This window comes from Schistocerca nitens, chromosome 1, assembly GCF_023898315.1.
Source record: "Schistocerca nitens isolate TAMUIC-IGC-003100 chromosome 1, iqSchNite1.1, whole genome shotgun sequence".
NCBI classification, from domain to species: domain Eukaryota; kingdom Metazoa; phylum Arthropoda; class Insecta; order Orthoptera; family Acrididae; genus Schistocerca; species Schistocerca nitens.
Genome location: NC_064614.1, coordinates 795,824,398 through 796,393,752, shown reverse-complemented (window position 1 = coordinate 796,393,752; position 569,355 = coordinate 795,824,398). Strand labels below are relative to the sequence as shown.

Sequence of the window (569,355 nt, the reverse complement as noted above, 5' to 3'; positions counted from 1 at the left end):
TTTTTTTTGTAAAGATGCAATTATTATTTTTGCTTAGTGTTAGCACTAAGTGTTAGCACTAAGTGTTAGCACTAAGTGTTAGCACTAAGTGTTAGCACTAAGTATTAGCACTAAGTGTTAGCACTAAGTGTTAGCACTAAGTGTTAGCACTAAGTGTTAGCACTAAGTGTTAGCACTAAGTGTTAGCACTAAGTGTTAGCACTAAGTGTTAGCACTAAGTGTTAGCACTAAGTGTTAGCACTAAGTGTTAGCACTAAGTGTTAGCACTAAGTGTTAGCACTAAGTGTTAGCACTAAGTGTTAGCACTAAGTGTTAGCACTAAGTGTTAGCACTAAGTGTTAGCACTAAGTGTTAGCACTAAGTGTTAGCAAAAATGGTTCAAATGGCTCTGAGCACTATGGGACTCAACATCTTAGGTCATAAGTCCCCTAGAACTTAGAACTACTTAAACCGAACTAACCTAAGGACATCACACACAACCATGCCCGAGGCAGGATTCGAACCTGCGACCGTAGCAGTCGCGCGGTTCCGGACTGCGCGCCTAGAACCGCGAGACCACCGCGGCCGGCTAAGTGTTAGCACTAGGTATAATATACAGTTATGGTGACCTACAGTAAGTTCAGGGTATTATTAAATAAATAATGCAATTTTTTTCATGTCATAATGTATGTTGATCTACATTTACTTACTGCATGTTTACAGTGGTCCTGAGCTTTTTAATTTCATGTGCTCAGGCATTTGCAAGCACCATTCTATATAGGTTTCTTTATTGATAGTTTTTGTTTATCTTCTTTATTTTTTGTACTCTGAATGCCTCACTCTACTTCAGTTTTCTTTTTTAAGTAATATTTCCTCTTGCATTTCTTTCTACAACCTTTGAATGTGAAACAGCCTTCAACATCTTCACTTTTCAGCCCTCTATGTTGACTTGTGTTGCATTGTGACAAAAAAATAGGGCTTTTGTTTTCATGGTTTCTCTGACCACTTCAAATTTTTTTTCCGTAGGGCTATGTCTGATTTGATACCCAATTACTGGCCAACTAACCTAGTATGGTACTCTACAGCTAATGACCACTTACCAACAGGACAAAAACTCATATCTTCCCTCCTTCAGAGCACTACAGTCTGTTTTGACCTACAGTATTAGTATTACTCATAATATAGATAAGCTCTTGCTCCACCACTTACTATCACAGTTCATCTGAAATAACAAAAACTGTCAAGGGTTTAGTGTACTGGGAAGTGAATGTAAGAATTCCAAGATGCTTAAAAAACAGATCTGGGGTACAGCCATGGGAAACAGGATGGCTCCTTTCTATGCCAAATGTTTCATGGGTCGCTCGGAGGGGGCTCCTGGGATCTATAGGTCTTCAGCCCCTGGTCTGGTTTAGGTACATTGGTGACATCTTTACTATATGGACTCATGGTGAGGCTGACCTGTCAAAATTCCTGGAATATCTGAATACCTCCTCTCAATTAAATTTCACTTTCTCCTATTCTGAATCCCAAGCTGCTTTCCTGGATGTTGATCTTGTCATCTGTCATTTCATATCCCTACAAAGCTGGCAGATTCGAACAGTGACTCATTTGTATTATAGTTATAGGATACAATGTTTTTTCATTTTTTGAACGAATTGGATTTTTTGTTGTTCGGAACAATGTCAGGGTAATATGTTCCTAAATGCTCACACAGATACCACTGGGTGTGTCTTTTATGATTCCTGCCAAAAGATCAGAAATTATCTGTGTTTGAGTAAACCTTCATCAATATGGATGCTGTGGTATTTCATCTGCGATGTTGTTCTCCATCTCTTTTTTTGATAGTATGGCAGTGTTCAACAATGCTGGCACATTTGTGTAATTATTTGCAAATTATTCTGGTTTGCCTGTATCATATGATTATTTCGATAGCTGACCAATTCTGGTTTGTAGCTACAGATGGACTGTTTGAACTATTCTTTTGTAGTCAGTGCAGTTCTTAAAATAGCCCCAACAGCTATGGAGGGTAAGGGTCCACATTATTGGGAAACAAGTGCATGACAAGAGGTCGTTGTGCACAAAAGTTTTGCGCTCAACAACGCATCGGGGAGATGTCGGCTGTGGGTGTACCATGTAGTCTTGCAGATGCTGAATGTAGGCTGGGATAGATAACGTAGCAGGGAATGGTTGTGGCTCAGAAAAGTCACCTGGCAGGACCAGGGGCTGTCCATATACCCCGTTGGTGTGGGAAGATTCCACGTTGGGGTTGGCAGCCTGCATACTTAACAATACCAGTGGCAAAGCAGCAGACCATTTGCCATCACAGCAGGTAAGAGTGGATTTAAACATGCAGTGGAAATATTCCACCACACCATTTACTGTAGGATGACAGCTAGTGGTAGAGTAGACCAGGGTACTGCAGGTCTAGGCGAGGATTCTGAACAAATGTGACGTAAATTGGTGCCCGTGGTTGGACGTTATGTGGTGGGGAACTGAAACGTGAATCCCATATTTTGATGAATGCAGCGGCGACTATTTTGGCCAAAATGTCAAGGATGGGCATGGCTTCTGGCAGTGTGTGAACCTGTCTATCATAGTAAGGAGAAAGCATCAGCCATCTGAAAGGGGGAAAGTCACCGACAAAGTCAATGTGGACATGGGAGAATCGGTGTTCGACAGGAGGAAACGAGGCCGTTGGTGCGTGAAAGTGATGGCCCACTTTGAAACGTTGGCATGTGATGCAGACACACGTGGCAGTCCCATTAGACACTGGGCCAGAAAAAATGCTCCTGGACAAGGGCAGCAGATGCAGACCCCAGGATGTGCTAACCATGCAAGTGGTTGAAAACCGGTTTGTGGAAGGCCAGGGGAAGGTAGGGGTGGATGCTGTCTTTGAAGCCGAAGGGATGCACGGGGTCAGACAGGAGATCACACCAAACCAGCAGGTCAGTGCCTGTGACTGGGTGGAGGTGGAGGATGAGATCTGAATTTGGATCCTGATGTCAGTGGGCTAGTATGGGGTCGGTGGTTTGGGCTTTTGCAAGGGCCTCGTAATCTAGCATAGGGCTGAGGGTACATGAACAGCTGAGGTAACCAGCAACGAAGTTGTCGACGCCAGCTACATGTCACATATCAGTGGTAAGTTGCGCTATGTGCTCCTGATGGCTGAACTCCTGAGGTGATATTTGATCACTGTCTTTCTGGCAAAAACCTGCTGTGAGTGACCAGTGGTCTGTAAAAATACAGAAATCATGACCCTCAGCAGAGGAGCGGAAACACTTCACTGCCTTGTACATTGCGAGCAGCTCCCAATTGTACACAGCCCATATGCATTGCAGCTAGACAGCTTGGCTGAAAAGAAAGCCAGCAGCTGCCAAGCATCCCCAGTATGCTGCTGCAGGACCATGCCAATCACAGACCGACTCACATCAGTGACAATAGTGAGGGGTGCGAAGGGGTTGGAGTGCCCCCAGGAGGGCCACCTAGGCAAGGTCATGTTTGGTGTGCCCGAAACTGGCTGTAATGCTAGGAGCCCATGGTGCAGGTCTGTCACCTTTCGTTTCGCTGTCTCGCAGTGTGGCAGTGAGCGGTTCCTGCAGAGGCCATCTTTTAGAAAACGGCGAAAAAAAATTTGCCATTCCCAAAAGTCTACATAGTTCCTTGTATGTTGCAGGGTGTGGAAACAAGGCAACTGTGCAGACTTTCTTGGTAGGGGGGGGGGGGCGCAAACAAGATGTGTAAATGATGTGTCCCAGGAATTCAATCTCAGCTATCCTGAACAAGCATTTGTTGAAGATGATTGCTGCTCATTCCAGGCATATAACGCCCCCCCCCCTCCCTGTAGGTGTTCAGTGTTCGGTTGAGTTCTGGGCATAAGTAAGAAGTTGTCCAGATAGGTAAAACATACCAGTGTGCCACAGAAGGCCGGCCGGAGTGGCCGTGCAGTTTTAGGCGCTACAGTCTGGAACCGAGCGACCGCTACGGTCGCAGGTTCAAATCCTGCCTTGGGCATGGATGTGTTTGATGTCCTTAGGTTAGTTAGGTTTAATTAGTTCTAAGTTCTAGGCGATTGATGACCTCAGAAGTTAAGTCGGATTGTGCTCCGAACCATTTTTTTTTTTTTTTTTGTGCCACAGAGGACATCTCCCAGGAAACACTGCCACATTTGCATGGCATTACGGAGGCCGAAAGGCATAAAGGGGCTTTTGAAGAGACCAAAGGGTGTAAAATGGCTGTCTTCTCGATGCCATCTGGTGCAACCGGGATCTGCATAAAAGCTTGTGTGCAGTCTACCATACTGAATATGGCAGAACCCAAAATTGATTTGTTGTAACTGCGCAAAAGGAGGAATGGGATAACGGTCAAAAATTAATCATTTATTCAGGTGCCATCCTTCTTGGGAATTAGAGTGCAGAGGACCATGGGCTTTATGAAGGTCATAGGATTATGGCAGCAATGTAGGCTGCAATTTCTGCCTGCACGAACTTGCTTACAGCCAGTGGGAGAGAATGGATGTGGCAGTGTACTGATGGGCCCAGTGTTGTAATGATATAGTGCACTGTGTTGTCATGATATAGTGCACTGTTGTCAAGATATAGTGCACTGTGTTGTGCCCGGGGGGGAAGGGGGTGGGATGAGGTGGGATGTGGGACAGATGGTGTAGAGTGCAGAGCGATGTGCTGCTCCATTGATCAGGCAATGATGCATGAAGTTTGGGGGGGGGATTGATGTGGGAAAGGAAATCCACACTGAGGATCGGGTCGGTGACGTCAGCCACAGAAAGACCAGAGAAACACCTAACTAAGGCCAAGGTCAATACGATGGGTATGGGGCCATAAGTGGAGATCACGGAACGGTTTGCAGCATTGAGCAGTAAGAGGGAGGATGGGTAAGAGCCTGCATGGGAAAATGGACAATTCCAACCTGGCATCGATGAGGTAGAAATAGGGAGGGTGGAGTAGTGCTGGTCCGATAGGAAACAGTTGCTGTGAAATTGTGGAGCAAGCAGGTGTACCAACCACTGGCAGCTGACCGTGTTTGGCTGCCATGAGCATGGCAGATGGCAGTTTGTTGTGTCACTGGCAAAGCACTTGTGTTACCAGCACACAGGATCAGCATCACATGGCTCCTCCTGCTCGCTAGATGGGTCGAGGAAGGAGTAGAGATTGTTTGACCCGCAGGGACTTGTGTGCTGGCTGTCATGCAAGCCATGTGGGTAGTAACTTTGGGCTGTGTAGGATGGAGGTGGGAAGATATGAGCATGTGAGGGCAGCAGTTAGGTTGGCCATCTCACTACTGAGGCACACCATGATCTGTGCTAAATCAGACTGCTTGTCCTGAGGCACAGGCAGTGGTATCCTCTCCAGCTGTGTGGCTGGGAGACTTGCTGCTGTGATGGTGGGGGGCGTTCGGGATGGCGGAAGGCAGATGAGAAGAAAAGGTGGTGGCTACTGCCAGCGCGAGGTTGGGGGATTTGAACACCTGATCTGCTATCACGGTGGTCACGTTAATTCAGTATGATCCTGCATGGCGAGGGTGGTACAGATGGCTGCCAGGAAGTGAGAACTCCAGTTGTGGAAGAGGAGATTGTCCGGCAAGATATGGGGTTTACAAAGGGCACTCTGAGAGATGTGCTGCATGGAAAAAATTCAAGAATCGGGATCAACAGGCTGGGTACATGTGCAGTGCCCCCATTTCTTACTGGCTGGCTCGCCTTACCACTTAATCTAAAGAAGTAGTAGTCAGGAATGCAATGGAATGGGATGCTTGTCTCTTGTCTTAGAAACATGCACGAGGGCAGAAATTTAACCACACGATTATTTATTTAAGCACAAACTATACACAATCAAAAACTACTTATGTATTGTTTGACCACCTGTTCACTACGGTTTGTGTCCTTGTTGGCACACAATTTACTGTTTCGGCATCTGAAAAGGGTGCCTACAATGACAAGACGGTTGTTTTAAGGTAGGTAGCTCGAGTCATGCCGGCGAGAGGTCGCCACTGATCCGGTTAGGCAAATGAGGCGCGCCTGCTAGCTAATTGCACGTTACAAAGCAAGGCCGACTTATCGAAATAAATCCATGCACTGCTGACAGGACGCCATCGGGTCGCAGCAATCACAAGTCTTCACATGGCACTCGGGTCCTCATTGAAAACACTGCACATTCACTGAAATTGTGTAGGTGCTGTTGCTACTGCTCCACACATGTGCTCACACAAGAATGGTGTTGTTGCCAGCTAGCAGGAAATCCGACGGAAGCGTCCGTTTTTGCACATTGTCGTAGGGGAAAGACATTCCTGTCAACAGTTGCCTTTCACGCATGGGCTCTTTGGAGAAAGAGCAGGTGCAGCTGCATGGATAGCGTCGCTGCTGGGGCAGACTGTGTGCGTCTCGGAATTTGGAGTTTAGTGGCGTCACATTATTACTGTCACATAGGGGGATATTACAATTGTGAGTGCAGAAAATTTTTAGCAAAACTTGGCACGAAAATGATACTTCCGAGCACCAGGCTTTGGGTGCAGAGCAAGCGAATGATTTTTGCCCCAGGTTACAAAAATATTTGGTTAGCCGACAGTGCAGCATCAAATCATATGATGTCACGCAAATATTGATTCAGTTCTTTTAAACCAATTCAATATGATGACTCCTATGTTCAAGTTAAAGACAACTCGATCGTTAAAGCAAAAGACAATGGACCAGTTGAAGTATTATCGTTAGTTGAGGAAGAATGGAAAACACTATGTATTCCTAAGCTAAAGTAAAATTTATTTTAAGTGGAAGCAATCACAAAAAGAGGAACGAAAGTTATCTTTCACGACAAGAGAACGGAAGTTCGCAATTGAGGTCTCATTGCAGCAGGAATATAGATGGGCAATCAGTGTTACCGGTACCAAATTTTGTTTAAATGTCCGGATCTACTACAGACGAACACTATTTCTTTGAATTCCACAATGATTTTGCATGAGATCTAAAGAATATAGCTGACATGAACCTAATTCCTGGTCTAAAAGTAAGTAAAGATGAAGAGCCTCATTGTGAGTCATATCAGTATGACAAGATGAAGAGAAAACCGTTTAATTCAAATTTGGAATCAAGATCGAAAGTACCTGACGAAATTATTCATGTAGATTTGAGTGGGTGGATGTGAAAAAACGTCTCTTGGAGGTGCGCATTTGCACATAGTTTTCAAGAATGATTGCAGTATAGCAGTTCTACAGATATGTATATTTTCTTAAAAGCAAGCGTGATACTTTCCTTACGTTTTGGAAATTTTAGAGACTGGTTGAAAGGCAAACAGGAAACAAAATCAGAGTTTCGAGAAGTCACGATGGAACAGTTCAAAAATAAACAATTTGAAGATTATTTCAGGCAAAATGGAATAATAAATGAGAAAACAAAGCCCTAAACACCACAACGGAATGGCTGAATTGAGTGAGGAAACAGGTCCATTGTTGAACGTGCACGCACTTTGTTATTGAGTACAGACTTGCCCTACGAACTGTGGGCAGAGACAGTAAATTGTGTTGCATATATATTAAACCGACCACCATGTAAATGAACAGTAACGTTATGCCGTGTGAAACATGGTTTGGGAAACCTCCATCTATAAAACACATGAGCACGTTTGGATCAGCAGAATATGTACACTTTCCTGATCAGTTTAGATCAAAATGGGATAGTAAATAGAAGAAATTGATTGTGGTTGGCTATGATGGATATAACAACATTTATGACATTTATAATCCTGAGTCGAAGATAATTATAATCAACTGCAATGCCTCTCTCAATGAAGAGGAAACCCTTGACTTGAACATGGAACAGAAATATGCTGAATTTTACCTACAAGGCCATCCTGCCGAAGATGTTCAAGAGGAATCTGAAGAAGATGATACTAGAGAATAAGTCAAAGAAAATGAAAGGATGAACCTGCTCGTTTTCGGGACCAACAAATAGCCTGTTATGCGATTATCTTTGAGTCTCAGACTTTTGAAGGAGGATTGGCGTCACAAGCAGTGGGAGAGGAAAATGGTCTCTCTGAAGAAGAACAAAACTTGGGATCTGGTACCATTACATAAAGTTTAAGGCAGTTGGATGTAAGTGGTTCTATCGTGTGAAGCAGAATCATGAGGTAAAAAAGGACCACTTTAAAGCAAAAGGTTATTCGCAACGAGTTGGCATCGATTATGAAGAGACATTTTCTCGTGCAGTGAGATGCGACATAATCGGAGTTTTACAAGCCGTAGTAGCTTCACAAGATATGGGAATCAGGAAGTTTGATGTTAAGACTCCATTCCTTAATGCTCTTCCTCCTGAAACAAAGACAGAGATTCATAAGTAGAGTAAGTTTAAGAAAGAACTAAAAATATTTCTGCTATAAAAAGCTTTTTACAGTCTAGATGAATTTTTAAGTAAATAAACCGTAAAATTTTAATAATACCAGTAAGAATATTATTTAACTTGAGCTCTGTATCCGTTTGTGCTCTATATCTGTTTTTTTCCGTAGTGCTTTAATGATTCTAATAAAATATGTATAGTCTTTTTTCTGTATTGCTGCTTAAAGAATTTATTGTACAAATTTTGATATAATTAAGTACTCAAATGTCTGTATATTATCAAATTGTATTTGTAAAAAAACTGACAGGTTCCACGTCCTTGTGAACCCAACACAGTTGGACCTATGGAACACGAAATAAAATCAATCAAAACGATTTGTTTCAGAAGACTGAAATACTGTTTGCAAATTGAAGAAGAGTGTATATGGACTCAATAAATCACCACATTGTTGGAATCAAATGTGTGTGAAATCTTATGGGACTTAACTGCTAAAGCCCTCAGTCCCTAAGCTTACACACTACTTAACCTAAATTATCCTAAGGACACACACACACACACACACACACACACACACACACACACACACACACACACACACACACACACACACACGGGAGGACTCGGACCTTCGCCAGGACCAGCCGTTTGGTTTAGAGCAACTGCATGCAGGCAAATGCATTTTCGATGCATTAACAGATGACTCAGTGGGTGACGGCATGCTTATTTGTAAATCTCCAGAAATATAGGGAAAAATTTTGAGTGCAATGAGGTCAACGTTTGAAATTACTGTGGATAATGGAAAATAGTTCTGTGGAATTGAAATTGAAGGCAACCGTTCTGAAAAAGAAATCTACATAGGTCAGCAAGGTTACATCAATCGTTTACTTCACAATTTAAACATGGGTGATTCGAAACCGAGCTCCACTTCTTTTGATGCTGGAACCATGCTGCAAAGTGAACAATCTCCTGCAAACCAAAGTGAGATAAAGGATGTGGACAGTAAGCCCTATCGACAGGCAGTTTGTACCTTAATGCTTGCAGTAACTGTCTCGCGGCTGGACATCACCTTTGCTGTGAACATGGTGAGTAGGTTTCTATATAATCGAGGTCATGACCACTGACATGCTATTAAAACGATTATGAAGTATCTGCAAGGTCCAAGGTCCTGGCTATAAGGTATAAAGCCGACTCAACTGGACTGGTGCTCAGGACTTTTCTATCTGCCGTTAATGACACACCAGTGTGTCAGTACAGGACACATCACCTCACAGTACATTTTGGATTGCGGCGCACTTGCAAGTGGAATTTTGTGATTGCCGATGTATCTGTGCCAATTATAGGGGCGTATTTTCTTCGTCATAACAGACTTTCACTAGACTTAGCAAATGGAATGATTAGTAGTACTACACTACTGGCCATTAAAATTGCTACACCAAGAAGAAATGCAGATGATAAACGGGTATTCATTGGACAACTATATCATACTAGAACTGACATGTGATTACATTTTCACGCAATTTGGGTGCATATATCCTGAGAAATCAAAAAATCAGAAAAAACCACCTCTGGCCGTAAAAACAGCCTTGATACGCTTGGGCATTAAGTCAAACAGAGCTTGGATGGCGTGTACAGGTACAGCTGCCCATGCAGCTTCAACACCATACCACAGTTCATCAAGAGTAGTGACTGGCGCATTGTGACGAGCCAGTTGCTCGGTCACCATTGACCAGACGTTTTCAATTGGTGAGAGATCTGGAGAATGTGCTGGCCAGGGCAGCAGTCGAACATTTTCTGTATCAAGAAAGGCCCGTACAGGACCTGCAACATGCGGTCGTGCATTATCCTGCTGCAATGCAGGGTTTTGCAGGGATCGAATGAAGGGTAGAGCCAGGGGTTGTAACACATCTGAAATGTAACGTCCACTGTCCACTGTTCAAAGTGCCGTCAATGCGAACAAGAGGTGACCGAGACGTGTAACCAATGGCACCACATATCGTCACGCCAGATGATACATCAGTATGGCGATGACGAATACATGGTTCCAATGTGCGTTTACCGCGATGTCGTCAAACACGGATGCGACCATCATGATGCTGTAAACAGAACGTGGATTCATCCGAAAAAATGACGTTTTGCCATTCGTGCACCCAGATTCGTCGTTGAGTACACCATCGCAGACGCTCCTGTCTGTGATGCAGCGTCAAGGGTAACCACAGCCATGGTCTCCGAGCTGATAGTCCATGCTGCTGCAAACGTCGTCGAACTTTTCGTGCAGATGGTTGTTGTCTTGCAAACGTCCCCATCTGTTGACGCAGGGATCGAGACGTGGCTGCACGATCCGTTACAGCCATGCGGATAAGATGCCTGTCATCTCGACTGCTAGTGATACGAGGCCGTTGGGATCCTGCACGGCGTTCCGTGTTACCCTCCTGAACCCACCGATTCCATATTCTGCTAACAGTCATTGGATCTCGACCAACGCGAGCAGCAATGTCGCGATACGATAAACCGCCATTGCGATAGGCTACAATCCGACCTTTATCAAAGTCGGAAACGTGATGGTACGCATTTCTCCTCCTCACACGAGGCATCACAACAACGTTTCGCCAGGCAACGCCGGTCAACTGCTGTTTGTGTATGAGTAATCGGTTGGAAACTTTCCTCATGTCAGCACGTTGTAGGTGTCGCCACCGGTGCCAACTTTGTGTGAATGCTCTGAAAAGCTAATCATTTGCATATCACAGCATCTTCTTCCTGTCGGTTAAATTTCGCGTCTGTAGCACGTCATCTTCGTGGTGTAGCAATTTTAATGGCCAGTAGTGTATTACTGGGCAACGGCCTTGCCACAGTGGATACACCGGTTCCCGTGAGATCACCGAAGTTAAGCGCTGTCGGGCGTGGCCGGCGCTTGGATGGGTCACCATCCCGCCGCCACGTGCTGTTGCCATTTTTCGGGGTGCACTCAGCCTCGTGATGCCAATTGAGGAGCTACTCGACCGAATAGTAGCGGCTCCGGTCAACGAAAACCGTCATAACGACCGGGAGAGCGGTGTGCTGACCCCATGCCCCTCCTATCCGCATCCTCACCTGAGGATGATACGGCGGTCGGATGGTCCCGATGGGTCGCTTGCGGCCTGTAGACGGAGTTAGTTTTAGTTTAGTAGTGTATTACTGGCCATTCAGTGGAGAGACACGTGGACAATATAGGCGCAATAGCACAGGGAGATGGCCAGGACTCACAGTAGGTTACAGCAGGCGGTACAGCAGAAAGCGTCACTATGTCAAGACAACTCACAGTTACAGGAAGCAATAACGAACCGTTATGAGCAGCTGGACAGCAATCACAAGAGATTAGAAGATTGGCAGCATCAGGAGCAGCAACCTCAGCCTCAGGTGCAGCGGCTTATCGACACACTAGGCTGGCATGACGAAATACACAGGTCAGCGGAGTGCAAGCCGCCACGATTTTGCATAGTTATGCCGGCAAGAAGAAAAACTCGCTCAGTACAAAACATGCACGAAAAGCATTCGTTTGTATTATTCAAGGAACATTCACACACTGCAAGGTGCCACAGCCTTCGCCAAGGCAAGGAGACTTACACCAGGTAGGTGTCGGGCAGTTGAACAAGTTTTAAACGAAATTTTGCACTCAGGCATAGTTCAGTCTTCTGCTAGAGTGGGAATCGTCTATCCATTTAGTACCTAAAAAAAGACAGTTCTTGTAGATTATGCGTAGATTACAGATCACTTAACTAACGTATTATAACGGATAGGTGTCCCATACCCAATTCACAGAATTTTTCACAAATTCTGGCAGGTACAAATATGCTTAGCGTGACAGATTGCAAAAATGGCTATCAACAAATCTCAAAGCCGCGGCCAAACATTCCAAAAACGGCAATTATCACGCCGTTTGGCCTCCTCGAATTCGTGCAAATGCCTTATAAGGGGAAAAAAATGCAGCCCAGTATGTGGCGAGTTCCCGATCTGTTTTTGTTACTTGGATGATATACTGCTTTTCTCAGAATCGGCGGATGAGTTTCAAACGCATTAAAAAAATATTTTTGATACTCTCAAGATACATGGTGTCGTGATCGATGAAGGGAACTGTCAACTTCGGAGAAATGAGGTAACCTTTTCGGCTCATTCTGTAACTACATCCGGTATTGGACCTGCAGCTGATAGGATTGAAACTATCTGCTCCGTGCCTAGACCTACAGCTTTCAAAGAGCTGCGACGATTTCTTGGAGCAGTCATCTTTTACAGGAGACGTTTGCCTCAAACAGTGCATTTGCAGGCTACCTTTGACAGCCATCATGAAGGGGAAAAGATGATCACGGGTAGCATGTGCTGAAGTGGTCAGATGGTATGCAATGGGCTTCAGAGAAGGTCAAATGCAGCTCTGAACAGGAGTTACATTAGCACATCCGGTAGTGGGTGCCCCTTTTGGCTAGGCGCAAACTGAGACGCGTATAGCGCGGCACTGCGCAGCGCAGCGCAGCGCAGCGCGCTTTTTTCTAACTACACAGGTTCAAATTGGATCGCGTAAATTGCGACACGCGCCTGCGCCAGGTAGCGGGGCGCTGTGGTTGTGGCACAGTTTCTCGCGCCACGCGTCGTGGTTAGGGAGGGGTGAGGCGGGGAGCGGGAAAGCACGCCTGCCATATGCTCACTTTGGCATGGCGCATATGGGTAGTGGAAGTATTGCCCATCCGAAAAATACGGCCTTGCGGTATACTGACTTTTATTGTCAATGAGTAGTGTTTCGTTTTTCGCCGTTTAAGCGCTCCATCTCTTGTCGTTAGTACACTATAGTTTTCAGTTACATATATCTGTATACTTTTTTGTTTTGTTTGTTCTTTTGTCAAGAACAATGCACAGTTCAATAACTGGTGAGCCATTAGCCACTATAATTATATCTTTGCATCCACAATGTTTTCAGATCGTAAAAAGGGGGAGATGATTTATCGTAAGGGTAGTGAATAAGGAAGTACGGAATATTATAAAATAATGTTATCTAGAAGCAAGGCAGGATAGTAAAAGAAGGTTATGTACTTGCTGCCTGCTGACGTATCTCTACGATCTGTTAAAAAAAGTTTGAAAGGCGTAATTTCCACAGGTATGACGCCTTTGCGCTCCTGATAAAAAGCGTCCGAGATATGAAGTACACCACTTTCACTATCATTATTTGGATATGGATGTAATAAGAGATATTATACTACGCACATGTTTCGAGTGCAAGCTGTAAACAGTCAAGAAGCCCTCATGAATAACGAAGTTTTAATCGGCTCGCCGTGACAAGAAGCATTTTAGTGGTTGCATACACACTGTCAGCATTAATAAACTAATTATACAACAGGTTACACAAATGAGGTAGTGGTCGGTATTATTTCAAAAGTATGAGTATCCTGAAAGAGTGTGGTGATTTGATATATTTAATTTGTTGAAATGTATTGCTGATAAAGACAGATCTAATTACATGACAACGTCTTTCGAAAGACGTGAACTCTTCCTCTCACAAAGCACACTTGGCTAGCTTCCGCATTCCTGTCGCGCGCATTATTCCCAGGTGCTGATGATACACTGACCATTGTGTTGTGTCACGTATCAATTGTTTACTTTTTTCAATAACAACCATTTTATTCGTGAATCACACGTTCTCAGTTTGGTAAGGCGTAGGTGAGTAACCAGCATCTGGTATGTGCGAGTCATATTGCCCGAAGGGTACACTCGTCATTATTTTAATATTACTCAGACGAAGAAAAGGAATAAAATCCTTTGGTAAGTTTCCATTCCAGTCTCTCAGTGTTAAAAATACGATGGGTTATGTGATTAAACCAAAATTCCAACAGAATTGGCGATTTATTTTTGTGTGAATTGTTAACCTTTTCTCCTTCGAAGAAGCATCAACTATTTATGAGTAACGACCATATTTCTCTTTTTGACAGTTTTAATTGTACTTAAATTACCAATACACAGTATAATTTGCACAAATTCATTTTTGCAGCGGCTACTGTGACATAATTGTGAAACAGAGTGTCTCATTAAACAGTTAACGAAAAACCTCATTGTGTCGGTTTTTGGTAACATAAGAGAAGAAATTTCATGTTTATTTTCATACTATGAAACTCTTGTTTCACTAGCTGTCGATAACTCTTAAGGAATCAGTCACTGGAATGAAAAAAAAATAATAGACAGTACAACTTCAGATATAGGTTCGAAATTTCAACGTGTTGACGAACTGGTAAAGGACTCTCCTCCTTGTGTTTCATCATTTGCCAAAACATCGTTTCGGTGTCTCGAGCGGTTTATATATAGGACAATTGACCTATGTCAGAGGGGGTACGGGAGGACAGGTAAGGGACATCTAGCTACACTGCATCATCAATAATATCACTGGAAATCTGGTAACAGTGCACCATGTTCCAGAACTGAGACTGTCTATCTACTTGCCACTGTGTGTAACACAATCTCCTCTCGTTCGCACAGCCAATATTGGGACAGGGGCCATTACATTTCTGATGTGGTGAGGCCAATGGCAGTGTCCTATTTTCAAGGTCTATGTGACAATACCTTTCAACAAGACCACATGCTGCCTGTGCTGTTCTGACCTCTCTTGATACACAGGCCATTTAACTTGCCTTGGTCAAAATATTAGCCAGATTTTTCACCACTCATCAGTCATAGACTGTCGAGAGACTAGCATGTCACTACCCATCAACCACTTTGAATGATGTGCTGCCAGAGAACGCAATTCTAGCACAACATGTGGAATCTTATGCACCCCATATCAACTACAAATTCAATCCTGTATTCTCTCTGCTATATTGTAAATGAATAACAAGTAAAATTTCGTTACTCGCTATTCTTCTTGGTGTTGCAGTTTGAGTGGCCAGAAGTGTAGTATCACTACAGAAACAAGTTACGACCGGAGTGATTGCAATGCGGTATTCCCGTATGAATTTTGGTGCCAGCCTGTGCAATTTATATTGAAATGACCTAGTATTAACTGTGGCAGTTCCGGCACACAAACCTCCAAGTGCAATACCAGAATATCATATCAAATGGTTGTCTGCAAAAACTTAAACTGATGCACCAAGAGCGCATCCGCTCGGAAGTAACACCATACTAGCGGTAACCACAATGTTTTAACCATCGCAAAAAATATATAACTATGTAATTAATTTTTTATTTGTTTGCAGGTAAATGTCAGATGTCCTGGCACGCAGTTACATCCCCATGCCTGAGTCCATCAGTACTTCGCCAGAGGAGCCAAAACAAAATAGCGCTGCTCATCCTCACTCTATTTAAATTTTTAACAGGATTTCAGACATGTCACTGTAGCAAAACCAAACATTAATTATCTACGGGGTGGTTATAATTAAACTCCAGCTACTGTAGAGAGTCCCCATTAAAAACGAGTTATTAGGACAATGAAACATTGTGGAAACATTTTGTAACGACATGAGGAAGGGAAAGAGTGAATACACCATTGAAGAAAACACATTTTAAATTTCCACATGGAAGAGTAACAGTTGTTAACTGCATAAAATATTTATGTCCCAGGGTACAAACGTTGCTCAACGTAATGATCATCTGCGTCCACAACAACCTGGATACGATTTCACAGCTGTTCGCAGCGCTTTTGAATGGTGGACAATGGAATGTTCAGCTGTCGTGACACAGCTCGTGCACTGCTTGAAGAACGCACATTGCGTCCGGCATTCTCAGCCATGGTAACAGTAACTTCTTCAACAATTTGTGGAGCAATTGGCAGTCGGCTTCTCCCAGGAACATTTCCAAATTCTGCTGTTAATTCGAATTTTTGAGTCATGTTCTTCAACCCTGACCCAGAAAGATGTCTTCTCTGTATTCCATCAACTTGTCGATATTTGTGAAGAGCAGCAGCACTATTTATGTTGTTTTGATAAAACAGCTTAATGTCTGCAACTTAATACAGACTGATGGCCGTGGTTCAGTCTTACGTCGCCGCACTAGTGCCGGCACCTAGCGGCAAGTCGTGACATTTCAAATCATGCATCGCACGGTCTGAACATCACTGCTGTAAAGTTGGGTACTAAACTAAACCCTGTACGAACAGGTCTTGGAAGGCCCACCAGTACAGACCGGCCGCCTGTCATCCTCGACCCACAGGCGTCACTGGAGGCGGATATGGAGGGGCATGTAGTCAGCACACCGTTCTCCCAGTCGTATATCAGTTTAGTAGACCGGAGCCGCTACTTCTCAATCAAGTAGCTCCTCAGTTTGCGTCACAAGTGCTGAGTGCAGCCCGCTTGCCAACAGAGCTCGGCAGACCGGATGGTCACCCATCCAAGTGCTAACCCAGACCGACAGCGCTTTAAGGTCGGTGATCTGACGGGAACCGGTGTTACCATTGCGGCAAGGGCGTTGACCACAAAGTTGGGTACGCATACAGTAAATTGTTTTACTCTAGAATAGTGTTGGAGTCGATGCTCTGGGCCACGGTGTCTGTGGCTGCCAATTCGGTGGCCCAGCGTGGGATGATGAGTACTTAGACATAGGTGGCGCGGTTAGTGCGCCTCCAGATGTCTCCAGTATCGCCACAAAGGGAAAAGGGACACTGATATGTATCACGCACACACACATGCAATAAATATACATATTCATCAATAATTTCAGATACTTTTTAAGCTTTCTATGCAAAAGTATTGTCTTTATATGAGAAAATTGAATACACTGGTTTGAAAAACTTTCCCCTCATGTAACGTGTGTTTTAGAAAAGTATTAAATTGCTGAGCAAAACTGACTGTTGGTTGGTTGCCCTGTGTTGCCCATGTGAACAGTGTCATGCAATAGAACTTTAAACTTCATGAAATGCAAAATTTGAAATAAAAAAATGAATCCAATTAAATGCCAAAAAAAGCTAATTCTAATTGTGTGCTCAATGAAAACTATAAAACTCAGTACCGAAGCACATTATTTTTCGACGTGTAGCATGAAGTACAGTGTTGGACTAAGAATATGCAAAAATAAGTTGCTGCTGTACTCGTGAGAAAATAACTGTTTCAAATTATCAACGCTGTTCACTGAAAATTAATGTACTTGCTAGGACGACACCAGCAATCCTGACTATACAGTGATTGCACAAGAATGCAAGGTGAGATCTGCCCTGAAATAAAAGTGACTTACCTAAATACAAATCAGCAGGTGCAGCAGCTAATCATAAATAATCTACTCTAAGCTGTTTTTTGTCAGAAGCAATCTGTTGCTGCGTGTGGCGTAACATGTAATGTACACACGATAAAAATCAAAATTTTACTGTGACTCATGGATGTAGGTTTTACTTTAAAGAAAATCATTTTTGACAAATCAAACTCTGATTACTGACAAAAGGACTGCACAACATAACAAGACTCTAATAACAATTACAAAATTCTCTCATTACAAGGAAACAACAAACATACCTTTGCAATTGCTCCAAAATCTTCTCTGTTATACATAAACAGCAAGAAAGTATTAAATTAATTGCCATCTCCAAAATAAAGTATTCCAGATAGCTTCTCCCAGATTCACAATAACAGATCCTTTTTGAAAAACTCATGTGCACGCTTCTATGCCACAAATAAGAATATTTCACCACTGCACAACTGAATGACTAGCTGGTCGCCCACAGATAAAACTAAAAACAGAGTCAAGGATCTTATTTATTACCTCTAGAGTGCGCTCATTCGTCTTTGTACCAATACAGTAAAGGTGAATTATTGACAATAGCAGAAAACACGTGAGAACTTAACAACTTACTTTATGGTTCACAAAGTGATTTTAACCATGTCAAACTTACGTCATCTGGGATATTATTAGCCATATATTGATTAATTTTCTCGTTCATTAAAACAATCTCACCACTGGCTATGTTGTCGTCAAGTGTGTGTAAAGATAAAAAAAAACACATTGTAAGCACTCTATGCAAGGATAATTTTTGTTGGTAGTAATATTCATATGCGCTCCTCAATGATTGGTGGCATCCCCCATGAACACAGTCTATAGGATGGTGCCATGGCCTGCTGTATCTCCTCAGCTATGTTGTTATTAACTTCATATAAAGGAAGAGGTGCGGGCAGGACTCGTGCACCGACACTTTCGTACAAATTTAATTATTCAAGAGGGGCACCCACCATAATGAGGCAATGGAATGCTTCCTTTCAAAGTGATTATCACCACACGCGTCACGACATTTACCCCACTGGGAGACGTGACGATGAGAATGCGATCTGCTGCTGATGGATCCACAACACTCTTGCACTTCCTCGTCCGATTGATACCAATGTCCATGCAAGTCTTTCTTCAGGTTGTCAAAGACGTGAAAATCACAGAATGAACGATCTAGGCTGTACGGAAGATGTTACAGTGTTTCCCAGGTAAATCGCTGACATGTAGCCTAGCCATTCCTCCAATTAGCACTGTGCGGGCTGGCGTTATCGAGCAACAGGTTGATTCCGTCCGACAGCATTCCTGGGCATTTTGACGTATGGCGCGTCACAGTTTCTGCAGACTGTCTTCATAGCACTGCACATTGATTGTGGTTCCGTGCTCGAGCTCGAGAAACTCTATGAGCAGAGTGTAATACCTCTTTCTAATAAATTTCTCGTTTGTGTAAAATTATGTGTAAAGATTTGCATTGTCTGTGTAGTGAAAGAAGTTGCAGCCTTCTTATTTACGAGGGTTGGAACCTTAATAGTAGCAACTATTTATTTACAGCTCGTATAAAATAGATACGTGTTTCACACTTTTACTGACCTTCAAAGTAGTCACCAGCATTGTATCATCACTTTTGTCTCTATGCTGTTCATTTTTGGAACACAACCTACGACCAGCTTAGAGACAGAAGTGATGACTCTTTCTGTAGAACGACACTTTCTGCAGGACCTGACCATCGTTTTGCAGGAGAATACTGAAGCATGTATAGTGCAAGCTGTTGCTGATGAGGCTGCTAAGTGCTATACCACCTACTGCACTCCCCTGACTTAAGCCCTCCTAAGTTTAACTCGATTTCTAAACTGAAGGAAACACTTCACGGCATTCGCTTCAGAACTGCTACAAATCCGTCAGGCAATAGACAGCGCCTCTCAAACTGTCAACACAACTGGCACTGCTAAGAGTATCCTACGACTTGCACATCGCTGGCAACGGGTTATACACAATGCTGGTGACTACTTTGAAGGTCAGTAAAACATTGAAACACGTATCTTTTTAGAGTTACTTATTTAGAGTTACTAATGCATTGATTCTTCATTAATCCACCATATCATACGTTCACCTCAATATTTATTATATTACGAGTTCTACTTTCCAGCATTTCTCGCAGGGAATCCACAACGCTTCGATGTGGCACCGATTCGTTACTGGACGACAAGAGCCTGCACCCACTCAGAGAAGTAGCCCGAGTTTTTCAAATCAATCATACTGCACAGAACGATCATCGAATTGCGATATGTAAGTTACATTTTATGAAAGTCCATCGGCCCACATCCTCTGTTGGGCCACTCCCAACACGTCTGGGAGGCTTACAAATTTCATTCTGGTAAAATTTTGAAATATTTCAGTTGACGAACGTGGAATCCAACTGACAAGAGCCTCCCTACAGTCGAAGAGGAAGTTCATCATAACTTTACGTGGTGCCATCTGTTGCGACTGTGCAGGTGCACAATCACCATCAAAGAGTCTTGCGGACAATATAGCAAGTCCATAAACCACCAATTGTGCACTCACAAAGTTTTTGGAATTGTCCTTAGAACCAGCAATGCTTTTAACCAGTCCCTTGCTGAATTATCAACACACATGCAAACACTAACAGTCCCAACTTCTCATCTATTGTGCATATACTATGACCAACAGAAACGTGTGCAGTGAAATGTAACTTAACTTGAAGAACTGGTGTCTATACAATTTTAAATTTACAACATAAGAATACAATTACAAAGGTACAAAATACATCATTAAAGAACATAACAATACAGATAACACTTGTAGTGATAGGGGCTTTACAAAAGAATAGAAATAAACATATACATCAGTGTCACAGGAATTATGACATAAGTAAATACATAAAAGGTCTGAATAACTTTCGAAATATCAGCTTCACACATGAGTATTAAAAAAAACAGAATAAATAATGTCTAAACATCTTTACAAAGTAAATGACATATTATAAATGCAAATTATATTTGAGGATAACAGTATTCCTCATCATATTGAATGTAGCTGAGTATTAGAAAAATTCTACAACATAAGTCTTATCAGATAAACACATAAAGACAGGAAGAACACAAATACACAAGGGTACACAAACACATAGCGAAATAACATAAAAGGAAAGGACAGTATTTGTTTTCAATGTAATGTTTGGTACTGCAGTACAACCCAAAACTTCATTTCGTAGATGTGTCCTCTTATTTCACCTTTTTTTTGTACCCTGTCAATGCATTTCTTCCAGTTCATCACAACTCATTCTCTTATATAGCCTACCCATTCTTAAGCTAAGTTAAATCTACTGAGCTCAGATGCTAAACTAAGGGACGAGGCAATGCAGCAGCACAAAACAATTAACACAAACAGCAATGGCAAAAAATGCAAATTGGCAAAGCAAGCAGCAGTAAATATAAATTAGCAATGCAAATGCAACATTACAACTAATATAAGGCAATATGCAGCAAACAAGAAAAATAAATCAGTAGTAAAACTGGCTTAATAGAGTAATACAAAGTGAAATTCAGTAGCACTATGCCTGGCAAACTGCAGCAACAAATGCAATAACTTATACCTAAACATGATAAAGCTCAAGCAGAAAGAATATTACAGTAAAAATGGCCATGTTTAATACCTATGTCACATCTTAACACTTGAGTGATGCAACACATTAACTTACACTGCTAAAAAGTTACAAAATTGTTGAAAAAATTATATATGCAATTCCTGTGATGGGAAATGTATTTTTGTGCTCCATCGTTTTTTTGGAAGTAGACCATAAAATTATTATTTACTGGATCTGTAGGCATAAAATATCTACATTAGTACATCAATTAAATTTTATTTCAACCAATGCTGTAGTGCAGCTAGAAATTAGATATGAAACAAAATGAGCAGTCTCTCAACTAGAAAGACAGTAGTCATAATCAGGTGTATGAACATAAAATACAGTATTTCTCATCATTTCAGTAAATATCATAAATTAAGAGCTCCACAGTGTAATCATATGTTTTCAAGTTTGTACATGTCGTATTTGCGAAGCTTTCTACAAAGAAATGTCAATAGTGAGGATAATGGCCTCCTTTTTTCTCCACCTGTGCCTCTGAAAGGCACACACTAATGGCTTTTTTCCAGGCGACTGTCGCGCAGCTGGTTGCTTACAGTGCATTATGTCAAGGTGACCTACCTTCCATACTGAAATATTTACAACATCAGTTTCCGTTACAGTGACAGTTTGATACAAATAAAATTTCACAGGTCGAAATACACTCCTGGAAATGGAAAAAAGAACACATTGACACCGGTGTGTCAGACCCACCATACTTGCTCCGGACACTGCGAGAGGGCTGTACAAGCAATGATCACATGCACGGCACAGCGGACACACCAGGAACCGCGGTGTTGGCCGTCGAATGGCGCTAGCTGCGCAGCATTTGTGCACCGCCGCCGTCAGTGTCAGCCAGTTTGCCGTGGCATACGGAGCTCCATCGCAGTCTTTAACACTGGTAGCATGCCGCGACAGCGTGGACGTGAACCGTATGTGCAGTTGACGGACTTTGAGCGAGGGCGTATAGTGGGCATGCGGGAGGCCGGGTGGACGTACCGCCGAATTGCTCAACACGTGGGGCGTGAGGTCTCCACAGTACATCGATGTTGTCGCCAGTGGTCGGCGGAAGGTGCACGTGCCCGTCGACCTGGGACCGGACCGCAGCGACGCACGGATGCACGCCAAGACCGTAGGATCCTACGCAGTGCCGTAGGGGACCGCACCGCCACTTCCCAGCAAATTAGGGACACTGTTGCTCCTGGGGTATCGGCGAGGACCATTCGCAACCGTCTCCATGAAGCTGGGCTACGGTCCCGCACACCGTTACGCCGTCTTCCGCTCACGCCCCAACATCGTGCAGCCCGCCTCCAGTGGTGTCGCGACAGGCGTGAATGGAGGGACGAATGGAGACGTGTCGTCTTCAGCGATGAGAGTCGCTTCTGCCTTGGTGCCAATGATGGTCGTATGCGTGTTTGGCGCCGTGCAGGTGAGCGCCACAATCAGGACTGCATACGACCGAGGCACACAGGGCCAACACCCGGCATCATGGTGTGGGGAGCGATCTCCTACACTGGCCGTACACCACTGGTGATCGTCGAGGGGACAGTGAATAGTGCACGGTACATCCAAACCGTCATCGAACCCATCGTTCTACCATTCCTAGACCGGCAAGGGAACTTGCTGTTCCAACAGGACAATGCACGTCCGCATGTATCCCGTGCCACCCAACGTGCTCTAGAAGGTGTAAGTCAACTACCCTGGCCCGCAAGATCTCCGGATCTGTCCCCCATTGAGCATGTTTGGGACTGGATGAAGCGTCGTCTCACGCGGTCTGCACGTCCAGCACGAACGCTGGTCCAACTGAGGCGCCAGGTGGAAATGGCATGGCAAGCCGTTCCACAGGACTACATCCAGCATCTCTACGATCGTCTCCATGGGAGAATAGCAGCCTGCATTGCTGCGAAAGGTGGATATACTCTGTACTAGTGCCGACATTGTGCATGCTCTGTTGCCTTTGTCTATGTGCCTGTGGTTCTGTCAGTGTGATCATGTGATGTATCTGACCCCAGGAATGTGTCAATAAAGTTTCCCCTTCCTGGGACAATGAATTCACGGTGTTCTTATTTCAATTTCCAGGAGTGTATTTGCGTTACGAATCTGTAGAAACAAAACCCTAAAAAAATAACACTGCCCATAAAATTTTCGTCGGCATTGTGATACATTCACACATTTACACACATTTCATAACTCTTAAAGTACGATTCCCCCCATGAACCATGGACCTTGCCGTTGGTGGGGAGGCTTGCGTGCCTCAGCAATACAGATGGCCGTACCGTAGGTGCAACCACAACGGAGGGGTATCTGTTGAGAGGCCAGACAAACATGTGGTTCCTGAAGAGGGGCAGCAGCCTTTTCAGTAGTTGCAGGGGCAACAGTCTGGATGATTGACTGATCTGGCCTTGTAACATTAACCAAAACGGCCTTGCTGTGCTGGTACTGTGAACGGCTGAAAGCAAGGGGAAACTACAGCCGTAATTTTTCCCGAGAACATGCAGCTTCACTGTATGATTAAATGATGATGGCGTCCTCTTGGGTAAAATATTCCAGAGGTAAAATAGTCCCCCATTCGGATCTCCGGGTGGGGACTACTCAAGAGGACGTCGTTATCAGGAGAAAGAAAACTGGCATTCTACGGATCGGAGCGTGGAATGTCAGATCCCTTAATCGGACAGGTAGGTTAGAAAATTTAAAAAGGGAATGGATAGGTTAAAGTTAGATATAGTGGGAATTAGTGAAGTTCGGTGGCAGGAGGAACAAGACTTTTGGTCACGTGATTACAGGGTTACAAATACAAAATCAAATAGGGGTAATGCAGGAGTAGGTTTAATAATGAATAAAAAAATAGGAGTGTGGGTTAGCTACTACAAACAGCATAGTGAACGCATTATTGTGGCCAAGATAGACACAAAGCCCATGCCTACTACAGTAGTACAAGTTTATATGCCAAGTAGCTCTGCAGATGATGAAGAAATTGATGAAACGTATGATGAGATAAAAGAAATTATTCAGGTAGTGAAGGGAGACGAAAATTTAATAGTCATGGGTGACTGGAATTCGTCAGTAGGAAAAGGGAGAGAAGGAAACATAGTAGGTGAATATGGATTGGGGGGAAGAAATGAAAGAGGAAGTCGCCTTGTAGAATTTTGCACAGAGCATGACTTAGTCATAGCTAACACTTGGTTCAAGAATCATAAAAGAAGGTTGTATACCTGGAAGAATCCTGGAGATACTAAAAGGTATCAGATAGATTATATAATGGTAAGACAGAGATTTAGGAACCAGGTTTTAAATTGTAAGACATTTCCAAGGGCAGATGTGGATTCTGACCTCAATCTATTGGTTATGAACTGCAGATTGAAACTGAAGAAACTGCAAAAAGGTGGGAATTTAAGGAGATGGGACCTGGATAAACTGAAAGAACCAGAGGCTGTAGAGAGTTTCAGGGAGAGCATAAGGGAACAATTGACAGGAATGGGGGAAAGAAATACCGTAGAAGAAGAATGGGTAGCTCTGAGGGATGAAGTAGTGAAGGTAGCAGAGGATTAAGTAGGTAAAAAGACGAGGGCTAATAGAAATCCTTGGGTAACAGAAGAAATATTGAATTTAATTGATGAAAGGAGAAAATATAAAAATGCAGTAAATGAAGCAGGCAAAAAGGAATACAAACGTCTCAAAAATGAGATCGACAGGAAGTGCAAATGGCTAAGCAGGGATGGCTAGAGGACAAATGTAAGGATGTAGAGGCTTGTCTCACTAGGGGTAATATAGATACTGCCTACAGGAAAATTAAAGAGTCCTTTGGAGAGAAGAGAACCACTTGTATGAATATCAAGAGCTCAGATGGCAACCCAGCTCTAAGCAAAGAAGGGAAGGCAGAAAGGTGGAAGGAGTATATAGAGGGTATATACAAGGGCGATGTACTTGAGGACAATATTATGGAAATGGAAGAGGATGTACATGAAGATGAAATGGGAGATAAGATACTGCGTGAAGAGTTTGACAGAGCACTGAAAGACCTGAGTCGAAACAAGGACCCGGGAGTAGACAACATTCCATTAAAACTACTGATGGCCTTGGGAGAGCCAGTCATGACAAATCTCTACCATCTGGTGAGCAAGATGTATGAGACAGGCGAAATACCCTCAGACTTCAAGAAGAATATAATAATTCCAATCCCAAAGAAAGCAGGTGTTGACAGACGTGAAAATTACCGAACCTTCAGTTTAATATGTCACAGCTGCAAAATACTAACACGAATTCTTTACAGACGAATGGAGAAACTGGTAGAAGCGGACCTCGGGGAAGATCAGTTTCGATTCCGTAGAAATGTTGGAACACGTGAGGCAATACTAACCTTACGACTTATCTTAGAAGAAAGATTAAGAAAAGGCAAACCTACGTTTCTAGCATTTGTAGACTTAGAGAAAGCTTTTGACAACGTTAACTGGAAGGTGGCAGGGGTAAAATACAGGGAGCGAAAGGCTATTTACAATTTGTACAGAAACCAGATGGCAGTTATAAGAGTCGAGGGGCATGAAAGGGAAGCAGTGGTTGGGAAAGGAGTGAGACAGGGTTGTAGCCTCTCCCCGTTGTTATTCAATCTGTATATTGAGCAAGCAGTAAAGGAAACAAAAGAAAAATTCGGAGTAGGTATTAAAATTCATGGAGAAGAAGTAAAAACTTTGAGGTTCGCCGATGACATTGTAATTCTGTCAGAGACAGCAAAGGACTTGGAAGAGCAGTTGAACAGAATGGACAGTGTCTTGAAAGGAGGATATAAGATGAACATCAACAAAAGCAAAACGAGGATAATGGAATGTAGTCAAATTAAATCGGGTGATGCTGAGGGGATTAGATTAGGAAATGAGACACTTAAAGTAGTAAAGGAGTTTTGCTATTTAGGGAGCAAAATAACTGATGATGGTCGAAGTAGAGAGGATATAAAATGTAGACTGGCAATGGCAAGGAAATCGTTTCTGAAGAAGAGAAATTTGTTAACATCGAGTATAGATTTAAGTGTCAGGAAGTCGTTTCTGAAAGTATTTGTATGGAGTGTAGCCATGTATGGAAGTGAAACATGGACGATAACCAGTTTGGACAAGAAAAGAATAGAAGCTTTCGAAATGTGGTGCTACAGAAGAATGCTGAAGATAAGGTGGGTAGATCACGTAACTAATGAGGAGGTATTGAATAGGATTGGGGAGAAGAGAAGTTTGTGGCACAACTTGACTAGAAGAAGGGATCGGTTGATAGGACATGTTTTGAGGCATCAAGGGATCACAAATTTAGCATTGGAGGGCAGTGTGGAGGGTAAAAATCGTAGAGGGAGACCAAAAGATCAATACACTAAGCAGATTCAGAAGGATGTAGGTTGCAGTAGGTACTGGGAGATGAAGAAGCTTGCACAGGGTAGAGTAGCATGGAGAGCTGCATCAAACCAGTCTCAGGACTGAAGACCACAACAACAACAAAGTACGATTCTTGGTTTCCAACATCCTTTTTCACAAATCAGAGTCCCTAACTTCTATTCATTATTCATATACATATAAACATGTAATCACATTCCTCATATACGGTAGCATCAGCTTATTGATCATAAACATACTTCAACAGCATAATACACATCGTCATTGTAATAATAACATCATAAAACCCAGCCAAATCTGAAAATCGTCGTAGCTTCCTCCAATAATTTCAAAACATAAAAAAAATTCTCTGCTCATTTCAATAGTGTCATCTACCTCAAACGTACTTTAAAATCATGATCCCATACCAAACACATCATTCAAAGCTCTCATACTACCACAATGGTTCCGAAAAAATATGAACAGTTCACACAGTACAGACAAAATACAATTTCATAAGTGTGAAATTATTCAACTGTGTAACTGTGCAAACATGTGTCACTGACATAGTAAAAAAAATGTTTGTTTCTCTGTTAAACAATCAAATAGCTGTGTAATTCTGTGTTAGAGGAATATGGTACCGATGTGTAAAGTTGTATAAGCAAATACCATATTAGGCAGGGCTCCTTGTGCTTGCCAAACACATGGTACACAAAGTAGGCGTGTACCCCCTGAGGATTAATGTAATTATACCCTCAGGTGTTACAGATTACAGCAATGGAATGAAATGTATCACAGAAAACCCTTGTATCATTGTAATTCAAAAATCTTTAAATATAAATATTTTAAGTACAAAATCAATCACTCAAATACGTGCACTGTAGCGTTAAACTGTGCGTCTTGTTGTAAGATAATCTCTGTCATTACTTAAGGGTAAAAAATGTGCCAAGTGTCGTAATTATCGTCGTCCATAAGCGAAGTTCTGTAGAAGTCACTGTACTTACCTCGAAATAAACAAAAGTGAAATGCTATGCGTATAGATATCGTAGTTATTACCTACATTACCGTGCTCAAGAAAGTACTATACTGTAACGTATTGTTATGCTACGAAAAAGGCTGTCTCATTGTAGCTATACCACAAAAGTTACTACTAAAACATGTTTTCCTTTCCAGAAGAATTCAGAAAAACTGTACAGATATAAAACAGATACACCGCAAAAGCAACAATGTAAATTGTGTCACACATTAGTAGCGTCGTGATATAATCGTGTAGCTGTCAAAGAAACCAAATGCTAAGTCATCTTTAATCTCACAGAAAGTACTTCAAATGAAGAATGTCTTGTCAAGTAAACCAAAATGTTGCATTAAAATCTCCTTAGCAGCATATGTTCTAAGTGTGTAAGCCTTATAGTCATTACGTAATCGTGCAACTAACAAACAAGAATGTACACACAAAATAACACCGTGTCGTCTTTTCTCTATAACAATGCATTTGTAATTACTTGTCTAAATAAGTTGCCTAGGTTCTTGACTGGATAGTTAACTTTAAATCATTGTTGCATGTTAACAGTTTCTATGTCAAAGCGTACTAGTAATGTGAAGTGAAAAATTTTATAGCAAAGACTAAGTTAAAAAGCAGATTATCTCTCAATGAACGGTTTTACAAGTGGAATGTGGTGCAATCTTTTACCCTTTCGAGTGTGCAGAGTTTCAACTTCAAAGCAAATATCATGTTGTATACGTCGGTAAGGAATGCTAAAATTTTTCTCAAGGTTAGCGTCAATGTTATTTTTCTCTGAGCCAGCCGGCACACATGGCTGCCTGCAGTGCGAGTCATTGTCTGTCTCTTTGTTGGCGCGTCGTTATTAGGATTAGGAAACCTAACTTCTACAAATTCACCTTGCCGAGAGGACCCAGCCCTGTTTGAATCCAGCCAGTTCTGATGAAATTCAGGTCTGTAGTTATGATTATATCGTCTGTCGTCATGTCGGTAATTTCTGTAATTAATTTCTTATCGGTCACGTGGTGGAGAACTTCTCCCTGAGTCGTAACTGCGCGGAGGACCGTTGTGTCTGACGTTATTCTGTCTCCCTTGATAATAATTGTTTTGGTTCCCATTTGTCTGTTTCTATGGTTGTCACATTCATTACTATGGAAATGCGATCTTTCTCTGTAATTATTACTACTCTGCCAACGGTTGTCATATGGATGGTGTCTGTTTTGTTCACTATTTGCGTTGTAAGAATAGCCTTGTAGTGTCCAGTTATTATTTCTTTCATCGCGAAATTGTGACGGACGTGACCCGTAATTGTTGTGTTCCTGTTTTCGCGTCCCGCGATTGTCAGTGTCAATTTCCAAGTCTTGTACGAGTCCCCGAAAAGCTTCAATGTCATCTTTGCAACGTCCTGCCAAAATAATATGTCGTAAATGTTCAGGCAATTTGATTAAGCAAATGCGGATGAGTTCTGAGGGACTGTATGGGTTTGACAGGTACTGATTCTTGTGCAACATGTCTTCAAAATATTTCACAAGACTGGAAAATTCAGATTGTTCGAAATGTTTCATCATTATGATTTTATGTTTTACTCGGTCTTGTGTAGCTTGAGACCAATGTGCTGAGAGGAAGGCATGATAAAATTCTCCTTCACTGTGACAATCGTGAATGACCGATCGCATTCTTACAGCTGGTTCATTCTCTAAGTAGCCACACATTAATTCTAACCTGTGCTCCAATAACCAGTTGGGAGGAAAACAATGAGAGAATTGATGAAGCCATGCTTGTGGATGAATGTCGTTGCCAGAATTCTTAAATGTTTTGAATTTACGTATAGTAAAGAACAACTTATAGTCAAAATCATCATGTCGCCGAGTCGCATATCGGTCATTGTTACTTCGTTTCGGCGGTTCAATCTGAAAATTCAGTGCGCCTTGCCAATTTCTTTCATAAATTCCGAAATGCCCTGTGTTATTATTTTGTGGCTTTTCCGTATTTCTAAGTCCCTCTTCCGTATTGGAGCGCCAGTGTCCTCTGAAATGTGTAATTCTTGTATTACTTGTGCCAACTGATCTTGTACTTCCCGGATTTCTCTTTTGTTCTGTGTATTAATTTGATTTTGATTTTTTTTTAAATTTTCTAATTTGTTCATACTCTTCTGTGCCAGTGAAGGCTACGGGTCTTGTGTCATTCAGATCATCATCTACCTTTGTAGATAAGTTAGTGAACTGATCCGAAAGTTCGGCTACTTTCTGCGATAATGAACTGATTTCCTCAGTGTGTTTTTCTGAACCAAGTTTCAGTGTCCATTTGTGTTGAAATCGTATCTACTGTGTCCTTTAGGTTTTCCTGAGTTTTTGCAAGTTGCTTAACCGAATCGGTAGATGCAACTGAGTCAATTTTAGCTTGCAAGGTGTCGTGATTTTCATGAATAATAGTTTGCAGTTCTTTTATGGCTGCTTCGTGATTCTGTAATGCATTTTCATGACGCGAAAAATAGGTTGAAAATGCTCACAAATTTGTGTTTTTACGTCATTACAGACTTTTTGAAATTTCGATTCGATTCTAAGTAACTCAGTAGTTAAACCTTCACGTGTTTGTTCAAGCGTGGTGTCTAACTTTTGAAGCTGTTGCTGTGACTGTTTTTGATTTTGTTCCATTGCGCCCGCATCTCGTGGTCGTTCGGTAGCGTTCTCGCTTCCCACGCCCGGGTTCCCGGGTTCGATTCCCGGCGGGGTCAGGGATTTTCTCTACCTCGTGATGGCTGGGTGTTGTGTGCTGCCCTTAGGTTAGTTAGGTTTAAGTAGTTCTAAGTTCTAGGGGACTTATGACCACAGCAGTTTAGTCCCATAGTGCTCAGAGCCATTTGAACCATTTTGTTCCATTGCGTCTAACTGTTGCTGTGTTTGTCTCTGGTGTTGTTCCATTGTGTCTAACTTTTGAAGATTTTGTTCCCTTGTGTCTAACTGTTGCTGTGTTTGTCTGTGATTTTGTTTCATTTGTTGCATTAATTGCAATAACAATGTATTAGTGTCTAAACAGCCTACTTACAAGTTAACTGTCAATGAGGTGTGTGACAAACTTCACAGGTGCTCGACGGAAGGTTATAGGTTCTGCCACTCTGACAGAAATGTGGGTGTGGTAACGCTTGAACCTGCTGGACTAAGAATACAAAACGTACGCGTGTTCGAGATACCATTCGAAGTTCCAGCGGATCTGGTCACCCTTCTCTTCAACCCCATGGCACAGTCCACGGCCATACGGCCGAAAAATGGAAGATCTTCGATACTTACTCTGTCCCTAACTGGATGCGACAGGTCCGTATTGAATTGCACCGCCATATACCTTCGTATCTCACGATCGCTGGTTGCCGGGCGATAATAATTTACAACGGCCAGCTGAGGACCTGCTCCAGATGTGGACAGGCAGGACACGCACCAACGCAATGCCTGCAATGGCCGGCCGTTGTGACCGAGTGGTTCTAGGCGCTTCAGTCTGGAACCGCGTGACCGCTACGGTAGCAGGTTCGAAACCTGCCTCGGGCATGGATGTGTGTGATGTCCTCAGGTTAGTTAGGTTTAAGTAGTTCCAAGTTCTAGGGGCTGATGACCTCAGCTGTTAAGTCCCTTAGTGCTCAGAGCCATTTGAACCATTTGCCTGGAACGCAGTCTCGTGCAGACGGCCTCAGCTGGTTAGATTCGACTGCCGATAGCAACCTCTGTGCCGATTACGTATGTTGCTGCGGCGAGACGGGAGACGCCAGCTGTCTATGACGACCCTTCTGTATTGGTGCAAGCCTTGGAGGCCCCTGCAACAGTTCCTGAGGAGCCCCCAGCGTCTTCCAGCGCCGATGCCTCTGTTGCCCTCTCGTCGAGCCTAGGCGCACCGCTACAACGACAAGCCGAGGGTGCGGTGGAAGTTGAAGAACAGGATGCCGCGTCCACCCCCTGCCCTGCGCCGGACACAGAGGCGAGACAACGCAAACAGAAATCGCCGAAGTGTCATAAGAAACGGAACATAGCGACCGACGCAGTGCCGGCCGGAGTGGCCGAGCGGTTCTAGGCATTACAGTCTGGAACCGCGCGATCGCTACGGTCGCAGGTTCGAATCCTGCCCCGGGCATGGTTGTGTGTGATGTCTTTGGGTTAGTTAAGTTTAAGTTGTTCTAAGTTCTAGGGGACTGATGACCTCAGAAGTTAAGTCCCATAGTGCTCAGCGCCATTTGAACAATTTTTTGAACTGACACAGTAGAACGGCCCGAGGCAGCAACGGTGGATATCATCCATCGTTGAGGTGCGTCAGTCGATAAACTGATCCGACACGGCCGATACTAACGTACCACACGCTTCGACGTCTTCTCCCGCTACCTGTGGGTCTGCGCACTGTGGGGATGCGGGAAATCACCGAAGCTCCGACCTCGGGGATGCACCCACCACTATGGCTGCCTCTAGAGATCCGCTGGTATCGACGTCCCTGGGAGACTGGAGTCAGGAGATGGAGATGCAGGATGCGTTTCAGGACTCTGACGATACATCGATGCCTTTGGCAGCATCTACGTTGACGGCGTCAAATGCCTAGGCCGGCATGACCCACACCCGTCGCTTCCTAGCTCTATGCTCTGAAGACGCTCCACGCCGCGACTACTGCCCACCTGTAATACCACGGACAACCCCCGCGACTTGCTGGAACAGGCATATCGCCTCGCCACGATTAATGTCAACGGCGTTACTTCTGCTCTCAAAACCCGTATGCTGCAAGATATACTACGAGCTGCGGATCTGGATGTTGTTTTCCTTCAAGAAGTCCGATCAGGACTCTGTATCGATACTGCGGATATGACGCCTACGCTATGCCTTCAGATGTAGGCGGAGGAGGTACGGCTATTCTGCTGAGGGATGCTGATGTATCCTATTTACTGTCGCCCGGGGGTCGCACTCACGGTTGGTACAGTACGTCTAGTGAACTTGTATGCTTCTTCCGGCATCGATAGAAGGAGAGAACGCCGCAGCTTTCCTGCTGAAGACATAGCACTGCTCTTACAGGGAAATGCCGACCACTTGTTAGTAGTAGGAGATTTCAATTGTGTGCTCAGACCATCCGATCAGATGCCGCACGATACCACCTGCCCAGCACTTCAGGCGCTTGTAAAGGCTTTGTCGGAGCCTTGGGTCATACAAAACGGCGACCGAAAGGCATACACCTACTCTACTAGTCATTCCGCGAGCCGTTTGGATCGAGTCTGCGTCACACGCGACCTGCGATCGGCAGTTGCCGACGCTGAGATGTGGCCGGCAGCGTTCACGGACCAGTTAGCGTACGTGTGTACTCTCACCTCACCTCCCCCCCCCCCCCCCCCCCCCCCCCCGCCCGCCAACGTGTCCGACGAAGCAGAGGTCCGTGGCGCCTCAAAGTGACCCTTCTAGAAGAGGTAAATTGCAGACGCGAAGTTGAGTCCACATGGAGCAGATGCCACTGGCGATTACCCGCCTACGGTCCCGTACTTCAGTGGTGGTTACGGTGTGTCAAACCCGCGTTGTGCCGCACATTAGCCAGCTATGGACGAGTTAGAACGCGCTGGTGTACCGCGACCACTGATTTCTACTACTCTGCGCCCCGCGATCTGGCTGTGCAACCGCCGTCGCCGGGACGGCAATCGGCAGAACACCACATGAAGGCACAGTTGCTACGTATCACCGCCGTACGTCTCGCGGGTGTGCGGGTGCGAGCGAGGACCACTGATGATGTTAGTGGAGAACGACATTCCCTCCACCATATCATTTAAGATAGGAGAAGGCGCAAGAGGCAGCTCACTACCGAGGCCGAGACGGAGGATGTACGACGAGCTGAAACGCAAATGGACATGGTTCGAGAGTTCACACATATACACTTCTCTGCGAGCGAGAGTACAACATGGATGTAGGAGTCAGGGAAGTCCTATCTGCAACTTTTGTAATCCTGTCTTCCTCAGTTGCGTGTAATATTACGGTATATTGATAATTTTTACTTATGGACCGTCTGACAGCAACTGAATAAAACACAATTTTAGTGCCATACGCGTTTCGCCTTTATTTTCTGCAAGGCATCACCAGTGGCAGGTTGCGTGGACAATTTCTTACATATTACGCTCCTGTTGCATTTTTGGTGTTGTTGTTCTTCTTATGAACGCAAATTTGCGGTTTTTTCCACATTCCACAGCACTATGCACTGAACGCTTGTTTTAATGCAATTGCAACAAGCGTTCAGTGCATAGTGCTGTGGAATGTGGAAAAAACCGCAAATTGGCGTTCATAAGAAGAACAACAACACCAAAAATGCAACAGGAGCGTAATATGTAAGAAATTGTCCACGCAACCTGCCACTGATGATGCCTTGCAGAAAATAAAGGCGAAACGCGTATGGCACTAAAATGGTGTTTTATTCAGTTGCTGTCAGACGGTCCATAAGTAAAAATTATCAATATACCGTAATAAGTCCTATCTGACCTACCCGTCTCTCGGAACCCACAAGATGATGCTACGCTCTTGTCGGAGGTGACTTTGGAAGAACTACGAGAGGCTATGTTGCGCGGTGCCCCCAACAAAACGCCAGGCCCTGACGGACTCCCTCTTGAATTTTAGAAAAGCCTTTTTGATCTTATGGGCCCAGTGTGGGTCAGGATGTACGGACAACGCCTGAACCCAGATTTTCAGGTATCATCTGATTTCACTGAGGGTCTCTTGATTCCGGTGCCCAGATCTGGAGGAGACTGTCGCCCACTTTATTTTTGCTCATTGACAATGATAAACACCGACTACAAGCTGTTGACACGCATCCTCCATGAAAGGCTCAAATTTATGGTAACGGCGGCCATCCACACTGATCAAACCTGCCTCGGAAGCGACAGTAATGTGTTTACGACTTTAAGCACCTATAGAGACGTGGTAGCGCTCAAGCAAACATGCCGCCTCCACAGTGCTCTTGTTGCGCTGGACTTTGACCTTGGGTCGAACGTGGTTTCCTACATGCAGCTATGAAACACATCGGTGTCCTACGCAAGACGCCAAGTGTTGTGCTTCGTTTGATCCATAAGGCGGTCGCGAGGATTATGGTAAACGGATATCGGTTCGCCCCCGTCCGTGTCAACAGGTCCGTCAGAGAGGGTTGTCCTCTTTCTGCCATGTTATTCACCATTGCCCTCGAACTAGCTCTTCACGGACTACGGAGACGCTTGGAAGGTCTTAGCCTCCGCTCCGTGACCTTTCGATGTAGCGCGTACGCCGATGATGCGATGCTCTTAGCACGGACAAGTGACGATATATGAACGGCGCTTTCCTGGCTCCAACAGTATGGGGCGGTGGCAGGCTGTGTGATCAACCTCCGGAAATCACGCTACATGGAGGTGGGACGAGGCATGCCTGCAGAGCTGGATGTACCCTGACAAAGGTCCCAATGCTCAAATGTTTAGGGATATCGCTCCATCGAGAAATACAACGTACGGTAGCCTTTACGTATCGTAAGGTCTTACGACGATTCCGCATATTGGCTCGCCACAAAAAATTCAAATCATTGGACATTTTGCAACGCGCTCAGTACGTCAATGTGTACATGGCTTCTCAACTTAACCATTACGCCTACGTATTACCAATGGCAGACACGATGGCTTCCATGATACAGGCAGTGTTTGGACACGTGGTGAACGCTGGTGCAGTTTTAAAGATCCATTTCGTTACTCTTACTTTACTCTTCCACGAAGGAGGTGTTGGACTCACTCACGTCAAGCACAGAGCGTTGGCGCTGTACCTTCGCTCAATGCGGAGACTCTGGCTTTCACCAACAGACAGTCTTCATGGCATCCTGATAGCAGAGGTGGCCCCATACACGCTGTGCCCACCAGTACCTGTTGGACATTCATCACCCTCACTATCATGGTTTTCCGTGGAGCACAGCTGGGACTTACACCTGAGACACGGAATCCGACAGCAAAGATATATTATAGTGTTCTCCAACGCCGGAAACTGGCTAACGACATTGTACGACGCAAACCCACGGTCGACTGGACGAGGGTTTGGCGAGCCCACGCGGCCTTCCTGTCAACTTTAGTGCGGTCGACATGGTATGTTGCCATGTAGTCACTAAAGAGAAAATTCCGACCCGACCAAGGCTACGTGCCATTCACCTAACTGACGACCCTATATGCCCCCGTTGCACGACAGTAGTCACGGACGAACACAAACTGAACTATGGTCCCACACGCGAGTGCTGGAAACTAATCCGCCAGATACTGGCTTCCATGCTACGCCGCCCCTATGTTTCGATTGTGCCGCTGGACCTCTTTCATCCCGACGCCGTCTATTTCCCGATGACCCGGATGAATGCGGTCAGTTGGGTACAAGGAATAGCGATGCACTACATGTACCGTGACGGCGAAAAGGAAGTCCTCAAATTGTAGCAAAACATGATCGACGAATTACTGGCTTTAACGAACAGTACGCAATACTGGAACCGTTTTGCTAACTGTTTGGGATTGTCATTCATGGACCCACCGCCCAGCTGGGGTGTGAAACGTGTGAAAAGAAACTGACTTGCAGACGTGATGTTTCCACGATTCTCCTACGGCAACAGAAACAGTCTCTGACTGTGTGCAGCGGCCCCGGACGCTCCGACGATTGATGACTGGTGATGCCCATTGCAATTACGACCACCTCTTACTGGCCGCCCACTTCGATAAAGCGATTCCAGCGGGCAAGATGGCCCTTTTTAGTTCGCATTATCGGAATAATTTTTGGCGTATGGGTAATTTGTTTTTGTTGCTTATTATAAAAAAATTAAAAAGGAAACAGAAAAAAATGTGATGGTGCGCTTCGGTGGTAGGAGGAGAGAGACATCGTGGCCAGGCCTCGGAATTCAACTCCTACCTGCCTTGCCTCCTCCAGCCTGCCGTTGACAGCTATTAAAAAAAAATTAAAATAAAATAAACTTGATAGGCGGCGGGGTTCGATTTCCGGCCGATGTATTTGTTTTTAATTTATTGTTAAAATGGTAAGGCGACCGCTCGCAATAAGCGGGTAATACAGATTCGAGTCCCGGTCTGGCGTAAATTTTCAGCGTCGTCATTCCCTTGTACAGCTGAAGGTAGTCCTTATTCGCAACTGCGAATTCATATCGTGTGTTTCGTAATGGCTGTGGTGTCCAAAGGAACTCTGCATCGTAATAAGAATAACACAGGCTCTGCAATATCGTAGGTATATTTACGATCGCTCTCCTGCACATCAAGCATTAGGAAACCAGAGCTTCATCGTCAAACTATAGAGATGCCGTGTTGCTGTCTTGCTCAGACATACGTATGAGAGAATTGAGATCATCCAGAAAAAAAGAATCTTTTAAGTAGTGTCTACAGAATTTTTTAAAAAGAAAACACAGGATACGTATACTTCCATTCCTGGGGGAAAGCCATACTTTGTTCATCAAAGAGTGGTCACGGTATATCGTCGTCACTCAATAAACGATACGGCTGACCTGTACCTCCGCCATTAGCACTGCCGGACTGACGCTTCATTTTCGCACGAAATTCGACGATAGTAATGGAAATGAAAAGGGGCTGCTCAGGTCGTCTCATTTGCGTCTAGCACCGCCATGCATGCCCCATCTTGCTCATGCTGATATTGTAATAGTCATCTTGCTCGTATCACGTATTTCATTATCTCGACATATTCTACAAAGGAAAAAGTGCGACTGCGTATTGTTTTTTTATGGTACGACAGCAGCCAGCATGCATACGCAAATTTAAGAACTCAGATCACCTCATCAGTGTTCTTCTTCAGTCAGCTTGCGGATAATGCATATTTAATCATTTCTACGCTTCCTGCTAGGAAAGCAGTCGGCTGTGCGTGATCTCATATACTCGGCGTTCCTTTTTCTCCAACTAATGCTCCGGCTGTGCACTTAACACGCGGTATCGGAAAGTCGATCGCGGCACAGCGCTCACATGTGGATTCGCGCAGCACGTTCAATATTTATCGTGGTGAGGCCGCCGCGTGCATTGTCAGCGCGGAGCTTGGAGAAGACAGTTCACTTACCACATGAGGAGCCTGCATGAATTCATATATTGGACGATTAGCCTTTTACTGTATGCAGGGAGGCCAGCATTGGAATATGGCAGCCTGCAAGACCGTGTCCGATTTAACCGTCATATAGACGAAGTTTCGAAATTTATTTTCCTCACTTTTTCAAAAGCAGCATCGGCGATGTATGTTACTTACCTGAAACCTGAAAGTGAGTAGCTGGTGAAAATGCGAAGTGAATAAATAAAAAGCTCTTTTTTTTTTTTTAAAAAAAAGAACGAATTATTTATTGATAATAATCCGAGTCCCAGATCAAGACATTATGCGTGTTTACTTTTCCGGAGATGCGAAAAGTGGCTTAAGCGGAAAGCAAACTTCAGTAAGACACTCGTTGTTTGCATCGATTCGTTCCAACATGTTGCTACCAAACTAAGCACTTCTGGGCCTATCATCTGGCTGCAAAGCATGCAGGAGTTGCGCTTTGTATATATGTAAATGCAACAGTTTGTGTAAAATCTTCACCACCGTGCTGTGAGGTGTACCTGTTTCTCTGGGAACAGGAGGTGTCGATTTCTGTGGACTGCTTTGAAATGCTATACGCACGGCATCAACGGTGTCGTCACTCAATCCAGGTCTACGGGCTCTTTGCCTGTCACCAGCCCTGCGATTCTCTTTAAACTTTCCATACCATCCTTTGATGCTCTTTACATTAACCAGATCTCGACCATAGGCACTGTGGAACTGTCGCTGCATTGTAACAGGCGACCGTCTTTCAAGAAACTACAAAACGTATTGCGATTTCTCCTTGAGATGCCATTGTGACGGCAGCATTCCTAGATTGGGCTGACTGTAACAAGAGATAGAGAAAAGGAGCAGACGCTGTCAGAGCACATGTAGAAGTAAATGAGAACCCCGCTCCGTAGCCTTTCCTTACATGCAGAATGTACAGAATATACGTAGAATGCGTTACTCCAACCTACTTTGGCTGCGCTGAAACGCTAATCGTTTCCATAGACAAACACTCGGTGCCCTTCATGCGGCTTACATATTTCACTCTTGCTGCTCTCAAATGGAAGCGGCGAACCACAAAAAGTTGAGTAAGGAAACACGGAAATTGAAAGCGCCTTTAATATTAAGAAAAAACAACTAACGGAAAGACTGATTTTCCTGAAAGGACGCGGAAAGGAGTGAAAGGAACAGCATTTGTCTCCTTTACACACTCACGCACCCATGGTCTGCAGACTTGTGTTCACAATCGCAGAGCTCAGGGAAATGGTAATAATGACGAGTGCACACTTGGATTTTATGTTATAGCGAATGGTGCTCATGGTGTCTTTCATGCGACACCCAGTGTCGATGGAAAGCATCGCTTTCTTTTCTGTTATAAATACAGTGATTTTTAAAGTGGAATTTTACATGTCCATTCGATAGAGCGATCCCAGATTAGTTTAGTGCGATAATTGTTTTATCGATATATATTAACAGGGACAGTAAAGCTCGAAGAATAACTAGTACTCGAGTAGCGACAGTATTAGTCTGACCCGTGCTGAGGCGCTGCTGGATTGCTGTTTATTCTTCGGGTCAGTACACATCGATAAAAAGAATATTGTGATAGACTAATCTGGCAGCGCTCAATCGGATGGGCACGTAAAATTCCGATTTAAATATAATTTTGTTTGTAATGGAAAACAAACCTACGCTTTCTGTTGATACAAGGTGTCGAATGAAAGACATAACAGAGCAGTAATTGTTTGGGTAGACTGCAGCTACACAACGCAAAAACGAAATAGGAAATACGTGCCGAAACACCAGAGAAAATACGCCTGACACTCTTAGGAAAGACACCGGGTATACTTCTCAAATTTTCGGAATATGCACCTCAAGTACTAAATTTCTCTGAAATGATATATCCTGGACGTTATGCTATAGAGGTGCACTACCAAGTTAGCACTGAACAGGTTACACTGTGGAAAAAAAATTCAGTGCCCTGAAGGGCTGAGTTCACTGGCACCAGGATATTACACGTGCCGTTGTAGTCTTACTGATGTAGTCGTCACGATCAGTCGCGATCACATGGCGCTCAGAAGGACTGATTCTGCAGGCAGTAACTGCGCTGATTTTACAGGTGACCAGTATTTGTAACATTCATCATAGCGTACAACCATGCCTCAGGTACGAGTACATACTCCGACTGAACAGCTTGAAACATTTGAACGGTGGCGTATTGTGGGCCTGCGGGAAGCTGGGTGGATGTACCGGCAAATTGCTGCCTGTGTTGGCCATAACATGTGGGTGGTGTATCGCTGCTTTGAGAAGTGGTCTGTAGAACTTTCCCACGCCTAAAGACCCGGTTCTGGCCCCGCAGGGTAGCAGCACGGTCTGGGCCCCCTGGTCACGGTTCGCGCGGCTCCCTCCGTCGGAGGTTCGAGTCCTCCCTCGGGCATGGGTGTGTGTTGTCCTCAGCGTAAGTTAGTTTAAGCCTAGGGACCGATGACCTCCGCAGTTTGGTCCCATAGGAATTTAACACAAATTTCCAATTCCCCGGTTCTGAACCTTCGCGTAATACAGACGCACGTCAAGTCGAGGCAATGTGCGAGCAGCTGTAGCCTACCGAATATAACCTTGGGACGAAATCCCGGCACATGATGCGCCTGCTGTGCCATCAGGGACCACTGGGAATCGCCTGCTTGCAGTAGGATTGAGAGAGGGCGTGCCTCTGGCCAGGCTACGACACTGCCAATCTTGACTAGTCTGCTGTCGGAAGCTGACTGGAGGGTGGAAGGCGCTCTGTTCTCTCCAGCGACGAGAGTAGGTTCTGTCTGTCTGTGGACGTACACACGTCTGGCGTAACCTGGTGAGAGACCTATTGCAGAGTGCATTAGCCCAAAGCACACAGGCTCCATCCCAGGCTTCATCTTGGAACGGGAGGATGGGTAAAGTAACCGGTGGCTACTGGTTGCTTAGTTGCACAGGCTTTTATCCTCGTGCTACTGCTATTTCTTCGATAGGAGGGTGACGTGCTTTTTCAGCAGGACAATGCACGTGCACATATGGCTGCTGCGACGCTGGTCTTCGCGGTGTACAACAACTGCCCTGGCCAACAAGATTACCAGATCTCTCTTGCAGCGGAACTTACGGCTTCCCCAGAGTCTGCAAGAACCATTGCTATATTGCAACAAATGGCGCAGGATGCTTGGGGCAATCTATGCAGGATGGCTTTCGGCACTTTTATGATCAGCCGCAACAGTAGCTAAAACACCTACTTGGGCATCATCATTTGTTGCAGGTCGTGGTTCACGTTTCACATGTAGCTGAACACTTACTGTTTCCTTAAATAACGTACCTATCCGGCGAACGGTCCGGACACTTGGATGATGTCGTCCAGGATACCGAGCAGCATACACAGCACACGCCCGTTGGGCATTTTGATCACAATAGCCATACATCAACACGATATCGACCTTTTCCGCAATTGGTAAACGGTCCATTTTAACGCGGGTTATGTATCACGAAGCAAATACCGCCTGCACTGGCGGAATGTTACTTGATACCACGTACTTATACGTTTGTGACTATTACAGCGCCATCTATCACAAAGCGAAAAAAGTGGTCCAACTAAAACATTCATATTTCTTTACTTACTACACGAATATGTAATAAAAAATGGGGGTTCCTATTTAAAAAAAAAACAGTTGATATCCGTTTGATCTATGGCAGCGCCATCTAACGGGCCAACCATACCGCCATCTGGTTTACCCCTTCAAGCTAGACGAGTGCCGTTCTTTGTAGTTTTACCGTTTGACGCTTATTTCGTGAGATATTTCGCCCGGTCACTATCAATGGACCACCCTGTATACTTCTTGCGTCTCCACTGCTCTGGGAACAGCTTCTTGGAGGCTAATATGATGGCTGACTAAGCCAGAAATATTACAACGTGTACCTAGAGTGATGGTTGTGGGGACAGGTATCAAACAAGTACCTGAGCGACATGCACCGTCATGCAAAGTGCCGCTCGTTGCTGCTTGAGAGGTGGCTGCGGATGCTGCAGTGCCAGCCCCCAAACCATGGCATACCATCTGGCGTCCGTGGGTGGTTCAGTCGGAGCAACAGCCTCCCATCCCCCAGGCTGGCGTTGGTGCTCTAACATGCAGCAGCAGCAGCATCAACGAGTGCCCTCTCCACAGCGTGAGTTCATCGCCGCCACCTGCTCCTACTCCATCTCCAGATGTTCACCCTCGCCGGCAGCAAATGGTATGTGTGCCTGAGCGCATATCCTTCCCCGCTGAAGGCGCCTCCTCCCCAGCGCCCTCATCCTCAGGGTGGATGCAGTCGTCTCCTAGTTGTAATATTAATGATAGTGAACCCGTGGCTAGTGGTAGTGTTCTATCCCAGCCAGATAATGAGGGACATCAGGTTAGTGGCGTCACGGCTCCTCTAGATACTCAGCGGTAGCTAGGGCCTTTGAAGGGCGTACCTTGTTTACTAGAACTGAGAATCCTGCAGAGGGTGTATCGCGACCCAGTCAGGTTTCTGAAGCATGCCTCCCAGTGCTGGAGGCAGAGCTCCTCAAAGCCCTAGATAATCCGAGACATAACACGTATCATCAAATGTAACACAGTACTCTGCTGCGAGTTGACTCACCCTTCCAAACAGCAGGGTGCTGCTGATGAGAAAAGCATGCACTACATCATGGGTGATAATGGCGTTGTATCTCGGAGGAATCGCTGAGTGGTATCGTGAATCCACCTTGGGTGCTATATTTGCCCGGTTTTCCGAGATGGAAGTAAGAGGGTCAACTGAAGCACTCAGCCAAATACCACACCTCAACCTACATATTCATCTCTATGATCCGTTAAATGCAGGGTCCAGTTACATCAAACTCCCTGAGGATATGAAGAACAAGCAGGCTTGTAGTAACGTTCAAAATGAAAAGGATGACGCTTGCTTAGCATGGTAAATTCTGGCTTGCAGAAGAAACTACAATTTCAGTTACCATCCTGAGCACACAACGACCTACAATGTACCAAAGAATAAAATCCCAAGAGGTTATAATTTTGATGGTGTCGAGTTCCCTGTAAAGATACAGAACGTACAAAAATTTGACGCACAATATCCTGGACTATCGGTTCACGTTTATGGCCTGAAGAAGAAGCAGAAAAGCAAGCCAGGATGAGCAGGATAAACCTAATGTAGTTGGACCACCCCATTTTTCGCAATATGCAGGTGAGCGTGATCTTTATGTAAACATACTGCTCTTCTCTGAAGGTGATAACCATTATTACATATGGATCAAAAATATGTCCTGCCTCCTTTACAGCCAACTGTCGAAAAAAGAACATAAAAAACACATTTGATTCAGGTGTCTAAACACCTGTTCAGAAGAAAAGAATTTAAAAAGGCATATGGAGGACTGTGCATCTAAGGAATCGGTGTGTGTTTTTATGCCTTCAGAAGAAACCAAGTTCATTAAATTCAAGAATGCTCACCACCAGGAACAATGTCCCTTTGCTGTATACGCAGACTTCGAGTGTCTCCTTTCCCCTATCACCCGCTGTGAAGAGAACCCCCTTAGCCTCACATACCACCTTCATGTAAACACACGTACCATTTATGGCGGCGTACCAAATTTAATGAATCATATGTCGTGGATAAACCTGCCGTTTGGCTGCTCACTGAGCTTGAAAAACTCTCAAGGGTGGTTCACAGGCTTTACAGCACCAGTATCCCCAAAACCGAATCGGAGGAGGATGAAAAATTATATAATGATGCGCTTAACTGATATATTTGCGGGCTGTCGTTAGAGAGAAAAGCTGAAACTCCCCCTAGGGACCACTGTCAACTTACAGGGAAGTTCCACAGTACGGCCCTTATTTCATGCAATTTTAAGTATCAGTTACCACAACACAATCCCGTTTTCTTCCATAATTTAAGTGGGCATGACGCTCCTAGTTGAGCAATTGGCTAATTGTGCTGGGGGAAAAATCTGGTCAGTGTGCTGCCTGAGAGTGTTGAGAAATATATTTCACTCCCCAAACGAATGACGACAAAAATTACCCTCCACTTCCTTGACACGCTACATTTTATGCAGGCGCCACTTGGGAAACTTTATGATACTCTACGTCGGGAGCATATACATATCACCCTATCTGCATACCTCGATGAGGAAAAGTTTCAGCTTGCATCTAGGAAAGGACTTTTCCATTATGGGTATCTGAACAGTAAAGTGAAACTCGACGAAACCAGGCTACCCGATGTATCTGCATTTACCAGAACTCTCACAGGCGATGCCGTAACTAGTGCAGATTATGAGCATGCCGTGAATGTTTGAAGGGAATTCGGCATTCCCAATTTGGGTGAATACGCAAGACTATACATGGAGACTTGCTTACGGATGTTTCTGAAAAGTTCCGGAGTGTATGAATGGCCACGTACTCATTGCACCCTGCCTTTTATTACAAGGCACCTAGGTTGTTCTGGAACGCAGTGCTCAAGAAAACGAGGCGCAGCATCGAACTTTTGACTGATGCTGATATGCTTCTTTTCTTTGAGCGTGGGATTCGTGGTGGACTTCGCCAGTGTGTTCATAGAAACTCCAAGGCAAATAAATGACTTATGGGAGCGGGGTTCAACGCATCCCTCGATTCAAGCTATATTCTATATTTGGATGTAAATAACTTATACGGGCACGCCATGATGCAGCCAGTGCTGGTTGGCGAGTTCCAACGTGTGCCCGAAAACGAATTAGAGGGATTAGGTGGGAAAATATTTGGTCTTGCGGCTCCTTCTGATGTAGGGTATGTGGTGGAGGCAGACCTCATACACCCTGTTAGTATGCATTAAATGACAAGCGACTTGCCGTTATGTCCAGAGCAACAAATTGCGCGAGGAAGCACTACCCCTAAAGTACAGTTGGACCCAAGCAGAGGTATGTAATTCACTATCATAATCTTCAGAAGTGTCTCAGCTTAGGGATGGAGGTAGGTAGAATCACCCAGGCTACCTCCTTCAATAAGCCCCCCCCCCCCCCCCCCCCGCTGAAGGAATATATTGAATTAAATATCGAAAAGAGGGTGTGTAGATGTAAGAAATGAACGCGATATTTTGATTAGGATCACATGGGATGGACCTTTAGGCATAAGAAAGTGCATCGCCAGAGCAAATTTTGAGCTGGTAACTATTTTCAATGATAACTTTGTTGCCGTGGAGGTGTCAAAGTTTCAGTACAGTTTATGAAACCAATCCACTTGGGTATGCGTATACTGGACATCTTCAAACTCCACATGTACAGCATCCACTATGAGTTTGCTAAAACTTTATATGGATACAGATAGCTTCATCTGTTGGGTGAAGAACTGCGATCCAGGTGAAGTAATTAGATGTCACTATAATGAATTCGACACATCTGGATACACAGCCTGTAATCCTTACGGTATTGTTCCACGTGTAGGTAAGAAAAGGGGAAAAGGGAGTTGCTATGTTTCCAACTACCTAGTTTCAACTACTAATCAAAGTCACCGACTATGCACTCTCCCCATCCGAAATACACGCACATGGATTATTCTATGCAGAATATATTTCCGGGTTTTTGGTAGGTTAACAAATAATACAAGCAATTATTCTAGTACAAAATCTTTATTAACTTTTGCATATACATTTACATACAGAAAGCAACTCGTTCCTTATTTTTGTTAAGCGTAGTTTTAATAATGTCCAATTTAATTTTAAACTTATAACTTAAATCCCCATCTGAATCACCAGTTTCTTTCTCCAGCCAGTAATCTGACAAATAGATAAGATATGTTCTCGAATTCCAGTATATATCTAATTTTTTTTCCTGTAGAAACCTGTTTTGTGGCTCTAACAGTTAGTTATGTTCCTTCCAGTAGTTCTTGTAGACGAGAGCATTAGGGAATTTTAATACTTCCTCTTATTTACTGCCCAATACTGTTGTTATAGCACCCCACATCTTCCTGGGTGTAGGCTTCCAGTTCTTCTGCTGCACATTCTTGGCCGGCCGGTGTGGCCGAGAGGTTCTAGGCGTTTCAGTCTGGAACCGCGCGACCGCTACGGTCGCAGGTTCGAATCCTGCCTCGGGCATGAATGTGTGTGATGTCCTTAGGTTGATTAGGTTTAAGTAGTTCTAAGTTCTAGCGGACTGATGACCTCACAAGTTAAGTCCCATAGTGCTCGGAGCACATTCTTGTTGAATTTCGGTAGAGAACGTTACGTTCACAACTTTTGCAAACGAATTGCCATTACAGGTGATAATTCGGTTGGTTTTAAGCTCTGCAAACAATTGTTCTGTTGCTAAGTGTACGACATCAAGCCCACCACATTTCGATATAATGTAACCATCCTTTTTAAGCAGGTCCAAGGAGCAATGGAGTTTGATAAACAGATTTTTCGTGTGTCATTTAATATAGTGAACGTGCTCCGATCCGCCGTTTTCGGCCAGTACTCCAACATATGACTACTCTTTACAGTAAATGTTGTTACCTTGTATTCCCCAGTCGTATCCAGGTTTCTCCGTACAGTGGTTTAAAGCCATATGTAAACCTGGCTCGCACAACCGCAATAGCTTCTTCCTTTTCCATTTGTAGTTTATATTCTCCCTTTATGGCAGCTGTCTTTTCCACATACTCCAGTTTTCTTTTCTTTACTTCGACGTCCTCCATACACATTAACTGTACTTAAAGGTGTAATTTTTTTAATGGGGAATGGCTTAAGTCTGTTTGACACATTGATTCTATTTCTTAGGACTTATAGTATAACATTATCTGTATCAACAAGTCCTAATTCTGCAATATCGGAATCGGACGGTATTGTGGAGAACAATGTTCTAGGGTGATAGAAATAAGTTTCTTATGCTTTAACATAACATTTCTGTATAATGCTTATATCGTCGATATTGGAGGCAGAGTTAAGAATCTCCACGTAGTTTGTAAATGGGTAATTAAACTGTGCGCAGACAGAACATAGCTGGTGAGCTTTTCTCGGTCTTGTACATCTGTGCAGTACAAAAATGTTGAACGTTATTAAACACAGCACAACAAATGTTTTGTAGCCTATTTGTTATCTGACGCCACAAGGACGCAGTTGGCACAGATTATACGGGGAAAAGGAAATGAAGTCCCAGGCTTCTTGGCAGAGCGTACGGGGAACGATGCGGGAGACTCGTATCGCCGGCAAGGTCCTAATGGAGGTGGTTCTGCGTTGCCTTTCTCCGACCGTAATGGGGATAAATGATGATGATGATGAAGGCGACACAACAACGCCCAGTCATCTCGAAGCAGGTGAAAATCCCTGCTCCCGCCGGGGATCGAACCCGGGACTCCGGGCTCGGGAAGCGAGAACGCTACAGCGAGACCACGACCTGCGGACCGAGTATACGGGAGCACACTGTAAATACTGTTTGTTGGCGTATAATACACGTTAACATTCTTGCACAGGGTCAAATACACGATTCATTCTGTGGTTGTATATTGTAGCCTTCAGCCTGGTAATGCCATGCTGCTTAGCCAAGGAAGATCTAACAGTTTCTCGTAGTCACGTGTCAGGTCACTTTATAAAATCTATAATGTGGTTTCTAAAATCTCTGTTCACCCCATGACTTGTGATATGACATATAAATTTGTTGTATATCTTTACAGTTGAGCTTAACCACGTTAGACAGTCTATTCTAACTGTCTTATCGTTGTCCACAATCACATTGTTGTTTCCCTGGCGATCGCCTTCCAAGCAGAAGTCGTGGTTTGACATTAAGTAGTCGCACATCTCCATTTTATTAAAAATTCCAGCACAGTCTTGCGTTACGTCCAAACCCAAAAGGTAAGAGTTGTCTACATGTAACTTTTGCAACATTCCACGAAGCTCTTTCCTTAGAAGTTGGAGAAGTTACTACGTAGATATTAGTTAAATGAGCTACACATCTTCTTCTTTAACGTTACAGACCGTCCTCTTTCTAACTCTTCCTGACAGTCCACCTGACCACAGATTTTAACCACCATAATGTTATCACGAAATGGTTCTGTAATAGATGTAAGCACATTTACATTCTTCTCGCTAAGTGATGTGCCATTTTCGTGTAATTTAGTTGCCAATGTCAGTAGCCAGATTATCAGGTTCTGCTGTAATAAGCAGAAACCGAAGCGTTCGTCTGTTGGTCTTGTCTTTCTCCCTCATAGCTGAGGGATTTTTAGCGCTTTGGAGGAATCCATGTTGACACTTTTCAACTACCACGGAAGGCAGATCAGATTCGGCTGTCAACTGAAATTCGAGAACGTACCTTCTCTGTATTTGTCAAATTACTGGCTGGCGAAAGAAACAGATAATTCAGATGTGGATTTAAGTTATACTCGTAATACTCCGAAGGGGAAATGCATTTCAAAAATCACCTTCAATTGTTTACGAAGTGTGACCTCCTCCGTCACCCTTTTCGCACTGAACGGAGCTCTGCATAGACCTAAGGCGTCTCAGCACCCCTAGGAACCAATCTGTGACGTATCCCTCCCTAACACCATGTTGGTGCAATGGAAAACATCGTTCCTTTCGACAATATTGGCAGAGGTATAGGTGTGCCAGGTGTTTCAAGCCCTGCGCAAGATGAGCAGATGGTGAAACTCTCTCTCGAGTCTACACCGCGACTACTCCGAGAACATGAAACTTCCCTATTGCTCACTTTTCATGGATTAATTTAAGGCGTGCAAGATACCACATTCTCCGAACTACACAGGTGCTTTTACCTCAGCAAAACACATCAAGTGGCTCATCGAGCATTCACAACAGCCTCACAACGCCGACGAAAGACCAAAGGCTGCCGCCAGATTTGTAACCAAGGCGGGTGCTTCATCCAATTAAGGCAACATAATCTTACTTGTGCTTGCTTGTAGCACGTGGTCGACGTCCTTCATATACACTCCTGGAAATTGAAATAAGAACACCGTGAATTCATTGTCCCAGGAAGGGGAAACTTTATTGACACATTCCTGGGGTCAGATACATCACATGATCACACTGACAGAACCACAGGCACATAGACACAGGCAACAGAGCATGCACAATGTCGGCACTAGTACAGTGTATATCCACCTTTCGCAGCAATGCAGGCTGCTATTCTCCCATGGAGACGACCGTAGAGATGCTGGATGTAGTCCTGTGGAACGGCTTGCCATGCCATTTCCACCTGGCGCCTCAGTTGGACCAGCGTTCGTGCTGGACGTGCAGACCGCGTGAGATGACTCTTCATCCAGTCCCAAACATGCTCAATGGGGGACAGATCCGGAGATCTTGCTGGCCAGGGTAGTTGACTTACACCTTCTAGAGCACATTGGGTGGCACGGGATACATGCGGACGTGCATTGTCCTGTTGGAACAGCAAGTTCCCTTGCCGGTCTAGGAATGGTAGAACGAAGGGTTCGATGACGGTTTGGATGTACCGTGCACTATTCAGTGTCCCCTCGACGATCACCAGTGGTGTACGGCCAGTGTAGGAGATCGCTCCCCACACCATGATGCCGGGTGTTGGCCCTGTGTGACTCGGTCGTATGCAGTCCTGATTGTGGCGCTCACTTGCACGGCGCCAAACACGCATACGACCATCATTGGCACCAAGGCAGAAGCGACTCTCATCGCTGAAGACGACACGTCTCCATTCGTCCCTCCATTCACGCCTGTCGCGACACCACTGGAGGCGGGCTGCACGATGTTGGGGCGTGAGCGGAAGACGGCGTAACGGTGTGCGGGACCGTAGCCCAGCTTCATGGAGACGGTTGCGAATGGTCCTCGCCGATACCCCAGGAGCAACAGTGTCCCTAATTTGCTGGGAAGTGGCGGTGCGGTCCCCTACGGCACTGCGTAGGATCCTACGGTCTTGGCGTGCATCCGTGCGTCGCTGCAGTCCGGTCCCAGGTCGACGGGCACGTGCACCTTCCGCCGACCACTGGCGACAACATCGATGTACTGTGGAGACCTCACGCCCCACGTGTTGAGCATTTCGGCGGTACGTCCACCCGGCCTCCCGCATGCCCACTATACGCCCTCGCTCAAAGTCCGTCAACTGCACATACGGTTCACGTCCACGCTGTCGCGGCATGCTACCAGTGTTAAAGACTGCGATGGAGCTCCGTATGCCACGGCAAATTGGCTGACACTGACGGCGGCGGTGCACAAATGCTGCGCAGCTAGCGCCATTCGACGGCCAACACCGCGGTTCCTGGTGTGTCCGCTGTGCCGTGCGTGTGATCATTGCTTGTACAGCCCTCTCGCAGTGTCCGGAGCAAGTATGGTGGGTCTGACACACCGGTGTCAATGTGTTCTTTTTTCCATTTCCAGGAGTGTATGAATGTTTCTTCCATCCCGCGTACTCTCCACCGTCGTAAAATTATGTTACAGTTGATATTCGGCTCCAATCCACAAATTTGCCAATAATCCAGTAATCCATATGATCAGTTAATTTAGTTATTTGCTTGTTTCATGGATCAGAGTTGTCGTCTGTCGATATGATGTGGATCGAGCCACTTTTACAATCGTAGTACACTTTCCCAATGAAAGAAAATGACAACATTCTCATCATTAGTAAGACTGACAGTATTATGTTTGCAAAACATACGCTTTTCCTAAGCTAATTACCTTATTTTAAAATTTATGCCTGAAGCTGATCATGATTAGATAAGAGGTGCCTATCATGCTTCTTATACTTCATCAAAGCACAGGACACTGTCAAGTTCGAAGTTTTACTTGTTAAATTTAGCATGCGAAATTTCTCGCAAAGCGCAGTGCAATGGTTTCGCTCGTACGTGACGTATCGCCACCAATTCGTGCACCATAAAGTCATCACTGAGGCACGTAGTATCAGGCGCCCTCACGGTTCGGCATTAGCTGCTGTACTCTTTTCCTTGTATACCAATAATGTGTAGTTAGTTTCTCCTTATTGTAAATAACCCATGTGTGCTGATGACCTCCAGTTGTGTCTACGTGCAGAATCAATAAACTTGAAGACAGGTATCGAAAATATGAATACTCACCAGTGTGCACTATGAAAGTGGGAGCAGCAGCAACGGTAGCAGAAGTACTGCCAGTGTTAGCTTATTTGTTCTTAGTTGGTACTGTTTATTCAGGTTGTCTCTCTATATATCCAACGCATTTCAACTCTGTTAACGTTATTTGTCATTTTAAAAGTATTGTTATTTCTTAGGTAACTAGGAGGCAAAAAAATACGGTATGTGTGAAATCCTTGTCCGATGTAAAAGAGGGTCTGAAAGCCCCAATCTGAAAAGATCAAATAAATAAATTAATTAAAAGTAAACTAAGTATTTTATCTCTAAATTTCCTACATAAGTTACTATCTCTCCCTTTTTTCTACGTACAGTACTCTTTTCACTCTCCCCGTCTCCCCCTCCCCAACTTTGACTTGCACCTCTCTCACTCCACCCTGTCTCTCATCAAATGGTTCAAATGGCTCTGAGCACTATGGGACTCAACTGCTGTGGTCATCAGTCCCCTAGAACTTAGAACTACCTAAACCTAACTAACCTAAGGACATCACACACACCCATGCCCGAGGCAGGATTCGAACCTGCGACCGTAGCAGCAGCGCGGCTCCGGACTGGAGCGCCTAGAACCGCACGGCCACCGCGGCCGGCTGTCTCTCATCCCTCTCACATCTCTCTCTCTCTCTCCCTCTCTCCCCCCCCCCCCCCTCTGTCTCTCTCACCTGTCCTTGGACATCTCTCTCTCTACCGCCTCTGTCTACCTCTCTTTCTCTCAATCGCTACTCCCACCTGCTCCCTCCACTGACTCACTCACTCGCATATTCACAGACAGGGGTTGAGTTTTCCAGCAGATACTATTTAGTTTGTGTTTGAAGTTAATTTTATTATCTATTAGATTCCTTACATCACTGGGTAAATGGTCCAAGGTAAGCACGTATGGCTTTAGACACAGCGCGCTTGATTGTGAAAGAAGGAAGTGTGCCAAACCTTGATCGAACCTGCACGGCGGGTTAAGGGTCGCTGGTCTGATATACTGCCCGGCCTGAGTGCGGTTTTTAAGCAGTTTTACGTGCTCATTTAGCTAAATATTGGGCCGGTCCCCAATCTCCGCCTCGGCAAATACGGAACGCAAGCGGATATATAAAATACGGTACAATGAACAAAATTTACAAGATTTACAGAAAAATGTCGGACACGACTTTCCCTTCTTAGATCAGCCAGCGACTTTGGCGAGAAGATGAGCATCCGGTCACAAAAGCCAAAAATATAAATTTGCCAAATCATAAAACTGCGAACCCATTAGTTTGGTGGATGCTATTGGAAAGTGATCAGGTAGGCGGTCAAAGATTTTAAAGTCTGAATACCCCATTCATTTTTATGGCTGAACGATGAATAACGTCATTATTTATGAATATTTGTGTTGCTTTCGAATAATAATCGATTGTTGATAACATACAAGCGAGGCAGTTGCCACTACGTCCAGCAGTTTAAAGAGCTTTCTTCATGATGTCCTGGAGCGCACACCTCATATTATTTTCATTACATTCTTCTGCGCAACAAAGCCTTTCTTCTTAAATGACGAGCTACTCCAGAGTATGATACCATATGACCGTAGTAGATGAAAATAGGAAAGATAACTATTTTACATTTACATCTCCGCGCAACACATAAGTTTAGATGTACAGAAAGACCCGTAACATGTGATGTCCAGTTCAATTTCTTATCTATGTATAGATATAATAACGTAGAACCAGGGGACCCGCGTGAAATTTTCGCGCTTTTATAGTTTTAAATAATGACACTGTTTGGAATAAGTGTAGTCATTGGGATAAGGGTAGTTGTGGGAATGCCGCCTTTCTCTCTGAGCAAGCGTTTGAGCTGCTGCCACCCTTCTAGAGCGACGCTTCTCACTGACATCTTCAAATGTTCCTTTCCTTGGCATCGTCATTTATTATTTAGGACAGTAGCATTTACAACACACTGTTGTTGACAAAAGTTAATAATTAATGAGCAAATTCAAACACAAAATAAAAGATGTAAATAAATGTAATTTACTGTTCATGACAGTATTTGACTGCCATCAACTGCCTGTAATTTATCACTGTTGGCTGTGGTATTTACATTTATTTGTTACAGAAGTTTAATGAGAAATACGAACATAAAGTACAAACAAGTAAATAAATGCGAAATGTATAGGTTAGAACGTAGTGTTCGCTTTTTACCTGGTATATCACTAAGATCATAACAACCTCTACCGTAACTATTTTTAATTGCACCTCGTACTATATGCAAGCAGTAGGTAAATCACTATTCAAGGAGACAATTACAAATGTGTTTGTCGCTCCGAGAAAAATATTCGTTTAGAAAAGTCAACTTGTACGACGGGCAGAGATAATGGCGTACTGCAGTGGTCACCGTTATTATCTATGACAATGCTGTGTACATATTGGCCTGTGCCTGTGACCGAGCGGTTCTGGGCGCTTCAGCCTGGAACCGCGCGAACGCTATGGCCGCAGGTTCGAATCCTGCCTCGGGCATGGATGTGCGTGATGTCCTTAGGTTAGTTAGGTGTAAGTAGCTCTAAGTTCTAGGGTGCTGATGACCTCAGACGTTAAGTCCCATGGTGCTCAGAGCCATTTGATCCATTTTTTGTGTAAATATTGAAACGTCCCTTTAGAAAAATTATAAATGACAGTGCTGGAAAAACTCTTACATTATTTGATACAGAAACAGCTGAGTAAAACTCAACGTACCCAGACAGTTTTCTCTTTACTTATTGTGATCGTCACTAAACTGACACATAATATTTTTAGCGCAACGCAATCTGACTTTCAATAATCCCTACAAAACAATGGCCCTGACTAACAATAACCTATACCTTTTATGAATCACTTACCTCACAAAAATCTTCGTTACTCGAACTACTGCAATACAGCGAGCGCCAATACAGCCAGCTGAATAAAAGATTCTAACTACTCAAGGCACTAACTACTGATAGTCATAGTTAGCAAATGAAAGATTTTGACAGAGAACAAAAAATGTATTTACCTTAATAATGTTGAAAAGTCATCACACACACACACACACACACACACACACACACACACACACACACACACACACACACACACACATATATATATATATATATATATATATATATATATATATATATACAGGGTTATTACAAATGATTGAAGCGATTTCACAGCTCTACAATAACTTTATTATTTGAGATATTTTCACAATGCTTTGCACACACATACAAAAACTCAAAAAGTTTTTTTAGGCATTCACAAATGTTCGATATGTGCCCCTTTCGTGATTCGGCAGACATCAAGCCGATAATCAAGTTCCTCCCACACTCGGCGCAGCATGTCCCCATCAATGAGTTCGAAAGCATCGTTGATGCGAGCTCGCAGTTCTGGCACGTTTCTTGGTAGAGGAGGTTTAAACACTGAATCTTTCACATAACCCCACAGAAAGAAATCGCATGGGGTTAAGTCGGGAGAGCGTGGAGGCCGTGACATGAATTGCTGATCATGATCTCCACCACGACCAATCCCTCGGTTTTCCAATCTCCTGTTTAAGAAATGCCGAACATCATGATGGAAGTGCGGTGGAGTACCATCCTGTTGAAAGATGAAGTCGGCGCTGTCGGTCTCCAGTTGTGGCATGAGCCAATTTTCCAGCATGTCCAGATACACGTGTCCTGTAACGTTTCTTTCGCAGAAGACAAAGGGGGCCGTAAACTTTAAACCGTGAGATTGCACTAAACATGTTAACTTTTGGTGAATTGCGAATTTTCTGCACGATTGCGTGAGGATTCTCTACCGCACAGATTCGCACATTGTGTCTGTTCACTTCACCATTAAGAAAAAATGTTGCTTCATCACTGAAAACAAGTTTCGCACTGAACGCATCCTCTTACATGAACTGTTGCAACCGCGCCCAAAATTCAAAGCGTTTGACTTTGTCATCGGGTGTCAGGGTTTGTAGCAATTGTAGACGGTAAGGCTTCTGCTTTAGCCTTTTCCGTAAGATTTTCCAAACCGTCGGCTGTGGTACGTTTAGCTCCCTGCTTGCTTTATTCGTCGACTTCCGCGGGCTACGCGTGAAACTTGCCCGCACGCGTTCAACCGTTTCTTCGCTCACTGCAGGCCGACCCGTTGATTTCCCCTTACAGAGGCATCCAGAAGCTTTAAACTGCGCATACCATCGCCGAATGGAGTTAGCAGTTGGTGGATCTTTGATGAACTTCGTCCTGAAGTGTCGTTGCACTGTTATGACTGACTGATGTGAGTGCACTTCAAGCAAGACATACGCTTTCTCGGCTCCTGTCGGCATTTTGTCTCACTGCGCTCTCGAGCGCTCTGGCAGCAGAAACCTGAAGTACGGCTTCAGCCGAACAAAACTTTATGAGTTTTTCTACGTATCTGTAGTGTGTCGTGACCATATGTCAATGAATGGAGCTACAGTGAATTTATGAAATCGCTTCAATCATTTGTAATAGCCCTATATCCATCTTTACAAATTTCCTTTTTCTGGCGGACACACGTCCACATCGTCCGCTTATAGTAACCTCTAAAAACTCTGGCATCTCTCTCTCCACATCCACCATTGCTGGCAGCTCACCTCCAACTGCACAATGCTACGCACTGTTCACATCCAACTGCCCAACACTACACAAGTGAATATTCCAACAATGAGTCCAACCAGCCACAGACTGCACACAGTGCAGTCAGTGGTTTTCATACAGAGCACTACGTGGCGTTGCAAACATAAAACTCTATAAACAGCCTACTTACATAGACCCCACGCTCCCCACAAAAAAATTTTAGAAATTGTTTTGGGCAATGGCCACTACACTTTTTTTTTAAAAAAAAATGTATAGTAACGCTAATAAATATATTAAATGCACACACTTATTCATACACTGTTGGCCAAAAGCAAAAATTGTCCTCACAGTCCATAAAGACAGAGCTGATCATTTATCACAGTGGTAATTGCAGTTTTTTTCACAAAGTCTGAGCAGTAAAAGAAAATGCACATGGAAGTAGTGGATTTCCATGCAGTCTTGAAGAAGTAGTGTAGAGCAAACCCACTGTAGTCCTGGTAGAGATTGTCGTATTGGTGGGCCACCAGAGGTGAAAACCCACTGCAGTCCTTGTAGAGATAATGGTACTGGTGGGCCACCAAATGTGCAGACCCAATGTAGTCCTTGTAGAGATGGCTAGAAGCCATATGTTGCAACTGTGCGGGTGCACAATCACTATCGAAGAGTCTTGCAAATAAAATAGCTAGTCCATAACCCACCACTTGTGCACTCACAAACTTTTTGGAATGTCCTTAGAACCAGCAATGCTGTAAACCAGTCCCTTGCTGAATTATCAACTCAAGTGCGAGTACTAACAGTCCTTTTTTTTTAACTTCTCACATATTGTGCATATACTATCACCGTCAGAAACGTGTGCAGTGAAATGAAACTTAATTTGAGGAACTGGTATCTATACAATTACAGATACACATCATGAGAATACCATCACAAAGGTACAGAAAACATTGTTAAAGAACATAATATTGCAGATAACATTTATAGTAATACAGGCTTTACAAAAGAATAGAAATAAACATATACATCAGTGTTACAGGAATTATAAGTGAATAAATAAATAAATGAGAATAGCATTAGAAACATTAACTTCACATATGAGCATTAAAACAGAACAGAATAAATAATATCTAAACATTTTTACAAAGTAAAGAACATATTATTAATGCAAATTATATTTGAGGATAACAGTATTCCTCATCATTGTGACTGTAGCTTAGTATTAGAAGAGAAAAAAAAATTCTATGAAAAAGCACGCTGACACAGGAAGAACATAGACACACAAGGATACACATATACACATAGCAGAATCACACAAAAGGAAAGGACAGGGTTTGTTTTCAGTATAGCATTTGGTACTGCAGTATTTATAGTATTTGATTTGCAAACAAAACTTTCTTTACTTCTCAGAGTTCTCCCTTAGTTCACCATTATTCCCAAAAGTCCTATCTATGCCTGCTTTCTGTATTTTATTCATATCCTCTTTCAAAATATATTCTTCATTATACACTACCCTATTATTTGGCCAAACTTTTTCACATAACTTCTGAATGCATTCTTTCCCCATTCTTCATACTTAGTTTCTTATGTAGTATTGCCCCTCTTAAGCTAACTTAAATCTACTGAGCTCAGATATATAAACTAAGGAACGAAGCAATGCAGCAGCATAAACATTAACACAAACAAGAAAGAGAAAAAAATGCAAAGTGGCAAAGCAAGCAGCAATAAACATAAATTAGCAAAACAAATGCAACATTACAACTAATATGAGTCAATGTGCAGCAACAAGAAAAATAAATCAGTAGTAAAACTGGCTTAGCAGAGTAATACAAAGTGAAATTCAATAGAATTATGCTTGGCAAACAACAGCAGCAAATGCAATAACTTATACCTAAACACGCAAAGCTCAAGCAAAAAAAATATTACAGTAAAGATAGCCATGTCTAATACCTATGTCACATCTTAACACTAGAGTGATGCATCATGATACCTTACTCTACCAAACAAGTTACCAAGTCGTTGAAAAAATTATGTATGCAATTCCTGTGAAGGGAAATGTCTATTTGTGCTCCCTTTTTTTAAGAAAGTAGATCATAAGATTATTATTTAATGCATCTGTAGACACAAAACATTTCTATTAGTACAGCTATTAAATTTCATTTTAACCAATGCTGCAGTGCACCTAGAAACTAGATATTAAACAAAATGAGCAAATATATACATAAAGCAAGGCATGAAACGTCATTCACTAGCCATATGGCATTTCATAAGGAAGTAAAAAATCTCTCAACATAATCAAGTGTGTAGACATAAAATAGTTCTCATCATTGCATTAGGCATTTCAGTAAATATCAGAAAGTACTAGCTCCAAACCATAATCAAATGTTTTCAAGTATGAGTGTGTCATATTTGGAATGCTTTCTACAAAGAAATGTCAATAGCAGGCAAATGGCCTCTTTTTCCTACACCTGTGCCTCTGTAAGGCCCACACTAATGGCTTTTTTTTCAGGCGACTGTCACGCAGCTGGACACCCACAATACATTACAGCAACGCCACCTACCTTCTTTACTGAATTGTTTACGACAGCAGTGAAAGTATGATGCAAATAAAATTTCACAGGTCGAAAAATTACAGTAGAAATGTAATCTCATGAATAACAGTGTTATGATACTCACATTCACGCATGTACACACATTTCATAGCTCTTAAAGTACGATTCTTGATTTCCAACATCCTTTTCACATATCAGAATCCCTAACCACTACTCATTGTTCCTTATCTTATTAGACATATACATATTTGTCGCAGTGTGCGATTTGCAGGGGGGGATGGGGGGGATTTCCCCCCCTCTGCATCAGACCATCCCCTCCTCTGGTTTTAGGTTATGCATCCCAACCTGGGATGTTTATTTCCCAAGCACTGGAGTAATACTTTACATATAATTTAAATTTGTCGAGCCGAACACTGAAAGTTTTTAATACAGTATTACTATTAATACTATTAATATGTTTGCTTATTAATACTGAAAAAGCGTTATGTAGTAGGTAAGCATTTCAAAACATTTAGAACTAAATGACAAGACGTAGCATGCCACAATGTTGCAAGAAGTTAACCCAGCGTAAACGTGGCTTTAGAGCCAGGTCTGTATTGTATGGTGGATGTGATGTGTTGTGCACGAAACTAAAACCTGCAATCAAATCCAAACGTCGTGGAAAACTGTGAAGAGATGTCATCCTGCAGCAAGATAACGCTCGCCCACATTCTGCCAAACGGACAGCCGATGCAATAAAGGAGTTGAGATTCGAGGAGCTGGAACATCCACCATACAGTCCAGACCTGGCTCCAAGCGATTTTCACATGTTTGGACCCTTAACGGAAGCATCACAGGGAAGAAGATTTGAAAGCGGTGAAGACGTCATTGCTGGTGAATTGGTTACAGATGGAACCGATAAACGTATTTTCTGATGAAATAAAAAAAAACTCGTAAAACGTCAGGAAAACTGCATTGAAGTCGAGGGATGTTACATAGAAAAATAACGCATATTTCAGTTTTCTATCATCAGAGTAAGTACAGCTTTTCACAAATGTACCTTTACTTTTTGAATTCCCCTCGTATACCTATATGTAGATGATTTTGTAAATAAGCTTTACCCATAATGTACTTTTAAAGATATAACAAGGGATGGATTTTCTGATAGTGCATACGTGTGAATAGTGAGTTTCGGCATTAACATCTATTTATAAATAACTGTTTAATCATGGCTAACGCCACAGTCCAAGCTAGTAACATATATAAGTATACTAACCCCCTAGGACATCCCCCCCCCCTCCCCACTGGTAAAAGCACATATCGCACGCTGATTTGTCGACACTTCTTCAATATTTCATCATAACAAATGCATAGCATAATCAAATTCCTCATATAGAATTATCTCATTGATCATAAACATACCTCAACAGCATAATACACATCGTCGTCATAATAATATCATCATAGCACATCAATCAAATCTCAAGATCGTCGTAGCTTCCTTCAATAATCCCAAAACCTTTAAAATACCTCTCTGTTCACTTCAATAGAGACATCTACCTCAAATGTACTTCAGAAATCATGATCCCTTGCCAGATACATCATTCAAAGATTTCATGGTATCACTATGGTTCCAAAACAATATGAACAGTTCACAAAGTACAGACAAAATACAATTTCAAAAGTGAGAATTAATGTAACTGTGTTATTACGTAAAATTGTCACTGACATAATGTTGTCCCTCTTAAATGATCAGATAGCTATGTAATTCTGTCTCAGAGAAACATGGTACTGATGTGTAAAACTGAATAAGCAAATACCATATTAGCTAGGGCTCCTAGAACTTGCCACACGCTTCGTACACAAAGTAAACGTGTACCCCCTGAGGATTAATGTAATTGTACTCTCAGGTGTTACAGATTACAGCAACGGAATGAAATGTCTCAACGAAAACCTTCTTTGTCTCTTTCTTATTAAAAAAAATCTTTCAAAAAATATGTTTCCAGTACAAAAATTAGTCACTCAAATGCGTTTTCTGTAGCGCTAAATTATGCATCTTGCTGTAAGATAATTTCTGTCATCACTTAACTGTAAAAATGTCCCAAGTGTCGTAGTTATCGTCGTCCATAAGCAAAGTTCCGCATGTACTTACATCATAAACAAAAGTGAAATGCTATGCGTATAGATATCGTAGTTATTACGAACATTACCTTGATCAAGAAAGTACTGTACTGTAACGTATTGTTGTGCTACATAAAAGCCTGTCTCATTGTAGTTATACCACAAAAGTTACTACTAAAAACATCTTTTACTTTCCAGAAGAATACAGACAAACTGTTCAGATATAAAACAGATACAGCGTAAAGCAATAATATAAATTGTGTCCGTCGTTAGTAGCGTCGTGATATAATCATGTAGCTGTCAAACAAACCAAATACTAAGTCATCTGTAATCTCTCAGAAAGTACTTTAAATAAAGAATGTCTTTTCAAGTAAACCAAAATGTTGCATTAAAGTCTCATTAGCAGTATATTTAGCTAAGTATGTATGCCTTATAGTCGTTACGTAATCGTGCAACCAACAAGCAAGAATGTACACGATAACACTGTGTCGTCTGTTCACTATAACAATGCAGTCGTAATTATTGTCTAAATAAGTTCCCTAGGTTCTTGCCTGGATAGTTAACTCCAAAACATTGTTGCATGTTAAGTTTTCCTAAGTGTAACAAAACGTATTAGTAATGTGAAGTGGAAATCTTATAGCAACGACTAACTCAGAAAGCAAATTATCTCTCAATAAATGGTTTTACATGCGAAATGTGCTGCAATCCTTTACTCTTCCTAGTACGCAGAGTTTCAACTTCAACGCAATTATCATGTGGTATACGTCGGATTCTGTAAGGTCCATTGTAAACTAGAAAGAATTTGTGACTCAATTGTTTCTTCTTATGTTACAGTGAATGAGCTTTAACGAGAATTTTCTGACCAATATATAGTTTCTTTGCATTTGCTTTACCGTGTAGTTTTCTCCTTTTATCTGCAGCAGAATTTATGTTTTTAATAGCCAAATCAATTATGTCTTTGTGTCGAAGTTTACGTGTATTCGGAAAAGGTACAAGCTCTCTGATTCTGTTTGGTGGTTCCTCATTCTTCAGTACAAGAATAGGTGGTAAAGCAGTGAAGTCCTGAGGCATTTCATTCAGCACGTTTTGAAATAAGTGTAAATATCTGTCCCTATACTGATGCTTTCTGTGACAATGAAGTCTGCAAAGCTTATTGATTTCTTTCGTAATGCGTTCAATGGGTTACAATGTGGTGAGTACAATGAAATAAAAACAGGTTTGATTTTATGATTCTGAAGCATGCGTGACCAAACAGCAGATCTGAATTTGCGGTCCGTTATCTGAAATGACTTTAGCAACGTGTCTAACTTCATGTAAGAAATTTTTAACAAAGGCGTTGGATACAGACCGTAATGGAGTGAAAGAAAGAAATTTTAAAGTAAGTTCAGCAGCGACTAGAACATACGAAAATCCATTCGATGTTCTGACAAGGGGTCCCAAAAGATCAACAGGAGCAAATTCTTTTAATTTAGAAGGAATGATAGGAAACAAAGAAGCAGGATGTGAGATGGTAGATGATTTAGCCTTTTGAAAACGTTTATAAATAAACAAGACTCTTCGAATTCTCTTTTCCATATTATTAAAATAACAAGTCGTTCTAAGACTATGATAACATTTTCGTGGACCAAAATGTGCGTAGCTGAAATGAATGTACCAAATGAGCTTATTAAAAAAATCGTGAGGAATGCAAAGTACCCACTAATTGTCACCAACAGCGCAAAGATTGAAGAGTCTGTTGTTTCTAGCCAGATAATAATGCCGAATCTGTGTGTGTCTTTTCATGCCATTTACTTTTGATGTCTTTTCAAATCGGATCTTTATCTTGTTCATGAGCAATGTCCTTTAAATATGTGGTGATGAAGTTTTCAAAGGCGACTTTCTGAATGTAAAGAATACTGAAATTATTCTCGAGGTTGCCTTCTGTGTTACTTTTCTCAAGCCCAGCCTTTGCAAGTGACAATGCGTCTGCAAAAATATTCTCCTTGCCGGTGATGTAGACTATTGTGAAGTGGAATTCTTGCAGAAAAATGCCCAGCGTTTTAACCTGTCATGATTTAATTTTGAAGACATAAGAAATTGCAATGATCACTGTATACTTTTACGTGTTTACCAGAAAGAAAGAAACGGAATTTGTTAACTGCCCGAACGATAGTTATAGCTTCTAATTCAGTAACGGAATAATTTTTTTCAGATTCTGTTAGCACTTGGCTAGCAAAAGCAATGGTTTTCTGAACAGTAGTGTCATTTTCTATGGATGCTTGAAATAAATGGGCACCAATACCGACTTTAGAAGAATCCGTGCTAAGGCAGAAATCTTGTAAGAGATCTGGATGAGGTAGTATTGGCGCGTTAAGTAGCGATTCTTTCAAAGAATTGAATTCCAACTGTGCTTGTTCGTCTCAGTTCCAAATAGTATTTTTTCCAGTGAGAGAACAAAGTTTTGGTGTAACTAGAATTTGCATATTCAGAAAACGACGGTAAAAATTTACGAGTCCTAGAAAACTATGGACTTGTCTTTTTTGTGGACGGAACTGGAATGGCTCTGATTGATTCTAACTTTTCAGGATCCGGCTGAAAGCCTTCAGAAGAAATAATGTGTCCCAAAAATTTCACCTTTCTCCTACCGAATTCAGACTTTTCCAAGTTGACTTTAATTCAGGTTCTGCAAAAATACGTAACACACTGTTGAGTATGCGATTATGTTGTTCCCATGAGGCTTCTGCTATTAGAATATCGTCCACGTATAAGGTGATACGACGTTTTAAGAACTCAGGTAATATGGAATTTAGCCCACGAATGAATGCTGCCGAAGAAATGTTCAAACCAAAAGGAAATTAATAACAAACACCGAAACAAAGAAAAGCTGTGTATTTTCTACATTCTGAATGAAGTTCGATCTGATAAAAGCTGGATCTGATGTCAATAGAAGACAACACTTTTACAACATTAAAATTTTGAAGAAGTTCTTCCAACGTTTGCGATCTGTCTGTTTCAGGAATGATGATAGTGTTGATTTGTATCGAACCTAAGACAAGCCTGATCGATCCATTTTTCTTCTCAACAACACGTAATGGATTGTTGTATGAGCTTACTGCAGGCTCAATAACGCCCTCGTCCAGCATAGATTGTATTTCTGTTCTAACACGGTCACTATAATGTGACGGAATTACGTATGGTCTAACACAAAATTTAGTATGCTCACTAACACGAAACTGGTATTGAAATCCTTTGATTGTACCTGTTTTGTGAGTAATAATTGTGGAATGTTTTTGTAAAATATCAAAAAGGTCCTGCCTATCAGTGTCATTACAGTTCTCAATTGTTTGAATTTTATTCTGAATGAAGTCATTAGTATCAAATACGTCGTCGATATCATCCCTGTCAGTACTTGCAGAGTGATTGCTAGTGTCAAGTTCCGTCGAAAGTTCCGAACTGTTGTCTAACAGGAGGTAAAGCCGATTAATTTCCTCGTCATGGCTTGAGAGCCAATCTTCAAATTTCAAAGCTATTGACTTACCTTCATTCACTAAACTTATTTCAGCATCGTGAAAGTTCAGGATTGCTTTATATTCATTCAAAAAGTCTACTCCCAGTATAATTTCCGTCGACAATAATGGAACAATAAGAAAGTTCATAAAAAATCCGTGGTTTTGACAAAAGAATTCTAAGTTGGTTTGTTAGCATACATCTACACTTTTTCCAAAAATTGCACCTTGTAATTTAGTCGTACGTAAAGGAAGTGTGGGGTAATTGTTCGATTTGTTGCAATTGCCTAAGTCTGTTTCACTAATTACTGAAATGGGACTGCCAGAGTCACATACTGCTCTAAATTTTACGTCATTTACTGTATTGTGAATTACAGGCTATGCAATGTTATTATGTTTTACGTAGTGTTCCTGGAATAAGATGTCCCTAATGTGTTACAATTTTACGTAATTAATAGCCACGGCAGCTACGTCGTCAGCTTCATAAGTACGTTTTGTGGCTGCCAATGATGTGAGTCATTGTCTGCTGTCTCTTTGCTAAGTAGCCACACATAAATTCTAATATGTGCTCTAATGACCAGTTGGGAGGAAAACAAGAGAGAATTGAAGAAGTCATGGTTGTGGATGATTGGCGTTACCGGAATTCTTAAATGGTTTGAATTTACGTGTAGTAATGAACAGCTTATAGTCAAAGTCATCATGACGGCTAGTCGCATATCGGTTATTGTTACGTCGTGTTGGCGGTTCCATCTCAAAATTCGGTGCACCTTGCCAATTTATTTCATAAATTCCGAAATTCCCTGTGTTATTATTTTGTGGCTTTTCCGTATTTCTAAGTCCCTCTTCCCGTATTGGAGCGCGAGTGTCCTCTGAAATATGTAATTCTTATACTACTTGTGCCAACTGATCTTGTACTTCCCGGATTTCTCTTTTGTGTTGCGTATTAATTTGATTTTGATTTTGTTTGAATTTCCTAATTTGTTCGTACTCTTCTGTGTCAGTAAAGGCCACCGGTCTTGTGTCATTCAGATCATCATCTACCTTCGTAGATAAATTATTTAGCTGATCCGAAATTTCGACTACTTTCTGTGATAATAAACTGATTTCCTCCATGTGTCTTTCTGAACCAAGTTTCAGAGTATCTACTGTGTCCTTTAAGTTTTCCTAAGTTTTTGCAAGTTGCGTAACCGAATCGGTAGATGCAACTGAGTCAATGTTAGCCCGCAAGATGTCGTGATTTTCATGAACAATGATTTGCAGTTCCTTTATGGCTGCTTCGTGGTTCTGTAATGCATTTTCATGCTGCGAAAAAATAGGTTGTAAATGCTCACAAATTTGTGTCTTTACAAACTTTTTGACATTTCGATTCGATTTTAAGTAACTCAGCAGTTAAACCTTCACGTGTTTGTTGAAGTGTTTCTTTAATTGAGAATGAGATTTCTTTAATTTGTTTCTGATTTTGTTCCATTTATTGCTGTGATTGTTTTTGATTTTGTACCATTTGTTTCTGATTTTGTTTCATTTGTTGCATTAACTGCAATAATAATATATTAGTGTCTGGAACCTGTTCCTCTATGCCTTTCAGCAGTGCATTTGCACTGGCAACATTCGCATTTTGGAAAGCTGAAAATGTGTCTTGGCTTAGTTGAGAAAAAGGTGAGGACGCAAAACCTGAATCTACAGTATTTGCAAGATTGTGTCCTGTCTTTTGGGTTCCTGGGGCGAGCTGCTGCCGACCGATCGATCGACAATACTACCCTGTTCACTAGCTGTTTCACTGTCTACACCATTATTTATTGCCTGGTCCATTTCCCTATGCACAATTACCAAATTACTATTCTGAATATTTGTTAATTCATTACACGGTGGCGCTAACACACTACTCTCATCTTCACTGTCATTTCTCAGTTTACTTTGCAGCCTAGTGTTACGTTTTGCACACGCCATAATTTCACAATATTTCACACGATAACACAGCAGATCACAATTTGTAGAGCAAAATAAGAAAACACATTAAAATAACACTGAAAATAATATCCAATTAATTGCAAGCGCGGCTGCAAAATACTTGGTGCAAATCTATATGCATGCCAGAACTGTTTTACAGTACAACAATGAAAAAACTACAACTACAAAGGAAATTCTCTCTACGCGCTAGCAATAAACAATAACAACACTAATTACTCAAACTACAAGGAAAAAAAATCAGAAGATTCCAGTGAGGTATCGTCGGCAAAAGATCGACATTTGAAACGTCCCCTTAGAAATATTATGAATGACTGTGCTGGTAAACTTCTACGTTATTTGATTTTCAAACAGCTGAGCAAAACTGAATGTACTCAGACTGTTCTCTCTTTACTTATTCTGATCATCACAAAACTGATACATAATTTTTTGTTTTGTTTTTTGTTTTTGATCAACGCAATCTGACTTTCAACAATCCCTACAAAAAATGGCCTTGACTAACAATAACCTATACCTTTCATGAATCACTTACCTCACAAAAACCTTCGTTACTCGAACTACTGCAATATAGCGAGCGCCAATACTGCCAGCTAAATAAAAGATTCTAACTACTGAAGGCACTAACTATTGATAGGCATAGTTAGCTAATGAAAGGTTTGATAGAGAACAAACAATGTATTTACCTTAATAGCGTTCAAAAGTCATAACATATATATACAATTTTGTGACATCCAATTAAACAAATTTCCTTTTTTTTCTGATGGACACACGTCCAGATCGTCCGCTTATAATAATCTCTAAAAACTCTGGCATCTCTCTCCCCACATCCTCCACTACTGGTGGCTCACCTCCAACTGCCCAACGCTACGTGCTGTTCACATCCAACACCCCAAGACTAAACAAGCGAATATTTCAACAATGAGTCCAACCAGCCACAGACTGCACACAGCACAGTCAGTGATTTTCATATAGAGCACTACGTGGCGTTACCAACTCTCAACAGCCTACTTACAATATTATTCAGCTAATAAGTACATTTAAACAAATAAAATGGTATTTGTAATAGGAGAACTTGAAAAGGGAGTCTCTTAGTCGTGGTTAATAAGTTAGCAGCTGGAAACATAGGTATGAGGCTGGGCATCTTTGGTGCCCTGCTTGCCTTTGATAGTTAACACTCTCTTTAATGTTAAAATTTTTCTGAAATAGTAAGCTTTAAAAAATCTTTCTAACGGCATCTCATTCGCCTTGTTCGATTGGTATGTGCTGAGAAAAAGGGATGTTGAGTTGAGAAATTATACGTCTGCTACTCTGTTTTATTTATTGATTTACCCTCCTGCGTCATTTCTAAAGTTGTGTCCAGGCCTTGTCTTACGCCGAATTGCGTGTATTGTGTTTTATGTAAGTTCAGTGGCAGTGCATCTTAAGAGAAAAAGTTACAGACTTTTTTTTTAATGTGTAACTTTTAAGTGTTGAAGTTTATGCTTTTAAGCTTGATTATAATATTTGCATCGTCAGCAAAAATATTTATGCTTATTAGATATGTGATGGCAGATCATTAATATGTAGCAATAATAAAAGCAGACCCAATATCGATCCTTGTGGTACACCTGTAGTGCTTATTCCAAGTCAGAAGATGCTATTTCGTTGAGTTCACTCTACGTGTTTCTTAATCCGATTCTCTGCATCCATTTAGTCAGACAGGTTGAAAAACAGTTACTTGCAAGATATATGTGGTCGCTGATCTGTCTGTTTCCTTACAACTCTAATATTGTACTATTAATGCACTCAACACACAGTTCATTATACCTAATATCTGGCTGCACGGTCTGTGTAGGAACACCACCTTGTCTCTACATCCGCATCTATATTCCGCAAACCACCATGAGGTGCACGGCTAAGGGTACATCCCACTGTACTAGTTATTAGGGTTTCTTCCTCATCCATTTACGTATGGAGGGCGGGGAGAATCATTGTTTGAATGCCTCTGCATGTGCAGTAATTATTGTAATCTTATCTTCGCGATCCCTATGTGAGCAATACGTAGGAGGTTGTAGTATATTCCTAGAGTAATCAATTAAAGCAAGGTTCTTGAACTTTGTGATCGGACTTGATCAGGATAGTTTACGTATATCTTCAAGAGTCTGCCAGTTCAGTTCCTACAGCATTTCTGTGACACTCTCCCACCAACAAACCTGTGACCATTCGTGCTGCCCTTCTCTGTATAGATTCAATATCCCCTATTAGTCCTATCTAGTAAGGGTCCCACACATTTGAGCAATATTCTAGAACCGGTCGTACGAGGGATTTGTAAGCAATCTCCTTTGTAAATTGGTTGCACTTCCCCCGTATTCTATCAATAACTCGAAGTCTTCCTCCTGCTTTACCCATGAATTATTCTATGTGATCATTCCATTACATATCCATACAAAGTGTTACACCCAGGTATTTGTACGAGTTGGCCGGTTCCAACAGGGATTCATTGATATTAACTCATAGGATACTACGTTTTTTCGTTACGTGAACTGCAAAATTTTACATTTCTGAACTTTTAAAGCAAGTTGCCAATCTCTGCACCACTTTGAAACCTTATCAATATCTGGCTGAATATTTACGCAGGTGATGTGAAACATAGTGGTGTGTCACGTATCTCAACAGGTTTTGTGCGACCTAGCCACAATTTAGTCCATACAACGACACCATTTTTCTTGTATCTCAAACATCCATTGACAGAGGGACATGAGTGCATAAACAGGTTCATAATTTCATCAGTCACACCAAAGATCTTCACTTCTAGAATTAATATGTTATTTGAGATTCAACATTATTTGTACACCCATTAACTGTTGTGCGACATTTCATTTCAGTCAGTCGGATTGTTGCTTTTGTCTTTTAACGTGATACAAAAGCATGAATATGAGGTATAATAACAATAAAAAAAACAAGTAAATATTTCGTAGCTGTTTGTCTGGTACTATACATCCCCAACATGCTGAGGCCATAACTAAATCAGCATGGTCCGTTTTGTGGTAGAGTAGTATGTAGAGTAACAAGCCGAATGGAAATTGCAAGACTATATTTTTATCGAGTAGGCTTTTCAAGCAGTGCCCCGGCACTGTGGTACTGGTACTCTTCTTCTCTATCTATTACACCAGTTTCCCAGGATCTATACTGAATACGTAATAGAGACTACCACTATAAGAAGCTTTTTTGCTCTGTAGAATTCATGTGATACAAGGTCTCCTAATTCTTCCCTTAAATACATATTTTATTTCCTTTTCGATTCCATGTGAGTTTCTTCACTTTAGTTTTCTATTAGTTCCAAATTGCTGTTACAGGAACAATACTCTTTCAACAATAACATTAACAGATATTACCACTTTCATACTTCTTTTATTTTGGATATCGTCACAAATTAGTATGAAAATAACAATCTACATCTACATATCTGCATATATACTCCGCTAGCCACCAAGCGGTGTGTGGCGGACGCGCAATTCGCGCCAAAGTCATATTCTCCCCCCCCGCCCCTCTGTTCCACTCGCGGATCGCGCGAGGGAAAAACGACTATCTGTACGCCTCAGTACGAATTCTTATTTCCCTTATCTTTCAATGATGATCATTACGTGATCTGAAAGTTGGTGGTAATAATATATGCTCTACATCCTTGGTGAAGATTGGATTTCGGAATTTAGAGAGCAGCCCCTTCTGTTTAGCGCGTCGTCTATCTGCAATTGTGTCCCACTTCAAACTTTTTATGAGATTTGTAACGCTCTCGCGTTGGCTAAATGTACCAGTCACGAATCTTGCCGCTCTTCTTTGGACCTTCTCAATCTCTTGAATCAGACCCAACTGGTAATGGTCCCATACAGACGAACAATACTATAAGACTCGACCGACTAACGTGTTGTAAGCTAATTCCTTTGTTGAAGGACTGCATCGCTTCTCCCAATAAACCGCAATCTAGAGTTCGTCTTACCCGTTACTTGTGTAATCTGATCATTCCATTTGAGATCATTTCGAATAGTCACATCCAGATACTGATCATTTATTTTGAACTCATACATCAATGGGGATTTTCGCCTTGTTATACACAGTAGATTACACTTACTAATATTGAGAGATAACTGTCAGTCATTACACCACGCATTTATTTTCTGCAAATCCTCATTGATTTGTTCACAACTTCCATGTGAGTTTCTTCACTTTAGTTTTCTATTAGTTCCAAATTGCTGTTACAGGAACAATACTCTTTCAACAATAACATTAACAGATATTAGAGAGCAGCCCCTTCTGTTTAGCGCGTCGTCTATCTGCAATTGTGTCCCACTTCAAACTTTTTATGAGATTTTTCCTGTAGACTACAGCATCATCGGCAAACAGTCTAATAAGGCTGCTGCCAATACCATCAACCAGATCGTTTATGTAAATTGTAAAAAGCAGAGGACCTATTACGCTGCCCTGGGGCACACCTGAAGTTACTCTTGTTTCTGTTGAAGTCACCCCGTTCAGGACGACATACTGCTCCCTGTCTGTTAGAAAACTTTCTATCCAACCGCATATGTCACTGGATAGACCGTAAGGGCGCACTTTTTGAAGCAAGCAACAGTGCGGAAGTGAGTCGAACGCCTTTCGAAAGTCGAGAAATATGGCATCAACCTGGGAGCCGGTATCTAGAGCATGTTGTATATCATGCACAAAGACGGCCAGCTGTGTCTCGCTTGACCGCTGTTTCCTAAAACCGTGATGGGTTCTGCAGATGAGCTTCTCAGAGTCTAGAAAGGTCATTATGTCTGAACACAAAATATGTTCCATGATTCTGCAACAAATCGATGTCAGTGAAATTGGCCGGTAATTATGTGCATTCGATTTTCTACCCTTTTTATAGATTGCTATGACCTGGGCCTTCTTCCAGTCCTGTGGAACTTTCCGCCGTTCCAATGATCTCTGATAGATGGCGGATAAGAATGGTGCTATATATATAGCATATATATAGCATATATATAGCATAGTCAACATAAAATCTTATGGGGTACCGTCTGGGTCAGAAGCCTTTCTGGCGTCTGAGGATCTTAACTGTTTTACAAGCCCAGATACACTAAACAATATGTCAGACATCCTTTCGTTTGTTCGATAATGAAAGGGGGAATGGTACTGCAGTCCTCTATCGTAAACGAGTTTTTGAAAGCTCGGTTTAGAATTTCGGCCTTCTGTTTATCATCATCAGTTACATTACCCGTACTGTCAGCAAGAGAAGGTATTGAATTATTTGTAGCGTTCATAGATTTTACGTACGACGAAAATTATTTTTAGAATCTGCAGATAAAATATTGCTATCAAAATCGTTAAAAGAATCGCTCATTGTCCTTCTGACAGCTGCTTTCATTTCGCATAATTTCTGTTTGTCAGCGAGGCAGTGACTACGTTTAAAACGACTGTGCAAAATTCTCTGCTTTCTCATCAACTTCCTAATATGTATGTTATACAATATATAACATACATACTTCATAAGAGTCCACGACACGAGGTGCATTGAATATGACAGAGCATGTTCCTTTGTTCGCCATTTACCGTCTTGAAGAATAGAACCGCAAAGTGGTAATGACTGTAATCACATTCTGTTAATGAATCAAAAATAAAAAACTGTATAGTACATCAGTTACCTTTAACTATTAGCAAAACGTTTTTCTTTTTTCGTCAGAGTATTAGCTTTTCCTAGAATTAGGGTTATCACATTCTGAACCCCAAAATGAGGACACCCTCAACGGCATTGATCAACGCGCTTTAGGGCGCTTTCGGATCATAAGAGGGTAGAATAAGATAATCATCTCTGACATCATATCATACAAGTATAGGGGTGCTACAATGTTTTTTTTTTTTTTGGTTTTAAATAAAAAGGTATGATTGCCGTAACTCTTGTCTGTAGTTTAGCTCAGGTAATTGGTCCTAGACTGGGATGTTTTTTGGTTTTAAATAAAAAAGTACAATAGCTGTAAAAGAGTGAATGTCACGTTCCTCACGAGATCCGGACTAATCCCTTTAGTGCTACCGAATGAAACAGTATTAGTTCAATTTTATGTTGTCTAATTGCTAATTACATACGAAACAAGCAAAATAAAGAATATTACACACATCGTACATACCTACAGTACTTTAGAGCCTATGGCCCGTGTGCATTCTTCACCGGATAGAATTTTGTTTAAAAGTTTCTTTTGTTGATACAAATACTTAAAAAAGTTTTGGCAATTTAAATGTGGAACATTAAATTTTACCATTGCAATACGTTTTACATATTCTACTGTGAATTTATTTCTCTCTTTCGCCCACTGTGCCTATATTAAATAGAATAACCTCTCAACCCAAGCGCTATGGGCTGGCAATGCAAAGAAAAACTGCGCAGTTTTAATTACTGCACTAAACTACTTTCCACTTATTCACGACTCAATTTTCTGGATGGCGTCATGATTTGATTTTGAAACATAGGTCGCACGTCAGAAAACCACACATCCTGTTTCCCACAGTACTCACCTGGGACGAAAGCTTGGGTATTATTCTGAGTTTATTCGTCAATGTGCCTTTCCTCTTCGGCAAGATGAGAAATTATCTTAAACAAAAGCAAAACAAAGAATGATTAAGAGGCGTTGTTCAGTACTAAAAAAAACTTAACTTATAAAATAAAAGAATGTTCTGTACTGTAGGCTATAGTCTGTTCTGAAATACATGATTCTGCTGTTTCAGCTTACCTATGTAAGTAGAATTTTTTTTTTATTAAAATTCTTGACCACGGTTTCGGTACATATAAATATACCTTCATCAGAAGTAAAAATTTTTCCTGAACAGAAAGACACATTCATTAGAAAAGCCATATCAACGGAAGTGAGAAACAGAAGCTTAAGTATCAATGAAATTACTGAAGTAATACAGGCACAAAATCTTTAGTACTTACTAAAATTACATCATGCCATGGAGAATAATAAAATAATTATGCCAAAGGCGTCGTCAGTAATTTAAAACATCATCTCCATTTATACGACATGTGTAATGGGCACAAGATCATAGCGAACAGTTTAACACCGTTGCTTCGCCTATGAACTATTGAGACACGAGTGTGAAAGCACTAAGGCAGACTATTTCGCCGCGAGAGGGCACTTGCATGTGCAAGACTCGCGTATATTAAAATCCATAAATCCATACATAAGCGCATCAAAAAATATTAAAGGTTGTGTTAATTCAAACTCTGTCTTAATAATAAAACGTATCAGGCCAATTAAAGACACTTATGTAAAATAAAAATATAGAACCAAATTTGCCTGTGTCCTAGTGTCAGACGGATAAAGCTTGAGCTTGGAACATCTAACGAGAGAGGGCACAAGTGTAATGCGCGAGAGTCTCACGTAACGTAGGCATGAAATACATACTAGCGAAACAACCAAAATGTTTCTGGCTGTCATCCTTTATTGTGAAGAATTTTAACAGTTGCTGCTGCAGCCATGTTTAAAATCTTGAAACTATGTAAGTAGGCTGTTTAGGTTTTTTTTATTGGTAACACCACGTAGCGCTCTGTATGAAAATCACTAGCTGTGCTGTGTGCAGTCTGTGGCTAGTTTGCATTGTTGTCTGCCATTGTAGCGTTGGGCAGTTGGCTGTTAACAGCGCGTAGCGTTGCGCAGTTGGAGGTGAGCCGCCAGCAGTGGTGGATGTGGGGAGAGAAATGGCGGAGTTTCGATATTTGTAAGATTGGATGTCATGAAGTGCTATGTATATTATGATTTTTCAACACTATTAAGGTAAATACGTTGTTTGTTCTCTATCAAAATCTTTCATTTGATAACTATGTCTATCAGTAGTTAGTGCCTTCAGTAGTTTGAATCTTTTATTTAGCTGACAGTAGTGGCGCTCGCTGTATTGCAGTAGTTCGAGTAACGAAGATTTTTGTGAGGTAAGTGAATTGTGAAACGTATAGGTTAATGTTAGTCAGGGCCATTCCTTTGTAGGGATTATTGAAAGTCGGATTCCGTTGCGCTAAAAATATTGTGTGTCAGTTTAAGGACAGTCATGTATAATTTTTCTAAGGGGACGTTTCATATGCCGACCCTTTGCCGAGGATACCTCACTGGAATCTTCTGATTTTTTCTTGTAGTTTGTGTAATTAGTGTAGCTTTTGTTTATTGCTAGCACGTAATTATAGAGAGAATTTCCTTTGTAGTTGGTAGTTTTTCATTGTCGTACACAGTTGTGACATGCTTGTAGATTTGCACCAAGTATTTTGCAGCTGCGCTTGCAATTAACTAGATATTATTTTCAATGCTATGTTAATGTGTTTTGTTATTTTGCTCTTCAAATTGTGCTTTTCTGTGTTGTCGTGTGAAATATTGTGACAATAATGGCGTGTGAAAAACGTAATACTAGGCTTCAAAGTAAACTGAGAAATGACAGTGAAGACGAAAGCAGTGTGTTAGCGCCGCAGAGTAATGAATTAACTAATGTTCAAAGTAGTAATTTGGTAATTGTGCATAGGGAAATGGAGCGGGCTCCAAATAATGGTGTAGGCAGTGAAACAATTAGTGAACAGGGAAGCATTATCGATCGATCGGTCGGCAACAGCTCGCCTCAGGAATCCGAAATGACAGGACACAATATTGCAAATACTGTAGATTCATGTTTTGGGTCCTCACCGTTTTCTCAAATGAGTCAAGACACATTTTCTGCTTGTCAAAACGTGAATGTTGCCGGTGAAAAGGCACTGCCAAAAAGCATAGAGAAACACATACCAGACACTAATACATTATAATTGCAATTAATGCAACAAATGGAACAAAATCAGAGACAAACACAGCAACAGTTAGACATAATGGAACAAAGTCAGAGAGAAACACAGCAACAGTTAGACACAATGGAACAAAATCAGAGACAAACACAGCAAAAGCTTCAAAAGTTAGACATCACACTTGAACAAACACGTGAAGATTTAACTACTGAGTTACATAACATTGAATCGAAATGTCAAAAAGCCTTTAATGACGTAAAAACACAAATTTGTGAGCATTTTCAACCTATTTTTTCGCGGCATGAAAATGCATTACAGAATCACGAAGCAGCCATCAAAGAACTGCAAATTATTGGTCATGAAAATCATGAGACCCTGCAAGCTAAAATTCACTCAGTTGCATCTACCGATTCGGTTACGCAACTTGCGAAAACTCAGGAAAACTTAAAGGACACAGTAGATACGATTTCAACACAAATGGATCAGATCAGTTCACTAACTTATCTACAAAGGTAGATGATGATCTGAATGGCACAAGACCTGTAGCTTTCACTGGCACTGAAGAGTATGAACAAATTAGAAAATTCAAACAAAATCAAAATCAAATCAATACACAGTACAAAAGAGAAGTCCGGGAAGTACAAGATCAGTTGGCAGAAGTAATACAAGAATTACATATTTCAGAGGACACTCGCGCTCCAAAACAGGAAGAGGGACTTAGAAATACGGAAAAGTCACAAAATAATAACACAAGACACTTAGGAAATTATGAAAGAAATTGGCAAGGCGCATTCAATTTTGAGATGGAACCGCCGAAACGAAGTAACAATGAGCGATGTGCGACTTACCGACACGATGATTTTGACTATAAGCTGTTGATTACTACACGTAAATTCAAAACATTTAAGAATTCTGGCAACGACATTCATCCACGAGCATGGCTTTATCAATTCTCTCATTCTTTTCCTGCCAACTGGTCATTGCAGCACAGATTAGAATTTATGTGTGGCTACTTAGAGAATGAACCAGCTGTAAGAATGCGATCGGTCATTCACGATTGTCACAGTGAAGGAGAATTTTATCATGCCTTCCTCTCAGCATATTGGTCTCAAGCTACACAAGACCGAGTAAAACATAGCATCATAATGATGAAACATTTCCAACAATCTGAAATCTCCAGTCTTGTGAAATATTTTGAAGACATGTTGCACAAGAATCAGTACCTGTCAAACACATACAGCCCCTCAGAACTTATCCGCATTTGCTTAATCAAATTACCTGAACATTTACGACATATTATTTTGGCAGGACGTTGCAAATACGACATTGAAGCTTTTCAAGGACTCTTACAAGAATTAGAAATTGACACTGATAATCGCGGAACGCGAAAACAGGAACACAACAATTACAGGTCACATCCGTCGCAATTCCGCGATGAAAGAAATAATAACTGGACACGACAAGGCTATTCTCACAACACGAATCGTGACCAAAACAGACACCACCCGTATGACAACCGTTGGCAGAGTAGTAATAACTACAGGGAAAGATCACCTCTCCGCGGTAATGACTATCACAGAGACAATCAGAGAAACAGACAATATGGGAACCAAAATAAATATTATCAAAGGAGACAGAATAACTTTAGACGCAACGGACCAGCGCGCAGTTACGATTCAGGGAGTTCTTCACCACGTGACCGACAAGAAAGTAACTATGGAATCTACCGACATGAAGACAGACGATATGATCGTAACGACAAACCTGAATTGCATCAGAACTGGCGGGATTCAAACAGAGCAGGGCCCTCTCGATAAGGTGAATTTGTAGAAGTTATGAAACTGACGACGCAGCTGCCGTAGCTAGTAATTACGTAAAAATGGAAGACATTAGGGACATCTTACTCTAGGAACACAACTTAAAACATAACAACATTGCATATACTGTGATTCACATTACAGTAAATGACGTAAAATTTACGGCAGTACTTGACTCTGGCAGTCCCATTTCAGTAATTAGTGAAACAGCCTTTAGCAAATGAAACAAATCGAACGATTGCCCCACACTTCCGTTACGTCAGATTAAATTACAAGGTGCAATCTTTGGAAAAAGTGTAGATGTACGCCAACAAACCAACTTAGAATTCTGTTGTCAAAGCCACAGCTTCACTATTAACTTTCTTATTGTTCCGTTATTGTCGACGGAAATTATACTGGGAATAGACTTTTTTAATGAATGCAAAGCAATCTTAAACTTTCACGATGCTGAAATAAGTTTAGAGAAAGAAGGTAAGTCAATAGCTTTGAAATTTGAAGATTGGCTCTCAAACCATGACGAGGAAATTAATCGGCTTTACCTTCTGTTAGACAACAGTTCGGAATTTTCTACGGAACTAGACACTACCAATCACTCTGCAAGTACTGACAGGGATGATATCGACGGCATATTTGAAACTAATGAGTTAATTCAGAATAAAATTCAAACAATTGACAATTGTAATGACAGTGATAGGCAGGACCTTTTTGAGATTTTACAAGCACATTCCACAGTTTTTACTCACAAAACAGGAAGAATCAAGGGATTTCAATACCAATGTCGTGTTCGTGAGCATACTAAATTTTGTGTTAGACCATACGTAATTCCAGTACATTATAGGAACCGTGTTAGAACAGAAATACAATCTGTGCTTGACGAGGGTATTATTGAGCCTGCAGTAAGCTCATACAACAATCCATTACATGTTGAGAAGAAAAATGGATCGATCAGGCTTGTCTTAGATTCGAGACAAATCAATACTATCGTTATTCCTGAAACAGACAGGCCGCAAACGTTGGAAGAACTTCTTCAAAATTTTAATGGTGTAAAAGTGTTGTCTTCCATTGATCTCAGATCCAGCTTTTATCAGATCGAACTTCATCCAGGATGTAGAAAATACACAGCTTTCCTTTGTTTCGGCGTTTGTTATCAGTTTCGGAAACTTCCTTTTGGTTTGAACATTTCTTCGGCAGCATTCATTCGTGGGCTAAATTCCATATTACCTGAGTTCTTAAAACGTCATATCACCTTATATGTGGACGATATTCTAATAGCAGAAGCTTCATGGGAACAACATAATCGCATCCTCAACAGTTTGTTACGTATTTTTGCAGAATCTGGAATTACAGTTCAAATGGTTCAAATGGCTCTGAGCACTATGGGACTCAACTGCTGTGGTCATAAGTCCCCTAGAACTTAGAACTACTTAAACCTAGCTAACCTAAGGACAGCACACAACACCCAGCATCACGAGGCAGAGAAAATCCCTGACCCCGCCGGGAATCGAACCCGGGAACCCGGGCGTGGGAAGCGAGAACGCTACCGCACGACCACGAGATGCGGGCAATTACAGTTAACTTGGAAAAGTCTGAATTCGGTAGGTCAAAGGTGAGGTTTTTGGGACATATTATTTCTTCTGAAGGCATTCAGCCGGATCCTGAAAAGTTAGAAGCAATCAGAGCCATTCCAGTTCCATCCACAAAAAAACAAGTCCGCAGTTTTCTAGGTCTCGTAAATTTTTACCGTCGTTTTCTGAATGTGCAAATTCTTGTTACACCAAAACTTTGTTCTCTCACTGGAGAAAATACTATTTGGAACTGGGACGAACAAGCACAGTTGGAATTCAATTCTTTGAAAGAATCGCTACTTAACGCGCCAATACTACCTCATCCAGATGTGTCACAAGATTTCTGCCTTAGCACGGATTCTTCTAAAGTCGGTATTGGTGCCCATTTATTTCAAGCATCCATAGAAAATGACACTACTGTTCAGAAAACCATTGCTTTTGCTAGCCAAGTGCTAACAGAATCTGAAAAAAATTATTCCGTTACTGAATTAGAAGCTATAACTATCGTTCGGGCAGTTAACAAATTCCGTTTCTTTCTTTCTGGTAAACACGTAAAAGTATACAGTGATCATTGCAATTTCTTATGTCTTCAAAATTAAATCATGACAGGTTAAAACGCTGGGCATTTTTCTGCAAGAATTCCACTTCACAATAGTCTACATCACCGGCAAGGAGAATATTTTTGCAGACGCATTGTCACTTGCAAAGGCTGGGCTTGAGAAAAGTAACACAGAAGGCAACCTCGAGAATAATTTCAGTATTCTTTACATTCAGAAAGTCGCCTTTGAAAACTTCATCACCACATATTTAAAGGACATTGCTCATGAACAAGATAAAGATCCGATTTGAAAAGACATCAAAAGTAAATGGCATGAAAAGACACACACAGATTCGGCATTATTATCTGGCTAGAAACAACAGACTCTTCAATCTTTGCGCTGTTGGTGACAATTAGTGGGTACTTTGCATTCCTCACGATTTTTTTAATAAGCTCATTTGGTACATTCATTTCAGCTATGCACATTTTGGGCCACGAAAATGTTATCATATTCTTCGAACGACTTGTTATTTTAACAATATGGAAAAGAGAATTCGAAGAGTCTTGTCTATTTGTAAACTTTGTCAAAAGGCGAAACCATCTACTATCTCCCTTCGTGCTCCGCTGTTTCCTATCATTCCTTCTAAATTAAAAGAATTTGCTGCTGTTGATCTCTTGGGACCGCTTGTCAGAACATCTAATGGATTTTCGTACGTTCTAGTCGCTGTTGAACTTACTTCAAAATTTGCTTCTTTCACACCGTTACGTAAAGCCACTGGACGGTCTGTATCCAACGCCTTTATTAAAAAAATTTTCCGTGAAGTTGGACACGTTAGTAAAGTCATTTCAGATAACGGACCGCAATTCAGACTTGATGTTTGGTCACGCATGCTTCGGAATCATAAAATCAAACCTGTTTTTATTTCATTGTGCTCACCACATTGTAACCCCTCCGAACGGATTATGAAAGAAATCAATAAGCTTTGCAGACTTTATTGTCACGGAAAGCATCAGCATTGGGTCAGATATTTACCCTTATTTCAAAACGTGCTGAATGAAATGCCTCATGACTCCACTGCTTTACCACCTACTCTTGTACTGAAGAATGAAGAACCACCGAACAGAATCAGAGAGCTTGTACCTTTTCTGAATACAAGTAAACTTCGACACAAAGACATAATTGATTTGGCTATTATAAATATAAAATCTGCAGCAGACAAAAGGATAAAACTACACGGTAAAGCAAATGCAAAAAAATTATATATTGGTCAGAAAGTTCTCATTAAAGCTCATTCATTGTCACATAAGAAGAAACACTTGAGTCACAAAATCTTTCTAGTTTACAATGGACCTTACAGAATCCGACGTATACCACATGATAATTGCGTTGAAGTTGAAACTCTGCGTACTAGGAAGAGTAAAGTTTTACACCACATTTCACATGTAAAACCGTTTATTGAAAGATAATCTACTTTTTAACTTTGTCTTTGCCATATAACTTTTCACTTTACATTACTAGTATGCTTTGTCAGACTTAGAAACTGTTAATATGCAACAATGTTTGAAGTTAAATATCGAGTCAAGAACCAAGAGAACTTATTTAAACAGAAATTACGAATGCATTGTTATTGTGAACAGACGACACAGTGTTATTGTGTGTGTACATTCTTGCTTGTTAGTTGCACGATTATGTAACGACTATAAGGCTCACATACTTAGAACATTTACCAGTACTGCTAATGAGATTTTAATGCAACATTTTGGTTTACTTGAAAATACATTCTGGATTTAAAGTACTTTCTGTGAGATACCAGATGACACAGTGGTTAGTTTATGTGACAGCTACACGATTTTATCACGACGCTACTAATGAGTGACAATTTACAATGTTGCTTTTTCAGTGTTTCTGTTTTATATCTGCACAGTTTTTCTGTATTATTCTGGAAAGTAAAACATGTTTTAGTAGTATCTTTTGTGGTATAGCTACAATGAGACAGCCTTTTCCGTAGCACAACAAGACGTTACATTATAATGCTTTCTTGATCACGGTAAGGTATGTAATAACTACGATATCTATACGCAAAGAATTTCGCTTTCGTTTATGATAAGGTAAGTACATTGACTTCTGCAGAACTTAGCTTTCGGAGGACGATAACTACGACACTTCCACAGAGATTATGTTACAACAAGACGCACAGTTTACCGCTACAGCACACGTATTTGAGTGATTAATTTTGTACTTAAAACATTTATTTTTGAAGATATTTGAAATACAATGATACAAAGTTTTTCCGTGATACATTTCATTCCATTGCATTAAATCTGTTACACCTGAGGGTATAATTACATTAATCCTCAGGGGGGTACACACTTACTTTGTGTACCATGTGTGTGGCAAGCACAAGGAGCCCTAGCTAATATGGTATTTGCTTATACGACTTTACACATTGGCACCATATTTCCCCAACACAAAATACACAGCTACCTGATTATTTAACAGAGAAGCAAACATTTTTTTTCTACGTCGGTGACAGATGTTTACGCAATTACACAGGTGGATGTCTTCACACTTATGAAATTGTATTTTGTCTGTACTGTGTGAACCCTTCATGTTTTTCAGAACCATTGTGATACTATGAGGGCTTTGAATGATGTATTTGGTATGAGATCATGATTTTTAAAGTACGTTTGAGGTAGATGAAACTTTTGACATGAGCAGAGAATTTTTTTTAGGTTTTCAAATTATTGAAAGAAGCTGCGACGATTCTGAGATGTGATTGATCTGTTATGATGTTATTATTGCGATGACGATGTGTATTATGCTGTTGAGGTACGTTTATGATCAATAAGCTGAGAATCGTACTTTAAAGAGTTATGAAATGTGTGTACATGGGTGAATGTATCACAATTCCGCCGAAAATTTTTTGGACACTGTTATATTTACAGGATTTTTTTTCTACACATTGGTAACGTAAATTTTCGACCTGTGAAGTTTTCATATGAGACTGTCACTGTAGCAGAAACTGGTGTCGTAAATATTTCAGTAAGAAAGTTAAGTGACCACCTGCACGTAATGCGTCGTGGGCACCCAGCTGTGCGACAGTTGCCTGGAAAAAAGCCATTAGTGTGTGCCTTTCAGAGGCACAGGTGGAGAAAAAAAAGGGAGGCCATTATCCTCGCTATTGACATTCCTTTGTTGAAAGCATCGCAAATACGACACGCTCAAACTTGAAAACATATGATTATACAGTGGAGCTCTTAATTTATGATATTTACTAAAATGCCTAATGAAACGATGAGAAACATTTCACGGCTATTGTCTTGGTGGTTGAGAGAAATGCCATATGGCTTGCTTTATGCATTTATTTACTCAATTTGTTTAATATCTAGTTTCTAGCTGCACTGCTGCATTGGTTAAAATAAAATTTAATAGATGCACTAATATAGTTATTTTATGCCTACAGATCCAGTCTATAAGAAATTTATGATCTACTTCCAAGAAAACGAGGGCGCATAAATAGACATTTCCCTTCACAGGAATTGCATAAATAATATTTTTATGATTTGGTAACTTATCCGCTAGTGTAAGTTCTCGTGATGCATCACTCTAGTATTAAGATGTGACATAGGTATTAAAAATGGCCATTTTTACTGTAATATTTTTTCTGCTTGAGCTATGTCATGTTTAGGTATAAGTTATTGCATTTACTACTGCTGTTTGCCAGGCATAGTCCTACTGAATTTTACATTGTATTAAGCTAGTTTTACTACTGATTTTTTTTTTTTTGTTTGCTGCGCATTGCCTTATATTAGTTGTAATATTGCATTTGCTTTGCTAATTTATGCTGCTTGCTTCGCCAATTTGAATTTTTGTCATTGCCGTTTGTGTTAATTTGTTATGTGCTGCTGCATTGCCTCATCCCTTGGTATATATATCTGAGCTCAGTAGATTTAAGTTCGCTTAAGAGGGGGTAGACTATATAAGAAACTAACTATGATGAATTGGAAGAAATGCATTGAGAAGCTATAAGAAAATGGTTTGGCCAAAAAAAAGTAGTGTACAGTGGAGAAAAACTATTTTGGAAAGAGGATGTGAACAGAATACAGAAAGCAGGCTTAGATAGGACTTTTGGGAATAATGATGAATGAAGGGAGACCTCCATGCAAAATACTGCAGTAAAACAAACCCTGTCCTTTCCTTTTGTGTCATCCCTCTATGTGTTTGTGTACCCTTGTGTATTTGTGTTTTTCCTGTCTTTATGTGTTTAGCTGATGAGAGCTATGTTGTAGAATTTTTCTAATACTATGTTATTTACCTTGTAAAGCTTTTTAGACATTATTTATTCTGTTTTGTTGCTCATATGTGAAGGTGATGTTTCAAAAGTTATTCTGATCTTTATGTATGTACTTTGTCATTATTTTTGTAACACTGATGTACACTCCTGGAAATGGAAAAAAGAACACATTGACACCAGTGTGTCAGACCCACCATACTTGCTCCGGACACTGCGAGAGGGCTGTACAAGCAATGATCACACGCACGGCACAGCGGACACACCAGGAACCGCGGTGTTGGCCGTCGAATGGCGCTAGCTGCCCAGCATTTGTGCACCGCCGCCGTCAGTGTCAGCCTGTTTGCCGTGGCATACGGAGCTCCATCGCAGTCTTTAACACTGGTAGCATGCCGCGACAGTGTGGACGTGAACCGTATGTGCAGTTGACGGACTTTGAGCGAGGGCGTATAGTGGGAATGCGGGAGGCCGGGTGGACGTACTGCCGAATTGCTCAACACGTGGGGCGTGAGGTCTCCACAGTACATCGATGTTGTCGCCAGTGGTCGGCGGAAGGTGCACGTGCCCGTCGACCTGGGACCGGACCGCAGCGTAGCACGGATGCACGCCAAGACCGTAGGATCCTACGCAGTGCCATAGGGGACCGCACCGCCACTTCCCAGCAAATTAGGGACACTGTTGCTCCTGGGGTATCGGCGAGGACCATTCGCAACCGTCTCCATGAAGCTGGGCTACGGTCCCGCACACCATTAGGCCGTCTTCCGCTCACGCCCCAACATCGTGCAGCCCGCCTCCAGTGGTGTCGCGACAGGCGTGAATGGAGGGACGAATGGAGACGTGTCGTCTTCAGCGATGAGAGTCGCTTCTGCCTTGGTGCCAATGATGGTCGTATGCGTGTTTGGCGCCGTGCAGGTGAGCGCCACAATCAGGACTGCATACAACCGAGGCACACAGGGCCAACACCCGGCATCATGGTGTGGGGAGCGATCTCCTACACTGGCCGTACAGCACTGGTGATTGTCGAGGGGACACTGAATAGTGCACGGTACATCCAAACCGTCATCAAACCCATCGTTCTACCATTCCTAGACCGGCAAGGGAACTTGCTGTTCCAACAGGACAATGCACGTCCGCATGTATCCCGTGCCACCCAACGTGCTCTAGAAGGTGTAAGTCAACTACCCTGGCCAGCAAGATCACCGGATCTGTCCCCCATTGAGCATGTTTGGGACTGGATGAAGCGTCGTCTCACGCGGTCTGCACGTCCAGCACGAACGCTGGTCCAACTGAGGCGCCAGGTGGAAATGGCATGGCAAGCCGTTCCACAGGACTACATCCAGCATCTCTACGATCGTCTCCATGGGAGAATAGCAGCCTGCATTGCTGCGAAAGGTGGATATACACTGTACTAGTGCGGACATTGTGCATGCTCTGTTGCCTGTGTCTATGTGCCTGTGGTTCTGTCAGTGTGATCATGTGATGTATCTGACCCCAGGAATGTGTCAATAAAGTTTCCCCTTCCTGGGACAATGCATTCACGGTGTTCTTATTTCAATTTCCAGGAGTGTATATGTTTATTTCTATTCTTTTGTGAAGCCTGTGTTACTACAAATGTTATCTGTATTGTTATGTTCTTTAATGATGTATTTTGTACCTTTGTTATTGTATTTTTATGTTATCAAATTGTAATTGTTACCAGTTCTTCAAATTAAGTATCATTTCACTGCACACGTTTCTGTTGGTCATAATATATGCACAGTATGTGAGAAGTTGGGACTGTTAGCGCTTGCACATGTGTTGATAATTCAGCAAGGGACTGTATAACAGCATTGCTGGTTCTAAAGACATTTCAAAAAAAAATTTTGTGAGTGCACAAGTGGTAGTTTATGGACTTGCTATATTGTCCGCAAGACTCTTCGATGGTGATTGTGCACCTGCACAGTCGCAACAGATGGTTGCTGGCCGTCTCTACAAGGACTACAGTGGGTCTACACCTTTGATGACTCACCAACACCATTATTTCTACAAGGACTGCAGTGGGTCTGCACCTCAGGTGGCCCACCAATACCGTAATCTCTAACAAGACTACAGTGGTCTGCTCTGTGATGACCTACCTACCAATATTCTTCAAAACTCCGATTGACTCTGCTGTGGGTTTGCTCTGTTGTGGCCCATTACCTGTCTGCATTTGGAGAGTCAGCACTGTCTTTCCGTTGGAAGGACACCGCTACTTCTTCAAGACTGCGTGGAACTCCACTACTTCCATGTGCATTTTCTTTTACTGCTGAGACTTTGAGAAAAACTCTGCAATTTTACTGTGATGAACGATCAGGACTGTATTTATGGACTTTGATCAACATTGTATCAATAAGTGTGTGCATTTGATTTCTTTGTTATTGTAATTATGAAAATTTTTTTCAAATCTGTATTGGCCACTGCCCAAAACAATTTGTAAAATTTTTTGTGGGAAGCATGGGGGCTATGTAAGTAGGCTGTTTAGGTTTTTTTATTGGTAACGCCACGTAGCTCTGTATGAAAATCACTGGCTGTGCTGTGTGCAGTCTGTGGCTAGTTTGCATTGTTGTCGGCCATTGTAGCGTTGGGCAGCTGGCTGCTAACAGCGCGTAGCGTTGCGCAGTTGGAGGTGAGCCGCCAGCAGTGGTGGATGTGGGGAGAGAAATGGCGGAGTTTTGATATTTGTAAGACTGGATGTCATGAAGTGCTATGTATATTATGATTTTTCAACACTATTAAGGTAAATACATTGTTTTTTCTCTATCAAAATCTTTCATTTGCTAACTATGTCTATCAGTAGTTAGTGCCTTCAGTAGTTTGAATCTTTTATTTAGCTGACAGTAGTGGCGCTCGCTGTATTGCAGTAGTTCGAGTAACGAAGATTTTTGTGAGGTAAGTGAATTGTGAAACGTATAGGTTAATGTTAGTCAGGGTCATTCCTTTGTAGGGATTATTAAAAGTCGGATTCCGTTGCGCTAAAAATATTGTGTGTCAGTTTAAGGACAGTCATGTATAATTTTTCTAAGGGGACGTTTCACCTAATAAGACGATTTATTGTTTGAATATTACTTAATTTAAAGAAGTTGCAGCTGGATGAATACTCCAGTTCCTTCAAATACGTGTAACGCACAAAAATAATCTGTTAAGTGAAAATCGGAGGTAAGGGGAAATGTCGCTGCCAAGGGACATAGACATCATGGCTATCTCTACGCCGAAAACATGGACGCAACGAATGTAAGCAATATAAATGGATAGCTTCGGTTTTACTACTGTAATAGATCTGTTGTAAACAAACAACAGATGTTGTGATTCAGTAACCGAAGTAAAAAGTGTATAAATTGTAGACGATACGAGATGAAAACAAAAATCGAAGTAGGGCCTATATACGAGGGTTGGAACTGTAATAGTGGCAACTATTTATTTACAGCTCGTACAAAATAGATGCGTGTTTCAAAGCTTTACTGACCTTAAAAGTAATCACCAGCATTGTGTATAATCCGTTGCCGGCGATGTGGTAGTCGTAGGATACCCTTAGCAGTGCCAGTTGTGTTGACAGTTGGAGCGGCGCGATCTATTGCCCGACGAATTTGTAGCAGTTCTAAAGCGAATGCCGTGAAGTGTTTCCTTCAGTTTCGAAATCGAATTGAACTTACGAGGGTTTAAGTCAGGGGAGTGCAGTAGGTGGTATAGCACTTAGGAGCCCCATCAGTCAAAGAAATCAGTAACAGCTTCCACAGTACGTGCTTGAGCACTGTCCTGCAAAATGATGGTTAGGTCCTGGAGAAAGTGTCATCACTTCTGTCTCTACGCTGGTCCTAGGTTGTGTTCCAAAAATGAACAGCATGGAGACAGAAGTGATGACTTTTTGCAGGACCTGACCATCATTTCCCAGGACAATTCCCAAGCACGTACAGTGGTAGCTGTTACTGATTTGTTTGACTGGTGGGGCTGCTAAGTGCTATACCACCTGCTGCACTCCCCTGGCTTAAGCCCGCGTAAGTTCAACTCGATTTCTAAGCCTAAGGAAACACTTCACGGCATTCGCTTCAGAATTGAGACAAATTCGTCTGGCAATAGACCGCGCCGCTCGAACTGTCAACACAACTGGCATTGCTAAGAGTATCCTACGACTTCGACATCGCTGGCAACAGGTTATACACAATGCTGGTGACTACTTTGAAGATCAGTTAAAGTTTGAAAGACGTATCTATTTTGTACGAGCTGTAAATAAATAGTTGCACTGTTAAAGTTCCAACCCTCGTATGATGCCAAAACTAAAAACTGTAGACGTCAGCAGAAATCGTAAAAACGTATGCGGACTCTAAATTAAACGCCGAACACGCGAACATGTTCGCATAAACGTGGATGTGTGGTAACCCCCACTAGAATGTTCTAACACTATCTTTAGGGTACGCCCGAATGTATTTCACAATATATATAAATGACCTAGTAGATAATGTCGGAAGTTCCATGCGGCTTTTCACGGATGATACTGTAGTGTACAGAGAAGCTGCAGCATTAGAAAATTGCAGTCAAATGCTGGAAGATCTGCAGCGGATAGGCACTTGGTGCAGGGCGTGGCAACTGACCCTTAACATAGACAAATGTAATGTATTGCGAATACATACAAAGAAGGATCCTTTATTGTATGATTATATGATAGCGGAATAAAGACTGGTAGCAGTTACTTCTGTAAAATATGTGGGAGTATGCGTACGGAACGATTTGGAGTGGAATGATCATATAAAATTAATTGTTGGTAAGGCGGGTGCCAGGTTGAGATTCATTGGGAGAGTCCTTAGAAAATGTAGTCCATCAACAAAGGAGGTGGCTTACAAAACACTCGTTCGACCTATACTTGAGTATTGCTCATCAGTATGGGTTCCGTGCCAGGTCGGGTTGATGGAGGAAATAGAGAAGATCCAGGGAAGAGCGGCGCGTTTTGTCACAAGGTTATTTGGTAAGCGTGATAGTGTTACGGAGATGTTTAGCAAACTCAAGTGGCAGACTCTGCAAGAGAGGCGCTCTGCATCGCGGTGTAGCTTGCCGTCCAGGTTTCGAGAGGTTGCGTTTCTGGACGAGGTATCGAATATATTGCTTCCCACTACTTATACCTCCCGAGGAGGTCACGAATGTAAAATTACAGAGATTGGAGTGCGCACGGAGGCTTTCCGGCAGTCGTTCTTCCCGCGAACCATACGCGACTGGAACAGGAAAGGCAGGCAATGACAGTGGCACGTAAAGTGGCGTCCGTAGCACACCGTTTGGTGGCTTGCGGAGTATAAACGTAGATGTAGAAAGTACTTCTGAAATTCGCGCTTTCCACGGCTGCTGCCGAAACGTCCCGAGAAGAACCGAGCGCTCGCGATTGCGCACAGCGCAGGAACAGCAGCGCCGCCACCGGCTGCACTCGCGCACAGCGGTCGCCGCAGCCCGCCGGCAGGCGGCAGCAGCCGCGGCGGCCGCCACGGTGGCCGCCCGCTCGCCGCTCGCCAGCTCGTCGGCGCCGTCGTTTTTTTTTTCCTCCGGCAGTACCTCAGTGAGGCTTTCAAGTTTTTTCCCCCGGTTCTCTTTTTGTGGGCGCCGCTCCCTCCCCCCGCGCTGCGCACTTGCCCCCTCTCTGCGCCCTACCGCTGCCTCTGCGGCTGGCGAGTTTTTACCCTTCCTCCCCGCCCCGCGCACTTATATCTCGAGCATGAATCAGACGGCATTCCGCCGGCCGCCGGTGAGTGTGTGATGCGTGTGTGTGCGTGCACATGGACCCGCGCGAGTACATGAGCCCGGGACCCTCGGGTCTGCAGCAGCAGAAGATCCTCGGCCGCAACAACAACGGAACGCGTGAGTACATCGGCGACAATGTTCCGCGCTGTCCGGCCGCTGTTATGGCTCCTGCGCGGCCGCCGGCGTCTGTTGCGGGCGCCGCTGTCCGAAAGCCCGGAAAAATCCGGCGCTAGTTTGCTCGCCAGGACACGCCTCCCCGGCGCACGCATTTCGTGCGTGCGTGCTCCCTGTGACAGCGTCACACGCCCCTGGCCTCGGTCCCATTATTTTCCGGGTCACGCGCGAATTCCGCGCGATGCGTTTGTTTACGTGTCTACAAAAGCAGTCTTATCCGACTAACAGCGTGTTCAAATGACATTTCTGACTCTTTTCCATTACAACATATTTTTCTCTCGATGTCTCATGGTGAATAAAATTTTATGACCTGTTCCGTCAAGTGTAAGCAAAATTTTGTTTATGTGTGTACTGAATTCTTTTCTACTTGTGTCAATACGAAGTATTCTGTTTCCAAACGCATACTGTGACTTACGCACCAAAATTTTTTATGTCATCCGTAGAAAAGTTCTTATCTCTGTCAACGTCTTCAAATTTCATGAAGACGACGTTCTATTGCGGTTTGTCCTCTGGTTGTTGGCCGCCAACAATACATTATTGACGTCATTTGCAGAAAATTTTTAACAACAGCCAAATTATATGTAATCCGACCTAAAAACGCCGTTATTTGTATAACAATGTGTGGTATGTAGTTCTGATTTCAAGCTACGTTCCTATCGTTGCTGGCACGATTTTCTGGATGTGTAGATTACAGGGTTCACCGTGCACAAAAGTCATTGTAGTACATTGTTCTTAATTACTAAAACATAAAATTAGTCCTAAATTTTTGATTCGCTCAAACTATTTCAACTTCCGAAGATTAGAGTTCTTGACATATGCAACTAGATGCAAATACAATTTTGCAGGAATGTAAGAATGTTAATTACTTATGTATTGAATATTGATGCATAAATACCTTTTACCCCATCCAGAAACAAATGGTGTTCCTTACACTTTCCATTATATTTCAAAAATTATTGTATAATCTCGATTTAGACCTTGCGTCTAATGCAAAATCATTAGTTTGAAAAAAAGAGATAATAAATGATTACCCACTTTTAGAGGGAGACACGTACCTAGTCTCTAGATCAGGGTTTCCCAAACTGCTTGTGGAACACTGTTTTCCGTGTGAAGTGAATAAGTCCTTTGCTAACAACTATTAATAACATGGCGTTTTTTTTACGTTTTTCTTTCTTTTTAACATTGTATTAGAATTTCTGTGTTATTAATTATGATTTAAATTTGAAGTAATCACTGAATAAAATAAGTTTTTCTCATTTTTCAAAATTATTGATTTAGTAACCTTAGAAAATAAAACAAGGTGTTCCATCAAAATAGCAGGATTCTCAAAGTGTTTCGTGAGAGGAAAAGTTTGGGAATCCCTGCTCTAGAACGTCAGTTACATCCTAGAACGCAGTTCACAGTAAATAGTTGTAATCTTGTCGAAAGCTCGTGTTTATTTACATGTAAGAAAGTACTCGTAGGCGTAAATTACAGGAATGACACTGAAAACAGTTTATAGAGAATTGTGTTAAATTCCAAATTAACTACTTTTGTGGTTCGTGCATCGTGTTTAGGACTTCGGAACATGTTGGAAAATAAGTTTAACATTTTTTTGCTAGATTACTGGTACTGACTGGAGTTCGTATTGCGTACACCAGACGTGCGAGAAATAGAATAATGGGAATGATCACCGAGATCGACCTATTGATATGTAGACTTACGGAACTAGTCATCATCAGCGATATCTCTTGTTCCAGAAATACTGATGTATCGATATTGTCACTGTATTGTACGGTTACAATCTGTCCATCCATTATGTGTTGTATCATGTTTTGAGAAAGTAGATTAATTTATGAAAGATGCCGGGGAGTGTGTGTGTGTGTGTGGGGGGGGGGGTATGGAAGTAAAAGAGGAAAGAAGCTATTTTCTGCCAGAGTCACCATTCTGAATCTCGTTGTGAAATACTTTATAGCATGTTTAACGACTGTTAGTGCTCCCATGAAGCGTGTTTAGGAAATGAGATTGAAATTAATGCATTAATATCTATTGTGAAATGTCGCTCTGATCTTCCATATCTTCGACGAAGTCATGGCTTCTCCCACTACGATTGACTGAAGGCTGCGCCGCTGCTCAGTCGTTAGTTGAAGCAGAGACGCTTGTCCAAAACACGATTAACGCTATTTGGTAGAATTTACTACCAATTATCCTAGTCTGGAGACCAATCTACACAAGCGTCATTCTGTTATTGCGTTATTGTGAGTAATTGGGAAACTTTTTTTAATACGGCACATACGGTTAGTCAAACATTCTTTAATGGGTTGCAGCGTAAATGTGAAACTGTGAGGACTTTTAATTTAAATTAAATTAATTTAAAAAAACGATTTTGATCAGCGCTGCGACCAGAAATCTGTTTTTTTTTCTCCTCATGTACTCACTTATGTCTAGGAACATACGCGTGTGACAGAAACGAGCATTTAACGCAACTGCTACAGGCGTTGTACTGGTCAGTTACATTAAAAATCCACTTGAGCCACAACAATACACAGGGTGTCCAACGGGAATGGTCAGTATTCAGGGATTTAGTAGGAACGATCATTCGAAGTAAAAACTCTAGTAAACATGGCCTCTGAACTGTGTACCTTAAGAGCCGTGAGCACTTCTTCATCTTCGATACTGTGAAACAAATCTGTTCTACTACAAGCTCTTTGCTTTCCATGTACTGGAAGGTGGTAGTATGGACCAAACCAAGAAAAAAGTATCCCGTAAACATGGGATGTAACGTGTATGCCTTAAGAGCCGTGAGAATTTGTTCATCTTCGCTTCTGTTAAACTCATCTCTTCCACTGAACAAGTGCTCATAGCTCTTAAGGTATGCACTTTAGTCTGAAAAAAGTTGAAAAAAATCAGTCAACCAGTAGCAAGCTTTAGAGAGTCCCTGTTGGCAGACAATTTTTGCTTGTTTTGGTCCGTAGTTACGTCACCGAAAACATGGAAAGTGGAGAGCCTGCAGTTGGAGAGATTTATTTCGCAGCATTGAAGATGAAGAAGTGGTCACATCTCGTAAGGTATGGATTTTAAGCCCATGTTTACCAGACTTTTTTGCTCGGAATGATCGTTCCTGCCACATCCTCGAGTAGTGGTCGTTGCTTTTGCGACACCCTGTGTATGTGTCGGTCTAAGTCAGACATGAACAGTACATGAGAGTCACATTATTAGTGTTATGTTCACATAACACTCCATCGGGTAACTACAGGTTGCGCTGAAGGCGTGGGAAGGAAAAATTAGTGCCCTTCGTGTATTCGAAATTTGCCCAAGAATTCACACCTTTCACATTTTTTTTAAATACCATAGTTGACTAGCTTGGTGTAGAAATTTTGAAAGTTAATTTCTGTTGTTTTTTTCCAAACACAATAAACAAATATCAACTAGAGCGTCCGTTCATTAAAGAAAATCACTTAATCGATTGTAGGATTTGTGCAGCCTTCGAACTTGGTCCGGCATTTGGGTTCGCATCGTGGCCATGCTACTGACTAAAAATAACACCTTCTTAGGGAGTACAGTAACTAACTAAATTTTCACTGCGGGTAAGGCAGCAGCCTACCTGCTTTTGATGTGGGTCGTGTAGTCTGCAACACAGCATCACTTCCTTGCACTCTAGATACGTTGCACGAATAAATGCTTCGTGATCTACCTGTATCCCATTTAAACTATGTAGCAAACAGATTTCTAAAAGAGCTGCAACATATCACACACATTTGTGAACATACCATTCGTTAGGAATAAGCGTTATCGTTTTAAATTGTTCACTGGAAGAATATCTACATCGTCAAATACGAATATTGATGTCAATTTCTTACGATGTCTCCGGTTTGGTTCTAGTGCACAATGAACTAGTCGTGCAACGGAAAATACAGCGAATTCGCTAAATGTCGCGCTACACAGGACAGAGAATTACGAAAGATGGACAGCAATACAGGGTAGGTCTCTTAATAATTTGCTTATAATGTTTACTTGAAGAGAATGTTCAGCGTGTGTAGGTTGAAATTAAGCACTACTCGAATTGTAGTGAACGGTTTGTCTAAAGCATCCACGCCGTAAATATAAATATGAGCCCCCTTTAAGAACAGTGATCGAAGACAAGTCGACATTTTCCTATAGTTGTGACAGCAGTGGAACTCAGATGTCGTAAAGGAATCATTATTTCTCTCTATGAATGATTAGCCTTCTACAATGATATGGAACATTGACATAGCACTCTTTTTAAGTTTATTGGCTTTCGGAATGTGCCCAGACATGCTATTTCAACACTGGAAATGTTATACTACAGATTGGACGGACTCCGACAGAAAACAGATTTAAAATCCACAGTGTTGTGAAACGAGTAAACAAGACAAAAATGTAAGACAGGGTACACAGAGGCAATATTCTACAAAAATCCTACTGGTAACACAATAAGAAATGATAAATCGTTGTTGGTACACGTTTGGGATATAATCAATTAAATCTATACTAATGACTATGTATCTAAATTATCACTAAAGTGTTCTTTTGTGTGCCCTGTAACAGCTGCGGATAGAGAATCGAATATCTGCGTAGGTCCTTGTACCATCTAGATAGAACTGAGAAGAGTATACAAGATCCAGATTTGGGGATTACAGCCATATCGAGACAGCTATATCGAGACGTTGGCACTGTTGACGAACTCACACAGTATTTTATACATTGTTATATCTTTGGACGCTTAGAAGGTTTGGAGGCTATCGGTGTACGATGACCAGGAGCTCGAAGATTACTTGCAGGTACGTTTATGTTTTACGTGGTCCAAGGACATGTAGGAATATATGGTTTGGATCTTCCTCTCCGCAAACGCATAGAAGAGTGGTGCTTAAGTTCGCCAGATAGACGTGTTTGTTGAATTTCCATTGATTAAATGTCAGCCGTGCTACAACTGTCGTGAAGCTTTTTGATGTTTGTGTTTTGTTATACCAAGGTATACAGGATGAATTAGTGTGTAGTGTATGCCTTTGATTTTAGATGTCCTCGACCACTCCTCTTGCCCGTTCGATGACAACGGCCTCTGAGGAAGGGTATCATATCCGTGAGAGGAAATTTGTCAAATTTAATAGCTCCATGTAGAGCTGCTTGCCTTGCTAGGACATTTACTTGTTCATTTCCCGGTATCCCAGAGTAGCCTTTCACCCATACCATCACGATGTTCCCATAGTTCCTCCGCATCCAAAACACAATGCCGGTTAATTGCAGAAACTACGGGGTTGGTTCAACTTGTATTACATCGCACTCCCAATATTACATGCAGTATGGTAATTCAGCTTTCAGAATTTCAGTTTGTTATCGTTATTATCACTTGAAGTTTCTGAACACTTTACTGCTTATTAATTACAGTGACTAAAGTAGTTTTCCTTCGTCCATCTGGCCCCGATGGAAGCAAACAAATGAAAACGAATGTGGAGCGAGCTACAAACTTTATTTTTCACCGTAATCCTCCAATGAACATAAATAAACATTTCACTCAATTTTGTCCTACAGCAGAATTAACGCGAATTTAACAATCAATGTGATGTATTGCATGTGACATTCGGCTGTATTATACTAGCAATGGGAGTTTTTCCATTTTGGGTTTCACTCCTCTTAACGCATTTCCCTTTCTGTGCCATATGTGCACCGCAGACTTACACACTTGATACAAACGAATTTACAAACAACTGAAAATGGCTCCTTTAAAAAAAATCTACACAAATTCTGTTTAATATGTTGTGTGTTGGTCATAACTATGCAGTTTGCATCAACTGCATTCGTCCAGTGGACGTCAGTGATAGAATATCGTGGGTTAATAATTATGTATACCACATCAAGTCTAAATGTCCCGAGCTGCACTGCTAAATACGAAATTATCAGTCAGGTGCGTTTAGAACATTTGAAGCGTCACTTCACTATCTAACTGAGCCAAAGTGAGAGAGACAGACTAACAAAAACAACCCAAAAGTTTCTTGTGTAACGATTATTTTGTTACGAAGATAAAATACATTTTAAGGCTCAGCAGTAATGTATGTGGCTCAGCAGTAATGTATGTGGTTGACAGTAATTACTCATTACGTATATTCAAAACATTTCTAAAATACACTGAAAAGATTGACAGTTTTTGAATTCACTATATGAACTCTAAGAACACGGCGTAGAACGAAGTGTCTTCACCGATCTGCATCAAAGCATTCCCGTCTTCCTTTAGAACACGGAGTATGGGCTGCTATGATCCTGGTAATCGGTATCGCTATTTTGTTTCACGCTACTAGCAATGCCAGTTGTGATCGATTCTGAGATAGCGTTAACACACAGCCAAAGTGTTTCATCGATTTGCAAGCGAAATTACAGTTAATTGAGCAGGCAGCCATTGCAGGATAGGTGATTTATCAAAAATTCTACTCATATGAAATAAATTAATCTCTTTAGAAGTAGCCCAACTAACAGCATTTAATTTTTACAGGACGCTAAAGGTGCAATAGTCTTATATGAGTGTTAAGTTGATTAGATGAATAATATTATATCAGTTACAGCTGCGAAACACAATAGCCCTCGGCTTCAGGTCAAGCACCGGTATATCATTCGCGGACCGAATCTAGATCTTGACTATGTAGTGACGACTGTTGTGTATTTATTTACTACGCATACAATCCTCACAAACGCTCATTTATTGCAAGACCTAACAATATCACTGAAGTAGGAAACTGTATAGGTTCTGTATGTTAATGAAGTTTGTTTAAACAATTTATATTTTTCCCTTCTGCCAACGATTCTAAAACTAATCCGTTTCCTAGGTAATAAATTGAAATTCGGGCCATTAGTTCGTATGGGAATTCCTTTTAGCAACAGAATGGTTTTTCTCTGACTTTTTGAGTTGTTACTCCACTGCTTACGAATATGTTAGCCAATAATAAAATGGTACTATAGATAAGAACCATTGTATTTTCGCATACACAAAAATGCTGCTGTTTTCGCGAACGTGGCCTATTGCCTTTCACGTGACGGTCTTACCTCTTCAACTGCAGTTACACAGGACGCAGAAGTAAGTACGTTATCTGAGGAACATGGGATTCAAGACACACCGTTTCCCTCATTCGTTACCAGTAATAGGTTGGTTGGTTGTTTTGGGGAAGGAGACCAGACAGCGAGGTCATCGGTCTCATCGGATTAGGGAAGGACGGGGAAGGAAGTCGGCCGGGCCCTTTGAAAGGAACCATCCCGGCATTTGCCTGGAGCGATTTAGGGAAATCACGGAAAACCTAAATCAGGATGGCCGGACGCGGGATGGAACCGTCGTCCTCCCGAATGCGAGTCCAGTGTCTAACCACTGCGCCAGCTCGCTCGGTTCTTACCAGTAATAATTAGCACGTAAGGACACGAGAGCAACAATAGCGGAATAATTAAAGCACCGTAGCGATTGCTTAAAGAATTTACGTATATACAGACGCTGTTACAAAATATTCGAGGTCTAGAAAAACAATGCTGATTATGAACAAAGAGCACGATATTTCGGTGACCGCTTTACTACTCAATACGTTCGAGTTCGCTTGTACACAGTTTAGTTGACAATGAGATAGAGCGAAATGTTATAGAAATTAGTAGAAAATAATTCTAACACCTCTCATCAAATGGTTGTATATTTAGCACATCCCTGATTGACGTGCATGAAGAAAGGAGCTCCCTATCCTCGCAGAAAGGCCAAACTTCTTCAATTTAAACATTACCATCGACATCAGTAACCTACAGCATTTATTTAAGATACAAAGGAAAGCAACTTCAAGATACACAGTAATACCAGCTAGTTCCCAGCATCCCATATCACATAAACATGCAGCCTTACACTCCATGTTGCACCTCCTAATATCTGTACCCCAAACCAAACCAGATTTTGAAAATGAGTTCAGAATAATTAAAGAAATAGCAATAATGGTTATAGTCCTACACTGATTGACAATATACTCAGGAAAAAGAAGAGACAGCGGATGATAACAGCCTTCCTTTATCTACCTCAGACAGCACAAAACCACGCTGATAGCGAATGGGCCCCGATACTGTATGCGGGTAGGCCCTCACAGGTTCTTGCCAGGAAACTAAAGTCCAGGAAATATGTCCAGCTTTTTACAATAGGAATGCTGTTGCCAACCTGTTCAGTAGCAAAGATAACATTTTTTTCTTTAGGACAGAGTTGAATTTATAGAATTTCCTGCCATCTGTGTGACAAATTATATGTAGGTCAATCAGGTAGGGCTATAACCATTAGACTGATTGAACATGAAAGGAATTGGAGACTGAGAAAGAAAGATTCCACCTTTTCTAGACACGCTCTGAGTAAATGGCATTCATGCGATACGAAAGGTGATGTTCTCCGTAAAGTAGCTAAAGGGAGAAAACAAACATTACTTGAAATTCTGGCCATTAATAAACACCAATCAAATAATCCAGATTTGGTCCTTAGTGACCAAACACAGTTCCACTACTCACCGTTATGAAAGCAGCAGACAGTGATTACTCCTCTCACTATTAGCTAATAAGCTTGTTATAATTGTTCCACACCCACATTCCATAGACGTCTTTCTTCCCCTCCCTTTATTCGGCCTTTTCATCACCTTCACCAGTTTGTCCATATGACATAGTGGCCTGTGCCATTACTCACTTGTAGAACATATCTACTTTATACACTCACTTAGTTTTAATATTGGAATATACTGTAATGAAAGATTTATTTGTTCAGAATCTCTTTAGGTATTACAACAATCTTACGTTTTGTATCGATATAATCATAAAATGACTATACGTTCATAACGAACTAATAATGTTATTGTGGGACGTTAATACGTTGTATTAAAGTTATTAATATGTCTACGTTCCTCTAACAATCAACGGAATATTCCATAAATAGTATAAAATGTTCTTGTAGTTACTTGGAAACACAGACGAGTGACTAACATTTTATTTATGAAAAATTTATAGCATGAACTGCTTCCAAACTAAGTATGTTTGCATGACACAAAACTGTATCGTTCCAGAAAAGAATTCACTTACTATGGCTTTAATATAAAGAAGCGGAACGTGTCTAATAATTAAATATTAAACTGCGGCAAGAAAAAGGACTTTGATTTATAAAACGTGTTTATGTAACTGCTGCAAAAGACTACTCCATCAAACTTGTCGATAAATGTTGCTTTAGGCAAGTTCAAAACTGAACACATTCAAAGTCAACGAGAGAATCTCATGTAACGCGAGGACTACGCAAAGACTAGACGTGAATTGAGCGCGTGGTTGGGAATTGGCTCAACAGGACGACGCCAAAGCGAAAAATAAGTATTGCTTTAATCCAGAGTAAGTTAAAGGATATCAAACTATTATTCCACAGCTAATATACGATAGTAAATTATAATCCGTTTTTCTTATGTTATTTTTTAAGTAGCCTAAAGCAGGAGCACATTCAATGAGGTGGACTCTTAAGTTAATGTTATTACATGCAGCTCATTCCTCAGAGAAAGATAAAACACACGCGAAATTCGTGTAAAGCAATAAAGAATCACGCTAAAGTGGGAATCAGTTGCAAAAATCTAAAAATTTATCAGTTAGGTAATAATCTTGATGGAGATCGCTCTGTAGATATGAAGAGTCGGCAATACAAATATCAAAACTAAACAGTGACTTCAGCTCCTGAAATCATTACTGAGACACTGTTTACAGTACTGTGGACAGACACAAAAAGCTGTAAGTTTCATCTGTAATCACGAAGTTTTGTCTTTTTTTGCAAGGCAAATCTCCTTTAGGAAAAGTAATCTTAAAGTGAAGTTTATAAATACGTAAAGTACATGTCATACACGGGGAACGAAGGAATTTTGCTTTCTCCTAGGTGCAGAGAAATAGCTGTGTGTATAACGCTTTGTGACGATCACAAAAAATTTTAAAAAAGTTTCGTTCTGGATTTTTCCTGATTGTTACACAATAATCATTCATTATGTTTGAAATAGTGGGATTTCTGCAAAGGCATCGTGGAATATTTGAGTTCTTAAATAATTTTCCTTTGTGATCAGAGTAATTTGTTTTAAACAAATGGTATGATACACGGGTGTAAGAAAGCATTGTATGCTACTGCTGTGAGTAAAGTGAAATAGATAAGGTTCTTCAAACAAGCGGACTACACAATCTCAGGAGTTCTTAGCATGTCTTCCACCGGAGGTTAACTGTTGAAGATCATGGTTCCAGTGAATTCGTTCCTTGTAATACAACCATCATGGAAGAGAGAAAAGACAGTACAGATAATAAGACAGCAATCAAATCATCGGAGCAGATGTAGGAAAGTATTAGGTCTCCGTATACAGTTGCATAATTTGAGGTGAGATCTGTTGATTCTATGTCCTTAAATTTAGGAACAAACTTTTGTTTTCTATTTATGTTCCTATTGTTTGCTTGTTAAACGATCCAGTAAAAGACTACGAAATTGCGCCTATGTTTGTTTTAATGTATTTCTTCAATTAGGATTACATATCGTACATTTTCACTCGCTCCAGCTGTATATGGAATGCCAAAATACGTAAAGTACATGTCATACCCGGGGAACGAAGGAATTTTGCTTTCTCCTAGGTGCAGAGAAATAGCTGTGTGTATAACGCTTTGTGACGAACACAAAAAATTTTTAAAATGTGTAGTGGATATTAACTTACTCCAATATTAGAAGAAACAAATATACAAAAGCCTCTCCTTCGATATGGGCACTTAGATTACAGACGTATTGTAGATATGAATGAACAGGCGGCCCAAGAAACATATAACGACTATATAGTACGAACATAGCACGTTAAAATTTTTCCACGAGTTCAACACAGGTGTAATAGCTTTCAGAGAACATGTAAGAATAAAAGGAAGATATTTTCGTCTGCATCTAACGAATATGAGTGATTAAGTACAGCGACTAATATAAGGTTTTGATCGCCGCCATTCCGAACGAAAATCTTAATCAAATTCACTTTCAGTAGAAGATTTATATAGGCAATATTGAGATTTGAGGAGACAGGCTAAGCTACACGTGATTCTTAAGGAATCTACGATAGTAACTTAACCAAAGGTAACATTTATCGTGAATATCTTTGAGAGTTAGTCATTCTGTCAGCGAAAAAACGTAACAGAACATAGGCCTAAAATCTTGGGCCTGTTAAGAGCTGACACCATAGATGCTATTGTCTAGATGCTATTGCCAAGATGAATAGTAGAAAGAGGGGCATTCATTTTCTCTTTCGATATTAGGTTATCGAATTTTGCAGCTGCGTGGAAAGTCAGAATATGTGGATGACGTTTGACAATCTCTTTTAATTTTTTTGATGGAAGATGTTCAGTAGGTAAGTGTAGTGGATATTAAAAGGTTTACCTTGCAGTTTTAACTACATCGGTACAATTACTGTTTTAGTCGGTTACTATCGAACTTTCGAACTTACTCCAGTAGATATTAATGTTTTAGGAACGTGATTGGACGGGGTGATGTCATGTCGATTCATAGGGAAAGTAATAAATCAGATGCTCAGTATTTCTTTGGGGTTTGAAGAAATACGTTAATATTTCCACGGATCGAGACAATAAATGACGAATGTTTGTAACATTACAGGTAAAATGGTGAAGAGCGAATAAAGAAACTTAAAGATATCCCGAAAGTGGCATAGCCCAAAAAAGCTCATATCGCTCATAGTTAACGAAGGCACATCGGTCAATATCTAGAAAACCAAACAGACATATTAATTTTGGTGTAAATAAATGTTTCGAACGAATATACATGGAGTATCCTTTATGGTAAATTTGCATCATTTCGTTCCGTTTCATGTTTGAGTGTGAGCTGTGCCCACGAATATGGAAAACTGTCAGTAGACAGTATGTTATTACATACAGTTTTCGCGTGCAGGAATCTACATCCCTTGTTCATTTCTTTGGAATATCGTGTGTAATCAACGGGAAGAATGTGACAGTTCATCCTTCCAAAAATCACAATAAATAAGAACGTAAATAATTTTATTACGAATTTGACGGGACATGTCAAAGACCCAATCCGTGACGGAGAGAAGAAGATGTATTTGACCGCTTTATGTGATCGCCTCTTATGTTTGCATCTCTCTCACTCCCACTCTGTCTCTCCTCCTCGCATGGGTACACACAAGACCATGCAAACAAAAGCGTTTGAAAACGTGTGTTAGATCGACGAGATATGAGAGCGGTAATTTAAATTAATCAATAGGAAGGTTAATTTTATGTCTCTTGCTTCAGAGACATAGCAACTAGGCTGGCTGAAAATGAACGCAGCTGGAGGTTGTAGAATTCTGTCTCAGCATTTGCTGAGCATGTACTGAGTGAGGGTCACAACTACCATCCAGTGTCCCATGTACTTCGCTTAGCAGAAGTTGTCTGTGTATTCCATATGGACTGTAGTTCAATTGTTAAGTCTTTATTTTAACTGATACTTGTATTACTGTCCATGTTTAACAACTCTTGTCGTTGTCTCATCAAATATTGTTTATATTTTACTTGGTTCATTTATTTAATGCAAACTGTTACATAGCCACAGTTTTGAATATAATGTTAATGTTAAAACGCAGTACCACCACACTCCCAAAGATTGCATTTACTGTATGTTCCCTCAAACTCCTCCATTTTCCTGCAATTATTTATTTCTGTTTATCTTATTGATATTGCTTAAGTTCCTTACGTATTCTGTAGCTACATTGATAATTGTTTTTTTCTTTCAATTGGTTTGTGTATCACTCTCCATGTTTTATACCTCCTGATGTAGCCGTGTCAAGTTCTAATTTTATATTATTTTATTAGTTTTGTTTATTAATGAAAACTGTTATGTAGGCATGCTGTTCCTATTTTTTGTTAAAGGTTTTTCCTGTCTACTCCATTTTTATTTATTCGCTGTTCAATTTTTTACTTTTTCATTGCATTACCATCACACTGTCAAAGATGTTACTTACGGTATGTTCCTGCTTCAGTCTAGACATGTTACTTCTCTTCCAATGTTGTTTGCAAACAATGTAACTTCTTTGGTGACAATACTCAGTAAATGTCTGAATGACCTTGCATGCCGAAAACCGGTTAACACAATAAAAGTAATATTGTAGAACAAAAGCAAACTCGTGCTTTTTATTTATGAGTAGGAAGGTCTTCAGCAACAAAATATTACAGTAACAAGCTACATAACAACTACAGCCAAAGTAGTGCATGTGACTGACTGTGACAGTCTCGTTGATGTCTTAATCTGGAACAAGTGTAGATCTTTTAACTTCTCGTGTACATCAAACATCACAAAATAACAATGAGAGAGATCAGACCATTGTGACGGGAACTGTGAGTCCCTCTGCAAAATTCGACTAAGTAGGCTAGATTTGCCTGCAACAGTCATGCTGCAGTACATCAGGGTAGCTGTTTCTTGTTGCCCTAGACATAAGTGCACACATGTTACGACGTGTCCATCATTTAGTAAATGAAGTAAATAAAATTTCACCTTTGCCATAGTATATTTTGTTAATAGTGAAATTAGTTTCCGAGGATTGATCCTCGGTCTTCAGGCACTTTAACGTGGCTTTCCCAAAGACAATAATGACTCCGTGTACTAGACGCTCGATGTATGGGTTCTTGATGCTAGACTTGCTGGTGCGATGAGCCAAGTAAATTTGGAGGCCGTTAAATTATTCTTTGTCAGGTGGCGGTAATTGTTCACGTTAAAGTGCCTGAAGAGGGACGGCTGATCCTGCGAAACTGGTTGCATAATTCATAAAAGACACGGTAGCAGAGGTGGGATTTTATTTACTGTATGTAACGTTAAAATGTCGGTCAGTATGACTTCCCGTAGATGGTTTATAAGTATTGAACGAATTTGGTTTATAAGTATTGAACGAATTTGGTGGTAAATGTCTCATCACTTACTAAAGAATGAAAAAAGCAGATGTAGAACTAAAGAAGAAGGCTTGACAAACAGCGTCCCGCGACGAGAGTGATCCTCGAATATTTCCAGTAAACGTCGAAAGACCTGACGTCAAATTCCAAGTTCATGTCAGTATTTATGTAGATAATCGTGACACTATGTAGAAACACAGTATCTGCCTAATCCCAATACAGCAGCAATCCGAATGAAGCCATTCGTTTCTTAATGTGGATACACGAATGAAACAATAATTAACCAGTCACTTTTTTTGGTTCACTGCTCATTTCGATGGTTACACAATTGTCAACAAGTGGGTTTCTTTGTCTCTTACATCTAGAATTGTAAGTGGCACGCAAGTGCATTATTTTCAGCTGCTAGCGATATGTTCAGAAGTTTAGCTGACGTCTTGCGGTAATAGTAAGATATGTAACATCGGCCTAATAGGTGTTATTCTTTTCTTTGAAAATATAGAACATTTATTTCTGCATTGATTACTTTGTGTTTAACATTTCGAATTGTAAAGAGCATGTGTTATTGGTTACCAACGATGTGACGAGAATATTAACTACTGCCTTGCATAAGTGGTAAAATACTGTTTTCCTTTTCATATGTAGTACATATCTATTAACTACATCAAATACTCATTGTATGCCTCCCTAACGTGGCACATGTTTGTCACTGCGCATACTGCACACTAATATTTTGAAAGATATTATATTAAAAATTAATTTTTATTTTTAATGGAAAGCTGCGTTATGTACGTGTTGACAGTGATGAACATACAAAGAATTTTTATAACCCATATTACATACGTGGAACGTTTATGACGGAGTATCATATCGTACACTCCATTTTTGTTTTCACTCTTATAGTCTGTGTCCTACTGCAGCAGTGCTTGGCTCTGTACTACGTTACCAGTACATACAGGGTGATCAGAAACAGTCTAAAAATCTTGTAAGGGTGTATAAGGGTATGTTGTCCTGAGAAATAGCTACCAAAAAAATTCAATACGTTACGCCTTTCCGAGTTAACTACACTTAAGCTAGCCAATCAGACCGTTGCGTGCGCAAAGTTAAGTGGCGCGCCAGAGACAGTCGCCAAACGTGTTTTTCGTTAGGTTTCCTAAAGTCGAACAAGAGAACGATACGAAAATTGGACGTAAGACGGTAGTAAGGATCGAACCAGAGCGAAAGGCTGACCAGTCCCGTGCACTATCATCTATGCTATGAGAACAACTCACACTAATTGTAAAAAGCGGCTCGCCTGAATTCGCGCGCGCAGCCACCTGATTGGCTAACTTGAGTGCTAATTAACTCGAAAACGGCGCGACGTATCAAACAGTCTTCCCACAAACACGTCGCAAACTTTACGAACTGATGTTTTCTGAATGGTCGTACTGCACCACTAAGTGGACTGTGCTTGTCAATATAGACTAACCGTTTCGTGTCTACGTGATCACACTTCGACGCCTGACCTGCCGCCCAGGGGAAAATATGCGTTAATGGCTTGTCGCATGTACTTGCAGATATTAATCAACCCAAAAACATACGACTTGTAATGACTACAATTTTTAGTTTGCAAATGACGTAAATATTGACGTAAAGTTGTGCAGTACACAGTTCTCAGTCACAAATAGAAATATCTGCACGTATACCCGTTACACCCTCTATATATACCACACTTCCTGTGACCTGTCGAAAAGCGATTCAGCTTCAAACAAGCTTGGCTGGGCATATTGGAAACCACAACCTTCTTTATTGTGTTCTGAACCAGGTGAGCATTGTTGGATGTATGTTAATTCCAGCGTTGCCCCCACTTGAACGTCACGGCGAAAGAACTGATAATTTACGAATCAACCAGGGCTGGTTTGTGTTGGTGGGTCATGTAGGGTGTCGTGCAAGGGACAGTTATGAGAAGTGATCTTCCTGGGCAAATCTACCTAAGCTGCTTTCCTCCCTAGACCCTGCGGAGCAATTTCAACTGGGACAGTTAATGTTAAGATCTGTTTTCAGCAGTTCCAATGTTTCATAAAGCCACCTTGTTCTAGAGGGATGATTTGTTAAATGACGTCTTGTATGCGATTTAGAATAAGCCTTTCTAGGAGTTTATAGATCACCCTGAGCAGCGATACAGGACAGTAGCGAGAAGCATCTTTGCCTGGTTTCAAGATTGTGATTATATTAGACTGACTGAAAAGATTTGATAATTTTCCAAATAGGCTAAGATAATTGGCACAATAGTTACGTTTTTACCTATATAGTAATTACATGTCTCTCCTTTATTCAGCAGTCTTGGAAGAGTGGAATTCAGCGCTTCACGTTTTTGTTCATGTGGCAGAGAAACAATACGTTCCTGTTTGAAAAACTTGTTTTTCTCCGCTATAAGCTTGTGTGTTGTGGGTATTTGGGAACAGACTATATATTTTCATTTTTTACAGAAAGTGAAATGTGACGGTGAAGATTTCTAGGAATCATCTTACAACGTAGGGTGTACAGAATTATTCATGGTGTTGCAGTATAATGAATATTGCAGAGTACAATTTATGCAGTATTTCCGCGTTATTGTGCGTATTAAAATAACGCTACATGTTATGAAAAAGAACAATATATAATGAAAGTTTCGGATAATGTTCTTAGTAACTAATACGTTCTTGTGTCTGATGACCTCTTTATGTGTTTCTGGAGACGTGTACGTTATGAGTCGCTTTGGATTTAACCTTTCCTTTTTATGTGTTCATCTACAAAAATGTAAACGCAGTGCCTCGCACACCTCGTGATTCACGAAGGTACCCGCACTGTATGAAGATGTGTAGATTTGGCACGAGAGACGACTACGAAAGGCAACGGAAAAGCACCTCCATTATAGTTTAGAGCGCGAGGGCAGGCGGGATTCCCGAGAATGCTCCTCGAGGCAGGCAGAACCAGTATGGGGCACGCTGTTTACCTCCTCTTTAAGAGTCAAGGTCTTTGCACATGACGTAAATGGCCCCCTGTGACGAGCTGTCCGCATTCTCATCGGACCTTCCCTGAATCGAGCTTCGCATGATCCCTCTCATGTTGCTTGTTCTCAGGTTTCTGTCGACACCATTAATGGCGGGGCGCACTAATTATCTGCTGAAGAGAATTTGTATCAAAGTGCGAGGTTGGATTGAGAAATGTGATTACACTCTGCGGAATATAAGAAAATTTTGTTGCGATGTGTGACTTCGAGACTTGTGTTCAATTTCCAGCCAGCTGCAGCTAGCAATTATATTATTTAATGGCGAATGTTTTGAGTGATTCATGCCACATACTTCGCAGAATTGCATAAATGCGGGTATAATGTAGTGATGCACTTATCTTGAGACATATGCAAACCGAAAAATCCCCCATAAGGCCTCTTCTTGGGAAAAAAAAAGTCGCGAAAAATTTCATGATATCGTGATAGAAGTAGGACACATTAAAACTAGCGATATTGTTGAGATATGGACGCTTTATATGTATAAAAATATAATGTCCTAAATGGGGCGTTGCACATAATAAAGAAACTCATATTGTACGTGTATGTCTATAAAGAGTAACAGCAACTGCTGGTGCGCTAATAACATCACCATTGAACGCCAGTAAATCCTCAAACGCACTGGCATGTGCGCACGTTACTTTCAAACACTGATGAGAAACGCTGTTTCTTGAAATCTTGTAATAACTCACGTTCTGTTGATAAAATTTTGTTATCGGATTTCTCCCATACTCGATTTCACAAGTAAGAAAGAAATCACAAAAATACCGATAGCTTACAAATTTGTTTGCTGATGATATCAGACTCAGAGTGTATAATACACATGTTTGGGAAGAACGAGAGCTAGGGGAGAAATGCAGCTTTGAAAACGGGTCGTGACTCCTGCAGTGGTGTATTATTGGGGCAGAAGATACGCAACTTATTTTTTCTGCATATTGACGTTTCAGCTGGACTTCTCTGGACTGACACTGAGAAAGATACTTGTGACTGAAATGACTTAAGCTGTAGATTAGGCAGAAGGCAATACGTAAATGATTACGACTACAGAACTGTATACGATCTTTTACTCTGAAAATTTATTACGATGAGAAACCTCTATGAACTACAAACGTCCTGACATGATACCATAGGCGGTCGACAGACGTATCTAGGGAAATTCGAATTCCATCTGAGTCTACAAAGCATCAGCAGTGACTGCTGGAGGTTTGAGCCGAGCTAATTGCCGACCAACCTACCTCAGAGATGTGTGGTGGGTGGCATGTAAGACGAACAAGGGAAACAGTGATATTATTCAATATTCGAAGCTAGGGCACCGCCCTGGTACACCGATGAGCCAAAACATTACGACCACATGCTTAACAGTTTGTTTGCCTGTCTTTGGAAGGAAATACATCACTGATTCTGCATATCAGGGATCCGACAGTTTGTTGGTAGGTTTGTAGTAGTATGTGAGACTAGATGTCCAGGCACAGGTCACACAACTCTCGTAAACAACGGGCCGCTGATTTGCGTACGCAGTGATGGTGTCCGATAGCGACCGAGGTGGACTTCATAGGACTTACACCAGGCGAATCTGGTCACCGAGATGACAACGTGAGTTCACTATAATGCTCCTCAAACCACTGTAGCACGGTCCTGGATGCGAGACAGGGACAATTATACTACTGAAAGATGACATCGCCGTCGAGGAAGATGGGATGCAGGTGGTTCGCAGTTGTCAGCGTGTCTTAGGTTACCATCATAGGCCCCATGCAAGCGCAGGAGAATGCCTCCCATATCACAATACTCCTCCCAGCAGCCTGCGTTCGTGGCGTGCTGCACGTTTTCGAGCCACCGTTCACCTAGATGACTACGTTTGTCGAGACGACCATCGACCTAAAGTGTCAAAAATGTCATCCATCCGAAGAGCCGACACGTTCCCGTTGATCGACTGTCGAATCAAGATGGCCGCGGGCCCACTGCAATCGTAACTGACGATGTCGTGTCAACATGTAAGCACATAGGGGTGGCCTGCTGCGGAGCTCCATGTTCAACAATGTACGATGAACGGTGTGCTCCGAAACGCTTGTGCGTGCACCAGCATTGTGCTCTTTCGCCAGAAATGCCAGAGGTCACCATCTATCCTACATTACAGAGCATGCAATCCTGCAAACCCCACGTTCTGTGAAGAATCGTGGGCGTCCAACTATTTAGCGCCTAATGGTGGTTCCTCTTTCCGTAGATGCTCACGACAGCAGCACGTGAACATTCGACCAGCTTCGCCGCTTCCGAGACACTCGCTCAGAGGCTCTGCATAATAATGATCTAGCCCACCCTTTGTCAAAGTCGCTTATCTCAACGGGTTCCCTATTTGCAGCCCATATCTTCACTAGGGTGATCCTCCGCCCGTTTCTGCTTCGCTTACGTGCTTTCGCTATAGCGTTACGTGCCCTCATCGCCACCAGGTGGCATCCAACGTCGTGGTGGGCAGTGGCAATAACGTTTCGGGTGATCAGCGTACACGGTATATGACGTGACCTGACGAAAAAGCGGTACTCCAGCCCAAAAATCTCCCTGATGTGGCGATTTCTATTCAGATTACCCTCGGTGCGTGGGAGTGTGCCTGTCCAAACCATGAAACCTCTCCCGAGGTTGCTGCCATACCCGCCGACGATGATCGTCAGGGGTAGTATAGAACCGCAAGTCGTCGCTGAGCACAGTGTGACGCCAGTCATTAGCAATCCACTCCAAATGGAACCGCTCGTGGTGCGGTATTAACGCCAGCCTACATACGGGACAGTATTTCCCTACTCTGTCTGCTGTTAGTCTCACGGCAGTGGTGTGGGATGACAGAATGTTGCAGGGAGTTCATTACTTGTTCTCGGATGGCAGTTGCAGATGTGAAGAGGTTAAGATGTGCCTGATGCACAATATGACGATCCTCTCTTGCGGTGATCCTACGTGATCGACCAGAACCTTGGAGACGTCTGCCCTCAGGTTCCCATGCAATCTAAAATCGGCCTACCGTCACGTCCGAATGTCCCACAAATCTGGATATTGCACGATTCGAACAACCGGACGAATGGAGACCCACGATGAGTTTCCCATTCAGTGTGTGTGATGTGCTGATAGCGCTATCTCATACAAGTACGCGGCATCTCCGTGTCCTTCACAGTAATAACTCAACATCTGATGCTGTTCGCGCCTTGTATGTACCCTGCCAGACCAGGTAAAACACTAATGCGCTCTGGTTTCCGTTGCAAATCTAATTATTTACATGCTCGCCGATGCTATGAACGTGTACGAAGTTACATTGACTTCCAACTACGCCAGAGGTCGAGTGATTCCTGTGAAGGACACGGAGATGCTGCGTACCTGTGTGAGGCAGCGTTATCAGGACTTCACACAGTTTGGAAATGGACTCGTTGTGGGTCCATTTGGCTGGCTGGTCGAATCATGTAGTAGACAGTTACGTGGGGCATTCGAATATGACAGTGGCCCGATATTAGACTACATGAGAACATGAGGGCAGGCTTCACATTTCTTGCAGGCAATGTAGTTGATAGTCATAGGCTGCAAAGCGCCAGCATTAGAAAAATACTATAGGTACGTTCATTTCACTGTCTTGCAACTGGGCATATTGAGCACTTCATTACGACGAGTAACAGACACCGCATGCAACCCTGAGCTGTCGTAACATTACAGAAAATTTACATCCAGTTTTAAATGTTTTATAACAGCAGGTAGCATGTCACCAATTGGCGCATAAGCCCACCTCAAACTCTTCGATCTCAGGTCACATGCTTCGTCGACCATAAGAAAAGAGCAGTAACACACAAAAAAGAAAGAAAGATATCATATTGTATACCAAAGTGGTGCGAAGCGTCTACAATAATTTCGATAAAATCATCAGACTACAGCAGGGAAAACTTTAATTAAACCCGGCACTGCTCCATGACCAAGAATTTTTTATGTACATTATGTGGGCTGTTCATCCTCCAGTTAGACATATAGGTTATGCCTTATTTTCGATTTACGCAGGTTTTTCAAAAAAGTGACTGAATAAAGGTTACACTGCAACAGCAAAATGAACAAAGTAAAACACCTTCGTTGGTGATACATACAACTGCCTTGTCCTCTGCGGCTCCATGTTGCGTGTGGTTCTCCACGGACGAGTTCCAAGTGACCCAGGACGAAAAGTGCCTCGTGTTTTCCCACTCAGCCGTGGCCGAAAACACGTCGCCAAATATTACTAAACTTGTAGATGCAGTGTCATCACCATATCGCAGAACCTCGTCTTCCATTTCAGGAGTTCACGCTGTTCGGTGAACGTTATCATGCATACTTGCTCGGAAAGTGCCTGTTTCACTTAGCATTCGATGCAGACATTGGAATGTTTAGTACTGTGGAATCCGTCGGTTGGGAAAGCGCTGTCGATACGCTCTCACCGCAGCTTGTCCATTTTATTTCACAGACCCGTATATGATGCATATCAGCCATTTCAGCATATGTAAACCGCTCAATGTTCATTGTTGTTGTCATAAAGCGCTGATATTGTGACTGAATTGGTGTGTTTACAAGGAAGCCACCGTTGTTGTCACAAGGCGTTGATTGATGCGAATGAATCTGTGTGTTCCCATGCAGACGTCAGAGCCAGGCATCCTTACACAGAGCAATTTAACAATTTCGTATGTCTGCATACTACAGTCTGCGAAACCGACACAACAGCTTACGTCATAACCACTGACAAAATGTTTCCTAACATATGTTCGCTATTGAAATATACTTGTTTGTATGTTCCCTACCTCTTATATTAATTTGAACGAATATTTCCGGAACATGCTGTATACTCCTCAAACCACCATTCGGCGTGTGGCGGAGGGTATATTCTGTACCAGTGTTTCTCCCCTTTTCCTGTTCCAGTCGTGTATGGTTCGTGGGAAATACAATTGCTGGTACGCTTCCGTGTCGGCTCGAATTCCATTTTATCTTCATTGTCTATTTTCGAGATATAGGTAGGTCGACACATTGTATTGGTTCACTCTTCTAGGCACGTACGCTCTCGGAACTTTCTAGACCTACATGTATATACATATTGCGTGGCGGAAGGTACCCTGTACCAACTAGTTATTTCCTTTACTGTTCTACCCGCAAATAGAGCGAGCCAGTGGTCCTTACACTGAATGTACGTTGGCGGCAGTAGAATCGTTCTGCAGTCAGCCTAAAATACCGGTTTTCTCATTTTTCTCAATAGTGCTCCTCGAAAAGAACGACGCGTTCCCTGCAGTGATTCTCATTGGTGTTCCCGAAGCATCTCCGTAATACTTGCGTGTTGTTCGAACAAATCTAGCAGTCCGCCTCTGAATTCTTCGAGCCTTCCTGTAATCCGACCTGGTACGGAACCCGAATACTCGAACAGTGCTCAACAGTGAGTCGCACTAGTCTCCTAAATGCGGTCTCCTTTAAAGATGAACCACACGTTATTAAAATTCTCCCAATAAAGTGAAGTCAATCATTCGCCTTTCCTACTACATCCTTACTTGCTCGTTCCATTTCATATTACTTTGAACGCTACGCGTAGATAGGTATTTAATCGACGTGACTACGTCACACTGCTGGTAATGCACTCGAACATTATAGGTTTGTTTTTCCTGCCCACCTCCATTAACTTATCTTTTTCTACATTTAAAGCTTTAAGAGCAGAGCATGCTGTGATGCAGACTCGTGGCGCCTACCACTGGAGTTGGCTGACCATCTCCGTGAAGCTTTAGCGGCTTATCAAATGAACCTGCAACGAAACGTGCTGCTCTTCTTTGGATCTTTTGTGTTTCCTCTGACGGTCTTCACGATTAGGGAAGCAGGGGAAATCAGACTATCTGACAAGAACTTCATTAGAGGTACTGGCTATTCACTTAGTAATCCACGGAAGTGTGCAGTTCATAAAGAACGATAAAGAGGGAGACGTCATAGTTTATCGCCTGATACGAGGGGTGGCGCTGCAAGCGACGCTGGACGGCGAACGTACACGTAATAAATGGACGCATTGGTCGCTACCTAACATGTCAATATGAATAATCAAACCAACCAGATGCCACTGTCTGGGCATAAAAGTGGGAGCTCTACTAGCTGCACGACAGTCAGTCTTAGTCCCTGACGACGATGATGCAGGTGGTCACCGAAAGCTTGGGATTTTATCCGTCAAGCTAACCGAGAACTTTTAATCATTATTACTTATTGCTTGTACACTTGTTCTAAATTCGGACTCATTTAGGCTAATCCTTCTGGGTGTTCAATTTTTTACAATCACAAGTGTAGTTTTAGTGGTTTTTGAAATTATTTGAGCCTCTTCCTCCGCCGTTACGGCCCACGCAGCACTGCACGTTCGCACTCGTCCCGAGCGCGCTTCTTTCCGCCGGCTCGCCGTAGCGTCCGGTTTATTTCGAGTTGGCGCACGCGACGGCACTCCTCCGGCACGCCGTTCTTTTTAAAGCCGGCAAAAACGCGCTCGCATTTCCTCCTTCCTCGGCCCCACATCCTTCACGAGCGCCGCACTTTTTCTTCCGGAATAGGTGCGCTGTTTGTATCCCCCTGGCTGCTCCCTCCCAAGAACCCTCCAATTCTTTTTTATTCCTTTCCTGCCGCCGACTCTTTGGCTGCATCTTTCTTCTTCTCTCATTCCTGTCCCACTCTGATGTCGGTCGTTAGTTGTGTTTTATACGGACACTGTCAGCGCCAGCGAAAATAAAACCTTTTTGGAAAAAAAGTGGAGCCATGTCTGAAAAAGTAACCGCTTCGTGGCTCGAAGCCAGGGTGAGAAAACTGCCATCTCTGTGTCCCGGGATGGAAGTACTGCCAACACTGTCTGCTGGTCAATAACGCTTGCATCAACTGAGGTGGTGCAGCCCTCGCATTTGGATGCACCAGGGTTCGAATTCCCACTTTCTCTGTGGTTTTCTTTCCTTTCGCTGTATTCCTCTAAACGGGCTTACACAAAAAATTCAATGTTTAGTGGAAGATAAGATCTATACTACGACTATATGGTAGTGATGAGTGGCTACGTGACAATCCGATGCTCAAACCTCCTTTTTTTTCTGTCTTTGCCCCGCGTCGGCGCAGGGTCGGCATTTTTATTAACGGATTTAGCATGCTTAAGGTCTGGCCCTTCCTGTCGCCACCCCGTTAATCCGCCCCCTCTCTCCTCTCCAGGGGCGGAATACGTGTATCCCAACTATCTGCGTGTAGTGTTCTGCACGTGAAAGTGAGCGAAAGATTTCCAAATGTTTGCGTTCGTGTAACTCAGGCGGTACTTGGGAACCAGCTCCGTATTCAGCTACTGAGATGTGGCAAACCGCTTAAAAACCACATCCGGGCTGGCCAGCACAGCGACCGACGTCGTTAATCCGCCAGACGGATTCGATTTGTGATCAGCATATCTCTCCGTCCCGGAAGCGGCTTTTTAACACGCATGGCTATCTAGGCGGGTGCGACTATGTACAAATGCCAATTACAAAAAGGAAAATACACCTTCTGTTGGATCCACAACTGACATACAGCGTAACTGATGCACCGCCGATGTTCTCAGTTCAATTGTAGATTCTGAAAAGAAAGTAAATCTAGAATACGAGTAAAGCATGTATGAAGAAATTAATGTTACCACCATAAGCTGCTTTTAGCGAATAATATTTTATTGATGACTAGTTTAGGTACGTAATACCATTTTCAAGTCCATCTAAAAATACATTCTACTAAAAACATTTTGGTAAGTTAGGTTAACACATAAAACGTCAGATCGAAGTTAACAGTTGTCTTTGTCAAGAAAATTTACGTCAAAACCATGTGTACTGCTGTCATATGCTCTCCATATCACATTTGAATACAGCTCTGTCGTAGTTGTACAACGTCCACAATAGGTCTACATTTAGGTTGAGACCTGTTCATATATGTTCTTCCAAAGAGTCTCAGAAGATTTCGCAAATTTTCGAAGCGTGTGAATAAACTGCCTTTGCGCGTTGAATATTCTATATGCGAATTAATTTTGCAGATGCCACCACACATAAAGTCCAGAGGACTGTGGTCGGTTGAACGTCTAGGGCATAAAGTGGTCCTCAGGACCTCACAAATATGCTACCATTTACCGTGTAGTAAGGCCATCAGAAGGTCGAAATCAATTGCGAAATGATTTAGACAAAATATGTGTTGAGTACGAAAAGTGGCAATTGTATCTGAATAAGGATAAGTGTGATGTCATGCACATGAGTATGAAAAGAAAACCGTTGAAGTTTGGTTACACAATAAATCAACCGAACTTAAAGGCTGTCAACTGAACTAAATACCTAGGAACTGCAATTACGAATGACTTAAATTGGAACGATCACATAGCAAATGTTGTGGGGAAGGCAAACCAAAGACTGCCTTTTATTGGAAGAACACTTAGAAGATGGAAGACGCAGCGGGACTACTAAAGACACTGCGTATATACGCTTGTTCCTCTGCTAGAGTATTGCTGTGTGGTATGGGATCCTTATGAGATAGGATTGACAGAAAAAGTGGGATTGACAGAAAAAGTCCAAAGAAGGGCAGCTCGTTTTGTCTTATCGCTAAATAGCGGAGAGAGTGTCACGGACATAATGAGCGAGTTGGTGTGGCAATCATTAAAACAAAGGCGTTTTTCGTTGCGACAGGGTCTTCTTTTGAAATTTCAGTCAGCAACTATCTCCTCTGAATGTGAAAGATGCGTAGGGAGAAATGATCATTGTAATACATATTTTTAATGCAATTGTGCTGTTCCTCGGATCCCCGAGACACGATCAGATGTGCGTGCCCTCCCCACAGACGAATAGACAATGAAGCCTGGGAGGCCGCGTGCATAATCAGCATCGCAGTGCAGGGAGGCTGCGACCACTGGCCCTTACCTGCCATCGTGCGGTGCTGGCTAAAGTTGTTCTCTGCGGCATGTGCTCTGAAACAAAGGCGTCACAGCTGGTGTAGCTTCCCATCGTGGGAAAAGTTACATGAGACTCCGCGATTTGCTTTACGGTGAATAACAGTTTCGGCAGCCATTGTGTTACGGTTACAAAGAGCAACATCATGGGTACAAAACAAGAAATATTACGTAATAATATATTGGATGTACTCTAACAATCCATACGTATTATAAAAATGTATACGTGTTTGTGTTTGTGTGCGTATGTGTGTGTGTGTGTTCCACATCTCCTAAGCCACTGGGTCAACCAAACGTGGTGCACATATAACATACTGTCAGACAACAATCGCTGTGCGTATAAGAATCATCTACCTATCATAGTTCAGGAAATACGACGTCATAAACAAGGAGACGCGTGAAAAACGGCCGTATTATGCATGACGTTTAAATTTATTCCTTTATTTTCACCCAACTCTATTCGCAACACATTTTGCAGACAGTATACACATATGCCGCTGAATGTACCCACCAACTCTGTTCGTAACATATTTCGCTGGCAGTGTCCAAATATGCCGGTGAAGGTACTTACACAGATATATAATTGTACAATACATAGGTCAAGAGATATGACATCATAAACACTGAGATACATGAAAAATGTCGTTCATGCATGAAATTTTAATACATTTTTTCTTCGTTAAGACACTCCTACAGTCGATTTAACATAAATAATGCCTGACATCTGGTAGGGCGTTTGACGGCTTTCAACCACGAAGCACAAAAGCTGTAGGCGAAAACGATTGCCGTCTATAAAGCTATGAAGAGGAGTTGCCGAAGAGATGTTTACAAAACCACGTTGTAGACACGCGAAGCAACTGCGCCCAGCGTACAGAAACTGCCCAGGATCATATTTCTTAATTTAGACACCGTACTTATACATTTGTGCAATATGGGTAGTTCTTTGTACGACTGTTTCATAATTCCAAATGTGTTTTTACGAATACATCGAAACGAAATTTTATCGATACCTCATTACAAAAGCAGTTTCTTTTTTTCTAACAGAACTTTTCGAAATGAATACCCGGTAAATAACAAGTTTGTCAGCTAGTACGACTGTAAGTCCGTAAGTCCATGTTTGATTGACGTAAGCACGTTTAAGTCTTCTTTGGAAATAATACATTTAGAAGCTCTCGCCGATGCGTGGACTGTCTGTTCAGTCTTAAATTGTCTGACGTTGATCTAGAAAATCGAAAGCTGTTTCACAACAAAATGTAAAATAAATATTATCGTGGAACACATAGATTGAGTCATTATGAAAAAAGATTAAGTAGTGTTAACGATTTAGATCAGCTTATAAAATCAACCTTGTCAGACCTACAGAATGCATGCCATGTTATAATAATACTAATGTGTGTTACACATGAGGAGGTCAGCTCGGAGGGTATGCACTGAGCGACGTCATCAATGACAGATAGGTAACGAGGGACCAATTCCACGGAGTGCACGTTCATCAGACCTGTCTTTTGATCTATTATTTGTAGATCCACCGAAACGAGTTACCTTACAGAAATAGGATTAGGTAATAGCTATGGCAAAAATACATTGCAACACAAATTAGCAAAAACTGACGATGATTTACTGAAAAAATCTTATAATACCTAAGGGAGGACGAAAAAATTCGCGGGTACATATAAGTTAATGTATCTTTTAATGTATGAGAGGTAATTGAACCAAATTTTGCACATGTTGTCATTATGTTATTGGCTATGATCTTGATTTTTTTTCAACTTTTTTGTCAAATAATTTAACAGGACGTTGCTGGATACTTTTAGAACGCACACTATCACATGAGGAACATTACTTATCGCTTTCAAAATGTGGTGGGTTATTCTTAATAAGCAGACAAATCCGTGTATCAGTTTTTTAGTATCAGTTTTTTAGTATCAGTTTTAGAACTCTCGCAACAATTTTTAAAATTTTTGTGTGCTATACAAAGGAATTTTTATTTCACAAAATTTACTTAAATTTTGCAGTAATGCACTTTGGAAAACTTTGCAGCACAAGAAGTTGTATTATAGTAAGTACGAAGTCTGTAGCAATTCCACCGTTTCATCTGCAATGGTTCAGTAGAAAATGTTCCTTATACACTGAAAAATGAAAGTTGTGAGAAATAAAGAAAGAATATTTTATTAGTGCTCATGGCAGAAACAAGTAACTGAACGTTGACTATGTCAATACATTTGGTCATTTTCGTCTTCATATAGTTCCTTTCTTCTAGTCTGAGTCTTCAGACATGCCCTTTTGGCAATATCCTTCACTGACGTTTCAGAACTAGCAACATGAACATCAATCTTCTTCAATAGGTTTTCAATGAAGCAATCTGCATCAGGTACTACTCTCATAAGAGTTCTAGTTCTTCCAGTGTTACCAACACAGAAAATCAGACAAGCATCATATGACGAAATTTTAACAATAGAACATGTGCAAAATGTTAACTTTGGACGTCTCTTCTAAATGAGCTTATTAAAGCTTTCCTTCGAGTTTTGTGTTGCACTGTGTGGCATTGCTTTAATAAACAGTAATTTATCACATTGTAAGTGGGCTCACAGCTTTCTATACCCTACAGATGTGTTCTCGGATGGTAGGAAATTAAAAAAATCGCAAATACGGGCAGAGTCGTGTAGAAAAAGCGGCTTGACACTGCACATTGGTTGGAACAAGTTGGCTTTTACATCATTCGTAGCATGAATTAAACTGTGAAAATTGGAGCCAACATTTCTAACATGCTACAGAATTACCTGGTCAAAAAAATTTCAAACTGTTTGACCAATTTTACACAACATCTCTTCTTAACAGGAATATGAAGATTGTGTGGGACAAAATAGATCAAAGTTCACTTGGGGTTAATCTGTCGTAAGCTCCAGCGCAGTCCTGTATCCAGTGAATGATATCTCCAGTTTGACTACTTGGTGGCAACTGCAGCCGAGGCATGCCGTACTAAGTTTAGGTTCTCTCCTGTGATATTTTCTAATTAACTGCTGAGTCGAGCCGGTTGTGTGCTTATGTCAAGTTTTGTGAATGGATGTCCATTTGGGTATTACACTGTTCAAAACAATCAAGGTCTGGGATGTTAATCCCTTCTGATACAGGCGGTACCTGTGATCTTATTGTATGGCTTGAGATCTTCGCTTTCAGTGTAGCCAACAATTAAAATCATTCGCCACCTATTGGCTGTGTTGTGCATTACGATTTCTGGTGAGCTACAGAGATGGCAGTTGTCATGTGTGGACGTTGTATTGAACCAAGCACATGCAATGCGAAATCTTAATACAGTGCAAGTTGCAAAGGCGGTCGGTTTGATAAAAAAAGGATGGATTTTCGGCCGTGTTGCTGCCTCTCCACGTGTCATCCATAGGTTGTGGATACGCTACAGGGAGACAGGTCAGCACACAAGGCGAGTTGGACAAAGTCGCGGGCCCATTACAAGTGAAGATCGATATCTGGCCATCTCTGCGTTTCGGCGTCATGCGGATACAGCCAGAGCACTGCAAGGAAACCTCAGAAGGGCCACTGGAGCCCCTGTGCCCAAATCAAACTGTAAGGAAGAGGTTACGAGAAAGGACCTTACATCCCAGACGTCCTGTTCCGAGTACTAAGCTTGACACGACAACAGCTTGCAGCTCGCCTTCGTTCTGCCGTTCCCATGTGAACTGCCAACTTCGTCACTGGCGAAACGTGTTAATCACAGACGTGTCCAAATATGCTGTAACACAAGGTGATGCGCGTGGTCATGTGCTGAGACCCTTGGTGAGAGGTACCTGCAAAATGTTGCCCTGAAACTCGACAGATTGCTGTGGGTAGGCTTCAGTGTAGACAGCCATACGGATCTTGTCCGTTACCCATGGTCGCCTTACCGCCAGGCAGTACATCGAACAGGTTCCGTTGAACCGAATTCCTTCCAATGCCAGGGTCCATGTAGCGGGCATCAGCTAAGCCTGGAGATTGAAGTAATGGAATGGCCGGCGGAGAGTCCCGAACTAAGCCCCATTTTGTATTTCTGAGACATGCTTGACAGATCGTGATCCACCACTGACCATCCTAGAACTCTCATGGGCTCTCATTCGAGAATGGGAACGGATACCACAGGGAGAACTCCACAGACCTATAAGGAGCATGCCAAGTAGGTTTAAAGCAGTGATACACGCCCACGGAGGGATACACGTTATTGAAGCTCTCAAAGTCTAATGGAAAGCATCCAGGATAACGAGATAAATGATAGTTTCCACTTTTTTTCAACACCTGTCGAACATTACAGTTCTTTTGTGTAAACAATCGAGGATGTATTGATGTTTTGCGTTGTACTTAATTTGTGAGTTATAAAGTTTAAATTTGGAAACATATCCAGTCCTCGATTATTCCGCAGTGGAGTACTGCGAATGCCCAAAGTCACGTTCCCCTAATTCTTTTGAGCGCTGTAGTTTTGTGACGTAAGGCGGGTCCGCAACATTGTCATTGTTGTCTGCGCCTCTTTTGGGCCTTAACCACAGTTAAGTTGTGCCTGAGATGTAGGCAGCTCGGCGCTCTATTATGTAGGCTGTGTCCTGTATATTCTGGGAGACACAGCAGGAAACATTCCAGGCTTTTGCCTTTAGCGATTTAGGGACTTCGACGGCCAACTTAAATGTGGATGGCCAGATAGGGGTTTGATACGTCGCTCTCCCATGTAGGCGTCTAGTGTCTTACCAGTGCGCCATCTCGCTCGGTAGGAAAAAAGGTAGCACCTCGTGATTACCTTCTTAATAAATCGTCTTCATGAAATATTGTTACACTATTATATCAGATAATGACACAAACTTGCCACCCAGCACAGCTCCCACAGTGATCCAGTCGCTCTAGAAACATGTATTCCTTGATGCATCTGCTGTAAATACACAGTGCAGTGACCAAATGCTAGTAGACTTGTTATGTCACAGTATTACCACCTTCGTAGATTCTAGCAATCTTACGATTCCAGATCTTTTTTTTCGGCACAAATATTAGTGAACGTAAAACGTAACAGCAAAGAAAATCGTGAGCATTGTAAAATTACGGCTTATGTATTTCGCTTCATAGATGTATATACCAAAGTGCCCACAGTTATCAACAGAGCCCTGAGGCTTAATTATTGCTGACAAGATAAATGTTGCTTTAGGTTTTGCCGACGTGTTTGATCTATTACATACGCTTCTGTTTCATGTGAGGAAACTTGTGAATGTCCTTCAGCATTTCCTGCAGCTGCTTGGCGTGAGCTGCAGAACCAGTAGAAGCAAGATCCCCGGTGAAAATAAGTATACCGTGCATGTCACCCCAGTATACCATAAAAGGGTGTTGAAACGAACAGCGGCTTTTTCACCTGTCTGTAGTGCATTTTTTTCGCAGTGTCAGCTGTTGAGAGATAGCTGCATTAGACGCACTTCGATGACAAGAGGCCTCACGAAGTTTAAACATATTTAGACATATACTAATAACATATCACTGAGTTAGGAAAACTACCACTGCCGGAAACAGCCGCTGTGGCTGCCGATTGCCTCGAGTCAAACGTTTATCTAAATTGAGACTAAAAATATTAGTTTTAAATGCGAACATTGCCGATTGGGCTAATCACGACTATTGACGGATATCAATTTAAATTATACACAAATAACCGTAACCAGTCACTTTTATTGAACTTCCCGCTGAAGATATAGTCCTCCAAAACTCTATCCTGAATATAAGTACAACGTAATTCTAAATTACCCTTATAAAATCTTAGGACATGTGGAAAGCGCAACATTAATTGTTTCCGTACTGTAATACCAAATACGTAAATATATTATTTTGACAATGCGATTTTCTCAGTGTTCTTGTGAATGGACTATTGCTTCCTCTATGATCTGAAGGTGGCCGGAACCAGTATTTTCCATTTGAAATTTTGTAATGGCTCTGAGCACTATGGGACTCAACTGCTGTGGTCATAAGTCCCCTAGAACTTAGAACTACTTAAACCTAACTAACCTAAGTACAGCACACAACACCCAGCCATCACGAGGCAGAGAAAATCCCTGACCCCGCCGGGAATCGAACCCGGGAACCCGGGCGTGGGAAGCGAGAACGCTACCGCACGACCACGAGATGCGGGCATTTGAAATTTTATGTGTTAGTGCCCCACAATAAATTATTTAAAGAAGAATTTTTGCAGCCACATATGTCTCCATCACGACTGAAATGTACTTCTTCTCAAAGGTCGGCAGCAGTTTTGAAACGTCCCCTTTGAAAAACTATACAAGACTGTGCTTATCCTGACACACAATATTTTTAGCGCAACGCAATCTGACTTTCAAAAATCCCTACAAAATAATGGCCCTGAATAACATTAACCTATACCTTTCACAAATCATTTACCTCACCATAAATCTTCGTTACTCGAACTACTGCAATACAGCGCGCGCCACTACTGCCAGCTAAATAAAAGATTCAAACTACTGAAGGCACTAACTACTGATAGGCATAGTTAGCAAATGAAAGATTTTGATAGAGAACAAACAACGTATTTACCTTAATAGTGTTGAAAAATCATAATATACATAGCAGTTCATGACATCCAGTCTTACAAATTTCAAAACTTCGCCATTTCTCTCCCCACATCCACTACTTCTGGCGGCTCACCTCCAACTGCGCAACGCTATGCGCTGTTAACATCCAACTGCCCAACACTACAATGGCAGACAACAATGCAAAACTAGCCACAGACTGCACACAGCACAGCCAGTGATTTTCATACAGAGCGCTACGTGGCGTTACCAATAAGAAAACCTAGACAGCCTACTTACATAGCCCCCATGCTCCCCACAAAAAATTTTACAAATTGTTTTGGGCAGTGGCCAAAAATGATTTGAAGAAATTTTTCATAATTACAATAGCAAAGATATCAAATGCACACACTTATTGATACAATGTTGATCAAAAGCTAAAATTTTCTCACAGTCCATAAAGACTGTCCTGATCATTCATCACAGTAAAATTGCAGATTTTTTTCAGTCTGAGCAGTAAAAGAAAATGCACACGGAAGTAGTGGATTTCCATGCAGTCTTGGAGAAGTAGTATTGTCCTTCCAACGGAAAGACAGAGCTGACTCTTGACATGCAGACAGGTAATGGGCCACAACAGAGCAGACCCACAGCAGAGTCAGTCGAAGTTTTAAGAATACTGGTAGGTAGGTCATCACAGAGCAGACCCACTATAGTCTTGGTAGAGAGTATGGGATTGGTGGGCCATCAAACGTGGAGACCCACTGTAGTCCTTGTAGAAATAATGGGAGGAAAACAATAAGAGAATTGATGGAGCCACGCTTGTGGATGAATGTCGCTGCCAGAATTCTTAAATGTTTTGAATTTGCGTGTGGTAATGAACAGCTTATAGTCAAAATCATCGTGTCGGCGAGTAGCATATCGGTCATTGTTACGTCGTGTCGGCGGTTCCATCTCAAAATTCGGTGTACCTTGCCAATTTCTTTCATAATTTCCGAAGTGCCCTGTGTTATTATTTTGTGGTTGTTCCGTATTTCTAAGTCCCTCTTCCCGTGTTGGAGCGCGAGTGTGCCAACTGATCTTGTACTTCCCGGATTTCTCTTTTGTGTTGCGTATTAATTTGATTCTGATTTTGTTTGAATTTCTTAATTTGTTCATACTCTTCTGTGTCAATGATGGCTACAGGTCTTGTGTCTTTCAGATCATCATCTACCTTTGTAGATAAGTTAGTGAACTGATCCGAAAGTTCGGCTACTTTCTCCGATAGTGTACTTATTTCCTCAGTGTGTTTTTCTGAACCAAGTTTCAGAGTGTCCATATGTGTTGAAATCGTATCTACTGTGTCCTTTAAGTTTTCCTGAGTTTTTGCAAGTAGCGTAACCGAATCGGTAGACGCAACTGAGTCAATTTTAGCTTGCAAGGTCTCTTGATTTTCATGAACAATAATTTGCAATTCTTTTATGGCATTTTCATGCCGCGAAAAAATAGGTTGAAAATGCTCACAAATTTGTGATTTTACGTCATTACAGGCTTTTTGACATTTCGATTCAATGTTATGTAACTCAGTAGTTAAATCTTCACGTGTTTGTTCAAGTGTGATGTCTAACTTTTGAAGCTTTTGCTGTGTTTGTCTCTGATTTTGTTCCATTGTGTCTAACTTTTGAAGCTTTTGCTGTGTTTGTCTCTGATTTTGTTCCACTGTGTCTAACTTTCGAAGATTTTGTTCCATTGTGTCTAACTTTTGAAGCTTTTGCTGTGTTTGTCCCATTTGTTGTATTAATTGTAATAACAATGCACTGGTGTCTGAAACATGTTCCTCAGTGCTTTTCGGCAGTGAATTTGCACCGGCAACATTCACATTTTGACAAGCAGAAAATGTGTCTTATTTGAGAAAACGGTGAGGACCCAAAACCTGAGTCTACAGTATTTGCAGTATTGTGTTCTGTCATTTCGGATTCCTGAGGCGAGCTATTGCCGACCGATCGATCGATAATGCTTCCCTGTTCACTAATTGTTTCACTGTCTACGCCATTATATGCCGCCCGCTCCATTTCCCTATGCACAATTACCAAATCACTAGTTTGAACTTTAGTTAATTCATTACACGGTGGCTCTAACACACTGCTGTCGTCTTCACTGTCATTTCTCAGTTTACTTTGGAGCCTAGTATTACGTTTTTCACACGCCATTATTGTCAGAATATTTCACACGACAACACAGAAAAGCACAATTTGAAGAGCAAAATAAGAAAACACATTAACATAGCACTGAAAATAATATCTAGTTAATTGCAAGCGCGGCTGCGAAATACTTGGTGCAAATCTACATGCATGCCACAACAACAATGAAAGACTGCAACTACAAAGGAGATTCTCTCTACAATTACACGCTAGCAATAAACAATAGCTACACTAATTACACAAACTACAAGAAAAAATCAGAAGATTCCAGTGAGGTATCCTCGGCTAAGGGTCGACATATGAAATGTCCCCTTAGAACAATTATACATGACTGTCCTTAAACTGACACACAATAGTTTTAGCGCAACGCAATCTGACTTTCAATAATCCCTACAAAAGAATGGCCCTGACTAACATTAACCTATACCTTTCACAAATCACTTACCTCACAAAAATCTTCGTTACTCGAACTACTGCAATATAGCGAGCGCCAGCTAAATAAAAGATTCAAACTACGGAAGGCACTAACTACTGATAGGCATAGTTAGCAAATGAAAGATTTTAATAGAGAACAAACAATGTATTTACCTTAATAGTGTTGAAAAATCATAATATACATAGCAGTTCATGACATCCAGTCTTACAAATTTCAAAACTCCGCCATTTCTCTCCCCACATCCACCACTGCTGGCGGCTCACCTCCAACTGCGCAACGCTACGCGCTGTTAACATCCAGCTGCCCAACACTACAATGGCAGACAACAATGCAAACCAGCCACAGACTGCACACAGCACAGCCAGTGATTTTCATACAGAGCGCTACGTGGCGTTACCAATGAAGAAAACCTAAACAGCCTACTTACAGTTTTACTGTGAATCTGACAGTTATTACATTAAAAAAGCCATTGCGTCCCATGCTGAGGGGCGAACGAAGTGTATTCACATGTCACATCGTAAACGCTTTTACCTTCCATTTTGCTGAAGAGATGGACCCATCAGCTGATATAATGTTGTATGGAACAGCTATTTATTCTCTTTATTTTGAAAGTAATTCGAAATCACTGTAGTTTAAGATGTTCATTTACATATAACGATCGATTTCGAATCTCTGACTGCTTCATCATTGTCTGCTCTCACATACCCATGCCTTCCAACGTCGGGCCACTCTCCCATCTGAATGCTCCACAAGTCTAGATATTGCACGATTTGACCAGTCGGCCAGATGGAGACCCACAATGAGGCCCCTTATGAACTGTGTGAAGTGCTGGTAACATCGTCTCACACTAGTGAGCGGAATCTCTGTGTCCTCTGCAGTGATCACTCGACGTTGACGCTGTTCACGCCCCTTATACAGGGCGAATCATCTAAAACTTGCTCCGCAAATACTGCGGAAACGGAAAATACTATTTATGTGTGGTTTTCACAAAATGAGTTGGTAGTAAGCGGTTCGTATTGTTAGCCAATCAACAGATTGTAATAATTCTTATACAGTGTGTTTTTCGTGCAAACAAACACTTTTCTAAATGGAACAATGCCTATTGGCATTAACAAACTAAAAGTAGCGTGAATAAGAATGTCAGCGGTGTTCGTTGCAGGATTATAGTGTGAGTCGGTTACGAGATATCCTATTTTGAAAATTTCCCACACCGACTCCTGTACAATACCTTTGGTGGCACACACTAAACAACAACACAAAAATGGTTCAAGTGGCTCTGAGCACTATGCGACTTAACTGCTGAGGTCATCAGTCGCCTAGAACTTAGAACTAATTAAACCTAACTAACCTAACGACATCACACACATTCATGCCCGAGGCAGGATTCGAACCTGCGACCGTAGCGGTCGCTCGGTTCCTGACTGTAGCGCCTAGAACCGCACGGCCACTCCGGCCGGCGAACAACACAAGTACATACCCTAGTTATGTGGATTCTGACTAGTAACGAGACAATTGATCATCACCGATTGTGTTCAAGATGATCACCAGCAGCGGAAATACACTCCTTCAGTCTGGTATGGAACGACTGCTGCACATGTGCTAACATTTCAGCGGAGATTTCCGAACAGACTGCAGTAAACGTCGTTGCATATCATTGGGTGTAGTTGGTATGTCCTTATAGAAAGCGTCCTTCACCATTCCCCACAGGAAAAAGCCTACAAGCGTCAAAGTTGGGGAACGGGCCAGCTAAGATACAGGTTCTCCGTGTACAGTCCAACGATCTGGAAACAATTTATGAAGACATGTTGTAATACTTAGTGCACTATCGACGGGACGGCGATCATGTTGGTACCACAGGTTCCCGATAGATTGCAGGAACACCTTCTAGTAACCGTGAAAGAAGGTGTGTTAGAAGGCTGCGATAATTCTGCGTGTTCAGTATTCCGTCTATGAAAAATGGGCCTATGGACGGATGGTTCACTATCCCATACCACACGTTTACACTATGGACGCTGACTTTCCACATGACGAAGCCAACGGGGATGGTCAACAGACCAATAGTGCATGTTTTGGCGGTCTACCTGGCCACGATTGGTAAATGTGGCTTCATTACTAAACATCATACATCTGGTGTACCTGTCTTAATGCCCACGTACAGAAGTTAACACGATTCTCATAATAGTTTCCAAGCAGCCCTTGATGGAGAGAGATGTGATAGGGTTGGAATCTATGTCGATGGAGAATGCGCAGGACACGTGACTGACTCACGCCACTTCCTCGTGTGATTGCGCGGAAGCTAACATGCATATCAACTGGAACAGCAGCAAGAACATTAATTTCCCTCTCATCTGTCGTCACTTGTTTTCTTCTGTCATGTTGCCTACACTCTCACGTAACTGGTTGAAGAGCCTGTTAAATAATTGCCTTGATGTCTATATCTTGCCGCATACACCGTACAAGAACGAACTGTATTCTTCCTCCAGTCATACACCATGAGCACGTCGGCTTTTTCAGCGTTGCTAAATCTCATCGTCCACTCAGGATCTTCTGCTTGGACTGTGACGCACAAACTGACTAACAAGTCGCAATGGACTGAAGGAACACACAAGGACACTGTAAGCAAACGTAACAACGTCGTACCTAGCAACTATGCAGATTGAGTGGCACAAACAAGTGTTGGTCTGGGAACTTTTCAAAATACGATATCTCGTATATCACTCGCAGTAGGATCCTCCAAAATACACCACTGATATTCTGATTTACCCTACTTTTAGTTAGTTAATGTCAAGACGCATTGTTCCACTTAAAAAAGTGCATGTTTGCACAAAAATACAGTTTCTAAGTATTAATGGAATCTGTTAATTGGGTAACAATACGAACCCTCGGGGTTACCAATCCATTTTGTGAAAACTACACATCCATTTCCGCAATATTTGCGGTACAATTTTAGGTGATTCTGCCTGTATACCCCAACAGGCTTGTTAATAACAGTAAACACCAACAACGCTAATAAATTTTTTTGGCCGTTCTACTTCTGCTTGTCACAAAGAAATGCAGATCTAATGATTTACCTACCCATCAATGGTGTGTATGTATCTCTTGGTTTTTTTACTTTTTTGTTCTGTAGTGTTCTTGGTTTTTACGATATATAAGCTGTGAACAGGCACTTAACTCACACACATTGCTCATTCGCGATGTCGCACTGCCTCAAATATTCATTTTTGCCGTTAGTTCCTTATCTCAAAATACCACGTTTAGGCTTCTGTAACGCCTGCACAGTTTTTACCTAAAGTTTCGAATTCCCCTGTACTTGACGGTTCGCTGTTGTACCAGTATCTAGGGTACACCCTCACAGGCTTGCAGAAAATAAAAACAGAAGTATAATCAGCGCTGTGTGTGGAAACATGCCTGTATGTATTTGTGACACAATTGAGTCTCTTACTTCTATTCTCCCGAGACTTTTCTTCCTAGACATTTGAGGAGGCTGGTCAGAAATCTATGGACGGTTGCGTAGAGAAGACACGCCGTGTGTACAATGTACTCCAGTAGTCAAAGGATGGACGATCTTGATCCTAACAGGTAGCAACCACACTCAATTCGGTGGTGAGGGGGAAGAGGCCGTGTTCACTAGTTAAAATCAGATCTGATGTCTGTTATACGATAGTGTTAGGACTTCCAAAAAAAGTCTGACACTCTAAAGATAGCGAATTATGTCACACTGCGTCTGGAATATCTCTTCTTATGGTTATTAGTCTCCTTATGGTTATCGGTCTTCCAATGTTATTCTACTTATATATTGTGTAATTTTTTATTGCTTTTGCTTACTACGGATCGCATGGAATAATGTGTTTTCTTACTTTTCTCCTTTCTTTCTTTTCTGTGTTTTTCATTCCTTACATATGTTATTCCCTTCTTTCTTCTGTCCACATCGCTCCTGTCTTTTTCTTTGTTTTTCTCCAGGAAGCCGTTGTAACTTTTTACTTTTGCTCTGAATTTTCCTCTTTCCCATATTTCTTCCCCTGTTATTTCCATTTCTCTTAGGTCTACTTTAACTTCTTTGGCCCACGTCACTGATGTTTTTGGGTTTCTGTCACAAAAGTTAAAAAGTTTTTTTTGTTATCCTATCATTATCTAGCGATTTCCGGTGTTCATACAGTATAACTCTTCTCTTCCTCCTTGTGTCTGGTATTGGTTCTGTTTGTCTTAAACTTCTTTATTACTTCTTAATTTCCATTTCCCATTCTCATATTTTGGTAAAATAACTTTCCTGATTATGCTGCTTTCATTCTCTTCTGTTTCGCCTCATTATTTAGCTGTATTTTACAAAAGGCATTTTGAATCAGAAAAGCATTCTCGTTTAATGACAGCGTTATAGTACTGGAGTTTTGCATTTGTGGAAATAGAATTCTGTAATTTTTGTTTTTTTCTTTTTACTGCAATTGTAAAGAAAGCAGCGAAATTCTCCATTCTTAATCGCAGTTACTGTCGACGTGAGAGGTAAACGAGCATCGCGTGAGAGGTGTAACTGTGTCTCTGCTCTGAAGAGCTCTTACAGTTCGCTCCCAAGCGCATCCATAATGGGTCCATTCTGGTCGGCATGACTCAGCTTGAGAGAATTCATAACGGGGCTGATGCTGTAGCAGCCTTTTCCTGAATAACGACCAGTTTATTGTTCGCCACCGTTATTAAGCTGTATCCGCAGAAGCGACGATAGCTGTTCCTCCAACCGGATGCAACAGTTCGTTTCGCCGTTGCACAGGATAGAGGACGTAAAACATAAGGTAGTAACCGTCCACAGATGTGCCGACTACGAGAGTGAAGCAAATTGCATTGTGCGCTCATCCTACTCCAAACCTGGATGTGTGCTTTTAGTCATATTTTTTGTCACCGCCCGATTTTTCGTATTTCTGACATATCTATAGCCTTGCCTTTTTAGAAGAAAGCTTTGCTAGAATCCTTTGTAATGGGAGCTTGATAGAGACGAAAATCGGAACAAAGTAAACATATTCAAGCTAAATAGACTGTATCAAGAAAACACTGAAAACACTTACACTCCACAAATAATTGTTAAAAACAAGGCGGCTAATCTTTCTGCAGTGCACGTTGCATTCTATCCGCACGCATCGTAATCAGATCCACCAAAAGTTGCGCTTAACAGACAAGGGCCATGTCTTTGTAAAAAAAGATTTGAATACGTGTGAGCAGCAAATATGTTTCCAGTTTTGCATGTGAACTGTTCCCTTAATTTCAACAATGTGTGGGACACAATTCGTCCTTCTCTTTTCGTATAATTTTTATCTTTATTCATGAAAAGATAATCACAGAACTCCACCTTAAAAGTATTTTAAAGTATACCTTATAGCCATCTACCAGTAACCTCCGCATCCCCGTTTTTTTTTTAAAGAATCAAGCTCCCATTTATAAAACAGTTTCAAAGGTCTGATTACAAATGATTGAATGTGTTAAAATTTTGACGTTAAGCATGTAAAACATATATTGTTGGAGGCTCAAAACCCGATTTATGTTGGTTTTACTAGTTTCAGATGATTCACCCGTAAATTAATGAAAAACTGTAGAAAAGGTTTGAAAATATACCTAGAGTTTCTGGGAAGTCGCTAACTGCTCTCGTTGTCGAACATTGTATGGGTATTGTCTGGGTAATTTGTTCTCCGTTTTAATCAAAAGCTATTTTTTCACACATATAAATGTTTATATCGTCATGTTTATGACGCCTCCTGAACATTCTGTGTATACATGAATACTGTTTCCAAAATATGTGGCGAATAGAATCAGTAGTGAAATAGTAATTAACTAAAACGTCTTGTACGATGCTGAAGTTTGATTGCATGAGCAGCGAAAATGTAGTAAGCGATATTTTTTTCCCTTTCGTCCCTTTGTGGGGTATGTCAGCGAAAAACAGTTTCGTAAAGGTTTGAAAATAAGTGTAAAATTTGTTGCAAGTCACCAATCGCTCTTATTCTCAAAAATTGGATGAATGTAGTCTGGATACTTGCGCGCGGTGAGTTGCACTGCGCCAAGACATGTACATAGTTTTTACCTACAATACTCGTCTTACCTTTAACAAAGTATTATACTTGTTAATGCGTGGTTTATAAGAGCATTTTTAATTTCTAAATTCGATCAGTAATTTTAAGAAATGTTGTTGTTGTGGTCTTCAGTCCTGAGACTGGTTTGATGCAGCTCTCCATGCTACTCTATCCTGTGCAAGCTTCTTCATCTCCCAGTACCTACTGCAACCTACATCCTTCTGAATCTGCTTAGTGTATTGATCTCTTGGTCTCCCTCTACGATTTTTACCCTCCACGCTGCCCTCCAATGCTAAATTTGTGATCCCTTGATGCCTCAAAACATGTCCTACCAACCGATCCCTTCTTCTAGTCAAGTTGTGCCACAAACTTCTCTTCTCCCCAATCCTATTCAATACCTCCTCATTAGTTACGTGATCTACCCACCTTATCTTCAGCATTCTTCTGTAGCACCACATTTCGAAAGCTTCTATTCGATTCTTGTCCAAACTGGTTATCGTCCATGTTTCACTTCCATACATGGCTACACTCCATACAAATACTTTCAGAAACGACTTCCTGACACCTAAATCTATACTCGATGTTAACAAATTTCTCTTCTTCAGAAACACTTTCCTTGCCATTGCCAGTCTACATTTTATATCCTCTCTACTTCGACCATCATCGGTTATTTTACTCCCTAAATAGCAAAACTCCTTTACTACTTTAAGTGTCTCATTTCCTAATCTAATTCCCTCAGCATCACCCGACTTAATTTGACTACATTCCATTATCCTCGTTTTGCTTTTGTTGATGTTCATCTTATATCCTCCTTTCAAGACACTGTCCATTCCGTTCAACTGCTCTTCCAAGTCCTTTGCTGTCTCTGACAGAATTACAATGTCATCGGCGAACCTCAAAGTTTTTACTTCTTCTCCATGAATTTTAATACCTACTCCGAATTTTTCTTTTGTTTCCTTTACTGCTTGCTCAATATACAGATTGAATAACATCGGGGAGAGGCTACAACCCTGTCTCACTCCCTTCCCAACCACTGCTTCCCTTTCATGCCCCTCGACTCTAATAACTGCCATCTGGTTTCTGTACAAATTGTAAATAGCCTTTCGTTCCCTGTATTTTACCCCTGCCACCTTCAGAATTTGAAAGAGAGTATTCCAGTCAACATTGTCGAAAGCTTTCTCTAAGTCTACAAATGCCAGAAACGTAGGTTTGCCTTTTCTTAATCTTTCTTCCAAGATAAGTCGTAAGGTCAGTATTGCCTCGCGTGTTCCAATATTTCTACGGAATCCAAACTGATCATCCCCGAGGTCGGCTTCTACCAGTTTTTCCATTCGTCTGTAAAGAATTCGCGTTAGTATTTTGCAGCTGTGACTTATTAAACTGATAGTTCGGTAATTTTCACATCTGTCAACACCTGCTTTCTTTGGGATTGGAATTATTATATTCTTCTTGAAGTCTGAGGGTATTTCGCCTGTCTCATACATCTTGCTCACCAGATGGTAGAGTTTTGTCAGGACTGGCTCTCCCGAGGCCATCAGTAGTTCTAATGGAATGTTGTCTACTCCCGGGGCCTTGTTTCGACTCAGGTCTTTCAGTGCTCTCTCAAACTCTTCACGCAGTATCTTATCTCCCATTTCATCTTCATTTACATCCTCTTCCATTTCCATAATATTTTCCTCAAGTACATCTCCCTTGTATAAACCCTCTATATACTCCTTCCACCTTTCTGCCTTCCCTTCTTTGCTTAGAACTGGGTTTCCATCTGAGCTCTTGATATTCATACAAGTGGTTCTCTTCTCTCCAAAGGTCTCTTTAATTTTCCTGTAGACAGTATCTATCTTACCCCTAGTGAGACAAGCCTCTACATCCTTACATTTGTCCTCTAGCCATCCCTGCTTAGCCATTTTGCACTTCCTGTCGATTTCATTTTTGAGACGTTTGTATTCCTTTTTGCCTGCTTCATTTACTGCATTTTTATATTTTCTCCTTTCATCAATTAAATTCAATATTTCTTCTGTTACCCAAGGATTTCTATTAGCCCTCGTCTTTTTACCTACTTGATCGTCTGCTGCCTTCACCACTTCATCCCTCAGAGCTACCCATTCTTCTTCTACTGTATTTCTTTCCCCCATTCCTGTCAATTGTTCCCTTATGCTCTCCCTGAAACTCTCTACAACCTCTGGTTCTTTCAGTTTATCCAGATCCCATCTCCTTAAATTCCCACCTTTTTGCAGTTTCTTCAGTTTCAATCTGCAGTTCATAACCAATAGATTGTGGTCAGAATCCACATCTGCCCCTGGAAATGTCTTACAATTTAAAACCTGGTTCCTAAATCTCTGTCTTACCATTATATAATCTATCTGAAACCTGTCAGTATCTCCAGGCTTCTTCCATGTATACAGCCTCCTTTCATGATTCTTGAACCAAGTGTTAGCTATGATTAAGTTATGCTCTGTGCAAAATTCTACAAGGCAGCTTCCTCTTTCATTCCTTCCCCCCAATCCATATTCACCTACTATGTTTCCTTCTCTCCCTTTTCCTACTGACGAATTCCAGTCGCCCATGACTATTAAATTTTCGTCTCCCTTCACTACCTGAATAATTTCTTTTATCTCGTCATACATTTCATCTATTTCTTCATCATCTGCAGAGCTAGTTGGCATATAAACTTGTACTACTGTAGTAGGCATGGGCTTCGTGTCTATCTTGGCCACAATAATGCGTTCACTATGCTGTTTGTAGTAGCTAACCCGCACTCCTATTCTTTTATTCATTATTAAACCTACTCCTGCATTACCCCTATTTGATTTTGTATTTATAACCCTGTAATCACCTGACCAAAAGTCTTGTTCCTCCTGCCACCGAACTTCACTAATTCCCACTATATCTAACTTTAACCTATCCATTTCCCTTTTTAAATTTTCTAACCTACCTGCCCGATTAAGTGATCTGACATTCCACGCTCCGATCCGTAGAACGCCAGTTTTCTTTCTCCTGATAACGACGTCCTCTTGAGTAGTCCCCGCCCGGAGATCCGAATGGGGGACTATTTTACCTCCGGAATATTTTACCCAAGAGGACGCCATCATCATTTAATCATACAGTAGAGCTGCATGTCCTCGGGAAAAATTACGGCTGTAGTTTCCCCTTGCTTTCAGCCGTTCGCAGTACCAGCACAGCAAGGCCGTTTTGGTTAATGTTACAAGGCCAGATCAGTCAATCATCCAGACTGTTGCCCCTGCAACTACTGAAAAGGCTGCTGCCCCTCTTCAGGAACCACATGTTTGTCTGGCCTCTCAACAGATGCCCCTCCGTTGTGGTTGCACCTACGGTATGGCCATCTGTATCGCTGAGGCACGCAAGCCTCCCCACCAACGGCAAGGTCCATGGTTCATGGGGGGTTTTAAGAAATATCGAAAATAAAATTTTGTTTACCCTACAAGCCGTTACACAGGGACTCTGCAGCTAGGACTAGTTGCCGTGAACCGGGTTATTCGCTTATTAATACAGATATTGTATAGTTGCACATGACGCATCATAGACAAGCCAGAGTCAGGCGATAGCCAACCTTCTCCACTAAAAACCCGGGAGGTGTCCCTCTTAACGCTTTCTCCCCAAAATTCCGTTGGGCATTGAAGATATTGTGATCTGTTTTCACACAGACGAATGTTCACAGGAGCTAAAAAAGCAATGACAACAGTTTTTCGTAAACTTTGTATGAACCTTGCTAAGGATAACATGCTATGCTGATCGGCTAGCATACAGAACTTCTCAATGAAACAAATGCAATGATACAATTATTTAGCAAACTCTACACGAATTTAGGGACTAAAAGTTGATTTAAACCTGTAGACTTTGTGGATAATTGTGTCACGTGTCATCCGGCAGTTTATGCAACACTGAAGGATAGCGGGGGTAGGCGAGGTGGAGTATCTTGATTGAGTGCTAGAGTCCGCGAAGTTTTAAGAATTTTTTGCGCCAGTCAGACCATGGACTTATCCATTTCATATAATTTTCCATCCTGTTGTTGTTAATGTAGATACTAAAGATGAAAGTTACTGTTGTTAGACACATCTAAATGCAGATTGATTCAGCTCACCTCGAGAACTACAGAAAAATCCAACTGAAAATGCGTCTTTGCTCAGTAATTTCTTGTCAGTGCAACTACACAGTTATAGCACTGCATTTGTCCACGGAGAACTTCCATTACAGAACAATAAACCACCACTGTTATGCATGAAAAAAAAGTTTGGGTGAAATATTAAATTCTTGATAAGATGTAGTTGGACCAAATTTTAATATTTCACGACCACGGCCTCGCCTCCAGCTAAAATGGGAAATTCTAAACTGTAAAGTGAGTTAATGAAATACGTATTTCACTATTTCACGAGACTCGTCGAGTGACGTACTAGTCTCTCATTCTGTATGAGGGGGTATTTAAATCCCTGTCCAAATGTTTAAGTTCAATCTCGAGATATTTTCTTTGCTAATACCATGGTACTTTTCCTGTTCTTGTACAGTCTGAGCTGAGCTCGTACACCTTCTCCAATGACCTCGACGTTGACGGTACGTCGTATATAGTCAACAGATTAACTACACGAACGCATGTTTGCTCTCCTTCTTTGTGTCCAGACCTCTACCGCGATAATTGCCACTGAACAAAAACAGAGCAAAGTTATAAAAACATGAAAAAAGTAGAGATGAGTGGAGCACTGAAGAAGGGTAGACAGGATCTGAGTTTCAAACAGGAGACTCGGCTGGACTGATTGGCTGGTCGCGGCGGCGTCTTGGACGGGAGCTGCAGCCCGGAAAACACACGCAGCCCAGAAAATGACGTGACCCGAATCAAAGCACCGGCCGCCACGGCCGTATAAAGCTGTCCCGCAACACCTCCGCCCCTGCTAGCAGCCAGCAAGTCACGTCTCTAGTTTAATTCGTGTGTAAGTCTAGGTACCGATGACCTCGGCAGTTTGGTCCCTAAGGAATTCACACACATTTGAACATTTGAATAAACACAACAGGTACAGATAACAGATACTTTAGCCATCAATAACATATTCTCCTTCGCTACTAACAACAGTCTGCCAACGTTGGGGTGAGTTTTCGATTTCGCGACTGTAGAAATGACGTGGTTTTGAGGCGAAGAACTCGTTGAGCCACACTCGGAACGCATTTTCATCTGGAAAGCATGTTCCTTGAATGTTGTTCGATAGAGAGCGGAAAAGCTGAAAATCTGAGGGCGCAAGACCAGGTGGATATACTCCTGTATAGTGTTTTTTGTCAGTAGATAGGAAATGTATGTTCTACCCCAATTACCGAAATCAGCTATTTAAAGCCATTTTTATGCTATTTTTAGACCATTTTACATCGAAATCAGCTATTGTTCATATTTTTACAATGATACAACCACAAAATTAGGGAAATGCATAAAGTGTCTCTTTTAGATAATACTATATAAATTATAGATGGTGTTGAATAATAAAAATATATACAATTATAGATGGTGTTGGTTATTCTAAATATTTACTTATATACAATTGCTAATAATGATGTTTATATAGTAAATACATATATACAATGAATGATGATGAAACAATAATATACAATATATTTTCATATATAAAACACAGACAACAAATAGTGGACAACAAATACTTACATTTTTTTATATAATAAATGGACAACATATCAAAGAAGTGTACCAAATGTGATATGGTAAAAGATATATCTGCATATGGACTTAAATTAGGTAAACCAAGGTCAATATGTAAGAAATGTATAAATCAAGATAGAAAAAACAGATATCAGCCAAAGAAAACCAGTAACATTCAAAATGAAACAGTACAAAAATGTACTAAATGTGAGATGATAAAAGATATATCAGAATATGGAATGAAATTAGGTAAACCAAGATCTATATGTAAGAAATGTATAAATCAAGATAGAAAAAATAGATATTATTCAAAGAACACTAGTAACATTCAAAATGAAATACAAAATGATGATAGTAGACTAGTTCAACAATTCGAAAAAGCAGTTCAAATTGATATACCTGATGATATACATTATCCATCTGAATATTATGCACCTGAATATTTTCAAAATTGTTCACAATGGAATATTGTTGGTACAAGATGTTATATCTGTAATCCTGATAAAGTAAGTGTTCATAATAATAAAAAATATAGATTTAAATATTTTAATAAACATTTAATGAACTTACGTGTAACTATAGAAAATGGTGCAATAGTGGACATGTTTACTGGTAATGAAAAGGATCGTATTATAGAATTATTTGAGATGTTTAATCACTTTTACAAAGGTAAGGCAGTACCATACAAATATATAATTGCAAAAATAGCTGAACTATTAAATATTGAACATCAAATAAAAATACAAAACACAAAACGTAATATTAGTATATGGGAACAATTTTTAAATGAGAAAAAGAAACATGAAGAAAATGAGTATAAGAAACAAGAAGATGAAGATGAAGATATTGATATATGGGATTAAAAGTTCTCTGTCAGTATTCTGTGTTGTGCATCATAAGTGAGATTTTTCTTTCCATACATGACTATGTAGGCTAGTGTATTATCAGGTATTTTATCCTTAAAAGTAGCACATAACTTCATAGTTGTTTTTTGTGTAACAACTGTATTTTTTCTATGTGCCATATTAATTACATAAATAGGATAATTTGTTATATAATTATATGGATTAACATCAACATTTCCATCTCCATTTTGTTTTAACCTTTTAAAATCACGAAATGAATCATAAGCTTTCAAATAATCGTATGGTGGATCTAAATTCCACATTTCTTGAGGAAATAATTCATTTCTCCCATTTTTCAGATATAGGTTTTGTAACATAACATGATCATATAATGATGAATCAAGCAATTGATTATTTTTACGATTAGTTTGAAATACAACAAATATAAAGTAAGGCATATCAAATTCCATTGAGTTATAATAATTTGTGATGTCTAATTCGAATTTTTCCTTACCATTTAATCCAGCTACTTCTACAGTTTGTAATTCATAAAATGATATTGGTATTTTTGGATTTTTCAGTATATTTTCTCGTAGTTCAAGTTCATAATTAGGTTCAAATTTAACAACGGGTACACGAATTTCCATATTCTCAACTATGATTTTACCTTCACTTGGAAGTGTATCTTTAATTTCAACTCCAGCATTATTATAATCAGCCCATCTCAAAATACAATCATTTGCACTTGATGACCATGTGAAACATACAGTAAGATCACCTTCAAACATCATTTCTTGGTAATCATTAAAAAATCCACCTAACATTTCCAATGGATATAATACTTCATTTTTCTTCTTTCTTAATTTTCCATTGTTAACTATATGTCCTTCCATACTTATTTTATCAGTAACACATGATGTTAAATGCAACAGAACTGATGATGAAATAAATGGATGTTCAATTCTAGATAAAACATGATTACCCTTTCTTATGGTTATAAAGTCAAATAGTTTTGCTACATAGTTATCAATTAGCTTCTTATTGGATTTTCCATCATATGTTGGATAATTAGTTCCATCAGTTTTAATAATACTAAAATTCATGTACAATTGAGCCATATTAGGATGCAACCATCCATCACCAACATGTATATTAATTTCTGTATCCTTATTGGGAATATTTAGGTTATTTTTTGTTTTTTCATTCACTGGAAATGATTGAAATTGATAGCTTTCAATCTTCTTCATTTATTAAGAAGAAAAATGTATCATTTCATCTCCAATATAACTGTTATTTGTGCCCCATTGAAATCAATTAAATTATCATTGTCATCAGTTATAGTTACTTCTAAATCATATATTTTATCATGAATAGGAACAAATAATGGATGAGATGGTTCATATATTATTGGTGCACCAAATTCAACATTTGGTTTAAAAGAAGCAATAATATTAGTTTCTCTATGAAAATGATCATTATGCTTTATATACATACCATCAGCTAAATTAAAATTAATATTAATTAATTCAAATGGTATAATTTTAGGTACATCATTAGCAACAGTTCTTTGGTTTGGATTAATTGTTTGATTACTAAAACCTAACAGAGGTGCTATATTATCTTCTTTTTGTATATCCATATATATTTTTTTATCACTCTCAATAACAACTCTATTTAAAATTTCATCTGCTTTAATATTTATATTAGGGGTTTTTGTATGAATAAATTTTTCTATATTTTTTAAATTATATTGACCAATAGGAAATACAATTGTTTCACCATCACAATATAATTTATTATTTTTAGATGTTATATTAGGTGTTAAAAATGTTGTATAAAAACCAACTAATGCTACACTATCAAAGTTATCTCTAATAGGTACATTTAATCTTTTTTTAAGTACTGATGAATTACCACTCAATTGAAATAATCTACTCATTTATTATTAATTAAATGAACAAAATTGATTGGGAACCAAAAATTAGAATACCAGAGAAAAAGGTAAAAAATAAGCATGGTAAACTGTTACCTAATTCAATTAGATGTGCTATAATTGGACCTAGTGGATGTGGTAAAACAACATTAATGATTGATAACTATTTATTAGCACCAGGTTGGTTAAATTGGGATAAAATAAACCATGTATATATTTATTCTAAAAGCTTAGATCAATCAAAATATCAACAACTAATTAAAAAATGTAATAAAATTGAAGATATAACAGGTGATTCATTAGCATCATTTATTAGTAGCAATGATGACATTGTACCATTAGATGATTGTGATGATAATTCAATTGTAATATTTGATGATTTTATCCTAGAAAATCAAGATATAGTAAGAGAATATTTTACTAGAGGTAGACATAAAGGAATTGATTGTTTTTATTTAGCTCAAACATACTCAAAAATACCTAAACAGTTAGTCAGAGATAATCTGAATTTCTTAAATATATTTAGACAGGATGATACAAATCTACATCATGTTTATAATGAATTTGTTGGTGGTGATTTAAAATTTAACGAATTTAAAGAAATATGTAGTAAATGTTGGAATGATGAATTTGGTTTTATAACAATAGATATTACAAGGAAATGTAATGATGGAAAATATAGAAATAAAATACAACATTTCATAAGAACATAAACGTAAACATAAACATAAACATAAATGTTAACATAAACATAAATGTTAAACATAAACATAAACGTTAACATAAACGTTAAACGTCAACTCAAACATCAACATAAACACATTTTCATTCTAAATAAATGTTTACAAAATATGATTCAGCTATAGTTAAACAAGCTAAACGTAATAGAAAAAAAGTAGAAAAATTAAAAGAACAATTTAAAACATGGAAAAAACAACCAAGAACAGAATATGAAAAATATAAAAAAGAGGATCAACCTGTTATTGATGCTATAGAACAATTAAAACAAGGGTTTGAAGAAATAGGTGATAATGTTCTGAAAGCTATTGAAGAAAATAGAGAGGTAGAAAAACAAATAATTCCATATCATCACCATCATGACATAGCACCAATTAATGATTTTACATTAAGTGAATCTGAAATACGAGATGTTTTAACTCAATATGATGAAGAAATAAAAAATAAAAAAATGCTTAATAAAAATGATGATAGCAAAGGTAAAATTATAAATATAAGTGAAAGAATGTTAAAATATATCAATAACAGTGAGGATCCAGTTTTTGGATTAAGACCTGTTGGAATGTTTAAGTACATTGGTAAATTACCTGTAGAATTCAAAGGGGATAAACTAATCATTGGTGGACATGAATATGATGGTACAGATGGATTAATGAACCTTTTAACTAAAAAACATATTTCTATGGATGATTTGAATGATGAATTTTATCCTGTTGATCTATCAAATTATGCAGATATATTATACAAATCAGATGCATTATATTCTGATAAAAATCCAAATAAAATAAAATCAAGTAAAGGTGTTAAATACAATAATTTGATAAAAGAAATTGTTGATATTTATTTCCCCCAAAAAAGAAAACAAACTATAGATTCATCAGATTATTCAGATGTGTCCCCAACCAAATCAGGTACAGGATTTGTTAAAAAATATAGTGAAAAACCAGTTGAATATATATGGATGAATGATGTCAGACAACTAATTGATAGATTAATGGTAATTCATGGTGAGGAAATGGCTGGTAATAATAATTATTACAATGAAAAGGTAGGAATAACTAAAATGTTAACAAATAAATTTAATGACTTTATAATTAATGATCCAAAAGGTACTCCATATTTAATTAGGTTCTTGAATAATATACCACATACATTTTGGAAGAATGAAAAATACGGTAAAGGCTTCATAAATACATTAATTAATAAATTACCATTTGAAATGCATCTACCTGGTTATAATTATTGTGGACCAGGTACAAAATTAGATGAAAGGTTATCTAGAGGTGATAAAGGTATAAATCCATTAGATGAAGCATGTAAACAGCATGATATTGCATATAGGGATAATAAAGATATAGAAAAAAGACATATAGCTGATAAAATATTACAAAATGTAGCAAAAGAGAGAATGTATAGTTCAGATGCATCATTAGGTGAAAAATTAGCTTCTACTGCTGTTAGAGGTATAATGTATACTAAAAGAAAATTAGGAATGGGACTATATCTTGATGAGATAGATGGGATTTTTAATCTATATAAATGAATACATTCAGTATTGACTATACTTTACTACCTAGTGGAAAAATTAAACCAAAAGCACTTAAAATTAAAGCCAATAATGATCAACTAAATAGTATTGATCAGTTTTTAACTAATACTCAAAAAAGAAAAAGAGATAAAAAAATAGGTGGTAATTTACTTATTACACTAGGTATTCCAGTTGTGAAAAAGATTATTGAATATTTACAGAAAAAGAAAGAAGGTAGTGGATTAACACAACATGAAGGTGGTTTTCTACCTTTACTATTTGCAGCATTAGGAGCATTGGGATCTTTAGCAGGTGGTGCTGCAGCTGTTGCTAGTTCAGTTATGAATAAAAAGAAAAATGATGCTGAATTAGCTGAATTAAAGAGGCATAATATGGAAATGGAGAAAAAAGGTACAGGGTTAAAAAAACGATGCAAAAAATAATGAAAATGTATCCACAAGCATTGAGTAATTTTGATTTAGAAAATATAGCTAAAAAACTAAAAATTAAACATTTTAAAGGTGTTTTTATGATAGATGAGTTATCTAATAAACCTAAAAATAATGAATGTGGAATAGTAAATTTAGACACATCTGATCATGTTGGTACACATTGGATATGTTATTATAAGAATAATGATGGTAAATTTGTGTTTGATTCATTTGGTGGCAATATACCATATCAACTAGTTAAATATTTAGGTGAAAATGAATTATACTATAATGCAATGAGAATACAAAATTATGATGAAGTAATATGTGGGCATTTATGTATATTTGTGTTAAAGCTATTATCAGATGGTTATAAATTCAGTGATATTTTGAATCTAATAAATGGACATTTTTGGAAATAAAATAAAATCAGAAAATATAAAAAACAAACAAATTAATAAACTAAACTCAATATTGGATTCAAAAATTCAAAATGTAATTAATGAATTTGAAAAAGAACTGATTTAGATTTTTGAGGTTACCAAAAAATATATTAGTTTTAAAGGTAAACGGTTAGTAAATATAAATGACCCAGTTAATGACTATGATGCTGTTACAAAAGGATACTTAGAAAAAGAATATGTTACCAAACCTGAATACATGTCTATTTTAACACAATTTAATAACTATGTTACCAATACAAAATTTAATGAAAAAATTAATCAGATTCATCAAGATAACTACAACACTTTTAAGAATTTCTTCACAAAAAAGGAGATTGAAAAGGCTTTTTCAGATTATTTCTCAAAGTCAGATTTATCACCATACATAAATAAAATAAATAATCTTGAAAATAAAATCTGTGATAAACAAACAATTGAATTTACCTTTCTGACTGGAAATGAACAAAAAATGCACAACTTTGAATATGATTTCAGACTTAAAAGAATTGTTGTTGTTGGTAAGGATATAAACAAAGATTTGAAATTTGATGACTTTGATATTGCAGTAAGTGTAGCTGATAAATTATATGAAGTAAATAATGGTAATCAATCAATAATTGTACACAAATCAAATTTTCTAACTGTTACATTAAATGATGCAGTTAAAACTGTTCCAGTTGATGTTAAGTTAATTATATTTGGTGAATTAATAGATGAAGAAGAATTTTAAGCCTTATAAATGAATGATCAAATATATTGTTTGAAGTGTAAAACATTTACAGATACACATGATCTACATAGATCAATAACTAAAAATGGACGTAATAGAATTGAAGGCATATGTTCAGTATGTAAAACAAAAAAGAGTAAATTTTTAAAAAAAATTTAATTGTAAGTAGAGAAAATATAATAAATGAACTACATAAACCAATGAGGAAAAATTATAATAGAAGAAAAGTAGAATCATTTGGAATAGATGATTTATGGCAGGCTGATTTAGTTGAAATGGATTCAGGTAATTTAAAAGGTATATCAAAAATTAATAAAGGATATAAATATATGTTAACTGTTATTGATGTATATTCTAAATATGCATGGGCTATTCCAATTAAGGATAAATCAGGTGAAAATGTAGCAAATGCATTTGATAATATATTTAAAATTAGATCACCAAAACATTTACAAACAGATAATGGAAAAGAATTTTATAATAAATATTTTAATAAACTAATGAAAATATATAATATTAATCACTATTCTACATTTACTGAAATTAAAGCATCAGTTGTAGAACGGTTTAATAGAACACTAAAAGAAAAAATGTGGAAACAATTTAGTATACAAGGTAACTATAAATGGGTTGATATATTACAAAAACTAGTAAATGACTATAATAATACTAAACATAGTACAATAAATATGAAACCAATAGATGTTAATGATAAAAATTATAAACCAAATGCTACTGTAATATATCCATATAAAGCTAAATATTCTATTGGTGATCAAGTTAGAATAAGTAAATTAAAAGGAATATTTGAAAAAGGATATACAGCTAATTGGTCAACAGAATTATTTGAAATTGAAGATGTTATTTATTCAGATCCAATTACATATAAATTAAAAGATATTAAAGGTAATTTCTATGAACATGAGATACAGAAAACAAAATATCCAGATGTATATCTTATTGAAAAGGTGTTAAGAACAAAAGGTGATAAAGTATATGTTAAATGGTTAGGATTTGATAATTCACATAATAGTTGGGTTAGTAAGGACAACATAATTACGTGAATAATTTTTATATATATAAATGAAGAAGTTTGCACTTCTGTTTTTTCTATCTGTCTGTTATCCTGATGATGATGTATCTATATTCATTAATCAGTTAAATGACGAATCTTTGAATTATGTATATGATCTGAATGGTGAGGAAATATGTGTTGTTTATGAATATTTTAAGAAACAAACTGTTTATTTTTTATATAATAAATGAGGCTGATAGAAGTCATATCTAAACTTGAACAATTCAACATTGATTTTTATTTACATAATAATCTTAGAATTGGTTATATTAAATATGAAAAAATGTTGTATACGACTTATAGAATTATTATTTATAATTATGATGAAAAGGTATTTCTAAATTTTAAAGAATCAATTACATCATCTGATTGGGAATTTTCTTCAACTATAGATAACCATATTATTGATTTATATTTTAGTGATAAGAATGAGAATATTAAGATTGAATTTTTTAAGTCTATATAAATGAAAACAATAATACTCTTATTGTTGTTTAAAATTATATATGCCAATGATAAGAGTAAAGCAATAAAGTATTTAAGTGATTATGGATATTTAGATATTACAAATGTTAATGATAATACTCATGTTAGTGATGATACATTTAGAGAAGCATTAATGTTATTTCAGTTAACATATAATCTTGAAATAAGTGGTGAATTAAGTGACGATACTTTAAATTTTATGAACATGCCTAGATGTGGTGTAAAAGATGAATTTGGTAGCTATAGAACTAGTTTGTATAAATGGAATAAGCAACATATCAAATGGCATTATAAAGGTGCTACTAAAAAAGTATTACAATTAACTGATGCAGCATTTAAAATATGGCAAGATAAAATAGATATTCAGTTTAAACATGATAGCAATAATCCTGATATCTTAATTACAAATAAAAGACGTAAACATAAATTTGAAATTGATAAAAGTATACATTGTTCAAAGGATTTAGATGGTAAAGGTAATGTTTTAGGTCATGCATTTTTTCCAGATATGAATAATAATCCTGTAGAAATACATATGGATGATGATGAAATATGGTATTTAGAGATGAATACTAATACACCAAAAGGACAAACAAATCTATTTGAAGTATTAATACATGAGATTGGTCATTCATTAGGTCTACGACATTCAGATGATTATGGTTCAATAATGTATGCATACTATAATGGATCTCATTTAGAATTATCTCAAGATGATATTGATGCTATTCAAAGTTTATATGGTAAACAATCAACACAACCAACACAAGTACCAATTAAACCAATTTCACCACCTATACAATCAGAACCTATATCATTATGTGAAACTAAACATATTGATCACATATTATTTATGAATGGGATTTTATATGTTTTTTATCAGAAATGGGTGTGGATAATTCAAAATACAATACCAAAATCACAATTAATAACTGATTGGTTAACATTTTTACCAAATGATGTAAACCGTATAGATGGTATATATCAGAGACCTAGTGGTGAACTTGTTATATTTTTCAATAATATGATATATATGATACATTTACATACATTACAATTGATATCAGGATATCCAAAACCAATATCTAGTACAGGTTTACGCAATAATTTCAAATTAAATGGTATAGTGAACACTAATTCTGGTAGAACATTTATTTTCTTTAATGACTTTTTCTATGCTGAAATAGATGAATGTAATTTTAAATATAAAGTACGTGGTATTATAAGTAGAGAATATTCTGGATTACCAACTGGTATAAATTCAGTATTTAGGTACATTAATGGTATGTTGTACTTTTTTAGAGATGATGCCTTTTATGAATTTAATGAATTTACCAAAAAAGTAGTAAAGTATGGTATATTTGATTTATCACTATTTGGTATAGATTGTATTAAATCATCTTCGTTAATATCAGAACTAATAATTGTACTAAACAATACAATCCAACAATTAAAACATTTTTCTTCTATATAAATGGAACTATTAACTAGACTTAATAGTGTTAATAAAAATACACCATTGGTGAAATTATGTGACATTGAAGTGGATAAAGTGTATCATATTACAAATGTAGAAATCAAAAATACTAAATTAGGTTTTAAAACATTTATTGAACTTAATAATGAATTTAATATAATACTACCAGATAGATATGCAAAAATGATTGGTTGGGATGATTGTACAGCTATAATTGGTTGTAATATTGTATATAAAGGAATGATGGATAGATCAGATAAAAAGGTACATGTATTAGAATTTAGACAACAATAAATTAGAGTTTTTAAGTGTAATAAATGGATACAACTAAGAAATGTTGTAGATGTAAAGAAGATAAAAATATTAATGAATTTCATTTTGATAAATTTGTAAAAGATGGACACCGTAGAGTATGTAACCAGTGTGCATGTTATTATACTAAAAGATATTATGAAGCAAACAAAGATAAATTATTTGAAAAGGTAGCATGTGAATGTGGTAGAATTGTAGCTAGATGTAAACTTAAACAGCATGAAAAATCATTAATTCATTCTGATCTTATAAAAGAAAAAGAATCTATAAATATCTACTAATTCTTATAATATATTTATTATCAAATTATATAAACATATTTTGTATAGAGTATAATATTCTGAATAATAATTATATAAGTAAATAGATACATCTAACTGTATCTAATTATCAAAATAAGGCTAATAAATATCAGTTATGTAATATAAAAAAACGCAAAAGAGACAACACATACAGACAACAATTAGTTTACTTTTTATCCCTAATAAATAGATATATCTGTATCTATTTGTAAAAATACAGTTATCAAATATTCTGAATAATAATTACATAAGTAAATAGACAACAAATACAGACAACAAAAATAATAGTTTTCTTCCTTAATAAATAGAGCTATCATAATGGAGATGAAGATGAATGAACTTAGAGCAATAGCTAAAAGCATAAAGATTAAAGGTTACTCTAAAATGCGTAAAAGTGAATTAATGGATTTATTATTTCCACATACAATTGATATTGCTAAGGAATCTAATAAAAGAAAAAGAACACCTAAAAATGAATCTATTGCTAATATAGAAGATAAAGATCCATCAAAAATGAATGTTAATGAACTTAAAACATTAGCTAAACATTTAAATCTTAGTGGATATTCTAAATTATGTAAAAGTGATTTGTTACAGTTGATTCAAAATACTCAAACACTATTTCCATTTGCTACAGATATATTTGAACATCCTAATGAACGAAAAATTCATATTTATCATTCAATTGAAAAAGCATTCCAAAATAGATTACAAACATACAATATTGAGAACAACTTAAAAATTAAAGATCCACAACACATTATGACATCAGCAAAACCTATTGTATGTCAGTTAATAAAAGATAATCTTAAAATATACAATGGATTAAAAGTTAATCTAATATTGTACTGTGAATTCAAATTGAATACTACTAATGAAATAAAAGAATTTAGATTCTCAACATACAACTATACAATCACAAATGAAAAAGATCTAAATAAATTTTATACAAAAGGTAAACAACAAATATTAACATACATGCAAACTTTTCAAGATAGAGGATCAGGCTGGATGTTAAATAGTGTAATTGGTTTACAATTAGGAATTAACAAATATACACCACTTAATGGTTCATCATATATTGAACTACCAAAAACAATAAAAGATAAAAAAGCATGTATAAATGTTAAGAATAATGATGAAAAATGTTTCTTGTGGTCTATAGCATCAGCATTAAATCCAGTTGACCCTACAAAATGTAAAAACCCAGACAGAACTAGTAACTATATAGAATGTGTCAAACAATTAGAAACTAAAATTGGTCAAATAGAATATCCAGTTAAAATTGATAATATACCTAAATATGAATGTAAACTTAATATATCGATTAATGTGTATGCATATGATGAGAAATATGAAATATATCCATTAAAGATAACTAAAGATGAAAAATCAACACATATTGATTTATTATACATGAAAAATAATAATAATTCACATTATTGTTGGATTAAAAATCTATCTCGATTAATTAGATCTCAGTGTACAAAACATACTGAAAATATTCATCTATGTAAAATGTGTCTACAACACTTTAATTCAGAAAGTAAACTAAATGTACATAAAGAAGATTGTTCTAAAAATGAATCAGTTAAAATTAGAGTACCAAATGAAGGTGAATACATAACATTTAAGAATTATAAACATACAATGCCTGTTCCATTTGTTATATATGCTGATTTTGAAAGCTTATTATTGAAAATGGACACATGTGAACCAAATCCAAATGAATCGTACACAATGAAATATCAAAAACATGAACCATCTGGATTTTGTTACTATGTGAAATACATTCATAATCATTATAAAGATCCTGTTGTTTATAGAGGACCAAATGCTAAAACTAAATTTATTGAGATGATTAAAAATGAAGTTGAAGAAATAGGACACATATATTCACAAATAGAACCAATGAAACAGTTAACACATGATCAAATAAAAATACATAACCTATCTAAAAGATGTACATTATGTGAATCACCATATACACCAAATAATAAAAAAGTACATCATCATGATCATTTAACTGGTAATTATATAGCACCATTATGTAATGAATGTAATCTTAAACTTCAACAACCAACATTTGTGCCTATATTCTTACACAATCTAACTGGTTATGATTCACATTTGTTTATTAAAGAACTTGGTTATGATGAAAAAGAAATTGAATTGATTCCAAATAATGAAGAAAAATATATAAGTTTTGGTAAGCAAACAAATAACTTAAAAATGAGATTTATTGATACATTTAGATTCATGGCATCATCATTAGATAAACTATCATCTAATTTGTCAAAAGATAAAATGAAAAATATTGAATTATTCTTTCAAAAAGATAAAGTAGATCTAGTAATTAGAAAAGGTGTGTACCCATATGATTATATGGATAATTGGGATAGATTCAATGAAACACAATTACCACCTAAAAATGAATTCTATAGTAAGATCAATGAATGTAATATAAGTGATGATGATTATGAGCATGCACAATTAGTATGGAATAAATTTAATATAAAAAATATGGGTGAATACCATGATTTATATTTGAAAACAGATGTGTTATTATTAGCTGATGTATTTGAGAACTTTAGAGACACATGTATGAAATCATATGATTTAGATCCAGCATGGTATTATACAGCACCTGGTTTATCTTGGGATGCAATGTTAAAAATGACTAAACAACCACTTGAATTATTACATGATTATGATATGATATTAATGGTAGAAAAAGGTATTAGAGGTGGTATAGCACAATGTTGTAAAAGATATGTTAAAGCAAATAATAAATACATGAAAGATTACAATAAAAATAAAGAATCAAATTATTTAATGTATTTAGATGCTAATAATTTATATGGATATGCAATGTCACAATATTTACCATATGGTGGATTTGAATGGGAAAATAATTTAGATATTGATGTAATGAACATTCCAGATAAATCTGAATATGGATATATATTAGAAGTTGATTTACAATATCCAATTGAATTACATGACAAACATAAGGATTTACCATTAGCACCAGAAAATGGACATAAATTATTAACAACATTAAATAATAAACATAAATATGTTGTACATTATAGAAACCTAAAACAATGTATAAAATTAGGATTGAAATTAACAAAAATACATCGTGCATTAAAATTCAAACAAAGTGATTGGTTGAAAAAGTACATTGACTTAAATACAGAAATGAGAACAAAAGCTAAAAATGATTTTGAAAAAGATTTCTTTAAACTGATGAACAATAGTGTGTTTGGAAAAACAATGGAAAATATAAGAAACAGAGTTAATATAAAATTAGTATCAGATGGTAAAAAATGTGATAAATTAATAGCTAAACCAAATTTCAAACATAGAACAATATTTAATGAAAATCTGGTAGCTATTCATATGAATAAAACTGAAATTAAATTTAATAAACCAATTTATGTTGGAATGAGTATATTAGATTTATCAAAAGAATTAATGTATAGTTTCCATTATGATGTAATGAAACCTAAATATGGTACAAATATTGAGTTATGTTATCAAGATACTGATAGTTATATATACAATATAAAAACAGATGACTTTTATGAAGATATGAAAAATATGATTGAACATTTTGATACAAGTGATTATGCAACAAATAATGTGTACAATATACCACAAATGAACAAAAAGGTATTAGGTAAAATGAAAGATGAATGTAATGGTAAAATAATGACTGAATTTGTTGGTTTGAGAGCTAAAATGTATGCATATTGTGTTGGTGAAAAAGAAAATAAAAAATCTAAAGGTGTTAAGAAATCAGTAGTAATGAATAAAATATCAATGGATGACTATAAAGACTGCTTATTCAATAATAGTGAATTATATAGATCAATGAATTTAATTAGAAGCTATAAACATGAAATATATACAGTAAAATTAAATAAAATAGCACTAAGTGCAAAAAATGATAAAAGACACATTCTGAATGATGGAATAAATACATTACCACTTGGACATTATAGTTTATTGTAAATATTGTATATATTATGTATATATTATGTAAACATATTTATTAGCAATTGTATATAAGTAAATATTTAGAATAACCAACACCATCTATAATTGTATATATTTTTATTATTTAACACCATCTATAATTTATATAGTATTATCTAAAAGAGACACTTTATGCATTTCCCTAATTTTGTGGTTGTATCATTGTAAAAATATGAACAATAGCTGATTTCGATGTAAAATGGTCTAAAAATAGCATAAAAATGGCTTTAAATAGCTGATTTCGGTAATTGGGGTAGAACATACATTTCCTATCTACTTTTGTCAGTCTAGCAGAACGCGGCCGGGCGTTATCGTGGAATAGCATTGCTTCACGCAATCTTCCAGGTCGTTGTTTTTCGATTACGTCTGCGGGACATCTCAGTTGTTGATAACAAATGTCAGCATTGATGGCTAAAACTCGAGGTAGAAATTCGTAGTACAATACACAGTGTTCAACCATATGCATAACATTATCATTTGTGGAAGAGCGCAGGTCTCTGCGTGGACAAATGATTCCCCAGACAATGCTAGCGAGACAGCTGACAGGAGCAGTGGTAGCAGATCAGGCGACAGGGGAAGGGGCGACGACAGGACAATACAGAATAAGGACTAAGAGTAAAGTAGTAGCATAGGCAAGATGTTGTAATAGAACCGCTATACTTCGTTTATCATAAGAATGAACCTGACGTAAGCAAACACGAACGTAATGATTGGTTAGCAGCCGTAGCATACGTACACTAGTTGTTTCACTCTTAGAAGTAGCTCCCACTTACGTATTAGATATCTTTTTACTGCGATATTGTAAATTAAACTTTAAGATATTGTAATGTATTAGCAGTCATCAAATTTATTCTTAATCATACTTTAGCTATGAAGTTTTTGTTTCAAAATCTTGTACAGTCGCAGCCTGTAAATGCTTTGTGCTTTGCCGCATCTCGTGGTCGTGCGGTAGCGTTCTCGCTTCCCACGCCCGGGTTCCCGGGTTCGATTCCCGGCGGGGTCAGGGATTTTCTCTGCCTCGTGATGGCTGGGTGTTGTGTGCTGTCCTTAGGTTAGTTAGGTTTAAGTAGTTCTAAGTTCTAGGGGACTTATGACCGCAGCAGTTGAGTCCCATAGTGCTCAGAGCCTTTGTGCTTTGATTATCGTGCTATTAATAGGTACTGGAAAAAGACTGCTGTTGCTTACTGCCCCGTAGTGAACAAGCGCATGGAATACGGCTAAAATGGCAAGAAAGAGACTGTGCTTAACGTTTTTCAAAAAGTAACAGAGAAAATCAGCTTTGAAGTTTTGCGAGCAAGAGTGTTTATTATAGTTAAGGTACTTTCGTTTGAGAGTGACGCGTCGTGTAATCGGTAGCGTCGCTGCTAGCTCAGTGACTATCGTGTGGAGTGCGGCTTAGAGACTCGTTGTTTTTTTGTTTTGTTTTTAGATTGCTTTCGTTCAATTCGAATACCTACATCACATCAAATTCATCAAATATATGCTAACGAACACATATCTAATCATAGTTTTTTAATGAAAAACATAAATCTACTTGTTTCTAATTACATATCGCTCGCAAAATTCCAGTTTGCATTAGAAATATAAATTCATAATTAATGATATTTTATAAAAGATTGCTAACAACAATTATTTAAATTAAGAAAACATTGCAAATAAATTCTTTGGACAAAAATAAAAAATCAGATACTCGTTATTTGGACTATTTCCATTATTTTATTCTGTAGATGTTGTCTCACATGAACTAGAATTATAAGCGTCGGAAACACGGAAAACCATAATTTTAAGGCATCGAGCACACCGTAGAAATGCTGCATTTTTACAGCTGTCACCTTATCATTGCAATCTGAAGCCAACGGAATTGATCTGGAGCCAAGTTGAGGGATTTGTCGAGAGAAATAACAAGGCAGTTAAACTGTTAGACATACTGGAACTAGTGTACGACCTCTCTCACACGTCACTGTAGACGCTGGTAGAATGCAGAACAAAAGGTCATAAAAGAAAAGGAGAAGACAGGGCGCTTGGTTGTCTTCGCGGATTCTGTTGTTGATCAACTCGTTGCCAACGTAGCGGACGACAGTTCTAGTACTGAAACCGGATATGGAAGGAGCTCAAAGAATACTAGACGACTGACTTAGCTTCAGTGACTTGGAGTTCTGCATATTCACTGTTTGCCCATTATTTGTAACTTGTAACCCAATAGGCAATACAAAATGAAACCATAGTGAGAGACTATCTTCCCAAAAGACTCTTTCCAATAGTGACACTTAGGAAACGAAGATGGTAGTAGTAGTAGTAGTAGTAGTAGTAGTAGTAGTAGCAGTGTCTTTATTCATCCGTAGATCACTTTTTACAAGGCGCACGTAAATGTTGTAAGTGTTAAAGATCGTGAGAAAACTGAAATAAATACTGGTGACGTGTGTAAAGTGTGTGTCAAAAAAGATGTAAAAAGCATTCGATGCTCCATCTGCAGTTACTGGTTCCGAGAAAAGTGCGCAAAAGTGTCTGTAAAATTTATAACGAATGATTCCATGTGAACATGCCAGAACTGCATCACGGAATCATTTTAGCGTGAAATAAAAAGGGTTATTAGGGAAAAAGACCAACTAATAAAAGTTCTTCAAAGTGATATGGACACTTTATACAAGACGTATAGCTCCCTAAGAGAAAAATACGCAAATTTGGAAAAGGAACTGCCACCACAAGATCGCGGAAGTTTCAGTGACGATACTTGGCGCCGACTTATAGTGTCTCGCTAAATGCTGTACATAATACTTGTGCAAAATCCATAAACGTGAGAATTAAATTCGCTCCTCTAGAAGTTCAAAAGCAGTACTGCGAAATTAACACTAATGAAAGTATTGTTTCCCCTACATTCAGGTGCGCGAACAGTCTAAAGAAAACGCAACAAACAAACAACATCACTTCAAATTCGGTTCTGAAACCTGATTCAGTTTGTCAAACAAAAACAAACAGTGAAAGTGCAAATAAACAAAAACTGGTCTGTGTTACAAAGAAGAAAGAAACAAAAATCGACGCTTTTAGAGACAGTCACGGCAAGGGAATTTCTCAAGAATTGCAGGTGAACAGTAAATCGTCAACAATTACAGGTATGATTAAACCAGGTGCTGGTTTCAAAGAAGTGACAAAAATATCGTCAAATATAACTATGACAGGCAGGACAGTCTTGTAATTTTTGGTGGTGTAAAAGACGTTTACGAGAATAATGCTTTGAAAATGTATAAACAGCTCTTGAGTCTTTTGCTAGTACTATCAAATACAAATATTGTACTTGTAAACTTTACCCGTAGGCATGATTTACCCAAACGGTTATGTGTAAATAAGGAAATTCACATAATTAATCCTAAACTTAAAAGTTATTGTAGGCTATTCATTAATATGAAATTAATTGACTGAAGCACACTTGATAGAGAACGTTTTACTGATCATGAGCTTCACTTAAACAGTGATGGGAAGGCCAGATTAGGGAACTTAATAAAGGAGAAATTACATGCAATTCCAAAATAAGTCAGTGAACTGGGGTGGTATGAATTTCCAATAGCAGTAAGACCACCGTCATCAGCACAAATAACAGCAGCATCCCGACCAGCTACCCAAACAACAGTAGCAACAGAGGAACCTACCGCAGAATCAACAATAACAGCAGCAGCAGAACCAACGTCAGTGACAGTAGTTATAACAACAAACCAACCAAAATCATCGGCATTCACCGCAGCAGCACACAGCAGCAGCAGCAGTATTAGTAGCAGCAGTCGTCACATCAGAAGCAGACAGCCACCCTTGCGAAGCCAGGGTTTTTGCTGGCGCGAACCAGTAAACAACACCACATAACTGGGAAACAGTTAAATGTTTGCAAGCAGAGGAATCTACAACAAGTTATAAAAAATTTAAATGGAGTAAAAGAGAGTGTATTAACGGAGTGTAATGACGTAGGAGAGTCATTTCTTTCAAATCAACTAAGTATTACGAGTCTCAATATTCAATGTCTTAAAAATAACTACCTTGAAGTTGTGATAGCAGGCTAATAGTGACAATATCGACTGCTTATTTGTTATGGAACACTGGTGTAGGAACAATGAATAAAAAACAGCGTAAATTTAAGCCAATATTATCTTGCCACTCAGTGCTGTAGACAAACTGCCAAAGATGGAAGTGTATGTATTCATCTAAATCGCAAACTTATGTTCAAATTAAGATCTGAGGAAGCTAAGTCATCGAGTTCTGAAAAGGTTTTTGAAGCAGTAGCTGTTCAGTTGTATACCTTAAAGACGAAAATAATTATTGCAGCAGTTTACAGATCACCATCTGGGAACACAGCTTTCTTAATTGGAAATATTGCTCAAAACTTTTTGTAATGAGAACTGTACCATAATTCTTTGTGGTGACTTTAATATTAATCTCTTGGTCCAAAGTTCGGTAAAAAACAACTTTCCAGACATTTTAAAAAGCTTCAACGTGTTTCCCCCACATATCAGATCCCACTAGAGCAACACACTCCAGTGAAAGTTGAGTAGACAATATCTTTTCCAGTGTGGTAGCAAAGGAAGTGACAGTAACAAATGTAAATATAGGATTATTAGATCATAAATCACCAACCCTTAATCTCACTGTAACTCTTAAGAAGGAAAATATAGTACAAAATGAGTACAAACGATTTTTAGCTACCGAAAATTGTAACCAGTTCAAAACTATCTTCAAAAACGAAGTTTAGTCAGAAGTCTTGGTACAAACAAACACAAACATTTACAATACATTTGCTTCCACCTTAACGAGAAATTTTGAAATGTATTTCCCAAAAAAGCTTATGAGTTACAGATCATCTGAATCCAAGGTGTCAAATTCCTGGATTACACCAGGAATTGAAAAGTCAAGTGCAATCATGAAAGTACGAATTTTGAAGCTAAAAACATGTCACATTCTGCAGTTTGTTGAGTATGTGAGGTTCAACAAAAAGTAGTAGCAAAAGCAAAATAATTATACAATTGTAGATTAATAAGGCAGGCAGGTAACAAGTGGGAAATTACAAAAAATGAAACTGGAGTACATACTAAATAACAGGAAATGAATCATTAAAATAATGAAAATATCTGTATAGAAAAAGAAGTCATGGCAGACTATGTAAACAATTATTTTGTAAATGTTCACCATACTTTAAGTAGAAATTTTAAGAAACAACCAACAGTGACGGCATCAATGGTAAATATCAGCACAATTGCAATCCCAACAAATGAAGATGAAGTGCTAAAAGCTATTAAAAGCTTGAATCCAAAATGTCATCTGGGGTGGATGAAGGATCTGTGTCAATAATTAAGAAAACTGCATCATGTATTTTTAAACCGATAGTGCACATAATAAACTAGTCTGTTAGTGAAGGGATATTTCCTGATAAGCTTAAAATCTCTAAAGTTATAGCACTATACAAAATGGTGACAGACACAAAATAGAAAATTACTGACCTATATCACTCCTCCTGGTTTTCCCAAAAATGCTTGAGACAATAATGAAAATCAGGTCACAAAATATCTAGAAAAATATACACTAATGAATAACAGTCAACATGGTTTTTGAGCAGGGTGCAGTATAGAAACAGCCATCTTCGACTATACAACAGAAATAGTAAGAAATTTGAAGTTAAATAAACATGTTATTGGAATTAATTTAGATTTGTCCAATTTCGATAGTGTGAACCATGAAATACTACTACTACTCTTGGGGAATCCCGTAGCGATTTCTCCCCAGTCAGAATTTGTCTGCGGGCTATATTGATAGAATTACAAAGCACAACTTTCAGCATTTTTTTGGTTAGGTATAACAATTATTAATTTTAAGCATTTCCGTTTGGTAACTTGTTTTAAGGTTACAATTATTTAAAGCTGTAATTTCGTTAAAATACTAAGAAACCATATAATCTTCATATTATGTGCATGTACAGTATAATATTGTGAAAACACGACCTGTCTTACTAAGTAGCAGGTCAAATGTAGACGGCAGCAAATAAAAATAAAACAGGTCCCTACTGGAGCGATAAGCGGGAGATTCCGCACTACATACTGATTGTTGAAAGTAGGCTTTTGCGGGACAGTAGTAGTTTGTCTGTAGGTGTGTGCCAGTTTGTCAGCACTTCCGCGACGCCCTGGGTCTAAAAAGCTGTCACCATTCTTTGTATACGTACGCCATTTTATGTGGTACGGATCCCGCACACTTGGGCAGTATTCCAGAAAGAGTCGCGTGAGACTTTTGTAAGAAATCTACTTTGGAGAACGGTATCCTACCATTGAACTAAAATCTGTCAACTGCTTTACTTACGAATGAAGCTTTGTGATCGTTCCTTTCAATACAAGCACATTGTTACGCCCAGGCATTTTTATGAGTTGACTAATTCAAAATATAACTTATTCGCCCTGTAGTCCTAATATATCTCTTTTCGTTTTGTGAAACGCAAAATTTTGGAGATCTGAATATTTGAAGCAAATTGCTAATCTTTGACCTTGTTGAAATTATATCGAGATATAACTGAAAGTTTGCGCAGCTTCTTTCATTATGGATAATTAGAGCATTTGTAAAAATCTTGGGTTACTATTAATATTGCCTCTTAGGTCATTAACATACGAGGGGAGTGCAATAAGTAATGCAACACATTTTTTTTTTTTCTGAGGGATCTGACGGGATACCAATTCGATTCTACACAGAGTACGCGAAAGAACTTGCCCCCCTTCTAACAGCCGTGTACCGCAAGTCTCTAGAGGAACGGAGGGTTCCAAATGATTGGAAAAGAGCACAGGTAGTCCCAGTCTTCAAGAAGGGTCGTCGAGCAGATGCGCAAAACTATAGACCTATATCTCTGACGTCGATCTGTTGTAGAATTTTAGAACATGTTTTTTGCTCGCGTATCATGTCGTTTTTGGAAACCCAGAATCTACTATGCAGGAATCAACATGGATTCCGGAAACAGCGATCGTGTGAGACCCAACTCGCTTTATTTGTTCATGAGACCCAGAAAATATTAGATACAGGTTCCCAGGTAGATGCTATTTTTCTTGACTTCCGGAAGGCGTTCGATACAGTTCCGCACTGTCGCCTGATAAACAAAGTAAGAGCCTACGGAATATCAGACCAGCTGTGTGGCTGGATTGAAGAGTTTTTAGCAAACAGAACACAGCATGTTGTTATCAATGGAGAGACGTCTACAGACGTTAAAGTAACCTCTGGCGTGCCACAGGGGAGTGTTATGGGACCATTGCTTTTCACAATATATATAAATGACCTAGTAGATAGTGTCGGAAGTTCCATGCGGCTTTTCGCGGATGATGCTGTAGTATACAGAGAAGTTGCAGCATTAGAAAATTGTAGCGAAATGCAGGAAGATCTGCAGCGGATAGGCACTTGGTGCAGGGAGTGGCAACTGTCCCTTAACATAGACAAATGTAATGTATTGCGAATACATAGAAAGAAGGATCCTTTATTGTATGATTATATGATAGCGGAACAAACACTGGTAGCAGTTACTTCTGTAAAATATCTGGGAGTATGCGTGCGGAACGATTTGAAGTGGAATGATCATATAAAATTAATTGTTGGCAAGGCGGGTACCAGGTTGAGATTCATTGGGAGAGTGCTTAGAAAATGTAGTCCATCAACAAAGGAGGTGGCTTACAAAACACTCGTTCGACCTATACTTGAGTATTGCTCATCAGTGTGGGATCCGTACCAGATCGGGTTGACGGAGGAGATAGAGAAGATCCAAAGAAGAGTGGCGCGTTTCGTTACAGGGTTATTTGGTAACCGTGATAGCGTTACGGAGATGTTTAATAAACTCAAGTGGCAGACTCTGCAAGAGAGGCGCTCTGCATCGCGGTGTAGCTTGCTCGCCAGGTTTCGAGAGGGTGCGTTTCTGGATGAGGTATCGAGTATATTGCTTCCCCCTACTTATACCTCCCGAGGAGATCACGAATGTAAAATTAGAGAGATTAGAGCGCGCACGGAGGCTTTCAGACAGTCGTTCTTCCCGCGAACCATACGCGACTGGAACAGGAAAGGGAGGTAATGACAGTGGCACGTAAAGTGCCCTCCGCCACACACCGTTGGGTGGCTTGCGGAGTATGAATGTAGATGTAGATGTAGACTGTTCCCCACTCTTCTGACTACAAAAGTCTATTTTTCAATATAATTTCCGTTCAATGCGAAGGCCTTACGCCGCCTTACTGGAAGACCTGTATGACAGCATGCTACCAGTCTACTGGTCGACGTCGGAGCGAACGTCTTGCTGCATCATTAATCTGCTAATCATTCACGTACTGCTTCCCGCAAAATGCATCCTTCATTGGACACTCAGATGGAAGTCGGAACGCGCGAGATCCGCGTTGTAGAGTGAATGAGGAAGACGTCTTGTGAGCTCCTCTCAGATGCGCAGACATGTGTGGGGCCTTGCGTTGTCATGGAGAGCGAGAAATTCATTTGCATTTTGAAGACGATGAACGCGCTGAAGTCGTTTCTTCAATTTCCTGAGGATAAAACAGCTGTGTGCGGCTGGCTGGGACGCGGGTGATCGGGCAGGTTTGCTCGACCTTGTTGCGATGATGACAGACACCTCGTGCAACCAGTCACAGTACTTTTATTCGCTGCCAGGTCTCACAGACATTCTGAAAGGGGCTATGCATATCTGCGATGTTCTGGTTTTGCGCCAAAAGAAACTCAATTGCAGTTCTCTGCTTGGAAAACATCTCTGTTACAGACGCCATTTTGAAGGCTATTTATAGCGCCGCCACCTACCAGTGCTTCATGAAACTATAGTGGCTGAAACGGGGATATTCCACGATGTCCCACAACAAATTCCGGTCGCAATGGAGAAGTTAGCCCCAGTTAAAATGAGTGGCAACTGGGATGCACCTGTCAGCAGTTGTTCTGAAGTGGCTCTTTACGTCCACCGTAGTTGTCTTCTGCTAGCTCTGTTATTGGCATCACTACCCCGTGAGCCATTGGTAGCACTTCTTAACGATGCCCAAATTATGAATTGAGGCTCGTTGACAGAAGGGCAGATTTGTAGCTCGTAATCAGCAAAATTGTCACTGATTAGCTGAGTGAAACCGGAAACAATTCTAATACCTGAAATATCGTGGCTAACGGACCACTTATTATAGATGAATATTGATACACCGAGAAAACCTTCCACTAGATAACGTCATTGTTGATATTTTACGCCGAGTAAGTAAGGAAGGCGCGGAAATTTTAAAGTAAGCAGGCTATACTTCGCTTATGGCTGAAAGTAAGAAAAGTAGAAGTTGTATTGAATGGAAGAGGCTAAGAAAAGTAGAAGTTGTATTGAATGGAAGAGGCTAGCTACTTAGCACTGACTTTGGATTGTGGAAAAAGTAAAGAAAAGTTCAAAATGGTTCAAATGGCTCTGAGCACTATGGGACTCAACTGCTGTGGTCATCAGTCCCCTAGAACTTAGAACTACTTAAACCTAACTAACCTAAGGACATCACACACATCCATGCCCGAGGCAGGATTCGAACCTGCGACCGTAGCAGTCGCACGGTTCCTGACTGCGCGCCTAGAACCGCGAGACCACCGCGGCCGCCTAGTAAAGAAAAGTAAAAGAGCTGAAGGATTTTAAAAAGACGAAATGTCAAAATTGAGGAGAAATGATAAATGATGAATTCTGTGACATAGGAAATAAGATAATAAAACCAAGCCAAAGTAAGCTTAACTCTAAAAACAAATTTCCGCACACAACGAGAAGTCGTATGAAAGTGCAACATTAATCGCCAGAATGCCACAGATGCAGGAAATGGGAGCATTAAAAAAATCAATGGAGCACTCTTATAGGAAGGAGAGACGGGTAAGTGCAACTCGGTGTAACGAGTCCAGAAATGGTAAAGTGGGCACTGGAAGGAGCAGTAGAGGGTGGTGGTGATTAAGGGGAGTGGAGTAAAGAATGGCGATGACAGTTACAGGGCTAGAAAACATAGATTACATAATGTAGGACATTAAGCGTGATCAGCAATAGGCTGCACACCAAGAAAGAAGACGTGAAATTAACCAGAAGATAAATTGCCGAAAAATAATTTAAAAACAGAGAAACGAATACAGTAATTAGTCACGATTGAATTATATAACACTGAAGGCGTGTCGAGGCTCAATATTCCATCTTCCAGAAACGCATCAGTGTCAGTACCCGTCTAATCACCGTTTTAATGGCATCGCCTAGCGATGACAAACAGCGGGCCTTGTCTGAACGCTAAAAGAATTTCACTCAAGCGGAGCCCGTCACAGATTTTTCAGATGACGTGTACCTTGAAACGCGTCGTATAGTATTACTAAATTAAGCTAACACTGTTTAAAGTGTAGAATCTGATATTGTTATGTTACTCTCTTACGTAGCCACGACAAAACTGATCTCTTTCGACCAAGCTATCGAGGCACGTGTTTCAGCCCGAGTGCAAAGCGAAGAGTGAAAGACTCGTTCTAGAAACCAAACCTAAGCCGTGACTTACATACTGCCCCGTGATATTTTTCTGCAGAGAGTGTTAGTCTAGCAAGGTCTGCAAGACATCTTCTGTAATGTTTGTTAAGTTATAAGAGAGGTAGTGAAGCTGTGAAGAAAGTGCGTCAGTCGTTAATTAATACATCAGTCGGTTAGGCCGCGGTTAGGCCGTGGCCTGCGAAAGGAAAGGTTCTGGGGTCGATTCCCGATTCGGTACAGAGTTTTAATCATTCAGGAAGTTTTAAATTAAAGCAATTGTCTCGAACTTAACAGCAGCACTGAGTAGAGCAGAGGTTCATCTGCACAACCAGCCCCATCGCACAAAAGACGTCACGAGCGCGTGTTTTACCGGGAAGGAGTGAGATTAGTGTCCTCGCAGGAAAGTTTCCTTGCAGAGAGGTAGGCTGCCCGTCCCCCGAGTTCCGTCATAGGACGGATGTGTTCTTTCTGCGTAGAGACGGGCAAAGAAACCAGCGGAGCGAGACTCATCCGTCAACGCGGAGACCTTGTGGGGAGCAGGACCTCTGACAAGGGGCACATCACCCACGTCTGGAAGAATTCCCACGAGCGCGCCGCCTGTATTTGGAGTAGACGACTCAGACGTACGCAAAAAGGCTGCGCAGACGGACCGGTGCTCCGGCAATTACGCACACGGACGCACGTACGCACAGCTCCGGGATGATCCGCAGCCGTATTTTACACGTGTCGCCGCCGCTGCGGCTCTTATGGGCCACTGGCGTTTTAATTACTCCGTCTGTCACCAAGCGGGCGTCAGCGCATCTTTAAGTTCTTCAGTGGTATCCGTTTTAGGTTGTCGTCTGCAGATGCGTCTCTTAATGGTTTCGATGACATTCACCTGTTTCTATTTTTCTGTACTGATTTTAATTTACCGCTCCGCCGCCTTGTGAAATATTGCAATCCCAAAGTTCTACCTGCCTCCAAATAACGACTCCTGTGCTAACATTGAACTGTTATGGATTGGTAATTAGGTTATTATGGTAGTGTGTATATATTTTCAACTTACCTTAGCGATAGGGGATCAATCAAAATTGATGTTCCTCTCCTTTCTTGTTACAAATTTATCCATATTTAGACAAACAGCACAAAAACAAACAGTAGCACTGTAAGTAAGACGTGAACTGATTAACAAAAGGACAACTGAGCTCAAGCAAGGCCAACAGTTGGTTTTGGCTAAAATAGGGATGCGCGATATTTGATAGTGTTATGGATGTACAGACAGTTTAAATCTATTGTTGGCCTTGCTGACTATCGACAATGCATATCCCTTTTTCGTCGTATGATTGAAAATCGAAATATCTTTCAATTTCACATCACAGCAACTAGGTTGTGTGTAATTTCATTTAGGTGATAGGTTTCCGGACCCCTTCGACTCCCCTCTCCCCCCCTCCCCCCACCCGGCTATGTCCTTGCTCTTTATCGCGGGCTAAAAAATGCTCCATTAAATTATTTAACAGCAACCCACACATGTGTTCGACACACCTCCTCCTCTCCCTCTCTGTGTCCACAACACCACAACATTCCTCCTCCCGTCTGTCCACCCCATCATCCCACTCCTATCCATCTACCTCTTTCTCCCCAATCTCTCTACCTCTTAATCTCCTCCTCCCCCTCTCTTTGTCAGTTTCCCTTCCTCTCTGATCGTATTCTCTCACCTCCCTCTGACCATACCCTCCACCTTTTCTCTTGCTCCATGCCTGGCTCCTCCCTTCCATTTCCACCTGATTAGCAAACCTCTACACTTTCCACCTGCCTCATGGATCTCCCCCTCCTCCCCTCTCTCTGTCCATTTTCTCCCCCCCCCCCCCACCTCACTCTGCCCATCTGATCCTCTGTCCATCTCTGTCCTCAGCCATGCTCATCTGCATATCTAGCCCCTGCAATACAATTCAATGAAGCAGGCCAATAATGCTCCCAAAGCACACCTGTCATGTTAGCCAGCCTACATATTGGGGTTCAGAAAACCAATTCTTGCCACTGAGACGTAGGCTGCCCTCAAAGGAGGTTGATTTAGTAGGCCAATACTGTTGCTACACAACATGCCTGTTCAGTGTTTTTTCGTCTTTTGTTTTCTAAAATATTGTTGGTCATTCTTATTTATTTAGTAGAAGTATTATTCGCAATAGTCGATGGTATCTATTATAAATAATGCATCTGCTGCAATTCTTGTTGCAAGAGCAACAAGTGGAAAGGTCCTTTACGTGACTGCCAGTCCATACATGTATTATCTCTTGGTTTTATCAACTACATTATGTTTGTATCTTGCCAGTAAACAGCTTTTTCAGTGACAGTGAACAGCTTCGAAAATATTTGCACTCCTATTCAAACGAAACGAATCTCGATCTTGAAATCTTTGTAATGAAGTACGTTACTTCAGAGTGATGGTATTAATGCAACACCGAGAATATGGATAGTATGCATGTGCAAACTGACGTTAGACCTTATACTTGAACTGTATTCAATTTAAAGGCGAAAATGGGATGAAGATTCTATTGAGTTAACGAATAACTTCTAGTAGTGTGTTCGAGGGTTATTCAGAAAGTAGGGTCCGTTCGGGCACGAAATAGAAACCACAGTGAAAATCCGATGAAGCTTTGCCCAGATGTGTTGGGCAGTGTCTGTAGTATGCTCGTTGATCGCGGTACGTCCCTCTTTTCAGTTCTCAGCTCACAGTGAGCTCGTAAAAATGCCTAGAAAATTGCGTCTTCTTGCCACGTACGATGGCCTGGTGAGAGATTTCGCGTGGTGTCATACAACCCCACGTAACGCAACTGTCATGCGTTTCCTTCTTCATGACAATTATCGGCTGCACACTGCAGAGGCAATGAGATGCTCCAGGTGCGTTTTCGATGGGAAGTGTGTGATCACCCACCGTACAGCCCGACATAAACCACTAGCTACGAAGACACCATTTTGGCACAGACAACGAGATGTAGACCAGCGCAGAGAAGTGGCGGAGAGCACAAGCGGCTGCCTTCTATGACGAGGGTATAGGAAAGTTGGTACAACGCTACAAAAATGTCTAAGTTGGAGAGACGACTATGTGAAGAAGTAGCTGGAAGGTGTAGTTAACTGTTACAATTGAAATATACACTCCTGGAAATTGAAATAAGAACACCGTGAATTCATTGTCCCAGGAAGGGGAAACTTTATTGACACATTCCTGGGGTCAGATACATACATGATCACACTGACAGAACCACAGGCACATAGACACAGGCAACAGAGCATGCACAATGTCGGCACTAGTACAGTGTATATCCACCTTTCGCAGCAATGCAGGCTGCTATTCTCCCATGGAGACGATCGTAGAGATGCTGGATGTAGTCCTGTGGAACGGCTTGCCATGCCATTTCCACCTGGCGCCTCAGTTGGACCAGCGTTCGTGCTGGACGTGCAGACCGCGTGAGACGACGCTTCATCCAGTACCAAACATGCTCAATGGGGGACAGATCCGGAGATCTTGCTGGCCAGGGTAGTTGACTTACACCTTCTAGAGCACGTTGGGTGGCACGGGATACATGCGGACGTGCATTGTCCTGTTGGAACAGCAAGTTCCCTTGCCGGTCTAGGAATGGTAGAACGATGGGTTCGATGACGGTTTGGATGTCCCGTGCACTATTCAGTGTCCCCTCGACGATCACCAGTGGTGTACGGCCAGTGTAGGAGATCGCTCCCCACACCATGATGCCGGGTGTTGGCCCTGTGTGCCTCGGTCGTATGCAGTCCTGATTGTGGCGCTCACCTGCACGGCGCCAAACACGCATACGACCATCATTGGCACCAAGGCAGAAGCGACTCTCATCGCTGAAGACGACACGTCTCCATTCGTCCCTCCATTCACGCCTGTCGCGACACCACTGGAGGCGGGCTGCACGATGTTGGGGCGTGAGCGGAAGACGGCCTAACGGTGTGCGGGACCGTAGCCCAGCTTCATGGAGACGGTTGCGAATGGTCCTCGCCGATACCCCAGGAGCAACAGTGTCCCTAATTTGCTGGGAAGTGGCGGTGCGGTCCCCTACGGCACTGCGTAGGATCCTACGGTCTTGGCGTGCATCCGTGCGTCGCTGCGGTCCGGTCCCAGGTCGACGGGCACGTGCACCTTCCGCCGACCACTGGCGACAACGTCGATGTACTGTGGAGACCTCACGCCCCACGTGTTGAGCAATTCGGCGGTACGTCCACCCGGCCTCCCGCATGCCCACTATACGCCCTCGCTCAAAGTCCGTCAACTGCACATACGGTTCACGTCCACGCTGTCGCGGCATGCTACCAGTGTTAAAGACTGCGATGGAGCTCCGTATGCCACGGCAAACTGGCTGACACTGACGGCGGCGGTGCACAAATGCTGCGCAGCTAGCGCCATTCGACGGCCAACACCGCGGTTTCTGGTGTGTCCGCTGTGCCGTGCGTGTGATCATTGCTTGTACAGCCCTCTCGCAGTGTCCGGAGCAAGTATGGTGGGTCTGACACACCGGTGTCAATGTGTTCTTTTTTCCATTTCCAGGAGTGTATTTTATTTCCATGGTGGTTTCCATTTCGTGACCGAGCAGACCTTACTTTCTGAATATCCCTCGTATCTCAAATCGTTGTACAGCATTAGCTAGTGTTCCCTACCAGCAGTTCACTGATCAACAATCGACGAGTGCAGAATCTTCTTCGCGATTTTCTCCGCTCTACTTCGAAAGTCGCTAACACAATTAATGCAGTTGTTTCAAGCGCGTCCGTTTTTGTAGGGAAACTATGTTATTTACGCGCCAAATTCAGCCGGGAACTGACGCTAGAGAGCGCTGAGGTCGCAAATCACAATGAGAAGCACGTTCCGTGAGATGTAGCAGGTCGTTTCAGAGTGTGCAGCAACGACAACGGAAACCACATCTAGTTCGCTTTGCGATGAGAAACTTATTTAAACATATCTGGTAGTGCAGCAGAGCAGAAAAAATCCAGGTTCAGCAATTAACGATTCCGATTAAATGCGCAGTTTGTCGTGCAGTTTGTGTCGCGCACTGCACGTCGCCGAAAGTGCGTTGATTCTAGACGCGACCGTGAACGGTTTCGTTCGAAGTACGAACGTAAAGCCGTCGGCCCACGGACCGTGCATCCGAACGTTGAGCGTTGAGCGTGCCGAGTTTCTTACGTCATAGCGTGGAATAGCACGTTCGGGAGTCTTTCCGAACGTGCAGAGCAATATCTGGCATGTCAGATATTCTGAGCGTGCGTCTGAGCGTTGACCAATGAGATGGCACAATGCCACCTACGTCACACGCACTCCGTCTTCCTTCAGTACAGAGTTGTGAGGCGCCATATTGGCATTCATTGCAAGTCTATCTGTATATTTGCCGTTTCTGAGCACCAGAAAATTGAGAATCACTGGAAAACCCGTTGTTAACTATGTGATTCGTTCCAATACAATAATGAGAAACATCATATTCGTGGCAAAAGAATTATTGTAACTTGGGTATTATGAGAGTATGCTATTTGAAGGCAGCGACACACTGAAGATCCACCCAAAACGCATTGTTCTTGGTATAATTTGTTATAATTATATTGCAATTAGTAACATATCTACGATTAAGGTTTTCAGCAAAGTCTAGGATACTGTGATTAGATAGAAAGAATGTGTTGTTGGTTCACCACGGTAGCTCAGCGTGTTCGGTCAGAGGGTTAGTTGCCCTCTGTAATAATAATAATAATAAAAAAAACTGAGTTAATAGATCAACAACGAACTTAAAACGGATGTCACGACGTCCGCCCCAAGCAGATGCAACGAACGAAAGCGAACAAAATGAGATTAAAAAAAAAAGAAAAAAAAAGCGTAACGCGTAGCGTCACTGACCCGTATTGAATTGCTAGTTGGGGCAGTGGTTCGCGTCTTTACACTTACAAAATTTTTTTCCTAACATTCGCGTTTTTTAGGTTCTGATACTTTATTATTAGTTTAATATAAGTATATACTATAATATTTGATGTTATGTAAAGATAAGTTCACTTTTTTTTGAGGGGTGATTTTGTTCTCTGTTCGATTGGCTTAATCTACAGGACAGCTTGCGCTACTTGTATAAAGATATTTTAGTCCTTTTTCTTTTCCGCTTCGTAATTCACTTGTTGCAAAGATTCAGCTACTGGGTAGGAACAGTGATCAAGTAAGACTGACCTTGGGGTTTTACTAAAATGCGGGAAGAATGGAAAAATGTTTATCTTATGTGGAGAAATATTCCAAATTTGTACCGCACTATCTGTAATGGCACTTTTATAAGCCTGTGTCCTTATTGATTGGACACTGTATTTCCCTTTTCGTGGACGATGGAGGAAATGTCCGTTTTAATGGAGCCAACGTGGGAATTTTACGCGCGCCCGTTGAGTAAACAGTGTGATTTACGAACTAGAAACATCCCTCAACTGCCGCTGGAGTGCGTTGCGATCGCGTATATCACGTCCGGGCCCACGTACCGTATGCACAAGTCGCATCGTTCCTGAGCGTTCAGCATCACGTTGAACTTGGCGCGCTCAACGTTAACGTTTGACAGCACGGTCCGTGTGCCGACGGCTTAAGGAGCGATTCATGTTTCGGTTATTGCACTTTACAGGCTTTTACTCTGTTGTGAAGGTATCTTTCACAGCAACAAAAGTAACTGGGTTAACAAACCGAATAAATCGTAAGTGCGCAGATGAATGCCCTATTAAGCCCCTGTGGCAGGCAGCGTGTGGCACACGTGGAGCCGCGCCTGACCGCCGGAAGCGGCCGCCTGCGGCCCGTGGTGGGACCGCGGCTCTGAGTTTTTGCGCCGCTGGCAGTGGCGCTGCAGCGTATTTCCGGTTTCTGCGGACGCCTGCAGTAAATCTCGGCCAGCGCTGGGCAGTGCGGCGCAGCTACAGGTGGCCACGCCCGCGTGCCTGCCCCCTAATCCGTCAGCGCTGTCAGCCGCTGTTGCTGACGTGGCGCTCCACTATTCTGTGAGTACTGGCGCTACTCAGTGCGGCCCACCGTACTCGACATATGAGGGTCAACAGGTATCCGTCACTCGCTGAGATGTCACGGGAGAACAGGTGTGGCCATCAGTTTCAGCAGCTGGCGCTAAGCGTTCGTCACCAGTATTTGACATGGTAGGAAATGAGACGTGGCGGCAAGTTCCTGCACGTTAGATAATGCGGCAGTGTCCTTGGTTAAATAGCAAACATATTTACAAGTCTCATTATAATGACACAGCTCCCTCTGGTCGATCTAACACATTCCGTTTCTTTTTTTTTCCGCTACGAATTGCTCTCCTGTGCCAACCTCTTCGTCTCAGAGTAGCACTTATACCATACGTCCACTGTTGTTTGTTGGATGCATTCCACCCTCTGTCTTCCTCTAGTTCAAATGGCTCTCAGCACTATGGAACTTAACATCTGAGGTAATCAGGCCCCTAGAACTTAGAACTACTTAACGGGGGTAGGGCGTCAAACGGGCCGACTTGGAGCAGGAGAGGCACCACAGGACATTTTAATTTCCACTGTCTATACTTTTACAAATAAATTCATAAAACTTTAACAGCAAGACCAGGAAGGATTCAGGATTCATACTCATAGCAGTGGAAGCTCAAAAACGTAACAAAACACTTTCTTTTACATGTGAAATTTCATCATTTTTTCACTTACTACTAGCTGCATTTGTTGCTATAGGTACACTTTTCTTCCTAAGTAAGAGAGATTCTTCCATGACTTTTGCACAGCATACAAACAATAGTTACAGGTGTATGAAACTCTAGAAGTTATTTAATTTATGAAAAAAATGAATGAACTGTAACATTTTAAACTTCATGTTTAGAAAAAATTCAAGTTTTATAGTTAATTATCTCAATTTTTTCCAGTTTTTTAATAAATTTGGAAAATTCTAGAGTTTCATACACCTGTAACTGCTGTTTGTATGCTACGAAAAATTCATCGAAGAATCTCTCTTACTTACAAGGGAACCTCCCCATCGCACCCCCCTCAGATTTAGTTATAAGTTGACACAGAGGATAGGCCTTGAAAAACTGAACACAGATCAATCGATAAAACAGGAAGAAGTTGTGTGCAACTATGAAAAAATAAGCAAAATATACAAACTGAGTAGTCCATGCGTAAGATATGCAACATCAAGGGCAAAATGAGCTCAGGAACGCTGTGGTCCCGTGGTTAGCGTGACTAACTGCGGAACGAGAGGTCCTTGGTTCAAGTCTTCCCTCGAGTGAAAAGTTTAATTTTTTATTTTCAGACAATTATTATCTGTCCGTCCGATGCGAGGTAAGTGCGCCGTAGTATGGGGACGCTACACCTAAACGAACATCGAAACGCACGACGTCAGTCGACTACAGCGCACGGAAGAGAGAGTATTCCCGCTAACGAGGCTCCCTGGCTGGCAGTTGACTGTTCGCTGCTTTGGACGAGAGTGCATTAAATACGTGAGATGTATTCCGTGGGCAATATGAATCCAGCAAATATAGCTCGCGATTTCAATAAAAATCGCACGGTTTTGCGGTGCGGTCGCAAAACACAGACACTAAACTTATTACAGTGAACAGAGACGTCAATCAACGAACGGACAGATCATAACTTTGCGAAAATAAAGAAAGTAAACTTTTTGCTCGAGTGAGGAATTTGAACCTAGGACCTCTCGTTCCACAGCTGCTCACGCTAACCACGGGACCACGGCGCTCCTACGCTCACATTTCACTTGATGTTGCATATCTTGCGCATGGACTACTCAGTTTGTATATTTTGCTTAGTTTTTTCATAGTTCCACACAACTTCTTCCTGTTTTCTCGATTGATCTGTGTTCAGTTTTTCGAGGCCTATCCACTGTGCCAACTTATAACTAAATCTGAGGGGGGTGCGATGGGGAGGTTCCCTTGTTAGGAACAAAAGTGTACCTATAGCAACAAATGCAGCCAGTAATAAGTGAAAAAATGATGAAATTTCACATGTAAAAAAAGGTATTTTGCTACGTTTTTGAACTTCCACTGCGATGAGTGTGAGACCTCAATCCTTCTTGGTCATGGTGACAAAGTTTTATGAATTTATTTGTAAATGTATAGACAGTAGAAATTAAAATGTCCTGTGGTGACTCTCCTGCTCCAAGTCGGCCCGTTTGACGTCCAACCCCCCCTTAAACCTAACTAACCTGACTTCACACACATCCATACCTGAAGCAGGATTCGAACCTGCGACTGTAGCGGTCGCGCGGTTCCAGACTGAAGCGCCCCGAACCGCTCGGCCACACCGGCCGGCCTCCCTCTAGTACCATGGAAGTAATCCTGCGATGTGTTAAAACGTGTCCTAACATCCTCTCCCTCCTTCTTGTCAGTGTTTTCTACATGTTCCTTTCTTCACTGATTCTTCCAATAACCTCCTCGTTCCTTACCTTACTAGTTCACCTAATTTTCAGCCTTCATCTGCAACACCACATCTCAAATGCTTCGGTTCTCTTCTGTTCTAGTTTTCCCACGGTTCATTTTTCACTACCATACAATATTGTGCTGGAAACCTACATTATCAGAAATTTCTTACTCAAATTAAGGCCGGACACTAGTGGACTTCATTTGGCCAGAAATACCCCCTTTGCTTCTGCTAGTCTGCGTTTTGTGTCCTTGTTTCATATGTCATAGATTATTTTACTTCCAAGGTAGCAGAGCTCAACTTCGTGATCACCAATTTTGCTGCTAATTTTCTCGCTACTCTCACAGTTGCTATTTCTCATTACTTTCATGTTCCTTCAATTGACTCTTAATCCACAATCTGTATTCATTATATCAGGAGCAGCCAAGATATCGGCTTGTGGGCCGCACGGGGGCACGAGTGCCAAGGTGCTGAGCCTGGCTGGCAAGTATCTCCCACCACAACGCCACGCTGTCTGAGCGTGTGGAGTGGGAAGAGGGGAAAACTGTGACCGAGCCTCATTTAAATGGCAGTCCAGTCGCACTGCATACGACTTGGTTTTATCACAAACAAAACAAAATTTCCGTATTATTCAATTAGATCCAACATGGATAAAATGACATTATTTACGGTAATTATTTTTTGTGCGCTGAAGACATAATTTTTATCTGATGTAGACTGTCGGCATACGGACAAATACAGACAAATTCAAATAGTTTCGCACTCAAGTTTCCACGAAACCATAAGTTACTTAGTTTCTTAATCGAAAAAGGGTCTTTCACACAAATATGTCGATCGAAATATTGTAGTACTAGTACTATCGCAGTCTCATCATGGAGACTTCGAAGCTCTACCTGAGGAAAGCAGTGTAAACGTCCTGGGCAGTTTTAACGTAAAAATGTTTGTTATTAAAAGTGGAATTAACCTTTCAGGTTAGTCAATTACTCTGTTATTAAAAATGGAGTTAGCTTTGCGATTAATCAGTTACATCTGCACATGTGGAGGGGTACTTTTCACTGAAATGACAAACAGTCTCGAAAACAACTCGAAAATAGATGTAAGATTTACAGTGTCCTCAAAACCCTTATAAAACTGTCCTTGTAATTCTTTCAAGGCCACACTCCATCTTCAAACCTCGTGTTTTCTTTAACGCCAATGGACTTAGGAACCTGGACTGTCGTTGTCAGAATGTGTCCCTTCCATAACACCGATTGTTTTTTAAACGCATCCCCATTAAATCAGAAATAAGTTACCGTGTAGCGTCTTATTGCGGTCAGTGTGGAAACAAATCCACTTAAAATGCGAAGTCTGTAATCCATTCCGAGTGTTCTAATTTTCGTTTGTGCACTCCTTTTTCCTTCATAAATTCAACAATAGGGAAGTCACTTCAACCAACAACTTGACTTAACGAACATAGTTTACAGTAATAAGTAAAATCTCTGTACTCTTCCTTCAGTTCCATCGAAAACTGTTTCAACTGACAATGAAATAATGATTACAATTTCAGAAATTTTACTGTTCGTACCAACAATTTCTTCATGTGCTCCATGCCTGGAATTGTAGCATCAAGTGTTTATTGATGTAAAGAAGAATGAATTCCGCCTGTCGATCGTTGTAATTTTTGGTCTTTCATTGTCAAAAATGGTTCAAATGGCTCTGAGCACTATGGGACTTAACTTCTGAGGCCATCAATCCCCTAGAACTTAGAACTACTTAAACCTACTTAACCTAAGGACATCACTCACACATCCAAGCCCGAGGCAGGATTCGAACCTGCGAACGTAGAGGTCGCGCGGTTCCAGACTGTAGCGCCTAGAACCGCTCGGCCACTCCAGCCGGCTCTTTCATTGTCAACTAAATCTTTAAATTCTTTCTGCTTGGTATTGTAATGATGTTTCATAACAAATATGCAGTACCCGTCAGTTATGCGAACTGAGAATTATCATCCCTCTCTTCTGTTATTTCCATTAATTTTAATGGGTTGCGACGATAGGTCGTTAGACTGTCTCTTTTTATCCAAACAGTAATTGGGCCTGTGGACGTCCTTCATAACACGAACAAAGCACTAACACCACGAGTCTGCCGAACTGAGAGTTGTGCCGACTGAAAAATTCCGCATTGCAGCACTCAATGAAACGTGGCGCTGTTACGGGTACTGCACGAGAGGGGCCGAGCGAAGCTGAGTGGCCGGCGCTTGAGCAGCCCGCAGCACGCACACTGCACTAGTCGAGTTTGGCACGCCGCGGCTGGCGTTCCATTCAACAGATCCTATAATCCTTCTTCACCTTCACTGAGGATAGCAAAGTCATCAGCGAATCTTATCACTGGTGTCCTTTCATCCTCAACTTTAATCCCATTCTTGAACCTTTCTTTTATTTCTGTCATTGCTTCTTTGATGTATAGGCTGAACAGTAGCATCGGCATACTGCATCCCTGTCTTACATCATTTTTAATCCGTGCATTTCATTCTTGGTCTTCCAGTCTTATTGTTTCCTCTTGGTTCGTGTACATATTGTCAATTACTCCTCTTCCACTATAGCTTACCCTTATTATTTCTCAGAATCTTAACATCTTATTCCATTTTACACAGTCGAACGCTTTTTCCATGTCGATAAATCCTGTGAGAATTTCTTAATTTTACTGCAGTCTTCCTTCCATTATCAAGCGCAACGTCTGAATTTACTCTCTGGTGGCTGGCACATTTTTTCCGCCCTGCCTCTAAACCTGAGGTCGCACTTCATCAACAATATGAAACAGGGATGAAGCATCGGATGCAATAGATACGCCGCTTTTCATAACACCAACTATTTACTTATGTAACAGTACTCTTAACTTTGGTGAAGATATTCACGACATTGGCAGTTCTATGGTTTTTTCCTCCTGAACTATACGGTTTTTTCTTCTTTAAAAAGGCTATGTTACTTTCAGCCGAGCTGTCAGTCTTTGAGGACAATACATGTATCGCTCATTCAATAGTAGTTAAAGGCTCGAACTCGATTCGCGCGATCCCTAAAAGGAAAAGGAGGTTTGTGGTCATAGAATACTGATGCACAGTGTACTGTAGTGTTGCGAGGTGGAAAAGGAGTGCAAAAGCTCTTACACCATATTGCTCAGGACCACAGAAGATTTGCCGCGTACACCGGTAAATATTTACGGAGCCTAGATAACATTAGCAATTTTGCCGGCTCTGCTCCAGATGAATCGCCTTGAACTTCTGGGACGGAAAGGGCAGTTTCACTTACAATTTGTACAGCAAAAGTCACAAATGTGCTATAGATGAACAGCGTATGTGGAGAGCATCTCCAATTCCTGTCCTGGTCACCAACCTTACACCCAAAATGAAGATCGTAGAATTACCTTACAAGGGGGGTCAAGTATCTGTTCCTGCGATTTCAGAGTGATAACAAAAAGCAATTTACACAAGTACGAGGCGTTTCTTCTGAATCAACACAAAACAGACACCACAACCGTTCACGAATTTAGATCAACAAACGTTCACTCTCAATGCTGAGATGCAAATGGCAACAAACGCAACGCTGTTCTACGTCGTTATGCACGATTTATCGTTAGTGCTGCCAATACACCTTCATTTCCTGTAAATTTTTGAGCTGAGCGCCATGCGTGGTAGCCCTTTGTACCTATTTCCATTATTATTCAACAGTTACATCTGCAGAATTTTTGAGATAAAGCGGAGGAAAATAACCAAGGATTTAGAAAATAGAGGACACCGTGTCACGAGAAAACTGAGCCACTTGTGAAAAACTGATTTCATTTTCGAACCCGGCACCAACGACACAGCAATGAACACCATTATCGTTCTTTATAGCAAAAATCCGTTGACTGACCAAAGAATATCAATAACGACATATTTAATTGTCTGTCTGCTGCAGGAAATGGATTGGAATGTGTGGAATTACATCATAAGGAAATTTTGACGAAAGTCCATATTACACAGCGTAGGAAATTGACATAATTCCTGTCACAGAAAATTATAGTCATTCCGAAACAATGTATTTGCAGTTACAATCTTGTAAATAGCAATGTCTTTTATTTAAAAAAGATGGATAGTTCTTTCCCGTACAACCATTTTCTGTGTTGTGCACCAGCAAGGGATTTATAAGTTTTTATCTTATTTTTTAATCTGCTTTATATATTTAGCCAGAAACTTTCGTGGGTAGCATCGATGAAACCTATTCATCTACTTTTTCACGAGTTACGCTATAAATAAGAAAAGCGAGTATCGAGTTTAGCAACCATGAGTAAATGTCCTTTTTTGCTACATTAAGCTATGTGAAGACCGTCAATTATCTTCGTGAAAAAAAATCAGAGCTTTATTTCTGTTGGAAGTGTGTACGTACGGTTAGTAATATTACACGGCCGTTAGTCTAGCCGCAAACGGCTAGTAGCAGCTTGACACGAGTTGATCGTGGGTTATGGTACAAAGCTTTAAGTAGGAAGGGGGAAAACAATTCTTTTTTTTTCCTTCAGAAAATGTGTGACCGAAGAAAACCCTAAAGTCGCACGTAACTCTGAGCCTTTGAAAGAACTGTTTTGCATACAAATTCCCTCATAACAGGCACGGGACTTGAATGCTTTTTGTGTAACTGTTGTTTCTGTAACTGACATTGCTGCTTTCTAACCATCACATGCGTAACACGTTTTCGTGTTACTGCCGATGTTTTAAAAATGCCCTTAAGAGTATATTGTTTGCAAACAAAAGCAATGATCATGGCCATTTTCTGTACTGAAGCGTCTGAAAGTTCTAAATTACTGCGACATGATACACTGCCGTAAACACAAGCATGCATAATATGCAAGATTGTTACTGGTACTGTGCACAGTATGACGATATCAAACTAATTACACTCATTGTTTGCAATACTTGTCTCTGCGTCTGATTGCGTTCCCAGTGCAAAATAAACAAAACATATGAATCGTCTATGAAATATGCGCTTCAAGCAAATATGTAGCTTCTGAAAAAAATCCTCTATCATGTAAATCTCTGATAACTCTAGTGTATCTGTTTCGATTTTTGGCGAGGGTATAAAATGGACGGTTGAATTGGAGAATAGTGAGTTTTCTCTACTAAAACTTTATCGTACTTACGTTGTTCCATTACACACTCAGTGACATGCCAGGTTACCTACCATTATACAAATTCATTCAACGAAAAAATGTACACTATTACCCAGCAATAAAAATGGTGTAATTCCGTACACCACAGCCCTGCCCAAGATTTTTCTTTAAGGATTTATCTTACTTGCAAAGCGTATACAGGAACTGTATATCAACTACTGCATATTTACCGTGAAACTCCCATAATCCTACAATAAGTGCGCTAAAATTTGGCCAGAGTAGTTCAGTATGAAAGATACGAAGTAACTCAAGTATAATGTGGTATTCCTCTTCCCTCGAGATTTAACCAACAGTATCTCACTGTGATTAACTCTTGTTAAGACACAACATAATTGCGACTAATTTAGGGGGAAATTTGAGTCCTACCACTTGTATACACAGGAAAATCAAACTTAAAGTCGGAGTTTGGAAACTATTTTTAAATTTATTGCTGGACTCATCATCAAAAAAATGGTTCAAATGGCTCTGAGCACTATGGGACTCAACTGCTGTGGTCATAAGTCCCCTAGAACTTAGAACTACTTAAACCTAACTAACCTAAGGACAGCACACAACACCCAGCCATCACGAAGCAGAGTAAATCCCTGACCCCGCCGGGAATCGAACCCGGGAACCCGGGAGTGGGAAGCGAGAACGCTACCGCACGACCACGAGATGCGGGCAGGACTCATCATCAGATTGCTAGCGTGATGAAATGTTGCTCACGTTTTGTTTATGCTAGTTTCTGATACATGATGATGTACATATACCATTATTTCGAGGAATATACACTCCTGAAAATTGAAATAAGAACACCGTGAATTCATTGTCCCAGGAAGGGGAAACTTTATTGACACATTCCCGGGGTCAGATACATCACATGATCACACTGACAGAACCACAGGCACTTAGACACAGGCAACAGAGCATGCACAATGTCGGCACTAGTACAGTGTATATCCACCTTTCGCAGCAATGCAGGCTGCTATTCTCCCATGGAGACGATCGTAGAGATGCTGGATGTAGTCCTGTGGAACGGCTTGCCTTGCCATTTCCACCTGGCGCCTCAGTTGGACCAGCGTTCGTGCTGGACGTGCAGACCGCGTGAGACGACGCTTCATCCAGTCCCAAACATGCTCAATGGGGGACAGATCCGGAGATCTTGCTGGCCAGGGTAGTTGACTTACACCTTCTAGAGCACGTTGGGTGGCACGGGATACATGCGGACGTGCATTGTCCTGTTGGAACAGCAAGTTCCCTTGCCGGTCTAGGAATGGTAGAACGATGGGTTCGATGACGGTTTGGATGTCCCGTGCACTATTCAGTGTCCCCTCGACGATCACCAGTGGTGTACGGCCAGTGTAGGAGATCGCTCCCCACACCATGATGCCGGGTGTTGGCCCTGTGTGCCTCGGTCGTATGCAGTCCTGATTGTGGCGCTCACCTGCACGGCGCCAAACACGCATACGACCATCATTGGCACCAAGGCAGAAGCGACTCTCATCGCTGAAGACGACACGTCTCCATTCGTCCCTCCATTCACGCCTGTCGCGACACCACTGGAGGCGGGCTGCACGATGTTGGGGCGTGAGCGGAAGACGGCCTAACGGTGTGCGGGACCGTAGCCCAGCTTCATGGAGACAGTTGCGAATGGTCCTCGCCGATACCCCAGGAGCAACAGTGTCCCTAATTTGCTGGGAAGTGGCGGTGCGGTCCCCTACGGCACTGCGTAGGATCCTACGGTCTTGGCGTGCATCCGTGCGTCGCTGCGGTCCGGTCCCAGGTCGACGGGCACGTGCACCTTCCGCCGACCACTGGCGACAACATCGATGTACTGTGGAGACCTCACGCCCCACGTGTTGAGCAATTCGGCGGTACGTCCACCCGGCCTCCCGCATGCCCACTATACGCCCTCGCTCAAAGTCCGTCAACTGCACATACGGTTCACGTCCACGCTGTCGCGGCATGCTACCAGTGTTAAAGACTGCGATGGAGCTCCGTATGCCACGGCAAACTGGCTGACACTGACGGCGGCGGTGCACAAATGCTGGGCAGCTAGCGCCATTCGACGGCCAACACCGCGGTTCCTGGTGTGTCCGCTGTGCCGTGCGTGTGATCATTGCTTGTACAGCCCTCTCGCAGTGTCCGGAGCAAGTATGGTGGGTCTGACACACCGGTGTCAATGTGTTCTTTTTTCCATTTCCAGGAGTGTAACTCTTCAAGGTGTTGGCATTACTTATAGAAATATCCAGCATTGGAGAAGGAAAACTGCGGAAGAGGTGGGGGGGGGGGGGGGAGGGCGGAAGGAGAAGTGATTATATTCATTTATTTCTTCAATTTCATGTACTACATATATGAAAACGCAAGGCACAAGGAATTATTAATAGTGAGGGGTATTGGGATGGGGAAAGACTTACAAGAAAAGAAAGGATCTCAAAATGTGAGACGTAGTTAGTAACCATTTTGTACAGATGCGCCTCCCTATTAGACTGCAGAGACTCATGGGGATTTTATTACATCTGCTCTTATAACTGGTTGAGCTTGCTAACAGATAACATTAAAGTAACCATAAAATCAAACATATTTTCACGAAACTCAATGAGATAGCAATACACTCCTGTTAGAAAAGTATCGTAAACACTGTACTGCAGTTTATTACAGCGAATAAGCAGTTACGAGTGATATGTTGAGGAAACAATTTTCGAACAAGATTCAAGTGGAAGTCAATAAATTTTCTTATCATCGTGAAATTTACACATTGTAATAATTGCTAATTATGTTGCAATTGCAACGTTCGCGTTCGTCTCATCATCGGGACATCAAGAAGATAATTGGACACAACATAAACTTGAATATGTGGACTAGATGGTTCCTAAGGTAACAGTGTGTAGGAAAGGAAAAAAAACTATATACAAAACCTAGAAACAAAAAGTTCATTTAACTTTTGCACAGGCTCCGACTTTCTGTATAGTGTTTTGCTATTTATTGCAGCATTTTATCGCACTAAATGACAGATAATGATAGTGCTTCTCGAAGTAGTGACCGCAGATTACATGCGAAATACCGGGCGAGCGTTCTTTGGCGGCTACTTCTGGCCAGTATTTCTCGCAGCGATTACCCTCCTTTTTTAGCTTCTAGTTATTGGACGTAACTATAGGGGAAATATATGCAAACCGGTACATACGTAACTGATTTTACGTGCGGAAAACGATGACAACACACCGAAAAAAAGCATATTAATTCAGTGGAGCCAAAGATATTTGTAATTTGGATCTGGTACGGTCGTCAGAAAAGAGTGAGTGCACATGTTTTCCGCCCCATAACTTCTTTTTACAGGTTTTGTAGTACGTAAGATTTCTCGCCAATAGCAAAATCGGATAAGAGGCGTTTTCTTGACAGTGAAGTGATGCTATAACTTTTTCCGAGAATGTATGTGCGTGGAGGGTATGAGACTCTTAAACGTTGAAGAGTTTACTATGATTCTTCACACTCTTCAGATGCATTGCTACTTTCTTGTTCTAGAAATGTCCTGAAAGTACAAAGAAGTTACGAATTTAGTATTGTATTATGAACAATAATAATTACAAAACTCTGTCAGTTAACTGAGAGTAGTAAAATACTTTTACCCGACGTTACTGTAATTTTTGTTATTTTATTGTAGAATGCCTGTGTTTACCCTCCGGGATCGGCTTAGCCACTTTCTTTTTGCGCTGAAGGAGCCAGAGCGGTGAGCTTCAGGCTGTTGGAGATAGTGCAGAGCCGAAACTCGACGCCTCTCTCTCTCTCCTTGTCCCTGAACCACTCTCTCCGATTTTTGAGCAGGAAGTCAGGTTAAACAAACAATCCTTATTCATACAACTGCGCCGTTCTTGGGGTAAAGAAAGTACCTTACAGCAAAAACACATTTTCATCAACGTGGCGACATATAAAGCAGCTGCTCTAGCTTGCACATTGACCATTCCGAGACCGCCCTCTGTGGCAGGGAGGGTGAGCGTATTGTATCGCACTTTGATGATCTAACTAACCTGTAACTATACTGCGTGCTTTCATCTTCGGCACCGGGATAATCGTAACCAGATGGGGTTTCACGGACGTTGATATAAGCCAACCGCTGAACCATGTACAAAGCCCGCAGCAAATTACTGCGTACTATCGTGCGAATGCCTTGTAGGAGACGAGTGGAACAACTTCGGCTATCGATGCACGCCCTCAGGACCGACGCAAACCTACATATGCCACATTTGTTCACATTTCCTAATGCTCCCACACCCATTATGAGATTCCCGCAACAGGGAGGGACATTCGTTGTGATCGTCGTTTTAACCTAACGAGGTAGGTAATACTTATTTTTTTTATTATGCAATGTCCGTGTTCACAATTCAAAAAATACAATGTTCCTTCGTCATACCGGTCGGAGAGGTGTGCAGGGATAGCCGAAGTGGTTAATGCGACCGCTCGGAATAGACGCGAAATCCGGGTTTGAATCCTAGTCCGGCACAAACTTCCATGTGACGCTCATAAATAGTACAGCTGAAGTCAATTTAGATTCGCAATTTGTGAATAAAACTTCGTAATATTTAAAGAGCATCTGCGGGTCGTCAGCAGTGCCTGTTCTTCAGACATGCATGCATGCATGCATGGCATGTTTAATACAGCTGAAGTCAATTTAGATTCGCAATTCGCGAAAAAGGTTTCGTAATATCACTGTAACTTCGACGCTAGTATACTGAAACAAGTAACAAGTGAATTACACAGGTCTCTGTAGCCGACGTGGTGTAGTCTTTGATTCCAAGCAATCATGTCCGAAATGTCGAATGAAGTTTTCAGTGAAATCGTGTTTTTCTCGCAGCACCAAAGTCTGCGTTGTTCTTTTAAACTGGTATACTGCAGAAAGTAACTTACTCCCGCATCTACACGAAACTTTATGGTTTACTGAAACGGAATGTTGTGTACTTACTGTGAGGCGTTGTGCGGTAGAAAAGATTCTTTGGTGACTTTCTGGAGGCGCTATCGCCTTTCTTCGAACTGTGATTGATGTATTGAATAAGTAAATGCAAACTGTGAGTGCTTATGATGATAACCTGTATGTTATAACTGGTGAGTATGGAGTGGAATTAAATCCAGACCTGGAACATTACGTATTCCTCTCGAGTAGCACTAAGGAAGACGCCGCGTGTAAGGTCCTTATAGAATGGATTAGTAGTGTCACCCCATCAGTCACTGCGGGCAGATTTGGTACCTAATGGAGGACAAACTGCATGTTATCACATGCTCATCCACTTGCTGGCCAAAGTCTTTCGATCAAAATTTATTCTACCAACAGAATTCGAACTGACTAACTCCCTTGTTACCGATGTTTAACTTCCTTGACTACAGAGGTCCATTAGTTTACGTCGCTCGACGACCAGTTTCCCAAGGTAACTTGCTTCACTGGTGTCAGCTAATCAAAGAGCAAAAGATATTTTGAGAAAAGCTATGCTTTGAGAAACAACGAAATAAGTAAAGAAATTGGATACACGATTCATTAAAGCTGCTTACAGTAATTATGCCTGGTGAACTATAGATAGTTCTCAGTACTATACTCCGTAGGCGAGGTGGCTCATTCGGTCATGTGTAATGACGTGTGACCTATAGATAGCGATCTCATTATCGCTTGTGAATAAATTTCCATCACCTGTACGTGACCCGCAAAGCTAGAAGAGGCGATGGTGTAAAGTTCCTGCACACAAACACACGAATGTGCTAGATTAAGTCCCAAACCTCTCTTAAGAGTCTCAAGGAGTGAAGGTGTGTGTGACAGTTGATGGTGCTGCCTTCGTCGTTTGGGACACTAAATCTCCGAAAACTGTCCCCAAACAACGGATGCTCAACATACGGAAGAGGATTTTCTGCTGCATAGCGGCGCATTTTCTGTGAGTCCACATTCTGATACAGATACAAGCAGGCTCCATCTGAAGAAATGGAATATAGTGCACCCAAATTCCCTAACCACTTATTTCAGGGACCACCGGCACAACTGAATACTCACCGGCTGATCAACAAGCTTTCAACTCATGCACAGCAAAACATTTGTAAGACAGAAGTGCAAGTCCTTTTTAAGAGTGTTCTCACTGACGAGCCATCAGCTGTCACAGGCGCAACAAAACGGCGCTGCATTTCTGTCAATCTTTTATACAGGCTATCTTTCAATTGAGCAACGTTTTATGGTGCTCGACTGGTTTACTAATGACTAGTTTTCTAATGACTTTGCTTGTTAGGTCACTTTGTTACGATATGTCGAAAAAAATTTTCGGGCCAATTTCACTTTGGTCCACCTTTCATTACATTGGTTTCCGCCAACGTAGCCACAGCCTCGTCAGAAGTCGGGACAGTAGCAGCCGTGTGGGTCTATACTACAACATCTGTGTCTCCTTCTCATAAATTCCACACGTTATCACAAATGGAAACTCAATTTTTGCTAGAGTGCCATTATTTGACACTATGTTTTCGGTGTGTAATTCAATAAATCAATTAAAATACAACAATACTTGTTAAATTTCTTGGTGTCTTCGAGCATTTCCGGTGATTCCTGGCTACCGTCTCCTCAAATAATGCCTTGTTGCTAACCGTGTCTCACTATTCACACTTTATCTTGCACCATAAGCGTTGGCAGGACCCACGCACAGAGCAAGAATCTGGCGAACGCCGCGGAGACCCGAACGTACGGGAGCTAGCCCTGGATGCAGCGTTCGCCCTTGGTCCAACTGATGCGTTTTACCCTCATCGTGTTTCCTTCTTTTCTCTTCGTTCCCTTTTCTTTTCTTGTTCTGTGTGGAGTGGCGCGCCAGGAATGTGTAACTCCCGTCTCACGCGGCAATAGTATCGATCGGGCAGGCAGTGTTTCTTCGTCGTAGGTTGGGGAATGATGGGGGTGGGGGTGGGGTGGGGGGTGGGGGGGAGAAGGGAGGCAGCTCGGCGTAGCTTAGAAGGAGGGTGCTATGTGGGCCTGCCGAGGGGCACACCCTATCTCATGACAGCTTCCGGCTTAATATCGGACTCCTAGATTATTCACAAATTCTCCGCTTCTATCCTTCAACCCTTCCTTGATATGACGAAAAAAAGAAGAAATCTTAAAATGATCACCCAAGACCAGTGCTCCGTGAAACCGAAAGCACTGAACGACTTCCAAGGTACTTTACACTTTCAGACTTTTTAGAAACTTTTTCTCGTGGGTACCCCAACAAAATAATAAAAAAGAAAACAATTTATCATTTAGTAAATGTTTGTTTCGTTATTCTGTGAGCGTATAATCCGAAACTAATAAAAGCTACATAATTAGGGTTTTGTATCTTCAGCCGTAAAAGTTTTACATACTTATCTTCAAATAATTAACATGCTAAATCAATTGAGGAAACATACATTTGAAGTTATTTCATACGGCAGATCAAATGGTTCAAATGGCTCTGAGCACTATGGGACTTAACATCTATGGTCATCAGTCCCCTAGAACTTAGAACTACTTAAACCTAACTAACCTAAGGACAGCACACAACACCCAGTCATCACGAGGCAGAGAAAATCCCTGACCCCTCCGGGAATAGAACCCGGGAACCCGGGCGTGGGAAGCGAGAACGCTACCGCACGACCACGAGATGCGGACTACGGGAGATCGATCCTTTTAAAGAGTCGGGGATGGGGTGTTCCTGGTTGTAAAATAATCACGCATTAAATATGTTCGAAGACTCTTTATTTACCCTTGTACTGGATAACAAATAGTACTCTTATGTAATAAAGTGGACGAAGGTTAACGTCTCATATACGATTCAGTAAAAACTAACAGCTCCATCAGTTGAGATTTAGAGCCGCACCAGGGAGGCTTCTCCGTCGCAAATGCGCAGTAAATAGCGAAAATATCTTCATAGTGGACAGGAATGGAAACGTCCGTTCTGACAGACCGACTTATCTGATAATCTGTGTAGTAAAGCAGGGCTGGCGGCGGGAGGCTTGATGTGGCGTTTACTGCTGCCCGCGACATTTACGGCCGGACAGTTATCGCGCAAACAAGTTCCCTCGGACGGCCCGCTCTCTTGACAGACAATCGCGTTGCCTCTCGCACGCCCTGCACTGTGGCTCGCGAACACGTGCTTAGGTCAAAGGGCGGTGGCTTACGAGCAGCTACTTAGAGGTGAGATGGAATCTGGTATAGTCGAGCTGGATTCCGTCACAGAACGGGACAACTACCAGCAAAGAAATTGACGTGTGTTTTGGCTCAAATGGTTCAAATGGCTCGGAGCACTATGGGACTCAACTGCTGTGGTCATAAGTCCCTTAGAACTTAGAACTACTTAAACCTAACTAACGTAAGGACAGCACACAACACCCAGCCATCACGAGGCAGAGAAAATCCCTGACCCCGCCGGGAATCGAACCCGGGAACCCGGGCGTGGGATGCGAGAACGCTACCGCACGACCACGAGATGCGGGCTGTGTTTTGACGTTCACAATACTGACTAACAAGGGAAGAGCACAAGACTGCCATACATACTTATATACAACGAATGCGATGCGCTTCTTGAGACAGGGACTCGAACCTTTCGTGGACGGTTGGTCTAAAGACGTTATATATATATTACACACTCCGTCTGAACATGTCCCGGAAAACCCTAACGGTACTGACCGAACGCCGTGTCATGCTCAGCCTACAGGTGTCACTGGATGCGAATATGGAGGGGCGTGTGGTCTTCACAGCGCTCTGCCGGCCGTTGTGTTTTCGTGACCGGTGCCGCTACTTCTCAATGAAGTAGCTCCTCAATTTGCCTCACAGGGGCTGTGTGCAGTCCGCTCTCCAACAGCGTTCGACAGACCGGACGGTCGCCTATCCAAGTGCTAGCCAAGCCCGACAGCGCTTAAACTTCGTTGATCAGACGGAAATTATATACAGGGTGTCCCAGCTATCTTGTCCACCCAAAATATCTCTGGAACAATAACAGCTATTGGAAAACGACTTTCACCGGTATCAATGTAGGGCTGGGGCCCATGAATGTACATATTTGGAAACATTCTAAAACGAAAGCATATGTGTTTTTTAACACAAGCTTATGTTTTTTTAAATGGACCTCCTATATCTTTTCTTCAGCAATCCATAGCATGGCAAAGCACATACACAATGGCGTTGATTGCATCGCAATATTCCAATTACATCCCGAGATATTAAGACGCGAAGTTGACGCTTGAAACACCCGACATGCGCTGCTAGCGCACGTCCTGAGGCTCAGGCGTGAACCCCATGCTGCCCGTAATCGCGATGTGATTGACATGCGTAATCACACTTCCATACTTATCAAGAGGTCCGAAACGAATAATACGATCTGCTGCCATCCTGCATTAACGTCGTACATTCCAGCAGGTATTTATCCCATAGGCTAGGGGTGATGCGGTTCTGTAACATATCTGTGTACCGCAACGTTAGTCACAAAGTTAACTTCGCTTATTGTTAATCCGTTACTAAAAAGGTAATGCCATGCCGTTCAACGTTAAAACTTTACTTTACTGTAGATGTAGCGCAAGTGACAGTTAATAATTCACTCGTAATAGCAAAATTCATGTTGATGGTTTTAGTGAAACGAGCAAGTGGACTAAAAGTTTTACCGTTGTTTAGGTAAAAATGTTTTGATTTGGGAAGTTCAGGTAGGACATAGAAGATGAATGTAAACATGTTTAACCAATTAGTTTTATTATCACATAATTATCATGTTTATGTAATGCGTTAAATGACAAATTGTTGCAAACAAATGTTTCTTAACATCAATGGGTAAAATGGCTCTTTTGTAGAAACTTCCACTGTGATACCAGCACTACATACTAAACATAGCGTTCACATCTCATGCTCAAAGTGATGCCCATGGGCTTGCATACATAGGGTGACTCTGCGGATGAAGGATGCCCTATTTCGTGCTACTGTTACATCTTTGATGGCTGTACAAGCATCAATAATGCGTTGCTTCATGTCCTCTAGTGTTGTTGGTTCATGTTGGTAAACAGCATCCTTCACTGCTCCCCAAAGAAAATAATCCAGCGGTGTAAGGTCCGGAGATTGGGCAGGCCACCTAACTGGGCCACCTCGTCCAATCCACCTACCAGGGAACTTACGGTTCAGAAGTCGTCGTGTTCGTAAGGCGTTATGTGCAGGGCATCCGTCATGCTGATACCACATGACCATTCTCCGGTTCCGAGGTACGGTGTCCAAGAGAACAGGAAGAATGTGTCGTATAAATCTGGAGTATTGTCTGCCATTTTGGATGCCATTTGTAAAGAAAGGTCCGATAATGGTATCTCCAATAATCCCACACCAAACATTAACTTTCCATGGACGTTGATGCTCTACCTGACGGAGCCATTTTGGATTGTCTGCGGACCAATAATGCATATTCCTCATATTGACAATTCCTTTGTTGGAGAATGATGCCTCGTCGGTAAAGAGAACATCTGCAAAAATATTTGGATTAGTCAGAAGTTTTTGCTGAGCCCACCGACAAAATGTTACCCTATTGCGGAATTCATTTCCATGAAGATCCTGGTGTAAATGAACATGGTAAGGATGAAATTTATGACGTTTAAGAATACGCTGTGCACTTGATTTCGACACACCAACTTCACGTTCAATTTGACGTGTGCTGATTTGAGGATTCACAGCTATGGTAGCGAGCACAGCACGTTCATCTGTGCGTGTTCAAGGACGATGTCGAGGTCTTGGATTTAAGCTTCCCGTTTCACGTACACGAGATGTGAGACGACCAAACATCCGGCGCGAAGGCGATGGCTTGTCAGGGAATCGTCTTCTGTACAGTCGTTCTGCCTGAACAGCATTTCGTCCACCTACAACAGGGTACAGTACAGGTATGTAGAGTAGGGTAGAAAACAGACATATTAACTTAATAATCATAATGTTCGCTAACGGTACTATCAACAAACAAGCAATCTCATAACGTATTTCCCGTCAACGTACATTCTCCATAGATCAGCAGCATTTCTACCATATCTTCATGTGTGTACATTATACGTACAGTATAAGTTCCACAACACAACGTTTATTCACAATGTGTACTACCTCCGTGCCGTCAGTAGATTACTCTGATGCACGACTACACTGGCAAGCGGTGTACTGCACGCCAAAGCAACAACAAATGGGATGCTCGGAGGGTGGTGGAGTACAGGAGTTTGCATGGGTCGCAAATCATAAACAAGGCGAAGTGGTAACTGTGGCAGTAGTGGGAACTACGTTGGACACTTGACTAGGTAGAGCCAGGCCCTGCGCGACAGGCACAATGGGTCATATAACGCATTAGATGAACCTTATTTTGGGTGTGCAGGATAAATAAGACAACCTGACAGGTGTACACCGATCGGTACTGGTTCATATTGTGTACGTAGATACGTAAAACGTGCAAGAGGGAAACCATTATGTGCTTATGAGAGTTGATGGCAGCAGACCGTATTATTCGTTTCGGACCTCTTGATAAGTATGGAGGTGTGATTACACATGTCAATCACATCGCGATTACGGGCAGCATGGGGTTCACGCCTGAGCATCAAGACGTGCGCTAGCAACGCATGTCGGGTGTTTCAAGCGTCAACTTCGCGTCTCAATATCTCGGGATGTAATGGGAATATTGCGATGCAATCAACGCCATTGTGTATGTGCTTTGTCATGCTATGGATTGCTGAAGAAAAGATATAGGAGGTCCATTTAAAAAAACATAAGTTTGTGTTAAAAAACACATATGCTTTCGTTTTAGAATGTTTCCAAATATGTACATTCTTGGGCCCCAGCCCTACATTGATACCGGTGAAAGTCGTTTTCCAATAGCTGTTATTATTCCAGAGATATTTTGGGTGGACAAGATAGCTGGGACACCCTGTATATATAAAGTGGCAGACGACGTCGACTAATGGGTTATTGGCGACTGCAAGGGGATAGTGGAGGGCCTAATATATATTAGGTACTCCATCATAACCTTCGCTATTGCCAACATTCCATTCGTCGACGTAGTCTGCCACTCTTTTTCATTAAGTCAAAGAAAACACGCTCTGCGAAATAATATCCAAGTAATTTAAATAAGGCGCAACAAAAATGGCGTAAATAGAATACAGTCCCTACAGGTCTTCTTCCATTGCAGGGCATTAGGTAAACAGAGTGATATATTTAATATGCAGTGCTACTCGCAGATAATTCAGGAAAGTCACATTATATTTCTTATGATATTGCCCCTTCAGTATCCAGTGTTGTTGAAGAGGTAGTTATCTGTAGTATACCTTCAGTGTGTATTAGACGCACTGTCCGACAGTCCAAAAGTGTTTTGCAAAAGAGAAGAACTTCCAATGCGGCCTTAGCACGGGAGTCGTCCTTGTTATCAGTCTTCCCAGTCCAACTCCAAATGCGATGGGTTCGTGACAGAGAAAGCAGCCGACATTGTCGGGTACCTAATTCCGTGAGTTATAAAATGGACTCGGTATGATGTTTAACTTAATTTAACTTTCCTATTTTAATAGTGTTTCTGTGATTACGTCTACGAACTATCGAATCATTGTCGTGTATTCGTGGTGAGGTGAAATCGAGACGTAATAATAAATCATGATGAAATGAACACGCAGGATGTAAACGGCAACTGTTTACAATAACCAGAGGACAGTCTCCAACTACTGCACGGAAATCATTGGCAGTTACCTACAAAACCGTGGCTGTTTCGTTAAAACAGAAGGTCAAAGTTCGCCGGCCGGAGTGGCCGTGCGGTTCTAGGCGCTACACTCTGGAGCCGAGCGACCGCTACGGGCGCAGGTTCGAATCCTGCCTCGGGCATGGATGTGTGTGATGTCCTTAGGTTAGTTAGGTTTAATTAGTTCTAAGTTCTAGGCGACTGATGACCTCAGAAGTTAAGTCGCATAGTGCTCCGAGCCATTTGAACCAAGGTCAAAGTTCAGCATGCAAGAACTCATCGAAGGAATCCCTCTGTCCTGTCGCCCTTCCTCTTTATACTCTATGTGAACGACTTACCAGTGCTCCCCCAGTGCTGACCAGTAGCCAGCGCATCACCGCACCAATGACAGAACAATGGGCGACGTCCATCCACACTGCTGAATGCTGGGTAGACTGAAGTTATCATGTTCACCAGGCGTCGTCCCGATCTGCGAGACCGCCTAACGATAGGAAACGTAGAACTTCCTTGTTCGGACGAAGTTAAGTATTTAGGTGTGATTACAGACAAGAAGCTTCTTTTCAAGAAGGGGACTCATATCCTAAGGCTGCTTCATCGGCTCAATCCACTGCTCGCCGGTACACATACGAGCTTCTGTACTAAACTGCACTTATATCGAGTAACGATCCTACCAGCCATCGTTTGTGGTTGCAACTCAAATTTGAAGCCCATTCAGACCATACAAGAAAGGTGTTTGAGGATGTACTTAGGAGCACCTGTCAGATTTACATCGCGAACTGCGCATAGAGACTCTCCGAGGAGACATATAAGCACCCACGGGGAGACTGATAAACAACGTCGACACTCTTCGACCGACATCTCGCTACTCCGTGGGATCAGTCATCACAGAAAGATAGCATCGCATTCAGGTACTTCGGGCCGCCATCGAGGTGCCCCACTGAATGCAGTCTACTAAAGTCACACCACCTCAGAAGGGCTTAAGTACTCTGGAAGCCTGCAGTCTTTCTTACAAGTTAACAAAGAGAAAGTTACCCTTTCATCTGAAAACCAGAAATTCCAACCGCACAGTGGTAGCACTTCTGCAGTGGGGGAGGGGGGGGGGGGTGGGGGGGGGGGGAGAAAACTGTTTCCAATGTACCACATCGATGTAGGGGAAGTTGATACGAACAATTCGATATAGAGCGCCTGTGATCTTTGAAGCCTGGAAACGACGTAAAACTGGCCTACAGACATCACCTAAGACCACTTTCCATGGCCGAGGTCGCTAACGCACGCTTTTGCGGCACCACTCAACGACAGGGAAAGCTGGTTTGAATCCTGGTGGTTGCATGGGGAGGAGAGATGGTAGCTTAAAGTTCCTGATCACCAGACTTTGCATCAGTGTTCTGGTTTAAATACCAAACCTCTCCGCAGTGTCTCTTGCAGATTGGACATATGACACTGTTGTGACGGTGATCCGTCCGTCGGATGGGGACCTTAAGCTTAGTGCTCCCCTTTGCCCCTTCATCATGCAGCATAAACTTTACACTACACTCCATACGCACACACACGCACGCACACGCACACACACACACACACACACACAAAATACATACACTTAGTGTTACACGTTTTCTTACAGAGAATATTGCAAATAAATAAACTAACAAAAAAATCCGCCGAAAGTACAGCGCATGTTCGCCACGCGAAGTTTTTCTCGCTAAAATCGGCCTTAAATGTTGAACACATCTTGTTCTTGCACTTAAAAACTGTAAAACCGATTTTATGTGTGAATTTTTTTTACCTAAAAATTTTGAGAAATGTAACGGCGAAAAACAAACAATTAAATCGTATGTTACAAATGGTTCAAAGCACTATCAGACTTAACATCTGAGGTCATCAGTCCCCTAGACAGAACTACTTAAACCTAACTAACCTAGGGATATCACACACATCCATGTACGAGGCAGGATTCGAACCTGCGGGACTGAAGCACCTAGAACCGCTCGGTTACAACGGCCGGCAAATCGTTTGTTTCTCTGCCATTCTTACTACGAAGCTACTGTCCTTGTAAGAGTTAAATTTATATCGAGTTGTAAATGTAATTAGTCTTTACTTATAAACGAAACAACAAAGTTCGAAAATCTGAACGATAAAGCCGGTGATATAACAGAGCGAGAGGATACTGAAAATCACGCGCGGCGTGCATGCGCCATAGCTTAGGGTCAATTTGGAGCTGTTTCCCTGCTTGATGGACCGCAGTCGTTCTGCATCAGATATTTCGCAGCGGTTTCCCCTACGATACTGTGGCACTCTGTAAGGTAAATTTATCGATTCATGCGCGTATCGCAAAACGGTGTACATTTCTAAGAGCATGAGGAACTGAAACCAATCACAATTTTAAAAATGAATTAAATATAGGAGGACAATAAAATCTCGTAAAATTTTGAATCTCAATTCTTCAAAAACACTTGAGCAGCCGTCGCGCTAGAGCAACATTTATTACAACTAATTATGTACTACAACCGTCCTAAGGATTAGCAACCTCGGAGACTCATCGAGTGTACGCTTTCCTTGTAAGTTTCGTTCTGTCCGCCTATAGTAGTGCGCCGCATGTGTTATTAAGTAGTTGTTAAGGTCAGATGCGAAAGTATGAAATTCTGTGAGCTGTTGGTGTTGTTATAGAGGACTTCCATCAAGCCAGGTGGAACATTTACGAAAAAAAATATTTAAGACTCATTATGTGGCCCGAAGTTCCTGAACAGCGCAGTCATGGCGTTTACGTACCTGTTGATGGATGCAGTTTCCTCGTGTTAAAATTTTACATTTGCGAATGCGCAGTGCATTGATCTCTGCATTTTGTGCCTGAAGGCGAGCTTCACGACCTCAAAAACGATAGTAATTAAATTAGAAAACGACAAATACTGCAGTTTAGGTATAGAAATTTGAATTGTATTTACACTTTAAGACAAAAAAGACGCATAACGGAGGAATTATCCGAATTGGACGGAAAACAGTAGATGTGATGTACGTACAGACAAACAAGTTATTATAATTTCCGAGAATTGGATGATTTATTTAAGAGAAAGGCTTCATAAATTGAACGAGTCAATAACGGAGTGGTCCACCTTTGGCTCTTATGCAACCAGTTATTCCGCTTGGCATTGATTGATAGAGTTGTTGTATGTCCTCTTTGGGGATGTTGTGCCAAATTCAATCCCACTGGCGAATTAGATCGTCAAAATACCGATCTGGTCTGATGTCTCTGCCCATTATGGTTGGCTCTGAGCACTATGGGACTCAACTGCTGAGGTCATTAGTCCCCTAGAACTTAGAACTAGTTAAACCTAACTAACCTAAGGACATCACAAACATCCATGCCCGAGGCAGGATTCGAACCTGCGACAGTAGCGGTCTTGCGGTTCCAGACTGCAGCGCCTTTAACCGCACGGCCACTTCGGCCGGCCTGCCCATTATGCTTCAAACGCTCTTAATTGAGGAGAAAGATGGCGACCTTGATGGCGAAGATAGGGTTTGGCAAAAACGCAAACAAGCAGTAGAAACTCTCGGCGTGTGCGGGCGGGTATTATCTTGCTGAAATGTAAGCCCAGGATAGCTCGCCATAAAGGACAACATGTGGCGTCGCAAGTGCGCGATCGCCCATTTGTCTATTAAAAGCTTTACTTCAGAATGTATGTGGGCTGCAATGTAAGCCGGTAGAGTATTATACGGTCAGTAACGGACGAGTTGTGTCCTGCAGACTGACGTCACGACCATCTGTTGCAGCTGCGCGTGTGAAAGCCCTGGAGTAGCGCTGGCAGGCCACTTACATTATACGAAACCAAAAAATATTAATAACTAATAAAGGAATAATCTGAGGAATGTCATATTTGATGTACATCCTTCTGTTGTGAAAACAAACAATATGTCAAAGTCTGAGATCAAAAATAGTTGTATTTTGGAAGTTAGTAAAATTTAAAAAAAACGTAATTTTCCGACAGTCAAGAATTTAAATAAATACAGTGATGTAATAGTTCACCTTCAGTGACTATGTACGATGATCTGATAACACTTTAAGTGTTCATATATAAATTTGGAAAGTTTTTAGTTTCAGAAAACCTCTGTAACTTTTCTATAATAATAATTTCAAGAATTCTAAGTAAATATGTGTTTTGTGTGTTAGGGTGAGAGTGAATGAGAATGCATGCGTGAGAGTATGTGGGACGTTCGGCATTATTAAAAATCATTCATGTAATTCTCTACAGGAACTGGCAAGTGTTCCAACTCTGTAACGTGCGAACGAATCCACTAGTGGTTCCCCTACTAGTGAATGTCGGATATCCAAGTATGTATGCTTATGTATAAGACAGAACATTCGCGACTACATAATAAATTTCCAGATATAGAGTAAAGCTTGTAGTTCATTTTGTTTTGTTTATTTAACTAGAGAGTTTTTTGTTACTTAATTTGATGACGTCAGTGAGCCTAGAGAAGTGGTTGGTGCTTGCTAGATTTTGGCGCGAGCCGCGCCCTAGAAGTGAGTTCTCATTGGTCGTAAGTGCTGACAGACAATGAGAAGCGATACGGTTGGCCGCCTAGCGAGGAGATAGAGTTTTGAGTGTGGGAGAGTGAGGAGAGAGTCGCGAGCTAGCTTTGATTGGAGGCGGTTATGCTGGATGTGACTTTTCGCATTATGTGTAAGATGAAGTCTTGGGATGACTTCCGCGTTATGGTCCAGTGTTAATGGTGTCTGGTAGTGACCAGAAACTGTTTGTGAAAACTTTAGAGTGTTGTGGTAATTCGTTCCGACGAAAATCGAGAGTGAACTTTGAATTATATAGCGTGGCGGTACTGTGTATATTCTTACTGAGTATTTTATGGCGAGCATAAACTTTAACCAAAGACAACCACTGAATATCGAGTGCAGAAGTAATTGGCCGATCATTGACTGCGTTACAAGTAATTGGTTTCGGAATTTGGGAAGGTAAAAGTTCTGGCTGTTTTAGGTATGGTGATAACTTGAGCAGAAACTTTAGTAATTTTCGTAAATGTGGGCTGATGATCTTGCTTAACGGCAATAAAGATCTATTGAAGGTTTAAATTTGAACTTCATGTTTAAAGTACGAGTGACATCCCCTTTCCGAATCATTTCTGTAAAGAACATAGAAAATTTTCAGCTAATTTTACTTATAGCGGCCTCCGGCGTGTAGCTATGAGGTTACAGTTTCCTCAACACTGCTTTTCTGTGATCTCGTAAGTAGCTGCAGTCAGGAGTTTACGTGCGAAGATCTACCGCTGTAAAGAGGTAGGTGAACAAAAATTATAAAAGAAATTGCATTGCAGCAGCAACGTATAATCCGTCGCAATTGGTGCATCGCAAGCACGCACGTAAAAAATCCGTCGCAAACAAAACGGTGCGTAGAACGTCGCCGATGGACCGCTGTGCTGTAAGGGTGCCGCGGGTAACAACCAAAGGGGTTCTGGTTTTCAGGCCGTATGGCGGGCATCAGTCAGGTTGGTAGCCCACTGCCGTCCAGCGCATTTGCAGACACGTCTTCGACCTGGAATCCCATTGACTGGAGTAGATCTTCAGTGATCTGTCCGCTGAGGCCCGATGACAAGCGAAGAGGTGTCTGAAGACACTGGGAAAACTGTTCTTCAGTAGGAGACTCTCCTCTTGGAGGAGCACACTTAACCACTGACTGCGGACTTACGCCTGCCCAAAAGGAAGCGCATATTGTCCTAGTCAAATATTCAAATGTGTGTGAAATCTTATGGGACTCAACTGCTATCGGCCTAGTCACACTCCATCATGCATCCATGTAAAACTGCATCGGTATGCGTACAGTGAACACGCACGGCGACGGACTGTAGACCTAGTAGCTGCAGAGTGTAGTTGGCCATATCTCTCGCTGTCGAGCCTAGTTTAGCATTGGTTCACCATCGACATCATACGCTCTCTGGAACTTGAAGTGGCAAACTGAGTCTGTTTCATTAACCTGGTAATGTTAGTGCCATGCAGCTTCGTGTCCCTGTTTTTGCTAGTGGTGCCTGGAACAAGAATTAACGCGCAGTCCCATTCGGCTCTTTTAGAAACTAGTAATATTAACTGAAGCAAAAGATGAAGTACTAGAATAATTGTAGTATAAATGTTATGAAATAGTACGTTAAGCTCGCATGTTTCCTAACATTTTAATCGGACACCAGCTGTTAGGATCATGCTCTCGGTCTACATTCATTGCGCAAGAAAGACATGAATTCATTCACTTGGATAAGCTGGTGAAAGACGGGACACGCTCCATCTCCTGCAGTAACAAAATTTCTATAATATATACCTAGTACCGGCTTATGCATTTTTCATTTATTACAAATGTAACGGATGAGAGAGATGCAGAAATACACAGCAATTTGCTTGCAGTAATGATAGTACTGGTTATGTAAATTTTTGTTGGACCTGGGAAGCGGAAGATTCATGATGCGAACTCAGACGAAATTCATGCCCCTGTTTTTGTGCTGTTAGCTCTACCTGCTGCAATAGATCTTTATTAGTGTCTGATTACTGTTAATCCAGTTAGCCAGTATAGCGGAACGCGTAGCGCTCAATTTGCCAGACGGAAAAACCTTCGTGCTAGGTCAGGCCAGAAATCTTTTACACAACTCTTATATAAATAATGGAACAAGTAGGTTCTAAATAGAACACAGGATCTTTGTGAGGTAGTATCACCGATCGTTTGTTCTCCGCGACTGTCGTTTGTTATTCCAGCGAAGGCAGCTGGAGTTGCAATACCGCACGCAGTTTATTACGTGTATCAGACGTCGAGGCCAGGACTTGAGGCAAAATACGAGGCATATTCTATCAGCTCCATTGCTCCTCTCAAATGGGTTGAGGACAAGAGACATGTGCACATTTTAGGTGAATAAATGTGTCCTATGCTCTAGTGTTTGGTCCATACTGTCATAGCTTCTTCTAAGATGATAGTTCCATAGTTCACTCTGGTTAAAGGTCATTACTGATTTGCGGTCGCCACACCGCTGGTTACGATTTAGATAACTATTCGTCTTACCAACAGATTATTCAAATTTAAACAATGTCGTTGAGAGAGCCATTAAAGTGAGGCTTTCTATAACGCTTACTAGTAACGCTTACTTGCCCGTATGACTAATAGCTTGGTTTGAATTGCTCCCACAATTATTTATATACCTTTTCTACAAATAACGATTGAAAATTATTACGACGAATTATACTAAGAAGTAAAAAATAGCTGGCTTGTTCACCACATTTTTATAGGGACTTGTTCCGAAAATGTGGGAGTAAGCTTTCTGTGAATAGCTGTTCACAGCGGAATTCCCGTTACTTGTCGGGACTGATCCTCTTCACTATGCACGAACAGAAATTTAAGAAACAGCTATATCACTATGACTAAACAAAATGTGATTTATAAAAAAAGATCGTGGTCAAATAGTCGCTAGCAAGTTTCTCGCTTACACCCGGGTTAATACGCCAGCATGGGCTGTCTCAGGCACGCCACGGTAACTTTCGTATCTTTCCCCCGAGACTCTGCCACAAAGGAAAATTGCGCGGGCTGCCCCTCTTTCGAGAGGGTTGAAAGTAACGGGGTGGCGATGACTCATTGCACCCCGCAACCAAGAAATATTTCATGGCGCGGAGACGCAGCCGTGCTTTCTCATCAGAGAAATAGCGGTCGATACTAGCGCTCCGTGCTTCTACAAAATGGCGTACCACTGCCAACACTTTTTACTAGTTTAGAACTTAATACAGTCAATGACTTATTCAAATAAGAGTCTCATATTTAGAAATCCTTTCGTCATCACTCCAACTGTTTAAGTCCTGGAAGCTGTCTGAGACCGATGAGGTATAGAAATTATAACACCGGTATTACATTCACGTGCGGTGTAGCTGCTCTTGTTAATTTTGTATCAGATCAGAAAATGGGAGTTGCAATAGTTACAAAACCAGTCCCAATAGTGCCGCCATGGATGTGTGAAATTTTCGAAATATGCAGACAGAAGTAAAGAATTTTCCTGTCTTTCCTACCATGTAATGACTTGTAGCTTTAAAGTACGAATTTTCGCATTGCATTAATTTGGTTATTTTCGCTCTGAGAGTAGCGTCGATCTCTATGTACCCATAAATATGTTTTCCCTTCACAATATTTTGAGAACTTACTTTTAACGAAGTATTTATATGTGATTTAACGTAGCCTGCCGGAAAAAAGTCAATTTTTATTGAAAAGTTTGTCATGCACACCTGAATCTACGACTCTATGTTGTGAACTAGAGCTGCATCTCCACTTTTGATAAGTTTTCTCGTTATAGAAGGTCAATGTTTTCTATATTAAGCTTCCACAATTCAACAAACAACCGTAGGAGACTCTTGAATTGTCATTTTCACGATTTCACAACCGCGACACAATTTTGTTTATCGCCATCTTCTGAAGACAGCGCCTTGTTGTCGTAAGCACGATCCTCTATTCGCGGTAGCTACTTTGAAATCCTGGTCCACGGGGAACCCCATGACACTTTTTATGTTGATTAGGAAGTTGTTTTTCTGAATCTCTCTCTCTTTCCCTTCGCTCTGGCACCTTATTGCACTGTCTTAAGTAGAAATCAGGTGGAATCACATAGACCCCTGCAAACATAGTCAACTCGAATAAATAGCTTTTGGGTAAAGTAAAATTCCATATTATTATAAGAGGAGCCAATATTTCGACCGACTGGGAACGTTTACCGCGGTGAAGACCACCTCAAGTCGGCCGGAACGCCATTTCGTCCACGCAAGTACTTGTGACCAATTTTTTCCGAATCTACATATCCATTACCTGGACTCCGATAAGATTTCGACTTTGCCGTTCATTCATTGTCTCATATACTCGAAATAAATATGGTCTCCACAAAATTTTTCTTTTGTATTTATGTGGTTGCTTGAAGACAGTTTCTCTCACGCTGAGGCATCTCACACGTATATTTCAGTGACTACAACTGAAAACTGCCGTTTGACTTATGTGACTTTTCTTGCCGGTGCCCGACATGTAAAATTATAAAAGCTTCTATTGCAGTGTGTTCTGGAAGGCAGATGGAGGTTCACATCCTCCACAACCCTTCCTTGCGTACATGCCTGTCCACGACACGTGTTATTTGCTTCTGCCGACCGTCTTAACAAGTTACATTTGTTGGCATCCGTTGGTGTCTGTTAATTTTCGTCCCAGTGTATTGGTTTACAATATTTCATCGATATGCTGTGGCAACCCTGCATCTGATTTGTTGTTGAAATAGTTTTCACCCGCTTTTCTTTCTTTCGGGCACTTCCGAGTCGCACGAGAACCGGAAAGTGTCTTGCGACACAAGCAGCGACGTTGATCGTGCTGGACAGTTACATTAAAACTGGCAGCTATGGAAGTTACGTAGCTGAGGGTGAGAGATTAACATAATTTTAATGAAATTTCTTACGAGTTCCTATAAGTCATATTGAATTATTCCGAGTAATTAATTCCAAACGAGTGGTAGATCGTTGGTTATTGCCGAAAGAATATCAAAGGGAGATTGCACTGCTTCCTTAAATGGATAAAGGGACTGGCTAATGAAATAAGTGGCTCGCAGGGTTTGTAACCGCGATGATCCCCGGATTCCCCTAACTTTCCTTCCTCTACCCTCTTTGCAGCCTTTGTTAATTGGCATGTTTCAACAATCGATCAGAGAAATGTCACTCACAGCATATTTTCCGCGCACGGAAGAGAGAACTCTTGAACCACGGAAGTACACGAGAAGTGGTGCTGGTTCTGAGAGCATTTCTCTATTTGTTGCCAGAAGAGTTGAATGCTTCTCGGATTCTCTTGTCCCATGACAATAATATAGCGGCAGTTCTTCTTGGTGCAACTTCTCAGTGATAAACACATGAAATCGCACATTATTTGGAACCTTAGAACCTTGGTCAACCTCGAGCATTACTTAGGGAAACTAATTAGTACGAATTGTATTTCTCTTAAAAAAGGAACTGCGCTTAGACGAAAACCTTCTGTTCTATAAGTCTGTCAGAAATATGGAATTTAAAGCTGATCATTAGTTACCTGTAGTAATAATAAATCTGTAAAACTGTTGTGTCTATCTGTATAACAACACTTCTCCAAAACTACTAGACGAATTTTTATGCTGTTTTTGCAGGTAACTTGAACATAGCTTGGGGCACCGTACAGGCATTATTTCATCAAAATCGGATCACGTAAAAAAATATTGATGCCGATAGTGGAGGTTTGCTAAGAGAGATTAACAAAGCTGTGTATGAACTTATTTTATTAATTAAAATAACTGGCCTTCTTTACAACGGCTGACTTTTCACATGCAACAAAAGCAATACAAAGAATCCTACTACTGCAAAGAAGACAAAGATAAACAGCTGCTCTCACATAAATAAACTCTATACTCTAGTGGTCAGAATGTGAGCATAAACAAGAACTGCAAACACACGCAAATGCAATTATGCAAAACCTTTTCAACAAACATATTGTGATTTATAGTTTTAGATAAAACTGTCGTATATGTCTGTTTCTCTGTTTGAACACGTTTATGTCCAAAAATACTAGACGAGTTTTCATGGGGTATTCACAGATAAGTTGAGAATAGCTTGGGGGACTATAGGCTTTATTCAGTCAAAATCGGATCGCTAAGAAAAAATTGAAAGTTTTATCCATATTTCCATATTAACATTGTATATGCGAAAGTAACTCCTCCTGTTACGTTTTCACTACTAATCCGATGTACCGATTTCGCTGAAATTTGCTATTGATATAGCTTGAACCCTTAGGAAGAGCATAGGCTACTTTAGAAAGTGTGTAGTACAGGGTACATATTGATTTGAAGTATATTATACGAAGTAGCTGTAAATATTTACTCTCTGAGAAAGCTAGTTACTCTTTGGCTTTTGATCTTTATCATATCTGTGAAAATGATTTTGTTGATTGATATGTGCTGCGTGATACGATTCAAAGTAGTGAGTACAATACTTATACAACCTTCAGTGTGTTTGATCCGCACTTCTACACGGTTTGTTGCATAATGTACCTGTTGTATAATGTACAGCTAATTCAGTAGCGCGATGTACAGACGCACCGCCCTATGAACGCACTGATCAGCAGCGACGGTGCACATGCCGACGCATCGTGCGTTTGGACAGCTTGCGAGCGGAGAGAGTGGGGCGCACATCACGAGCTACGCTTACCGCGACGAGCAGACACATGAGGGCAGCTGATATTATTGCTTACTTAATCACCGTCACTCGTCATTTTCATGGAGTTTTCGCAGGTAACTTCAGAATAGCTTGGGGCAACGTATAGACTTAATTTCACCAAAGCAGGATCACAGAAATAAATGAGATCGTGATTTAAAGGTTAATTAAAAACTGCTATGTTTGTCTGTTTGTCTGCCTGAAGACGCTAACCTCCAAAACTACAGAACGAATTTTCATAGTATGTCCACCGGTAAACTGAACGTATATTGGGGCAATGTATAGACTTTATTCCATCAAAATCGGAACACGGAAAAAGATATATACTAACTAAATGTTTTATCTAAAATCATTTGCTCAGCTTAGTAGTTCGGATGTTTAACAGTACAGTACACCAAAGAAAAAAAACTCCGAATTTATGTCAGTGACAGAATTAAGCGCTGCTGCGTTATCTTTATGAATGCAAACAACCAGTGAATTTGCTTGGCCAGCACGCACAGATTTACTGATTTCCCTTTGTGTATTAAAAAGTTAACGACGTCGCTTTACCTCTTTCGATAGGTTTTATTTATATTCGTTGCTAGGAAAAACGAATTTATTAACATTTCTATTGATTTCGGTGTCTGCTCATTACATTATGATTTCGTTTTGTGTACGAATAAAAATTCCTAGAAAACTGTCGAGTCTTTATGAATATACCAAAACTCGCTCTTTGGAAACTCCTTCCGCAAGTGAGTCATGACGTAACTCTGATTGAGAATCATGCTATATCTCGCTCCTCACAAACCTACTTGGTTCAAATGGTTCAAATGGCTCTGAGCACTATGCGACTTAACTTCTGAGGTCATCAGTCGCCTAGAACTTAGAACTAATTAAACCTAACTAACCTAAGGACATCACACACATCCATGCCCGAGGCAGGATTCGAACCTGCGACCGTAGCGGTCACGCGGTTCCAGACTGAAGCGCCTTTAACCGCACGGCCACACCGGCCGGCTCACAAACCTACTTCTCTCCAACGTAATACCACAGAAGCGGAAATTTTGGTGGGAATAGGTGCAGGTTAGCGAGCTTTTATAACCCGAGCCCCGTTTGTTACTAATAATTTAGCTTTTCGCTTTAAACATGTACATTTGCTGATAAGCTAATGTTATGCCATAACCATAAAGGAAGCATAAGGCCACGTACTGCGTGTTGCGGGCGTGTCAGTTGCTTTCTCCGACGGCCAGCTCTACATGGCTCTCTCCCGTGTTAGTCAAGCAAGCAAGCTCTTCATTCATGTCCCCGATCCTGCTACGTACTTCAAATATTGTGTACAAAGAAGCCTTATAAGTCAGAAATAAATTCCACTTAAACGAAATCATGGGCACAGCTATCAAAAAATGCCTGGGCAACGCCGGATGTCTCAGCGAAAGAGTATGCAATTTTAGTGAAAAATATGCGCTTTTCCCAGTCATCATGACATAGTATTTGCATCTTGTTAAAAATATTTTGGAGGAGTAAAAGTAACGTGATATGAACTATGTTGTTTTTGTGTAGCTGATCGACTGAGCGTATTCGGTTGCAAGGTTACTAAAGTGTCTGTCCTTCACATAGAATAATATCAGTTTGTACATGGAGACGTTTTCACCAGAGTGATGCATGATTTTTTTAAAAATTGTATTGCCGGCCTACCTACGTCTAATTTGTAACTCTTCCTGGCAACAAAAGTGTACTCCATGTATAATAAAGGAGAGTTTGTTTCTGGGGACATACACGCCGACATCTCTCACCACATTAACGACTGGTTAAAAAAAGTGGAGTATTCCAGAAGTACTCGACTCTGGATGTCTGGTTACCGCTTGAGTTTCAAGCCAACAACAACATTAAATAGTGATTGCTTGTAGTAAGCTGTAATTGAGCTGCAGCTAATACAATACCGCTGCTCTGCCGTTAACACCTTCCACAGAGTACTGATACAATTTCTGACGTGCGAAACACATGTCGAATTACAGTAATACCGTATAACAACGAGATACACTTCATGAAACGCTAGAGCTCTATATTAATTCCAGCCAGCGACGAGCTGTGTGATTAGATACGAGTTTCTTACGACAAATTATCCCCTTATTGTCCAAAAAACAAACGAGTATTGTTTTCGAGTTAGTTCTCGCCTGACCTCATACTTCTGCACGGATGAAGTTTGGTCAACTGATGCAGACGTATCAAGCGGAAAAAACCGCCAATGCCATATATCCTGCTGCAGGAAAGGTCTTCTAGTTACCTTAGGATCCACGGTTGTACGTGTTAATATTGCGAGTTGTAAATCAAACACAACGACTACTCATGAGAGCCATATTTAATTCTTACTATGCATGCTTCACCAGTTTATGTCGCTAGTGCACGCTAGTGTGGTAGCACTCGATAAGGGAGAAGCAGTTTCTGATTTTAACGATTCTATGAAACTGTGATCATTGTATTTGTCCGGAAAGGAAAGGTGAGATTGTTCATACCGTGAAAACTGGACTGTGATTCGTCCGCCTGATGGGGAGTAAGTTACAAGGGAAATGCCTATTTGCTGGCAACGGCTGGAAACAAGACTTCGTTTCATTCATATTATTATCAATAGCTATGCCATTGCACCAAAGAGCAGAAGCATACGTAACAGTTATCCACCAGACGTTAATACACCCTTGACACACCATGTTAAAGGAAGGTGGTGGGTACATCGTCAGAGTAAGAACTAATAAGGTCCATTGGCAGGTCATACATTCGATGCTAGCTATGGCAAGAAACTTGCAAATGTGCGCTTATGTTCCAAATGTAACGCTTTTTGAGAATAATGCTGTTGTAAACCCTTTAACTCAACGTGTGAGGATAAGTGCAACAGATAACTCATTAATCTAAGAAGAGTTACGCGTGCTCTACGAAACACCTTGTTTATAGTCTGGAGCACTGGTAGCTACAAAACTACGGTTTAGTTTCATTGTTATAGCAGGCAGTTGTTCTGCCTCGATGTTTGCTCGATTGCGCAATAGCCTGAGTTGTTTGTAATATGTTAATATATGTAACAGCAGACGGAATAAACAGAAAAGTAAAATTTTCGTTCTGTTCGTTTGGTAAACTAATTTTCAAAACTAAGCTTTTGATGTGTTTGTAAATGAAACTTTCCAGTTAGCGTGTATTACCAAATTTTTGACATGATATTTTAATACAAAAAGCAATCAAAAACTGAGTTTGTTCCGTGCACAATAGTATGAACCATATTGGAATTTACGTGGATCCATAGAAAAACAGACAAATGAAGGCAAGGAGATATTATTAATGATCTAGTCGATGCCCTATTGGAAGTGATGTTAAAAAACATGTAAGAGCAACATGGATTATTATGTATGGAGACTATAATACACTGAAAAGTCTAGAGTAGGTCTTTAGCCAGCAGAGGATGTTGGATAGCTGTGATGTTGCAGGACGAGGGTGTTTAGACGAAACGTAAGAAGATTACTTGCAAGGTGACCTTACGAACCAGCCCTCTTCGTTTCGCTTCATACAGGATTTGATGTTCAGTGACCGTACATCAGTTTCTTAAAGGAGCACAACACGGTTCAATGAAAAAAATAGAAAAATCACCTTTAGAGATTAGAAGATTTCCGAGCGCTTTTAACTACACAACCATTCACACTTATTAAAAGAACTGGTGGTAACTGAGTGTGCAACATCACAGTCTGGTATGTGAGATGTCCTTGGTTCGAATTCACTAGTTCCAACTATTATTTTTACTTTTAATTCAGTTGTATATCTATTGTCTGGTTAACTTAATTAACAATTATTAAACCATAACTTTCAATAAAACTAACGTATTTTTATTTTTAATCACTACTTCCATGAAAATAAATTAAAATTTAATGTTAAATGAAAAAAATATATACGTCGATAAATTTAATGTTAAATGAAAAAATATTCGCAGTTTCATGTGATTATTAATTAAAATAAATCAGTTTAGTTATATGATTCAATATTTGTCAAGTAACATATAGAATTTTTAAGTAAAAGTAAAAAAGTTTCTACCAGCAAGAATCGAACCAAGGACCACAAAAACAAAAGAGCATTACACTAAACATTTTTGTTTTCAACTAGCAATGATTCTTTCATGTTAGCCCAAAAGCTGTGCACTGGCCAGGGCTCGGAAACCTAATCTTCAAACATTACTTTTCGATTTTTTTAGGGTGACGTATTTCAATCGATGTGAGCGGAACCATTGTAGGATCACTTTGTTGTCCGTCTTTCTTGTCCGTCTGTCTTTCTGGTCGTCCCTTAAAAACTCTTTTTTTATATTCGCAAACTCACTCATCAAAACGTGTAGGGTATTTCCCGTTGGCCTAGAGTCATGAAATTTGGTAATAAGCAATGTTTCACAGGACAACTTAAGGAAAAAATTCGGAAACTGTAAATTTGTAATTATATAACACGAAAAAAAAGTTTGTTATCCGACTCTTTGTCTGTTCGTCCGTCTGTTAAGACACCTTTTTCTCAGGAACGAAGAGAGGTATCAAGTTGAAACTTATGTCACATGTTAAGGTCTAAAGCCCTTGGTAGTGTAATAAATGTAAGGCTCTAAATCAATGAAACGAAAAGATACAGCCATTTAGTCACACATTTACGTACTCGCAAACTTTCTCATCAAAACCTACGGGGTTCTTCCCTCTGCCGTAGAATCCTGAAATTTGGCAAGAAGCAAGTTTTGTGCAGTACAGGCAAAGAAATAAAATCAACAAATTGTACGTCTGTAACTATACCACGCAGTCGCGCGGGATTAGCCGAGCAGTCTAAGGGCGCTGCAGTCATGGACCGTGCGGCTGGTCCTGGCGGAGGTTCGAGTCGTCCCTCGGGCATGGGTGTGTGTGTTTTTCCTTAGAATAATGTAGGTTAAGTAGTTTGTATGCTTATGGACTGATGACCTTAGCAGTTAAGTCCCATAAGACTTCCCACACATTTGAAATTTTTTTTTTTGTTATTTTTTTAAATCCGAACTCAAATTTCAAAATTAAAACGTTCTCGAAAATCTTGGACGGCCCCTCCCGCCGGAGGTTCGAGTCCTACCTCGGGCATGGGTGTGTATGTTGTTCTTAGCATAAGTTAGTGTAAGTAATGTGTAAGTCTAGGGACCGATGATCTAAGCAGTTTGGTCTCTTAGGGATTCATACACATTTGAACATTTTGAAAATCTTGGAATCCCTGGGGACCGATATCTTGCCAGTGCCAATGTCAATAGCAGACAAAAATGGTACAGATTCTCGATCCTCGGAATGGATGAGCTGTCTATATACAAAATTAAGCACCTGGCCATTTTTTATTTTTATTTATTTATTTATTTATTTTTGAGAAAGTGGTTGGTTGATTTGTGGGAGGGAACCAAACAGCAAGGTCATCGGATTAGGGAAGGATGGGAAAGGAAGTTGGCCGTGCCCTTTCAAAGGGACCATCCCGGCATTTGCCTGAAGCGATTTAGGGAAATCACGGGAAACCTAAATCAGGATGGCCGGACGCGGGTTTGAGCTGTCGTCCCTCGAATGCGAGTCCAGTGTGCTAACCACTGCACCACCTCGCTCGGTTTTTGAGAAATGCGGAGTACTATTTTACGAAATTGATGTTCAGACCCTATGTGCATGGAGAAATCGAAGAGCGTCCCCTCGTTAGCGGAAGAAATGCCACTCGAGTGTGTGGGATGCTCGACGAGAGTCCAGATGAGAGACGACGGGCGAACCGCCGGCTGGCTAGAATCGGCGCGTGCATTAATGAGGGCGGGCGACGGCAGGTGACGTTCCCACGGTCCGCGCCGGACGCTGCGCTCCGCGTGGCGGCCAGCCAGATAGCAGCGTGGTTTGATTACGCCCGCGGGCCGCGGCTGTGGCTGAGCCGTAGAGGAAACCTGCCCACCCCACCCCGCCATGCCCCGCCACCTGTCCCAGCCGGGCGGGAAAGTTCGCGCTCCCACAGATAGCGCTTCGCCGTATTCGGCTCCCATCGCTTGACCTGGAGCCAGCAGCCGCAAAAACCTCGCCGCGTCCCCATTTGGAGATCCCCGCACAATTCACTAGAGGATGATTACTCCGCAATAACGAAGAACGCGACAGAAAAATACTCACAAGGGGAGGCCACGACGTCGGGACCACGGATTTACTTCAGACTTTGTACGCGTTTAGTAGGCCATTAAAACAACATGATGTGCAAGTAGCAAGGTGCACTACTCTGGCAATTCCGACAAAATCACAAGAGAAGTTTACGCCTCTATTGCACTGGCCAATAAAAAGAAAATTTTTCAATGTTTCCTGCACTTCATGAGTCAATTCTTACTAATTTTTGGTCAAAAATTACGAATGTGACAATGAAAAATTTTCCTTACGTCTACGTCCTGTGATACGCACTAGGTGGAAGTATTTGATATTAATGGATTAAGAGAAATATTAACGGATGAAGAGAAAAAGATACATTTTAATTGCATATGCTAACAACATTGAAAGTGCATTTGAACTTTTTAGCCGGCCGGAGTGACCGTGCGGTTCTAGGCGCTACAGTCTGGAACCGTGCGACCGTTACGGTCGCAGGTTCGAATCCTGCCTCGGGCATCGATGTGTGTGATGTCCTTAGGTTAGTTAGGTTTAAGTAGTTCTATGTTCTAGGGGACTGATGACCTCAGAAGTTACGTCCCATAGTGCTCAGAGCCATTTGAACCATTTTTGAATTTTTTAAAATGATAGTTGCATTTTAGGCGTTCTAAACTGCTGGAAGAATACCTCGCAGCTGGTTGGGTCTGAAGAGAACCATGTGGTGAGTGCATGAGATGGTCATCTTTTAGCTTGCCTCTTGCAACGGAGTTCTGGAGCATCCCTACACAAAGACCAACAGTAATCCGCAAGCATTGCTTCATTTCAATGGCCCTGATATCTTTGCTCCATAACAGAAATGTCCTGATGGAATCTTTCTCCATGTTCATCACTGACAGCTCCACAAGTAGGGGGGAAAAAGTCTAGGTGGGAGTGGAGAAAATGGATTTTAAGGGACATGCTGCATCGAAGGTCATGATATTTTTGCAGGAGCGTAGTTATCATCTCTTTTGTTGCCTAAAAATCCACGAACAACTCCCTTGAAGGCTTCCCAAACTTCCTTTTCTTTCCCACCAAAACTTGGTCAAATGCAGGATCCTTTACAAGTTCTCGAATTTATGGCCCGATAAAAATATCTTCCTTCACTTTTGCATCACTAAATTTCTGAAATTTCTCTCTTAGGTACTTAAAGGCCCGTCCTTCTTGGTTCATACCTTTGACAAAATTCTTCATCAAACGCATCTTAACATGCATGGGTGGAAGAAGAACATCAATGGGGTCCACGATAGCTCGGCAACGGCATTTTTCTAGCTAATGTTAAGATTTCTTGTAGGCCAGTCTGCTTTAATATAATGCGATTTCTTATCCCTACTGTCCCACAAACATAAGAAGCGGCAGTGTTGTGTGTACCCCGGCAGAGTTCCTAAGAGTATGGCAATAACTTTTAGATAACCACAGACTTTCCACTTGTGTTCATGATATTTGATTGACTCCAAAAGGGCTGTCATATCTGCATATGTCTCCTTCATGTGAACTGCATGAGCAACGGGAATGGAAGGAAGACGGTTGCCATTGTGAAGTAACACGGCTTTCAGACTAAGCTTGGAGGAATTTACGAATAGCCTCCATTTAGTTGTATCATGGTTCAGATTCAAAGATTTCATCAAGCCATTAATGTCGCAGCAAACAACAAGATTATTTTTCTTCTCCAAAAAAGGAAGCAGTTCCATGTGAAGTTTTCTGTATTATGAGATTGTGACATCACTTCCGAGAACATTCCATTGCTGTTGTCGAGACCCAAGAATTTCTGCCTTCTCCTTTGACAGGTCAAGGTCTCTGATGAGACTCAGTCTGTGCGGTTTATCATCTTTTTCCTCAAAATCAGGGTAACGGGATGTGGAAGGCTTGTTTGGTTCTTTTTGTGTCACACTGTCTTCATTTTCTACTTCAAAGACTCAATTTTCGGGTGGAGTAGGATCTTGTAAACTACGGTATCTGAACGCGGAATCGGTCGATTAGCAGATCAAAGAATCGGGTACTTAACTCTTCTTCTTTTCTTCATAGACAATTCTGCCTTTGTAGGTGGAATCAATCAGAGATATCAGTCACCTGTATGGTTTGTAGTCTCCCGCCAAACCATAGGCACAGCTAAAGCCATAGACCATTCCCTATTTTTCAGCCATTCTCGCAATGTAACAGAACAAGCGTTGCAACATGTATGTGGGGCCCAAGTCTTATCCTGGTCCCCTACTTTCATACAGAAATAAACCTGATAGGCAGTTTGCACAAGAGGCGTCAGACTGCGTTTATCTGAGGAAAATGTTATTTCACCACAAATTTAAGAAAAATTATTCGCCTTGTTTACACATTTTCGTGTCATTTTTACGAATTTTACTGTACAAAAACACTCTTAAATCAGAAGTTCTGCTTTAATTACAGTAGAAACTATATGAAATCCACAGTCACAGCAACAGTATCTACATGATTTCCAAACAGCTTAAGAGCATTTGTGTTTTGTTATTGGACAGGTGTGCTAACACCGAAAACAAAATTTCCCCCAAACTGAATATGTTGACTACAAAAGTGAAATATAACTTTGTCTCCAAAGCAAGAGCTAATCTGTGATTTTTATGGTGATTTTTTAATTCAGCAGATGGAAATACAAGAGAATTAACTATTTTTCAGCCCGAAAAATTTTCATTGTTGGGCAGTTTTATGCAAGTGACGTATCTTTTTGAGCAGCATTTCAAAAAGATAGAATCAGTAGGAGAATATTAGTGATGTTTTCGTAGCATTCAACCACTTACCACTTTTCGATAAAAAACAACGAACGATGGATGGATTATGTTTTCTTTTATTTGCTTATTTGGTTCAAATGGCTCTGAGCACTGTGGGACTTAACTTCTGAGGTCATCAGTCCCCTTGAACTTAGAACTACTTAAACCTGACTAACCTAAGGACATCACACACATCCATGCCCGAGGCAGGATTCGAACCTGCGACCGTAGCGGTCGCGCGGTTCCAGACTGTACCGCCTAGAACCGCTCGGCCACTGTGCCTATTTGTTTAACATTTTGATTCTATGTATCTTGACACTGAGAGAGACAAAATTTTTCAATCTTTGTTCGATTTCTACGTTTATTAAGAATATAATAGGAATAAAAAATCCACGGCCATTTTGAGGGGTATTAACTGTCAAGTTAAACTGGTGTGGGGAAAAAAACCGATACACCCGAAGACCGGTTATTTCAATGATAACTGCCGTCCCGAGTGGAAAATCTTGGTTAGTGGATAGGCATGCTTCACAACAAACGAAAACGATTAGTTTGTTGCTGGAAGCATATGGAGGAGAACAATTTTACAACAAAAGTTCTAAGAACCAGTGAAAATACACTATCAGGAAAAACTGCAACACCCTCAAGAGCAGTTCATTTTATTGAAAAGTGCTGTGACAGATAGAAGCATATGATAACATATTCAAATATAGTGAAACACACATGCCACAGTAATTGGTGCCCAAACAATCGAATCAATATACAGTGTACTCTCTTCTGGTTTCATCGCAGAGACGTCTATTGCCACATACAAATGATCGTAAAAGAGTCAAAATGACATCCTCCGATACAATGTCCCAAGCATGTTGAAGCCTTCTGTTGCAATTCAGTAATGGTTCTTGTACGCCCTGGAGAACGAATAAGTTCCCACTTTTTTTCGAAATAGGTTTTCGAAATAGGTAGCTCGTCAAGTCTACGTCATACACGTGAACGTTCTTTACTCGCATAGAGACAGAACCTACTCTCATCACTGTTCAAATGTGTGTGAAATCATATGGGACTTAACTGCTAAGGTCATCAGTCCCTAAGCTTACACACTACTTAACCTAAATTATCCTAAGGACAAACACACACACCCATGCCCGAGGGAGGACTCGAACCTCCGCCAGGACCAGCCACACAGTCCATGACCGCAGCGCCTCAGACCGCTAGGCTAATCCCGCACGGCTCTCATCACTGACGATAAAAGAGTGCCAGTTCACTCTCCGGACGACTCTTTAACGACTCCAAAGTAGCCGTTTGGCGGTGTCGTGATGCCAGTAGTATTGTGGCCAGAGACGCAGATGGTCTTAATCCTGCTGCAAGCAGACAGTTCCCAATGGTCCCTTACGATGCAGCAGGTGCTGTATGTGTCCGAATTGCGACCCTGGATGATGTTCGGGCGACCACAGATTCTCGCACAATGTATCGATCTTGACGAGCGTCTTTACACGCGGGCGTCCAGAACTGATCTGCAGGTGTGGGAATGTTCCAGAGACCACTGTTGAAAGCAGCGATACACGATACGTCCGTCCAGCTACTCACAAGCCTACAATGCGACCTCGTTCAAATGGATGAAGCTGTTCAACAAGAGTACGTACTTGTCGGTGGGGCATGGTTGTACCCTGTAAAGAATGTTGCAAACACTGTTCACCTCTAAACTCAGCAGAATTATTACCTGCAGAGTCAAAACAGAAGGTGCACAGACAGGCATACTGAGCCCTACCTGATCGCCGATGGAGCATGACAAATGACTCACTAATACCTCGATACTTCAGTATGTACATCTTTACGCTAGTGCCACTGAAGGACAGTGTTTGAGGGTGTTGCTTTTTTCCGGCAATGTACCGGATGATCAAAAAGTCAGTATAAATTTGAAAACTTAATAAACCACGGAATAATGTAGATAGAGAGGTAAAAAGTGACACAAATGCTTGGAATGACATGGGGTTTTATTAGAAAAAAAAAACAAAGTTCACAAAATGTCTGACAGATGGCGCTGGACAGCAAAACGTCAGTGACTGCGCATGACAATCGTGTATAAAAGGAGCTGTAATGAGAGAGAGAATCAGATGCGCCAGCAGTCGCAGCATGTTGACGTTACCTGAAAAGGCGCTTTTAGTGAAGCTGTTTTATCAGAATGGGGAATGTGCTAGTTCAGCGTTACGATCCTATCGCCATAGGAAGGGGATTCGAACGGGTAAAGGTCCGTTGACAAATGCAGCTGTGGCGACAATGATTTCGAAGTTCGAAGCCACGGGTTGTTTAGACGATAGACCCCGTAGTGGCCGACCGAGCACAAGGCGCAATGCTGCTGAGACAGTTCAGGAAGAAATGGAGACTGCAGCGGGTTCGTCTATGCACGGGGAAGTCAGCGCTCGTGCAGTCGCACGTCGCACCGGCATCCCATACACTACTGTTTGGTTGGCACTGAGGCGTACCATCCGATGCTATCCGTACAAAATACATCGGCATCATGAACTGTTACCTGGCGATTTAGTGAAGCGGAGGGCATTTGCGGTGTGGGCGTTTCAAAAGATGGCGGAAGATGACGATTGGTTGAGTAACGTGTTGTAAACCGACGAAGCTCATTTCACGCTCCCAGGGTCTGTCAACGCCCACAACTGCAGAATTTGGGCTACCTAAAATCCTAGAACTGTCTTGAAAACTCCATTGCACGACGAGAAAGTCACGGTATGGGTTGGATTTACCACATCTACCGTTATCGGGCCTTTTTTCTTCGAGGAAATGCGTGATTCTGGTTTTGTAACTGCTACCGTGACGGGTGAGAGGTACGCCTATATGTTACAGAATCGCATCATCCCCAGCCTGGCTGATAAACACCTGATGGAACGTACGATGTTTGTGCAGGATGGCGCTCCACCCCATATTGCTAGACGCGTGAAAGATCTCTTGCGCGTGTCGTTTGGTGATGATGGTGTGCTCAGCCGCCACTTTCGTCATGCTTGGCCTCCGAGGTCCCCAGACCTCAATCCGTGCGATTATGGGCTTTGGGATTACCTGAAGTCGCAAGTGTATCGTGATCGACCAACATCTCTAGAGCTGCTGAGCCGGCCGAAGTGGCCGTGCGGTTAAAGGCGCTGCAGTCTGGAACCGCAAGACCGCTACGGTCGCAGGTTCGAATCCTGCCTCGGGCATGGATGTTTGTGATGTCCTTAGGTTAGTTAGGTTTAACTAGTTCTAAGTTCTAGGGGACTAATGACCTCAGCAGTTGAGTCCCATAGTGCTCAGAGCCATTTGAACCATAGAGCTGCTGAAAGACAACATCCGACGCCAATGCCTCACCAAACTCCGGACATGCTTTACAGTGCTGTTCACAACATTATTCCTCGACTACAGCTATTGCTGAGGAATGATGGTGGATATATTGAGCATTTCCTGTAAAGAACATCATCTTTGCTTTGTCTTACTTTGTTACGCTAATTATTGCTCTTCTGATCAGATGAAGCGCCATCTGTTGGACTTTTTTTTTAACTTTTGTACTTTTCTAGTTCTAATAAAACCCCACCTCATTCCAAGCATGTGTGTCAATTTGTACCTCTCTATCTACATTATTCCGTGATTTATTCAGTTTTCAAATTTATACTGACTTTTTGATCACCCGGTACATACCCGAGGACATGTCTGTTGTTTGACAGATACTATTAGCATTGCAAGATCACGGGTTTCGATAGTGAAATAAATAGCCCAATAGTTCCCATCAGGTGTGACCTCGTGGTGGGGAGGCAGCCTGCGGTCGCCCGACCCGCTTACTGGAAAGTAGCGCGACCGCCACGTGCTCGCGCGCGGTGCTACACAAACACGGTGGGGCTGCGTGTTCCCACGGCGCGGCGCCCGTTCGACTCCGCGTGGTTTCTCCAGCACAGCCGCGACCGTGGCGAGGCGTGCCGCCTTCGTGCTGCCTGCGTCCGCTGCCGCTGCCGCCTCGAAAATACTGGCCGCTTCTGCGGAAGACGTTCGCTGCGCCCATTCCTCCCTTCGCAGAAGCTGCGCGTTTCTTTCTCGGTTCCCGCATTTCATCGAGTTTCGCTGAATTTTGCCCGTCCGTCAAACGGCTTGCCTCTTTTTTCCTCGAGTGAAGCTCTTCCCTTAATTAGATCCGCTACAAGCAAGCAGCGTGGAAAGTACCGGTCTTCCGGCAAGATGTTTTCAACTTGCAAAAACTCAGAGACGGGAACCAGTATGCATGATCTTCTCCCTGACGCACGTCCTCCGCACAACCGAGATGGCGCAGTCGTAAGCCGCTGGATCCATAATTGACAGGATGGAGGCTCAAACCACGGTCTAGCCATCCACATTTGAGTTTTTTCGTGATTTCCCATATCGCCTAATGCTAATGCGAATGCTGATTCCTTTTACAGGACACGCCTCATATTCTTCATTGTTTCCGTATCTAATAATCTCGGCGTCCTTTGTTAACAAATGTCTTGAACATCTAAAAAGATACAGGGCACACTATTATTTCTTTTTACATCATCCATATCTTTGAGTACTTGCCGTATCATCTTCAGCATGCCACTACTTAACAATTTCCGATACACGAGTATCTTTGAATAATTAATAATTCGTTTCGAATTTTAGCATTTTCAATTATACAACTGGAAACTGCGTGTGATTTCACTTTTTATGCAGAAAGACATTATCAGTCGTAGTTTTTCTATAATTCTTACTTTTGCACATGCAATTTCTTTGCTCTTGCGTTGTAACAACCTCTTTAGTAAGAGGAGGAGGAGATTAGTGTTTAATGTCTCGGCGACAGCGAGGTAGTTAGAGACGGAGCGCAAGCTCGGATTAGGAAAGGATGGAGAAGGACAGCGGCTGTGCCCTTTCGAAGGAACATCTCAGCATTTGCATTAAGCGATTTAGGGCAATCACGTTAAACATAAATCAGGATGGCCCGGCGCAGGTTTGAACCATCGTTCTCCCGAATGCGAATCCAGTGTGCTAACTGCTCGGTAATTTGCCAGTTTATACTGAATGTTCTTGCAGGATTGGTCAGTCAGTATTCAGGGATATTACAGGAACGATTATTCGAAGCACAAAAAGTCTAGTAAATATGCGCTGTAAAATGCAACCTTAACTTAAGAGATATGGGCAATTCATTCGTCTTCGATACTGTGAAAATAAATCTCTTCTATTGCAAGCTCTTTGCTTTACATATTTCGCGAGAATGTAGTGTGGACCAAAAACAAGAAAAAGTTGTCTCGTAAACATGGGCTCTAAAATTCATACCTTAGGAGCTACGAGCACTTCTTCTTTGCTAACGCGAACCACATCCCTTCTACTGAGTAAGTACTCATAGCTCTTAGAGTATGCATTTTAGTGCGTATGTTTGCTATACAATTTTCTCTTGCTTTGGTCCGTACTGTCTCATCCTGAAATATGGAAGACAAAGAGCTTGCTATGGAAGAGATTTAGCCGGCCGCGGTGGCCGAGCGGTTCTAGGCGCTTCAGTCCGGAACCGCGCGACTGTTACGGTCGCAGGTTCGAATCCTGCATCGTGCCTGGATGTGTGTGATGTCCTTAGATTAGTTAGGTTTAAGTAGTTCTAAGTTCTATGGGAATGATGACCTCAGATGTTAAGTCCCATAGTGCTCAGAGCCATTTGAACCACGGAAGAGATTTGTTTCACAGTTTGTGAGATGAAGAAATGTTCATAGCCCTTGAGGTGTGCGCTTTACATTTCATGTTTACTGCACTCTTTTACTTCGAATGATTGTTCCTGTATTATCCCTGAACATTGACCGTTCCTCTTGGGTACCCTGTATATGCACCGGAGTACGAAGCCAAAGCTGCCGAATTTCGTACTACAGTAGGACTTTCGTACAGCGTGATTTTGCTGCATGGGGTCAAACTGCAGGAAACGGCCCCTGAGAAGATAAGAATGAAACAAGCTCATATGAGCATCTGGTAATAATGGAGGTACACCCAATTGAAGGAGAGATAAAAGATCTTTGACAGTGATCCCAATATGAGCACCAGGAACGTTGCCCGCCAGTAAGGGCTAAGCCAGACGACCGTGTGGAACGTTCTCCACGACAGTTGCCACTATCCAATATCACAACGCGTGCAGCTTTTGTTACCTACGGACTTGCCTCCGAAGCAACGGTTTTGTCGCAGGTTCCTCGCGCAAGCCGCCATGGTGCTGGTATTTCCGTGATCCATCTTATTCACAGGTGAGGTTACCTTAACAAGAGACAGTATTGTCAACTTTCACAAAATCCAACTGTGGGTTATGTAGAATCCTCATGGTAGGGTGGCAGCGAACCATCAGCACCGGTTCAGCCTTAATGTGTGAGCATGGATTATTGGCGGCCGCTTCGTGGGATCAAACATCGTTCCACTACGCTTTACAGGCGAGGCATACCTGTACTTCCTGCGGATAACGCTGAGTCCCCTGCTTGAAGACGTGCCTTCGGTGGTACGGAGAATAATGTGATTACCACTAGATGGTGCACAAGCTCAGTGTACTTTTGAGTGTGGAGCTAAAACACTCAGGACAATCCTACTTGCCTGGTTTGTTCTCGTGTGTTGTTTCAATCATTCTAATCTACTCTGTGAAAGGTCTTTTATTTCCACTTTTAAGTGGGTGTAGCATTTCCAGCCATACTTCTCTAGTACCTTCCTTACCTTCCTTGCTCCTTATCCTCTCAGCCATCGTTTCCAGCAGTTTGTCCCCATTTAGCAAAATAATAACCCTGGGCAAATAATGACTAATTATTACAACAGAAGGTCTTAAATATAGGCGCTGCAAATGCAGGAATTACAAAAAAATCTCATCAGTGGCATCACTTTTGAGAGTAAAAAGTGCAACTGTAAGAGAAAAGAAAAAAAAGACGCACTACGAAGGAATTGTCCGAATCGATAGATTCAAATGCATGTAGAGTCAAACAAATAATTACAATTGCAGAAAAATTAAATGATTTATTCAAGAGAAAGAGCTTCATAAACTGAGCAAGTCAGTAACGCTTTGGCCCACCTCTGGTCTTCACGCAAGCAGTTACTCAGTTTGGCATTACTTGATAGAGTAGTTGGATGTCCTCCTGAGGCTCACGTTCTGTCCAATTGGCGCGTTAGATGGTCAGAATCTCGAGCTGTTAAGAGGACCATGCCCATACTGCTGCAAACGGTCTCAATGGGGAGAGATCCGGCGTCCTTGCTGGCCAATTCAGAATTTGGCAAGCACGAAGACTAGCAGTAGGAACTCACGCCGTGTGCGGGTGAGCATTATCTTGCTGAAATGTAAGCCCAGAATGGCTTGCTATGAAGGGCAAATCTCACTCCTGTCTTGGGCGTCTCCATACACTCTTCGCTGGTCATCGGTGTTCATTTCGAAGCGGGACTCATCAGTGAAGATAATCCTACTCCAGTCAATGATTCCAAGCGAAGACGGGTCTGCAGATGCCCCGGGCAGCGGTAGGATTCCAAGCTGTCTGTCGCCCGCCATACAGCCCGATGCTCTAGAGGCCATTTCCTCTCATAGCAGGACCCCTTTGGTTGTTTTCCGCGAGACCACTGCAGCACAGCGGCATGTCGACGATATTCTACGCCGTGTTTTGCTTCCCTTCATGACAAGCTTACACTGCAGCAAGGAAATGCCTACCCTCACATGGCATTGTGCTTGCCAAACTCTACCTTGGCCAGCAAGGTCGCCGGATCTCTCCCCAATTGAGAACGTCTGGAGCATTATGAGCAGTGCTACTGATTTTGACGATCTAACACGGCAATTGGACAGAATTTGGCGCTATATCCCTCAAGAGGACATTCAATAACTCTATCGATCAATGCCAATCCGAATACCTTCTTGCATAATGGCTTGTTTGGTTGGTTGGTTGATTGGGGGGAGGGGACCAAACAGCGGGGTCGTCTGTCCCACCTGGTTAGGGAAGGATGGGGAATGAAGTTGGTCGTACCCTTTCAGAGAAACCATCCCGGCATTTGCCTGAAAGCCATAATGCGAGTCCAGTGTGCTAACCACTGCGCCACCTCGCTCGGTCGCATAATAGCCAGAGGTGGATCAAAGCGTTATTGAGTTGCTCAATTTTTGACGCTCTTTCTCTTGAATAAACCATCTGTTTTTTTCTGAAACTGTAATTATTTGTTTGTCTGTATATGCACCTCGCATCTGCCGATTTCCGTCCAGTTCGGACAATTCCTTCGTGCTGCATCGTACTTTTTTTTAGTTGCACAGTTGAGAACTAGAAACCAACCGAATTACAATACTATTCTAGTAAACCAGATGTAATCCTTGTAACTCCCTTATAACGTATCTTTGTCAGTATACTGTTGGATATATTAACCTATGCATTTTAAGATGTATACAAATATTAACGTTAGAAAATTGATAGAAAACTATTTTTAACAAATATCTTAAAAAGGTTTTAATAACACTACAAAAATTTGCTGCTATAATGTACCGACTGTAACAGAAGGTATGCTCTTACAGCTTGTCATCTGTAACAGCTATGTCTGGTTCAAATGGTTCAAATAGCTCTGAGCACTATGGGACTTAACAGCTATGGTCATCAGTCCCCTAGAACTTAGAACGACTTAAACCTAACTAACCTAAGGACAACACACAACACCCAGTCATCACGAATGTCTGGTGTTAAGGTTAAGCTGCACCATCCTCACAGAGCAGTCAGAGAAAACAACAAAACTGGAAAAAAATGACAATGCACCGATGTATGAGAAAAAAGTATCCTTGTCCTTCGTCATGTACAGCATTAATTTTAGTTGAGCCTCTTGTAGAATCAGTGGGAAATATCGAAGGGTAAACAGTATAGAAATGTCCCACCGGTGGTTTCAGCCACTTGCCGGAAAGGGTGTTCTTCCTCCGCGTATATGAACTCTTTCCTGGCGAATATGAGAGATGTGTTGTATGTGATTTTGTGGAATGTAGGTGAATATAGCAGATGCATGTAGAGTGTAGTGTTATTTTAGTATTGTATGGTGGCGATGAGAGCAAGGAGAATGTGAAAGCTGGTGGTGTCACATAGCCTACTACTCTCGAAAGGTACCTAGGGTAAGCTAAGCCTAATGTCCTCATTCGACGGACGGATCACGATCTACATTGTCCCCAGCCTTCATCTACGTCTACATCTACGTGATTACTCTGCTATTCACAATAAAGTGCCTGGCAGAGGGTTCAGTGAACCACCTTCAAGCTGTCTCTCTACCTTTCCACTCTCGAACTGCGCGCGGGAAAAACGAGCACTTACATTTTTCTGTACGAGCCCTGATTTCTCTTATTTTATCCTGATGATCATTTCTCCCCATGTACGTGGGTGCCAACAGAATGTTTTCGCTATCGGAGGAGAAAACTGGTGATTGAAATGTCATGAGAAGATCCCGTCGCAACGAAAAACGCCTTTGTTTTAATGATTGCCACTCCAATTCACGTATCATGTCTGTGGCACTATCTCCCCTATTTCGTGATAATACAAAACGAGCTGCCCTTCTTTGACCTTTTCCGATGTCATCCGTCAGTCCCATCCCAACTGATGCGAATCCCACACCGCACAGCAATACTCCAGAATAGGACGGACGAGCGTGGTGTAAGCAGTCTCTTTGTAGACCAGTTGCACCTTCTAAGTGTTCTGCCAATAAGTCGCAGTCTTTGGTTAGCTGTACCCACAACTTATCTATGCGATAGTTCCGATTTAGGTTATTTGTAATTTTAATCCCTAAGTATTTAGTTGAATTTACAGCCTTCAGGTTTGTGTGACTTGTTACGTAATCAAAATTTAGCGGATTTCTTTTAGTACGTATGTGAATACTTCACACCTTTCTTTATTCAGGGTCAATTGCCACTTTTCGCACCATACAGATATCTTATCTAAATCATTTCGCAATTCGTTTTGGTGATCTGATGACTTTACAAGACGGTAAATGATAGCATCATCTGAAAACAATCTAAGTTTATCTCCTATGTTGTTAATATAGATCAGGAACGATAGAGGGGCTGTAACACTTCCTTGGGGAACGCCGAATTTTACTTTTGTTTTCCTCGATGACTTTCCGTCTATTACTACGAACTGTGACCTTTATGACAGGAAATTACGATTCCAGTAGGACAACTGAGGCGATATTCCGTAAGCACGCAGTTTGGTTACAAGACGCTTGTGAGGAACGGTGTCGAAAGCCTTCTGAAAATCTAAAAATATGGTATGAGTTTGACATCCCCTATCGGTAGCACTCATGACTTCATGAGTATAAAGAGCTAGTTGTGTTTGACAAGAACGATATTGTCTGAATCCGTGCTATGTGTCAATAAATCGTTTTATTCGAGGTAATTCATAATATTCGAACACAATATATGTTCCAAAACCCTACTGCAAATCGACGTTAGTGGTATGAGCCTGTAATTCAGCGAATTACTTCTATTTTCCTTTTTGGGCATTGGTCTAACTTGAGCAATTTTCCAGTCTTTTAGGTTGTATAGAATTGCTAAATATGGAGCTATTGTGTCAGCATACTCTGAAAGGAACCTGACAGGTATACATTCTGGAGCGGAGGCCTTTCCTTTATTAAGTGATTTAATCTTTGCTACACTGACGATATCTACTTCGTCTTCTTTGGTGAAGGAGTTTCGGAAAACCGTGTTTAATAACTTTTCTTTAGTGGCACTGTTACCAGTGACTTCTCCGTTGTTATCGCGTAGTGAAGATATTGATTGCGTCTTGCCACTTGTGTGCTTTATGTATGACCAGAATCGCTTTGGGTTTTCTGCGGAGATGTTTGGAATTTAATCCGGGACGTTGCCAGAAAGACTTTTACGTCACCACCCGTCCTGCCCGTGCCGCCCAAATAGTGGTAGAAAAATTTCATCCAACACCAGGATTCGTACGGGTTTACCTCCGAGTTGTGCGCCAACACACCAAGCGTGCGTTAGCGACTTCGACTATGGAGGAACCTACTGTAGATATATTTTCTGATTTAACACAGGTCACTGGTGCATAGTGAGAATATCAGAAACAGTACACAACCATACATCTTCACTTTTCCAGGCATTCGAGTGACGAAAACGTCTTACATCCCCTTGATTCTAGCCGCCCATTTCGAAATCTAGCAGCAACCCAAACGTTACTGTCCTCACCTACAGAGAGACGTAGAATTGCATAAGGGCCGGCCGGAGTGGCCGAGCGGTTCTAGGCGCTTCAGTCTGGAACCGTGCGACCGCTACAGTCGCAGGTTCGAATCCTGCCTCGGGCGTGGATGTGTGTGATGTCCTTAGGCTAGTTGGTTAAAGTAGTTCTAAGTTCTAGGGGACTGATGACCTCAGATGTTGAGTCCCATAGTGCTCAGAGCCATTTGGACCATTTGAATTACGTAAGTAATTAGTATGCATTTATCTCAACGTGATATCACATTAAATCAGATCAAGCTTTTCTTGGAAACAAATCGAATTCTATGAACATGAAAATGAAAAAAATACTCCAGAAGTCACGTGAACATACCAGACACACCGAGCCCTTTGACAAACCTGGTTTCCGAAAGTCTCTGAGCGCTACGAGGTAATTGGAAGGAGTGGGGAAGGCATCGGTGCATCCCGCCACGCTTTTTGGTGAGTCGGCCTGACTTGTTCCTGTAGGCGGCATCGCAGAGGTGCACAATGCGGCGCGGAACGCTACTGGCGCAGGCGCAGCTGCACCGTGGCAATGGATTCTGCACACGAGCGGTCCGTAGGCAGGTGCGCCAGAGAAAACACAGCGCTTCGCATACGAAATACGCCATTAAATTCGGGTAACATTTTTGCCATCCACCGCTAACGACCTTAACATGTGATAAACGTCGCGCGACGGCGGCAGATGTGTCCGAGAAGGAGGAATAAAGGCGGGAAGGGTTGTGTATGAAGACGTTTTGGGGAAAAATCAAATTACGGGTGTCGAAAGGAGACGGCAGGTGCAGTACGGGCTTGACCACAGCTGCGTACCGACAGCCCGGCCGCTGCGGATGGGTCTTGGTCTACGAGACGACGTGTCCAGTTACTGGACGTTTAATACGAGCGATCAAATATTGTGCGGCACATTTGCCGCAGAGCTCTCGGTGTCGATATGGCGCCCATTGACGACTTAGGGTGCAGGTCGAAGAAGTAGCAGTCAGACGACGACGTCGGAACACCCCCCTCCCCCCCCCCCTCGCCCATAGACTGATTCGAAAACCGTATCCAACAATGCGTACCTATTTGTATCCTGTTCCGTTTGCGTATTGAACGAAGGGGGTGTGGTGTGTTGGGGGCGGGGGGGAAAGAAGTCGGTTTATGTGCTTCTGTACACTCCTTAATATGTCTCTTGTGTAACTGTCACGCTTCCTACGCAAGATATACGACATCGGCAGCAAAATCGTTACACAGTTTTGCTTGAATATCTGTCCTCTAAATCTACAGAGCAAGATTTCGCGAGAACAACGTCGCTTTTCTTCGAAGTGTTCCAAATTCCTCCAGTGGCAAAATGTAGCATACTCTCACATTTTTTTCTTATTTTATATTTAAAAACATATTGTCAAGGTAGTTCAATTTGGAGGCGTAGTTTAAAAATGGGGTAGTCGTAAAAGTATTGAGGTATCATTGAAAACTCAGTAAAATGAATAAAAACATTTTTTTAATGAATACAATATTAGAAACATTTTATTTTTAAATCACTGTGGTTTATCAAAAAACGAGTCACATAATGTAAAACTTTCTATTCTGACAGAAGTCACTAATCGCAACAAGTCTTTATCAGCCCCTGCAAATTCGTTCAGTGCCCACTTATTACACGATACACGTAACCCACAGTTCTTCTTCCATGTTATAATAAAAGCTTCCTTCACAAAAAAGACATTATACGTCATCAGTGTCTCGCTTGATTCTTTTTCTGCAGAAAAATCTAAATGACTGAAATTATCAAAGAGTGACGAGGCCAGTTCATCTGTCTGAGACTCATTTGAACTATGTTCTTGGTTTTTTGGTTCATTTTCGTTTCTCTTTTCTGGTTTTCTTTGATTTTTCTCAAACATCACTTGTATGGAAGGGATTTCACATTCTTCTACAAATTTCCGTTCCTTTTTCATAGCGTTTCGTTTGGGAGAATTAGTAAAGATTTTTGCTTCAGTGGCACCATTTTATAATGCGATTTTTAGGAGTACCAGTTATCAGGACAGATCCCACGACTTGGAGTCATTTTTTGCTCTTTACTTTGTTTATCGTAAGGACTAAAAGCCGATGAGGTAGAGCTGTTTGGCTGAGAGTCCTCAATTAAGGGGGCTGACACGTGATATGATGAAGTGGGTGGAAGGTCTTCGGAAGGTTGTTCTTGGTCATTCTGTCGTGGTACTACTTTTTGCTGCTTCATTCTGTAACTGGAAACAGTCGGCTTCAGTAAAGATGTATCCTTTAGACTCTGAAACCATTAACCGCAATTTGTTGTTTTTGTACTTTCTGCACTGAAACGGAACAGGTCAATTATATTGGCAAAATGATCCAAAATGGAGCTATAGCCCAAATTTAGACCACACACAATTGCCCCAATTTAGATCATTACTACTACGTAATTTGTAGGTTAGTTACAAAACAACGAAAGATAGTAGGTATTAAAACTGACGATATTCTAAAACCTAAGATTGCCCTTAACGCAACATACTAGAGAAAAGACTATTCGTAAACATAGAAACTGTATGAAAAAGTAATGAATGCATACCTGTAAAAGTCGATGGTCAAAATTCCATTTGTGTTGACTAAAACCACAAAAAAATGTTTCTAATGGTTCTGAGCACTATGGAACTTAACTTCTAAGGTCATCAGTCCCCTAGAACTTAGAACTAATTAAACCTAACTAACCTAAGGACAGCACACACATCCATGCCCTAGGCAGGATTCGAACCTGCGACCGTAGCAGTCGCGCGGTTCCAAACTGTAGCGCCTAGAACCGCTCGGCCACACTGGCCGGCGACTAAAACCGCGCGCGGCAATGAACCGGTGTGGCTGTTCTGCCGAACAATTGGCGTGGCCTGAAGTGCTGGTTTATATTGTTTCCTTTAGGCTGTAACACTTCCGATTACCAAACACACTGATGAGCCAAAACGTTATGACCACCTGCTTTACAACTTGTTTGTCCGTCTTTGGAACGATGTGTATCAGCGATTCTGCGTATCAGGGATCCGACAGTTTGTTGGTATGACGCCGTAATAGGTCGATATAGTCCATACGGAAATAAAGAGGAAGTGGTCAAAATTTGGCTAGGGTCTAATTTTGGGCTCTCTATATGCACTGGTCAACCAAAACATTATGACCACTTCCCACCGCGACTCTGGATGCCTCCTGGTGGCGTTGCGGGCACGTGACGCAATAGCAAAAGTATGTAAGCGGAGCAGACAGGACGGGGGATCACCTAAGCGAAGATATGGGCTGCAAATGGGGAAATCCATTGAGATAAGCGACTTTGACGAAGGAGAGATTATTATTAAGCAGAGCCAGTGAACGAATATCTCCAAAACGGAGAAGCTGGTCAAATGTTCACGTGCTGCTGTCGTGAGCATCTACGGAATGAGGTGGCAAAGAATGTGGGGTTCGGAGGCTTGTCTGTCCTGTAACGTAGGATAGATGGTGATCTGTGGCACATCTGCCGAAAGAGCGTAATGCTGGTACACGCGCAAGTGTTTCGCATCACACCGTTCATCAAACATTGTTGAACATGGAGCTCCGCAGCGGAACACCCCTACGTCTTCATTTGTTGACCCAACGACATCGTCCAGTACGATTGCAGTGAGCACGGGACTGTCGGGATTCGGCCGTCGAATAATGGAAACGTGTCGGCTCTTCGAGTGAATCATACATTTGCTACACTAAGTCGATGGTCGTCTCCACAAACGCCGTCATCGACGTGAACGTAAGCTCGAAATGTGCAGCGCGCCGCGGACGCAGGCTGGTGGGAGCAGTATTATGCTATGGGAAATAGTCTTCTACGCTTGCATGGGACCTGTGGTAGCAATCGAAGACACGCTGATCGCTGAGAACCACCTGCATCCCTTCATCTTCATACTTGATGTCTTCCCCGACGACGATGTCGTCTTTCAGCAGTATAACTGTCCTTGACTCGGAGCCAGAACCGTGCTACAGTGTTTTTTTTTTTTTTTTTGTTATGGTTTTAGGGCGCAAAACTGCTACGGGCATTAGCGCCCGAAAGCTACAGTGGTTTGAGGAGCATTATAGTGAATTCTTGTTTATATCTCGGCGACCAAATTCGCCTGATAAATCCTATGGAAGCCATCTGGTTGTTGCTCTGTAAGTAGGATTTATGACATGACGGTTTCTGGAAGAGCAATTTCTTTTCAAACTGTGGGAATGGCAGGTCTGAAAACATAAAAAAGTAAAAGGGGAAATGAGATTCAGGCAAACCAATGAGCGCGAATAAAATGGTACACCTTACATTGGCTGGAGCTGCTGGAAAATGGACAAAACGAACCCAACTGCAGAATTTGGAATGAGAAAATGGGGAAAAAACTGTTACATCTAAAAAGAGTTTTCTAATTTGGACGTTTTTTGTTCAAACTTTTTTCTGCGCAGTTTCGATAATATCAATAAAAAACTCGTCTTGGTAACATGGTACGCCACTCCACTCCACCGAAGCCGATGGAAACTGTTGAATCTGGAGTGAGCAGAATATCTTCCGGAGAACCCCAAGAAATAGTTGTTTATGTCTGTAGCACATACATGTTCAAATGTGTGTGACTTCCTAAGGGACTAAACTGCTGAGGTCATCGGTCCCTAGACTTGCACACTACTTAAGTTAACTTTTATGCTAAGAACACCACACACACCTATGCACGAGGGAGGACTCGAACCTCCGCGCAAGTGGTGACATGGCGCCTCAAACCGCGCGGCCACTCCGCTCGGCCACGCGTGTTCAGCATGCGTTAAGTGAAAACTAGTGCCAGATAAGAATCGCTTTCTGTAACTGGTTTCTGAATCAAAATCCGGACTTGATGAATGTCTTACTGTCGACTGATGAAGTCACTTTGACATTTAACGGCAAGATAAATATCCACAGTACTCATTATAATAGTCAGAGGAATGCCCTCACTGGTTACGCCAGCAAGAGAATCGGCATGTCAGGATCACAAACCTCTGGTGTGGACTCATCCATGATAAAGTTATAGGACTTTATTTTGCCCAAAACGGTCGCCATTTTTAACTAGATTGATTACTTCGTTGTTGTGCAATAAAAGCGTTGTGTATCAGTAGCTCCCCACAAAGCGAGATGAGACAAAAATGTAATTCGCGAAGCATGGGGTAGCATCCTAACCAACGGGAGATCGATTATCATTTACTTCACATGACTTCCCTCGCAGTGGGAATGGAGGAGGAATTACTTGCCAGTACGGTACCGGAAGAGATTCGGTTTGCACTCCCTCTACACAGCGGTGAGCCGTTATTACTTATACCTGAGACAGGGCAACTGGTTGCCACCTCGCGAAAACACCCATTGAATGTGTCGCAGCGGTTCATCTGACTTAAGTTGGTAGCAGGTGCAGCTACCCTCTCGCTGTTCTCTGCGCTAGCGTTCCACCGGCAGGCGTCCTGTTGCTTATGTGGTCGCCATAGTGCAGCTGCACTGTCCTCTTTGACACTCGGCTATGCCTGTAACATAACTGATACACCACGTTTTTGTGCGGTTTGTTGCTTGTTATTACTGGCTATTGTGAACTGAATACTGGCCAAGGGAATGAGGGAACTCATGAAAAAATTTAAACTTTATGAAATTCTTTGTGCACTTTGAACCGTAAATTTACTTTCAAAACCTGTTCTTAAGAATTTACTTTATTTACTAGCGATTCATCAAGAACATTAACACATTTAATCCCACTATGTGAAGTAGTTGCCAGTGGGTAACTGATGAAAACAAATCAAATTTCTTTCAACAAATGGTAATTTAATTCCTAAAAGCCCTTTTTTTTTACACAGATTTAAAATTATAACCAGAAAGCACCCTCTAAATATCAAGTTACAATTTATTCAGAGACAGAAAGAACAAATTTTTGACTGTATGAGATTTCGGGCTGAGAACCTTGCCGCTCCCTTTTGACACGGCCGTAGTCATGACCGCTCACAACAACCTCTGAAAGACTACACGGGTGGAAGTCTGCAACACACCAGGTTACTTTAAACTAAAAATTTTAACAAATCAAACAAGCACATAAAGCATGCACCCCGTAGGAGGGATGGAATTGGTACAAAACACTAACATTAAAAGATTAACTTGCCACCGAAGGTGCAACTTGATTTTTAAAAATACTAAAATGACCACTTAAATAAAAACCCATGAAATGCAGTCTTACATAAAATATACAAGATTGGCCAAACATGCTCTACATTACACATATACCGCCTCTCGAGATGATAGGCAAGATAAAAACACATTTCAGGTATTACACTTCAAGCAATAAATTCGTTAACACCGAATCCGACAAACATGACAGAGGCAGCTATTAATGTACGGCAGACCGACAGACAGACACTAACTGCCTAACAAATGCGGACGGGAGACAGACGAGCAAGCTGGGGACGAGAGACTGACCAAGAAAACAAGTAGAATTTAACAAGTAAATGAAACAACATATCACGCATCACTTCTAATAAACTGCGATGTCTGGCGAAGATCTGGCGAAGCACCCCCAAAACGCTCTCCGTAACCGTCCGCTGTCAGCCGCTTCAACGGACGCAGGAAGGCGCGCGGATCTCCCGTCTCACGGCGTCGCAGCTCGCCCCGGCCTGACCGATGTCGTGGGTTGGCTCCTGTTGCTCTCGTGTCGGCCGCGAAGCCACTACCCCTCGCTATATGGCGCGGGCCACCGGACTGACGTGGCGACCTCACACGCGCCGACGCTCAAGACGGACAAGTCATCTTGTGTCTCAGTGCGCGACCGACCAACCGGTCGATCCAGCCGCCAATGACCACTGCCTGAACAAACTCGAGCAGACTGGTGGCCTAACACATACTAGCACTCCGGACGACGGACAGACACTGACTGCCCCACACTGACCCGGCTGACCAATCGACCAGCCGGCCGGAGTGGCCGAGCGGTTAAAGGCGCTACAGTCTGGAACCGCACGACCGCTACGGTCGCAGGTTCGAATCCTGCCTCGGGCATGGATGTGTGTGATGTCCTTAGGTTAGTTAGGTTTAAGTAGTTCTAAGTTCTAGGGGACTTATGACCACAGCAGTTGAGTCCCATAGTGCTCAGAGCCATTTGAACCATTTTTGACCAATCGACCGACTCGCGAGCTCATAGCGCCCCTTAAATGCACGTGATCAGGCAACCTTCCCCCTTTCCCACCAGAGGGGGACACCAAAGCTGCGATTGCCACAGCGGCGCCACCGCCAGAAACGGAGGGCGATTGCTTCACACTACGCGCTGTGGCGCGCCCTTCAAAACAGCAATTTTTACGACGGCTCACACTTCTCAGCCTCGGATCACGCAAATCATCAGGTGATGAATTACTAAGAGATATAAACCTGTTAGGATACTATTTGTGTGGCTAAAAAACGCAATCCAAGAACTTCGTTACGAGACGGTCACTAAGGCATTATGTCTTGTGTGTCTGAATCTTAATGGCAAGACACGGTTTTGAAACCAGATCTTCTAGAGTATACGTCCAATGGCTTGAACACTGCGCCGTTTTGCTCGTAAATTGGAGAAGAATAGGCTGTGCACTGAAGTAGGATTTCATCTTCCACTTGCGTTCCGTTGCCGTAAACATTCACAGTAAAAGCACTACACTGCACACGCACTTGACGTTAATCCAGCAATACAGAAGCACACTGGATATATGAAACTAGGGAGGAAGGAGGACGCTGCTTTAGTATTTCAATATTTTCAGCATTGAAAATGTGCCACAAGGGTCAGATTCAAACAAAGCAGCAGGAGCATTATTCATTTAACGAGCCCAGTTGGCGAAACAACAGCTACTGTTCAGTATTATACGTTTAACATCTGCTCAGTGACGATGTTCTTTTACAGTTCATCTCCACAAAAAGAAGTATTTCGAGTCAGCAAACATGAGGAGTACATCGAGTCAGCATACATGTAACGAGAAAAAGTTCCGTTTATTCACTCATCCAAGCAAGTGAGGAATTTGTACTGCTTGCAGTCAGGCTCGATAGCGCACTGCTATTTCCACAGATCTCAATTCTTGACGCAATGTAAGACTTGAAGTGGTAGCTGCAAAAGACACTTGAGTACGCGCAGTTTTTCTGAGTTTCATGTTGGCTGTGAGCGGAAATAGCGCAATAATATAGCAGTGGCTTTCCCCTGTGGGGAGCTCGTCGCTATTCTGTGCGCCTCCATCAGAAGTGGGACGCACTTTCCAGCATTTGCTCGACTGGAGAAAAAAAAGCCTCCATGTTTGGGATCGGAAGCCATTTAAGTTGTTTGGTGCAATCCATACAACGATTTTCTCTCTGTAGGAGCGTTGCCGGTGGTAACACCGGCTTCCCCCGTCGGTGGTTCGAGTCCTCCCTCGGGCATGGCTGTGTGTGTTGTCCTTAGCGTCAGTTAGTTTAAGTTAGATTAAGTAGTGCGTAAGCCTAGGGGCCGATGACCTCAGCAGTTTGGTCCCATATTCCTTACCACAAATGTCCAAGAAAGCTGACAACGGCCGGGAGAGCGGTGTGCTGACCCTTTGCCCCTCCGTATCCTCGTCCAGTGACGCTTATCGACTGGGGATGACACCGTCGGCACCGTTCGGCCTTCCGAGGCCTGTTCGGACGGAGAGAGAGGAACTGCAGGAATAATCTGACTGCTTTTCAAAAGTAGACAGCAGAGAGTTTCTCCGCTCGCTATTCCTGGTTTGCGTGCCTCGGGATAACTCTTATGACTCAATTGGGATAGACATAATGGAAATCTACATCTGTGGCATAGAATATTCCACTCTGTACTTGAGTATCACTTTCCTTACTTTTACCGCCTTTAGTTTCTATAGCAGTTTTTGAGATGGGACCGGTAAACTATTCTGATACTTGCCGAGAACATAAAGAGATATCATCTTGGCACCATAGTAACGTAGGCCGCTGTTTATAGGGGACTTACGGGGAACAGCATATTATTATTCTAGTTACCCTACTATTACGCTCCTATTATTTCAAGGATATTTGCGAACGGTAGCAAGAAAGTCATCTGCATGGTCCTGGTTCCACAAACTGAGTTCGTGGTTGGTTGGTTGGTTGGTTGATTCGGGGGAGGGGACCAAACAGCGAAATCATCGGTCCCATCGGATTAGAGAAGGATGGGGAAGGAAATCGACCGTGCTCTGTCAAGGAACCATTCTGGCATCTGCCTGGAGCGATTTAGGGAAATCACGGAAAACTTCAATCAGGATGGCCGGACGCGAATTTGACCCGTTTTCCTCCCGAATGCGAGTCCAGTGTGCTAACCAGTGCGCCACCTCGCTCAGTCTGACATCATGTTGAAGCCAGTTGTTCTGTGGCTGACAGTCACACTCAGTGTAGAACGGTAAATGATAAAAAAGGAGCACCAATTCTTAGGATTGTGAAGTCCTCACTGCATACTTAGTGTTGCTAAACGCGTGTGATTTGATTTCTACGTGTGTCCGTGGCGTGCCCCTTGACTTTCTGTTCCCACTGTTACCGTACCAGTTTAACTGAAAGTTTGACGAGTAGCTGATGCCACTCCATTTACTCCAGTGAAAGACATCAGGAATAAGACACGGAATTCTTTTACTGCTGCAGCATTTTAATATCTCGTTCTAGCGTTGATGGTTCAAATGGTTCAAATGGCTCTGAGCTCTATGGGACTCAACTTCTGAGGTCATTAGTCCCCTAGAACTTAGAACTACTTAAACCTAACTAACCTAAGGACATCACACACATCCATGCCCGAGTCAGGATTCGAACCTGCGACCGTAGCGGCCTCGCGGTTCCAGACTGCAGCGCCTAGAACCGCACAGCCACTTCGGCCGGCTCTAGCGTTGATCATAGTAATTATACACAGCACTGTAATTATAAATAACACATTACAGACGTTTACAGCTGAAGTAGGCTGTGTGTCCCATTGTGTTAAACTTTCTACTTTTACTGCTATCTCGACCCAGTTGAAGTACTCAAAAGACATGGGATAACCAACTGAATAAAACTATAAACAATAGTATAAGTAGTTGACAAAATTTGTATGATTCAAAAGCTAAAATTACTGTAATTGTTATTTAAAATTATGGAATATCTGTTCTAAACGGTCTTAATTTGAATGTAAGCTTCGAAAGAATATTAAACCAGCGATTTCCAATAGTCTTATCCACTCTGGCATTGTCTACACGCTTAATCAATTTCTATAGCGTTGGTCTCTGCTATATCGAAAGTCATGTTAATTCATTCCTGTGTGGGCACATACTGCAACTAGCACTATACTGCGTCAAGTTTTGAGTAAACAGTCAAGACTTGTGTTCTTGTATTAAATAGACGATTAAACCTCGATAGAAACCATTTTATATCACCGTATCTTTGTGGTCAAATGTCCTCCTGACGCCCATAATGATCCATGTCTCGATCGATCCAGATGCTGCTTTGAGATTTAATCAGAATGACAAGGCTTTCGTCGTCTAAGGCGCTGGGTGACGTTGGAGGTTGATATCGGTAGTTAATTTCCATGAGGGAAAATGAACCCTACGTCTTTCGCTCTCCTTAAGTACACTGAGGTAACAAGTCATCGGATAGCGATATGCACATATACAGTTAGTGGAAGTATCGCCTGAGCAATGCATTGGCGGAAGTGTCGTTTCTACTCAGGTGATTCATGTGAAAGGTTTCCAACGTGACTATGGCCGCACGTTGGGAATTAACAGATTTTGAATGCGGAATGGTAGTTGGAGCTAGATACGTGGGACATTCCATTTTGGGTATCCTTAGGGAATTCAGTATTCCAAGATCCACAATCTCAGGAGTTTACCGGGGATATAGAATTTCACTCATTACCGCTGTGTGCTGTTAAATTTTTGCATGCTCTTGCGAAAACACCATATATATATATATATATATATATATATATATATATATATATATATATATGGTGTTTTCGCAAGAGCATATATATCACAGGAATCGGTGAAGAACATTGGGAGATTTACGATTTTGTACAACTGGACATTTATATCTACATAAATAAAAAGGAAAAGTTAGTTCGTTCTAAATCATAAATCTACGAATATTCTTCACCGATTCCTTTATATTTTTTACGCAATGGTGCAGTAGAATACCCGAGTGCTTTTATATACCTACTGGATCGCAACATACAGTAGGCCTATACAATTATATATCTAATAATTATGTAGGAAATCTACATACTAACGTAAATGTTAGTTTGTTCAAAATCTTAAATCTCTGATAGTTCTTCACCGATTGCTTCGAAGTTTTGACACAACGATATATTCTAATATGTACATGTGTTATATACGTATTTGTACATTTATATACCTATTTATACATTTCAAGTTTATTTACTTATTAGTAAATAAACTTGAAATGTATACAGGCGAGATTCTAATGAATATGAGAACGGACATAGAATAAATATTTCCAGTAGATATATTATATAAATATGTATGGAATATGTAACAGAGCAATGTTGTTACTAAAAATCTGAGAAAGTACTCGACCAAATTACTTCAAATTTTTACAAGTTACTGTAATAAACGTTTGGACACATACGAGCTATATATTTTAATGTATGTAATATGTACCTGTAAATATATATAATAGAGAAACGTTGTTAGCAAACAGGAAAGTTGTATTTATGGCTTACCAGGCTATAACTAGAATTCTACAACAATAACAATTGCAATAACAATAAACAAGGCTCGAGGTCAGAGAGAGCGGGGAAGTGGAGACGGGAGAAGGGCGAGAGGAAACTGGAATAGAAAGCGGAGAGGAGGAGATGATGAGTGAGAGGGGGCAGAAGCAGATGGAGTGAGAGGGGGGAGGAGAAGGTGGACATAGAAGGGAGGGAGGAGGCGACGGACAGAAGGGGGGGAGACAGAAGGGGCAGAAGGAGATGGAAAGAGAGAGGGCACTAGCAGGTGGACAGAGTGCGGGAGGGGGAGGGGATGATGGACAGAGGGAGGAAAAAAGAGGAGGAGGAGACGGACGGGAACAGGAAGGAGAAGAAGGACATAGATTCAATTCCCACACATATTAGAAATGTGTGCTTTCGCTTCCCCTTCTCTTCCATTTCACCAGACTGAGCCACAGCAACGCGTGTCTGCGAACAGCTACCGTAGTTACCAATGATTTGCATCCTACTGTGTGATGATCCTGGGGTACACCGGTAAGTTAATACTTCGTTATCATGCCAAGCGCCAACGACCTTGCCACAGTGGTAACACCGATCCCTTTCGGATTACCAAAATTAAGCTCTGTCGGGCTTGTCTAATATTTTGATGTTTGAGCGTCCGAGTCTGCTGAGCGCCGTTTGCAAGCGGGGTGGACTCAGACCCTGTGAGGCCAATTGAACGAAAACACAACGGCTGGGAGAGCGGTGTGCTGACCACGTGCCCCTTCAAATCCGCATCCAATGACGCATTTCGCCAGAGGATGACACGGCAGTCGGTCGGTACCGTTGGGCCTTCCGAGGCGTGTTCGGACTGGGTTCGTGCCAGGAGCGTTTGGAAGAAGTTGGAGAGGGACAATGGGACGCATAACGACAGCTATTACTGTGTGTCAGCCAGAGCGGCGTACCGAGACGTTTCGCCCTCTCGGCAGGCGCGCGCTTCGGCTGCGGGCGGGTGGAGTTGCTGGGCCGCAGTTAGCGCGCGGTTGCAGCGAAATTCCTGCCATGCGCCGCCGCTGCCCCCTCCCCCCGCGAGCCGGCTCGGCCGTGGCACGCGTCCCGGACGTGAATCAGGCGGCCGCGGGCCCAGCTGCTAATTGTGGACCAGCCGCCGCGCTGCAGCGCCGCCGACCCGCTGCGCTCCCGTCACGTGTCGCCTTCCCCGGCGTTTCCCCAGTATTCGCCAACGGCTACCAGCTCTGTGCCGTGCCAACTCCAGCCAGGGCACGCCACATTACTTAAGTGGTCATTTACACGATCCTATGAGCGCGCAACATGTGGTCAGACGTGTCACAAAGCGCACGTCGGTACTGCATGCGGCGTCGGCTGCTGGACGGAAACCAGCAACGCTCGCTTTATCTGCGTCTGCTGTATTACACGAAAAGGATAAAAAAGGACATTACGGCAAAAAGACTGGATGATCGACAGAACCAGAGGGGAAGCCGAAAATTCCTCCGAAAATAATCTTTTTTTAGAGGACGAACATTTGTTTCAAAATTAACTGAGAATGGGCGACTGAGAATGGACGACTGTAGTTATCAATTCACAGTAGGTCTTCTGCAACAATAATCAATGAAGCTTCCTTTCAGAGTATGGTCATATAACAGTTCCTTGCTTAGCAATCATATACAATCGCTTGCTAGTCGAAAGATCCGTAGGTGAAGACTGGAAATTTGCACAAGTCACTCCAGTACCCAAGAAAGGAAACAGGAGGAATCCGCTGAATTACAGACCCATATCACTAACGTCGATCTGCAGCAGAATTTTGGAACATATACTGTTTCCGAACATTCTGAATCATCTGGAAGAAAACGATTTATTGACAAATTGACAAGCCAACAAGGATTCAGAAAATATCGTCCTCGTGAAACGCGACTAGTTCAAAATGGTTCAAATGATTTTGAGCACTATGGGACTTAACTTCTGAGGTCATCACTCCTCTAGAACTTAGAACTACTTAAACCTAACTAACCTAAGGACATCACACACATCCATGCCCGAGGCAGGATTCGAACCTGCGTCCGTAGCGGTCGCGCGGTTCCAGACTGTAGCGCCTAGAACCGTTCGGCCACCCTGGCCGGCCGCGACTAGTTCTTTATTCTCATGAAGTAATAAGTGCTGTTGATAGGGGCTGTCAAATTGACTCCATATTTTTACATTTCCAGAAGGCTTTTCACACAATTCCTCACAAGCAGCTTCTAATCAAATTCCGTGCCTGTGGACTACCGTCTCATATGTGTGACAGGATTCGTCATGTCCTATTAGGAAGGTCACTGTTCGTAATAAATGACGGAAAGTCATCGAGTAAAACAGCAGTAACACTTGGCGTTCCCCAACGGTTATATTCCCGCTGCTGTTCTTGACCTACATAACCGACGTAGGAGGCCTCTTAGATTGTTTGCACATGATGCTGTCATTTACAGTCTTGTAAAGTCAACAGATGATGAAAATCAATTGCAAAATGATTTAACCAAGATATTTTAATGGTGCAAAAAGTGTCAACTGACTCCAAATCAGCCACGCGGTTTGAGGCGCCAAGTCATGGATTGCGCGGCCTCTCCCGCCGGCATTCGAGCCCCCCCTCCCCCCACCCCTCTCCCGGGCATGGGCACGGGGTGTGTGTGTGTTGTTCTTAGCATAAGTTAGTTTAAGTAGCGTGTAAGTCTAGGGACTGATAACCTCAGTAGTTTGGTCCCTTAGGAATTCACATACATTTGAACATTTTGACTCTAAATCATGAAAAGTGTGAAGTCACCAACATGAGCTCTAAAAGGAATTCGCTAAATTTCAGTTAATGATAATTCACAAATCTAAAGACCGTAAACTCAACGAAGTACTTAGGGATTACGATTACGAATAACTTAAATTGGACGGATCACACAGAGAATGTTGTGAGGAAACCAAACCAAAGACTGCGATTTATTGGCAAAACACTTAAAAAATACTACCGGTTTTCCAATGACACTATATACACTACATTGTCTGCCTTCTTCTGGAGTATTGTTGTGCGATGTGGAATCCACATCACATAAGATTGACGTAGGACATCGAAAATCTTCAAATAAGGGCAGCTCGTCATGTATTATCACGAAACAGGGGAGAGTGCCGCGATATGATAAGCGATTTCGGGTGGCAATAATTAAAACAAAGGCGTTTTTCGTTGAGGCTAGATCGTTTCACGAAATTTCAATCACCAACTTTTTCCTCGGGAGGAGGGAGCAGGAGATTAGTGTTTAACGTTCGTCGACAACGAGAGTATTAGAGACGGAGAATAAGCTCGGACTAGGGAAGGATGTGGAAGGAAACCGGCCGTGCCCTTTCAAAGGCACCGGACACTTGCCTGAAGCGATCTAGGACAATCACGGAAAACCTAAATCAGCATGGCCAGACACGCGTTTTAACCGTCGTCCTCCCGAATGCGAGTTCTGTATGATAACCACTGCGCCATCTCGCTCCGTTTTCTCCGGAGAGTGGGGAAACATTTCGTTGGCGCCCACTGACGTAGGGAGAAATGATCATCGTAATAAATTCAGGCCGGCCGCTGTGGCCGTGCGGTTCTAAGCGTTTCAGTCTGGAACCGCGTGACCGCTACGGTCGCAGGTTCGAATCCTGCCTCGGGCATGGATGTGTGTGATGTCCTTAGGTTAGTTAGGTTTAAGTAGTTCTAAGTTCTAGGGGACTGATGACCACAGATGTTAAGTCCCATAGTGCTCAGAGCCATTTGAACCATTTTTTGAATAAATTCAGAACTCGCACGAAAATATTTAAGTGTTCGTTTGTCCCGCGCGCTCTACGAGAGTGCAACGGTAGAGAAATAGTTTGGTGAGGCACTTAATTGTAAGTTGCAGAGTAATCATCTTGATGAAGATATAGATTAAGTAGGATACTGATGAGGGAAGCAATTGCTTTTTCCGAGGAGTTAAATGTGTGTGTGAATTCCTAAGGGACCAAACTGCTGAGGTTATCAGTCCCTAGACTTTTTTTTTTTGGGTCATCAGTCTTCTGACTGGTTTGATGCGGCCCGCCACAAATTCCTCTCCTGTGCCAACCTCTTCACTTGCAATCCACGTCCTCAGTTATTTGATGAATGTATTCCAACTTCTGTCTTCCTCTACAGTTTTTGCCCCCTACAGTTCCCTCTAGTACTATGTAAGTCATTCTCTCATGTCTTAACAGATATCCTATCATCCTGTCCCTTCTCCTTATCAGTGTTTTCCACACGTTCCTTTCCTCTCCGATTCTGCGCAGAACCTCCTCATTCCTTACCTTATCAGCCGACCTAATTTTCAACATTCATCTGTAGCACCACATCTCAAATGTTTCGATTCTCTTCTGTTCCGGTTTTCCCACAATCCATGTTTTAGTACCATACAATGCTGTACTCCAGATGTACGTTCTTAGAAATTTCTTTCTCAAATTCAGGCCTATGTTTGATACTAGTAGACTTCTCTTCGCCAGGAACGCCCTTTTTGGCATTGCTAGTCTCTTGCTCCGTTCGTCATTGGTTATTTTACTCCACAGGCAACAGAATTCCTTAACTTCATCTGCTTCGTGACCATCAACCCTGATGTTAAGTCTCTTGCTGTTCTCATTTCTGCTGCATTTCATTACTTTCGTCTTTCTTCGATTTACTCTCAGTCCATATTCTGTGCTCATTAGATTGTTCATTCCGTTCAGCAGATCATGAAATTCTTCTTCAGTTTCACTCAGGATAGCAATGTTATCAGCGAATCGTATCATTAATATCCTTTCACTTTGAATTCTAATTCCACTCCTGAACCTTTCATTTATTTTCATCATTGCTTTTTCGAGGTACAGATTGAACAGTAGGGGCGAAAGACTACATCCCTGTCTTACACCCTTTTTAATCCGAGCATTTCATTGCTAGTCGTCCACTCTTATTATTCCCTTTGGTACTTGTACATCATGTATATTACCCGTTTCTCCCTACAGCTTACTCCTATTTTTCTCAGAATGTCGAACATCTTGCACCATTTTACATTGTCGAACGCTTTTTTCAGGTCGACAAATCCTATGAACGTATTTTGAATTTTCTTTAGTCTTACTTCCATTATCAACCGCAACGTCAGAATTGCCTCTCTCATGCCTTTACCTTTCCTAAAGCCAAACTGGTCGTTATCTAGCACATTCTCAATTTTCTTTTCAATTCTTCTGTGTATTACTCTTGTCAGCAAATTAGATGCATGAGCTGTTAAGCTGATTGTTCGATAATTCTCGCACTTGTCAGCTCTTGCACTCTTCGGAATTGTGTGGATGATATTTTTCCGAAAGTCAGTTGGTATGTCGCCAGACTCATACATTCTACACACCGACGTGAATAGTCGTTTTGATGCCAATTCCCCCAATGAATTTAGAAATTCTGATGGAATGTAATCTATCCCTTCTGCAATATTTGATCTTAAGTCCTCCAAAGCTCTTTTAAATTCTGATTCTAATACTGGATCCCCTATCTCTCCTAAATCGACACCCGTTTCCTCTTCTATCCCCCCTGCATAGAGGCTTTCAATGTATTCTTTCCACCTATCCGCTCTCTCCTTTGCATTTAGCAGTGACATTACACACTTCTTAAACTAACTTATGCTAAGAACAACACACACACCCATGCCCGAGGGAGGACTCGAACCTTCGGCGGGAGGGGCCGCGCAATCTGTGACATGGTGCATTCTAACCGCGCGGCCCGAGTAGTTATCGGCCATTCCGTGCTACTGGTGAATCGAAGACACAAAACTACACTTTTGGTGCCTAAATATCCTTACTGCCAGCAAAATTTCTCTTCAACGTCTCATTGACATGTCTTTCTCGGCAGACTGTCAACCAGTGATTTTATTCTCTTTTTAATTTTTTCCACTGTTTCCTACGGCCTACGTTCTTATAAAGTTTTGGTTTAGTGCTGTATCACGTTTGTTCCTGTTGTGATAAACATTACTCCTAATCTCAGAGGGACACAGCTTCATTTACTATTGTCAGTTCAAAGTCTCGCACGCTTTTTGCACCAAGTTTTCGTGTTTGCCTGCTTTCTGATGGAAATCACTTTTGTCAACGTGTCACAGAAACTGTGAAGTGCAGTACCGCAGATGTCTTCACCGCCTGAAGGCAGACATATGCGTAAACACTTGGCCGTATTCGTGTAATATCGTGTTTGCTTTATACACGGATAAAGAGTTGGCTTCGGTTCTGTGCAACATGCAGCAGGAGGGAGAAAGCGAGTTTAGGTAGTCGGGATAACTCTGCGGACTCGTGTTGCACGCTAAAAGTAACTTGTACGTTGACACTAGTGGGATACACTGCTGATTTATATTTCTCTATATGGCTGATATTAATTTGAAACTAAATATTTGTCCCGTTCGTGGATTAGGAAATCACGGTACAGTTGAATTCCCATCCCACCTAGCACTTGTTGCCAGCACTAGTCATGCAGAGAGCATTTGTACCCGCTAAGTTGGCAAGTGCAGTGCCACACTGAGGCTAGGTGTCATAATGTGTGACAGTGGGGTGCTAGTCATTGTTGAGTGAAGGTTGTGACATCTACTTGGAGAGAGAGCTGTGGGCCATGGATAGTAGCGGAGAAGGCTTCGCATATGGCACCGCGACGTGCATGCTGCGCCAGCCGGTCTCGTTTTTGGATCGGTGCAGCTAACCCAGGGAATTTGTCAGAGATAGCAAGAATATGAAGATGGTGGATGGGGCAGCAACTGTAATGATCAGAGGCAGCCGTAGCAGAAGCGTGAGTGTCGATAAGGCTACTCAAGTAGGAACTTCCGAAGAGGGAGCCTGCTGGACGTGCCGAAACAGGAAGATCGTGCAACAAAGCACTGAGGAATCCTGCTCGCCGGCCGGAGTGGCCGTGCGGTTCTAGGCGCTACAGTCTGGAGCCGAGCGACCGCTACGGTTGCAGGTTCGAATCCTGCCTCGGGCATGGATGTGTGTGATGTCCTTAGGTTACTTAGGTTTAATTAGTTCTAAGTTCTAGGCGACTGATGACCTCAGAAGTTAAGTCGCATAGTGCTTAGAGCCATTTGAACCATTTGAACCAATCCTGCTCGACGCTGGGGGCTTGGCTGGTGGTGGCTTGCTGTCAACACAGGGCATCGGTTCCAGCCTGGATGAGCGGACGGTGCTTGGCTTCGTGTATACTGTAAACATGGCGCCACCAGGATACGAGTTATTATTAGCGTCAGAGTGTCTTTGGCTACGACAATTAAGGGAGATTGTGCCGTCTGTGGTCTGTGCAAATCTTTGTAATGCAGACAGTTGTGTCTGGCTTGATCAGGACGAACTAAGCAATAGGTCACAACTACGTTTAGGCCACTGTGGGACCGAGTGCACTACACCTTGAGAACCTGGATTTTATTTATAGTGTTCAGTGAATTTGCAGTTCTCATTTATTGTGGCTGTGATCAGCAATGTCTGGCCTTTGTTAGTCTCCAACAGGAAAGACCACGATATCTGTCGGCATGGTCATGCGTTAACACGCGGTCATGTAATTTTAACTTGATTTTGTCAATAATGGTTATGAGGTGTCATTGGAAAGATCTGTGTGAAAATTTCGGCTCTGTCGCATGTTTATTGGGTAAATGACACTAGAATTTAGGCGCTTCGAAGGTCAAGTAACCATCTTAAGAATTACTGTACAAGGAACCTCTAAGAGCGATCCATATAAAACATAAACAAGAGCAATAAAAGTAATAAAATAATGTGTTTACTTCCCTTGAAACGGTGTATTCTTAAGATGTACATCCACATCACAGTCAGCTGATGATTTTTTTAATGTATTGACGGTGATGTGGATGTACATCTTAAGATAAAACGACTGCAAGGGAAGAAGCCATATTATTTTATTGTCTTAATTGCTATTGTTAGAGCTTGGTATTCGTCGCTCTTATGAGGTTTTTTTTGTACAGTAATTTTGAAGCTGATGGCCTGACCCTCGAAAAGCATTAGTTCTATTTTTTTCGCGCTGTAAATACGTGAGTCCAAATTTTAACGTTAACGTCCAACTAATTTTAACTATGAGGCCTGTAATAGAGTTAGGGAACGTAGGGAGACAAACCAATCCTTACGCGACGTTTTGAGAAATCGCGACTGTTGAACGATTGTGGACAATATCACTAACATCACTCCCTCTCCCGACATGAAAAAGACAAATATGCGACGACACTCATTGGTTTTGGTGATATGTATTGTTTAGTGATAGAGTAAGGGTACGGTTCCAGGAAACATGAAAGTTATAGTTTTACGTCTTGTCGCCATTAGAATCATTAAAGATGATGCACATGTTCAGTTGGAGGAAGGTACGTCCTTCACATCTATAAGGATCCATCCCACTTTCAACTGAAATGGCTTAATCAGTGTGTTCTTCAATTTGTCATCTTTCATTCGCAAAATGTTAGTGTCGTTTTCAGAACCAGGAGAGAGTTACTGGGCCTGGATTGCTCAGTCAGCAATAGCATTGTCCGTAAAATCCAAGGTGCCGGGAACGATTACCGGCCAACACATAACTAAAACTTTTCAAGCAGTTTGTGTTGCGTCTTAACTATTAAAGTTATGTGTTGGTAGCTGTAGTAGAATATACTGTCGTATTTCAGTTGTTGATGAGACGGAGAGGGTGCAACCTGGCGCCACCATAATAGACTACACCTCTCGAGCAGCACCAAGGAGCCACAAAAGCTCAACGTGCCCAACCCACACACGTATCACATACCCTCACTCCACGTGACACTACAGAGACATTTGAGATATAACACAAGAGACTTGTTTGTGGTTTGTCGAACGGACCCTTCCGCCCTTTCCTCCCTCTTCATCCTTCCTCGGAACATCATATCATGTATAAGCTACGTCAGCAACAAACCCGGGTAGGCGATTTACAGATATCAAGATTTTCGAAAATTTGGGTCATGTTCCACCCAAAAGCGGAAAGAAACAAAGGAAGACGTTTAGGAAAAAAAGAAAAAGAAGATTACGTGGTCACTGGAGACGAAGCACAACGATCGAGAAGGTAATCATCACTCGTCACTCGTGTCGTTTTGAAAGGCGTTCATGTATTCGCCTTAAGCGATTAAAAAAAAAAAAAAAAACACGGAGAGTCTAAATCTGAATGACCGGAACTGCGTCACCTAACTTGATGGGTTTAGCCATTGGTTTGATTACTCTTTGAGACGCGAAAATCCCTTTCACATAGCAGGGGCAATTATCGATCCCTAGTCGCAAAACACGTAAACGAAACTCATGTTTCTAGTAATCATGTACAATCTCTTGCGCAGGCGTAGAAAATTAAAATTTGTTTCTGATTATTAAACAGAACTCATAAATGCTTCAGATATTAACATTCACGTCGTAAAGTACAGAAACAAAGTAAACAAATTAAACAAAAAAAACTGGAATATAGCCAGTGAATTTCTGGAGTGCTCTTACATGAAATTCTGGAGTAAGCATGAAGTCCAGACAGGTAACAAGCTACCACGTGAAAGATACGTAATCCTTTGCATACATTACCCCAACAGAGCTAACGCCCTGAGATTCTCCTCCTCTGTGGCTCCCTTCCTCTGCGTTGCTTAGCGTTCCTCGCTGCGTGAATACCCAGTGCTGTACCGCCGCAGCTCAAGGAGAGCAACCTGCCTGCCAGTTATGAATGGACTAGCCGGTCCAATACGGCTTTCGGCTGTTGCCACACGGGCAGAGAGGAAGCTGGTAATAATGACATAACTCATCTCTGCCGCCGCGGTAATCAGTTGTGCATGGACGGGAGAGTTACGCAGAAATATTATTTTCACAAAGAAGCTATATGACAACCGTATAAGTTTCAACCCCCGCCCCTCCCCCTGCCATGAACCATGGACCTTGCAGTTGGTGGGGAGGCTTGCGTTCCTCAGCGATACAGATGGCCGTACCGTAGGTGCAACTACAATGGAGAGGTATCTGCTGACAGGCCCAGATAAACGCATAGTTCCTTAAGAGGGGCAGCAGCCTTTTCAGTAGTTACAGGGGCAAAAGTCTGCATGATTGACTGATCTTGCCCTGTAACATCAATCGAAAGGGCCTTGATGTGCTGGTACTGCGAACGGCTGAAAGCAAGGGGAAACTCCCGAGGCCATGCAGGTCTACTGTATGGTTAAATGATGATGGCATCCTCTTTGGTAAAATATTCCGGATGTAAAAATAGTCCCCCATTCGGATCTCTGGACGGGGACTACTCAGGTGGACGTCGTTATCAGGAGAAACAAAACTGCCGTTCTACGGATCGGAGTGTGAAATGTCAGTAGGGCAGAAAGGTTAGAAAATTTAAAAAGGGAAATTGATAGGTTAAAGTTTGATTTAGTGGGAATTAGTGAAGTTCGGTGGCAGGAGGATACACGACTTCTAGTCAGGTTCTCCACCACGCCGTACTCTTACGGATTTATGGACAACCCTGCAGGGTTCATGGTGTCAGTTCCCTCCAACATGTCTTCAGACATTAACAGAGTTCATGCCATGTCATGTTGCGGCACTTCTGCGTGCTCGTGGGACCCTACACGATATTAGGCAAGTGTACCAGTTTCTTTGGCTCTTTAGTGTAATTCTTAACTGTGCGGTTAAATACATGCAAGCTCCCGATAACACATGTCAAAGTTAAGACCTTTAGTGGGTACTTTTTCAACTGACATATTAGTTTCCCAAAGGCCCTGTACGGAGCAGATCGTTCACCTTGTATGACGGACAAGGCGACTAATGTGACGCCACATGATCGTTGCAGGTCTGTATTTCTTGTGGGGCTCACATGGCGCCAAACAAGCCCTGCGTCTGAACTATGATTGTGCTTTGAATACAATTAAGTTTCATGTAAATTTATGCTGTGCTGATGGCCAGTTACATAGGTAGTTCAATGCATACAAATAACACTGGGAGCCCGTTACAGGCTTGCAAAACCCCACATGAATGAAACGTAATAACCTGAATCAGAAAATTATGAGACAGACACACCCTTAAGACTCAAGCAAAATTACTGTACACAAAGGAATTAATTAAAGAAATGAAATGTTAAGGCCCTAGCTGTGGATGCTAAAGGACGGAATTGCCTAATATAAAAGATGAAAATATTTAAGGTGCTAACGAGTACATTAGTTTATTCAAAAAAGCACAAATACGGAAATTTCTATTACTATCTGATAATAAACAACTTTAAAAATAAAAAAATGTACCATGACCTTAAAATAAAGTGAATATTCTACGAGTAGTTGGCAAAGTTACTTCATAGTTTGAGATGAGTACATATAAAACGAAACTGATATTCTGAAACAAGTCACAATTCTCCAAGAGATCAATTGCAGTGAGTGCTTGGCTGGGTGTTAAATTGGAAAAAAACGCATGCATCTACCAATACACTGGTAGATGCCTACAATTAATTGTAAGGCTCGTATTGAATTCTGATCAGAGATGGTGCTGTTCACAATGGGTAACACTTGTGTCTCTACCAGCAACATGGCCTGGCTCTCTGTCTGTGAATGCCTGTGCTAAGGGCCGCTTTTTTCTGCTGGACCCTGTCTCACCTGCCCTTAGTCTACCGTGCCCGTGATTCCCAAGCTCTCTCAGGAAAGCAAGGAGATGCCCACCACCAAGTTGAATTAGACAAGAAGTCAGCACATACAGTCACTGCAGTCACATTTAGTCTTCAAAGGTGTTATTAATGGATCCTGCCTTCTCAGTATCCTTTAGTTGAATTAATCATCGTATTGAATGAAAGGAGTGTTGCCTATTCCCAATGTTATTCAATCTGTACATTGAGGAAGCAGTAAAGGAAACAAAAGAAAAATTATCAGTAGGAATTAAAATCCATGGAGAAGAAATAAAAACTTAGAGGTTTGCCAATGACATTGTAATTCTGTCAGAGACAGCAAACGACCTGGAAGAGCAGTTGAACGGAATGGACAGTGTCTTAAAAGGATGATATTAGATGAACATAAAAAAAGCAAAACGAAGATAGTGGAATGTAGTCGAATTAAGTCGGGTGACGCTGAGGGAAATAGATTAGGAAATGAGGCACTTAAAGTAGTAGATGAGTTTTGTTATTTGGGGAGCAAAATAACTGATGATGGTCGAAGTAGGAAGGATATAAAATGTAGACTGACTAAGGCAAGGAAAGCGTTTCTGAGGAAGAGAAATTTGTTAACATTGATTATAGATTTAAGTGTCAGGAAGTCCTTCCTGAAAGTATTTGTATGGAGTTTAGCCATGTATGGAAGTGAAACATGGAAGATAACTAGTTTAGACAAGACAAGAATATAAGCTTTCGAAATGTGGTGCTACAGAAGAATGCTGAAGATTAGAAGGGAGATCACGTAACTAATGAGGAGTTACTGAATAGAACTGGGGAGAAGAGGAATTTGTAGTCCAAACTGACAAAAAGAACGGATTGGTTGGTAGGACACATTCTGAGACGTCAAGGGATCACCAATTTAGTATTGGAGGAAACCGTGGACGGTAAAAATCGTAGCGGGAGACCAAGACATGAATACACTAAGCATATCCAGAGGGATGTAGATTGCAGTATTTACTCGGAGATGAAAACGCTTGCACAGAATAGAATAGCATGGAGAGCTGCATCAAACCAGTCTTTGGACTGAAGACCACAACAACAATATTGAGTGAAAAGAGACAAGTCGAAAGGCTTCCCACTTTTCAAACTGCCGGTTATCTTCACATACATTCGCGTTTATAATGTGCGTATTGATTGTATTAGGTTGAAAGAGGATGGCAGCGCTAAAAAGATACAAAAACAAAAATCACTACAAAAATGCAGAAAATAAATATACAACGTTTTATTGTGATGTACAAATGGTTCAAATGGCTCTGAGCACTATGGGACTCAACTGCTGAGGTCATTAGTCCCCTAGAACTTATAACTAGTTAAACCTAACTAACCTAAGGACATCACAAACATCCATGCCCGAGGCAGGATTCGAACCTGCGACCGTAGCGGTCTTGCGGTTCCAGGCTGCAGCGCCTTTAACCGCACGGCCACTTCGCCCGGCTGTGATGTACATCAAATAACTTCGTTTGCTCAGAGAATAACGCATCTGAAATTGTATTTTGTCTACGAGAAGTATAGGGAGAGTTATCGATGGGCTTTGTCGATGTTTTAATTAATTAAAATATGGTCTTTTAAGTAAAACTAGTCACTAGAGTCAAAGGAGTTTTAACACATGAATTGCTTTAAAACGCTTTTCTAAAAATGTGTCGAATTTAGGATGAAGAGTATTTTCATATCAGACTTTGCAGAATTAGTACATAGACACTGTTCTGCACGAAACCTGTTATGTCACTGCGAATGAGAGGTGTTTCATAGTTCCAATACATGTTAGTAAAGCTGGCGGTAACCACAGGAGGAAAGCTGATAACGTGAATATGAGGGGCGTTCAGTAAGTAATACATAACTTTTTTTCTCTCTTAATTTCAATTGAAAACATGCAGAATATTTTGTGGGGCATCTGTGAATATTCCCATTTTAGCTCCAATAGTTTCATCAGGTTCCAGTCGGCGGTAGCTCTCCACATAGCTTTCAAAATGGCGTCTGTAACTGAGGTGCGTTCGAAGCAGAGAGCTGTCATTTGCTTTCCTTTGGCGTAAACCCAGAGCAAACCAGAGCATCGGGGATATTCATAGGCGCTTGCAGAATGTCTACGGAGACCTTCCAGCAAACAAAAGCATGGTAAGTCGTTGGGTGAGGCGTCCGTCATCCTCGCAACACGTCCGCACAAACCTGTCTTGATATCTCACGCGCAGGCTGGCCGCACACAGTTGTGACTCCTGCGATGTTAGAACCAGCGGAAGCTCCCATTCAAAATGATCGACGGATTACCAGCAAACACCTCACTGCTCATATTGCTGACACACACGTCCACCTTATCGGGTACTCAAAGGTATCTGCCCACTGGGTTCCATGCTGCCTAACAGAAGATCATAGAGAGCAACGAAGGTCATCTGTGCCGAACAACTTGCGCGTTACGAGGGTGAACGTGACAATCTTTTGTTCAACATCGTCACAGGCGATGGATCATGAGCTCATCACTTCGAACCGGAAACAAAACGGCAATCCATGGAGTGGCGCACATATTACCTATGGACGCACGTGCCGACTTCCATCAGTTTGGTTCGATGAAGGCTGTACTCCGCGGGAAACAGTATATGGACGATGGAAAGGTTACTGATGCAGCAACACGTTTGTTCCGACGTCGATCAGTAGAGTGGTACGAAGCGGGTATACAGGCCCTCTCAGTAAGGTCGCGTATGGCCGTCGCATTGTAGCCAAAAGAGTTGGGAATAATGCGGTATATTGGAATCTTGAATAACGCAGCCTGCTTTTAGAAAAAAGTGTTGAATTACACTATGTGATCAAAAGTATCCGGACACCCCCAAAAACATACGTTTTCCATATTAGGTGCATTGCGCTGCCACCTACTGCCAGGTACTCCATATCAGCGACCTCAGTAGTCATTAGACATCGTGAGAAAGCAGAATGAGGCACTCCGCGGAACTCACGGACTGCCGGCCGTTGTGACCGAGCGGTTCTAGGCACTTCAGTCTGGAACCGCGCGACCTCTACGGTCGCAGGTTCGAGTCTTGCCTCGGGCATGGATGTGTGTCATGTCCTTAGGTTAGTTAGGTTTAAGTAGTTCTAAGTTCTAGGGGACTGATGACCTCAGATGTTAAGTCCCATAGTGCTCAGAGCCATTTGAACCATTTGAACTCACGGACTTCGAACGTGGTCAGGTGATTTGGTGTCACTTGTGTCATACGTCTGTACGCGAGATTTCAACACTCCTAAACATCCCTACATCCACTGTTTCCGATGTGATAGTGAAGTGGAAACGTGAAGGGACACGTACAGCACAAAAGCGTACAGGCCGACCTCGCCTGTTGTCTGACAGAGACCGCCGACACTTGAAGAGGGTCGTAGTGTGTAATAGGCAGACATCTATCCAGACCATCACACAGGAATTCCAAACTGCATCGGGATTCACTGCAGGTACTATGACAGTTAGGCGGGAAGTGAGAAAACTTGGATTTCATGGTCGAGTGGCTGCTCATAAGCCACACATCACGCCGGTAAATGCCAAACGATGCTTCGCTTGGTGTAAGGAGCATAAAGATTACACGAATGAATAGTGGAAAAACGTTGTGTGGAGTGACGAATCACGGTACGCAATGTGGCGATCCGATGGCAGGGTGTGGGTACGGAGAATGCCCGGTGGACGTCATCTGCCAGCGTGTATAGTGCCAACAGTAAAATTCGGAGGCGGTGGTATTATGGTGTGCTCGTGTTTTTCATGGAGGGGGCTTGCACCCCTTGTTGTTTTGCGTGGCACTATCACAGCACAGGCCTACATGGATGTTTTAAGCACCTTCTTGCTTCCCACTGTTCAAGACTAATTCGGGGATGGCGATTGCCTCTTTCAACACGATCGAGCACCTATTCATAATGCACGGCCTGGTGGCGGAGTGGTTACACGACAGTAACATCCCTCATCCCTGTAATGGACTGGCCTGCACAGAGTCCTGACTTGTATCCTATAGAACACCTTTGGGATGTTTTGGAACGCCGACTTCGTGCCAGGCCTCACCGACCGACATCGATACCTCTCCTCAGTGCAGCACTCCGTGAAGAATGGCTGCCATTCCCCAAGAAACCTTCCAGCACCTGACTGAAAGTATGCGTGCGAGAGTGGAAGCTGTCATCAAGGCTAAGGGTGAGCCAACACCATATTAAATTCCAGCATTAGCGATGGAGGGCGCCACGAACTTGTAACTCATTTTCAGTCAGGTGTCCGGATATCTTTGGTCAAATAGTGTATGTACTGGACGCCCCCAGTGCAAACAAATAATAAGATCGGAATGGGAAGGGAATGCAGTTTTACGCAGTAGCCGAAAATGCGTGTTATGTTACATCACAACCATCTTTTGTTACGTAGAATTTTAGGTTTTAGGTTATGAAGGTGTTCATCTGACACAATCTATTTGGTAGATCGAAGGGTCGTCATAATTCTCGGACTCCTGAAAAGAGCGATGAGACCAATAGAATTATATTACAACATCCAGGAAGACTTTATTGAAAGTGACAGTGAAAATAGAAACTCAGATTCGTGTGCAATAAGTGCGTAGCCCACGTGATTTACACTTACTGAAACAGCTACTGCGTCCTCCCTCTGGAGAGCTGTATGTTTATTTATGAGCACAAGCACTGCTAGCGTGCACTTGTAGCTCGAGGCATACAGTGGATCAGGTAAATCTTCGGTTTGGCTCTTGGAAGAGAATGGATGCATGTGTTTATTTACCTAAAAAACAATTAGGCCGCTGACTTAGCAGATGATGGAAAGGAGAGATGTAGAAACAAACGAAGCTGTAAATCAGAGCGGTAAACATAGCAGTAGTTTTTAAAAAGGAATAAGCCAGACTCAATGCGTACGGCCTTTAGCCAAGTTTTGAATGGCATTCACTCGAACGCTTCTGTAGATTTGGCATCGAGACATAGACTTTCGTTATCAGTTTTCTCAAACGGAAAAAAAAACTATTTCTATTAGCAATTTCCTGCTTTTGCTTTGTGATTAATGATTATTTTTCTTAGCATTTTATAAATACGGGCGCGCGCTGAGAAGTAACGCCTCCGAATTTTTTTGGTGGAAACTCTTAAGGCTTTTTAAATAAAACAAACGTCATTAACATTCTACATCTTTTTTCTTTGTGCCCGCATATTTATTTCTCAACATAGTCTCCCTGGCGACGATTACATATTTCTCCTAACGAGAGACCAGTTTGCTGATACCGTCGCTGTTGAATGTTTGACTTTGTCGACAGAACCACAACCTTACAGTTTTTTCATTATCAAAGTAAAGTCCTCAAAGGTGTTAAAGAGCAGATGAAAATCGGATGAGACGAAGTCGGAACTGTATGGAGGATGAGTGATGGCATTGAACCCAAGACGTCGGATTGCTGAAGATGTCGCAGCGCTCGTGTGTAGCCTTATATTGTCATGCTGAAGTAGAGGGTATTCCATGTGTGGAGGAACTCTTCGAATTCGAAACTCTATTACAGCACTCTGTTTCTCAAGCAGCGACATAGTTACCTTTACACACCGCCAGGTTACACGTTACAATTCGGAGCCCTCTAGCAGCAGAGGGCTGGAAGTACGTAGACATGAAGAATAAAGGTGTAGGACGCTAATACCGTTTATTTTACTTAAAAAGCTTTAAGAGTTTTCCTATAAAAATTCGGTAGCTTTACTTTTTGGCAGGCCCTCGTAGGATGAAAAACGAAGAAGGCAAAACAGAAAATATAATTGCGTGTCGGATATTCAAGTCCCAAGTTCATCTTGCAACTTGTTTTCTTGCTATTGATGTTGCTTTTTGTGAGACAGCTTTCAGCGTGTCTGAGTTATGCCGAGTTTCATCTTGGTTATTCCTCGTCAGGCTACAGGTTCTCCTCTCTCCGGTCAAAGGAAGGGCACGACATATCATCTCCAGAGGAATCATCTTCAGCAATAAGCTGCAGTATTCAGTCTTTTGTGTAGCTGAAACATTTCCAGAAGCTGAGATGAATCTTTTGAAACGACCATGGCAGTTTTCCTGCCCTATCCTTCGCTTCTTCGAGCTGGCGCTCCGTCTTTAACGAGTTCGACGTACCGTCAAACGATAATCTCTTTCCCTTTCAAATATCAAAGTTTTACTGTATCTATCGCAGAAATAAGTACTTGGTGTTCCCTTCGATATACACTCCTGGAAATGGAAAAAAGAACACATTGAAACCGGTGTGTCAGACCCACCATACTTGCTCCGGACACTGCGAGAGGGCTGTACAAGCAATGATCACACGCACGGCACAGCGGACACACCAGGACCCGCGGTGTTGGCCGTCGAATGGCGCTAGCTGCGCAGCATTTGTGCACCGCCGCCGTCAGTGTCAGCCAGTTTGCCGTGGCATACGGAGCTCCATCGCAGTCTTTAACACTGGTAGCATGCCGCGACAGCGTGGACGTGAACCGTATGTGCAGTTGACGGACTTTGAGCGAGGGCGTATAGTGGGCATGCGGGAGGCCGGGTGGACGTACCGCCGAATTGCTCAACACGTGGGGCGTGAGGTCTCCACAGTACATCGATGTTGTCGCCAGTGGTCGGCGGAAGGTGCACGTGCCCGTCGACCTGGGACCGGACCGCAGCGACGCACGGATGCACGCCAAGACCGTAGGATCCTACGCAGTGCCGTAGGGGACCGCACCGCCACTTCCCAGCAAATTAGGGACACTGTTGCTCCTGGGGTATCGGCGAGGACCATTCGCAACCGTCTCCATGAAGCTGGGCTACGGTCCCGCACACCGTTAGGCCGTCTTCCGCTCACGCCCCAACATCGTGCAGCCCGCCTCCAGTGGTGTCGCGACAGGCGTGAATGGAGGGACGAATGGAGACGTGTCGTCTTCAGCGATGAGAGTCGCTTCTGCCTTGGTGCCAATGATGGTCGTATGCGTGTTTGGCGCCGTGCAGGTGAGCGCCACAATCAGGACTGCATACGACCGAGGCACACAGGGCCAACACCCGGCATCATGGTGTGGGGAGCGATCTCCTACACTGGCCGTACACCACTGGTGATCGTCGAGGGGACACTGAATAGTGCACGGTACATCCAAACCGTCATCGAACCCATCGTTCTACCATTCCTAGACCGGCAAGGGAACTTGCTGTTCCAACAGGACAATGCACGTCCGCATGTATCCCGTGCCACCCAACGTGCTCTAGAAGGTGTAAGTCAACTACCCTGGCCAGCAAGATCTCCGGATCTGTCCCCCATTGAGCATGTTTGGGACTGGATGAAGCGTCGTCTCACGCGGTCTGCACGTCCAGCACGAACGCTGGTCCAACTGAGGCGCCAGGTGGAAATGGCATGGCAAGCCGTTCCACAGGACTACATCCAGCATCTCTACGATCGTCTCCATGGGAGAATAGCAGCCTGCATTGCTGCGAAAGGTGGATATACACTGTACTAGTGCCGACATTGTGCATGCTCTGTTGCCTGTGCCTATGTGCCTGTGGTTGTGTGAGTGTGATCATGTGATGTATCTGACCCCAGGAATGTGTCAATAAAGTTTCCCCTTCCTGGGACAATGAATTCACGGTGTTCTTATTTCAATTTCCAGGAGTGTATATGTTGCAGCTCGAATTGGAACGATCTCGTCGTACATTCCTCTCAGTTTTTGACATTTTACTGATTTAAAGAGAAGAAGAGTATATTTCAACTCAGATTTCTTAATTACTACAAGTAACGCATAGTATAACATTCTCAGCCTGCGAGAAGGGTCGTAAATACTCAACGAACTGTGTATCAAACACAACATCATGATAAGTATGCAAAAGTATACTTAAAAATGTTTTTTACTATGTTTTTCCTCTTTTTTTCACGCTTTCCATGTTCATCCCTTGGCAGCTCAGCGACTTTGCCTTCGAATCCAGAAAAAAATATTGAAGCCCTCGATATGCAGATCAAAGTCCAAATGATGACTCGAGTGAAAACATCTGCTCTTTTCGCAGACAAGTTTTTAGTTTGTGTTCCTGCTTCAGAATTAGACGCATTGACATGAGTGGTCTGATATTTGCGGAATTAATGCATATCTGAAGAAGTTTACTTGTAGACACGATGATGAAATTTACTGCAAGGAATTTTCTCCTGTGTCAGCTTTATATGATGAAAAACTTCATTTGCCTAGTACAAAATTTTTCTTTTACATCTCCACACAAGAGGACGAGGCTTCTCGCCATGTAAGAAGCGTATCGGTGTGTGACTTGGTACTACGTCAGCATCCTGTAATAAGCTTCATCATAATCCAGCTCGACTGGCAATGGAGAAGCGGTATACGAAAAACGTTGCCTTGCTCTTCACCATAAAATGTCATTTACCAGGTCTGACACAAAAGAATTAGTGTACTTATTAAATTGGTTCAGTTAGGGATGATGATCTTCAGGTTAGATCGATGGTCCAGCAAGAAGCACAGAACCCTTATCCAGTTAAATTTAACCTTTTTGCTTTTAGTACTGTTGTGCTGTTGTGTGAAGATACTTGAGGATAACACAGAGGTAGATACTGCATCTACTAAAAAGCACTCCGACAACTACCTCGATAGTCTAAAACTATTAGAACATTGTCGATTATCATCGCAGGTTTGAGGTAATGTACAAGCAGCATTCCAGAATGAAATTTTCACTCTACAGCGGACTGTGTGCTGATATGAAACTTCCTGGCAGATTAAAACTGTGTGCCGGACCGAGACTCTAACTCGGGACCTTTGCCTTTCGCGGGCAGGTACTCTACCAACCGAACTACGCAAGCGCGACGCATGGCCCGTCCTCACAGCTTTAATTCCACCAGCACCTCGTCTCCTACCTTCCAAACTTCACAGAAGCTCCCCTGGTTCGCAGGAGAGCTTCTGTGAAATTTGAGAGGTAGGAGACGAGGTGCTGGTGGAATTAAAGCTGTGAGGAGGGCGCGTGAGTCGTGCTTACGTAGCTCAGTTGGCAGAGCACTTGCCCGCGAAAGGCAAAGGTCCCGAGTTAGAGTCTCGGTCCGGCACATAGTTTTAATCTGCCAGGAAGTTTCATACTTTTTATTGCTAGCTCTTGTGTTGCTGTTTTGATATGTTACTTTACAGGGTCATCATTTTCACCGAAGTGGGAAAGTGAAACTTTTTCGGTATTTTTGAAAACAGCCCTCCTTGTGACGCTACAACTCCAGAGTGGCTTGTTTCTTTTTATTTATTTTTACTTGGTAATTTTGTTAGTAAAAGGGAGAAGGTCCAAAGACAAAGAGAAAAAGAAACATAGTGGCAGAACAGCAGCAGTACTCGAGGCGTGAGAGGTAGTGAAGCGCTAGTCTGCCACAGTTCTATTAACAGTACGCGCTGGGCAGTTGTTGGCGAGTGCAGTAGTAGCGCCCAGTGAGAATACTTTGCGTCGAGTAAATAGTTTCACGCGGTAGGCAAGCCAACAGTGTGCCGGACTCGCACGGGTAACTGACTCCAACTAAATGCAAGTGGAGACCTCACATATTTTTCGTGACCATTAAAGAAAAATATGGCGTGCTAATTCATAGTCTCGTACACTGTTCAGTGGGAAGCTGGATCGCATTTGTTAATAAGTATGTGTTCCATAGAAGACTAATTGATATGCATTTTACTAGCAAAGGAATATGGAAATTATTTGTTCGTGATTATTCTGAAAGCACTTACACCGTTTTGCGTCCACACGCAAGAACGCTAACATACTACTTTTTCAGTGGTTCATATGCAGACACATCCTCCCGTACAGAATTGTAATTGCAACGTATACTTTAGTAAAACAACACAGTTAAAGTGAAAAGGATATTCACAATGAGTTTAACCGACACAAGCGAACTAATAGACATACATTTTTTTTTAATTTATAAAATACTTTTCATTGTTTTAGAATATAATTTTTCTTGTTTTTATTGTTATTCCTTTCAATCCGGTATCAATCTGTTAATTTCGTGCAGTTGCTCAGTGGCGTTTCAAACTCCACGCCTCTCGGACAATATCGAATTCTCTTCCATATCGGCCAGTGAAAAACTCGGCCAAGCCATAAAAGTGTCTGTGGCACATGATGGACTGGGCCTTTGTGTTCCGTAGCTTGGATACTTAGTCATCTTTACAGCCTGTATCGAGAACGTCTCGTGCCAGTTTACAGGAGCTTTTTTGTTGTTACAAGCTGAAGAATAATACTCTTACATTTCGTAGACGAGCCGCATTTCACAAATTATTGAGTCAGATTAGATTCAATGGAAGCGTACAGCACCGCTCATTAATTCCAATAAACCGTGACTGTTGTCTGATATTTCAAATACGAACAGAAGCAAAACTTTATTTCACCAAAAATGTTACTATATACATTTAAACATATATAATACAAAATGAAATATTGTATTTTACTTTCATCAAAGTATCCTCCCTTGGATTCAGTGGTTGCTCATAAACTCGAGGCATGCGGTCAACAAGTTTTTGTAGGTATATGATTCCACTCGTCCTTACCGACGTTCCAGTGGCGTTCCTTACTTTTTATGTGAACTTTCCGGATATGTCTGTTCATTTCATCCCAGACCATTTCAATAGGATTATAATCAGAGCTTTGGGACAGCCGCACCAAATCTTTCAGTCTCCTCTGTTTTTCCTTTGGTGCAGTCTGCTACTTACAGAACGCCAACCGATGTTTTAGGTCATTATCCGGTTGTAATGTGAACCCATTTCCTATTAAGCGCAATTCGCATGGTGTCATACGATACTCAAGTAAGCGATGGTACTGCTTCTGTCCCATACACCCTTCTGTTTTCACAGTGTCACAAATTCGCTCTCCTCCAAAACACTCCCAAACCAGAATAGAACTCCTACCGCGTTTAACTGTAAGTAGAATTCACTGATGGGCCACCCTTTCTTCTTCAGATCGACGAACAAATGCCCTTCTGGTACCAAAAATTTCAAATTTCTATTCATCTGTGAGCATATTTAAGTCTCTTCTTTTTATTTACGGGCTTAGGGTCTTCTCGCTGTCACACGTTCCATTCAAGCCGGCATCAGTCAGTCTCCTTTTTATTGTTACAACAGATATGTTTTTCGAATTCATTTCTACCAATTCTGCGCGAATTTGTGCATATTTCTCTTACTAGTAACACTGATGACTGTGTCATCACTTTTAGTTGTTTTACAACGGTGCTAAAAGGTATATTGCATTCCCCCCATAGACACGTCACATTGCTTCGCAATTTGGGGCATAGACAAACCTACTTATCTGAGTGCTTCAATTGCAGCGTGTTTGTTTATGGATATCTCAGCTCTTGGAGCATTAATAACGATGTGCTCACTGCCACTAAGGAACTGGAGTGCAGTAATCATACAGTGCGTGTCGTACCAACCACTGCTTGAAATACATCGCGGACATCACATTACAGGTAACAACAGGACAGTATGGAATAGGCATTAATTCGTCACACAGGTAAACAAACATACCAGTTTAGGTAACTACTTTGTATGTACATTACACTATTCTCGATAATATTGCATGTAAATGAAAACAAACACATAAACCTGACATGTTTAACATTATTGTACCATTACTTTGTTTACTCGACCTTAGCCACGGTATTATATGGTATCTACAGGGAATTAGATGCCAGTTATTATGTTTATTAAAATTTATGAGCGGTAGTGCAGTTCCTACGTGCGATGCCAGTCTTCTTTTAGTATAGTATATGATTTGACAGTTTCTCCATCTTCGAAAACAACCAATTGGTGGTCTGCACGTTCACGGTTAATAGTTATAGATAGGCTCTGCGGGGCTAAAAAATCTCTGAAACCTCGCAAAGGGAATGTTGCAGCATTGTAAAACTGCCTATTCTGTAACCAGAAGGTTAAAAAGAATCGACTTAAAATTTTCTTCCACCTGTATTTATTGCTGTAAAAATATTATATGCCATCCATCTCTAAGCTAATTCGAGCCATCAGACACCTTTACTTGCTTCAATCGAGAGAAGGACCACGCTGTTTAGCGCCCGAAAACCTCAAACCACACACACTTGAGAGAAGGAAGGAGAATAAAAATAATTCTGTATTGCAAAACTGCATGGTAATTATATGAAGGGTTAAGGACAATAAACAATGTAAAAATTTCAAGTTAAAAGATTGGGGTTATGTTATGGATGATGAGCTCTTCTGTGGTAAATCTTTCTTTATACACATAAAAATTTCGATCATATTTTCCTGTTTAAAATCAATTGTTTTCGCATTTATGTAGCGTAGGGTCCCTCACAAGTCCATTGCCACATTGGTGGCGAAAGAAAGTGGATACGCAGTAACTAAGTACTTGATTAAACTGCAAAAGGGACACGGAGAAAGGGAATAATACAGAGAGGAAGAAATCGTACGAAATACAACTGCAAGTAATTAATGTCTACATCTGTCGGGATGTTGAAGTAAGAAGCAAAGGAGAGTACTTCTTCAGATACAACGACAACGCTCGGAGATGAGCCACAAAAAGAAGTCGCCGAATAAGTATTTCAACCGCGGCTGGCGTCCCTGACCGTTAGTAATACTGCTATGGGGATGCCTTCGGCAGCACAAAAACTGCCTGTATAAATTTCAATGTGTTGTTACGAGAGAAAATAAGACACTGAAAAGCCGTTGCTAGCCGTTATGTGTGTGTAGTCGTTATTTCGAGGTAAACGAGGCAATCCGTGAATGAAAAGGGAGCGTCTAAATACTGTCGCCGCGCGCGTGCAAGACCTCCGGAGAACAAAAAGCGTTCTCTGTTCAAGTCAGCGCGTGGCAGCGACTATACGAAGGCCATGTTGAAAAGAAATTGGTGGGACGGGAAGGGGCGAGAGGAAGGGGCGACGGAAGGGGGTAAAAACTTTTGTCCGCACTACCCTGCAAATCCACTGGCGATATTTAAAAAGTGGTAGTGGGGCGCGGAAGCTCGAACGTCCCCTCGTTAGGGTAGGTTAGGGAGGGGAGCCTTTTTCATTGGTCGTGGCGAACAAACCGGCAGAGACCGTCCCCCGCTATTGGCGAATGCGACGGGTGGTGGGTCGGTCGGTCGGAGGGGGCTGCGACCCCTCGGCTAGTGCGAAAAAAATGCAGCCCCCTTCCACGTCCCCCGCCCCTAGGATGACGTGTGCGGCGTTTTTGCCTGCTGGCCACGTCGCGAAGTGCCCGACCCGGAACTCGCGATAGTTTTTTGTTTTCGGCCAGAGGGCGCGCGGGTAATTATGAATACGCGCCGCGCTGTCCCGTGTTTCCCCTTTCTTTTATTTATTTTTTTACCTCACTGGCTGCTGCCAGGTAGCGTACGCCGATATGCATATGCTCGGCCGATAATGAGAGGCCGACTGCTTTCCTCCTGCGAGGCGGGACTGTTTTTGCGGACGTCCGCCGTTGTCTTCGGACCTGTCTTCGGCCGGTCCCAGGGCGAGGCTCGTCCTCTCACGAGTTTTTCTAGCCGTGGCGTGCTTTTGTCCGCGTGGACCGGTGGCCGTGTTTAATCGCTGGCGCGAGAACTGCATCTTCCCACGGGGCAGTGCTCCTCATCACCACATACTACGCCAGAGGCGTCCTTTTCTTTCGACGAGTTCCGTTTGTACCTGCCTTTGTCTGTCGTGGATAACATTCTCTGTATATGCTGCACGTACACCTGACTTGGAAAAAAAATGCTGTCCCCGCATCCGTCTTTCACACTGGATTAGAGCCGTTTGCAGCTGAGGGCGATGAAAAATTCTCGAGACTTGACGGACTACTATAGCGAACACTATAACTTTTCGTAGGGACGGTTGTTGACCGATAGGGTGGAATAGCATTTCAAAATTAAACAATGTCTATGGTTACATAAATGGAGCGCGATGAAAAAGTAACGGGAATTTTTGGTTTGCTTGAAGAATTTTTATTTATTTATGAACATGAACTTTGTCCCCTTAAGGCCGGCCCCAGTGGCCGTGCGGTTCTAGGCGCTACAGTCTGGAACCGAGCGACCGCTACGATCGCAGGTTCGAATCCTGTCTCGGGCATGGGTGTGTGTGATGTCCTTAGGTTAGTTAGGTTTAATTAGTTCTAAGTTCTAGGCGACTGATGACCTCAGAAGTTAAGTCGCATAGTGCTCCGAGCAATTTGAACCATTTTGTTCCCTTAAAAGTAGTCCCCCTCAGATATAATACACTCGTGCCAATGCTTTTTGCAATCATTTAAGCACTTCTGGAACTCGTTTTTCGTTATGGTGTTCATTCCTGAAGCGAATCTGTTTTTATTTCATCAGTGGTTACAAAACGACGTTCTTTCGTGGTTCTCTACAGCCTCGGGAGTAGAAAGAAGTCGTAGGACGCCAAGGCTGGCGAATACGGTGGCTGAGGCAGCATAACTGTTAAGGTTTTTTGCCAAAAAATCACGAGCAGGGATTGATGTGCGAGCGGGAGCATTATCGTAATGCAGTTACCACGAATGGTTTGGCCACAATTCTGGTCGTTTTCTTTGGATTGCTTCACGCAAACGGCGCATTGTATTCCTTATTGACAGTGGGAGAGGAACTCATGATGTACTAGTCCATTGTAATCGTAGAAAACAGTGAGAAGAACCTTCACATGTGATCGAATTTATCGAATTTTTTTTAGGTCATGGCTCTTCAGGCAATTTCCATTGGAAAGTTTGGGCCTTGGTTTCGACGTCATATCCATATAACCATCTTTCGTCACCCGTTATCGATGTAGAAGTTATCGATCATTGACGACTTCATTCAGCTATTTCTTGATGCAATAATTTACCAACAGCCGTATGTGTTGCAGAAATTTATTTTATGAACTACTTGTGTGCTACCAGTTTCGGCATTACATTGATGCCATATTCAGGCCCCACACGTCATAGTCGTAAAATCGCTATGCACGGAAGGAGCCATATAATTGGATCCGTGAATCAAATCGTTATGCAATAACTCTTGGTAGCCAGGCGACACAGACTGAGGCGCCTCAGTCTGTGTCGCCTGGCCACCAAGAGCTGTTGCATAACGATATCCGTACCAATCACATACCGATGTTAAAATAAATTCCGGCTATCTCGCTTGATCCGAAAGCATGTTAGTGACATCTTAAGCCTGGACCATTGCCCTGATCTATGAGAGGTTTTCCGGCCGGCCTGGGAACATATGAGATGTATTTTATGGCTTACATGTCATGTACCAGGGAATCACTATGTTAGCCCCTGTTAGTTGATTTGTGTGGACATTCTACGCAGCTCAAGATAGGTCTGTTGTCCTGAAACCTGGTTGTGTTTTTCTTTTATTGAAAAATAAAAATTTGTTACGACTGTACCGAATGTTATCAACCATGATACAGACGTTTAACTCTCGTTAGCCTCGAAATTCATCAGTGGTGTGTGTTCCATGCCCAGTCTGTGAGCTCTGGGGAACAACATTGGCATTCAGGGAATTCTCCTAAGTTGATAACGCTTCGATTTGACACCGCTTGGTGGCACGAGTACGAATTTCGCTGCTTACTTAATTAAAAGTGTTCTGCTTTGTTCCCACGACTGGACCCCGTTTCAGACGAGCCATCTAAAAATCTGTTGTGCTTACGGGATATCGGCGTCAGCGACGAGCAGTTCTAACCATCTGACCGTGGAGGCAGTCTGCCATAAACATGCTTTGTTATGTGTCCTACATGTTGTGGAATGCTCCGATAGCTGAATTTTCAATGCTGTGTGTCGTTATGAGTCACTAACGGAAGCATATACAAGGAGGCCTCGTGCTAGAAATCTCACTCACGGCGGAGCGCCACTTACTGTTCAGTGCAGACAGATAGACGTTGAGATCCGAAATGGTAACCTCTCATTCCCAATTAAATATTCCCGGTGTCACACGCCATCTTGTAATTATTGCATATACATGAAGCTAACGACTTTCCATGCCCTGCAGGAATTTGAATTAAAGTAGTTACTGTTACGGCTTATGAACACAAGACGTCAAACGGCTATGATTAGTCGTACACATAAAGAATGTCATAATTTACACGAAACTTTATGATTACTTTCACTGCATCGTAGCTTCTTTTCTCAGGATGGTGTAAGTGTTATGCTTTCAATTAAAACAATTTGAAAGCTTGCATTACTGCATTGTAAGTACTCTTCGAAAAAAATACGAGTATACCTAAGAGGAGAGGTAAATTGTATTTTCCCATCTTTATAGCATAAGGTCATAGAAAGCTCATTTGTATTTCATTGCAAGCGTCACTCCAGTTCTGGTAATGCAACAATAGTGTTGAAAGCTCAAGTGAGCGTTGTCGAAGACAGCTTTGTAACAAACCTAAAGCGGGGCGCTTCAGTCTGGAACCGCGCGACCGCTACGGTCGCAGGTGCGAATCCTGCCTCGGGCATGGATGTGTGTGATGTCCTTAGGTTAGTTAGGTTTAAGTAGTTCTATGTTCTAGGGGACAGATGACCTCAGATGTTAAGTCCCATAGTGCTCAGAGCCATTTGAACCATCTTTTTTTTGAACACACACACACACACACACACACACGCTTGAATGTGTCAACGTTCATGGATAATACAGGAAGAAAACTAAAGTGTAAACATTTGAAATGAGTTTCTAACAGTGGTTCGGCTCGTTATAGTGATTTATTTCGTTGAATAGATTGGACATGAGTATGAGAGTTACAATCTGTTGCAAATTGGAGCAATGCGTTGACGAATGCTTTAAACACCGATGACCAAAGAACTCATTGGCGCAATGAGCTGGATTGTTGACAAGAATTAGGAGCTAAGACCAGAAGTTGTTCCCAGTATTAATGATTAATGAAAACAAATCCAACTAGCATGTTATTTTGCAATTATTTGCTAACCCAAGCTACAAACTAATCGGAACAAAATAGCCAAGCCATCTACTTCTAGACTCCGCGAGCCACATTAGGATGTGAGGCGGAGGGTGTTTGTGGTGGCCCCTCTTTGACCCCTGCTTCGCTCTTCTGCTCACGAATGGCGCGTGGGGACAGTGTCTGTTGGTAAAGGTCCGATGTTTTCCGTCATGTTCATTTCACAAGACGTATGCGGGAGGGACTTAATTTGTTTGCCAATTCTTCCTCAACGTACTCTCTCGGAATTTAAATGGTAAACCTTTCCGTTGTGGACAACGAAACTGTTGTAGCATCTGTCACTGGAGTTTGCTGAGCTTCTCCGTAATTCTCTTACGCTGACAAAAACAGTCGTTATCACGAAAGAGGTTCGCTCTTTGATGGGTCTTGCCTGCATTAATACAGCCTGATACGGATCCCAGACCGACGAGCAGGAATCAAGAAGTGGTCGAACAAGTGTTTTTAAGGCATTTCTTTTGTGGATGAATTACGTTTCCTTAAGATTCTTTCAGCGGTTCCTAGCCTGGAATTTGCTTCTGCTGGACTTTGTTTTACGTGGTCATCCCATTGGATAAGCGATCGTAAAACCGCGGCCCACGGGTTGATGCAACCAGAATCAGTTATCATTGCGGCCCGTGGTTCTCAGCCGTAATTTATAATTTTATAATAACGTGCATTAAACAACCAACAGACGAATCCACAAATGTTGAGCTTCTGCAGTTTCCTTGGCCAGTAACAAAACAAAAATAAAGGAACAGTAATATTTTAAAACGACGTTGGTGGATTCTGCGGTTTACCTCTGCGTACCGGTCAGCTGCTATGGCATATATCTTGACACGAAAGTAACAAGGATTCGTGAAATGAAATGAAATGAAATGGATCCGTGAACGCGCATTATAGAGCCGATCATCTTCAAACGCGATACTCATTTGAAGCAAGGAATATGAAATTAAATCAAGGCAATGAGTAGAAGAAGAATGCCATTCAAAACGCTTGTTAAACATCTGTGATCGTGTCTCACGTTGCATAATGCACGTTATCATTCCTATCACCGCGTAGAAAACCTTTTGCAGTCAAAACAGCTTCCAGCCATCTCGGAAAGGATAAATACAGGTCCTGTACTGTTTTGGAGGGAATCTTATAATATTCTTCCTGCTAAATAGTGGCAAGCCCAGGAAAGGATGTTGGATGTGGATAGCGATCACATGCCCTTCTCTTCAAAGTAGGCCACACTGGCGACTGTGCTGGTCAGGGGTGTTGCGCCAGTTCACCCTCACCTTTACAAAACCAGTTATGGTCGATGCGAGTTTAGTCAACCTGAGCCCTGTCATCTTGGAATAAAGCATCACCATTAAGGAACAAACATTGTGGGATCGAACTGATCAGCCAAAATGGTCACATAATTCTTGGCAGTAACACAACCTTGCGGCGTAAGCATGGAACCTTGACCTGGGAGTACTACGATATGGCTGCCCCGTCCTCACCGAGCCTCCCCCCCCCCCCCCCCCCCCTATATTTTAGTCTTGCGACGTAAACTCGGCCCCCCTATATTTTACTCTTGCGACGTAAACTCGGCCAGAAGTTGGAAACAGTCTGAAACAAGACTCATTCGACCAAATGACTTTCTCCCTCTGTTGCGTAGTCCAGGTCTTATGACCACCACGTCTTCCTGTTAGGGGCGTTTGCATCACTTACGAGTGGTTTTGGGATTCCAGATAGCCCTGCAATTCCATGCTTATGGATCTCCCTTCGCGTTCTTTTGGTACTGGCGGACATTCAGTTCTGCAATGACTTTTGCAGCTGTAGTCCCCTTATTTTTCGTCGCAATCCCCATCAATGACCGCCTGTCGCAATCATTCAGCACATACTTCCCCACGCGTTGTGACATAGCGGATGATGTTTTTACGCTTTCCCTGTATGCAGTATAAATCTCCGTTATGGTGCCTCCTGAAACAGCAAACACTTCGGGTTAGGAAAGCATCCACCGTATGAACACCAACAATTTGCCCTCATTCGAATTTACTTATCTCCGACATAATGCACTCACAACTACACAGAACATTGTTCTGACTATGTCTGACACTTGCAACGTATTGAGGATATTGCGCAGGTGTCATTCGTGATCGAATACAACAGCGCAAAAAATGGCTCTGAGCACTATGGGACTCAACTGCTGAGGTCATTAGTCCCCTAGAACTTAGAACTAGTTAAACCTAACTAACCTAAGGACATCACAAACATCCATGCCCGAGGCAGGATTCGAACCTGCGACCGTAGCGGTCTTGCGGTTCCAGACTGCAGCGCCTTTAACCGCACGGCCACTTCGGCCGGCTACAACAGCGCAACCTACAAGTTTGACTAGCTTCTGTATTTATATACAAGCATATATTTCTCGCGGTGTTTCCATATTTTTGTCGAACGCCTGTAAGTACAGTTAGTGTCACCAATCAATTAAACAGCCGCTCATACAGACAACACAACAGCACTTCGTCAGGCAATTACGGTGTCTTATATTACTGAAGGTGGCAGCAATTTAGAAATGAGAACAGTCGACACGAAGTGTTTCGTTCCGGATGAGGCCGACTTTTAACGATCAGTTCTTCGTGGCCGGCGGCCAACTTAACGCACTCTTACTGTAGTTGGTCTACTGAGAGCTCATACCGTACTAATTTATGAGGTTACCGGTTAATAGTAAGATCAGTACATATGCGGCCCCAGGTGTCGCTCTACAGTGTCAGTATTGGCCCTTGGAGAAAAAAGTTTGACGATCACTGCTCTGGGTGGCTACTTGTAGGTGTGTTACAGTAATTACTGCTTACGGTAATTTGTCCCCAATACTGTATCTGTACAGTATTTTCTCTGTTCCTTTTTTTTCAACTTTGTGGTATAAAATAGATCGATAAATCGCAATAATAAGACACGCCTTAGGCCATGTGTTCGAATGTCTATTCCCTCAGTCTGGATTACTCCTGCATTTTCCTGAATCGTGTCAGATGAATACCGTGACGGTACGCCTCTCTCTTCATCGTGTAACCGAACTCCTGTCGTGTCCTAGAGACCATAGTTTCAAGTGACGTTAAACTCCAAATTTACTTTCTTTATTTTTAATGAACTACGAAGGACTACTGTTAGGTAATATATACTTCCAGGTAAGCTCTTAGTTGCATCCAAAAGAGAATTACACACGCGTTCCTTTGGTTACTAGGCTATTATTTTGATTCGTAACATTTGCGTTTGCAACAAGAAGGGGCTGTTCTAACTCCTGTGTCATATAAGCCACTGATACTACGGCATCTATAACTACACCTCGTGCCTTACTGATAATACAAAAAAAGGACGCATTAATAACGGCCAAAGCACAAGAAAGAAAGAATGTACACTACTGGCCATTAAAATTGCTACACCACGAAGATGACGTGCTACAGACGCGAAATTTAACCGACAAGAAGAAGATGCTGTGATGTGCAAATGATTAGCTTTTCAGAGGATTCACACAAGGTTGGCGCCGGTGGCGACATCTACACACATGCTGACATGAGGAAAGTTTCCAACCGATTTCTCATACACAAACAGCAGTTGACCGGCGTTGCCTGGTGAAACGTTGTTGTGATGCCTCGTGTAAGGAGGAGAAATGCGTACCACCACGTTTCCGACTTTGATAAAGGTCGGATTGTAGCCTATCGCGATTGCGGTTTATCGTATCGCGACATTGCTGCTCGCGTTGGTCGAGATCCAATGACTGTTAGCAGAATATGGAATCGGTGGGTTCAGGAGGGTAATACGGAACGCCGTGCTGGATCCCAACGGCCTCGTATCACTAGCAGTCGAGATGACAGGCACCTTATCCGCATGGCTGTAACGGATCGTGCAGCCACGTCTCTATCCCTGAGTCAACAGATGGGGACGTTTGCAAGACAACGACCATCTGCACGAACAGTTCAACTACGTTTGCATCAGAATGGACTATCAGCTCGGAGACCATGGCTGCGGTTACCCTTGACGCTGCTTCACAGGCAGGAGCGCCTGCTATGGTGTACTCAACGACGAACCTGGGTGCACGAATGGCAAAACGTCATTTTTTCGGATGAATCCAGGTTCTGTTTACAGCATCATGATGGCCGCATCCGTGTTTGGCGACTTCGCGGTAAACGCACATTGGAAGCGTGTATTCGTCATCGCCATACTGGCGTATCACCCGGCGTGATGCTATGGGATGCCATTGGTTACACGTCTCGGTCACCTCTTTTCGCATTGACGGCACTTTGAACAGTGGACGTTACATTTCAGATGTGTGACGACCCGTGGCTCTACCCTTCATTCGATCCCTGCGAAACACTACATTTCAGCAGGGTAATGCACGACCGCATGTTGCAGGTCCCGTACGGGCCTTTCTGGATACAGAAAATGTTCGACTGCTGCCCTGGCCAGCACATTCTCCAGATCTCTCACCAATTGTAAACGTCTGGTCAATGGTGGCCGAGCAACTGGCTCGTCACAATACGCCAGTCACTACTCTTGATGAACTGTGGTATCGTGTTGAATCTGCATGGGAAGTTGTACCTGTACACGCCATCCAAGCTCTGTTTGACTCAATGCCTAGGCGTATCAAGGAGGATCTATGCACCCAATTTGCATGAAAATGTAATCACATGTCAGTTCTAGCACAATATATTTGTTCAATGAATACCCTTTTATCATATGCATTTCTTCTTGGTGTAGCAATTTTAATAGCCAGTAGTGTATTTCCCTCTCTCTGTATCTGATCCATTGCGTAAACTTCGTGTACGAAGACTTAGGTCGCCAGCAATCATTCTTCTCACGTACCGTTTGGGCATGGAACAAGGAAGAGAGGAATAGTTGGTGTATCAGAAGTACTCACCGCCACACACCGTAAGGTGGTATGCGGAGTACCGTTTTAGAAAAGAAATTTTAACGCCGGCAAAAATTCCGAAACTCCGGCCGCATCCCAGTCAAGAGTTTTCGGATGCGACGAGATTGGTGAAGCGACTGTGATGAGATTCTGCGGTATGCAGAGAGGCGTCCTTGAGGGTCCGGCGGGCCTCACGGGGCGGCCGGGACGGCCTCCAGATTCCGTGCGCTATGCCGCCGCCGCCGCCGCCGCCGCCGCCGCCGCCTCCGCGTTCCCATAAGCAACCGGTCGGCCCGCCACCGCCACCGCTGCGGCGCCTGTCTGCCGTCTGGGCGCGTTTTTAGCGCCGCCTCTCCGCGCCGCGCCGCTCTGGCCGGCCGCTTTTTGCGGTCATCACCTGCGCACAGCGCGCCGCCGCTCGCCGTAATATGGCGCTGGCACTGGCGCTCTCCAGATTGCGCGCTGCGCCTCTCTGGGTCCCACCCTGTCGCTGCACCACTTTCCACGTCCTGTTTCGATACTGATCCTATTCATTTTCGAGTACGACGTGCTAGGCAAACTTCTCGAATTTTCATAAATTAGGGGACAAATTGAGTTGAAACTCCCTGGCAGATTAAAACTGTGTGCCGGACCGAGACTCGAATTCGGGACCTTTGCCTTTCGCGGGCAAGTGCTCTACCATCTGAGCTTACCCAAGCACGACTCACGCCCCCTCCTCACAGCTTTACTTCTGCCAGTACCTCACCTCCTACCTTCCAAACTCTCCTGCGAACCTTGCAGAACCAGCACTTCTGAAAGAAAGGATATTGCAGAGACATGGCTTAGCCACAGCTGTGAGGACGGGGCGTGAGTCGTGCTTGGGTAGCTCAGTTGATAGAGCACTTGCCCGCGAAAGGCAAAGGTCCCGAGTTCGACTCTCGGTCCGGCACACCGTTTCAATCTGCCAGGAAGTTTCATATCAGCGCACACTCCGCTGCAGGGTGAAAATCTCATTCTAAAAACTGAGTTGAACTGAACCTACTGATACCGGATGTTGTCTTCGTCCCGCAACGTGAATAGATGTGGCGTATGATGTCATATGTGCGAAAACAGGAAGAGAACAGAACACTGACAATATATTTGTTTTGTGTTTTTGGAATGCAGGATGTCTCACTGAACTGTAGCGTCTCCCGATATCTAGATTAGATTGAAACATGACGGTCTCGCTGTGAATGAGCGAAGTGGTATCGAATGCTTCAGTTAATCCAAAAATTATAATAACTTTGCAGCATCCGTATTGATTTCTGTTTTATATGTGATTAGGTCATGGTGTAAGGAATGTTTCTTGCTTGATGTTTCGTCTTCTAATGCTTGAGACATGATCAGAGACTATAGAGGCGTAACTGGTTGATTTTTAAACTTAAATAAACATACCAAGCCGAGTTGTTTGCACGCAACCGCGTAAAGGTTGGATGTTACATCATGGACCTTGTACTGCGGAAGTGTTTGCGTTGTTTGCTTTATATAGAAGTGATATGGTCCACAAAATGTGTAGTTGCAAGCCTTCTTCTTTCCTATTGCAGTCTTTTTTCAAAAATATCTATTCCCTTTCTGTTCATGCTCTGAGAATTTGTTACCAGTAACTTCGATCGACACTCGACTACTACGACAGTGCTCTATGGGAATACCTGGAGGGCTGGGTTGGGCTGTTTTGGGGGAGGAGACCAGACAGCGAGGTCATCGGTCTCATCGGATTAGGGAAGGACGGGGACGGAAGTCGGCCGTGCCCTTTCAAAGGAACCATCCCGGCATTTGCCTGGAGCGATTTAGGGAAATCACGGAAAACCTAAATCAGGATGGCCGGACGCGGGATTGAACCGTCGTCCTCCCGAATGCGAGTCCAGTGTGGAATCCCTGGATGGAAGAAGGCCTTAAGGAAGTTTAGAGAACTGGCGTTTGAGACTCACTGAAGAACGACCCCAACAGCAGTTGTACGGAATCGACAGTTTTCAAAGGGGGATAGAAGATGAATATCAATAAAAGCAAAACAAGGATAATGGACTGTAGTCGAATTAAATCATGCGATGATGAGGGAACTGGATTAGGAAACGAGATACTTAGAGCAGTAGATGATTTTTACTGTTTGGGCAGGAAAATAACAGATGGTGGCCGAAACAGGGACGATGTAAAATGTATACTGGCAATGGTGAGAAAAGCGTTTTTTATGAAGAGAAACTTGTTAATATCGAACACAGGTTTAAGTGTTAGGAAGTGTTTTCTGAAGGTATTGGTCTGAAGTGCAGCCATGGAGGGAAGTGAAACATGGACGATAAACAGTTTAGACAAGAAAAGAATAGAAACTTTTAAACGTGGTGCTACAGAAGAATGCTGTGGGGGTTTGGATGGACAGACCATGTAACCAATCAAGAGAATGGAGAGAAAAGAAATTTGTGGCATAACTTCATTAAAAGAAGGGATCGGTTGATAGGGCAAATTCTGAGACATCAAGGGATCACCAGTTTAGTATTGAGGGAAGCGTGGGGAGCAAAAATCGTAGAGGCAAACGAGGAGCAGCAGATTCAAAAAGTTGTAGGTTGCAGTAACTAATCAGAGATTATTCAGAGATGAAGAAGCTTGCACAGAATAGAGTAGCAATCTTCGGATTGAAGACCAAAACAATGCAAGGACGACAAAGACGAGATAAGCGAAATCAGGAAGCATATAGATAACTGTTTTCTCCTCGCTTCATTTGCGAGTCGACCAGGAAACGGAATAAGTAGCAGTAGTAGAAGGCACTCTCTACCGTGCACCGTGTGGAGGCTTGCCTAGTATGTATGTAGATGTGGGTATGTCCAGCAGTACGAGACAAAAAATTGGGCACGGAAACATGTGTTAGACGTCGATCTGTTGCCAATAAAACAGAAATCTTTAAGGATATAAAAACCTGCCGTGAAAGCCTGCATTCTAGAGCTTTTGGTTACGTAAATAAACAGATTACTGGGAATCAATATTACTGAGCAGACAGTGGGTGTTCTATATTGTTCGTCGACTGGGAAGTGGTGAAAAAACTTGGTACCGTTTGGAAAGAATTACTTAATAATTAGGTACGGCACCGTGCAAGATGCAGAATAATCAGTGTGATCATACGACTAAACTAGTAAGCCGTGCTTGACCCAGAGGCTTGCACAGTAGGTACGTCGGGAATTAAAACTGAGCTCCAGTAGAGTAGTGCCACTCCAATAGGCGCCCTTACACAGCGTAGCCAAAATTAAACTGAAGTTGTTTATCTATATGACTTGAATTAAGTTACGCTACATGTTACATATTTCTTAAAAAAAAAAAAAGTTCAAATGTGTGTGAAGTCTTATGGGACTTAACTGCTAAGGTAATCAGTCCCTAAGCTTACACACTACTTAACCTAAATTATGCTAAGGACAAACACACACACCCATGCCCGAGGGAGGACTCGAACCTCCGCCGGGATCAGCCGCACAGTCAATGACTGCAGTGCCTCTGACCGCGCGGATAATCCCGCGCGGCACATACTTCTTACAAAAGATTTTCGAACGGGCCACCGTTTATGTCGATACAGCGATTGAACGATATATCGAATTTGAAGAACACATGGAAGATCTGTTTGAAGGATGACGGCAATAGTGTTCTTAGTATTAATCGTGTCGCTCTTCCAATCTGTGAGGATGACCTGAGTACACCTGATCCTTCAACGTTCCCAGTAAACACCGTAATGGAGGGAGAGAGCAGCGTTGTCTTGGATACCAGGACATTTGTGTGTGTTTACTTCTTTCAACTGAGCGAGTATTTCACTAACGTCGTGCCAAAGATGTATGGGCAGTGTGTGCTGGCTCCTCTCGCTGAAACACAGAATGTCCCAATTACACTGAAGATCCGCAGAAACTGGTACACCTGCCTAACATAATGTAGGGCCCCCGCGAGCATGTAGAAGTGCCGCAACACCACGTCGCATGGACTCAACTAATGTCTGAAGTAGTGCTGGAGAGAATTGACACCACGAATCCTGAAGGGCTGTCCATAAATCAGTAAGAGTGCGACGGGGTGGAGATCTCTTCTGAACAGCACGTTGCAAGGCGTGCCAGATAAGCTCAACAATGTCTGGGGAGTTTGGTGGCCAGCAGAAGTGTTTAAACTCAGAAGAGTGTTGCTGGAGCCACTCTGTAGGACTTCTGGAAGTGTGGGGTGTCGCATTGTCCTGTTCGAATTGTCTTAATCTGTCGGAATGCACAGTCGACATGAACGGATGCAGGTGATGAGACAGGATGCTTATGTACGTGTCGCCCGTCAGAGTCGTATCTAGACGTATAAGGGGTCCCACATCAGTCCAACTGCACACGCCCCATGCGATTACAGAGCCTCCACCAGCTTGAACACTCCCCTGCTTACATGCAAGGTCCATGGGCGTGAGCGGAAGACGGCCTAACGGTGTGCGGGACCGTAGCCCAGCTTCATGGAGACGGTTGCGAATGGTCCTCGCCGATACCCCAGGAGCAACAGTGTCCCTAATTTGCTGGGAAGTGGCGGTGCGGTACCCTACGGCACTGCGTAGGATCCTACGGTCTTGGCGTGCATCCGTGCGTCGCTGCGGTCCGGTCCCAGGTCGACGGGCACGTGCACCTTCCGCCGACCACTGGCGACAACATCGATGTACTGTGGAGACCTCACGCCCCACGTGTTGAGCAATTCGGCGGTATGTCCACCCGGCCTCCCGCATGCCCACTATACGCCCTCGCTCAAAGTCCGTCATCTGCACATACGGTTCACGTCCACGCTGTCGCGGCATGCTACCAGTGTTAAAGACTGCGATGGAGCTCCGTATGCCACGGCAAACTGGCTGACACTGACGGCGGCGGTGCACAAATGCTGCGCAGCTAGCGCCATTCGACGGCCAACACCGCGGTTCCTGGTGTGTCCGCTGTGCCGTGCGTGTGATCATTGCTTGTACAGCCCTCTCGCAGTGTCCGGAGCAAGTATGGTGGGTCTGACACACCGGTGTCAATGTGTTCTTTTTTCCATTTCCAGGAGTGTACATCTGGCATCTGCAGGGTGCTGAGACAAATGCTTTGGTGATTTCTGCAGAAGGAGGAGTTTCGAGAAACTTCCAGAAAACACGAAGACATTACAATAGCACAAATAAAAGAGTTTTCATCGTGAGTGATAGTGTTTAATTATCCAGTCCCAGACTTCATAATACAACCACAAGAGAGTCTTTAACCAAGGAAGGAGGAAGCCAATGTATTACAGAAATTGCGGACAGGTACATTTAAACATTGATAAAGCTTTGCGACAGTGAAGATATATGCTCCAGGCAGTAAGTTGCGCAACGTGGTGACACATCGCGTAGAATAGGAATGCAAGCAGCTTAAGGGGTTCAAAAAAGTTGGTAGAAGCACACGTTGGCTGTACGGATAGCCATCAGCTATATGCATCGCTGCTTAATGGACGGCTCCAGTAAGGGCTATAAGGTTCCGTAAATTAAACTGGAGCGTAACGCCGCGAGCATGTCTTCAACTTATGCCCGACGCAATACTCGACGAATGCCTGAGCATATGTTTATTGTTCGTATACAGAAGCAGGCTGAAATAAGCTGTATTCTTTAGACCAAGCGAGGTACGTTAGCGGTTTACGCTTTGGATGCACTTTCTGGAGGCCACAGGCTCAAAGCCCCGTCCAGCCATCAAAATTTAGATTTTTCAAGGCCTTTCCGAATTCATTGCAGTAAAATCCCTAGATGGTCCTCATTTCATTTCCAAGCTTCTGCTCTGTGCTTAATGACCTTGTCATCGACAAGACGTTTTCCTCTTCTTTGTTGTAGAGTGAAACCGTATAACAGTAGCACTGAGATCATCATTGTTACCACCGTCAGTGTGTATAATTTCAGATGCTACAAGCCAAATTAAGACTTCTCTGTTGCTGGCATCCCGTGCTTTATCTTCTATTGACGTCAGTACCTGCGTCTGTAATCTAACACTTCTTCGACTGCTCTTTTGAAGTCAAACGAATTACACAGTTTCTCTCGTATCTAACATATTCAGAAAGACAAAGGGTACATGCAGTTGAGAGACAGAAAGTGTGGCATAACGACGTTGAATATGTGTCATTACTTCCGCGCCCGCCGCCGAACCAATATGAGAGCTCTGCCGAGAAAGTGTTCTTTAATGACTTGATGATCAATGTTAAACATGTGTTGACAGAATTGTTGAACAATAACGACAAAAATTATGTGCTTTATTTTGCTGTACTTACGCGTCACAATAAACATACCTTGATAAAAGATACATGTAAGTCATGTTTACGTAATATAAGCTGTAGTGTTACTTACTTCTTACAGTAGGAATTTAAGGATGCAGATGAATTAATCATTGGCTTCTGAGTAATTACAGAAATACTTTCCTAACATGTGAAAAACATAGCAATGTAATACTTTTAATCGCCTAGGACTTATTGTCTGTAGATGTTCAGAAAACAATTCCTTTTCTTCTCGAAGCACAATCATTACACTTCTTGCAGACAGTTGATGGACCTTTGCAGTTCGGCATTTTGCATCTGCGCCTCTTTTCAGACACTATTGGCCAGGTCTAACATTGTCCTGACGAATAACTTCGCTCTGAAACTTAGAGAAAATTTTGGATATTGAAAACTGCTAGTACAGAAACCGTTCTAAAGAACGTAGCAGTACACACGCAGAGATAAAAACTAATAACTTACCATCTTGATAACTGCTACATGTTGGCACCTTGTCAGTCATCTTTATTAGAGAAGACACTCGGGCGACCATCATCATTATCTCCATCATCTAAGCATGCCACTCGAGCAATTACATTCCTCTTCTGCCCTTAAAAATTATGCAAAATTAATTTGCTATAAAAACAACAGTTATTCTGCGTATACCTAAGTTGACAAATCTGGAGCGTGAAAAATTACGCTCACAAAATTTTTGAATAACGTTTACCATAATAAATTTTTTTATCCAGATAAATCTCAAAATTATTATTTACATGATATAATGCTTTTAAAAGTTTATAGCATACCTTTTGTTGAATCAATAATCCATACATATTACAAAAATATATGTATGTATGTGTGTGTGTGTGTGTGTGTGTCGCATCTCCTCGTAAACCACTAGACCGATTTCAACCAAACTTGGTTCACATCGCTTACTGTCGGGTAATTTAAGTTTATTACTTCTGCGCTACTAACTCTACTTGCAATAAAGTTCGCAGGCAGTATCCACATACGCTACTAAATGCACCCACAAAATTGTATCATGGTACCACACATAGTTCAGGAGAAATGACGACATAAACTGTGAGACACATGAAAAACTGCTGCATGGTGAATGACGTTTAAATTTATTACTTCTTTGCTGCTAAATCCGTCCGCAAAAAAATGTGCAGGTAGAGTCCACATATGCTGCTGAATGTACCTAAAAAAAATCATTATATGACACACAGATTATAAGGTATGACGTCATAAAGACTGAGATGCGTGAAGAAGTGCGGCATCATGCACCACATTTAAATTTATTACTTCTTTGCTACTAGCTCTATTCGCAGAATATTTCGCAGATAGTATCCACATATGCTGCAGAATGTACCTACAGAAAACCATCACTGTACGACACATAGTTCAAGAGATATGAAATGCGCGAAAAAATGCCGCATAATGCATGACGTTTTAATACATCTTTTCTTTACTATTAAGACACTCCTACAGTCAGGTCAACTTAAGGAAATCCGCGACACCTGCCAGCGCTTTTGACAACCTTCAACTGCAGTCGAAAACTGTAGCCGTCTACAGACGTATGAAAAGGCGTTGCCATAGAGACGTTTACAAAATCGCGTTGTAGATACGCGAAGCAGACGTAATTATACATTTCTACATCACGCATGTTTCTTCTAACGACTGTTCCATAATTTCAAAGATATTTTCACGAATGCATGGAAACGAAATTTTTTCGATGTTACACTACAAACTCAGTTATTTTTTGTTTCTGTTTCTAATAGAAAATTGGCAAAACGAATACTTAGGCAATGACGGGTTTGTCAGCTATTAATAAATAAAAACAGCTAAAACAAATGCTTGAACGCCGTAGAGAACTATCTAGGTGGAACTGCTCAAATGGTTCAATAAGTTGTCACAGCGCGGCGTGACGACCTACATTTGTGATCTGAAGCGCTAAGATATCTTCTACGCGTGGCAGCTGCGAGAAAGTGCTTTTCGCTACACACATGCGGCAGTGTATTGGGATCGTTAGAATTCTGCTGAGATCGTTCATAGAGGGTTCACCCTGTCTCTCTTTTTCAGTCGGGCAGTCGAACAGTGGTTTCATTGCGTGAATGCTAGAAACGACTTTCAGTTAATTGCTGAGACATTCATATTGTATCGAGGTGGGAGTAAGCAAAAATTTAAGCGACGTCAAAGGAAGAGAGGGGCGGAACGTGGAAGGTTGAATGCAATTTAGACACGAAAAGACACTGGTTGACACATTCGTGTGTCATGTTGTGGGGGCAGGACATTTTTATGCTTTTAGAGACAGAAACAAGTTTATAACCGAAGTGTCCGTATGGTAGGTGTTTGGTGTGGTAAGAACATCGGTGTGCCGAGTACGGGGCGAAGTGGCACTGACCCAGCGGCAGCCAGACGGCACTTTTCTTAGGAGGCCAGGGGCTGCGCTGCCGGGCTGCCGCTATACGACCCCGCCCGGCGTAGCCACATTGTCCGGGCGCGCAACTTCTTGCTCGGCGCGCAATGCCAGCTGGAATTTCAGTGCGGAGATGTATTGTCTGTCATTTCTGCTGCTCTGCGTGTCCCGAATACTGGACACTAGGCCGCGGCCGACACGCCGGGGCTGCAGCAGAGGCGACCGCCACTGCAGTCAGACCCATCTCGCTTACACTTCTTGTCCGAGACGGTTCCATCTAAATTCCCAAATGTAAGACAAAAAATGGCAAAGCTGTTATGCTGCAAGTGAGTCGGGAGCCACTGGGATAACTTGAACGTTGCCGTACCTCCGACGGTGTTTTTTCACTGGGGGAAGATCTACAGTTTGAAACTGAATTGCGGCACTGAAAACAATAAGGACCCAAAACACAGACACAAAGTTTTATTAGCAGAATATACGTTTGTGTAAATCATATTTGACAACCCATCAATCTCATAGGACTGACTTGTTTTTTAACTAAATCTCAACACACAACTAGTAGACAAAAGTCCTGTGATACCTCCCAATATCGTGTCGGACCTCCGTTTGCGCGGCGGAGTGCAGCAGATCGACGCAGCATGGGTGCAACACGTCACCGGAAGTCCCCTGCAGAAATATTGGGCCTTGCTGCCTCTAGAGCCGTCAATAATTGCGAAAGTGTTTGCGGTGCAGGATTTTGTGCACGAATTGATCTCTCGAGTATGTCCCACACATGTTCGACTGGGGCGATCTGGGTTGCCAAATCATCCGCTAGAATTATCCAGAACGTTCTTAAAACCAGTTGCGAACTGTTGTGGCCCAGTGACATGGCCCACTGTCATCCATAAAAAATCCATCGTTGTTTGGGAATATGAAGTCCATGAATGGTTGCAAATGGTAACCAAGTAGCCGAACGTAACCATTTCCAGTCAATAGTCGGTTCAGTTGGACCAGAGGATTGAGTCCATTCCATGTAAACACAGTCCACGCCTTATGGAGCCACCACCAGCTTGGGTCCATGGCTTCGTGGGGTCTGGACCACACTCGAACCTCACCATCAGCTCTTACCGACTGAAATCGGGACTCAACTGAGCAGGCCATGGTTTTCCAGTCGTCTAGAGTCCAAGCGATGTGGTCACGAGCCCAGAAGAGGCGCTACAGGTTATGTCGTACTGTTAGCAAAGGCACTCGTGTGCCATAGCCCCTTAACGCCAAATTTCGCCGCACTTTCCAAACGGATACGTTTGTCGCCCGTCCCACATTGATTTCTGCGGTTGTTTCATGCAGGGTTAGCACTCACAACTCTACGCAAACGCCGCTGCTCTCGGTCGTCAAGGGAAGGCCATTGGCCACTGCGGTATCCGTGATGAGAGGTAATGTCTGAAATCTGATATTACCGGAACACTCTTGACACAGTGGATTTCGGAATACTGAATTCCCTAAAGATTTCCGAAATGGAATGTCTCATGCGTCTAGTTCCAGCTACGACTGTTAATTCCTATCGTGCGGCCATAAGCACGTCGCAAACCTTTTCACTTGAGTCACCTGAATAGAAATGACAGCTTCGCCAATGCACTGGACGTTTATGCCTTTTGTGGCGATACTGCCGCTATTTGTATACGTGCCTATCGCTATCGCATGACTTTTGTCACCTCAGTGTAGTTGAAAAAGTAGTGTACCCACTTTAGGATTACTTTTATTGTTAATGTTATTTTTCCATGTATAAGTTAGTGACATAGAGTCTTTCGACAGTTTTAAAATTTTTAATTAATGTAAAACTAGAATCAGAACTTAAAGAACAGATACTAATTCATCACACACAGTTATGACCTCGTCATCATCATTTTCATTACGAATATTCTACGGCTTGAGGTTCACATAATGCTACCGATATGCCTGCTACCTACATGATGTAGACACAAAATTAAGTTGCCAACCTTAGATAAGACCTGAACAGCGCAGAGCAATAACATTATGCCTTGTGCCTTGGGCCCATACGAAAATAAATATCCGTGTAATCGGTGAGACAGCTTTTCATGAATGTTCGTATATACAGTGCGGGACTACGGATATAGATAAAGGTGGTTCGCCGTAAGATCAACATATGTGAGGGGCAAGCAGGCATGCTATGATCTAAAAATCGCTGACATTGTGCTTTAGGTCCCTATGGTTGTCAGCGCCTCAATTATAGTCTGATTTAAGTTAGTCAGCATTTGATTTATAAGGGCCAAAGCCGCGACGAGTGGTAAGTACTGCCTGCAGTCCCCTAGTGCTCCACTCTTCGGGGCGATAGAAAATAGATTTGAAGTATTTATCTCATACAAAAAGCGCGTGGAAAATTCGAACTTGAAGTGTGGTGTAGATCTCTTAGAGACTTTAACCTTGTAAAAAATCTTTTCTTCAGAGTTACGTTTATTTTTAGAGCGCGTGTAATTTTCCCGTCCATCACATAATATCTCGAAAACTATTGGACTCACTGAAATACTTTATCTTCATTACCAAAAAACCTCCTTCGGCAACGGATGTATTCAGAGTTGCGTATCACAGTGCCCCTGATATGTGTAATCTTCAGGAAGATTTGTTTATTTATTTTTCATTAATTAACTCGCAAAATGTATGAAGTTTGTCTTTCTCCTAAACATTCTGAAATTAATGTGTGTTATAGATATCTATAGTATCTCCCCTATGCCCTTCTTTTGACTAATTTCATCGAAGATGGTAAGACACACAAAATATAAGTTATACAAATCTTGTAGTGCATCAGCTCACTGAGAACTGCCAGGCTGTTAAGCTTACCGAAGCTGAAGTTAGTTTAGGGTCCATGGATCATTTGCACAATAAAGTGTAATAATGTGGAACGAGTCATTTTACATTCACGGTGAAACTAACTCGTTAATTTTTTAATTACTCACTGACCTACAGAATTTCCCCTGACAGAGACAACTCAGTCTTAACCTATTCATTTATAACCCACGGTGCGGTCTTGCCCACTCGTCGCTAATATGGTGCCTACGGGATACAGCGTTCTCGGAATGCTATACAACAATTTCAAACAAATGACATTAGTAGTTTTATTTCCAGAAAGCAAACTGACAATACTTAACTTTCTTTACAGCAAATGTCCCTAGCGAGAGGCGACGGGAAAACAGAACAGTTCTTGGTATACACAGAGTCCAGCCCGGAGTGGCCGAGCGGTTCTAGGCGCTTCAGCCTGGAACCGCCCGACCGCTACGGTCGCAGGTTCGAATCCTGCGTCGGGCATGGGTGTGTGTGATGTCCTTAGGTTAGTTAGGTTTAAGTAGTTCTAAGTTCTAGGGGACTGATGACCTCAGATGTTAAGTCCCATAGTGCTCAGAGCCATTTGAACCATTTTTCCAACTACAGAATCTCTTGCCGAGGGTGCAGAGCGCTATCAGCGATATTAACACAGTCTATAGCGCTGCCAAGATACAAACAGGCTACTTACAACGTCGCAAATTAATTTGCAGACATGGCTATATACTGAACATTTATGTTTTCTGCTTTTTGCTGTTATTATCAAATATACAGATGTGAGTTATCAAGTCCCTCCCACCATTTTCTACACATTACATAACAGGAATTCTTCTATGGAATATAAGAAGTTGTCAGAGGGAAACTTTTTTAGTTTGTTTTTAAATTTTACTTTGCTTTCTGATAGACATTTTATATTCTCGGGTAAGTGATCAAAAATTTTAATTGCAGCATTGCGAACACATGTTGTGCTAAAGACAGCCTTAATGTGGAGTAATCGATGTCAATTTTTCTTGTGGTATTGTAATCATGTACATCATTTTTCCTTTTCAACTGCTGTGAATTATTTGCAACGAACTTCATGAGGGTACTGTGAAGCAGTAGTCAGAATTCTCAGCTCCTTAAACAGATGTCTACAAGATGATCGTGGGTGAGCACAACTTATTATTCTTACAGTAACAGAAGTAACAACACAAATGTTCACAACACACACACCCATGTCCGATGGAGGACTCGAACCTCCAGCGTGAGGGTCCGCGCAGTCCGCCTCAAACACAGTCAGAGTCGACAGTGCCAGGCTCCCATTGGCATATAATAGGAAGCAGCAGTTGAGGTCGATAGCTGTCAGATGCCGACTACTTAAATCGGACGTAAGATCCCTTTCGTTGTCAGTAAAAAGATATTAGGACATGTATTCGACACTATTGCTCAACATAAAAAAATTGTAGGTCGACAGAAAATCTAAAAATCCATCCCGAGAAACTCATGTCAGTACTGTGTTTACTCATCAGTCTGTTACATTATTGATCTACTACACACAAAAAATCAGTAAGTGAAATCAAATTAAGTATAAGTATTATGAAAAATCAGTTATAAGTTGAATTTTGAAACGGAATATATTGGAAACACACGCAAATGTCCACTTCCATAAGGGGTGAATTTGCTAATACGTTAAATAAACTCAGTTCATCTGCATGTAGATATAATTTTACTTCCTATAAAATTCCGTATCTGGAGAACATAACTTTAATATACTGTACAGCACTTAAATCTATAGATTGCAAAATATTTACGAATGCTGCACAAAACACAATCTCATGTCTATCAATAACAAAAACTGTAGAAAATGGCAGATACTGATTATGGTGTTCTCTGGTGCGTTTTCTTTCGTATTGTTCTAAAATCAGTCACTACACTGAAGTATCAACCAAAAAGCGTCGTGTGTTCCTAATTATACTATCCTCAAGGTAAAACAGTTTCCCCTTATTATGAAATGTAACAGTCAGCAGTTTTCACAAGGGCTCCATATCTTTCCTAAATGATAATCACGTCTTTGTTGTTAGGGAAACACAAACAACATTTCATAGGTGATCTAAAATGCGTCAGAATTAATTTTTTATGATAGCGTGTGAAAATAAGAGGTGTAACTGATTGTTAACGTAGAGAGCCCTTAGCTCGGCCAGTCCTCCTCACATTTCCTTTTATTTTTCTGAATTCCTCGAACGAATACTGGGCGGTTCGTCATTTGCGGTTGCGGACAGGGTTATCTGTCCTCAGTTCGGAGATAGGTTGCAACATCGAAGTGCTTTATTGGACATGATCCTAACCCTTTAGTACGACCTTTGGAATGAGTTACCCAGTTACGAGTATATGGAGACTTATCATATAGCACTGACACTTAACTGCAGTGTAAACGGGTGCTTTTACATATACAGATCACTCACAGGGGCGAAAGAAACAAGTCCTAAGACTGACTGAAGACCGAACAACGTACCTTTGGATACGTAGTCTGAGTCTTACCGACTTCGTTAACAGTCCTCCAGATTCTGGTAAAAACTGTGCTTTGGCCATTTTAGTAACATGCACATTCTTTATAACGTGAGTCCTCCTACAGCGCTGACAGTAATTCGCCTGAATCGCCTATCTGTCTCTTTCTCGGCCAGCCTCTGGTGCGTAAATCACCGAGGAGAAAGCCAATCAGGCGTGCCGCTGGAATGTCGTCTGTGACAGAACGCGAGGACGTGGGTCGACCTGCACTCCGGCTGTCTGCAGTGGTCTGCAATTTTCAGTAAAGAGAAACACCTTTCAAGAGTCAGTCGCGGAACACTAAAAAAAGCCCGGGTCACATTGTTTTTATTTCCCGTCTGAACAGTGGAACTGGAGATAAAAGACGTAAACCGTCTTTCGCAGCGATAAAAGCTGATTATTGACGCAAATGGTGGAACACGTTCCCTCAAGTGTAACAGGTTTTTCACTGGCGCAGTCACATCAGAACTTCATAAGGAGAGTTGGCGCTAAAACGTTCTGATTCTCTCTTCCACACAATTTAATTTTTTATGATACTTCCATCTCCAGCAGCTAGTCCAGTAGCTGCTTACATACGATAAAAAAAATATGTTTTAAAGTTATGTCTTATTAAGGTGCGCTTACACTATGCAAGACTTGCTCCACGAGACAGTTTCGCAGGGCTGCTGCGCGAAAACAACTGTCTCGCTCTTTCATTTACACGTAGTGAAAGCTTGCGCGAAACAGACAAGAAAAAAGATGAGAATTCAGTTTGAGAGAGACTACCATATCTGCACGCTCTGTCATGTCACAACCGCGTTCGCTCTCATGACGATCTACATCTACATCCATACTCCGCAAGCCACTTCACGGTGTTTGGCGGAGGGTACTTTGAGTACCTCTATCGGTTCTCCCTTCTATTCCAGTCTCGTATTGTGCGTGGGCTCTAATCTGTCTGATTTTATCCTAATGGTCTCTTCGCGAGATATAAGTAGGAGGGAGCAATATACTGCTTGACTCCTCGGTGAAGGTATGTTCTCGAAACTTCAACAAAAGCCCGTACCGAGCTACTGAGCGTCTCTCCTGCAAAGTCTTCCAATGGAGTTTATCTATCATCTACGTAACGCTTTCGTGATTACTAAATGATCGTGTAACCAAGTGCGCTGCTCTCCGTTCGATCATCTCTATCTCTTCTATCAACCCTACCTGGTACGGATCCCACACTGGTGAGCAATATTCAAGCAGTGGGCGAACAAGTGAACTGTAACCTAGTTCCTTTGTTTTCGGATTGCATTTTCTTAGGATTCTTCCAATGAATCTCAGTCTGCCATCTGCTTTACCGACGATCAACTTTATATGATCATTCCATTTTAAATCACTCCTAATGCCTACTCCCAGATAATTTATGGAATTAACTGCTTCCAGTTGCTGACCTGCTACATTGTAGCTAAATGATAAAGGATCTTTCTTTCTATGTATTCCCAGCACATTACACTTGTCTACATTGAGATTCAATTGCCATTCCCTGCACCATGTTGCTTTCGCCATCTGTTATTCCTTACTTCTTATGTCCACACACACATCTCAACAAAGTCGGCGCTACATAGAGAAATGTCCTTCTTCCGAAAGTTACTTTATTGGCGGCGGAACATGAGAGCTTGACAGGATAAGAGACTGAAAAACGCACTGGTACTTAGGAAAAACCAGTTATAGGATCAATGTTTCACTCTGCAATAAGAGTCTTCACTGTTATGAGACGTGAAGGACGAGGCGGATATGGGACTGGAACTCGGATTCTCGCTTTCGTGGGAATTGTGCACCAACACGGGCTTCCATTGTGCCTACAAGTTTCATGGTCTTTGTGCTTCCAGTTACATTTGTTAAAACAACGTTATTTGTAGTAATGTAGCTTTGGGAACCAACGTGTTAATAAATCGTCTTAATTGCAATTAAATTCGTATTCAGACTCCTTAATTGCTCTTATTTTCCAGCTGTTTGGTTGCGTGAGGAGAGAAGCCTCACTTGTTCATTGAAAATGAAAAATTACGAATGTAGATAAGAACGGTCAGAAAGGAGGGTGCTAGTAAAGGTCTTGTACCTACGTGGGGGTCGTCAGACACGGAGCGCTATCTTAAATAGAGAAGGATGGGAAATAAAGCGGCTGTTATCTTTTTAAGAACCGTCACGGAGTTCATCGTCTGAAGTGATTTAGAGAAACTGTTGAATATAAAAATCAGAATGGACGGAAAGGAAAGAGCAACAGATTCTGTCACTTCACTACTGTGTCTATCGCTCGGTAACCATAGAAAATGATTGTCAATAAAAAGTACATGTCAGAGATTAGATGTAGATTTTGTTCATCTTTGGATAATTACTGCCAGCTGTCGGAACCAGTTCCAGTATTTCAGATTTCTGCAGTGCTTGTTAGGCAACGTGACTGTTTAGTAATTGGCTCTGACGTTACCAAAATAAAGAGATGGCAGACCATTGTCGTCTACTCTGATTTTCTACCACGTTACAACTGAAACTACAGAATTTATGTGAAAACTTTTGTTGTCTTTAGTCATCGGAGAGAAGTCTTCAAAAAAGTTACACTGGAAATTTTCATTGTGCCAAACACTCTGTCTGGTGTGTAAATAATTATTTGATTATTTATTCTTTGTCACACTACAGACTTCTGCTGAAAATAATCACACAACATGAAACATTAAAAAACCATACTTAACGAAGAGCAAAAGAAGAAAGGATTACACTTATTAGATTGCAGTAGGCCAGAATTTGGCAATCTGAGAAACACTGGTGTTATCTTTTGCTGTATGAACGTATACAGTCCCCCTCGCCACGCTGTAATACCGCTCTAGTCCAAAACTGAGGCTAGCTTCACAGTTATCGTGTAATCTAGTGCCGGCCGCGGTGGTCTCGCGGTTCTAGGCGCGCAGTCCGGAACCGTGCGACTGCTACGGTCGCAGGTTCGAATCCTGCCTCGGGCATGGATGTGTTTGATGTCCTTAGGTTAGTTAGGTTTAAGTAGTTCTAAGTTCTAGGGGACTAATGACCACAGCAGTTGAGTCCCATAGTGCTCAGAGCCATTTGAACCATTTTGTAATCTAGTGTCCATTCTAATCAGTACTTTAATTGAAACTTAAGATCCTGAATGATGGCTATTTAGGGCTGCTACTCGAGTAGCCAAAACAACTGCAGTTCAGACATGAGGGCCTAATGGATGACGGCCTTAAATAAAGATCACCTTGAGACAAAACAACATACTCGTAAAAGACAACACTTCGTGCCATCCTGGAATGAACCCTACATGAGCTTTACTTTAACATCACTATTACCTTCATAAACGCGAGTGCGATCCTAACTGCTAGCTAGGCGGCCACCGCGCTCTCTGTATGTCAGTATTCGTCAGAGCACACCGTGCGCATCCAGCATTGTTAACTCTAAAACTAGCTCGTTTGTCACCAGTGGGTAGGGATTTCGCTGGTGCACTTCTGTTATGCAATGTAATGCCAGCAAAACATCAACGGACGTGTAGTAGTAAATAAATAAACAAAACTATAAATGAATGCTACTGTGAGCGTAGTAAACTCAAAAATGGTCAACGGCGGGAAGAGGGCATGCCTGATTTTCTTCCCTATCCTTGTCCGTGTCTGAGTTTGTTTTTCGTCTCTATTGACTTCGTCGTCGATGGGTCGATAACCACAATCTTCCTGTCTGCCTCGATACACGAAGTTAGATATTAGCGGCAGTGTAAAGAGTCAGCTGATGTCTGATGTGCTCCACAGTTACAAAACGTTTGTTCTTCTGACATCAAGGCATTATGGCATTGTGGAATGTTCGTGTGAGTGTCTCGTAAACAAATAAAAGGAAAACATAAGTCAGTCACTTAATCTCCGAGACAGTATATCATTTTTGCAAAGAACGGAATTGGGTGAGTGGCTCATAGGTGACCAGGAGGGAATCTCTTCCGGTGTCAAACAACTGGAAGTTTTATTCAAGGCATAGTCACTTTTGCTGCGATGATTCTGAGAGTGCCTGAATTCTTTTATGGAAATTCCATTTAATCGTGAATGTGCCTGTTGCTAGCCAAATACAGGAGGAGCTTCAGATGTTATTCCATTGATATTCCTGTTTATTGGCCGCTGCATATTGTAGAATGTCATGAAGAACGATTTCGTCAAGACAGTGTAACTTTTCCAGATGTGTGGACTGAGAACAGAAAAAAATACATTGCTATCTCCGCCTGACTGTATTCGTACACCGGTAAATTGATTACGGGCGTATTTTACATGGAAGTGTGGGCTTTAGCTACAATAGACAAAGGATATGCTATACTGACTACTTTTTTTATTGCAGTAAGTCGTCTTTCGGCAAGTTTCAAACAATCATCCGTTCCACAGACTGCAATGTCCAGCCTGATGGTAGAGGCCTGTTAACGGCCAGCAGGCGAAACAAAACCTCACTAACGCTGGGAACCTTCATCAGACCCTTGTAGAGAGACCTGTTTTTGCGCTGTTGGTACTTCTTCAGCAAACCTTGAAGCCACTTGTTTCTTGTCGAGTTCGTGCACGACGAAACGTTCCGAAATAGCAACACGCTCCCGCGCCACCGTGAGTGGCAACCGTTCGCTGCCTGCCCGTGATTTTTTTCCCCCTGCAAGCTAATGTCAGTATCTGGGGAGGTTCGCAAGACCTACAGCATTTACCTGGAAAGCTGTTGCCCTCATAATGGAGCGCGTCTCCATTGACAAATTGTTCGCCACGTTTGAGTCTTTGCTATCGTTGTTCGGTGTAGGACACGAATTCTTCTCCCAAGTTTTCGTCTTCATTCGCTCAATTGTGCTTCCTCTCCCGCAATGTCTGACACGTGCTGCGCATTTAGAGCTTAATAGTGTCTTTCATTTACCAGTTCCGTTCCGACCATTCAGTTTTCAACTCAGATGCCAGAGAATAAGAAGACCTCGCTCTGTTTTGTCTAGTTTCTTTTTTATTAACTGCAATTCCCACCCTCTTTCCGAATAGATGAACAACGGACCTGTGTCGAAGAGCAGGTCCGTAACTGCGGTAGCTACCGTTACATGCTCCGATCCAGCACAGAATCGGTTTCGCAGTACGTGCCTTATTGCTCTGAGATTCGTTCGTTAACTCAATTTAGTGATTAGAGCCCAAGCGCAGGTTAACCCTAACCAAAACGACTTTTCTGCTGTCCGCAGACTCCCCACACTCAATTACACTGCTTGACAGTCGCTAAGGAACAGAGACATTGTTGGACAGGACTAATCACAGGCAAAGATCAAGAACAAAAAATGGTTCAAATGGCTCTGAGCACTATGGGACTTAACAGCTGAGGTCATCAGTCCCCTAGAACTTAGAACTACTTAAACCTAACTAACCTAAGGACATCACGCACACCCATCCTGAGCCAGGATTCGAACCTGCGACTATAGTGGTCGCGCGGTTCCAGACTGTAGTGCCTAGAACCGCTCGGCCACCACGTCTGGCATCAAGAACATGAAACGAACATGGGAAAGCAGCATAATAGACAGTAACTTTCATGTTTGACACAGGTCAGACTACCAACATAAATGTCGATATAATTATGACCTTCAATAAGGAATACACCCTCCTCGGGCACTAAGGCATATTTTGCACCTGTTACTCAAGGTGGCTGGCTACCAAGCGGTTGAGGAGTCCTTGGGGGATACTGTCCCATTCCCCATCAAGGCGGTTTCCAGTTCTTGCGCTGTTCAGGGAGAGGATATTCGTTGAGAAAGACGTCTGCCTAGAGCATCCCAGACATTCTCTATACTCGCGCAAAGATATGCAGCAGTGTTCGGTCATTGAGCATAATGGCTGCACACACCCTAACGCCTAGGCCATACTGATGACGTTCATGAACATTCTGTGTTGTGTGACGTGTTCCCCTGTCACTCCACAGTAACTGGTGGCCAGAATCACTTGCCATAGTGAAGCAGGAGAACATCCCCCTGGACCACTGTTGCTGACAACAACTATGAAGCTCCCTACAGCAACTAACTCCTTCTCGACGATGGGATGGTTGTAGGGGGATGCGTCTAACAGGCTTCTGAGCATACAAGCCATCCTGATTTAATCGTGTCGAAATAATTATGGTAGACACACGTGTACCGCAAGCGATTGCAAAGTCTGCAGCGATCTGCCTAGGAATGAGGCGTCTGTTCCATTTCACAACTAGGACTACGTATCGAGCGTCTTGCGGTGCAACATAACATTTCCACCTTCAGCGACCTTTTTTAATTGCGAGATGACACTTTTGGGCATACCCGTTACTGTGGCCACAATAGTGACACTTTTGATCGGCTTCGAGCCGTCCAACCGCTCTTTCACGACCGTAAACATTCTGAACTTGTGGAACACGCTGTTTCTCGATTTCAACTTTTTGCAGAAAATGGTGTACAGCATATTGAACATGTTTTGCGCCAGTCACACGGAAATTAATAATCCGATTTGATTTTGATTGATGCTTTTTATGCTGTTTTTCGCCTCAGGGCAATTAAAAACCGATGTGATTGATGTTTTTTATGCTATTTTTGGCCTCAGGACAATTAAAAACCGATTTTTCCCGTCCGATGTGATATGATCTTGCCATGGTGGATGGGCTTGCGTAACTAACAGTGTCAAATTTGTACACCCATGCACACTGAGCAGTACAGTCAAACGTATACCGTAGGCATTGTTGTATGATTCATTTGTCATTTGTAGTCGATCACTATTAAATTATAATGCTTACAGCACCATCTACTGCTACATCTTGTAACTATTTATTTTTCTTCTGCCATACGTTTTCCTCATTCTCCGATAATATTTCGTTGCAGTTTGGTGTCATTCTGAACTGTGGCGTTATTTCTACAGCGGTTTGAAAGTTTAACTTTATTTATAATCATCCTGTACAACAGACACATCACATCCACTGTTTTCAGATATGTCCATGTTGACACCCGGAGCTCCTGATTAAGGGTTTGAAGCGAATAAGCGTCTAAGATCATCAGTCACTTATTCAGACCGCCCACTCCTTACCAGGACGGAATCGTGTACCCCATCTGTCTGCGTCCACAGTTAGTCTACATCTACATCTACATACATACACCGCAATCCACCATACGGTGCGTGGCGGAGGGTACCTCGTACCACAACTAGCATCTTCTCTCCCTGTTCCATTCCCAAACAGAACGAGGGAAAAATGACTGGCTATATGCCTCTGTACGAGCCCTAATCTCTCTTATCTTATCTTTGTGGTCTTTCCGCGAAATATAACTTGACGGCAGTAAACTTTTACTGCAGTCAGCCTCAAATGCTGGTTCTCTAAATTTCCTCAGTAACGATTCACGAAAAGAACGCCTCCTTTCCTCCAGATACTGCCACCCGAGTTCCTGAAGCATTTCCGTAACACTCGCGTGATGATCAAACCTACCAGTAACAAATCTAGCAGTCCGCCTCTGAATTGCCTCTATGTCCTCCCTCAATCCGACCTGATAGGGATCCCAACGCTCGAGTAGTTCAAATGGCTCTTCGCACTATGGGACTTAACTTCTGAGGTCATCAGTCCCCTAGAACTTAGAACTACTTAAACCTAACTAACCTAAGGACATCACACACATCCATGCCCGAGGCAGGATTCGAACCTGCGACCGCAGCGGTCGCGCGGTTCCAGACTGTAGCGCCTAGAGCCGCTCGGCCACCCCGGCCGGCCCGCGCTCGAGTAGTACTCAAGAATAGGTCGTATTAGTGTTTTATAAGCGGTCTCCTTTACAGATGAACCACATATTCCCAAAATTCTACCAATGAACCGAAGATGACTATCCGCCTTCCCCACAACTGCCATTACATGCTTGTCCCACTTCATATCGCTCTGCAATGTTACACCCAAATATTTAATCGACGTGACTGTGTCAAGCGCTACACTACTAATGGAGTATTCAAACATTACGGGATTCTTTTTCCTATTCATCTGCATTAATTTACATTTATCTATATTTAGAGTTAGCTGCCATTCTTTGCATCAATCACCGGCCGGAGTGGCCGAGCGGTTCTAGGCGCTACAGTCTGGAACCGCGCGACGGCTACGGTCGCAGGTTCGAATCCTGCCTCGGGCATGGATGTGTGTGATGTTCTTAGGTTAGTTAGGTTTAAGTAGTTCTAAGTTCTAGGGGACTGATGACCTCAGAAGTTAAGTCCCATAGTGCTGAGAGCCATTTGAACCATTTTGAACCTTTACATCAATCACAAATTCTGTCCAAGTCATCTTGTATCCCCCTACAGTCACTCAACGACGATACCTTCCCGTACACCACAGCATCATCAGCAAACAGCCGCACATTGCTATCCACCCTATCCAAAAGATCATTTATGTAGATAGAAAACAACAGCGGACCTACCACAATTCCCTGGGGCACTCCAGGTGATACCCTCACCTCCGATGAACACTCACTATCGAGGACAACGTACTGGGTTCTATTACTAAAGAAGTCTTCGAGCCACTCACATATTTGGGAACCAATCCTACGACCAAGTGTGAAAACATTCTCGGAATATTTGTGTAGCGTATGTCTGAGGGGGTACATGGATACCAGGCTGATATTGGTACTGGGATGTGGGAAACAAAACTAGAAGCAGGCTGGCCGGCTCTCCAGCCCTCGTCGTTAATCAGCGAAGCGCATTCGATCACGGTCAAGCTCGCCTCCACGAGTACCGGAAGTAGCGCGTTAACGCGCTCGGCTATCGGCACGGATGTGAGCATCCCTTATACTAAAATACTCAGCAAATAACCCAAAACGGTGGGTTCACTCTGTACAAAGGAATTGTTGGTGTACAGTATAGCTAGGAAACAAAGGCTGTTATTAGGAAAGAGACATGTATCAAGCTATCAGGCATCATCCAACTGGGAACTAATCACATGTGGGGTCCCACAAGGTTCCATTTTGTGGCCCTTACTTTTTATTGTGTATATCAATGACCTTTCATCAGTAACATTAACAGATGCCAAGTTTGTTTTGTTTGCCGATGATACAAACATTGCAATAAATAGCAAATCAAGTGTAGTCTTAGAAAGATCAGCCAATAAAGTATTTGTGGAGATTAATCACTGGTTCCTAGCCAATTCTTTGTCACTAAACTTTGAAAAAACACACTACATACAGTTCAGAACTTGTAAGGGGTGTCCCAAGAGTATATGTCTTACATACGATGACAAGAAGATAGAAGAAGTGGACAGTGTTAAATTCTTGGGATTACAGCTTGATAATAAATTCAACTGGGAGGAGCACACCACAGAACTGCTGAAGCGTCTTAACAAATCTCTGTTTGCAATGCGAATTTTGTCAGACATAGGGGATATAAAAATGAAAAAGCTGGCATACTATGCTTACTTTCATTCCATAATGTCATATGGGATTATTTTTTGGGGTAATTCATTATGCCAAGCTAAAGTTTTCCGGGCACAAAAACGTGCAGTGAGAGTTATATGTGGTTTGAACTCAAGAACATCCTGCAGAAGCCTGTTTAGGGAACTAGGGATACTAACTACTGCTTCCCAATATACACTCCTGGAAATTGAAATAAGAACACCGTGAATTCATTGTCCCAGGAAGGGGAAACTTTATTGACACATTCCTGGGGTCAGATACATCACATGATCACACTGACAGAACCACAGGCACATAGACACAGGCAACAGAGCATGCACAATGTCGGCACTAGTACAGTGTATATCCACCTTTCGCAGCAATGCAGGCTGCTATTCTCCCATGGAGACGATCGTAGAGATGCTGGATGTAGTCCTGTGGAACGGCTTGCCATGCCATTTCCACCTGGCGCCTCAGTTGGACCAGCGTTCGTGCTGGACGTGCAGACCGCGTGAGACGACGCTTCATCCAGTCCCAAACATGCTCAATGGGGGACAGATCCGGAGATCTTGCTGGCCAGGGTAGTTGACTTACACCTTCTAGAGCACGTTGGGTGGCACGGGATACATGCGGACGTGCATTGTCCTGTTGGAACAGCAAGTTCCCTTGCCGGTCTAGGAATGGTAGAACGATGGGTTCGATGACGGTTTGGATGTACCGTGCACTATTCAGTGTCCCCTCGACGATCACCAGTGGTGTACGGTCAGTGTAGGAGATCGCTCCCCACACCATGATGCCGGGTGTTGGCCCTGTGTGCCTCGGTCGTATGCAGTCCTGATTGTGGCGCTCACCTGCACGGCGCCAAACACGCATACGACCATCATTGGCACCAAGGCAGAAGCGACTCTCATCGCTGAAGACGACACGTCTCCATTCGTCCCTCCATTCACGCCTGTCGCGACACCACTGGAGGCGGGCTGCACGATGTTGGGGCGTGAGCGGAAGACGGCCTAACGGTGTGCGGGACCGTAGCCCAGCTTCATGGAGACGGTTGCGAATGGTCCTCGCCGATACCCCAGGAGCAACAGTGTCCCTAATTTGCTGGGAAGTGGCGGTGCGGTCCCCTACGGCACTGCGTAGGATCCTACGGTCTTGGCGTGCATCCGTGCGTCGCTGCGGTCCGGTCCCAGGTCGACGGGCACGTGCACCTTCCGCCGACCACTGGCGACAACATCGATGTACTGTGGAGACCTCACGCCCCACGTGTTGAGCAATTCGGCGGTACGTCCACCCGGTCTCCCGCATGCCCACTATACGCCCTCGCTCAAAGTCCGTCAACTGCACATACGGTTCACGTCCACGCTGTCGCGGCATGCTACCAGTGTTAAAGACTGCGATGGAGCTCCGTATGCCACGGCAAACTGGCTGACACTGACGGCGGCGGTGCACAAATGCTGGGCAGCTAGCGCCATTCGACGGCCAACACCGCGGTTCCTGGTGTGTGCGCTGTGCCGTGCGTGTGATCATTGCTTGTACAGCCCTCTCGCAGTGTCCGGAGCAAGTATGGTGGGTCTGACACACCGGTGTCAATGTGTTCTTTTTTCCATTTCCAGGAGTGTATTTATTCCTTAATGAAATTTGTCATTAAAAATATATCACTTTTTCAAACCAACAGCTCAATTCATGGAATCAATACTAGAAATAAGAATAATCTTCCCAAGGATTTAAAGTCACTTAGTCTTGTACAAAAAGGTGTGCATTATTGAGGAACACACATTTTCAATAACTTGCCAGCAGGCATAAAAAGCTTAACAACCAATGAAATTCAGTTTAAGAGAAGCCTAAAGGATTTATTGGTGGCCAACTCCTTCTACTCCATTGATAAATTTCTTAGTAAAACCAACTGATTTGTATATAAGTACAACATAACTTCTGCACAATTTCAGTGGAGTAATGTGTTCATTGAAAATTTGTGTGTCTGTGTGTGTGTGTGTGTGTGTGTGTTAGCATAATCTAACTTCTGCACCATTTCAGTGCAGTAATGTGTTCATTGTAAATAAGTATTATAGTAGTTGTATTACCTTATAAATAAATAAAAAACTTTTTTATTTTAAATTCAGTGCATTAGTATTTGTAAAATGACTCTTAGTGTTCATTAAAAAATGACGATCATTCCACTTGGGACCAGTGGAATGGTACATTAGCTTATTTGTTTTAGTTGTAAATATTTGTCATGTATTGTTGTTTTTCTGACATGTTCCACATCCTGGAGGACCTCCTCACTACGGATCAATTGGAATGAAAGTAAATCTAATCTAAAAAATCTAATCTAGGGATTCGCCGTCGGAATCGCGGCCACTGTGCGGCGCAGAATACGCGCGGTGCCGTGGTGTGGGTGAGACGCGCCACGGAGTCGGCAGCACGTGCTGTGGGTCGCGTGCCGGCGGCAGTGTGCCGCGGGCGACGCGGCCGGTCGATACCAGCCGGCACTGTTGCGCTAGGTCAGGCACGACGCGACGCCGCTGACGTCACCAGCCGCTGTTTGCATACACGCCACGCGGCACACGCTGCGGCGATCTGTCGCTTCGGGGACACGTAGTGGGCGTAGCGTCTGTCCCGTTTCCGCAACCGCGGGCGCTCCGTGTTACGGGGACTGTTCACAACAACGTACAAATACGAGTACTTATACAGGGTGATCACGAAGTCCCGTTACCCCTTATGTACCGGGTGGTTGTACTTAAAGTGCAGGTGCTTAAAGAGATCCAACGTGGGCTGTAGTTATCATATGGCAGCGAAACTTGGTAGATATTTTAATGCATTAATGCCGAACCGATTTACACTGGCAAAATAATTATTTCGAATTTTGGCCACCAGGTGCAAATCTGGCGCTGTGAATGCAAGAAAGACGTACAGAAATGTTTCCATGTGCAGTGGATTAGGAATGGGACGTGTGCAGAAACGGTCAAACAAGAGAGAAAGGCGTAACTTTGTTTTTATCATTACCTTCAGCTCACACAATTTGTTCAATGTGAGCAGCGTAGAGGTGGATGAGAGGCTGCATCTATAAAACGACGCGATTAACAGTTGCTCACAGCAGTTCCAGTGAAATCTGTCTAACTTTGTATACTGGCCTTCAGATGAGATAGGTACCGAGCGTATCCCCACTAAACGTGTTCTTTTAGATATCCCAGAGCCAAAAAGTCCCATGGATTCCGATCAGGTGATCTTGCAGGCCATGTATCTGGAAAACTTCTGGAGGTAAAACGTTTGTGGAAGGATACATTAAGCAGATCTTTCAGTGGCTGAGCGTCATGAGGTGTGGCCCATCTTGTACTGAAACAGTGTCTTCCACACTGTACCAAAGCAGCACTCACATGCTGTACAAAGAGGTCTCGATAATGTGAAGACGTCACGGTACATCTGACAGGCCTTCTGGGTTTATTCTGTTCAAAGAAGAAGCGACCGAGAATAAAGGTGCTTGTGAATCCACACCACACAGTCACATAAGGCGATTTCAATGGATCTTAGCGCACAACACGCGTTTCCCCAAATTCGGCAGTGCACCCTGTAGCGTGGATATCATAACGTCATACAAACAGTGTACAGCGCCTGATTTGCACCTGATGGCCACAAGTAGAACTAATTTGTTTCTAGCGTAAATCGGTTCCGCATTAACGCGTTAGAATATCTTCCAAGTTTCGATGCCATATGACAATTGCAGCCCACACTGGACCTGCGTGAGTAGCTGCACTGTAATTATAATCACGTGCTATTACGGAGATGGACTGTTGTTCCTTATGGCTGTAGATGCTGATAGACATCTAAATCATGGCTGATAAGTCCGCTTGCACTGTGGAGAAACGTATCGTAATGAGCATGTGATCTCACGAAAAACCCCATACGGGAAAATCAATGAGAGATATTCAGTATGATGTCACTGCAGGGTTTCAGGAACCATCCCCACGAAAACCAACAATTTTACGGTGGGAAAAAAGCTCTTCCCAACTTGTTGCATTAGAGATAAGCCCTGGTCAGGACGACCGACAATACAACCTGAAATGTGTTTTGAGGCTGCAGCTTCTGTCGAACTTTCGCCAAAAATGTCCATTTATAAGCGATCACAGGAACTGGTAGTTCCATACTCGACGTTACAAAAACATAATAAGAATGATTTGAAGTTAAAGGCATTTAAACCTTCGTTTGTAAACGAACTGCGTGATAATGACATGCAAAAACGTCATCAGGCTCGTGGGGGAATGCTCGACGTCTTTACAACTATTCCTTCAAGGGGGTAAGCTTTATTCGGAAGAGTGTGCAACCTATCGTAAAGCAAAAGTGAGAATCATTTATTTCTAGAGCAAAGAAAACACACATTTTTATGAAAAACGTGAATACAACCGACTATATGTCATGAACCGGGCTGCAATGTCTGCAATCCACGTGATAGGTCCATATTTCTTCTACGGTGCTGTGAATCACTTTGCATATCTCACTGATCTCACTATCTTACGTAATGGATGGAGCACCAGCCCAGTACGCTATTGTTGTTAGAGAATATCCCATTGAGGTATTTCCTGAGAAATGAATTGAACGTGGTTCTGTCCCTTTGCCTGCGCCTTTGGAGTGGCCATCCCGAAGTCCTGATCTGTCATCTTTCGACAATGCATTATGGAGTTTCATTAAACGTGAGGTTGCTGGCGCAAGGTAAGAGAAAGCTGACGAACTTAAAGATGCTGTTCGATGTGCATTTGCCGGCCGTGGTGGCCGAGCGGTTCTAGGCACTTCAGTCCGGAACCGCGCGACTGTTACGGTCGCAGGTTCGAATCCTGCCTCGGGCATGGATGTGTGTGATGTCCTTAGGTTAGTTAGGTATAAGTAGTTCTAAGTTCTAGGGGACTGATGACCATAAATGTTAAGTCCCATAGTGCTCAGAGCCATTTGAACCATTTTTTTGGAATACACCTAAGAATTGAGGTTGTAGGATGCTACTCAGAGAGACGAAGAGGTCGGCACAAGAAAGGAATTCTTGTTGGGGCGCATCAAACCAGTCAGGAGACTGATTACTCACACAAGAAGAAGTGCATATAAATAGTATTCCATTGCTGAATTTCGCGTTACTAAGCATTTTCGCCATATGACGTCTAGTGTGCTGCACAGTAACATTTCTTGTGTTCTCCTAGATAGATAAATATTTATTATACTCAGTTACGAGAAGATAAATAGTTTATCTGTGATATGCTGTATATCTAAGCTCATATGGTCGGCTTTATTTCCTCGTTGTAAGGAAACATTGTCTCTGGAGAACAAGAAAATCGAAATTTAACAATGATTTTAGGTGCAAATGTGAAAATGCATTTAATAACTTTGCAAAACATGCGTGTTAAATCGTGCTGACAACGAGGAAACTGTGTTTCGGTACTCTTGTAGCACAGTGAATTTGTACTGTGAAGTCACAAAAATTCATGGATAGTAAAGACGAAACACATCCGTTAGTGAACAGTAGCTCCTTTACTGAAACAAAATCCTACGAGAGATACACCACATAGCTAATGGACAATGTCTCATCGGTGACAACGTGTTTGTCTTTGGTACTGGAAAACTCTTATGTTGTATACGTCTCGGTCTCTATCGTCATTGAAGATAACGTACTACTGTCGCAGTATGCCTCGACTAAATGCACTCTTGGTCTTTTTTATACAGTTATCTTCGACCTCTAGCTGTCGTAGATTTTTTTACGACTTTATCCCACCTTTGCTTTGGGGATTCCTGGGGCCTTATCACTACCAAAGCCTCGGCTCGAAAGTGTTCGTGTATGATAGCACGTCATTAAGGTTCGTCGTCGTCTGCCTTTGTCGTACTTCGAAATCCTGGTTTCATACTGTACCAGTAAAACCATTGTTTCGCTATTTTCATATTGCTGGAGATAGGGTGGCAGGCCGTCGTCTGTTTCATACTGCTGTAAGTTGTGGGTGCGTGGATAATTCGTTGTTTTATCTCCAGCTTTACGTTGTTGCAGTTGTGGAAGTTCGCAGTAATAGCTCTGTCCCAGTCAATCCCAGACCCTCTACTCGAAATAGGTACACTATGCCTTAGCATTGCTTCGTTGCATACGGCTCTCTCGAATATGATAACTACACTATTTCTGGAAAATGAGTTGCAGCGATACAGAGGAGTCATAAAAGACGTCGGCCGTTAATCTCAGTGAGCGCCACTGTAATGGCAACATCCAAACCAGGTCACAACGTTCCATTGTCGATGTGTCCGAAAGCATAATTTCGCGGTCAGGGAGAAGACCGTTACAAATTCCCGCCTAAAGCTTAAGGGCCGGGCGTTCTCGTAATTTTTTTCCCGTACAAGTTTTGCTGACGCGTTATTCCGCTTCCGTAGGAGCCAACGCATCTGCGTCCACGGTGGCAGAGATTGCCGCGGGGCTCCGTAACCTCTGGTTCCCTCGCAGGCTAAAGAAAATTACAGCGACGGTGATAAAGTAAATATTCATTACGGGAAGCGGTGGGATTAGGTGGGTCGCCGGCGTCTAATCCTGGGGCCGGCGGCGCAGTTCGTGCTTTTTTCTCCGCCGCCTTTGTCTTAGGAGTGTGCGCGCGCATACCGATGACCTAGCGCCCAGCGCACAGCTATACCTGGCGGCGTTTTTGCCGCGCGCTCGCCGTATGCAAATAGGCGCTTCTTCTGCTCGCCCGCGGCCGGCAAAAAACAAAGCTCGCCTCTGTGTCTCGGCTGAAAGCGATGTTCGGCCGGTTGTTTAAGACGCGCGCGCACGCACGAAGCACCTGACACTTTTTACGCGCGGCCGTCCGGCGTCGCGGCGTTGCGCGGATGCGCCCAGCGGTTCCCACGGCAGCCCGGCCCGGCGTGCACTTCTTCTGCCGCGGCGCCGTAATGCTATTCCATTTAAGGGCGCGGCGAGCTCGCCTCTTTAGCATGCTCGCGAGTGTTTTTTCCGGGTGCGGATGAGGCTGATTAAGGCCAAGGACAAAGGCCGCTCTTTTCAGGCCCTCGGACTGTCTGCGTGATTGACGAGCCCGGGGCCTTGGGAACTGCACTGTGTGCGCTATGGGAACTGCGACCAGCCACAGCCTCCGCTTTGTCTCTAACCTCGATTTTTTCCCTTCCCTACTCCTGTCTTCTCCCGCTGGCTGGCGCTGACCGTACAACCTCGCCTCGTTTTCATTTCGAGTTCCGTTACTTCTCGCCACGGTCACAAAAACAGTTCTTCCTTTCAATACAGGTGTCCTTCCGAGAGACAAGTTGCTGCGTGTGTAGTTTTGTGGGAAAGTGCTGCAGGTCCGGAGTACTCTCTCTGTCTCACACTCACTCAGTTAGTCGTATACTTCTTTATCACACAGGAGTATTGTGGCATTTTACATATATACGATTGCCCCCCAGTTAACACTTATATTGATTGGCGACTCTATGGAGTGTTCTGTGCACCACGACCAGATAATGGATATAATTGGAAGGAGAAACAGCATTGGTCGTATTTTTTTGTTTTATTATCCGCAAAATCGATTTTCGGTCACTTAGTGACCATCCTCAGTGCTGTAATATACAATTAAAATTGGTAGGCACTGGTATAAACAAGCTTAGAGTGATTACATAAGCTGAGTTTATACCAGTTTATGTGATCGCTCTAAGCTTGTTTATACCAGTGCCTACCAATTTTAATTGTATATTACAGCACTGAGGATGGTCACTAAGTGACCGAAAATCGATTTTGCGGATAATAAAACAAAAAAATACGACCAATGCTGTTTCTCCTTCCAATTATAACACTTATATGTTTAGCAACAACTCTTCTCTGCGAGCTCTGATTTCTCTTGTTTTATCCCGATGGTCGTTTCTCCCTGTGTGGATTGGAGTCAACAGACCATTTCGGCATTCGGACCAGAAACTTGGTGATAAAAAATTCGGGAAACGAACTCGCAGCAACGAAAAAGCCTTTGTTTCAAGGATTGTCACACCAACTTGCTTACCATATCCATTACACTCTCTCTCTTATTTCGTAATAATTACGAGCTGCTCTTCTTCAAACTTTCTCGATGTCGTCCGTTACCCCTATCTGATGAGGATCCTATACTGCGCTACAGTATTCCAGAAGAGGACGGGCAATCGTAGCATAGGCAGTTTCTTTATTAGATTAATTGTACGAACTAGATGTTCTGCCGATAAAACTGTCTTTGATTCGCCTCTTCCACAACATTTTCTATGTCGGATGTTCACATTTACGTTGTTCGTAATTGCCATCCCTAAGTATTTAATTGGATCAACAGACTTTAAATTTACATGATTTATCATGTACCGAAATTTTACGGAATTTTTTCAGTGCTCATCTGGACGACCTCACGCCTTCTTTTGCTGAGCGTCAACTATGCTTTTCGCATCATGTAGATATCTTGTATAAAGTATTTTGATCTTTTGATGACTTTAGTAGGCGGTAAACGACGGCATCAGCTGCAAACAGTCTGAGTCTTGAAGCTTGCTCAGATTATTTCAAACATGGATTAATAATAATGGAGGCTTGTACAAACTTCTCTGAGGAATTCCAGCTATAAATTCGATTTCAATAGGTGACTGTCCGTCAGTTACTACTAACTGTGACTCTTCTGCCACAGACTTAGAATTTCATTAGAAACCTCTTGTGAAAAATGGCGTCAAGTAACTATAATTCAAACGTTGCTTTGAACAGCTCCATACGTATACTTTGAAAATCGATGCTGATCGATGTCTAGCACTTCATAAATAGCCAGAAGCTATTATCAGCTACTTGTACGTTCAGATACATGAGGAAGCATTAGATTAAAATGATTATCTTGTCACAAAAAAACATTCTGTACCGCATCCGTTCTTAAACGTTCATATAGCCTGAATTGTATCTGTTTTGTCTGACTGGCACGTACGCACACACACACACACACACACACACACACACACACACACACACAAGATCGAGTAGATGTAGAAATTACTGCACAGTCACTCTAGTTCAACATACATGACAATGCAAGTCGAAAAATGAGACGAAAAATTGAAAACAGAAACCGTTTGACTAGTTCGTTTCGGGAGATGCAGGAACAATTTTAGCACTGGTGATAATAACAGTGGGCAGGTTTAGGAAAAAATACAAGGAAGCTTACAGTGTGTTAGCAGATTTGGAAAAGGCTTTCCATTGATATGGGGTCGAATAAACCGTTTTTCTTTCTCAAAGAGAACACGTTTCACTCATAGGCTATATTTAATCGTAATTACATTTGCAACTCGCCAGGCACAAAAATTATCGTCAGTGTTATGTTGGCCTGCGAGGTGCCACAATTTTTGTATGTAGATTGATTGCTGAAACTGTTTCACTGCTCCCCAATTGAGATATTCCTTAAAAATAAATAACTTTATTTTGGCATCCCTGCATTAGTCATATTGCTTACCATTGGCTCTATGCAGGAGGAGGGGAAAAGAGAGCTATCTGGAATCCAGTTTAGTTAGGCACTCCTTTCTACTTAAGCCATTTTTTCTGAGTGAGGTCTCAGTAATTGTGAGAAAGAGACTCGCCAATTTAGAGATAATCTCGAATACAGCAGTGGAATTTTTAGAGACCACTTGCCCGCGAAATGCAAAGCTTTCAAGTTCGAGTCTCGGACCGGTATACTGTTTTAATATATCAGGAAGCTTCATATCAGCGCACACTCCGCTGCAGAGTGAAAATTTCGTTCTGTAAACAGTTTTCTTGTTTAGTTCCATACTACCTCCTCCCACAGTATAGAATGCAAAGAGCTTGCAACATGTTTGTTTCACAGTATCAAAGGTGAAGAAGTGTTCATACCTCGTAAAGAATGCATTTTAGAGGCCATGGTTGCTAGGGCATTTTGGCTTCGTTCCTGTCCTGACCATTTTTCCTGGGGCACCCTGTAAATGGAAATACAGGTTTCTTAGAGGACTGCGTCGACCGAGAACCAGATGGGTATGTTGAGTCAAGTAGTACGTGCAGAAAATGGACTGTAGGTGATGGAAAGCTCCAGCGTTGGAACGTGATAGCTGATTTGAGAACTGCGATACGATATTGTAGTGCCTGTGTTGTTCATAAGTACGATGCAACGTTCCTTCGGATATGCATGCATGTCCAAAGAAACATGCACTGCAGTGACTACAGCCTTTATGAATACATGAAATGTATTCGCAGCTGCGAATATGGGCAATCATCAGCTGTATAATGGAATGACAACAATGAAAATTTGTGCCGGACCAGGACTTCAACCAGGATTCCCGCTTACCGTGAGCGGTCGGGTTACCATTAGACTATCCGAACATGACTCACGGTGAGATTCAAATTTCCATAAGTCGTCAACAATGTGTCAACAACCTGCATTCGTACATTCATTATGTATATGCCCGTACAGGGGAGATATTTTAACTGAAAGTCGTTTTTGCAATGTATTTAGGCATGCAAGCATGTTAAAAATCTTCTTGAATCCAGCTGATCAAACTGTGTGAAGGGAAAAAAATCAGGCATAGTATGACTGCAGTTTCAGTTACTTTCATGAGTGGCGCATAATACGTGGGTAATAGGTAACTAGCACCACGATGTATTTCAGAAGCCGTGATTTTCACGTTTTGCATGATGGAGGGTGGTTTTGTTATTAGAGTTAGTATTGTTTTTACCCGTGTGACTTGACTGTGTCTCACACTCAGTAATATATATATATATATATATATATATATATATATATATATATATATATATATATATAGGGTGTTTCAAAAATGACCGGTATATTTGAAACGACAATAAAAACTAAACGAGCAGCGATAGAAATAAACCGTTTGTTGCAATATGCTTGGGACAACAGTACATTTTCAGGCAGACAAACTTTCGAAATTACAGTAGTTACAATTTTCAACAACAGATGGCGCTGCGATCTGGGAAACTCTATAGTACGATATTTTCCACATATCCACCATGCGTAGCAATAATATGGCGTAGTCTCTGAATGAAATTACCCGAAACCTTTGACAACGTGTCTGGCGGAATGGCTTCACATGCAGATGAGATGTACTGCTTCAGCTGTTCAATTGTTTCTGGATTCTGGCGGTACACCTGGTCTTTCAAGTGTCCCCACAGAAAGAAGTCACAGGGGTTCATGTCTGGCGAATAGGGAGGCCAATCCACGCCGCCTCCTGTATTTTTCGGATAGCCCAAAGCAATCACACGATCATCGCAATATTCATTCAGGAAATTAAAGAAGTCGGCCCTGCGATGTGGCCGGGCACCATCTTGCATAAACCACGAGGTGTTCGCAGTGTCGTCTAAGGCAGTTTGTACCGCCACAAAGTCACGAAGAATGTCCAGATAGCGTGATGCAGTAATCGTTTCGGATCTGAAAAATGGGCCAATGATTCCTTTGGAAGAAATGGCGGCCCAGACCAGTACTTTTTGAGGATGCAGGGACGATGGGACTGCAACATGGGGCTTTTCGGTTCCCCATATGCGCCAGTTCTGTTTATTGACGAAGCCGTCCAGGTAAAAATAAGCTTCGTCAGTAAACCAAATGCTGCCCACATGCATATCGCCGTCATCAATCCTGTGCACTATATCGTTAGCGAATGTCTCTCGTGCAGCAATGGTAGCGGCGCTGAGGGGTTGCCGCGTTTGAATTTTGTGTGGATAGAGGTGTAAACTCTGGCGCATGAGACGATACGTGGACGTTGGCGTCATTTGGACTGCAGCTGCAACACGGCGAACGGAAACCCGAGGCCGCTGTTGGATCACCTGCTGCACTAGCTGCGCGTTGCCCTCTGTGGTTGCCGTACGCGGTCGCCCTACCTTTCCAGCACGTTCATCCGTCACATTCCCAGTCCGTTGAAATTTTTCAAACAGATCCTTTATTGTATCACTTTTCGGTCCTTTGGTTACATTAAACCTCCGTTGAAAACTTCGTCTTGTTGCAACAACACTGTGTTCTAGGCGGTGGAATTCCAACACCAGAAAAATCCTCTGTTCTAAGGAATAAACCATGTTGTCTACAGCACACTTGCACGTTGTGAACAGCACACGCTTACAGCAGAAAGACGACATACAGAATGGCGCACCCACAGACTGCGTTGTCTTCTATATCTTTCACATCACTTGCAGCGCCATCTGTTGTTGAAAATTGAAACTACTGTAATTTCGAAAGTTTGTCCGCCTGAAAATGTACTGTTGTCCCAAACATATTGCAACAAACGGTGTATTTCTATCGCTGCTCGTTTAGTTTTTATTGCCGTTTCAAATATACCGGTCATTTTTGAAACACCAACATTCCTCACACACAAATAAAGAAAAGATGTTCTTCCACCTACACTCAATGGAGCACGTTATCATGATTTCATACGGGATACTCTACGTGTGCTGGTAGAACATGTGCCTTTACAAGTATGACACAACATGTGGTTCATGCACGATGGAGCTCCTGCACATTTCAGTCGAAGTGTTCGTACGCTTCTCAACAACAGATTCGGTGACCAATGGATTGGTAGAGGCGGACCAATTCCATGGCCTCCACGCTCTCCTGACCGCAACCCTCTTGACTTTCATTTAAAGGGACATTTGAAAGCTCTTGTCTACGCAACCCCGGTGCCAAATGTAGAGACTCTTCGTGCTCGTATTGTGGACGGCTGTGATAACAATACGCCATTCTCCAGGGCTGCGTCAGCGCATCAGGGATTCCATGCGGCGGAGGGTGGATGCATGTATCCTCGCTAACGGAGGACATTTTGAACATTTCCTGTAACAAAGTGTTTGAAGTCACGCTGGTACGTTCTGTTGCTGTGTGTTTCCATTCCATGATTAATGTGATTTGAAGAGAAGTAATAAAATGAGGTCTAACATGGAAAGTAAGCGTTTCCGGACACATGTCCACATAACATATTTTCTTTCTTTGTGTGTGAGGAATGTTTCCTGAAAGTTTGGCCGTACCTTTTTGTAACACCACATATATATATATATATATATATATATATATATATATATATATATATATATATATATACTATGTGTTTTGATATATGGTCATTTCATGCATTTGATTGGTTATGTCATGTCTTATATTTTATGTACTTTCTGTTAGATGTCTTTTATGTGTAATGTGTTAGTTTATTGATGCCAACCAGTAGGTGAACATGTACTGTTATAGTGTGGTTTGCTGGAAAATTTAATTCTGTATTTTCCTTTATGTTACATTTTCTATAGTGTAGCGATCTTTCCCGACCTTGCTTTGTATCTGTATTGTTATCTTGTATTACATACACTACATTGTGTATATGTTGATGTTCTAATACGTTTGGGGCAACGGCCTTGCCAGTGGATACACCGGTTCCCGTGAGATCACCGAAGTTAAGCGCTGTTGGGCGTGGCCGGCACTAGGATGGGTGACCATCCAGCCGCCATGAGCTGTTGCCATTTTTCGGGGTGCACTTAGCTTCGTGATGCCAATCGAGGAGCTACTTGACCGAACAGTAGCGGCTTCGGTCAAGAATACCATCATAACGACCGGGAGAGCGATGTGCTGACCCTACGCCCCTCCTATCCGCATCCTCCTCTGAGGATGACACGGCGGTCGGATGGTCCCGATGGGCCACTTGTGGCTTGAAGACGGAGTGCTTTTTAATACGTTTGGGGCATGAGGATGGCGCCACTGAAGTGCCGAAACTGGTAGCTTAAAGAAAAATAAATGAGAAAGTATCGAAAAAAATGCGATGTTGTTTAGTTTTTGCTCTAGATATAATTGTTGAAGACTGCAACATCTACAGTGAACTATAGAGTCATACGAGAAGAGGAGGAAGAAGAAGAAGTAGTAGGTTTGTAGTAGTGTCAGAATTGGAAAATAGCTCTGAGAAATAATTCGCTTTAGTTGGGAACGTTTCAGAGACAGATGACCCCGCGCTTGTGTTAGAAAGATACCCTGCCCAATTTATTTAAATAACAACAGCTTACAAGACCCCGACTGGTGCGCATGTTATTGAATCTATCTCGCCGCAGGGTGTCCTAGGGCGCTGCAGTCCGAGCTCAGCAGCTGTTGGCGCTCCGCAGCGCAGCACGCCGGACGAATACTAATGGTGGGCACTTTTCACGCAGGCCGCTATGCTGATGAGGCGCCACAGGCCAGCCCGGAATGCGAGCACCTGCTAATTCTGCGAATTAGCGATTCCGGCGCGCCTCGCGGCGCTTTGTGCGCGCTCGCGCTCGCGTGCCTCAATGGGATTAGCCGCCCTGCGCTGCCTGGGGACGGCGCTTCCTTCTTACCTCGCCTGCTCCTGTTTGTCTTACTGCCAGGGGGGGGGGGGGGGGGGGGGCTGCGCTGTACAATCTGCGAGCGGTTCTTCTGCACAGGCCGCTTTCGAGAGCGTACGAAACCGTACAGCAGAACGTATTCTAATCAACCATTGTAATTGCCCCGTCTTTTAAACCGAGCGAAGTGCTGCAATGGTAGTACACTGGACTCGCATTAGAGATGCCGGTGGTTCCAACCGCACAACCGGCCGTCCAAATTTAAGCTTTCCGTTATTCCCGCAAATCGCTGAAGGCGGTTGTCCCGTTTCAACACATGGAAAATAGGTGATTTTCGTGACTTTTTTTTTTTTCAAGTAAAATAAAAAGTAAAAGGAAGGTCAGCGTTGGCCGTAATATTGATGTTTTATTAATAGCAGAATCACTTTTCGATCAAATAGTGATCATTCTTCAGTGCTGTACAAATTAAACACAGACACTGGTATCAAGTTATGAATAACCAAGACCAAGCGAGAACTGAATCCTCTGGCAGTCCATTTGTGATTTATGCCCAGTCACTTAAAATTTTCTACTTTTTCGACATTTTTTGAGTTAGTCAGCACATTCTTTCTTTTTGGAGTCAGTCGCCGAAATATTGTGCAGAGGATGTGTTCGGTGGCCATGCAATACGAACTTTCTGTAGAACCAAGATCTCAACTATAAATTTGTTCAAATGGCTCTGAGCACTATGGGACTTAACAACTGAGGTCATTAGTTCCCTAGACTTAGAACTACTTAAACCTAACTAACCTAAGGACATCACACACACATCCATGCCCGAGGCAGGATTCGAACCTGCGACCGTAGCCGTCGCGCGGTTCCAGACTGTAGCGCCTAGAACGGCTCGGCCACCCCGCATCTATAAATACCAGCATGGATTCTGTAAACACAGATCTTGCAAAAAGCAGCTCTCTCTTTCCGTCCATAAAATCTAGAGCGTGACAGCAGTGGCGACAGGCTGATACCGTGTTCCTTAAGTTGCGGGAGTCGTTGGATACTTCCGTACTACCGTGTAGTGAACAAGATACTAGCTTACAAAGTGTCGGACTAGATCTGTGACTGGATTCAGGTCTCTGTAAGAGACAGAAGTCAATACGTTATTCATAACGGAATGAAATCGGCAGATGTAAAGAAAATTTGCGGAGTACTATAAAAATGTGTTATAGAGCTATTAGGGCATTCTGTTTAAAGTATTTATAAATGATGTAGACAACGTCGGGACCTCTGTGACGCTTTTTGCAGACGTTGCTGTTGTCTATAGGAAGGCTACTACACCAGAAGACTAGCGAACTGCAGAAAGATATGCAGTGAATGGGCGATTGATGCAAGGACAGGAATTTGACACTGAACGAAAGTAAATGTAACATGGCACGCAAATACGAGAGAAGATTCATTACTGTCCAATTACGCTACTGGTGAAAAATGAGTGGAAAAAGTAACAACCGTAAAGTACGTAGAAGTAAGCGTCCGGAGCGACGGAAGTAAAAATTGGAAATTTGTAGGTCAGGTCTTATGGCACCAAAGTGCTGAGGTCATCGGTCCCTAAGCTTACACACTATTTAATAGGTTAAACTAACTTACGCTAAGGACGACACACACACCCATGTCCGAGGGAGGACTCGAACCTCCGACGGGCGGAGCGGCGCAGACCGCGCAAGGCGCCCGCAGACCGCGCGGCTACCCTGCGCGGCGCCGGAAGTGGAATGAACACATGAAAAAAAAAAAAGGTTCAAATGGCTCTAATCACTATGAGACTTAACTTCTGAGGTCATCAGTCCCCTAGACTTAGAACTACTTAAACCTAACTAACCTAAGGACATCACACACATCCATGCCCGAGGCAGGATTCGTACCTGCGGCCGTAGCAGCAGCGCGGTTCCGTACTGAAGCGCCTAAAACCACTCGGCCTCAACGGCCGGCACCACATAAAACAAATAGCAGGAAAACCAGATGCCAGACCTTCATTGGGCAAATCTTAAGGAAATCTGTATAATTCAGCCACGAAAAAAGTAGATTACAGAACAATTGTTCGATCGATTATTGAATGTTGTTCAACAGTCTGGGAATTGTACCAACTAGGATTTACAGAAGAGACTGAAAATAGCCAACATAGAATGTCACTTTCCGTGACAGAATCATTTAGTAGGTGTGGCGGCATTGTGGAGGTGATCAACAAACTCCGTTGGGAGTTGCTACAAGAGGGGCGTTCTGTATCATGGAGAAGGTTACTGTTAAAATTCCGAGAGCGTGTGTTCAAAGAAGAGTTGGGTAAAATGTTATTTCCTTCCCCACACGCGTCTCGCAAAATAACCTCTACGAAATAATCAGAGAAATCTGAGCTCATACCGAAGTTTGTCCCATGCACCATCCGCGAATGGAATAGAGGAGGAGGAAAATGGGCTACCAGAGGTACCCTCTGCCAAACACAGTAAGGTGAGCTGTTTAGGATAGATGTAGTAGATGTAGATGCAGCAGGGGATCGCCATGCCGTCCGGAGAATTGGAAATATATCACTGTCATCAAAGCCAGGAGAATCATCAGACTCCACGCAGTCAACATGAATCGAATATATTAGACTTTCAGCGGCCGTCCGTGTGGAGGCAAATCACGCCGTCTGTTCCGTCCATTAGCCGGCGGAAGGTCCTGAGCGCGGCGCCGCAGCTGCGCCACGCAGAGCCTGCCCGCCGCATGTCGCGGTACGCGGGGCAGCTGGCGCCTTTTGTCGAGACACCGGCCGCGGCGAATCGCTCATCCTGCCGCCGAACCGCCCTTAATTACCCACCCGCCTTAAACTCTCGCCTTGCCTCCCGCGCCGTACCGGTTATCCTTAATCCGAGAAATCCACAGTTCCCCTTTCTTTCTTCCCTATAAATTTGTGACTGGCTCGAATGACTTTTGACTAATCTACGTACACCGTCCGCCCAGAAGGTTCCGAGACTGATTTTATTCTTACAGTATAAACATCAGTGTGGTAACTGCGGTGGCAGCATGAACTATCAACTGTAAATCACAGTGTGAGTTCGAACAGTTGTGAGCATGCAGTGTTATGAAGTGGACGTGCGGCCGTAGTGTGTCAACATTGTTGAGTCACAAATCAAAATGAACCAACACATCTTAATGTAGTATGTAACACGTTCTCCACAATGTTTTGGAGAAGTAAAAAAGCTTCAAAGTTCGTTCCGCACATCTTGATTCCCGAATAAAAACGACGCAAAAGCTGACAATTCTGTTCTGGAAAAAAAATCATCACCGGGGATTTGTGTTATCTCTACGAACCTACCACAAAACAACAAAGTGCAGAAATTCACATGCAGTTTTAAAGCTTTGGCGACATAACCGACAAACAAGATAGCTGACGCGGGAATTGAACAACATCCCAAAGAAGGACTTTTCTGACACTTTCACGTGGTTGTATGAACGTCCTGTGCCTTGTACGAGTACTCAAAAGGGCGGAGACTATGTAGAACGCCTCTGTAGAACGCCTGAAGCATCAAAACCACCATCTTTGCGTTTCCCTACATGAATTTTTTTAAGTCCAGTCTTGAAACTTTTTGAAAGGGCGACGTATATATTTACACCTGCATGATTACTTAGCATTTCACATTTCAATTGTTTGCAGAGGATTCATTGAACCATTTTCAGAGTATTTTTCGTCTTTACACTCTCTAATAGCATCTGGGGAAAACGAACAGCTAAATCTTTACGTGCGAGCTCAGATTTATTTTACTGCGATTGTAAGTTCTCCCTCTGTAGTTGCGAGTCAACATAACTTCGTGACATTCGGAGGAGAAAGTTGGTGATTGAAATTTCGTTAAAAGATATCGCCACAATGAAATACGTCCGTGTTTAATGATTGCCAGTCCATTTCGCTAATAATGCAAAACGAGCAGCACGTCTTTGAACTTCGATGACCTCCGTTAACCCTATCTGGAAAGGACCCCATAGCGTGCATGAATACTGAAGGCCCTCTCCTCAGTAGATTTTTTTTGCATCTTCTAAGGGTTCTGCCAAGAAAACCCAGTCATTTGTTAGCCTTAACCAAAACATATTCGATGTGGGATGTTCTAATTTACGTTGTTTGTAATTCTAATTCCTAGCTGTTTAGCTGAATCGTCAACCTTTAAATTTTTATGATTTATCGTGTAACGGAATCTAGTTAGTTCTCATTGTGATGACTTCCCACTTTTTGTTGTAGAGGGTCAGTTTCTACTTCCCCACTACGCAGACATCTTCTGTAAATCACTTTATAATTCTTTTTTACTTTCTGATGATTTTAGCATGTAGTAAACGATGGCATTATCCGCAAACAATCTAAGAGGGCTGCTCAGATTATCTCCTAAATCTTTTATACAGATTAAGAAAAGTAGAGGGCCTATAAGACGTCCTTGGGACTCCAAACACTTTCGTTTCACTTGACGACTTACTGTCAATTATTACTAACTTCTGATTTTTCTGGTGTATAAAAGTACGATTATTAGCGCCTGTCTTCCATTAAACCTCAGGTACATGCAGGGTGTATCATAATTAATAGCGAAAACTGATTGGGGTTAAAGTATACGATATAGGAACAAAAACGTTCGAGTAAATGTGGGTCTGCAAACGATTTGTGTCTAAGACACTTCTCAGTGCGTAGCTACGAGTCCCCACCAAATTCAGTACGAACTATTGTACTACCTGGTATAAATGTATTTGAAATGTAAACTTTTTTGTTAAGTCTGTATCTAATTGAGATCATATCTCACGTTGATGTAAGGTGACGTATGACACACTTTCTTGTTTGAGATGGATAGTTCGAGTAGGGCCTCTACAGGAACAGGGAAAGACAATGTGTGTCAGTCTGCGAACAATAACGGTGCACGGTGGTGGTGCTCTTCGGTACAACGTGGCCCGTAGACAACATTTTGACGCCTTCACACGGGGAAGAACCATCGGGAAACTGGAAGAAGGACTAAATGTAACAAGTATACATCATGCGTTTGGTATTGTTCACGGCGTTGTTTCACGTGAATGGGGAGCCAAAGGCACGGCTGCCCGAAGGTGGTCGATCACGCTTAACTTCAGCAGCAGATGACCGCTACATTGCGCAACGGGCAAGATGGGACCCACGCCAAACAGCAGGCACAGCTGCAACCACATTTAACGGGACTACAAGGTTTGCTATCTCACGCTCCATAGTCGCAACGGCGGCTGCAGGGGGTGGTCTTTCTGCTCGACGACCAGTACGTTGTGTGCCGTTGACACCCGTACATCGGCGGCACCGATTGCGATGGTACCAAGAACATAGGGATTGGAACAACGAAGAGTGGCGCCGCGTGCTGTTCTGATGTGAGCAAATTCTGATTCTGAACGTGGCATCATACGGCGAGAGGTCGTAACACGTAATACACCCAGGAGCGCTGTCAAACGTGGTCGTTTTGGTGGGCCAGGTGTTATGTTGTGAGGAGGCATAATGTTGCATTGGGTGTACTGATCGCGAAATCTTTGAACAAGATGATCTCACCAGTCAACATTATTGTCACGTATTCTTCCCCAAGTCCGTATTTTAAGGAATGCATTCAGCCTGACCGCATCGAACAGCACAGGTGCAGGAGTTCTTGGTTCGAATGGATATTCGGCGAATGGACAGTTCTGCCCTTCCCACCGACTTAAATCCCATCGAGCACATGTGGGATATCTTGGGGAGCTGCATTTCAACACGTGCGCATGCACCAACGACCATACAGCAGTTGCCAACCGCACTGGTGGAGGAATGGAATGCCCTGCCACAAAAACGCCTTATAACCTTTTGGCAGCGTGGGAGCACGTTGCAAAGCATTCGCTGCCATCAAAGGTGATCACTCACCCTATTAAGATACATGTCTCCTCTGTCGTAAATCGCGGTGATTTCAGTATAGTTGTGGTATTTGAATAAAAGGCTCATTCGCAAGCTGCGACATGGTCGCGAATCGAACAATGATCCGGAAAATGTAGAATAAATTCCTTTATTTTCGCCTATGAACACAAAATGTTAGGTCCTCAGACTACTGGTTTCGGTCAGCAATGACCACCTTCATATCTGTTTTAAAAACATGTCATGATTTAATGGAGTCGTAGTGAGATCGTCAAAAGATAAATTTTGCGTTTATTTTTTGACGATGCCAATATGGCTTCATTATATTAGGACATGTTTTTAAAACAGATCTGAAGATGTTCACCGCTGACCGAAGCCCGTAGTTTCAGGACATAACATTTCGTGGTCATGGACGGAAATTAGGAAATTTATTCTAAAAGTATTATTGCATATTTCTTTCAATTACCTTAAGTACTATACCGCAGCAGCTATTTTTATGTACCGTCCACGTTTTATCATGCTGTGTTACGTAGCAGTGTCACGTCACGCAAAAGTTACATTCGTCGTTAAGTTTTGCACACTAGTGGACATATATCATTTTTTCAAATACATTTCACCACAGTTGTGACCGCTGAGAGGCTGTTTGTTTATTTCATGCGAAAATACAGTAGCAGAGACTTCGGAATATGTGGACTACATTATTACTGCTGTTTGCACTGTGTCCATACCTGTTACCTTCAAATTTCCTTATGTTATTTCTGTGACTATCGCTTTCAGCCACATATATATGATAAATGTAGAGCTTCATCTGTAGCACTGACCTGTTCAAATAGTATCTTCATCCGAAACCGAAGAAAAACGTTAATTGTGCCAAGAAAACGTTAGCATGTATCAACTTTGATGTTTTGAGTTTCTACTACGCTTGCTCTGAGCTCTGTTAGTTGGGTTATTGACTTCTTGATACGTCACAATGCAGCTTTTATGTTATTGGCGGTCTGTGTGTGTTATTAAATCGTGTATTGTGAAAGAATAGTTCGATGTAGGCTCTTAAAATGTAGTGTGTGCGCTTGTGTTTTGAGGCTCCAAGGTTTGTAGAAATATCTGGACTTGAGCAGTTAAGATTGTAATCATTTCTGTTGTGTAGAGGTTCTTTGACTCGACCTTGTACTGACTTAACAACGAGCGTTTCCTGTGCCAGCGAATCGTCGACGCAGCCTTGAGGTGACACTTCGCGGTACATTCAACGGCAGTGACACTGCGACTTGTGTGTGATCGGCTTCAAGGCACCTGAGGAGTCGTCTTCTTCTTCTTCTTTTCTCAAATATTAGGCAATAACGACTGTTTCGACTTCTGTTCCTTCACCCACCAGTCAGTTGGACGCCCTGCGTTTCTTTTGTTTTCAGGCTGGCAGTTTGAAGCTACTTTGGAGATCCTGCTGTCATAGATCTTTTTTACTTGGCTTACCGCTTCTTTTTCGTCAGCTGTCTCCAGAATACTACACAGAGACTGACTCTGATTCTTTCATGTGATTACCTGTGAGACTCCTTCCACTCATCTACGAGGGCATGATGAAAAGTAAGTCCTCTGATCTTTTTATGTGAAAAGCTTTTTAAATAAAACAAACGTTATTAACATTCTACATCTCTATTCGTCATGTCTACACATTTGTAGTCCTCTGCCGCTAGAGGTCTCCGAATTGCAGCGTGTAACATGGCGTTGTGTAACTATGTCAGTGCGTGAGGGACAGCGTGTTGTAATCACTCTCCATCAACGTGACAGTGTCAGACCACACACGAGCGCTGCAACATCTGCATCAATCCGGCGCCTTGGCTTCAGTGCCCTCCTTACAGTCCCGACTTGACCTCACCCAACTTTCATCTTTTTCCAAAACTTAAAGAACATCCTCGAGGATATCATTTTGATAGTGCTGAAGAGGTGCAAGCAGAGGTAAGGCCGTGGCTCTGTCAACAAAGTCACACATTCTACAGTGACAGTATCAACATATTTCTCTTTGGGAGAAATATGTTCGTCACCAGGATGACTATGTTGAGAAATAATTATGAACACATGAAGAATAAAGACTTAGAATGTTAATAACGTTCGTTTTATTTAAAAAACTTTAACAATTTTCTCGTAAAAAAATAGAGGTCATTACTTCTCAGCACTGCCTCGTAAGTAATCAGATTTGGACTACTTGAACTCTTTAACTTAACATCTTGCGATGTCATGGTCAATGTTTTGCTTCCACAGAGCCCGTCGTTATTGCCATTTCTACGCATTTGTTAGTGTTCTCCCTGGATTTATTTTTCAGTAGCGTCTACTTTGTAAAAAGGGGGTCCATATGAGCTAAGAAACATGGCTTTAATGCAGTGGTTGACGTTATCTTTGAAGTGCTGCTCCTTCGAAACGCAGAAAGCATTTCCTATACTGATGGTATAGTTTCGGTTGTGACGAAATCGTGACACGCATTCGTGTGGACTTAAGCACTCGGCAGGGAATAGCAGTTCAGCCGAATATTTCAGAACCAAGTACTCGTAAAGAACATTTTTTTCTTTTTTGTGGGGAGGGGGGGGGGGGGACGTGTTCATCAGTCTGCTGAATTGTTGCATGCGGTCCACCACGTCATCTCTGACAGTCGCTTCATCTCAGAATAGCTCTTACGCACAATGTTATTAATTATTCGTTAGACATGTTGTGGTTTATGTCCTCCCCTGCAATTTTAACCCTCTATGACTTCTTCTAGTACAATGGAATTTATTTCCTGATAACTAACTCTCATTTCATCATGCTTTCCCTTCTTCTAGTTAGCGTTTCCACATATTCCTCTCTCGACCGTTTCGTCGAAAAGCTACAGGTTTTCTTATCAGTTTTTTTCAATATCCTTCGCTAGCACTGTATCTCAAGCGCTCCCATTCTCTTCTTTACCGGTTTTTCCACCGCCCATGCTTGACTTCCACACAATGCTGTGCTCTGTATGTATATTCTTAGAATTTTGTTACTTGCGTTAAGAGTAACGTTGATGCTAGTGGACATCTTTTTGCGAGGAAAGTTCTCTTTGACTGTTTGGTTCTGCTTTTTATGACCTCTTTGCTTCGTCAGTTATGTGTTATTTTGCTTCCAAGACGACAGACTTCCTTTGTCGCGAATCTCAGTTCTGTACTCCTGTGTACTTTCGTCTTTCTTTGATTTACTCTCAGCCAAAATTCTGTGTTCGGGTCCAGTAATTTTATCTTTCGCAGAGAGCGATACTAGCGAAATTTACATTGATAGCCTTTGACCTTGAATTTTGATCCCACTTCTGAATACTTTTTTAATCTCCTTCATTACTTCTTCGATATACAGGCTGTCGTAAAGGGGCCTAATGAGTGAGCCACGAGCGTAAAGCCGTTGGCACACGTACAGTGCATCCGAACACTGAGCGTTGAGCGTGCCCAGTTTCTGACGTCATAGCGTGGAATAGCACGTTCGGAAGTCTTTCCGAACGTGCAGAGCAATATCTGGCATGTCAGATATTCTGAGCGTGCGTCTGAGCGTTGACCAATGAGATGGCACAACGCCACCTACGTCACACGCACGCCGTCTCCCTTTAGTACAGAGTTGTGAGGCGCCATATTGGCATTCATTTCAAGCCTATATGTATGTATGCCGTTTCTGAGCACCAGCAAATTGAGAATCAATGGAAAACACGTTGTTAGTTGTGTGATTCGTTCCAATAAAATAATGAGAAACATCATATTCATGGCAAAAGAATTATTGTAACGAGCGTATTATGAGAGTAGGCTATTTGAAGGCAGCGACACATACAAAACGCGTTGTTCTTCGTACAATATGTTATAATTAAATTTCAATTAATGACATAATTATCTACGATTAACGTTTTTAGCAAGTGGTAACACAATATTTTTAAGTAGTAGAAACCTGTTGGTGTAGCGTAATGAGTATGGCCGGCACGGTAACTCAGCGTGTTCGGTCAGAGGGTTAGCTGCCCTCTGTAATAAAAAAAAACTGAGTTAAGGGCTTATCGACGAACTGAAACGGATGTCTTGCGACGTCCGCCGCGAGCAGATACAACGAACGAAAACGAACAAAATGAGATTAAAAAAAAAAAAAAGTAGCGTCTCTGTCCACTAATGAATCTTCGTTGGGGTGGTGATTCGCGTCTGAACACTCCCAAAGTTTTTTTCCTAACATTCGCATTTTTATTTAGTTCTGATACTTTATTATTAGTTTAATATAAGTATATGCTATAATATTTGATGTTATGTAAATATAATTTCACCTTTTTTGAGGGGTGACTTTGTTCGATTGGCTTAATTACAGGACAGCTTGCGCTACTTGTATAGAGATATTTTGCTCCTTTTTCTTTCACGCTTCGTAATTCACATGTTGCAAAGATTCTGCTACTGGGTAGGAACAGTGATCAAGTAAGACTGACCTTGGGGTTTCACTAAAATGTGGGAATGATGAATTCATGTTTATCTTATGTGGAGAAGTATTCCAAATTTGTACCGCACTGTTTGTAATGGAAATTTTATAAGCCTGTGTCCTTATTGATTGGACATGGTACTTTCCTTTTCGTGGACGATGAAGGAAAAGTGCGTTTTAATAGAGCTAACGTGGGAATTTTACGAGCGCCACTTGAATAAACAGTGTGATTTACGAACTAGAAACATCCCTCAAACTGCCACTGGAGTGCGTTGCGATCGCGTATACCACGTTGGGACCCACGTGCCGTATGCACAAGTCGCATCGTTCCTGAGCGTTCAGCAGCACGTTGAACTTTGCACGCTCAACGTTAACGTTCGACAGCACGATCCGTGTGCCGACGGCTTGAGGAATAGAAGACCAACCTTGTGATTGGATTCTAGAAATCCTAGCCAACAAACTTGAGCTAGTCGTTCTGATCGGAGAGAGATGTTCAGAAGCCTCGGGTGTATCCCAAGAGAGTAACTCTGATCTTGAGAATTCTTCTTGTGCCACCAAATCTTCAGCCCTTATGGGCGCCCTCTTTCTTGTTCTCCTACTGTCGAAGTTTAATACGCGTACAGGACCAAACTCAAAACAATTGACTGCATGATCCGTTTCCTAATTTCCAGCCTGATGTTCTTGCTGGTCAAATCTTTTTCATATGAAATGCTGTTTTTGCCTAGTAAATTCTGCTCACAATTTCTTTCCGGCTTCTACCATCCCTTTTAATCCTGAGTCCCAAATAGGTAAATTACTCTAACTGCTTGTAACGCTTCTCTACCAATTATTTGCTCTTAGAGGTTCACATTCTTCTTCAGTACTGCCTACCGTCACTTCAATCTTTCTCTATTTTATCCTCATACCATACTGATTCCAGAAAGTCCTTTACATCTACATTTACATCAATACTCCGAAAGCCACCTGACGGTTTACTCGTATAAGGGAGGGTACTTCTGGTACCACGAACTGACCCCCCCCCCTTTCCCTTTTTCCGTTCGAGGATAGCGCATGGGAAAAATAATTGTCGGTATGTCTCTGTATTGACTGTCTAATTTATCGAATTTCCTCGTTGTCGTGATTTCGCGAGACGTATGTGAGAGGAAGTAATATGTTCTCCGACATTTCCCCGAAAGTATGCTTTCAGAATTTCAATAGTGAACCTTTCAGTGATGTACAACGTCCCTCTTGTACAGTCGCCGGAATTTGTTGAGCATGTCTGTAGTGCTCTCGCGCCAACTAAACAATCCCGTGACGAAACGCGCCGCTCTTCGTTGGACCTTCTCTATCTCTTCTTTCAGTCCTATCTCGTAAGGGTCCCAGATTGATGAACAGTACGCAAGTATCAGCCGGACAAGCACCTTGTAAGCCACTTCCTTAAGAAACCTTCTATGAATCTCAGTCCGGCGTCTGCTTTATCTATTATTAATTTTATGTGGTCATTTCACTTAAGGTCGCTTCGGATTGTTATTCTTAGATATGATTGTTACTCCCAGATATTTTACAGTGTATACTGTTTCTAGCAGTTTGTCATCAATGATGAAGTTGTACAGTATTGGATTTCATCTCGTATGTGTGCGCACTAAGTTACATTTGTTTGCGTTCGGGATCAACTGCCAGTCACTGCACCATGTATAAATCCTCTGTAGATTCTTCTGCAAATTGTTACGTTTTTGCGATTTTGATACTTTCTTATAATTAGTTATTTTCATGTTCTATTGATCAAAATCAGCCGCCTGGTTTAGGGCGCCTTGCAACGGTTCGCGCCCCCCCCCCTCCCCCCATTGGAGGTTCGAGTCCTCCCTCGGGCATGGGTGTGTGTGTTGTCCTTGGCATAAGTTAGTTTATGTTAGTAAAGTAATGTGTAAGTCTAGGGACCAATGACCTGAGAAGTTTGCTCTCCTAGAAACCTACCACCACAATGATAAATCGTAATGATGTGGAACGAGTCATCTTACATAGAATAGCAAATTAATTTGTGAATATGTTTACATGCTGAAAATTTGTAAGTTTATTTATTCATCTTCATCAACTGCGGATAGCCTTCAGAGATTCCGACGCATTCTACTACATCATTTATATAATAGGTGTCCCGACTAGAGGTACACAAAAACATTTGTTTGTATTTCAGTAACTATTAAGGTTTATAACTTCACTTTTCCGACATTGTACACAAGAGTTCAAACATTTTTATGCATATTGGCGCCATTCAATGGTTGCACCGTTTGTAGCTCGACAGATACCGAAACGTTTCTCCACTTCTCGCCGCATGTTCACTAGCATGACAGGTGTTATGGCCTCTACTGCGACGTAGAGTCGTTACCTCAAATCTGCCATTTCTCGAACCCTTATTCTGGAAACAGTGTCCTTGATAATTCCCCACACACTGAAATCGAGCAGAGTCAGATCGGGAGACGAATGGGCCAGGCAATGGGATCACCCCCTCCCCCCCCCCCCCCGCCCTTCCGATCCAACGCTCAGGAAACGTGTCACGGAGAAATGTGGTAACATCCCCATGATAGTTGGGTTGGCACCACCCTGCTGGAAAATGACATCGGCAGGCATCTGTGCAACTGCCTAGTTCGCGAACATATCGAGACAAGTGTGCCCTGTCAATGGCGTGTATGTGCCAGGTAACTCAGCACTCTTCATGAGATGTTGAGAATTGCGTCCTAGAGAGTGTCTCTATCGATTGATTATTTACCCAACAACATAAAATGTCGAGTTCTTTCGTCATAAGGATTTCTCTATGTGTGTCTACAGCCCGGACGCTTTGCGTTGTAAACAGTAACGGCCCTACCACACTTCCTTGGGGTACCTCCGAAATTACCTGTACACCTGTAGATTTTGTTGTGTTAAGAGCGAAGTATTAAGTTCTGTCTGCAAGGAAGTCTTGAATCCAGCCGGAAATCTGGTCTGATAGTCAACAAGCTCTCATTTTTTCAGTGTGTTGTGCTGAAGACCTTTACAGGGTGAACATTAATAAAACCGACAAATAGTAGGGACTGATTTCTGGCTGGAAATGGAGGGAAAAAGGTCCTATGAACAGTGGCCGGAAATGGACGGGGCGCGTTAACGACAATAAATCGTCCCGGAACACAGTACAGAGTTTCAGCCCATCCACGTCGCAACAAATGTTCAGCGTGGCCTCCGTGGGATGCAAAGCACGCGTTCACGTTGCAGTATGGATTGCCGCACTCCTTCCCACGTTCCTGTCTCTCTCCGAATAGCGTCACAGGCGTCGTGAAGACATCACGAACTGGTTCAGCACACACAATGCTTTTCAGATGCCCCAGAGATATAAATTCAGGAGGTTTAAATCCGGTGATGTAGCAGACCACGCTACAGGACCCTCACGTCTTATCCATCGTCCGAGGAAGATGTTCGTGAGGTCTCGTCGAACTGTAATGCGAAAGTGGGGTGGTGCTCCATCATGCAGAAACGACCAATCGTATTGCCAAAGGCAAATTATCGAGCAACAGGGGCAGAGTATTCCGCAGGATTTCCTCCGTCGAGGCATTGTAGAATAATAACCGGTCCAAGTATGTGGTCGACAAGAATCCGTGCCCGCACATTGATGCAGAACCGATACTGATCAGACGCGCCAAGCGCGTTGTCCGAGGGTTGTCTGTAGCTCACAAATGACTATTATGTACCTTGATGACGCCAGTTCTGGTAAAGCCTGCTTCTTCGGTAAAGACAGAAATCCCATAATTGTTGGAGTCTGGTGCAAGAACCATCGAAAAAATCCTTCCCGTTGGAGGAAGACCGCTGCTGATAATCCTTACACTCGTTACAGGGGACAGTAATAGTAGCGGTTGTCATGCAGGATACACACAATCGTACCTTTGGCTTACACCATGCCACTTGTACTAGGAGAAAACAGCCCTCTGTCACTAATTTTTAACGAAGTAACCGGGTTTCGACACTGCTACAAGTGTCTTCATCAGAATTTAAACCAAAGAATGGTCTATAACATGGTCACAGAATTATGACTAAAAACGTATGATACAAATTATAAGTACGGAATTATCGTGAAAGACTGGCAGTACTTATATGTCATTTATAAAATAATAAATATGCCAAAAGGGCATTAGTCACAAAGAAAGTTAAGATAAAAAAATGATGGCGACCCACTAAGGGCTGCTCGTTACTTGCGTGGTGTAGGTTGTAAACGGACCGCGCAAGTAACGAGCAGCCCTTAGTGGGTCGCCATCATTTTTTTATCTTAACTTTCTTTGTGACTAATGCCCTTTTGGCATATTTATTATTTTATAAATGACATATAAGTACTGCCAGTCTTTCACGATAATTCCGTACTTATAATTTGTATCATACGTTTTTAGTCATAATTCTGTGACCATGTTATAGACCATTCTTTGGTTTAAATTCTGATGAAGACACTCCTAGCAGTGTCGAAACCCGGTTAATTCGTTAAAAATTAGTGACCTAGGGGTGTTTTCTTTTAATTGTAACTATTCACGGTCTCTGAACGTGCAGCCATGTACAAAATTTTGCTTGTACTAGGGTTCGTCTCAATATCCTGTAGAACCCGGTCCACCAAATCTGTTGTACGCACAGTCCACTACCTCCCTGCGCGTTCATCTGTCTGAAAGGACCCATGATCACACAAACAGCCAAAAAGAGCGTGAAATGTTGTGTGACGTGGTTGGTATCTGTGAAGGTACTTTCCATCTGCTTGGCCGTACACAAACACCGTCTCGGCTTGTTCCCGACATGAATATCGGACCATTCTGCTGCTTACAGCAGCTTATTGCTCTGCCTCAAAATGGTTCAAATGGCTCTGAGCACTATGGGACTGAACTTCTGAGGTCATCAGTCCCCTAGAACTTAGAACTACTTAAACCTAACCAACCTAAGGACATCACACACATCCATGCCCGAGGCAGGATTCCAAGCTGCGACCGTAGCGGTCGCGGTTCTAGACGGTAGCGCCTAGAACCGCTCGGCCACTCCGGCCGGCGCTCTGCCTCAATCACACAGCCTGCAACACAAGGATCACACGACACGTAGTTAGAGAAAATTAAATTCGTCAACGCCATCTTCTACGACAACGATGTATTTCCGGACACATGTTCATAGGACGTTTTTTCCCCATTTCCACTCAGGAATCCGTCCCTGAAGTCTGTCAGGTTTATTGATGTTCACCCTGCATACCTTCTTTAGTCTCCAAGAGCACAGCTGTATCTTCTGGATATCGCAGCGTGCCTATCTTCTGTGCATTAATGGCGACCCCAGGATGAGGAGTACGGCGCCGCTAGCGCGGCAGAAAACGCCGCCAGTACGCGAGCGCTGGCTCGTAACGAGGCGCTGCCTGGGATGGTCCGGTGCCGAGCCGTGTCCGGCTGGCGCTGGGCGCTGGGCGACCCCTCACCCCTGCGGGCCGTGGGCTGTCACGCGCTCACAGCTTTTTTACCTTTTGGCCGGCCTGGCCACGCCGCGTCTCTCTGGTTTTTTTACGCACGGACCGGCCGCGGCGGCGCCTGAGCACAGCCTGCGTGGGCGAGATCCGGCCAGAGCTGGACACACCTGCGCAGCGAAAAGGCAGCCGGCCGCGGCACGCTACCTGTCGTGGTAGCGCGGCTCCGAGCGGTCGCCGCAGTCACACCGACGTCACACCGTTTATTTATTTTGTCAGCATTTGTCATGGTAGTACGGAGCAACGTGGAATATACAGGTACACTTGCACATCACGGTTTATTAACGGATAACTTCGGTAGGCATGCGTCTTTTATCCAAGACAAATTCCAAAGTTATTGACACTAACGACTAAAACCTACAAGAAATCTGCTTACATACGAGATGTGTTCAAACAGTAAAGCAACACATTTTTCCTCGCCTAATTACAGCTGAAGAAAGCGGAATTTATTGTGGGATATCGTGGAATAATCCCGCTTCACCTCCTGCAGTTTCATGAAGTTCCAATAGTTGGCGGCACTATACGTAGCCTTCGAAATGGCGTTTGTAGCGGAGGTGCGTTCCAACACAGACTCTGTGGTTCCAAGCAGAGAGCGGTCATTGAGTTTTCTTTGCTGGAAAACCAGAGCATCACAGAAATTCATAGGTACTTGCAGAATGTCTACGGAGACCTGGCAGTGAACAAAAGCACGGTGAATCGTGGGGCGAGGCGTTGGTCTAATCGCAACAAGGTCGTGCAAACCTGTCCGATCTGCCGCGTGCCGGCCGGCTGCACGCAGCTGTGACTCCTGCAATGTTGGGACGTGCGGACACTCTCATTCGAGGTAATCGACGGATCACAATCAAACACATCGCTGCACAACTGGACGTTTCTTTTGGTGGTGCTGGCACACTCGTCTGCCAGTTGGGGTACTCAAAGATGTGTGGCCGCTGGGTCCCTCGACGTATAATAGAACACCATAAAGAGCAACGAAGGACCATCTAGGCGAACTGCTTGCGCATTACGAGGTTGATCACGACAGCTTTTTTTTTCGAACGTGATCACAGGCCATGAAACATGAGTTAATCACTTCCAACTGGAAACAAAATGGCAATCCATGGAGTGGCACCACAGTACCTCTCCTCCGACGAAAAATGGTTCAAATGGCTCTGAGCACTATGGGACGTAACATCTGAGGTCATCAGTCCCCTAGAACTTAGAACTACTTAAACCTAACTAACCTAAGCACATCACACACATCCATGCCCGAGGCAGGATTCGAACCTGCGACCGTAGCGGTCGCGCAGTTCCAGACTGAAGCGCCTAGAACCTCTCGGCCACACTGGCCGGCCCGAAGAAAAAGTTCAAAGTCGCAACGTCAGCTGATAAAGTTATGGCGACGGTCTTCTGTGACTCTGAAGGGACTATTCTGTTTGAGGTCTTCCCCCAGAGTGGAACGATCAACTCTGAAGTATATTGTGGTCCCCTCAGAAAACTGAAGAAATGACTTCAGCGCGTTCGTCGCCACAAAAATGCTGACGAATTTCTTCTTCTCCATGATAACGCAAGAACTCGCACAAGTGTGTGCACCCGATAGGACCTCACGAACCTTCGCTGGACTGTTCTTCCTCATCCAGCCTACAACCCGGATTTCGCCCGTTGCGACTTCCACCTGTCTGGCCCAATGAAGGATGCACTCCGCGAGAAGCAGTAGCCGGCCGCTGTGACAGAGCGGTTCTCGGCGCTTCAGTCCGGAACCGCGCTGCTGCTACAGGCGCAGGTTCCAATCCTGCCTCGGACATGGATGTGTCTGCTGTCCTTAGGTTTAAGTAGTTCTAAGTTCCAGGGGACTGATGACCTCAGATGTTAAGTCCCATAGTGCTCAGAGCCATTTTGTACCTAAAACTGTAGAAGTTGCATCATAAATACATCAAGTAATTGGCATAAGTGCAGATATATTTATGTATGGTACCTTAATTATGTACTCACACCAGTGTGTTGGTTGTTTTTTCTCTGCATCGAACGAATTTTCCAAAACACGTCACGTGCGTTACGATCTGAAGTTTTCTGCGTGGCCATTATTGCACCAGCGACTGCCGCAGTAGGTGGACTACGCCTGTCAGTATATACTAACCGTTTTGCGACCACGTGGCTATACTTTAACACCTGACATGCTTCCTGGGGGAAAAAAAGCATTAATGGCTTGCCCTTGCCACTTGTACTTCGAGTACTAAGCAACCTAAAAACGTACTACGTACCACAATTATTAATCTCCAAATGAAGTAAATACTAGTGTGTTGTTGTCCAGTACACCGTCTGCACTTATACCCATTACATCCTGTATAATATTCAACCGGCAATACGAACTCATTTCACATGTATCATGCCAGTTTATTTCTTCTACTTTGGACATTAAAAGCGTGTTGCAAATGACACCATAAAGTCAAAGCTTAACGTAAAATAGTGGAACTCTACAGGTATTATTTTCTGTGCTATAACTACGTGACGACATTCTAGACCGCTTAAGGAACATCTGTGCCTATAAAACTTCTGCAGCAGGTTCTGAACGGCCAAACGTAATGAACAGTACTCTGCCCACTAATTGCTCGCCTACCAGTGCTTTATGGGATTTTATACGAAGACCTCAGCTATAAACAGTGGTAAGAGATAAGTCTGTTGTTTTGAGAAATTTCGCCATAAAGATTCAGTAAAATCTCATAAATTGGATAATTCAAGTATATCCATTGTGATTACCTTATTCAAATAAGTCATCGTTTTCAAATATTTCTAGAGGAACTACATATTTTTAAAATGATAAATTCTATCCAGGATTTTATTCTTCAAAATAAATCAATGGGTACTAAACGTTGTTTACTTGGAAACTTAGTGCACTTAACATGGGTAAGCATAGGCTTACCACTGTTTACTTCCTAGGCCAATCATAGAAACATTACTGTGAAACTTTACAAAAACAAAAAATTTAAAATATCCGAATTGTTTCATTTATGATACAAAGATGTGAATTTCGAATTCTTGCATTAGTGAAGCATAACAACCTAAAAATTAACCTGTCATTCGGCACAACATAAAATTAATTTTACTGTCCCCTTTCTGTAGAACGTAAACAATGTTCGGATTGCCCTTAATATTTTACGTCATGACACTGTCACCTAAATCCACATACTCTATGGTAAGGGACAAACTTGACATTATTTACTTGCTTGAATAATTATTCAGTTTTATCCAATTACCAACAACTATGGAAGGACATTTGTGTTCAGTAACATATTCAGGATCTTTATCTGAGTCCTACTTATCCACATCATCCTCAGATCTGTACAAATCGTCCCGGAAAAACTCTTTGTTTGCACGAACACTGCACACATTTTACTAGCACCCAGGTTTTGGGATTTTACATTTGTTTATATGCACACTTTTCGACCAGGTTGCCATTAATGAGAATCTGAAATTAGAGATAAAACTTCCAGTTCTCAGTTATCGTGGAACTATCAACTAATACGAATAAAGCGCATTACGTACCATTTTTTACATGCAATGAGAAGGTTTTTCATCGACAATTCCTTACTACTGCTTACACCCGAACTCTAAGTATAACATTACGAAGGAAATAACTTTTCTGTGGCTCTTACGGTTATGGTTGATCGTCATACAATTACATAACAGCGGCAGATTTCGTAGTTAGTGCTTCTAGAACTGCAACCGTCACAGTCAATCCTAAATCTGTTTCCTTATGTTTTACTCTAAGCAGAGGAAGATTTGTCTGGGCTATGCGTTTTGCCTGATATCTTTACATAATACGTTCTGACCCCCTCATATGTATTGCCCAATGACGGAAAACACAAAAGTGTAGTGGGGCATCTCTTATATTCAGCAGTGTCAAACGGGTATAGATTAGGTCGTCTCCTGTGAGCGCCTGGACTGTGCGCTCCCTCGTTCTAAGAAAAGCAATCTGGGAAGCAACTATAGTCGTTCCGCAGTGCCTGCTGTTGACGGGGTATTCCCTCTTGTTTTACTTAGCCGTTCCGGGTAAATGACGGAACAATCCATTCATAAAAGGCGATCACCGTTTGCTACTAGAGTCTTGGGAAGACAGCAGCTATCCAGGGGAGCGTGAAGCAGAAAAACTCAGCTGACAGACACTTCTTTGGCCGGCGCTACAATGTCGTGTATCTCGGTGCGCGAATCGCCCAGCTTCCAGCGACTGTGTTCCAGCAGCGTTTCTCCTTGTGTTCATTGCCTGTGTTTACAACAGCTTATTTAGGGACACAAGCAGGGATTACGGACGAAACGGCTCATTTAATGCTTCGTTAGTAGCTCTTTGTGTCGATGTGATCGTCGGTCTTTGAGCTGAGGACGAAATGACCCGATATTTGAACGTGTGCGGCGAAAATTACCGTAATGCGATTCAGTGACTTTATCGTTTTCATCTGATTGAATTATATTTCTCTAGAGAAATATGAGTCTCAACTTTATTTCCGATAAAGATAGAAGCTGAAGCAATGAATTAAAATATGTGCAACGGCCAGGATTCGAACACAGATGTTCTGTTGAGTAGGCTAGTGCTAGCAACTACACTGCCCTCCATAACACAGACTTCAATCCACACCATCAGCCCATTTTCCCCCTCTTAAATCGTCAGTATCGCCGAGGCTGTCTGACAGTGGAATAGCATCCGAGCTGTGTACGTAGTGGGAAAATCTTGCCTGTATCTCAGGCGTAGAAGACCTGTTGATACGGTGGAGTTTTAATTCCGTTGTTTGTTTGAATCTTGTATCCTGTTTCGGTTCAAATGGCTCTGAGCACTATGGGACTTAACTGCTGAGGTCATCAGGCCCCTAGAACTTAGAACTACTTAAACCTAACTAACCTAAGGCCATCACATACATCCATGTCCGAGGCAGGATTCGAACCTGCGACCGTAGCGGTCGAGCGGTTCCAGACTGAAGCACCTATCCTGTTTCTGTGTTCATGGTTAGTTCATCTGTTTTGTTAGTAAGTACAGCACCTTGAAGAAACTCTAAGACAGCGTTGTATTATCATCCATTGTGCTAATTATATCGATGCTGTTAATGATTGCCCGAAAAATGTTCGAAATATCCAGCCTGGAACAGATCTTGCAGTTTTGTTAAGTAAAATTTTAAGCTCTCCAGGTAACTTTGTGCCGCTGTTGAACGTCGGGACCCGAGGAGGGGAAAAAGATTAGTGTTTAATGTCCTGTCGAGAGCGAGGTGATTAGAGACGGAGTACAGGCTCGGATTAAGGGAGGGTCGAGAAGAAAAGAGGCTCTGCCCTTTCGAAGGAACGTTTGTCTTAAGCGATTTAGGGAAATAATGGGAAACCTAAATCAGGACAGCCAGACGCGGGTTTGAAACGTCGCCCTGCCGAATGCGAGTCCAATGTACTGAACACTGCGCCACCCTGCTCGGTTCGAGACTCGAGCCTACGCAGAGGAGACCTGGGGTATAAGTTCTTCTACCATGCTAGTTCAGGGTTTAAGATTATTATTAGACGATGTACAGCACAACTGCAAAAAAATTTCACTTCAAGAATTGTATCTATTGCATTACGCATTGAGAAAGTCCTTGTCACTTCGAAACTTAAATAATTTCAGACAGATTATGTTTATTCACGAATTGGTCAGATTTAATGTAAAGTAGTAACATTTCAATTCATAAAAGCCAGAGTCATTGTCTCTTATAAACTCCCAAATTAAACTGTCAATATTAGGTCAGGCTTTAACGGTTTCCCTAAACAGTTTAACAGATTCCATGACGATTCTTTTGGGAAGGGCACGGGCGGTTTTCTGTCTCATTCTAGTCTCTTCTGTGCCGACGCTCCGCCTCCAGCGAACTCGTCGTGGACGAAACGTTAAACGCTAATCTTCTTGCCTTCATTTCGAATCGCACTGAAACTTCTCCGGATGGGTGCGCATCCCCGTCAACAGGGCGATGTCTGACGCACGACTAACGCGTTGCAAATTGCGGCGTAATGTCCGAATCGGAAAGCGGAGACCTCCGAACGGCTTCATGTTTTATTCAGGGAACCAGGAAACCAGTCGCGAGCCCACGGAGACGCTGGCCACGGCCAGGCGTGCCGTCCCGCCGCCGCGTCTTAATCAGATGCCGGCTGCGTCTGCAGCTGCCGTCACTCGGACGCGAATATTCTTTATGATGCAGACGACGTGCTGTTGTTTTTCCTGCGTCCGGACGAGGACGTCTTACTAGAAAAAGGACAGATGCTCACAATCCTCGTCCCTGCGCACCTGACTTTTCCAGGGTATTTTCTCCCAGGAGATGGGATGTTGTGACAAGTAGCTTTCCACTTGTTGTTACTTTCTCTCTCTCTCTCTCTCTCTCTCTCTTTACAAAAAACTGTACGCAATTCCCACTTTTCTAGAACAGTCGACAAAGGAGCACAATAATTTACTTTATGGAATGAAGGGAGATTAGGGTTCAACTTAGCGACTACGAGCTCATTAGAGAGGACGCACAAGTACTTACTGAGGAAGCGAGGTGAGGGAAATCGGCCGTGTACCTACCAGCGCAACCACCAAAGCATTTGCCTTGAGCGATTTAGGGAAACCACTAAAATATCCAACATCATTTCGCTCGGTATTTTCAGCTGACCTCTCCACCGACGGTTAAACACTATTTATTAGGTTGGTTCATAATTTTGGAGCATTTTTGTTTCGCATGTTGGTATTCCGGTTGCTGTGGGTTTATGGTTTATTTATCGAGCGTCATTTTTTATTTGTAGTGCACTGTTGCTATTTGAGTTTATATTTTGTCATTTGGAGATACTGAATGGAGCTGTGGACAGTAGAAAATGGAGTACCAAGTGGACAAATCGGAACATTTGCGCCATACTCTTCTGTTTGAGTTCAATAGACGGGCGGAGCGGGTCCAGGCGCTTCAGTCTGGAACCGCGCGATCGCTACGGTCGCAGGTTCGAATCCTGCCTCGGGCATGGATGAGTGTGATGTCCTTAGGCTCGTGAGGTTTCAGTAGGTCTAAGTTCTAGGGGACTGATGTTAAGTCCCATAGTGCTCAGAGCCATTTTTCAATAGGCAGGTGACAGCAGCGGAGACAGTCAGAAACATTTCCGCCGTGTATGGGGATGAAGCCGTTGCACACAGCACGGCAGACTTACGGTTTTTATCGTTTTAGGGAGGGTCGTTTTGATATTAGTGACTCCAGGTTCAAGAAGACCTTCAGGATTTGACGAAGGTCGTGCAAACGCGTTAACCCACAATGATCCAAGTCATTGTAATCGAGTACTGGCAGATGTGATGAACTGTGATCATTCCACCACCGTGCGACATTTGCTTGCAGTAGAGAAAGTTAAAAAAAAATGGTTCAAATGGCTCTGAGCACTATGGGACTTAACATCTGTGGTCATCAATCCCCTAGAACTTAGAATTACTTAAACCTAACTAACCTAAGGACGTCACACACATCCATGCCCGAGGCAGGATTCGAACCTGCGACCGTAGCTGTCGCGCGGTTCCGGACTGAGCGCCTAGAACCGCTAGACCACCGCGGCCGGCAGAAAGTTCAAAAATCGAGTGCATAGGTATCGCCAAAATCACAAAAATCAGCGGGTGGTCTTATGGTGCGTCTCTGCTTGCTCGTCAACAACTGACTCGTGACTAACCCGAACCATTCCTATGCTGTATTTATTTATTTATTTATTCATTTACATTTACACGTCGAGTTCCGTAGCACCAAATTGAGGAGCAAATCTCCAAGGCCATGGAACATGTCAGAACATGAAATTACAACATAAAAGTAGTAACAGATAAAAATAAAATGTTTACGAACCCGAGAAAAGTCAATCCATGGTTCAAATGGTTAAAATGGCTCTGAGCACTATGGGACTTAACAGCTGAGGTCATCAGTCCCATAGAACTTAGAACTACTTAAACCTAACTAACCTAAGGACATGACACACACCCATGCCCGAGGCAGGATTCGAACCCGCGACCGCAGCGGTCGCGCCGTTCCAGACTGAAGCGCCTAGAACCGCTTGGCCACATCGGTCGGCCAGTAAATCCATAAGTTCAAGTAGACGCAATCAACAATACAACAAGTATCAGCTTAATGTTTCAAGGAATCCTCGATAGAATAGAAGGAATGACCCATGAGGAAACTCTTCAGCTTCGATTTGAAAGCGCGTGCATTACTGTTAAGATTTTCGAATTCGAGTGGTAGCTTCTTGAAAATTGACGCATCAGTATACTGCACAGCTTTCTGTACAAGAGTTAAGGAAGTCCGATCCAAATGCAAGTTTGATTTCTGCCGAGTATTAACTGAGTGAAAGCTGCTTATTGTTGGGAATAAGCTAATATTGTTATCAAGGAATGACATTAAGGAATATATATATATATATATATATATATATATATATATATATATATATATATTTTGCGAGGCCAATGTCAAAATACCCAGATTCGTGAACAGGGGTCGAAAAGAGATTCGTGAACTTATATCAATTATCGCCCGAACCGCTCGTTTCTGAACCAAAAATATCCCTTTAGAATGGGTAGAATTACCCCAAAATAGAATATCATACGACATAAGCGAATTAAAATAAGTAAAGTAGACTAATTTTCGCGTCGAACGATCACTCACTTCACATACCATTCGAATAGTAAAAATGGCAGCATTAAGTCTTTCAAGAAGATCTTGAACGTGGGCTTTCCACGACAGTTTACTCTCTATCCGAACACCTACAAATCTGAACTGTTAAGTGTCACTAATCATATGTCCATTCTGTGAAATTGAAACGTCAGGTTTTGTTGAATTGTGTGTTAGAAACTGTAAAAACTGAGTCTTACTGTGATTTAGCGTTAGTTTATTTTCTACAAGCCATAAACTTAGGTCCTGAACTGCACTATATGAAACCGGGCCAATGTTGCACATAACATCCTTTACTACCAAGCTAGTGCCGCCAGCAAACAGAAATATTTTAAAGTTACCCGTAATACTAGAGGGCATATCATTTATATAAATAAGGAACAGGAGTGGCCCCAACACTGATCCCTGTGGCACCCCTCACTTGACTGTAGTCCACTCGGACCCCACATCACAGCCATTCTCAACATTGTGAATAATGACGTGTTGCCTTCTGCTGCTAAAGTAGAGGTGAACCAGTTGTGAGCTACTCCCCGTATTCCGTAATGGTCGAACTTCTGGACCAATATTTTGTGATCAACACAATCAAACGCTTTAGTTAAATAAAAAAATATGCCTAGCATTCGAAACATTTTGTTTAACCCATCCAGCACCTCGACAGAGAAAAGAGAATATAGCATTTTCAGTTGTTAAACAACTTCTAGAGCCGAACTGTACATTTGATAGCAAATCGTGTGATATAAAATGATCAATTATCGTTACATACACAGTCTTTTCAATAACTTTAGCAAACACTGATGGAATAGAAATAGGTCTAAAATTGTCTACATTATCCTTTTCTCCCTTTTTATAAAGCTGCTTTACTACTGAGTACTTTAATCGTTCAGTAAACTGTCCATTCCCAAAGCAAAAATTACAAATGTAGCTAAATACAGGGCTAACATGCGCAGCACAGTACTTTAATATTCTGTATCATGACGATAAATGGTGTCTTTATGCTAACAGAAGGAAAAGAAAGGAATGGTTGTGCCCAAATAAAGCAGTAACTCCACGTGCAAACATCTGCACTGCCACAAAAGATGTCATGCATCAGGCGGAACAGCAACGGTGTAATATACCGCAAATTGTTTTCCTGAGGTTTAAACATCACTGGTGATTTTTTTTTTTTTCAGCAACTGAGACGTCTTGCAGACGCAGTCCAAGAATAACGACACGGAAGACTGCGTGTAGTGATGGAACTCCATTTTTAACTCATGCCCGCATTTTCCTAGATTGACGTAAAAACACTGTACAGCAGTTGGTTTCGGAAGTACCCACCTTAATCGATTTTCGTCTTTTCGGTTCTCTATCGAACAACCCTCATCCATTTCCTTTCCAGATGAAAATGCGCTCTGAACGTGGCTCAACGAGTTCGTCGCCTCAGAACCATGTGATGTCTACAGTCGCACAACCGAAAAGTTACGCCAGCGTTGGTGATTGTTGTAAATAGTGAAGGAGAATATATTATTATGACTAAAGTCTCTGTTATATGCATTGTTGTATTTATTAAACTCATGGAAGAACGCTTCGAACTTCTTATTCTGTACTGAACGGCTCAATTTGTTGCATAGGTAATACAGCCGACTCTTGATAATTGGAACCTCAGTAAATCGAACTTGTTACCATGTCTTTATAAAACTCCTCTACAAATCGAACAAATCTTCTGTGTTTTGATTGTATTGAAAGTCTTAGCCCACAAGGTTCACATGTTGCTGCTCGTCCCACCAGACAAGAAAACTGTGGGACAGCGGACAATCTTATTCTTTAGCTGGTGAGCGTTACTTCCTTTCATCGGTATGGCTGCCATAAGGTTTCCATTGACGAATGACCCTTCTGTAAGATATTGAGGTCATAGCCTAAAGGGGGACTACTAACCCATTCGCAACGCCTCCCCTCACTCCTCCTTGCCTGATTTGTCGGCTTGCGTCAGTTCCATGTATCCTGATTGGTCCCAGTGTTATTATGGTCTTTAATTCATACAATGGTTGAGACAGCTTCTCATGCTAGTCTATCCTGCGCAAACATCTCCATCTCTAAACAACTACCGCAATCACATCCATTTGAAGTTGCTTACTGTGGTCAAGCCTTGGTCTTCGGCTACAGTTTTATCCCCCCTTCTTGTCCTCATTTCTCTCCATTACCAACTTCACGATTCTTTGACACGTAAGGATGTGACCTATCGACCGAGGCCTTCCTTTACTCAAGAGGTACCACACATTTATTTTCTAAGTAATTCGACTCAGTAATTTCTCAACAGTTATCCTATCTACCTATCTAATTTTCAGCATTCTTCTGTAGCACCACAATACAATACCTTCTGTTCTCTTCTTGTCTGACTTTATTGATCACGTTTCACTTTCGTAATCTGCTAAACTGCAGGCAGACACCTTGCGATAATAGTTTCTAACGTTTAAATTTGTATTTGATGGTCACGAATTCCTATTTTTCAGAAATGGTTGACTTGTCAGTCTGCATTTTAAAACGTACTTCGGTAATCGTCATTTTTTTGCTGTCCACGCGACACATAAATGACACATTGAGACAGCTGCGTGTCATGCATTTCGGAAAATACCTGACACCTGTTGCGAATCACTTTAAAAAATGCCTTCTCTAAATCTACAAATGCTGCATACACAGGTTTGCCTTTCTTCAATCTATCTTCTAATATGTTACAGTGTCTGTTGCTTCGCGTGTTCCTACATTTCTCCGGGATCTGAACTGTTCTTACCCGAGATCAGTTCCTGTCGGTCTTTCCAATCTTATGCCCAGCTACTGAGTAGAATATCATTTCTTTGCCTTTATTTTAAGGCGTCTTGGACAGCGTCACTCGTAGGTATGGACACTGACACAAGTCGCTCATCTTGGGGACGAAGCCAAGCGGCCGGAATGTGTGTGTACTAGAGATTGCGGGGCAACGACTTTATGCTGGCCAGAATGGCGCGGGAGTAAGTAGGCGGCCTGGGGGGGGGGGGGGAGGGAACGGGCTGCGGTCGGCCAGCTCCCAATTCCGCCGCGGTATTAGGCGGCGGCTAATGGTTCCGGCACGACCCGCTCCGTCGCTGGGAAGCCCTCCCAGGACCCTGGTCGGCCCAGTTAGCCAGGCCCACCCATACGCAACAAACCCACCCACCAGCTCGATCTTCTTAAACGGTTATTCCTCTGCTCCCGATCTTCGATGAAGGCTTAGCGCCGCGTCCTGTTCCTTCCATCTTTCGATATCAGTTTCTGTTTTAATTTTCTGGACGCCCTTTCAAATGTTGATCCGAAATGCACGATAACAAGCTACATTAATATGTTAAAAACTCCAGTACCGTTTCGGACTGTGGTCGTCGGGTTTAGAAACGAGTAGAGCTGTCTCAGACTTCACACCGCTTTTTCCCTCAATTCTTCACCGTAATTACATCATGTTAGACACCTATCGAGACGCTCTACATCTACATCTACATTTATACTCCGCAAGCCACCCAACGGTGTGTAGCGGAGGGCACTTTACGTGCCACTGTCATTACCTCTCTTTCCTGTTCCAGTCGTGTATGGTTCGCGGGAACAACGACTGCCGGAAAGCCTCCGTGCGCGCTCGAATCTCTCTAATTTTACATTCGTGATCTCCTCCGGAGAGCCAGCAAGCTACACCGCGATGCAGAGCGCCTCTCTTGCAGAGTCTGCCACTTAAGTTTGCTAAACATCTCCGTAACGGTATCACGCTTACCAAATAACCCTGTGACGAAACGCGCCGCTTTTCTTTGGATCTTCTCTATCTCCTCCGTCAACCCGACCTGGTACGGATCCCACACTGATGAGCAATACTCAAGTATAGGTCGAACGAGTGTTATGTAAGCCACCTCCTTTGTTGATGGACTACATTTTCTAAGGACTCTCCCAATGAATCTCAACCTGGCACCCGCCTTACCAACAATTAATTTTATATGATCATTCCACTTCTCCGTGCTTCCCGAATGCATACCCCCGCCCAGCAATGTCTGTCTGCCTCAAGTCTATGGACTGGGGCATCTCGCTACCATGACACGAGTTGTGGTATAGTCGTAGCAAAATTCTCAACCATCCAGCAATGTTTTTCATATTTATTCTTGTTACGGACCACGGTATTTTACACAAGGTGATTAATTTCTACCTATAATTACCATCATCAAGACCTTACCACAAACACTTTTGCAATCGCATTAAATTAATATGTAAAAATGGTGTAGTCACTCGCTACGATAGGTACTTGGCTCTTCGTCACATTGAATGGCACCCTTCATTTCGCCGCCGATAACACCAGGTCATGAAATGTGCCGTGCCGTCGGCGTACAGCAAAATCTGTACGCATAGACACGATAGCAAACGCACTGTGCGCAGAGTGTTTGCGATTACGTCCTGCAAAAAAGTACCGTCAAGTGATCACTACTAGTACAAAAGGAACTAAAGAGGAATGGGAGGGCATACTTCCGTTCTTTGGTAGCTGCGCATACTTCATAAACAGAGAAGAAATCTATTGTTCGTCCATTTATTCCCATTGTTCTGTCGCACAGGACACACAGTCATTTGTAAAAATAGACTTTCGAATAATAGTCTACTAACAGCAGATGTACCTTCGTTTCTTCCGATGACCTGTCTTAGTTAAACTGACTGATGAAACATTACTTTTACCATCGAATCACCGAGAGTGTACTTTCCAAGAATAGATAGACAAGTTACTTCTTCACACATACGTATATCTCTCGAAATGACCGCGATGAGGAAATCATAGCGAGACTGGCCGGCAACGGTACGTACTGCGCACTATTCGGTATTGAAGCAGGAAACGCGGAAAGTGAGCGTGGTGCCAGAAGTACTGCTCTTTTACAGACTATAACATAAATATTGATATTGCAAGGGTTTTTAATATCCTACGTGGTCAGTTAGTGTTTCGCGGTGGGCGTATTAATTTTGCGTTATTTGATGGTGATTTTCAACCTGGTCGAGGGCTTACTGTAGTTAGTGTTCGTGTCGATTTGGGCACTGATAGCGCGAATGCAGCAGGGTCGACACACTATGCCACACACCGTAAGATAGTTTGTGGAATACACACTATCTGATAAGAAGAGTTCCAACACCCCTGTGGTGGTCGAGCGGTTCTAGGCGCTTCAGTCCGGCGCCGCGCGGATGCTACGGTCGCAGGTTCGAATCCTGCCTCGGGCATGGATGTGTGTGATGTCCTTAGGTTAGTTAGGTTTATGTAATTCTAAGTGTAGGGGACTGATGACCTCAGATGTTAAGTCCCATAGTGCTTAGAGCCATCTGAACCATTTGAACACCGCTGTGTAATGCGGAATTGACCACTAGATGTCACGAGAAGTGCATGCTGCAGTATAAAAGGAGACTGGGAGTATTAGTGTTGCCAGCAGAGAAGTAGAAACGGCAGACTGGGTCGTTCAGGAGAGCTCAATGACTCTGAACGTGGATTAGTCGTCGGATGTCACCTGAGTAAAAAATCCATGAGGACATTTCAACCTTTCTAGAGCTGCCCAAGTCGAGTGTTGGTGATTTTATTGTGAAGTGAAAACTCGAAGGAAAAACCACACCTGAACCAACGCTAGGCAGACCTCATGTACTGATAGACAGGGGCAGTCGAGCATTGAAGAGTGTGGCTGTAAAAAGTCGCATGATATCAGAGGAAGTAGTCACTCGTCAGTTTCGAAGTGTTACCAGCAGTACAGCTAGCGCAGTTACTGTGCATAGGGAATTAAAAAGAGTGGGGCACAGGTGCTCAGGCGGCTCGTTATAAGCCATAAATTTGTGTTATCAGTTCCAAGTGACCCTTGAGGTGGTGTAACAAGCGTCGCCACTAGACAGTGGATTGCTGAAAACGAGTAATTTTGACTGATGAATCACGCTATAGCTTGTAGTAATCCGATGGAAGGCTTTGGATTTGGAGAACATTTGGAGAACGTTACATGTCTTGTGTAGTCCCAACAGTGAAGTACAAAGGGCGTAGTGTTATGGTATGGGGATGTTCTCCCTTATTGCGGTTAAGAAAGTGTTAAATGCGGAAAGATATGAGAACATTTTACAGCACTGTTTACTGCGTGGTGTAGAAGATGATGATGTTTGGTTTGTTGGGCGCTCAACTGCGCGGTCATCAGCGCCCATACAAAGTCCCAATTTTGACACAGTCCAATTTTTTTTACCCAGTCCAATGAACCACTGTTACGAATGATGATAGTGATGAAATGATGAGGATAACACAAACACCCAGTCCCCGGACAGAGAAAATCCCCAAGCCGGCCGGGAATCTAACCTGGGACCCCGTGATCCAGAGCCACTAGGCCACGAGCTGCAGACGCCTAGTGTTCAGGAACAGTTCGAGACGATTATTGTATCAGCGTGACAGTGCGCCATGTGATAAAGCAGTATCTCGGAGGCAATGGTTTGGGGACAATAACGTTCTTGAAATGGACTGGGTGCTCCAGAGTCCCGAACCCAATGGAATACCTTTATGATGAGTTACAACGTCGCCTTTTCTCCCGACTCTAACATCACTACTTCTCTGGTTTCGACTCTTGATGACGCATTGGCCGAATTGGCCGTCATTCCTACACAGACATTCAGACACTTCATTGAGGGTGTTAGTAGCAAAGTTCAAGCTGTCATAAAGGCGAAGGTAGGACACACGCCATATTAATGTCCACTAATATACGTCCGGATACTTTTGATTAGATAGCGTAGACTACACGAACCGACAACATCCACCGACGTTTACCCGCCGTCTCATTAATTTGAATCAGCAAGGAGGTCACAGTAACTGCTCAGTATACGTTGGAACACCAGAACGTGTGGACTCAGTTGATGTACTGGTGTTAACATGAGCTGTTGGTTCTACCTCGCCGCGCGGGATTAGCCGAGCGGTCTAGGCGCTACAGTCATGGACTGTACGGCTGATACCGGCGGAGGTTCGAGTCATCCCTCGGGCATGGGTGTGTGTTTGTCCTTATGATAATTTAGGTTAAGTAGTGTGTAAGCATAGGGACTGATCACCTTAGCAGTTAAGTCTCATAAGATTTCACACACATTTGAACATTTTTTTTTTTTTTTTTTTTTTGGTTCTACCTCGTGTTTGTAACAGGTTACCAAGTATTCACAGGGCTGCAGTTTTCAAATTTCCCTCCCCCCTCCCCCCCCGTCCTCCTTCCCTCTCCACAAAAGCAATTCTGAGAGCTACTAGGCAGCATATGTGCTACCACCCTTAATGTGATCAGTATTAGTGTAAGATTCTTGGTGACGAGCCTGCCCCGAACATTGGCTGAATAAAAACTAATTTACACGCAGCTTAAACGTGTTTTAGAAACATAGTTAGCAGCTTCGCCTATGAAGGTGGACTGAATTTCGTTTGCAGTCAATACATAGTAATAAGGCCCTAGTAATTACCCTGGCTACGCAACGCTTTTGATACTGAATCACTGGTACCCACAACAGGAAAATGTGAAACTGTGAAAAATATGATAGCAAACATCAGCGAATGCACGTTGGAAGAAAGGGGCACCCTGGAGCGATGCTACCACACTTACGAACAGGGACTCCAACTCGTTTTCACGAGAAACATGAACACCTTTTCAAGTATCCACTATTCCGGTAGATACTGTTAAGCAGCTGTTCACTGAATTCACACGTATACGTGAGACGTCATTTCAAATAAGTGCTCTGCTTGTTTATGTGAGGTGAAACGTTTAATTATGAGAAACCTTAAAGGTCGATGTAGTAGCTATATGCACCCTAGTAATTTTCGACGTCGTTATCATCCGTGGCACACTGTGCCATCGTTTTTAGTCTGCAGTGTGGAGCGCAGCTGTAATGCTCGTGTGTAACCTGAGTGCATTGTCGTGACGTCAGCACGGCTTGGCGCGTCATAGCACTGATGCAGCCACTGAGCGGAGAGGCAGCGAGCACCAGGAGCGTCGGCAAAGCTGCCGCGTAGAGCAGCGCGTGATCCATGTGTCGCTGGCTGCAGATCGGCTCTCGACATTCGTCACTCACGACAGATTTCTTTCTTTCTGCTGGTGAGACGTGAACACTACTAAGAGCAGTGAGCGTCATTTCGTTTTATTTTTGTTCGTGATACCTGATTCTGATATTTGAAATTGTCAAATGATAGTTGAATTACTTTGTTGTCATATAACATTATTCTTCCGTAGGCTACATCGTATTGTGGAAGTGTATCATCAAAGTACAAGAATTAATTTTACTTATCTCTCAAACGGTCTATAAAACTTTCTTTCGATTTCGTAGCTCCGTGGCGGAAACTTAAAAAAAAAGAAAATGGCCAGGTGGAAGCAGGACTCGCACACTGAGGTTTCTGTATAAACTTAATTGCGTATCTAGACAGTCTATCCATTCTAGGAATAGAGGATGTCGACGATTTTTGCCTATTATCGACATTAATACTGGTAAAATATCGGTTCAAAATGGTTCAAATGGCTCTGAGCACTATGGGACTTAACAGCTGAGGTCATCAGTACCCGAGAACTTAGAACTACTTAAACCTAACTAACCTAAGGACATCACACACATCTATGCCCGAGGCAGGATTCGAACCTGCGACCGTAGCGGTCGCGCGGTTCCAGACTGTAGCGCCTAGAACCGCTCGGCCTCTCCGGCCGGCAAAATATCGGTCTCATGGATTCCAAGACCTTCGAGATGTAAAAATATTATCACTTACTACATTATAGCTGTTCGTACATTAAAATTTCAGTACCCGGCACGACGTTGTAACACCTTATTTCTTTACTACTGACTATTCGGAACAAATTTTGCAGACTGTATCCACAAATACCATCGAATATACCTGAAAAACTGTAACACTGTACGCCGGCCGGGGTGGCCGAGCGGTTCTAGGCGCTGCAGTCCGGACCCGCGGGACTGCTACGGTCGCAGGTTCGAATCCTGCCTCGGGCATGGATGTGTGTGATGTCCTTAGGTTAGTTAGGTTTAAGTAGTTCCAAGTTCTAGGGGACTGATGACCTCAGAAGGTAAGTCCCATAGTGCTCAGAGCCATTTGAACCATTTGTATCACTGTACGACACATAGTTGAGGAGATATGACGTCATAAACGTTGTGATGCTTGAAAATTAGCATCTCCTTGTAACGGAAAGCAAATTACACAGATTATACTCACCCACTGTTTCATAATGAGAGAAGTTAGCGTCTTCCACCAAATTTTAAACATAATCGCCTAAAAGCTTAACGTCAATATATTAAACACATTAACTCATTTGTAAAGTAATCTGACAAGTGAAGCAGTTTCATACATTGGAGTTCGATTCTTTAAGGAATCAGGGGTTTACTGGTGATCATCAGATATTTGGCTTCATATATATCGGCAGAAGAATTAACCTAATGATCCAAAAATATAAACGTTTGTCTGTAATACAAGGGTCATTTGTAAAAGAAGAAAGACAGATTTACGTTCCATTAACAATGGGTCATCAAAGAAGAACCACCACCTAACCGCGGCTTTTTGAAGAAGTTATTCCTCCATTCGACTAATGTAGAGAACTGCGGGAAACGTAAATTAGGATAGTCGAACGGTGCGATTCGAATCCTCCTCGTCCAGACATCGAGGCCAGCGTGTTGATCACGGCCCCATCCCACTAGCTGTGTGTAATTCCTAGATACTTGACACCTCACGGTTCTTACGTACTACAAGGGAGTGGTTGTCGAGCGCAGAGATGACGCTCAACGATTGCCACTACGTCGCTCGATCAGCCATTTGTAGCAAGTTGTAATTTCTTGCCGGCCGGGGTGGCCGAGCGGTTCTAGGCGCTACAGTCTGGAACCGCTCGACCGCTACGGTCGCAGGTTCGAATCCTGCCTCGGGCATGGATGTGTGTGATGTCCTTGGGTTAGTTAGGTTTAAGTACTTCCAAGTTCTAGGGGACTGATGACCTCAGACTTTAAGTCCCATAGTTGCTCAGAGAAATTTTAACCTTTTTTTTTTGTAATTTCTTCACAGTACTGCGGTCTTTTTCTTCATAGCCGAGTATGAAACACGTGTACCTGTTTTGTTGCTGAGAAATGTGACACTTTGAGGCAGGCCGCACCTGCGCTTGCATGCGGGCTGAGGCAGTGCGTGGCGTGGCGTGACGCGTGTTGTGTGCCGTGTGTTGCAGTGGTGCTGACGTCGGCGCCTGGCAACGAGGCCGAGCTACAGCTGTACCGCGTGATGCAGCGCGCCAGCCTGCTCGCCTACTACGACACGCTGCTCGAGATGGGTGAGTACCCCAGTCATAACTCTCCTCACCATGTAGCACGACCGGAGCCACTTAACGGATGTTGGGATGTTTTAGAACCATACAGGGTGGTCCATTGATAGTGACCGGGCCAAATATCTCACGAAATAAGCATCAAACGAAAAAACTACAAAGAACGAAACTCGTCTAGCTTGAAGGGGGAAACCAGATGGCGGTATGGTTGGCCCGCTAGATGGCGCTGCCATAGGTCAAACGGATATCAACTGCGTTTTTTTTTAAACAGGAACCCCCAGTTTTTATTACATATTCGTGTCGTACGTAAAGAAATATGAATGTTTTAGTTGGACCACTTTTTTCGCTTTGTGATAGATGGCGCTGTAATAGTCGCAAACGTGGTATAAGTATGTGGTATCACGTAACATTCCGCCAGTGCGGACGGTATATGCTTCGTGATACATTACCCGTGTTAAAATGGACCGTTTATCAATTGCGGAAAAGGTCGATATCGTGTTAATGTATGGCTATTGTGATCAAAATGCCCAATGGGCGTCTGCTATGTATGCTGCTCGGTATCCTGGACGACATCATCCAGGTGTCCGGACCGTTCGCCGGATGGTTACGTTATTTAAGGAAACAGGAAGTGTTCAGCTGCATGTGAAACGTCAACCACGACCTGCAACAAATGATGATGCCCAAGTAGGTGTTTTAGCTGCTGTCACGGCTAATCCGCACATCAGTAGCAGACAAATACATTCATCCGAAATAAAATGTTCAAACGTACTTACGTTCTGTATTTTAAATTAAAACTGTTCGTCTAAAATTGTGAGCCATATGTTTGTGACTATTACAGCGCCATCTATCACAAAGCGATAAAAGTGGTCCAACTAAAACATTCATACTTCTTTACGTACTATATGAATATGTAATAAAAGATGGGGGTTCCTATTTAAAAAAACACAGTTGATATACGTTTGACCTATGGCAGCGCCATCTAGCGGGTCAACCATAGCGTCATCTGGTTTCCCCCTTCAAGCTAGACGAGTTTCGTTCTTTGTAGTTTTTTCGTTTGACGCTTATTTCGTGAGATATTTGGACCACCCCGTATAAAGGGTAATGACTAGAGACCGGATTATATGCATTCGCATGTTGCATATGCATTTGCGTATTTGGATCCTTTTCACCGTTTATTGCATATTTTAACTGAAAAATAGTGCTGATGCATATTTCGCTCTATGTTTACAATATTTCAAAAATTTAGATGGGCGGTCTCTAGCTCAATCTACTTCTGATGTCTCACAGATTGACCGCCACCTAGAACTGCATGCAATCGCTAATCGAGATGCCACTGCCAAGCGAAGTCATACAGAAGAGGAACAGGAACGGGCAGACAGAGTCAATGCTCTTGCGGCCGCGCCCCCATTAATCCCCTTCGCTGTTATACCGTACGCCTCGGCAACAATTAAATTCAACTACGCAAGCTTTTAGTCGCACGTCCATTGTTTCAGTTTACCTTTCCATTTACTTGTACACAGTTGAACGTCTTTACGATGTGTAGTGTGTAACGTGTTGTGCACCATGCCGCCCGAAAAAAGAAACGTCGTTTCTTGGATAGCTGACCATTCTGGAATATTTGTTTCAGTTGAACTTTCTACCCGTCGGAGGTTCGAGTCCTCCCTCGGGCATGGGTGCGTGTGTGTTGTCCTTAGCGTAATTTAGTTTAAGTTAGATTAAGGAGTGCGTAAGCCTAGGGACCGATGATCTCAACAGTTTGGTCCCACAGTCCTTACCACAAATTTTAAATTTTTTTAAACTTTCTATTTACTTGTATACACTTGAACGTGTTTACGACGTATAGTATGTAACGTGTTGTGCACCATACCGTCCGGAAAAAAGAAACGTCATTTCGTGGATTGCTGACCATCCTGGAATATTTACTTATGACGGATTTGTTTTATATAGTCGAGTTTGCGAGAAAAACGTTTCGTGAAAAAAAAAGTTTCACATAGACCAACAACTCAAGACAAGTCTTCATATCGCAGGAATGCAGAACAAAGGACCACGACAACAACTTCTGATAACAGAAAGTTGCAATAGCAGGGATTTGTCCATAGGTAACCAAAAAAGTCGCTTTAACAAGGATCTATTTGAAACATATATTCCCCTTCACAAAATTACAAACCCTATCCTCAAAGACTTCCAGCGCAAATATTGCTTAAATCAAAATATACTCCATGAATCAACATTACATAAAAATTACATACATACTGACATACTGGCAGTTTGCCAGTGCAAGGAAGCTGTTAATGATTCCGGTATTAAAAAAGACACTGCTGTGATTAACGCTCATTTTTTCCATGTACCTGCAACTATTAAAAAGCCTGAAACTCAAGGTTTGGTGTTGAATGAGTTTATACAGATAATGAATAAAATTATTCTAGTGAACTCCTCATTGCCGGAGCTATACCCAAGAACACTTAAAGAAAAGTGTGAAAACATTTTAAAAAATAAGGCACGCTTTGAACCCTTGTGCCAAATTGGTAGTTTTATTAATGGGACAGGTGAAGTTTTGCCAGAAACAATAAGTGCCAACGTAGCACCCAAATTCAAATACTACTCAGTCACATCAGTTGATGTAGAACTGTCATTTTCTGCTTATAAAAAAGTTTTGAGTGATCGAAGACGCAAATTTACTACCGAACATTTGGAACAGTACTTGGTCGTTTATGTTTACAATAGCAGAAAAATGTAAAATAAATTGTAAATGATGCTTTGGTTCAAGAGTTATTAATTAAAACTTAACACTGTTCAAAAAAGTTATAGTTGTATGTTGTTTTTTAAATAAAGTATTGCGGAGTTTTTTAGCGTGCTCCTCTGCTTCCGAAATGTCTCGAAGTTGGTCCTGTGCATACCTGTAGTTTCGCTGCAACTCACTCGCATCGTGTCCGCTTGTTACCGACAATAATAGCAAAGAAGGAACAATTCTTGTAAAACGGTATGCGTCCCCATTTTGCAAATTTTTAGAAAATAATCCCAGAAAGGCCCCCTTCCCAACCTCTTCCAGTAAGTATTCAGAAAATGATATCGGCGTTCTAAATGTACCTTTTTTCCGCATGGCCGGCGCTCGTCCTCGTAATTGATATGCACAGGACTTTGAGATATAATGCACGCAGAACTACCATGTTTTTTTATCACTTGATGTCACATATTTAGGCACTTTTCATGCATTTTTAAGCATTTATCATGAACGTTTTAAGGATTTTATGATGCATATAATCCGATCTCTAGTAATGACATACCACCTGGACAGACGTGTGTGGTAAAACGACGCTTCCTGGACGGGGAGGTGCTCCGGCCCCAGATCGAATCCGCCCGGCTTATTAACGCTGAACGTCGGTGTGTCGGCCTGACTGGATGTGGTTTTCAGGAGGTTACCCACATCCCATTGGGTGGATACCGAGCTGGTACCCAGCCAATTCCCGTCTCAGTTACGCTATTCGCAAACATTTCGAAAACTTTCGCTCTCTTTCACACTCAGACTCATGTACATATTCCGTAGCGGGGGGGGGGGGGGGGGGGAGGACAGCGTGGTGGAGACAGGAGGGGCATCCGGCCACTCCTTACGCTAACCATGCCAAATTCGTTAATATTAGACTGATGTACAAGTTCGTAGCGGTTTTCTTTTGCATGTTGGCATTCTGGTTACTATGGGTTTATTTAGCGACTGTCATCTTTTGTTTGTAGGTCGCAGTTGCTATTTGAGTTTACGTATTGTCATTTTTTCATCTGGAGATATCGAGAAGATCTGTGAACGCTAGAAAATGGAATGACAAGTGAAGAAAACGGAACATTGCCGACATATTCTTCTGCTTGGGTTCAATGGAGCGGTGACAGCAGCGAAGGCAGCCAGACACATTTACGACGTGTGTCTCTGGGCAGAGAATGCCAAGAAAATGGTTTCCTCGTTTTAAGGAGCATCGTTTTGACAACAGTGACTCTCCACCTTCAGGAAGACCGAGGGGGTTTGTTGAAGATCGTTTAAACGCATTAATCCACAATGATCCACGTCATTGTACTCGAGAACTGGCCTTGTGATCATTCCACATTGTGCGACATTTGCACGCAATGGGGAAAGTTCAAAAATCGGGTATATGTGTGTACCGCATGCTCTAAGTCTAAGCCAAAATCACAAAAATCAGCGGGTGGCGTTATGTACGTCTCTGCTTGCTCGTCGTCAATTGGCTCGTGAATAACCCGAACCATTCCTATCCTATATCGTTACTGGTGACGAGAAGTGGTACCTTTATGCTTACAGAAGGCTAACAAAGGAATGGCTGAGCGCAAATAAAGCAGCAACTCCCCGTACAAATACATGCACAACCACAAAATATAATGTTATGCATCTGGTGAAACAGTGACGGTGTAGTGTTCCGCAGATTGCTTCCGCGGGGTGTAACCATCACTGATGACTTTTTTGTCAACAACTGAGGCGTCTTGCTGACGCAGTCCAAGAACAACGATCGGGAAGACAGCGTGAAGTGATGCTTCTCCACTTTTATCTCCCGCCCGCATTCTGATAGACTGACAAAAAATACAGTAAGGAGTTGGTTTGGGAAGTCATAACGCACCCAACTTCTTCACCTACTCTTGCGCCCTCAGATTTTCATCTTTTCCGCTCTCTATCGAACAACCTTCAAGGAACTTCCTTTCCAGATGAAAATGCGCTCCCGACATGGGTCGACGAGTTCTTCACCTCAAAACCATGTGATTTCTACAGTCGCGGAAGAATGTTCTTAACAGCGAAGGAGAATATTTTATTGATGACTAAAATCCCTGACAATTGTATCTGTTGGGTTTCTTAAAATTATGAGTAGAAACTACGAACTTATGCAAAAAGTAAGCCGACTCTGTGCCGTTGCGGGACAAAGGCACAGGAAAAAGAAGAAAAAACAGAAGAGATGTAGGCTACCGAAACGTAGGTAAGAAGTACACCTCCCAGTGTAAATCACTGAAATTGTCATACAGTGCGATAAAAATTATATCTTAAGAAAACTCGCGACAGCAGATGACAGCGGGTGGTGCTGACTAAGTAGACAAGATCGCGGAGCTAATTACTACTTGGCGTTCCATGAACTTAAGCATGACGAAGAGTGTACGAAAATACACGTTGACATAATGAAATATAGTTGTTCAGAATGCTGTCTTATGAAACGGATTGCTGTACTCTTCAGTCCTGCCTAGCCACCACATCGGAAATAGGGACAATGTGAAAATACACCACAAAGTTTTTGCAACGATCATTTTTAATGTGATTCCTGCGAGTGAACGAACAAACTGTCAAATTTCAGTCTAATCTATAACTCGTGCTACGCCTTAATCAGCTCGTCGCAACAGCCACTACTCATCCATTCACATCCGTTGTCCTCGCCAACTCACAGTCAAAATCTCACATTCCAATCTAACATAGACGTTGGGCTACAATATAGATCAATAGGCAGGTTGTGACATTAATTCATACATAATACGCACGAGGAGTTAAAGCAGCCCACCTCACTCCCCTCCCCCAGCTAGTGTTGCCAGCTGTGCTTTTCCTCCCTCCTCCTCCTTCCTCTAACACAATACGAAGCGACCGCATCAAAATTGTTTTACATTATTTTTGTAACTTTTTGTAGGCGTTAAAAACCCTGATGACCAAACAGTACTCGAAACAAATAGCTATGTGTTGAACTGGGACAAAATAAATAATGTAGCTGATAACGGAACAAAACAAATAATTTTCTCTATCAACTGGCAGACAGTCATAATGCAAGCAGTTTCTTTAATGGGTTAGTGGGTCCGCACGAGGAGTTAAAGCAGCCCACCTCACTCCCCTCCCCCAGCTAGTGTTGCCAGCTGTGCTTTTCCTCCCTCCTCCTCCTTCCTCTAACACAATACGAAGCGACCGCATCAAAATTGTTTTACATTATTTTTGTAACTTTTTGTAGGCGTTAAAAACCCTGATGACCAAACAGTAATCGAAACAAATAGCTATGTGTTGAACTGGGACAAAATAAATAATGTAGCTGATAACGGAACAAAACAAATAATTTTCTCTATCAACTGGCAGACAGTCATAATGCAAGCAGTTTCTTTAATGGGTTAGTGGGTCCGTTGCAGCTTCTGCTTGTTGCGATCTTCAATGCGAAGGCTGGTTTGAAGCAGCCCTCCACGATAGTCCGTCCTGAGGAAGGCTTTTCTTATCTGCAGGTCTCCCTCTGGAATTTCTCATACCCTTCCCGTTCTCTCTCTCTCTCTCTCCCCCCCCCCCCCTCTCAATTTTTTCAGTTACCATATTGACGATTGCTTTATGCCCTAGAATATGTTGTATCAACGGACCCCTTCTTCTAGTCAAATTGTGCTATAAATTCTTTTCTCCACAGGTCGGTTCAGTCCCTTCTCAATAGTTATTCAAGCTACTCCTCTAATCTTCGACATTCTTCTGCAGCATCACATTTAAAAAGCTTCTATTCTGATTCTGTCTGAACTGTTTACCGTCCACGTTTCACTATCGTACAAGACTAAACCTTCAGAGAAGACTTTCTAACACTTAAATTTACATAAGATGTCCACAGTCTATCTTTTTCAGAAATGTAATTCTTGTCGAAATAGTTCACAGGTGCACTATCATGACATGAAGTATGCTTGGAGAAGCTACAGAATCACAGTGTGATGCCGGCCGCTGTGACCGAGCGGTTCTAGGCGCTTCAGTCTGGAACCGAGCGACCGCTACGGTCGCAAGTTCGAATCCTGCCTCGGGCATAGATGTGTGTGATGTCCTTAGGTTAGCTAGGTTTCAGTAGTTCTAAGTTCTAGGGGACTGATGACCTCAGATGTGAAGTCCCATAGTGCTCAGAGTCATTTGAACCATTCTCCATCTTTCCCTAATCCGAGCTTGTGCTCCGTCTCTAATGACCTCATTGTTGAGGGACGTTAAACACTAACCTCCCCCTCATCCTTTAGAATTTCACAGTATATTCCTGTCAATATTGTCAAAAGCTTGTTCTAAAACTACAAATGCTATACATTTAGGCTTGCCTTTCTTTAATCAATCTTCTAAGACAAGTCGTAGGGTCAGTGTTGCCTCCCGCGTTCCTGCATTTCTCCAGAATCCAATATGATCTTCCTCAAGGTCGTCTTCAGTTTTTCCATTATCTTGCAAATCATTTGTGTCAGAATTTTGCAACCAAGTGTTATTAGTATTGACACCTTTCGTATTCTGCCAATAAAACGCAGTCTTCGGTTCGCCTATCGTACATCATTTCCTAAATGATCGTCACAATTCAAGTATCTCTTAAAGGTAATGTATAGACTCTTGGTTGAACATTTTGTGCCGTAGCATGATACAAACTTGACAGGCGGGAGCCGTGAACCATGTAGCGCGAGAAAACCATATTCGACGCTAAGTCGAAGACCGAAAATGCAGTAGGGAGTGAGCATTGCGACAGCACATAAAATCAGCTCAAATTATTACAGATAAACAAAGCTAGAATCATTAACACAGAAACACACAAACTGAAATGTAGCTGTAAAAAATGCGAAGTAACCATTACATTCGAGACTTGGTGTAACAAACACTTCAGTCCACCCGCTAAGCCGGCTATTTATATTACCAATAGGGCTGACAGCCATCCACAAGTGACGTGATCCTCGCTACCGCAGGGGTCGCCCTGACACAGGCAGAACTATGTCTTTCACTTTCGTAATGTATCTCCATTGGCGGAAGTGGCGGCATATTAGACAATCGATAATCACTAGTAACAGAAATTACAGGAAATTCTTTTAGTATGCAAGTGGAACACATCACACTGTTTTACTGAGTCAATAAATTGTCACTTTTCTTGTCATCCACATATACTATCAAAAGCATATAGTATTTTTTTTTTTAATTTCTGTTGGCTTCAGTAGACGGTAAATGACCTCGTCCACAAAGAGAGAACTGTTCCGATTTCTCCTAAATCGTTGGTACAGAAGGTTTCACAATTTCTAATACGGACTTCTATGAGTTGTAGAGAGCATTTAGTTGATAAAGCTTCGCTCAGGAACCCTTGCCCGGAAACGTACCGTTTGAATGTGAAATAAGTTTGGATGACTTGCAATCGCTTGACGGAACGCGCACAGCAGAGGCAGTGAGTAGTGAAATGGGCATGGGTAAAGTTTCGGGTCTTCATCGTCGGGTTCTCTTCTACGTGACGAAGGAAGTCATATTCAGAGTCTAGAGTGCGGTGCGTCCATGGTTCACTACAGCTATCCCTCCTAACTCCGAACGAATCAGTTTCTCGTAGCATTTTTGTAATCGGACGAAAATGATACGTGGTCTCAGAGTTCAACAGGGACTGGCGATGGCGCCCTTTATTTCAGTTTTTGTGCGTATCGCGAAGCAGAATATTTGTAAGTGATGGGATCTTCAAACTTATTTTACATCGGAACTGTACATTTCCGAATATGGGTTCCTTAACTTATTCTACTAAGTCCTTTTTACAGCCGCTACAAGCCTGTAATACGAATTGTGAAAAATTGTGAAACACTCTGTATAGATTAAGGGACTAAGTCATTTCCTTACGGAAAGCCAGGTATAACTACTGTTTCACTAAATTAATTCGAGTCAGTTATTACTTTTACTCGTATGACAGGAAATCACACATCCACTCGATTAGCTGAGCTAATATTCCATAGCCACACATTATGATTAGTAACCGTTTGTGACGAACAGTGTCCAAAGCCAGCTGAAAATCCGGGAATATGGAATCATCCTGAGATATTCCGTCGATAACTCTCTTTAATTCGTGCGAACAGATAGTCAGTTGTGTTTCACAAGAACGATATTTTTTGAATCCGCAGGTGCATCATCAGACGTAAGGACCAACTGACTGCATTGCACTGTTATGCAAGGTGAATCAAGCCTAGCTGTCAAGCAGGACCATACGAACGTGAGACATATGTTACTGTCGTGGTTTTTAATCTGGTCTTGCGCTTGTATGTGCACGTTATTACTTGGAAACCGTTTGTACACGCATAATGTTGCATGGGGGCTTAATTAAAATACAATGAAAATAATTTTAATTTTTTTGCTTTAGTAGCTGTTTGTCCGATTACGAAGTCTCGTAACGGTTGGCCCTGACTAGTATTATTACGCTATCTGACTGCATAGAACAACAACAAAGAATGAAATGGAAATTTTCATTAACACAATTAATTAATTAAGTCCCCAGCAACTATAAAACCTACGAAACCAAAGCACAAGTGTAACTGTTCTGTGTGTGGAAGTATGACTCAACGTACGCATCTGGCACGGTTCTTCTTCAACAACACAAGAAATTTTAAATATCATTTATACTGAATTAATTAAAGAAAATAGAAATACCATAATTACTCAAGAAAACCAGAATTACACTCTAATACAAGACCACAAGCCAGATGCTTTGTTGACTGAACCTGTAATGACGCATTTTTCAGGACATTGAAATAATGAGAAAGAAAAGAAAAGTAGTTTGTTACCTTAATTTATATTGATGAAAAGCACTCTAGACATTACAATCTCTCCACACCGACTCGCTACTATCACATCTCAACAAGAACTTTTCAGTATCACATCTCAGCAAGCACTGCCTACTAGCTCATCTCAACAAACACTCCTCACTACGACATCTCAGCACTGACTACCACGAGCTCTCCCCAAGCACTGACTACTACGACATCTCAATAATCACTGCCAGTGGAGGCGGCGGAACAATACTCTCTAGCGCGATCTCTGGCGCTGTGGCTCAGTGTAGCCACCTTTCAATGTTTGGTTGGTTGGTTGGTTTTGAGGAAGGAGACCAGACAGCGAGGTCATCAGGTCTCATCGGGTTAGGGAAGGACGGGGAAGGAAGTCGGCCGTGCCCTTTTTGAAAGGAACCATCCCGGCATTTGCCTGGAGCGATTTAGGGAAATCACGGACAACCTAAATCAGGATGGCCGGACGCGGGATTGAACCGTCGTCCTCCCGAATGCGAGTCCAGTGTCTAACCACTGCGCCACCTCGCTCGGTCGTTCAATGTTTGGACTAGCGGCTGTATTCATGCCTGTGTGGACATTTGCATTTGAGACTTCTTTTGCTGATGAGTGGTAACACTCGAAATTGCAAAAGCAACAAATAATTTATTTGTTATTTGACAGTCGGAAACGGAAATAACCATGTTTAATGAAACTAAATAGTTCAGCGAATGGATCGATACCCAAATGGCAAAGTATGATCAAAAATTCTGTCATGTGCATACAAATGGAGAGACTTGTCGAGGAAACGTGCGTGATGTCGGACACCCTAGACCTGTAGTTAGTACACCAACAGAGAACTGTTTCCTGAGACCTTGATCTGCATGTGAACTCTGTAAGCCACCGAACGGTGTGTGGCTGTGGTTGCATGCTGTACTGGAATAGGTTTTTCGCCTTCCTGTTTCATTCGCGACTGCCACACGGGAAGGAGAGTTGCTGGTACAACTCTCTATACGCCCAATTTTACCTAACTCATCCCACCTGTCATCACGCGAGGCCCAAGTCGACATCATGTTTCTTGACTTTCGGAAAGACTTCGATACAGATCGCTATCTTGCAAACAAATAATGTGCTTACGGAGTGTTGGAACAAATAAGCGATTGTACTGAAGACTCCCTGGCAAAGACTGGAGACAGAGAGAGAGAGCATCAAAATCAAAAATGGTTCAAATGGCTCTGAGCACAATGGGACTCAACTGCTGAGGTCATTAGTCCCCTAGAACTTAGAACTAGTTAAACCTAACTAACCTAAGGACATCACAAACATCCATGCCCGAGGCAGGATTCGAACCTGCGACCGTAGCGGTCTTGCGGTTCCAGACTGCAGCGCCTTTAACCGCACGGCCACTTCGGCCGGCATCATCAAAATCAAAATTAGCGTCTGCTGTGCCTCAAGACACTGAGATCTAGCATCGCTCCCTTCCTGTTCTGAACACACATTTGCATCTGTAGAAAATTGCTGTGTTACTGTAATGCGAGATTAGTTTTTGTTACGCGGAACCGCATAAAACGAATGCGATACTTTTTCTCATTTCCAAACACTAGATATATCTCAGAATCAGATAGTATAACTATTTTTACCAGTTGAACGCAGTTTCGAAATAACCTAGTTTCGTTTCTTGTTCTTTACTCAATCAAAGAAAGAGTTCCCAACCCGGGTTTTCAGTTCAGTCTTTGTTGGTACAAGTTTTTGAGAGGAGTCCATGACGGCGTAAACAGCTCCGACACCAAAGAAATTGCGTAGCCAGACGCCTGAGGCGAGTGTTTAGCATGTCTCCTCCACGACACCCACGTCCGCTGTTTTGAAAGTCGGACGAGGTCAGCGAATTATTTCATCTGCAAAAGTTTTTTACGATTGCCTTGGGTTATTACTGCTTCTAAAATGACGCAGAAGTGCTTGTGGTTTCGTCCATTCTATGCAGCAGTGGATACACCCACTAAGAGTTTCTACGACTCCTGCAGAACTTGCCAAAGAGCAGTACAGTTTAATCTAACAGCATTTAAAAATCTCCAACACTTTTCCTCATTGCCAGTAATGGTATCGAACTGAAATACGCCGTCGGGCTCTCGATTTCTGCAGTGTCAAAAAACTGTCGTCTATATACCGGGTGATCCATTTATCTTGATCGCCCCAAACAATCTTTTGTTCAGAAGCAAAGTAAAAAAGATGTATCAAACAAATGTGTAGCTGTCGGGGGGCATTTCTTGAAACTTTGTTCGTTATGAAGAAATGAACAGCAGTACGCCTTGTTAAATAGCAAACTGTATACGAGGATTTTATTCGGTAATCCGTACCCTCACATTTGTTTTATACGAAATTCATGGAAAAGGTGAATCTCGATGGCATCCTACTCCTGCTGATAGTGAGTCCAGTGTCTGCTCCACCTCTCTCGCTGCATCGTGTATTAAATTCTGCAAAAATACATTCTTTTAGACGTATTGTCTGTTGGCTTGTTCGGCCGATGTTTGCTTAATGACTTTTTTTCCGCCGTCTCCCCAGCACAAGTCGCTGGCATTGTCAAACCTACAGTTTGACAGTCGCCGCCAGAAGTGGAGACCGAGGACCCCGAGACAAAAAGCCAACGGACAGCACTGGTATTGTGAAATTAAGGTTGCCTCTTCTCAAGTGGTATCGTACTAACCGTGGATGGAGGGTAACAGATCTCCGGAAATCGTCTCATACTGTCCCCCCCCCCCCCCCCCCCCCCTCCCTGCAGGGTACTGGCAAAGCTGGATTCCTTTCCCAGGTATGTGAGTGGCTCGAAGACGTGTTCTCGATGGCGAGTGTTCATCAGTGATATGTGTATCGTAAAGAGAGCCCCAGGGAAGTATGATAGGACCATTCTTATTCTCTACATACTTAAATGATCTGGCGCACAGGGTGAAGAGCAATTTACGGATGTTTTCTGAAGACGCTGTGGTGTATGGGAAGGCGTCGTCGGTGAACGACTCTAGGAGGGCACAACATCATTTAGGCAGAATTTCTAGTTGATGAGATGAATGGCATCTCGCTCAAAATGTAGAAAAATGTAAGTCAATCTAGATGATTAGGACAAACAATCCTGTAACGTTGGAATACAACATTAATAATGTACAGCTTGACACAGTCACAGCGGTTTAATATTTAAGCGTGACGTTGCAGTGCGATATGAAATGTAATGAAAACGTCAGGTGGGCAGTAGGGAAGGGAAATCTCGGCTTTTTTATTTAATTGGGAGAATTTTACGAAAGTGTAGCTCGTCTATAAACGAGACGGCGTATAGAACGCTGGTGCGAACCATTCTTGAACACTGATCGAGTGTTTCGGATCCCCACCAGGTCGGATTAAAGGAAGACTACGAGGCAAATAGGAAGCGTGCTGCTAGAATTGTTACCAGTAGTTGCGATCAGCAAGCAAATACTACGGAGAGGCTTCGTGAATTCAAATAGGTATCCCTGGAGGAAAGACAACGCCATTCACGCAAGACACTATTGTGGAAATTTAGAGAATCAGCATTTGAGGCCGACTGCAGATCGATTCTACCGGAAGACACCGGCTGCTACTTGCTAACGGAACTATGTGGGCGTCTGCTGCACGTTTGTTTAGGAAAACTTTGAACATAATCCACACAACCCAACTCCTCTTCAGTAATCTGTGTTTTACCAAGGCGCCAATCGAGCGCTATTTGCTCTCTCTATCTTGCTGTGTTCCGTGTGCTTTGGAGACTGAGCTTACTAATTATAGCACCAAAGCAATGCCGGTAACCTATGACAAACAAGGAGACTGTTGTCTAGGTAAGTACTTAATTCGTTTCAGGAACCATAGAGTCTAGCTTTTGAAGAATTTTCTTTTGCTTGCCAGCTAACCACGACTTCGTCATACAAGAGCTAACCACGACTTCGTCATACAAGATGCAACATCAAAGTACAGAAAAAATAACATAATACATTTCTATAATCGAACTAGGACCTTTAGTTTTTGTTCTTGGCTTGTGAAATGTTATGTACGTGAGTGATAGGCAGAAAAGGATAACTGGAGTCGAGGTAATTAGTACACTAACTCAGATGGCGAAGAACAGAGGATCAGGTGGCTGAAGCCCATTTACGAAATAACTTTATATCCGTAGTAATTAGGGCAGTGCCACAAAACTTAAAACAGGATCGTCCGACATAAATTCCAGTCCCGCACCTCCCGATTACTAGTCCATTGTTTTAATTCCTGTGTCACCTCACTCGATGTAAGTGATAAGTATTTCATGACTGTTCTGTAAAATGTGAAATATAATGGCTAATGCGTGCGTCCATTAAACGCCGTAACCGTTTGCTAGCAGCTAGCATCGTAGTTTTTTTTTTTTTTCTTCGTGGAAGCCTTGGAGAGAGTAATAGATGAAAAACCATAAGGAAATGGGTAATTACGAACCCTGTACACACTTAATTACTGCAGACTCATATATTTTCACGGAAAACCTCTAGACACTGTAGGCAGCATTTGCACGAAATAGCGTTTAATAATAAGCGCTGTAAGTATTTGTACCCGTTCACTCCTGACCTTTCGGCGCAGAGGTATACCGTATTTAATGCTAAAACATCTGCGTATGCAGGTACAAGTTCTGATCCCATGCCCAAAGAAGGAGCGTCAAGGATTTCATTTGTACCCGTACAGTGCCGTGCAGCTGTATGAGAATTAACTTGCCCCGACAAGGAGTACAGCGTATTTGCGTAAGTACGTCATAGTGATAAAGAGGGGCAGTGCTCGTTGCGGTTACTTCTTTGTGGCTAAAATTCCCTGAAAACAACGTACCAAAAAAGAAGGGCACAGTCATATAGGGAGAAGAGTGGGACAGATTGCGAAGAAGAAACCACTCTGGAGCACTACATGGGACGCCTTTCCACTCATCGATACCTGCCCACCCGCACGCATTACGCACTGCAGAGTAACACGAAACTGAAACTTCAAAACAGCCAAAATTAAGGTTGATACTGATAATGTTAAAAATGTCTCACTTCTTAAACTTTCCAAGGTGTTTTAGGAGAAATAGTAAATACATTCTAAGGGAAAAAATTGCCGCTAAACGAAAGAGTTATGCAAATTGGACACAAACTGATATTTATACTGGCAAGTATCGACGGAAAATGCAAAACTGTAAACTTTCGCGGCCGATGGATGAATGTGTGACGCTTAGCGCACTGCGCAGCTGCGGGGATAGTAAACAGAGGACATATCTACACCAGGACATAGCCCCATTGCGAATGTCTTTCCGTGTACTCAGTTGGACAGTAACTACGCCTCGCACACAAGAACGTTAACAACATACACAGATGTCAACATCTGAGAGAGAACGTGCAGTTGGACTGAAAGAAGCCGGTGGGAGTAATCGGCGAATCGCTCGACATTTCTATGGGAGCGATGCCACTATTTGACGATGTTGGCAGGAATGGATAAACCATGGCCGAACACAGTGTCAAAAAGCAAGCAGTCGACCTAAAGGGAAGACAAAACAGTGAGCTCAAAGATAATCTGCAGGTGGTACTGTGTATTACGAAGTCGTTACGCTTGAGTTCTTTGCTCTCCATATTGGTTAACGTATATCTGTCTTCCTCTACTCAATTGTCAATATACAGCTGATTAGCAAACAGACTAACAAATTTTACTTTGGCGATGTCATAGGCATAATGTATCACGTTTAATGGGAAATTTGTATTTTTGACATGCCTGATTGCTCAATCAAGCATTTATTTGCACATTAAATACCCATACAAAATAAGCACTACTCTCTTCACGTTGCCCTTTACGTTAGCTGGAAAATTATTACATAAAAGTTCCTGTAACTTCTGTAACTTTTATTAGACATCAAATTACAAGTTAGAATACCTTCATTCGAAATAAAATGCGTTATGTGCTTACAAAAAATTTAACATTATGAAAATTCTAGTTCTCTGTTCTAGTTTCTTTTGTGGGAAGGGATGAATAAAATTTAAAAGTAAACAATATTCTGTTCAGCATTCATTTTTATTTATTATTTCTGCTAAACACTTGAGAACAAAATAATTTTTGTCAGCTTCTGTCGCACAGAATAGTTTTTTCTCTGGGCTTTGCTAGTTACAGTTTTTGCATTAGCTCTTAACCTAAGTCCAACATATATTGATGCAATCTCTTTAATGAGCTTTGTTTTGTGCATATCTTCCAGGCCGATTGCAGAAGTTATTGAGTGCGTGTTAAAAACATTTTTTCATTAACAGAAAAGTGGTGTCACACTGAATTCACGAACTGAGCATAAACCTATCCCAAATCTGACAGATTTTCAACACTGCGAAAATTCTTCTCGCAATAAACTATAATTTTGTATTCATCTTCAGAAGAGATTTGCTGAGTAAATGCAGTTGGGTCAAACGAAGGCTTTTTGCAATATGTGAGGTCACTTTCTTGAACATTCTCAAAGATTAACAAGCTACTACCATTTTAACAACAAATCCTACTATGTGATACAATATGCTATATTATTGACATAGTTACTGAGATTTGTATCATTCAGACCACTGCACTAATTTAAACACTGGCTCGCTGGAGCAGCATTTAAATCAGTATTTTTACTCTGAACATGTTGGTATGTAAAGTGGGCAAGGAAGAAAACATAATTTGATTCAAAATCAAGAACATTTGTCTCGCGTCCAAATGTTATGCTATTTTATAATAATAGAGCTTTGAGAGCTGACTGTAACTGAGTGGTGTTTGGATTGTTATTTCACGCTCGTTTAGCTCTAATACATGAAAATTTGTTTCTGAGACACTTTATATGTTAAAAATTATTGAAATGGGTCTGTCTCTCGGAAAAGAAATTCTGTACCTAACATTTCTACACCTTTGATTTGACAGCAAGAAACCCAGAGCAGGTGGTGGGTGACTTTATACCCGTATAGAGGATGTTACAAAACGATACCAACAAACTTATGGTGATTGCAGAGGGTGTTTTGAGGAACAAATTGAGGATAGAAACCCATGTCCGGAAATGTCATCCAACGACACTACAGAGCGTCCAAGCTACAAGCGCCGGCACTTGCCAGTAAACGTGACTGTGTACGCTGGTGCACCGTAAGCACATCTTGGCGTGTTGTTTGTTATATACTGATTGCGACGGTCACCAATGGAGAAGATGGATCTAGTTGCTGTGCAGGTGGGCCTTGTCTCCTATACAAGTGCTGCCTTGTTAAGTGCCGATTTAGGACACGTGTTTCCATTCCACAGTTTATTTTTCTCCTGTATACTGAAAAACCTTGGGGACTTTAGAGAGTTCCAGGAGAAAAATCAACTACGGTTGGAAACCCGTGTCCTAAACAGTCATCCATTGAGGCAACAGAGCGTCGCATTCATACGAGACAAGGACTGTCTACGCAACAGATAGCTTCAACTTATCCACTAGCGATCATGACAGTCAGTCTCCATAACTAAATAGCAAATAACATTGCGCGACGTTCCGCCTACGGTCCATCAGCATACAAAGTGGTGGCCTAGAGGCAGGAGCCAGCCCATGAACGTAGCGTCGTTGGATGACACAGTTTCCTATCCTAAATTCGTTCTTCAAGATATAATGGAGTGTTGTAGACGACATCACGCCACGGAAAATACATTGAAGTGCCAAAGAAAATGGTATAGGCATGGCTATTCAAATACAGAGGCATGTAAACAGGCAAAATACGGCGATGTGGTCGGCAACGCCTATATAAGACAAAAAATATCTGCTGCAGTTGTTGGATCCGTTACTGCTACTACAATCACAGGTTGTCAAGTTTTAAGTGAGTTTGAACGTGTGTTATAGTCGGCGCACGAGCGATGGGACACAGCATCTCCGAGGTAGCGATGAAGTGGGGATTTTCCCCTACGACCATTTCACGAGTGTACCGTGAATATCAGGAATCAGGTAAAACATCAAATCCTCGACATCGCTGCGACCAGAAAAGGATCCTGCAAGAATGGGACCTTCGACGACTGAAGAGAATCGTTAAACGTGACAGAAGTGCAAGCCTTACGCAAATTATTGCAGATTTCAATAAAGGCCATCAGCCAGTGTCAACCATTCAACGGAACATCATCGATATGGGCTTTCGGAATCGAAGACCCACTCGTGTACCCTTGATGACTGCACGACACAAAGCTTTTCGCCTCGCCTGGGCCGGTCAACACCAATATTGGACTGTTGATGACTGGAAACATGTTGCCTGGTCGAACGATTCTCGTTTCAAATTGTATCGATCGGATGGACGTGTACGAGTATGGAGACAATATCACGAATCCATGGATCCTGCATGTCAGCAGGGGACTGTTCATGCTGGTGGAGGCTCTGTAATGGTCTGGGGCGTGTGTAGTTGGAGTGATATGGGACCCTCTGATACGTCTAGATACGGCTCTGACAGGTGACACGTACTTAAGCATTCTGTATCATCATCTGCATCCATCCATGTCCACTGTGAGTTTCTACGGACTTGAGAAATTCCAGCAGGACAATTCGACACCCCACATGTCCACAGAGTTGCTGCAGAGTGTCTCCAGGAGCACTCATCTGAGTTTAAACTCTTCCACTGGCCCCCAAACTCCCCAAACACGAACATTATTAAGTATATCTGGTATGCCTTGCAACATGGTGTGTAGATCTCCACCCCCTCGTACTCTTACGGATTTATGGACAGCCCTATGGTGTCAGTTCCCTGCAGCACTAATTCAGACATCAGTCGAGTGCACGGCACGTCGTGTTGTGGCACCTCTGCGTGCTCACGGGGCCCCTACATGATATTAGGCAGGTGTGCCAGTTTCTTTGACTCTTCAGTGTAAATATCCGTATATAAGTAAATTATGTTATCCCTAATAATAGAAAAGTTTATATTTTTTACGTAGAATTACGAGGTGATGGTGAGTCACCTATCTCGAGAAGCTCTGTACATCGGTTCGTTGGCGCACTCACACAGTCCAACGTTCCTAAATATTACAAAGTTCGACCTTTACCTTTTGACTTCTTGTGTTTCCTTGTGTCGCCATTTCTTTCACAGTTACTCTCGTGTTAGGTTTAATGGAGGCGAATCGGACTCCAGTGCTGTTAAGTATTCTTGACTTAAAGTAACTTAATGTAGTATTGAGTGATAAATAAATCGACAGACATTCGTGTGCTTTATACCGTATATTTGCATGTGGTTTGTATACCTCACACTTTTCAGAACAAAGCAAGAGACAACCACGGAGAAGAGAGTACAAAACATGATTGTAAAACTTCACTTTCTCTATTACATCGATTCTCTGGCAACTTCCATGGCTATACTGTCGCAGTTATGTTTCTTCAGTAAATACATATTTCCTTTCACAAATTTTTAGAATGGTCACCTTTATTCTTTAAAAACATTTTTATGACGTACTGACTAAAATCGGTATTGTTTTGTAGCACGGTGTATGCAAAGAGAAAGAAGAAGAAAGAAGATTTTAAAAGAAATAATGATAGCTGTAAAAAGCTGGTAGTGTTAATGAATGCTTTCTACACGTACTAATGAATTTAAGAATACAGCCTTGATATAAATTTGTTATGTAAATAAATCACTAGGAATGGGCACTGACGCTATCATTCTGAAGACGCGTACCTGCAAACAATCAAAAAATGAATTATTACGTAACTTTATGTTTTCGAGGTGGTAATTACAGTTTTATGACTATCGGGACAAATCGTAGTAGTTCTACAAGAGCAACATAAAAAAGTAACGAAAAATTTCGGCAGGAAACGACGCCGTAAAACGTTAAAGAGTCGGCCGTGCTGCAGTCACTAGGAGCTGACGCAGGAAGGGTGTATAAATATTGTGAACACATCGGTGCGCCGCCAGCGACGACATCAAAGCAGCGGTGTGACCTTGGTAGTCGCGGAACATTTGTCGCAGTCGTGAATGGGAGCCAGGTGAGTTATGCAGCGCAGCCCGCCACTAATGGACGTGGGGACACGGCTGAACACGTGCTCTTCGCCGGGCGTGCCCCTCGGCAGCCGCTGAGTTACTGCCGGTGCGGGCGGCGGGGAATACATCTGCAAATCTGTCAGCGGGCGCCGCGGAAACATTCTAGTGCTTTCGGACTCCCTGGAACAAAAAAAAAAGTCGTGTAACGGACCAGGATTCAAATTACGAGCTCCCGTGTGTAATGCTCTTTTCAACAGTGGTATGGAGACTCCCTTCACGTTCTGACTGAAAGCTTCATTGCACATGCGGAATGCAAAGGTCCAGTCCCAGTCCTCCAAACAGCTGTTCTCTGCCATGGTGCACTATTAACCCTAAGCCGGCGTAGCGGAGTCTCAGGGACTAGAGGGAAGCACAAAATTCGCGTGAAGTCCGCCTCGGTAACTCAGCGGTTGCGCGGCAGGTTGATAAGCGAAGGTGACCGGGTTCGATTCACTGCCGAGTCGGAGATATTTCTTCGCTCGAGGACGGGATATTGTATTGCTCCTACATTCGTATTGTCATAACCGCCATTACTATGGAGCTGGCTGCTTGGGCACGCCCCAAAAGACACTAAATTGGAAAGAAAAAAATGTTATAACTTTCGTATCGTCACTGGCATTACTATGGAGCTGGCTGCTTGGGCACGCCCCAAAAAACACTAAATTGGAAAGAAAAAATGTTATAACTTTCGCAGTCATTGATCACTGTACACTGCCTTCCTATGGCGGCGAGACAGGTCGCGTGCAGAGGCAACTCCAGTCGGTTATGAACTCAAGCAGCGTAGAGAACGAACTTCGAGTCCCTGGGTATCCACGACGCAGTTAGTATAATATTTTCAGTTTAGTGAATATGGCCGTGAAAAAAAAAAACCTCGAAGATACGGATCCTAAGTTAGAGGAATGTGTACAAAGATGGATTGACTGTTTATACCAAGACGGGGATCCCGAGTGCGACGTCTCCAAGGAAAATGCTATTCCAAGTGATCACGAAACAGCAAGGAAACTTTCTGCGATGACTCTGACGAAGATAAGGTGCAGGTTACTGAAAGTGAAGACGAATATTGTGTGTTGAATGGAAATCTACAAGACTCTCACACATTGTCTCTAAAATGGTTCAAATGGCTCTGAGCACTATGGGAGTTAACATCTGAGGTCATCAGTCCCCTAGAACTTAGAACTACTTAAACCTAATGACATTACACACATCCATGCCCGAGGCAGGATTCGAACCTGCGACCGTAGCGGTCGCGCGGTTCCAGACTGAAGCGCCTGGAACCGCTCGGCCACACCGGCCGGCCATTGTCTCTATTTATTTCCGTGCTCGCACCGTTGCCAATATTTTATACTTTTCCTACAGAAGTAAATGTCTGCTATTTTCTTATAGTTTGGACCTGACCAAATTTTCATTCGATAAAAAAACTATTTGTCAGTTTTTTTAAATAGGTACAACAGAAATTCTATGTTTATTTTTGCAATATCTTTAGTTTTAGATATTTTCACTTTAGCTATTTTCTAAATTGGTTGTAGATAGAAAAGTTTGTCTCCTTATATGTCTTTGATTCCGTATAGTCCCATAATAACGACAGAAAAATCATTAACAGATACGATACACTTTTTTGTTTTGGAGTCCCCAGAACTCCGCAAGGCATTTAGTGTTAGAATTTCCGACCACGCTGATTAAGGGTTAACTTGTACACTACCCTGTAGGCGGGAAGAGTTTTTAACTGAAAAGGAAATAGTGCTTTCCGAGCTGAAAACGTACGGACGAATTAGCATTTAATGACGTATTTTCCCTTTTTTTGGGCTATTAGTCTTGTGCCTAGTTTGTTGTATTTCGCCACGATTTCCCCTCCTCTGCCTACCTCTTCATTTCATAGCAGCTCTTGCACCCTACGTCCTCAATTATTTGTTAATTATTTATTCCAATCTTTGTCTTCGCTTACAGCTCCCTCTACCACGACGGAAATTACTCACGGACATCTTGACAGACATCCTGTCACCCCGTCCCTTCTTCTCGTCTGTGTTCTTCATGTTCTTTTCCCCGCTGATTTCGCGGCAAATTTTCATTTCTTATTTTATCTGTCCACCTTATTTTCGATATGCTCCTATAGCACTGTTTTTCAAACTGTGCTCCGCGAAGCTCTGGGGGTTCCGGGAAACTTATGTGCCTCGTACTGTAACATTTAAGAAAAATACACAAAAAACAACAATATGAAATTAACGCTTCTAGGAAAATAAAAATATATTATAACAGCTAAACATGACTCCAGATACCCATTTGGATAGTCGGTAGGCATGCGACACCGGCAGTAATTTCATCTTGTTGGGATTGTTCAAAATGGTTCAAATGGCTCTGAGCACTATGGGACTCAACATCTGAGGTCATGAGTCCCCTAGAACTTAGAACTACTTAAACCTAACTAACCTAAGGACATCACACACATCCATGCCCGAGGCAGGATTCGAGCCTGCGACCGTAGCGGTCGCGCGGTTCCAGACTGAAGCGCCTAGAACCCCTCGGCCACCACGGCCGGCTCTTGGGATTGTTAATTTAATTTAAATTGTTATGTAGGCACTGTTTTTCGAGTGCAAAATTAATGTTTTTCCTGATTTACTCCATGTATATTTACTGTTCAACTTTTAACTTTGTAACAGCATTATCACTTCACAGTCAAAGATGATGTTTACTCTTTGTCCGTGCCCCACTCTAGATGAGTAACATCTTTTCCAGTATTGTTTACAAATATTGTAACTTCTTTGACGACGATAGTCATTTAAAGTCGGATGATGGCCTTCTAAGCCGCAAAGCAGTTAACTCAAAAAATTAGTCCTGCACAAAAAGCACAGTACTGTATTTTTCACTTATAATTATGCTGTTCTATCAAAAAGCGGCGGAAGAATCAGCGAACATGATTATAATATGTTTTCCGCCGTAACATTGATGTCGCATCGATCCCTCTTTTAGAAAAGTGGAAACTTGATCAGTTTTCTGTAAAATTAAATTGACCTGTTTTTCAACTGAATAAACGAAATGGAAAAATCTTTTTCAAAAGAAAAAATACGTAAACAGGTATTCTGTGTGATATACAAGTTGAATACTTCTGGTCGGATACTATTGCCTTCGACCGACACATCACAACCATTTTTTTTCCATACTGTGATCACTCATTAAGCGAACGCAATGTTTATGACAGGCATTGTACGAGCGGTGACAGAATTCCCATATAGTTGCAAAAAATGTCTCCTCGACATTATCAACCCAGCATACAATAAACACTGTTAATTCTTGTTCACCTTATATTTACATGCCTTAAGGCGCTAGACTGGGTAGTGAAAGAGTCCGTTAAGAGATGAAGAAAAAGTTTAGAATATTTGTAGCTAACATTACGGAATTCTAAATGTGGCATTCTAATTATTGTACAAGAAAACAAATATATTGCGTAGTTCTCACAACTATTTATTTAAAATGTCACGGATTTTGGGTTACAAGCTCGTTTTGTAGTGTTAGTGTATGAGATATGTTGTTCTTGTCTCCTGGCGTATAATCAAAGTAAGAATTTACAACCATCAAAGAATTATGCTAATTCGAAACAATTGAAAAAAGAATTTAAATGATTATTCAAGTGGAATTAAGTAGATTAGGGGTTCAGTATAAAATTCTCACTTTACAGTATTGACAGTAAGGTCCTGTTTACTATTCAACAGACAATTAAAGTAGCTTGGGTAATCTTCAAAGCATTTAAACATGGATTTTTGGTTCAAGTTATACAACTCAACATCACAGGGTTAGTGGGGGAAGGGAATAAATCAAACAGGGTTTCCTTTAGGTATTGTGGCAATATCTACTAGTGGTGGCAAATCCGTTTGTCGTTCAGGTGCTATTGAATCTGTCTACAGCAAAACGAATAAAAAGTTAGACATTGTGCCAGTCTACCGTTCGCCAAAATTCTGTAATTTATGTTATTTTTAATTTATATTGGTTATTGGAAATTGAAGTTAATCGAAGCAGGGCAGATCTCTTGTTGCCGCTTTACGTTTGAGGATCAGGCATTTTTCAGCAAGTGGGCGAAATGGAATACTGCTATAAATATACCTTACGGTGTGTAGTAGTGAATCAGTCTCTACTTATTTCAGCACATATATTTTGTTTTGGTTATGTATCTTGCTGCTCCAATTCGAATTTTTATCCTATATGCTAACATCTTTCCTCAAGAAGATACAGTCTCACTTAACTGAAATCCCACGAAAAGAATTAGACACAAACAAATGTTTATTAGTCATAATTTCATGCATTTTATTGTCAGTTAGCATTTTATGTTTTCATAGATAATATATTTGGAGTCAGCTAGTTTTACTAATAGGTTGCTTTCTGCTGCGGTGATGTCTTAAGTGACGACGAAATCCATAGGTCTAACAGAACAATATAAACTGTGACCTAGTTTCAAATTTGGTTTGCAATGATTTGGGAAAATAAATGAGTACGTTGTCGCGAGCACAGCACCACTCGAGTATATTCCAGTGCTCTCACCTAAGTTCATGGCAGGTAATTTAGTAATAATAATACCAGTAATCACGAGATCTGCTCTCATAAAGCGTATGTTTGAGAAATGGTTTGGACCGTATCCATATGGAATCAGCGCTCAGGATAACGCTATCGGTCTGGTGTACCTGTTAAGTCTGAGCGGAGCTTTAATAATTATTGCTCAACTGACAAAACTAATAATTATTTATTATATCCCCGTCACCGCTTCAAAAGCAAGTGAAACACGTAATCAGTTGATCCACACGTGTATAATTTACAGATAGCGTACACGATCTTTTCTCCTTAACTAACGCGATGCTACATCATGGCAGAACTTCTGGAAAGGACCCTGAAATAAAGCGGGAGATCAGAAGGGGAAAAATATAATTATATTATTAATATACCGCAACCGCTGCCTTTACATTACACTGAAGGAAAAAACCGGCATTATCAAAAACTAATTAATGTAGAATAATGAAATTTCGAGAATACATTTGTCTAGGTAACATATTAAAGTGATTAACATTGCAAGATTACAGATTAATGTAGGTGTGAGACAAGCTGTTGCAAATACGAAATGCTGATACATTAATAACCGGTGTAACCGTCACAACGTTGAATGCAAGCATGCAAACATTACGCAGCGTGTTTTACAGGTGCTGGGTGTCAGTTTGTGGATTGGAGTTCCATGCCTTTTGCACTTGGTCGGTCAATGCAGGGACGGTTAATGCTGTTTGTGAATGACGCTGGCGTTGTCGTCCGATAACGTCTCATGTGTACTCGACTGGAGACAGAACTGGTGATCGAGCAGGCAAGGCGACATGTCCACACTGAGCATGTCAGGCTACGACAGCGATATGTGGGAGAGCGCTGTGCTGTTGGATAACACCTCCCGGAATGCTGTTCACGAGTGGTAACAGAACAGGTCGACTCACCAAATTGACGAACAAATTTGCGGTCAGGATGCATGGGATAGTCACGAGAGTGCTCCAGCTGTCAAACTAAATCGCACCCCAGACCATAACTCCAGATGTAGGCCCAGTGTGTCTAGCAGGCAGACAGATTGGTTGAAGGCTCTCGACTGGCCTCCTTCTAACCAACACATGGCCACCACTGGCACCGAGGCAGAACCAGCTTTCATCAGAAAATACAACAGATTTCCACTCTGCCCCCCCCTCCCCCCCAATGAGGTCTAATTTCTAACAGATCAAGGGAAAATATTACAAATTGTGGTTTGAAAAGCGTTATTTTCAAAGTAAATTTCCTTCCACGCAAGATGAACTATGTGCGAAAATTTACGATGAATTTCTTAAATCCCAGAGCGCTTGAATCTCATTTAAAAATCAACTCTTTGATAACAAGCCATTTAGAAAAATTTCGAGCCCATAAGATCAGAGATTTATGTTGGTATTAAACATTTTACTGGCACATTTGTGTGATGTATCTTAAAGTGCAAACGCGCAAAAAAGATCAACATTATATGTGAAAGCTTAGCTTCTCTTGTAGCTTATTAATCTTCTCGACAAATATTATATATGAAAGCTTTGATGTTCCTGTAGCAACACTATGTATATTAATTTAAACCATTAACTTTTACTGTGGGTGTTTTTGCCCTAATTAACTGTAATGTTGCTATTGGCTGACTACATCACGTGTCCTATGTTCGGAATATCGGCTGTCATTGGCTTGCTAGATCACGTGACATGAGCTATGACTGCTTACAAAAGCGCATCGCAATGTCCATTTCAATGCTTCGGAAAGTAACATGCGGTGTTTGGTGAAATTCGAATTTGTACTTTCGTAATACGAAAATATTCAACGTATATGTTGCTGCACATCAAAGAACTTTCCAAAACGTGTTTGTTTTCCCTGAGTTTCGTTTTCTAAAGTGCCGCGAAATTCTTAGCCGCTGTATAAAACCATAACCATTCAAATGACTGATAAATTTTACAGTTCCGAGGGAAAATATACTGTCACTTAACACGGAAAAGGTGTATTTTCACCCAGGAGAAAGTGTTTTTCACCTGGGAGAAAGTGTTTTTCACCCAGGAGAAAGTGTTTTTCACCCGGGAGAAAGTGTTTTTCACCCAGGAGAAAGTGTATTTTTAACCTGGAGATCCGGGAAAAATCAGGGAGTATTTTTTTCCTTGTCCACGTATACACCTTGTATTAATCAGATTGCATGCGTATAAAGTATCGTCTCAGTTGTGTGACTTGATTCGTGATTTCCTCTCAGAGAGGTCACAATTCGTAGTGATAGACGGTAAATCAACGAGTAAAACAAAGTGGTTCCGCAAGGTAGTGTCATAGGCCCTCTGATGTTCCTGATTTACATAAATTATCTAGGCGATAATCCGAGTAGCCCCCTTAGATTGTTTGCAGATGACGCTGTCATCTACCGTCTAGTAAAATCATCAGACGATCAAATCCAATTACAAAATGATCTAGAGAGAATTTCTGTATGGTGCGAGAAGTGGCAATTGGCACTAAACAAAGAAAAGTGCGAGGTCAACCACATGGGTACCAGAAGAAATCCGATAAATTTTGGGTATACGATAAATCGCACAAATCTAAGGGCTGTCAATTCGACTAAATACCTAGGAATTACAATTACGAGCAACTTAAATTGGAATGACCACATAGATAATATTGTGGGGAAGGTGAAACAAAGACTGCGCTTTGTTGGCAGAACACTTAAAAGATGCGACAAACCCACTTAAGAGACAGCCTACATTACACTTGTTTGTCCTCTGCTGGAATATTGCTGCTCGGTATGGGGCCCTTACCAGGTAGGATTGACGAAGGACGTGGAAAAAAGTGCAAAGAAGGGCAGCTCGTTTCGTGGTATCGTGCAGTAGGTGTGAAAGTATCACTGATACGATACTCGAGTTGGGGTGGCAGTCACTGAAACTAAGGCGGTTTTCTTTGCGGCAAGATCTATTTACGAAATTTCAATCGCCAACTTTTTCTCCCGAATGCGAAAATATTTTGTTGACACCCACCTAAGTAGGGAGAAATGATTATCATAATAAAATAAGAGAAATCAGAGCTCGAACGGAAAGATGTAGGTGTTCCTTTTTCCCACGCGCCATTCGAGAGTGGAATAGTAGAGAAGTAGTATGAAAATGGTTCGATGAACCCTCTGCCATGTACTTAAGTGTGAATTGCAGAGTAACCATGTACAGGGCTATTACAAATGATTGAAGCGATTTCATAAATTCACTGTAGCTCCATTCATTGACATATGGTCACGACACACTACAGATACGTAGAAAAGCTCATAAAGTTTTGTTCGGCTGAAGCCGTACTTCAGGTTTCTGCCGCCAGAACGCTCGAGAGCGCAGTGAGACAAAATGGCGACAGGAGCCGAGAAAGCGTATGTCGTGCTTGAAATGCACTCACATCAGTCATAACAGTGCAACGACACTTCAGGACGAAGTTCAACAAAGATCCACCAACTGCTAACTCCATTCGGCGATGGTATGCGCAGTTTAAAGCTTCTGGATGCCTCTGTAAGGGGAAATCAACGGGTCGGCCTGCAGTGAGCGAAGAAACGGTTGAACGCGTGCGGGGAAGTTTCACGCGTAGCCCGCGGAAGTCGACGAATAAAGCAAGCAGGGAGCTAAACGTACCACAGCCGACGGTTTGGAAAATCTTACGGAAAAGGCTAAAGCAGAAGCCTTACCGTTTACAATTGCTACAAGCCCTGACACCCGATGACAAAGTCAAACGCTTTGAATTTTCGGCGCGGTTGCAACAGCTCATAGAAGAGGATGCGTTCAGTGCCAAACTTGTTTTCAGTGATGAAGCAACATTTTTTTCTTAATGGCGAAGTGAACAGACACAATGTGCGAATCTGGGCGGTAGAGAATCCTCACGCATTCGTGCAGCAAATTCGCAATTCACCAAAAGTTAACGTGTTTTGTGCAATCTCACCGTTTAAAGTTTACGGCCCCTTTTTCTTCTGCGGAAAAAACGTTACAGTACACGTGTATCTGGACATGCTGGAAAATTGGCTCATGCCACAACTGGAGACCGACAGCGCCGACTTCATCTTTCAACAGGATGGTGCTCCACCGCACTTCCATCATGATGTTCGGCATTTCTTAAACAGGAGATTGGAAAACCGATGGATCGGTCGTGGTGGAGATCATGATCAGCAATTCATGTCATGGCCTTCACGCTCTCCCGACTTAACCCCGTGCGATTTCGTTCTGTGGGGTTATGTGAAAGATTCAGTGTTTAAACCTCCTCTACGAAGAAACGTGCCAGAACTGCGAGCTCGCATCAACGATGCTTTCGAACTCATCGATGGGGACATGCTGCGCCGAGTGTGGGAGGAACTTGATTATCGGCTTGATGTCTGTCGAATCACTAAAGGGCCACATATGGAACATTTGTGAATGCCTAAAAAAACTTTTTGAGGTTTTGTATGTGTGTGCAAAGCATTGTGAAAATATATCTAATAATAAAGTTATTGTAGAGCTGTGAAATCGCTTCAGTCATTTGTAATAACCCTGTAGATGTAGATGAAGAGGTCTCGCTTGACACCACTGAAGTCTCAAATGGCGGTGGTTCGGGGTCGGTGGAAGGCACGCTACAGGGTGTCTGGCTCGGAGCTGTCCTTGAAGTAATCGATTTGTAACAGTTCGTTGTGTCACTGGTGCCAACTGCTGCTAGAATTGCTGCTGCAGATGCAGTGTGATGTGCCAGATCCAGACGCCGAACACGATGGTCTTCCCTCTCGGTAGTGCCACGTGGCCGTTCGGAGCCCGGTCTTCCTGCGACCGTACATTCTCGTGACCACCGCTGCCTGCAGTCATGCGAAGTGGCTAAATTCCTGCCAAGTCTTTCTGCAACATCGCAGAAGTAACACCCAGTTTCCGTCGCCCTATTACACGACTTCGTTCGATCTCAGTGAAGTATTGATAATGGCCTTTTTGTCACCTTAAAAGCATTCTTGACTAACATCAACTCACCACGTCCAGTCTCAAAGATAAGTAACACTCGAGACCTTACAGCGTATATTTAAAGCAAACCTGATTTGCATCCTCATAGTGGCGTTTCTAGCGCCACTCTTGTGCGATTGATGCGAAATCTGAATAGACATCATTTTTCATGTGTAGAAGCAGGCCTACCAACTGTTGTTTCTACATCTACATCCATACTCTGCAAGCCACCTGACGGTGTGTGGCGGAGGGTACCTTGAGTACCTCTATCGGTTCTCCCTTCTATTTCAGTCTCGTATTGTTCGTGGAAAGAAGGATTGTCGGTATGCCTCTGTGTGGGCTCTAATCTCTCTAATTTTATCCTCATCGTCTCTTCGCGAGATATACGTAGGAGAGAGCAATATACTGCTTGACTCCTCGGTGAAGGTATGTTCTCGAAACTTCAACAAAAGCCCGTACCGAGCTACTGAGCGTCTCTCCTGCAGAGTCTTCCACTGGAGTTTATCTATCATCTCCGTAACACTTTCGCGATTACTAAATGATCCTGTAACGAAGCGCGCTGCTCTCCGTTAGATCTTCTCTATCTCTTCTATCAACCCTATCTGGTACGGTTCCCACACTGCTGAGCAGTATTCAAGGAGTGGGTGAACAAGCGTACTGTAACCTACTTCCTTTGTTTTCGGATTGCATTTCCTTAGGATTCTTCCAATGAATCTCAGTCTGGCATCTGCTTTACCGACGATCAATTTTATATGATCATTCCATTTTAAATCACTCCTAATGCGTACTCCCACATAATTTATGGAATTAACTGCTTCCAGTTGCTGACCTGCTATATTGTAGCTAAATGATATGGGATCATTCTTTCTATGTTTTCGCAGCACATTACACTTGTCTACATTGAGATTCAATTGCCATTCCCTGCACCATGCGCCAATTCGCTGCAGATCCTCCTGCATTTCAGTACAATTTTCCATTGTTACAACCTCTCGATATACCACAGCATCATCCGCAAAAAACCTCAGTGAACTTCCGATGTCATCCACAAGGTCATTTATGTATATTGTGAACAGCAACGGTCCTACGACACTCGCCTGCGGCACACCTGAAATCACCCTTACTTCGGAAGACTTCTCTCCATTGAGAATGACATGCTGCGTTCTGTTATCTAGGAACTCTTCAATCCAATTACACAATTGGTCTGATAGTTCATATGCTCTTACTTTGTTCATTAAACGACTGTGGGGAACTGTATCGAACGCATTGCGGAAGTCAAGAAACACGGCGTCTACCTGGGAACCCGTGTCTATGGCCCTCTGTGTCACGTGGACGAATAGCGCGAGCTGGGTTTCACACGATCGTCTTTTTCGAAACCCATGCTGATTCCTACAAAATATTAAGCACCGTACAAGGTTTGAACTCAGATCCTTTTGCTTAGCACCCACACACCTTAACCATTACGCGAACGCAGCTCGTTATGTTTATGTCGCACAACTCCTTAGCAATGCGATTTTTTCCCACCAGTGTGTTTTTGTAGCAAATGAATTATGGCCAATGTTTCTCTACCCACGTTTTTCCACTTTCTGTTACGTGAGTAAACGTGTTACGGCGGTAATCCGCTTCTAAAGTAAACAGCGTGTAAACAGAAGAAAGGGAACGGGTGTCAGGTAGCGAGACTGGGGTGTGACAAGGTGGTGATGAATCGAGACCGCGAGCAACTGACCAGGGGCGGCATGTGTTTACGGGACAGGAATAACGCGGCACGTGCCCGCCGCACCCCAGCAACTGGCTGACAAGGTCGGTGGGCGGGGGGGGGGGGGGGGGGGCGCTGCTCCCGGAAGCTGTGGAGAAGCCGCTACCAAGCGACCGACTCCCCGCGTCGTCTCTTCTCTTTAGGAAACTAAGAAGTCCCAGCGAAAGTTCCAGGTTCCAGACATGTTTCGGCCATCGTTGTGGATTATATACAGTGCGACTTGTCGATGTATGTGGAAGATCAACAGATAATGCTGAGAGAAATCGGAAAAGTGTGAGAATTTTTTTCATGTAAAATGGTGTTTACTGAGGTATCATTACTTCTCGGTAGATCACAAACGACAAATGAGAAGAACATCACTAATTCATATGTATCGCAGGGCCTTCAGGAAGTAAGCTACTCACGTCGCCCCACGCATAGACGATGCTGATCGGGAAGGAAGGCCATCGGCTTCTATCGCAGTCGCCAATGTCCAGGCATCTGGAGGAAAAAATTTTCTACCGAGAAGATCATTCAGTGGCTCTCGAATGGCTCTGTGATGAAAGAGCGGATTTCTACCGTCGAGAAATTCAATACTCGCTAGAAAGACCCAGCCATTGCTAAATAAGTATTTGTGTCACTGTTAAAAGTATAGTGCAGCATTCAACGAAAGTTATCTGGCCTTTCATAATAATGTGTAACTTCCTTTTTGAAATTCCCTCGTTCATCTTTTAAACGAGGCTTGTTGGTCACAAAATGCGCGAAAATTTTCAGTTTTTTGCATTAATTTCAGTTTCAGGCCACAGTCTTCAATAACTGAGCAAACAGTTTAAGTGACAGCGAAGATGTTCTTTAGTTCCAACATGCCTCTTCGTGAAGTTGGTATGTGGTACTTAAAATTTTACATTATGACTGTACCATATCTATGTATGTTTTCTCGATGTGAATGAAAAAAAATGTTTGTACCTAGGTTTTGAATGTTGAAATGTGTGTGAAATCTTATGGGACTTAACTGTTAAGGTCATGAGTCCCTAAGCTTACACACTACTTAACCTAAATTATCCTAAGGACAAACACACACACCCATGCCAGAGGGAGGTCTCGAACCTCCGCCGGGACCAGCCGCACAGTCCATGACTGCAGCGCCTAAGACCGCTCGGCTAACATCGCGTGGCTATGTTTTGAAGATAGACATCATAAATCGAAATTACACTCCTGGAAATTGAAATAAGAACACCGTGAATTCATTGTCCCAGGAAGGGGAAACTTTATTGACACATTCCTGGGGTCAGATACATCACATGATCACACTGACAGAACCACAGGCACATAGACACAGGCAACAGAGCATGCACAATGTCGGCACTAGTACAGTGTATATCCACCTTTCGCAGCAATGCAGGCTGCTATTCTCCCATGGAGACGATCGTAGAGATGCTGGATGTAGTCCTGTGGAACGGCTTGCCATGCCATTTCCACCTGGCGCCTCAGTTGGACCAGCGTTCGTGCTGGACGTGCAGACCGCGTGAGACGACGCTTCATCCAGTCCCAAACATGCTCAATGGGGGACAGATCCGGAGATCTTGCTGGCCAGGATAGTTGACTTACACCTTCTAGAGCACGTTGGGTGGCACGGGATACATGCGGACGTGCATTGTCCTGTTGGAACAGCAAGTTCCCTTGCCGGTCTAGGAATGGTAGAACGATGGGTTCGATGACGGTTTGGATGTACCGTGCACTAGTCAGTGTCCCCTCGACGATCACCAGTGGTGTACGGCCAGTGTAGGAGATCGCTCCCCACACCATGATGCCGGGTGTTGGCCCTGTGTGCCTCGGTCGTATGCAGTCCTGATTGTGGCGCTCACCTGCACGGCGCCAAACACGCATACGACCATCATTGGCACCAAGGCAGAAGCGACTCTCATCGCTGAAGACGACACGTCTCCATTCGTCCCTCCATTCACGCCTGTCGCGACACCACTGGAGGCGGGCTGCACGATGTTGGGGCGTGAGCGGAAGACGGCCTAACGGTGTGCGGGACCGTAGCCCAGCTTCATGGAGACGGTTGCGAATGGTCCTCGCCGATACCCCAGGAGCAACAGTGTCCCTAATTTGCTGGGAAGTGGCGGTGCGGTCCCCTACGGCACTGCGTGGGATCCTACGGTCTTGGCGTGCATCCGTGCGTCGCTGCGGTCCGGTCCCAGGTTGACGGGCACGTGCACCTTCCGCCGACCACTGGCGACAACATCGATGTACTGTGGAGACCTCACGCCCCCACGTGTTGAGCAATTCGGCGGTACGTCCACCCGGCCTCCCGCATGCCCACTATACGCCCTCGCTCAAAGTCCGTCAACTGCACATACGGTTCACGTCCACGCTGTCGCGGCATGCTACCAGTGTTAAAGACTGCGATGGAGCTCCGTATGCCACGGCAAACTGGCTGACACTGACGGCGGCGGTGCACAAATGCTGCGCAGCTAGCGCCATTCGACGGCCAACACCGCGGTTCCTGGCGTGTCCGCTGTGCCGTGCGTGTGATCATTGCTTGTACAGCCCGCTCGCAGTGTCCGGAGCAAGTATGGTGGGTCTGACACACCGGTGTCAATGTGTTCTTTTTTCCATTTCCAGGAGTGTAGTTACCTGGTCTAAAATATTTTGTTCCGTAACTGGAATAAATATGAAAAACATTTTTCGCATCACTGTGAATTTTGGTGTGGCTATGTAGCAACACGTGAAAAAGTTTCAGTAGTGAGCCAAAGTGAAAGAGGGTCGTAGTTTAGTAAACAGCTTGTTTTCTCTGGGCTTGGCTGGCAGTGCCACTGCCGGCCATCAGTAGCAACCAGAGTGTACTGCATTATGAACCGAGAATTTCCCGTGTGGCAGCTTCTTCCAACATCGGCTCTGGGCTACCTCCTCTGGCCACTGACGGTTTCCGAAGATGTTTCGTGCAAATAAATAGCTTTGACGTGAATTATAGACTGAACTGTTGGCGAAACGAAGAAAGCGAAAATGAATTTTCGTCCGAGAATAGTCCATACTTTCTGCTGGCATTTCCATAAGAATCTAAGAGTCGCCCCGTATCACTGTGAGTTATTGTGTGTTATTAAGTACATTGCCTGCCAAAAATGTGAATTACCCACAAGGCATAGTCCGATGTCAATGTAACTTTCTATACGTAAAATCCATCGGCAGATACAGGCTATAAATAAAGTTACAATTCCGTGATGACAGGTATGACGTCCATCAGAGTGCTTTGGTATTGTTTATGTTTAGAGTTGTTACCAGGCCAGGTAGGTTATATAATTGGCGCCAGTAGCGTCAGGTGTTGATTGATTACTTTTGAAGGACACGGAGATAGCGCGAACGCGTGTGAGAGAGCATCATCAGCACCTCTCAGAGTTTGTAAGTGGCCTCATTGTGGATCTCCGTTTGGCCAGCTAGTCGAATAGTACAATATTGAGATTTGTGGGACAATCAGATGTGACTGTGACCCAATGCTGGATTGTATTGGAACGTAGAGGCAGACATATACGTCGCCAAGTTTACGGTCGACCATCTCGGATCACCAAAAATGAGGGTCGCCACATTGTATTCCAACCAAATCGTAACCCTTCACATCTGTGCCTGCCATCCGAGAACAAGTAATGTTTTCCCTGTAATATTCTGTGTCATCCTGCACCATTGATCAGAGACTGGCAGCAGCCAGAGTAAGGATTACAGTCCCAAGTGTCGGCTGTCGTCAGCATCACAACATAAACAGCTGCATTTAGAGTGGTACGTGACCGGGAAATGTGGACTGCTAATCGACAGCGTCGCATAGTGTTCAGCAATAAATTGCGGTTCTGCACTGTCCCAGATGACCATCATCTGCGAGAACTGCGGCGTCTTGGGAAGAGGTCCCATTCTTCAAACGTCTTGAAGAGGCACGACGGTGTTACTCCTAGCGATTTGATGCGGGGAGCCATGAAGTGTGACATCTCATCACGGCTGGTAGTGCCTGGAGGAACTCTGATGGCACAACAGTATGTCACAGACTTCCTGTCTCCTCGTGTGTTACATCTCAAGCGACACTATAATGATGCATTTTTCAATGGAGCAACACTCGTCCACACTTGACACGTGTCTGTGAACTGCCTGCGTGATGTTGAGGTACTCCAATTGCCAGCAAGATCCCCATGTGTGGGAGAAGCTCGGATATAAACACCATCCTAATGTCACTGACCAATATATCAAGGACCAGTTACTACAGTTGTGGACCAGCTTGCCTCAGGAGAGGATACAAGGGCTTTATGGCACCCTTCCCAACCTAGTCAGCGCCTGCATCCAGGCCAGAGAGGTTGCAACGTCCTAAGGGGCGCATACTGGCAAGTTCTTTGCAGATTTGACTCTATACTATGTTCACTGTAATCGTTTCCTTTCCCTTCTCTGTATCCTTCACTTTTTATCAGGTAGTGTATATCTTTGAGTGAACGTTAAACAGAAAACTGAAAACTATGTAAGAGAAACAACTGAAAGTGATGGCGAAACAAAGTCGATGGCATTACATTACTTAATAAGTTATTTGTAAAAAAAAAGTATTGTATAACAGGAGTAAATCTAATGATTGTCTCTAACTAGAAGTCTGTAAATGTATGTGTATGCGAATAAGCTTATTTCAAATTGGTCTAGACCTGTAAATACTTTGACATGTAAAAAGAGATATGTTGTTGTTGTGGTCTTCAGTCCTGAGACTGGTTTGATGCAGCTCTCCATGCTACTCTATCCTGTGCAAGCTTCTTCATCTCCCAGTACCTACTGCAACCTACATCCTTCTGAATCTGCTTAGTGTATTCATCTCTTGGTCTCCCTCTACGATTTTTACCCTCCACGCTGCCCTCCAATGCTAAATTTGTGATCCCTTGATGCCTCAAAACATGTCCTACCAACCGATCCCTTCTTCTAGTCAAGTTGTGCCACAAACTTCTCTTCTCCCCAATCCTATTCAATACCTCCTCATTAGTTACGTGATCTACCCACCTTATCTTCAGCATTCTTCTGTAGCACCACATTTCGAAAGCTTCTATTCTCTTCTTGTCCAAACTGGTTATCGTCCCTGTTTCACTTCCATACATGGCTACACTCCATACAAATACTTTCAGAAACGACTTCCTGACACTTAAATCTATACTCGATGTTAACAAATTTCTCTTCTTCAGAAACGATTTCCTTGCCATTGCCAGTCTACATTTTATATCCTCTCTACTTCGACCATCATCAGTTATTTTACTCCCTAAATAGCAAAACTCCTTTACTACTTTAAGTGTCTCATTTCCTAATCTAATCCCCTCAGCATCACCCGATTTAATTTGACTACATTCCATTATCCTCGTTTTGCTTTTATTGATGTTCATCTTATATCCTCCTTTCAAGACACTGTCCATTCCGTTCAACTGCTCTTCCAAGTCCTTTGCTGTCTCTGACAGAATTACAATGTCATCGGCGAACCTCAAAGTTTTTACTTCTTCTCCATGAATTTTAATACCTACTCCGAATTTTTCTTTTGTTTCCTTTACTGCTTGCTCAATATACAGATTGAATAACATCGGGGAGAGGCTACAACCCTGTCTCACTCCTTTCCCAACCACTGCTTCCCTTTCATGCCCCTCGACTCTTATAACTGCCATCTGGTTTCTGTACAAATTGTAAATAGCCTTTCGCTCCCTGTATTTTACCCCTGCGACCTTCAGAATTTGAAAGACAGATGAATAAAGCTACTACTACTACTACTACTACTACTACTACTACTAAGTCGACAAAACTGACCCTTATGTTAGGTGGTTCGAAGCTCGCAGCGTGCGTGAACAGCTAGTAGTAAAACAGTCGAATTGCACGCTGTCTGCGAATCTAGTGTGATGTGTGAGGTGTCTGTACTTGTAGCGTCAAATTTAGCGAGAGTGTTTACTTACTCCAGTGAGACAAGCCGTAATTCTGGCAGTCACCACAAAGTAATAACTGTGGTAGAAGCTACGGTAACTTGGCACAATTGCAAAGAGTATCATAAACGACGTGCGATACCTAACTGGTCAAGTTACCGTTAAACGTTCGATACCCTAGCACTGGTAAGTACCGTAGTAAATGACAAATTCTAGCTTCCTACAGTAAGATGAGAGGATTTTTATTTTTCTTATTCATCACTCATAACATTCCTTCTACCGGGGAATGTCGGGCACCTGCCGGAGTGGCCGAGCGGTTCTAGTCGCTACAATCTGGAATCGCGCGACCACTACGGTCGCAGGTTCGAATCCTGCCTCGGGCATGGAAGTGTGTGATGTCCTTAGGTTAGTTAGGTTTAAGTAGTTCTAAGTTTTTGGGGACTGGTGACGTCAGAAGTTAAGTCCCATAGTGCTCAGAGCCATTTGAACCATTTTGAATGTCGGGAGATGTCGAAACTGGCACTCTAAAGCCACCTGATTGTAAAACTTGACGAGATGATGGTGCTGTGATGCACATTCTCTTTTTATGAGCATGAAATGAAGGGGCTTCTGGTGCAGACAATAAGTAACTGTGGGTAAGGATTGGGATGCGGGAAATGTTGGGAGATGTTCACGTGGGGAGGGACTGACAGATCGGATGTGGATATTAGGAGACGAATGGGCTGTCAACTGATCAATGAAAGTGTGGGTTGGAGTCTTAATTTGTGAGGCTAGGTTATGGTTGGAATAAAGGGTAGATTTCATTGATGAGTTCGTAGTTCGCAAATGAGAAGGCAATTGAAACTACGTTGGGTGAAGATCCAGAGTTTCGAGATGAACGGAAGTTGGAATGTGTTGGTAGAGGTACTACCGCGGACGAGATTTCTCAAAGGATACTGGAGACTGGGTACTGGGACTCACATTTACGGTAGACGTTGAAGCATAGATGAGCCGGAGGCAGAAAATCAGTGGCCAGACTTTATATTATTGTGAGGAGAGCGGAAACTGACAATTGGATATTATCTTGGCTATTGTCCGGAAGAGGAGGGCGCTGCTTAGTTTGGGCTGACAAGCGTGTTTTCCCGTTGCAGGAGGCGACGACGTGCAGCAGCTGTGCGACGCGGGCGAGGAGGAGTTCCTGGAGATCATGGCTCTGGTGGGCATGGCGTCCAAGCCGCTGCACGTGCGCCGGCTGCAGAAGGCGCTGCAGGAGTGGCTCTCCAACCCTGGTCAGTTTGCGGCCGGCCCTGCCGCCTGCTGGTGCTCTTGCTGTGTGGCCCGCTGCTTTCCTAATCCCCCTGGTGCCTCTTGATGAGCTGCTACATGTTGCTGATAACGGCTTCAGCTCTCATCGTTGCTTCCTCCAGCCGGTAACGCACGTTCATGCGGAGGTACACGATATGGACATAGCTGGTTGGAATCCTGGTGGTAGGGAAAAAATTTGTCACCAGCATCTGGCTGCAAAGGGGAAGGGAAGTGACGACGTACAGTCGCTGATCGTGAGACACTACACTAAGATCTTGCACTAATCCACGCAGTGTCTCATGAACGAGGGCATGTGACACTGTTGATGCAGATCTAACCATGCGACAGCCTCGGTGCTGTGTACCGTATTCCACACTCTTCCATATCTCTCATCTACATTAACTACACGAACAAGTACACGTCAGCCACATACACCTCAGCACGTACCGTTACAACACAGCACTCATATTTCACGAAGAAAAGATGACAACATGCGCGAAGATACAAAGTAATTCCAATTAAGCACCTGAACCTATTCATCGGCGTCTGCCGCACACAAAAGCCATCCTTTTTTTGCTTCTCGCTTTTTTTTCTTGACGTATTCGATTTAAATATCTCACACTCGCCAACATTAAGAAAGTTTTCCAAGTATCCAGCTGGATATTTGCACATTATTTCGACGATTAACAAGTCTCTTTGGGCGACAGTCTTGGGGCTGCCATCGATCGGATCTACAACCGGAATGAATCTGTTTCTACGCATCTAGTCTGCACCCGGTGTTACTATGCGTGACGTGGATTACTGCGTGCATCACCACCGTTTCCCACTTCTCCTGTTTCACCACTCGCTGTTTGCACACGCACGGAGCGACTGTCAATAGGGCTTCTCAAGAGCTGGAATATGTCTGATTTTAGCATCACGGCCATCTCGCGATATATGTGCAGAAGGAAGCAAAGTCATTTTTGATGCTTCTCGGGGCGCAGGCTCTCTGTATTTTACCCATAAACCGCTCAGAAATGCTCAACGACTTTTTGTAGCGTCCGCTACTGGAATTGGATTAACATTTACATGTCGCGCTTATTAAACAACCCGTCACAAAATGCGGTGATCTGTGTATCTTCTCTATCACCATTAGTAATCCCACCTGGTAAGTGCATCAGACTGACAAGCAATACTCGGGAATCCATCGAACGAAGTGTTTTTTCTATGCCGTCTCCTTCTTGAGTCAATTACATTTCACTAGGATTCGCTCAGTGAATTTCACTCTGGCATCCACCTTCCTCATGGGCAGAATTACGTGATCGTTTCACCTTAAATCGCTCCTGGCAGTTACAGCTAGATAGTCGACGGTTATGACTCATTCCACTGATCGATCGCCGATCAAATAATATCGGCACTTTTCGTTCTATCACGCACACTACAATACATTTAGTTTTCTTCAGGGTAATACAGATCTACGCTGATGAATAATTTAATATTCCAGTAAAGACTAGCTAAGTTTTGGTACCCAGTTAGTGTGTTACACATACTTGGGAATGCGCCAATCATGGGCGCTCGAAGTACTCCTCGTGGTGTTAAAAGTTGATATCGAGGTGCTATGAGACAGAAGTGAGGATATTGGAAGTATTATGGCAGTAACCTCGACGAAAGTCCTGCAAGGAGGCTCTATCAGAAGTGAAAGAACCAAACAACAGTGTCGCTCGGCGGGTGGTGTTATTCTCTGCTTGCTTATGGCTTCAGCGCAACCTGCAACCAGTAGCACACCGTAGTAGACATACAGCATAATTGCTCAGTTCGCGGTAGTTGAGTCCGAAAATTGTTGCTCAAGACGAACATTGTGGTATAGTGACCCAGTCCTAGTATTTAGAAATAAATACACTAAAATAAAAAAAAGCGAAAGCTCGGTTTTGGGAGAGGATTGGGATGGAATTAAGCTTGTAGTTTCTAAAGGATCCATACCAGCATTAACTCTAATCGATTTAGGAAAGCTACGGAAAACCCAAATCTTTATGGCTGTATGAAGTTTGTTTTATTTGATTTTAACTTCGTATCCGGGTACCCTTATTGTCACCACAGTTGTTTTGCCTGTTTGCCGCCACTTAAACGAGCATGGACAATCAGAAGCTGCCTGGAATGCTAGACCAGTCCACTGCGTGGATATTTTTTTATTTATTTCTTTTTGTCTTTGGGTAGCAAAGACCACCCAGCCAATAGTAGTGATAAAAGTGCCATGCTAACATAATTGCAATTTTCACAGTAGAAAAATAAAAAGATTTCATCGTTTAAACACATTACTCCACATTGAGCCACGTCATTGTACTCGGGAACTGGCAAATGTTACGAGCAGTGTTCGATCCACCATCGTGCAACATTTGCGTGCAGTGGGAAAGGTTCAAAAATCAGGCGTGTTGGTGCCGCATGCTCAAAGCCAAAATCACAAAAATCAGAGAGTGTTCAGAGCTGCATCTCTGCTTGCTCGTCATCAATTGGCTCGTGAACAACACCGACCATTCCTACCCTGTATCGTTGCTGGTGATGAGAAATGGCGTCTTTATGCTAACATAAGGAAAAGAAAGGAGTGGTTGAGACCGAACAAAGCAGCAATTCCCCGTCCAAAGACCTGCACGCATCCACAAAAGATAATGTTGTACTACGAATTGCATCTCCGTGGCGTGACCATCACTGCTGACCTTTATTGTCAACAACTGAGACGTATTGCAGATGCAGTCCAAGAACAACGACCTGGAAGATTGCGTGAAGTGATGCTACTCCACGAAACGTCCGCCCGCATTCTATTAGACTGACAAGAAACTCTATACAGGAGTTGGGTTGGGAAGTTATTCCGCACCCACCTTATTCACTTGATCTTGCGCCCTCATATTTCCACCTTGTTCGCTCTCTATCGAACAACCTACAAGGAATTTCCTTTCCCGTTTGAAAATGCACTCCGAACATTGCACGATCAATTCTCCGCCCCAAAATTACGCGATTTCTGCAGTCGCGGAATCGAAAAGTTACCCCAGAGGTATAAGACAGTTTGGAATAGTGAAGGAGAACATATTATTGATGACTAAAGTCTTTGTTATGTATATCTGTTGTGTAAACTTCGGGAAGAAACACTACGAAGCAACCTAATACATTTAACCAACGTTGTACACCATAATTGTACATCACCTTTGTGACGAATGCTCAGGCCTGGTGTGGTCGAGAGGAATGTTCGATACGAGTCGTCGGCTTTGGCCAGTGACGTAATGTTAATGCTTGCATATATTCCCAGGTTCCTTGTTAGTTGGCGAGCCAAAGAATTTGAAAGAAAGAAAGACTCTTTGTGATGACGGATTGTTCTGTAGCTTAGTCCGAGGTATACATTTTGTTGGAAGATGACAGTTTGGTTGTGATTTGGCGAAGCCAACGAATGTGAAACGAAATAAATCTGGTTGTGCTAACAGACTGATCTGTAGCTTATCGCGTCTAAAAAAATCGCCAATCACATCACTTTATAGTCACCATATTGTAGAAGGCGTTTGTCGCACGTTTCCTATGTCAGTGGTCAAAGCCGACGACTCGGATCGAACATTTCTCAATATCCGCGTTGGTGCTTATGGATCGTATTGGCGACGTCGGTATGACAGTTTCACGCTCCGGTTTACACCAAGGTTAACAGCCTACTGCAAGGAACAGCTGCTGGTCTGCACGAGATTTGACAGTGTGGAGATTGAAATATTAACGAAATTGATGTCGATATCGTGCAACGATTAATGGCAGACGTCTATTGAAACTTGGCAGGTGATGCATAATTTATAGGCAAATACCTGCATGTGTCTGATCGGTGATAAACAACCAAACAAAAAAGGACTGCTGGTTCGTACGTTGCCACGAAGTGCGGGGCGTATGTTCTCAGCTCTTTTACTTCTCTGGCAGCAGTAGCTGATAGAGCGTGCCTAACAGTTACGTGCGTAATTGAGGATGCTGTTTTTAACTAACTCTATGCGTCTATGGTTGTCAGAGTACCGTGAGATGCGTGGGGAGCGCTCTAGAACGGTTGAAACCTGCAATTTGTTTGCATGATTATGCACAGTAGCGTGACCAACAAACGTGCAGAGCGCTAACACTATACTTAAACATCACTACATGTTATCTGCGCTACTAGAGAAAACTGAATATATATGGGTAGTAAGTTGGTAATTGCTAAGCGGGTCGTAGACTTCTCTCCACTCACTCGTTGACCACTCTGATGTAGCAATAGGAGAAAGAAAAAGAAAAGCTGAAGTTTTAAATTTCGCGTTTGAGAAATCATTCACGCAGGAGAATCGTATAAATGTACCGTCGTTTGACCGTCGCACAGACTCCCGTGTGGAAGACGTAGTAACGGGCATCCCTGGCAGCTGAAGTTGAAGATAAATAAGTCTCCCAGGTCCGGATGGATTCCCAGTTAGATTTTACAGAGATTACTCTACGGCTCTGGCCCCTTACTCAGCTTGCATTTATCGCTGTCTCTCGCCCAGTGCTAAGTACCAAGCGCCGAAAAATAGCGCAGGTGACTCTGGGGTAAACGAACGGACCCGCAAACAGACCAGCATCCTTAACATCAATTTTCTGCAGAATGCTTGAACATATTCTCATTTACAATACAATCAAATCCCAGAGACGGAAAAGCTTCTGTCTACAAATCAGCACGAATTTAGAAAACATCGCTCGTGCAGAACTCAGCTTTCCCTTTTTTGAGATGATGTCTTGCGAACCAGGGATGAAGGGCAATAGGCTGTGTATGTGTAGATTGGACCATGTCATGATCTATACGGCAATGTTCAATTACGGAGCCTTCAAGCTGTACTAAGTGAGCGAGGTACCATTACGGTGGCGTGTCATGTAAACCCTTCTCTATACGGGTTTCTAGTGTAATATACCATTGCTTGTAACAGGAATAATTAAGCAAGTGGGAATCAGTCTTTGAAAGGTAAACTGCACTTCTGCAAATAGTATCGCAAGGAGCGTCCCCTCTTACAGTATTGCACAAGTGTTTGGGATCTATACCACACAGGGGAAATTGAACGTATACAAAGACGAGCTGCTCTAATGGTCACGAATTTGTCTGAGTCAAAGGAGATCGTCACGGAAATAGTGAAAAATCTAAATTGGCATTCTCTTGACGACAGACGAAAATTATACGGCGAAAGTCTATTGAAAACATTTCAAGAACCGGTGTTTAGCGAAGAATGTTAAGGCATTCGTCAGTGCCGTACATATCGTTCCTGTAGAGATCGTGGAGATAAGGTTAGACTAATTACAGCCCGCTCATAGGCCTTTAAGCAGTCGTTATTCCAATTCAGTAAACGACTGGAAACTCTGACATGTGGTAAGTTTCTAAATACGCTCTCCCATGTACTTCACAGTGGTTTACAGATTATGTTGATATAAATGCAAGTTTGTGAACAAAAACATCCAACCGTTTGTTCCAATGTCATTGACACTCCTTTCCATTGTACTAACTGTACTGTTATCCCACATACACCTCAGTCGACGAGCGCAAAGCTATAAGGAGGGTATCGTTTGAATGCCTTCGGCGCGTAAGCTTCCGACTCGAATCCTGCTGGACGTGTCTAGGACGTGTTTGCAAGTACTGCAGCCGAGCAGTGTGTTGAAATGACTGGAGATTACTCTTCCGAGAGGTATTTTGCTTAGAGGGGTGCCGAAAGAGGCGCGTAGAACCACATCATTAGTCTCCATGAAGTCATTACATGCTGGGTCGTTTCTACCAATAGGCAAGACTATGTGGCCGTCAAGGGCGACAAAGGGCGGAAAAATTAATTTCAAGTCAAATAGCGAAAAATGGAGCAAATCATTAAATTACAATGACATTACAGTTTTAACTGAACTGTTACCTGTTGTAAAATAAGAATAACAGAATATGTAAGAATTCTTTTCTGTGTACGCTTCGAGCGCTGATTGGATACTTTTTTTTTTTCATCGAACAATTAGAAATTTAAAATGTGCTAAAACGTAAAAAAACCGCATTGACATTTTAAAAAATTGCTTCCTTTGGCTACCCGGGTTGCCAATAGCCGCTACCGACCCCCGTGCCGATTCGCATTTTTCTCGAATCTGCTTTCATCAATACGCCACCCGGGCCTTTTGAACGCAGTCCGACCTTGATGTTTCCATTATTAATTTTATTGGAATCTTGAATTTTTCGGTAATGTTATTATAGTTTTGCACTGTAATGTACAGAATTAGTCTATACAATATACAGAATTATTATTGCCATTTAGACAAACACAACATCTATGCTTCACTGGGATTAGAACCCGGACCCATTTCGGACGAATGATCAGAAGCCAATCGCTTAGGCCACTGCAGCACTGGGGCGGCGGCCAAAGGTTGTAGAACTATCAATATAAAATGCAAACATGCGTCATTTATTTATGTAATCGCAAGAAAGTGGATGCTGAAAAAGATGAGATTTAATCTTCATTCCAAAAATATTTCAGCTATAGCAGAAACGAAATAACACCTCGATTATCCAGATAACCTACTCTGATGCTTCGGCAAGTCTCCCATCAGCATACCATAATTTCTAATCCAAGACAAAATTCATTCGCACCAGGAAATAGTTCTATACCTATATTAGTCCATTTTCTTGCAATTTAATAAAATAAGTAATTTATGCCAAATTTGGTTGCACCGGTATATGCAGTTGTGTTCTGGTTTAAATGTTCGGGACTTTCTTTCTATTTCCTTTATTTTGGATAATTTCAAAAATTAAGGAGAGATAATAAAAAATTGACGACATTTGGTGTCCTCAATCAACTTTAAAAGAATTTAAGACAGCATGAAAATGAAAGACTTTTCCTAGAAAACGATGGCACCTTAGTCTAATGATTAAAAGTATAATAGGAGATATGCATTGTTGTGCCGTTGGATGTTGATGGTGGTCGTGGGGGGCGGGGGTGGGGGGAGAATCGGGCAGAGAGGGCGTCTTTTTTTCAGTTCTCCTCTAGAGCGACAAAACACCTAGTAACACCCCTGATGACATGCATCCTCGTAGCTATGTTGAGCGATGACAGTGACTCCCTCATGAGGTAATAATTATGAATGCGTCACCTGTTTCTGGCCTGTTTTACCCAAAACTTCAAAATTTATCATATTTTGCCTCATATTGAGAGGATTACAGACTAGCTAGATCAATATTCTAGTGTACTGTGTTCGAAAATATTTCTTCTTGTGTGAGATATAAGAGAGACAGGAGACTTACCATACGTTATCTGAAAGTGTATCTTCGTGTCTATACATTATGTAATGTGTGACATTTTGTCTGGTTTTGCTGTGTTCACACCAACCGCAAGTATACCGGCCCCAAATTTTCATATTCAGCAACGAGGTGGTTGCATCGCACTCGTGCTCACTGTTTTTGGTAGACGTTGTTCATTAAAGTAAGTTATCATGATCTGTGGTACAGTTTTGTTTGTACATGTTTTAAAGTAGCTATGTGTGAGCGCGCGCGCGCTCGTGCGCGCATTTGTTTGTGTGTGTGTGTGGGTGTGTGTGTGTGTGTGTGTGTGTGTGTGTGTGTGTGTGTGAATGAGTGGGTGGGTGGGTTCGCGCGATCTCCATTTGAGGTAAACTGGAATACTTGCCACTATAAAATTTTCTTCCAGACGATTTATTTCCAATGAAAATTCATTCAGACGTGATGAACGTTTATAATGAGCCTGCTTCATATTTTTTAACAGTTAACACATGTACGGTAGAATTCAAAAGTGACCGTAATCCTCTCGATCACGATGTAAGTGAAGGACATTCCAGAAATGCAAACATACATGAAAACGTTGAGAAAATACACATGCTGTAATCGGTCGATCAGAGATTAAAGTTGTATGAAGCAGCTGATTTCATAAGCATATTATAGGAACGTCTACGGAACAGAAGCAGTGGATATAAGTCGGAGGCATCTGGTCCTGAAATTCCGAGCTCTGTTGCATTTGGCCGAGAGTTTGTGGGTCGTGTTGTCTGAAGCCCGTAGAGATTCATTTTATCATCTTCCAAAAGATATTAACCGGCAAGTACAACCTACTTATGTCTTTTATAACTACGAAATGGGAAAAAATGCTTAGTAGAGGCATGGATTGTAATAAATAAATAAAATAAAAATCGTCTTTCAGTATGGAAGATATTTCCTCATGTTCAGAAAAATCAGAACACCTCGGACAACTAGAGATAGGACATTCATATTCGCAGAACATGTACATTAGTATGTTCTGCAGAAATGATTAGCGGTTGAACCATGCTGACTTGTGGGTTCAAGGTCAACATCGATATCGTGGCGCAACACCACCTACCATTAAAATGTGCCTGCGGCTTTCGATGCCGCTATAAACCGAAGGTAATGCGTCAGTGTGACTTGAGCAGACGTACAAGATGCGTCACAGACCTATGCGCGAACCGTACCGTTTGAAAGAGAATGTGATGCATCCGTCCGGGAAATTGCTGATCCTGTGAGACTAAGCGTTTCGGCAGTGCAACGTATGTGCGCCGAATGGTTCACGGAAGGCCATAGAACACTCCGGTCCGGCCGCTGTGGCCGCGCGGTTCTGGCGCTTCAGTCCGGAACCGCGCTGCTGCAGCGGTCGCAGGTTCGAGTCCTGCCTCGTGCATGGATGTGTGCGATGTCCTTAGGTTAGTTAGGTTTAAGTAGTTCTAAGTCTAGGGGACTGATGACCTCAGATGTTAAGTCCCATAGTGTTTAGAGCCATTTTTTTGAACACTACGAGATAGGTAAGGTCGCACCACCCAGGCCATCCCCCGAGAAGTACGAGACCTCATCCGACTGGCATTACAGGACACATATGCATTCTCCCCGGCTGTGGCGCAACAGTGGAACACTGGAACATATTGTACACTATCAGGGGTGACAGTTCATCGCCGTTTATTACGGCATGGGTTACGTGAACGTCGTCCACCTCTCCGCCTATCTTTGACGAATGTGCAGAAACCTGCTAGGCAACAATGATACATGGAGCGAAGTCACTGAGGACAGCAATGGCACCAGGTAGTATTTCCAGACGAATACAGGTTCAGTTTGTTTGGAAATGATGGCCGCATTTTGGTTCGCCGCAGACAGGGGGAGCGGCATCATAGTGACTGCATCCGCACAAGACATAACAGCGCCACCTCAAGATCTTATGGTGTGGCGTGCTTGTGGGTACATCCACAAATCACAGCTGTTGTGTGTCCAGGGGACTGTGACCAATGTGACCTACGTGAATGTCATCCTGTGACCCGTAGCCATAACATCATTGCGTAGGACCGCAGACGCCATTTTTCAGCAAGACAATGCACGACCATATGATGTTGCACAACACGTGCCTTCTTGGCGTCACAGGATGTCAGCCTTTTGCCCTGGCCAGCCAGAAAACCAGACTTGTCGCCAATCCAAAATGCGTGGGTTATTGTGAATCGACGGATGCAGCAATATGACCCAATGCCAACCACCACAGATGAACTTTGGAACCAGATGAATGCAGCATGGATGGTATACCACAGGACGCCATTCGCACCATCAACACACGTCGATGCCATCACGCATGGGACCGTGCGGGTCCCTGTGCCTACTAGACGACAGTATACGTGCTGAACCGAGGTCACTGAAATGCTAATCGTTTCTGCAGAACACAGTAATGCACATGTCCTGTTGATATGGACGTCCTGTCTCTAGTCGTTCAGGGTATTCTGTTTTCTCTGAATATGATAGTACTTGCCAATAGACAATTTTTAGGAGTTTAAAAACTGGAGAATCTAAAGTACGTGTTATTGTTGTCACATTTACTGTATTCACCAGACCCAACATCTTCTCAATGCAGCCCCTCCAATGTTTGAAGAAAATCTGTGGCTCTAAAATATTTTGATTTCAGTGTAGAGGTTACGGCACCCGTATACATGTAATATGCAGACCTTTCGGAACTGCGATTCAGAAACGGAATGTGCCACTAATTTTTTTCCAAATGTATCGTAGCTTTTAGATGTTGATGAAACTAGTTTTATGGACAAGAGAACAAAAAATACGATTATCAATGCTGCAGTGTTGTAAAACATGTTGTGTTACTGGAAAATAATTGTGTTCAAGTAATTTTTAGCTGCATATAGTTCGTCAGCCTGGTGACCAGTGCCATACGTAACCTGTAATGAAATCACTGACCGAGATAACGTAGCAGTGAGCTGCACACATGAAATATCACTCTGTTTCTTCTTAAATTTTCTATAGAAAGTTCAATGGTTTCTTACTTTAATAGCACCTCAGTGCTCATTAATGTGCAATCAGACGGCAGTAGATTCCAGGGGCTACTTTTCGTCTGTCACATGGGGCAAGTGAATAACGTTTACCCGCAACTGCTGCAATAAAACATCGCGTTCCCCGACTGACAGAATGAGGTTTGCTTGTAGCCCAGCAGCAAAAACACACACAGCGAAGGTCCTTTTTCTTATCTACTCTGTAACCAAAAGAGGGAGGACAGCAGGGAATACATTGCTGGCTTCGCTGTATATGAAGAAGCGTTGAATCGTTTAAACATCTGCGTTAATGTTAGGTGCATTTTTCACCGTTACTTTGGACGGTTTCTTGCGAATATGAAGTCATATTTTCCATAGAAAGATATATTTTATGTTTTTCTGCATTTATGAAATTTTTGTGTCCACCCCACAAACAGTTTTTTCTTTCGGTAACTGAAGTTTTCAGCCCGTGTCATTCCGTATCGCATCCTTTAGAGGAGAGATCTTGAGTGACACTTACCAGAACCCTATTAGTTCTTTACGAATTCTTAACATTCTACTTCAGCTTGGAAATAATAATTTGTTTCTATGATCGTTTCTCTAGTTCACCTTGTTGAGAGTAGCGTGAGTCATACATTAGGAGTCAAACATTATAACCAACTGCTTAATAGCGTGTCGGTGCGCCTTTGGAACGTAACACAGTAGCGTTGTGGGTTCCATGGATTCGGCAGTCCTCGATATGTTTCCTGTGGTATATGGCACCAGACGCATACGTTCCACGTAAATTATGGGCAGGTGGATTGAGGGCGCTGAGCTGACGCCCGACAACGTCCCAGACGTGCTCCACCGAGTTGAAATGAGGCGAATTTCGTGGCCGAGACATCACCGTGACCTCGCTACCGTGCCACTCAAACCGCGGTATCACGATTCAGGCCTTGAAACACAAACGGTTGTCCTGTTGGAAGATGCCATCGCCGTCGGAGAAGACATCAAGCATGAAAGGATGCAGCTCGTGCACAATAATGTTTACTTTATCCACAGCTGTCATCGTGTCATTGACTACAACCATTCGTCCCTTGGAAGCCATGGGGAATGCCCCGTGTGGCATAATAACGCTTCCAATGGCCTCGGTCCGTGAGGCAGTGCATGTTTCGAGCAGTCGTTTGTCTGGATGACGCCGGATCCGGACACAACCGTCCGACCTAATGTAGCAAGGAAAGTGATGCATCCAACATGCTCCCATGTCGAGGAACCCGTAACTAATGCAATCGTAACTGTCGACTTTGTTCGATGAACATGGCAACACGTAAGGGTAGGCGCCTGCAGGGCCCCATGTTCAAAACGTGCTCTGAACAGTATGCTCCTGAACTCTTGTGCCTGAACCGGCTTTGTACTCTAGCGTCAGATGCGCCATAGATCAGAGAGCTAAAAAGTCTCCACCTCCACTTTCTGTGTTGAGACGTAGACGTCCAACATCTTGTCGCCTAGTCGTGCTTTCACCGTCCTTCAACAACCACTCTCCATAGATGGTGACGGCAATGGCTCGCGAACAGCTGACCAGCGTCGCTGTATAGTAGATGCTCGTTCGCAGGCGTCGGGCCGCGAGGATCTGTCCTTTGTCAAAGGCGCTTATGTTAGCGTATTTCCGCATTTAAGGCCCATATTCGTATATCTCGCGACGAGACCATAAGGACAAAATCAGAGAGATTAGAGCCCACACAGAGGCATACAGACAATCTTTCTTTCCACGAACAATACAAGACTGGAATAGAAGAGAGAACCGATAGAGGTACTCAAAGTACCCTCCTCCACACACCGTCAGGTGGCTTGTAGAGTATGGATGTAGATGTAGAAGTAGATGTAGATATTCTCACTGGACTGATTCTCCATTCGTCGCCGCTCCGTTTATATACGAGGTGGTTATAATTAAAGTGTAACAACTCACAGAGGTTCACCATGGGCAGTAATTATCGTACGGCAGCGAAACGTGGTAGATATGCTACTGCGGTAATGCGGAACTGAATTACGCTGAAAAAAAATTGTTCCCAATTTTGTCTACCAGATGCAAATCAGGCGATGTGAATTCAAGTAGGGCGCATACAAATGTCTTCATATGTAATGGATTAGGAATAGAGTATGGGCAGAAAAGATCGAACAAGTGAGACACGCATAATGTTGATTTTATTAATAACCGCCGCTTGGACAGTGTGCTCAACATGAGCACTGGAGACGTCTACGAGATGATGACTCCGTAAGACGATGTCATCGATAGTTGCTCGCAGTAGTTCCGATGGAATCTGAGCAACGTGTTCCTGTGCACTGGCCCTCAAGTCAGGTACAGACAGAACGTGTCCCTGGTAAACGTGTTCTCTTAAATATCCCCAGAGCCAAAAGTCACATGGATTCAAAATGGCTCTGAGCACTATGCGACTTAACTTCTGTGGTCATCAGTCGCCTAGAACTAATTAAACCTAACTAACCTAAGGACATCACACACATCCATGCCCGAGGCAGGATTCGAACCTGCGACCGTAGCGGTCGCTCGGTTCCAGACTGTAGCGCCTAGAACCGCACGGCCACTCCGGCCGGCTCACATGGATTCAGATCAGATGATGTTTCAGGTTACGCATCTGGAAAACGTATGGAGATAGCACGTTGGTGGAAGCTTGCGTTAAGCGGATCCTTCACTGGGCGAGCGACATGAGATGTTGTCCCATCTTGCGTGAAAATAGTGGTCTCCGCACAAGTGCGCTCTTCTAAAACAGGAACCACATGCTGTACAAGGACATCTCGATAACGTGCAGACGTCACGGTAAATCTGACAGGCCCTCTGGACGTATTTTCTTCTAAGAAGAAAGGACCGAGAATAAAGTTGCTTGTGAATTCACACCAGACAGTCCATACGGCGAGAGCAACGGCTCTTCGTGCACAACACGCGGTTTAACATTACCCCAAATTCGGCAGTTCTGTGTATTCACTACACCATGTACGTAAAATGTTCATCACTCCAGAGAATATTGCCCAGCCACAAGTCATCAACCTCCATCTGAGTCAGAAGACGAAGAGCAATTCAGAACGCTGCTGCGGATCATGAGCTTTCAGTTGCTGCACCATACGGATCTTGTACGCGCACCAGTGTAATACTGACCGAAAAACTTCCCGTACAGTTGACCACGGGACGGACAATTCTCGTAACACTGCACGAGCACTAGAACCATCCGGAGCACGTGCTGCATGGTCACTTACAGCAACAGCAACCTCGGCAATAACTTCCTCTTCCAGATGCCACACCAAACTCACCCATGTTTTCGACTTTCATTATCATCTTCTTAAACCATTTAATAACATCAGGCCTCTCCTCAGAGCTTTTAATGCAGCATTATAATTTCTGCCGTTCACATAAAACAGTTTCACTAACAGCGACTGTCTTCTCGATAGCCATACTACATTCTCACGTTACTGCTTGTCAAATGACAGCGTGGATCTCATACAATCATATCAACAGTGTACAGCGCCAGATTTTCACCTGGTGGCCAAAATTAGAACAAATTTTTTCCCAGCGTAAATTAGTTCCGCATTAAAGCTTTAGCATGCCTACCAAGTTTCGGTGCCATGCGATAATTACAGCCCACACTGGACATCCGTGAGTAGCTGCAGTTTAATTATATACAACCGATACTTTCCTTACCACGTCACGTGGCCGCATCGGCACCAGGGACGCCATTCAGTCTCTGGGAGATGATTGTAATGTTTTGGTTCATCAATGCAACACATTAGTTAAACATCCTGCGATGTGCAGTCTTTAGTTTGAAGGACAAACATCATTTTAGATGTTTTAAGATACTTGTACTCACACATCTTCAGTTTTTCAGTAAACCGTGCGTTATAAAACAATTATCCTATAAGAAATGTTGGGTACCGTTACGGAAAGTTTTGCCCAATACCCGAAGAAAAGAAGAAGAAGTAATGTTAACAATGTGTGTAGAGGTCATTTCAAAACGATAAGCTGCGACTATGTGTGTAGATGTACAAACAGAAGTGCAAAGCTAATGGCCAGGCAGATTACTAAATCTGATAATGGATTTAGCTCCTCAGGGAAAGATAATTCGGTTAAAATGTAACGCCCGTAGAAGTCGAGGTATTTAGCCGTGCAGGACGAGCACTTTTTGGATGATGTCCGAAAAGAAATCGGCCTTGACCGTCCTAAAGCAACTATTCCGGCATTCACCTGCAGTGATCAGGGAAACTGTACGAAATGTAATGCACAATGAGTGAATGGGGATTATAACCCAGTCCATTCTGAATATAACCTCATATCTTAAACACCCTGCCAACTCGCCCATGAGATACTGAAAATATGTTCATTGATAAATATGGTTAGATGGGTTTCGAGAGTATGTCTGATGAAGAGAATGTAATGTTTATGTTGAGCAGTATGTGGAGTAATGATTAAAAATATAAATCCATTACGCTAGGTGACGTACCTGTAACTCAAATATCCGAATGTGATGGTAAAGTTTGTGGCTAGCTACGGCTGGGAGAAAATCCTTCTTACTGATTCATGCTCGCTGTCTGTTCTTTCATATTCCCTTGTACTGTCCTAGCTGGAGCAGAACAGTCTTTTACGGTGTGATTGGTTGGCCTGCCCTCGGTGTATTTGCTGAGAGCACCACCTGACGACGGCAACAGTTTTGCTTGCCGAAATATTATGCCCGTTGTACACCGACTATCGGCGGTACATCCGTGGACTGTTCTATCAACATTTTATGGTGAAACTTTCTCGCAGATTAAAACTGTGTGCCGGACCTAGACTCGAACTTGGGACCTTTGCCTTTCGCGGGCAAGTGCTCTACCAACTGAGCTACCCAAGCACGACTCACGCCCAGTCCTCACAGCTTTACTTCTGCCAGTATCTCGTCTCCTACCTTCCAAACTTTACAGAAGCTCAGTTGGTAGAGCACTTGCCCGACAAATGCAAAGGTCCTGAGTTCGAGTCTCGGTCCGGCACACAGTTTTAATCTGCCAGGAAGTTTCATATCAGCGCACACTCCGCTGCAGAGTGAAACTCTCATTCTGGAAACATTTTATGGTGTTTGCTAGGTGCAGTTTGGCGAAAGGGGTCCGTTGAATAACTTGAAAGCGGACGTTTTAGGTTTCTTTAAGCCTTATCGTTCTTTCCTTCTGTTGTAGACACACTTTCACTGAAGGATTGTAGCCGTTTTTTGTGGTAGGACGCGCCTGCTGACGGCCCAATACCATGGTTACGTGGAATAATCTGCCTGCGAACCATGTCAAACGTTCCGCATGTGTTTACTAGTTGTGTGTTTTGTTTATGAGATGAAAGTTCAAAGCCATCCCGCCACTTTCAGAAACAGCTGCTCTTCTTGACTCTTCAACACCTAACTCATCGGACGTATTCACAGCTTACCTTCCCATCCACACATTCTTGCTCTGAGAACTCATGCTAATGTTACCAACTAAAGATTTTTGTGTTACAGGCATTGCATATTTAATTTTACAGTGGTACACCAAAATGTTTCATAATACAAGGAAAATAATTATTTTCAGTATTGTTATATTTACAATATTTACCAACGCATGACTTATTCCATATACGAGGTCCTGCAGGCAGCCTTTCACGTACCACATACCACGTTGCGGAGTACCTCGACTCGGGGAAAACTACCCCCACAGATTGAACTGTTGTGGGCGCAACATGTAAAGAACAGAAGTTACAGTGCGTAATTGGGAATTTTAACAACGCTTAGTCGGTTTCCAGTGTGGCAAATCACTTTCCAGTTGAATATTTAGACAACGACAACAAAAATTCACGAATGGCTATAAGATCCACGTCATCCTCGCAGAATAAAACTGTGCGCCCGGCCATGTCTCGAACCCAGAAAGTTGCCTTCCGCTGGCAATGAAATCTACCGGCTGCGATATTAGGCTCGACTCAGGCCCAACCTTACCGCTCTACTTCCGTTAGAACCTCTACACCTACCTTCTAAATTTCACAGAAGTTCTCATACATGCCTTGCGGTGCTAGCAGCACTCCTGAAAGAAAGGATTTGGCGGAGAAATGGCTCAGCCACAGTCTAGGTGATTGTTTCCAGAATCAGCGTTTCACCCTGCAATGGACTTTGTGCTGTTTCAGAACTTCCTGACTGATTGAGGTTTCGGGTTCGAGTCCTGGTCTGGTACAGACTTTTAATCTACCAGGGAGTTTCTGAACAGCGCACACTCGGCTGCAGATTGAAAGATTCAGCCCAGTCAACCTCTTCGCTTTAGGGTAGAGAAACCACCGGCTCTATTCTCGCCCCATGTCACAAGAGAGTGGGATTATGGCGGGTGGTGGAGCACCCCAAACTGACGGTCGAAGCCTGGAAAAATCGGCTTGACTAATGAATCGGGGCACACGAGTACGCCGACAGCAGGGTACGAGTTCGTAGAAAAGGCTTCACTCAGAGCTTGCCAAAGACGCAGTATTCAGCCAAGTGGTGTAGACGCTTTGGTGCGGAGCAGGATCCTTACAGGGGGTGAATTAGGCCTACTAATACGTCTGCCGTCGTTCTCAGCGATGAGAGGTACAGGAGCCTACGTTGTGATCATGGGCATTCGTTTCTTCGCGTACGGCAACTCACAGACGACCTGTACCTTCAGTAAGACATGCAACACTCTCACTCCCGAATTGTGTGAGAATGGTTTGACGAGCATTGCGATAGGTGTGTGCCTTCCCCCGCCGCCAACGCCCCCCGCCTCCTTTCTAGGTCATCTGACCTGAATCCTATATGTATGCGGCTTGGGCACAGCTCCAGCCAGTCACTGTGAGTTTGGATGTTGGTTGGTCGTGCATTGTTCCCAATGGCCCCAACGCTTTTAGTGTGTTGTCAAGTCCAGATCAATCTCTTTGAGTTTTAGGTGTTCGTTGTAACATTCGTGGTTGAGGATGACTTCCCAATGCTTTCGGTGTGTTGTTAAGTCCAAGCTGACCTATGCGATTTGTAAGTGTTGGTTGAGCGTTTGTCGGTCAGGATCACTTGCCAGTGCTTTCGGTGTGTTGTCGAGTCGAGACAACTCCCCGTGAGTTGTAGGTGTTGGTTAAGCGTTCGTGGTTCAGGATGACTTCCCAGCGCTTTCGCTGTGTTGTGGTGTCCAGGCAAATCCCCGTGAGCTTTTGCTGTTGGTTGAGCGTTCATGGTTCAGGATGACTGCCCAATGCTTTCGGCGTGTTGTGAAGTCCACTCCACGGTGCATTGACACTGTCTCGAAGCATAAAGAAGGTGCTGCATACTGCTTCTCACTTGTCTCTACTTCAGTTGTACTTGTGTGAACAAGTATCGTGTGTCATTGTTACACTCCGATATTACTTGGCAGAACCAGGTTTAGAGCCGCTGTTCCCCATGTAACAATCATACACGTCGACGACACAGGTACTGCGGTGAAGAGATTACTGTTCTACTCGTATACCGTGATTGAATGAAGCAGAAAGCCGGCCGGAGTGGCCGAGCGGTTCTAGACGCTATAGTCTGGAACCGCGAGCCCGTTACGGTCGCAGGTTCGAATCCTGCCTCGGGCATGGATGTGTGTGATGTCCTTAGGTTGGTTACGTTTCAGTAGTTCTAAGTTCTAGGGGACTGATGACCTCAGAAGTTAAGTGCCATAGTGCTCAGAGCCATTTGAACCATCTTTTTTTAAGCAGAAAGCGTCAGATTCGAACGGAGGTTATTTTAGTTTTAGGTCAAAGTCAAGGTCAGTCCCGTACTAGGAAAGTGAGCGCCGGCGGCGGACGCGCATTGGAGTCTTGGGTGAAGTCATAAATGAGGTGGATTGCTTTTGCCTTCCTCCGACCTGCTATAAAGCGTCGGGTTTGTATCTGTGTCACGTGAATGAGGATGACGAGCGCTTTTATCGTGTAATGTTTGATTTATGTTGTTCTGGATGTAAGAAAGGGAGAAGGTAAAACCCGGGGTCGCACATAGCGTACTCCTCTCGAATAGCATCAAGGGGGCCGCCGAGCTTAACGTTCCCATTCGAGGGACCGATCACCATCAAGAGAATCGTATGGCCTCACTCCATGAGACACAGTGATTTGTAATTTAACCCACGACACTGTAGCAAAGTCTCACTACCAGGATCTGTACACCGAGCAAGGTGGCGCAGTGGTTAGACACTGGACTCGCATTCGGGAGAACGACGGTTCAATACCGCGTCGGGCCATCCTGATTTAGGTTTTCCGTGATTTCCCTAAATCGCTCCAGGCAAATGCCGGGATGGTTCCTTTCAAAGGGCACGGCCGACTTCCTTCCCCGTCCTTCCCTAATCCGATGAGACCGATGACCTCGCTGTCTGGTCTCCTTCCCCAAACTACCCCCCCCCCCCCTCCCCCCCTACCCAGGATATGTACATAAGAAGGCTAGCGATGAGCCAGCTAGCTCCGAGTCAAGCGACACCCTACACAGGCGTGCCTTAGCCACCTGTGGGACGGAGGCGGGCTCAGTTTTAGGTCACGTATGTTGTTAATACCGTATCCGTTAAAGCGTATGACGCCATGTCGTCCGAGAGACGCGCGGTGGCAGCTAGGTGGGAAAAACAGTGGCTCTGCTCGTTGACGTCCACAGACGTCTAGATCTGTGGGCAGGGCGTAGGGTAAGCGTTCATTAGCTTTCGAAGTAACGTGTCATCATAAACCAATTGATCTGGCGCGGCAAAAAACGGCGCAGGGTCAGGCTAGGCGGCTCCATTCTGCGAGGGTCGGCCAGTGCTGCGTGCCTGCGCCAGCCGACTTTCCCCGCCTCTCCCGCGGCCGTTGCTGCTGCTGCTGCGTATTTCCGCGTCTGCCTTTTTTGTCCGGCGATTTTCTCTTTTATTGCGTGGTCTGCCTGCAGATGGCTCTACAGCGGCCTGAGGCTCTGCAACTGCAAAGAGTACAAGGGAATAGCCTCAGTGTTCTCTGAGAATTTCTTCCCCGTGTTGTAGGAGGGAAAAGCACGGAGATTCGTTATCACATAATCCGTCAGAGCGGCGATTTAAACGAGCAGGTGGAGAATAGCGGTAAAAAAGTCTGATCGCGCCCAGTGAGTGGCCATCTCTGTCGGACGATACAGGAGAGATAGCTCGATATAAAAGAAGCTAATCTGGTTGCATTACTGAGGAATTACACTATCTGATCAAAAGTATCCGAACACCCCTTTGTAATGCGGGATTGACCATTAGACATCAAGAGAGGCGGACTCGCCAGTATAAAAGGAGGCGGGGAATATTGTGTTCTCGGCGGAGAATCATTAAGAGCAGAATGGGTCGATCAGAAGCTCTCAGTGATCTTGGACGTGAAATAGCTATTGGATGTCACCTGAGCAACAGATCCATCAGGGACAGTTCAGTCCTTCAAAAACTGTCCAATTTCACTGCTGGTGATGTGATTATGAAGTGGAAACGCGAAAAAACAATGATAACTAAATCGAGACCAGGCAGACCTAAGCCGCGCGGGATTAGCCGAGAGGTCTGAGACGCTGCAGTCATGGACTGTGCGGCTGGTCCCGGCGGAGGTTCGAGTCCACTCTCGGGAATTGGTGTGTGTGTTTGTCCTTAGGATAATTTAGGGTAAGTAGTGTGTAAGCTTAGGGACTGTTGACCTTAGCAGTTAAGTCCCATAAGATTTCACACACATTTGAATTTATTTATTTATTTATTTATTTTTTTCAGACCTCATGTTTCCAGAAACATCCCCAAGGCTGTGGCTAAGCCATGTCTCCGCTATATCCTTTCTTTCAGGAGTGCTAGTTCTGCAATGTTCGAAGAAGATCTTCTGTAAAGTTTGGAAGGTAGGAGACGAGATACTGGCAGAAGTAAAGCTGTGAGTACCGGGCGTGAGTCGTGCTTCGGTAGCTCAGTTGGTAGAGCACTTGCCCGCGAAAGGCAAAGGTCCCGAGTTCGAGTCTCAGTCGGGCACACAGTTTTAATCTGCCAGGAAGTTTCATATCAGCGCACACTCCGCTGCAGAGTGAAAATCTCATTCTGGAGTATGGTTTGTGGTTAACAACATTCCTCAATTGGACTGACCTACCCAGAGACCTGACCTGAAACCAATAAAGCGCCTTTGGGATGAGTTAGAAAGTCCGCTCCGCTCCAGACCCCATCATCCAACAGCACTGCCCTCTCTGCTTTCGTATCTCGCGGAAGAAGGAGCTGCTATCCCATCACAGACATTAAGTGTCCCCAGCAGAGCTCAAGCCGTCATAAAGGCGAAGGGTGGACACACTCGGTACTAGTGTCAACTAATAGAGAGCCAAATACTTTTGATCAGATAGTGTGTGTGTGTGTGTGTGTGTGTAAAGTAAACTCCGTGTTCTGACCCTAGACGCCTCAACCTGCCCCGCTCGACCGCTGTGTCATCCTCTGTCAGTGGCGTCATCCAACGTTGTATGAAGGGGACACTGTGTGTGCAGTGGCTCATTAATGCCCTGCTGATTTTCGACTACAAACTATTTCTTTACACTGTGATAAGTTTAAAAAAAACGGATCAAGTTAGTGGCGCAACTGATAGTAACATTACATAAAGTGTTTAATAAGACCCACAATATTTTCAAATTGTTATAACTGTATTATTATGTGGCTATAATAAAATGTATATTTTATACTTGGTCGTATAACACAGCGTGGAGGGCGCTGCCTTGAACGACGAGGAGTCGAGCCAGATCCAGACCGAATCTGCGCAGCAGGTTAACGACCGTGGGTTGAACTCGGGCCTGCCGGAGTGTGGTTTCCAGCAGTTTTCCACTCTCGTTTAGGTAAATCCTGTGCTGTCACTATATTCCTCCTCCGAGAATACGATACACAAACAGTTAAAGTACTATAACACAGAGAACAAAGTTTACACCATTTACAGACAGATGACGTACACGACTTTCCCCCCTTAGTTTACCTTGAGAACTGTGGCGTCAGGAAGGCATCGGCTACGAAGTTAAGTAATAGAATAAAACTTGCTATATCCTATATAAGCTGAGGCCGTGCTAGACGGGATAAACTCTGGGGGACAGAAGTAGAAATAAGATTATAACACACATATTCTACATGCTAGCCGTTGAGGATTTGTTTTACATCAGTTACTTCCTCTACATGCCCCAGTAATAATCACAAACTTTCTGACCTCGTAAATACTCCACGTACTTGGCGTTGAAGGTTTATTTTACGTTACGCGCCCTAGTACTGAATGCACATCTCCTAGCCCTGTTGCGGTTACCATGGAACATTCGTAAGCACACAACAAGGTTTTAAGTGTATCGGATATCTCCCTCCTTCCGCCACCGTCACTGGAAAATCACAAAATAATTATCCTTCCTTTGGTGTGGGTCGCCTCTGTAAATCCATTGACCTAAGAAATGATCACGCAAGCAATCGCGAGAGTTAGTTGTATGATGCGAAGGTTCACTAGTCTGCATAAAGTGCATTTTCCACATTGAGCTGTCAGTGGCGACACTTGGTCTGGCACTATTCCCAGATATCGGTTCTGCGAAACAGCGAAGAGCCAAAACTGTACGTTGTGGTAATCCCGCACCAGATTTGTGCCTTTGGATATCCCTGTGCCTTTTCTATGGACATAGAAGGATTCTCACTCATCCAAAAACGACGATTATTTTGTAGTTAAGGCTAGGCGTTAGTCTGCAGATCCAAAAGTTAAGTCATCCATCAGTAAAAGAGTTCTTTTTATCACTTTCGTTCCTTTCAGTTCGGCTATTGACTTACACATGAAAAGAGCCAAGCCAAGTCGCTGCGTGGTTCGGAGTGCACGTTAAACTTTATAACTGCTTAACTTGGTAACTCTGCTAAAAGGTTGAAGGTAGCAAGATTCTTCCTGTGAATCTCAGTCTGTCATCTGCTTTTCCTACAGTTTGCTTTCCTCTTTAGGTTGCTCCAGACGATTACTCCTAAGTATTTTATATTTTACTGTCATTGCTGTTTATTGTGTTTTTCACCAACAGCGTAATCGAAAGATAATGGCCGTTATCGCTACATGCAGTACGTTACGTTTATGTGCGTTCAGTGTCAACTGCCAGTCGCTGTGCTTTTGCAGGTTATTCTGTAATTTACTCCAGTCTTTTGGTGTTTCAACCTTTCTATCGACAACATCGTCTACACAACGCCCCATAGAGCTTCCGAAGGTATACTTTCTTCCGCATATGACCTGTCTGCGAAGTGCTACCGATTTATTGGCTAGATGGGTAATATTATCTTTATTTACTCATCATAAGGGCTATGGGCTGTTTGTCTTTGAGCCCTTATATTATGTCGATTCTTCTATACGTGTCATGTCATTGTGGAACTTCTATGACAAGCACGAGGCCCTCTAACCCGGTAACAGTACTAGGGGTGGACAGAGCCTGTGTATTCCAGACGACGAGATGTGGGACGTAGGGCCTCGATTGTATCGGTAAGTCTCTGCGTAGAGCGAACGATGAAGTCTCGGATCGTTGGTTGATTAAGTTCGTCGTGAAGGTCGTGAGCCTTCGCCCATATAGGTGCTCCAAGGATTAGACGGAGGCAGCGATTTTGTGTCGTTTGAATGAGCTTGAGATTTAAGATACTGGTTGTCTCCCATGTTGAGCACCCATAGACTATTGCTGGGAGGAGCGTTGTTCGGTATAGGCGAAGCTTAGTGCTTGCTTACATGTTTGTTCCCTTAGGGTACTTCGGAAATGACCTCTACACCTGTCGACGTCATACTGTTATGAATGATGTATTGAGTTCTATCAGTTAGAAACTCCTGAATCCAGTCACAAATCTGGTCAGGTACTCGGTAAGCAAGTATTTTGTTCACTAAATGACAGTGCCGAACTGTACCACATGCCTTTCGGGAGTCAAGGAACTTCGTATCAACACAGGCGCCTTTTCCTGCGGCACTGTATTTCATGGACGAACAGGGCGAGTTAATGTTTCGCAAGATCTGTGTTTATGGAATCGATATTCATTTTTATGGAGGATTCTTCGTTACCATAAATGTCATAATGCTCGAGCATAAAACGTGTTTCATAACTCTACAACCCACTGACGCCAGCGATATAAGCCTATATAAGCCTTTTTTTCCAATCCCTTATTACCTTCCGTTCTTCCAGGGACCTACGAAAACTACTGCATAATCTCTGTAGAATCTCAAAGGTGTCATGTCCGGTCCAGATGTCTTTTCACTACTGAACGATTTTAATTAATTTTCTATTCTGCCATCACTTATTTCAATATCTACCATATTGAAAAGCTGAAACCGATCTTACACGGTAACGCACTTTCGTAATACTAAATACAGTATTTCGGCCTTTGCTCTCACTCACAGAACCCACGCACATAGTATCACGCCGCTGCATTGAGTATCTCTCTCGCATTTATTTTGGACACTATACTTTACCCGCAACAAAGAAAAGATCTCAAAGTCCAGTGTGTCGAACGACTAACTTTTGATGTAAACATTTCGTTAGTAATAAAGTTACAGTAACTTGAAGCATGGGATGACTTATCAAGAACACTTAACGTTAATAACCAAAAATGAGGATAAACTGTACGGAGACTTTCAAATACGATGATAGATATCAGTGGTCGCGTATTCAAAATGTCAAGTTACAGATATTTTTCGTGGTCTGAAGACATCTCTTGGCAGTCATCAAAGAATGCTTCCAACATACTAACATTATTTTGGACTGGTGTTATTTTCTCATACTGTCAACAGCGAATGATTCGTATATAGGTGGGAGCAGTTACGTATTTTCGTTTCAAATCATCTGCCTTTCGACTGGCTTTGTGCTGTCATCAGTCGTGTGCTAAACTTCCTCTTAACTACTACACGAAACATCTTCTGTAATTTGTTTGGCGTATTGTAGCCCATGTCCGCATCTAATATTGTCCCCTTTACTCTTCCTTTCAGCGGCAAATTAAATATTCATGCGTGCTGTAGCAGACGTTGCGCTAACCTGCCCTTCTCTCTGGTAAGGGTCTTCCATAGTTTCCTTTCCTGAACCGCCCTTTGCAGTACTTCTTCTTTTCGTATTTTATCTGTCCACTTAATTTTTAACATTCTTCTGTAGCACCACATTTCAAATGCTTCTAGTTACTTCTTCTCCGGATTGTCCGTGGTCCACGTTTCGCTTCCAGTACAACGCTTTATTTCAGACGAAGACTTTCAGCATCTTGTTCCTCATGACCGTATCAGTGTGCGGCAAAAGTTGGATCTGTGTACTGAAGCTCTCTCCGCCTGTCATAATCTACTTCTGAAACCTTCTCGTTTCGCACACCCTATCTAATCACGCTTCCTAGATGGGGAAATTCTTTACGGCTTCGACCACTGCGTCGTTCCAAAATTCGACCTCTGGTTTGGTTCCCCTTTCTATAATCGCTGTCTGATAAAAAGTATCCGGAGATCTATTAGAGGACATTAATAAGGGGTGTGTCCACCCTTCGCTTTTGTCACGATGTGAACTCTACTGGGGACACTTTCAATAAGGCGTCCGAGGAGGAATATCAGCCCCTTCTTTCTCAAGGGGCGAAAGCAGAGAAGGAAGTGATATTGGACCCTGGGGTCTGTGGCGAAGGCGACATTCTAATTCATACCGTAGGTGTACCACTGGGTTCAGGTCGTCACTCTGGACAGATCAATCCATTTCAGGAAGGTTACCGTCCGCAAACAGTTGCCTCACGGACGCTGCTTTACGGCAGGATGCTTTGTCATGTTGATACAGGCAATCATTGTCGCCGAATATTCCTCTACTTCGCACAGGGCACAATGCTGTAAAAATTGTTTATATTTTTTAGCATTTAACATACACTACTGGCCATTAAAATTGCTACACCAAGAAGAAATGCAGATGATAAATGACCTAGTAGATAGTGTCGGAAGTTCCATGCGGCTTTTCGCGGATGATGCTGTAGTATACAGAGAAGTTGCAGCGTTAGAAAATTGTAGCGAAATGCAGGAAGATCTGCAGCGGATAGGCACTTGGTGCATGGAGTGGCAACTGTCCCTTAACATAGACAAATGTAATGTATTGCGAATACATAGAAAGAAGGATCCTTTATTGTATGATTATATGATAGCGGAACAAACACTGGTAGCAGTTACTTCTGTAAAATATCTGGGAGTATGCGTGCGGAACGATTTGAAGTGGAATGATCATATAAAATTAATTGTTGGTAAGGCGGATACCAGGTTGAGATTCACTGGGAGAGTGCTTAGAAAATGTAGTCCATCAACAAAGAAGGTGGCTTACAAAACACTCGTTCGACCTATACTTGAGTATTGCTCATCAGTGTGGGACCCGTACCAGATCGGGTTGACGGAGGAGATAGAGAAGATCCAAAGAAGACCGGCGCGTTTCGTCACAGGGTTATTTGGTAACCGTGATAGCGTTACGGAGATGTTTAATACACTCAAGTGGCAGACTCTGGAAGAGAGGCGCTCTGCATCGCGGTGTAGCTTGCTCGCCAGGTTTCGAGAGGGTGCGTTTCAGGATGAGGAATCGAATATATTGCTTCCCCCTACTTATACCTCCCGAGGAGATCACGAATGTAAAACTAGAGAGATTAGAGCGCGCACGGAGGCTTTCAGACAGTCGTTCTTCCCGCGAACCATACGCTACTGGAACAGGAAAGGGAGGTAATGACAGTGGCACGTAAAGTGCCCTCCGCCACACACCGTTGGGTGGCTTGCGGAGTATAAATGTAGATGTAGATGTATTCATTGGACAAATATATTTTACTAGAACTGACATCTGATTACATTTTCATGCAGTTTGAGTGCATATATCTTGAGAAATCAGTAACCAGAACAACCACCTCTGGCCGTAATAATGCCCTTGATATGCGTGGGCATTGAGTCAAACAGAGCTTGGATGGCGCGTACAGGTACAGCTGCCCATGCAGCTTCAACACGATACCACAGTTCATCAAGAGTAGTGACTGGCGCATTGTGATGAGCCAGTTGCTCGGCCACCATTGACCACACGTTTTCAATTGGTGAGAGATCTGGAGAATGTGCTGGCTAGGGCAGCAGTCGAACATTTTCTGTATCCAGAAAGGCGCGTACAGGACCTGCAACATGCGGTCTTGCATTGTTGTTGTTGTGGTCTTCAGTCCTGAGACTGGTTTGATGCAGCTCTCCATGCTACTCTATCCTGTGCAAGCTTCTTCATCTCCCGGTGCCTACTGCAACCTACATCCTTCTGAATCTGCTTAGTGTATTCATCTCTTGGTCTCCCTCTACGATTTTTACCCTCCACGCTGCCCTCCAATGCTAAATTTGTGATCCCTTGATGCCTCAAAACATGTCCTATCAACCGATCCCTTCTTCTAGTCAAGTTGTACCACAAACTTCTCTTCTCCCCAATCCTATTCAATACCTCCTCATTAGTTACGTGATCTACCCACCTTATCTTCAGCATTCTTCTGTAGCACCACATTTCGAAAGCTTCTATTCTCTTCTTGTCCAAACTGGTTATCGTCCATGTTTCACTTCCATACATGGCTACACTCCATACAAATACTTTCATAAACGACTTCCTGACACTTAAATCTATACTCGATGTTAACAAATTTCTCTTCTTCAGAAACGATTTCCTTGCCATTGCCAGTCTACATTTTATATCCTCTCTACTTCGACCATCATCAGTTATTTTACTCCCTAAATGGCAAAATTCCTTTACTACTTTAAGTGTCTCATTTCCTAATCTAATCCCCTCAGCATCACCCGATTTGCTTTTGTTGATGTTCATCTTATACCCTCCTTTCAAGACACTGTCCATTCCGTTCAACTGCTCTTCCAAGTCCTTTGCTTTCTCTGACAGAATTACAATGTCATCGGCGAACCTCAAAGTTTTTACTTCTTCTCCATGAATTTTGATACCTAATCCGAATTTTTCTTTTGTTTCCTTTACTGCTTGCTCAATATACAGATTGAATAACATCGGGGATAGGCTACAACCCTGTCTCACTCCTTTCCCAACCACTGCTTCCCTTTCATGCCCCTCGACTCTTATAACTGCCATCTGGTTTCTGTACAAATTGTAAATAGCCTTTCGCTCCCTGTATTTTACCCCTGTAACCTTCAGAATTTGAAAGAGAGTATTCCAGTTAACGTTGTCAAAAGCTTTCTCTAAGTCTACAAATGCTAGAAACGTAGGTTTGCCTTTCCTTAATCTTTCTTCTAAGATAAGTCGTAAGGCTAGTATTGCCTCACGTGTTCCAACATTTCTACGGAATCCAAACTGATCTTCCCCGAGGTCCGCTTCTACCAGTTTTTCCATTCGTCTGTAAAGAATTCGCGTTAGTATTTTGCAGCTGTGACTTATTAAACTGATAGTTCGGTAATTTTCACATCTGTCAACACCTGCTTTCTTTGGGATTGGAATTATTATATTCTTCTTGAAGTCTGTGGGTATTTCGCATGTCTCATACATCTTGCTCACCAGATGGTAGAGTTTTGTCATGACTGGCTCTCCCAAGGCCATCAGTAGTTCTAATGGAATGTTGTCTACTCCCGGGGCCTTGTTTCGACTCAGGTCTTTCAGTGCTCTGTCAAACTCTTCACGCAGTATCTTATCTCCCATTTCATCTTCATCTACATCCTCTTCCATTTCCATAATATTGTCCTCAAGTACATCGCCCTTGTATAGACCCTCTATATACTCCTTCCACCTTTCTGCCTTCCCTTCTTTGCTTAGAACTGGGTTTCCATCTGAGCTCTTGATATTCATACAAGTGGTTCTCTTCTCTCCAAAGGTCTCTTTAATTTTCCTGTAGGCAGTATCTATCTTACCCCTAGTGAGACAAGCCTCTACATCCTTACATTTGTCCTCTAGCCATCCCTGCTTAGCCATTTTGCACTTCCTGTCGATCTCATTTTTGAGACGTTTGTATTCCTTTTTGCCTGCTTCATTTACTGCATTTTTATATTTTCTCCTTTCATCAATTAAATTCAATATTTCTTCTGTTACCCAAGGATTTCTATTAGCCCTCGTCTTTTTACCTACTTGATCCTCTGCTGCCTTCACTACTTCATCCCTCAGAGCTACCCATTCTTCTTCTACTGTATTTCTTTCCCCCATTCCCGTCAATTGTCCCCTTATGCTCTCCCTGAAACTCTCTACCACCTCTGGTTCTTTCAGTTTATCCAGGTCTCATCTCCTTAAATTCCCACCTTTTTGCAGTTTCTTCAGTTTCAATCTGCAGGTCATAACCAATAGATTGTGGTCAGAATCCGCATCTGCCCCTGGAAATGTCTTACAATTTAAAACCTGGTTCCTAAATCTCTGTCTTACCACTATATAATCTATCTGATACCTTTTAGTATCTCCAGGATTCTTCCAGGTATACAACCTTCTTTTATGATTCTTGAACCAAGTGTTAGCTATGATTAAGTTATGCTCTGTGCAAAATTCTACAAGGCGGCTTCCTCTTTCATTTCTTCCCCCCAATCCATATTCACCTTCTATGTTTCCTTCTCTCCCTTTTCCTACTGACGAATTCCAGTCGCCCATGACTATTAAATTTTCGTCTCCCTTCACTACCTGAATAATTTCGTTTATCTCGTGATACATTTCATCAATTTCTTCATCATCTGCAGAGCTAGTTGGCATATAAACTTGTACTACTGTAGTAGGCATGGGCTTTGTGTCTATCTTGGCCACAACAATGCCTTCACTATGCTGTTTGTAGTAGCTAACCCGCACTCCTATTTTTTTATTCATTATTAAACCTACTCCTGCATTACCCCTATTTGATTTTGTATTTATAACCCTGTAATCACCTGACCAAAAGTCTTGTTCCTCCTGCCACCGAACTTCACTAATTCCCACTATATCTAACTTTAACCTATCCATTTCCCTTTTTAAATTTTCTAACCTACCTGCCCGATTAAGGGATCTGACATTCCACGCTCCGATCCGTAGAACGCCAGTTTTCTTTCTCCTGATAACGACGTCCTCTTGAGTAGTCCCCGCCCGTAGATCCGAATGGGAGACTATTTTACCTCCGGAATATTTTACCCAAGAGGACACCATCATCATTTAATCATACAGTAAAGCTGCATGTCCTCGGGAAAAATTACGGCTGTAGTTTCCCCTTGCTTTCAGCCGTTCGCAGTACCAGCACAGCAAGGCCGTTTTGGTTAATGTTACAAGGCCAGATCAGTCAATCATCCAGACTGTTGCCCCTACAACTACTGAAAAGGCTGCTGCCCCTCTTCAGGAACCACATGTTTGTCTGGCCTCTCAACAGATACCCCTCCGTTGTGGTTGCACCTACGTACGGTACGGCCATCTGTGTCGCTGAGGCACGCAAGCCTCCCCACCAACGGCAAGGTCCATGGTTCATGGGGGGGAATGTGCTGGCTAGGGCAGCAGTCGAACATTTTATGTATCCAGAAAGGCGCGTACAGGACCTGCAACATGCGGTCTTGCATTATCCTGCTGAAATGTAGGGTTTCGCAGGGAGCGAATGAAGGTTAGAGCCACGGGTCGTAACACATCTGAACTGTAACGTCCACTGTTCAAAGTGCCGTCAATGCGAACAAGAGGTGACCGAGACGTGTAACCAATGGCACCCCATACCACCATGCCGGGTGATACGCCAGTATGTCGATGACGAATACACGCTTCCAATGTGCGTTCACCGCGATGTCGCCAAACACGGATGCGACCATCTTGATGCTGTAAACATAACCCGGATTCATCCGAAAAAATGACGTTTTGCCATTCGTGCAGCCAGGTTCGTCGTTGAGTACACCATCGCAGACGCTCCTGTCTGTGATGCAGCGTCAAGGGTAATCGCAGCCATTGTCTCCGAGCTGATAGTCCATGCTGCTGCAAACGTCGTCGAACTGTTCGTGCAGATGGTTGTTGCCTTGCAAACGTCCCCATCTGTTGACTCAGGGATAGAGACATGGCTGCACGATCCGTTACTGCCATGCGGATAAGGTGCCTGTCATCTCGACTGCTAGTGATACGAGGCCGTTGGGATCCAGCACGGCGTTCCGTATTACCCTCCTGAACCCACCGATTCCATATTCTGCTAACAGTCATTCGATCTCGACCAACGCGAGCAGCAATGTCGCGATACGATAAACCGCAATCGTGACAGGCTACAATCCGACCTTTATCAAAGTCGGAAACGTGATGGTACGCATTTCTCCTCCTTACACGAGGCATCACAACAACGTTTCACCAGGCAACGCCGGTCAACTGCTGTTTGTGTATGAGAAATCGGTTGGAAACTTTCCTCATGTCAGCATGTTGTAGGTGTCGCCGCTTGCGCCAACCTTGTATGGGGACCTGAAAAGATCTGTGGAATCATACGGCTTCATTCAATTAAAGCAACTATGCCTGGGTTTCAGACAGGATACCCCGGTTCGCCCGACACTGAGATGCAATTCCAAATGCCGTTAGAGTTTAGGGGAAATATCGAGAGGGCTGAGGAGTTAGTAAGAATTCTGATTGAGAAGGGTGACGTGATACGGTAGTCAGCGCAGTTGTGTAAAGCCATCGTGCCAGGGTGGCGCAGTGGTTAGTGCATCTGTCCAGTGAGCAAGAGGGCCGGGATCGAGATGGAGCTGTATTCACTGACAGCAGCATCTTCAGTCAGGTTTCAAACCAATTGTCATTGACAAGACGTCACACTCGTCCAGTACAAGTTGTTTAGGATCCCTTTTACGACCATCGTTCTTAAGCAGTATTACATGGTTGTGTTGTACACCATTCCTCGTAAATACAGTGAACAGTCTGCTTTGGTACACGTCTTACACGGTGTAGCCATGGGCACATCCAAACACGACAGCTCAATTCTGTTAGTATGTCACGCCTCCGCGGCGACCCATGTTACTCCGTCCATTCCACACAACCGACTGTCACAATCACGCAACGCTACTTCACTGCATCACTTGCATCAGCGCTGGAGGCTCACATGATCACCTGGTACCAGTTCTGCAATATTTACAGCTCTCCAGAACGAGCAGTGTGCTCTGGGAAAGGAATACTAATACAGTATTTTGTCCGTTTATCTTACGTTGAACTTTGTTTGCCTTTTCATTTATTATTTTCCGTACTTTGTCCACAACCAGCCTCTTTGTCCGCAGAGAATCTGGAAATACCGTGCGGTTACAGTAATGTGGGTTCTTAATTATATGAATGCGTACTTGTATAATTAACTACGTAGGTGTTAACTGATATCTTCTAGGGGTCATGAAATAAAAGAAGTTTTTTTTTAATTTTTCTGGCTTTGTGTCCGCATTGTCAGTATGTAAAATTACCGATGTTTCTTTCCCTGTTGCAAGTGACTTTCTTCAGGGTAAACACAGTAAATAATAACACCTTGAAGAAGGTCACTTGCAACAGGGGCAGAAACGTCGGTAGTTTTACATATTGACAATGCGGTCACAAACCCAGAAAATTTTTATTGAGTGTGAAAATAGCCGCGGAATCTTGCGTTTATATAAAAGAAGTTTTGTTACTGTAAGAAACTCGTAATATATGGACAGAGAGACAGCTGTTAGAGGAATTTCTTTTTTATACTCAATTTCGGTTTTTCAGAACAGCTTCAAACACAAAATTATCACACCTATATATACATGTTCGGACTACGATTTTTGACATTTATGTTAAGTCAATCAGTCAAAAGTTTCTTAAAATCTCATTCGAATAAAAAAACTTGCGCTAGATATCTTTAATGTATCATAAGAACTGCTCATATATCCGTACGTTTCACAGTAGCACATCTTTGGAAATTTTTGCAGTTATCTCACTTAGTAGAAAGCAGAACGTACACGTGGAGTAACGGAACACGATTACAGGCTAAAATTTATGGCCTTTCGATAAGTATGTTTTCTCTTCGTTTGCGGTTCCCTCCGTCTAGATCAGAGGCTCCACAGTACTCAAAATTTTCACAAATCTATTTTAGTTACCTTTGCGGCCGGATGCTCTTCCTGTCGCCGCACCCGTCAGTTACTTACGGGAAGGAGTGGTGTGCGCCACCTGCCTGTGAATAAACTTAGGGCTGTGTTTGTATTTTAACTGCTTGCGTATCGTGTGTTCGGAGGCAGAAAGCCGGGAACAGCCCAGTATTTGCCTGGACTAGCGTTGGAAACCGCCTGAAACCTCACTCGAACTATTCGGTGGACATGCTCACCTCTTTCTCTCACGAGACAGCACGCTACGCGTTACGCTGTGCGAATGTATTTTCGACGGTATGTATTACGTACAATAATTACAAAGATCCAGAATGAATCATTTTCCAGCGCACTGAGGGCTGTTTTCAAACTTGTTCGAACCCAGAACCTCACCATTCGCAGGCAGTGCTCTTACTGGCTGAGCTATCCTGCCACGACTCATGGCCCTGCCTCTCATCTTTACTTCTGTGGCATGCAAGGTCTGGGATTGGATCCAGTCCGCCACACAGTTTGAATCTGCTGGGAAGTTTAGTTTCGAAAGTATTGTCAAATACACAAGGCGTAACTGTTATAAGTGCAGATATTTTTGTATATGGTGCCTTAATATGTACATACATCAATGTGTGGGTTGCTTTTTCTGTGCGTCGAACAGTCTTACAACAAACACGCCATAAACTTTACGACCTGATGCTTCCTGCAAGGTCGTAACTGCACCACTGAGTGGACTACATCTGTCAGTATACGCTAATCATTTTGCTTCCATGCGTCTACACTTAAACACCTGACCTGCTGCCCAGCGGAAAATAAGCATTAATGGCTATCTCTTGCCACGTGCACTTGGAGGTACTAACCAACTTAAAAACGAGCTGTTCCTAATAGCTCTAATTAGTAGTGTGCAAATGAAGTAAATACTGATGTAATGTTGTTCAGTACATTGTCCTCAGTCACCAAAAGCCATATCTGCACGTGTACCCGTAACACTGTGTATATGAGCAGCCCACACCACCTGTTTAAGAAACCTAATGTGAAGTTTTTGTTTAAATTATATTTTAAGGAACTTTAGACAGATTGGATTTATAACATGTTTGTAAAACATATTGAGAACATGTGTGCTCTGAGGTGATCTTTTTGTACCTGAGGATAGTCTGTAAGACCGAAACTAGTTGATAAAGAAAATCAGTGCACCTAGCTATATATGTGGTGTCTGTTCTTTTGGACATGTCTTACGGTGATCGGCGAAATGCCACGAGTAATTACGATAATGGGCAAGGGGCACTACATCAGTAGTGTGTGGTTGAGTTGAGATTTTGGGCCGGCCGGGGTGGCCAAGCGGTTAAAGGCGCTACAGTCTGGAACCGCGCGACCGCTACGGTCGCAGGTTCGAATCCTGCCTCGGGCATGGATGTGTGTGATGTCCTTAGGTTAGTTAGGTTTAAGTAGTTCTAAGTTCTAGGGGACTGATGACCTTAGAAGTTAAGTCCCATAGTGCTCAGAGCCATTTGAACCATTTTTGAGATTTTGGGTCATACGGGAGGCAGTTGCGATGACCACTGTGTCCGGGAGGTGTAATGGTCATCTGCCTAGTAAGTAGGAGACCGAGGTTCGAATCCCAGTCCTGCAAGGATTTAAAACTTCCCTATGTTTTAATTCAGTGCCCATTGGCAATCTTTAATTCCTTTGTGTCTTAGTTCACCTAGCAGCTGTCGGTGTCTATGTATATTATGTGCTTCATACAGTACTTACCAAAGTTGTTCACTTGTCCACAATGTTGGAAACGCTCTCAAGAAGAAAAAAAATTGTGTCTTGCTATCATTTTCACACCACTTTCATGATCCTGACGTCATCTGAAAACTTTTGATTTCCATCAATTTCCTTCAAAACGTCAAAACAATGCCAATATGATGACGCTATACAACAGTTCTTGGATGTTTAAACTCCACAGTTTTCAAATCACTTATAAATTATATGTTCAATCGTACGAGGACGTGCTTTGTCGTGGAGGAGTGCTCTTTGTGAGAAATGTCCCCCGACATTTTTGAGCTTATTTCGTGCTTAATTTCCTTGCCAGTAAGTCACTGTAGCGAGCATGATTCACAGTTTAGCCTTGATCCTATAAAAGCATCGGTAAAGACCCCTTGATGTCCGAAAATATTGTCAGCATCGCATTGTAAGTGGGTACCTGTGCATGTTCAATACAAAATTGAAAATACTAAGCAATAATTAATATAAATGACGTTATCTGAGCAATAATTTTCATGATATTCTGTCATTTTTCCTAAAGTTTTTATTTTACATAACATAATCGAGAGCGTTATATGGGATAATCTAGAATTTCAGGCAACATGCTGCCCGCACTTTGATTGGTGTGTATAGTAGCCTTTTGCGGCCGGAGCCAGTTTCCCTGAAAATTTTCTGGATTGGTGACCACGTTATATTCTAAAACGACCCGATCTTTATGCTACCATTAAGGGTAAAATTTATCAGGGGATGTTATTTAGTAAATGTATTGTGGTAATTACTTCTTTTTAGCAGAATAAATATCTGGAATATACGTGTAACTTACATCAAATAATATTTACTTAGTTAGTAGGTGAATTGTAGGCAAAACCATCCATTGAATGGGCAACTAGCAAGGTAGTCTAATTCCATTGCCGAAGACAGATAAGACTTGATTTCAATTGAAATTTAATGAAGGCAAATCTCTCTCAAACCTTGGAAGGCCCAGAGCGCGTACTGCAGTTACTATATAGAGGAATAAGCCATTCGTCGACCAAAAGCGAAACAGTTATCTCCGAGCATCCATATTTATAAGAGGTCGGTGAACAAGTATAAGAGATGGCAATTAAGTCTTTATTATCGAGAAAGGGCGACTTATTAAATTAATTAATTTTCCTCTTCCTACCGAAGTATAATGAAGGTTGCGGCATAGTAAAAGAGACGGCAATCAGAGTTTGCTTCTGATATTACGTGCCACGAAAGTACGGTGGAACCTCGTTTATGCGACCCTCATTAATTCGGCTCGATTTTTTTAGTACAATAACTGTACAGTATTTCATAATCCGAAAGTAATAGCGGCAATAAGCGACGACGATAATCATTAAATTTGAACTGAGCCGCCATATGCTGATCTGCCTCAGTGTCTCCAAGTTAACAGTTTTAACTGCACAGTATTGCCTCAGTTTATTGCGAATGTATAAGAAGACGTCAGTGTTTGAACAAAACATTTGATGCCCTGCATAACAGGGATAAAGGAGAAATATTGGAAAACATGGATAGTGAATTCGGTATTTGAACTTATCAGTGTCCGATTCTGGGAATATCTGGAAAGAAGTTGGAGAGTTGTTTCGAAATGTTGATTTCTGATGACGAAATTCTTGCTGTTTTTCGTCTGCAAACGATGATGATGCTGATGGTGGCTTATAAGACGAAGTTTGCGCCCAATCTAAGGACATTATGACACCTACAGAAGCAACAACGCATCTGGACTACATAAGAATCATTTGGAATGTCAGGCGGAAACAGCTTCTAGCGAAATAATGCGGTGAAACGCCTGCGTGATGGTGTCAAGCAACGACGACAAACCAGTCTGTTTCACACAAAATTTACCGGGTATAAAAGTGAATAAAAGTCACTGTTTTTAGGGTTCTGTACCTCAGTTGGTAAAAACCGAACACTTAGAGGAACCATTTGTTGTATGTGTATCTGTCTGTCTGTCTGTCTGTCTGTTGACTGTTAAAAACCCCTTTTATAAGGAAAGGGTAGACGTATCAACTTGCCACATACTAACTCCTATGGTCCCTTGCCGTCAATGCAGTCAAAAGATGCTGGCATTTATGTCATATTTTGATACTCGTAAACTCACTCATTAAAATCTATAGGAGATTTCCCGTTCATCTGGAATCATTAAATTTAGCTAGCAGCAAGGCTTCACAGTACAGCTAAAAGGAAAAGTCCGAAAATTGTCAATTTTTTAATTGCATCACATGAGAAAATTTTTTTGTTTGTTACCTGACTCTCTGTCTGTCCGTCTGTTAGACCCCTTTTGCTCAGGAACGGGTAAACGTGTGAAGTTAAAGTTTATGTCCTCCACGGTCCCTCTGCGGTGTAAAGCATTAAACTTCTAGGAAAATTAAGTCAAAAGACAGGGCCTTTTATGTCACACATTTTGATATCCAGCCAGTATCGATATCGATAACAGACAAAAATCGTCGAAATGCTCGATTCCCAGGATGGATGAATTATCTATATACATAATTAAGTTTGTACGGAACCCTCAGTACATGATCCTACTCGCAGTTATCCGGATTTTAGTATCAAAATCTGGTTAAAATTAATGGTTAAATAATGTATAATTCCTGTGTTTTCGCTCAAATAAATATAACGTGTGTTGCTATGGCTTTTAGCCTATGACATTTGAATTGTTTCTCAATTTCCGCATTGCCCTGGTTTTCCATAATCCGAGTAACGTAAGTTCCCCACCTAGTCCGGATAAATGAGGTTCCAGTGAAGTGCAATTTCTATAAATGTCAAAAGAAGACTTGATCTAAAATCCGGAAGGCAGAAATCTCTATTAGTATGCAGAAGCGATTTAAATAGTTTCAAACAAAATTATAAACCGTTTGGGAGGTAAGTAATACGATACTTTAAATGAGTACACTTTTACTGTAAATTCCCTCTCAAATTTGTTGGTAGAAGGAAAAAAGAATGCTTACCGAAAAGACGGGGCCTACTGTCATATGCATCGAATGTCTGTGGAATGTCGTTCCTGCCTCTGGATCACGGGGTCCCGGGTTGGATTCCCGGCCGGGTTGGGGATTTTCTCTGCCCAGGACTGAGTGTTTGCGCCGGCCGCGATGGTCTAGCGGTTCTGGCTCTGCAGTCCGGAACCGCGGGACTGCTACGGTCGCAGGTTCGAATCCTGCCTCGGGCATGGGTGTCTGTGATGTCCTTAGGTTAGTTAGGTTTAAGTAGTTCTAAGTTCTAGGGGACTTATGACCTAAGATGTTGAGTCCCATAGTGCTCAGAGCCATTTTTGACTGAGTGTTTGCGTTGTCCCAATCATATCATCATCATCATCATTCGTGACAGTGGCTAGATTGTATTACGAAAAAAATGGACTGTGTAAAAATTGGGACTTCGTACGGGCGCTGATGACCGCGCAGTTGAGCGCCCCACAAACCACACATCATCGTCATCTGTGGAACGTACTGTAGGTTGCTAACTATGACGATAGGATTTTCATGGAGTTAATGTATGGTTTCACTGAAGTGTTCACCTTTTCCATCCTACCCTCTGTTCCGTCTCTTAATGTCCGTATCTTCGATAGGATGTTAAATCGTAATCTTCATTTTTTCCCTAACTATTGAAACGCACTCTTTACAAATTCTATATCCACATCCCAATAAGCCAGTGCTGCTTTAATTTTGGTATGTTTCAATTAATAATTATTTATAAATTTTAATTCCCGTAAAGCCTTACCTAGTTGTTAGTTTAGATATCGTGTCACAAGCTAGGTACCGCGCACGTTTCCATACAATTGCGATTCTAATTATTTTCTCTCTTCTCAATGTTAGTTCGTTCATCTCAACTCTATTGTATCATCCTTCCAGTTAATTAGTCTAATTCTGGTGTCTCCAAGGGTTCTCTTCGTGACATGTCTGGTCTTATACGCCCTATGTTGTAGCCAAACACATTCAGACTTCATCCACTTGTCGACCACGACTCATATATCATGGTGTTGAACACTAGTCGTATGCTTATGTAAATTCGACTCGCAAAACATGCACACGAATATTTCAGAAATATAAGCCATGTAAAAGTATTACCTGCTAAGCAAAGGGCCTGAGTTGCAAGATAAGTACGCTCACTCCTAGCGATTGAAATATCGACTACGAGTAGATCGAAGGTGGATGGAGTACTAGTTTGTAGAGTTACCAAAAGGCATACACGTCTTAAAGCCCTTTCTACACGATCTATATTTTGTTCTGAATTGACTAGTGGTGACAAGTGAGTCTTCTGTACTGAGTCTCACCTGTCAGTAGTAGTCGTTATCGGTTACACATCAACGACAAAATTTTATGTGTTGTGTGAGCTATCTGCTGTGGAGCTTGGCACCTAAATGATATAAGTGTGGTTAGGTAACGTATCTTCTAAACGTATTTACATCTATCTGATCGAGGCAGTATATACTTAAAAACATGTAAAACATTTGCTAAACCTGTGTGCCAGATCGGGACTCGAACTCGGGACCTTTGCCTTTCGCGGGCAAGTGCTCTCCCAAGACTTGCCCGCGGAAGGCAAAGGTTCCGAGTTTGGTTGGTTGGTTGGTTGTTTGGGGGAAGAGGCCAAACAGCGAGGTCATCGGTCTCATCGGATTAGGGAAGAACGGGGAAGGAAGTCGGCCGTGCCCTTTCAGAGGAACCATCCCGGCATTTGCCTAGAGCGATTTAGGAAAATCGCGGAAAACCTAAATCAGGATGGCCGGACACGGGATTGAACCGTCGTCCTCCCGAATGCGAGTCCAGTCCCGAGATTGAGTCTCGGTCCGGCACACAGTTTTAATCTGCCAGGAGGTTTCATATCAGCGCATACTCCACTGCAGAGTGAAAATCTTATTCTGGGAACATTTACTAAGTAATAAATAGAGCCATTTTATTTCAAACTTTGTATCCTATTTACTTCCTAAGTGCCACGTAACTTCGAAAATTATTTTTCTTGTAGCAGTTCCGACTTTTTCACTGTGGAAACTACACTGCGCAAAAGAATGAAAGGGTCACTTTTCTTTAAATCCAGTTTTTTCCCCATTGCGACGCAGAAGTATGAAAATTGTCTCAAGGTGCGTACAACATACTTCTGTAATTGTACAAAAGTGTGGCGCCTTGTGACGTCATCCTCTGGCTCGGCGACGAACGTGTCGACACAAGTGAAAAAAGACCAGAGCTCAGAAGTTCGTGTGAGGTGTCAGGGGGTTAATGATGCCGCAGTGACAGCAAATTTCACTAAAGTTCCGCCCAACTCCGACGTGGACGTGTCTCAGGATGGGACGGTTGTTAACTCCCTCCGCTGTACCCAAATCTCATCCCTTTGTCTTGGCCCCTCTGCAGTGGCCAAGAGAACCGCGATGCCCAGTGGAATACGGAGACAAACCTTCACCGATTTGCCGGTCCATGCGGGTAGGCAACCCTGTCCGACGCCCTTAGTCGAGTGGCGCAGAGATGCTGCTCCAGCGCGTATTTGTGGGCCTGCGGAATCTGTGATCTCAAAAGTTGTCAAGAATGTCGCACTATAAACTGTCAATTACGACTGCGAAATGTGTGTAAATGAACGCCCAAGGGAAGGAGTGGTTTCATTTACGCCGTTTGTACTACATCCTAAGTCCCCTGCACGTGCAGTGTCCGAAATGTTTTCCTCGGCCATACATTAGAAAACAGCGTGATTTCAACTCTGGGCGTCGTGGTTTGTGGTTTCGATCTCCACTGCGGAGCTGGCAAGAGAAGGGATGAAATATGGGTAAGGGGGAAAATGTTATAACCTTCTCATCGTGTGACACTCCATGGTCGTGTTGGTAAGAACTGTGATGAAATTTGGTGCCAATGTGACATTAACCCGCCTTACACCTCACATAAACTTCAGAGATCTGGCCTCTTTTTTCACATGTGTCGACACGTTGCTGTTTGAAGCGTCTCCGAGCCCAAGGGTGACGTCACAAGGCGTCACGTTTTTGCCCAATTGGAGAGGAAATCTGTAGTCACCTCCGATCCAAATTCCACACTTCCACACTTTGGGGGAAAATGACACGGTTTAAAAAAATTGACCCTTTAATTCCTTTGCGAAGTTCTATTTTCATTACAAATGGTTATCTATGTACGTCCTTCTTTATGTTTAATGTAGGATTTTTCTTCGTCCAGATAGCCCTTTGCTTTCAGACGTTTCGCCTCTCTTGTGGGAGAACTATAGTAGGAAAGTGTATGTCACGAAAAAAGAAAAAGAAAACATTAAGGAGACAAAATCTATTGTAGGAGTGGGCTCACCAAGAATAGGATATCTTCCATCTTGAATTATAACCGCTTGGCTGCTCTTGTAAATAACTTCCGCGCGGGATTAGCCGAGCGGTCTCAGACGGTGCAGTGATGGGCTGTGCGGCTGGTACCGGCGGAGGTTCGAGTCCTCCCTCGGCCATGGGTGTGTGTGTTTGTCTTTAGGATAATTTAGGTTAAGTAGTGTGTAAGCTTAGGGACTGATGACCTTAGCAGTTAAGTCCCATAAGATTTCACACATATTTGAACATTTTTTGTAAATAACTTATTTATTTTACGACCGGTTCCGTAGACTAGAAACCATATCATCATGTTTGATATGTTAAATCATGAAATTATACCTGTGACATGGACGGGACCGAGCATCCCTCGTCTGTGAATAAATGACACTTTTAGCGATTCGTAAGGTAAGCGGAAAGTACGGGTCAACGTTTCCTAAAACTTTTTAAGAACACGAATCCAGACCGAATAGCTTCCCTTGTTAGCAGACGACGCCAAAGTCCCCTGTTTACGCGCATGCGCATTCCGCAGCATACTCGAGATTTAACAACTCCGTAGTCGGCAGCAATTTGCGGTCGTTCGCTGACGATGCTGTGGTGTACGGTCAGGTGCCGAAGTTGAGTGACTGTGGGAAGATGCAGGATGACATAGACAAAATTGCTATTTGATGTGATGAATGGCAGAGAGCTCTAAATATGGGAAAATGTAAGTTAATGCGGATTAGTAGGAAATACAAACTTGTGATGTTCGGATACAGCATTGCCAGTGACTGCTCAACTATCTGGACGTAACGTTGCAAAGCGGGATGAAATGGAACGAGCATTTGAGGACTATGGTAGGGAAGGCGAATGGCCGACCCTGGTTTATTGGGAGAAACTTAAGAAAGTGTGGTTCATCTATACAGGAGATCTATATAGGACGCTGCTACGAACCGTCAAGCTAACTACCAAGTTTAAGACGGCAGGGGTGGCCGAGCGGTTCCAGACGCTACAGTCTGGTTCAAATGGTTCAAATGGCTCTGAGCACTATGGGACTCAACTGCTGAGGTCATTAGTCCCCTAGAACTTAGAACTAGTTAAACCTAACTAACCTAAGGGCATCACAAACATCCATGCCCGAGGCAGGATTCGAACCTGCGACCGTAGCGGTCTTGTGGTTCCACACTGCAGCGCCTTTAACCGCACGGCCACTTCGGCCGGCAACAGTCTGGAACCGCGTGACCGCTACGGTCGCAGGTTCGAATCCTGCCTCGGGCATGTGTGTGTATGATGTCTTTAGGTTAGTAAGGTTTAAGTAGTTCTAAGTTCTAGGGGACTGATGACTTAGAAGTTAAGTCCCATAGTGCTCAGAGCCATTTGAACCATTTGAACTAAGTTTAAGAAGGCACTCTTCAAGTGCGAAAGACCGTGATAGTAAGGAAGAAAAATCATATCAAATACAGAATGCATTGTAAGTTTCAAACGAACACGTTGTATTAAGCTAAACACTATAAAAAATTTTTTGATAGGCAGATAGTTTTCGCAATTATCTCGAGCAACTAGGTCACGTTATCGATGAGGCAAAGGCCACAGCGGGCTTCAGAGACCTGAACATGCCCTTTTCTCATACTGACACACACACACACACACACACACACACACACACACAAACACACAAGCGCGCGGCCTCGTAGCCGTAGTAATAGAACGCATTGTGTGGGTGTCCGCTGGTGGGGGACCCACAGTCTGCAAAGAAGCAGCAACCGTGCCCCGCACCTCGAAGGAGGAGGAAGAAGAAAAGAAATAAAAGAGAACGGAGAAAAAGGAAGGACAGAAGAAAGGAGACGAAATAAGTAGAAGGTCGAGGGAAGGGGGAGCAGTGTGGAGAGGTGGCTCGCTAGGGCAGTCAGTATCGAACTGCCTCCGCTAGCAGCTCCCCCCCCCCCCTACCGCCCACCGACTGCGCAGTCAAAAACGCACACAAAAACGCGCACCATCTCCTTGGAGACGCCTGACGTCAGTTATTTTATTGGCCGTTAGATTGCAGCGGTGGAGGCTAAGACGGCGGCGGTGGCGGCAGCGGAGGGGAGGAGGGTGAGGAAGAGGGGCTGGTGGGGTGGGGGGCAAGGAGGCGGCCAGGACGAGGGGGAGGCGGAAAAAGCGCCGTGGCGAGCGGACTGCAGTGTTTTTGCCGGGCGCAGTGGTCCGGAGAAAGAAGGCCGGAGGAACGCGGAGGAGGCGAAGAGGAGAGCGGGAGAGGTTTTTCCCGGCTGCGCCGCTGCCGCTCGGTTCGGCTGGCGCACTTTTTTCTGGCGATCGCCGCCGCCGCTGCCGTCGCTTTCTTGCGCCGCTCAGCGCGGCTGTGCCGGTGAGTCGTCCGACGCGGCGGCGGCGGCGGCGGCGGCGGCAGGGGCGGCGGCGGCTATCGAATCCCGTGCTGGGGCCGGGATGGGCCGGCGTCGTGAGTTATGGGACCGCCGCAGCCCTTGCAGATACCGCCGGCGCTCCGACCGTGCGAGCGGTCGCTGCGGCTGTCCCGCCGTGCAGGAAGCGCCTCTGTAATAAACACGGCGGGCTCAAACACCGTCGCTGCTACAGCGAGGCTGCTCCTGTCCTGCTGTGCAGGTAGCGTCTTGTGTACTGTGCAGTTGTCGCCTGAGAACTCTTGTGGCTAAAGCCAGTTTTACTACGGATATTTGATGATATCGATATTTACAAAATATCGATGTGGCGTTTGTAAACATCGATGTTTCAGTATCAATACTAAAGTCTATGAAAAATCGTAACATCGATATTAAAAAAAAGTCGACCTTCGACGTTAGCAGAAACATCTGGCTAGGGCAACCACTCATTTTTATGCATACTTCTCTACAAAAGTTAAGGACGAGATAGATAAAGTAACATTTTAACAAGTCGGTAGAAATAAATTAATGTGAGGGAGTATATAGCCTGAGATCACCCAGTCATTGACAGCAAGATAGGCCGGCCGTGGTGGCCGAGCGGTTCTAGGCGCTACAATCTGGAACCGCGCGACTGCTACGGTCACAGGTTCGAATCCTGCCTCGGGCATGGATGTGTGTGATGTCCTTAGGTTAGTTAGGTTTAAGTAGTTCTAAGTTCTAGGGGACTGATGACCTCAGCAGTTGAGTCCCATAGTGCTCAGAGCCATTTGCACAGCAAGATAAACGCAAAATTGTGTCATGTCAGTGGCACTATAGTGCCAAACGCGGCTGGCCCCACGACACGAATGTTTGAAAGAACGGGAAAAGACACTGCGAGTCAGTCAGAGAGCAGTTATTGTGCACTGTCGTTTGGTTCTTCATTATAACTTGGTCCGCAGACAACATTTGTGTGACTTCACACGGAAAAGAACCTACGATAAACTGGAAGAAAGAGAAAGTTTACGTATGTAGCGTAGTAGTTTGATATTGCTCACAGTGTTGCTTCACGTGCATGGGGAGCGTTCCGAACCGCTAGCATGGGTGCCCGAATGTAAGGACGGGATCGACCGCGGTCAAACACAGCAGCACATGGCCGCTACATTTTGTGACAGGTAATAAGGGACCCAGCTCAAACAACTGATGCAGTTGCGACCACTTTTAACAAGTTTGCAATGCGCGCAACATCCTGCTCCACAGTAGCTCGGCGACTGCATGGAAGTGATCTATTTGCCTGGCGACTAGTACCTTGCGTTTCGGTGACACCCATCAATTGACGTCACCGTTTGCGATGGTGGCGAGAGCATCGGGATTGGAGCACCGAGGAGTGGAGCCGCGTATTCTTCTCGGATGTGAGTAATCTGAATAGTGATTCTGGACGTACCATCATATGACGACATATGGGAACACATAATGCACCCAGGAACATCGTCGAACATCATCGTTTTGATGGTCCAGGTGGTATGGTGTGGCGAGGCATAATGTTGCATGGCGTACTGTCCTCCAGATCTTTGAAAATGGTACACTCATCTGTCAACGTTATTGTGACACTGTACTCTTTCGCCATGTGCGCCTTTTCGGAGATGCATTCGATCGTGACTTCATTTTTGTGGATGACAATGTGCGACCGTATCGAACAGCGCAGATGGACGACCTCTTGGAATGAGAAAATATTCCACGATTGGACTGGCTTGCCCGTTGCCGCGACATAAATCCTATCGAACACGTGTGGGATGCGTTGGGAAGACGCACTTCAGCGCGTTCGCGTGCAACGAGCGTGAAGCAGCTGTCAAATGGTTCAAATGGTTCTGAGCACTATGGGACTTAACATCTATGCTCATCAGTCCCCTAGAACTTAGAACTACTTAAACCTAACTAACCTAAGGACATCACACAACACCCAGTCATCACGAGGCAGAGAAAATCCCTGACCCCGCCGGGAATCGAACCCGGGAAGCAGCTGTCAACCGCGCTGGAACGCCCTACCGCTGGAACTCTTTACCAACCATGTGATCAGCATGGGAGCACGTTGCGGTGCATACATAACCGTTCGTGAAGGTGATACACCTCATTAAGAATCGTGTCTCGCCTTTTGTAGGCATCATAGTAGAAGTAAAAGGGCGTTTGCTACTGACAGAACACGTTAACATATCAGCCACATCAACGTTTCTTGATGCCAGGTTCAAGGAAATGTATTTTCAGAATGTTTTAGCATTTTAGAAAACAATTAAAACCACCAAGGATTTGCTTGCAGTTGTAGAAAAGACTGTCATTGAGGACGGGCAGCACATTGATAATTACAGAACAACAGAGACGCCAAATGTGTTTTATGGAGTGAACATTAGAAAACAGCACAGGTTCAAAATGGTTCAAATGGCTCTGAGCACTATGGGACTTAACATCTGAGGTCATCAGTCCCCTAGAACTTAGAACTACTTAAACCTAACTAACCTAAGGACATCACACACATCCATGCCCGAGCCAGGATTCGAACCTGCGACCGTAGCAGTCGCGCCGTTCCGGACTGAAGCGCCTAGAACCGCTCGGCCACCACGGCCGGCACAGCACAGGAAAAAAGTAATTTGCAAAGTGGAACACAAAGGATCCTACCGTCACAACTCAGTTATTATCTGAAAGGTAGCTTTCTAGATCTTAAACGAGATCCATTACAAATATGGAATCGCATCGTATTGCTGATGATACAAGTATAGTAATAACATTCAAAAACCAAGAACTAAGTGATGTAATTGTAAATTATGTTTTTCACAAAATTATTCAGTGGTTCTCAGCAAACGGACTGTCTTTAAATTTTGATAAAACACAGTATATACAGTTCCGTACAGTAAATGGCACAACTCCAATAATAAATATAGACTTTGAACAGAAGTCTGTAGCTAAGGTAGACTTTTCAAAATTTTTAGGTGTGTCCATTGATGAGAGGTTAAACTGGAAGCAACACATTGATGGTCTGCTGAAACGTCTGAGTTCAGCTACGTATGCTATTAGGGTTATTGCAAATTTTGGTGATAAGAATCTCAGTAAATTAGCTTACTATGCCTACTTTCATTCACTGCTTTCGTATGTCATCATATTCTGGGGTAATTCATCGTTGAGTAGAAAAGTATTCATTGCTCAAAAACGTGTAATCAGAATAATTGCTGGAGCCCACCCACGGTCATCATGCAGACATCTATTTAAGGATCTAGGGGTCCTCACAGTAACCTCACAGTATATATATTCACTTATGAAATGTGTTGTTAATAATCCAGCCCAGTTCAAAAGTAATAGCAGTGTGCATAGCTATAACACCAGGAGAAAGGATGATCTTCACTATGCAGGGTTAAATCTGACTCTGGCACAGAAAGGGGTAAATTATGCTGCCACAAAAGTCTTTGTTCACCTACCAAACAGCATCAAAAGCCTGACAGATAGCCAACTAACATTTAAAAATAAGTTAAAAGAATTTCTAGATGACAACTCCTTCTACTCATTGGCTGAATTTTTAGATATAAATTAAGGGAAAAAAAACTTAAACATTTGTTCATGCAATATTTTGTGTAATGTAATATCTTGTACAGACATCTTTTATTAACCGACGCGTTCCACATCATTACGAAGTGTCGTATTCATGATCTATGGAACAAGTATTAATGTAATCTAATCTAACAATCAGCTTCTGAAAGACTCTTCTCAAAAACAGGATATTTTCTCTGTCAATAGGCTGAGGAGGAAATTTGTCTCAAGGATATTTTAACAGTCTGTATACAGAAAGTTGAGCAATATGTAATGTTCATTTTTGCTAATTCGTATATTAATAAATATATCAAATATATTTGCAACTTCTTTTTTATGCCATTCTTTAAATTCATCACGTAATATCGACGGTTGAAACACCGATGTTTTGCTCTCGATTATTGTCTGCATCGATATTTAGATATATCGATGATGAAATAAAATCAACAACGGTGACATCGCAGTTCTCTATCTGTTATAGGAGCGACTTTCTGGTCGCAGTCGACTATCCGTGGCAAGTGAGAAGCCTGCAGCGCTCCAGGCGTTTTAATCCTGTGCTGAGTCTCGCCTATCACGAGCGGTTGTTTTCGTTTATACGTCAGTTCCAAAATTACTCGTGTTGTGAAAAGTGTCTGCTGTGCAACTTGACACCTGAGCAATGAATCTGAGAGGATGAGAACCATTATTTTCAGAAAAAAATCGATTTTTAGTAACAGAATTATGGGAACAAGCAATGTTAATAGACTTTACTAATGACCAAAGAAAAATTCATAATGGATGTTCCTGATTACAGTTCTTCTGTTACATTCTCCACACTCCTGAGGACTTAAATAATACGAAACGTGTCGACCAAACCTTTCAAAACGTCTACATTTATCTTCTCGAGAAAAACACCCTTGCAAATACGTCAAACAATGTATAGAAGGTAGTAAATAGTGTCTGTCTACTTCATTCTTTTTGTCTTGCTTACTTTTTAAGGACCGAATAACATAGAAAATTACCACTCTCGTCAAATAATTCTGACTATCCACTGTCGAAACGATTTTCATTGCTCTTCCTTTTTTCCTCGCTTTATCCAGTTTCTATACAGGGTCGGAATTGTAATCTGGATTCGGTAGTGTTAGTGACAGAAGGTGCCAGCTTCCCTTGGTGTCCTATGCCTTTGGCGGGCTGGAAATTCTACTGTTGGTGACCACTGTGTAGATAGCGATCACGGCATAAACTACGCAGAGACCTGTCCGTCTCGATCTTCTGGGACTATTTCTTGCTGTTAACTCACCAAACCTACAATTTCGTTTCCTAATGCCGGCTTTATAGCATAAGTTGTAATCGTACAAATATTAAAGCATGCGTTCTAAATAACATTATTATGTTACTTGTGCCATTTTATATAGGAATTGTGACCTCGTATTTCTGGAGCAGCTGGTTCTCCAGGAGTCAGAACCTATACTCATCCATTCAAGAAAAGCCAAATATAACAACTCAGTGTAACAATACGCTATGTTACTAGCTATAAGACTTTAGGCAATAAGTTACTCATTTATCGAACGCTACACTGCATTTCAAAGTGTCACAGGTAAATGACACTATTTTCCAACTTAGTCACCAAGTCTCAGTATAAAACGGTTGGACCGATCGAACAATCATTGAATTCCTCGACGATAGAAATCCGCTCGTTGGTCACGGAGGCATTCGGGAAACGCTGTGTGAACATCCTCACATCCTCCCCTCCTCCCCCCTCCCATAGATGTTCTTCCTGCTTGCCGATTGCCTCGAAGAGAGGCGTCTGTGGTCGATGTCGATGGCCTTCCTCCTCAGTCTGTGCGACCTTGGTCAAATAGTTGGCAACATTTCACTTCGTCTGGACGTGATATTGCATTTGGTCCGAGGATCGAACTTCTCTCATACTTGAGCTTTGGAATACATCTCCAGTTGCCGCACCATTTCACTCTCATACGGCGATGGACCTGCTATCCGTACTGCAGCAGAACTGTTTCTGCATGGATCCAGAACGTGTACTCTCTTCTGAAAGTGCGCGACTCTTGTTGCGCAATGGTCTCAGAGTGAGACGACAGGTGCAGCTTACTTTCTGAAGTCACTACGTACTACAATCAGAGCACTAATGATTTACTCTACTTTTACACTGTCGAGTCAGGCCTCTGACACGACATAATTTTCTTTCTCTTAGCATGAGATGACCACCACATCATCAGGGAGTTTTCCTGGTACCACGTCGGTGGCTCTGTGTCCTCAGAGTGGCGCTGTGCCACCACCAAAAAACCACATCCCCACCCACTCATCAGGGACCACTTCTCACGGAATGTCCCGGTAGGACGCGGCACCGGATGCTCTACACTGCCCCCTCAGTTATACTAACAAAAATTGTCTTCTATTAGCAGTTCTTTTGTCACTGAACGTCGGTAGACGCTTCTCTGCTGGCATCTTCGGAAACGCCTCATCTCGATCTTCATGTTGTTGTAACTCCTAGTGATGTTTCTCCATCTGCAGCTGTCGTTAGAACTTGTTGGTCTTTAATTCCAGTGTCATGACCATGGAAATGTTAGTAATTTTAATTGCCTGTTAGATCATAAACAGAAGCGGACACAGGCTATCAGGCCCATGGAACAGATGGGCGACAAACAGGATGAGACAACGAGTCCCGAGGCAACCGAAAGCTTAGCGGCTGACCAAACATGCCAGTGAGGATTATTCTTGACGGTTCACCAAGACGACGCGCGTCGAGGTCACAGGTGTCAGTGGTGATCTTCCTATGCACATAAAAATGGAGAAATTTCTGGTGGAGGTTATAAATCAGTCAGATATTAAGACGATCAAATGTTGAGGAAAGTTTCCAAGGAAATATTCTCGACAGATATTGCAGAGGGCCATATGCACCTAAAATCAATGTAGAATGGAATAAAAGGTCAGAGAGAAGCGGATTAAAAGAGAGCAGAGATTCAGTGATTAATCCGAGCAACCAGAGTGCCATGATGTTCCTCGGCATTGCCCAATGGAGCAATAGACACTTCAACTGTGAGAAAACGGTGACAGACTCTAGTACACAAATGACAGCTGCAAGCTAAGTAGCAATTTTCAGTATTCACTGGAACAGCATTGAACAGACTGCCTGTCTCTGTCTCAGAGAATTAATTTGGAGGACTTTTAGTGAATAGCAGGAGAAAGTAACTGATTGGTATTTGTCTCTTGTACTATAGGGCAAGTGGCCCTTGACTGATAATGAGTTATTTCAAAGTGTTGCTGATTCATGATTTAGGCCAAGTGGGCAGTAGTTAGCAGACAGAGTGTCAGTGAAATCACTCGTGTCTAATAAAGGTCCTCCCTAGTGATAGCTGAAAGCATCTGTCTTTCTGTTCATTTGACACACCAATAAACAAATGAGTTGGTTAGAATAACAAAACCAACTTGCTACTTGGCAGATCAATCGTGCCAACTCTACGAGAATTACCAACCTTTTGTAACTGAACATTCATCCTAACCAAGGAGAGCTACTCGCTCTCACCTACGCTATTAAGTCTGACAAGCAAACTAACTAAACTTATACTGTCGATAACGTACTAAACCCATATTGTCGTTAATGTCTTATTTGCGTCACACAGATAACATCGAAGTAAAAAAAAATTGTTGTAAATAAACTGTGCCGGGATGTCACACCTAATGAGCTGTTTTGACTTTGACTGACTTCCTTTTCTAGCGCAATGTCTCTCGTATCTTGCTATTCATCTATAACATTCTACATATTATTCGCTAGAGTATCAAGCAGCTGTCACTTTTCTTCATTAAGGACTACGTCATCCACACTATCTGAGCTTATGTCCACTCCCTGTCGAAATTGAGTGCATTGATAGAAAATATGTTCAGGCGTACCTTTCATTCCTCAATTACACGTCTGTCTCCTAATCTTGTTAATTCTTGATGAGCACGCAGGATGTGGGCCATGTCCCTTACGCCCTGAGTACAGTGAGACAAGCGAGAAAGCAATGTGGAGTAACAGGTCTTCACTTGATAACAGCCTATCCTAAAGGCTGAAACTGGTAGTTATTTTTCAACAAATACATCAGTTGCGACAACAGCTGTCCTGAAATCATTAGAAATGGTTCTCACCAAATTTTGTAAAGGGCGTATGGATAGAACGCACCAGCAGCTCACCACATTTTAGTCCATCGTATTTTATTTACTGACAAATGGGCGCACCTGCAAATTCTAGGTGTCGACTGCCTAGCTGTAGCGGTAGTTTGGATATTCTTTCTCTGGAGCATACCACTGGGTCATCTCTCGCAGTTGTTGGTTGCACAATTAAGCACTAGAACAAAGATTCACTTCGAACTCTGTAAATGCGTTAACATCTCTCGCGTTGTTAATAAGAACGTTGCTAATGAACAGGGTTATCCAAAAGTGGAAGAAAACATGGAAAATGGAAGAATTCGAAAACTATTACCATTTTCTGGATGCAAATTTCGTATTATAAAATAATTTAATAGTAATTTTGAAATTAATACATTTGTCACGGCAGATATAACTTCAGTCGAGTAAATGTAATACTCTCGCACTGTTATTAAAATTATGAGATGGGGAAAAATCAATAATTCAGAATCTGTACCAATAGCGCCATAATATTTTATCAGAAATGCATTGTACTCTTTAACGGAATAGTTCGTACCAGAATTGTTACACCTTTCTTACAGAGAGGCGACGCGCATTTAAATTGGTTCATACAGTGGTACAGTACAGTGTGTGTATTTACCGTATCACTGCGTCGAAAGTACATCTTGGCTGCCGGCGGAGTGTTTAATACTCATTCTACAGTCCTCTTTATGTCTCACAATAGATGTATTTCAACCGTAACGAAAAAGGTTTCGGTACTACTATAGCGGCGCCTGTCGCTTAAAGTGTATAGTTAAGGATTCATTAGTATGATTTTAGCTCATACGAAAGTCGAGGTAATGTGCAAAGGTATGCCTGAGGAGCATCAACAAGGCCTAACCTCAGCATTCAAAAATAAACGGCATTTATTCTTCGTGTATCTCCAGAAGACTCATTAATCAAGAAATCATTCGGCATTTTCTTCTTCCTCAAGTCTTCAATCATTCTTACGCAATTGTGATGCACTTGAGGAGTCCTCAAGTCACAGGACGCTACAGTTTCCTATGTGTTAATTTCTCATCCCAGTAATATGTAGAAAATATTCGGATACTCATTTTCTTCTCATTGTTACGGAAGTTTGCTCTGGTATAATATATTCCAGCAGTAGTATCGTCTGGACGTCTTGCTAGCCACGCTATGAGGCGTCATGCGTGGTAGGACTAATCAGCGGATAGTTGATAATCACGACATCCCGTTGTAATTCTCTGTACATCCCCTCGCTAAATGCCTTACAGGTCATAACAACATTTTCTTGAAATGTAAAATGACGACATAATGTTAATGAAAAGTGTATGAAATGAAGAATACGTACATCCGGATGAGAGATGGTAATGTTAGAGGAACATAAAAATGTACCGTCTTACATTACCGAACGTCGATCTGAATGTTACGCTCGAGCCAACTAGTCTTCGTTTCTGGATTCCTTAATAACTTAAATTCTCTACTTTTATGTGGATGCTATCTAAGTTACACGTTGAAAGTATGAAAAAGCAAACAATAGTTCCTATCGAAAGGGACGCTACACTATGTTATCAAAAGTATCCGGACACCTCCAAAAACATACGTTTTTCATATTGCGTGCACTGCGCTGCCACCCACTGCCATGTACTCCATATCAGCGACCTCAGTAGTCATTAGACATCGTGAGAGAGCAGAATGGGGTGCTCCGTGGAACTCACGGACTTCTAATGTGGTCAGGTGATTGGGTGTCACTTGTGTCATGCGTCTGTACGCGAGATTTACACACTCCTAAACATCCCTAGGTCCACTGTTTCCGATGTGATAGTGAAATGGAGACGTGGAGGGACACGTACAGCACAAAAGCGTACAGGCCCACCTCGTCTGTTGACTGACAGAGACCGCCGACAGTTGAAGAGGGTCGTAATGTGTGATAGGTAGACATCTATCCAGACCATCAAACAGTATTTACAAACTGCATCAGGGTCCACTGCAAGTGCTATGACAGTTAGACGAGACTTGAGAAAACGTGGATTTCATGGTCGAGCGGCAGGTCACAAGCTACCCATCACGCCAGTAAATGCCAAACGACGCCTCTCTTGGTGTAAGGATTGGACGATTAAACAGTGGAAAAACGTCCTGTGGAGTGACGAATCACGGTACACAGTGTGGCGATCCGATTGCATGGTGTGGGAAAAGGCGAATGCCCGATGAACATCATCTGCCAGCGTGTGTACTGCCAACAGTAAAGTTCGGAAGCGGTGGTGTTATGGTGTGGTCGTGCTTCTCATGGAGAGGGCTTGCCCCCTTGTTGTTTTGCGTGCCACTATCACAGCACAGGCCTACATGGATGTTTTAAGCACCTTCTTGCTTCCCAATGTTGAAGAGCAATTCGGAGATGGCGATTGCATCTTTCAACACGATCGAGCACTTGTTCATAATGCATGGCCTGTGGCGGAGTGGTTACACGACAATAACATCCCTGTAATGGACTGATCTGCACAGAGTCCTGACCTGAATCCTATAGAACACCTTTGGGATATTTTTTGGAACGCCGACTTCGTGCTAGGTCTCACCGACCGACATCGATACCTCCCCTCAGTGCAGCACTCCGTGAAAAATGGGCTGCGATTCCCCAAGAAACCTTCCAGCACCTGATTGAACGTATGCCTGCGATAGTGGAAGCTGTCATCAAGGCTAAGGGTGGGCAACACCATACTGAATTCCAGCATTATCGATGGAGTGCGCCACGAACTTGTAAGTCATTTTCAGCCAGATGTTCGGATACTTTTAATCACATGGTGTATGTACCACGTAGGAAAGGAGACTGTGACATCGTCTACGTAAGACGTGGAAGAAAAAGTGATGAGTGTACGACGTTTAGGTCGGTAGAAATTTTGCTTATATCTTGAATAGTTTTAGTGCTCGCTGATATTACTAGATGACTACTTCATCATTATCTCCCAGGTATCGGTTACAAAATTTGACTTTTCTGACACATCTCAATATCCATTTGCTCCTTTAATAAATTCATTTGCAACCGGTGGCGCAGAACCGCTACGCGGGTTGCATAGACCGTTTGGTGTAGGGACTGCGCGTTCTTCAGAGAAATACACGTACACGGAAAAACCTACAGACGATAAGGTCCTTATTGCCATATAAAAATTACGTCTTTCGGTTTCTTACATTCAGTTTACACAGAACCATCGCCAGTTTCATGGTTATCACTTTATTTTAAGTTACTTGACAACAATCATAACTTCAGTGAGAAACTATAATACTATCAGTTCTTGTCAAGTACCACGAGTGCGAAAGAAAAAGGTAATAGTAACTGGAAAAGTAGTACAATAAAACCACCATAACACTTACGTGACTATCGGCTGACAAATTAAAGCGCTGTGGTGCACTGCAATAGCCTGATATTAAGGGAAAAAGGATATCGACAATGCTTGTTTGCTTGTAAACTCCCTGATCGTACACCAACGTAAAGTAAATAGATCTATGGAAACCTCCAAACACATTATTTATTTCTTCCTTGGTCGTGGATTCAGTAAATTCGTTGTTCCAATAAATGTAAAGACATATCCGCAGGCGTTCGCTTGACTGAAGACTTATAGAGGCGGCCTAAGAGATTAACAACCACATCTGTGGCTGCCACGATTCTGTGACAAATGACTTGCGTGCAAAACACGGAACCTCCTTTACTTAATAGCTGATACTCTGTTACTTCGCATCTCACCTACACTAAAGTAGGTTTCGGGGACTGAAGTCGTTGTGCAGCCTGCTTGGGGCCTTTCTTTAACTGAAACGTGTTTGCCAGCAAACGCTCAAGCAGATTTTTAAGTGCCCGGGAGTAAGTAACCATGTCAGTATTCGCTTGGTGTTACATAGGTTAATTTACAAGCAGTCTGCTCGGGCATATCGTAGCAGCAGTTACATTACAAGGAAGAAAGATTGTGTTCTAATGCCGCGCGGGATTAGCCGAGCGGTCTACGGCACTGCAGTCATGGACTGTGCGGCTGGTCCCAGCAGAGGTTCGAGTCCTCCCTCGGGCATGGGCGTGTGTGTTTGTCCTTAGAATAATTTAGGTTAAGTAGTGTGTAAGCTTAGGGACTGATGACCTTAGCAGTTAAGTCCCATAAGATTTCACACACATTTGAACATTTTTTGTGTTCTGATGTTCCGTAGCCATCGAGGTCATTAGATACAGGGACACAGGCTTGGATTGAGGAAGAATAGGGCAGGAAACTGGTCATATCCTTTCGCAGAAACCGTCACTGGATGTACTCTAGTCAATTGGGAAACCACAGTTAACGTACATCTGGGTGGCCCGACGGATATTTCAACCGCCACAGTGTCAAATACGAGTCCAGTGGCTTACCACTGTGGTAACTCGCTCAGTACCAGGAATATGATGTTTTTACTTCTCCACGTTTTAAAATCTATTACTGTACCTCATACTGGTCTTGCAAAATACTAGTTTTGATATGAAAAGCGTGTAGTCTGCAGCACCAATAGCTTACATGTACAGCTGTTGATCATATTTTAAATTATTATTCTTTTGACCGATAAGCAACTGACCTATATTTACTTATACTAGTATAAACTTTGGTCGAATTCGATCACTTGTGTCAACGTCATACAAAGCTGCGCATAATATGGTGAACGACTATAAGTAGAAGCTCCTGGACCTGATCTATGATAAAAAATGTATTGTATCTTAAAGCGATATACTCCACGTGAAACTGTATCTGAAACTTTAGCCTCAGAACTGCCCATAGTAAATGCTGTACTGTAGCTACTCTCGAAAACACTGAAAGAGTGGAGCCTCTCCCCAGGTCACCACCATAGTCTCCGTCGATGGTAATCCGTGGTAGGGCAGAAACGCAATTTATCGCCGAACACAATGCGACATCATTCGTTAGCAGTCCACGCTTCCCCGCGACGACACCACTCCAAATGCAGCCGTTTTTGTTGTCGTATTAACGGCAGCCTACGCATGGGATGATAATTCCTTAGTCCGCCTGCTGCTAGTCTCCCACTAGCGGGATGACACAGAACGCTGCAGAGTGTCCATTCCATGGCTCGGATGTCAGGCGCGGATGTGAAGTGATGACTATGTTCTCGGTGCACAACACAGCGATCCTCGCTCGAGGTCGACAGACGTGCTTGATCGGGTCCTTGATGACGAGTATGTGAGTACGCCCACCCTCACGTTCCATGCATTCCCCACACATTTGGATATTGCGTAAATCCACCAGCCGGCCAAATGCACACCCACAGTGAGCTTCCTTTCAAACTCTGTTGGTGCTGATAAAGCTGCCTAACAAGAGTAAGCAGCATCTTCCTGTCCCTTACGGTCATCACTCAGTATCTACTGCTGTTTCACTCCAGTCCTGTAAACGAGACTAAAGCACTCAGTGCCATTTCTAAGTGTCACAGACAACTGCAACTCTACTCAATTACTGACCCACGGATCATGTGCATGAGTACGCAGTTACATTGTCATTCGACCATCTGCGTGCTTCACGTTTTTGTCAGGCAATGTATTTAGAGTTAATGCTAAGAAGCAATATGTAATGAGATAAACATATAGTATTTGAAGTAGGGCAAGGTGGGTGGTAGACTTAGGAAAGCATAGTGCCTCTGCGAGAAAACTGCGGATCAAATGCTAATCTGTCAATTCTAGAGTTACGTCCAGGTTTGCAGACGTTGTTAAAACGCGAGTGAATTAGTACTGTCTTATTTTCCAATGTATTTGAACAAAATAATTTTCAGATAATAACTGCCGTTGGCATGCGTTTCGGCAAGAACTATTAGCAGTCCGCAATCAGAATGTTTGGTACAGTTTTTTCTTTTATAATAAAGGAGAAGTTAATGACATCCTTTACACAATGCCAATTAGAGTTTCATAAAAAATGTTACTGTTGAGGATAAAATTTGTCAAGCAGATCTTTCGTTATACGAGTAGTATTTAATTCGACAACCAACTTCGTAGCCAAATGTTTAACGTCGCTGCCTGGGGAGCGGAGGTATCCGTGTTCGATTCGAGGTATATACTCAGGCTTTTTTATGAGGCAAGAACGTCTGGAAGGGGGTTCATGAGCCTCGTGAGTCAGATGAGGAGCTGCTAGAATAAATAAACAGCAGTATTATCAGGATTCATTTACTGGCAATAACAGCTGGGCGGGATTGGCGACAAACGGATCATATGTCCCACTATCATACATGGTTCATCGCAGGCAGCCGTTGGCCAGTCGGAACAGGCGTTACGTGCAGTTCCTCAGTGGTAATCACGTTTCTGCAATAAATATCAGTTAGAATTGGCGAATACTCAGTTCAAGAATCACAAGAGAAGGAGGTATACTTGGAAAAGGCCGGAAGACACGGAAGATTCCAGTTATATTACATCATCGTCAAATAGAGATTCCGAAATCAGACGTTGGACTGTAAGGCGCAAGGAGAAGATATAGATTCAGATCACATTTTAGTTATGATGAAGAGAAGGCTGAACTTTAACAGACTGGTCAGGAAGAATACATGCGCAAAGAAATGGGATACGGAAGAACTAAGCAATGAAGAGATACGTTCAGAGTTCTCTGAGGCTATAAATACTGCGATAAGGAATAGCTCAGTAGGCAGTTCCGTTGAAGAGGAATGGACATCTCTGAAAAGGGCAATCACGGAAGTTGGAAAGTAGAACATGGGTACAAAGAAGGTACCTGTGAAGAAACCATGGGTAACAAAAGAAATACTTCAGTTCATCAGTTAAAGAAGGAAGTACAAAAATGTTCAGATAAATTCAGGAATACAGAAATACAAGTCACTTAGGAATGAAACAAATAGGAAGTGCAGGGAAGCTAAAGCGAAATGGTTGCATGAAGAATACGAAGAAATCGAAAAAGAAATACTTGTCGGAAGGACTGACTCAGCATATAGAAAAGTCGAAGCAATCTTCGGTGACACTAGAAGCAAGGGTGGTAACATTAATAGTATGATGTGAGTTCCGCTGTTAAATGCAGAGGAGAGAGCACATAGGCGGTAAGAATACGTAAGTTGAAGTCCTCAGTGAAGGGGGGAGGACCTGTATGATGACGTGAATGAAGAAACAGGAGTCAATAGGGAAGAGAAAGGCGATGCAGTATTGGAATTTAAATGAGCTTTGGAAAACTGTACTCTTTCCGTTCGCTGAGAGCTGGGGGGGGGGGGGGGGGCGGCCCCTCCTTGCCCATATAGGTATGGGCGTACTTCAGCATAGGGACGATATTTGTTTTTCACTTTAGGAAACGTAACTTTCCATTTTCTGGCCTGACAAATTGAATCAGCGTCCCTCTACAATGAGTGCGCTATTGTGCTCAGATCTAGGCACGAGGACCCTAAGATGGGAAAGGAATGTCAACGTGGCCTCTGTGTTTTGAGTTTCATAGAATCGATGCAGCAGCAGGAGCAGGAGGACTTGATGAGGGTACGGCTTCTGAGGCGCGTATGACGGCTGGGCTGGCGGCGCGCCGCGAGCAGCAGCGCACAGCACAGCGGCGAGCCGGGCCGAGCCGGGGTTTTTGTGCGGCACGGCCGGCGGGCAGCGGCGGAGCGCACAATGCGCGTTCTGTTGCGCAGGGCGCGGGCCGCGGCGTGGCGCGATGATCCGCGCGATACAGCAGTCCCGGCCCCGCGCCATTCACATGCAAACGCCGCGCCTGTGCGGGGGGCGGTCACCGGCCAGCCGGGGGGCGCTACTGACCCACACGCGAGGGGCGCAGGCCGGCTGCTCTGCTCGCTGTATGACCAGGAAAACGGTTGCCGGCGCCTCCCGTCGCCACCCCCCACCCCTCCCCCAACGAATCCAGTATTAATCCCATCTCTTAACCGGTTCGTAGGTGTGAAGTTCTGTGCGCAGCCTGGGTCGCGGTTGGAAATGGCATTATGCCTATTCGGCGACATTTGCACTGACTAAAAGTAACGCCTTCTTGGGCTCAGGAGCGTGGGGCAGCGGCTGGTCGACGAAATTTAATATTGCCAACAATCGCTATTTTGATATTACAAGCCGGCTGGAGTGGCCGTGCGGTACTAGGCGCTTCAGTCTGGAACCGCGTGACCGCTACTGTCGCAGTTCGAATCCAGCCTCGGGCATGGATGTGTGTGATGTCCTTAGGTTAGTTAGGTTTAAGTACTTCTACGTTCTAGGGGACTGATGACCACAGATGTTAAGTCCCATAGTGCTCAGAGCCATTTGAACCATTGGATCTTACACTACTGGCCATTAAAAGTGCTGCACCAAGAAGAAATTCAGATGGTAAACGGGTAATCATTGGACAAATAAATTATACTAGAACTGACATGTGATTACATTTTCACGCAATTTGGGTGCATACATCCTCAGAAATCAGTACCCAGAACAACCACCTCTGGCCGTAATAACGGCCTCGATACGCCACTGCATTGAGTCAAACAGAGCTTGGATGGCGTGTACAGGTACAGCTTCCCATGCAGCTTCAACACGATACCACAGTTGATCAAGAGTAGTGACTGGCGTATTGTGACGATCCAGTTGCTCGGCCACCATTGTCCAGACGTTTTCAGTTGGTGAGAGATCTGGAGAATGTGCTGTCCAGGGCAGTAGTACAACATTTTCTGCATCCAGAAAGCCCCGTACAGGACCTGCAACATGCGGTCGTGCATTATCCTGCTGAAATGTAGGGTTTCGCAGGGATCGAATGAAGGGTAGAGCCACGGGAGTAACGCATCTGAAATGTAACGTCCACTGTCCAAAGTGCCATCAATGCGAACAAGAGGTGACAGAGACGTGTAACCAATGGCACCCCATACCATCATGCCCGGTGATACGCCAGTATGGCGATGACGAATACACGCTTCCAATGTGCGTTCACCGCGATGTCGTCAAACACGGATGCGACCATCATGGTGATGTAAACAGAACCCGGATTCATCCGAAAAAATGACGTTTTCCCATTCGTGCAGCCAGGTTCGTCGTTGAGTACCCATCGCAGGCGTTCCTGTCTGTGATGCAGCGTCAAGGGTAACCGCAGCCGTGGTCTCCGAGTTGATAGTCCATGCTGCTGCAAACGTCGTCGAACTGTTCGTGCAGATGGTTGTTGCCTTGCAAACGTCCCCATCTGTTGACTCAGGGATAGAGACGTGGCTGCACGATCCGTTACAGCCATGCGGATAAGATGCCTGTCATCTCGACTGCTAGTGATACGAGGCCGTTGGGATCCAGCACGGCGTTCCGTATTACCCTCCTGAACCCACCGATTCCATATTCTGCTAACATTCATTGGATCTCGACCAACGCCAGCAGCAATGTCGCGATACGATAAACCGCAATCGCGATAGGCTACAAACTGACATTTATCAAAGTCGGAAACGTGATGGTACGCATTTCTCCTCCTTACACGAGGCAACACGACAACGTTTCACCAGGCAACGCCGGTCAACTGCTGTTTGTGTATGAGAAATCGGTTGGAAACTTTCCTTATGTCAGCACGTTGTAGCTGTCGCCACCGGCGCAAACGTTGTGTGAATGCTCTGAAAAGCTAATCGTTTGCATATCACAGCATCTTCTTCCTGTCGGTTAAATTTCGCGTCTGTAGCACGTCATCTTAGTAGTGTAGCAATTTTAATGGCCAGTAGTGTATTTTACTAGGCAACCAGTTTCAGCGATCCAGTCATGTCATCTTCAGGCCAGCCACATGAATGACCAGTACCACTTGTGCATGTATAAGACAAGGCACCAATATTCGTACCTACTTCGTTTGACAGTTGTTGTCACGTATGTGAATAGCATACACGATCGTGAAGTTCGGATATCTACAGAACCAGATACAAATATTGGTGCCTTGTCTTACACATGCGCGAGTGGTACTTGATGTCATTCATATAACCGGCCTGAAGGTGACGTGATTGTAACGTCGAAATTAGTTGCCTAATAAAACAGTACTAAGATAACGGCTGTTGGTAGGGCATTGTCAGATTTCAGTTGCAGTGAGCGTCAGATTTTAGTGACGTCAGTGCAATTAACTCCTCCGTTTTACCCAAGACAGACCCGGGAAATGGTGGAGAAGGTGTAATTGCACATTAGCTGTAGAGACTGAAAAACGCTAATGACTGGCTGCCAGTTTCTTGTATAGCCGTTACGAAAAACCATTACGCACGATGCAGGTGTGGAAGGGGGTGGGGTAAATGAGGTCAAGACATCTGCCTACTCAGAAACACTCTAGTAGATGCGTATACCTTCCGTCCAAAAGAGGTCCGATACTGATTTTATTCCTGGTGTATAAGCCATGCCAGCGCAGTAGCTACGGTTGCAATCTCAGTAATAAATGTGCATTCGACCAGTCATTTGACGTTACATTACTAATTAATGTCACTTTACCAACTACACAGGAGTCCTGGAACAGCGACTGCACATAGACAAATGATGGTAGTATCGCGTACTCAAGGTATAAAAGGGCAGTGAATTTGCGCACGCGACATTTATACTCGGTCATCCATGTGGAAAGGATTCCGACGTGATCATGGCCGCACAACGGACATTAACAGACTTTGAATGCAGAATAGCAGTTGAAGCTAGATGCATGGGACACTCCATATCGGAAGTCGTTAAGGAATTCAATATTCCGAGCCCACAGTGCCAAGCGTGTGTCGAGGATACGAAATTTCAGTTATTGCTTTCACCACGGACAACGCAGTGGCTGACGGCCTTCACTTAATGAACGAGAGCTGTCAGTGCTTACAGACAAGCAACACTGCTGAAATAACCCCACAAATTAATGTTGGATGTACGACGAAAGTATCCTTTAGGACAGAGCGACGAAATATGACGTGAATGGGCTGTGGCAGCGGACGATCGACGCGAGTGTCTTTGCTAACGGCACGACATCGCCTACAGCGCTCTCCTGGGCTCGTCACCATATCGGTTGGACCCTAGTGGACTGGAAAACCGTGGTCTGGTCAGTTGGTAAGAGTGATGGTAGGGTTCGAGTGTGGCGCAGATCCCACGAAGCCAAGGACCCAAGTTGTCAACAACAAGGCACTGTGCAAGCTGGTGGCGCTACTTCTGTAATGGTGCGGACTGTGTTTACATGCAACAGACTGGGTGCTGTGGTCCAATTGAACTGTTTGTTGTCTGGAAATGGTTATGTTCGGGTACCCAGAGACAGTTTGCAGCCATCCATCGATTTCACGATCCCCAAACGACTTTGGAATTTTTGTGGATGACAATGCGCCATGTCCTCGGGCCACAGTTATTCGCAAATGGTTTGAAGAACATTCTGGACAGTTCGAGTGAATAATTTGACCACCCAGATCGCCCGGCATGAATCTCATCGTACGTTTATGGCTAGTTCGTGCACAACATTCTGCATCGGCAACACTTTCGCAATTATCTACATCTACATTTATACTCCGCAAGCCACCCAACGGTGTGTGGCGGAGGGCACTTTACGTACCACTGTCATTACCTCCCTTTCCTGTTCCAGTCGCGTATGGTTCGCGGGAAGAACGACTGTCTGAAAGCCTCCGTGCGCGCTCTAATCTCTCTAATTTTACATTCGTGATCTCCTCGGGAGGTATAAGTAGGGGGAAGCAATATATTCGATACCTCATCCAGAAACGCACCCTCTCGAAACCTGACGAGCAAGCTACACCGCGATGCAGAGCGCCTCTCTTGCAGAGTCTGCCACTTGACTTTATTAAACATCTCCGTAACGCTATCACGGTTACCAAATAACCCTGTGACGAAACGCGCCGCTCTTCTTTGGATCTTCTCTATCTCCTCCGTCAAACCGATCTGGTACGGGTCCCACACTGATGAGCAATACTCAAGTATAGGTCGAACGAGTGTTTTGTAAGCCACCTCCTTTGTTGATGGACTACATTTTCTAAGCACTCTCCCAATGAATCTCAACCTGGTACCCGCCTTACCAACAATTAATTTTATATGATCATTCCACTTCAAATCGTTCCGCACGCATACTCCCAGATATTTTACAGAAGTAACTGCTACCAGTGTTTGTTCCGCTATCATATAATCATACAATAAAGGATCCTTCTTTCTATGTATTCGCAATACATTACATTTGTCTATGTTAAGGGACAGTTGCCACTCCCTGCACCAAGTGCCTATCCGCTGCAGATCTTCCTGCATTTCGCTACAATTTTCTAATGCTGCAACTTCTCTGTATACTACAGCATCATCCGCGAAAAGCCGCATGGAACTTCCGACACTATCTACTAGGTCATTTATATATATTGTGAAAAGCAATGGTCCCATAACACTCCCCTGTGGCACGCCAGAGGTTACTTTAACGTCTGTAGACGTCTCTCCATTGATAACAACATGCTGTGTTCTGTTTGCTAAAAACTCTTCAATCCAGCCACACAGCTGGTCTGATATTCCGTAGGCTCTTACTTTGTTTATCAGGCGACAGTGCGGAACTGTATCGAACGCCTTCCGGAAGTCAAGAAAAATGGCATCTACCTGGGAGCCTGTATCTAATATTTTCTGGGTCTCATGAACAAATAAAGCGAGTTGGGTCTCACACGATCGCTGTTTCCGGAATCCATGTTGATTCCTACATAGTAGATTCTGGGTTTCCAAAAACGACATGATACTCGAGCAAAAAACATGTTCTAAAATTCTACAACAGATCGACGTCAGAGATATAGGTCTATGGGCAGCTATAGAGGCAACAATGGCTCAATATTTCTGCAGGGGACTTACAACTTGTTGAGCTGATACCACGACAAGTTGCTGCATTACACCGGGCAAAATCTCAGCGTATATGCACGACGATACTAATGTGTAGTATACTCAGGTACGGAACTGTTTACTAATAATGATTTCTGGCTCTGAGCACTATGGGACTTAACTTATGAGGTCATCAGTCCCCTAGAACTTAGAACTACTTAAACCTAACTAACCTAAGGACATCACACACATTCATGCCTAAGGCAGGATTCGAACCTGCGAGCGTAGCGGTCGCGCGGTTCCAGACTGTAGCGCCTACAACCGCTCGGCCACTCCGGCCGACAATGATTTCTGATTCTATATTTTATGTAATTTGGAAATACTGTACATCAAGCCACCACTGAAGATCTGAAGATGGTCATCGTTGGCCGACGTTGATTACATGAACAGTAAACTTTTGTGGTCCATCTGTAATAAAATACATCTTTCTGTAGATAATGCGCTACGATTATTACTTCGGCCATGTTTGCAAAAAATGCTGATACTCCCAGAGTGATGCGTAATTGTCGAAGTAATATGCGAAATGTTTAAAATAGAAAAACTTTGAAAAGATTCAGGCATACAACGTTAAAATGAATCTGAGGTATTGAAAGAGTGGGAAAGAATATAACTCCATAGGTTGTATTTAATTTTAAATCTGAAAGTCGAATTTGAAGAAAGTTTCAGAAGTAGACGTTTGCGAGCCATCCATCGATTTCACGATCCCCAAACGACTTTGGAATTTTTGTCCCCGGGCCACAGTTATTCGCTTTACGGAACACTTTCGATCCGAATGGCGTCCCTCTTTTCATGATATAAACAGGAATCGCCTACTTACAGTACATATAAGGTAGTGAATAGCAAGAATACGATAATTTTCACCAAGGAAAGGGAGATCTATGCAACCCAAGAATATTTGATCAGGGAAACCTTCTGTTGATCCGGGACGATTTAACATAATTTTACAGAAAATACAAACCATTCTAATCTATCGTGTTGGGACATGTTGGTTCTGCAAAAATAAAATCATGTTATACGGATGGTGGTTCGCGCAAGTGATACAAACGTGAGATAATTTTCCTGCGGAAGTTCATAATAATCATTCTTCGCTTTACGGAACACTTTCGATCCGAATGGCGTCCCTCTTTTCATGATATAAACAGGAATCGCCTACTTACAGTACATTTAGTGATGTGGATTCATCTCTTGGATTTCACTAATGTTTCTGTTCCTTCCTTGCTTTACCGTTTTTGCTGCTTGTGGTGCCCTACGTGCATTATAAGAATGTGGTCAATCATAAAAAGACAATACGATTAGCCACTTGAGAAGATTACGCTTTACATTATTTTTGTCTGGATATCTGTTTAGTAAATAAGTTATATTTCGGAAAGGCCGTGATTAAAACCGAGTCGAGCTTGGAGCAACGAGGACGGTGCTCAACAGAATTTCAACAATTAAGAATTTCATTCTGTTCATCTGAACTTTTATTCCGTGAGTACTGCAGTGGAAAATGCTATTGGATTTCATATGGACGACTGTAACTCTACATTTTGTGCATTCCACAAGTTTCTACGACTTTAGGTTTAAAACATCGTTCACGCCCTGTATTGATTATTCAGACACTGTCTTCTTGATTGGTTATAAGAAAAATGGATGAGATGCGCTTCTATTTGAATTTAAAGGCGTAATCGTAACCACACTCTGCTCCAAAAAGTGAAAGAAGCGTTTACACATAACAGATAATTTTACTGTGTATATCTCTGTCCGGTTAAATTTGCCTGCGAGCCCAATCATTTTCCTGGCACGAAGGTTCTTGCGTGCAAGTTAACAACTCAAGATGTCCACTTTTTTTAAGCTCTTAGAAGAGTATTACTAGAATTAGTCACAGGAAAAGCAACGGGAAAAATACAGGCATCCTATCGGAAGGAACATTTCTCGAGAAATTCATCTTCGTATTTGAACTTTGCTTAAACATTTCAAAAGTAATACGAGAAAAATGAACCGCATATTGGAATCGGCATAATTTTCTTTTAGACTTCTGACTGGTTTTAGAGTAGCACTTGCAGCCAGCGTCCTCATTATTTGCTGGATTATTCCAGTCTCTGTCTTCCATTAACAGTTTTTACGCTCTAGAACTTCTTCAAGTACCACTGAAGTTATTCCTTTATGTCTGAACAACTGTCTTTTCATCCAGTCCCTTCTTCTTGTCAATATGTTCTGCATTTTGCTCTACTCGCTGATACTAAGGAGAACCTCCTCATTTCTTGTCTTATTCGTCCACCTCATTTTCAGAATCCTTCTATTAGCTCCAAATCACAAACGCTTCGATTCTCTTCTTTCCCAGTTTTCCCACAACCCGCGATTCGTTTTTATACAATGCTGTGCTCCAGACGTACGTTCTCTCGTCAAATTAAGACAAATTTTTGACGTCAGCAGAACTCTTTTTGTGAGAAATGCTATCTGTGTCAGTAATTACTAGCTTTTTGAATTCTCCTTGCTTCGTCCGTCACATGTAATTTTGCTTCCAAGTAGCAGAATTTCTTCACTTCACCTACTTTGTGCTACCCAATTTTGAAAAGTTTATTTCTAACCACATTTTCGCTACTCCTCATTAGCTTCGTCTTCCTTAGGTTTATTCTTAATCCATAATGTATTAACTACCCGGGTTCAAAAATCTCAAACATCACATTTTCAATAGGTGGTGCTCCACAGTTGATAGATACTTATGAAATCAGAACTTGCGTTAAAAGAAAGGTTAGAGTTTGACGTAACGTCAATGACGTGGTCATTGTAGACAGAGTACAAGCTGAGATTGGCGAAGAGTGGAAAACGATATCAGTCCTGCTCTCTTCCGAGGAACCTTGCAAGATGCCACTAGGCTATCGCTAAATGAAAACAGTGCCTCTGATCCGTATAGAATAAAACCTCTCGCCCGCCGGAGTGGCCTAGCGGTTCTAGGCTCTTCAGTCTGGAACCGCGAGACCGCTACGGTCACAGGTTCGAATCCTGCCTCGGGTATGGATGTGTGTGATGTCCTTAGGTTGGTTAGGTTTAAGTAGTTCTAAGTTCTAGAGGACTGATGATCTCAGAAGTTAAGTAATCAGAGCCAAAACCTCTCGACATGCATATCACCCCCTCCGACCCAAAAGTTACGTGACAACTGTGCACAACGGAATCGATTTGGAAGTTAATGGCTCTGACAAATGAGCAAATGAGTAGTGGTCGTTTTCCTTTTTTTTTTTTTCCCACCAAACTGCTTAGGTCATCGGTCCCTATACTTACACAATACTCAAACTAACGTATGCTAAGAAAAGCACACACACCCATGCCCGAGGGAGGACCCGAACCTACGGCGGGAGGGGCCGCGCAGTCCGTGACATGACGCCTCAAACCGAGCGGCCACTCCACGTAGCTGGATGTGGTCCTTGCCAGAATCAATCGTAATAAATAGAGCTATGGGTTTCATCTGCCTACTGAAACCCAAGATATATTTATTTTGACCACAGTTTATTGCTATAAAAATGCAAAAGGGAAAAAAAGACATGATTTATGAATGAAACAGTGTCTTCTCCAAAACCAATGGAGATAAGAGAAAATTGAAACACAAATTCTTACAACACATTTAATTAAATACAATCACTGAGCGGCGAAGTCCACGGGGAAGAATTTCAGAAAAGAATTTAGTAATTAACCCGCATCTCTTTAAATTCAATCAAACGCACGGTTCCGCATCGGTTATGATGATTGCACTGATCTTTGTGTGCTGAAGGGAAACACATGAAGGAGCCCCAAATACATAAACCACGAGTTAGCCCTCGAACGCAACGTAATTCCTAACGAGGTCCCCTTAACTTGAGAAAAACCTGCCACTGTCTCGTCACTCTCATCCTGCAATGCCCATGGCAGCGTGAGCTTACTATTATTCTGCGTTGCGAGAGGGTGGACTGCAACTTTTATGGAGGAAGAGACGTCTATCGAATAGTCCATCGGCGTAGAGCGTCTAAAACGAGGCCAAAAAGAAGTCCTCGAAATGATGCTCCTCCGAGTTTTCCGTTGAGAATCTGCCAAAAAACGTCAGTTTGCCAATCAGAAAGTTAGTTAGCCGAGCTTCCAATGAGACGCAACGCAGGAATCCTTGCTCTTCTCCGGAAAGTTTATTTACCCGCTAGCCAGTCTTTAACTTTTCCAAGTTAAACAAAATACTAACAAATTAGCAGCATACTACCACTCCCTAAAAAAAGTTCTCAGACTAATTCGAGCAAACTCACGCTTCCTATTCTTCGAAAATTGTGCCCGATCTCCCATTCTCTCAACCTTTTTTTTAGTTACCATTCAATCATCAGGTGCCCCAGTCTTTACGCCGGAAGTCAGGTCAACAACCTTCGTGCGCTGGCGACGGAAAGCCGCGCCTGCTCTTTTCAAAGGTGCGCCGAACATTCCACAAGTTTTACAGTCCCACAGAGCTGGCAAGATGTTATCTGCCATTTCATCCGCCTGCACTCTGTTCTTTTATGACCAACGTCCGGACTCTATCCAACAAGCACTACAGGGGGGCAATTGGGTTAAATAAGACACAGCTTAAGGAAGCGCACATGTCTCCCGGGGTTCCAGATATTTATTTATTCCACAATGCTGTAAGCTATTTTGTGTGGCCCGTTCGCTGACGCCTATCCAATTTCCGTGAAAAGTCACTCTGCTTCGCTTACGCGGCGCCCGGTGCGCAGTGGTCAGAGAAGCTGCCTTGTGTCCGTGGCACGGCTCTTGGAGCTCGAGAAAGTCTGCCCCTAGGGGCGTTCACCCTCTGGCTAGCAGGGCGCTCGTTGCTGCGATGGCTTGCTACGACGGCTATTTTACTAGCCTAGCACATCACGTCGACCCCAGTATACAATTAATCGGAATTACATTTTTAGAGGTATGTTATGACTTGCGCAGTTATCTGTGTCCCATTTGTATAAAAAATCTTGCATCACTTAAGCAAGGAAAAGGGAAAAATTAATTATTGCATGATCGAAGAGTGAAAGTAATAAAAAATGAAATGACAAACTGGCTGTAGCCCGACTTGCATTTTTTAATTTATATAATGTTGACTTGCAAATGTCTTTCGGCATTTTTCTTAAGCGATTTTAAAAAAAAACTGCAGAACCTGCATCTTGTTGGTCGAAATGCCGAATAGGAATCCAGCCTGTTGCCACCTTCCTCGGTGCAAATCATATCGTACCACCACCAGTTGATACGAATAACCTTTATTATTGTTACATTGTTCAGGATTTTTTTGTTTCGGGTTCTGATGTTCACTTTGAATTTTGAGACTATGTACAGTGCGGTTGTACATCATGTATGTATCCACAAAAAATGTTTGCTAAACTTCCTGTGCCTGATGAAGAGTTGTGACAATGGAAACTGGTTGCAGTGACAAAGGCTTTTCATAACAGCTGATGGAAGTTTTTTTGGATATGTCCTCTGTGTACAGCAGAATAACATTCACAGACAAATTTTAGGGTCTGAATGAATTTGCTGTTCATCCTATACAACACTGACAGCCTACGAAAGATAACAACTTCAAAAAACCAGGCCAATGAGCTGGCTGTATGGTCAAATTCAGGGATGCTGATTAAGACAAAGATGTCGATTTGAGTTGTTCTGTTTGTAGCCCCGTTTGTTGGCTTAGTAACAGCGCAGGGAGATCTTTTATAGGAAACCATGCCATTGTCTGAGTCCAAACCGGAAGAAAATGCTTCGCTTAAGCGATTTTTGACTAAATATAAAGATAGAAAATTTTGCCTGAAATGTCTTCACGCGGCAGAGAGACGGGATGACTATGGCGCAGGGAAAACCCGTTTCCTTACTCGATCATTTTGGTTTACGTCTCCAGATTTCGCGACTCCCTATCGTGCAATTTCTCTTTAAATTAATCTTGTACGATTGGCTTCTTATTGCCATTCCAAATTTTCGCGATACGGGGTAACCCGACCAGGAAAAGCATGATTTGGCAATGCGCATTATATGGATGCGAGTTGGTAGGTTGGTGCCCCATCGCGCATTAAATCCATGTCCACTGCTGGAAAGTGTGCTGAACGAAAGTTTCTAGCGTTTCCACGTATGATATCACATCGTACAGTCAGATCGACATCATTGAAGTTTCTCAATTGTAATTTGGGCATTTTCTTTCGGAGGAAGATGCCGCCATGTGACCACGCAGGGTTAATCTTTCATTTAAGGTAGCATAGGTTCAATGAACCCCTTCCCGATGTAGCATTCCTCCATCGATAGTTTTGAACACTGTGCGTTTTCCGTGGTTACTAATTTGTATCTTACATATGCTATCACGACTCGTACGACGTTCCAAATCCCGTTAGTATTGCACTAAAAACCTATTCAGAATTTCTACAAACGACAAGAAAGCGACAGTTCTGTGAGAAGCGTTCTCACACGTTTGTTCTGCTTCTGCTTAGCTGCACTCTTGCGGTCAGATTGATGTAAGATCTGTATAGTGTTTTACTACCCAGTTTCTCGTGTCCCTCTACTACTCTTTTCCGTCGCCAGCATACCATTACTGGCGACTGCCACAATTCCATTCTACCTGCAAGGCAAGCTTGACCAGATTTACTTATTGTACCACACACTATTTTATGTGGGTAGAGCTGTCTTCACCACGAAGGTGGTTTATACACCGCAGTGCTTACTAGGCAAGGTTCTATTGCAGATGGTCGCACTTGTCCTTGTAACCTTTCAAATGACTTATCCTGTCAGTTAGAGAGGGGCCGAACCGTTAACATGGACTCCAGAGTATGATGTAACTTGATATTCTTCATAAATCTGTGCCAGAATGAAAAAAAGTGGTAGGTCTGTAAGCGACATGCTGGGTTTGAATAACGCATTTGCTATGAAAGTGGATCGGAATATGTCCTGGTTAAGAAGGATGCTCTCCCGTAAACAAGGTTTCGAAACATGTGTTAAATTTAGTAACGCGACCTGATTGCAAAAAGATTGTAGAACATTACCTAGATAGTAAACACTGTTTCAGAGCAATGGTCTACGACGGCCGTAGCAAAAGGATAACTGAATTTAAGTGAACATGAGCAATCGTACCAAATTGCTCAGCAAGTAAAAAAAACGGTGTAAGCCACGTTGCTTCTAACACCGTGCAATGGAAATGGGCATGTGGTCCCAATCTCTTATAATGTACACAAATATAAAGCACCGAAGAAACAGACATTCTGTAGAACAAAGCACTGTTTCTCTGGGAGCTGCATCAGTACCAAAACCTATCTTTTCTGATAAAAAGCATGCAAAGAAGTGAGTACTACTGTTGTTGACGTAAATTACAATGAGAAAATCATAAAGATTCTATCAATTGCGGAAGGTAAATACTACGTATCGCATCAAGTTACCGAATTACAACTGCTGAGTGCAACTCGGCCACATCCGTTTAAATCGGAAAAAGCTTGGCAAGGCAAATTGATTGGGAAGAAATTTGAATGTAAATTCATGTAACTAACTTCAGAAATGCGAGTAATTCACTAGGGCCCATACATTACTGGTGCGAAGTAAACATATGGCATACAGAGTTCCAAATACAAGAAAATCAAATTACATTTATTTATTTAATCTGAATTAATCTAATTAGAACCATCAGGCCCTCACATCCGGCCAGGTTTTCACAGATACAGTACCCTTTTTATGTCATAGTTACCTAAGAAATAACAATTTTAATATGACAGATAATATTAAAACGATTTGAGTGTCTACAGTGACAATGTAAGTAACACTGACTGTGAACTAATGAAATTAATACTGGCAGTACTTGTACTACTGCTGGCACTACCAGTGATGATTGCCGGCCGCGGTGGCCGAGCGGTTCTGGGCGCTACGGCCGCAGGTTCGAATCCTGCCTCGGGCAGGGATGTGTGTGATGTCCTGAGGTTAGTTAGGTTTAAGCAGTTCTAAGTTCTAGGGGACTGATGACCTGAGAAATTAAGTCCCCATAGTGCTCAGAGCCATTTGAACCATTTTGAACCAGTGATGATTAATAATAATAATAATAATGATGATGATGACAGTCCTTAAAAAGATTCACTTACATGGAGAGTGACTAAATTGACTGTAGTATCGCTAGTATCGCTCGGATGAACTGATAGCAAACAGATTCTGTACCGAGCTTCGAAACACACTCGCCTCACAACGACCCGATGTCACACGTGAGTCGGATGTCCAACACATGAAAGTCGCAGCAACTTCGCTGAGCATGAACCACACGTACGTGGTGAATAATGAACTAAACCGTATTGCAAGTGGGCACGTCCTGCACGCAGTGACGCTACATCTCACCACCTTACCGTCTAGCAACCAACAAACTGCACCATTCGACAGCAAACACGATCTTCCTCAACAAGGCAGAAGACAAGAGTGCCTTCTTTATACTCGTGACCCAGGACTCTCAGCGAGGTGGGCAGTGATCTGACGGATCGACTCCCCCGGAACTCAAAGAGGACTGGTGGATGCTTCACAGACTACCCAAAAGAAAATTGAGTTGTTCGTAATTGACACTAGGTACGGTAGTGCTGCTTTGAAAAATAAGCCTGCGATAACTGGTGTGCGAAAATAAAAGAATAGTAAAAACATCGAATTAACGCTGAAAGTTACGATGTAACAACCAAAAAATATCAGAAAAATATGTCCTAGAACTGGCGGAATGTCGGACCCCGGACTTTTGTATCTGTAGTTTCGCAATTAACCACTGAGAAGTCGAGTCGTATTTTTTAATGTTTTTATGTTTCATTCCTGAATCAGAGTTGCTGCTTCCTAACACACTTCTAAAATATGCGTCGAGTTTTAAATTGTGCGGCGTGAGCCGTGAATTCATCGTGGCCCCCTGACAGGCTGGAGCCTCTGTACTCGCGCATTACCCTACCTACGTCTTACGCAGGGCCCCTTCGTCTCCAGACACAGCATCTGCTATGAGCAAACAGACCCACCCCACCCCTCCCCAGCCGACGCCAGTACAGGATATGAAACGAGACACCCACCTGCGCTCTGTAACCACCGACCGGTCTTAAGCCGCAGCAACAACAATAGACCTGATACGCCAGCCCGTAATCGAATGAACTGGTAACATAATCTTGTCAGTTAACAATCATTTAATTTTTCCTGTACTTCAAATCAGTCCATGCGATCGTCGAAAGCGTATCTTCAACCGGGCCAAGCACAATTGTACTTAATGTTCTTACTAGACGCTGTTTAAGCCCTTTCGGTGCGAACTTAACAGAGCAAAAAAGTAGGAGTAAAATGATTTCTCACGATACCGTTGTGTTGTGGTCTTCAGTCCTGAGACTGGTTTGATGCAGCTCTCCATGCTACTCTATCCTGTGCAAGCTTCTTCATCTCCCAGTACCTACTGCAACCTACATCCTTCTGTATCTGTTTAGTGTATTCATCTCTTGGTCTCCCTCTACGATTTTTACGCTCCACGCTGCCCTCCAATGCTAAATTTGTGATCCCTTGATGCCTCAGAACAAGTCCTACCAACCGGTCCCTTCTTCTTGTCAAGTTGTGCCACAAACTCCTCTTCTCCCCAATTCTATTCAATACCTCCTCATTAGTTATGTGATCTACCCATCTAATCTTCAGCATTCTTCTGTAGCACCACATTTCAAAAGCTTCTATTCTCTTCTTGTCCAAACTATTTATCGTCCATGTTTCACTTCCATACATGGCTACACTCCATACAAATACCTTCAGAAACGACTTCCTGACACTTAAATCTATACTCGATGTTAACAAATTTCTCTTCTTCAGAAACGCTTTCCTTGCCATTGCCAGTCTACATTTTATATCCTCTCTACTTCGACCATCATCAGTTATTTTGCTCCCCAGATAGCAAAACTCCTTTACTTTAAGTGTCTCATTTCCTAACCTAATTCCCTCAGCATCACGCGACTTAATTCGACTACATTCCATTATCCTCGTTTTGCTTTTGTTGATGTTCAACTTATATCCTCCTTTCAAGACACTGTCCATTCCATTCAACTGCTCTTCCAAGTCCTTTTCTGTTTCTGACAGAATTACAATGTCATCGGCGAACCTCAAAGTTTTTATTTCTTCTCCATGGATTTTAATACCTACTTCGAATTTTTCTTTTGTTTCCTTTACCGCTTGCTCAATATACTGATTGAATAACATCGGGGAGAGGCTACAACCCTGTCTCACTCCCTTCCCAACCGCTGCTTCCCTTTCATGTCCCTCGACTCTTATAACTGCCATCTGGTTTCTGTATAAATTGTAAATAGCCTTTTGCTCCCTGTATTTTACCCCTGCCACCTTTAGAATTTAAAAGAGAGTATTCCAGTCAACATTGTAAAAAGCTAGAAACGTAGATTTGCCTTTCCTTAATCTTTCTTCTAAGATAAGTCGGAAGGTCAGTATTGCCTCACGTGTTCCAATATTTCTACGGAATCCAAACTGATCTTCCCCAAGGTTGGCTTCTACTAGTTTTTCCATTCGTCTGTAAAGAATTCGCGTTAGTATTTTGCAGCTGTGGCTTATTAAACTGATAGTTCGGTAATTTTCACATCTGTCAACACCTGCTTTCTTTGGGATTGGAATTATTATATTCTTCTTGAAGTCTGAGGGTATTTCGTCTGTCTCATACATCTTGCTCACCAGATGGTAGAGTTTTGTCAGGACTGGCTCTCCCAAGGCCGTCAGTAGTTCTAATGGAATGTTGTCTACTCCCGGGGCCTTGTTTCGACTCAGGTCTTTCAGTGCTCTGTCAAACTCTTCACGCAGTATTATATCTCCCTTTTCGTCTTCATCTACATTCTCTTCCATTTCCAGAATATTGTCCTCAAGTACGTCGCCCTTGTATAGACCCTCTATATATTCCTTCCACCTTTCTGCTTTTCCTTCTTTGCTTAGAACTGGGTTTCCATCTGAGCTCTTGATATTCATACAAGTGGTTCTCTTTTCTCCAAAGGTCTCTTTAATTTTCCTGTAGGCAGTATCTATCTTACCCCTAGTGAGATAAGCCTCTACATCCTTACATTTGTCCTCTAGCCATCCCTGCTTAGCCATTTTGCACTTCCTGTCGATCTCATTTTTGAGACGTCTGTATTCCTTTTTGCCTGCTTCATTTACTGCATTTTTATATTTTCTCCTTTCATCAATTAAATTCAATATTTCTTCTGTTACCCAAGGATTTCTACTAGCCCTCGTCTTTTTACGTACTTGATCCTCTGCTGTCTTCACTACTTCATCCCTCAGAGCTACCCATTCTTCTTCTACTGTATTTCTTTCCCCCATTTGTGACAATTGTTCCCTTATGCTCTCCCTGAAACTCTGTACAACCTCTGGTTTAATCAGTTTGTCCAGATCCCATCTCCTTAAATTCCCACCTTTTTGCAGTTTCTTCAGTTTTAATCTACAGCTCATAACCAATAGATTGTGGTCAGAGTCCGCAACTGCCCCTGTAAATGTCTTACAATTTAACACCTGGTTCCTAAATCTCTGTCTTACCATTATATAATCTATCTGATACCTTCTAGTATTTCCAGGACTCTTCCATGTGTACAACCTTCTTTTATGATTCTTGAACCAAGTGTTTGCTATTATTAAGTTATGCTCTGTGCAAAATTCTACCAGACGGCTTCCTCTTTCATTTCTTTCCCCCAATCCATATTCACCTACTATGTTTCCTTCTCTCCCTTTCCCTACTTTCGAATTCCAGTCACCCATGACTATTAAATTTTCGTCTCCCTTCACTACCTGAATAATTTCTTTTATTTCATCATACATTTCATCAATTTCTTCATCATCTGCTGAGCTAGTTGGCATATAAACTTGTACTATTGTAGTAGGTGTGGACTTTGTGTTTATCTTGGCCACAATAATGCGTTCACTATGCTGTTTGTAGTAGCTTACGTGCACTCCTATTTTTTTATTCATTATTAAACCTACTCCTGCGTATTTATAACCCTGTATTCACCTGACCAAAAGTCTTGTTTCTCTTGCCACCGAACTTCACTAATTCCCACTATATCTAACTTTAACCTATCCATTTCCCTTTTTAAATTTTCTAACCTACCTGCCCGATTAAGGGATCTGACATTCCACGCTCCGATCCGCAGAACGCCAGTTTTCTTTCTCCTGATAACGACGTCCTCTAGTAGTCCCCGCCCGGAGATCCGAATGGGGGACTATTTTACCTCCGGAAGATTTTACCCAAGAGGACGCGATCATCATTTAACCATACAGTAAAGCTGCATGCCCTCGGGAAAAATTACGGCTGTAGTTTCCCCTTGCTTTCAGCCGTTCGCAGTACCAGCAAAGCAAGGTCGTTTTGGTTAGGGTTACAAGGCCAGATCAGTCAATCATCCAGACTGTTGCCCCTGCAACTACTGAAAAGGCTGCTGCCCCTCTTCAGGAACCACACGTTTGTCTGGTCTCTCAACAGATACCCCTCCGTTGTGGTTGCACCTACGGTACGGCCATCTGTATCGCTGAGGCACGCAAGCCTCCCCACCAACGGCAAGGTCCATGGTTCATGGATACCGTGGGTACATTAAAATGCTGCGGGTAACGAAACATATGGAAGTAACATCTCTGGATGCTGAATTATTATAATAACAGTATGTGAACATCGTAGAACTGAGATCTCGCCCCCTTTCCGTAGGAAAGAAGAGGGCTATCATGTAGCTTCCATAATATGGAAGATGCCTGGAACATCAGGTAATGAGACTTACACGATGAGAAATAAATAATATTTATTTTATTATTTTTTGTTTCTCTATTCATTCAGCAGCGTTTATTATTTTCTAATTTAATTGTAATTCATTTCGACAACCGATTCGGCATTTTAGTTGCGTCTGGCAGTTGAACTGTTTTCGATTCAGAATCCTGGAAACGCCCCAAGCTGAGGCAAAGCCATATCTCCGCAATATCCTTTTTTCCTGGAGTGCTTCGCAGGAGGGTTTGTGTGAAGTTTGGATGGCAGGAGATGAGGTACCGGCGGAAGCAAAGGTGTGAGGATAGGTCGTGGGCCGTGCTTGGGTAGCTCAATCGGTAGAACACTTGCTGGCGAAAGGCAAAGAGCCTGGGTCAAAGTCTCGCTCCGCCACATAGATTTGATGTGCCAGAAAGCTTTATATGTTGTCGATACAGCTGATGCTAAATTGTTGAGCAGTATCGTTATGTTCTGATGAAAAAACTGCGGATGTACACAGATTCCAGCACTTTTGAGCTTGAAGAAGAGTTTTTCATTTTGGGTACCTTAGGAAGGTGCTCATATGCTTCCGTGGCGAGAAAAATGTTAATATCCTAACAAAGGAAACTTCCCATCGCATCTCCCTTCCCTCCCCCCTTACATTTAGTAGTAAAACGCTCAGTGGATAGTCTGTCAAAATCTGCACACAGATCAAGTATGAGAACAGGAAGAAGATGTACTGAAGTTTGAAAATAAGCAAAATAGAAACAGTAAACGGTTCAAGCTCAAGATATGCAACATCGAGCAAATTTGATTAGCCACTGCGTCGTGGTTGTGTGATTACCTTGTTTGACTGCAACCGGGGAGATTTTGTGTTCAACTCTCCCTCGTGCCCCGTATTTTTTCTCACAAAATTATGAAATGCCGTCCCGTCATTAACGAGTCTGTTCGCTGTGTTCGGATTTGTGTCTGTATCGCTATGTAACGTCCCTTTGCAACAGCGAGATATAAGGAAGGCACCTCCAGACGTAGTACCTCCTATTTGTTCTGGACAAGTACCATTTCTTAAGACCCTTGCGTTCTGTTTTGGAAGTTTGGCTCTTTAATTCCTTTGTTGCAACATAGTTCACGCCCGTTTATTTGTTGTTTTCGTTTATGTGAGACGTCTACGCGGCATCTCGCCAGGTCTCATTATTCATCACATTCACTTGCAACAGTAATACTGTATATTGTTACCACATGACTCGTGCTCTATAACCAGTGTATAGTATGACAATCGCCAGGACTATACAAGGAGAACAGACACGTCGATGAGCGGATAGAAAGTTCATAATTTTGTGAAAAAAATGGGGTACGAGGGAGATTTGAACACGAATCTCCTCCTTCACAAACCAGCAACGTGACCACACAATCACCGTGCCGTAATTCTTGCATTTCACTCAATGTTGTACATCTTGAGCTTAGCTTGGACCGTTCACTGTTTCTATTTTGCTTTTTTTTTCACAGTTTAGTACACCTTCTTCCTATTTTCATGCTTGATCTGTGTTCAGTTTTTGACGGGCTGTACACTGGACCATTTTACCACTAAATCTGAGGGGGGTGCGATGGGAAGTTCCCCTTGTAAGTAGTCTTCTTATGCCTAATTAAATCGAATGCTCGAATGCATAACATGTTTTTCTATGAACCGAGAGATTTGTTGTTTTAATTACTCCATCCACAGGAAATTTCCAAACATTAGAGATCTCCGTTACACTTTCTGCGTTTCTTGAAAACTGCAAGCAACAAATCGTCTGAATACACAAAATATTCCAGCTTCGAATGGAGCACAGAGGAGAGATGTTATCTGTTTCACTCTTATCATAAGGTTTCTCAGGCCGTCGACAACAAAGAGATAGAATACTACCTTTTTCTAGCATAAAAAACTGGATCAAGTGCCACCTTTTTAAAGTCCAAACAATGAAGGTCATTCATTGGTAACAACCATACGAGAGGACTTCAAAAAGTAAGTTGTACATTAGTACGGCAGGCCAAATAACTTTTATTGAATGCTGCTCTACGCTTCAGAGTGAATCAGATACAAGTCTCTGTAAACAACAAACGAAACATTTTACCAGTCCTTCAATTCCTTGACGATAAAAATCCGCTCTTTGGTCAAGGAGCCATAAGAGAACCGTTGTGTAAACATCCTCGTTGTTCATAAATTTCTTCCCTCCTCCTCCCCCCCCCCCCCCCCAAATGTTTTTTTTTTTCCCCAGATCACTGAAAAGATGGAAATCGCATGGTGGAAGATCTAGGCTTCCTGGCCAGCATCGCCTACCTCTCTGCGGTCTTTGTCAAATTGTTGAGACCATTTCATTGCGGCTGGACGCGACTTCGGGTTTGGTCCTTATATCGCCAGAATTTCACAGTGAATCTCTGTGAAAATGAGATATTTTGCTCACAAGAGTCGTACTGTCCGGCGTACTTCAACTCTGGAGTACGTATCCAGCTGCCGCGTGACACACCTGTTGTCCGTAGCGCAGCAGAACTGTCTCTGCAGGAATCTCGGAATAAATTTCATGTAGCTCACCGGCCTGGTGCAAGTATTTCAATTGGACGCCACTTCAGCGACCTACCCCACTTATACAACCGGGGAAAGGGGGCCTACTGTTTGTGGTGGGAAGCGAACCACGTGTCGTTTCTGGCGACTCTTCACATCGTTGGGAGTTGAAGGCTAGGTTAAAACGTAAACTGAGAAATCCCAGCTCCGACCGGGATTCGATCCCGCGACCTCTTAGTCTGCAGTCAAGCGCCAGACAGTCAGGCCCGACTATGAAACCCCGGAGAATATTCTATGCTGGCTTCTGACAGAGCGCCACTCATGTTGCGCAATGGTCTCAGTGTGGGACGACTTGCAGAAGTCCCAACGTATTTTAAAGAGAAATCTAATTGAAACTGCCTGGCAGATTAAAACTGTGTGCCGGACCGAGAGTCGAACTCGGAACCTTTGCCTTTCGCGGGCAAGTGCTCTACCGACTGAGCTACCCAAGCAAGACTCACGGCCCGTCTCCACAGCTTCATTTCCGCCAGTACCTCGGTAGAGCACTTGCCCGCGAAAGGCAAAGGTCCCGAGTTCGAGTCTCGGTCCGGCACACAGTTTTAATGTGCCAGGGAGTTTCATATCAGCTCACACTCCGCTGAAGAGTGAAAATCTCATTCTCGAAATCTAATTGATGCTGACACATCAACGTAAACATTCCACAGAAGGATGATCCGTACCATTATTTTGCGATTCACGGTTAAAATCTTGGAATGTGAACTAGTAAGTTATTAATGTCTACGCAGTGAATTACGGTGTCTTTTTAAAATGTGACTGGAACTAGTGACAACAGTTCGTTAATAGCGCGAATTATTGTGTAACTCGTCTTGGCTCACTACTGCTCCTCGCGTGCGCGCAGATAGAGCACGATTTGAGTGCGGAAATGCCCTCTGTCCTCTAGCAAGGCTACGTGACAGAGTCCGCTCAAGTAGGAGGCCCACATCGGGAAGGCGACTGGACTCAGAGACGCGGGAGGAATGGGGTTCACTTCCCCATCAGATGATTCCGAATTCCTGTAACAGGGGCACGGTCGATACCATTATCAATATATATCCATTTGAGTCCCCGACTCTTCTGATCGAGCCATCGATGTAGACGAGAGGCTGGACTCTAACTTTCCTTGAACTCACTAACAGTGGCAGCAATAGTTCGCTATTAAAGTTCTCGACTTCTTCGTCTGAGACTGTCTAGATACAATGAAGATTAACTTAAGAGGACAGAGGAAGTGAGAGAATATTGGCGTGCGGAAGGAGGGAGAAGTATCTAAACGTCACTGCGTAATATGCAAAAGCAGACATGCTTCACTTGGCTTGAATTACTCCCGGTTGTTTACTTATTCACAATTTATTACTTTGGTTCATAACTTCGTGGCGTTTTTGTTTTGTATGTTGGTATTCCGGTTGCTTTGGGTTTATGGCTTATTGATCGATTGTCATTTTTAATTTTTGTAGTTTACTGTTGCTATTTGAGTTTACATATTGTCAGTTTATCATTCGGAGATAGTGGGTCGAACTGCGGACGCTAGAAAATGGAGTGACAAGTGGAGAAATCGGAACATTTGAGACATATTCCTCTGTTTGAGTTCAGTAGATGGCTGACAGCAGCAGAGGCGGCCAGAAACAATTGCGCCGTTTATGTGGATAATGCCGTTAGACGGAGCACGACAAGAAAGTGTTTTTTTTTTCATTTTAAGGAAGATCATTTTCACATTAGTGACACTTCACGTTTAGGAACACCTTCGGGGTTTGATGAAGATAGTTTAAAAGCATTAATCCACGATGATCCACGTCATTGTACTCGAGAGTTGGCAATTGTGATGAACTGTGATCATTCCACCATCGTGCGACATTTGCATGCAATAGGGGAGGTTCGAAAATCGGGTATATGGGTACAGCACGCCCTAAGCGAAAATCACAAAAAACAGCGGATGGCCATATGTGCATCTCTACTTTCTCGTCATCAATTGGCTGGTGAACAACATCGACCATTCCTATCCTTTATCGTTACTGGTCAGGGAAATAGTGTCTTTATGCTAACATAACGAAAAGAAAGCAATGTTTAAGACCGAACAAAGCAGCAGTTCCCCGTACAAAGACTTGCGCGCATCCACAAACGCTAATGTTATGCATCTGGTGAAACAACAACGGTATGACGCAATACGAATTGCTTGCCCGAGGTGTAACCATCACTGCTAACTTTTATTGTCAACAGCTGCGACGTTTTGCAGATGCAGTCCAAGAATAACGACCAGGAAGCCCACGTGAAGAGATGCTACTTCAAGATAACGCCCGCCTTTTGCTAGGTTGACAGAACCGCTTGGGAAGTCATTAAGCACCCACCTGATCTTGCGCCCTCAGATTTTCACCTTTTCCGCACTGTATCGAACATCCTCCGGGGAACTCCCTTTCCGGATGCAAAAGCGCTCCAAACATGGCTCGACCAGTTCTACGCCCCAAAACCACCTGCGCGGCAGCGGAAAGTTACCCTAGTGTTGGCAGACTTCTAAATAATGAAAGAGAATACATTGTTGATGACTAAAGTCTCCGTTATGTGTATCTGTTGTATTCATTGAACTTATGGAAAAAAACGCTGCAAATATATGCACCAGTTCAATGCATTGATGATGGTTGACAGTTACAATTATACAGTTTGTAGCATAATTCACTTCTCAAAAGCTTTTGTATTAGTTGATTTACCACTGGTTTATCAGCTGAGCGCACATCGTTTTTTAAACGACATTTAAAAGAAAACGAGACAGGTGGAAAAATGTAAGTAAGCTGTTCGTTATTTCAAACGTAAGTGCCGTAAGTGTTAATGCATTTATCCCATTGTGAGACAAGACGGTAAATGTATTCGTGGCAAAATGATGCGGTTGCCTATGGGACCACGATTGTACCCAGGAGAGCGCCTTTTCGTCAGAAGCAGATAGAGGACTATGAATATCTTTCTCCAGCACTCAAGAAATATGGAAATTGCATGGGGAGATTTTTGGATTGTATTGAGGATGTATAAGGGTTTCTCAGCGGGTGCACATGGTGCTGCAGAAGTTTCGCTGGAAAACCCTTATACATCATCCATACAGTCCCGATCCCTCCCCATGCGATTTCCGTATTTATGGAGCCTTGAAGAAAGACAGTCGCGGTCGTCGATTTGCTTCGTACGAAGAAGTGCACGCCTGGTGACAACCATGGTTCAGAAGCAACCACAAACTTTTTCCCATGAATCCACTGTCTGTCTTGTCACACAGTGGGATAAATGCGTGAGGTAACCAGCCATGGATGGGAGGGTAAAGTTTGCCCAGCTGTGAGTGTTCGGCTGAAACAGCCGTCTTCAGCTGACTTAATCAGTAACTGCGCTATTTAGCTCAAGAAGTAATTGTTTGGCTAGTTAATTTAAATACAGACACTTCCTCTCGCTCGACGCTGATTTATTGGCCTTTTATGGCCGTAACTCCATAACGGTACATTTCTGACCCATGGTTATTCGGAAATCGACTCGACGTCCCCTACCCTGCTGTGACCTCCTCATTCAATTGTTTTCTCCACCTTGCATGTTGTCTATTTATGTCTAGAGTGAACTGAAGTCTTCGTACAAGATGCTGTTCATCTGCAAGTCTCCCTGCATTTCATAATATTTTTCCAACGATGTGCGATCCCTATGCAGAAATGCGCCATGTTATAATACCCACAGAGAGCTAAAAAGGTTATTTGTTTGGTTATTTTAATGAAGCGTGAACTGTAGCCTCGATCTACATCAGATAAGAGTTTCGCTTTTGACCGCGTGTTCACTTTCTTTCTTTCTTTCTTTCTCTCTCTCTCTCTCTTTTTTTTTTCCCTAGGAACTCTTCAAGCCAGACGCATATCAGTTCGGATATTCCGTGAATATATTGTGATGTGAAGGTCGATGGCAGCATGTCATGACCTCACACAAATGCAGGATGCTTTTCGATCGGTACCCCTGCTACTGCACTCCAGGAACATAACTAATAACAACTATCTTTCTTGAATACAAATGACTCATTAACGGACATTAACTGGCCTATACAACAAGCAAGATAACAAAATTCTGGTATTACGTGCGTAATACATGTGCGAACTAGAGGCTGCGAACCTAGCCAGCTGAAGGCTATTCTAATCTGACTTCGCTCACGACCTGTAGCTGACTTGGCTGGTGCGATCTGCAAGTCTCTGACCGTGCCATACAGCGGCACTGCAAGCGCCAGCGAGTCCAGAGAGGTTGCAAGTGCTGGACCGCTATTGATTATCGTAACCTCTAGCGTGGTGTCTAACGTTGACACCACATATTGTTTGTTTACCAGGAGGCAGTACGGAAATGTATGGGAGACTTTGTCGAACAACTTTATTACCTGCTACCTACTTCCTTCCGTATATCCCGAACGAAGAAAGCAATTTTTTCCCATGCGATACCGTGCCGATTCCTGCAGAGAAGTTGTTTGCCTCGAGAAACATATTTATACCCGAGCACAAAATATGTTGTGTAATGACTGACATCATTTTTCCCACGTTCCATTCGCGAGAGGCAGATGAAATAGCGCGACTACTAAAGATAAAAAGTAGCCTACGACATGCATTGTTTAGTAGATTCTGCATCTAAATTTACATACATACTTTGCAAGCTACTGACACTGCATAGTAAAAGATACACTGTATAAATGTTGTTGATTTTCTTTCCTGTTCCATTCTCGTACTGAGCGGGGAAAACGACTACACTTGTACGCCACTGCACGTATCCTAATCTCTCTTATCTCATTCTCATGTGTGTCACTTCCTTTACAGATGCGTTATATTTTCCCAAAACTTCTCCAACCAACCTAAGTGTTCCATTCGCCTTCCCTAATATTGTTTTTACGTGAGCGTCCCATTTTAATCGTATATTAGTAGCCTCGTAAATACGTATAGGATACGACATTCTCAAGATGCTCACCACTAACCTTGTAATCAGACAGTACCGCAGCGTCGCGTTTTGTTGTAGGCATTACCTTACACTTATCAAGATCTAAAAAGAGCTGCCATTGATTATACCAAGTGGAAAATTACTCCAAATCTTTCTTCAGTCCCCGTATGATCGCTCATCGCCCAACAATTATAATTTCCTGTATGTTGTTTATAGTGCTATTAGTACTACCTGATAAATCTTTGTTTTATGTAGACCTAAACATTACACGTCCCATTAGACTTACGCTCCATTGTGGGACAGCCGATGTTTACATTCGTTTCTGCGGAACATTCGCCATCCAGTATAATGTACTGGTTTCTGTCAGTCAGATATTCCTCGAGTCAATCACATTTTTGCGAAGATACTGCGCACGGTCTTATCATGATTAGTAGCCAACTATGTGGTAGAATTTCGGAAGCCTGTCGGAACTGTAGGAAGATGGAGTCTACCTGCTCACCTGCATCTGTTGTTTGTAACATGTCGTGAATGTTTTCACAAAGATGCTTTTTCCTGAAACGGTGCTGGATCTTTCAGAGAAAATCAAATGAAACTTTACGACTCCAGAGACCTTTTTATGTCTCAGACATCTATGATGCACATATGCAAACTGAAGCGACGAATGAAAATTTGTACCGAGGCCGGGATTACAATCGGGGTTTCCCTCGGATTGGGCAGATGGACTAACCACTAAGCCAGCCAATGTGCTAGGGTGGCACAATGATTAGTGCATCTGCCTAGTGAGCAGGATACCCGGGTTCGAATCCTGACCTTAGTAAAAATTTTCGTTCGTCACTTCAGCTTGCATGTATACCGCATTTACTCGAATCCAAGCCGCACTTTTTTTCTGGTTTTTGTAATCCAAAAATCCGCCTGCGGCCTAGAATCGAGTGCAAAGTAAGCGGAAGTTCTGAAAATTATTGGTAGGTGTCGGCACAACTAACTTCTGCCGTCGAATGTATGTAGCGCTACACAGGCATGCTTTAGAGGCACAGAGATAAATACTGGCGCTAAAACCTCTTCGTCAGTAAATAAATTAAAAGAAAAGGTAGAAGAATGTAAACATTATGCCATCTATTCTTTCGTGTTTGCTGCTACCTCATTTAAATCCTGTCTGCGTAATAAACTACGAAACTAGAGTGAGAAAACAGCAAACGTGGAAGAATATACATATGATGTCATGTTTATATTCATATTATTCTTATGCTGAATAGTGATACAGTCAGAAATGAAGGCCGCGCGGGATTAGCCGAGCGGTCTGAGACGTTGCAGTGATGGACTGTGCGGCTGGTCCCGGAGGAGGTTCGAGTCCTCCCTCGGGCTTGGGTGTGTGTGTTTGTCCTTAGGATAATTTAGGTTAAGTAGTGTGTAAGCTTAGGGACTGATGACCTTAGCAGTTAAGTCCCATAAGATTTCACACACATTTGAACATTCAGAAATGGAGCACGGCAACTGACTAGATTTTTAAATCTAAGATGACTCTAATTTCTGTGCAGAATGTAATGTACTAAAGAGGGGTCTGCAAAGATTTTCAAACGGAGAAAAATTTTCGGTAAACTCTCGTTCAGAACATCTTCTGTCATACGCAGTCTATTATTTGGTTCTTGTTGATCATCATCAAAGAAAGCAGCAGTGTAAGTAACAACAAATAGCAGCCTCTTGGCATTGTTTCGCTAATGAGACAATTCCTCTCTTTTTTTTATTGTAAGCGGCGGTAGCGCGCACAAAAGCAAGCCATGCCGCGAGCGGCGACAGGTCGTAAACACTCATTATCAGAATGCGACAAACAATACATGACACAGTAAAATAATCCATTTTCAGCTTAAAGTGACGTAAATACCTATAAGAAAGAGAACGGCACTTACCAGATCAAAGCAAAATAAGCAATCGATTCAAACCAGATGAAGCACGTGAAAAAGGATGGGTACCCGTATAAATACGGACGGAGCGCCTGACATAGCAATGGCTACTTGGTAAAGTTTAACTGTTAAGCTTACGACTTGAACCAAACTACTGTTGCTGTATCTTCATCCATTCGACGTAAATTGTGTCTCATGTTACAATGACCAACTTTGTTTCGATTTGGAGGTGCAGTCTAAAACTTTTCTCTCCCCTTGAATTCAAGTCTCAAATTTCAGGTGCGGCTTATATTCGGTAAAAAAAATTTTTTTTTCCTTGATTTCGAGTCTCATTTTTCAGGTGGGGCTTAGATTCGAGTAAATACGGCACATCTTTCAGAGATTAATTTCCTCAAGGTACGTCGTAATATTTGAGAGTGCCATTTGCTCCGAGATACTGTAACGGACGCGCGGTAAGTGTGAAGATATACGCGTAGAAACAGCGAAGGAGGGAGAGCTAACAAATTTAGTCGGAGACATTCGACGTGCTTACGCATGCAGAACCTTTCCGCATACTTTAGGCGGACGCGCTGGAAGCTTTCCCTAAAGAAGAAGGTCCTAAAGAGTGCAGGTCCTCGAAAGACACGTAGGTGGAGATCGTTTTTTTCTATTTTTCTTTTGCTCCGCGTAAAGAACGAGCACTCCTTATAAACGAGAAGCGCGAAATCCAGCACACTTTTCTTGCAGCGGTGAGCCCGAGGCGGAGGAATTTTCATCAGCGCGGCGGCCGAATGCCGCGGAGGCGGCACAGTGGTGCGGGCGTGAAGACGCCGGCCGGGCCGCCTCCGGTGCAGACACCGGCGGAGGCCGGGAAGCAGCGCTCGCCGGAGGAGACGGCTTTTTGTCGGGGCGCACAAAAAGCCGGGGCGTCCACGGTCGCTAGCTGCTGGCCGGTTCTTCTTCCCAGAAGAAGACCTTGAGGCGCGCCGGGCGGCGGCACACGGGCTGCATGTTAATTGGCCGCCGCCGCCGCTGGCCACTACAAAACGCCGAGTAATGCCCGGACGGCGGGGGGCGCACAAAAACTGGGCCACGCCGCTTTTTGCCGGCTCGCCTCGCCCCAGCTCCCCTCCCGCCCCCGCCGCCGCCACCGCGAGTACGTGGCCGCGCGCAACGAGGGCCGGCCGGCTGCCGGCCACTGCCAGCCTTCATATTCCCCGCGGCTGCTCCCCGCTTCACTCTCCTGGCGGGCTTTCTGTGTCGACGTCCTCTACACTGAGGTGCCAAAAGTCACGGGATACCTCCGAATATCGTGTCGGAGCTCATTTTGCGCAGTGTAGTGCAGCAACGCGACGTGACATGGACTAAGTCTTTGGAAGTCCCCTGCAGAAATATCGAGCCATGCTGTTTCTGTAGCCGTCCACAATTGTGAAAGTGTTTCCGATGCAAGATTTTCTGTCCGAACTGACGTCTCGGTTATGTCCCGTAGTCCGCCCCCGGTAGCTGAGCGGTAGCCGGCACGGTAGCTCAGCGTGTTCGGTTAGAGGGTTAGCTGCCCTCTGTAATAAAAACAAACTGAGTTAATGTGTCAACGACGAACTGAAACGAATGTCTTGCGACGTCCGCCCCGAGCAGATACAACGAACGAAAACGAACAAAATTAGATTAAAAAAAAAAAAAAAGCGGTTAGCGTGACAGACTGTCAATCCTAAGGGCCCGGGTTCGATTCCCGGTTGGGTCGGAGATTTTATCTGCTCAGGGACTGGGTGTTGTGTTATCCTAATCATCATCATTTCATCCCCATCGACGCGCAAGTCGCCGGAGTGGCGTCAGATCGAAAGACTAGCACCCAGCGAACGGTCTACCAGACGGGAGGCCCTCGTCACACGACATTATTTTATGTCCGGTAAATATTCGATGGGACCCATGTCGGGCGAACTGGTTGGTCAAATCATTCGCTAAAAGTGTCCAGTGCGTTCTTCAAACCAATAGTGAACAGTTGTGACCCGGTGGCATAGAGCATTGTTATCCACAAAAATTCCATCGTTGAACGGCTGCTAATGGTCTCCAACTAGCCGAAGATAACCATTTCTAACTTTAAATGCGAACATTTTAGGTTAGGCTTTACCCTGACTGTTATTGACATTAAATGAAACAGCAAATTTACTGTGACCAGTCACAGTTTTATTTATTTCCACGACGCGTTTCAAAGGTTTAAACCTCCATCATCGGGTGGATTTATATTAGTTAGTATGACATTTGTGTGTGTGTTGTGTTACGATTTTTTGGAGGAACTTGTGGCACTGCCTAGTGGAGAAACAAGACACTATTTCAGAACATGGTTTTGGATTTCTTCTGACAAAAAATTAAACTGATATCTAATGCTAAACATAAAATAAGTAAACTAGAGTACCTCCAGTGGTCACAGATTCCTTTCGCTGTCGTAACACATCACATGTATACTGTCACATTTGTTAACAAATATGGCTTCTGGAATCTGCTGGGTGCAAGGCTCGTATAGCAGAAGAGAAGACATAATCGCAAAGTGCAAAGAATATACATCATAACAACATTATTACAGAACAATTGTTTAAAGCATTTGGAGGTGTTTGTTTCTAGTCAATTATCCGTTCAGTCAGACCAGAAGACCGAGTTCATTCCATGTGAATACAGCAAACACCGTTATGGAGCCACCATCAGCTTGCACAGTGCTTTGTTAACAACTTTGGTCCAAGGCTTTGTGAGGTCTACATCACACTCAGACCCTACCATCGGCTCTTACCATCTGAAAAGGGGACTCAGCTGAGCAGGCCACAGTTTTCCAGTCGGGTACGGTCCAATCGATATGGTCACGAGCCCATGAGAGCCTACAGGATAAGTCGTCCCGTGAGCAAAGGCAATCGCCTCGGTCGTCCCCTACCATAGCCCATTAACGCCAAATTTCGATGCACTGTCCTAAAGGATACTTTCGTCGTACGTCCCACATTGATTGCTGAGGTTATTCCTCATAGTGTTGCTTCTCTGTTTGCACAGACAGGTCTCGTTCATTAAGTGAAGGCCGTCGGCCACTGCTGTGTCCTTAGTGAGAGGTACGGCTTGAAATCTGGCCTTCTCGGCGCATCTTGACACTGTTTGCTTCGGATTATTGAATTTTCTAACGATTTCCGAAATAGAATGTCCCATGCGTTTACCTCCAGCTACCATTCCGCGTTCAGAGTCTGTCAATTCCCGTCGTGCGACCATAAGATCGTAGTCACGTGGGAAACCTTTTCACACGCGTTACCTGGATACAAATGACAGCTCCACCAATGCACTGCCCTTTTGTAACTTGTATACGTGGTACTTCCACCATCTGTATATGTGGATTCGCTGTCCCATGATTTTTTCACTTCAGTGTAAACGGCTGGCCGCCTGAATTGCAACACCAGGAAGGAAAGCTAACTAGCCCTTCACACTCTCAATATTTATTGCACAATTATTAGTACTGTGCAATAATGCGCTTGCATGCTTGTTCTGGCGAGAACAATATACAGGGTGATTCAAAAATAATACCACAACTTTAGGAATTTAAAACTCTGCAACGACAAAAGGCAGAGCTAAGCACTATCTGTCGGCGAATTAAGGGAGCTATAAAGTTTCATTTAGTTGTACATTTGTTCGCCATTTCAGCCAATAAAGTTTTTGGCCCCTTTTTCTTCGAAAGTGCTACTGTAACTGGACTACAGTATCTGGAGATGTTAGAGAATTGGCTGTTCCCTCAGCTCGAACAAGAAGCACAATAATTCATATTTCAGCAGGATGGAGCGCCACCACATTGGCACTTATCTGTCCGTAACTACCTGAACGTCAACTACCCGAGGCGATGGATCGGCCGCCAGGCAGCCCGTGACAGAGCACTTCATCACTGGCCTCCAAGAAGCCCTGATCTTACCCCCTGCGATTTTTTCTTATGGGGGTATGTTAAGGATATGGTGTTTCGGCCACCTCTCCCAGCCACCATTGATGATCTGAAACGAGAAATAACAGCAGCTATCCAAACTGTTACGCCTGATATGCTACAGAGAGTGTGGAACGAGTTGGAGTATCGTGTTGATATTGCTCGTGTGTCTGGAGGGGGCCATATTGAACATCTCTGAACTTGTTTTTGAGTGAAAATAACCTTTTTAAATACTCTTTGTAATGATGTATAACAGAAGGTTATATTATGTTTCTTTCATTAAATACACATTTTTAAAGTTGTGGTATTCTTTTTGAATCACCCTGTAGATTGTCTTTATTATCAAAACCATTATAATTATACAAATTTAACCCACTACCTTAGTACATTAGTGGGTCCTAACAGTGATACATTTATATTAAATTTTTGCAGCTTAGTGTAGTTATTAGTGGGTGAGCTACAGTTAACATTAGTAACAATGGGCATCTAATATCTACTTATATTATTTATGCCTAATTCCTATTACTAATTTAATTTAATTTATATATGTATTCTGCAGCGTCACATATGTGCCAGTGAAGATATAAACCTACTTTTACTTGCCCTGCTCTTCGAGCTAACCCCGAAGAGCATGCCCCTGGCACTGGGCGGGCCTCGATGTTAAAATTCGCTGCAGTCCCTATCTTAATTTCCTATAACTAAGTTCTACAAACTAACCTATCCTACGTCATGTCCGGTGTGTGTGTCGCAATCGGTAGTTGTTCCCCACTCCCCCTAGTCCTGCACGTGGCGGATCCCAACTTAGAGGTAGTCGGCCAGTCCTCGCACAGGCGGTATGGGAATAGGGCTCTTGGACTCAATTGGTGGTTATTGTCGCTCATTTTTTACTGTATCTCTCCTAAATAGTCGATTAGAACCTTTCGAGATACCTCATTTGCCAGGGTGTTCAAGGTCTGAAAAGTATCCTCTCGTCTAAGTAGTTGGTGTGTGTCACGGCTGTAGATTGTCTTATCAAAAGTACGCCGACACCTACCAGTGGACATTAATATGGGATGTGTCCACCCTTCGCTCTTTCGATGGCTTGAACTCTATTGGCGACACTTTCTGTAAGGAGTCTGCATGTCTCTGGAGGAATGGCAACCCATTCCACCTCAAGAACTGAAACCAGAGAAGGCGGTAATGTTGGACGCTGCGGTCTCGTGCGATGTCGACGTTCTGACTCATCCGAAAGGTGCTCCATTGGGATCAGGCCAGATTTCTGGGCACAAACGAACTAATAGACCACATCTCCAAGGCAGGAAACACCATCTATAAACATGATACCTTACGGACGTCTTCAAAGAGACGACTGCTTTAGTTCAGATGAGGTCTCCAGTACTACGGACACCTCCAACACGGACACAGAGGACATAACAGACGAAGAAGAACATGCAGACAACCATGTATACGAAGATTAATCATAGATTAAACCAGAGAGATGTAGGTTATCATACGATCGTTGCTGTTGTACCAGACGCCACGTTAAATCTGTTATTATAAAAACTAGATTTTTTAACACGTAGCATAAGTTGTAATAAGAATAATCACACGATAAAACACATGAAGAGACAGACTACATGGCATACACAACACATTGTTGTTGTGGTCTTCAGTCCTGAGACTGGTTTGATGCAGCTCTCCATGCTACTCTATCCTGTGCAAGCTTCTTCATCTCCCAGTACCTAATGCAGCCTACATCCTTCTGAATCTGCTTAGTGTATTCATCTCTTGGTCTCCCTCTACGATTTTTACCCTCCACGCTGCCCTCCAATACTAAATTGGTGATCCCTTGATGCCTCAGAACAGGTCCTTCTAGTCAAGTTGTGCCACAAACCCCTCTTCTCCCAAATTCTGTTCAAAACCTCCTCATTAGTTATGTGATCTACCCATCTAATCTTCAGCATTCTTCTGTAGCACCACATCTCGAAATCTTCTATTCTCTTCTTTACCAAACTATTTATCGTCCATGTTTCACTTCCATACATGGCTACACTCCATACAAATACTTTCAGAAACGATTTCCTGACACTTAAATCATTACTCGATGTTAACAAATTTCTCTTCTTCAGAAACGAACACAACACATATAAATAGTAATCCCTTATCACATAGTATCCAGACACGACGTTGAATGTATAGCCTAGTGTGGCCGATTATTTTACCAGGCGCCAAGGTAAACCTGTAAAACACTAAGCTAGAATGAAGTGGACTATCGTCTCAACATACCTCAGGAAGTAAACCTCTGAAGGCACTCCACAGGATGTCGGCCTTGAGATCAAGATCCGACACTCCTCCCTGGGCAGCGCAAGCGAAGGGACCTCTACTGCTCAACCTGCCCTGTCTCCTTTAATCGCTCTTCTTAAATCAGTTTTTGTTCTTGTTTTTGTGATTCCCTATTTCTAATACGATGTATAATAGTTTATTAAGCATAATACAGCTGCCATTCGCACAAAGGAAGAGGACAAAAGATCTCCACGGGGCACCACCTCTGCGTGGTGCTGCATCGGCAACGGAGGCAGCGGCCTCAGCTACGTAGCATGAGGGCTGCGCCGTGGGGGGCCATTGATCCTGGCTAAGTGGACTGCATGGAACACTAGGGCCAGCTCAAAACTTCTTAGACAGCGGCCCCAGTAGTCAAAATGTAGAAAAAAAAGGAATCCGAAAGGTGTTACATTGCGTTCAGGTGAAACTCTGGGCAAGCCAATACATTTCTCGGATGTCACTGTCTACAAACCATTGCTGCTCTATGACAGGGTGCTTTGTCACGCTGATAATGTCGTCTCAGAACTGTTCCTCTACTGTACGCACTACACAGTACTGCAAAATGTGTTCGTATCGTGCCATATTTAGCGTTTTCTTACACACAATAAGGGGACCCCACTCTATCAACGAAAAATACCTCTGTACCCCACCTCCTACATTCTTCACTGTTGGCACTGCACATCATGACAGGTGACACTCTTCAGGCATTCGCCAAACCCGCACCGTTCGCCGGCCGCGGTGGTCTCGCGGTTCTAGGCGCGCAGTCCGGAGCCGTGCGACTGCTACGGTCGCAGGTTCGAATCCTGCCTCGGGCATGGATGTGTGTGATGTCCTTAGGCTAGTTAGGTTTAAGTAGTTCTAAGTTCTAGAGGACTGATAACCACAGCAGTTGAGTCTCATAGTGCTCAGAGCCATTTGAACCATTTGAACCGCACCGTTCCATCGTGTTGCTACAGGGTGTATCGTGATTCACCATCCCAAATCATTCGTTTACATTCGTCCGTCGTCCAGTGACATCACTCTTTACATCACATCAAGCGTCGCATGTTGCAGAAATGTATGGCCTATGAGAAGGTGCTCGACCACTGTGCTGCATTATTTTGAACCCCACGCAAAGCCATTGTGCTAGCTGGGCTGCTCGTAGCGCTTTCGACCTCTCGAGCAACTACTTCCGCTGATTCCATGCGACTTTTTTACAACCGCCCTCCGCAACACTCGACGATCCCCGTCCGTTAGTACATAAGCTAAGCATGGTTTCTTTCGGCTTAGCTGTGATTGTTCCTTCGTGTTTCCGCTTTATAATCACATCATCAACAGTCAACCTGGACAGCTTTAGAAGGGTTGAAATGTCCCTGATGGATTTGTTTCTCAGGTGATATCCAAACAGTAGCGCACGTTCGGAGTCGTGATGACTGGGTGTTGTGTGATGTCCTTAGGTTAGTTAGGTTTCAGTAGTTCTAAGTTCTAGGGGACTGATGACCATAGATGTTAAGTCCCATAGTGCTCAGAGCCATTTGAACGTTCGGAGTCACTGAGTTCTCTTCACCGGCCCAGTCTGCTCTTACTGCTTCTCTACTGACAAGACAGTACACCCCGCCTCTCGAGATACACAGTGATCAAATCCGCATTACATAAGGGTGTCCAGATTCTTGTGATCTGGTAGTATAAACTCATTTCGCTCCGAACGAATTTCCGCAAATAATTGAAAAACGTAAGTCTCAAAAGATCAGGAACTGGGCTCGAAGATGTATATGGAAAGCACTACTTTCAAGAAACGAAATTCGTTGTTGACAAGTAAATGTCAGGTACCCCGTTGACCACAGTAGCACACGAAACAGCAAATCACGATGTCACGACAGTAAACAGGTAAGTTTATATTTGTAGCAGTTCTCATAATTAACAAGTAAGATTATGCCAGCAAGCCAGTGAGCAAACATTTTTACTTCCTTGCATCGCTTGGCAGAGTAAACACAGAAGACAATGTAAGCTTTCAGTCAGCATAATTGTTTTATTTCGTGGGCAATTGTAGTTAGTGTACAGAAGTTCGGAGAAAACAGCAAATCGATACGATAAATTACACAGTCCACTTGTTCAATTAGTTATTAGCTGTCGTTGCTGTACATGACAGTGCTCCAAGTCCGTTGAAGTATTCGCAGAAAGCTTCGAGCCTTGTATCGCTCCTTCTATACAATTTCTGCTTGTGTTTTGCAAGGCAAGCAGCTCAGTCGCAAAACATGCGAGTTCCACATCATCGGATGCCGACATATTTCCTGTATTGCAGAGTCCCGGGTGTAAATATTGCGCAATAATATTGTGCTGTTGATAGTGAAGCACTTTCGCGCAATATACACTCTAAGACAAAAAAGACGCACCACGAGCGAATTATCCGAATGGAATAGAAATCGATAGATGTAATGAACATTTGCAAACAAACGAATGATTAGAATTTGAGAAAAACTGGATGATTTATTCAAGAAAAAGGGCTCCATACACTCATCAAGTCAATAATGATTTGGTCTATCTCTGATCCTTATGCAAGCCGTTTTCGGCTTGGCATCCATTGATAGAGTTGTTGGAGGTCCTCATGAGGTATATCGCACCAAATTTTGACCAATTAGCCTATTAGATTCCCATAATCCCGAGCTGCTCGAAGGACCCTGCCCATAATGCTCCTAACGTTCTCAGTTGGGGAGAGATCCGACAATTTTGTTGCCGAAAGTAGGGTTTGGCAAGCACGAAGACAAGCAGTAAAATCTCTCGTCCTGTGCGGGCAGAAATTATCTTGCTGAAATGTAATCCCGTGACAGCTTGCTATGAACGGGAAGAAAACGGGACGTAGAATATCGTCGACGTACCGCTGTGCTGCAAGGATGCCGCGAATGACAACCAAAGGGCAGCATAAACATACTCTAAGACACTAAACATTGGCACCTGTGCATACGTCGTGTTGGCGAAAACATTGGTCTCCAGACCTGTTCGTTAGGATTACTTGCTTGTTTCAGTGACCTCTACTCACCTCATTTCATTTGGACCTATAACAGACGAACATCCTGTATACAAAATGCACATTGCTCCAATATACTTTGTGCGGTTGCGCTGGAATGTTGATCATGCGGTTTGTGTACGGCGGCTTGATGTTGTTTCAATTTCAGTGACTAGCAGTATATTTGAGTCCTCTCACCCCGCGGTCTATACCGAAAGAATTTGCGGAAAATACCTGCAAGAGACAGGATTCAACAGAATAGAGTATTCGATGTCTTCAACGCTATCTAGTGTGCTTGGAACTAGTAGAAACAGTGCGCCGTGGCAGGAACCCCCTTATGGAGGAGTGGGACACGCTTAGAGTTGCTAGGTGTCCGGCCTTTTTCGGTCGTGTGCGGCCTTACACAATGTGATTTTTTTCCACCGTGTATGTTTAGGGATTGATCTATGAGAAGATAAGGAAGAAAAAAAGATCTAATGAACTTATGTCCGAAAATGCATGGTTTCCGTGCTAGAGACCATTTATTCAGTCATACATTGTTTCAGTGACTGCAGTCTAAAACACTATGTACCTTGCAGGCACAGTTGCAGTATGTGCTGAAAATGGTTCCCATGTGCTTCAACGCATGGGTGTAGGTGCCGTAAGCATGTTCTGTCTCATACGTTCATATCGACCGTGCTGCATCCGAACAGTGTCAAAGGCAGTATGAATACGCTGCTCCATTGTCTCCACATTTGGAAAGGGCCCTGCATACACGATACTTTTGACATGGCCTCATCACCAGAAATCTCACGGGTTGAGATCCGGTGAACGAGCGGGCCAAGCAATTGGACCACCTCGTCCGATCAGGGAAGACGCGATTGAGATGCATCCGGACGTTAACGGCGAAGTGGGATGAAGCACCATCACGTAGCAGCCACATAAACCTTCGAATCATCAATGGCACTTTTTCCAGCAGGGGAGCAAAGTCATCCGTAATAAATGCCAATAGATCCGATCATTTAGGCGACGTGGAAGGAAGACTGTTCCCAAAATACGGTCGCCATTTATCCGGCCCACACATTCTGGCTGCACCGATGCTGATGATTTGCTGTCACCATACCATGGGGGTTCTCCATACTATCCCACAGATGACTGTTATGAAAGCTTAAGATACCACTCTGCGTAAAGGTGAATAGGATGGATGACACAAAATCCAGGGTCGTGGTTGTCTGGTGAAGAAACCCGTGACAAAAGTGCTCCCGATGTGGAAAGTCTCTCGCTAGTAAGCCGTGCACACACTGTCAGTCCTAATGGTAGTAACAATTGTCATGGAGAATGTCCCACATGGTCGTCTAGCTTGTCCTGTACTGGCGGCCCAACCGCCTGTTACTGACACGGCGGTCGCCTTCCGCAGTGTTAATCACATTTTCCTCCGAGTCTGGTGTCCGAACATTTCGCGTACGTCCCTCATTATCTCCTGCTTCCTGAAACGATCCTGTCTCAGACAAAATGTTGCCAACATTGAATGCTGCGGTGGTTGTCGGCGAGGATAGGTCTCCTGATCTAACCTTGCTGCCCGCCGCCCGTTATCATTTGCCTTTCCTTAAGTAAACACCAAGTTGGCAAGATCTCGATTCAAATACGGAGCATTGTTTACAACACTGTATCACATCCACTACAAGGTGAGTCAGCAAGAGAAGTGAATCAGACACAACATTACCAACGACTATGGCAGGAGAGGGCGCTAGGGCATGACGTATGAGGAACAGTACCTCCCTCTAGTAGGAAACCATGCGTACTGTAACTGTGGCTGCATGGTACAGTGCGTATTACACCGCAATCTCTCTAACAAAGTATGACTGAATAAATGGACTCTAGCAACGAAACCATGCATTTTCGGACAAAAGATCATTAGAGCTTTTTTGTTCCGTATCATCTCATCGATCAATCACCAGAGCTTCTACACAGTGAAAAAAATTGCCCTGTATACCCAAGCCCGGCCTGCCCGGATTTTTAGCGATGAAACAGAGAGCACGCCACTAACGCCAAATCCAAGCTAAGTTCGAGGAATGAGTATAAGGAGGATTAAGGAGGGATACATTTATCCCTGTGTCCTATGCTTATCTTTGTAGGCCGAACGAGCCTAACACATTTAACAAGAGTGACTATTTAGTTGTTGTCGCCACTACCAAATTATAAGTTAAAAATGACGTAATTCCTCCAGCTGTATTAAGGTGTTGGTTTTATTGGCAACTAGTTTCGATGTTGTTACAACATCATTTTCAGGCCCATACTTGTTGATAGGAACATACGGTTACTGTCAACAAGTATGGGCCTGAACATGATGTTGTTACAACATCGAAACTAGTTGCCAATAAAACCAACAGCTTAATACAGCTGGAGGAATTACGTCATTTTTAACAAATTTTATACTAGCTGACGTCCCGAGTCGTCCGTTTTAATTATGGATATATGAAGATTAAATACGCCTTACCAGGCGATGGGACTAACCCGCAAGTTCTCAGCCAGTAAGATCAAGCTGATGAAGACAACAGCAGCCATCGCATACAACAAACGATGCACGGCGGAAGGCGTGACTCCAAGCTATGCGAGGACATACGGTTACTGTCAACAAGTATGGGCCTGAAGATGATGTTGTAACAACATCGAAACTAGTTGCCAATAAAACCAGCACCTTAATACAGCTGGAGGAATTACGTCATTTTTTAACATATACGAGGTGTGGCTAGAAAAAAACCGGACTAGTACTGGTGAAACAATAAAACGAATGCAATAAGGCTGAAAGTCGCGTGGCCTGTCACGTGACTCTCGCTCCGCCTACTGCTCGAGTTTCATCTGCCTCCTGCACTCAGTCTGCCCGTGGCGTCTGTTTTAAGTAGTTGACGTTTTGTCTGTGCGTCGGAAAATGTTGAGTGTACAGAAAGAACAGCGTGTTAACATCAAATTTTGTTTCAAACTAGGAAAATCTGGAAGTGAAACGTTTGTAATGTTACAACAAGTGTACGGCGATGATTGTTTATCGCGAACACAAGTGTTGTAGTGGTTTAAACGATTTAAAGATGGCCGCGAAGACACCAGTGATGACACTCGCACTGGCAGACCATTGTCAGCAAAAACTGATGCAAACATTGAAAAAATCGGTAAACTTGTTCGACAAGATCGCCGTTTAACAATCAGAGCAGTGTCTGAGTTAACAGGAGTTGACAAGGAAAGTGTTAGGCAGATTCTTCATGAAAGTTTCAACATGAACAAAGTGTGTTCAAAAATGGTTCCAAAGTGTCTCACAATTGAACAGAAGGAACGCCGAAGAATGATTTGTTCTGACATCCTGGAAAACATTGAAAGTGATCCCACCTTCTTACAAAATGTTATTACTTGCGATGAATCGTGGTTTTTTACTTACGATCCCGAAGCTAAACGCCAATCGATGCATTAGAAAACTCCTGGTTCTCCATGACAAAAAAAAGCACGAATGTCAAAATCGAAATTCAAGGCAATGATGATTGTTTTTTTGACATCAAAGGGATTGTGCACATTGATTGGGTACCAGAGGGACAAACAGTGAATCAGCATTACTACATTAGCGTCCTGGCTACCCTACGTGAGCGAGTACGGAGAAAACGGAACGATTTGTGGAGAAAAAAGTCATGGATCCTTCACCAAGACAATGCCCCAGCTCACAGTGCGTTGTCAGTGAAGACGTTTTTGGCAAAACACAACATTCCCATCTTAGATCATCCAACCTACTCACCTGATTTGGCCCCCTGTGACTTTTTTCTTTTCCCTAAAGTCAAGTCAGCTTTGAAAGGAACTAGATTTGAGACTGTTGAAGCAGTAAAAGAAAAAGCGACGGAAGTAATGTATGGACTTACCGAAAATGATCTGCAGCATTGCTATGAACAGTGGAAAATTCGTATGGAGCGGTGTAGAGACCGAGGAGGAGAGTACATTGAAGGAGATAACATGAAATTGTAAATAATTGTAAATAAATGTTTTTTCCAGCATCAGTCCGGTTTTTTTCTAGCCGCACCTCGTATTATATCAGCTGACGTCCCAAGTCGTCCGTTTTAATTATGGATATACGAAGACCAAATTATAAGGCTGTTTAGTGATTTTTTTTAGTTTAAGCACGTTTAAGGTTCAGCTCGCAAAAAAGGGATTATTAATAAACGACTGAAAATTCCAGACTGACCCCATTTCTATTTAAAATAGGTAGTCCGGCTTTCAGGGCAAAATGTGCGGCTAAATATGACGCTGGGTCCGGCTTTTCCATTTTTGGAGCTGCCAACCCTAGACACGCCTGAGCATCAGCGTCTATGTCTCCTCGCTCCTCGTGGACAGCCTGCCAAGGAGGATTCAATCACATATTAATGTAGTGGGTCCAGTAACACGGTACTGAGAATTACCCAGAAGCAGATTTAAAATTTACTCGTGACAAACACGTGCGTTTTTGAACAGACTACCTTTGCTTTGGTTATTGTTATGTTTTTGTTTCACAATACAGTCTTTTGTTTTAGTGTCATATGGCTTATTCCTTCAATCCTTGCTCTCCTCGAATCGAAATCCACGTCCTTGTGCAGATAACCGAGTGATGGAGAACTTTCCTTGGGCAGTTTATTATATTGTTGTGCTTCAACTAAACAGCCAAAAAACAGTGCAAAGCACTACTTCGTGTCCCCAATAGAAACACAGAGCTAAAAAAGCAGCTGATGGGTGTAGAATCACATATACCAAGTGGGACCACACTTTTAACAGAAAGTAATGGCGAAACACCTTCATTCGAGTCACCCCGCTTCGCTCACCAAACTCTCGAACAGCGCGCGATTATGTCTCCGCATTATATAAGTAGCTGCTTGAGTCTACCATAATTTGCTACTAGTTCGTCACTCAAACGTCGCTAATATGTAACCTTAAAATTACTCGTAATATCCGGGTAAATACTCTGGAAGCAGATTACCTAGCGGCGGCCGAGGCTTCTACTCGCGCGTTCGCATTTCCTCAGGCGTTTATGCTTTTTACAGCGACTATAAATAATATTTAAATTACACTAAAAACTACAGATGCTGAAATTTCAAAATTGCTATACAACACAGGGTGCAAGCAGCGTTATTATTATCATCATCATCCTTTTCATATCCACCCCTGGATGAAGACCCCTTCCAGACTTAACCAATGAGCTCCAGTCTTAAGCTGCACGAGTCTACATTGGACCTCCACGTTTTCCAGCGTCATCTTTCTACCTTCTATCAGGCCTCACAGAATAACAGCGATGCCGAAATTGCCTTGTTTAAACGGCTGCACTTCGGACCGCTAATGACACGTGTTGTGGCCATTCAAGACGACAAATTTCTTTATAGTGCGTAATGGGCTCTCTCCTCTTTCTACTGGATATTCGAAGGTATCATGGTATTGATCAGTAATGTGAAATGCGCACGGTATTCCAAATTATTCTCAGAAAATACTAGTGGGTTGTGTGGAAGGCACTGGACAGATAATACTTCGAAGATGTGTCGATTTCCGAAGACGTATTATCCTCGTTCTCAAGGAAAAAAACATTGACAACGATCACGTTTCGGATATTGTAGCTCTTTTGATTTCCGTGACTGCAAAGAAAAATTTGAGAAAAGTTTTATTTTCTGCAACACACAATTAATTTTTTCTTTCACCAATACGTGTTTCAGCACTTAATGTGCTATCTTCTATGAGTTTTTTTTAATCTGTCTGAAAAAATCTTGTGATATGATAAAGTGTTTTGAAGGTTCATATGAATACTGCCTAAAGTCGTAGCTTCATAAAAAGTAATGAAAATTTGACGTTAATTCACATTAATACACACACACACACACACATACAATTTATATATGTGTGTGTGTGGGGGGGGGTCCTGTAAGACGTAACACCCCCATTATTCCGGGGGCCATTGCACGTATCGACAAGCGGTGTTCGGCGAATCATAGCCGACTATGGGGCACATACTTTGGTACACGCACATTGATCACAACGTTTATATTTACCGAGATAATGAGGCAAGTACATGTTTTTTAAATGGGACGCTATACATTTTTTACCATCATTCGAACGCTCCGGAAAAGACGCGTATAGTGATGTAACGCATGTTACTATTGTGATTCAAACGTCGCTTAAAAGACGCTGGGAAATATTGTACGATTGAAGGTCGAGACGGTCGGAAGCGGCTGCAGACTGTAAACACGCCTCGTGCGACCCGCAGGCGACTTGCCGTGCTCTACGCAGCATGCAAGGCCTACGCTACGTAGGTAAATCCTCATCCGCCCTCTTTTAAGCAAATTTTGAATCACAGTAGCATCATGCGTTACATCACTATACGCGTCTTTTCCAGAGCGTTCGAATAAAGGGTGTTACGTCTTACGCGACTCCCCCAGAGGGAGGTCCGGGGTGCAGGGAGCTCAAACATGAAACACATCGTTTTATACATTGTCCCGTCACATCAGTGTCACCACCTATCAAAAGCTTGAATAACCCTTTTGGAGCATGAACCGCTGTGAGACGTGGAGGATGAGAGTCTGTGAGATTCTAGAAGGTACAGAGAGGGATGTGGAGCCATGCCAACTCCAGTGCAATGGGCAGCAGCACTAGGCTTCTCAGTTGAGTATCCATGGTGCATTTGCCCAATCAGGGCGGTCCCACAGATTCTCGAGTGAGTTTTAATCAGGGCAATTTGGTGCTCCTCTAACTGCGCACTTAACATTGCGAGCTGCATGACAAGTTGACTCGTCCTGCAGATAGATGCAATCGTGCCGAGGGTAAAAAAAGTGCATGTGGGGATAGGCATCATCCCTAAGGATACATGCGGACTTGCGTTGATCCGTTGTGCATTCTAGAAGGACGAGATCACACAGAGAAAGCCGCGAAAACATTCCGCAGACCGTAACACTCCCTCATCCGGCCTGGACCCTTCCGATGATTGCTGCAGTGCGTTTGCTTTCACGTGTTTCATGCCGTACACGCCAACGGCCGTCTTTCCGATTGAGCATAATGATGATGATGATCATCGTACGCCATTGTTGGCCGGGAGGCCCCATGCGGGGGAGTTCGACCGCCGTATTGCAAGACCTCTTTAGTTGATGCCACATCGGCGACTTGCCGGAAATCGAACCCGGGCACCCTACACTGTAGGCAGTAACGCTACCACTACGCTACGGAGGCTCACCGATTGAGCATAAAACATTATGCATCTCAAAATACCACTGGTCGCCACTCGGTGGACGTTCATTTGTTGTTTTAACGTGCAAATTTCAGCCTTCGTCGCTGATGAACAGTACTCGGCATGGGTGCATGAAACAGGCGCCTGCTGCTAAAGCACATACACAGCAATGTTCGCAGAACGGTCGTTGAGGACACGTTGTTGGTAGCCGCTTGGCTGACCTGGGAGGTCATCTGCTCAACGTCTATCGCCCGTAAGACATCTCCGCAGCCGTCGTTCACACCTGTCATCCACAGCCCGCGGTGCGCCACAGTTGTCCAGACGCCGATCGCGGATAGCGTCATGTTGCCGTGCACGGCGGCACACGGACAGTTTTCGTAAATCCTTCACCCGAAAGCCAATGATGACGCCGCAATACAGTGACGACTGCACTGTTTTTTGCGCCCGAAGATCACGCTTTGTACGCCCTCCGCACGACGACTGCACTGTTTCCCGAGCCTCCCGACACGATTTATACACAGACACCATCCACCACTAATGCTGCCTGCCGCCTGCCGTCTGTGAATGGTTGTTGCACGTTGACGTCGAACATAAGCGGTGGTCGCATCAATGTGACTGGGTCGTGTATGTTCACACTGTAGCATAGAAATGATACGTCGCCGCGCACGAGCTCCTACTCAACCGATTATCTCCCCACTGTCATCTTTATGCTCTATAAGTTTATAAGGTGAAGTGAAAAACAGTCGACTTAGGTTACGTTGTGTTGCCTGTAGGAATAAGGTAATTTTGAACAGCTTCCCCGTAACTTTGGAAAACTATCTCCGATCTCATTAGCCTTATTTGCATTCCGTTTGTAAATGGCGTTTCTAGATTTCAGAAACTCAAGATCCACCTGAAATCTATCTAGAGTGATTACTTCTGTGACTGCCTTTCCCATATCCGCTGTCTTGTTCTAAGAGAATGACATAAGCAATTTCTTGCCTTCTTTTCCGCTCTAATTCGTTTACCATTTACTTTTACTTTTATCTTGCAGTAAATGCGCGCACAAAACACATAAAACATTTGCATGTCATCATCGAAGTACTAACACTATGTAAATTTGAAGTACTCCTTCTAACGTTCTCCTCTCAATTGCGTAGTGCTGCTTCCTTACTGAGATGTGAATGTAAAGCAACGGAATCATACCTAAGCCGTTTTGTCCATTCGCCGTTCCAGTGCTGCGCGGACAGAATAAGGAACTTGAGTTGACGCACGCTCCACAGGGGCAGCAGTAAAGCCAGCCGGACTGCAAGCGTACCTGTCACCCCGAAATGTTAAGAGACTGAGGTCTACCCGTCAGCTCAGCGTGTCCCAGCCACTCCGCTTCAAGAAAAGGAGTCTCAATAGAGAACCCGCCCCGCTGCCACAACACCCCTTTGTTGAAAACCTACTCCGACTTTTCCATTCCTCCGTACCGGCACCAAGGAGTTATCCCCCATTCTTCACGGATTACTTTCTATTAAGTGGCCTCTACATTAAAGCTCCCCTAATCTGCTTACATCTGTATCCTACAAGCCACTGTCCAATATGTAATGGAAGGTACGTTGTTAACAGAATCACTTCCTATTTCCGTCTTTGCGGTTTCATTTGTGTCTGGTACATGGGAAAAACAACTACCGTTATCCATCTGTATATACCTGTATTTCTATGATTTTACCGCTTTAGTCATTAAACGCGTTGTGTGTTCCAGAACGTAATACGTGTACTGAGTCTTCACTTTCATTTCACATCCAGAAAAACAGAAACGTAACACCACAGCACATTTATTCGTGCGAAACCCAAAGAGATTTGACACTTCTTAACAGGTCAGAGAAAGGCAATGGCAAACGATCGCCACTTAACCAGAAAAACAGTGCGCGAGTCTTGCATGTCTCCAATGCTCATCGTCAAGTGTGGAAATGAATTTGATTTGAAATACCGAAACGGTTTCTCAGGAAAACCACATTACGCCTCATCCTAGATGACTACCAATCTGAAGGATCGCATCATTTATGTAGAGTTCGCTGGCAATAGTATCTTATTTTGTGCTAGAAATTCCTGTTTACATTGTACGAGTTCCTGTGTAACAGTCTAGTCGGCGTAGCACCATGTAGGGGCATAGGCGTGTGTGTATATGTGTGTATGGGTCGGTTGTTGGGTGTGGGTGTTTGTGTGTATTTGTACATACATCAAAAAAAGTTTTGCATCACCTCGGTTCCGAGAGTTCCGGAACCTGTACACAAAATTGGAATAGACATCAACATAAACATAATTTCCGCCCTTTATATTGCTCATGAAAAACACACATTGCATGTGGTACCACCATATAGCGAGACCTTCAGAGGTGGTGGTCCAGATTGCTGTACACACCGGTACCTCTAATACCCAGTAGCACATACTCTTGCGTTGATGCATGCCTATATTCGTCGTGGTATACTATGCACAAGGTCAGCAAGGCACTGTTGGTCCAGATTGTCTCACTCATTGACGGCGATTCGGCGTAGATCCCTCAGAGTGGTTGGTGGGCCACGTCGTCCACAGCCCTTTTCAATCTATCCCAGGCGTATTCGATAGAGTTCATGTCTGGAGAACATGCTGGCCACTCTAGTCGAGCGATATCGTTATCCTGAAGGAAGTCATTCACAAGGTGTGCACTATGGGGGCGCGAATTGTCGTCCTTGAAGACGAATGCCTCGCCAATATGCTGCCGATATGGTTGCACTATCGGTCCGAGGATGGCATTCACGTATAGTACAGCCGTTGCGGCGCCTTCCATGACCACCAGCAATGTACGTCGGCCCCACATTATGCCACCCCAAAACAGCGTGGAACCTCCACCTTGCTGCACTCGCTGGAGAGTGTGTCTAAGGCGTTCAGCCTGACCGGATTGCATCCAAACACGTCTCCTACGATTGTCTGCTTGAAGGCATATGCGACACTCATCGATGAAGAGAACGTGATGCCAACCCTGAGCGCTCCATTCGACATGTTGTTGGGCCCATCTCTACCGAGCTGGACGGTGTCGTGGTTTCAAAGATGGACCTCGCCATGGACGTCGGGAGTAAAGTTGCGCGCCATGCAGCCTATTGCGCACAGTTTGAGTCGTAACACGACGTCCTGTGGCTGCACGAAAAGCATTATTCAACATGGTGTTGTTGTTGTTGTTGTCAGGATTCCTCCGAGCCTTAATCCGTAGATAGCGGTCATCCACTGCAGTAGTAGCCCATGGGCGGCCTGAGCGAGACATGTCATCGACAGTTCCTGTCTCTCTGTATCTCCTCCATGTCCGAACAACATCGCTTTGGTTCACTCCAAGACGCCTGGATACTTCCCTTGTTGAGAGCCCGTCCTGGCACAAAGTAACAATGCGGAAGCGATCCTACCGCGGTATTGACCGTCTAAGCATTGTTGAACTACAGACAAACGAGCCGTGTACTTCCTTTCTGGTGGTGATGGGCTGGCGGACCCCCTCCGTCTAATAGGCGCTGCTCAAGCATGGTTGTTTACATCTTTGGGCGGGTTTAGTGACATCTCTGAACAGTCAAAGGGACTGTGTCTGTGATACAATATCCACAGTCTACGTCTATCTTTAGGAGTTCAGGGAACCGGGGTGATACAAAACTTCTTTTGATGTGTGTATTTTATTGTAGCTCGTCGAAGGATAACTCCGACAGCTAGCAAGTTTTCCATCTTTTGTGTGTGCCTGTCGACGACTGAACGCTTCTACTTTTCGGTGAGTGGTTTTCTTTAATCCTAAAGTATTTATGTTCTACAAGAACTTTCCTACAACATGTAAAACAATTTAGTTTCTTTTTATGCAACCCCTATGCAGTTTGCCACATCGCCGCAGGAGAAAGAAAAATCTACTGCTGAATGAGAGGTTTGCCGCTGACTTGCACGTCGATAAAGTATCTGAGCGTAACACGAGGAAGGAATATCTTAATCCACAAACTCTGTTGCGAATTACATCTTAGCAAATCGCACTCCGCCAATCTTTCCCATATAAACCAGAACACTAGAGCTCCTATTAGCAGTTTATCTTTATGTTCAGTAATTAGAAGACCTTTAATTTTGTTCTCTGACACAACAGAAACAGAAATGAGCTATTGCCGATGCCTATATTAAGGACGATCACACACTCGCCTCTCCCCTCCCCCCCCCCCCCTCCCCTCCCTGCTAGGCTTAAATTACGTGAGTTTCTTATCAACGTTAACAGTTGTATTAAAATGCTACTTTTGATCTGTTACACGTAAGTGTAACTTACTTTGTACGTCATGAAATTTTCAGACTGTTTTATAGTTACAAAATGTCAGCGATGAAACCTTGCCGTTCAGTCAGATACTATCCCTGTAACATATTTCAGTACCATGTAATTCGCAACAGAGTTCGTGGATTAAAATATTGCTTTCTCCCCACTGTCATCTTTATGCGCTATAAGTCTATAAGGTGAAGTGAAAAACGTTCGGCTTAGGTTACGTTGTGTTGCCTGTAGGAAGAAGGTAATTTTGAACAGTTTCCCCGTAATTTTGGAAAACTATCTCCGATCTCATAAGCCTTATTTGCATCCCGTTTATAAATGGCGTTTCTAGATTTCGGAAACAAAGGATCCACCTGAAATCTATCTAGAGTGATTACTTCTGTGACTGCCTTTCCCATATCCGCTGTCTTTTTCTAAGAGAATGACATAAGCAATTTCTTGCCTTCTTTTTCGCTCTAATTCGTTAACCATTTACTTCGCGAAGAGAAGGATCGTAATCGGTATTGACCTTCCATTTTCGGTGTTCCGCAGTTTCTGTAAATCTCTTCACAGTGGGACGGCCTCTTGGAAAAAGTCATGGACGGATTCCTTATTCGAGATTTTGCTCCTTATGTACCGAACTCCTCGTTAACGAGTCGAGAAACCTAATCTTACTTTTCATTAATTAGCTCTTGGGTTTCATTCTGAAGTTAAATATCTCACCACGAAAAATGATGACCTTCCGATAGCAACAATTTACAAAAATCGGAAGTCTGTTGCCAGATTTTTATTCTGACTTTTGAATTCACATCGTCATAACGTACCGCACGTATTAGATAACGCTTAGCAGAATAAGCTCACGCCATAGGCGTGACAGTCTTTATGGAGATACCACAGGTTGTAGCTTCTCACATCTAAGCCAAGTTGGCGAATACACGAAAAAAAAAGGTTAAAGCAGCACGGGGAGAAATAGGCAAACAATGAGGAAGCCTGACAGCAGTTGTCGCTGGCCGTTGCTAATAGCCCTCGATGTCTCGATCAGCCTGATGCTTTGCTTCGTGTCAGCGCGGACGCGTCGCGAAACGTTGTCACTTCCACTGGGCGGCGGGAATTACGAGCCGATGAAAGCTAGTTATTACTGCAGACAGGCGAGCTGTCGGCAGCTTCTTGCTGTGCCCCCGGCAAAGATACGCCGGCTGCGAGCGAGGTATGCTGCCCTCGGAATCTGCAGGCCCTTCCTCGTCACGTTCATTAGGGTCAGCACATTCCTCTCCAGATGTAGCTGTCGGCGGACGAGTGACACTTTCGAGCAGAAGTATCAAGAAAATTTGGAGAGCACCTCAAATTGAAACGACAAGATTGAGAGTCAAACACGATTCCGTATTAAACTACGTGGCGAATCGGGACTCAGACAAGAGACCTTTGCCCTTCGTGGGAAAGTGTTCTACCGACTGGGCGCCCAAACGCAGTTGGGTTCGAGACTCTATCCGACACACAGTCTGCCAGGAAGTTTCAAATCTGCGCTCACTCCGCTGGAGAATGAAAATTCAGTCTGGAAGTGATTCTCAATACATACACTGGTCTTCTAGCGTCGGAGGTAGTCGGTTCTAGTCCTGGTGTGGATGTATTTGCATTGCCGTTATTTGACAGGCAAGGGGAGGTGAGGTTGTGGCGTACAGTTTCAGACCTCCAAATTTAGCGCTAATATCATGGTTGAAATTCGAAACCTCTCCTCAATATCACAAACTGAGGGCACGCGACATTTCGATCCGCCCAATAAGTGCGCACGTTCAGCTCTGCGGTAACCACTGCGCTATTCAAGAGGAGTGGACTACGTGCCGGCACTGGGTCGAACCATATCACGCTCTCTCACTCTCTCACCGTCCGACAGATACGCGTTAGACACTACCCCGAAGAAATCAACAATGGCGTACGACTTTAATTTTAGTAGAAAATCGGAAATGAAAACCCTGAAGCAATGTTCCCACGGCAGTTACTCATACCCATCGAGGGATGTCACGGTAGTTAAGACACTGAACTCGCATTCGGGTAAACGGTGGCTCACATCCCAGTGGTTTCCGTAAAACACTTAAAGTGAATGCCGCGATGGCCACTGATAACGGTAGTAACAATTATTTTTTAGCACAAAAGCCTACGTCGATGTGGATATCTGAGGATAACCGCAATAATAATTGCTTGTGGTTCGAGGTCAAAGAACAGTGCCAGTGTTACGACTTCGTCCGTTTGCAAGACATGCGATGGATAATTGTAACTGTTACTGACAGGCTGTTCGACGCATTCCCGACGTAATAAATTCTTGGAAGTTTCGTAGGGGTTGCGTCAGATGTTGCTGTGGGAACCACACAATATTCAAGTTGCACATGAAGATAACAATTAGCTGTTTCGTACAAATGTTGTGCAGTTCCCACAATGCCATGTGACGCATTCAGAACTGTTATTAAGACAGTATTATTGCCCATTTAGAACTAAGTGCCACTGTTGGCTTCAAAATGGCTCTAACCACTATGGGACTTAACATCTGAGGTCATCAGTCCCCTAGACTTAGAACTACTTAAACCTAACTAACCTAAGGACATCACACACATCCATGCCTGAGGCAGGATTCGAACCTGCGACCGTAGCAGCAGCGCGGTTCCGGACTGAAGCGCCTAGAACCGCTCGGCCACAGCGGCCGGCTGTTGGCTTCAATGTGCTGTTTACTGCAAAGGGTAGATGCGCTGTTGACATCTGCAAGACCCTTTTTCCTGGTTTTTAGTACATCGTGCATCGTGTTTCCGTCGCACCAGCAACTGCCTTACGTGTGAGACATTCCTGTTTCGGTTGTAGTAACAGAAGTCACTTTCCATTTACCGAAAACTACCGCACAGCTAACTGATGAATATTCTAGGATACTCCATTCATTGAAATCTCGCTTCGTAGTGTGACTTCTGTTTGTGTGTTACATATGTCACAAATAGCGTTCGCTGTAAAATCGGTGTATCTATCAATGTTCCTTTTAAATGTATTTGCAAATACCCAGCGCAGCGCGTATTAAATTGAGAAGTGTAGCAAGTTGACATTATTCTGCATTATGATACATTAATGTACATTTAATAAGTGAACTATATGACTAAGTCCAAATAGTATGCAACATATGATAACGACACATTTGATTTTCCAATATTGCAGAAATGTCCTTTTTATTAAGCACGGTGGAAAGTTATAACGTAAGGAACGTATTAAGAATATGACAGTCTATGTTATCATGTAAATTTCATGTAAATTGAATGTGGACGGGGGGAAAAGCAAAGGAAAGTGAAGGAACTATTAATGTAAGCTGCATATGGACTTCATGCAGAATCAGCGGCGACGAGTGAAAGCTTCCCGCGCCCGGGTTCCCGGGATCGATTCCCGGCGGGGTCAGGGATTTTCTCTGCCTCGTGATGACTGGGTGTTGTGTGATGTCCTTAGGTTAGTTAGGTTTAAGTAGTTCTAAGTTCTAGGGGACTGATGACCATAGATGTTAAGTCCCATAGTGCTCAGAGCCATTTGAACCATTTTTTTTTTTTTTTTTTTTTTTTTTTTTTTGACGAGTGAAAATGTTTGCCGGACCGTAATTCGAACCTGGAATATCATAGTTACTAGACAGTCGCGCTAACCACTCCGCAGGAAAGTCAGATTCAGGCTGCGTGGAGAAGATGGGCAGGGGTCGAATCCCGAGGCCTGGCTACGATACCTCCCCCAGCCTGTCACTGTGCTAGTCCGAGACATAATACTGTCCTTTTTTGAATTTTTTTATTTGTATTTATTTTTTGTGTTGAAACCTAACAACGTAGTAGTCAGAAGAGAAGGAAACAGAATCGGACTTAATCCTACATTGTTTCTGCCACTGAAAAAAGAAAACAAAATCATTTCAAGTCGCGAGCTGCTACAATTTTTTAATTTGTTCTTAACTAAACAAACAAGGAAGACAAATAGGGCCACAAGAATGAAATGAACTTTCTAAGAATACACCAGAAAAGAGACCAAGACGAAAATTCCAAGAACCAGTTAATCAACGCATTATTTTTTTGTCGAATTTACCAAAAGCAAGTTAACAAGAATGAAAGATACAAACAGAAAAGTGAGTCCACATTTCATCCATCGCCATTCGAACACAATGTCTATCGCAATCGCGCGGACTATCTCGGTGCCTCCCGGCCGACCCACATTATTATCTAGTGTCACCCACGCCGAGTCCCTGCCAATAGCTTCCATACTCGCTACTTTGAGATTCGCGCAGAAGGTAGAACGTAACCGTGCATACACAATGAAGGTGTTGGATTCATTTCCTATTGCCTGGAGGTCCCGGGTTCAATACCGGCTAGGTGCACGGATTTTTCCTCATTCCAGTCCCTCTGGGACGGCCCAAGGTCCTCTGAGCCTGCTATCAAATGGATGCTGGGGTTCTTTCCAGGGGGATAAAAGGCGGCCGGGGCGATGGCCTTGCCACCCTCTCCCTCCCAGTGCCGCGGCGGAGACAGCTGCTCTCTACCTGCAGTCAGGTCGGTAACCCGGTCATGGGTTGTGCCCCGCAGACTTGACCTTTCTGTGTTATACTACAATGTGGTCGCGATTAGCCTCTACGTCCTCTGTCAATGGAATGTAAATTGCGTAGTTGAACTTCAGCAAACGAGAATTTAGATTTAGGGCAGTCCTGCCGCCAGGGCTCTGGCATACCAAACGGCTTTAAGTGGCTTAGATATTTTTATTATTTACTACGAATGCGGTGCGGATTTCATTCCTCTTATCCGCGCAGACATCAGGCCACAAGCATCCACTAGCCGAAGTTCGGTAAAGAAGTCTGAAAATCTCAGACAGTCACTAGAGTCACCAGCGCTCCAAAAACGTCGACAGACTGCCACAACTTCTTTTGAGACGCGTTACAACCTAGGAGAAATGTTGTAGTCGTAATGAGTGCGTTCTGTGTCTTACACGCAGGTTCGACAACTCCAAAAGACTGCGCCGCGGTTCCGCCAGGGTATATTTAGCGGACGCCGCCCTGTTCTCGCGCCACTCTGCAGTTCGCGGAATGCTTTGAACCTCGCGCGGCGGATTCTCTATAACCTTATCGGCGAGTCTCTATGAAACCTGCTTCTAGTGTCAAGCGGTGAAACGGACGTCAGCTGTGTCCTAGACGGACCGCCATTCTAGGCCCCACAGCTGCAGTTCACACGTTATGCTCATTGCACGTCGTTGCAAAGATCCTCTTAATGAGGAGCAATTGTTTTTGCGGAGTATACGTGTCAAGCAAAATGGCGCCGAAGTGGGAGAAGCTGTGCGAACTTTGTAAGAAATGGAGAAGTGTCAGTAACAAGTTCGTGTTCTGGATACGCCAGTGGGACGCTTTCTGGTGACGTACCTCGTAGTAGCCGACCGGTGTGGCCGAGCGGTTCTAGACGCTACAGTCTGGAACCGCGCTGCTACTACGGTCGCAGGTTCGACTCCTGCGTCGGCCATGGATGTGTGTGATGTCGTTAGGATAGTTAGGTTTAAGTAGTTCTAAGTTCTAGGGGACTGATGGCCTCAGATGTTAAGTCCCATAGTGCTCAAAGCCATTTAAACCAACCTCGTAGCAACTCACAACCACCGTGTTCGATTCCTGTATCGCTACACAGTTTTACCTATTCTCTTGTAAGCAGTCTCTGTTCTCCACGAATATTCTGGTATTCCACCTCCTCACAGATGATTCAAGCCCCCTTTGGGATTTGTGAAAAACTCCGCTGTCTAAGTGTTTTCTGAAAGAAACGACGTTCCGTTTGCAGAATTTTTAAATTTTAATATACGGCTCAGTCACTTTTTTATGATACAATCATGACCGCTTACGGTTTTTCAAAGGCCATCTTCAGATTCTACCATACAGGAAAGCCTTTCCGTTCTCTGTTGTAGCATCTGAAGATGGCTTTTGAGGACCAAAACCGGTATGATTGTATCACCAAAATGTGACCGAACCAAAAATAAAAAAAATACAAAACCGGTATGATTGTATCATAAAAATGTGAGAGAGCAAAAAATAAAAAGTATCTTAAAATGTTTTCTGTTTCGCGTAAGGTGGAAATTCCGAGGCGACCACCAGAGAATCGAGCACGGGAACATGGGGGCGATCGGCAAAAAGCAGGTAACCAACGATGACTTGCTCGTATTCCTTTTCCAATGTCCTGACGTAGTGCTCAGAGCAGGCTGTCTCACATTCGCAACAATGTAGTCTCCGGTTTTTTCCACTCCGAACTCAGAGAGCTAGGTGTGAGGCAGAGATGTTATGGCTGAGAATATGTGGAAGGGGTTTTCAAGGTCTGGCATTTGACTTACACCCAATAGAAACGTTCACAAAACGTTGGTTAAAACTGGGGAGTTTGAACTATTTTTAATTTGTTTATGCGAGAATACAACACAGACAAAAATATAAATTATTAGTTTCTCCATGTTCTTCGCAACTATTTTTTCATTAATGAATAGGCCGCTCCAGTTGCTCTGTAGAACTTTATTTAGTCCAGTACTGGTTTCGGTTTTTTTATTAAGCCATTCTCAAGTGGATCTGAAACTGCCATACATATGATACATGTGAACATGTGTATGATTGAAGATGAAAGAACAAGACTTACATATGTTTATGTACAGACAGACTACTGATATGAGCGATAATAGAGGACAGTCTTTTCATTAATTAAACACACTATTGAGGAAACATGGAGAAACTAATAATTGGACTGCCCAGCCAGACAAGAAAAGCTGTCTACAACTTCAAGAAACTGCAGATAAGACTATCCCCTGTTATCGCTCATGTCAGTCTTTCTGTACATGAACATACACTGACGGAAAAATAATCGCAACAACAAAAAATTAATGAAGAGTAATGAAATTTCGGGAATACTTTGGTCTAGACAACATATTTAAGTGATTAACATTGCAAAATTGCAGGTTAATGTAAGTGCGAGATAAGCCATTGCAGATGTGAAATGCGGTGTAACCTCCAGACCGCCAGAATGTTGAATACAAGCATGCGAACATGCGTGTATTGTGTTGTATACGTGCCGGATGTCAGTTTGTCGGATGAAGTTCCATGAATGTTGCACTTGCTCGATCATTACAAGGCCGGTTAATTCTGTTTGTGGTTGACACTGGAGTTGTCGTCCGATGATATCCCATATCTGCTTGATTGAAGACACATCTGGTGGTCGAGCATGCTGAGGCAACATGTTGACATTCTATAGAGCGTGTTGGTTTAAAACAGTGGTATTGGGCGAGCGTTATCCTGTTTGAAAAGACTCCTTGGAATTCTGCTCTTGAATCGCAACACAACCAGTCGAATCACCATATTTACGTACAAATTTGCATCACGGTGAGTGGGATGACCACTAGAATGCTCCTGCTGTCATACAAAATCTCACTCCAGGCCGTAACTTCAGATGTAGGTTGGTTGATTCGGGGGAGGGGACCAAACAGCGAGGTCCATTGGTCCCATCGAATTAGGGGAGGAAATCGGCCGTGCCCTTTCAAAGGAACCATCCCGGCATTTGCCTGAAGTGATTAAGGGAAATCACGCAAAACTTAAATCAGGTTGGGCGGTCGCGGGTTTGAACCGTCGTCCTCCCGAATGCGAGTCCAGTGTCCTAACCATTGCGCCATCTCGCTCGGTCCAAGTGTAAGTTCAGTGTGTCTAGCACGCAGACAAGTTGGTTGCAGGCCCTCAACTGCCCTCCTTCTAACCAACACACGCCCTTCACTAGTACCGAGGCAGTGAAACGGGTAGAGGACTGGATAAGGTGCTACAGGGCAACTGGTGCTGCCTTTTCCTTAATTAAAAAGTGTAAATACCTAGTGTCAGTAAATATATCTGTGTACAATTAGCGAACAAGAGAAACCTCCTGAAAATCCTGGACGGCACCAGGGGTTGGAAAAGATTTTTAATGTATAACCTTTATTCCACACGAGAATCAGTAACAAGTGTGTAACATGTACTTTCACTTTCTCGCTTGTAAACTTGACATCATCAGTCAAGTACTCAACTGCGAGTGTGAGTTGTGTTGGAGATACTGTAGAGTGAAAGTGTCACATGAAATCGAATTCTCTTAACGGCCAGTCAATAGCTAATTTCTTTAATAAAGGCTAGCAGTAATGCCAAATTAATCTATTGGAAATATGAACGAGTGACGGAATTTGGTTGGAGAAGAAAGAGTGGAACTCTTGCTGCTTGGAATGCAGAAATGCGCAAGACATTTAAGGAGATGTGAGCTGTGGATCTTCATAAGGCACCGCCGGCCGGGTGCAGCACTGATGACTGGCCAGAGACAGGTGGCAGTGGGCCCAGGGGGCGCACCACCTGGAGCTCAATTATTTAGCCCACTCGGTCCTCGCTTTATTTACAGATATGCAAAGTGGATCGCCGCATCTTAAACGAAGGCACGGGGAGGCGTTTTCATTTCTCTTGTGAATGGACTGCATAAAAGAAGGGATTCGGACTGGGAGGGCTGTCTATATTTGTGTGAGACGTTATCGTCGCTTATCAGAGCTTCCGCTCGTCTGGAAGGCGCGGTACATCACAAGGAGTGTGCTTCACCTTAGGCGGTAGTACTATGTCGTGCTGCCTCAGCTCCATCATTGCTATAGCTACCACATCGAACGAAAGCATTGCACTTAAGACTCGTCTCATTTCAACGCTAACATAGCGTACTCTCACTAGTATACTTTCAGATGCTTCACACCTGATGACAATGGTGTAACAATTGAAAACCGCAATGGATGAATTGTAACACTTTTCTTTTATATAGCCCAGTCGGGTAACAAATCATACTGTTATCCTTATTCGAGGGCTATTCGGAAAGCAAGAACGATCGAAATGGGAACCACAGAGAAAATCAAAACTGTTTTACCTGCAACTGTTAGATACACCTTTAAGCTACGTCTGTCGTAGCGTTGTATCAACTTTCCAATACCCTCGTCACAGAAGGCAGACTCCTGTGCTTTCCGACAAATTTCTAAACAGCTCGTTGTCTGTGCCAAAATGTTTTCTCCATAGCCAGCGGCTCAGGGAGAGCCAATCGCGGTCTGTATTGGGGCTCATCAACCACTTCCCACTGAAAACGCTGCAGCAGCGTCTTCATTGTCCCTGCAAAGTGCCACCGAGAATTGTCATGTAGAAGGAAACACGTGACAGTTATGTTATGTGGGCTGAGTGGCATCAGGCGACATCTCTCACCGGGCCATCCTACTTGGCGGCATACGCTATTTTCTAGGGACTTTTATGTGCTCGTTGTGCACTCAGAACTGAGAAAAGCGACGTAAAGCAATCCTCAGGTGTACTAGAGACACTGTCCAACACGCCTGTGCAAAGCTTCCGCGGATATTCACTGTGGTTCCCATTTCGTAACCAGTCGTTCCTTACTTTCCGAACAGCCGCCGTACACTCAATTATTATCACGTTGTTAACACGTATTTGAAACAATAATCTTCGTTTGGTATGGAAGCTCTAAGAGCAAACGCGTTTCCAGACTAAATTATGGGAATTGACCTCCTCCTATTATGCAACAAAGTGTTGCTTATAAATGCCCAAACCTGTTTCGACACATTCGTGCTATCATCAGTAGGTATATTTGCACAGTTTTCAAAAAATGTTCAAATGTGTGTGAAATGTTATGGGACTTAACTGCTAAGGTCATCAGTCCCTAAGCTTACACACTGCTTAACCTAAATTATCCTAAGGACAAACACACACACCCATGCCCGCGGGAAGACTCGAAACTCCGCGAGGACCAGCCGCACAGTGCATGACTGCAGCGCCCTAGACCGCTCGGCTAATCCCGCGCGGCGTACAGTTTTCATTTTACAGAACTGAATAAAAGTACCCACTGACGATGGCACCAAGGTTCTGAAACAACTTTGGACATTAGAAAGAACAGTAGATTGTACAATAGGTGGACCTGAATTCCTTTGTATTTGAAGCCAATGGTTGGCTACAGGGCGCTTCACGTCCGAAGGTTGCCTAGGTTTGAACCGTTCTGCGCATCGACCGCCGGTAGTCAATAAAATTCAATCTGCTTCGTGAGAACAGGCTTGTGGAAGGTGTCTCTCATCCCCTCGCTCCCAGTTTTCTCTCTGTTTCATCGCGTGCTAGCAGAGCCCTTTCTCGCTACGCTTCCCTATCTTCACCTCTCTTTGCGCGACACGCCTTCGGAAGTGACGAGTAGTTGTGCAATGCGAAATAGTGTTTAACACAATGGCACAAACTCTCTCGGCATACTCCCCGGCCGACTCACATTCCCACCTAGCGCCCCCTATCCACTGAGCCCGAGCTTGTCCTCCATGCTCGTTAATTTTAGATTCCCGCTGGAGGTAACTGTGCATGCGCACTGAACGTTGTGTATTCATTGCCCATCGAGGCGAATCAATCACGTGAACACATTCATATAATTTATATAAAGCATTTACAGACGAGGTCGGTCAAGGATCTGGCCTGGCCAAACGAAATATTGTGCACCCTTGGTTAGCGACACCTCTACATCGTACTCCGCAAGTGTGTGTAGCGGAGGGTACTTCTGGTACTACTAATTGAACCCCCTACCCTGTTCCAATCGCAAATGGCGCGTGGGAAGAATGATTTTCGGTAAGCCTCTGTATTAGCTCTGATTGCCCGAATTTTCTCGTCGTGGTAATTTCAAGAGATGTGTGTGGCAGGAAGTAATATAATATGTTCAAATGGTTCAAATGGCTCTGAGCACTATGCGATTTAACTTCTGAGGTCATTATTCGCCTAGAACTTAGAACTAATTAAACCTAACTAACCTAAGGACATCATACACATCCATGCCCGAGGCAGGATTCGAACCTGCGACCGTAGCGGTCGCTCGGTTCCAGACTGTAGCGCCTAGAACCGCTCGGCCACTCCGGACGGCTATAATATGCTGTCCGACTTCTTCCAGAAAGTGTTCTCTCGAAATTTCAAAAGTAAACCTCTCCGTGATGTGCAACCTTCTCTACATGCAAGAGCCAGCTCCATCAGTAATAATAGCCGGCCGGAGTGGCCGAGCGGTTCTAGGCGCTACAGTCTGGAACCGCGCGACCGCTGCGATCGCAGGTTCGAATCCTGCCTCGGGCATGGATGTGTGTGGTGTCCTTAGGTTAGTTAGGTTTAAGTAGTTCTGAGTTCTAGCGGACTGATGACCTCAGCTGTTAAGTCCCATAGTACTCAGAGCCATTTGAACCAACCATTCCATCAGTAATACAGGTTTCCATGCCACAGTGTTGCTGTTTGTAGCATCGAGACTGTGGAAATGTTGGCAGCAGCACTATTTCAGCCACACAATACCGTAAAATATGGCCCGGGTAAATTCTCCTTAAGCGACGTACAGCTTTTGAGGTACACCTGGCACTTTGAAACATAATTTGTGAAGCCTGTCTGAGTAGGAGTAGCTTGGTGACTGAGGGCGGCCTGCGGACAGCTCTGTTCCAGACGCCGCTGGTGCCCGGCTTCCCGGGCGCCGTCCCCGTGCCGGTGACGGGCGCCGTGCCGGTGACGGCGGCCGTGGCCGTCGCGGCGCCGCTCCAGAACCACCACCCACACCCGCACCCGCACCACCACCACCACCACCACCACCACCTGCACCACACGGCCAGCTCCACACAGCCGCAGCCGCCGCAGGCGCACCAGCAGCAGCAGCAGCCGCAGCCGCAGGCGGCGCACCATGGCCTGTCGTCGCCCGCGGCCGCCACCGCCACTGCCGCCGGAGCGACGCCCGTCGCCGCCACCTCTCCCGCCTCCTCCACCTCCACCACCACCGCCGCGACGGGCGTGACGCTGGTGCCCTCGGCCGCTCTCCTCGCGGCCGGCGCTCTGCCCACCACCGCGGCCGGCCCCACAGCCGCCGCCGACCACTCGCCTCATTCAGTCTCCAGCGTCGCCTGCGGACTCCCGTCTCCCGGCCGCCAGGTAACACTGTACATCAGTGGTCGACAGAGTTTTTTGTTCGAGAGCCAATATTGATGTTCTCTAGCGCCACATCGGGTCGCACACGTACCGATCTTATTATTAATTGGTAAAGCGTATAAAATAGGTTTTCTTTTTGCGTCATCTTCTGACTGATTTGACGCAGCCCGCCACGCATTCCTCTCCTATGCTAACCTCTTCATCTCCGGAGTAGCACTTGCAATCTACACCTTCAATTATTTGCTGTATATATTCCAATCTCTGTCTTCCTCTACAGTTTTTGCCCTTTACAGCTCCCTCAACTACCATGGAAGTTTCCAGAATGAGGTTTGACTCTGCAGCGGAGTGTGCGATGATATGAAACTTCCTGGCAGATTAAAACTGTGTGCCGGACCGAGACTCGAACTCGGGACCTTTGCCTTTCGCGGGCAAGTGCGAGTGGAAGGTAGGAGACGAGATACTGGCAGAAGTAAAGCTGTGAGGACGGGCCGTGAGTCGTGCTTGGGTAGCTCAGTTGGTAGAGCACTTGTCCGCGAAAGGCAAAGGTCCCGAGTTCGAGTCTCGGACCGGCACACAGTTTTAATCTGCCAGGAAGTTTCACCATGGAAGTTATTACCTGCTGTGTTAACAGGTGTCTTATCATCCTGTTCTTTCTTCTTGTCACTGTTTTCCATATATTCTTTTCCTCGTCGATTCTGCGGAGAACGTCCTCATTCCTTACCGTATCAGTCCACCTTCTTTTCAAAATTCCTCTGTAGCACCATATCCCGAATGCTTCGGTTCTCTTCTGTTATGATTTTCTCTCAGTCCATACTTCACTACCATACGATGCTCTGCGTCAAACGCCCATTCTCAGAAATTTCTTCCTCACATTAAGGCCAATGTTTGATGCTCGCAGACTTCTCTCGACCAGGAATGCCCTTTTTGCCAATGCTAGTCTGCTGCTGATGTCCTGCTTGCTCTGTCCGCCATGGGCTATTTTCCTACCCATGTACCAGAATTCCTTAACTTCGTCTAATTTGTCATCCCCACTTCTGATCTTAAATTTCTCGTTGTTCTTTTTTCTGCTACTTCTTATTACTTTCGGTTTTCTTTTGTTTACTTTCTATCCATATTCTATGCTCACTGGATAGTTCATTCCATTCAACAGATACTGTAATCTTCTTCACTTTCACTGAGGATAGCAATATCATCACCTTGAATTTTAATCCCGCACTTGAACCTCTATTTTATTTCTGTCATTGCTGCTTTGATGTACAGGCTGCACAGTAGGGTCGAAAGACTACACCCCTGTCTTACACATTTTTTGATCGGAGCACTTCGATTAACCGAGCGAGGTGGCGCAGTGGTTAGACACTGGACTCGCATTCGGGAGGACGACGGTTCAATCCCGCGTCCGGCCATCCTGATTTAGGTTTTCCGTGATTTCCCTAAATCGCTCCAGGCAAATGCCGGGATGGTTCCTTTCAAAGGGCACGGCCGAGTTCCTTCCCCGTCCTTCCCTAATCCGATGAGACCGATGACCTCTCTGTCTGGTCTACTTCCCCAATACAACCAACCAGCGCTTCGTTTTTGGCCCCCACTTTTATTGCTGTGTTAGTATGGCGTGTCTCCCACTCTTTGTTGTCTTAGTACGTTATGGGCCTAAAATAGACTAGCTCTAGTAAGGGCGTGATAAGTTGGCCGCCGGCCACCAAGTACTTACCGTTGAAAGTCGGCAGTTAGTGTCGACTGTACTGTTTCAGATTCCTACCAGCCTCAGCGACACCAAAGTTGTGACATTGTAAATGCCTCACGAAGTTGCGTTGTATTGTCTTTTTGAGCGAATGATTGATTCGTTAATAACAGTAGTTACCCAGAATGAAATTTTCACTGTGCAGTGGAGTAAGTGTGGGTGGAAATAAAGCTGGAACGACGGGTCGTGAGTCCTCTTTGGGTAGCTCAGTTGGTAGAGGACTTCCACAATAAAAATTCCACGTCAGGCAGAATATCTTATTAATTCGCGTTTCTCTGTTTTTCTTTTATTACAATTTTTTTTAATAAATGGGAAGTACTAAGGACCTCTCAGCATTCCTTCGTACTCACGAAAATAGTCATTAAGTTAAGTCGAAAAAAAATAACGTTACGTAATTACTATTTTGTTTGTTTTGCAGAAACGTATCTACATTCCCGGTACACGTTGAAATCCCCGCGCCGCAATATCGAAATACGCCGCTAGAGGAACCAAAATAAAATGATTCAGCCTATTGATAAATTGGAGATGGGATGCCCATTTTGTGTTTTTCTTGCCGCGTTCTGCGAAGGAATTTCAAGGTGTACCACGTGTACGTGCAAACAAACAACAGATTAATTAGGTATCTATATTTTTCTGAGGAGGTAATTAAAACCTTAGAGTCGCCCTCGTGTTAGTTCCTTTCAGTGCGCGTGTTATCCAGCCTGGCTGTGTAGTTCGGCGCCTACTTGGCGGGAGACTTAAAATTAGAGACGGGGCTGAGGTGGCGGACGGCTTGACCCCGGCGCACCTGAATTATTTCTTCTTCCGCGGCTGACAATGAGAAGCAGCGGAGGGGCGCGGCGCCAGCTGCGGCCAAGTGAATGAACGCCGCCTTTTGTCGTGCTGTTTGCTTTGTCGGTATCCCGCTCCTTGCACCCGTGACAAGAGCGGGGGAAGACGTCCGCACAGAGCGCGGCTCTCATCACTTTTCGAATCAAATTATCTGTATTATTTGTCCTAACTGCTCTTCACCCAGTCTTTAACAGCGTCCTCGTCAGCTCAAAATATTTAGACTCGCATTAATAAAACTGGGAAAAGCTTTTGACCACATGCTAAAAGACATGGAAAGGTTTGGCCTCCGTCAGAATAGCGGAACTGTTACAATTACCAATTACAAGATAGTATGTGAAAATTGCAGCCCAAGGAGGAAAAACGGCTGGAATGAATCAAACCTCCGAACGGTACACACGCAGTAAGTGGTTAAGATTGTAGCAACATGGCGTGAGGGCAGACCCATCAGTGTACTCACTTGTGTGACTTACAAAAGATCAGCGTTATGAGAAGCTCGGGTGGTGAACAGCCGTCATCGAAATGGAAACGTGATAGCAAGTGCCAGTATATCCTGTCAAAGTTCATGAGAGCAATATCAGTTTTTGTGTGAGTTAGAAGGGGCAGAATGTTTGGCCTCCAGGACATGGATTTGTCAAAATGCGATATTTCGATTCCTACAGGGCATACAAAAAAATAATGGGGACGCTGAGCATTAGTGCTAATCGGAGATAGAGCTAATTTTGAGATAGTTCTCGTATTTTTTTCCCTTTTATATCTTCGTGATTATATCGATGACGTTACTCCATTTTCAAACATTCTACATGCTAAGTTCCTCCAATAATTTTAAAAGTTTCAAAGGAATGTTGTCTATCCCGTCTGCCTTGCTAGTTCCGAAAATAAAAACCTCCCCTAGCGCCTTGTTCTTGGTAAAATTGGCACCTACCCTACAGCTTCTTCTCCTGACTGATGCAGACTTCAGTAGCTTCCTCTCGTATTTGTAGGCGCCATTGCCGGCCGGAGTGGCCGAGCGGTTCTAGGCGCTACAGTCTTGGACTGCACGACCGCTACGGTCGTAGGTTCGAATCCTGCCTCGGGCATGGATGTGTGTGATGTCCTTAGGTTAGTTAGGTTTAAGTAGTTCCAAGTTCTAGGGGACTGATGACCTCAGAAGTTAAGTCCCATAGTGCTCAGAGCCAATTGAACCTTTTTTTTTTTTTTTGTAAGCGTCATTAACTTTGGTCTCTAGCTTAATCACTGTGACTGTTATGAATTTACGAATGGAAGTTGAGAAATGGAGAGATCACAAAGCTATATAAATTAGTTATAAGAAATAAAACCCTCAGTTACACGTCCAATAAGCTCCTGGTGAAAAATACTGAAATGACTGGCAAGGCATATTTAAACTATTCAGCGTATGCAGTCTACTGGACTGGCAGTCAGTGCTCTATCAACAGGAGAAAATCACACAAAATAAATGCCAAAATACCAGAGAAAATGAAGCCGAGCGTGAGAGAAATTTTGTCAAATGATGCTACCGCGGAGAAGAACTCTTAGCATTACGTGAGTGGCAGCATGGATAACTCTGAGCTTCGGGTGTGGTCGCACCTTCGATATACCATCGTAAAATCTATTAATGAAGTTGACACGAAAAGTGTGAAAGAGGATACTTAAAGGATTTGCTCGTTGTAAACCAAAAGTTCTGAGGCTTTAACACCCAGTAACACTGCTACAACGTGGCACCTAAGCTGTTTGTCCGCGTGGTCTGGAGGCTGACTGTAGGTATGGCGGAAACACGTGTTGATTTCTGAAAAGAGGTCCAGAAAATGAGAACCACGATTTGGGTGTTGCTGAAAACGTAGCCTCTCAAAGAAAACAGCCGACAGACAAAACTGGCGTTACTTTTTTATGACCAACCTAACTGTGTCTTTTTTTGCGTTTGTGGAAGATTTGGAACGTTAATCTGTCAGACACAGGCGTCTCCCAACGGTCAACTCCACCTTGTTGGTGTTTCTACGTGCGTAAAAACATTCAAGTTCCTACATTTGTTACCTCGCTTATTCTGGCGATAACTAGAGAGTTTTTTTATATAAGTTGGTACTGACCCATGAAAATCTGGGGAAAATAACTCTGTACCTATGTATCAGCATTCTCTATTTATCATCTCTCTTAGCCTCTCTAGCATCAGAACTAAAAGCGATATGCAAATACGTCCACTCTGAGACACCTTAGACCTTCACGGAGGTGGAGCAATATGTGGAAACAACCTCGCCTCCCTCTCGCAGGGCTGGCAGATTACCCATGAGTTTCGCGCTTCTGCGAAAGCAGAAGTGACGACGCATGTTGATTGCGATCAACGGTCCGTTTTGGGATAGGTCGTGCGAATCGTGCTCGAACCCTGTAACGGACTTTGGGTCATTTAAAAATAAGAAAAGAAAACAGCGAGAAACGCACAACACACCAGTGAGTACCCGAAGTAATGGCTACCACAACTGCTTGCTAAGGTTGGCAGTGCCATGAACGATGTAGTACGGGCCAGACCTGTAGCGAAGTCAGGGGCAACCGCAAGAGATGCAAGATGCAAAAGGAGTCACTGCCCCCCCCCCCCTCACGCCCCTCTATGATGTGGAATGCAGAGTTCTTATTCAGCGATATCAGGGGCATCCGCCAAGAGATTCAAGAGGGCCACTTGCAACCCCCCCCCCCCGCCCCCCTCTCTCTTAACGCCACTCTCTAATGTGGAATGCGGAGTTTTAATTCATCACATATCTCTCATACACTTCCAGAAGTGACACTGCTAAACCCCTGGTTTAGTGCCAAATGCAGCAATACCTCTCGAAACTGATCGAATCATTTACATCCACTGTATAAATTTCTGTGGACGCACAGTTCCACTCTCGAATGGTACGAGAGAAAATAAACAGTTAAATATTTCGGTGCTAGCTCCGACTTTTTTTTTATCTCGATGGTCGTTTCTCAGTATATAGATGGGAGTTACCAAAATATTTTAACATTCAGAGGAGAGATTGAAATTTTGTGAAAAGATCTCGTCGCAACGAAAACGCCGTTGTTCTTATTGGAACCCCAACTCACGTGTAATATCCATGACCATTTAGTCGAATCAACAACTACTAAATATGTGGATTATCGTGCAACCGAAACTTAACGGAACATTTCTAGTAGTCATGTAAAGGACATCACACTTGTTATTGTTCGGGGTCTAATTGCCAGTTTTCGCATCAAACAGATACCCTGTCTAATGGTTTTGCAATCTGTTTTAATTTACTGATGATTTTACCAGATCTAGATCTGCGAACATACTAAGAGGACTGCTCAGGTAGTGGGCTAAATCGTTTATACCGGTTAGGAACGCTTCATAGCGAACCCCTGATATCAAGTCTCTTTCACTCGATGACTCCCCGTGCGTTACCACAAACTGTGACGTGTCTGACAGGAAATCACGAATCCAGTGGCCCAACTGTAACGATACTCCGTAAGTAATTAATATGATTAGAAGTCGGCTGTGAGGACCGGTATCAAAAGCCTTATCGAAATGTACAAATGTGGAACCAACTCTCCCTATCGATAGCATTCATTACTTCGTGTGAATAAAGAGCCAGTTGTATTTCAAAAGACGATATTTTCTGTATCAGTACTGGTTATGTGTGAATAGATCGTTTTCTTCGAGGAATTTCATTCTGTACAAACACGATGTACTGGATAGTTATAAGTGAAAAGAAAATTGGAAATTTGTGGTAAGGTCTTATGGGACCAAACTGCTGAGGTCATCGGTCCCTAAGATTACACACTATTTTAATCTAAGTTAAACTAACTTACGCCAAAGACGACACACACACCCATGCCCGAGGGAGGACTCGAACCTCCTACGGGGGGAGCCGCGCGGACCGTGACAAGGCGCACAAGAGCGCGCGGCTATAAGTGAAGTACGGCTACTCACGGAAGTCTAGTGTGGGCTCTTATAATTGTATGGCAGAAAAACTTGGTAGGTATGCTGATTCGTTAAGGGTGAACGTTCATGAAATTCACTGAAAATGACAATTTTCAATTTATATTGTATTTATTAATAGAAAGTTACAATGATGAAATCGCATCCGAAGTGCCTGGAAAATAATTGAATGTGTGACACGACCTTCCTGGCACGTCCACTTCTTGAAGCAACACTTCAACATCTACAGGCTCAGAGGGATAACAAACCCCTACATTCATTTACAATGAGAGGCTTCCAAATTGGATCCTGGATGTTGTGAAGCCTACTTACAGGTTTCTGTCCGATTCTGAATTGTGTTCATGGCAAAACCCAGAATCCAAATGAGTCTCTGAATTCACTCCTATGGGAATGATGCCCTAAAATCACATTTTCATCTGCTACATTTGTTGGAATTGCAACTTGCTACGCATTTCTTGTATTTAATGATGGCAACGTAGGAAGGATGAAGTTATTAAAGAGAATGGGCTTTAAGATAGGAAATTTCTCTGAAGGCATCTTGTGAAAAATAGATTTACAACGTCTCTCCGCACCTGAAAAGTCAGTTGAAGATCTGGGAAAGAAAGAAAGGCAGAAAACAAGAAACCAGAAGAGAAGCCTTGAAGGGAAAGAGGACCCTGAGTACGAATGTGGGGCCAACTGAAGAGCAGACACGAGAAAAAAGTTAGGCTGAACTTAAAATGGCATTCCCTGAAAACTATATTTTTTGAAGTATCTATGAAGGCTAGAATTATGAAATTTGGTACATTTGCTTCTGACCCAATAAATGTTGTGTCAAAGTTAAATTTTGAGATTCTGAGTGTGAGCTGAGAAGCTCGTAATTTTTCATGAATTTTGTATTACAATTACAGATCTATAATTTAAAAAGTATTAAAATTCTTCTATTCGATATCTTTAAAAAACGTCTTGAGAGAAGCTTGCTACATGCAAAGAGATTAAACAGAGAAAATTTTGTAGAAATGTATTGAACAGTTTCTGAGAAATAGGTACATATATTATTTTTTGAAAATAAAGTTTTTAATTTCCGTAAGAAGTTAAATATACCAGGTGATCAAAAAGTCAGTATAAATTTGAAAACTCAATAAACCACGGAATAATGTAGATAGAGAGGTAAAAATTGACGCACATGCTTGGAATGACATGGGGTTTTTTTAGAACAAAAAAAATTCACAAAATGTCCGACAGATCTCCTGCGCGCGTCGTTTGGTGATGATCGTGTGCTCAGCCGCCACTTTCGTCATGCTTGGCCTCCCAGGTCCCCAGACCTCAGTCCGTGCAATTATTGGCTTTAGGGTTACCTGAAGTCGCAAGTGTATCGTGATCGACCGACATCTCTAGGGATGCTGAAAGACAACATTCGACGCCAATGCCTCACCATAACGCCGGACAATCTTTATAGTGCTGTTAACAACATTATTCCTCGACTACAGCTATTGTTGAGGAATGATGGTGGACATATTAAGCATTTCCTGTAAAGAACATCATCTTTGCTTTGTCTTAATTTATTATGCTAATTATTGCTATTCTGATAGATGAAGCGCCATCTGTCGGACATTTTTTGAACTTATATATATATATATATATATATATATATATATATATATATATATATATTTTGGTTCTACTAAAACCCCATGTCATTCCAAGCATGTGTGTCAATTTGTACCTCTCTATCTACATTATTCCATGATTTATTCAGTTTTCAAATTTATACTGACTTTTTGATCACCCGGTATATAATCCAAGGAACTTAACAGCAAAAATGTTAATTTCACGTAAAGCATTAGGCAAAATTTGATTAGCACATTTTCAGAATTGTGCATGAGATATACCTTTTAAATAGTGTGTGTGTTTCATGAATGTCCCTCCTTTAATTTGCAAACAATACACGCTGGAAAAAAATTAGTTCCAATTTTGTCCACCAGGCGCAAAGCTGGCTATGTACACCATCTGTTTGACGTCTCTGGTGCTCATACTGAACGAACTGCGTAAGCAGTGGTTACTAATAATATCAACATTACGTCTTTCTCACTTGTATCGGCTTTTCTGTCCACGGCCCGTTCCTAATCCGTTACAAACAGTAACATTCCCGTATGTCTTTCTTGCATTCGCAGCTCCAGATATGCTACTGCTGGCCCAAATTGGAACTAATTTTTTTTTTTTTCCCCAGCGTAAATCGGTTCCGCATTAATACATTAGAACATCTACCAAGTTTCACGGCCATACGATGATTACAGCCCACATCGGACCTCTGTGAGTAGCTGCACCCTCTGTGATCCAGTATCGAACTGGTAATCGATGCCAGTGCTACGGGTCGCCTGACGGATAGTTTTTCCGCTCGGTGCAGGGCTCGGACAGCACGAGCCCGGTGCGGCAGGCGCCGTCGCCGCCGGGCTGCCCCGGGTCGGGGTCGGGCGCGGGCTCTCCGCTGCAGGTGACGCCGGTGCTGCTGGAGGCGCAGGTCGCCAGGCTGGCCGAGGCCGCCGACGCGCTGGTGCGCAGCCTGCCGCACCTCGAGCCGCGCCACCACAACCCCAAGAAGAAGGTCTGCAAGGACCTCGAGGTAACTCTACTCGCGTCACTGTAGCCAACACAATGAAAGAATTTAAAATTATTTTATAATACATTTTACTTTCATATGCTATTACACCAAATACGTATTTATAAGAGGAGGCCACGATATTTCATTACATATCTTTTCAAACGCAAAATGTTGTGAAATAATATGACTAGTGTTGGAAAATCTATAAATTAAAAAAAAAAAAGGAGTGGGACTCTGTCCAGCAATCCAAGGTTTACGGAACTTGATGCTAACCACTCGACCACCGCCAGCTCCTGCTCAGGGTGGCAACGCAACGGTACATCACTGCCGTGTAAAACTTCTGGTGCGATTTTCTCGAAATCGTTTTCTCGAAATCGTTTTCTCGAAATCGCCTAAGCTTTGCTACACTACTGGCCATTAAAATTGCTACACCAAGAAGAAATGCAGATGATAAACGGGTATTCATTGGACAAATAAATTATACTAGAACTGACATGTGATTGCGTTTTCACGCAAATTGGGTGCATAGATCCTGAGAAATCAGTACCCAGAACAACCACCTCTGGCCGTAATAACGGCCTTGATACGCCTGGGCATTGAGTCAAACAGAGCTCGGATGTCGTGTACAGCTACAGCTGCCCATGCAGCTTCAACACGATACCACAGTTCATCAAGAGTAGTGACTGGCGTATTGTGACGAGCCACTTGCTCGGCCACCATTGACCAGACGTTTTCAATTGGTGAGAGATCTGGAGAATGTGCTGGCTAGGGCAGCAATCGAACATTTTCTGTATCCAGAAAGGCGCGTACAGGACCTGCAACATGCTGTCGTGCATTATCCTGCTGAAATGTAGGGTTTCGCAGGGATCGAATGAAGGGTAGAGCCACGGGTCGTAACACATCTGACATGTAACGTCCACTGTTCAAAGTGCCATCAATGCGAACAAGAGGTGACCGAGACGTGTAACCAGTGGCACCCCATACCATCACGCCGGGTGTTATACCAGTATGGTGATGACGAATACACGCTTCCAATGTGCGTTCACCGCGATGTCGCCAAACGCAGATGCGACCATCATGATGCTGTAAACAGAACCTGGATTCATCCGAAAAAATGATGATTTGCCATTCGTGCACCCAGGTTCGTCGTTGAGTACACCATCGCAGGCGCTCCTGTCTGTGATGCAGCGTCAAAGGTAACCGCAGCCGTGGTCTCCGAGCTGATAGTCCATGCTGCTGCAAACGTCGTCTAACTGTTCGTGCAGATGGTTGTTGTCTTGCAAACGTCCCCATTTGTTGACTCAGGGATCGAGACGTGGCTGCACGATCCGTTACAGTCATGGGGATAAGATGCCTGTCATCTCGACGGCTAGTGATACGAGGTCGTTGGGATCCAGCACGGCGTTCCGTATTACCCTCCTGAACCCACCGATTCCATATTCTGCTAACAGTCATTGGATCTCGACCAACGCGAGCAGCAATGTCGCGATACGATAAACTGCAATCGCGATAGGCTACAATCCGACCTTTATCAAAATCGGAAACGTGATGGTACCCATTTCTCCTCCTAACACGAGGCATCACAACAACGTTTCACCAGGCAACGCCGGTCAATTGCTGTTTGTGTATGAGAAATCGGTTGGAAACTTTCCTCATGTCAGCACGTTGTAGGTGTCGCCACCTGCGCCACCCTTGTGTGAATACTCTGAAAGGCTAATCATTTGCATATCACCGCATTTTCTTCCTGTCGGTTACATTTCGCGTCTGTAGCACGTCATCTTCGTGGTGTAGCAATTTTAATGGCCAGTAGTGTACTTGCACATTATGTTGTCCTAATGGACTATTACAAGTGTACAAACTTTGAGGTAAATCCTTGGTCTGAACGTCGTGGCCTCCCATTATTAGTTTCAACTTAATTCCAAAATGTGAACATAATTTGGTCAATTTGTCTCACTGGGACGTATAACTCAGTGTGACTTAGTAATATGACATGAGAAAAAGGGTTAGAATTATACAGAAAGTAGAGGGTCTTCGAACCAGTAATTGGAAATTAATATTTGAAATTGTACAATCTCTCAAATAAGCAGTGCGCATAAGGAACGTGTTTCTAGCCTCGACTTACAATTCGCAGCTGCCTACCCATAAGAATCCCCAAAAGCGAGAGGGATGGAAAGAGAATGCAATAGTTGCCTCCTCCATTCTGAGGTATACCTTTTCATTCACCTCAGAATTCCGGTGCATTTCTGGAAATGACTCCCTGTGATTACAAAAAATCAGAAATTTAATATTGGCAAGGACAAAGGGGAACACTGTGGATTTAGCATTCACTACACAGTTTAACTTTATTTGGTTGTCAAATTGTTTACGACAAGTAATACAGCTTACCTAGCGCAGCAGCTGTTTCGGCACTGCAATTAAAGGAGGATCCAAACCTTTTCAAACATTTCATTTCATTTATTCTCCATAGTCAAATACAGGATTTGCTTTGGATTGCGGACATATCTTACACTTCCTATCGTAGCTTTGTGGTAACAACTACACTACTGGAAAATGAAAAAAAGAATCCCAAGAATTCGTCGATTCAGTAGATAGACAATCATAACAATTTTATTGACGTAATCTCCTAGATGTATAACAGGTGAGTGACAAAAATAATGAGACTAAACAGTTTTTATTTTTTCCACACAACAATACTATACCCAAGCACCTGTACAGTGCACTGGCGGAGTTGTTTCTTCCCCTCTTGGTAGCAATGTTGAAAGGTTTCAACTGATAAGGCCTTTAACATGTTTCTTCTTCAAAGACCCAAAATTACGTCGTTTCAAGACATTTTTGAACTTCGAGAAAAGAAATAAGTCGCAAGGACTTAATCAGGCGAAGGGCCGGGGGGGGGGGGGGGGGGGGGGAGCAACAGGAATACATTTTGAAGTCAAAAATTCTGTGATAGAAGCGACCATTGACATGCGCCCTCCACTTGTTTCTAATGTCCCGTTTCACTCGATTCACCCTTTTTCTGAGCCTTTCAAGGACATAATTGTAACACATAGCATCCTTATTGTTAAACGTCTGTCTAATCTCACAAGAGCATCCACACGTTAGACATTTTCGTCGGTGTTTGCAGTTGAAGGTTCATATTCAAAGGATTCTCGGTCTTTCAAAAATGATTTGTGGCACCGAAAAATTTGTGCTCTGTACAAGGAATGTGCCCCATAGTTCTATTTCAACTTTTCAAAGTCACTCTCGCAGATTCCTCAAGTCTAATACGAAACTAGATTCCATAAAGTTTCTCTAAATTCCACTATTCCACGCCGTTCTCATATCACACAACAAAAGCACAACTTCAGTGATGGCTGTCTCAAAAATCGCTTGATGGCAGTAAGGAGCTCAAACTCGGACTGAGCATCTGGAAAGGATGAACGGACCAATCAACACAAGTAGAGCAACACAGCATTAGCAGACTTCTTGCAGGTTGTCAGTCTCATTACTTTTCTCACAGACCTCGTACAACAAACAATCACATCGACATAGCCATATGCATCTGAGGACAGTTGACAGGGCACAGGAAATGTCAGCGCTAGTACCCTCTGTATACCCTGCTTTTGCAGCAATGCAAGCTGCAGTTCTTCCATGAAGACGAATGTAGTCTTGCAGAATGGCCCACCGTACACTGTACACCTGGTGCCTCGATTCACCCAGATCTCCTACTGGTCTTGCAGACTGTGCAAGATGACATTACGCCCAGTGCCAAATGTGCTCGATGACTTAGAGATCTGGGGATAGAGCTGACCTGGGTAGTTGACATAGACCATGGAGAGCCCGTTGGGTGGCACAGGATACATGTGGATATGCTATGTCTCGACGGAGAGGCATATTTCCTTGTTGGTGCATGGTCACCAAAGACACTACTTTCCGTATCATGATGCCAGGTGTTGGCTCTGTGTGCTTCTGTCATATACACTCCGGATGTTGACACTCAACTGTGCAACACCACACACACACACACACACACACACACACACACACACACACACACACACAACCATCATTGGCACCAAGGCAGATGCAACTTCATCACTGAAAACAAACAAAATCTCCATTTGTCCTTCTATAAGAAGCTCTTCTTACACCACTGGAGGCAGGCTTCACAATGTTGGGGCATTACATGCAGCATCATAGCTCGCTTCATGGAGACAGCTGTGAATGATTCTCGCTGATAGCGTGGCACAAGCATCCCTAATCTGTTGTGAAGTCATGGGGAAGTCCGATACTTCACTTTGTAAGATGCAATGTCTTATTGTGCAGCTGTGCATGGCTGCTGTCAGGATCCAGGCTGATGGGCATGTGCACCTTTCGCCGAGCAGTGGTGATAACATGAAATCACTGTGGAGACCTCTTGTCCCATGTGTAGTGCAATTCTGCAATATGACCATCCAGCTTCCCATTGAGCCACTGTAAGTTCTTGCTCAAACTCCATCAACTGCACAAACAATTCACATACACACTGTTGCAGCATGCTAACAATGCAGCAGACACAGATGGATCTCAGGATGCCATGGCAAACTGGCTGCTACTGGCTCTTGGGGTGAATAACTGTTCTGAAGCTTGCAACATTCCACAGCTGATAACACAGTTTCTGGTTTCTCTGCAGTGCTGCACATTTGATCATCAGATTAACTGTGCACTTGTAGTGTCCTGTGCAAGTATGGGATGCCTTAGTCACTTGCATAAAGGTTTTCTTTTTTCATTTTCCAGTAGTGTATAAACAATTAAAAATCTGCTATATTATACTGATACTTATCATTAAAAATGAAAGTATTCTACTCATTTGAAAGGAATTCCTTAACACTACAAAAAGATTTATTGGTAAATTTTCAAGATCTTCCCCAATCTTCCCACTGTTGCTTTCTGATGTAGCCCTTATTGAGATGCAGAAAAGGACCAGTTCAATATCCAACATAGGATCCAGTGCCATATGCCAGAACACTCCTCTCCTCCCTCAACAGTAAAACATATACATGGTTGTAATGTACCTGGCTGACACTATCCTCCAATTCCACAAGGACACTCCTTCCCCTTGCTACACAACTCAATCACGGCAGTAGTTCACCATTTGCCCATGGACAAACGTGACCCACTTGTTGGGGCTGCATTCAGTTTTTATGCCATAGTAATTCCAGTAAATCCTAAATTTAAACAAAAGTGACAATGTTATACTATAGATTTGCACATATATGATCCATCTGTGGACAAAATGTAACAGATGGTACAAAAACTGCCATTTTCTACATCATAAAGAGAAAAAGGCATGAAATTTCAAGGTGGGACAAGAATTGTCTCCAGAAATTGGCACCTTCTCCACTTCTACAGGATGCAACCAAGCACAACTTGCAGTCATAGGGTTATGACTTTGACATCCAGTTGGCACAGCTGTATAATAAGATCTCAACTTTCAGATGGTGAAGACAGCAGGGGTGATCCAATGGCATTGTAAAACAGTTATTATGATTACATTAAAATATTTAATCATTATTATTAAAATCCTAGGCATATTTGACATGTTAAATGTAGGGGGTAATGGCAAATTATTGAGGGTGGGGGCAGATGAAGAAATGGAGAGAGAGAGAGAGAGAGAGAGAGAGAGAGAGAGAGAGAGAATTTACTTTAGTTGCGATCAATTTTGATGTCTTTTCAGACTTCATCTGTGTTACTTAGACACAGTTCTGAAAAAGAAATAAATCCACAGATATAGCAACATCTAATGTTGTAAGCATAACTTTGCACATTTTCACACATTTGTTACACAATATGGACACTAACCTGTTTCCATTATTTATGAAGATGATGTGTGCACTTGGACCTGTGTGAAGCAGTAGTAGTGGGCTGTGTTGCAGCATGTGCTCAGCATGGCAGAGGATGACCCAAGGAGGATGGAAGAGATCAGGAAATACGCAGCCATATATGGCCGCTTTGACTGCAAGCGCAAGCCTGAGAAGCCTCTAACACTACATGAGGTGAGTAACCAAAATTGGTCTTTCAGTTAATACAATTTTGTTTAACACTGGGTGAGACAAAAATGAGCTTGAACATTGAGATGGCATAAAGAATTCTGGAAGAATCAGATAAAGATTTAAAAGCATTGTATGAAGTGTATGATGTCTATGTTGATATATTAGATTTCAGTAAGGAAATAAGTTGATATATTAGAGTACAGTAAGGAAAGTATTTCCACATCCACTGGATTTTCAACTGGACTGAACAGGTCTAACACTTACGAAGTGTGAAAGACAGGACAAAGAAAATGTAGATGAAAGTTCTCTTAATATGATTTTTAGGATAACGTGGCTTATTATTTTGAATTTTTTTTATTTTTTTGGACTGCTATAGAGAAGTGATAGTAAAGTATTGGCTGGAAATATGCTGATTCAGTTGCATGAAATATAAACTAAACCACATTATGAAAGAAGTTAAGCACTTACAAAGTAAAATGACAGTACAAAAGCTTTGGTATACACTTAGTAAGAAGTGTGACTGGAACTGAGTGGGTTAGTGTCAGTCTACAACTGCAAAGATCCATGGATCAGTTCTCAGCCAGTACTAATTTTTTTTAAATTCCTGTCACTTATGATAACTTTCAATTTTTGAAATGATTCATGTACAAGAAAAATGCCGAGCTCCTCCACCGGCACGGTACAACAAGTACATCCCTCTGTAGCTGCCTGGGTAAATCAGTTGAAAAGTCAGAGGAAGACAAGGACATACCACCTCTAGAAGGAACATGCCTAGAAAGGACCTATGGTACTTAAACCAACTTTGATCCTGATGTCAGCTGTACTTTACCCCAATATGAAAGAGAGTTGCAGTATTCCTCAGTACAATAGGAATCACAACATTGGATTACATGACATGAAGATCATTGTGTCTAATACAAGACTACTGTATATAAAAGGAAGCTACCGTTATCACTTACATACATATTTGGTGTACAGGAACTGGCTGAAATGCATAGGTTAAAGACATTTATATTAATTTCAAAAGTGTCATATAGTAGGCCTACATAAAACTTATGGGCATGCACATGAATATTGATTACAAACTGACCAAAGTGGCATAGTGCATTCCAATACGGAATAATGATTATGACTCCAAAGCTTTGGTTCCAGTTGTCATAGTAGATGGTAGAAGATATGCTCAATATACCATGTGCTGTAACAAATTCAGCTACAACATACCCGCAAATTCTTCAATCAATGAAGGCATTAATAGCATCTTTGGTATCATGAGGGGCCATTCAGAGGTGACCATATGAAGCTGGTTCCAATCAAAATGTTTACTATCAAATGTGCACTGTGTGGTGCCAATAATGTTAGCACTGGAAATAGGATTGCATCATTGAGCCTTCCCAAGTGAGTCATGCTTCATAGCAGGCCACAACACTGGTTACATGAGAACGTGACATCGATCAAGTCACTGTAACAATCCTGTCCATTTCATACTATGACAGATTAGATTTACACTTGCAGCTACAGTGTGCAACCCAACTAATTATTGCACAAGAGCCTCTGTAGTGTATATGGACTGTTGGTTGAAAGCCAAGTGTGACTTAAGTTTGATTCCATTGCCTTGTGTTTGCTATTTAACTGGTGCTCCGGTATCCTGAACTAATCTTAGAGTCTCATGTAGACCACTTTTTAAAAACTCAGTTATTTACCCTTTACTGTGTATCTGTATTATGAAAACATGTTGCCAAAGTTGTTTTGACCATGCTGCAGAAGTTTCACTAGAAAGCCCTTGTACCTCCTGCACACAGTCCCAATCTCTCCCCATAATTTTGAAGCCCTGAAGAAAGACATTGCTGCCCCATTGATTGTTTCAGATGAAGAGGTGCACACCTGCATACAGTCTTTTTCTATGAAGGCACTGGTCTTGTCTCACAGTGCAATAAATTTATTAATAGTTTTGGTGATTACTTTTGAAATAATAAACAGGTTACTTACATTTTCCCCATTGTCTCATTTCCATTTGACTGCCCCTTATAAGAGCAATAACTGAGGTAAAGATGTACAGAGAATCTTTACTGTCATATATTGATCTGTTATCACTTGCATGTACAAGAAAGTCCACTGCTTAGTACCAGTGGACTTGCTTTCAGCAGGATGACTGTTCAAATTCGCATCCTGCCATCCCGGTTCAAGTTTCTTGTTATTTCCCTAAACCACTTAAGACAAAATGCTGGGATGCTTCCTTTGAAAGAGTATGGCTGATTTCCTTCTCCATTCTTTCCTAATCTGAGCTTGTGCTCAGTTTCTAATACCCTCACTATCAATGAGTTGTTAAGCACTAGTCATTCCTTTATTTTCGAATATCTGATGCCACAGACTGCTCATGAAGGTAAGAGGGCCAATAGAAATACACTACATTGCCATGGCATTCTGCAACAGGATAACGTTGCCCCCCCCTCCCCCCTCCCTACAGTGTCTGTCAAGATGATCCTCATAACACACCTTTGTCTGACCCCGGACCTTCTGTGAGTAGGACATTATGTGGAACCAGCTAGGATGGTGAATGTTTCAGCAGCAACATCCTGCAAACAATCTTACTTATGCTGTGCTTTTGGTTTTAATAAATATTGTTTGGACTTTTATATGCAGTATTGTAGTTTCCTTGCTGGGAAACATATGAATATCGCCTGAACTGTTTTGAGATATTGGTGAGATGAATGCTGTTTCTGTGTGTGATAGGTGTCAGTGAATGAGGCAGCAGCACAGATCTGCAGGTACATGCCAGCCCTGCTCACCAGGAGGGATGAGCTGTTCCCTCTGGCACGACAAGTTGTACGTGACTCTGGCTACCACTACAGCAAAGGTCACTCCAAGTACGTCCACATACATTACTCTTTTACAAAGCATGCTCTCTGTAAAGGTATCTAAAAACTCCTCACTTTAACGATATTGTGCCTAGACTTGGGAGGAAAGTTTTTACACTCGTCCTATTTTATTTACAATATTTTACTGATAAATTTTGTGCCAACTGGTTACATGAAAAGCACACATTTATACACAATATATAGCCAATGTAGTGTGGCATAGTGGGTGAGGGTGTCTCAGACTACAAATTAGTGTTGTAACACTAACTAGTCTACTAAGTGTGAGTAAGGTAGTTTTCATAGTAGTTTTAGTCAGTTAACGTGTACCCAGATATTAGGTGAGTTGCATACCTATTAGGCATTACTGCATTTCGATCTCTTTGTTTGCATATGCGATCTAACAAGATGCCCATAGAAACAGGATGTGGTGAACTGCCTAGAAACTGAGTGAAGATATATAAAGGGCCAATAATCGATGGCACATTTTTGATCTACATAGTTATCCTCCTGTCTACTACTTAAAAATAAACAGAATTTATAGCAAAATTAAAATTGCCAATGTTTAATTCTGGTTTTATTTAAAAATTGTTAATTTGTAACATGAAACAGAGGGACTTTGCAGTAAAAATAAATATAAATTTATCTTACAATGCTAGAAGATGCAATTTCCTCAAAATAGATAAAACAAAAAACTGTAAATATATATCAAAAATCACTTCAACACTTTGTTGAATTTATATAAAACATACAAAACTTTCACATTTACCAGTGATAAACAAGAAATTTTTGCTTTTCATCATGATGAATGTCCTGTTGAATTCAAAATAAACTGCATTTCTGTACTTCCGTCAAAAGTAACTGCTGTGGTTACATAAAAACACAGATATTACACGATCAACTAACTTTTATTACTTATAAAGTGCAATCTATATTGTGAGAGGATGTAAAATACACAATGGGCTAAAATGAATGATGTGCAGTTCTAATTGTGTGCAAAACAAATGACCAGACAATCCAAAAACAAGATAACTTGTAAGCTCCCAGTTTCTCTCTTACACATTCGTTTATGTTTCATTCCCTAACAATGTTACCAATACTGCTGGTAATGCTACCATTTACTACATCATTTATGTACTGTGGCCAGAGCTTATGAACCATAGTTTTGTAAGAGCACAACTCTATTACAAACGCATCTATTGTCAATTATTCCTCTGTCATCTCTTATTTACCCTCTGATAATAAATTTGTACATGCAAAAAAAAGGCAGTTTGCTCTGGAATCCATGTTAACACTGTAGGCCTCTTTATAAGTGGCTGGGTAAGTCAGTTCAAAGGTTGGAGGAAGCTACGAATTACAGCCTCCAGTAGAGAAATTCCTATTAGAGCACTGTGGTGTTCAAGCATACTTACAAGTTGAGGGCAGCTTTACCTTATTGAAAACTTAAAAGAGATCAGATTACTCAAAAATAAAAATACAGCAAAGAGACATGTTGTTACTTGTCTGAAAGTACATATTTTATCAGTTGTTAGCCAAATATGGCTACTACCTGATTTCAGTCTGTTCTGATTTCTTCTTGAAAGTTTATTTACTATCATAACATGTGTGCTGCTATTTGAGCAAAATTGTTCTGGTATGTGATCACCTGGTACACTTGTCCCTTAGTGGACATGTCTACATGCCATGTCACAGTATGTGAGTAGTGACTGTTTACGTAGCTCTGAACAGCTGTAACTGCACCGGTAAATACGTGTTACAGTGGGTATTGGAGGTGAATATAGGCCCTATTCTGATAAACAGCATTTTGTTTATAGCTTAGTGGTTTGAAATATAAAGGAGGAATATCATTTGGTATAATAAAGATACCCAAATGTCAGTGTATGGATGAAAAGTTACTGGAATGAATTTATCGTCACCTATGTGATCACAGAGCTTTTTCTCCAAATGCACAGTATAGGATGGCTGGGAAACACCAAGTCCAATGAGGAAGACACTATTCTTTCCTACTGCCATTCCTAGGTGACTCATTATGCTACATTAATGAGTGGAGACTGTCCCAGGAACAACTTCTTTATCCAAATAATTTACAAGCATAATTCTTGTCATTATGCTACATTAATGAGTGGAGACTGTCCCAGGAACAACTTCTTTATCCAAATAATTTACAAGCATAATTCTAGTCACCTTCCAACCTTCTTATGTGATAACATTTGTAAAATGCAGCAAATGACAAGTGTAATGAACTGGAGCTGCAATAGACACATTAATGCATTTTCTGACTAAAACTTGTATAGATATTTCTTCAGATTTTTACATGGAAAATTGTTCACTATTTTGGATGAACTTGGCAATTCTTGGTTTCCAATATAAAAATAACTTTGATGTGCGAGATGAGGCATGCAAATTCTCTGATTAGCCTGATGATTAATGACAGTCTTGTAATAGAGTCTTGGCCCTCCTGTTGCACAAATAACAGCTGAAACTGTCATCGTATGGATGTATAAGTCTTCGATACATCGCCGGAGGCAGGTGGCACTAGAAGTCTACATTTCTGTCACACATCTCCTGTAGATTACTAGGTGATGCTACATGGTATATAAATTCAGAGAAGGTGCTCAGTGACAATGCTGATGTGGCTGGTGGCTTTGTTATCTGGTGAATTTTGAGGCTGGGGCTTGGCGCTAAAACTAAAAGGCAACTGTGCTGCTGAACCATACCATATCAGATAGTGAAAACATCAGTCATGAAAGGATGTATAATTCACCTATGCAAAGTGTGTGCCTCTAACAACAACTATTTATTTTCAGAGTAAGTATTGTTAATAAGATGCATCCATCATTATTAACACTTAAGAGCCTTATGCATGAAACAAAGTAACAAGACCAAAGCAGCTCATTTTTAGTATTGTTGTGTGTGCATATGAGGAGGGAGAATAAGATCAGCTACACCATTTTCCATTAGCTCTTTGTATTCAACTAGCCACCACTCTTGTACACTGCAAGCAAAACAATGCATAATGATACCCTTTTTGCCTGGCTTGGTTGAGATGTAACCGATATTAATAATACTGATGAATCTATAACTGTAATAGTGGCTTCTTTAAGAGCCACAAATGCTGTAGAGGCCCTGCTGAAAGCCCCCCCCCCCCCCCCAGCATAACAGTGCCACCATAGGCCTGTGTACATCCAAAGGTGCATATCTTGAGCAGACATGATCTTCAAATGTCTCATGACATGTCTAATGGTTCACTGCAACAGGCTGTGTAATGTATCTAATTATACATATATCTAATTAATCTGCCATGAGGCAGCAGTGGCCTATGTAAGGGTCATCTGCCACTGAAATAAACTGACCAATGAAACATGTAATTCTAAGATGGCTTCTCATCTCTTTGTGGTGATTTACACTGATGTTGCATGAAAGAGTCTCTTAACAATAAGTTAAAGACACTGTTGCTCTGATATTCTTCCTGTGATATTCGCATTCTCTCTATGAAACATATCTGTTGATCTATTTAACATTACTAGAAGTCACTTCAAGTCAGGAATAATGTCACTATCCCATTGGTAACCATTAACAAACTATATTTGATGTATCCAGAAGGTACAGTTAATTTTTAATTGTCAGACTGATATTTCTCTTGTAAAATCTTTAATTATTCCTGACTATCATTAATATTTCTATAGCACCTTTTCCAAAACCTGGCCCATAAACTAGTTATCTAAATGTTAACCTGTTCCATAATATTAGTTTTGTTTTTTAAGACTATACTTCATATCATGTTTGCATATTTCCTTGTTAAATAAAGTATCTGTTTATGGCACTGTAAATTAATAAACTGGTATACATGCAAAAATGTAGTTCATATTATGAAAAAGAATTCATTATTTCACTTGTTTCTCATCCCTTAACATTTTCTGTGAACTCTGTATACAGATACTGTGCTGGTAACTTTAAACCTACATGAGTTAATACTGTGTGATCTTTAATATTATTATGTATGTAATGACTAAGGACAACTATACACAACATGATCTTTTTGTAGCCTGTCTGCTTGTTTGCGTCCACATTCTGGTAGAACCAGCAATGGAGATGAGAACCACAGCAGCAAGAGACCTCGTTTATCACCTTCACCTGCAGATCTCTCTGACCATGATTCACAGGGCAGGCTTCGACGACAGGTACGTGATATAAACAAACAGTAGACTTTATTATTAAGAGACTGCCTTCTTAATTCAGCCATAAATGACACTGATTTCTCAGTCATTTCACTTACAATGTGAGGAATCTAGGGGATTGCAAATGACATGAACAGAGTAAATCATTTCAGTCTAAATTAACATGATTTCAACTTTCATTAATTAGCATGTTACTCCTAGTAACTTCTGTCATTCATTACCAATTCAGAAATAATGTAAGCTGTAGCTGGGTTGTTCTTGGGTTTTCCATATTCATATCTGAAAGATGGAAAAATACCTAAATAAAACACAAATAAACAACAAGCAATGGAAAGTCCAAGACAGAATAACAATGACAAGGAAAGGCTAGATTGCTACTCACCTCACAGAAGGGGCACTGAGTTACAGACAGGCACAACAAGAAGGTGTACTAGAAATGTTCAAGCTTTTGGACAAAGATATTGCTTAGAAGTAGAGCTCACACACATTCACACAATAATTACTCCCTCACACATAGCTGCTGTCTTCAAGCACCAAGGCCCGATTGTGACTGGATATTACATGAGCAGCAATCTGCTGGAGCGGGTACTGAGGTAAGGAGGACACGTGAGACGCATAGGGGAAGAATAGCAGGAAAAGGGTGGGCAAAGTTCTGGTGCTGCTGGTGAGCATGCAGGATGTGGACAGGACTGGGCTGCTAGTTGCAGCATCAGGAGAATGCACTGGGGGAGGGGGGGGGGGCAACAAGGGGGCTGGAAGAGAAGTAGAAAAGTGCATGTATTGTAGTGGGAGCAGGATCAGGGATGGGGATAGGCAGATGGAGGGCAGGGACAAGTGAAAGTTGAAGCTGGGGGGTTATGGAAACGAAGGATATGTAGTAGGAAGAGTTCCCATCTGTTCAGTTCTGAAAAGCTGATGTCAGTGGGAAAAATCCAGATGGCATCAGTTTTGAAGCTGTCATTAAGTCAAGCCACATCACGTTGGGTGGAATGATCAGCAACTGGATGGTCCAACCGTTTCTTGATCATAGTTTGGCAGTGGCCATTCATGCAAAAAGACAGCTCATCAGCAGTCATGCATACCTAGAATACAGCACAGTGATTCCAGCTAAGTTTGTAGATCACATGGCTGCTTTCACTGGTAGTCATGCCTTTGATGGGATTGGAGATGTCAATGACAGGAGTGGAGTAAGTGGCAGTGAGCAGGATGTATGATACAGATCTTGCTTGCATCTAGGTCTGTTGCAGGGAGAAGAGCCATGAGGCAAGGAGTTGGGAGTAGGGATGGAGTAGGGCAGACAATTCAGTATCCTTGTCTGGTTAATGAAATAATTTAATATGGTATAGAACATAACACAATTTTGTGCTTCTCATTTATAATTAGATTCTTATCCTGATAATATCACATTTTGTACTGTTAAATCATGAAAATAAGAATCAATCACAGTCATTACCATAAAATCTTACCTTTTCATCTATACAGACATCAAGTGATAGGGACATATTTAAGAGGCAAAGATGTTATAACTCATAATTTGAAGGCAGATAATTTATCTGAATCTCATTTTCTTATTCTCCTCTCCAAAACAAATAATTAATGATAATCATAAATAATTCTTTTCCTTTTTTCCTTTGATTTATTAGGAGAGATTGGAGCAAATAGCAGATGAATTAAGAAGTTTGGCGGAGCGTTCAGAAGAACTTGTTGCTGCTGCACAGCAAGTGCGTGATACAGGCTCAGAAGATCATGTTGCTTTGCGCTCACTGCAGCAACAACTAGAATTAGTACAGAGCAGACAAACCCAGTTGTTAGCTGAGCAGGGGGAGCTCAGTGCACGGCATCAACACAACACATTCAGGTATGTCAGATGTATTTTGCCTTATGCAGCACACATCAAATGCTAATTAGTTTCAATTAACCTCTATTGCAGGTGGTAATGTTACCATATGAAATGAGGAAAAATCTATTTTTGTTATATTTGAGACAGAAACAACAGTCTACAGGTTAAAACCCAAAGAATTTGTAACAATTATAATACAAAAAATGCAACTATAATGCCTGCCATTGCAGACTACACTAATGACTAATTTTCATTAATACAAGACTTCACATTCATAAAATTGTTTGATACCGTAATTAGATGAACTGTAAATGAAAATTAAATAGACACTTTTATACCCTTACTGATGCCACAATTCCTACAACTCTGCACTTAAAAATATCCCTAATTTTGTTGACTTGCAAACAAATTTGGTAGTACATTTTGAATACCTTCTCTTCATGATTACTCAGGTATAATTTTCTGAGGTAATACACTACAAATCACTGAAGCAGTTATATTACAAAAACAAACAATAAAAATGTTGTGTAACATACAAAGCCCAGCCATTTGTAGGGTCCTCTTTGAGTTTGTTAAAGTTCTTATTTTCAATTACAGTTTGTCTTTTCTGTCCAGCCATTTGTAGGGTCCTCTTTGAGTTTGTTAAAGTTCTTATTTTCCATTACAGTTTGTCTTTTCTGTCATTTGTAATTCATAATACATCACTTTATGATGATAGTGCCACTTAATGATGAATAGTGCCATATAGTATAGTCATGAGAGTTAACAAATTGTGCGCGAGTGTAAGATATAAAATAAGGAATTGTGAAGATAACTTTTAAGTCAGTTAACCACATTTGCATAAGCCCCTGTTTTTACACTATTGAAATAATTACTTCTCTTTTTAAAAGTGTTACAAGGCAGAAACCTCCCTTCTAATCAAACAAGATGTCTTGAGCCATTTCAATAATTTGCAGTACACAGCAAAAGATTTTAGTAATAACATGCATGTACTGAACTGGTGATACTTACTTGTTAGTGTAGCATTAAGAGGTAGGTAATAATGGCTTCTCTTTTGTAATGTGTTCCTTGGCATGTATCTGAAAGTTTACCCTAATTATGACACCTGGTTGTTACATGCTTATTACTACATGTTACTGTTCCTCAGTACATATTCTTCAATTAATTGTTAACACTTGACAAGATAAGTCTTGCAGTTTCCCAGTACATCACTCAGAATGCCTGAATCATAGGGATAAGACTTTTGTTTCATGCATATATTGCAACTGCACTAAGCATGCCCAAGATTGTTCACACTTTCGAAATATAATGAATAGGAAAGGTGATTTAGACCATCCATGAAAATCAAAATTTAAACATAGTTGCCAACATTTTGAACTAAACCTAAACCAGACGTAATCAGGAGTCTGGGTATTGTGGTAATTCCAGTTTGACACCTTACATAGTCATCAAAATATTTTGGGCAAAAATAAAATATTAACTTGGTTGGACACCTGAAAATGTATCATCTATCAATGGAGCCAAGAAGAACTTAGAAACAAACTAAATAATACCTGTCACAGGTATATATAGATCATTAGTCAGTAATAAGTTTCTCTTAATCTTTTATATGGCAAATAATTTATTTATATAATAGAGGGAAACATTCCACGTATGAAAAATATGTGCGGATGGATATGTGTGTGTGTGCGAGTGTATACCTGTCCTTTTTTCCCCCAAGGTAAGTCTTTCCGCTCCCGGGATTGGAATGACTCCTTACCCTCCCCCTTAAAACCCACATCCTTTCATCTTTCCCTCTCCTTCCCTCTTTCCTGACGAAGCAACCGTTGGTTGCGAAAGCTAGAACTTTGTGTGTATGTTTGTGTTTGTTTGTGTGTCTATCGACCTGCCATATATATCTAAAAACAAAGATGATGTGACTTACCAAACGAAAGCGCTGGCACGTCGATAGACACACAAACAAACACAAACATACACACAAAATTCAAGCTTTCGCAACAAACTGTTGCCTCATCAGGAAAGAGGGAAGGAGAGGGAAAGACGAAAGGATGTGGGTTTTAAGGGAGAGGGTAAGGAGTCATTCCAATCCCGGGAGCGGAAAGACTTACCTTAGGGGGAAAAAAGGACGGGTATACACTCACACACACACACATATCCATCCACACATATACACACACAAGCAGACATCTCACAAGCAGACATATTTAAAGACAAAGACTCACACACGCACACACATATCCATCCACACATATACACACACAAGCAGACATCTCACAAGCAGACATATTTAAAGACAAAGACTCTTTGTCTTTAAATATGTCTGCTTGTGAGATGTCTGCTTGTGTGTGTATATGTGTGGATGGATATGTGTGTGTGTGCGAGTGTATACCCATCCTTTTTTCCTTTTTTCCCCCTAAGGTAAGTCTTTCCGCTCCCGGGATTGGAATGACTCCTTACCCTCTCCCTTAAAACCCACATCCTTTCGTCTTTCCCTCTCCTTCCCTCTTTCCTGATGAGGCAACAGTTTGTTGCGAAAGCTTGAATTTTGTGTGTATGTTTGTGTTTGTTTGTGTGTCTATCGACGTGCCAGCGCTTTCGTTTGGTAAGTCACATCATCTTTGTTTTTAGATATTTTTTTCCCACGTGGAATGTTTCCCTCTATTATTTACTTTCTCAAAATTTGAAGGATTCCTAATTTATAATAGCTCATGCTATACTTCTTGTTATGACAGGTCTTTTAGATCAAGAAGTGGAAAAGGATCATCCTGTTTTGATTCTGAACGTCCTGACACTGATGACACCGATTCTCAGTTTTCCTTCAGCAATGTTAGTTCGCCATCACAAGTAAGGCAATCTTCCACAAACTATTTGTTATTTTATTCATTCCTATAGCAACTATTCATAACATCTTTCACATAAACAAATTATTGATAAGCATATAATACTCTTTATATTATTATTACTATCTCTTACAGAAAAATTAAACATTTTATAATTTTATTGACTGCAGTACAGTCGGCTGACCTGTGCTTGCCTTCAGCAGGTAAAGTTCCACCACTACTGATAAACACATATCAAAGTGAAAACACTAATTCTAGCTTTCAAAATTATTCTTTACTTCTGCATCTACATACATACTCCCACAAGCCACCATCTATACTACTATATAAAGACAAGTTGTAGTTTAACATTAACATTAAAAGCTCAAGAAGTTCTTTACAGATTTACATCAGATTTTTACATGTTTCTTGAGTTTTTACATGATACTCTGATAAATGTTTCAGGTGGACATAGGCTACAATTTTTTAATACATATATACAAAGGGAAAAGGTTTCTTTACCAATTATCTCAGAAAGTTAATGACCAATTTACTTCAAATTTTTACATAATACTGTTATAAACATTCAACGAAAACAGTCAATTTTTGACAATATTGTAATGTAATTGGATAGATAAAAAACCTACTCATCAAGTGGTGGCAGAAGGGTTGAAGGGAAAGGAAGAGTTGGTGAAGGAAAAGGACTGGAGAGATCTCGGAAAAGGGGTAGATTTGTAAAAAGTCACCCAGGACCGCAGGTCAGGGGAGACTTACCAGATGGGATGAGAAGGAAAGGCAGGTTGTTGGAGGACAGTCCCTAACAATCAGTCTTTTCTTCTCACCCCATCTGGTAAGTCTCTCCTCACCCGCAGTTCTGAGTGACTTATCCTAAATCTACCCTTTTTCCTAGACTTTGGTCTTTTCCTTCACCTGTTCTTCCTTTCCTTTCAACCTTTCTGCCAGAAGAAATAGCCACTGGCTCCAAGAGCTTGCCTAATTATAACCTCCTTTTACATGTGTGTTCTGCTGCCCCATGGTGAGTAGATTTTATATCTAGCTTATAAACATTCAGATAGACATTGGCTACATATTTTTTACATGTATGGTACATGAATGTGTATATAAAATCTGTTCTTATAAATGAAGGCAAGTTGTGGTTTAATGTTCTTAACAAATACCTTGAAAAGCTATTGAGCGATTTGCTTCAAATTTTTACGTGATATTCTAATAACCGTTCAGGTGGTCATATGTCAAATATTGCACAGTGTGTGTGTGTGTGTGTTTCTTAAAATTTTTTACACAATACTCTTTTTTCTAAGAAAAGATCCTGATGGACTTAGATAACACTTTTTTTAAAAAAATATATGTTATATTAATATGTATACTTTATATGTATAAAAGGGAAATATTGTTGGCAAAAATCTTGAAATGTTCTTGTCCAATTTATTTCAAATTTCTACACAGTACTCTAATGCACACTTGAAAAGACATAGACCATATGTTTTTATTATATATACATATGTCTGCACTACTATAGAAGGACAAGGCATTATTTAACATTGTTACCATAAATCTTGAAAAGTTCCTGATGGACTTACTCAAATTTTTACATGATACTTTGCTAAATATTCAGATGGGCGGAAGCCACATATTTTTTAAATATATGTTCTATATAAATACATGTGTAACGTATAAGGAGGAAACACTGTTATCAAAAATCTTGAAAAGTTCTTTCCTATTTACTTCAAATTTTCACATGATACTCTACTAAAATTTGGGTGGTCGTGGGCTATATATTTTTTAAAACATCTGTAGTATGTAAATATACATCTATACAATACAATAGGCAAATGTTGGCAAAAATCTCAAAAATTCTCTATCATTTTACTTCAAATCTTTCACAATACTTTAAGGAACATTCAGAGAGACATAAGATATATATTTTTTTAAACAACACTGTACAGGTTTTCCGTTAAACTGACTGTGAGAAAAAAAATGCTGTGCTGTGAAAATGCATGGTTTAATTTTCTTTCTCATAGTCAATTTTACATTTGGTGTCATGGTATTTAAACCATCTCCTTATGTATAATTTTAAACAAAATTTGCATACACAACAATTCTAATGGTTTGGACGACTTAAAGTGTTGAAGTATGTATGTGAACTTCCACTTCTTTTCCGAGATGGCTTGAGATGCTCGGCCAACCTTCCTTGCTGGTTATCCTGCTGCTGCAAAAACTCTTTCACTTCTTCTCCAAGGTATGCTGCTAGGTACAGGAATTTCTTAAGACTCTTTCTATGTATAAAAATAAGTAGACATACCAAGTTTCATTTGCTTCAATTAATGACGTATATTGTAACATCAGACATTTTACAAATTCCACACTTCACATAAATAAATACTGTTTCGTAAGCCTCTCGTGTCTCCTAGCATTAGAAACAAAATAAGTTACATATGAGAGAAAGTTGGCTTAAAAACCATGTCCATTCTCAATATGAGATCAGAATACAAGTCTTCCCTTCACCAAGGCTAAGACAAAAGTTTTTAATTGTTCTTTTTCAACTGTTCACGTTACTATAACAATGGTCAAAACACAATTAGAACTGAGTAGCATAAACACTCCATTGTTCTTCTGTCCACTTCCACTAAATTTCCATGGATCGATCAACAAGTACTTGTTGGTGCAGTTCGACCACCACATCTAAATTCTGCTCGCAACTCATTTCCAACCTGTACACTCAAACCCGTGATGCGCAGTAGGTAGGATACCACTCTCGCACACTCATATCTAAAATACCATGTGTTTGAGATGGTAAAAGGCTGAGCGGTTCTAGAATTTATGCAGAAAGTCAACTCTGAGGGATAATACAGAACAACACATTGTGTAGTGATTCGACACAATGTGATGTTCTGTGTTATCCCTCAGAGTTGACTTTAACACAGAACAGGAAAGTTGACTTATGGCTTATCGAACAAAGAGAGAGGAAAGGAGGAGATGAGCAGAGAGAGCAGGAGGAGTAAATGACAGAGAGGGAGGGAGAGAGAGAGAGAGAGAGAGAGAGACAGACAGACAGACAGGAGGAGAACAGCAGAGAGACGAGGAGGAGGAGATGGGCATAGAGGGGGAGGGGGGTGTGGAGATTACAACGCATATCCAGTTCCCAAACATATTCAGAATTTGCGAAGCATTGTCAGGTTCACTAGTACTTTATGTGGTGGAAGGTACTTTGTGCCACTACTTGGCATTCCCTTTCCTGTTCCACTTTCAAATGGAATGGGGGAAAAATTACTGTCGATATGCCTTCATAGAAGTTCTAATTTCTCTTATCTTATCTTCATGGTTGTTATATGAAATTTATGTTGGTGACAGTAGAGTTATTCTGCTGTGAGCTGAAAGTGCTAGTTCTCTATATTTTCTTGTTAGTGTTCACGAAAACAATGTTGTCTTCCCTCCAGGGTGTCACATTTGAGTTCACAAAGCTTCTCCGTAATACTCACACATTGATCCAACCTACCATTAACAAATCTATCAGCACACCTCTGAATTGCTTCAGTGTTTTCCTTTAATCCAACCTGGTTGGATTCCAAACACTTGGGCAGTATTCAAGAATGGGCCACACCAGTATTCTTCATGTGATATCCTTTATAGATGAGCTGCACTTTCCTAAAATTCTCCCAATAAACCAACCATTCACTTTCCCTACAACTGACCTTACACACTTGTTCCATTAAATATCACTTTGCAATGCTATGCCTACATATTTCAACAATATTACTGCGTCAAGCAGTGACCCATAATCCTGTTTTTTAATATTACAGGATTGTTTTTCCTACTCATGTCCATTAACTTACATTTTTGTACATTTAGAGCAAGCTGCCATTTATCACACCAAATAGAAATTCTCCCTAAGCCATCCTGAATACCCTTACAGTCACTCAGTGATGGGAATTTCAATGTACTATGTCATCAGCTAACAGTCGTCAATTGCCACCCCTCTATCTGTCACATCATTTATGTATATAGAGAACAAGAGCGATCCTGTCACACTTCACTGGGGCACTATTGATAATACCTTTTCTCTGATGAACCATCAAGAACAAAATACTCTGATCTATTACTTACAAAGTCTTTGAGCCACTGATGTATTTGGGAACCCATTCCATATGCTAGGAACTTCCTTAGCAGTCTGCAGTGGGGCACCGTGTCAACCACCTTCCAGAAACCCAGGACTATGGACCCTGTCTGTTGCCCTTCATCCGTGGAACACAGGGTATCACATGAGAAAAGGGCAAACTGGGGTTTGCACAAGTGATGCCTTTCTAAATCTGTGCTGATTTATAGACTGAAGCTTTACTGTCTCAGGGAGGAAAGAAGGATAGGTTGAAAAAGGTTAGAAAAGAGTGGCAGGTCACTGGGATCCCAGTATGAGAGAGATCTGCCTGTTGTGATGATGAAGGGGAAGCAAAAGTTTTATAGTTTTATCAAGTGATTTTTCCTTTTGATACACTATGTAATGAGTAATACTGTAATGTTTTACTGTACACTGCCAGTAAACTTTATATGATTTTGTAAGTAATAAATCTGTAAAGTATATAGTTTTCTTCTTTCGGAATGTGTGAACCTCATTTTACTTGCAAATATTATTATAATTGTAATTTTTGTAGTGAAGGTTCTCTGGTGCACAAAATCACTGACTACAGGTTGCAATACCAACAAAACTTATACACTTACCCTCCCCCTGCCCTTTTTATTTTTTGTTAAGTTTTCTAATAGAACTTATTAGATTGTTATATGTCTCATATCTTAGCATTAATTGCTAGCCATTTATCCTTCATCTGTGGCATTTTGTTTTTCTCATTCCAAAATTTACCTACATGAGGGCTTTGGAGTGCATCATTTTTCCTGGAACTTTATTCTTATTTATGAAATTTCTAATAATACATACAAAATTTACAGTGTTGTCTTGGAAGGCCAGTGTTGTTCCTGGAAGGCTGAGGTCTCATTGTAATTTACTTTTGTACATGGTGCAGCAATCTACTATCAACTTTTATAACTATGTTGTCATAATTGTCCTGACAAGTTACCTAATGCTTTCCAACCTCATATGTTATTGTTATTGACTGAATCTCTTAGTATTTCACTTGCACTTGCACCTACTTTGTGTTAACTGAACTGAAGTAAAAATGATATTGTAGCACAAGGAATGTGATATCTAGACATGACACAGACTAATTGATCAGACTAAGAAAGATGTTCCATTATTAAATAATCAGTTTCACACATTTAAGGCTGTGCATTTTAGCCATTTACATCCATTGCTATTACCTTGTGTTCAGCTTTAAGTGTTCTGTTTGTAAAATGGTTTATAGGAGGTGAGTGACTCCAGAGACTCATCCGTTCGTGAAATTGAAGGAACAGAAATTAAAACAGAAAAGAATCCATGTAAGATTTCCAAGCAGGTAAGTCCATCTGAACTTCATTGTCCACCTTTTTTGTGGCATGAAGGTTTATTCATACAGAATGAATAATGACAATTAAAGATTTATTGTTGTGTTTGAGCATGTTATGCTTATGTATTACACTGTTGACCCAGTTTTTGTCTGAGCAACTGTTTATCACACTCACTATGGACTGAAGTGTTGTAAGTAAATAGTTTTTGCTTCTTATGTACCTTTCCTTGCCCATTCATCAACTCTGTAAGAAAGGGCATCATTATTACATAGGTCATATATTAAGGCACAGAGTAATTTTAATGGCAAGTTCTTGTTGCTACAGGAAGGAAGTGCAGTCTTTTTTTACTTCTGCCACTATTGTTAGCTCTAGATACAATAAATGCAAGAGAAATGAATCTCCCATCTCTAATTTTTGTTTATGCACTGATGGCTGTTTTCCACATATTCTTTCTTTTGCGCATTTATAACTGCTGCCAGTCACTATCGATGATGATATCAACATACTAGGAGTTCAAATATTTTAAAGAATAATAATTTTAGTATAGCAGTCTATTATGAACTAAACATCGTCTTTTCTTCTTTCTTGCCGGTATCATTCAGTGGATCCATAAACCATATCCACGCAAATAATTTTAAGAGCTCCTTCATGGAGGGAGAGTCTTAAACAGAACCATTGCCAAAATAGTTAACAACAAGCTATCTGTATTATGATAGTTATATTCACACTTGTGCATTTCTTTTTGACTCAGTTACTTGTTAGTTCTACCATTTTTACTCCCCAGTTTTCTATGTGAGTTCAAGGAGAGGTCTACAGTTCTGAAAACTTTAAATTAGTTTTCAGCATCTGTATATTTTTGCTGGACCCTCTCAGGGTTTCTTCTGTTAGAAGTAGCTTAAGTATGAATTTTTGCACCATGTCATCTGTCTATTTTGCATATACATATAGTGTGAAAATCATTCATGATTTGGATTTTTTCTCAATAAATTCTTGTTTATTGTATCCAGTTCATATTCCTTGCTTTCTTCTTTTTGTAAACAACTGTGTTCTGAGCTTATTAAATGAACCCACTGCTTCAAGTTGTGACTGTGAGAAAACTGAAACCCTTGCATACATACATTGTATGTGGTTAAACCCAAAAGTGATGAGCAACAGATACCAAGTTTTTCATTCTCTTGCATCTTGTGGTTAAAACACATTGAGATTTATCATTCATTTTGTGTCTCAGTTAAGACATGTATTCCTGAATTCCAGTTTTTCATAAAAAAGTTTCTTTTTATTTAATAGCATGAAAATGTTGTTTTCAAACAGTGTTAAGTCAAATAAGTGCATCTTTGACAGCTAATCAGAAAAATCTAAACGTTTTTGTAAACTTTGCATTGACATATAGTATCAACTTTGTAAAATAATGTTACCACAAATAAGAAGAAGAAGCTGCTTCATATAATTCCAGTTCATATCCTGCAGAACAACAGGTGATTTATATATGTTCATCAGTAATGTGTTTACTTACATAGAAGCCATAAATTAAAAAAGTAGAAACTGGTACAAAAGAAGAAATGGAATGTTCATTCACATACACTACTTGAAACCACGTGAACATCCACAAAAAATATAAGAATGTTTTCACATCCATTTTATTTGACGACAGCATGACAAGAAAGAAAATTTGTAGTATGTTTTTAAGAAATTATGGTAGTGGGTGACAAAGAAAAAGTAACAGTCTTACTTAATGGTCTCTCTTTTGTCTTCAGATTCTACAGAGGTCTCATAACCATCAATTGGACATCACTGTACGAAAGCACAAATTTTCTCCCTTTTTACAGTAAACTGATTTCTCTGTCTCCTTAGCACAAATAGATTTGCTGTAGAAGAAAGAAGATGAAAGAAGGAAGGATGAATTTAGTTTAATACCTCATTGGTTCTTAGAACGTTAGAGATGGGACAACAGCTCTAGTGGATAAGTATATTCAAGAAAGTTGGCCATACCTATCTATGTTGAGGGAATCATCCTACCCTTTATTTTAAGTATTTATGAGAACTGCTGAAAATCTGAATATGCCTAAGCAGATGTGAATCGGAAGCACACTCCTGCGGGATATAAGTCCAATGTCACCAGTGCACCACTTCTTTCTGTGATAAAGAAAAAAAAAAGCATGACATAAGGGAAATTAATGTTTATGTGCTCAATGCAGTAAGTCCAGTCTCCCTCATTTCACTCCAAAAATCTTTGGAAAATGTGGGAAAGAAGCATGTCATATAATATGGACAGTGATTTTCATTATGTGTATTTAGTTGTGGATTGCAGTTTCCACAATTCATTTTTTTTTTTTTTTTGCTTATCATATGAAAACGAAGAATTCTAGCACTTTCTCAGGGGACTTATTTCCGTACATCTTCAGTCTTACACAAATTGCCCTAATGGACTTTTTACTATGCAGGAATGTAAAATCTTTTACTTGATATTTCCTGACATTTATATTCACATATAATGTATGCACTACTGATGAAATTCTTTCATAACTACACAATTTAATCTCACATTGCATCTGATGCAAACAGAATTATGGTATCTCTGATAAAACTGTAAAAGATATTCATCATATGTAATGACTGTCTGTGATCAGGACCTGATATAGAGAATAGCAAAATGAAACCAAAAATATTGAACCCTGTCTTCATAGGTCCATTCACATAGGAAAATCAAGGAATATTTTCATCTTTTAATAGTTGTTCCACTGCAAAAATGAACAGCATAGTGATAATCCCTCGGGAATGCTGAAAAGCAAGTGAAACTGCTAAAAATAAATTGGGTCCCAATATCCAGCAGAGATTTTGTAAGTTTCTATATGTAATTTGGTACTGAATTAACTCCCTCTTATCCATAACCTACCATAGCTTTCTTGAGCAGGAAACTATTCCCTCTGATAGAAACAAGGCACAAGTGACATACATATACACAATTACACCTAGGTCAGAATAATAAAGTGACTGACAGCTAGTTATTTACAGGACAACTACCACATCAACAACCAGCACGACCAAATGGTTGGTCACACTTTCTGTCCTGTCCACAACTGTCATTTTACTCTTTTACCTCAGCTGCCAGTTACCAGTCAACTTCAGATGACAGTTAAGGACTGTAAACATAATCATTGTGATTGTTCTTGTACGCTCACAGTAGCATGTTTCTTTTGCAGCATGTATGAATCTAACTGTGAAATTGCTTAGAAAAGTGATAAGAGTATTATAAAGCTGCCAAGAAAATTGAGTGTTCATGTTAGCAGGGAATGTACAGTGTGTTAACTGTAAGTTGGCCAGTCAGCTCCATAGTCCTTAATCAAAGGAGGTCGGTAGAAACTGGAAAGTTACAGCAGGCAGAGATTTGGTTTTGGGTGGAGCCAACATTATATAGCTAACAAGTAATGTGTGATGCAGCCATTATTTTCAGCTGTGTTACTGTTTTCTACTTCAATCTATTTTATACTGTTCTCTTTCCTTATGATAAGTGTACAAAATGGTTGCAATTAGGGTCTTTATTAAACATGTCAACACAGTTTCAATTATGAAAAACATTTACATGATTTATACCTTTGTTCATGACTTCTACTTTTGCAGAAGCATGCACAAGCACAGGTTAAGGTGCCTCTGCTGCAGGAGGTGGGCAAGCCTTTTCCCTGCCGCACTGTTCCTCACCCTGTGGTAGTTTATGTGGGGGCTGGACTTGCTTTCTGCACTAGCTGACAATCAGCCAATTTACACTTAAAACACTTTATGAATATACCCAATACAGAACTCACAGCTGCTACTACCAGAGTCATACTGTGCTTGCCTGTAACAGTGAACTGATGACATTGCCCCAAGCTCAACTGTCAGTCTCTTTTGTATTCTGATCCAGGTGTATTAAGAGAATTGATCAACATAACAACCATAATTTATTCTGAGCTCCACATAAAACAGAATAGTAAGACACCTATTTTTGGTGTGAAAGTCACTATTCAAGAGTTTATGAATGACCACAAGATGCTTTAAATATTCAGGATACAAAGGAATTAAAGACATTAGCTACAATGGGCACTGATTTGTATTAATGGGCAAGTTGGAGATTTATGCTGGACCAGGACTCAAACCTGCATGTCCTGCTTATTAGGCAGATGCACTGACCACTATGTCATCTGGATATAGTGGTTACCATAGTCATATGAACAACCATAGCACGCCTCCCGTCAGACCCAAATTCTCAGCTTATACCTCACTCTACTGATGTAGTGCCCCTGCTCATTAGTGTCATTATACATGGTGTCTTGCTGATTCCCATAAGAGTTCAAATTTGACATGCATCTCCACTGAAGGGGTCATTGGCCATCATCACTTTAATTACACATGTGGTGTCTGTCTTTTCAGTCATGAGCACGGGCACTACACCAATAGCGTGTGGTAAAATTTGAGAATTTGTGTCTGATGGAAATTGGAAATTTGTGGTATGGACTATGGGACCAAACTGCGGAGGTCATCGGTCCCTAGACTTATGCACTACTTAATCTAACTTAAACTAACTTATGCTAAGGACAACACACACACCCAAGCCCAAGAGAGGACTCGAACTCCGAGAGGGGGGAGCTGAGCAAACCGTGACAAGATGCCTCAGACCGCACTGCTACCCTGTGCGGCTGTGTCTGATGGGAGGCATGCTAGGGTAGTCCATGTGGCTTTGGTGACCACTGTGTCTGGATGGTATAGTAGTCAGCACATATGCCTAGTAAGCAGAAAATCTAGGTTCAAATCCCAGTCAGACAAAGTTTTCAACTTGGCGCACTGATATAAATCAATGCCCACTGGCAGCTATTGTCTATAACTCGTTTGTGTCTTGATTCATTGTGACTGCAGGATCAAAATGGTGTCTGTTCTTTCAAACATATCTGAAAACATATATAGCTTTAAATATTCACAGATGTAGAATTTTGTACTTCACAAAACAGAAAAATGTAATAGCCAATGACCATAAGATCAATGATTCACATTTAAAATCAATCAATTCATGTAAATTCTTGGATGTAACAATTTCCAGGGATATGAAATAGAATGATCACATAAGTTCAATCATAGGTAAAGCAGGTGGTAGACAGGGAAAATGCTATAAGTCTACAAAGGAGATCGCTTACAACCTTATAATATAGTTCAAGTGTTTGGGACCCATGCCACGTAAGACTAACAGGGGGCACTGAATGAATATAAAGAATGGCATCAAGAATGGTCAATGGTTTGTTTGACTCATGTGAGAGAGTCACTGAGGTGCAAGAAAAGCTGAATTGACAGATACTTGTTGGTAGACACCAACTATGCTTCAAAACCATGCTTACACAGTTTGAGGGAATAGTATTAAGTGATGAATCTAGGGATATACTACAACCCATATGTATTGCTCCCACAGGTACCATGAAGACAAGATTAGACAGTGAGCATGGAGGCACTCAAACAAATGTTCTTACCAGCTCCATGCATGAATCGAACAGGAACAAACTTTATTATATAGTAAAATGGGAAATGTTCTCTGCCATGCACTTCATAGTTACAGTCGTTTGAACAGTAATGATATAGACATACATGGCACTATTGAGATGCAACATTACTATCATTTTTAAATTTGTAATCAGTTATTTTTGAAACAGTGGCAGACCTGAAATTGGCTAAGTAATTTGTTTACAGTGTTTGAAGACACAGTGTTGTGAAAAAAATGGAAATTTCACATGAAGTTTAGTGTTGAATGTTTTTTTAACAATTTCATTTAGGCCTGACTAGCAATAATGCCTACAATTACTTTAAGCAACTTTTGGTAATCAGTTTTCTCAGAAAAGACTGTCTACAGTTGCTTAGCAGGATCTGATTGTGGTCAAAGTTCCCTCAATGATGAATTTATTGATGGTTGTTCACCGAAACCAGTTGTTATTCATAAAAACTTCAATGTTGGCCTATTGATTTGCACTGTATTACCTTGACAAGGGGCAAAAAGAATTGAGGGCCAGGAAAGGGAATCAGTGGTTGAGAAGGGAGTGAGATAGGGTTGTAGCACATCCCGTAGAAGCTTTTGAAATGTGGTGCTATAGAAGAATGCTCAAGATTAGATGGGCAGGTCATGTAACTAATGAGGAGTTACTGAATAGAATTGGGGAGAAGAGAAATTCATGGCACAACTTGACAAGAAGAAGGGATCAATTGGTAGAACACATTCTGAGGCATCAAGGCATCACCAATATAGTACTGGATGGAAGTGTGGACTAAAAATCATAGGGAGAGACCAAGAGATGAATACACTAAGAAAATTCAGAAGGATATAGGTTGTAGTAGTTACTTGGAGATGAGGATTGCACAGGATAGAGTAGTGTAGAGAGCTGCTTCAAACCAGTCTCTGGACTGAAGACCACAAAAAAAACATACCTTGACAAATCCTGTATCATTGTGTGATGGTCCATGGATGAATAAAGATAAACAAATATGATTGGATTGGCATTTTTGCCTTACCATGAGCCAGAAGCATCCTTAAGTATTTTGAAGACTGCGGTATTACAATTGTACATGAATCTATAGCTGTGAAGAAGATTTGTCGTCCTGGATATGCACAGTTTGACTGAAACTCAAAAACAATTTTGTTTCAGTTGGTGTAAGGAAATACTCAACACAAATGTGACTGATGAATTGCAAAATACATATAATCCAGATCAAAGAACTGTTAATGGTGGCTGCTACACAATACCTGGCTTGCCACAAGTCATTCATGAAATCAGGAAAAACAACAGACAATATCAAATCATTCTGTGACAATGCTAGCTGTCACCCAATTATTTGCCAGAGAAAAACATCATATTATTTCCTCATTGTCTGCATTCACCTGATTGATTGTCTACCAACTTATTTTTGTTTCATTAGACAATGATTTTCATTGCCATGCTGTTAAACACTTCCAAAACCATGTTTTTGAGATACCAACAGCAAAGTGAAAAACTTTTTTCACAACTGGTTCAGATGCATACAAATGTGTACAATCTTTAAAGATGAGTGACTTGGGAAAGAGTAAAATGATTTGTCATTTTTTCATGAAAACTTTAAAGGTAGCATTTGTAAAAGCTCTCTGTTTGTAAAGGGTATCTACTCTGGTTTGTAACTGGATTTAAAACTTCTAGACAAACAAAACTGAGCATGTTATACTAGGTGAGGAGTCAGCCACAAATAATTTCAGGTTTGCCCAAGGGAAATGTGACAGTGCAACTGCTATTCATGATGTTTATTAAAATCTTAACAGACAGTTCTAACTATGGTTTCAGACTTTTCACAAATGAACTGATTATCCGTGAGCAATCATCACCCAGTAAACATTGTAGCACTATCCAGTGTGATTTAGGCAACATACAGGGAGTAACAGGTATAAGGATATTTATACTGGTGACACAGGACAGTGTTCTGGATAATATTGCATCAGTATTTACTTCATTTGCAGGCTAATAATTATAGATATTAGGAGTAGTATGTTTTTATTTTCGTTAGTACCTCCAAGTACATGTGGCAAGAGCAAACCATTAATGCTTATTTTCCCCTGGATAGCAGGTCAGGTGTGGAAGTGTGGATGAAATATGGATAGTCTATACTGACAGGCATAGTTACAACCATGCAGAAAACATCAGGTTTGTGAAATGTTTGTGCGAAGACTGTTCAGTATCTACATATTAAGGTACCACATATAAAAATATCTGCACTTATACCCATTATATCCTGTGTAAACCTGATACCAAGATTGGCAACCAACTCTTAATGTTGAGGGGTATAAAGTTATGCACTTTATTTTAAGTAAAAATGAAGCAGCTGTGGACTATAGCATTAATGAGACCTGACTTGATTTAGCCAAGCCATACAAATATCTGGGAGTAAAAATATCTGAGAAGAAGGAAGTGTAGTGGCCACACATGTCCAGCTGTAAGTAAAGCTGACACAAGATTTTATCAAACAATGTAAAATCCAGTATGGAATAATGACAACATTATGCAAATGATAGTTCACTACTCACCATACAGGGCAGACACTGAGTCACATACAGGCACAACAAAAAGACTGCTACATTTAAGCTTTCAGCCAAAAGGCCATCTTCTAAAGAAGAAAATGCATAGACATTCACATGAGCACAACTCATACACACGTGACCACTGTCTGTGGCCACTGGCCAAAAGCTTAAATATATACTAGTCTTTTTGTTGTGCCTGTCTGCAACTCTATGTCTTCTCTACATGTTGTATAACAGAGGGTTTTGATATATTAGTAGGATATTTGAAATTACAGTCTGTCTAAAAAACAGACTTATTGCCAAGTGTGTGTATACCTCACATTAAAACACTGCTGGAATGTATATGATCCATATTGGGTCAGAATAACAGAAAACATTTAATACATAACAATAATGTCACTGCAAGTGATCATACTTGTTTGCCGCACAGGAGATGAATTATCTTATCTTAGCAGCCATAAACTACACAAGTTGTCAAATATCTTCCATAAACTTACTCAGAAAGTTCCAAGAACCAGTTTTTGGGATGAAATCTATGAGTATTCTCCAACTATCTATGGGTTGCTCCTATAGAGATCTCCAGTATAATGTGAAGTTAATAGAAGCACACAGTAATATGAGCAACCATTCTTTTAAGCCCCCCACCCAGAATTGCACAGGAAGAAACCTGAATATTTAGTACAATTAGTACAATAAAAAGTATCCCTACACACTCTTTATACCAAATTGTAGAGTAAATATGAAGACAATTGTCATGGAAAAATGGCATTCCTTATTACCTTGACAAGTGGAATAATTCCTTATAGCACACAATTGTGAAATCATCAGACATTTTTATAGACATAAAAGTGATAAAGATGCAAAGGTTGGGTACAACATGAGATCTCAGGCCATTTGACCATGATTAGATTTTCAGCATCACAGGCATGAAGCACATTATTTCTGAGATTTTGTGGACAATGGGTTTCTCATAGTTCACTGTGTCAAAGGTTTATCATGACAGCCTCAAGTTCTTAAACCACTGCCACCAGTGTCAACTACTGAAATTGGCAACATGTGTGTTATAAAGGGTTATTCAACGTAATCTAGAAAAATGTTTGTATTGAGGTAAGGTATTATATGAATATATTTATAGAAACAGCAACTCAAGAAGTTATTTGTGTCATAGTCATTCATAGTCAACGAGTGAACCATTAGCTACATGGCATATGGATAGTCTGTAGTTCAATTCTGCCCACACTCACCCTAAACTGTCCACATTGACATGAGTCACAGCTGCCTTTACAAAGGCACCTTGCTTCCATAAACTTCTTTACTCACTCATAAATGAATCGTTAAGATATATGGAGGCTTGTTAAATGTGATCCTAAACTTACAATGCACTTCAGTTATGGACTTGCTCTTGCAAAACTCCATCAAACGAAATGCCTTCTACATGAAGATGACTTGTTGGGTTGTGACAGGCACAACAAAAAGACTGTTACACATTTAGCTTTTGGCCAAAGCCTTCTTCAGAAAGAAAACACACACACATACACAAATTCACACATGCAAGCGCATCTTACACACACATGACTGCCATCTCCAACAACTCAGGCTGGAGATAGCAGTAATGTCTGCATGAAGTGTGCTTGCTCATATGAATGTGTGTGTGTTTTGTTTTCTGAAGCAGGTTTTTTTTTTTGCCAAAAGTTAAATGTATAATAGTCTTTTCATTGTGCCTGTCTGCATTTACTTTACGATGAGTAGCAATCTATCCTTTTCCTAATATTGTTGATACTCCAAGTTGGAATTCCTATTTTTTGAACATGACTTCTCTGCAACCATGTTCCTTGTTGCTACACACACACACACACACACACACACCTGGAGTTTCTGTATCCATACACATAGAGGCACTTCTGAGGTATCAAATTTACACATTCCACTCTTAATCAATTATTATGCATATGAGCCATGGAATAAGTAAGTAACAATTAGAATTAAACTGAACTACAGGGCCATCAGTGGCTAGCTGAGAATGTAACAGTAGATCGTTACACTAAACTACAGCAGATCACTCACTAACTTGATGCTGGGTAACAGCCAAAAAGGACCATCTATTACAAGAGTACCATCTTCTCATTATAGGTACCAAAGCCATTCTCTTTGCTAACTGCATGTTACAAGTGACAGATTTTAGTACGGGCACTGTGACTCATTGGTGGGTGCTCCATAGGAAAAAGTTATCTGGAGTCAGAAACCCACAGTATTTACTCACGTATGTTAAAAATTAAACAAGTGATGGGTTCACCCCCCACTCTCCTTTGTTCTCATATTGTGTCAGAGCAAATTGAATCTGTGATGACAAAAAAAAAAAAGAAAATAATGAGGTAATTAGAGATGGGCCATGAAAGCTGGGAAATCAGCCAAGCAGTTTTAAAAAGCGTCACCTCAGCAATTTAGGGAAATCATGGAAAACATAATTCAGGATTATCAGACTCCTGCTCCTCCCAGACATGAACCAGTGACTTAGTCAGTGTGTCAGTGCTCCTAGTTGCTCCCAGTATGGTCGCAAAATGCTTTCTCAGTCTCAACAGTTATGTAAGTAAGATGGGTGTGCATGGATTGCAACAAGCCACTCTCTGAGAAATGGATTTCTGTTGAGTAGTCATCAGTCAAAATGGCTCTCAAATACTTCCAGTGTCTTGTGAAGTCCTTGCAGTGATGAGAAGTCATCGTCACAGGAGAAACCAGAAGTGTTATGTATTACTAGAGTAAAGTGTCAGTTTATTCATTACTGTATGCATGCTTCACACTTTGCCATTAACATTGAGCTCAAAGAATATTCCAAAGTTGGCAAAATAAAATTATATCTGTATTCAGATTCTGTTTGGTATGTGCATGTTGAACAATGGGAGTTTTTAGAATACTGAAACAGTTACATGAAATGACAACATGGGGCAATATACCTACAGGAAGACTGAGGGATAGATACATCATGGGAGTACACTATAATAGAGCATCAGGAAGAAGTGCAGGACATGGGTATAAGCCCACCATAATTACTTAAGTGTTGTTGACAGGAAGAATGGGACCCACATTTTGTGGTTGTGTCGAGGACTTATGAGTAGGTAGGACTAACAAAATATATGATGAGTGCTTAAATGTACTACAAAGTTCTCATGGGCATATTTATTACTTATGAAACTGTTTCTGTACAAGGAAACCAAAGTGTTTACCAAGAACACACCTCTAAATGTATTACTGATTGTGGCCCAGTAATTGCTGAAACAAATTTGATGAGAACTTTAGAAATCAACTCCTGGATTGGGAAATGGATGGATGTACAAGAAAGAACTTCAACAACACACAGACAATATTGTTGTATTAAAAAAGATTGGCAGAGACAAGCAGTATTTAGCACCAGAAGAAGGGCATCAGGAGTATACGGGGATAGGTAAAGGAATCCACCCTAAATATCTTATAAAAGGTGTTATGGAATGGGTTGTACTGACTGAAAACTCATGGCATATATGGAGAGTAATTATAAAGTTCATGAAACTTTTCTTAAAATTGGTATAGGGAAATGGCTAAACATAACATAATAAATAATACGTTACATGAAAGACAAACTCTCAGAGTTTGCTTTACTGGCAAGTTAGTTTGTAAAACCACCTTCAGGGACTTCATGAACTATAGTTTCTGAAAATGGTGGTAAATTGGGTAGAAAAAGCATTTGTGTGCTAAACTTTACAAGTAGCCAATCAGTGGTGAGTGTGCAAAGAGCTTCCCATGGCAAAGACACCACCAGTCTATAACAGCATAGTGAAGTGGTACAAAAAAATTGAGGAGACTGGTTGTCTGTTATAATGTTTGTAGCAACCAGGCATTTTGAAACAGACAGTGACTCATGTGAGAGATGAAATGTTGCAAAGTCCCAGAAAATCTACATATCTGGGCTGGGACAGACTGAACATTCCTCAGCCTATAGTATGGAAAATACTATACCTGAATGAAATCATACAAATTGCACTCCTGGAAGCCAAAGGCCTTGATGATAAAATTGCACCATCTGCAGTTCTGCATGCGCAGAACCATCTTTAAAATGATGACATCACAAGCAAATTAATCTGGAATGATGAAGCCAATCTTTCTTTTGGGGGGTAGGTCAACTAACACAATACACACACACACCTCTAGGGAACAGAGAATTCACATGCAAATGTTGAACATGTCCAGGATTCGGAGAAAGTTAACATGCTCTATGTGGTGTCTTCTTCTCTGAGAGAACTGTCAGTGGTATCACCTACCTCGACATGTGCAATTCTAGCTCATCCCAAAACTTGAAACTGATAGCAGGGATTTCATCTTCCAACACGATGGCACCTACCCATATTTCCACAATTGTGTGCAACATTACCTGAATGAGAAGTAGCCATGTCATTGGATATGTGGTATTGCAGCCACTGCCATGGTGCTACTTGAGTGGCCACCATGGTCACCAGACTTTAAGCCTAGTGATTTTTACTTGTGGGCTTACACCAAGAATACCTCTGCTACAGAAACTCAAAGACTTGTGACACAGATCACAGCAGCTGTACCTACTGTCTCACATGATACATTGAGTTGAGCATGGGCAGAATTCGACAACTGATTAGATGCGTGCCACGTGACAAAGGATGGACATGTAGAACATTCATAAATATTGTGAAAAACTTAGAGAGCTTGTCTTTAATGTACTGTATCATTTCTTAAATTGGTCTTGGCCATTTATCTGCAACAATTTTTTGAAATGTCTTGTGGACTTCATAATAACCTCCTATACTGTAGGGAGATTCAAACCAGTGAGCCATGTTACCTGAGTCAGTACACATCTGTAGGCATGGAAAGACTGAAAAATGAAAAACCTAAAATCCTAGTATGGTAAAATGAGGGTTGAAAGATGTGTGGTAGCAAACTTTGTGACTACTGCTGTCAGGGAGGCAGAAACAAGTTAGTCTTTTATGTGTCATAAACAGCTGAGTTCATAGGAGGTGGTGCACTCTTGCAAAATTTGTACAAATCATTCAACATGTATGTTTCACATTTAGAGGTTTATGAATGCCTGGTCTACTATTTAGGTTATGTGGATTTATTATTCATTCCATGCATTGATTTTAGAACTCATGAGGTAGTAAATGTTTTTTCAGAGATGCTTGGTTTCTATTTGATATGATAAATCTTGCGTTCTATTCCACTTTTTTAAAGCCGTGTTTTTACTGGTCCTTCAACATGTCCTTTCTTGGACCCCACACTGATTTTTCTTTGCAATATACCTCAATTTTTCTTTCTATCTTTCTTATTAACATTTTCCTGCCCTTTCATTTCTGTTTTTGTTTCTACTTATATATATATTTTAGCTCCAGTTCTTTTCCCATGGTTGATTCTTCTCTTATATTTGATACTTAATCTATCCTATTTGTGAAGGTGAAGATTTTAATCATGATTGTGATGTGATTTTATCACCTCACTCCTGTTGTGCTCTTTAACACGAGCAGCTAAGTGAAATTTCTCCATGTATTTCTTGCAACACCTGTTTGTGTCCCATTTAGTTTTAATTTGCTACTGAAGAAACTAATCAATCCAAAAATGGCTTATAATTAACTGTTGTTATGGTGCTACTTGAGTGACAAAAATGCATATGTCTTTTTATAAAATCTGAACACAGTTTATAATTTTATGACTTATTTATTTTATTCTATTACTAACTTTAACAATGAGTTGTACACTATAGGTTAAGATTTTCAAGTCGCAGCAAGACATAGAAATTATGAACATCATTGTTCAATATTTAGTTGCCCCTCACTAAATACAATATTTTATGTCTTATGTTATACAGCAGATTGGTTCGTTCCCATTTTTGTCGAACTATTTCAGCTCCAGGACAAATACACAAGATTTCCAATTTTTATTCATATTTAATGTAATTTACCTTTGTGTGCCTTCAGTGTCATCACAGTATTACAGTCCAACAGGATGTTAAACAGAAGTTGAAAATAATGTGTACCTATAGTTGCAGAGCAGTCTCAGCTGCAAGAGCTGAGAAAATTAGTTGTAAAGCTATTTAAATATAAGTGAATACAACAGTGATGCCAGAATACAGGTAAAAATTTATGTGATGAAAAAATCTGTAGGCAGCTAATGGAGGAAAGTAGAAAACAACTGTAGATAGTTGAGTAGAGGATTCTACTGGTATATGGTTTGTAGTTATGGATCACAGATATCAACAAGTTTCTTCTACATCCACCATTATATAAGTATTGATGTTCTTTATGTAGGTGGTGTATGTGGCATGTTTTAGCTGGACTTTTACTCCTCCATACACATGTACCAGTAGCACTGCATAGTTCAAAATTGTCAGTCTTGCAAAATCATTTATGATATAAAGTAAGGAATATAGTATTGGATTGTAGTAACATTCTAAAGTAGATATTAAAAACTTCTGCTACAAAAAATAATAATGATTGCAAAACCATTCCCTTTGGATATCAAATACACTTTTTAAACAAATTTATGAGCATCTTCACATGCAGTACAAAGGCAAAACCTCATTCATCCCAGCCAAAAAAATAGCATCGAAAGTAAAAGTGACCTCTAATGGTACAAAAATATGTGCAGTGTTCATTAGTATTTGTTAATTGCCAAGACACATTTGGAGGTGCTTTGTATTCAGCCTCCACTTTCCTTAATCTATTTTTTATTCTCCATCACTCTATTTCTCCTCCCACCTCCTTCCTCTCACCAATCTTTATTTTATTCATAGCAGATGACAACAAGCATACCAATTTCCTTCCACAAAACTGATTATATTTCTCAGAGCACACAACAATTTTTCAAGGATATACTATGATTTACACTTTTAATTGTGGAATCAGTCCTGCATAGAAAAAAATGACTGGAGAATAGCAAAGGCATGGCAGGAAATTGAGACAGAAAAAAGAAATATCATCTGTTGATGACCATCCAAAATTCATATCTACTAGTTTTTTATTCAGTAGTTTAAACAAGTTATTCATGAGTGAATTGGATGGAATGGATGTAAAACTGTATATGGAGCCCACAGTGTAACATAGATTTTAAGTAAATAAATGTCTTGTGACTAGTGCCTCCCGTCGGGTAGACCGTTCGTCAGGGTGCAAGTCTTTCGATTTGACGCCACTTCGGTGACTTGCGTGTTGATGGAGATGAAATGATGATGATTAGGACACCACAACACCCAGTCCCTGAGCGAAAAAAATCTCCAACCCAGCTAGGAATCGAACCCGGGCCCTTAGGATTGACATTCTGTCGCACTGACCACTTTTTTTTGTCGTTTTCGTTCGTTGTATCTGCTCGGTGCGGACGTCGCAAGACACCCATTTCAGTTCGTCATTGATCCATTAACTCAGTTTCTTTATTACAGAGGGCAGCTAACCCTCTGACCGAACACGCTGAGTTACCGTGCTGGCTGTCCACTCAGCTACCAGGGATGCACATTGATTTTAAGTGAATGATATGCTAAAGTGAATGTATTTTAGAATAAAGCACCAAAAAAAGTTTCACCTGTGCAGTCATCTTTCAAAAGCAGCGATTTAGTGCCATTTGCAATCATTAGACAATGTTTCGTAAGCATGCACGAACTGAAACCATTTAAATGGAAAATGGGAGAAAATGAAATACCAGTCTCTGTGTAGCATAATCCAGTAAGGTTTTAAAGGAACAAAAGTGACTCCTACAATGCAAAGCAAATGAATTAATAATAAGATAAGTGGTATACGGAATAACTGAAATCAATGCACATGCAATGTACAAAACTTTAAAACTGAGACATAAAGTGTGTGTGCCAGGATCACAGTGAAATGCTGAAGATCAAGCTCAGTGAATGCTGAAGCTTCCTGGGTTGTCAGAAGTGATTATGAGTGAGAGAAAGGCCTCAAGATTTAACACTAGTTGAGGATAAATTCAGATGGCCAATTAATGTAATAAGATCCGATGGTGAATCAATATGCTGTGCTTAATATTTCTAAACAAAAGGTTGAACAAGTTACACAAAATATAAATTACACACAATAAAGCAACATCTTAACTCTTTTTCAATGTATGGGACAAATCTAACAACCCATTACTTCCACTATTGCGGCAGTTTTCTTCTGGAACGTCAGACTTGTTCATCTCAATCATGTAATGGTATGACCATGATTCTTAATCAGTTGTGATTCCTTCTAATAAACTGTGTACTTCTGCAGCTTAAAGTATATACTAATCTTCCATGTTATCCTTCTGCTAGTCTTTCAGTTTCCTTGGCACCCAGCACATGCAATGACTTCATGAAATTTTAGTCATCAGTGGCAATATTGTACACTATGATGTAGCATTAATGCATCACTCTTATAACTTTTGTAGACAGCTCAGCTACTTGTTCTAAGCTGCCCACTCAGTGGTTATGACAAACTTGATTTCTGTCTAAAAAATCAACTAGACATCTTTGCTATTTACTTCTGGGTGGTAGTAATATTTACAGACTCTTCGTTCACTAGTTCATTCATTCACCATGAGCTAAATCTGATTGAAAAGATAATAGCTGTAGCATAAACTTGAAACTATATATTTGCAACATCTAAATGTGGCCGCACTACAGTAATATGTACACTATTTAGAGAACTCCTCGAATTTCAAGACACTGTGCTCCACAGCTGTGTCCTTTTTCACAACGTACAACATCCTTTCTTAGACCATAAGAATAAAGTGACGTCTATGACAAGCACTAAAATTTCATTACCAGCAATGGACAAATCGACAATCTTCCTTGTGTGGTTATGTAGTGTTTCTCTTGAATTCTTTCAGTCACTTTCCTACACCAAATTTTCTTTATATTGTTCCAACCTAATTGTAGTTTACTTTATCACACAAAAGTAGTGGGTAATTGGTGGCACACATTGTAAGACAACTGTTGTTGATAAATTGGTTCTAATTCACATTCTTATTTGCAGATGGTAAATGAAACATTAATGGATGAGGGTTTGCGAGTTGTCAAGGAGATGGTTGCTAATCAAAATAAGGAAAGTGTAAATACACAGTCAACCAATTTTGAAGATCCTTATCAGGAAAGCAAAGTGCAAGTATGTTTTCAGTGAAAAATGATAGATTAACTGAAAGTTATATTTTTATTTAATAGAAATAGTTAGTGGAGTTACTTTATAATTATGAAGTTATAAGTTAATACGAGAGGACTGTTACTTGTATATGTGTCCACCACCCTTCATCTTATAGGTGCTATATTTGCTTTAAATGTTTGACTTCTTATTTCTCCTCTGTTCAACTGATTATCACTGTCAAATCATCTTATATTTTACTTAAATTAATGCCATTATATGACAAATACTGAACAAACATGGTACATTAAGATATTAATTAATTATTTTTAGGGTGTATATAAATTATATTTTATTTACAGGTGATAGCATCCAGTGGAGGAAATATAATAGCAGTTGCGAACCCTGCACTTTCCATGTCTCCAGCCATTGCTGCTGATGCCGCTGAGGGGGCATTACTTCGTGGACCACTCATCCCTTTGCTGACACAAGAACATCAATCTGCAATATCAACTGTAACACCAGAAAAAATCACATGATGTGTGTGCCCTGTGTAATTTTCTATAGATCTCAAAGCCTTATAGTGAATGTATAATGTCACTATTATACTTCAGTAATATTGTATAAAAGAGGACTTGTTATTGAAAAATATCTTCTATGTGCTATAAAAACATTTTGAAGTGTTTTAATGAAAATGGTGCTTTCATTAGTAAATATGGTGGCTTCATCTGTTCCTGGAATCGTTGCTTGATGAAAATTTATGAAGATGTATGTTAAAATAGTCAATCCCAACAACAAATACACTGACCTTGATCATAAGATTAATTCATGAACTGCTCAAATGCTTTCTTCTTGTACTGTTTGCTGATAAAACAAAATAATATGGTTCCTGTTTACCATGTGTTCATAAAACAAAGACGACTATACTGGCCCTGTCTGAAGAATATTCATGTTGAAATTGACTGTTCTCAAAAGGTTCACACGTTTTTGTACTGTTAACTGTTTAGTAGTATTGTGTTCAATCATTTGATATAAGTGCAGTTTTTACTTTTGTCCATATATTCATTTTGTTAATAACTGTGTAGGTTATGTGAACAATTGTAAGAACCATAAGTACATTGTTCACTGGCCAGAAAAACCAGTTTTCCATGCTGGCAGTTATATACACAACCACTGCAAACATACACTCCAAAACTAATTTATATTTATTCTTTTTTATAATGAACACAAACAGGACATGAAACTGTAAATCAGTACCAAATTTAGTACCGTGTTCAAAATAGAAATGGACCTTTCCAGATGTGAGATGCATTACAAATATTAAATAATTTGAACAGAATGTTTACTTGACTTAAAAATACGATTGTTGGGATAGTTATGATAACTGATGTACATGTCTCTGTGTGATATAAAACCAAAACCAATTTGAAAGGTATGACTTGTTCTTATGATGTGCCAGTAAAATCATACATCAATTGCTCACATGCCTACAATCTAGCCAACTGCGGTCTCACAGAATAGTTAGCAACCAAACTGTCACTGTTAGTAATAGACATGTTTATTTCTTGCATCAGGTAAAATAAAAAAGTGACCATACTACATACAGTTTCTTTGACACACTGGCAAGAAATTCAGTTTGCCATCAGGTGTCAGCATATTCATTTGTAATAGTCTAACATCACTTGAAAGGATTAAAGGTATTATTTGCTACCAGCTTTTTTTCTGTTTTGTACAGCATTCTTACTTTTATCAACAGAGCATTACATTCCCTACGTTTTCTTTACTTTGATGTGCTTTATTTGTGGACAGGTGGATGTACAGAAAACTTTATGAGGAATTCGAATGAATTTTTTCGATTTATATACTCCCATTATAGATCTAGAAACACTCATTGATATCAATGTTTTAAACTCTTAAGAGCTTTCAAGAAAGTTTCTGTCTGTGACTTTCAGGCTACAAGGTGTAATGATTATTATGGAAAATTTATTAGTTGAGCTTCTGAATTGGTAAAATTATGATCAGAATGTTAATATGTGGTATCACTTGCAATATGATAATCTGGGGAAAAGGCAAGCTAAATGTAGCAAGCAAGGAATGATCACAGACACCAAAAGATAACAGGCTAAATTACATGGATAAAAGGAAAACAAATAAGTAATATTTATCAATTAAAAAAATAAAATGACTGACCATAGGTGAATAATAAGCAACTTATGTTTTAATATTTCTTTCAGTCATGGAGAATTTGTACAAAAAGTTGTCTTCATTTCTGAAATGAGATACCAATGACGCTTCTGTTCTTATTTCAAGCCACTCAACAGTAAAAGAAAATTGTTATGTTGCATTAAACAGAAAGTATCTGGTAATATACTGAATGAAATAAAAACAAATTGTTGTGAAGTTGTCAATAAAAGATAATATTTTTGATGTAACAATAAAACATGTTAACATATATAAAAAATGAGATCACAGGAAAGAGAAAAAAACATGTTTTTAGATGCTCCATATTAAAATGAAAATTAAATATATCATGCCAGTATCCTGAAAAAATACCATTCCTTGGCCTTCCTCCACATTACTCTTTGAGTGCTACCTAGTGTTCTTTGAAACAATCATTATTGTGCAGAATGTGTTCACTGGAGTTATTAATAGTTTCCAGATTCCTTCACTTTTGTCACAAGACTGTTATATGTTTAAGTTGAAACAGAATGACAATAGAATAAAATAATCTTTCAATTACAATACTATCTTTGTGAGAGTATGGTTTTATGCACTGAAGAATTTCCTTTTGTGCTCTAACAGAAGATGTAGTAAGAAATACCGGTTTCATACTTCCGTTTCTGTTGCCTCATGGGCTTTTGACTTAAATAATCAGCAATATATTTACCAAACCAAAACCAGGTTACAACATAAAAGAACATTTCACTCCTGATAATATCGAAGTCTTTAAAAAAATGGAAGTATCAGCAAAAGATTCCAGTCTAAAAATAAAACATTACAAGTGCAATTTATTTAGATTGATTACAGGTACATGTGTTTGGAGTCCATTATATTAAAACTGTAAATTTATAGAAGCATACTGCTGTTTCGAATCTTTTAGACATGGTTTCGACATTGGAGACTGATCAACACCAGTCTGATGGAAAATATTTTCTGTAAGACAGAGAATTTGTTTGAAATATTATATGTACTTAATTACATTGGCAACAGAAAAATATGTATTGCTTCATTCATATTTTATGTTGGAAGTGTCAATATTTAAATTCAGTATTAATATATTTTCATCCCAATAGTTTGTTAGCTTCTCTTAAATATTAAAAAGAACACAAAATAAAGGAAAGCGAAAGTTAACAATGCTTTTTTGTAGGTTCAGGTGGGAATAATGTCAAAATGTTCTTACATTTTAGATGAAATGATAACAATTGTAAATTCTGTCAAAAGTGTTCAGAAAAATATTGTGAGGGCTTCTAGTGGAATCATCATTCTAATGGAATGAATTTATATTTGTACAATATGTACATAACAAATGAAGCAAAAATCAAATATTATTTGTCAAAGCTGTGATAACTGGTAGCATAAAAATTATTATTAACTTCTGTGTATGATTGAGATACTTTGCTGTATTTTGGTTTTGCACATATGTAAATAAAACTTGTGAAATATAAACTGTCAATGATTGTTTTGTGTTTATTTATTTATTTATTGCATATAAAATAAGTGAGAAGTAATAATATAATAATAATAATAATAATAATAATAATAATAGCTTTATTCAACATCGAATGGTACACTGCACATGTACAAAGAAACAGTAATGATTAAAGTTATTTGTACAATACACAAGACACATTCTTCTGAATACGTCATTAATTTACAAAAAAATTACAATAAGGTGTTTACTTATTTCTGTTCACACAATTTCACAAAGCATTTGTTGTTCTTCATATAAGTATGGTACTCTTCTAATGTGTAGAAAGGGTGTTTTAATAAAAATTTCTTAAGCTGATGTTTCAGTTTAATTGTAGGAAGAGCCATGACTGCTCTAGGCAGTGCATTAGCTAATTTTATACCTGCATACTGAGGCCCCTTTTCGTAAAGTGCTGTTCTGTGGCTGCCAATGTAAAATCTTTCTTTATATCTAGTATTGTACTGGTGGAAATCTGAATAAGTGTTTGGGTGCAGTCTTTTCACAAGCAATATGGCTTTTAGAATGTATGTGTTTATAACAGTTAACACCTCTGTTTTTGGAAACAAGTTGCGACAAGATTCCCTATATTTTGCTCCACAGATTATTCTCACACCCCTTTTTTGAAGAATGAGTAGCTTATCTAGATTAGCTTTGGTTGTTGCCCCCCAAATTTCAATACCATAGTTCAAGTGAGAGGAGAAAAGAGCATGGTATGCAGTCTTTAGGACTACGGTGTATGAGTAAATGAATGGTAGAACATAAATAATCAACACAAAATTCGGAAACTGTTGTGCCACTTACTTTGCTTACATCCTCCACATGGAATTCACACAATTTCACAGAAGGCACACTGATTAAAACACTGGAATTGCTTTCAGAATAACAGCTCGGCCATCCAGATTGAGGTTTTATGTGGCATCCTTAAAACACTTTAGGCAAATGCCAAGCTGTTCCTTTAAAAAGGCATGGCCAATTTCCTTCTCCCATCTGATCTTATGTTCTGTCTCTCATAACATGGCCATTGTCAGGACATAAATCCCTACTGTTCGTTTATTTAGCTTTACAGAAATAAGAGAAATGGAGAAATATGTCAAAATATTTATATTCAAATAAGACATCTAGTTTCAAAGGACAGTACACTGCTTTCTTATAGGTATCAAATTTTCCTACTGCCGTGTTCCCTTGTATAAGTATTATATGAACAAGGAGATGAAAAGAATAATAGTGATAGATTAATGATATCCTAAGAAAATTATTCTCAAATGAGAAGAATTAAAATGCATATGTGATTTCAAATGTGGATCAGTGACTACTTGGGACACAGCCTTTGAACTCAGCCCTTTAGATGGATGATAGAAGTTGGGTGCATGATATCAGGGTCTTTAGCACTCTAAAAAAAATCTTCAAAATGAGTGCAGTTAAAAGAAATCCATCACTAAGTCAAGCCAGTTCTGTAAAAATCAGTAATCAATAGCACAGTCTCTCTCTCTCTCTCTCTCTCTCTCTCACACACACACACACATACACACACACTAAAATCAATGCAATTGTCTATTTTAAAATACAAACAAAGAAAAGGCAATATGACACAGTTATTTACAATAAGAAGTAATGGATGAAACTAGTAGCATCACTATGCAATGAAATTTTAAAATAATCAGCAAACTGACTTTAGATGCAACCTTAAGTATCTCTCAAACTAAAATAAAGTTTAAAGAAAGGTACTTTCATATAAACTGAGTTCAAGGTCAATGAATTACAAATGGAACCACTCGAATTATGAGAAATACCTGGCAGTAATAGTACATGGGGTGCAAAGGATGTTGAAGACGGCCTGATTTGGTCAGGCAGCTTTGCTCAGTTGAGACACAGTGATAGGTCATGTGTAGGCTTGTCTTTGAACAGCACCCTTTTCAGGTCTTGGATGGCTGTGCCATGGGCCAGCCAACCATATCCGACCATCTAGTGCTGTCAAGTCAGACGGCTCATCATTCGTGCTGTGGGCTTCTAAGTGCGAAATCATAAATGAGCACATTGCTATATAGGTGTTCAGAATCAAGAGCTTTACAAACTAGTAGCAAAAACAAAGGCAACAGAACATGACACTGGTGCAACAAAGGAAAAAAAGAAATTAGAGAATATCAGGACTGCCTATAAGAGCAGCAGTCCCCGGCCTTGTGGAATCCTGCATTGTGTCAATAATCATTCTCCACTGCATTCTGTCTGTTGCTGTTTCCTCCCAATTGACTACATTCAAAGCTTCCACACCTCTCTTTATGTCATCTTCCGATTATACTCCTTGGCCAGGGGTCTTTTTGTTATAATGTGTGAAATGAAAGGTTGCTTAAGAAGTCAGTTGACCTAAAGTCCAGCTCTTTGAACCATAGAGGACAATGGAGCTTATAACAGCATAGTAAATATTCAGTTTGACAGAATGTGATATGGTTTTAGACTTGAAGTAATCTCTGAGGGAATATAGACATCTGGAGCTTGCAAAATTTCTTTCATACGCATCTAAGGGTATTTGATTAAAACAGTTGTACCAACTTCCCTGGTACTTCAGAGATCCAAGGACATGAATTTGTCTCCATAAACTGTGAAATGCTCTTGTGCATAGTTCTGACTACTTAAATATGTTCTGATTTCATGTATTGATAAGTAGTTCTGCTTTACTTGCTGCTACGGTGAACCTTTCATACGTCTCTCCAAGATCTAGTTCACTCTTGCTCACTATCACTATTATCTGCATATGCAAATATCAGAAACCTGCCATCTTCCATTTGTTGTCCATTACATTCTTCAACTTTGCTCTGTCTTATTACTTTCTCCAGGATGAGGTAAAACAGAATGCATGCCAGTGCATTCCCCAGTCTTAATCCAGTTCTTATGGCGAAAGTTCTTACTATCACTCTTGATTCACCCATACATAATCTAATTAGTTCAATGAGTTTGTATGGGATACAGAACACCTTGAAGGTTAATAGAGGCTATCTCAATTAATACTGTCGTAAGCTCTTTGAAAACCTATGAACAGTACATGAATTTTTCTCTCTCTTTCTCAATATTTCTCAAGAATTTGTCTAAGAGCAACACATTGTCAGGAGTTGAGCGGTTTTGATGGAATCCAGTTTGATTTCAGCTTTTCTAAAATTACTGTAAAAAGGATCTTCTATGTCATGTTATGTAAACTGATTCCTCAGTACTTAGAGCAATCTACTTAGCTTCCTTTCTCATATATTGGACAAATGACTGCAGTCTTCCAGCCTTCTGGCATCATCTCAGTCTCCCAAATGAGCTGAATGAGTTTGCACAGCTCGATCTGTAGTCTGCCTTTTCCATACTGCAACATTTATGTACACGCACTACATTGCTTTTCATCTTCCTTATGACTTTCTCAGTGCTATCCACCATGAAATAAATCTCTTGTCCCATTTGTTTCTTTTTGGTTTTCACTTAAATGTAGCTTTGTACTAGGGCAGTCGAGAGCAGATTGTTGAAATATTCTATCTGTTGCTCTAAGACTGATTTAGCAACAATAATGTTGCCATTTATCCACTGATGTATTGACTTCTTGTGTGCAACCCTTTTTTGCTGCTTTCAGATGTTAGAAGAATCTCCTGTAATCCAGGTTTTGGCTATCCATTTCCACGTTTTCAAAATTTTTTATTAGTAATTTTCTTTTTTCAGTTCTCAGTACTCTTGATGTCTCTTTGCATGCCTGTAGACATTTTATCCTCTGTGTTTCATTATCTGTATCCTGTAGCCATAACTCACATGTGTTCTTAGTATCCTGTAGCCGTAACTTACATGCTTTCTTAGTTCTCTAAATTACATCTCTGCATTCCTCACTAAACCATCTTCTCTATCCCTGTCTTTTCGTCTACCCAGCACTTTATTTGGAGCATATGTCTGTCTTTACAATGTGCTGCACTTTCTCCACATATTCTTCATGTGCATTTTGTAGTACGTTGAAATGGTTATTTATTTCTAATTCAAACTCTTAATGTTTTTCCTCATGCTTTAGTTTTGCCACATAAGACCATGGGTTTCCATTTTTTTTTTTTTTTTAACAAATCTGAAATTTTCTAGGTCTAGTTTTTCTTGCACCAAGAAATGATCAAACCTACACTCTGCTCCTCTTCAAACTATGGCATCTTTCACTATTTGCGAGTTCTGCATGTCTGTCATTACATGTTGTATGTGACTGAGAGTTTTTCTATCCGGTGGGCACAACGTACCTAGATGAATTTTCTTATGTGAGAATTTTGTTGAGCTGATAACAATGTTATCTGTAATGGCAAATGTAATTATCCTGAATGGTTTCTTCATGCAAGTTGTGCTTTCCTATGGTCAGAGCACAGATATTTTCCTTTCCTACTCTGGTTTAAAATCACCTAAAAGTACATTTGTATTTCTTTTTGGAACTTATTTGTTCACACAGTCTAGTTCTTCATAAAACTGTTCTTTTTCATCATCAGTCTTGCTATCAGGAGGGGCATGGACATCAATGAAGGTGACATCATGGCATTCCTGCTTGAATGTTGTGAATGACAAAATGTTGCTGACAGCTTTAAACTCCTTTACTTGGTTTGCCATGCTCTTACTGATGGCAAAACTCATCCCAAACTGCCTTCAGGTCCTTTGTCATAAAATATTATAGAGTTTCTACTTGCTTCGCATACTCCTTTGCCTATCCATCTTATTTGCTGCAAAGCCTCTACATCTACCTCACAATGTCTTATCTTCGACACTACTATTGCAGTAATCCCTGGATGGCTGAGGTTTTTGACACCCCAGTTAGCTATGATGAAATCATTTTTTCATTTTCCCTTGCCATGTTTGTCATCCAGTTAAGCTGTCTGGTATCCAAGACTGATTTGTCGGCTTTTAAACTTGATTAAATTTTTCTGCTGTATGATCATCACTCCAATGACCAACTCCAACCTTGAGGACCAGGGACTCTTCTGTCAGGGTTACCATACCCTAGTTTAAAAACCAATTTTAAGGTGTCAGTCATTCGCCCTCACCCTTTCCATCAAGGCCTTTCCATGCCCTTCCTTCACACACAGCTACCACATCTGCCAAAATCTTAACTTGAGTTTCAGCATTGATGTTGTTGTTGTGGTCTTCAGTCCTGAGACTGGTTTTATGCAGCTCTCCATGCTACTCAGTATTGATATAACCCTCAAAACTTGTGATCCAGTCATTTATTCTCCACCTTCCTGATAGAGGCTTTAGTCTGGTTATGGCCCCATCCTGCATCATCTACGCAGAAGACAGCCTTTGTCTATTGACGTTGCCCAGCTCCTACACCAGTGAAGTAGATGATGGAAGGGAAATCAGGGGATGGAAATGAAAAGGGAGTGGGACATTGGGAGGTCCACTTTGTCTGGTTCCTCTGCTGAGACCTGTCCACCTAAGTTAGACCTGCCAGTAGCTATGCTACTGCTGGCACAAGTCTGGGCTACATAGGAACACAGAGACTTGCCTGCCTACACAGACAGTGCTGTGATAAGGAAAATGGATATAGGAATGTAAAATGAGCATTGAGATATTGGTGTTTATTACCAGAAATAATATTTTTTAGTCTTGGGCATTATTTTTGAAAGTATCTGTGGTGAAATTGTAGTGTCATATTTTAGATATGCACCAGTAACATCCCCCAACCCATTTCTTTAACACGTTCATGCCAGCAAGCTCAGCCAGTGGTCACACTTCAACTCTTAACAATTATGCTACCAGCAATACACTGACATATGATGTATTAGCCATCAGCCAGGCACAACAAACAGCTGTTAATACAATTTTGTATGACCATTCAACAAGAGAGCTTTCTGAACATATGAGATACCACATAATTTGTGTTACTCTGGCGTAAAATAATTTTATGGATCTCCCATTTTTTAAAAATAATGGACTCCTACTACTTTCAAAATAAAATGTCAATATATTAAAACAACAGCCTATGGCATTTCAATACCACTGCTGGCCCATTGTGAGAAACAGGAAAAGCAGCTCCACTAGATGAAGGGAAGTGTGAATACATATGCCACCCCACAGAAAGAAACACAGTTCTCAGTGCTGGTGTGAATGTTTTAAGGAATCAGACTCACAATGAAATGTTTTCGTTGTAGTGTGCTCCCGTATCAGTTGGTCTCTGCGAACTGTGAACCTAAAATCTCAGTTGTGGAAGTGCATTTGGATTTGAAACAGTTGGCTTGTTAATTTATAAAAATTGTGGACACACAACATTATAATTCATGGGCAGCGCATTCCCACAACTTCTTCTGTTAAATACGGCTGCATGGTTGAATGCTCAGTACACAATTTTGTTTGTCTGCCATTTTCATTACATTAGTAACACAGGTCTTGAGAATTCTGATAGTGTTGCTGCACAGTACACTTCACATCAGTCTTCAATATAGTCCATGCATTCAAATGACTCTACACTACTTAACTTGACTGCAGCTGAACTTTCACTAATTTATAACTGCCTTATTCTGGCTCATGTCCAGCTATCTATAATCTTACCCTTTGGCAGGAATGCATCACTTCATGGTTCTAAGTGATTTACAAGATAATCCTACATTAATTAATAATATAAAAAGAGAGAAATTACACAGATAACAAGCCCAGATTTTTTGGGCTATTTACTTCATGTACTCAATGGTTTGTACCCTCATTCACAAGAACACAGGGCACTGTTTTTTTGTACTATGATGATGCTCAATAAAAATTTCACAGCTTCTAAGAGAGATGCCATTTATGATTTACTTAACAAAACTTTAAACTTTGACTATGTCCTTTAAATATCAAAATACCTTAATTAATTAAAATCAACTAGTTTGTTGGTTCTTGTTTCAATTCTGAAGCATCATAGCACAGTATACCTTCAAAGCCTTAATTAATTAACTTTAAATGAAAACAATTGCACCACAATGTTTATGGGTATGTGCAGTACATCTGCAATAATAAGAATATAAAATCCTTTACCAAGTGTGAATGTTGATGAATTCATTTACAGTTATGATGCAATCATTTTATATTTGTGATGATGAGGGATGTCTATAGCATGATAAATGATTGGTTTAAATATACTTTGTTTCAACACATATAAAACACCTTCAAATGTCTGATTATTTTACAAGCTAATGTGTTAAAAATATGATGTTAAGCATATAAAACATTTTTGCTTGCAGATGAAAAACCATGATTACATTGGTTTTATTAGTTGGAAGTGCTCTCATTACATTGGTTCATAGTAGATTTTTTTGAAGACGCCAAAGTAGTCAGTCTTTATAGATTTTAATGCAATGAATACAAATATCATGATTAAAAGTGTCTTCCAGTTCAGGGTTACAAGTAAGTCGGGGTTTTACATTTCACGTATATTACTACTATAATCAGTAGAATGTGGACATTATCTGAACTTAACTAGTTTATTCACACTGTTTCTTTGCCTTGCTCTTGTGGGTGGTGCCTGGAGCATTTCTCTATAGCATCCAGCAGAAATCAGCTGACAGCAGTTATCCACCCTCCTGTGTACCACTGATTGATGAGTGACGTGCTGCTGGAACCACTTGCTGCGCACATCACTGAATGCACCACAGTGGGAACACAATGAAGTAGGAATAAAATAAAAGCATTTTCAGGGTCATGTTGCAGCCATTGGCCTTATGAGCATAAACAAGTTCATCCACATTGTCCATTTAATTTTTGACTCTTCTGTTTCTCAAGAACGATGTTATCATGTTACAAAAATGATGCCTCAGATGCAGCTGATCATGGGTCAGAGTGGACTCAAAGTGTGTGTCCCCCAAACAAGAGCTGGAATATCTATGGACCAATGAATATCCTCTTAGTAATCTTCTCTGTGCTGAGTCATGGAAACTTCCTACACCAACACTGAAATGCTTCTTCATTCCCATCCACAGCCTTAACAAATGCTGTCGTGAGTCCCAAAGTAATGTGCAGTGGTGGGAGAACAATTTTGTTTGAATTCACTAGAGGTTCTTTGGCAATATGTTTTTGATCCAGGCATCAGAGCTGTTTGTGGAGGCCATTAAGTATGTGTGTAATGTTTTTCCCTTGCATGACTGTACAACTCACATAGGTAACAGCAATACTTAGTGTAACACCCATTCAAACCCAAAAGCATCACAATAGCTTCTAAATCTCCACATAACAGCTATTTGTGTTTATTGTGATGAACACACACTGTGTCAGTGACGAGATTTCACTGTTGCAGTGATGGGGCCAAGGGTTCAGCTTTATGCTTTGAAAGATCTAAATCCTTTAGGGACCACTGAGTTCACGCTGTGTGATCTAGTGTGGTTGACAATGTTGGTGTATCTATAGGGTCAGTGTCACTGGTGGATAATCAGACTTTTTTGGCTTTATGTGTTAGTTCAGCACCAACATCATCATGCTTGATGGTGGTACATGTGGAGGAACATATGCCACAAGGTGAATGACAGATGGGATCTCAGGGTACTGAATATTCTTCCTCCTGATACTGACTCACTTCCTCAAGATAGGTACCATACAAAAATAGCACTCTGACACATGATTTGTGGGATTCACATCAAACAGCAAGCATACCAAACTTCATGGAGATGTTTCTATCGTGCTTCCAAGCATTAAGTGTAGATGAACACAAGGTGCAACAGAAATATGGAGCCCATGACTGAGCTTGGTCTCCAAATCGACACTTGAAATACAAGGTGTATGCTTGTTTTACTGCTTCACTCAATGGTTGCCTTCTTGAACCATAATTAATTTCTATACAAATGTAACAAAAGTTATCAGATTTGTTATTGCAGGTGTGTGGCATTTTATGAAAGCATACTTTTACACACTAACACAATTCTTCAATTCCAACACTTTACCTCACATACATTCACTGCCAATTGCCACGATGCTCATTCCAGTAACAAAACTAATGCTGCACAATAGCATACAATTGTGATGAATAGTAATTAAAATCGTGTCTGGTTTCTGCATTCAACAATACTTAAGTGGGATGATGTCCACACGAATCATGGTGTAAAGCAGTGTTGCCCAATTGAAAGCATCCAACTCACTCACTTACAGCAAAAGAACCCTTGTCGCAATGCCTTTGCAAATAGCTCTTATAATGTCCCATACATGTGACAGTGAAACATGAACATCTTACTTTCTTATAACCCTGAACTAGGAGACAATTTTAACCTTGTTATTCATGTTCAGTATAATTAAATGTATAAATAACAGCTGCTTTTGTAGCTGTAAAATTTGTGGACCAGTGAATTATCAACACTGGATGACTATAGTTTTTCACACATCTCAATTTTTATTATGTCATGTCTCCTGAACTATGCTGTTACAATGATATAAGTTTACAGATACATTCAGTGGTATAAGTGGACAACACCAGTAAAATTGTTTGTAAACAGTTTTTGTAGTAAAGAAGTAAAAAATTAAAATATCATGTCAGAAGCAGAAGTTTTACTGCATGAACAGTAAAAATATAGTAAGCAACAAGCTCTTTTTTTCCTCTCACTGTGTTGTTGGGGGGGGGGGGGGTGCAAAAAAAGTATCGAAATTGTAAATTATCTGTAAATTTGTTGGAAGTTGGTAAGTGCTCTTCAGGTCAATATAAATGTGCCGACCAAAAATTGTGTCGAAGTGTGTAGTAAAACAATACAAAACGATTCGCAAATTGTGAACTCCTATAACAGGAAACTGTTTGTGTTTTCAGACAGCCATGGTCGTGGACTTCCGAGTAAACTAAAAGAAACAACTAAAACATTTTCGTGTGGTATAGTGAAACCGGGAGCCCCACTTAGCGAAATTAAAAAAATGACCGAATCGGCAGAGGCAAAAAATCTGCATGATAAAGACTTCGTTGTACTTATGGCAGGCGCAAACGATGTCTACAAAAATGAAACAGCGAGTGCAACGCGCGATCTTAAACAGTGTCTGAGGAACCTCACTCACACTAACGTAATACTTGTCAATATTCCGCATCGCTATGATCTTGTAAGATGGTCATGTGTTAACAGGGAAATAGAAAGTCCCAACAGTCAGTTTGCAAAAATCTGCAGACATTTTAAAAACGTGAAATGCGTTGATATAAGCAGTATTGGACGTAGATTCCACACGCAACACGGACTTCACCTGAATGGCTTGGGGAAAGAATATCTGACAAGCCTGATAACCAGGGTAATAAAAAACCATCAAAATAAATTCAAAACCAAAACGATAATTGCATTGCCATCGCCTGACTCCATAACGAAAACGCTTCAAAAAAATTCATTAGAAACTTCATCAGCAGCAGCAAAACATGTAAAAAAAGACCAAATTTTAACAGAAAGAACAGTGGACATCGATTTCAACAACAAAAGAACTACTGTTCCTCATCAGCCAAGTATAATTTTAGACGAAAATAACAAAAACGAGAAGACTCCAAGATCCAAAGGAAACACAGCAGTAGTGGTAGAACCAACATTTGAAGTGTCAGAAACAGCACCACCATCAACAACAACAAATAGAAGGCTGTTGGACAGAAGAAATGCTGAGCCTCCTTCTCATCTCAACGATTTTTTATGTGTGGGCCTGAAGAAAAAGAAGGGACAACAGTAGGTAGTGTCAGGTGTCTCCTCTCTCCTGTCTCAAGGCAGACTCCAATGGATTCTCAGTCAGGTAACAGCACTAATAGAATGAAAAAGCAAGAGGAAGGCATCTCTTTCTTTCATCAAAACATAAGGGGCCTCTTAAACAAAACAGATCAACTCCTTATTAACATTAGTGAAAAGGACAGTATAAATAATGCCCAGATTTTGTGCATAACTGAGCACCATGTTACTGATAAATGTGCCTTGCCATCTATAGTAAGTTATACTTTAGTAACATACTACTGTAGGGAAAGTAAAGATAAAGGTGGAGTAGCAATTTATGTTAAGGATAGTGTAGCATACAAAGCTATAGATATTAAGAAATATTGTGTGGAACAACAATTTGAGGCATGTGCCACAGAAATAACAACTAAATTCTACCCAATAATAGTGTTGGCTGTCTACAGGGTTCCTTCAGGTGACATAAAAACTTTTCTGCATTCAATGGAACTCCTTCTGTCATGGTTACTTTCAAAAGCGAAGGATATTGTAGTATTAGGTGACTTCAATATAAACTTTTTGACTGAAAATAAGAATAAAATAGACTTTGAGATTGTGACGACCTTACACAATCTGACATCAGTAATAAACTTCCCAACAAGAATTACATCCGAGTGCCAAACTATGATAGACAACATTTTTTTAGATGCAAACAGACATCAGAATTATATTGTCAGGCAGGTTATAAGTGGGCTTTCAGATCACGATGGACAAATTCTCACTATTTATGACGTTAATCTGTTCAAAAAAGAATTTCCTCGATGGAAATTCATAAGAGTAATTAATGAAGAAGCGAAAGGAACTTTCAACCACAGGTTGCAGCAAATCGATTGGTCTTTAGTATTAGCCATGATGATGTTGATACTAAATTTAACTGTTTTATAAATGAATTCTGTGCACTTTTTGAAGAAATCTTTCCCAAGAAATGGGTCAGATACAGTGCTTCCAATTCTGTAAGCAAGCCTTGGATTACAAAAGGTATAAAACAGTCATGTAAAACCAAAAGGGAAACTTATGCTGCAATAAGATTCTGTAAAGATGTAGAAAAATGGGAACACTATAGAATATACTGTAAAATTTTGAAGAAACTAATACAGAAATCAAAAGCCCTTTATTATGAGAAGAAAATAGATAATTCTAATAATAAAATAAAAGCAATTTGGAGCATTATAAAAAAAGAAACAGGAAGAGATACAACAAGTAAAGAAGATATAATTAATATCAGATATGAAGGTATCCTAGTAGATAACCCCAAAACGGTGGCTGAGATTTTTAATAAACACTTCCTATCAGTAACTCAACAGATTGGTTGCAAGCCCGATGTTGATGAAGCTGTAACTCTTTGTCAAGCCGTATATTCAAACACAATTTCAGAAATGCACCTTAATCCTGTCACTGCAGAAGAAATTCAAAAAATCATCATGTCTCTAAAAAGTACGAATTCTGCAGGGGTTGATAATATATCTAGTAATTTATTGAAATATTCTTGTGTGTGGATAAGGGACATTCTCTGTCATATTTTCAATGCTTCCCTTCAGAAAGGTGTTGTTCCCAGTAGACTTAAGTATGCCATTGTGAAGCCCCTGTACAAAAAGGGTGATAAAGCTGAACTAACTAACTATCGACCTATCTCTTTGCTGACAGCTTTCTCCAAAATTCTAGAAAAGCTAATACATGTAAGAATTACTGATCATCTCATGAAGAACGGAGTTCTCAGCAAGAGCCAGTTTGGCTTTCAAAAGGGCCGTTCAACAGAAGACGCAGTCTACGCACTTGCAAATGAAGTCCTAGAAACTCTTAATGAAAAAATGCTAGCACTTGGTGTCTTCTGTGATTTATCCAAAGCATTTGACTGTGTTGATCACCAGATTCTCTTGCAAAAAGCAAAATTAGTAGGAATAAGTGGTGTTGCAGGCAATTGGCTACAGTCATACCTCCAAGACAGAAAACAAAAAGTTGTGTTGAATAGCTCGGGTAGAGTATGTGACACTTCCTCAGATTCTGAATGGAGTTCCATTACATGTGGAGTGCCCCAGGGCTCAATTCTTGGGCCACTATTATTCCTGATTTTTATAAATGATCTACCATCATGTACAAGCCTGCCGTGTAAATTTACATTATTTGCTGATGATACCACAATTTTTATGAGCAGTAGAACAGACAACAATCTTGAGGAACTCATTAATCACATACTCTCAGATATGGTTAATTGGTTCAAGGTGAATGGTCTCTCATTAAATTCCAGTAAGACCAGCTTTATTCAATTCTGTACAAAAACAGAAAAAGAGAGAGAGATAAGTGTGACATGTGGTAATCAACCAATAGTTAGAATGGAAACAACAAAATTTCTTGGAGTGCACATTGACAAGAAAATGAACTGGTCTTCACATATTATTGATCTCTGTAAGAGGCTTAGCTCTGCTACCTATGCTTTACGGGTTGTCACTACATGTGTTGAACCTAACACTGCAAAAGTGGCATATTATGGCTACTTTCATTGTCTCATTGAGTACGGAATTATTTTTTGGGGCAACCAGCCATTAGCAAGGAAAGTGTTCATTGCACAGAAGCGAGCTTTAAGAATTATATGTGGATTGCGCCCAAGAGACTCTTGTAGAAATAGTTTTCGCAATCTTAAAATATACACAACTACATGCCAATATATTTTTTCTCTCATGTGTTTTGTTTGTAAAAATATAGATATATTTCAACCAAACAGTAATTATCATGAGCATAACACACGGAGGAAGAATGACATACACAGTGAACTCAGAAATTTGAGCTTGGCACAAAAGGGTGTCCACTACACTGGAGCAAAACTCTTCAATGCTCTTCCTCCCGAAATAAAGACAAAGATTCATAACAATAGTGAGTTTAAGAAAGCTCTAAAAATATTTCTGCTAGAAAAAGCTTTTTACAGTCTAGATGAATTTTTAACTAAATAAATTGTAATATATTAATATTATATAATACAAGTTGACATAATGCCACTATGAATTTGATTTAACCTGAGCCCTGTATCTGTGTGTGCTCCGTATCTGTTTACTGTAGTGTTTTAATGATTCTAAGAAAATATGTATTTTCTTTTTCTGTATTGCTGCCCAAAGAATTTACTGTATAAATTTTTATATAATTATGTACTCAAATTTCTGTATATGCTATAAGATTATCAGACTGTATTTGTAAAAAACTGACTCGTTCCACGTCCTTGTGTATCCAACACAGTTGGACCTATGGAACACGAAATAAACCAAATCAAATCAAATCAAATCAATTCACAAAGACTGGGGTGAATATGGTGTGGTCAACTTGTGCACTGTGAATTACAGTGCCTCAAGACATTTGCGCAGTTTCTAACTTTAATACTTCACTATGTTGTTGAACCCTGAATGAATATATTATGACAGCATTTCAGATTTTTAAATTTGCCCAATAAATATATGAAATACCAAAAATCAAATTTTTGTTGAGCTGTTTAGTAATACACTGTAGATGGTCTTTCCCTGTAATCAGGAAACTTAAATTGGCAACTAGTTTTTTTAGTATTTCTTCTCTTATCACACTGTTCTGCTTCACATTCAGTGGAATCATCAAACATACTAATATAATGAAACTGTTGGGATCCATTCATGCATAATTCTGAAAATTTTGGTTGTTGAGTTCTTCAACCAAACTGAATTTGTTCCAGTGAAAATTTTAATACATATCTTTCTAACATTAGTTGTATAGAGTAGCGCAAACAGCACAAAGCTAATTCCTTTCTCTTCTGATACTACAGGAGGCATGGCCTGCACATGTGTGTGTTCTCCATACAAATTAAGAAGTGGCTAAGAAAAACACGCTACATCTGGCTGTCTGAATGCCACATCAGGCTGACTAAACCAGATTGTCTGCAGGGCATTTATCTCAACACAGTCATATGTGATTTGAGAGTGTGGTAAGTTTCAGTTTATTGAACAAACAGTTTCTAACTTAAAATTGTCGATGAAAGAACTTAGTCACAAAATACTTACATAAGCATTCTTCCAGAATTACTTGAGCCTGAAGTACTAATCAGCTTGAATTAAAGGGCAACAATGAACCTGTGCAATGAAATGGTCAACAATTCATTCAAATTAAAAGTTTCTATAAAAATGGTGAAATATCAATTAAGTAGTTGTTTATTAAGATATAGTCAGTAAAGTGTATGGGGAATGAGATAGTGGGTTTGGAGTCTGAAGAACATTGTGAGAGGCAGTGTTGAATATTGGCAAGACTATGGCCATGGGGATGTTGGTTTATAGGGAAGTATGGTCAACATTGATAAGTAGAAAACTAGGAGGTGTGGGGCAATGAGGGCTTCAAATTTCTTCAGGAGGAGCACAATAATGAGCTAAAATGGGGTGTCCAGGACTGTTTGGTTTGTGGCTGTTGGGGGGATGTAGAAGGTGGGTGTGCAGGTAATCATAGAAGTGAAGAGGAAAACAGATTCAGCAGAAAGATTCTGGGAAGAGCCTAAAGCTTTAAGCAGAGACTAGTTATGCTGGACTTCAGGGATGGGATCACTCTGTAAGAGTTTATAGGTGGACAAGTGAGATAATTGGTGGAGGGCTTCTACTAGATACTCACTGTCATTAATAATTACCGTGGTGAAACCTTTGTCTGTACGTAGGATGATTAACTCAGGAAATGTTTTGAGGCTGTGTTTTGCTGTCCTTTCTTGTACTGAAAGGATGGTGTTCTTAATAAGAGACCTGCTGAAGGACAGTGAGGCCACATTGGACGTGGCCAAGGGGTGCTTAGACAGGAGAGGGGGAGGATCACAGCTGGATGGTGGTATGAACTCAGAGAGGCAGAGTTCACTGTTGGGATTAGGTTGGCTTTGGTTGGAAGGATTGGTGGCAAAAAAGTGTTCCAATTGCAGGAATTGCAAGAAGGAGAGTAGATCTTTGTTAAGCCCAACATGGTTAAATTTTGGTGTAAGGCTGAAGGTGAGACCTTTGGATACTTCTGTGGGGCAGAGGATTTTGGTGGAAAGATTAACAACAGTGTTTTAGGACTGTTTTGGTTCTGTATTTAGTGGGCGGCCAGTGATAGCGGTAAAGTTTGTATGAGGTGTGCTTACTTGTGTGAATTTGTGTGCATATTTCTTTTCTGATGAAAAACTTTGGCCAAATGCTTATATGGAGGTCTTTTCTTCCTGCCTGTCTGCAAATCAATGTGTCATCTACATGGTGAGTAACAATCTATCCTTTTCATAATATTGCTGATATTCCAACCTGGAATTTCCATTGTTTGGTTTTGCCTAATTGTTGTTCTATCACCCCACAATCCAGTGATGTTTTCCTTTGTTACTTTTCTCTAAAACATTATGCTACTCAATGTCCTCTCTTTCTCTACTTTCCTGTGTTTTTTCATCATCTTCCGAACTGTACATGCTCTGAGCACCACTGCATTAATGGTCTCATCTTTGCACAACACACAGCTGCCTAAGTGCAAACTGTTGGTGCATCTCATGCCACAAGTTCTCCCTCATAATAATTATAATTATTCATGTTAATCACGTTTCCTGCCCCATCCTCTCGTATTTTTGCATGTTATTTTTTGCAATTACCTGTGCCACATGAACTTAATCAATCTCCCCTACCCCTCTACCATTATCCCAACATGTCCAGTCTCCCTTCATTCATTACGTCCACTGTTCCCTGTTTTCTGTTCATATTTGTGGGTATTTTTATGTATTTGTGCATATCTTTGAGTATCTAAAGAGTGTTTTTATGAGTCTTTTCCTGTTATCCAGCTCGCTTCACTACTACCTAATGCCTTCATTTGCTCATTTACTACATCATTTCTCATTTTCCCAACATCATCCCTGCCACAATGGAATACTACTCCAACTTTCTGCACCAGTTCAGGGAAGTATCCCTTTCCCTGAATAAATAACCAGTCCCACATTCCGTTCTTTAAGTAATGCCTGAGCCATGGAATTGCCCCCCCCCCCCCCCCCGCCCTAAAAATTCCTTTCTCTGTATCTCACCCCTCCTTTCACAATGACTAATGACTTCCAAATTTTCAGATTCTGCCAGCCCCTGGCCCTCACAAATATTACCATGTTTTGCAAGAACACATCTCCATGGCATAAGAAACCCAGAATTAACTCTGTTCCCTCTGCAAGATACTGTCAATGAGCAATCCCTACAACTTGTCACATCTCTAAAACTGAATCCCTTGCACTGCAGCTCCTAGAATAGCATTACAGATACCATCTCCATAAATTATCCAGCCTGCAAACATCTTGCTGCCACCTTGGAGCAGAACTACCCTAATCTTTTCATCCTCCTCAATCCTCATAGCACCCAGACCCAGCCTAGCTGACCTTCTCAGCTTGCCACTCCCCTCAAACCTCCCTTCCAACACAACACTAAAACCAAAGTAGACACAATCTCAGAACACTGTTTATAACCTTTCCATCAAATTCCTTGGCCTCACAGAAGTTTCAGACTTATCCAAAGGCCTCACCTTCAGCCCTACACCAAATTTTAAACATATTGGTCTTGTCAAAGACACAATTTCCTTCTTCCAATCTCTGCAATTGGAACACTTCTTTGCTACCAGTCCCTCCAGTCAAAGCCAACCTAATTCCAACAATGAACCCTACCTCTCCCAGTCCATACGACCTTCCAACTGTGTGCCCCCCTCCCATCTAAGTACTCACTAGTCACTGTAGAAGAATTCTTTACCTCCAACATGATATTACCACCACTCAACAGGTTCTTCCCTGATGACACCAATCTTTCTCAAAACAGATCCTGATCTAATCACTAACGATTCTACCTGCAGACAAAGGTTCTACCAATGTCATTATTAGTCACGGTGACTACCTGCGAGAAGGCTTCCAGCAGTTCTCGAGTGATCCCATTTCAAAAGTCAAAACATAACCACCAATCACTGCTTAAAGCGTCAGGCCCTTCCCATATCATCTCCCCTGAATCCATTTACTTCTCACCCCTATGACAGCCTGTACACCCATTTTTTACATGCTCCCCAAAATCCACAAACCTAACAATCCCAGGCACCCCATTGTAGCTTGCTACTGTGCTCCCACTGAAAGAATTTCTGCCCTCATTGACCAACACTTCCAATCTATTGCCAGAAATCTAGTCTCCCACATCAAAGATATCAACCACTTACTTCACAGACTCTCTACTATCCCAACCTCTTTACTTCCTAGATCACAGCTCATCACTGTTGACAGCACTTTCCCTGTAACCAACATCACTCATACCCACAGTTTTGCTGCTATTGAACACTGTCACTCCCAAACTCCTTCAGCCCCAACCCACTACCTCATTTCTCATACACCTCAGTAACTGTATCCTAAAACACATGACTTCTCCTTTGAATGGAAGGTATACAGACAAATCCACTGCACAGTCATGGACACCTGCATAGTACCTTCCTATGCCAACTTGTTTAAAGGCCATAAAGGAAACCTTTCTAGCTTCCCAGAACCTGAAACCTCTCATCTGCTCCAGATTTACTGATGATATCTTCATGATCTGGAATCAGGGCCAGGATACCCTACCCTCGTTCCTTCGCAACCTCAACAACTTCTCTCCCATCCACTTCAGTTGTTCCTACTCAACACAGTGTGCCACCCTCCTGGGCATTTACCTCTTCTCTGATAGCTTCATCCACACCATTGTCCACATTAAACAAACCAACCACCAATAGTATCTGCATTTTGACAGTTGACATCTCTTCCACACCAAACAATCCCTCCCATACATACAGACCACCACAGAATGGCATATCTGCAGTGATGGGAGCTCTGTAGCCCAGCTTGCTGAAGGTCTCACAAGGTGTTTTGCAGCAGCCACTATCACCTCACACCTAGTCTCCAAACAAATTTCCTGTGCCATATCCCCACACATCTCCAATCCTCCCACTATCCTCAAGAAACAGTTACAAAGGACTGCAACAACTGAACCACTTCCTTAGTCAGTGCTTTGATTATCTACTATCATATCCTGAAATTTGGGGCATCCTACCCACCATCCTTTGCACCCCTCCTAGAGTGGTGTTCCAACCCCATCAAACCTCATACACACATCCCAGTCCATCCCAATCTCAGCATCTCGCCACAGCGATCGTGTCTCAATTGAAGACCAAGATGCAAGAATTACCCACCCAGCACTTTTTATTCCAGTCCTGTCACAGGTTAACCCTAACCTATAAGAGGCCAGGTTATCTGTGAAAGCAACCATGTCACATACTAGCCATGTTGCAGTCATAGTTCAGCTTTTTATGTTAATGTAACAACCAGCTGTCCAGCAGGATGAATGGCCACTGGCGAACTATGGCCAGTTGAAAAGTGGACCAATCTGTGGGACAACAGGCAGCTGAACATAACATGCTTGGTTTCAGTGTCTGCTTCACAATCTGAACTCTCTGGATCCCTCCCTCCACCGTCAGCATTTCTGAACTGCACAGATGTCAGTTGTCTTTACAACACATTCTTCGCTCCCAGAATTATCCCGACCTACAGTAACCTACTGTCCCCAAATCCTTCACCCAACTATTTCCGTTCCTTCCTCATAATTTGCTCCCCTCACCCTCATTTTGGCTCCCCGTTTTCCTCCCTCTCCCTCCCCCATAACCTCCTGATGTTCGATCTGGCAGCCCTGTCTTGCCACCTCTAACCCTGCACACAACACCAGACAGCAACAATTTCCTTTCCTGATGCATACCCTGCTATCCCTCCCCCTTCCCCTCCATTCCAGATTGCTGCTCCCCTTCAAAGCGTTTCACTTGGATTCTGGTGGGAGCAAACAGAGATAGCAGTCATGAGGGGTGTGTGTGAGGTTTGCTTGCTGGTATGTTTGTGCATTTTTCTTTTCTGAAGAAAGCTTTGGCCTAAAGCTTATGTGAAACAGTCTTTTCATTGTGCCTGCCTGCAACTCAAGGTGCCATCTTTACAGTGAGTAGCAATATATTCTTTTCATAATATTGTAGATATTCCAATCCGGACTTTCCACTGTTTATAATCAATAACTTCCTGTGCCTCCTATGCAGTATGTACAAAAAAAATCCCATTTGCAGAGCCATGTACTTCCCAGTACATCTAGCCCAGAGTCAACATCTAAACTACAATCATTATCATTCAGTGACATAGATACTGTTACACTCAAATCATTATAACCTACCTTGCAACACATACTCATTTACCCAGTGCAGCAGCACACTCTTTGTCTGGTAGTAAGGCCACTTCAGACTCCTCATTACCTCAAGATACTGGAGCTGATTATCCCTTACAGATAAGGCTGCCAAGGAGGGGAAGAAATCCAGTGTGCACTCTATGTGCATAGCAAGAGGAGTCATTCGCGATGCGGAAAGAGTGCTTCTGGATGCCATGAAGAGCACAGAGTGCAGCTACCTGCAGGTGGCAGTTCATGTTGCTACTAATGATGTGTGTCACTTTGAATCAGAAGAGATTCTCTCTGGTTTCAGGCAGCTGGCTGAAGTGTTAAAGACTGCCAGTCTTGCTTACGAGATGAGGGCAGAGCTCACCATCTGTCACATCATTGACAGAACCAACTGAGGTCCTTTGGTGTAGAACAAAGTGGAGGGTCTTTGAGGCTCAGATGGTTCTGCAATCATGCAGGCCATAGATTCCTTGACTTGCACCACATGGTGATGGTATTTGGGTTTTGCTTAACAGGATAGGTCCACTACACACAGTAAGTGGTAATATGGGGTAGCATGAGCTTTGTGGAAGTGACGGGCTGGTTTTTTAGGTTGGACAGTCTCAGGAAACTACAGAAGGGCATCATTCTAAAAGGGTGTAGAGCAAATAAAGAAAGAAGGTAGAGCTAGCAACATTTAGAGTTGTAGTTGTATACTGTTTTAGCTGTGTTGGGAGAGACCAAGACCTCCAAGCGCCGAGAGAAAGCACGGGAGTTAAAACTGTTATAGGTACAGAAAGCTCGATAACAAGTGAGATACATTCAGCTGACATTTTTACAAAGGACCTAACTGTGTTCAGATAGGATACATTAAATATAGTTGGTGGTCAGTGTTTGTTGGTGTCAGAAGTAGTTTACCTTAAAGTGAAATTGAAGGTGATAATCCTGTGAGTTTGTATGGGTAAAGGTAATGCTCGACAACCAGAGTAAGTTCATAATTGGCTACTTTTACCAACCACGTGACTCAGATAATAGAGTTGCTGAACAGTTCAAAGAAAACTTGAGTCTCATTACAAACAGAAATCCCACTCATACAATTATAGTTGGTGCTGACTTCAATACATCCTTGAGATGTTGGTGAAAATACATGTTTAAAGTCAGTGGTAGGCATACAATGTTTTGCAGTTATCGTACTGAGTGCTTTCTCAGAAAATTATTTTGAACACATAGTCCAGAAGCCCGGGCAACGGCCTTGCCACAGTGGATACACCGGTTCCCGTGAGATCACCGAAGTTAAGCGCTGTCGGGCGTGGCCGGCGCTTGGATGGGTCCCCATCCCGCCGCCACGTGCTGTTGCCATTTTTCGGGGTGCACTCAGCCTCGTGATGCCAATTGAGGAGCTACTCGACCGAATAGTAGCGGCTCCGGTCAAAGAAAACCGTCATAACGACCGGGAGAGCGGTGTGCTGACCCCATGCCCCTCCTATCCGCATCCTCACCTGAGGATGATACGGCGGTCGGATGGTCCCGATGGGTCGCTTGCGGCCTGTAGACGGAGTTAGAGAGAGTCCAGAAGCCCAGTCAAAGTGTAAATAGTTGCAAAAACATATTTGAGCTCTTAGCAACAAATAATCCTGAGCAAATAGGGAGCATTGTGATGGATACAGGAATTAATGATGATAAGGTCACTGTAACAAGACTGAAAATCATTACATCCAAGCCCACCGAAAACATACGAAAAATACATACATTTAAAAATGCAGGTAAAAATTCACTTGATGCCTTTCTAAGACACAGTCTCTACTCCTTCAAATCTGATTTAGGAGGCACAGGCCACATGTGGTTTAAATTCAATGAAATAGTACTGACAGCAGTTTAGACATATGTTGTTGTTGTGGTCCACAGTCCAGAGACTAGTTTGATGCAGCTCTCCACGCTACTCAACCCTGCGCAAGTTTCTTCATCTCCAAGTTAACTACTGCAACCTACATCCTTCTGGATCTGCTTTGTGCTTTTGTTGATGTTCATTTTATATCCTTCTTTCAAGACACTGTCCATTCCATTCAACTGCTCTTCCAGATCCTTTGCTGTCTCTGAGAGAGTTACAATGTCATCACCAGACCTCAATATATTCCAAATAAATTAATAATAGATGGTACTGATACCCCATGGTACACAATAAGGTCACAATACCTGTTGTAGAAGCAACTAAAAAAAGCATTCCAAATTTAGAAGAATGCAAAATCCCTATTAACAGCTTCCACAATGAAACTCTGCCTAAAAAACTAGCATAAAACCCAAAGTGACTCTGGTTGTACATAAAGTATACCAGCAGCAAGATGCAATCAATACCTTCACTGCACAATAACAATGGTGATGTTACTAATGACAATGTCATTAACAGGGTTACTAAATGAGGTTTTCCAAAACTCCTTCATAAACAATGTGAGGTAAATATTCCAGAATTCGAATCAAGAACAACTGCCAACATGAATAACTTAGAAGCAGATTTCCTCTGTGTAGTGAAGCACCTTAAAATACATAATAAAGACAAGGCCTCCACTCCAGATTGTACACCATCCAGGTTCCTTTCAGAGTAAGCTGATAGAAGAGCACCATATTTAGCAATCTTCTACAATGCCTTGCTCGGCAAAAGATCCACACCTAAAGCCTGAAAAGCTGCACAAGTCACACCAATATCCAAGAAAGGAATCTGCTGAATTATATTCTCACATCACTAATTTCCTCTACAGTCAGGGTCTGGAGCATCAGAAGTCTGAACTTGGTAGAGAAGCTAGAAAAGCTGAAGAGAGAAACGCAAAGGGTCAATCTAGGTATTGTGGGGTTCAGTGAAATGAAATGGAAAGAGGACAGGGATTTCTGGTCAGATGAGTATAAGGTAATACGAACAGTAGCAGGAAATGGCAGAACAGTAGTAGGATTTGTTATGAATAGGAAGATAGGGTACAGATTGTGTTGCTGCGAACAGTTCTGTGATAGTATTGCTGTCATTAGAATTGACGGCAAACCACACTGACAACGATAGTTCACATCCATCTAATGGTCTGACAACTTTAAGTGTGAGTGTGGGTCTGGGTTATATTGATTTATTTCCCTAAACCACATTCCACTTCTTTACACTTTACACTTCTTTACTTGGAATTTTGCAGCCCCTCTTCTTCACGGGATAGTCGGCTGCTTGAAAATCTTGACTTCTCCTCTGTCGAATAGCGCTAGGTACAGGAACTTTTAAGCCTCTTTTTACTTATAAAACGAGTAGCCACACAAACTTTCCTTTTTGTCAGTTAACAGTGTATTTGACCTTCATGCACAATATAATTCACACTTTCAACACACATATGTAACTTTATGTAAGTACCTCGTACCATTGAACATTAGAAACAAAATGAGTTACAGTTACAAGAAAGTTGGCTTGACTACCGTGACTTCCTTAAAATGAATCAGAAAATTCATATTGTCTCTACCAAGACTGAGTCAAGAGTCTACAAGAGTACTTTTTCAACTGTTCTTGTTTCACATAACAATAGTCAATGACACAATAAGCACAGAGCGGCATAAGAACTCCATGGCTCTTCCTTACACACACACTAAAACCTCTATGGATTGCCTGACAGGTACTTGTTGGTGCCGTTTGACCGCAGCATCTACTTTCTTCCCGCGACTGATTCTAAACCTGCACACACAAACATGTGACGTGCAGTAGGTAGGATTTTACCGTCCCACAGTCGTATCTAGGTTATCATGTGTTTGAAACAGTAGAAGGCTGAGTGGTTCCAGAATTTACACAGAAATTCTCAAATCACTACATGTACATGCCAATGTCGCAAGCTGAAGGTGAAGAAATAGAAGAAATATATGAGGATATTGAATGAGTAATTCAGAATGTAAAGGGACACAAAAATCTAACAGTCATGGGGTACTGGGATGCAGTTATAGGAGGAGCAGAAGAATGGGTTAGGGAGAATATGGGCTTGGTACTAGGTATGAGAGAGGAGAAAGACTAATTGAGTTCTGCAGTAAATTTCAGCTAGTAATAATGAAAACTCTGTTTAAGAATCACAAGAGGAGGAGGTATGCTTAGAAAAGGCCAGGTGATACGGGATGATTTCAGTTAGATTACATTATGGTCAGGCAGAGACTCCAAAATCTGGTACTGGATTTAAGGAGTACCCAGAAGCAGCTATGGACTCAGATCACAAATCAGTAGTGTTGAAGAGTAGACTGAGATTTAAGAGATTAGTCAGGAAGAATCAGTATGCAAAGAAGTGGGGTATGGAAGTACTAAAGAGTGAAGAGAAATGGTCGTTGTTCTCTAAGGCTGTGATAAGGAATAGCTGCATAGACAGTTCAGTTGAAGAGGACGCTCTAAAAAGGGCAATCACAGAAGTCAGAATGAAAAATATAGGTTCAAATACGATAATTGTGAAGAAACCAAGGGTAACAGAAGAAATACTTCAGTTGATCAACGAGAGAAAGAAGTACAAAGATGTTCAACAATACAGAAATACAAGCTGCTTAATAATGAAATAAGCAACAAGTGCAGGGGAGATAAGGTGAAATGACTGCATGAAAAATGTGAAGAAATAGAAAACGAAGTGAAGAACTTACTCAGCATATAGAAAAGTAAAAAAAAAAAAAAAACTTCTGTCACACTAAAAGCAAGGGTGCTAACAGGGAGGCAGGCAGGCAGCAGTAGCCAGTTGAGACACAAGCAGCAACAGGGAAGTAATCGATGTTGTGGCTTTTACAAGTTCCTAACCAGGAGTGAATTTTATAATATCATCTGCGTGCTTTAATAGTTTAGTTTCTTGAGTTTCTGCATGTTAATTTAATATACAATAGCCACAGTTCTCGCATTTTTGTTTGCGTCAGAAAGTAAACCGTTTTCGTGACATATTACAAGTTCCTAATCAGGGGCGAATTATTTAGTTTCACCTGAGTGCTTCAGTAGTTAGGTTTTTGAATCTCTAATTTATTAGACACAGTTCCTGCATTTTTGTCAGGATCTACAGTAGAGTTGCACAGCATGTGCCGACAGTTCGTTTATCTGCATAGTTTAGTTTTACACGGTCTTTAGTATGGATAGGGACTGCGATTGTTGTGTGTGGATGCAAGCAGAGTTTGTGACACTTCGCTCTCAGCTTCAGGCTGTGATGGCTTCAGTTAGACAGCTTGAGGCTGCAGTGGATGGGCACCACTGTTGTGGGACAGCCACTGGGATCCAACAGATGTCCAGCATGTCTGAGTCCTCCGATCGGTCCTCACGGTGGCCAGCCCAGTCACTGCTTGCACTCAGGTTGACCCCTCACCTGTGGTTGAGTGGGAGGCCACCCCAGGGCATAGCAGGCAGCGAAAGACTTCCCTGCATGTAAGGCCTCCTCAGTTTGTCTGACAAACAGGTTCCAGGGGCTGT

At 42.3% G+C, this 569,355-nt stretch overlaps 1 protein-coding gene across 1 annotated transcript; it reads left to right on the top strand.

Moving 5' to 3' along the window:
- The first annotated feature begins 87,766 nt into the window (after positions 1–87,766).
- Positions 87,767–544,091, top strand: LOC126204136 (NGFI-A-binding protein homolog). Its single transcript, XM_049938579.1, has 13 exons — positions 87,767–88,063; positions 335,356–335,457; positions 373,186–373,323; positions 490,550–491,037; positions 499,930–500,145; positions 506,016–506,135; positions 508,863–508,996; positions 513,030–513,165; positions 514,806–515,020; positions 517,735–517,846; positions 523,191–523,280; positions 540,313–540,441; positions 540,777–544,091. Exons 1-13 carry the CDS (start codon positions 87,982–87,984, stop codon positions 540,951–540,953), a joined length of 2,139 nt encoding a protein of 712 aa, XP_049794536.1. The 5' UTR covers positions 87,767–87,981; the 3' UTR covers positions 540,954–544,091.
- Positions 544,092–569,355: the final 25,264 nt, after the last annotated feature.

Bases quoted from the DNA above. Each gene is read 5' to 3' on its own strand.
- LOC126204136 (XM_049938579.1), top strand. From the start codon at position 87,982: ATGGACCCGCGCGAGTACATGAGCCCGGGACCCTCGGGTCTGCAGCAG. The intron at 88,064-335,355 runs GTGAGTACATCG...CGTGTGTTGCAG, and splicing joins CCGCAACAACAACGGAACGC to TGGTGCTGACGTCGGCGCCT. The intron at 373,324-490,549 runs GTCAGTTTGCGG...GCCTGCGGACAG, and splicing joins GGAGTGGCTCTCCAACCCTG to CTCTGTTCCAGACGCCGCTG.